Genomic DNA, 544230 nt, shown 5'->3' on the forward strand with positions numbered 1-544230 from the left:
AGGATAGGTAGTGGCAGCAGCAGGTGGGACAAGGGATCCCTCTCCTTCTCTGGCAGATAAGGTGGCAGAGCTGGATGGGCCAGGATTAAACTAATCAATATCTCCTGTCAAAACTTTTTTTTTTAGAAAATAACTTTTTGATCAATATTTTAATTTTCACCAAAAAAAAGTTTGGTTGAAATTTTTCAATTTTAAATGAAAAGTTTTGAAACATTGAACGATTTCATTTAGATGAGGGGGAGGAAGCACTTTCACTCACTCTTTTAAACCCTCCTCCACCACTTCTCTCCCCCAACCACAGTGGAAAAAAAGCAAAATTGGTAAGAGAGATCTGTTTGTTTCTCCCACTGAAACAAAACAACATTTTGAAATATTTAAAAATTTTCGTAAAAAAAGAAATGTGTCAGAAAATTTCAAATAAAACATTCTGCTAAATTTTATTTTCACTTTTTTGCAAAATATATGTACCTATATTTTTTTTACCAGCTTTAGTCATAGGCTCCCTTCCTTGTTCTTTGATGGTGCAAAAAGCTTACTGGTACTAATGAACTGAAGGTTGTTAGAAGTATAACAGATTCAGGGTTGCCGTGTCATAATTTAGGAACATTAGATGTTGATCTAGTTATTGGGATGTTTAGTTTAATAGGTGGCTGTCAGGAAAAACAAGCAGGATGGAAAAGAATGGCTTGAGATAAACCAGCTCTTGGCAAACACTTGAAAGTTGGTAAGGGACAAACTGGCTTTGGGGACTGTGACTTGATTTCCTGACGAGTCTACAATACTGGTTTTGATCAGAAGGGTCAAAGCATGGGAACAAAATAACTATAGCAGGATTTAAAAGGGACCCTCTCTCAAGAGAGTAGTGGTAATTGTTTGGGGGAACCAGACTGAGATACAGGGACCCCACTGGGGTGTCTAAAGAAGCTAGGTCTGGCTAAATCACCATGAGGGGATAGTAAGATTTTAGTTAAGATGACCATGCTTTAGACTGTTTGCTGTTTTTAAATCTTTTTGCTCTAAAAGCTTTATTTCTACTGCAAAAATAAACAATACTTCTATTCTAAGAGGGCTGTCTGATCCTCCTATATCACTAGTGACAGACTCTTGAAGGGAAGAACTACAGGAGTCTGAACCCAATTGCACTTGCAGGATAAGAATGATTGATACACACAGTACAGTAGCCCAGGGCCCAATATAAGAGTGGGTGAATTAGGGCATATGCCATGTTATAGTATGACATGTCACATTATATTATGACATGATCCTATAATAATTGAAACCTTTTGACTATTATATTTTAGTATAGTATACTATATATTTAAACATAAAAGTCAAAAGGACAAAGTATGCTTACTTTTTTTTCTAAACGATGAGTAAGGCTACGTTTTAGTCATGGGTATTTTTAATAAAAGTCATGGACAGGTCACAGGCAGTAAACAAAAATTCACATCCGGTGACCTGTCCATGATTTGTACTATATACCCCTGACTAAATCTTGGGCACTATAGAAATGCAAAAAAGAAAAAGTGCCAAACACACTGACGAGGCTCAATAAATAATGATGAAACCTCTTTGCACCTCCTCTCTAGAAATCTCAGGGGACAAAGTTTCAAAAGTGGCCTCTGATTTTAGACCCCTAACTTTAGACCCCTGGGAGCTGATTTTCAGAAATGCTGAGTCCTCCAGTTAAGACAATCAGAGCCCCAGGAGCTCAGCACCTCTGAAAAATCAGGTACTGAGCTTCTAAAGCACCCAAAATTAAAGAGAATGAAAATTCTGCCACATGTTAGTGATGGTGACAAAGCAGAGTAGAGCTATATCAGCCAGTGTTCTATTGCCTACTTCTATGGACAAACAAAATTGGTATGGATTATTTTATGCAATGCTAAAATTTATAACCCTGTAACTCTGACTTTGGGAGTAACTTCAAGGCTCAGTACCCTGCCCAGAAGAGATCTATAGTACATAAGTCTTCTGCATCTCATCATGGCCATTGTCTGATACTATTTTCCAAGTTGAAAAGTATCCTTTCTTGTTTCCCTTTTATCACTCCTCACTGCTTTTGCAACCCAAACAGCATGACTAACTCCTGTAAAAGGTTAGCAGTGTTTGCCTGAAATATTCCACCCTGATAGCAGATATTGATCCTGCTGGGAAAAGATGAAATGAGTTATGCTGATTGATTGAGGCATATGACTCGTGACTGCATCTGAATATCAGGTGAGAATGAGTGGCTGTCCAGAAAAGAGGCTCTAGAGTGGCCTGAGAGCAGTCCTGATGAAGAAATCGGAACAAGCCCAGAAGAAGGTTGGAGCTGAACATCATCTTATTGTAATTCCTTTGTTAATAAAGCTAAACCACGAGAGGTGGGTGAGTTTGGACTTTATATATTGTGTTAGCTGTGCTTGTGGAACAAGATGGGAACACAGCCACGCATATTGTCCCATTCATATCCCTCTCTGCCTTTCATCTACATACCTTCTTCTACAGACATGCCACTCTACACCTAGTAATCCTGCCCTGACCTAGCCCGCTTTGTTTCCACCCTCTCCTCCATCAAGACCTTCATGAGTGCCCAGTTCTTTGAAGGGGCAATGGGACTTGAAGTCACTCAGCACTTGGTTCTCAAAGGTTGCTCAACTCCCTGCAGAACAAAACCCTATAACATATTTTTCCAGGAAGCCTTTAAACCCTAACCCTCCTCTGAGTGTTAGCAAGACAGACAAATTATGATAATTTAAAACTTCTGAAGAAACAAGACACATGCTAAATTTCACCATAAAATCATTTAGGGTTTTGGTTTTTTTTTTGGTTGCATCCCAGTTTGATGCCTTATGTATTTGTTGTTTTCCTACTCACTTGTTAGGTGTCCAGCATGCTGTTGGTACTATGTAAATAAGTAAAAGCGATAACAGCTAATAATATTAAAAGTAAAGGTCTTGTATTTAGATTTTCCAAAATTATAAAGTTAGAATTTCTAGGGTAGGAAATGTGGCTTTTACCCCTTCTCTCTCTCAGCTTATTCTGCTTTACTCATCTAAAGCTTTGTCTTCTGTAGGGGAAAAGGTATATTTTTACCACGTATTAGCTAAGATATGGTAACTAACAAATCCTAGTGAAGACAAGGCAGTTTATAATTTTAAGTTGAATTAGCAGATGAAGATGAAACCTGGGTTTCCCCTCCCCCTTGTGTTTACCTCAACCTTGTGAAAACTACAAACTGGCTTGTCTTCACTAGGATTTTACCATGTGTTAGTTACCATGTGAGCTAATACGTAGTAAGAGCAAACTTTCTTTCTAGTGAAGACCCATCATTAGTGTCCATCTGCAGTCCTATTCAAATGCTGACTGCACTGTCCACCTGCTTTATGCTGCTTTGACAGTCCTGTCAACTGAGTAGAAATCTGTAACATCTAACTAATTTGCCAGGAATAACAGAATCAAATTAATAGATAAAATGAATGAATAAATGGCTATATGCATTTGCCAGGGTTCAGTCAAACTGCATTACTCTGTGAAAAGGCCAGCTTTTCCAAATGGGTTATAAAAGACCACATGAAAGGTGAAGGGGTTGGGGGGAGTGTAGGAAAGGCTTGTGGTTACTACCAGCTTGTGCAAGCCCCCAAACTGTGTGACCAATACTAGAGATCTTGCTTTTGCTGCCATTTCTGGGACTGTAATACTTTGTGCTGAAAAAGAGAGCTGCTGCTTTAAAGTCTGAATATACAAAGGCTAGTGTCTGGATGTAGGGCTTGTAGAAAGAAATATATATGATACCAGTAGCAAGCAAGAAAGGGAATGAAGCACTCCAAAGGGTTAAAGTTAACTTTAGTCTTTCAGTGATCACCCTCTGGTACTATGCAGTCATAAATTTTCTCTGTTTATAGAGTGTTTTTGATGGCAGGCAATTCTTTGTTGAAAGTTAAGTGCTCTTTTATATGAATAAATAAAGAAGGCTTTGGTTTGAACGAATACATTATTTTGACAAATGTTTATTGGAAACCCAATTATGGCTTCGTAAATCAGTGCTATCTGTGGTACATCAGGTGAGCTCACCAGTGCCACCAGATGTCACACTGGATACCAGTAAGGTAATTAAAACAATTTCATGGCACTCTGTCCCTCTTCCCTGAGTCTGACGGTAGTCAAAACAGGAAGAAATTGTTTATCTTTGATTTAACTTATTAAAATACTTGTTGCAAGATGTCATGGCCATACTTAACGGAAAAAAAACATTTGTTTTCAATTTGCAGTTAGATTAAAATGACAAGGTCAGGCACAATGCACAAGTCGACTGACAAATGAATTTTAAGAGCAGCCCAGCAGAGAAGGGAGGGAGGAAGGGATAGCATAGATAGATAGAAAATACATTGTTTGAACTTTATCCCTAGGAGAAGTTTTGGGGATTTTTTGGAAGTGGCCATTTCTTCTTTAAAATGTGTGTATCATTCATATACATATTTCTTCATTTTTGGGTGCCATCAGCTATGTTCATTCTGATTTAGCATTAGCAATACTCTCAAAATTCAAAAGTTCCTTTATGACAATGGAACTCTCAAATCAAGAGAGGCAGCGCATCTGAAAGGTTGGGAACACACTTACTGCATAGACTTTAATACCTTGTCTTCTTCTTTCCTGATTACAGTTTAAAAAAGGCAGAAATTTCTCTGATGAAGAGTATTCTGGCAATCCACACTTGTCACCAGTAGGGAACACAAGATTGAAGTAAGCTTTATAGTAAATATGTACATCTTCCCAACAGTTAATACTAATGCTAGGATATGGACTAAATTTGTGCCCACTAGAACTTTATGGGGTTAAAACAGTAAATGAGACCTGATCTAATTAGTAGTGTGTAAGGTGATTATAAGTGACCCCTTTCCCACCTACTTCACTTAAATGTAAGAGGTGGATATTCAGGAGCACAGGAAGAAAGAAGATGAAAAAGGTGATTGGAGAGTGGCAAGGAGCAAGACAATGCACAAAAGCTGGAAGGAAGATGAGGAGTACAATGCCTTATTGGGAATTAGAATGATCAGCCTAACTGAAAAAGCAAAGAGCAAGGAAAGAACAGAGTTTACTGTCTGCTGTGTCTTTTCTCCTAGAATACTAACAGTAAACTCAGCCTGTGGTCTAAAGGTCAAGCTGTAAGTTTTCTGCTTGATACAGATACGCCATCACTGGTAATAAAGATTCTGTGGACTAAATTCAGTCCTCGGTTACATCTGTGCCTCCATCACTCAATTCAGTGTCAGGTTTAGATGAAGGCAGAACTTGGCCTTGATGATGTGCACACCAGGATGGAATCTAGCACCCTCTCTCATAACTATGTTGCCTCTGCAAAGCAAACAAAGTAGTGCATAAAAGTAGGGGAAATTTATCTTTGCAGACATGGCTTTCAATACACTGAAGAAATAAGGGGGCCATTTGTACATAGTTATTTTTTATGACCATAACTTCACTTTGAATATCACTGATTGTCCTGCTAAGTGCCAGCTTCAACAAAAAAATCCCACTCTATAGTTGCCAGTAGGTGGAAATGTTTTCTGACTGCCAGGCCTGTCAACTTGCTGCACTCGACTTGCTGCACTCTCTCTTTCCTGCATATCACCAGTAATGAAGATTCTGCAATCCAAAGTATGCCCTCAGTGACATTTCCGGAAATCCATGGCCTTTGGGGATTTACAGTACACAGATGTGACTGACTGGCCTTGTAAGTGCAACTTAGAAAATCATGTGTTTGATGAGACAACACAAGGAAAAGAATCCAGCTCTGTCTCTCTTAGGTATGTTGGCTCTGTGGTGCTAACAAGAGTAATATAGAGTAAAAACATATTGTGATCACTGCAGTAAGCCAACGTGACACAGTACACACAGGAAATTGCTCTGCTGCACTTTAAGGGATTTAGATCCACCAAAATGTCAGGCCTTCCCCCAAAGTTTAAGGGACACTTACTGGTCAAACAGACATTTTCCTGGTATAGCCTATTTACTGCCTGATTCTCTTTTTTCAACCTCAGTTTTCTCCCTGCTCCATTTTCCCTGCTCCCATGATGAGAATAATTGGATCTGTGAGTCCTCATGGAGGAAGGAAAGAAGGGAATGGGGGTGAGGAACTGAGTAGGGCTGAATGAGTGATTCTTTATAACTGAGTTAAAAGCCAGCACCTCTCAGCTGTTTCTCCCTGTTTCATTTAATAAAAAGCTTTGGCTATTCATTTACTTTCCTTGTGCAATATATATATTAAGCATTTCAAATAACTATATTGAAAGGTTGTCTGGTTTCACAGTAGTATCTGCAAGCACCTCTCTAGAAAAAATCATTATTTTGTGATTTCACATCACTTCTTGGAGAGATCCCTACAGCAACAGTACATTAGAAGAACTATTCTTCCTTTCTCCAGTGGCAAAGGCAAACCTGCATCATAAAAGGCCATGCAGCTGGATGATGATGATGATGATGGGCGATCACTCGTTACCGAGTATGATCATCTTCCGTGGGAGTTATGGGTCCTCAGGTGGCTAATAAGGTCAATCCTTGAACCACAAGTTCTATTACGATGAGGGAAGATTATTTCAGGCTCAGCAGGAGGCTGTTGACCATGACTAGAGACCAGTCTCTCCTTCCTCCTGCACCTCTTGTCCTCTTCGGCTTGTCGGCGAGCAAGTCCAAAATGCAGGGGACCATCATGTAGGACTTCACTCCATTTTAAGCGATCCTGTGCAAGTGTCTCTCAAATATCAATGTCAATATTACATTTTTTTAGGTTGTCCTTCAGCAAGTCCTTATAACGTTTCCGTTGTCCACCCATGTTACGGTACCCTTCTTTCAGCGGAGAGAACAGGACCTGTTTTGGGAGGCGATGGTCTGGCATCCAGCAAGACTAACCCCCTCCCCATGTTGGGTGAGCAGAGTGGATCCTTAAAGGGACTGTTCAGTCGTGGGTGCAGCTGCCAAGATGCTCGAACGGCCTCAATCCTCAGGCAAGACAACTATCACACACCCACCGCCTGCGTGTCGGTCTGTGACTAGGAACTTCCGGATTTCACTGTCCTGTTCCCATCGCCACTTGCCAATCACCACCAGACTTTTGACTTGTGCAAATGTTATTTTCCCAAAAACTGGAAGATGCCTGTGTGGGACTTCTTTTAAAGTGGGGAGACTGGTGCACAACAGTCACCACACTACCCTTGACAGATAGAGGACTTGAAACCAATGGCATGGACACCATGATGATTGGAAATCCTCAGTTTGCTGCAGTCTTCATCCACCTTCACAGCCGTTGTAACATTACATAACAGCTGTATACCAGGACTCTAGCCTTCCCTATGCTGAGACTAAGGTTATGTCTACACTACTGCGGGATCGATGCTGTTGCAATCAATGCACCGGGGGTCGATTTAGTGGATCTAGTGAACACCCACTAAATCGATGGCAGAGTGCTCTCTGGTCGACTCCGGTACTCCACCGGGAATGAGAGGAGTAAGGTAAGTCAATGGGAGAGTGTCTCCCGTCAACCCAGTGCGGAGCAGTCACCGCAGTAAATCAACCTAAGCTATGTCGGCTCCAGCTACATTAGTGATGTAGCTGGAGTCACGTAACTTAGTGTAGACATAGCCTAACACTTAAAGCATTAGACCTAAAAACCATTGGGAGAGAAAAGTTTCAAGGGAGATATCTCTTCCTCTGTGTGAGATTCCTGCCTTTAGCTTTTAGACATTTAGACTGCAGTGCTGGTATAATCCAGGTCTGCAAGCTACTGGCATCTGAAAATCCACACAGGGTGTGTGGGAGGATGAGAGCACAGCAATGAAACAGGAGGGTGTGTTACCAGAGCATCTGTAAAATATACTGATTGAGCCCATCTCCGCAAAAGCATTTTCTGGCCAGGTTCCTATTGCACTGTGGCCCAATTAAAGTTACTGTTTCCTGGTAGAACTCCCAGGGGAGGGCTCCGGGTTTGTAGCTACCCTTCCTAGAGAATACATGTACCTCTCTCACCAGGAGGGTAAATCCAGTCCTCTGTGATCCCTATGTTCAGGTACAGTTAACAGATCACGGTCCTTGGTTATTTCAGATGAAGCCCAGGCCTTTCCCACTGCCAAGCAAGGAGATGTGAGCCTTGTTTTGAAAAGAAGTACATTTCAGAAACAAAGACAATATCAACAGTAACTTGATTTGGTTTTCTTTTCCTACATTCTGTGTGGACAAAATAAAACTGGGTTTGGGTGGGAAAGTAGGATTGGTTGTTTGTTTTGCCTTTACAAGGGCTATTTTTGTATTTTATTTATTTTGCAAGTGATAGAAAAACACCAGTATTCTTTGCAGAAGTGTTTAGTTTATTTTATAAAGTCTTTGCTTTGTAGGGTAGTACAGCAGAACCAATAATTATTCAGAGCTGATAACTACTACCATTCCCATTAGCAATTATTTTACTTGAAATGCTCACTGCAAGTAGGAAAAGTAAAGACAGAGTAAGTGACAGTCCAGGCAATATTTGCTTCGATTTGCACATATTTAAAAATTCACATAATTCTATACTCTTCATTGCATTATGAAATTTCTTATTCTACTGGTTTCTTCTTTTTCTCTTTCTCTTGCTAATCCATCAACTTTATCTGAAGCACTTTCTTGTTTGAAATAAATAGTGGGGTGGAAAAACATATAATAAACAATAAGACAAATAATACCTAACACCAGAGTGAGAAAAACTGTGATGCTCACAAATGTAAAATATAATTGCTCAGTAACTGAAGTCTTCCAGAACACACACATTATGCCTGAAGTTACAAGCACATGAGTGGCATAATAACTAGAAATATGTATTTTTGTTTGTTCCCCCTTGACATTAAAAAATGTAAAAATAAGAATGATCCCAACAACAGTCCTGTATAAAAATTCCATCCTCTTAGATTTGCAAAACATAGTGTGTTGCTTCAAAGTCCAGCTGAAGCCCAAGGTCCAAAGAAATATTAGCAGAAATATACTACTTATGATATTTAATAGGGTGGCCAGTGCAATACTCAGTATCCAAGAAGTCAGTGTGAACAGTTTATACAAGAGGTACAGTAACTTAGGAGGCACCCCAGCAAATTGATTTTTATCAGGCAGAGATTTTCGTAATGATATCTGATAGTCAAGTGTTGACCAGGAAATGCTGCAGAAAGATGTGATGATGGAAGCATCTAAATAAAACACAAGGATAGATGTTAGTTCCATGGAAAAACTTAATATATTTTTACTTAAACATTCTTTATATCTGAGAGGAAGAATGGTCCTGTTGTTGGGGCACTTGTGAGTCCCAGGTTCAATTCCTTACCCCTCCACTAATTTCTGTGTGACCTTGGGCAAGTTACTTAGCCTTTTATGTTCCTCAGTTCCCCATCTGTAAAATGGGGATAATAGCACTGCCCTACATCACAGAGGTGTTGTGAGGAGGAATATATTAAAGACTGTGAGGAGCTCAGTAATGGGAGCCATAGAAGTACCTTAGATATCTACCTACTCAATAAGTGAAAACAAAATAGACTACTCTGAAATGATTCAGTTGGTTACATCCATTAGCTTTCACTTATCAAACACAATACAATGTTATTCTTAAATATTATTATTACATATTACCAGTGTAACTTTTCCCAGAGTTTAGTAAAATAGATAACCTAATAGAGGAAGTTTTAAACTAAATGTTAAATAAAATTGTACTGGGATATGACAGGGAATACTTTAAAGTTTTACCTGATACTAGGGATTGCCTTCTTAGTGGAGATTTAACTATATTCAACTTTCAAATGAGAGAGACTTACACTGACTGAAGGCAGCCTTGTCATGCTCCATCAGGATGTAAATCTGAAGAATGAGCTGGGGTGTCGTCTTCAGGAAAGTCTTAAATACCCTGAGCATACTAATATCAGCCAATGCATCAATGGCACGTTTATGAATGATACTGGCAGGGCCCCCAGTCAGTTCATCTCCAGAGCTGTTTTGTTTAAAAGCAGCCTGGTAGCCACGTTTCAATGCAAACCAATACCTACAAAGAGAAATATATATATAAAAACTTGGTTAGACAGAGTTTTTTTTAAAGCACTGTTCTACAAAATAGTGAAAACTAGTTAAGATTTTAGCCATTTTGTTCTCAGTTCAAAGTATCATTATTTGTTTTTAATTCTCTTTGAATGGGAAACTTTACTTCTTCCTAATGCAAAATGCACATTGAGGTTAATGTTAGTAATGGGTGCAATCAAAGAAACTAAATTGAATGGAATGAGATTGGCCTGAGTAAAGACCATAGGATTGAGTTAATTAACTTTAATTTCTTTAAACAGGATATATTTCTGAATCTCCCCTTTGCTGCCTCCTTGTCCCCTTCACTTTAGGATGACACTTTCATTTTTCATGTACCCAGATCCCTAGATGTACACATGCAAACTGGAGATTGTGCATACATGAAACTATGTGTGTATGCATGTATCCCCTAACATGCACATCAGCTGACTTGCACATCTACATCAAATTTGCGCATTCTTTTGTGGGTTCATTTTTTTAAATGTAGCCCTAATTCTTTAAGCTGTTTCTTTTCTAAGGAACCCAAGAGACTTTCAATACAGAAAATAACTCTCAGGACACACATATTTCATACAATGATATGATCTGGATGGTGTCATATGATAAATCAGATTCTTTGTCAGATATTGAGGGCGTATAAATGACCTCTCAAAACACTTCTATTTTGTCCTTAAGGCTACATAATCATTTCCTTTGAAAGAAAACTAAATGGAATGATACATTATACTGGAGCTAGTGAATCATGACAGATTTACTTCCTGCCTTGTGAAGTACCTTTTCTGTTCAAGATATCTGTATTGCCATGTGGGAGACCTATGTTTAATTCCCAGTACCAAGTCATTTGTTTTTCAGTCCTAGAGGAGTTGGCAGGGCTGAGGAAATAGAGTGCTTAGCTTTAGCCCCTTGAGGGGAGGGAATACTAAACTCTAGTCAAAAGAGACACCATTTGGACATTTAAGGAAGCAACTGTGATCATCTGCACACAGAAATCTATTCAGTCCTCCTTGGGGAAAAAAATGATAGCTGCAAGCAGATGTAGGACCAGATCCACAGCTGGTGTAAATCAGTGTAGATCCTTTGATGTCAGGAGTTACACCTGTGCTACCTAAGGATCTGGCCCATTGCCTCCAAAGTGGAAGTTTAAAGTAGGGTGAGGAAAGCCCTGCAGATAGTAGGTATGGTGAGCCAAGTCTAAAAGAACAGGCTCTAAGGGATAATTACATCATTTATTTCCTGTGGAATTGTTTAGCAATAAACAAAGAGTCTTTCAGAACCAGTTAGCAATGAACATACAAGAAAGAAAATCTCCTAATAAGTATCCATGAAGGCCTCACCCCGTCATCTTTCAAGGCAAAGTAACAATCTCTTCCACTGAGTGCTTGCCCAGTCTCTGCTTTTAAGTGATTCATAAACATCTGGTGTGCAAATTGTCTGCTGAAGAGAGACCATTCAGTTATCATTGATTCCACTTTCAAATCCCTGGAACTTCCACTAGCCTTGTCCAGAGAACCGATTCTAACTCCACCATTGGCAAAACAGTGGAAAAACAGCCATTCCACTAGGGAATTATCCTTTATTTTGCCTACTTTTTTTGGTGGTGTGTCCCGTGGCTAGGGTTTTTCTGAGAAGGCTGGTTCCAGCTCTGAAATATATACTAACAGTGAACACATCTTAGAAGTTCAGATTAGGCTCAAAGTAGCATCCAAAAGTTTGGACACTTCTCTGACATGTTCAAACCTCTTTGCTTTTCAAATCAGACTGTAAAACACACCCAAAAAAAACCCCCTCTTGACTCGATTTGTGCCTGAAATACCACTAAAAAAAAAATAGGCTGTTTTCAGAGATGCTGAAATGCCATGATCTTTCTAAAGCTCAAAAATATTCATATTTTGAGGTAAGTTTCTTAATTTAGTTTTATACTGCTGCCCGTCACCATAGTACTGAGAGCTTTCCATGTAAAATTGATAGTCATTCTGAAAGGATTCTAATGCAGGGACAGTTTAAGCACAGCTCAGACTCCTTGCAGAGCCATTCTAGGGGGCTTCCAGGCACAAGGCCCAAAATTCCAAGTATGACCTCTCTCCCTACATTTGGCCAACTACCTTATGGTGCTAGCTGGGGGTTCCACACCGGGGACATGGGTGGGGAAAATAGTGATTGTTTACAGAAATGATGAATGCATCTGAGGACTGAGTTAAAATGGGGAAGCTACAACCACACCTGGCTGCTTCAGCAGAGAGACCAGTAGTGAATAGGCATGGAAACTGAACTACCCTTTCCATCAGTGTAGGTGGGTGATCCCTCCAGGTCAGGGGTGAGGCACATTGGTGGGGACAGCCTGCAGTGCTGGAGCTCATGATATTTCTGTTCAGTAGACAGATTTCAGTCACCTGAATTTTAACTATGACACCTTTCACCAGCATTAAGAGCCAAATCCTGCTCTGTGGCCATGGAGGATACAGGTCCTATGACAATGCTTTGCTTTAACAGAGGAAAAGGAGAGAGGCGGGATTTGAACATCTATGCCACCTACCTGCTGCAGTGATCTGCTTTGTGTGGGCTCCCTGTGTCCCAGCAATGCACTACCCATTGTCCCCGAAGAAGGCAGAGTGTACACCAGCCTCGGGCCTAAGCATTGCAGTCCTGAAGCAGCAGTCACAGCTACAGAGCAGCTACGTTACTACTTCATGGCCTAGAGCAGTGGTCTCCAAACTGGGGTGCGCACACCCCAGGGGGTGTGCGAGATGATCCCAGGGGGTGCGCGGCAGCAGGATCGCTGCCAGACGGCACTCTGCCATTTTTGTTCTTCGGCAGAAGCTCTGCATGTCCAGGGCTGGTGTTCCCCTCTGTCGGCCCACCTGTGGCAGGTCTTCCGGTCTTCTTCTGTCAGCAGCACGCCTGCAGCAGGTCTTCCAGGGTGTGTGAGCCAAAAAGTTTGGAGACCACTGGCCTAGAGGGCTGATTCCATGCCCTTCTCCTTGCAGAGATTCTTACAATGCAACCTTGACATACAAGCTGTGCACTACTTCCATGATTTGGTTCTGACTCCATTACTTAAAAGAAAGAAACTCACAGGTGGAATTGTTTTCTTGTATTACATTTGTTGCATATCTATTTTACTGTGTTCTGAGTAATCTTCCATAAATAAAATCCTGCACTGCTTGGCAAAACATCTGTAACTTTTTCAAGTTATAAAACAATTAAGAATGCAAACATCTGGTTCTTGCCTCTGAAATGTAAACATCTGTATAGTTTGCAATGTTTTCAAGAAAAACTGTTAAAGTAAATCAACCTGTTACACACACTCAACCATCAGAGCCTGAGTTTGTCCAAACACCAAGTAAGTGCAAATCTGATGCACTGAATATGAGCTCCAGAGCTCAGACCTGAGGGAGCAGATGTGGTAAGAGGTGAACACCACATATGTTGTTAAAGGGATTCCTCTAGAATAAGATGTGTACTGCATATTATAGAATCATAGGACTAGAAGGCATCTTGAGAGGTCATCTAGTCCAGTCCCCTGCCTCATGGCAGGACTAAGTATTATCTAGACCATTCCTGACAGGTGTTTGTTTAATCTGCTCTTTAAAATTTCCAATGATGGAGATTCCACAACCTCCCTAGGGGGTATCATGTCCCCAACTGTTATCATGTCCCCTCTCGGTCTTCTCTTTTCCAGACTAAACAAAGCCAGTTTTTTTCAATCTTCCTTCTTAGGTCACGTTTTCTGGAACTTTAATCATTTTTGTCGCTCTTCTCTGGATTCTCTCCAGTTTGTCCACATCCTTCTTTAAATGTGGCACCCAGAACTGGACACAATACTCCAGTTGAGGCTTAAACAGTGCAGAGTTGAGTGAAAGAATTATTTCTCATGTCTTGCTTACAACACTCCTGCTAATACAGCCCAGAATGATGTTCGCTTTTTTTGCAACAGCGTTACACTGTTGACTCATATTTAGCTTGTGGTCCACTATGACCCCCAGATCCCTTTCTGCAGTACTCCTTCCTAGGCACTCATTTCCCATTTTGTATGTGTGCAACTGATTGTTCCTTCCTAAATGGAGTACTTTGCATTTGTTCTTCTTGAATTTCATCCTATTTACTTCAGACCATTTCTCCACTTTGTCCAGATCATTTTGAATTTTAATCCTATCTTCCAAAGCACTTGCATCCCCTCCCAGGTTGGTATCGTCCGCAAACTTTATAAGTGTACTCTCTATGCCAGGGGTCTCAAACACATGGCTCGCTGGGTTATTTTCTGCAGCCCGCCAGCTCCCCGCAGCCTCCTCCCCGCCTCCCCAGTGTTTACGTAGAGCAGCTCCAGCCCTGCGTGCATCAGAGGCAGGGCAGGCTCCCTCCCTGCCTGCCCTGCCCCCGCACCACTCCGGGAAGTGGCTGGGACCTGGGGGAGGAGGGGGGGGGCCACAGGGGTCTGTGTGTTGCCCTGGCCGCTCTTCCAGGTACCTCCCCCGAAGCGCGCATTGGCTGGGAACGGGGAACCTTGGGAGCTTTGGGGGAGGTACCTAGAGGAGCGGCCAGGAAAACACACAGACCCCTTTGCCCCCCACCCCAGGTTCCAGCTGCTTACCGGAACGGCGCGGGGGCAGGGCGGGCAGGGAGCCTGCCCTGCCCCCAGTGTGCGCCGGGCCGGGCCGGACCCACCCCCCGAACCCCTCCTGCACCCCGACCCCCTGCCCTGAGCCCCCTGCTGCACTCCGCACCCCTGCCCTGAGCCCCTGCCGCACCCCGCACCCCTCCTGCACTCCCTGGGGGCAGGGAGGAGGCGGAGTTGGGGTGGGGGTTTCAGGGAAGGGGTTGGAATGGGGGCAGGGGTAGGAAAAGGCGGGGCAGGATGGGGCCTCATGGAAGGGGTGGAATGGGGGCGGGGCCGGGGCAGTGGGTGGGGGGGGGTCAGTGGTGCGGCCCTCGGACCAATGTACTAGTCCTCATGTGGCCCTCGTGGTCATTTGAGTTTGAGATCCGTGATTTATGCCATTATCTAAATCATTGATGAAGATATTGAACAGAACCAGATCCAGAACTGATCCCTGCAGGACCCCATTTGTTAAGTCCTTCCAGCATGACTGTGAACCACTGATAACTACTCTCTGGGAATGGTTTTCCAACCAGTTTTGCACCCACCTTATAGTATCTCCATCTAGGTTGCATTTCCCTAGTTTGTTTATGAGAAGGTCATGCGAGACAGTATCAAAAGCTTTACTAAATTATCAATTATCTATTTTTTCGGGATAGATTTGTTAGACTGTTCATAAATTATAAATATTTTAGCATCCATTCTGGCCACTCAGGCAGCTCATTTGAATATAAAACTTATACTTATATAATTTTTGAAACAACCCAACATTTCATTTAGCATCTGCAGACGAGCTGAGTGCCATAAATAAACCAACATGCAAAATCAGGTCTATGAAAAAATTTGCTCATTACAAAATAGCAACCACAGCTGTTAGGGATCCCGGCAGTTTATATATTTTAAAAGAACACATTTCATCAACTATGTTACAAATGATACCTCACTTTATTAAAAGTGAAAGTTGTTTTTTTTTTAAATTCACTCTTTATTATGTACTCCCTCATTTTGGACAATGAAAATAGATTGTCAGTTTCACATTTTTTAAAGTTAGTTCCAATGAATTTTGCTTTCAGTTTCTTATGTATTAGCTCACGGTTGCAATATTGGGAGGCAATACTGTAGGAGAGTGTTTAAAAGCAATATGATTTATTTTTTTAATATTTGAAAGTTGGCCTTTACCTTGTAAAAATTCCACCATGCAAGAAATGAAGTAGAAAAATCCAGTTCAGCTTCCGAGGATCAGGGCTTTCACAGTCTTCTTTAAACCATTCATAACTAAAAATCTGTACTATTACTGATGACAGACACCTAAAAACCAGTGTCAAGATACCCAAAGAATATTGTCCCTCACAGAAATAGTTACTAGTGACCCAGATATCTGCTGCAATATCAGCTACATAAATTACAATTCCAAGAACTGACATAGTAAAATTCCACTTAGTTAATTTCATTATGAGTTAGTTTTCCATTATTGTCATTGTGTTATCACTTAATATAAGAAGGAGAAGAAGTCAGAGCATATCTAAATACACTCTTACACCTAGTGATACAACCTTCTCATAATGTTTTCTATAAAGGAAAGCTGTAGTGTATATTTTCAGTATGGAAAATTGAATCAAAATAAAGAGACTTCAATTTTTATGCTCTTTGCTAGAATACTAAACTAATTCCATTGCTACGTGTCCATTCCAGAAAGCGTACATGTAAACATCTTTTTAATTATGCTGGTAGATGTCATTCTTCCTAGTTTCTGGCTCCTGAAAAGAAGAATAAATGAAGGATCACCAATAACAAGAGCAATAATTCAGAAAAGCATAAAGCCCCCCAGCAATTCACATAATAATTTAAAAGGAAAAGCAAAGTGTATGCGGGATGCTCATGGACAATCACTGGGGAAGATAAATGTCTGACCAGTTGAAATTACTCTCCTGACAGCAGTGATTCTGAACCTTGCCCGGTATGAGTGGAACTTTCTTGTTATAAGTGGACATTTCTAAGTGTAGAGTTAAGAGATGCTAAGAAAGAAGCCCAATACCATGAGCTTTTTAAACCTCAGTTAATGTGGGTAAAGATTGTGACTCCTTCCCAACACTACTCATTAAGACAGAATATTCATGAAAGCCCGCCTTTCTGGACTCTCAAAAGATATAAGAGAGGCAAGTCGGATAAGGTAATATCTTTTACTGGACCAACTTCTGTTGGTGACAGCACACACTTTTGATCTTACACAGAGCTCTTCTTCAGACCCTTCTTACCTCACCCACCTTGTCTCTCTAATCTCCTGGGACTTACATGGCTACAACACTTTTTTTAAAAATGTCTTCCACAGTCAATAGCTAATCCATGAGAATCTAGGCTTGTTCAAGATACTACCTTCTTCCTCTGCCTCTGAGTGCCCACAAAGAGTGGAGAACAATCATACCTTGAATACACATCATTATACAGCTACACACATTGTGTGATTGGAAGACTTTTCACTGTTTAATGGTTTTATCTTTCACGTTTGTCCATATTCAGTGACTACAAAAGAGTACCCCTTAGGCTACTGAACAGGATCAAGGCTGTTTGCATGAATGATCATTCCTATGAAGGAATCACTAGCCAGACCCTGCTTTACTGTAGAATATGTATCCTTATTATCGGGGGAAGCAGATTACAGTCCCTACATTAAGGTTGCCTAACAATTTCCATAATAATGATTTTTGTGACTTTTTCTTTGACAATCTCACACACCTCTATTGTTTTCAGCAGACCTTTGATATTCAGCAGAGGGAATGTCCTTGAGGGATCAGTCTTGGGACCAATCTTCTTTAACATTTTCATTCATGACCTTGGCACAAAACGTGGGAATGTGCTAACGAAATCTGCAGATGACACAAAGTTGGGAGGTATTGCCAATCCAGAGGAGGACCAGAATATCATACAAGATCTGGAGGACCTTGAAAACTGGAGAAATAGAAATGGGATGAAATTTAATAGTACTAAGTGCAAGGTCATGCACTTAGGGACTAACTAGAATTTTTGCTACAAGCTGGAGACTTCTTAGTTGAAAGCAACAGAAGAGGAGAAAACTTTGGATGTATTGGTTGATCACAGGATGATTATGAGCTACCAATGAAATGTGGCTGTGCATCAGGCGAAGGATTTCCAGTAAAGATAGGGAAGTGTTATTGCCATTATGCCAGGCACTGGTGAGACCTCATCTGGAATACTGTGTGCAAGTCTGGTCTCCCATGTTTAAGGAAGATCAATTCAAACTGGAACAGGTGCAGAGAAAGGCTACTAGTATGATCAGAGGAATGGAAAACCTACCTTATGAGAGAAGACTCAAAGAGCTTGGCTTGTTTAGCCTAACCAAACAAAGGCTGAAAGGAAATATGATTGCTCTCTATAAATACATCAGAGGATAAATAGCAGGGAGGGTGAGGCGTTATTTAAGCACCAATGTTTACACAAGAACAAAGTAATATAAACTAGTCATCAACAAGTTTAGACTTCAAATTAGACAAAGGCTTCTAACCATCAGAAGAGTGAAATTCTGGAACAACCTTCCGAGGGGAGCAGTGGGGGCAAAAAATCTAACCGGTTTCAAGACTGAGCTTAATAAGTTTATGGAGGTGATGGGATGATGAAATTGCCTACAATGGTATGTGGCCCAACCCTCCAGGATTGTCCTGGAGTATCCAGGAATTAAAGATTAAGCTTTAATTAAAGATTATGTCATGTAATGAAACCTCCAGGAATACGCCCAACCAAAATTGGCAACCCTACCCATTTGCAATTGCTAGTAGCAAAAATCCCCAGTGGTCGGAGATGGGGCACTAGATAGATAGGGCTCTGAGTTACTATAGAGAATTCTTTCCCAGGTGTCTTCCTGGGGGGTCATGCTGACATGCTCAAGGTTCAACTGATTGCCATATTTCGGCTCAGGAAGGAATTTTCCCCCAAGTCAGATTGGCAGAGACCCTGGGATTTTTTTGCCTTCCTCTGCAGCATGGGGCACAGATCACTTGCTGGTTTAAACTAGAGCAAATGGTGAATTCTCTGTAACTTGAAGTCTTTAAACCATGATTTGAGGACTTCAGTAACTCAGTCAGAGGTTATGGGTCTATTACAAGAGGATGGCGTGCGGGGGGGGGGGGTGGCGGGGCGGGTTTTGTGACTTGAGATGTGCAGGATATCAGACTAGATGATCACAATGGCCCCTTCTGGCCTTAAAGTCTATGAGTCTATGAGCTGTGGAACTGCATTTTCTTTGTCTCATAAAATTCCATTCAGTTTTTGTTGAATTATAAACTGTTAAAAGTCACCAGTTCCCTTCTATTCTCTTACGTGCATGAGTCAGGAAAATTTTGGCAGCATACCAAAACAACCAAACATATGAAAATTCCAAAATGTCAGGTTCACACCACAACCAAAGCAGTATCAGACAGACACTTTATGGGGAACACCTGGGGGCAGCCAGCAGAGCCGGGGCAGGAAAGATTGGGAGGAAGAGAGTTGGGCTGGGCTTGCTTTGGATTTTTGTGATTTTTGGACACCTGCCCACTAAGAAGTGAACTGAGACCATTAGCTAATATGACATAGACCACAAGAAAGACTGTGACAATTCTTAATTGATATTGACCAGACCAAATTTTGAATAGTGACCTAGCTATTACGAGTCTCCTGTTCTGTCTACTTCCTAACTCAAGTCTTGGCCTGTGGCCAGTAGAGTGAGGTACTCTCAGAACTCAGATACCTGGAGTCCCTTCAACTGACAAAAAAAAAAACCCTGTCACTAACTTCTTCCAAATATCAAGTGCAATTGACATGATCTGGGGAGGTTAGGGGAGTAAACTTTGGTACACAGTAGTGCATGAGCTAAACTGAACTTTGCACTCACTAATATTTCATAACCTAATAATAATTCTTTCATGTATGTAATATTTAAATTGGCAACCTGATAGATATGTTTCTTCAGAAAAAAAATAAAGCTCTGAATATACTTGATATGTAAGGATCACTTCACTTACCCTTAATATTTAACTGCCATTGCAATGGGACACAGTACCTATTGCACAGTTTTTAGGATGGAGGATGAAGAATAATATCACTATTTGAAAATATAAGAATGTAGCTATTGGCCACTACAGGAGGCAGAATAAGATATGATGAATAAACAGTCTGATCCAATATGATAAGTCTTATGCTTCTATATGGACAGGGAGAATATAATTGTTGATGTTGATATCTTTCAGGATAGCAGGATTAACATGTATAATGTGCAATATGCTATGGGATACCTGGGGGCAAGCTTTTAGATGACTTCAGTCATGATCTGTGATTTTTGTGCCTGAAATATGTATGTGTAAATTGGACTTCTAACTACTCATATGGGCCCAATCTCTGTACCCTTATTTCAGTATCTGAGCAACTCACAAACATTAATGAATTCATCCTCTCCACACTCTTTAATAGGGAAGTATTATAATCACTATTTTGTCAAGGTAACACAGGAATTCTGTCACGGATCCACAAACTGAATCCATATCTCCCAAATTCCACTACTGCCTTAATCACAAGACTATGCACAAATGCCTTTTTGCAGATGCATCTGAAATCTCAACTGGAAATCTGACCCTTAATGTACACAAGGGTTTATGTGTAATGACAGTCCTTCCAATAGTTAAAGCATCTCCTAATACCATGTGAGGTACAAGTTCAATGCTGACTTGGAGAAGGGTGTTGTCTCCTATGCCCCACAGCACCTGGAATCTCCTAGACCCTAATCCAAGAACTCTAGGCTCAAAACTTGCTTACCATACAAGATCTGTTAAGGTATCATCCATCAGAAATACAATTTTAATATCCGGTGCTAAAATATGTGCCCGTTCTGAAACCCAACATACCTTTTCACAGTCATTCTGAGATAGAGCAGAAGCTGTACATTTCCTGGATACTACTGCGCTAATAAGCGATGGTCACATAAACACCACCCTATACCGGAAACCTACTGACCGCAATACTTACCTACATACCTCCAGCTTCCATCCAGGACACACCACACGATCCATTGTCTACAGCCAAGCTCCAAGATACAACCGCATTTGCTCCAATCCCTCAGACAGAGACAAACACCTACAAGATCGCTATCAAGCATTCTTAAAACTACAATACCCACCTGCTGAAGTGAAAAAACAGATTGACAGAGCCAGAAGAGTACCCAGAAGTCGCCTACTACAGGACAGGCCCAACAAAGAAAATAACAGAACGCCACTAGCTGCCACCTTCAGCCCCCAGCTAAAACCTCTCCAACGCATCATCAAAGATTTACAACCTATCCTGAAAAATGATCCCTCACTCTCACAGATCTTGGGAGACAGACCAGTCCTTGCTTACAGACAGCCCCCCAACCTGATGCAAATACTGTCCAGCAACCACACACCACAAAACAAAAACACTAACCCAGGAACCTATCCTTGCAACAAAGCCCGATGCCAACTCTATCCTCATATTTATTAAAGTGACACCATCATAGCACCTAATCACATTAGCCACACCATCAGGGGCTCGTTCACCTGCACATCTACCAATGTGATATATGCCATCATGTGCCAGCAAAGCCTCTCTGCCATGTACATTGGCCAAACAGGACAGTCTCCATGCAAAAGAATAAATGGACACAAATCTGACATCAGGAATCATAACATTCAAAACCCAGTAGGAGAACATTTCAACCTCTCTGGCCTCTCAATAAAAGATTTAAGGGTGGCAATTTTGCAACAGAAAAGCTTCAAAAACAGACTCCAACTAGAAACTGCTAAGCTTGAATTAATATGCAAACTAGATACCATTAACTTGGGTTTGAATAGAGACTGGGAGTGGCTGGGTCATTACACATGTTGAATCTATTTCCTTAAGTTAAGTATCCTCATACCTTCTTGTCAACAGTCTAAATGGGCCATCTTGATTATCACTACAAAAGTTTTTTTTCTCCTGCTGATAATAGCTCATCTTAACTACTTAGCCTCTCACAGTTTGTGTGGTAACTACCAACTTATCTGTATGTGTATATATATATTTCAGAGTAACAGCCGTGTTAGTCTGTATTCGCAAAAAGAAAAGGAGTACTTGTGGCACCTTAGAGACTAACCAGTTTATTTGAGCATGAGCTTTCGTGAGCTACAGCTCACTTCATCAGATGAAGTGAGCTGTAGCTCACGAAAGCTCATGCTCAAATAAACTGGTTAGTCTCTAAGGTGCCACAAGTACTCCTTTTCTTTATATATATATTACTGTATGTGTATATATATATATTACTATATGTTCCATTCTATGCAGCCGATGAAGTGAGCTATAGCTCACGAAAGCTTATGCTCAGATAAATTTGTTAGTCTCTAAGGTGCCACAAGTACTGTTCTTTTTGCGGATACAGACTAACACAGCTGCTACTCTGAAAACTAAAAGGTAGGCATTTATTGCTTGCAGTATATTTAAAACACTATCATAAAATGCAAACTTACCTTAATACCTGCCACAGACAAGTCAACGTTTTCACTGTAAAATCCCTGGTCTGCTCCAAGCAGCTTTGAAGGTCTGAACATTTCTCATACTGTCACTGTGTGTCTCGAAAGTTTGCCATTGGCAAAAGTGAAAGGCTATGTGGCATAATGCAAACTGAAACTTAAATCTCCTGTTGACCATGTGACATAGTTAATAAACTGTGAGATATCTGGAACTGCCAATCCTTATGAATGTATACATTATTCTAATAGAATTCTAAAAAAGCCTTTATCTATGGATTTTGAATATAGTCCTAAAATAAAAGTTATTTAACTAAATCTCATTTCACGTCCTTCACTCCATGAAAGTATATCAACTTGTTGAAATAACACTGGTTTCTTAAGACTTATTGATCAAAATCAATATACATATATATGCAGATTTAGCAAAGCTTGTGAATATATTTGACTTATTAATAAATAAAGAATTGTTCGGCAGTTGTCTTTCCAATAAGATACATATAAAACGTATACAAAAGGTAAGGGTTTTGCTTTTTCATGCAATGAGATGAACAGATGAATGTGTTTTGATGCTTGAAAAAGGTAAGTGTACAAAAAAATTCTCCCTGGCAAAAATGCAATAATGGGGAAGCATAAAGATTCAACAGATTAAAAAGGGAAAGTCTGCTGATGGCCAGAAAATGCATATATCTTTTATTAAGTGTTTTAAAAATAGCTGCAATTGCAAAGGTATAAAAATAACAAACAAAAACTCAAACAAAAAAATCCTATATCACTAATACTTCTAACTAGCAGCTTCTAAATTATATTGGAATGATTTATTTTGTGAAATTGTTTGCATTACCCTATTCAGGAAAGTTTGTATAATAAACACAGAATTATATTTCCATGCTTAGGCAATAGAGATGTTATTATTTAGCCTCAATGAAAAGTGTTTACTCTCAGCAGTTACACATATCATGGGCAAAAGATAAAAGCTGAGGGCCACATTTTTAAAGGTGTTTAAAGTGTCTATCTGAACCAAAAAAAAAAATGTTTTTAAACTTAGCCATAAGTTAATATCATATGGTTGTATAATATGAAGCAACCTCATTTCAAAACTCATTTTGTTTAGTTCTTTTTTTGTTTATAATGTTCACACTCCCTGTTCAGACTATTTTTTCCCAAATAAATAATCTTTGGTTAGTATGCTTTTACTAAAAATGCCAACCTTCTATCTGAATTGGAGAAGCTGAAGCAAATCACTGTCCACTCTAGAAGATCTAGTAGAATTGCAAAAACATATTAACTTCAGTCAGGGCATACTAGTAAGAGGGGTATCAAAGTTTTGTGCCTAGTGGTCAGGTTCTGGAAATGAATACCAAAGGCTTTCTTGCAGCAGAAAGAACCTGTAAATTAATTCCTCAAAGGATATTACTGCTGCCATCTACAGACCAAATAGCTTCATAGCTCCTACATGTGATTAGAAAATACATTATTTATTTAGAAGAAATTTACACTGATACTAAAAAAGAAAGAGAAACACTTGATGGTTGATTTGATAAGCAGTCAGAATCTTACCATTCAAAGCAATTAAGGAGGAAAAAAATCACCGGTACAGTTTGTGGGAGATATTTAGCAAATCTGAAGAGGTTTTCCCCTTATACGTTCAGGATTATGCAAAAAAAAAAAAAAATGGATTTACATTAGAGAGAATCAGCTACCAAAATATACAAGTTGCCTAGGTATCTTCAGGTCCCATCATTTTTATATATGACATCACAGATATGCCTAACCCAAGAGCCAAATTTTACCTGGTGGATGAAAATAGGTTTAATGGAGCCACAAACAGATGCACATGTACACTGCAAAACAGCATTTTAAGGCACCTGACTTCTGGCTGAGTCCAATTCCATTCACTGACCCATGCTCAACTATAGACAGTAGGAGTAATCTAGAAGAGGGAGGGAAGGTTGTGTGTAAAGGCCACTGCTGAGTCAGAGCATATGTATATAAAATGCAGCCTTAGCCCCTCTGACTCCAAGCAACATCCTGTAATTGCCCCTCTGAGGCTGAAGATCCTGGAAAGTGAGAAATTAATGTGACGAGTGTGATATAAATAATGGTTCAGATAGATTAAAGAGACTGGCTTGGCAAAAGTTTGGAGGCACCAGAATAGAGACAGCCAATAATTGTCTGTTGTCCATCTGCTGTATGGAATTTCTGGTATACACCTATAAACAGCTCCAGCCAGAATTTGGTCCCAGAGAGAGATTTTTAATCACTGCAGAAAGGATCATCAACAGATGTAGTTCTTTCCAGACCAACATCATAACACTGTCAGACCCAGACTTTGGTACCCTCCCAAAAATTCTGCTTGTAAAGATAGCACATAATCCTAATTGTGTCCCTCCCACTGTTTAGAATAGTTACCTTCACTGGATCTGTGAAGGTAGGTGTGGTGATCTGTGGGTTTCCTTTATATAGTTGTCTGTCAGGTTCCATTGTTGAAGCTGATCATGGTATCCAGAGAGATTTCCACCACAACTTCAACAACCACTACCCATCCATTAAACTCTCTCTGGAACACTCCCACACTAGCATCAACTTCCTGGATACCACCATCAACTTCAACAATGGAACCTAAAGAATACCATATACAAGAAACCCACAGATCACCACATTTACCTTCAGAGATCCAGCAGCCATCCCAAATGCACCAAGAAATCTATAGCCAGGCACTCACATACCATAGAATATGATCCAAGGAGAAAGTCCAGTATAAACACACTAAAACCACCTTCTCCAAAAAAGGACACTTTACCAGAGAAGTAGATCATATCATGGAATGGACCACCCAAATAACCTGAGAGAACCTGCTTCAGTATGGAAATAAAAAACCCCTCTGACCCCACACCCCTAGTTAGATTTCAAAGTAGCAGCCGTGTTAGTCTGTATTCGCAAAAAGAAAAGGAGGACTTGTGGCACCTTAGAGACTAAAAAATTTATCTGAGCATAAGCTTTCGTGAGCTACAGCTCACATCATCGGATGCATTCAGTGGAAAATACGGTGGGGAGATTTATATACATAGAGAACATGAAACAATGGGTGTTACCATACACACTGTAACAAGAGTGATCTCTTAAGGTGAGCTATTACCAGCAGGAGAGCGGGGGTGGGGGGACGACACCTTTTGTAGTGATAATCAAGGTGGGCCATTTCCAGCAGTTGACAAGAACGTCTGAGGAACAGTGGGGGGCGAAGGGGGGGAATAAACATGGGGAAATAGTTTACTTTGTGTAATGACCCATCCACTCCCAGTCTCTATTCAAGCCTAAGTTAATTGTATCCAGTTTGCAAATTAATTCCAATTCAGCAGTCTCTCATTGGAGACTGTTTTTGAAGTTTTTTGTTGAAGAATTGCGACTTTTAGGTCTGTAATCGAGTGACCAAAGAGATTGAAGTGTTCTCCAACTGGTTTTTGAATGTTATAATTCTTGACATCTGATTTGTGTCCATTTATTCTTTTACGTAGAGACTGTCCAGTTTGACCAATGTACATGGCAGAGGGGCATTGCTGGCACGTGATGGCATGTATCACATTGGCAGATGTGCAGGTGAACGAGCCTCTGATAGTGTGGCTGATGTGATTAGGCCCTATGATGGTGTCCCCTGAATAGATATGTGGACACGGTTGGCAACGGGCTTTGTTGCAAGGATAGGTTCCTGGGTTAGTGGTTCTGTTGTGGGGTGTGTGGTTGCTGGTGAGTATTTACTAAACCCATATGGGGTATCATTAAACAATTACAACCCATACTTCAGGGGGACTACATCCTGAAATAAATCTTCCTGAAAGATCTTTCCCTCCTCTTCTGGCCTTCAAACAACCCCCCAGCCTCTCCAAACTCATTATCAGAAGCAAGCTTCCCACAGACCAGGACATACCAACTCAAAGCGGCACCAGACGCTGTCAGAATAGATGCAAAACCTGTAGACATATCTCCACTGCTAGGATGATCAACAACTCCAACAACACACCTTTCAAGATCCATGGATCCTACACATGCCTATCACGACATATGGTGTACCTCATCCAGTGCACTAAATGCTCCAGTCACAACTATGTGGTTGAAACCAATCACTGTTCTCTCAAATGAACTTATACAGGAAAATGATAAAAGTCAAAAACACCATATCCCCTGTGGGTGAACACTTTTCACAAAACAATCCGTCTGTATCTGACCACTTAGTCCTCATTCTCAAGGGAAATCTGCACAACAACTTTAAAAGATGAGCCTGGGAGCTTAAATTAATAACTTTGCTGGACACTAAGGCCATGTCTACTCTAGCACTTATGACGGCAAAACTTTTGTCACTCAGGGATGTGAAAAAAGCACCTCCCTGAGTGTCATAAGTTTTTCTGGCATAAGCACCGGTGTGCACAGTGCTGCTGGCAGGAGACACTCTCCAGACAATATAGCTACCACCACGCTTTGAGCTGGTTTTATTATGTTGATAGGCGAGCTCTCTCCCGTCTGCATAACGCAGCTACATGAGCACTCTTACACTCATGTAAGCTTAAGCTTGTAAGTGTAGACATGGCCTAAAATCATGGACTGAATAGAGACAATGGACTTATGACTTATTACAACAATCTATAACCCACTAGCAACACCCAGCCCCAGATGCTTTTTTCCCCCTCCCTTCCTTTCTCCCTCTATGACTGGAAGATTGTTAATAGGCCACTTCACCTTGAATGGTTCTTTAAAATACATGTTAACTACTTATCCTAAACAATCTGTTCCAATTTGTATTTAGCTGTGACACTCTGAGGCTTGCAGCGTTTCTCAACCTGGGGTCCCCTGGGGGGGTTGCAAGCAGGTTTCAGGGGGTCTGCCAAGAAGGGCTGGCATTAGACTTGCTGGGGCCCAAGACAGAAAGCTGAAACCCCACTGCCCGGGGCCAAAGCCCAGGGCTGAAGCTGAAGCCTGAGCAGCTTAGCTTCACAGGGCCCCCTGTGGTGTGGAGCCCCAGGCAATTGCCCTGCTTGCTATCCCTTAACACTGGCCCTGGCTTTTATATGCAGAAAAACGTTTGTTGTGGCACATGTGGCCATGGAGTTTTTATAGCATGTTGTGGGGGCCTCAGAAAGAAAAAGGTTGAGAACTTCTGCTCTACACTACAGAGTTAGGTTGATGTAAGCCTTACGCAGACCTAATTACATCAGTGTACACACTACAGCCTTGCTCCCCCCAATGTAAGTGCCCTACTACATTGACATAACTCCACCTCCATGAAAGGCATAGGGCTTGTCAGCATAGTTAGGGCAATACAGTGTCCATGTAGACACTGCATTACTTATATTGGCTGCTGGCTGTCATTCTTGTCAATTTCTAGCGGGGGCAGCAGGGGTGGCAGAGCAGCCAGGCTCTAACTGTCACTGCGGGGCGGGGGGCGGGGTTCCAGCTAGAGCCTGGCTGCCCCCTCAGGATTCCTGCTCCCAACCAGGCTGTGGCTGACCCACTTCCTGCTAGGAGCCATTCTGCCCCCAGATCCCCTAACCCAGCTGCTGCCCAGGCTCACAGCTTCGAACCGAGCTGCACCCACCTGGCTCCCTGCTCCCAGCTGGGTCCTGCCCAGTGGCTCCCAGCTCCCTACTGGGAGCCCTGGTGCTGCCTGGAGGCTCCCCACTCCCTGCAAGAAGCCCACACGTTGCACCAAGGCTCCCAGCTCACTGCCAAGAGCCTAGAACCACCTGGCTGCAGCAGGTTGCTGAGAGCCCAGGATGCTGCCGGGCTCCTGGTGGCAGGGAGCAGGAGCCGAGAGCCCGCAGGAATCAACTTCTTTTGAGCTTACAAAGAGCTCTTCTTCAGGTCTGGTAAACATACTCAGAGCATCACAAGGTAAAACAGATTGTTTATTGTAAGTAATTAACACAAGTACAACAACACTGCAAGCCAGGGAGTGGAGCATTCCTCAGAGTATTGAGAGGAGCTGCAAAGGTGACATAAAGGAACCTTGGGCAGCCTCCGTGAAGATGCGTAAAGATCTGTTGGACTACAACACAGAATTGGGTCATAACCCACTCATATTGCACGTGTGATATTAATGTATACGTTAAACAGTGTAATAAGAAAAATACTGATTATTTGAAATGTTGGTAAGAATATGTTGCTTTGAGACTTTTTTCCTCCACTTGTCCACAAATCATCCCCTACCCAACCTGCATACCTTCTAACTGCACTGGTTCTGCTCTGTGGCTCTTTTGGTTATGGAGGAAAGGGCAAGTAAGGCCCTTATAATTTAGTAATTTGTAAGTATCTGTTTATTTCCCAATCTTCAAGTGATCATTTTTCCTCACACCTAAGCCTCAGAACTTGGCTAATTAACAATACTCTGAAGAAAATCACCACTGGACTGGGACCAGGCAATACAAATTTCCGCCCAAAGGCAGAATATGTGGGGAAGTTTGAGGATGGAAAACGGTGGGGTATGGGGAGAAGATAGTGGAAATCAGTTTACGAATGTCATCCATCATAGCTAACACCTGTTAAAGGATGGCACAAGTCTCATGGGGACTTTGACCACACTTGGCCCCCTTGGACAGATTCAGGGGAAGCCAAAGGCAGCATTGTCTGTGTGTGGTGGTTCCTGTGAGGCTAAGCTGGAGCACAGAGAAGCATTCCATGGGAGTTTCAGTCCCGGTAGCTGCCATGCGCAGGTGGCCTTTGGGTGCCAGGGGCAAAGCCACCCTTCCTGTGCTGTGGTTTGCTCAGATTTCCATGCTGTGGCAACTGATGCATTGGCAGTCGATTTAGCTACCATCTATCGCTCTCCCGTCGACTCCTGTACTCCACCTCGTAGAGGGTACATCTTCACTACCCACGGGATCTGTGGGCTGCGATCGATCCAGCAGGGATTGATTTATCGCATCTAGTGAAGACACGATAAATCGATCCCCGAGCGCTCTCCCGTTGACTCCTGTACTCCAGCAGGGAAAGAGGCGCAGGCAGAGTCGACAGGGGAGCAGCAGCAGCAGCAGCAGCCGACTCACCGCAGTGAAGACACCATGGTAAGTCAATCTAAGTATGTCGGCTTCAGCTGTGTTATTCATGTAGCTGAAGTTGCCTGACTTAGATCAATCCCTTCTCCCTCCCCCACCCCCCCAGAGTAGAACAGCGCTGAAAAAAGTAAAGGGGGGGTCAACGGGAGAGCGTCTTCTGTCGACCTAGCGTAGTGTGGACCCCGCGGTAAGAAGATCTAAGCTAGGTCGATTCGAGTTATGCTATTCACGTAACTCAAATTGCATAGCGTAGATCCACTAGGCCTAAGAAGGGCGCTGAGGTGAGCTCTTTGTTCCCGGGGCAGCCGTGGGAAGGAGGCGACTGGGCCATGGCCAAGCAGCCCCTGGCCAAGCAGCCCCGCCCAACTTCCTCCAAGCAAAGGCCACCTCCCAGCCTCTGCGGGAGCTACAGCTACAGTCGCGCGCTCTGCGCTGGGCGGAGCAAGGGGCAGCTACGTTCCGCTTTCTTCTGTCGGGCGCGCGCCGGCGCCGCCGCCGCTGCCGTTAGGCTGTTGGCGCTGGGGGGGACATGGCGTCGCTGCTGCCGCGCATTGAGCGGCTCTCATCGCGGGTGGTGCGCGTGCTGGGCTGTAACCCGGGCCCCATGACCCTGCAGGGGACCAACACCTACCTGGTGGGGACCGGGCCCAGGTAACAGCCCCGCCCTTCAGCCGAGCGCGGGCTAGCGCCACGGCGCCGGCGCCGGCAGCTTCAGCCCGCTCTGACTCTGCCCCGCGGCCGCCGCGCCGCTGGAACCCCGCAGACGCCGCCTGGCTGAGGCTGGAGCTCGGTCGCCGGAGTGTGGGAGTGGGGCCATGCTCTCTGCGCTGTTGTGCCTTTTAGGGGGCTTTCGGGGGTCACGGGAAGCCTAGGGCGTCGGGTTGGGAGACTAGGGGCAGCGAAGGGTTCCCCCGGCTCTGGCACACAATTTTGTCCGTTTGTATGCTGGGATTCTGGGTCCGTCAGGATTTCACCTTCCCTGTCTTCCTTCCAGAGAGGTTCTACATCTTTCACGTAGTTCCCTTGGCATATTTGTCCCGAGTTCAGTGTTAAGGTCCATGGTCCAGCATAGTCAGTGATTTACCTCAGGGCCTGATGACAACAGGTCTTGGCTTTTTCCCTGGGCTTGCCACGTTTTTTCTGGGCACCCTGTGTAAACTTTGACTTACCGACACTGATGTTGAGTGGTTGTGTCAGGGTCCAAAGTTTCAACACTGTTTATTTTGATTCAAAGATTCCTTTGTGCTGTCTGTAGGGGCTCTGGCAATTAAATGTTGCAACAGAATAATCCATCAGCATTCAAAAAGCAAACATATGTAAACTCAGCTCGGCCAAAAAAACCTGCTTCTCCCATCTTTCTGGAAACCTATCCTCAATTCTCCCCAAAAATGCTACCAAATATATGTAGGGTGACCAGACAGCAAGTGTAAAAAAGCGGGACAGGGGTAGGGGTGTAATAAGTGCCTGTATAAGAAAAAGCCCCCAAAACCAGGGCTGTCCCTATAAAATCAGGACATCTGGTCATCCTAAATAAAATCGGGACATTTGGTCACCTTCTGCAGCATGCCCAAACCTCACTGAATTTAGGCTGTTCTGGACCAAAGCAGTGCCAGGGCCCTGATAAAGAACATACTGCCGGGAGTCCTCTATCTTACAATGAGGGGAATGCAATTCGAGTATTTCTGCTGATAACACTGCAGCCGTATATCGCATGAAGAGGTGTTCTTCCTGTAGTATTTAGGGTTTCATCACCCAAGGAGTCTCTTAATTCTCTAATGACTTTTGTAATTGAACATTTCTGCCATATTTTCTCTCTTTAAATGTAGAAGGATCCTTATTGACACGGGAGAGCCAGCTATACCTGAATATATTGGCTGTTTAAAACAGGCACTGGCTGAGTTCAACATCTCAATCCAGGAAATTTTAGTGACACACTGGCACCAGGATCATACTGGAGGCATATCTGATATTTGTAGAAACATCCACAATGGTAGGCAGAAGATTATAGTTTAATTTGACAGTTACTGAAGGGGCACTACTGGTTAGCTATGGGGACAGGGACCCTCTAACTAGAGTGTTTTGGAGGATTGTTAGTTTGACTGTGCACTTGAGATCTTCATGTGAGCTGTAGAGTGTATTTAAACACTTGATGCTGATACAGCTCATAGTATGAATACAGTAAATAGTATGAATGTTTGGTTTAGATGTGCTCCAAAATGTTTTTTCATGTCAATATATACATAAGTATTTACATATTTGGAAGGGGAAAAGCCTCATGCTGTTAATAGTCTTTTGTCTGTAAATGATGAGAGAGAAATTAATTTACCATTGATAATTCACCCAACAACAAGAGATTCCTCCCTGACTTAACACTGAGAATAATCAATTGACCATTATTTTCACTTTTACAACAAGTAAATAACTGGGTGAGATGGCTGGTAACCACTCAAATGGAAATTTTTGGTGAACGCCCAGACCCCAGATTGTGTAAGGTAGGGACACTTTGCATGTTTGTCCTTATCAATATGATATCTTGTTTATTTTGGATAAACATTCAATGATGCTTTTTTGGTTAAATCTGTAAGCGGAGAAAGCTGTTTCTCTTCATACTTTATGAACAATACAAAAAATGTAGCCCTTCTGTGTTTTGTGGGATATTGCCACAGGCTGAAACCTCACCAGATTTTTTAAACTAGCCAGAGTTACTTCCAAGGAGTCCCCAAGTGCTGCTGGAAATGGTGTTTGTGTCTTAATGAACAAGACGCAACTTCTCCAAATGAAACTAGTGAAATTTCATTTGGAGAAGTCATATTTTGTTTATCCTCTTTAAAAAACATTACTGATGCAGAACACCAATTTTAGAGGTTTTCGTAGGTGTCTGAGTGGTCTTGTTGATGTAGATATGATTAAATGTTCCTTCATATACATGAGTTGTTATTGCAATAAACTTTTTTTATTCTTTAACTTTGCATTGAAATAGACTCATGCATAATGGTGCATCTACTGACATTTTGTAATTTTATGGGCCATCCATGCTAGCGACCTGAGATTAATCAGTGCTTAACTATGAATAGGGTACTACCAAATTCAAGGCCATGAAAAAAGCTTCATGGACCGTGAAATCTGGTCTTTTGTGTGCCTTTACCCTATACTGTACAGATTTCACAGGGAAGACCAGCTTTTCTCAAATTTTGGGTCCTGACCCAAAAAGGAGTTATTTGGGGGGGAGAGGGGGGCATGGTATTGACACCCTTACTTCTGCGCTGCCTTCAGAGCTGGGTGCCCAGAGAGTTGTGGCTGTTGGCCAGGTGCCCAGCTCTGAAAGCAGCAACCTGCCAGCAGCAGCGCAGAAGTAAGGGTGGCAATACCATATCATGCCACCCTTACTTCTGTGCTGCTGCCTTCAGACCTGGGTAGATGCAGAGTGGTGGCTGCTGACTGAGGGCCCAGCTCTGCAGGTAGCAGCGCAGAAGTAAGGGTGACCGTACCATCCCATCCCATCTTTACTTCTGTGCTGCTGTTACTGGCAGCAGCTCTGCCTTCAGAACTGGGCTCCTGGCCAGCTCCTGCCTTCAGAACTGGGCTCCTGCTGCTCTCCAGCGGCCCAGCTCTGAAGGCAACGCCGCTGCCAGCAGCAGCACAGAAGTAAGGGTAGCAGTATGGCAACCCCCCTTCCCCCCCCACACACAATAATCTTGCATCCCCCCTCCCCCAGACTCCTTTTTGGGACAGGACCTCTACAGTTACAACACTGAAATTAAAATGAAATTGAAATTTAAATAGCTGAAATAATGAAATTTATTATTTTTTTAATTCTGACCGTGAAATTGACCAAAATGGACCATGAATTTGGTAGAGTCCTAACTATGAATGATCTAAAATGTAGTCTGTTTTTTTAAATAGGTTCCGAATATTGCATAAGTAAGCTTCCACGCACTCCACATCGTGAGGAAATAATAGAAGGAGAAAAGCTAAAGTATTCATACCTAAAAGATGGAGATGTGTTAAAAACGGAGGGAGCCACACTCAGGTAAATGTTAGTTCTGTGCTAGTAGGCTAAGTCAGCTTTTAAAACTAAGCATGTTTTCCTCTCATACCTCATAATTCTGAAGTTACTATTTATAACTGCATCATAATTTAGCTCTTATTTTTAAGACAGCCAAAACAGTTGAGGAGATTCATGAATATGCCACGGTGGAAATTATTTTTTAGATATAATTGACTGGAGGGCTGCTTATATGTCAGATCCTGCACCACTTACTCATGCAGGTAGTCTTTCTGCAGCTGAATAGTACTGTTGAAGTCAAGAGGACCTACTTACGTGAGAGGGGATTACCTAATATTCGCTGGATCCAGCCCCTGATTTCAGCACTATCTAGCCTCCCTAGAAAAATTATTAAGGGTTCCCTAGATAAAACTGTTCCTTTGGGCAACCATCTATATTCTATAGTGTTTTATACAGCTGCCCATCATCATAGTTTCTGAGTGGCTTCCATGTAAAATAGATAATAACAAAGTCAATAATGTACTTCATGGATTCTTTGGTACTTGTCTCATTTCAAGGTAAAAAATAAAAACTCTGCTTGCAGTAAAGTTTTCGTTTTTTAGATTTGTATTAATTTACTTTTTGTTTTTAGGTTGAGTTTTCAGGATAACTTATTTTTTAATTAGTGGGTGTGGTGTTTTTTTTGTTTTTGTTTTTTTTGTAGAAAGGTGATTCTCGAAGTTGTGGTGTCATTCTTATGGTGAAAAGGTTTCTTCAAAGAGGATGCATGGGCTGTTAATCTTTTGAAACAATCTACACAGGGGGATTAAAACACTTGTAATTAAATCATATTTCTTGAAACGCCCTGTGTACAATTGTTCACTGTAGTTGGGAAGCGACAAAATTGCTGAACAACTAATTGAACAGTTTCAAACTGAAATGTATTTTGTGTTCTCAGTGGTTGTGATGAACCCTGTACAAAGGTATTCGCATCAGATTGCTTGTCCTGGTAATTCCTTCTAATATTAAAATTCCTTAGGCCCTTCTCTGTCCAGAATTCTCCCAGCAAAATAACACTGCGCTACTGCTCCAGCCAGTTTTAAGGAGACAGCCTGCTTCCTTTCCTTACTCAGAGGGAGTGCCTTTCAAGTCAGTGGTGAATTAAACTACTTCAGTGTTGTAGAACACAGCAGTAGGCTGGCTGCAAGATCGACTGCAAGTAGTAAAAGATATATCTGTTTGAAAGCATTTCATATATTAAAAATAAGTTTTGGAGAGAAAAAAGATCAGCTACGCTAGGGGTAAAAAAAGGGCTTGCCGTTTAAATAATTACGTTTCTGAAGACATACCATTACTCCTAAGTTGGCCTACATAATGCTTGGACAAGATCAGCTCGTGGATGAAGAACAACAGGTTGAAGATGAACCAGAGCAAGATAGAGTTTATAGTGGTGGGCAGAGGAAAGCATTTTGAACTGTTGGCAGCTATGGTGCTGTCTCCTTTAGTTGAAGGCATCCACCCGCAATTAGTCAGTCCAGTCTATAGTTTAGTAATGCTCTTGGATTCCTCAATGATGCTAAGCTCTTATATAGCAGCATCCCCAGGTAAGGCTTTAAACCATCCCTAGTTTACTGGAAGACTCTGTCCCATCCTGATAAACGATGACCTGGCCTCACTTATTCATGCCTTCATCATCTCTCAGCTGAGCTACAGCAATGTAGTATACCTGGGCATAAAGCCTTCAACCCTTAAGAAAATCCAACTGGTACAAGAATACTGCAGCATGTCTCCTCAGCAACACAAGCAATAGTGAACACATCAGACCTGGCCTCCACTCCCTGCGCAGGCTCCCCATAGAATATTGAATCGAGCTAATTTTGGTCTTGGTCCTTATCTTCAAAGCACTCAATGACCTAGACTCAGGAAATCTAAAAGATTGCCCAAAAGTCCAGGATGAAGACTATGATAGACAAATTTGCTCCTCTGGCCCAGTGGAACTTTCTACAATGGGGTAAAGCTCATCTATGTGGGAGACAGAGCTTTCTAAGGGGATGGCCTGACACTATGAATGAGCTCCCCGGGGAACTGAGGGAAATTCACAAACCTCACCCCACCTTCAGCTCCATGTGCAAAGCACATTTCTTTGACCTTGCTTTCCCCAACATAAATGTGTATGTGTGGTTTTTTTTTTTTAAAAAAAAAACTTAAACAAAACCACAGCACATATTTCTTCTCCTGTGGAAAGAATAAGAAAACGAACCCCACATGACAGATATTAGTAGGGTGACCAGACAGCAAGTGTGCAAAATCAGGACGGGGGTAGGGGGTAATAGGAGCCTATATAAGAAAAAGACCCGAAAATCAGGACTGTCCCTATAAAATCGGGGCATCTGGTCACCCTGAATATTAGCCATGTCGTGTAATGCACTAAAAGAAGGTGCTCAGATACTACAGTGATGAGTGTGGTATAAGGACCTATGTTATAGAATAGAATATTAGAGCTAATTGTGTTTGCCAGTTTGCATATATGTTTATGAAGCTTAAGAAAATGGACCAGGTTAGCCCAAATCACATCATCTCTAAGCTGACATTTCATATTAACCCTCTTTCCCTAATAAGGATTCTTTTACAGAGGTTTTTTCTGGAGTACCATATTAAGTCATGGCTTTATCAACATTTGTTTCTGTCACATGTAAATGGTGTATATGTGATTGTTGCATAAAAATTTATTCATTCTTTCATTTAATAGAGTCTTATATACACCTGGGCACACTGATGATCATATGGCTTTACATCTAGTGGAAGAAAATGCTATATTTTCTGGTGACTGTATTCTAGGAGAAGGGACAGCAGTATTTGAAGACTTGTATGACTACATGAAATCATTGGAAATTCTGTTGCAAATGCAAGCTGACTTAATATACCCTGGTTGGTAGTTTACGTTTTCTTAATTAGATCTACTAGTTTATGTCAAATATTTTAAAATAGCTCCTCTAAGAATGTAAGAACTCTTACTACAGTCAAATAATATAATATTTATATAATACTTAATTTATCTTATCCAGTGTTTAGCTATTATAATTAGCTAAAGGGCGTTCAGCTTATTCTATTTAAGACACTGTGTGTGTGCTTGCCATGATGCTATCCATTTCTCTCATGAGCATTTTTGTATTTGAGTGAAACTTGTGGTTGTGAGAAGTGCAGAATTGATAGCTCAGAAAACCAGAATTTTCTGTTACAGAATACATGCGGCAGAGGCAGCATCAGTGCAAGCTGCTTCACACCATCCTGCCACTGCATCTAAACCTGACTAAAAAGACCACCTATACAGTGGGGCGGGGGAAAGGGTCAGTTCAGTATGTATAGCCCTTGAGTCCTTGGGTTCTCTAGTCAGATTACGGCTAAGAAAGCCAATTGTGGTCATGATTTGAGGTAGACAGCTGCCCATTACAAACTGGATTGAGACCATAAATTCATTTCATAGAGGCCACCAAGTTATCAATCAGATTATTATTTTAGTTAACGAACTATGCTGAATTTGATCCAGTGACCAAGAGGTCAAACTCCATATTCCATTAATTATCCTCTAATTTATTCAATCTCCTTGACTTTTCTTTTTTAATCTTCTGGCAAACAGAAGCTAGGGACACCATTCCTGCCTATTCTGGCTAATAGCCATTGAACTTACCTAGTTCTTTTTTGAACCCAATTAGTATCTTGGCCTTCATAACGTGAACCTTCTATGAGTAGTTTCCTTGATTTAGTCTACCATACCTCCACTCTTTCTTCATTTGGGGGGAGGGATAGCTCAGTGGTTTGAGCATTGGTCTGCTAAACCCAGGGTTGTGAGTTCAATCCTTGAGGTGGTCATTTAGGGATCTGGGGCAAAAATTGGGGATTGGTCCTACTTTGAGCAGGGGGTTGGACTAGATGACTTCCTGAGGTCCCTTCCAACCTGATATTCTATGTTCTTTGTTAAAATGTACTACTTCCAAAAGATATAATTTTTCATCTGTAGATCTTAAAGCACATTACCCTAGAGGTAAGATCATTATTCCCATTTTACAGATGGGGGAAGTAAACTGACTTGCCCAAGCTAACCAGTGGTAAAGCTGAAAATTAGATTCCAGGTGCTCTGAGTCACAGTCCAATACCTTATCCACTAGGCCACACTGCCTTCTGTGTAAGGTCTACAAACCATGTTCCTCTTCTTTGTTTAGCTTTCCTCATGCCAAAAGTATGTGTTAAATTCCACCTTTTCGTCACAATTCTTTCTCTCTTATCCCCCTCTCTGTTTTATTATCCGTCTAGATTACAAATTCTTTAAGGCAGGAAGCTTGTGTTTCTGCTTATCTAAAGCACCTAACACGCTGCTGGCAATAGACAAATACATACACTAATTAAGATTCTAATAAAGCAATAGGATATTGTGCATTTTCAGGGGCTGATGGCCATAGGTATCCTGGTACAGCATTTTGAATTGGAACTAATTTTATTTCCTTAACCATGTTTAATAAAATATTTGTGCACTTCCATAAACAATAGTTATTCCTGAATCAGAGAGCAGTTTTCTATTACCACTATTGACTGTATTAAAATTGGTAAATTTATTATAGTAACTTTTGATTTGTGTTCAGTTTTATTCATGCTGAGAATCCTTTCTGTTTGACAGCCTTATTCTCCACCTTTCCTTTTCCTCTCTCACGCAACTCTCTCCCCCATACACACTCTCTCTCTCCTGAGGCTTCTCTTATTCCATCTGAACTCTGAATTAAATCTAGGAGGAGGCCATGATTCATTGCAACAACATGACCATTTGCCTGGTGTGAATGTCTTTATATGGATGAGTTTTTTTATTTTTTCCATATAACTTTTTATATTTAACATTAGTTTTTTGAATTGAATATACAATAGAACCTATCCACTGTTAGTGTTTTATAAATCTCCCTGGGAACTGATACTTTGGCCACCAGAGGGATCTCACACTTCTCTATTCATACAGCTTTTCTGCTAGGAAGTGTGAGTACTTTAAAAATTGAATGTCCATTATCAACAGACAAATCTTTCTTAATTTTAAGGTGCTAAACAGTATTAAAGTTAATATGTTCCAAGGAATATTTGAACTTAGACTCCCTAAAATGAAGAATTTAAAACGATGAAAATTAACCATTACCAAAATGTTATATACTAATACACTCACAGTTCTTGCAGTCTCTTAAATAAATGTACAATTGTATAGTATCACATTTTGTATTTAAAAAACCAACCTTAATTCTGTCCATATAGTCCTGGACAGCCCCAACTAATATTCAGAAATTCGGATAGTCTCCCACTTAACAACATAGATTTTTCCAATATTGACTGCCATCAAGATCTCAATTTTAGCCCTCCAAATACAGAACAAAGACTCTATCATTCCAAATTCTCATTGTAGCCATGACCACAAATTTCACATTTAAGCACCTATACCATATGAGAACACCATCCATTCTTCTGCTGTAAGGTAGAAAGCCCACTTGGAGCTTCACAGTTTTATAAAGAAAATTAATAAAGTGTAATTTTTTTCTAAGGTTTCAAAGTATCACATGAGGAGAGCAGAATTTCTCCTGTTAAGTAATAAAAGTTGACAAATGTTTTAGTTCCTTAACAGTATTAAATGGGGGAGGAAGAATGGCCTTGTGGTTAATCCTCTGATTTAGGATTTGTGGTCAATTCCTACTTCTGTCACAAACTTGCTGTGTGACTTGAGAATGTCACTTCTCTCTCTGCCTAAATTTCTCCTCTGTAATATATGAGTAATGATACTACTTCCAAGGAGTGTTACGAAAATAGATTCCTTCATTGATTTGATGCACCCTAGTGCTATGATGGTGGGATACATATGGGTATCTAGGGTGATACAAACCAGTGTTTGCATAAGGTCTAAACTATTAAAACATTAAAATACTTCCATTAAAATACACATATGGAATAGATCTAGAAATGTATTTGTAATTTTTTTGCAAGTCACTTAATAGATTTATTGATGGGGCGTGTTTGTGTTCAAATGGAAAAGAGCTCAAACCAACTATAAATCTGAGTGCTCGCAAAAGTTGGGACAGGTTTATATCCAGATTAGGTTCCAAATTTTTCAATTTTGACCCAGTGTCATAGACAGAAAAGTGTACATGTACGTGGTTGCTGGAGATGACCTGGTGTGCAGGATGTGTGAACCTTCCTGAACTTTGCAAAATTTTGGTTCCATTTTCATATCCAAACATTAGATCTCTAGCTCACTGGAGGTTGAGTGTGTTAAATCTTTTTCAAATTGAACTGATAGGTTTGTTGATAACTATATCTTGTGATTCAGAACTAAGGTTTGTTTTGGAATGTTTAATGTGACTTTTCACCACTGTAGGCTTTGAGAATGAACAATTTCTGTATTACAGTCTCTATTCACTGTAACTGATCATTTCCTTTTTTTTAAAGTACACTTTTTACTAACTTTTTTAACATTAACATCATTAGTATGTTATATTTGTTTGTTTTGTCAAGCAAAATGAACTTCAACATAAGGATACTTTTTGTCTTGGAATTTTACTTTTAAAAGTAATATACTGAAAGCACACACATATTTCAACTAAAAGTTTTATGTGCATAAAATAGGCTTCACTGCATAGTATTAAATGCATAGGTCTGTATGTGCTGAAATCAATATATAAAGTTTAATGTACATAAACTTTTTGTGCTGAAAAGACTTAATCAATTTCTGCCAAACTTACAAGTTCCACCTAGTTGCCTGTCGGGCTTAAACTCTCCCCATACTCCCTACAAGACTTATTATCTTAGCATGGACTCCTTTTATGGTAGTCTTTATCATGTATGCGTCAAGCACTGAAGAGGGCCAGTTCTTTTGTTCCAAACTGCCACTTCTGAGACAAAATGAGTCTGGGACCCATGGACCACACATGCACACCAAGTATAAATGCTACCATTGTGATATGACAGCATTTTGCACCCACTTTGCACCAGTGTCAATTACTACAGAGTGCCAGACAGTGAAGAATTAGGCTCCTAGTCTTTGGATTGTCAGGCACTTTGCACTACATCAGCCCCAGTACCTCCTAGGACACTGATTTCAGAAGGACTTGGGGAAGAGAGTGAAAAGTAAGTCAATTTTAAGTTATAAGGAACTGAAAAGTCATGGCGCTTAGTCATAATTTCCAAAAATGTTTCTTCGTTTTTGAAGTCCTAGAACTAAAACTTGGTTTGATCAATTTACTTAACTGTCTCAAAAATACAACTATAGCTGGAGAATAATTCCAAAAATGTAGAGCCCAAAAGAACTTCAAAAGAAACTGTTTAATTCTGAGCACCCCAATAATTTTAATCTTATAAAAGAACCCGAGTTGCAGCCTTAACTATGTTAGCAACTATTATGTATGTGTGTATCTCAGTTCTGTACAATATACAGTACGTGATTTATCTGCCTCTTGCCACAAAAAACTCTAAGAATTTCCCTACATATTGGCAATTGATTTCTCCAGAAAGAAGGCATCGTTCAAATTATGTTTGCGTATATTCATGTGTGTATTGTACAAACCAAAACAATTAAACTTTTAGTATTTTATATCATCAGGGCAATACCACAGATTCCTCAAAGTTCACTGCTTCATAGATAAAAATGATGATCCCTTTTTCTACTTTGGTTTCAAAGCACTTCTATAATTCCACTATTTGCAATTTGTCTTAATGTGTCCAAAATACATTTTATGCCAAATTTAATCAAATTTTAAATGGACAGTATATTACCTTTCTTGACAGTTCTTTATTCTTGCTCTATCAAATTCCAGTTTTTTTGATTGATGTCTTTTTATCATGCCTCTGAAAAATATTCATTGTGTTTTAAAAAAAAAAAAAAAAAAAAAAAAAACAGGCCAGAGCAGCATCCACTTTTTTCCTATTGTGTTGTCCTTTCCCCCTCAAATCTTTCCAGGTCTGTTGTTCTCTCTGCTCTTTCTTCTTTCCCATGTTCTAGCCTTTTAACCTGTGTACATACACTACAGCCTGTAAAGTGAAACTTGGCAATGATTCTATTGATAACTCTGTGGTCTACAGTGTGTCTAAAACACACTGTAATGGAGAATCAAAGATATACTGGCAGTCGGGTGGCCAGGTGCCCGGTTTTCGACCGGACTTTGGGGACCTGACAGTGTCCGTTCAGATCTACTGACCGGACATCCAAAGTCCGGTTATTGTGAGCGGGGGAGGCGCTGTGTCATCACTCACTCCAACCCCTACTCAGCAAGGGCTGCCTCCTACCTTCATTGGGCAGCTGCAGCTCCCAGCCCCGGTTCCACAGGCAAGTCCCTCCTGACTTGGGTGGAGATGGGAGGGGAAAAGCAGTGAGTGACGGGAGGGAGGGGGAAGAGGAGTGGATGGGGGCAGGACTTCAGAGGAAGAGGTGGGGTGTGGCTTTAGGGAGAATAGGCTGGGCAGGGGTGAGGAAGAGACCGGGTAGGGGAGGTTCCCGCATTCCTGCTGGAGTGTCTGTTTTTTTAAATATTTCCACATTGGCAACCCTAACTGGCAGGGTGGGAAGTACAGGGATGCTGCTGCTTCCATAGGATTTGTAGGCTTATCAGAGCTTTTTACCAAAGTGAGAGGATATTTGTGAGCAAATTATTAAATAAGTTGTTTAAAATATTCTGTTTCTTATATGAAAAAACTCTTGTAATTGTGTTTGAATTTAGGACATGGCCCAGTAGTGCAAGATGCACGTGCTAAAATTCAAGGATACATTTCTCACCGAAATGCACGTGAACAACAAATCATAAATGTTTTGCAGGAGAATGCTGGAAAATCATTTACATCAATGGAACTTGTAAAGATTGTATACAAGGTAATTATAGTTAAAATGTTATTAAATTGAACTGAAGAACACAACCTTAATTTTCAGTTAAATAAATTCAACATGTTATGTGTTTGTGTGTGGGCTTTTAGGCAGCTTCATAGTTAAGCAGAGCCACATTTGGCCCTTTTTCTGGTCTAGTCCTGTGCAGTAAAGGACTAATGTAGCAAAGTGCGCACATGACTATAAGCATGTAAGTAGTCTCGCAACTTAAGTGCTTTACTGAATCTGGGCTTAAATTATTTTTATTAACTTCTACCTTTCATAATTATTTTTAAGCCTAGTAATCACACGTTCCTCATGAGGATCAAGAAAGTTTGTAGTTATAAAATAGATCAGAATGAACAATGTCAGACAATAACTAAACATATTTATGTCCAGGATTGGCGTCTCCTGCAAGGTATTTGAGAACTTGTAGTTGCATGCTCCCACAGGCTTCAGGAAGGTGCAGGCTAAAAACTGCTAGAAACCCTGTGTTCTGACTGCTTGCCATGGGGCAACAAGAGCTGGATCCTGTGACTTAAAGATAAAACAGACTGTACACTCAAAAGCCTATTTATTGATCATCAGACAGAGCCCTAAAGATGCTAGTCTCTCTGCTTACCCTTCCTCTCTTTATGGTAATTCTCAGAGTGTGGGGCATGCAGTATAGAGAATTCTTTCATGGTGTTGCTTACAGGAAAAAACTTACTCACTGAGCTGGGCTGAAGGGAAAGCGCAAGATGCAGGGAGGGCAAAAGATAGCGGCCAACCATCCTAATCGGACATGGGCTGTAAACATCCTGGACAGATTTACAAAGGGTTTTGGAAATGCACCTCAGGTGTTTCAAGTTCCAGTCTGTGTCCTGGAGACTGGGAACTACTGCAGCCTAGGAGGGATTTTTCTGTAATGCTGACCTCTCATACAGATCAGGCAGAGACTGCTACCTATTGTCTGTCTGAGCAGCTACTCTAGGCTGATGATTTTTGTGCAGAGTGGAAACTAGCTCAGAGCCAGGGAAGGGAGCCAGTAGCTCCCTCCCCCTACACATTGAGGTAAGTGGTAAGGGGGGATTAATCAGAGGAGCAGGGGAACTGGACGGTGGGGGATAATGATATCAAGGGGTAGAAAATTTGGGAGAGGTGGGTCCCCCATGTAATTTCAGAGAGGTATGGGGACAGGCCTGGGTAACGTACTCTGAATTTTAAATCCCCCTTCCCCCCCGCCCCCCTTTGAAGACAGGTATAGGCTGTTGTGAGAGGAACAGTTATATGAGGAGAGGTGGTTTCAAGAAGAGGCTCCATTACTTCAGGTAAGCATCCAGAAGCTGTGATGCTTATCAGAATCACAAACATTCTGAGGTTCTCCAATCACTAATTTATAATAATTTTTACAATGACACTTCTAAGTTTTTAATATGGAGATAACTGTTTTGCATCTCTGATATTTATTTTTAAAATAACTGACAATTTGCCAAGACAACAACAAGACAATTTGCCATTTAGATCCCACAAGATCTCTAACTTCCAGATCCATAGCATATTTGGGAAAATTCCCCACAAATTTTAAGAAATGCTGGCAACTGTGGAAAAAACCTTGAGGCGTGGAAAGGGAATTTGATGTACAGCTGTCTGCTGTCATATTGCCTCTATATAAATCCATGGTACACCCACATCTTGAATACTGCATGCAGATGTGGTCGCCCCATCTCAAAAAAGATATATTGGAATTGGAAAAGATTCAGGAAAGGGCAACAAAAATGAGTAGGGGTATGAAACAGCTTCCATATGAGGAGAGATTAATAGGACTGGGACTTTGAGCTTGGAAAAGAGACGACTAAGGGAGGATATGATAGAGATCTATAAAATCATGACTGGTGTGGAGAAAGTAAATAAGGAAGTGTTATTTACTCCTCATACCACAAGAACTAGGCGTCACCAAATGAAATTAATAGGCAGCAGGTTTAAAACAAAAGGAAGTATTTTTTCATACAATGCACAGTCAACATGTGGAACTACTTGCCAGAGGATGTTGTGAAGGCCAAGACTATAACAGGATTCAAAAAAGAGCTAGATAAGTTCATGGAGGATAGGTCCATCGATGGCTATTAGCCAGGATGGGCAGGGATGGTTTACCTAGCCTCTGTTTGCCAGAAGCTGGGAATGGGAGAGAGGGGATGGATCACTTGATGATGACCTGTTCTGTTCATTCTCTTTGGGGCACCTGGCATTGGCCACTGTCAGAAGACCGGGTACTGGGCTAGATAGACCTTTGATCCAATGTGGCCGTTCTTATGTTGAGCTTCGTATTTGGCCAAATACTAATGTTCGAAATGGTTTATTTGTAATACATTGTCAAATTTGGGCATAAAGTTGGCCGGGAAAGAACATGGGGAAATTGCATGACGGGCTTTATCATTCTGAAACTCTTTTGTCATGAAATTTGAGTTTATATAGCTTGCATTAGCAAAATTAACTTTTTTCAATGCTGTGACTTTTTCAATAGCTTTGCAAATATTGTCGCAAACTAGGAGTAATAACCTTGGAAAAGTAAGTTTTCTAGCGCAGAGAGAGGGAGGGAACCACATTTATGAAGCTGTCAGTAAAATCTAAAGAAAATTTTCTAGCCACACTAACATCCCAGTAGAGGCCCAATTCACAACAGCACTTAAGCACGTGCTATCCTTAATTAGTACATAATGAAAAAAATGGGGGGGAAAATGTATTATTTAAACTGGAGATTTAAGTTGTATGACTTATTTCAATTCTTTGCCACTGCTGGTGGGAAGTTGAACATAAAAGGAAAATGAAAATCAAAAAAGAAAAATTATTAGCAGATATGGCATGACTATATATTCATTGTATTTCTATTTAGGAAACTCCTGAAAATTTACTTAAAGCAGCAGAAAATAACCTCACCCTTCACTTAAGGAAATTAGAAAAAGAAGGAAAAGTGTGTAAGTTTTTTTTTTCTTTTTATAAATTATTTCTTAAGAATATTTTGTTAAATTATTTTCTGGAAATCACACATGGATAGTTTTTCATACAATTTTTGTAGTATTAGTAGTCACTCAGACAATTTAAAGTAGAATTAAATTAAAAACTAAGATGATTTAACATTAAGGTTATCTAAAGTTCTGGAAAAGATCATATAATATCTTTGAGAAGGTGCCTGTGACGACAAATACTATCATAATGCATACATTCAAGAGATCAGAATTAAAGAACATACACATTACAATAGTATTTGTCATCACATGCAGTTTCTCAGATACATTTTATAATCTTTTTCTAATCTTTTTCTAAAAGTTTAGATCAGCTGTGATTACATAACTAATGACTTTTTTTAGGCATATGTTACTGGGGGCAGAGTTAAAAATTGTGTAACCTTATCTTTTACATTTCCTGAGTTTATAGTAATTAACTGCAACCTTAATGTTGTATTAATTTAGGGTTTTTTGCATATTACTTTCAAGTTGTTTTAAAATGGTCAAGAAAATGTCCCAGTTCTGTAATAAGACCCAGTAAGAAAAGGCCAAGTAGTCGTTATCAATGTCTTTAGAAAACTAGGCACTTGAACAGGCGTTAGCCAAAGGCTAACAAGCATACGTACCAGTATATAAAAATATAAATGTGTACAAGTGAATAAGCTATCAGGGTTTGCTGAGTTTTAAATAAAGGCATTTAGCCCAATTTTCTTCACATTTGGATTTTTTAAAGTGATAAATAAAATTTGAAGAAATAGTTTTGGTATCATTTTAAGTTAAAACATCTGAAGATAGAATTTTTAAAAAGGAAGCACTTAAGTCTAAATCATGTCTTCAAGCACAATCGTTGCTTTGGTGCCATAACTGTAGGGGCTGAGGAGGTAGTACTATGAACCATATTTTGTGCATAAGAGAGATGCAAGCAGAATGCAGTAGGGCAGGGGTTCTCAAACTGGGGATCGGGACCCGTCAGGGGGTTGCAAGCTGTCAGCCTCCACCCCAAACCCCACTTTGCCTCCAGCATTTATAATGGTGTTAAATATAAAAAAAAGTGTTTTTTTTAATCTATAAGGGGTGGTCGCAATCAGAGGCATGCAGCGTGAAAGGGGTCACCAGTACAAAAGCTTGAGAACCACTGCAGTAGGGCATCATTATGATCCCTTGAGCTCACTACACCTTTTAAATGGTGTAGCATGTGTTCTCCTATCCACTGCTGGACACTAGCAAGCACACTGAAGATAGGTCCTGGACACTTTACAAACTTGGCTGAGTAAGACTCCTTGGGCCTTATGTGCTGTTGACCTACTAACAAGTCCCTCCCTTCCCCACCCCCAAAGCCTCAGCTGAGGTAGCACAATTAACAGGATATTTTCTGGGGCTTGTGCAAATACCCAAAGACTAGATGAGTAGAGGGTTCCTTTTCCTCTCCTAGGAGGAGCCGCAACTTGCCCATTAATAAGCTGTGCACATATGCACAATAAATCATTTTAAATTTACATCTGTCAATTTAATATGTTCTGTTGTGCATGCTCAGTGTGTATCTTTCAAACAATCAAAAGTTGTTAAAGCCAATTTTTTTCCAAGTAAGAATTTTTTCACACTTCTTAGAACCATAAAAATTCACCTTTTGATAAGCGACCAGGGACACTGAGCTTCAGTCAAAAAAGTCTATGCTTCAGAAAGAAATGAGCATCTAAAATTGTTTGGCAGCCTTAACAATTATGGGTTGTACCAAATGCTGGCTAGAATAATTCTTGTGACTCTTTCTTCAGTATGTTACTTTTGATGCATATAGAATTAATTTACATTTTCCACCTTCTTTGGAAGAATGAAAAAGACGTTTTCAAATCCCTTATCCATATTGAGTATTCTTGTGGGAGGTTGAAGGGGGGAGTAAAGTTGAAAATATAAGAACTATGGTTTTTTGCTTGCTGATTTGTACACTTTGATGCAAGTATTAACTTGGTAAGTTCTAAATAGAACTTAGATTTGTGATACACATGACAGCACTATACCTTTGTCAATATTTCAGTTCAGTTTAAGGATTTATATTAAGAAAAATACATATTATTGGTCCTGAATGAGTGCTATACAAGTCCTTGCATACTCATACCACTGATCATTGACCTTTGACTTTGTTTTGGTACAAAGCCATTTTTTAATACAGTTTGGGGTACCGTATTTCAAATTTTGGTCTGTTCTTAGGAAACAGTAGCTGCAGTCAAATGAAAGTTTCTTCTAACTTTCACAAAATATTTGTCCAAAGAAACCTCTTGTTAATGTGCAGCACTGAATATGTCTAGCATATTTTGTTCCATTGTTATGAAAACTAGAACAGTAATTTGGCACATGTTCTGTTGCCCAAAGATTCTTAATATTCAGAAATTCCAGTATGTTTTCCTTTAAGTTTTATAATTATATTCATTAAAATTTGTTCTTAATATGGTTTATATCCCTAGAAGTCTGGTTTTGTTACAGTTAGCCAATTTGTGAATGTTTAACAACCTCCAGTAAATCAAACACTTAACCTTAACCTTCAGTATTCAGGTGGACGGCATTGTGGCTTTAAAATAAAATCTCCTAGTGTGCATGCACAAATGGATTTTAAGATATATGGTGTGACAACTTCATGTGTCTGAGGTTAGAATTAAGCTTCCTGAGTTACTTCATTTTGCTAATATTTTCCTTTTCCATAGCAAAAAACAGTGTATATTTAGACCCAACAATGATAGCTTTGAGTGACTAACTTGGTTAGTTTTACTTTACTTTTTTTTTTTCCTTAACAGTAAATGAAAAGTCTCCCAACTCCAGATGGAAAAGCAGTTTGTAAGTGTTGCAAGAAACAGAAACAAGATTGTGTATTCTCAAATAAATACCTAAGCACAACCTTTTTATATAAATACATGGACTTGTGTATGCAGAACATTGCATGGAGTATTAGAGGAATCCAAAAGCACTCTGCTGTTATGTAAAATCAGAACAACATTTTTGTTTGGGGAAAAAAATAAATTACATAATTCTGCTGTCTTAAATACATTTCATGTAATCTAGTGTTACAAAGTACTCAGATAAATAATGATTGTCATATTCCGTCTGATGGGGATTGAAAAAACTTGTATATTCAGTTAGTCAGATGAAGTTACTGTGAACAGCTGTATGTTATCTCTTTTTTTTGTAAAGTTGACTTTCTGTTGCCAGTGACACAAAACAGCTAGTAAAGGTACTACTATAATATAAAGTAATTATTGATGACAACTGTAGTGCAAAAACTGATTGTGAAGGCAGAGTGCCTTTCATGATGACCTATTTTCACTTGTTCATACTAGTGCAAAAATGACTTAGTTTGGGATTTGAGAGTGCTCAACCCTTCTGAAAATCCAGCCACTTTTATTAAGGTACTGTATCTAAGTATTGATTTTTGGAGCCTGATTTTAGATACCCAAAGTTGAAATTTTTGGCCCCTATGTGGGCTGTTGCTATTTAATATAGAAAGATTCAGTGTAAGAGCTAAGTGAGCAAAGAAAATACTTCCAGCTTTTTGTAGTCTCTGAGGAAAAACCTTTCCTAGCAGATTCAGTATAAGAGGCTACTATTAATTTTAAACTATTCATGCCAGTTAAGACAAACATTACTTTTGCTATGATTTTATTTTATTACATGCAAACAGAAAACTTTGTATGTGCAAATGAAAGAGTCAGATTATACAATCACATGACTTTTAAAAATACTATACAGATAATTATTAGAGATGTATTGAACACTAAGCACTTGAAGTCCCAGGTGTTTGCCAATTTTAAATATTGATTTATAAATTCTGCCCTGAGTTACCTACCAACGTCATATAAATTACAAAAGGTGAAACAAGGCAAAATTTGACTGTAAGACTCTATATACTGTCTGTGATTAAAAAATACAGTAGAAAGTTTTAATCGAAGATAATGTTGGACCTGAATTTCAGTTTTCTGTGTGGCTTAAACTTTTAAACTAACTGAACCTGTAAATATTTGCACTACTGTGTGTATTCAAAAAGTACATAATGACCATGTGGTTTAAATGTACCTTTTAATCCTGGCACAAATCTTGTTTTGAAATCGCTTAATATGGAATACAGATACATTTATCTTTCATGCCTATGTTCTTGGGAAAGCCGTTACAGACTTTTTAAATGGTTCAACCCTATATTTTCATATGTGGCATGCACACATTTGGTCAGGTAGGTTTTTTTTATTTAGGCTTTAGAAGTTGTATTGTTCCAATGTTAGTTGACAGCAAATACACATGGATTATAGACAGGGTGGATTTGATTTACATCACTAGTCAGGAAGACTCGATTTCACTACATAAAAATGCATTCTTGTTGGTTGTTATAACCTTAATACATATTCTTCACAACTCAGAGATGTACGTTCCATTTTTAGAAGGTTCACACTATACATTTTTAAGTGATTTACTTTGAAAACTTTTTAGATTAGTTTTACAACTAATCAGAAAATGAATGATTGTATGGTTATTTCATTTACCAAAGATAATTGAAGCAGATATTTATGAAGTCATTGGGAGGTGAACTATCTCCAGTTCAACAGGTTAATCATTAATATTTGGAGGATTTTTTTTGCCATGCTGTATTAGGAGGAGAACATCACCAGACAGACATTTTAAATTGTTTTATTTAACTAAAACAACAACATTATGTATTCTGGATTTTTTTCCTTCAACAGCAAACATATAATATTTTAACAAAATAAGCATATGAATTTTTGAATTTAGTTAAACATTCAAGTTTTCTAAAATCAGGTTTTGATTAAAATTGTTTTTGACTAAAATAGTTACATGAAATATTTTTTAAAAAAATTAAATAGACTGTCAGCCAGGTCAACATGAGAAACTTAAAATATGGACTTATGCAGCTAACTCAGTCGTCTTCACCTTTATTTTCCTGTTTGTTCATAATCTGGAAAAGAAAAACAAGCTTTCCTGCTTCTTCAGGTCCCAAACAATTTCTCAATTTGAAATGAATTAGTCCAAAGGAAGAAAATATTCTTTCTTACACTGGCAGAAGAGGCTACTGCTGTTAAAAGTGAGATTATCATTTCAATAGTCTCTGAATCCAAGTGCTTAAGTGACTTCCACCAGTTCACTGGTGTGACTTTCTTTAAAACATCATCAACAAACATATATTTCTTGGTTCTTATTCCCAAACTGGATCTCTTTTACGGTCTGCTGCCATTGTAGGTTTTCCCTTCTAGTGAGAGAATGGTATATTAGATCTCAAATCAATGAAGGCTACACTCAGAAAGACCTCAAGACTTCTGGAATATGCTGCTCAAAGTTTCACTTTTGTTTCTACTGCCTGTCCCTCCCTTCTCACATTTATCTCCAGACGACTTCTTCTTTTCCAGATCTGTTCCGCCCCCAATAATCTTCTATTCATTGAACTTTTTGAAACTGCACTTTTAGAGAGAGGTAAGGGATTGACTCTGTACACAAATTTGCAGGGGGTACAATAGGGTTGAGGTCTGTGACTTCTCACCTCTCTATATTTTATTTATTTAAAAACATTTTTGCTGTTAACAAGCATGTTATCTCTGGAGACACAAATCCACAGTTTGAGAACTGCAAAACTAAGCATTTCTGATGGTATCTTCTACTGAGCACTGAGTACCATTGGGTAGATAGAAAGATGAACCTAAATCTATACAGGAGCCCCTGGAACCTCATAAGATTGGGTCCCTAATCCATGAACTATTGGAACTCATTTACAAAACTTTTCTTAAACATTACATACATATATTCTCATACTATAGAATTAGAATTTATAATCCCTATTCCATGATGAGATATCTTTGAGCTATAATGTATCTTCCTTTAGATAGGGTTTTTTTCCTCAAAAAGCATTTTATCAAAAAATCCAATTTAAATAAAAAATCTGATTTTTTTTTAATCATTGATTTTTATCCATCCTGATTATACAGAAAACAGCAGAAGGTCATTTTGTTGCTCCGCTCTTCTGAACATAATATACTAGGTGAAGTCTCACCAGAGCCAGTATGGAGAAAAAATGCTACTTCCTTGCTCTGCGGAACGATCCTTTTTGTGTGGGCAAACTGTATTGGATTTTTTTACAGCCAAATTGTACTTGCCTGTTCAAGTCTAACTTTCGATCCATTATCATTCTTAGGTCTTCAGCATTACTGCTTTCCAAGTTTCCAGTCCCTGTATGTTTGTGCATTGAATTGAGTTAGCTAGTATTTTTCCAATTGAATTATTTTTCTGTCCATGTTTCTAATTTGTCTCGGTTCTTTTGAATTCTTTCTTTTCCCTTTCTGGTGTTTGGAATTCCTCAATGTACAATGTGTGAATTTGTACTTACTGTTTGTGGTCCTGTTATTCTGTAGTTATTTCATGAATTTGTGCCCATTTGTTCCATTGCTAGGAATAGAAATTCAATATATGGATTTCGAGGATCACTTTTTTCCTTTTTATTTTTTTGAAAACTTCATTTGTTTTTTTCCTAATCTTTTGAAACTTCCCAGTTATCTGAATTTCATTTCAGAAAATAATGGTCAATCGTATATAAAGTAAGTTCATTAAATAATTCTGTTAATACTGTAGGGTCCATATTTTCCAGAGTAGCTAATTTGTATATGGTCAAATGTTCCAAGTATTCCTTATCTCTTTATCAATAACAGGGTTTTCTTTCCTATTTAATCAGTTTTATATATTTTCTTTATTGATCATTATTTTTAGAAGTAATATTAGCCATTTGCATCAATTTCATCTCCACTTATTAAATGATCAACTTTCTCACTATTATTTTCCCTAGACAGCTTAGATTTGTAAATTTTCACCCTTATCTGGCTAGCATTAACTCATCCTGCCTCCCTGCCCCCCTCCCCCTGCCTTATCTTGCTGGAAATATGAAGCTACAATCTACTGTGATTCTTTCATTAGGTATTAAAGGATTGATACTCATGGCCTGAAGCCATGACTTTTGGTCATAGTGGTCTCTCTAATTGGTGTCTCTCCCACATCCCTAGTCTTACTACGAAATAGCTGGTTCAATTTCAGGAGTTCCATATAGGTATTGCAGAAGTTTAAAAAATGTTTTACCAGTAAAGCTGCATCTCCAAGATGTGGATCTGGAATTATCCCCTCTTCCTTTTCTCACTTACCACCACCTCTTTTTTCCCCAACATTACGAACAATATGTAATTGTTTGTTGCACACCAACTATTTAATCATTCTTAACTTAAACTCCATGTTCCCAATGTAATGAGAGTTATCAATAACTGATTTGCTTAGTCTTTAAGGATTTCTAACACTCCTGTTTATTTGAATGTTGTGGAAGGTTCAAATGGGGAGTCAGAAAGAGGGGAAATCTTCTGACACCAAAACACCGTTTGGGACTTTTACTTATCATTCTTGTGGTTGCAGTGAATGATTACTTTGTAGAACCTTCTGTCACACTGTCTGGCGTGGCTCACAACTGTGAGTGCCTATCTCAGGACAGACTGCCAGAAAACAGGGCAGATTTCCCAAGATGGTGGTGTGTTCTATAATTAGATTTCACTATGCTGGTAACAAATGTAAACTCCTGGATCACTATACCAGTCATAGCCTGGAAAGTCTAAGGGGACAGTCTGTGACTTCATGGTATTTTGCCACCCAGACAAACTGAACTTTGTGGTAAAAGATTATTAAAACAAAAAATCACACCACATCCCAAGAGACTAGCCACTTACCCCAGATCAATTGGCACTCCAGATCTTACACCAAAGACAACTCTGGCAGCCAATTCTGTAGGAAACTAACTATAAGTTTATTAGCTAAGAATAGGAAATGAGTTATTGAGAGGTTAAAGCAGGTCAAATATATTAACAGAGGAGTCACAGTTTGCAATTTCATAAGATGTTAATGATGTAATAAACTGCCAGTTTCCCAGAAGTCTTTCAGGGTACCCAGATAGTCTCTGGGGAACTCTGGTTTGCATCTGAAACACTTCCCCGGAACAGTCCAGTCAGAGATTTCTTTGAATCCATATTTATAGTTTCTTCATATAGAAAGCAAGCTGACAGAGTCTCTACCCACATGGGCTTTTCCTTTGATGACGGTGAGTGAGGAATGCACCTAGTCTTTTGACCTCTGACCATGATATATAATGGCCACTTGCTTTGAAATTAGCATTCCATGTTTAAGACCTTACCTAGTGTTTCACAAGATTTCTTTGATGGGTTGTTTAGTTACAGGAGTATACATAAGGTAAATGTTTGCTATTACATTATTACAGGAACAGATAAGTGAAAACATGCAAATAACATCCCATTAGTTTTCATGAAGTTTAAATACACAATACACTCTTACACAACTGAACATTACTTTGATCTGCACTAATACACAAGTGAATTGATTCTACATCCTAGCATGACCTAGTCTGCCACCATCACATCTACATGTACCTACAATGAAGAAATAACATTAAATTCAAGATAAAATTGAATGCAGTGATTGTGAAAGTTGCCAGATTGATAGTCTCAGAAACTGAAACTTCTAGTATCCACAGAATCAAATCCAGTATGTAGAAGTGCAAGATACCCCATCAATATGTGCCAATATTGTTCTGAAATATGAGGAAAATGTAGTCTCTCTTGACACTACTCTGCTGAGGGTATAAAAAGAGTTGGCAATTATGGTGGAGCTTTCTTCAGAGAAACCTTCCCACTGGGAACTCTGAGATCACCAAAGATTACACACAACACATTTGGACAGCTGCCAGACTGTGATGTCTTATTCGCTACTCTTCTGAGACAGAAAATTACTGGTGAGCAAAATTTGTCAACTGAACTTTTTTCTCCATGTATTTTAATGTCTCATTTTAAAAAATCTGACTGGTTTTTGCCTTCAGAAATTACAAAGTAGTATTACCATCCTCCCCTTGAGATCATCATTATCTAATATAGTAATAACACATGTAGAGCAGCAGCTCAGTGAAGAAAGGGTATGGAAAATGTTCTGGTCAGGCAGTAACATGTACTGGGGAATGGAGTAGCAAGTAGGATAAATGCTTTTTCTAAGACAGGTTTAAGCCAAGAAGCTGACAGTTGAAAGACTGTACCATGGTGCTGAGCCCTGTGTTCAGCACAATCGGAGAAAGCATTACTTCCTGCAGCTTACGCTCCAGTGAGGCTTCCTGTCCAAGTAAGGACCTGGCCTGTCCCTGCTCAGCTTGAGAGAGAAAATTAACACCCAAACTGTATGCCTAAATGCATGTCAGTTGTTACACCATTCCCATTCACCTCATCCATTTCTGCAATCCCATCCATAGAATATTTTCCTGCCTGCAAATTTGTAATTATCACCGATTGCTACATTCTTTATAAATTAGAGTTATAAAGGTGGGGGGGGCAACTTGCCTAAAAATGTTTGACTTTTAATGTGTAAAGAAAATCTGGTATGATGAAATATAAGGGCCAAGTAGACTAGATATTAAAAATAACCCCTTGCAGAAATACTGCAGTTTGGGAAGAAAGGAGAGTGGGAGGGAAGAAGGAATCCTTGCAGATTTCTGGTGCCACAAATCATTGCCAGATATCATATCACCTGATATCCCCATTTAATACATTTCTACTGTGACGTTTGAGCATGTCAAAGAGCTTCCAAAACAATTAATTACTGTTCCCAACACATGTATGGGACAGGAAAGTATCCCTATTTTACTGATGGGGAAAACTAGGGAAGAAGTCTGTTGAAAACCAAACCCTGAACTCCTGACTACCAGTCCTGTGTTTAAAACACAGAATCATTCTTCCTGTCTTATTTATTGCATGATTTCTAAATTATTTTGAACTCTCTGTGGATATTCCCTGGTCTTATTGTCTTAAGAGCAAGTAATATCTTATCTGACATTGAAGGATGCAGCTACAACTGAGCATCTCCCCAAAGAGCATCACAGTAAGCTGGTGCTCCAATTTTTTACCCTGCTTCTGGGTAGTCTTAATTTCTTTCTCCCCTCCTGTTATGGCTGTTCTTGCTTTCCTCTTTCCTGCTGTATCTTCTTATTTTTTCTGTTGCAGTTGGGAGAGAGCTGTCAAAGAAGTGAATTTTACATTTCATTCAGAACAGAGAGATTTTTAGTTGTCTTCTGGTAATTAACTCCAAAGCACTAGCCCAGTTGCTAGAGCCCTGCTAATCCATGGATAACTAACTACATCTGCAGACCATGTTTGCGGATCACAGATCGGATGCAGACACATTTTATATCTGTGCAGGGTTCTACCGGTTGCCAAGAAAGCTTTATTGCCTGCTGAGATGGACAATTTTTTAGTTCTTGGGGAACACAGCTGCCAAGAGAGGTTATCATTTTCAAAACTGAGGTGGTGGTGTGGGCCAATTTAATGAAAAACCTTGAAGATTAATACTAATATTTAAAATTTGTTCCACTATTCTATGAAGAGCTATGTAGTGAGCGGAGCACTAAGTTGATATGCTCTTGGTAACTTCTGTTGCTAAAGTGGGGAGCTCTGGCATTCTGGAGTAAAGCATTTTTTAAATGTTGAAATGTTTGTACCTAGTGAGTTGCAATAGCCCAGGCTAGAGTTAGTCTGATTTTTTGAGAATTATATTTTAAAAGCATGTGTCTTGCAGTACAAGTTTCCTACAAATGCAAGGAATTGGCACATGACCAGATACATCTGTAGGTTACTACTTATAACTGAGAGATTAATAAATATTATTGACACTGGTTTCTTTTAGCTGGATTATGATTTCCTCTAAGAGGTTTTCTTTATATAGTAAAATGACACATTTTTGTGAGTATTACCAAATCATCTTGATAACTGTCATATCCAAAAAGACTCTTCCTATAACTAGAATATTTATCTTAAAGGAGCATTAAGCTATCTCTCCATGTGCTTGTCTTAAGGAATAAGTTTAAAAGTATAATTTCAGTTACAGTTTCAAGTGTAGCAGGAATTAATATAATTCTAGAAGCATTGTCTTACAGTAGTATCTTAAGGGAGTCTTCTTTCATTACTTCAGTCCTGTCAGTCACTCATTTATTACTTTAACATTTAGGAATGTCAAGTCAGATAAATTTATGATTAAATTCCTTGAGTGGTAACTTCCAGTTTGTAGTATTGATTGCTAGCTTCCACGTTTACTAGTTAGAAGCTGTCTTGTGAAGTTAGCTCATGAAAATATAAAGCTACACTGCTTTACACAAAATCTCTTTATCATATGCCCTGCACACCGTCCTGCGCTTGCTAAATTCTAGCAGACTAAGCCCTGCCCCAAGTTTACAGCTCAAGCCCCTTCCTTTTCTTCACCATCCACTGACAGCTAATTCCATCCTAGCCATGTCCCTCTACAATCACACATGGCTCCACCTGTTCCTAAATTGTACCTCCCTTTTCCCTTCCCTATGGTCTTGGGGGGGGGGGGGGGCGGAACTGTAGCAGAAGGGAACTATCCAGAGCCTCCAGCCACTAGGAGCAACTGAAAAGCAGACAAAGGTGGGGCTTTTGGACATTCAGTGAACTTTTTACTTTTGCCTGGACTTTCTCTGCCCTTTACTGATCAGCTGTTTTTTCCAACCTTCTGTCTCCTTCAGTCTTTTAATCTCAGCTTTTCTCCATGCCTGCCCTTCTTACTTTCTTCTCCTATACTCCTGTCCCCCTCAATATCCCTTCTATATTTGCTTTTCTTTGCATTTAGCTGATCCCCTCTTAGTGCCCTCCTCCCGTGCTGCGATTCCCTGAATTGAACTCCTTTCCTTGTAGTCCATTTTAAGTATGGTTTTGCTCCTTTTAATAGTTTACTACTTAAACGTTATTCTTATTACTCTTAAACTCTTCCACTTCATCATTTACCTTTGTTATCATTGTGCAGATGCATATCACTGTGCTATTTAATTTATATTTTAATACTTATTGAAAATATAAGTAAATAGTTGCTAGTAATCTTAGCAATGACATCTGTGTTTCTCATATACCACTTGCTATGTTTTTACTGTGATTTTTAATTTGGAATTTTTAATTCTAACTTTTTATTTTTATGGCACAAGTTTATTGTGGTGGATCGGTTGGATTCTGAAGTCTATGTGACTTCCAGTTTGACTGATTTCCTGGCCTAGTGTCAAAACTTTGTTTTCATTTGATCCACCAGTGGTGATTGCCTTTTGCAACTGTTATTTTGCCTCTCAATCCAGCCCTTAGTGCTTTTTCTCATGTCACTTTTTGTGTGTAGAACTTGATTCTCAAGTATTCAATAAGGGCAGTACACTGTCTCATAGTAAATCCTTCTCAAAGGCAAAAATCTACTGTAATTTTTGCTGAACATAAGAACAGCTACAGTGGGTCAGAACAATGGTCCATCTAGCCCCGTGTCCTGTCTTCTGACAGTGGCCAATGCCAGGTGCATCAGAGGGAATGAACAGAACAGACAATCATTGAGTAATCTATCCCCTGTTGTCCACTCCCAGCATTTGGCAGTCAGAGGTTTAGGGACACCCAGAACATTGGGTTGCATCCCTGATCATCTTGGCTAATAGCCATTGATGGACCTATTCTGAGGAACTTATCTAATTCTCTTTTTAACCCAATTATAGTTTTGGCCTTCACAACATTATGAATACACGTCTACTACTCCAACATAGCTTGACAACCACAAGAATTCAAAAATCATGAGTTATACATCCTCAAGTCATGACATCTTTTCAAAAATAAATGATATTGGGTTCTTTTTATGTGCTTCTTTCTTCCTGAGCCTTTAGGGTATAGTAGGCTTAATTCCACAAAAGCAGGAGCCTAAACACCTGAAAGAATCTTGGCCTAGACTCATACTTTTCCTGTTACCTCTCCCCCACATTTCATATACCTGAGGCCATATCTACACTACTAACTTAGGTTAACTCAAGTTACATCATCATAGAGTCACCACAGTTAGTATGTCACTTGTGTGCATGCCTACTTGATTCCTTTTCTGCGGTGAGTGTACTTACCAGAAGTGCTTGTATCGATTCACAGTGTGGTGCACCATGGATAGGTATCCCACTGTGCAACTCCTCACTGTCCACTGCACTGTATTTTGGGAAGTTTTGGCAACGCATGCTGCAGCCCAAATGGGTCATACAGGAGTGACTGTGATCATGGGATCAACTTTCCATAATGCAATGTTCACCATCCCCTAATTTTATACATATTGCATATGTAAAATTATAATTTTGCCCCTTTTTTCCTAACTCACACAAACCCCCGTGGCCCTCCTCATTTTCAGCCATCTCTGACAGAAGCATGGAGCCTGCACAGCTCTGCGTTATTGTCATGAACATGTGCACCCTGGGCTTGCAAATCTTGCAGTATTTGCAGAACTGCAAGAAAAGAAGGGAGTTGATTCCATGCAGAACAAATTGCTGTGGGACATAGCAACACCAATTCAAACTTGTTGGTGGCATCCTAGAGCAGCTACAGGTGGTGGAGTGCCAGTTCTGGCCCCGAGAAACAAGCTCCAACTGATGGGATTGCATCATAATGCAGGTTTGGGATTATGAGCAGTGGGTGCTGCAGAACTTTTGGATGTGTGTGCCGAACTTACCCAAATGAGGGCTGAACTGACCATAGAGATTGCACTGTGGAAACTTGCAACACCAGATTGCTACCAGTCAGTCAGAGGTGTCTCAACCAGGTTTGCCAACTTTCTACTCTCATAAAACTGAACACCCTTACCCTGCCCCTCATCTGAGCCCCCCCTCCATTCCCCCTCTCTCTGTTGCTTGCTCTCCACACCCTCAATTGTTCATTTTCACCAGGCTGGGGCAGAGGGTTGGGGTGTGGGCTCTGGCTGTGGGTGCGGGCTCTGGTGTGGTGCCCGGGATGAGAGATTTGGGGCACAGGAGGAGGCTCCAGGCTGGGGCTGAGGAGTTCAGAGAGTGGGAGGGGGCTCTGGCTGAGGGTGCGGTCTCTAGTCTGGGGATGAGGGATTTGGGGTGCAGGAGGATGCTCTGGGCTGGAATCGAAGGGTTCAGTGAGCAGAAGGGGGTTGGGGCTGGGTCAGGAGGTTGGGGCGCAGGGGGGGTGAGGGCTCTGGCTGGGGGGTGCAGGCTCTCATGTGGGTCTGGGGATGAGGGATTTGGGGTGCAGGAGGGTGCTCCAGGCTGGAATCAAAGGATTCAGTGAGTGGGAGGGGGATCAGGGCTGGGTCAGGGGGTTGGGGCACGGGGGGGGGGGTGAGGGCTCCGGCTGGGGGTGTAGGTTCTCATGTGGAGATGAGGGATTTGGGGTGCAGGAGGGGGGTCTAGGCTGGGGATGAGGGGTTCAGAGTGCAGGAGGGGGCTCAGTGCAGGAGGGTGGGGTGTGAGGGCTCTGGCTGGGGGTGCAGACTGGTGTGGAGCCGAGGATGAGGGATTTGGAATGTAGGAGGGTGGTCCGAGGTGGGACCGAGGGGTTCGGAGGGTAGGAGGGGGATCAGGGCTGGGGTTGGGGCATGGGAGAGGGTCAGGGGTGCAGCGCTTACCTCAAGCAGCTCCCAGAATTAGCAGCATGTCCCCTCTCCAACTCCTACACAGAGGTATGACCAGGTGGCTCTACACGGTGCCCCATCTGTAGGCACCACCCCCACAGCTCCCATTGGCAGCGGTTCCCGGCCAATGGGAGCTGTGGAAATGGCGTTTGGGGCAGGGGAAGTGTGCAGAGCTCCCTGGCTGCCCCTACATGTAGAAGTCGGAGAAAGGACATGCCACCGTTTCTGGGAGCCACGGTTGGTAGGGAGCCTGCCTTAGCCCCACTGCGCCACCGACCAGACTTTTAATGGCCTGATCAGCAGTGCTGACCAGAGCTGCCAGAGTCCCTTTTCGACCAGGCGTTCCAGTTGAAAACCGGACATCTGGCAACCCTATTCTCAACTAAATACAAAGTGGGATAGATTTCTTTATTATAAGTATTTAACACACATTGTAAAAGATCATTCCCTGTTCTGTGGCCTGTTTAGCACCTCTCCAGTCATAGGACAACAAAGCAACCGTAGTGGGTTACAGACTGTTGTCTCTTACAACTTTCTTAAGTTATCATAGCAATTTTTATGAGTTGATGATTGTGATAGCCCCAAACACGTGAGGACACATTCTCATAGGCTGCAAGAAAGATGTTTTCAACTCACATAACTCTGTGATATTGTGTGTCTACACATGTGCAGAGTGCAGAGCTATCAGTACCACAGAAACAACCAGAAATAGGATGTGGTAGTTATTAGACATGCTTTTTTTTTCTTTTTTTTTTTTGGTATTTGCATAGACAGTTTTTGTTGTGGGCAATCTATCTGGCAGGTCATTCCCTGTTTATTCACTTAATAGCTGAGTCAATCAGGTTTCATGGGGTTGGAAATGTTATAAATAGATCATCTTAACACAGCCATATCACATTAGTGGCTCTTCTTCCCTGCAGGAGCAACCATGTGTCTTGAAAGAGGATGAAAGAGCTGCCAGAGTCATCCCAGAGAATATCATCCTGGATAACCATCCGGATCTGGGCCTGCTATGAGCAGGCAAAGGTCCCGCCTACAGCCATCATGAGAGCCCACTCTAGAAGAGCCCAGGCTTCATCAGCAGCATTCCTCATGCAGATACCAATCCAGGACATCTGCAGGACTGTGACATGGTTGTCAATTCATGCCTCACTGTGCCATCACCCAACAGGCCCATAACGATCCCAGTTTCAGTAGAGCAGTGTTGCAATCAGCACATCTGTGAAATTTGAGCCCACGTCTGGGGATACTGCTTCTGAGTCACCTAGCATGGAATCGACGTGAGCAAGCACTCTAAAAAGATAAAACAGTTACTAACCTTTTGTAACTGTTGTTCTTCAAGATGTGTTGTTCATGTCCATTCCAGGACCCACCCTCCTACTCCTCTGTCAGAGTCACCAGCAAGAAAGAACTGAGAGGGTATGAGGCCGAGGGTGCCCCTTATACCAGCACATAGTGCAGGGCTCCACAGGGCGCACTGGCCGGCCCTGTGGATACCTCTAAGGGAAAAAAAATCTCTGGCAACTGTGCTCGTGGTGCACGCATACATGGAATGGATGCGAGCAACAGATCTTGAAGAACAAGAGTTATGAAAGGTTAGTAGCCATTTTCTTTGCTATGCAGTTCAGCGGGGCCACGACTTCAACACCAATATGTGCACTGGTTAGTCAGTTTTTAAAGTAAGTAGGAAAGAGCACATGGGGTCTTAAAAAGAAAAGGGTGTTAATCCATCTTACATAACTTATTTGTAACAGTAAGGATCCCTTCCATGTATGTATTTATGAACTACATTACATTCTTTGTGTGCCACAATGATTAATACATTAAAAACTTGCTTAAATGTCAACAGGTACAAGCCATCTCATCAGTAGTTTCCATTAGCGTTCTGTCAGGCAGAGCAAGGCTAATGAAACTGAAGAAATGTTATGTTTCAGTGCCCATGCTTTCATGCCCAACATGGGTAAAGCACATTTTCATAAAGGTAGATAAGCACAGACTTAAGAAACAGCAAATACAATGCTAAATTGGGGGAATGAGTGATAGTAACAATGTAACTGAAATTGAGAAATACAGTATAATTTACACTGCATGGTTTGCTTCATTGGAAAGTATAACTGCATTCTTAATTCTTTTTTCAATGAACACAGAGTGGAATTATGCAAAGTGATATATTTTTGCTTCCTTTCAACGCACCAACTCATCGGGTTATTGTGGTAAGATGTTTTCCATGGTTATACTTTGGGATTCTATGCACTAAATGTAGTACTACATAACAGGTTTCAAATACAGCTGTATAGCAGTGTTATAATTTTTATTATGGGTTTTCGATACAGTTTAATACATACAAATGAAAATGGAACTTCAGTGTAAGTCTTGAAATTCTGAGGATTGAAGTTTAAAAAATAAAATGCTCGTGTGAAGTGTTGGTGATGTAAAATTAAAGAATATAGTCTGTAGTGTTTTAATCAAGGAATTCACAATATGATTTTATCTTGTGTGTTAGTGAAACATAATAAATGAGAATATCTGCACGCAACGTTTTGAAAAATCATAATAAAATTGTTGAAATTATATTACCAATAACATATGCATATGTATTTACACTTAGAGATAACATTAATGGAAACAAAAGAATTGTTAATAATTAATCCCTTGTGAGATGAGGCAACATAAGAAAGAGCCTCCCTGAGGAACTGGAGGTGATTTTTTAGATACTTATTTTCATAGTTTACATGTAGTGTTAGTGTGAAACTATTTTCAGTAAATGTAACATAACTGAGGATATCATCTTCCTGATATTAAAAAAGAAAAATGGAAACAGCACATACCTGTACTCACTGTGCTTAATAATGGACATTGAGTGAACTTGTGTGATTTGAGCATGGTTAACTGCTTCACTGAATGTGGGCACAAAACACTAGCATCTAGCATGAGTGAGAAGATATTATTAGCAACCCGGGCCATAGCAAATCAATATATAACATAAGTCTCTGATATGATCATATGAAACTAAGTGTATATATATGAGCATTAAAACACTGCAACCGTTCAGTAAATAGGGGGTGCAGGCTCTGAGGTGGGGCCAGGGATGAGAGGTTTGCGGTGCAGCAGGGGGCTCCGGGTTTGGGGGGGACTCAGGGCTGGGTTGGTGCTTGGGGTTGGGGCACAAGCTTACCTTGAGTGGCTTCTGGTCAGCAGCAAGCAGGGCTAAGGCAGGCTCCCTGCCTGTCCTGGCTCCACGCTGCGTCCCAGAAGCAGCAAGCAGGTCCGGCTCCTCGGCAGGGGGTCAGGAGGTTCCATGTGCTGCTCTCGCCCGCAGGCACCGCCCCCCTAGCTCCCACTGGCCATGGTTCCTGGCCAATGGGAGTGCGGAGCCAGTGCTCGGGGGTGGGGGCAGCGCACGGAACTCCGTGGCCACCCCCCTCTGCCTAGGAGCTGGCCGCTTCCAGGGCGCAGTGCAGAGCCAGGACAGGCAGGGAGTAGCCTGCCTTAGCCCCACAGCACCGCCGACTGGACTTTTAACGGCCCGGTCGGCAGTGCTGATCGGAGCCACCAGAGTCTCTTTTCGACTGGGCATTCCAGTCAAAAACCAGATGCCTGCCAAGCTCCGGGGCTGGGGGCACTAGCCTGGGGCAGGGGCCGGCGGCTGTGGTGGAGGTTGGGCAGGGCCTCAGGTGGAAGGGGTGGGGCGGGGGGCTAGCTTCCCCCAGTCGGTGGTTCATGTGCTGTCCATTATTTTAATGTACATTTCAGTAAAGAATGAAGTGTTAACACTCTAAATATGTTCAGATGCTTGTTTTTGAAAAAAAACATTGAAAGGTAGAGTAAGCTCTTCTTGATTATTGTAACAAGGTATATAAACAAGTTTTTAAACTTTTAAAATACCTCTCTTTATTTGTGTCCACATTGACAATAAGAAAAGGAGTACTTGTGGCACTTTAGAGACTAACCAATTTATTTGAGCATAAGCTTTCGTGAGCTACAGCTCACTTCATCGGATGCATACTGTGGAAAGTACAGAAGATCTTTTTATACACACAAATGGATGTTTACCACTATATGGTTTGTGTGTATAAAAAGATCTTCTACACTTTCCACAGTATGCATCCGATGAAGTGAGCTGTAGCTCACGAAAGCTTATGCTCAAATAAATTGGTTAGTCTCTAAGGTGCCACAAGTACTCCTTTTCTTTTTGCGACTACAGCCTAACACGGCTGCTACTCTGAAACAACACGTTGACAATGGAGATTTCAAAACAGTAGCAAATTGTAAAGAGCAAAAACTGTCCATCATGGTTCGCGACCTCTCACCTTTGTCATCTTCTGGGCCAGGGCCAGCTAGCTTGTGACAGACGCTTGGTGCCCTGTCAGAATTTGCTATTCGGGGACTCATGAGAAAGGGCGAGGTAGCAAACAGTGACACCGCACCTGATGCCTCAATAAATGCTGCGGGTAGCAAAACCTGCCCCCTACTTAGCCCTTTTTAACGCTAGCCTGGCCCTGAGGCGGGGCATTGTGATTGGTCAGTTTGAACGTCAGCTCAGCGGCCCATGCAACAACAGGGAGCCAACGGCCGCCCTTACCCTTCCCGAGCGCCCCGCTCGCCAGACAAGGAGACAGGCCAGGCGTCGCCGCCGCCCGCCAGCAGGTGGCGCTGCGGCTTCCCAGCGGCCGGCCAAGGGGTCCCTCTCTGGCCGCAGGCGGAGCTAGGACGAGCCACTTCCCTCCCGTGCGGAGCGCTAGAGGAGCTGGGCGGGGCGCCCCCTCCTCCGCCCCTTCCTGGCCGCGGAGGCTCCCAGCTCCTTGCCCGCCACCATGGCGATCCGCAAGAAGAGCAGCAAGAACCCGCCCGTGCTGAGCCACGAGTTCATCGTGCAGAACCACGCGGACATCGTCTCCTGCGTGGCCATGGTCTTCCTGCTGGGGCTCATGTTCGAGGTGAGCCGCCCTGGGAGCCCGCGGCTGCCCGCACGCCCCGGGCAGGCTGAGCGGGCTGCGCACGGCCCGGGGCGGGGGAGGTGCCCGCCCCGAGTGCCCTGACCTGCAGAGAGGGGCCTTGCGTGGCCCGGAGCTGGGGGGTGCGTGGCCCGGAGCTGGGGGGTGCAGGGAGCGCTACTCTCAGGGTGGATGTGTGTGTAGCTGATACGCTGAGCTGGCCCAGCCGGGCGGGGTTTGGGCTGCTCGGGCTCCTCCTCCCTCTGTGCCCCGGGGGGTGGGGGGGGTCGTGATGCCGAGCTCACCTCACCACCACCCCCCCCATACCTGGGGGCTCCTGGCGCCGTGTGTATCCCCTGCTCGGCGCTCTGCCTGCCCCGCTCGCCGGCGGGGTTCACCCGAGCGGGCTGCTGGGGGAGCTGCCGCTGCCGGCCGACACGTTGCAGGAGGGGCGTGTTGGGGAGGGAGCTGTTGGAGCTGGGCCGTGCTCCGTTCCCTGGGGCAGCGCCCGCAAGTCTCTTTCTCTCCCCGCCCCCCCCCCCCGGCCCTCTTGTGCGGGCCCCGGGTTAGGTTCTAGGGGCGGTGGAACGATTGCTGCTGCTGCTGCTTCCCCTTTGCGCAGCAGCAACCGCAGCGCCCTGCGGTTCCGGCAGCCCTCGGCGAGGTTACGTGGCAGTCGGAGCGGGGCGGGGGACGGAGCGCCTGGCTCGTAGTTTTGAGGGAGGCGGAGCGGCGGCTGGGGCCCAGCGAGGCTGCCGTGTGTAAGCAGCGGGGATGTGGGGGGCGTAAGGCCTTGCCGGGGAGCGCGTTTCCTGCCCTCTGTGCGGGGGCTGGAGCCGGGCAGCAAGGGAAGCCCCATGGGGTGGGGCGGCGGCGGCTGTGCCCCCAGCGAGCTCCCGGGAAAGGGGAGCGAGCAGTGACGTGTCCCGGCTGCCCCTTCCCCTGGGTGACCGCTGTTGCCGCCCCTGTCCTGAGCAGCTGCTCACTCGCTGCGTGATTCACACCCCCTGCCGCAAACACGTGTGGGAAACAACAGCAGCACTAGGCGGGGAGCCGCACAAAGAGGAGTCAGAGTAGCAGCCCTGTTAGTCTGTATTCGCAAAAAGAAAAGGAGTACTTGTGGCACCTTAGAGACACACAGAGGTGCGCTTTGCATCTCCAGGCAGCAGCCGAAGGTGGAGACAGCTGCTGGTGGGCAGGTGCGTTCCATTTTCATGCCCTTGCAGTTCAGTGGCTTAGGTGTCTTGCTTGGGTAGTAATTATTGGGAAGATGGATGACCTTGCCATGCAAAATCAGTTTGGGTTAGTGAAGATTTAGCATCCCATTCCTGAGTATCCACTAAGCTTTAAAGGTACATCTGTCTGCTTTCAGGCTCATAACTGAGTTCTTATGACAACTGGCCAGAAAAGTGGCAATATGCTGCTGCCTGGGACAACAAAAAATATGTTTGAGATAACTGAAATCTAGGTATTTTTTAGCTGCTTCTGAGACAATGGTTAAAAGTCGGAGTACACTTATTGACTAACCCATCTGATCAAGTTGAAAATTAAAACTGGTCTAGTTTTCTATATTTTCTGTTAAAAGTCACTGAAGTGAAAAAGAAATGGCAAATTTGTCTGTTGGATCTCCTATTTTACAAAATGTCTCTCTTCAGTTGCTTATTGAGATAATGCACAAAAACTGGTAATATACATACTCCCTTCAGAATAGCACTCACTTATTTTGAGCCAAGATAAGAGTCTCAATTTGATGAGCTAGTAGTCCATCAGTGTTACCATGATTCTTAAGAGCATAATCAGTCCCTTATTCATTTGGTGAGCAGCCTGAAGATTTATAAGCATTTTTTTATATGACTACTTTTTGATATCCGTTTTTTCCAACTTCAAGTAATAGTATCCGAAGGCAGCAGATTATCAACATAGGTTGGAGAGTAGGGGTTTAAAAGAAATACATAACTGTCCTATGCTATGCTAAGACTTGTCTCTGAAAGCCAGATATATCTATCTTCCCAGATAGTTTTGGTTGTGAAGACCGTCTATACACTGTTTTTGTGGGGAGAGGAAGAAGGATGGATTTGAATTTTTTCCTTTTTATGTACACCTGTGTGATTCACTGTTTTCAAAAACAAAGTGCTAATATCTTATTGTTTGTTGTAGTAACTGATCTTGCTAATGCTGAAAAGATTTTTGTGTACTGGAGTGTAAGTTTTTAATTTATGTTCAGTCTTTCCCACTACATGCTATTCTGTACCTACAAAGACCTTCTTTAGTAGTTGCTTTTACTATGAAACTTTTAAGGCTCTGCCGATCTTTATTCTTTGTGTTAGTTCGGTATCAACAGAAGTGGTGCACCGTGGATTGTACTTCATGTCAATATGTATTCCGCGACATGAAAGCTGTAAAAACATTGTAGAGCCCTAGAAGCAAAGGACAAAATAAAAAATGACTAGGTGGCCACTGGAAATTATTTTTTGTACAGGAAATGGGATTTTATGGTCTTTAGATATTTTGACCTTTTGCAAATACTTTTCCAAACATTAGAAGTAGATGTTGCATAGATGATGTAAGCTGGATAGGGGTGATAATGGGTGATGGACGGTACGGCACTAGAGAAGTAGTTGGATCCCTTAAACCCTTCAGTTCCAGATATTCTGAACTTGATTTTTTTTGTTTTTGTTTTTTGTTTTTTTAAAAACCTGTTTGGGGGTATTAAGTGGATTTCATGGAAGCTTTTTCAGTCTTTACTATTTTACACTAGGTTTCCTGTTTGAAATAGGAGTAGAAAAGAGAATGTGGTGCTGCTCTTTATTTAAAAAAAAAAAAAAAAAAATCCTAAAGAAAGGTAGCAATTTTATTCTGCATTTGTTCTGACTTTCTGTTATCTTTTTTTTTCATATAGTCCAGAATAATCATTGGCATCACTACTCTAGCTGCATGCTGTTCACCTTATTTTAATTTTTTGTGTGCTCTAGTGTTCAAAGATTTCTAAGGGTATGACTTCACTAGCAACTTCAGCTAGCCGTGGCAGCGCTTTAACGAAGCTGTGTAGTCGCAGCACCAGTGCTGCGGGAGAGCTCTCCCAGCACTTCAAAAAAACAAAAAAAACACCTCACCCACCGGAGGAGAGCACTGTCTACACTGCCACTTTACAGCGCTGAAACTTGCAGTGCTCAGGGGGGTGTTTTTTCACACCCCTGAGTGAGAAAGTTGCAGTGCTGTAAAATGGCAGTGTAGACATGGCCTAATTCTTTTGAGCCTGGTATGCAATTAATTTTTTTTCTTAAAGGCTCTGTCAGCATCTGCTCTATATTTTGTCTGCCAGCCTACCCCTACCCTCCTGTTTGTGATTTTTTTTAAATTTTATTTTATTTTTTTATTTTTAGCTGGAATGTTAAAATTGAGTTTGAAACAAGGCTATAACCAGAGATTGACTAAAATTATAAGGTCAAAGGTAGTGGTCTAAAAATAGGTGACTTGGCATTACAATACTTCGGTATATTAGAGGGAAGCATAGTGGAAAGGGAATTGCAGCTTGTGTTATTAGTTTAATGTGGTGGAAAGAGGGATTAACTGGAAAATAGGCAGTTTGGAGGAGACTTCTTGGAGAGGATTGTTAAAGTATTCTGGCAATGCTCAGTCCCTGCATTGTGGGAGTTTGCTTTCCTAGATAGGCAGTTCTGCCTGTTGAAAGTCAGATCAGATGACTTTGAGATGAGGTTCCTTTTCTTTATCGTTGCCAAGCACCCTGCCTCCACTGCTTTTCTAGTTCAAGCCATGCTGGATATGTGTTTTTTGAATAGTAAACTTTCGTTTATTTTCATTTAGATCTTATAACACTCACTTTGTCTTGTTCTTTCAGATTACAGCAAAAGCCGCTGTCATTTTTGTTACACTTCAGTACAACGTTACCATTCCTGCTACAGGTAGGTGTCTTTTGAGAATTTAAGCGCTAGTATCATGGAGTAGACAGAATGTTCCTAAATTGCTGGTATGTTGTACTCTCCCAAATTGAGTGTTCGTTGTAAGATTGACCCAGTACAAGTCTGGATGCAGAACAAAGTAATTCTTACTGATCCACTCTTAATCTTAAACTATGTCACTTGAGATTAGTCTTGTGATATCATTTTTAAGACTGTTCTGTTGTGTTCATCATATTAAAAATATTGCCTGATGCAGAGATGCACATGAATCCTCTTAATATCTTTTTTATTAGGATTCTGGACCTGTATGTAGTGCTCTGTGCTAGTCGGAGGACAAATAATTTAAAGTAGTCAAGAAGGAACTGTAAGAATGGAGTTCTGGGGTTTACATACATTAGCGACAGGTTTCAGAGTAACAGCCGTGTTAGTCTGTATTCGCAAAAAGAAAAGGAGTACTTGTGGCACCTTAGAGACTAACCAATTTATTTGAGCATGAGCTTTCGTGAGCTACAGCTCACTTCATCGGATGCATACCGTGGAAACTGCGGCAGACTTTATATACACACAGAGATCATGAAACAATACCTCCTCCCACCCCACTGTCCTGCTGGTAATAGCTTATCTAAAGTGATCATCCAGTTGGGCCATTTCCAGCACAAATCCAGGTTTTCTCACCCTCCACCCCCACACACACAAACTCTCTCTCCTGCTGGTAATAGCCCATCCAAAGTGACAACTCTCTACACAATGTGCATGATAATCAAGGTGGGCCATTTCCTGCACAAATCCAGGTTCTCTCACCCCCCTCCAAAAAACACACACACAAACTCACTATCCTGACCACCCTGGTCACTTTGGATGAGCTATTACCAGCAGGATAGTGAGTTTGTGTGTGTGTTTTTTGGAGGGGGGTGAGGGGGTGAGAGAACCTGGATTTGTGCAGGAAATGGCCCACCTTGATTATCATGCACATTGTGTAGAGAGTTGTCACTTTGGATAGGCTATTACCAGCAGGAGAGTGAATTTGTGTGTGGGGGGGTGGAGGGTGAGAAAACCTGGATTTGTGCTGGAAATGGCCCAACCTGATGATCACTTTAGATAAGCTATTACCAGCAGGACAGTGGGTGGGAGGAGGTATTGTTTCATGATCTTTGTGTGTATATAAAGTCTGCCGCAGTTTCCACGGTATGCATCCGATGAAGTGAGCTGTAGCTCACGAAAGCTCATGCTCAAATAAATTGGTTAGTCTCTAAGGTGCCACAAGTACTCCTTTTCTTTTTACATACATTAGTTATGTTTTCCATTGTACATCTCTACAGACACATTAGGTTAATGGGAGGGAGTTGATTATTATAAACTAAGTCTCTAGTGAGTTATGCAATCATGAATCATTAATTTGGTTTCAGTTTGTATCCAGCACAAAACAGGAATATCTTCTTAATTGATTTGTTGTCTTAACAATACTGCTTTGAGAAATAGACAAACATACTGTTAATTGGACTAAACAGGATCTTCATAGTGAGTTTTAAAACTTTGTTTTTGTCCTTCAGAAGAACAATCTACAGAAACAATCTCCCTTTATCATTATGGTATCAAGGACTTGGCTACAGTTTTCTTCTACATGCTGGTAGCAATAATCATACATGCCATTATTCAGGAGTATGTGCTTGATGTAAGTACCAAGTATGCATTTCTTCCATTAAGATAAATCTGGTATGAATTATTATTGTAAAATTTAATTAGAATGCATGGCTAGATTGACTTCAATTTTAGATATTTTATGAAAACTACTACATAAGGAACATCTAACCATCCTTCTCTTAAAATGGCTCAATATGTTTATCAATAACATAAATAACTTCTGTTTTAGAAAATTAACAGGAGAATGCACTTTTCCAAAACAAAACACAGCAAGTTCAATGAATCTGGACAGCTTAGTGCATTCTACCTCTTCTCATGTGTCTGGGGCACGAATATTCTTGTCTCTGTGAGTATGTCTTTTATCTTTCATTTATATTGTCAGATATCATACCCTTGCTCATCTAACTTTTGTGCTATGAAAATTACTTAGTGTAGTTTTCAGCCATGTGTTTTAATATTAGATCAGAGAAGTCTTTTGCCTGCTGTATTTAGATCTCTGTCACAGTTCAGTGCCAGTTAGTGCTTGTGATGATAGATTCCTTCCTCCACCCTAATTTTGAGGGTTCTGTCTTTCAAACAATAAATCAATTTTTGAGTATGGGAATGAGTCAGGACTCCTTATCTTTGTTCAAACCCTTCATTGCTGTATGACTGTAAACAAGTGACTATATGTTTCTGGTTACTTACCTCTAAAATTTATTTTAAATACTGGTCAAACTCTCAAGTGTTAAGGCATTATTACTTTTTGTGAAGAGTTTTGAGATTCTCTTAAAAAGCAAAAAAATCTACTAAATTCCAGTTTCCAGAAACAGAAGTCTCTTTTTGTCTCCAGTAATACTCAGGGCTTGCTGACATGACTAAATTGACTGGTATAATTATATCCTTATACTGGAACTAACTCTATGTATGAACACTCTTATTCTGGAATAAGAGTGCATTTTCTGGTTTTGCTTATACTGCTTCCATAGCACGTGTTCTGTAAATGAGAAATGTGACAGACTTTCATCACTGGCTTCTGTATTTATTGTCTTTGTCCTGTGATTAAAAGGTAGCCAACAGTTTTATGTATTTTCAGGAGAACTATGTATCGGATCCAACGTCTCTATGGAAGGACTACCCACACATTCTGATTCCGTAAGGTTTATTCCTTCTTCAGTGTTAGAAGTGTGATAATCCTTATGGCCCAGAGTAGGTATTTTGTTTAGACTAACTAAGGGGTGCAATAATGGAGGTGGTTAAAATCTCTGCTTAGAACTTGATGCCCCACAACTCTAAAGTAACTACCAGAAATAGTATTTCTTAAGGGCAATACTGCAGAGAATGAAGTTGCATTTAGCCAGTTCTTGTAATACCTTTTTTGGATCATTGTTATTTTCCAGGTTTCAGAGTAGCAGCTGTGTTAGTCTGTATCCGCAAAAAGAACAGGAATACTTGAGTCTATAAGGTGCCATAAGTACTCCTGTTCTTTTTGTTGTTTTCCAAAAACCTTATTTCTGTGAATAATGTTGAGAAGATGCTGCATTCCTTTTATTGTAAAATCCATGGTTAACCAAGTGTGCAGGAAACTGTGTGAAATGTTTGAGTTTGGACTGCAGTTGCAGAAGTGATGTATTTTATTTTACCATGCAGGTTTCAAATGAAGTTTTTCTACATCTCACAGTTGGCATACTGGTTTCATGCTTTTCCAGAATTGTACTTCCAGAAAACCAAAAAAGTAAGAGGAAAACATTTTTTATCTTAATGGTGAAAATACTGCTGTGCTTTCACAACTGTGCCAGAAATTAGGGTTTCAGTATAATTTTATATGCTTCTGTATCCACCAATAGTTCACTTATTTTTGTAGACTACGGACATACTTTCGATTCTGTGTATCAAAGAGCTGATTAGATAGCTGCATATTTATTGAAGAATGTGTTAAAGCATTTTTCTTAGTAGTACTTTGAAATACCTATAATTGTTTCAGTATCTCCATTGTGAACGGAGCTGTTGCCTTTCTCAGAAGGAGCTGTCATTGTAATACTACTTCCATGCAAGCCCTATTTCGTGCAAATAAGATTGACATTCTATTATACACTTTAAAGAACTGCAAATCAGAAATTCATTTATAAGGAAAATTCTCAATTTTAACCTGTGTTTTAAATAATACTTTTAAATTAGTTTGTTATAAAAATGTTACATCATAACTTTCAACTCTCCAAAGGGTGAAACGGTCAGTCGAATATGACAAAATCTAAGTGGTGGCTTCTGGTTTAATTGTTGTTAAAGACAACTGAATCTTGCTATTTATGGTCCAATCTTGCATCGTTGAAGTCGGGGGTTTTTGCCATTGCCTTTACAGGGGCAGAATCCAGCCCTGGTTCTTTGTAATTACAAGTGATTACACACATTTAAGAACATAAGGTTTAGTAGAATAGATTTACCAGTGGTCCAGCTGATCCAATATCCTGTCTCTGAGAATGGTGAGTTACCAAATGCTTCAGAAGAAACTGTAAGTGGGGTCTGCATAATATCTGTCAGATTGGTTTATACATTGAAGAATGAGTTTATAATCCTTCAGTTTTTCCTTGCTGAAGTAAGTATGGATGTTCTCATTTTCCTTCTGTCTAATTTTATTTTTTAAATCCTTCTAATTTCTGGGCCTCAATTATATTTGTGTAGTCAAATATTTTCTCTAAATATTAATACGTTCTATGTAAACAAAATTGACTGTGGTCTTCTGATTTAGTAAAGACAAATGTCAGAGTTCTTTCCTTTTGCTTTTTCAAACTTCTTTTGTTTAATTCGTAGTCTGAGTAAGTTTTCACTAAAATGAAAAAAATTTCATATCTGATGCTTATTGCAGGGTTAGTAGTAATTATTGTCTTATTTACCAACTCCAGAGAATCTTAAATAGATATCTTTGGGGAGTTAGTGTAAAGATTACCCACCTGGCCAGCTCAAGGAAGTTTAAGAAACAGCACATATATTTATTTAGCAAAGGGAGACTGTCCTGAGTTAGACTGTAAAATCAAGTATCCATTATAGCTGATCTTGGGGTGGTAATAGGTGTGAGTTCTGTAACATCATTTGACCACCCCAAAAGCGTGTTTTTTTCCAAAACATTAACTAGTTTCAGAAGTCACTTTCATCGAGAGAAGTATACAAGACATAGTGTTGTCAAAGTTTTTTAACCTGCCCAATCAAATGTACTCCCTTCTTTGAAATTTTAAATCTACCATTGATTTCAATAGGTGCATTATTGAGTCCTGTTAATATTATAATAGTCACCTCCTTTTGAAAATGGGCAGAGGCCAAGTGTTCTTATTTTATTAGTTATATCTAATAAAGTGAAATAACCAAAAGCCTTTGCTTGTCTGTGTTCAGGACTTGGTAGAGCTGGTTGGACTGTGTTGTTGGGTGCCTCTGTTCTTTTTTTTTTTTTTAACGAGGTTTGGAAGTTGATACCTGCCAGATCCCATCTAGCTCAGTGTGTGAAAAAGTGCCAGGATAGATCACAAGGGCTTTGGTCTGCAGTGCCTCCAATATGCTGATTATTCACGCTTCTCCATCTTTTCAACAGATGTGAACACTGCAACTTCCTTCCTTTCTCTGTCTCTGGCAAAGAACTAATTTTTTGTGCTCTTGAGAAAAGAGAAGTGAGAGGTTGATTATTGGTAAGGGGAGTTAGAGGTTATGACTGCTTCATCTACTCTGTGTGTCCATCTCTTACCAGAACAAAAGTTTTTAAAGCAGGAAACTTGCGTCCTCAACTCAAAGTACTAAAAAAAAAATTTCCTGGTCACAGCCGCTGCAGCGAACAAGTAATACCAGAGTATTCCAGGGTCCAAAAGTACACAAGAGATTATGAACTTTCTTGGTAAATTTAGGAGAGCAGTCCCTAAGGTGTATTTATATGCCAACTTGCTAATATGTCTAAACCCTTGAGTTTTCACTTGGCACATAAATAGACCTCAGTAAGTACTTTCCTAAATTTACATTAATACACTTTTCAAAATTATGCTACAGTAATTTGTAAATTTAGAGCACTGCATGTATACTTACCAGTACAATTAGGGCTTGTCTACATAAACGTTTAGTTTGCAGCAAGCTGGGGTCTGGATCTGCCCCACACTATTCTGCTGCAGACTGTCCGCGTGCACCCTACTGATGTGTGTTAACAGTTTGTTAATGAACTTTGAGCTAGTTCTCTTTTAAATGGGACTAAATCAGAGTTGTGTCCACGTGGACAGAGAGTCCATGGCAGACTAGCGTGAGGTAGATTGACAACCCAGCTTGTTAGAAACTAAATGTTCAAGTAGACAATTTCTTAAATGAAGCTGGTTAAAGGCCTGATTCTGCTATCCTTAGTCATATTGGATATTTAAATTAGTAGTTCTACTGAACACAGATATGGGCTGGGATAGTCTTTTTCTAGTTTTTGTGGTTCCTCCAGCAACAAGAAACCCTCAACTTAAAAAGCAAGGAATTTCAGTCACAATGGTGATTGAGTCTATCATGATGAGCTCACAGACTTGTATGCCTTGATTTCTTTCAGAGTACATTAGACTTTGTGCTTGAGTTTTTGCAGTGTGTTTGACGTAGATGATAGCCAAGTTATCGTGATCACTTTTTTCAGTTTCCTAGACTGACTAGCAACCCAGCATATGCAGCAGATACTTCTGAGATCAAATGCTTGAAGTTGGAACTTAAATAATAAAATTTGATTTTTTTTTTTTAAAATTAAGCTTTTTAGGGATAGAGGTGATCTTTGAGAGCTAAATAACAAGCTCAAGAGTGTGGTTAATGCAGTCCACAATATCATTGAGTGTCTTGGCCTGTATGCCACTTGAACATCGTATATTTACTGCTGTGGTATCTAAATTCAGATCATCTAGATTTGATTTGAGCTCTACTGTCTTGATCCCCACCATTTCTAAAGCTCTGTCCATTCCCTGCACAATTTCATTAGCTGTCCCAGACTCCATTTCCTGTGTCAGTAAAGGATACAAATCTGATGCATACAGATAGTAGCTCAGCTACAGACTGTTAATGAATCCATCAGAAAACAAAGTAATCTAGCTTTCTACATGAACTTCTAAGATGATTCCTTAAGAGAATTTGCAGTTGCCTCAAGTCTTTCCTGTAGTGGGCATTAATAAATCTTGACTAAGATTAAGGCTGTTTCTATCTTGTAAATTGCAGAATATTTCATTCTAGTGAATAACAACTATTTAATTTTAGTGACTAAGCAGTTTTAAGGTGGTAAACTTTCATTTCTTCAGATTACATTTTAATTTTGTGTAAAGGATCTTCCTTGTTGTCAAAATGGCTTATCTTCTGGTTCCATGCATTTCACATGGGCAACAAAGTATGTGGGGGATCAGTTCTGATGTTCTTATAACCCATTTACAAGAGGATTGTCCTTATCAGCATCTCATTCTTTCGACAGGATAAACACTTCATCTTTCTGACAAACCTGTGGATGTCTAATTTTCCATGAACTTCGGAAAGTATTTACATCAAGGTTTCTTGGGGCATGGCTGCGCTTGCAGATGTAGAGCGCTTTGAGTTAAACCCGCCTTCAGAGAGCGCAGTAGGGAAAACGCTGCAGTCTGTCCACACTAGCAGCTGCAGGCGCACTGGCAGGGCCACATTTGTGGAACTTGCAGCGGCATTAGGAGCGGTGCATTATGGGCGGGTATCCCACAGAGCACCTCTTCCCATTCTGGCTCAGTGGCTTATGGGAAGGGGGCGGGAGGTGCAGGGTGTTCTGGGTCCTGTCCCAATGCCCTGTGATGCATTGGTTCGCATCCCAGCAATCCCTGTGCTTCCGTGCACATTTGGCACCGTCTTTCAAAACTTTTTGTACTGCGCATTCTGTCTTCCCTTTTGGTCTGTGGGAATGGAGCCCGAACTGCTGAGGAGTACACTGACGAGTCTCACCAGCACGTCACGTTTGGCAGTCGAGTTATTCCTTATGATCCAGAGTGACAGTGAGCACTCCAGTGATGATATCGATTTGAGTAATGCGTATGACACAAGTTTGCTTGTGGCATTCACGGACATGCTTACCACAGTGGAACGCTGCTTTTGGGCTTAGGAAACAAGCACAGAGTGATGGGATCATATCGTCATGCAAGTCTGGGATGACGAGCAATGGCTGCAGAACTTTCGGATGAGAAAAGCCACTTTCATGGGACTGTGTGAGGAGCTTCCCTCCACCCTGCAGCACAAGGACACAAGATTAAAAGCTGCTCTGACGGTGGAGAAGCGGGTGGCTGTTTGCAATCTGGAAGCTGGCAACTCCAGGCAGCTACCGATCAGTCGCTAATCAGTTTGAAGTGGGAAAGTCGACCATTGAAATTGTGTTGATACAAGTTTGCAGGGCCATTAATCGCATCCTGCTCAGAAGAACCGTGACTTTGGGTAACATGCATGACATTGTGGATGGCTTTGCACAAATGGATTTCCATAACTGCGGAGGGGTGATAGATGGCGTGCATATTCCAATTCTGGCACCAGCCCACCTAGCCTCAGAGTACGTTAATCAGAAGGGGTATTTCTCTGTGGTTCTCCAGATGCTTGTGGATCAGTGTGGGTGTTTCATTGACATTAACACAGGCTGGCCCAGAAAGGTGCGTGACACACACATCTTTTGGAACACTGGTCTGTTCAGGAAGCTGCAAGCAGAGACTTTTTTTTCCTCAGACCAGAAGATCACCATAGGGGAAGTCAAAATGCCCATTGTGATCCTTGGAGACCCCGCTTACCCATTAATGCCGTAGCTCATGAAACTCTACACAGGGAGCCTTGACAGCAGTAAGGAGCAGTTCGACAACAGGCTGAGTCAGTGCAGAATGACTGTGGAGTGTGCTTTTGGCCATTTAAAGGGCCGCTTGTGCTCTCTGTATGGGAAGCTGGACCTGGCCAATGACAGCATCCCCGCATTATATCCACGTGCTGTACCCTCCATAACATTTGTGAAGGGAAGGGTGAATGATTCACTCAGGCATGGAACTTGGAGGTTCAACACCTGGAGGCTGAATTTGAACAGCCAGAGAGCAGGGCTATTAGAGGGGCCCAGCGCAGGGCTGCAGATTAGGGTTGCCTTGAGGGAGCAATTTGAGGCTGAAAGCCACCAGTAATGTCTGGTGCCCCGCACAGGAGTGAAGTGCAGTTGTTCCAAAGTTAGTAGGAATCTGTGTTTGCTACGCTGACTTGCAGTGCCTGTTTCTTTCCTGGGCTAAGGTATCTTTTACTTCATGCAATAATAATGTTTTCAAAGCCAAAAAATTCATTTATTGAAAAGAAACACAACTGCTTGGGAAACAGAAAGGGCAAGGGGGTGGGGTGGGGAACGGTACAATCACAATTTGCGTATGTCCTGTTGTTATACTCAACCTTCCTGTCTGGAATGCTGTGCAATGAGTGCTGCACTTAAGGATGACTATACTGCATGATGATGGGGGTTGAGTGCACCTCGCCATTGCTCCATACTGGGGATTGTCTGGCGCATGGAGGCATGGTCACCTGGAAAGATTCGCTGAGAGCACTCCACACCTGGCTGAGCAAATAGGAAGGGGATTTTCAAAATTCCTAGAGAATTTTAAAGGGCGGGTCTGAGGGTTGGTCACCTGAGGGCAGGGCAGTAGAGTTCAAAGTGTTGACCAGAGTGGCTAGAACAGGCATTGTGGGACACTTCTGGAGGCCTATCAGAGCTCACTAACAGACCAGGGCGTCCACACTGGCACCTCAGTGCTCCAGCGGGAGCACACAAAAGGTTATTCCATTCACCAAGGTGGAGTACCAGGAGTGCTTTAGCCGTGGAGTCAGAGCGCTCTATGTGCCTTCCCAGTGTGGACAGGGCTCCTTTAATGCACTCTAACTCGCAAGTGTAGCCAAGCCCTTACGTTCTTCAGGAAACTCTTACGTGCCATGTCCTTTATGGTTACATGGCACAAGGTGTTCAGTGTTTGCTGATTCAGGCTGCTAACATTTGTTTTTTAAACCCAGAAATTCATCAGGTTAGTTTGTGCTTCCAACAAAGTTTGACTTGTAAAGAATAATTAACAAATCTCTGTGTACTGTTTAGCAGTTTTTTTGTTGCACAGTATTTTAAATTTCTAAACCTAGGATTGTCTTGCAAATTAAAATGCCTGGCCCTGGCAATAGCAGCAGAGTTTGCTGTTGCAAAAGGCAGCCACTTTGAGCCAGAGGACCTGAGAGAGCAACTAGGACATCTGTTGTCTATTATGGATCCTTGCTGTGCTTAATTGGGGTGGAATAATAGGAAGGTGTGGTTCACCTGTTGACTGTTTAGGCTTTGCCTGCAATGACAGCCTCATCTTGGCAGCCTAGGAAATATGTATGTGCCAGAATTGTATTTCTCAGTAGAGTCTGAAGCCACAGGAGGTGTACTCTTGTGACCTGTGTCATGCATGATGTCTCAGCCTCTGTCTGCTAGAATGAAAGAAATTACTACATCAGGAGCTCTTCCTTCCTTCACTTCAACCCTGTGCCGCTCAGTTTTCGGGCCTGACTTGTGAAAGGTCCTTGCTCTCAAATCTGAATCCTTGTCATCCATTCTGCTTGCAAAAGAAGTGTACTTTCTCTGCTTACTACAAAGTGTGGTTGAGCTCATGTGATCATTGCCAGGAAATCTCCTATCAATTTTATCCTAAGGTTTTTTCAAGATAGGTTTGAAAAAGAGTTCTCTGCTCCACTCAGTAGCAGGATTTTCCATTGGGGTCCCATCACCTTGTAACTAGGTTTCGTAAGGTAGAGGCTGCCTTAAACTCCAGTGGTACTGGAACAGTTTTTATAGTGGGGGTGCTGAGAGCCTTTGAACCAAACTGTAAGTGGGATCCACTTCAATCCATGGGGTGCTGCAGCACCCCTAGTTCCAGCACCTATGTTAGACTCTCTAATAAATCTTGTTTCTGGTTTTTTTCCCCGTGGAGCCTAAATTCTGCTTCTAAATGTTGTTTGTTCAGACTCCTTTGAACTTGTGCTTGCCTTTCCAAGCTATCTTCTGTCCAAACTTTGCAACTAGGCTCAGTCTGCTGGCATTTCCTGGATTTCTCCTCTGCTTACCTTTCTTGAACATAACCCTTCAATAAGTCCAGGTCTCTCTTCTTGCTGTTCAGTGATCCTCACAGGCTGGGAGATAAATATTGGAGCCTGCATCTCCTCCCTTGCAGGCGTTTCCAGTCCAAAGAAACTTTGAGGAAAGATCCCTCAGTTGATGCCTGTAGTCCAGCTAGTGGCATCTCTAGAAGGTATGGCTTGAGCCCGAAGTAATTATCCAGCAGATCTTTGAGGAGACTGCAGAGATAAAGGAAGAAGGAGGAACGCCTCGGGGCCCTATTTCACCCCAGGGTGTTCGCTGCTTCCCACCACCTAACACAGTTGTAATGAGGTTAAGTGGTGTCCGTATAAAATAAGTAAGAATTACTGATTATTGCTCAAGGAAGGCTTTTCATGATTTTCGACTATAACAGCATAAACAAAACAAGAAAAGGAAAACCAAAGACCAGCACAGAATAAGAATTAATACAAAAGGCAGATTATATTAAAGACAAGCGCTAGTACAAGTAATATTGTGGACCATTTGTGAGTTCCTGAACAGTGACTCTACATATGCTGGTCCTGGCAGGTTATAATAAAAGCCCCGAAGACAAGCATAGGTAAAGCTATTATTCACCAGCTCTATATTCCTGGTGTAAAATGCAACATAAAGCTGACGAACAACAGCGCTACATGCATTTGCTAGGACTATGTAAAAGACAAGCAATAACACATACAAAGCTATTATGCATCAGCCATCTACTATTGATTTTGTAGTACAGTATCAATACGATTATGATCAGTTCAGCTCGAGCGACCAGACTTCTTTACTCCATAGACTTACCCTGCATTCGTCCGAAAAATACATTACCCTTCAGTCGGCCATTTTCCACACTGGCCAGGTACAGACAGTCGAGAAGCACACGTCCCTTCAGTTCAGGGGGTGTGGGTCAGGTACGACCAACACACACACACACACGCTCTCTCTCCCCCCGTGCCTTCGTCTTTTTATCTGGTCTGACGGCCGTGTTTTAGAACAGCCCAACCAATCAGGGTGGGCCACATTGTTTATGTGGTTGCCCTAATTGTATAATTGATGCATATTTAATTTTTAGGCCTATTTATTTTTTGTAGCCAATTAGATTTTGAATGTGGGTAATTTTGGATCGATAAGTACATATGAGTCAGCATAAATCGCTATCTGGTCGCCTCGTTTCCTGACCACAAGTCACAAGCGTAAGCTTTATTTTTGCAAGGCTTGCATTTTGCAAATATGGAAGTTTGAGGCCTAACATTTGCAATACTTCTATTTCGTTCAATTTTGACAAGACAGCTGTTCAGTTTATTTACAGAGACAGTTTTCACAAGTTACCAGAACAGTGACCATTCTGCTGCATTTACTGGATAGAGCTGTACTGGGCCACCACCTGATACTGGGCCCATGCCTTCTTGAGTGGTCTTACGGGAGGGATCTCCATTCACCCTAGTGGGCTCAGGGCTGGTCTTTCCCCTCACCCATCACTTTAATCTAGCCCATTTTGGCTTATCCAAAGTTACTCTTACTGGAATTTCAAGTGAGGTTTTTTTGTGGCGACACCCACTCCGGGCATCCCAGTGGGCCATCAAGCTCAGACAAAATGACTTAAGTAGGGGAGTGTATGCTAGCTGTATTTTTTTCCAGTTCTGGAAACTGTTGTCACCCAGGAGGAGGAGAAGGAACTGAGCTGTTACCTTGTGTCTGTATTGGCTATTCTCCATTAGATGGATATTCCACCATATTGGTGGTGATACATCAAAAAACAAATCACCTCTTATCTTGTTAATTTGCTTTTTTAAAAGAATATCTGCTGTATTGTGCCATTGGTGTTACTTCACCATGAGCCATCCTGTACCCTGTGTGATATGTTTCTTTCTGATGCAGCTTTTAATGAGTGAGTTGGCTGTTGTCTCCTTACATATGAAGAAAACAAAACTTAGCTTTAATTCTTATTTTCAGAAGTTATAGATCCTCACCCCTTGCAGAGCCTGAAGTGTATGTCTTCTCTATGCATGTAACTTTTCACCTTTCACTTCAGACAGCAGCTGTCATTTAAAGGAGGAGGAGTATGGTGACACCTAATAAGGAGGCATGGCATGTGGTATTTCCCTGCTGGACAGTGAACAGATCTAGAATTCTAGCTTGCAAAAATTTTGCTTGCCATGTATTAAGAGTATGAGTCTTAAAAATGCCTGTTACAATAATAAAGGTAATTTTCTTATTCTTTTCCATCAGACCATTTTGGGAAGGTCATGCTATAACCGTACGTCAGTGGGTCACAACCGAGGATGCCAAATTTAGGACTAACTGCTGAGAAATAGGGCAGATACGCCCCAAGACTGGTGGCTAATCCCCCATAGGATATACCAAACCAGCAACCACAGTAAACTTTTTTTTACCACACTGGCTAACAAGAAGTCATAAAAGCAGTTTCCTTGGGCATTCTGGTTATGTCACCACCAAAAACACTGGATTCAGAGATGAGTGGTTCTTTATAATTAGTCTCATCAAATAATAGGTTCTGCTGATCCCGAAGGACCAGCCACACACCTGGGTCAATATATAATTTAGATATTACCCAAAAATCGCACTGTTGCCAATCCTTTAGTATCTAAAATCTAAAGGCTTATTCATAGAAAGAAAGGTGAGAATTAAAATAATCAAATACATACAATAATTGCAAAGTTCTTGGTTCAGGCTTGTAGCAGTGGTGGAATAAACTGCTGACTTAAGTCAAGTCTCCAGAGTACATGCACAGCTGGATGGGTCATTCAGCCCTTTGTTCAGAGCTTCAGTTTGTGGCAAAGTTCCTCCAGAGGCAGGAAGCAAGATTGAAGACAAAATGGAGGTGTTTCCAGGGCCTTTTATAGTTTTTGCCATGTGGAGGGCATCACATTGTTCTTACTGTGGAAAATTACAGCAACAAGATGGAGTTTGGAGTCACATGGGCAAGTCACATGTTCATGTGCAATTCCCTACAGTCGTTGTAGGAAGCCATTAGCTACGCTCCAGACAGCACGTTTACATGTCAGTCCACTTAGTGTAGATGGGCATCTCCCAGGGTCCATTTTCAACCAAGTGTTTCTATATGAGCCACTTAATTTGAATAGTCTCTCCAAGATGTGCTGGCTAGCTACCTTGTGGGCGGTATCCCAGGAGCCAACATATGAAATCCAGGAATAGAGCCAATACTTAAAACTTCAAATACAGAAATGAGACATGCATACAGATAGCATAATCATAACCAGCAAATCATCATCTTTTCATAGACACCTCACTTGACAAGCTGTGTACAAGATTTGCTGCAAATATATAACAGTGGTTGCAACAATGATCTATATGGTTATATTTTAATTTGATAACATCACAAATGCTCTAGCTAGATTTTTGTATCTCACTAGGTGTTACGGCATGCACACAGATTTGCACATGCTAACTTGATTTGAAATGAGAATACAAGTCTGTTTAATGTAGCTCTTGCTGGATGGATTTTTCACAATTTCCACTGCTATATAATATGTGCAAGTGAAAACTGAAATACTTGACTCAATCGGTAGAGGAAGCTCATCCAAAAATGTAGAGTTTCTCTGAAATGTCGGTGTCCTGTACATTGTGTGTAGCTCTTTAAGGACATGACTTGTATTATACTCCAGTGATACATAATAGTGTGTCGTGTATGGTCATAGGGGTGATTCTTTAATATTTGCCAATGGTTCATAATGATTCTTAAATTGCTCTATCTGCTTTCACTCTCTCTGGCCCTAATCTTAATCTTGTCTCTTCCTCCTGCCTATTCAATCTCTTCCTCTCTACTGTTTAACTTCCATGTGGCATCATCAAAATGGAACCAGTTAAAAGCCTAACTTGAAGTGCCAGCACATATACTGGCATCATTTCTAATAAAAAACTCACTCTGCTGCCAGCATACAGATCAGCCTAGGAGGATGGAACCCTGGAATGAAAGCATCGTGAGGATCTCGCATTTCTAAAACAGATGCATTCTTAGCATTGCATTTGTATGAAATTTCTTGAATTCATTAATTGATAGTGGACAAGTAAATGAAATATAATAGAGGCATAATTTTTCAGATTTGCCTTAAGAAAAATACTTGAGCTGCTTTGACAAGCATCTCTGATTTTCATCTGACAATTGATCCCCCCACCCCACCCCCCCTTCTTTATTCTGGTGGATGCTTAAGATAACAAATAGATTAGTTAGTGGTAAACTCCTGAATGAGACCAGTATGGAATTGAGAGAATCAAACAAATCTAGTCATGGCAGACACTATAATATTATGAAAGGAAGGATTAAGGTGTCTGAGCAGCCTAAATGAAATTTATAAAATCAGTGAACATGAAAACATTGTGTCCCAATTAGTTTAGACTAATTCATTCTTCTGTCTAATAGGAAGATATCCCTCGCCAGCTTGTCTACATTGGACTTTATCTTTTTCATATTGCTGGAGCTTATCTTTTGAAGTAAGTCAGTTTTAAGCTAAATTTCACTGGATTTTTCTGCTACCATAACTATTTCATAAAATGTTTGAATACTTGGTTTGCTCTTGTTTTGATAGCCTGACCCGTCTTGGACTTGTTCTTCTGGTGTTGCATTACTTTGTTGAATTTCTCTTCCACATCTCCCGCCTCTTTTACTTCAGTGATGAAAAGTATCAAAAAGGGTAAGTATTTATCATAACTTTAACAAAGGACACTACTTTGTGGCTCACAAGCTTTTTGCAGCTGATCAATAAGAAGTTTGTATTTCGGCTGCACAATAGCCATAATAAAAAATGAGTTCAATTAGAATTTGCTTGCCCTTCAGAAGTGTGACTTCTGTATTTCTAATAGAGAGTACTACTCCTTAATTGTATGCTATAAAACAAATAATTTCGTATTACCCTATTGCCTACTCAAGCAATTGTTAATATAACACTATTCTGTTTCTTATTATATACTTTATATTGAAATGGGATATTTAGTGTAGCAAACACAGTTAAACTTGACATAATTCCATATGAAATTCTTCAAATTCATAGTTGCTAAAAAGTATCACTTTCATTGTTTCCCTTAATATGAAGGGGCACAGTCATTGATTTTACAACATGCTTTGCACTCTGTAGAAAATGGAGGTTAAATGCCAAGAGTTGAGGTTTAGCTCACCATCAAAATTAGTAGCTCCCAATTAGCAACTTTATAGCTTTGTAATCCTTTTAGATGATATTATCCAACTTCAAAATGTTTAGTGTGTTCACTTATGCTGATCCTTAAAATTATGCATAAATGACAATGCTGTTTATAATCCAACTTAATGTATTTTAAATATGGTGATAGTCTTTAGCACCACTTCTTTTCTGTAATTAAAAAAAAAACCTCAAGAATTATAGCAGAAATGTACTTATTCAAAGAATTATTAGAATTTTTATTTTAGTAAATGTGAAAACATTTGAGAATTGAAAGGAGATTAACAGTAACATCTCATTCTTTAAAAATTATCAATCCTAATTTTTAAAGAAATCTTGATAGTTTTCTCTTACTAAACAGAGTCCCACATAATGGAAATAGACAGTCAGACTAATGGCTTTCTGATGTAATCCAAGTAGTGAATATGCATATTTACTGACTTCTGGCACTTTCTTTGTAGGTTTTCATTGTGGGCTGGTCTTTTTGTTTTCGGAAGACTTCTGACTTTGATTCTCTCTGTTCTCACTGTTGGCTTTGGCCTGGCAAGAGCAGAGAATCAGGACCTGAATTTAACTACTGGAAATTTTAACATTCTGGGTATCAGGTATGGTGAATTGAAACCCTTTTTAAAAATATTACTCCTGAGGGAATTCTGCGCCAAAATATTTTTTAAATCTGCATTTTTTGTCAAAATAACACTCTAATCACACAATTTTAAATTATTTTGGTAATTTATTTCAAAATACTTGTCAGCAAATAATTGAAAATGGTGTCATTTTGTTGTTGTTGTTGTGTTGTTTTGACAAAATATGTGGAACTTTGCAGAATTTTTTATGTTTTGGTGCAGAATTCCCTGAAGAGTACCAGGGTTGTGTGTGTGGCAGAATCTGGGTGCAGGCAGTTCTGTGGAAGATCTAGGTGCAGGGGGTGTCTGGATGCGTGGGGGTTCTGGGTGCAGGAGGAATGGAACTCTGCAGGGAAGTCCAGGTGAAGGTGGTGAGGTCTCAGCGGCTGGGGGCTGACTGCTGGGGGAATGGGTTTGGCTATAGGGGTCAGGGTGCAGATTGTTGGGTCTCTTTGGGGTGGGGGTCCAGGCCTGGGGCTCAGGGAGGTTCTGGGTGCAAGGAGCTTCTGATGCAGGGGGAGCCTCAGTGGGGGGTTCCAGGTGGGGGGGTGGGGGTGAGGCTCAGTGCGTGGGGAGCAGCACACAGTGACCCCTCCCCCCATGAGTGAGGTATGATGGGGCCAGGAAGTGGGGGAGGGGTCACTGTGTACCGGGAGCTGCTTGCTCTGACCGCCGGACACCCCCCGCCAAGCCTCACCTCCTTCCCCCACACACCTGGAACCCCCACCCCACCGAGCTTCAGCTACTTCACGTGTACACACTCATTCACACAAATGTAGAGCTTCCTGCAGCCAGGCGAGATTTCTGGGGGTGATTTGACCCAGACCCGGCTGCTCCATGCAGGGGACGGGGAACTCCATCTCTGTCGTCCTCACAGTTTTATAGGGAGTAAAATGCCAATCCACACCTTTTCCCACAACCGTAGCACGCTGGTAATCTGAGGAGCTTTTCTGACAAACCTGGAAAAGGAGAGAGCATGCCACGAAGCTGCTACTGCTTCCATATTTACACATTTGGCCAGTCTCCACCCTCTGTAGGTCTCTCACTCTAATTTTGCTCTTTTGCTAAATCCTGTTTCCATATCTGTGCTAACGTCTGTCTCTTAATGGTGGTAAAAAATAAGGAAGTAAAGTCAGAACCAGGCTGACTTGTGCCTCATAAAAACACATGAGAAAAATCAGTATTTGCCTATTGAGAAGAGTTTCTGATTTGTTGCCTTTTGAGAAGAATCATTGCTTTCATGTGTCTGAGGAAATTATACATACTTTGGAGAGCAAACAGGCAGCTTCTCTTGACAAGTACAAACCTTGAGGGTTAACTGTTTGCAAAACTTGACAAACTTGTTGACATGCCTTCATCTGATACTTGTTTACATGACTACCTCTGCTCTGTCTTAAATCTGTTTATAGAATCATTGTACTGTCCTCAATCTGTGGAACTCAAGCCTTTATGATGTGGAAGTTCATTAATTTCCAGCTTAGAAGGTGGAGAGAACATTCTTCTTCTCAGCCTCAGTCACTGAAGAAGAAATTTGTAACAACTAAAGGCAGACCATCCAAAAAAGAGCGAGGTTTGTATTGCAAGGTTTTTCTTTCTGAGGATAGAGTTAAACCAATATGAAAAATTTATTTGGCATAATTGGGTAAAGTGCTGTTGTATGTTTGCTGTGTGAAATGAGATGTTTCTGGTTTTAAACTCATACTGATGGAAACTAATATTGGTGGTTGAGATCAAGGAGGAATAACTTTGAAAATGTTCTCACTGGCTATTTATAACCCAGATAATATAAAATAATATACCAGATAAAATTACCTGAGTATTTCAAAGGTGACTCTCAAATACCCACCCAACTTGTTAAAAATTAAGGTAATGTGTTCCAGTTTGCTACGTTAAAGGGATATCTAAAAGTCTGTGGCTATTTTAAGACTTTGAAGGTCACCTCTGAATTGCACTCTTTTACCTGTCTCACTCTTAGGCCTGAATTACATGAGAGTAATCCTTTTTGAATTTCTTTTAAAAGTGACTATGGGTTTTGTGTACATGGCCCTTTAGTTTGTACTAGAGGGGTGTAAATGTTAATCCACACTAGCTTGTCGTGCGCTAACTGTCCTGCGTGGACCCTGCTGGTGTGCACTACAAGTTCACTGGTGCCTGTTAGTGTAGTCCTGAAGTAATACCATGTAACAGGCACTATGTAAAGGGAACTTCTGGTGCATCCTAGCAGGGTCCATGCAGGACAGTTAGCATATGACACACTAGGGTGGATTAACATTTACACCCCTCTGGTTCTCGAGCAATAGGTAGGCAATTTGCCTAAGGGAACAGTTGGCCCTAGTTGGAATCATAGAATCATAGAATATCAGGGTTGGAAGGGACCTCAGGAGGTCATCTAGTCCAACCCCCTGCTCAAAGCAGGACCAATCCCCAATTAAATCATCCCAGCCAGGGCTTTATCAAGCCTGACTTTAAAAACTTCTAAGAAAGGAGATTCTACCACCTCCCTAGGTAACGCATTCCAGTGTTTCACCACCCTCCTAGTGAAAAAGTTTTTCCTAATATCCAACCTAGACCTCCCGCACTGCAACTTGAGACCGTTACTCCTTGTTCTGTCCTCTTCTACCACTGAGAATAGTCTAGAACCATCCTCTCTGGAACCACCTCTCAGGTAGTTGAAAGCAGCCTTCAGATCCCCCCTCATTCTTCTCTTCTGCAGACTAAATAATCCCAGTTCCCTCAGCCTCTCCTCATAAGTCATGTGTTCCAGACCCCTAATCATTTTTTTTGCCCTTCGCTGGACTCTCTCCAATTTATCCACATCCTTCTTGTAGTGTGGGGCCCAAAACTGGACACAGTACTCCAGATGAGGCCTCACCAATGTCGAATAGAGGGGGACGATCACGTCCCTCGATCTGCTCTCTATGCCCCTACTTATACATCCCAAAATGCTATTGGCCTTCTTGGCAACAAGGGCACACTGCTGACTCATATCCAGCTTCTAGTCCACTGTCACTCCTAGGTCCTTTTCCGCAGACCTGCTGCCTAGCCATTCAGTCCCTAGTCTGTAGCTGTGCATTGGGTTCTTCTGTCCTAAGTGCAGGACCCTGCACTTATCCTTATTGAACCTCATCAGATTTCTTTTGGCCCAATCCTCCAATTTGTCTAGGTCCCTCTGTATCCTATCCCTGCCCTCCAGCGTATCTACCACTCCTCCCAGTTTAGTATCATCCGCAAATTTGCTGAGAGTGCAAATCACGCCATCCTCCAGATCATTTATGAAGATATTGAACAAAACCGGCCCCAGGACCGACCTCTGGGGCACTCCACTTGACACCGGCTGCCAACTAGACATGGAGCCATTGATCACTACCCTTTGAGCCCGACAGTCTAGCCAACTTTCTACCCACCTTATAGTGCATTCATCCAGCCCATACTTCTTTAACTTGCTGACAAGAATACTGTGGGAGACCGTTTCAAAAGCTTTGCTAAAGTCAAGAAACAATACATCCACTGCTTTCCCTTCATCCATAGAACCAGTAATCTCATCATAGAAGGCAATTAGATTAGTCAGGCATGACCTTCCCTTGGTGAATCCATGCTGACTGTTCCTGATCACTTTCCTCTCATGTAAGTGCTTCAGGATTGATTCTTTGAGGACCCGCTCCATGATTTTTCCGGGGACTGAAGTGAGGCTGACTGGCCTGGATCCTCCTTCTTCCCTTTTTTAAAGATTGGCGCTACATTAGCCTTTTTCCAGTCATCTGGGACTTCCCCCGTTCACCACGAGTTTTCAAAGATAATGGCCAATGGCTCTGCAATCACAACTGCCAATTCCTTTAGTACTCTCGGATGCAACTCGTCCGGCCCCATGACTTGTGCACGTCCAGCTTTTCTAAATAGTCCCTAACCACCTCTTTCTCCACAGAGGGCTGGCCATCTATTCCCCGTGTTGTGATGCCCAGTGCAGCAGTCTGGGAGCTGACCTTGTTCGTGAAGACAGAGGCAAAAAAAGCATTGAGTACATTAGCTTTTTCCACATCCTCTGTCACTAGGTTGCCTCCCTCATTCAGTAAGGGGCCCACACTTTCCTTGGCTTTCTTCTTGTTGCCAGCATACCTGAAGAAACCCTTCTTGTTACTCTTGACATCTCTCGTTAGCTGCAGCTCCAGGTGCGATTTGGCCCTCCTGACTTCATTCCTACATGCCCGAGCAATATTTTTATACTCTTCCCTGGTCATATGTCCAACCTTCCACTTCTTGTAAGCTTCTTTTTTATGTTTAAGATCCACTAGGATTTCACCGTTAAGCCAAGCTGGTCGCCTGCCATATTTACTATTCTTTCGACACATCGGGATGGTTTGTCCCTGTAACCTCAACAGGGATTCCTTGAAATACAGCCAGCTCTCCTGGACTCCTTTCCCCTTCATGTTAGTCCCCCAGGGGATCCTACCCATCCGTTCCCTGAGGGAGTCAAAGTCTGCTTTCCTGAAGTCCAGGGTCCGTATCCTGCTGCTTACCTTTCTTCCCTGTGTCAGGATCCTGAACTCAACCAACTCGTGGTCACTGCCTCCCAGATTCCCATCCACTTTTGCTTCCCCCACCAATTCTTCCCGGTTTGTGAGCAGCAGGTCAAGAAGAGCTCTGCCCCTAGTTGGTTCCTCCAGCACTTGCACCAGGAAATTGTCCCCTATGCTTTCCAAAAACTTCCTGGATTGTCTATGCACCGCTGTATTGCTCTCCCAGCAGATATCAGGAAAATTAGTGTCATCCATGAGAACCAGGGCGTGCTATCTAGTAGCTTCTGCGAGCTGCCAGAAGAAAGCCTCATCCACCTCATCCCCCTGGTCTTGTTGCTCACACTTCTAAACTTAATCCAGTGACACTCAGGTTTTTCTGCAGTTTCATACCGGAGCTCTGAGCAGTCATACTGCTCCCTTACGTACAGTGCTACTCTCCCACCTTTTCTGCTCTGCCTGTCCTTCCTGAACAGTTTATAACCATCCATGACAGTACTCCAGTCATGTGAGTTATCCCACCAAGTCAAGTTCTAGTGTGATGTGAGACTTTATGCTCTCTAATTATATCTTTTTGTTTAAGCAAATAACAGGTTCTTCCAGCTGGGTTTGCAGGTTAAAGTAAATGGGATTTGTGCTTCCACGCTGCTTAGGACCCTAACTTTAGGCTCCTAATTTTGTAAATTTTAGTCTGTGTGATTTTGTTTTTGTTTGCTTTTTTTTTAATCACAATTCTGCTATATTGAAAGTTTAAATAATTCTCACTGGTAATATTAATGCAGTAATTTTTTTCCGTAGTTTTATAAAATTTGAGTAAGATACTCTTCTAGTACTGGTATTTTACAAAAATCAAACTAACAAAAAACCTCAGTTTATTTAAATTGTGATCTAATTAGTTTTGCAAAGATTCAACCTGACTTAATGACTTTTTAAAATCAAGTGATTTAAATCATAATACAATTCAATAACTTAAATCACTGTAGTACCCTACTATGTGTAATGTAGGTGAGTTATAACACAAACTTCAAGGTGGCTATTAGTTGGTAAATACATATATCATGAGAACAACATAAAGAGACACTTAACTTGAATTGTGGGTATTTCACAAAATAAAGTGATTTTAGATATTATAGTTACACTGGAGGCCCACAGTCCATTTTGGAGGGTTTACAGCTACTTTTCCCATTTAATTTTTGTCTGTCTTGTTGCTATGTGTAAAACCATGGGAGAAGAACAACAAATTAAAGGGAAAAGTGTATTAAAACCCTCCCAAACGTGACTTTCTTTCCTTTTGATATTTTCCACAACCTTATCTCCATTATGAAGATTTAAAGCTGCTCAGGCATGGCAGGGGTATGTATTAAGCACAGGTGCTTGAGTGCACCAAACCCCACACCTGCCAACATCTGCGTGTGTCAGAAACAGCTGTAGAATGAAAATGTACATGTAGTGAGATTGAGGCTTTGGTGTGGGGTTGGGACTAGATGGGTTTATTGGTGTATGTCACCCTTCCACTGGGAAAAGGGCAGAAAGTGGTGTGGCAGGTCCTGGTGCTACAGAGATTTGGTCCCAGCTCTTTTCACCCTGTGCGAGAGAGTGTATGACTCCAGGTCCCTTTTTTTTCCCTTCTTCTTCTTTTCGGTTTTACTTATTTCAGCTAAAGCCAGGAGCAAGCCAATAGGGGACCAGTAGGGCAGAGCGCTATAGCTAGTTACCTGTGATTCAGGCAAAATTGAGTGTTTAATCTGAAATTGGAGTGATATAGGGCTTGTTGAATGCAAGCTCTGTAGGAGCTTGAGCTGGTTGCGGATGACTGCTGTACCAGTCTACTTTATGGTTGTGATTATTGGGACTGTACACTTGTCTGCTCCTGGGTGTTTTAGTGGTCATGTTGGTGGTTGCCTTGAGGCAAAGACCACATGAATATTCCCAGTTCTGTGGTGTTGCTGCTGCTCCTTCTGTTGAGGATTCTAGGATGCAACAATGAAACATCACTTAGATGGCAAGTGTTGTCTTTTTAGGATTCACCGTGCCAGAGTTAGTGTAGGAAAGTACCAGACAGTAGTGGTGGTGTGGAAAGCAGTTTGAAAAGGAAAAGGAATTTGAAGTCTCCATGGCATTTTGCCTGCATCTGCAGACAGATGTTGTCTAATGTGGTTTACATTGCAGAATGTACCTAACTTAATTGCAAGGATACAGCGGGTTTAAGAAATCCATAGCCTAAGGAAACCCTATCATTGGACAGTCAAGGGTTAAAAAGGCTTAATTTCCAAAGCCTGTTGTTAGACGCATATTAGAGAGATGGCTTGGGAGCTGGATGAATCTTGGGTTTGTTTTTAGGAGCTACATTTTCTACTTTTAAGGTTGCATAAGTGCTTTTGTTCTGAAAGGTCATTTTTGGATGACTAGAACTTCCTCAAACTCTGTAGCCTTCCAGGATGGAATTTTCTCAAACTAAATTTTTCAGAATGTCTGTCTGAGCAAATATTTCAGGCATTTTCAAGAACAAAGAGAATGGGGAACAACTACTCTTGCCATGATTTAACAAAGAAAAGAAAATTCAACATTGCAATCTCTTGAACAGTTTAAGTATTCCAGTAGGGGAGATTATGACAGCTTGAATTTCGGCAGGGGCATAGTTCTCAGGTCACAGATCTGCCTTTGTGTACTGGTAAACACAATCTTTTGGCTAATTTATAAGGGGTTTAAAAATGTACTTAGATGTATGCATATGGCTTTTGCTTTACAATAAACTAACAATCCAGCAACTTTCCATTGGCACGTCACATGGAAGAAAAGTCTACAGAGAAAGATGCAGGAGAAAAGATCACTAATACAAACATATATTTACAAACTGCACATATTATACTGTATACATTATTAGGTGTATTTGATGGTGTGGTAGAAGTGTTTTGTTAACATAAATTTGGAATGGATACATTACTTAAGAAAGGTGAATCCATGAGTGACTTTTGTAAGTCATACCAGGTGAATGCCAGTAAAGCTTTTTGCTGTACTACACTATGTATTCTCCACACATTGCAGAAAAGCAAAAGGTTTGAGTTTCTAAAAGATTGTATTGGGATTATCTCTTTAGAACCCTTCATCTGTAAAGTTGGATATCTTGGTTACTGGGAGTTCAGAACTCAAAATCAGTCTATATTTTAAAATCTTTTCTGCAAACTATGTAAAACAGACTTTTTTTTTACACAACACTTTTAAGCTATTGCAATTATTCCATCATGAAAGTCTCTTAAGACAGCATTTAGCAGAGTAATACTTACGTTAGAATAAAATATGCAAAAGCTGTATGGTGACTTAGAAACGACTGAAAGATAATAAAATATAAAATGTTATTTGGCTTGGAAAATCAATTTTTTTTTTTCTTGTTCGTAGAAAATGGAGTAAATGGAACAGTAACCTCAAATGGAGCAGACTCGCCTCGTAGCAGGAAGGAAAAATCATCATAAAACTGAATTTTATTAAGTTAACTGACTAATGTCCCCAAAGAATCTGCTTTTTACTATGAAAAGCCCTTCAGCACTAGAGATCTTACTGATACAAAAATACAATTCATGCTTTTTGATTATTGCTATTGTTTTGTGAGACTTGTTTTTTTTAAAAAACATTTTGACTTTAAATAAAGAGTGGGAAGGTTATTTGTTTTCAACTGTTTAGGGGGCCACAACACTTTTTAAATAACCTTGAACACTTTTTTAAACACTTAGTGTGATTAATATTAATCAGAATTCCACTTACTGAGGATCAGTGATACAGTGTATTATTCCTTCCAGTTTTTATAATCTTGGTAATATCTTGTTACAGCAACGTCATATTTTTCAAGTTCTTCAAGAAGTGTTGCAAAATTGAAGTAAAAAATTTAATATCTGTTTTTAGATATTCTCGAATGTTCAGTATGTTACTTTGAATCAGATTTGCAGCTCAGCACTGGTTTTGTAAGACCATGAAAATTAATGTGCGTTATTTTGTAGGTAATAGCTGCGTTCGTTTTAAGAAATGGCCGTGTCATTAAAACAAAATCTAACTGATTGGAAACATTGCAGTGTCTTATTGTCTAAGTTGGCTGGAAATCTCTTGTATAAAATACTTGTAAGGAACAAAATCTTTCTGATGTAGCTTTAGCTCTTTAAAAATGGAAAACAGAGAATGTGTTGTACAGAGAAGAGTGATTTGCATAGTGCTACTTTAAGTTAATAAAATAACTCACAACTGAGCTTATACATGTGCCTATCGCAGAGTACTAGGGTGACATAGCCCGGCTTTGAAAACTCATTTTGTATCTGATTTTTAGAGTGCATCTTTTTTTTTTCATGGGTCAGATTTTTAATTTAGAATATCTTTTAATGCTTTGTGGGGAGGGAATTTGTTTAAACAAATGAATCAAGTTCTGGCAAACATTCCTAGCTTTTCTTTCTTTTTTTTTTCTTCTTTTTTGTTGTTTCCATCTCTTATTGGGAAAACAGTTCAGTGTATTGCATATATATTTTTTGATGGAAAAAATATTTTTAAAAGCTACAAGGTTTTTTTTAAAATTGAACTATTGGTGACCTTTGCTCCCATTAGGACCATTGTAACTTAATTTCCATTTTTGCCTGTTTTTCATAGTTTTAAGTGCAAAGGTTTGTCCAAATTACATTTTCAGTTGAATGTGCAATTAATATTTGCGTTCTTATCTTTGTAGTCTGTAATATGTATAAACCCAACTCATTTCGTTCCAGAAAAACCTACTTAATAGTTTACCTTGAATGAAATTGCTAGTTAGCCTTTGTTAGACCACTTATTGATAAATAGGAGCCCTTATGAGAAATATATTAAGCTCTGCGAAACAAAATACCTACAATTATAAATTGAATATATTAAACTGAGACTCAACGAAATAACAATAAAAACTGTATTCACTGTCTTTTTTTTCCCCCTTTAGTTGCTTATAAATTTTTTGTTTTGTATACTGATACAAAATTTGGGCTGCACTTAATTATCCACTCTTAAATAATGTATAGCTATTTTGACATGAATTATTGTAAATTTTGTATAGCATGACTCTTAATTCTTGATGCAGTTGCTTCAACAGCTCCCCCTGCTTAGAATTGCAGGCAAGCATGGACCTGGTTACAGTAATAGCCCTGTTATGGGGTTGTATACCCTGAAATTTGTCTTATTATGGAAATAGCTACATCATGTTTGGGTTTTTAACTTTTAGATTCCATTGCATCTGATCATAAAACTGTAAGATCAGAGTTCAAAAAGTGATAAATATACATGTAAAATCTCCATTCCAAGGACCAGCATGCTTTGTGTCTGATGTTTAACTCAAGGACATTCTTTGAGTTTGATGCCTTGTTCAAAGATTGTACTTCAGCTCCAAAGAGCAAGAATGTTTAAGAGCACTAATCGTGTGTGATTCCAAATCTGTCATCTGAGAGTTTGCCCTCTTTTGGCCATCTTGGTGCTATCTGGGGAGTCTGGTGAAGAGAGCTCTCAACCTCCTGGTAGCGTTTTTTTCCCCCCATGGATCTTGAGATGAGAAGGGATGATCATGACCATCTACTGTGATGAACTGCATATCACAGGCCATAGAATTTTACCCAGAGGAATTTCGAGTGGAATCCTCTGTCAGCAGAAGTGAAACATAGGTACTGATTACTGATGCATGAACACCTTTTATTTAACTAGCTACCATTCTGAACATAATTATTTAGAGCTTTCTCTAAAGTGATTTATTGGAGCCTGGGGTTTATAATATCAACTGGTTTCCAGAGAAATTATTCCTTAAACTCTGAGGATCTTACAGAAAGATTGAGATTTACACCTTAAAGCGTAAACTTTGCCTTCACCTCCAAAATCCTCTGAAGAGTTATGTACTTTTGTCGGCTAGTAGAGGTTACTAACATTGCTCACACTTGACGGATGTTCTTGGAAGGCTTTTAATTTTTCAGAAGGGCTGCATTTCCAAATTCACCCCATATGCGTAGTCATTTTCTTATCTGGTAATGGCAGATCCCAATTGTTCCAAATATCCTTGGATTATTATTTTATTTTTTTTAACCAATGTGCTGAAAGCTAGCAGTAGTTGTCTGACTTGTAACTAGGAAAGACCAAGTAGCATCTTGAAGAATGTATTTCTGATTTACTATAGAAGTAATTGCCTTTGTTTTCTCTCCATTGTCTTTTCAAAAGTATTCTGATCAAGATGACAAGACTATATGATCCTGATGTGTCTATTTCCAGTCCGCTGCCACCCATTCTTAATTCATGTATTAAGACCCTTTTTGCTTTGCTCAGGGAACTCTCAGTGGCTTAAATTTCTGACTTCCAAATCATGATCTCTGTATTTGTCTCTTCAGTTGTAATCTGGAATTTACAAAACCTGAGCAAAGTAAGTTAGTGCAGACTTAGCAACATGTCTTACAAATACGGTTGGCATTTGTAATTTGTTTTTCCTTGTTCTGCTCTATTTCCTAACCTAAACTGGGTGCAAGAAGTTATCTACTTTTAGCCTGCTTAGTTTCTGTAGCTCTGAGCTGGAAGACCAGAGTTGCTGATCCCGGAGCAGAGAAAACTCTGAGGTCCTCTGTGATTTATGTGATTGGGCTACAGCTGTGAGTCTGAGCAAATGGCTAACAGGCTGGAGTGTGTCTGTGAAGAATGAGAGTGGGGAAGGATCTGGATGTCTGTCTGTGTCCTTTCATAGGTACGGAATCACAGACGTTAGAAATGGGCAAGACCTATGCCATCATCTAGTCTGTTCCTGTCCCTGTCCCTAATACAACTTTTTATTCCTAGGCTGCAGGAGACCTTTACGCTTTGTCCATGTTAATTGTAAGTTCCCATATATCCCATAAGGAGAAAATAGTACCCATTTCCAGCCTAAATTCTTGTTCTATCTAATATGGATTTGGATACCACTTAAATACATTCTTGCAAATTTTATTCCCTTGTCAGTATGCTGCCTGAAAACCAGCTCTTCTCTGTAGCTGGACTTAAGATGTTCTCTTTATACAGAAAATGGGAATGTGAGACAGATACTGAACGGTCATGAACTGCCATAGGCACCTAAAGTCCATAGGGTAATTGTCCTAATGGAGTTCATCTTCAAATAATCCATCCAGGTTGTTACCTACGCACTGTAGGGGCACCCACCTTTATCCTGTTCCTATGGCTCTGGAGCCACAGGTTGGCCACCCCTGCCTTTAACCAATCATTTTATTAAAATATTACAAAATAATTCTTTGACCAATCCTAACACATTGTGAAATAATTTTCTACCCAATCATGCACTACCACCTTAGTTGATTTAATCTTGCAAAACCATTTATGTGACAGACATAAATAAAGAACGAGACAGAAACCCTACAGGTAAACCATAGAGAAGCAGGGACATAAAGGCAAAACAATAAAGACGTAGAGATTTCACAACCACAATTGTTAAGTGATTCCTTGCCAGATAGAATGCTATCAAACAAAGTTTTCTTTAAACATCACAAGATCTGTTTCTTTATCTGGTGGTGGGTACTATTAGTACAGGATCGGCTTCTTAACAGCCTGATATTTCATTGTTTTAATTACGTTTAAATGGAACGTGAGGCTGAGACTTTCTGCTTCTCGGCTCATGGCTGCTGCTCACCTAACCTGGCTGCAGAAAAAGGCCTCAGACTTCATAAAGTGTGTGGTGCAATGTTTTGTAACAAAGATATTTCACACTCCAGAAGAGCTAAAGGCTCATTCCACAAGTTTCCTAAACACCTTCTTTGCTTGTTTGTGTGTGTCTATTTTAAAAGCAACTTTAGGTAGGATTCTCTATGATCATATAACAAATGTTCAGTAGTTTGATGGCACACCAGAAATCTGCTTAAGAACGCCGGACTGCTTTATTAAATTTTCAAAGGACTTGGTTCTTCCTGTAGACTTCCTACTATTTGTTTGTCCCAAAGAGTAACTGGTCCCCTCTGAATTGTACATGACTCAAAATTTTAAAACCACTACACCTGTTTGGGGATCCCATTACCAAATGTCGTATACATCAACCCTTCTCACTTTGTATGTTCTTCAAACAGTCCCAGATTAATGAAGCAGAGGAAAGTAATTGGAGAATTGCAGTTACTAGTAAGCAACTTAATTACTTCAAAGGAAAGCTATTTCTCTTATTAATGTGAAGTTTTTATTTCAGCTTATAAAACTGCACTATCCAGAACTCTAGACGCATGATGATCAATTAACACAAATAATTAGACTTCCTTCATAGGTCATGTTTTCTAGACCTTGAATAATTTTTATTGCTCTTCTTTGGACTTTCTCAAATTTATCCACGTCTTTCCTGAAATGTGGCACCCGGAACTGGACACAATACTCCAGTTGAGGCCTAATCAGCGCAGAAGAAATTACTTCTTACTCCTGTTAATATATCCCAGGATGAGGATTGCTTTTTTTAAAACAGTGCTCAACTGTTGATTCATATTTAGCTTGTGATCCACTATGGCCCCCTGATCCCTTTCTGCAGTACTCCTTTCTAGGCAGTCATTTCCCATGTTGTATGCGTACAACTGATTGCTCCTTCCTAAGTGGAGTACTTTGCATTTGTCCTTATTGAATTTCATCCTATAATATACAAAGGCATTGCAGATACATGATCTGTAAACTAAAAGCCCAAATCACTGCTTCCTATAAAATTAAGGAGGAAAGCTGCTGCCAAGGGGACACCACATGCCGGGTTCCCATTCCCTCACCCCCTTCTCTTCCCCATCCCAGAATGCCAGAATTCTGGAAAGCAACTCTATAATTTTGCAGCCAGTATCATTTTTTGACCAGATTGTTTGTCTAAGTCAGGAATTGGCAACCTTCGGCACGTGGCCTATCAGAGTAATCTGCTGGCGGGCCATGAGACATTTTGCTGACATTGACCATCCGCAGGCATGGACCCCCCCACAGCTCCCAGTGGCCACGGTTCGCTGTTCCTGGCCAATGGGAGCTATGGGAAGCCACGGGCTGCAGGGACATACTGGCCACCGCTTCCTGCAGCTCTCGTTGGCCGGGACTGGCAAACCACGGCCATCAGGAGCTGTGGGGGGACGTGCCTGTGGATGGTCAATGTAAACAAAATGTCTCATGGCCCGCCAGCAGATTACCCTGATAGGCTGCGTGCCGAAGGTTACCAACCCCAGTCTAAGTGCTGTAGGACTTGTGGTTTTTCATACCTCTAACTCATTATATCCTTTGTTATATTCAAGTGTCACTCAAAATTGACGATCCATATACCAATCATGATTATATTTATTATTTTATAAGAGACCCTAGCCAATATCAGGATCCCTTTGAAGGGTGCTATACAAATGCAGCAAGAGACCATTTCTGTCCTCAAGACCAGACAGACAAAGAGTGTGGGAAGGGAAGTACAGTTATCTCCATTTTACAGATGGAGAACTGACACACAGAGAAATTAAATCACTTATCCAAGATTACAGAGAAAATATGTGGCCACAACAGGAACTGAACCCAAATCTCCTGAGTCCCAGTCCAGTGTCCTAACAACAAGACAATTCTCTAATCCCTTCATATGTAAATAGGAAGCATTTCTATATCTACATTGTAAATTGAATATGGAGTTAAAAGAAGCAATATTGATTCCAAATTATTAACAAATATGTTCTAAAATGGATGGACATGAAGGCCCTCTGAAATCACAAGATTTCTTCAGGTAATTGAGTCTTGGGAATGGAATGCTGAGTTTCAGATGAGGTTGCAGGTGGTTACAAAAAATATACTTGATTTAGAAAGTAATATGTCCAGGAAGGAGCTGCTGAATTTAAATTTAGACTGTTAGATACAGTCTATTCATTTATATGGTCCAGACAGGCTTCCCAAAGGAATAAAAACTTTTTAGTTTTTCCCACTCTGGCACAGGATTGCTTTTCTGTATTTGCAGTTTCTGGCAGTGTTTGTATCCCAGTCTATAATTTGGTGTGGCTTGAGATTTCCAAGGTCTCAGTAACTATAGGGTTTTTGGTAGCAAGCGAGTCACTAAAGAGCTGGATTTTTTGATCTTGGTTTAGACCGCAGAGGTTTATGGTGGTGCCTAGAAATAAAAATTTTAGCTAACACCTGAACATCTCTTTCTCAGAACAGACTTTTGATTTCTTCCACCCAAAAGGAAAGTGCAATTGGGCCATTCTATAGCAGATGGACTATATTTCCAACTGCAGCTGGAGCACGGTAAATGGATTCTATAAACACATGATGGGATCCTTCATATTGTCTGATCTAAAATTAGATTGCCCCGGTGTGTATCACAAGAAAACTGATTAATGTTAAAACAAATTCTTATGCAAAAATCTTTAAGCTTGAGTTATATTTATCAATAAATCATGGGTGAAATCCCTCAAGTAAATATTGTAGTTTTCTTAAGAAAATCCTATTGCCCTGAAAAAAAATCAATATCAACTCTGCTCGTATCAGTTTTCTACTCCGTGTATGTTTTATATCTTGTAGAAAGAGGACATTTTGATCAAAGTTTAGGTAAGGTACGGTCATCTTAAAGCTACTTTGGTTTTGGGTGGGTGGAGTATGATCCTTTGCCATCCTGCCTCCCGGTGCGTAAGTTACGTTAATTCTTGGGGCCCTTAAGATATCATTGCAGCAGATAACAGTAGCTATGTGCCTTTGATAAATCTGAATACCGGAAGTCGGTAGTAATATCTGTGGAGTAAGATACTACTCTGTGTGAGTAACAGTGATAAAATCAGATCCTAAATAATGCTCTCATTCAAATAAGGTACCATCAATTTACAATAAGAACATAAGAGTTAGCTTTTTCATACCCTGCCATGTTTGCTGCATGATGGAAATGTATTGTACGTTGCCGATAGTGATTAAATTGCAATCTGCCTTAAAAATGGTATTGCTTCCTCTAATTCTTGGTTTGCCACTTCCTTTAGAATAGTGTATGAAGGATTATTAACCCAAATCTTCTTTTGTTATCACAGGTGGTCCACCACTTTAATTGCATACAGTAAGAGGTTGTCACTCATTTGCCATTCAAATTAAGTGGAAGACTTGTTCTTTTGCTTTCTTAGCATGGGCTTGCAGGCTGTATTAAAGGATTGAATAGCATTAATAATGCATTTGGAATATGCCTAGGCATAATAAGGTGCTACATAAATTGCAATCATGTTATATTTGCAAAGGTCATTCAAGCACGTTCTCTTCTTTTTATTTGTTCAGGACCTTGGGACAGATGAAGTAGGCAGATTCTGAAGGGACCACTGAAAGCTTTGCATAGGACTCTGTGCATCCTGAAAAAAGATATTATGGGGTGTTTAATGAGTTTTATGGAGCAGTCCAACCAGTCTGGAAGCATTCAATAACACTGAATTTTGATTTTTATTTTAGTACTGAATCTGGGTTAATTCAGTACTGGCAGGAAGTTGACACAACAGTATTCAGCCAGTTTTTATATAGGAAAAATTTCCATAAACTCGCATCTAGGATTGCTTGTATATCGTCTTTGGTAGACTTAATCTGTGCTTACCTTATATATAGTCTTAACAGCTATTGTAGTAGAATTTCTGGTCCAGCGAAGAAATCTAGCAAGCTTTTCAGATTGAGACATACTTGTGTGACCTTCTGTTGTATCTGTGCATGAAAGGCCAACTGGTGGTATCCAATATGGACATCACATTTAATACATTATTATACTCACCATTTTAATTGCCCTTATATTTGCTTACTCTATAAATGTGCAGAAACTGAATTGTTTAAGATTAATTAAGTAGCTGATTTGATGCTGTAGCAATAACAGATGTTACAAATTTTCTGTTTTACAAATTACTGGGAAGAAACAAAGAAGCATGTATGGGTCAAGAGCCAAAGGCTGCAAACACTTGACATAGCCTTGTACGAGCAGAAGGATGGAGGATTTCCTTTATGCCTATGTAACAAGCATGTCTATGCCTCTGAAAATTAAAATACTTTGATACATTCAGATGCAACTTTAGGTGAGGAATTGTTTCTTTTTTCATTTTAAAGGCTTTATATCAAAATATTTGAAATAGCAGTTTTTGGCAGTGGAGTTATATTTTTAACCACAAGAGGGAGTTAAAAGTTTATCTTCAGTGAGAGTGGAACTGTTTGACTAAAAGTTTGTAAGATTTTTATTTCCAAGGTCAGAAGTTCTTCTCACCACTTTGTCTTCCTTTACCTCCTGCTCATAGCTACTAATAGGAAAAAGACTCAGTAAAAGCACAAAACATGTTAACACAATTGATCAGGAGGCAGTCAATCAATTGTAATAAGCCACTGCAATAATCTTGACTAATTGTACAGCAACTGTTCCTTAGTTATCTGAGTGAGTTTATAACATTAATGAATTAATCCACAAAGCACGTGTGTGGTATATATTACCATTTCTGAAACAGGTTACTTCTTGTCAGGTGTTGGAGAATGTTTGCATCAGAGCTGAAAATGGAACTGAAATTTCCTGAATCCTAAGTGCTATGCTTTAGCCATAAGACCATACCTTCCTTTTGGATGTGCATATAAAACAGGAATGTTGGGTTTTAATCACTTATGCAGCACCATGGGAGTGCAAATCTAAAGAAAGTCCCTGCTTTTCTTTGTTGCACCATTCTGGCTCTCAAATGCATGCTTAGTATGTGTTTTTTACCCTAGAATTTCCTGGTTGATTGTATTAAGGCATCTTAACGTGTTTCAGAATTGCTGCTGACATCAGCCCTCTCATTAGTAGGTCCCACATACACTTCTGTCAAGGTTCCTTCCCCACTCTGAACTCTAGGTATGGGGACCTGCATGAAAAACCCCCTAAGCTTATTTTTACCAGCTTAGGTTAAAACTTCCCGAAGGTACAAACTATTTTACCCTTTGTCCCTGGACCTTATTGCTGCCACCACCAAGCGTCTAACAAATATAACCGGGAAAGAGCCCAATTGGAAACGTCTTTTCCCCCAAGCCCTACACCCCCTTTCCTGGGGAAGGCTTGATAAAAATCCTCACCAATTTGCATAGGTGAACACAGACCCAAACCCTTGGATCTTAAGAACAATGAAAAAGCAATCAGGTTCTTAAAAGAAGAATTTTAATTAAAGAAAAAGTAAAAGAATCACCTCTTTAAAATCAGGTTGGTAAATACCTTTCAGGGTAATCAGATTCAAAACATAGAGAATCCCTCTAGGCTAAACCTTAAGTTACAAAAAGACACAAAAACATAAATATACATTCCATTCAGGACAACTTATTTTCTCAGCCATTTAAACAAAACAGAATCTAACGCATCTCTAACTAGATTGCTTATTAACTCTTTACAGGAGTTCTGACCTGCATTCCTGCTCTGGTCTTGGCAAAAGCATTACACAGACAGAGAGAGGACCCTTTGTTTCCTGCCCCCCCTCCAGCTTTGAAAGTATCTTGTCTCCTCATTGGTCATTTTCGTCAGGTGCCAGCAAGGTTATCTTAGTTTCTTAACCCTTTACAGGTGAAAGAGTTTTTCCTCTGGCCAGGAGGAATTTAAAGGTGTTTACCCTTCCTTTTATATTTATGACAACTTCTATTGAGCAGTAATCTTTTTATTGGGTAAAGGTCCATGTTGGATGACTGATCACTTGCCTGACAGAGCTGCTTGTTAAGCCACCATTCAACAGTTGGGCAGCAGCTTGTTTGCTCACAAAGTTGCCAGCAGGCCATGTGACCACACTTTTAAGGATGTGGCTCTTTGAAAACCTTTTAGTGCCATTTGATGTTCCTTCCAGTTCCACCTGAGCAAACTAACAAACCCTTCAGTTAGGGCACAGTGTTCTGTCACAGCGTGCATTCCCACAGAGCTTTTGAGCTGTAGAAGCCAATTTGCAGAGAGAACATGCTAGAAGTCATTCCCGTAGACAAGATAAAATAAGCACAAAAAATTATCTTTGGTTTTTCAGTCTCCCCTCAGTCCTGGGCACCTATGGATTCAACCCTTTTCTGTAGCTGATATAGATCCCTGTTTTCCTGCTTGTTTGCCACCCTGTCTGTACACAGTATGTAACCCAACTTGTCATTGTTCAATGCTAGATGACTTACAAAGTCCCTGGTCAGTCAAACAGTGCTGGGTTGGCTGAGTCCCATCACATCTTCATAATAGCCTGAATGGCTTGGAATAGGAGGTCAGTTTTCTGAATTTTATGGATCACTGGGTTGACTTAAAAATGTGATCAATGTCTGGTCAGTTCCAGCTCCTTAATCTGGGATGAGTGCCCCAATATTCTTGGACTCTCACAAAATGACACTTAAATTAAGTTTATTTATATGGTGGTGTTGGTACATTACAAAATGGGTGAGTCTGTAACCTTTACCCAGATTTTGAGCTGGACTACTTGCATCCAAAGAGAAAAAGTACACAGTGTTGAGCCTCAGTTGGGTCACTTTTGCATCTCGTGCTCCTGTTGATTGTAAATTGTAGAAGTGCTCTGTACTGCTGGCTATTCCATTAAATGAGCAGTATATTCTGCAATTGGCGAGGTATTCTGTTTTCAGACCTAAATAAGGAGTCACACGTTTGATTTTTAGAGAGTAAGATAACCATGGTCTCTCTCTAATGATATCTGCCAAACTGGCTTCTGGATTGTGCCTAATCCCTTATTGAAATGTCTCACAAATTTATGTAATTCTGCTCTCTGTTATATCTGTGAAACCTCAGCGATTTCAGTGAAATTGTACAGATATAAATAAACAAGGGCAGAATTTGGGCCATCGGCTCTTATTTCAGTCTCTAAAGCATTTTTTCCTATTCGGTTCCGAGGACCACGATGCTACTAACTTATTCTGTTACTTTTAAACCCACTTTTAGAGCACTAGTCTCATCTCTATTTAGTTTGCTGTTTGACAGCTTTTGAGGATAAGACAGTTGCTTTCCTCCAACAAGGTAAACAAGAGTTATTAATTTCAGTTAAGTTACACTTGCCAGTCTCTGCAACCTTGGTCTCCCTGGACAACAAAACAAGCGGAAATAAACACAGCTTTGATGAGAATGTTCTCTGTGGCAGCCCAGGCTGGGGAGCTGGGCTCCAGAGTAGATAACTTGAATTCTCTAATGAACTGGCCTTTTTCAATACAAGTTTCGCATCTTAGTATTTTAGAGCTGGCCACTGCAAAAGTTTTTATTACAGGGTTTGACCTAAGCTACAATAAGAGTCTGAGTCTGGAAATATCACATTGCCTTTTCCCTTGAGCAAAGCTCTGTGTGCATGTATGACAGCCAACTTGGCCAAAATGGTGCCTAGTGATGGGTGTATCCCAACTGTCAGTCTCCCTCTTTTTTTTTTTTTAATGAAAGTAGAATTGTGGTGTTTTGTTTTGTTTTTTTTAAACCAGAAAGGGGTTGTGTAGTTCTGTTCTGTCTTGTTCTACCAAGAAGAGCTTGGCATTAATAAAACTTCTTTGTTATAAAGGCTAATTGTTGTAGTCTCAATATAATAACAGCTGTGATGTTGGCTAATTGTAATAACTGAATTCGTTAATTCTAATGGCAGTTTAGTTTTAGGAGATGCCGTTTTTGTTGTTGTTGTTTTTTTTTAAAATCTGTGTATACGAATCCAAAGTTCATCCACAGCTTAGCTACTTCCTGGGACTTGCTAGGAACACACAAAACCTTTCCTGTAGTATCTCTGGATCAAAAATTCTGGACTTCTTTGTGTCTTTGAAACTGTTGTGAACACTGTGTGTTGCTGCATTCATTCTTGCAATGAGGGCAGTGCAGAGGAGTCAGAGAGGGAAGGGAGAATATTTCCAGCATTCATAATTATCTATTATGCACAGAATGACATTGATGTGCTTGGTGCACTGCTTTACAGACTTCTAAAAGGACAAAGTTCTTGCCCTGAGGCGTTTACATTCTATATTAGCTAGCTCAGTGGTTCCCAAACTTGTTCCGCCACTTGTGCAGGGAAAGCCCCTGACGGGATGGGCCGGTTTGTTTACCTGCTGCGTCCGCAGGTTCGGCCGATCGCAGCTCCCAGTGGCCACGGTTCGCTGCTCCAGGGCAATGGGAGCTGTGGGAAGTGGTGGCCAGTACGTCCCTTGGCCCGCTGCACTTTCAGCAGCTCCCATTGGCCTGGAGCAGCGAACCGCGGCCACTGGGAGCCGCGATCGGCCGAACCTGCGGACGTGGCAAGTAAACAAACTGGCCCGGCCTGCCAAGGGCTTTCCCTGCACAAGCAACGGAACAAGTTTGGGAACCACTGAGCTAGACAATACAATGAATGATGGCCAGCCAGAATGATTGGAAAGGACTGGCATCAGCCATGAATGGAAAAGAATGTGGCTCTTGGGAGATAGCTCGTATTCATGGAAAGCAAATCGTATTTATTGTGTTGCTTGTTTCATAGAGTTCTGACCATTTTTTAAATGTTTGTGTTTTGGGAACTGTTTTAAATACCGGACACTAGATCAGGAATAGATTGGTTAGTAGAGAGCTAGCAAAAGAAGAGGAAGGAATTTGAGAGCGAGTGAGGCTACTTGAGATGCAATGGAACAGCAAGGAAGGTAGAGCAGCAGACTATTCCAGGTCTTTGGGCAGAGTGACACAATTAACAGAATTGTTAGGGGAAGAAGGCAAAGAAAATATTAAGGAGAGAGTAACAGCAAAGTGGCACAGTGCCGCTAAGGCCTGTAGCCTTATCTATAGTTATGGGTTATTTTAACCAATTAGTCATCCCAAGAGGGGGTTTACACCTATTTTAATATGTGAGAGTTCAGCCCCCAAAATCATCCATTTTCTCTGTTTCCTCCATATGGGGGTCAAATACTGGAGGTTAAGAGTCCACATTTACTTGACAGGCCAGGTGCCAAACTGAGCCACCTGTCAGGATAGCAAGGCTGCCACAGAGGAGGAATAATGCTGCCAGCTGCATTTTGCCGTGAGCCAGTTCCAACTTCGGTCTCCTCTGAGGACCCTGGATGGTTGGATACCTGCAGAAATAAGTCTCTTCTCCCCCGCCTCCCCCCCTCCCCAGTACAGCTTTAGTTGATTTAGCATGGTAAAACTTTATTTACCTTTTGTTTGTTACCGGTGATTTAAATTTTATATACAAATAAATTAAGCTCGTTAATAACATGATATGGTTTTAACCACCTGTGGCAGCAATCATGCTTTAATTCATTATATGAAAAGAGCATGACTTGATTACCAATTTACCAATGATTTTATTTTATTTTATTTTTTGCTTTATTAAAACCACTACATACCAATGCACTTTGTGTATATGGTTGTGCAAGGATTGAAGGCATGTAGCCATTTTAATTTTCTTAATTTGGGAGATACTGGATGTCTCAAATTCCATTTTCCTTTTGGTCATCACCTCAAAAGGTGATCAGCCAGTTGAAGCAGTAAAAGTTATTCTAAAAGCCATTTAAAATTATGGGAATTAAAATATCCCAAATTGCCATAAGCATTTACCAGCTTTTAATTTGGTCATTTGAATGATTCTTTACACTATCCCCAAAACCTGTGGGTGATAAAGAAAGCGGAGCTTTTGTTAAATTATATTATAAACAGTTTTGAAATACATAACCAGTGAAGTGGGATGTTTTTGATGAGAGCCTCCAGTGAAAAAAATCTGTTCTACCAGAGCCTTAGTAGCTGGCAGTTGTTAACCTTTTGGGGAAAAGCTTTTTACTCACTTTGTAAAACAGATCCACCACCAGCCACCTTTTGTGTAAGAGATAGTGGTCCTACAAAATCAATTTGGAGGGTTTAATCAGTTCCCTGATGTTTTTCAAAGTGAACATTAACATGGAGAGTTTTAACCTCCAATTTGGTTTTATAATACTTTTATTTTTCCTTGTGCAGGGCTTTCAAATCAGAGGCTAAGTCCTTCTGATTTCACTTAATCAAAGAAATTGAACGGGAGTGACAAGCTGGCTCAAACGTGTTATAGCCTGTTTACATCAAGCCCCTTAAATCCCATTTTGGAGGATAAATTAGCTTTATTGTTTGGACATACAAAGCGTCCATTTACCGTGTGAACATAAAGGTGTTTGCTAGGGCAAGAGGTTAAAACACTAATATAACATACTTGAGGGTGAGTTATTTGAGCAGGTTAATGTTCAAAAGTACCAGAGTAACAAAAGTTTTGTAAGGGCACGTCATACCCAAACAGAATCCCACCTCCCCCAATCTGGCCAAAAAAAATACAGTTAATATATTAACACAAATGTCCATTCCAGTGTGTTGTGCAGAATATACTGTGCAGAACGTGGACTTTCTGCAACTGCTGAATCAACTTATAATCAACAAACCCAAGCTCCCTAGCATATCAACCACAGGTTGATCCAAGGTAAATCTTTCAAAATCAGGTGAGGGTGATTCCTTAATTCCTGTCACCCCCTTGTAATGCTGGTATCATAAAATTGTTTTAATAATATTATTTTTTCACACTTTGTGTGCAAAAGTTTTGTTGCAACAATAAACCCCTCAAATTAAAAAAAAATGCAATAACATGGCCACGTGATATAAAACACATAACCAAGGGACAAATGATTTCAACATTGTTAGATATAAACACATGATACAAAATACTTTAGAAAACAAAGGTTAGATACATAAACAATCCACCAAACAACAAATTAGACATTGCTGTTTAGGGCAGGTCGAGGAAATCTAAGGGTTACAATTATTAACTGTTCAAGTATTTAGCTGACACCAGCATTGATCAGTAAGGCAGATAAGTACTGGAAATTTATCCATTAAAAAAAGAACTACTTAAGTTAAAAAAGCTTCTTTTTACTAGATTACACTTTAACTTGCCTATTAAAAAATAGTTTAGTTAGGAGCCAAAGGTATCTTCCTGAATATTCATATCCTATTTAAAAAAAACTAAACAGTTTAACAAAAATATTAATGCATGTTTTATTTACCTAGATAAAATAAAAGGTAATTATAAAAATGCATTAGGAATAACTTTAGACACTTTTACTAAAATGGTAAATTTTCGAGCCATAATAATAATCGTGACTGTTATGCTGTGGGTGGCAGAGGCTGCTACATTTATTTTTATTCCCTTTTTTTTTTTTTTTAATAAAGGCTTTAATACTTCCTGAAAAAAAAATCCTGTATAAAGCATACGTTGCTGGTTTCTTTGATCACAGCCATGGATCTGTCCAGAATGGTAACTGATTTGGGATAATGATACACAATCATCAGTTAGTTAAACTAAAAATACATTTATTAGCAATCAAGAATTTAAACCACGTTCTGTGGCTGGCATTCCAGCCAATGCAAACGTGCAACAACAGAACTAGATATATTTATATTAATACTACATATACTTAATATTTTAACTTTACCTAAGGGTTCTACCTTTGCTTCTTTTCTTACTTTCTTCCCCTTGATGTACCTCGAAGATTAGAGGACTAGTGAGTAGGGTTTCCTTTACCTTACTTCCTCTCACTAAGTTACCTTTTACATTTACATCAGGCAAAGCCCTGGGAGCCAATGCTGAATATTATAAATTACGAATATACTTAAAGGTAGATGCCCCTACACAAAAAACACATTGGCTTTGTTCTAATGACATTTAACATAAAGGTCTTAATACTGGTTCATGTGCAGCTAATCTTAATCCTACATTAAATTTAGGTTAGAAAAAAATTGCTTTGTCTGTTCTTTTTTCCCCACAGACACAGTCTAGAGAAGCAAGTTGCTTCCCCTTTTTTATACAGCACCACATTGGCTGCTGGCCAAAGAGCCTTAACTTGACTGGTTTCTGTCAGCTCTGACGTAAAAAAAGAAAAGGAAGTTACTCAGGTAGAGACACTACAGTTTAAAGACACAGAGAATAATTAATGCCTTAATACCCTTGACTTTAAATTATTTCCCATTTAATCATTAAAGCAAACAGATTTTTAGTGGAATCACTTTACAAGATAATTTATTTCACACACACATTTACATAAATCCTCCTATCTCCAGGAGAGGTAGGTAAGATGATCCATAAGTGATAGTTTTCTGGCAGATTCCAGAAAATCTCCCATGGGTTACAAAATATTTGGTTACAAGGCCTCGAGACATGTGAGTAACTAAGGTTCCGTTATCTTCTGATGAATAGAGGTTCATTCATCTGGTCCTTTGATACTTATTCATTTGATCATAACTTTGTATCACTATTTAATTTAGTCCCCATAACTCTTCAGTGGAAGGTATCCCGTCCGCAATTTTCCTGCTAATTGGTTTCAACACCAAAAATTTCCTACAGGGAATGTCTGTTGGTCTCTCCCTCTTTGACCTTTTAACAGGTCAGTACCAAAGGGAGCACCTTAAGGTGCCTTTCCCCCCTTCGATCACTGACAGTTGGTTATCCCTGACAAGGAGGGCCAGTGACCAATGGACTCCATACAATACCGTTGATCCTCCATTGGTGTCGCAGTCCAGGTAGAGGCGGCTGGGAGCCCCAAGCCCTTTAAATCACCACCGCAGCTACTAGCTGCAAAGGCGGCTGGGAGCCCTGGAGCTCAGGGGTGATTTAAAGGACCCAGGGCTCTGGCCACTGCTACAGCAGAGGAGCCCCGGACCCTTTAAATTGCCGCCAGAGCCCCCAGGTGCTGCCACTACCCTAGGGCTCCAGAGGTGGGGCTTGGACAGCAATTTAAAGGGCCTGGGGGTCCGAGCTGCAGTGGAGTCCCAGGCCCTTTAAATCGCTGCCAGAGCCCTGGGGCTCCTGGCCGCCTCCTCTACCCAGGGGCTCCGGCAGCGGCGCTCTGGCAGCAATTTAAAGGGCCCGGGGCTCGGGGCCCTTTAAATCGCCGGCCTGGGGAAGCCAGTCCAGTATGGCGCACTGGTTCTTTCCGGTATGCTGTACCAGCCCATACCAGCTTACTTTCACCTCTGAATATTGCCCATTAACATTTGTGCATTTAAAACAAAAATAATTTTCTTCTAAATTATAAGCTCCAGAAGTTTGCGATAAAAAGAGGAAGTTGATCAGAAGAGCAAGGAATACAAAAGAGGAACAAACTAAAAAGAGAAGTACTGTGCTCTTAAAGAACCAGACTGCTATAAGCACTGTGATTATTTAGATCAGAATCTCAAAATGATTTTAACTCTGAATTTCCCATCCAGGTTTATTTTCACATCAGTCTCTTACAAATGGGGTGCTTTCTCTGTATGTTCCCTTTGGGGTCCCTGTTCAGGCAACAAATCTGTAGCCAGGATTTATTTTAACCAATTACCCACCCCCAGGTGAGGGTTTATTCCTACTTTAATCTGTGAGAGTTCAGCCCCCTTGTTCAACTACAGTAGAGAGGTTATCAATACAACCTGTGGTGTACAACAAAGACTACATCGTACTCTTTCTATAATAATTACTTTCATTAGCCCACCAAACAATATACACACTACAGTCTAGTAAAGGACAGAGACCAATACAGAATGCAGCATATTTGCATTACTCCCACCATGCCATGTGGAAAAACCCAAGCATTAGTCCTCATTCTCTCCATCCTTATCATCTTCAGCAATGGCTGTCATCCTGGCCTCTCCCTGCAACACAGCACGCAGGCCGGAATACAGCTTTTATAATGTGTTAGGCTGATGCCTACTCGTGCTCATACATATTTATGACGGTTTTCACTTCTTTTCCTTATTTGAACTTTCACACCCCACTTCCTTTGGGGTGCCCTGTTTTTCATAGGCTTTCTCATTAACATTTACATCACCATATCACCATGGTATAGGGTTGCCAGCTTTCTAATTTCTAAAAACCAGATCCCCGCCCTGCCTCTTCCTCCCAAGGCCCACCCCTGCTCCACCTCTTCCCTTGAGGCCTCTTCCCACCCCCACGCCTCGGTCCTCTCCCTTTCACAGGTGGAGGGACTGCAACACAGAAGATGTGACTGGCCTAATATAGATATGAGAAGGGAACCCAGATCTATGCTTTCACCATGAGTAACATCTCTAGGGGGCTCCACTCTTGGTGTGCATGTGCTCCAGAGGCCCTTGATCAGAGAAATTCGTTAGCAGCATCCGCTCAGCCTGCACACACACTGTCGGTATCCTCATACCCTGCACTCAGGCCACAGGCACCGACTTTCCAAAGTGCTGGGGGGTGCTCGACCCCCAGCTCTGCCCCAGGCCCTGCCCCCGCTCCACCCCCACCCCTTCCCACCCAGTTCCACCCCTCCTGAAAGTGCGCCACATCCTCACTCCTCCCCCATCCCTCCCAGCCTCCTGCTCGCTGCAAAACAGCTGATCGTGGTGGGCGGGAGGCGCGGAGCGGGAGGGAGAAGCCCTGAACTGCAGGGCCTGCCAGTGGGTGGGAGGCACTGGGGAGGGATGGGGGAAGCTAGTAGACTGCCGGTGGGTGCTCAGCACCCACCATTTTCTCCCCATGGGTACTACAGCCCCAGAGCACCCATGGAGTCGGCGTCTACGACTGAGGCTGTATCAGACTGTGAGGACGAACCGCCCCCTCAGTTCCTTCTCGACTGCCTCAGCCTGAGATGGAGCTTGCATGTCTGCTTCTTACCTACCTCAGCAATTACCGCACTTCCCTTTAATCAGTTAGCTAGCAAGTTAGCTTGTTAGTCTAGTATTTGGTTGATTTGTTTCTTTTTAAACTTTTTTGTTTACAGAGATTTGTTCTATTCTCTCCAGGGAAATCCTCCCTGTGAAGGGAATGCCCAGTTCACCAGGATTGAAACCCTGCCTCTCACGTAAAGAGGCTGTCTCAGTCAGTGACAGACACTCCAAATGTGTTCACTGCCTGGGCAAGTCACAAGTGCCACAGAAGTGCAATTTCTGTCTAGCCCTGAAATCTAGGCTTGGAAGAAGCAAGAAGTCTAACTTCAACTCCTTATGATGGAGTGTTCCCTTTGTCCCACTTTGGAAACAGGTCAGAACCCCTTTGGACATCAGTCTCCAGGAGTTTCTAGAGCCCCTTCCAACTTGGCCCAACATTCTCCTAGGAATGAGAGATCCTCAGAGTTTTCCTCCAAATCTTCTCAGAAGAGGAGATCTAGTTCCCTTCCCAGTGATTCTCCCAGAGAAAGACCTTGATCTCCAGCCACATCTACAACCTCAGAGAGGTCTTCCTTGAGGCATGGGTAATGTAGAGGTGAAAGGCTCCTCTGAGGTAAGAAAACACCATGGTTCTAAGGGTAACCAGGGCTCTGGGAAAACCCTGGTACTGTTGGCTGGGGATGGCACCAAGCATGGAAGATCAGAACTGTCGAGCGTGACTCCATTCTCAGTGGCCTTACCAAGTGTTGCATTAGCATGTAAGCCTTCAACGTCATCTGTACCTAAGTGCCGTAAGCCTCCAGTACTGTTGGACAAGGGCAAACACCTGGTACCGTTACATCTGTCAGTGCCACAGCACCATTTGGTACCACAGTATTTTAGAAACCAGAGAGAGTTGGCCACGACTGCTGAGCCAGTCTCCATTGCTGGAAGGTACTGAGAACTCTTGGTCTTCAGATCCTTTTATGTCCCCAGTACTGACACCTTCCTTTTCTGTGGGAGCTCCTCCATTAGAAGAAGAGGAGGACAATAACCTTCTCTCTGCTTCTTCCATTTCAGCGCAGGGTTCTCCAATACACCCTTACACTAACTCCCTCTCCTGAAGGGCAGGGAAGGTGCTCCGGGACCGCATCAATCCTGGTGGGAGCAACCTTGGATGCCACCCCCGTTGCCCCTAATGGCCATACTGAGATCTCTGGGCAGCCTGTCATAGGCAGTTCTCTAGGTCCCTAACCCTATCCCATCAGGACGATAGGGACACATAAGCTTCTCCAGAAACAAGAGGAAGCATTTCATATAATCATAGGGTTAGAAGAGACTGCAAGGGTCATCTAGTCTAACCCCCTGCCAAGATGCATTTTGTTGTATCTAAATCATCCAAGATAGATGGCGATCCAGCCTCCTTTTGAAAACCTCCAGTGAAGGAGCTTCCATGACCTACCTAGGCAGTCTGTTCTTACAGTTAGGAAGTTTTTCCTGAAATTTAATCTGAACAGGAGATCAGGGTGGATGAAGAAGCTGTGGCTCAAACCAGAATATGATCCCTTTCACCAGTTGAGGCCCTGATGCCTCCTCCTCCATCAATGGCCGATGATTTTTGGCAGCCTCATTAAATGGGTGGCAGACTCTCCCTTGAGGAGTCAGAGAACCCCAACACAAGCTTTTGGACATTCTGCACTCTGCCACACCATCTAGAGTTGCCCTCCCTGTTAACGAGGCTCTACTGGAACTCGCTAGGAGCATCTTTCAAACCCCAGCCCTACTGACACCTACTTGTAAGAGGGCCAACAAAAATATTATGTCCCCACCAAGGATTCTGAATTCCTCTTCTCTGACTCACCTCCAAATTCTCTGGTCATTGATGCAGTGAATGAGTGGGACAAACACCATTATAAATCCACCCCATATGACAGAGACCAAAAGTGCCTGGGTCTCCTGGGAAGGAAGGCCTATTCATTGGCTATGCTACAATTCTGCATTGTGAATTACCAAGCACTGACAGCCAAGTACAACTTCAACAACTACATAAAATTTGGATTGTTTATTGAACACCTTCCTCCATACCAAAGGCAACAATTCCGGGCCACTATTGCTGAGGGACAGTTGCTGGCAATTGGTTTTCAGTCCTCGACCTACAGGGTACATACTTCCATACAGTGATACACCCGTCTCACAAGAGATCCCTCCAATTTGTGGTGGGCCAGGATCATTCAGTGTCGGGTGCTTTCCTTTGCCTCTCTTCAGCTCCAGAACTGTTTCTCAAAACAGAACTGTTTCTCCTATCAGTAGCGGCTGCTTATCTGCATCATCAGGCTATCATGGTATTTCCATACCACAATGATTGGCTACTTGGAGGTCGATCCTATCAAGAGGTATTGTCCACTACAAGGACAGCACTTTCTTTGTTTTTGGGCCTGGGCCTTCAGCTGAATAAAGAAAAATCCACACTAACGCCTGTCCAGAACATACAATTCATAGGATCATCCCTGGATTCTCTGACATCCAGAGCATCTCTTCCCATGGCCGGGTTCTGAATATTACTGGGTCTTGTCAAAACGATTCAGGACAGCCCCCAGACCTCAGCCAGAAAATGCCTTCAGCTTTGGGGTCACAAGGCTGCTTGTACATTTTGACAGAGCAGGTGAGGATACACCTCTTCTGTTCCCAGGGGTGGCTTAGAATGGCTTACTTGCCAAACAGACACAGTCTAGACAAGCGAGTGTCAATTCCCCAGTGAGTGAAGCCTTCTCTAGACGGATGGAAGATTCTTTGCAATGTAGGGGCAAGGGTCCCCTTTCTCCAACCAACATTGACAATAACTGTAACCACAGATGCATCTGTTAGGTTAGGGGATGCATCTTGGCTCTCTGACAGCACAGGGCAGATGGTCGCCCAAAGAGACCAGCCTCCATATCAACCTTCTGGAGCTCAGAGCAGTCAGAAATGCCTGTCTTCATTTCCTTCCTCTCATCAGATACAGATCCATCAAAGTCATGACAGACAATGTGGCTTGCATGTTTTATTTCAGTTGGTAAGGAGGGATGAGATCCCCTTCCCTATGTGCTGAGACAATAAAGTTGGTGCATAAAGCATCACATAAGGATCTCAGCAGTGCATCTGTCCAGAATACAGAATGTCACAGCCAACATGCTCAGCAAGTGCTTCTCTGAAGAACACGAGTGGGAGTTGGGTCCCCAGGTTCTAGTCAGAATCTTTCAGACTTGGGGGTTTCCAAAAGTAGACCTTTTTGCCACAACTACAAACAAAAAATACTGTCTATTTTGGAGGAAAGGTTAGATTGTAGTTCCCTGGGGGACAGCTTCCTCCTGTCTTGGATGGACAGACTGTTCTATGCCTTCCCTCTGACACCTCTCATCCTCAAGGCAATAAAGAAGATCAAGCAGAAGAAGGCAAGAGTCATTCTGACAACCCCGATATGGTCAAGGCAAATGTGGTTTCTTTTCCTGATTCAGCATGCTCTCTATCCTCCGATAGATCGCCCAACAGTTCCTCAGCTCCTCTCCCAGGATGCTAGGTGTCTGATGCATCCCAATGTGGGCATTCTTCAGCCCAAGGTGTGGTTCCAAGATGGTTTGTGGGGCTAGAGTCATCCTGCTCTGTGGAGGTACAACACATACTATTAATCAGTAGTTCTATCCTCCAGAAGTACATACCTTCAAAAGTGGACAAGATTTGGCTGCTGGTGTGAACTCCACAATGCTGCTCCTGAATCTGCCCCACCTCCACTTGTCCTGGAGTATTTGCTACAGTTTAAGAAATCGGGACTGTCCCTTAATTCCATCAAAGTTCATCTGGCAGTCATAACAGCTTTTCACACTACTATCAAGGGGTTCTCTGTTTGCTCACTCCACAACTGTGAGATTCACAAAAGGCTAAGGGGAATCTCTTCCCACAGATAAAGGTTCCTACTGCTATCTGGGACTTGATCTTGGTTCTCAAGAGCCTCACAAAACTGTATTTTGAACCAATTGCCCCTGCTCATTAAAACAGCCTTTCTAGTAGTTATTACCTCAGCCTATAGAGTTGGAGAGATTGGGGCCTTAATGGCAGGACCCCTCCTCCCCCGCCCCTTTCACAATGTTCCACAAGGATAAGGTGTCGTTAAAACCACATCCCAGGTTTCTTCCTAAAGTAACTTCCAAATTTCACCTATATCAGAGAATATATCTACCAGTTTTCTTTCCAAACCTGCATGCTTCCAACCTGGAGACTGTTCTCCATACTCTAGATGTCAGGAGGGCGTTATCCCATTATGTGGATAGAACTAAGCCATTTCATAAATCTAGTAGACTGTTTGTTTTGATTGCAGAAAGGTCAAAGGGTTCTGCCATTTTTACCTAGAGATTCTCTAAATGGATTTCCAAGTATATTATAACTTGCTACCAGGCTATCAACATGCCATCCCTTATCAGCATTTTGGTGCTCTCGACTAGATCAGTCTACATCTATGGCTCTCCTTAAAAATGTTCCCGTTTCAGAAATCTGCAGAGCTGCTGCATGGTCTTTGGCACATACCTTCTCTAGACACTATGCCTTGGTTGATGCCTGCAGCTCTGATGCTGCAGTTGGCAACGCAGTTCTCTCTTCTGTGACGGACTGTTTAAAAATAGATATATAATATGGATCAGAGAATACATTGTTCAAAAGGACACTATAAACATCTCAGAGCTGTGGTCTCATTTTAAGACATTTTTCTTTTAAATTTCTTGGACTGAAAATATGTTTTATATTAAATGTGAGTTATTGCACAGGTTATAGTATACATACAGTGGTTTGTTTATTCTTTGTAGTGGGCATGCTTCTATATTTAAGTAAGTATATATGCAAATAAAATATAATCCAAGAAGTTCTCACTGCTCACCTCCCCCACAAACAGACAAAAAACCCTCTGGATTCTTCAGGAAGCCAAATTCTCCACAGGTTATAATAGGGCATACGTCTATTGACTTCATCTGACTGTGCCAAATGCACTGCTGATATAAACAGGTAGGACTATTGCAATCAGTGGAGTTACACTGACCTATACAAGAGGTTAATGTGACCCCAAAATGTTTAAATAGGCCTGCTGTCACTATGTGGCAAACTGTAGATCTGCCACTGCTGGCAGTGGCCTTTAAACAGGTTCTCACCTGACCCAAATTATTAAATGGTACTTTTTAAAAAATCCATCATGCAGGCACAATGTTACTTTACAGCTCATCTTTCTTTACCAGTCTTCACTGAAATAAGCAATACTGCATTTTAAAATACAAACATATCCCACCTTTTTCTCTTCCTTCCATGGATCAAACACACTGTGTGAGGAATTAGACAACCTCACTCTATTACTTGATGTTCCACTTCCGAAACTAGAAAAAAATACAACTGTACCTCATAGTCTATATACTGTTCTATTGTTAATAGTATCTACATTGCTTACTTTGCTCAGTTGTTTGGACATATTAGGCTCCATTGCTTTTTATGCTAATATTGTCATTCAATGTACTTCGGGCTCTCTGTAAGACATAGCGTACTGCAGGAGCTCTATGAATCCTAGACAAAAACTTCGTTAACATGGAGTTAAGGATGAGAGCACTTACCAGTAATTTAGGGTAAAATACATTAGAGGGGTATGGTAAGTATCCCAAAACCAAGCATCATAAATCTAAGAAATTCAGAGTTGTTAAATCTAAATGTTACAGCAGGAAATGCAGTGTTAAGGCACTCAAACTCTGTAGTTACAGCATCTAGCATACGAAGCAGATGAAGGCATTTAGTGTTTATGGTCCCAGATTGGAGTAGATTACACTAATTTTTAATCACATTTTTTTCCTCATGTCACTGCACAGCCAACTCATTTAGAATTGCCCTCAACATTACTGGGTCCACAGTTCAAATCTTTAAAAGGCCACATTTAGATGCTCTTTTTCACAAAGGCTACTGCCTCCCATTATTCCTAGTGGGAGAGAAACCAAGGTGTCCTCCAATGCTGGCAGGAGGTGAAAAGAAACACAGTGACCATCTTTGCAAAGGACAGACTGTGGCCTCAGTCTGATTGAGAACAAAGGGAGATGGCAGCCATTTTGAAAGAGGGCAGTTCTTCATGGCCTGCTCTATAGAAGAATATTATTTGTCAACCTCAGCTGAAGAAGAAAATTTCATTTTTGACGAATAATGAGAGGGAAATGTTTGTAAGGTGGTGGCTCCTCAGATGTAGCCTATGCACAAAATGTCTGTGGATTTTAACTTTGGGAAGTTTGACAAGTCTTCATTGTTCTGTTCAGATCACTGGGGCAAAAAAAGACCTGATGCTGGGTACTATATTCCTTAAAGGGGTCATTTTAAAAAATAATTTTAACTTGGACACTGATAAACCGATTAACTTTTAAATGTTCAGAAAATAAATGTGGTGCTCAAAGAGTAAGTCCTTTAACTTGGGAGAAAATACATTGGGTTTTTCATACACAAAAAAGTAGTTGAATCCCTGCTTTAAGGGCAAAACTCAGCTCAACCTTAATTATGCTACTGGTGCCTCTGTAAACGCCATTTACAATAGATTGCAAAGTCTTTCAGTTTACATAAAGTGAAATGTTTCACACTTATTTCTCTCCTCTTTCTGCCATTCTGTCTTGTATTATGAGTGAGTTACAGTAATTGTTAATGGAAAAAATCATCCTGTTTAAAAAAACCCCACAGAATAAAACCTCAAAGTCTGTCTTATTTTTAAATCAGTAAAGCTTCTGTAATTTCTTGGCTGCCTAGCAGCTTCAGGGAGAAGTCAAAGTACTAGCAGAGTAAATGCAGTGTGGGAGGAGTTCAGCTGAAGAATAAATTAACTGTATTTCATTTCCCCTTAATAAAGAATTTCAGTTTTTCCACAGCTAACTATATAATCAGTTTGCTCCCCTGCTGGCTTGCTAACTTGCTGTTGGCTTTGCTTCAATAATATAAGCCTGTAATGAGGGCAATGGGAGGGTCTAATCACACTGAGGAGAAATAAGCAACTGTGATATAACAGGTAGTTTTAGCTGTGCAGAATTTTGCTGTATCTCTTATTATTAAAGAGCCCAAATATGTTTCCCCTATGTCTGCTCCACTTTGCAGAATAAAAAGCAGTGTACTCCCTGAGCTTCATTAAGCATTTTTCACTGATTGGGTGACACTAAATATTTAAGTCCTTCTCTGTTTTCTGCAGCCTTGAGTTACCAGCATTTCCCCCCCACCCCCGGCCCTGAAGTTTTATCATTAAGCAATGTAAGAAACTCCAGTAACAAGAATGCATTTCAAGTTTGGTTGCCTGCATGAGGAATATAACATAATTTTGTTTCTTTCTGCTATAAAATCGTTAGTCAGAGTATACTTTAATTGTGAAAATTATCATACCAGAAGCCTTGGAACGATTACAGAGACAATATATGCTATAATAACAGCTGAGTTTGTTTTTCCTGCCTTTACCGTGCCAAGAAATTATACCCTATATTATGGGTTTGTTCACTAACTCACTTGTAATTCCACATTTTTTTCAACACTTTGGCTATACCAGACACAAGTTAAACGTACAAGATAAACAAAGATTATCTTTCGTCACACTATCACCAGACAAAAGGCTCTTCTGAGCAAGCAGTCCCTACCCCTTCACTTCTCTTTCTGCTCCTCATTCTAAATGCTCTACTTTTAGTTGCAGATAATATGCTAGGCAGCAGTGTGCAAAAAGAAAACAGTTCTTGTCAAATGAAATGTAGCAAACTTGTGGTGTTTTCAAAATTGAATGGGGGGAAAATCCACTTTTACCTAATGCTTTGGAAATCTTTGCTGCCGGGGGGGGAGGAGGGGGATGGACAATAATTTTGTGGGGGGCTGGGAGGAGGTTAAAGTTCAAATTTAGTTTTCTGCGTCAATAGGTCTCATTCTGAATTGCAGCCAGATGATCAGCAGCATTCAATGTAACACCAGGCAGATGCGGGAGGCTGGGCCAGTGTCAAGGTAGATTTGGAAGAAAAGTAAATAGCATTAACCAACACAGTGACTTATCTAATTGCTCTAAAGCTTTTCTGCTAGTTATTAAATATATATATATTTATATTCTAAATAAATATATGTAGTTAACGTTTTTTTAAAAAGGCTGTAAAACTCGTACCTTCCTGTAGCTCCCCTTGTGCTTTCTGAATCATATGCTTAGCTTGGTGACAAAAAACATCATCATTTTGACTTCAAATCAGAAGTGCAAAGTCAACATAGCTGACTGAGTTCTGCATCATCAAGGAGCTTTCAGTGGCATTCTGATTTCGGAATATTCTGGTGGTGATGCATAAAGCAGAAATGGCACAACCTGATTTAAAGCTATAGAGGTGCACTTGCAGCATCAGCAGTTAGGAAACCATCTTGTTTTGATTTGTAAACTGGGTGAAATTCGCTATGGCTGCCAAATAGATCTGCAAAGGTATTGTTTTCCTGGGTTAATTTTCTGACCACAAATAAGCCCAACACCGTGTTTATTAACAAACGTGGACTTATCATGGCTGAATCTTTATCAATATTTGGAGCTCTTTAAATATGACAGTGCAACACGAGGCACAGGTCCCTTGCAGATTTAAACTAGTGTAAATGGTGGATTCTCTTTCATTTTAAATCTTTAAATTGTGATTTGAGAACATTAGTAACTCAACCAGAGGTTATGGATCTATTACAGGAGTGGGTAGATGAGGTTCTGTGGCCTGCTATGTGCAGGAGGTTAACCTAGATGATCATGATGGTCCCTTCTGACCTTAAAGTCTGAGTTTTTAAAACCACAAATGTTTCAAATGCCTTTTTTTTCTTTTGTAGCCTTGACAACAGCTGTGGAATGATGGAGGATAGCTGGTAAGGGCATGGAAAGCAAGGTGTGAATGGTCTAGTGCTGCAATCTAGCACTGTTCCAGAAGTAGAGCACCACTCTGGATCTTCCTGCATGTCTGTCTGCTACTGCTCACAATGTTGGAGTTCTGCTCATTCTTTGCCACATTTCTGGTTCATAGCTGTGATAGTTCCAGCCTAGGAAATGCACTACTGATTGGAAGCAGCCCTGCTGGCTAGAACCTGGTACAGTAGCTTGGAAATATTGGGTGGCTGGGTGAGACGTTTTGGTATAGGGAGAGGCTGGGATCCATGACTGAGCAGAATCCTAAGGCACACTGTAAGCCTTTGTGAGGCTGAATGGGGAATATAGAATCAAGGGGGTTGAGGGGTGAGAGGATGCCTTAGCAGCCAGATGGAGAGGTTGGGTAGGGGGGCTAACAGCTGGTCCTGTGTATTCTAGGGAGCCTTTGATCCCATAACTCCTCCAGTATATGTTTAAAATTGTTTTTTTGTGTATATATAGTTTAACTTTTAAGGCAAAAACATGTTTGAAATAGTATTTAATCGCTTGACAGCCCTATTAAAAAAATTAATCAGAATTAAAAAAATTAATTGCGATTAATCATGCTGTTAATAAAAGAATACAATTTATTTAAATATTTTTGGATGTTTTCTACATTTTCAGATATATTGAATTACAACACAGAATACAAAGTGTACAGTGCTCACTTTGTACAGTACTTTATACTGTATTGTACTTTACAAAGTGTATTGTACTTTATACACTTTATTATACAGAATACAGTGCTCACTTTATATTTTTTATTACAAATATTTGCACTGTAAAAAAACAAAAGAAATAGTATTTTAATTCACCTAATACAAGTACTGTAGTGTAATCTCTGTATCACGAAAATTCAACTTACAATTGTAGAATTATGTACAAAAAAACCTGCACTCAAAAACAAAACAATGTAAAACTTTAGAGCCTACAAGTCCAATCAGTCCTACTTCTTGTTCAACCAATCGTTCAGACAAATAAGTTTGTTTACATTTGGAGAAAATAATTCTGCCTGCTTCTTGTTTACAATGTCACCTGAAAGTGAGAACAGGCATGGCACTGTTGTAGCCGGTGTTGCAAGATATTTGTGTCAGATGCACTAAAGATTCATATGTCCCTTGATACTTCACCCACCATTCCAGAGGGCATGCATCCAGGCTGATCATGGGTTCAGCTTGATAATGATCCAAAGCAGTGCAGACTGACGCATGTTCATTTAATCATCTGAGTCAGATACCACCAGCAGAAGGTTGATTTTTTTTTTTTGGGTGGTTTCGGTTATGTAGTTTCCGCATCAGCGTGTTGCTCTTTTAAGACTTCTGAAAGCATGCTCCACACCTTTTTCCTCTCAGATTTTGGAAGGCATTTCAGATTCTTAAATCTTGGGTCAAGTGCTGTAGCTATCTTTAGAAATCTCACATTGCTACCTTTGAATTTTGTCAAATTTTCAGTGAAAGTGTTCTTAAAATGAACAACATGCTGGATCATCATCCGAGACTGCTATAACATGAAATATATGGCAGAATGCGGGTAAAACAGAGCAGCAGACATACAAGTCTCCCCCAAGGAGTTCAGTCACAAATTTAATTAACACATTATTTTTTTAACAAGAATCATCAGCATGGAAGCATGTCCGCTGGAATGGTGGTTGAAGCACAAAAGGACATATGAATCTTTAGCGTATCTGGCACGTAAATATCTTGCGACGCCAACTACAACAGTGCTATGTGAATGCCTGCTCTCACTTTCAGGTGACATTGTAATTAAGAAGTGAGCAGCATTATCTCCTGTAAATGTAAACAAACTTGTTTGTCTTAGCGATTGGCTGAACAAGAAGTAGGACTGAGTGGACTTGTAGGCTCTAAAGTTTTACATTGTTTTGTTTTTGAGTGCAGTAATGTAACAAAAAAGCCTACATTTATAAGTTGCACTTTCATGATAAATAGATTTCACTACAGTACTTGTATGAGGTGAATTGAAAATACTATTTCTTTTATCATTTTTACAGTACAAATAGTTGTAATAAAAATAATATTAAGTGAGCACTGTACACTTCGTATTTTGTGTTGTAACTGAAATAAATATATTTGAAAATGTAGAAAAAATCCAGAAACATTTAATACATTTCAACTGGTATTCTATTGTTTTACAGTGTGATTAATCACTATTCATTTTTTAAATCGCAATTAATTTTTTTGAGTTAATCACGCAAGTTAACTGCGATTAATCAACAGCTCTAGTGTTTAACCAATTGTTAAGGTATATTCTACATAGTCAACTATGTCAAAATGCTTTCTGAGACTTCTATCTGCACTTCACTAGTTGAAAGTAACAATAGTAAAAGTATTAACACTTTGAAAATATTAAGTGCTGTACAAAAATTAATCATCACAATGGGTTTGTACTAATAATATTAATAGCCCCTTACTTCAGGTGGTAAAGCAGAGAGAGATCACGTTCCCAACACCACATGCCAAAGGTGCAGTTGGGATTAGAATTCAGGAATTCCTGGCTCCCAATCCCATACGTACTGAAGACCCTCGCTGTAAAAAATCATCCTCCTTCAAGGATTCTCAAGTTGGACACACTAAAAATCACTAGTTAGTTTTTACATTTTAAACACAGTCCTTGCAGTAAAACATTCAACCAGATGTGTAACTTCTACAGATCATCTACTGTTCTTTTGTAGCCTTAAAATAATATTTAATACAAAATTAGCTAATATTCTTGTTGCTGCCTGTTTGCTATTTAAGTGAAGCATTTAAGAAACTTTAACTGATGAATAATTCATGTATTTTCTTGTCATAGAGCAATTCAAATCTCAGCTAAGTTTTAAAAAAAGTAAACATTAATTTAAAAACCCTCTCTACACCATATTTTGATCTTGCCTATCTTCTTCAACTCACAATAGCTATTTCTCTTTCTTTCTTTAAAATTTTATAAATTGCTATCTATTGTTTTATTGTTTACATTTGTTTCTATGTATACATTGATTCATATTAACTTAGCTTTTTCTAAGTAAATGGGAATATATTAACTGTCTCTCAAAAATCAATTTTATTTTTTGTTGATTTTGCTCTCTTAAACTACATGTTTGCAGAGTATAAGTATTTCCTTTCAAAAATATTTAAATATGTGTATTCTTTGAGACATGGATTCTTGTTCAAATCTCTAGAGAAGTCAAAATATATGTCACCAAACCCCACCCACAATGAAAAACAAAGATCTGGGTTTTGTCTCGTGTTATAGTGCAGTATTTCACTGCTGTTCTTGGAGAACCGTCTTCATTTCTTGTAATGGAATTGTAAGCAAACCCATGCTACATGGTGTTTTTCACAATCAATTATTTTGTTCATTTTGAAATATATCTGTTTTCCATGTAAAGTCCCTATGTACCTTCTCCAACTAACCCCAGGAAAATAAGTTGTTTATTTTAAAAGATTTTGAAGTCTGAGTGGTCTAAGATATGAAGAGACAGATTAGTTTGCAAGGCAATACTATACTACAGGCCTGCATATCCTTCTCTTTGTCAGAAATGGGATTATGGCAGAAGTATAGAGGATTTCTTATCCATATAATTTGATGGCAGGAAATATTAAAATAAACTATAAACTCAATTTGCAGTTTGTCTTAGGGAGGAAATTGGGATATGACTGGGTAAAATACATATTGAAGGCTAATATCTAAAAAAACTTGGATTTGCAGAAATAGAACTATTACATAAGCCTCTCTGCCATTTTCTTTCAGTAACACTGAATATAGTTACTTTACCATTTATTTTATTAAATGTAAATGTTAAATTTCCAAGCAAAGCTATATAAGTATGAGTTTTCTTTACCCTTTACAAAAACTGATGAGTTTTAGTCTCTTATTGTTGAATAAATTTCTGTGTCTTAATCCACACAATCAAATTAATTGAGGAATTAAGCTCCAGAGGAAATAGTCATTACATTATGGAAGATTCACTTCTACAAAAGGAATTACTAGTTTATAAACCTAAAAACATTAGGGACCTAATTTTTAGAGGTGCTGCACCTCTGCAAATCACTTTGTAAGTGAATTAATTTTTTATGAAAAGTACGAGATTAACGTCCACTGAGAAATTACAACGGGGTTGTAACACTGCAAGCATCCTCTTATGGCCCCATCACTGTCAAGATGAGATGTTTCTTTTCTTGTATTGTGGATACTGGTCCATTGGTGGACTAGGCCAATCAACTTGCCTCACGTAAGGCACTGAACAGCCATCAGAAGATGGAGGTTTTTGGTTACCACCAAATCGGGCTTGTTTCAAATAACAATTCAGAGAATAAACATGACCATTTGAACAAAAATAATTAAACGTTCAGGGAATTCTTCTATTCTTCTTGTCCTATTCAACTAATTGCCTTAAACTTGAATGAATACACTTCATGTCTAAATGAGGAACTAATAGTATTCAGCCAAACATGTTCGAAGCAATACACCTGCATCCCTATTGCAGTGGTTCCCAAACTATCAGTTGTGTCCTCCAAGTCGGGTTGCATCATTAGTGTATGGGGCCACAATCCCACTTGAATATACAAACACAAATCCGAACATGTCCAGACCTGCTCTACAAAATGGTGTCCTCCACTTAGTGTGACCTCACACGCGCTGTATGTGACAGGTCACACTTCCTGCAGGATGCTGTTTTGTAAAGCAAGTATTTCTGCTGGGGACTTGCAGAGGTGCTGCATCTGGTGCAACCTCCAGCAGCGAGTCTAGTGATGTAGATATAGGGTCACATGAATCAATAACTCTCAAACTAGGGTCAAGCAGGCAAAAAGGTTGGGAACTGCTATGCTACTGCTTGAGCAACAAACCTCAAAGCTCAGATTATGATGCTCCTACTATTCTAGTCATAGTCACTTAAGGACTGCTCACTTAAGCAGACACTGCCAATAACGTGGCAGTTTCTGTACAAGACTCAGACCTGGTCTTGGGGCACTGCAAACTGTGTTGTTGCAAGTGGCACCCTCTAATGCTGGTCATGCATGAGAAACAGAAGAAGGGTAGCCTCAGGCATTGACCTCTGTATCTGACTTATGAGAGTTGTTGCTCTCACAGGCAGTGCCACCTCCTGCCGTCTAAGAAGCTAACTCCTCCTCCTTTTCCTAACATCTTTCAGGCCTTGTCTACACTTGCATTGGCATGGAGGGTACCTGTAGCTACACAGAATCATAGAATATCAGGGTTGGAAGGGACCTCAGGAGGCCAACTAGTCCAACCCCCTGCTCAAAGCAGGACCAATCACCAATTTTTGCCCCAGATCCCTAAACAGCCCCTTTCAAGGATTGAACTCCCAACCCTAGGTTTAGCAGGCCAATGCTCAAACCACTGAGCTATCCCTCGCCCTGCATAATGCAGTGAAAAGCAGGCTATGTCCACACTGTGGTGTTAGCTACCCCTGACAGTGAAAGGCTCTGGAAGGGAGGAGGCAGCACGGAAAGATTCTGGCAGAGGCTTTCCCCACTGTCTCCTCTTCCTGCAGTGGGCAAAGGCTAGGGTTGCCAGGCCTCCAGTTTTCGACTGAAACCCCCGGTCGAAAAGGGGACCCTGGCGGTGCTGGTTAGCACTGCTGACTGGGCCACTAAAAGTCCAGTTGGCAGTGCAGTGGGGATAAGGTAGGCTCCCTGCCTGCCCTGGATTTGTGTAGCTCCCAAAAGCGGCTGTCATGTCCGGCCCCTAGGTGCAGGAGCGATCAGGAAAGCTCCGCATACTGTACCCGCCCTCTGTGCTGGCTCTGCAGCTCCCATTGGCTGGGGACTGCGACCAATGGGAGCTGTGGGGGTGGCGCTTGTGGGCACAGCAGCATGCAGAGCTGCATGGCTGTGCTTCGACCTCGCCGCTCCGGGAGCAGCACAGAGCCAGGGCAGACAGGGAACCTGCCTTAGCTCCACTGCACCACCGACTAGGAGCCACCTGAGGTAAACACCGCCAGGCTGGAACCTGTACCCTGAACCCCCTGTCCCAGGTTGGAACCTCCTCCCGCACCGTAACTCCCTCCCTGAGCCCCCTCGTGCACCCCAAGCCCCTCATCCCCGGCCCCACCCCAGAGCCCACACAGACCAGCCAGAGCCTGCACACCTTCCCGCACCACAACCCCCTGCCCCAGGCCTGAGCTCGCTCCTGTACTCCAAATCCCTTGGCCCCAGCCCAGACCCACCTCCTGTACCCCAAACCCCTCATCCCCAGCCACGCCCCTAGCTGGAGCCCTCACCCCCTCCCTCACTCAACCCTCTGCCCCAGTCCAGTGAAAATGAGTAAGGGTGGGGGACAGCGAGTGACTGGGGAGTACGGGGCTGGAGTGAGTGGGGGTGGGGCCTCAGGGAAGGGGTGGGGCAGGAACGTTTGGTTTTGTGGCATTAGAAAGTTGGCAACCCTAGCAAAGGCTCTGGCAGTCGGGAGGCAGCAGCACACTACAATGCTAAAAAATAGCCTGTCAATATAGGAGCGATGGTTTGGGTGAGTAGAGGGTAGGGATATATACCCTAAGGTTCTGGCTTGTCTTTACTTGCCAAAGCAGTGACTCACTGTCTACATGGCTATTTATACCTGTGTTAGGAGGTGTGCAGTATCTGTACTCTACATGTCACTGTAAGGGTAGACGTAGCCTCAGTTCTACAGGATTGTAGAGAGAAATCTGCTGTTCTGCAGGAGACTAGAAGCAGTAGCTTCTTGACCAGTCCTAGGAATTTTAGTATTATCATTATCATTCTTAGTTTTGAAGGAGAGGAATTGATGTGGTACAGAGAATTAACAGTGGGTACAGACGGAAGAGTAAGTGATAAGTAAAGGAGGAGAGAGAGAACAAGATATAATAAAAGAAAGGTAGGGGAAAGAGAAGTATTCAACATTATAGAAATACATTGGGAAGAGAAACACCAGAACACAATGAAAGGAAAGGAGAGAACAAAAGCAAGAGACAAAATTAATTCCTGCCATAAATACAGTGAAGTACAAACCTGCTTCTGTTTATTAAACACATCCTTTCCCCAGGCTTTGAGAGGATTTGACTTGTAAAATCTTGGGCACTCAGATCACTAGTCTGAGCTATCTAGTACCTTTCAAAGTTGTAGCTTGTGCATAAGCATGATGTTCTCCTTTTATGTGGCGTTGATAACCTACCTAAAAGAGCACTTAAGTACAGAGATTTATAAAAGTGTGCAATTAAGAGTGTTACAAAAAATATACTTCACTAATTCCCCTTATGTGAACAATCGTGTGTGTGTATGTGTGTACATACATATCTAGCACCCATATGGAAAGTACTGTGTGTGTGTGTGTGTGTGTGTGTCGTATACTCTATATTCCCAGATAAAAACTATTAAGTCTGACCTGTAGTTAAACCATGCAGTGTGGTCCCAGATTACACTAAACTGATTTTTAAAGACACATGAAATTCTCCCATCTCCCATGCTTCAATGGTGTTGCTAAAGGGCAGACTTTTGGGTTCTTGAACTGTGCATTTCCATACCTTAACATGTCTTTTAAGTTTACCTCAACTCTGAATTTCCTGGTTTTATAACGAGTGGTTAAGGAGCAACTACAACATCCCTGTAATGTTTTCACCCAACTGATATGTACTGATACATACTCTGTCTTCTTTCCATCCCTACTTTTTGTCTGGGAATTTCCTTTTTTTTTTTTCATTTTAAAAATTCATAAATCAGCACTAATTAAGGAAACCCGAAGAGAATATTACCTTGTGATATTTCTAATGACTTGAAGATAAGTACCAATCTAAAACTGAAAAGAGAATGCTATCTTTTTGGGCCAGACTCATCAGTGTCCTGTGGCTGTTTTATGCCATTCAGTAGCACTGCAAAGCAGCCAGAATGTAGTGGCCAGCCAAACTGGGTTTACAACCTTATTTATATCACTAGAGCAGTGTAATGCAGCTGGAGTGTACTCCCTGGCTCCCCTCCACCCCCGGTCTCATTTTCCACATTCCACCTCCCTTCAGCACCCCTGCATTCCCCTCCATGCACACCCACACCAATTAACTCCTCCTTCTTACCCCCAACATTCCTTGTACACATTCCCTTAAATTTCTCTGTCATCCTGTCATTCCCCCTCATTCTGTCTCCTTTTGTACATCGTCTTTCTGCCCGCTTATGCATTTCTTCAAACTTCTCCCCTCTCTATCAATTCCTTTTTCTCTATTCCTACCCAGTTAGTCTCTATTTTTATTTACTTTATTTTTACTTTTTCGTTATCCATATTGTCCATTGTTATGAATGTAATATTCAGGATTACTAAAGAAATACACAGATGAAAATGGGGATAATCACGTGTGGTAGTAAGACAAGGTTTGTACAAAGAAGGTATATGGTGTTTTTTTTTTATATTGCTGAGGTGCGTTTTTGTTGATTATAGTTATAGTGTTTTGATTATTTGCAATATTATGATGACATTACAAAGCAAAGTGTTGGCATTGCTTTTGCTCACCACTAAAATTGTATCAGGTTTTTTAGTTTATAGCAAGAATGAAAATTTGTTTTATATAGCATTTTTACTTCATGTGCTTTACATGAATATCATGTACTCCCTGCCATTCATGCTTTTGACTAGAGATGTGCTTGAGCTACAAAATTAGGATCTAGATTTTGAACCCACAAATTTGGAGGCGTTTGGATCAGAAGATTTGGTTAAGGTACATCTCCTTTCTAAACAGTATAAAACAGCATGCAGTTAACTATGGAATACTATAAACACAAAACATGTTTCCAAATCAAGTAGTGCATAAGTTTCATACAAATATTTTATAGATTAGTTGATTTGATTAATCTGATACTTGAAATAATGCAAAGATAGATCTGTTTGATTCCCATTACCCCATTTCTGCAAACATTTGCTATATCACATTTTTGGCAATCATGTGAACATCATTAACTGACTATCTTAATTGTGATTTGGCGAAAAACTCCATTGGTTGGGAAAGAGGGAAGACCAAAAATGGATGCAGATATGTGTGTGTGTATATATATATCTATAAAAATTTCACTTCTGTAAAAATTACATAATTTTGTTGCACATATGAAGACATTTAATATAAAAAGGTCTCTGATGTGCAGGGTTGGTTTTTGATACAAGATTCTGTCTTCCTGCATGTGAACCAGTCACACCAGAACTACAAAGAAGTGCTTTTATTTTTTGTGAGCAGCAGTTTCAAGACATGTTGCAGCCACCAAGAGTTGAGGCGGGGTGAGGTTCCTTCCTGCCAAGTCCGTAGGATGAGTAATACTTAAGTTTACAAAATACTACGTAGTTTAATTTTTTTAAAGGCAACCATTATTGTAATGTAGAGGAACCTATATCAGTCCCTACAGTATTTTCTAAAATTTGATTTAAACATCTGATTATTTGGGTGGCGAAAATGAAATCCAGTGGAACTTCTGAGTATTTTTATTATTTTATTTGTGTTACAGCAACACCTGGGGGACTCGTCCAACATTGGGACCTCATTATGCTAGGTGCCATATAAAGACATAGTAAGAGATGGTCCCTGCCTTGAAGGATTTGTGACAGTGCTGTCATTTTCTTTGCAATAAACCCTCCTAATTGCTCCAGTGATGTAGCAGTTCTGCCTTTGATTACTTAGCTGCATACTTATCAGTGGGTATCTGAGTTTTACACCGTCTATGAAGTTCTTAAAACGGGCCAGATTTGGGAAATTAAGTGCACAAGAAACAAACTTATGAAAAGTTAAAAATAAAATAAAATAAAAATCCTTCATTCCCTGTGCACCCCATTTTCATTTAATTTCCAGAATTCTTTAACTCCTTTACTATGTGAGGATTTCCATGAAAATATGAAAAATGTCCTGATTAAAAAGTGTGATTAAAAAGTTATCTTCCCTACAACTTGTGTAGTTTTACCCTTTTATCTTTCAGCTTCGATAATTGTGTCTTCCTGCTTTGACTTAAACATGTTTCATTGTAATGAATGAAAGTAATTGTGGTTGGCCTGTATATATGTAGATCTTTAGAAGCTGTACATCACTTTATAACTGATATATATCATTGATATTTATAAAAGCAATGTATTCTGAATTGTCACTAATCTGAAATGGAAAATATTTTAAAATACCATAAAATACTCCTACTTTTTGAAGATGTACTGTGTTAATTAGGAATTCTTATGAGTATTTTTCACTCCATTGTTTGGGTTTTTCAGTTTACTTGATTTTCCTGTTTCAATTATGCAGATTAGGAAGGCTTACTTGATTCAAGGATATTTACTATTCCCTGTTTCTGCTGTCTTTTGCATTCTGGTTATTGTTTGTTCCTTCTACTTCTTGACAAAATAATTTTGACGAGAAAGCTTTTAGAAATACACTCTGTCAATACTGGAAAGTAGTTCCTGATATTAATATTTTTATATTTGGACTGTCCTCCATTACCCTCTGTTATTCACTAGCATTTACCATGGATATTAAATGTAGTAGTGTTGTTCACATAACATACCAGATTACTGTTTACACTCTGTTGGTAAATTTACATAAATCTACCCAATGGATGAACAGGAACAATACCATGTGACTTATGTAACTCACCAACAAATATTCACAACTGTTCACCAGCAAACTGCAGACTAATATCTGATCACTCAAGAAAGTCACAATTTCAAATAATGGATAATTGAGAATTTGGAGATCTGTTACATACATTTAAAAGGTAAAATCCTTTGTCTGAATACATTACTAATTGTAGATTTTTTGCTCAGTTCTGTAAGTAGGTTATACACTGATAAATACACTTTGTTATAAAGTAGTTTTCATTATAGAAAACCAAATTAAATTTTAAATGCTTTATATCAGGAAATAGACAATATACAGAGAAATAAATTACTGATGGCCATAAATATTAGTACATAAAAATAGATACTAAATTACAATTAACAATCTTATTGAAAAGCAATTGTGATAGTGTCCCAAGAAAATCTGGCGCCAGCCCACCGATCCAGACCACATCGTCTTACAGCACCGTACAAGTACTCAGCATCAGTGCATCTGTAGCTGCATCCAGAACTGCAATCTTCCTTGCTGTAGATTTCAGTGCTACAGTCAGCACCAATCCTATCCACTGATGCGGCATCATCAAGCCCTAACACACTGAGGGCCACGGCACCACCCATGGATCCAAGTTATACTTTGTCCTTGGCATCATCAGCTGGTGAGGAAGATCCAACAGCATTTTTACCCACCCAGATTTTCTCCGCAATCTTCAACATCATAGAGAGTCAAGACACTGCACAAGAGTTGGGCCTTTAACCTGTAACTGGGTACGTGACACATTTGCTCAGAGATCCTTTGTCTTTATTGAATTGACAAATACGTACATCGTTATAATTTATTCCCAGTTTTGAAATAGGAAAAATACACCCTGCCCACCAGGCTCTTATGCACCAATGCCCATATAACCCTGCTGGGAACCCTTGCCTGCTTAGAGCAGCTTTAGCCAGAAGGGAGAGCAGTATAAGGTTATTTCACCCACAGTGCTGGCTCTACAGACCTCCCAACAACCCCTCTTTGTTCTACTCCAACCACAGGTAGAGATGGAAGAAATGGCACCAGAAGGCAACCCTTTGGCACTGGTGACCCTGTCTTCCTTGTCCCTGATGAGACTGTAGTGCCGCCAACAGCCCCACAATTGACCAATACAAAGGTTTCCAAGACCTATTAAAAAGGTCAGTGAGGCCTTTCAAACCCGTTGAGGAGGTATAGGAGCAGACACATAAGTTAGTAGACATACTTTGGACTTCTTCAGTGGGAAGAACAGCCCTCCCTGTCAGTGAGGCTGCTATTGACCCTGCCAAAATCCTGTGGCAGATACCTTTTTTGGCATACCATACCTCTTGTAAGGCAAATAGGAAATGAATGCCTCCTGAAGGTGTGGAATTCTTTTACACGCACCCTGTCCCATCCCCCATTGTAGTTACAGTGACAAATGAAAAGGCAAAACAATTCAGGTCCATACCAAAGGAGAAAGAGCCAAAGAGACTAGAATAATTTGGTTAAAAAGCCTACTCCCTGGTGAGCCTGCAGTTCCGTGTGGCCAATTTCCAGGCCTTATTGGCAAGGTATGACTTCTGCATACATGAGATTGTTCTGTTTGCTTTTGCAGATAATCTGCCAAATGAGATTAGCGAGGAATATATATGGCCAGTCAATGAGAGCCAGTCAGTGGCCAGGAGAAGCCTGCAAGCAGCAGCTGATGTGGCTGACATAACTACCAGATATATGGCAATGGTAGCTGTTTTGCAATGGGTTCCTTGGCTTCAAGGATTGGGATTCCCCAGAGAAGTCCAAATGATGGTGGAGGATCTGAGGGGGGCAGTCAGGGGGCGGGAAGTGGGAGGGGGCAGATAAGGGGTGGGAGCCAGACTGTTTGGGGAGGCACAGCCTTCCCTACCCAGCCCTCCATACAGTTTCGGAACCCCAAAATAGCCCTCAGGCCAAAAAGTTTGCCCACCCTGGCATAAGGGGTGCATATTGGTTTACAGCGATCCTCTGATGTATTAATAATAGTGTGCCATAAGGTGCATGTGAGGTCTCTACAAACAGCTACTGAAGCACTGGCCAATCTAATCATTGCAAGATGTAAATGTGGATGATATTTGAGGAATTATGTATCTATACTGAAAACTATATTCTTAGGGTATGAAAGTTAAGGCAGGTCATTTGAAGGTGATAAACAGATTCTGTTCAGGCAGGGGTCAGAGACACTCCTCTCTCTCTGGCTGACCATTGTGCAGTGTGTATCCTACAATGTACATCTATTTGCATACAAAGCCACCAATTAATCAAGATTGCAAAGCCGACAAGAGATCACAAAATCTACAATAAGGAACACCGAGCAGGGGGTGTCCTATTTATGACTAAGATCAAAGAATTAGCCTGGTAATCAGGAGAATGTAGAGAAAGACTCAATATCCTTCACCTAGGGAACAAGCTGTTTGTGTGTTTATCTTATGAATGGAGGGTCGCAGCTGGTCTGGTTGTTAATCACTGCAAGAAAGGCTTTGGGTGAGCTAATCTTCATTAGACCAGGAAAGTGTCTGGTTAGTTAAGTAAGTCTAGGCTTTAGAAAGCATGTTATGATTTTATTTTATAGGTAACCATTTGTGTTTCCAATACTTTTGTATACTTGCTATTACATGATTCTCTGTTCTTTGGTAAATACCCTTATACTTATTTTACTATAAACAAATCTAAGTGCTGTGAATTAAGTGGCATGGTGATCCTGAAACTGATCCGCTGAGGTGTACTGTTCCTTTGGGAATAGTATATCTGTAAATAGTGTGTGTCCCCTTTGGAACATGGGCTAGGCGCTAAAGGGAATGCTGAGAGCGTTCGGTGTTTGGAGTGTGCCTATTGCTAACCTGCAGGACAGTGTCTGTGTAAGCTGAGAAGGGAGTGTTTGCATTGCCCCTGGCTGGTAGAGTCAGGGAGCTGACCCCGGTCAGGCATGGACAAGGCTCCCTAATGCTAAGGGCTGGTGGTAGCAAGGGGCCTCACAACAACCCTGGGTACCCTCAGGAAGCTTCATATACTCCATCCTGGTTTTGGTGGTGCCTATAACCCCTTTTCCATCCCTTTTCAGGGACCCTTCTTACATCGATAAACCTGACTCTGGAGTCAGGAGACTAGTTGGCACCTCTTAACCTTCAGGATGCATACTTCCATATTGCCATTATTCCGCTCACAGGAGGTACCTAAGGTTTACAGTGGGCCAGGACCACTATCAGTATTGAGTACTGTCCTTTGAACTCTCCCATGACACTGAGGATATTCGCCAAGGTGCTATCAGTTGTGGCAATTTATCTGAGAAGACTATCTGAGAACTTACCTGAACATCAACATAGACCCTTATCTGGACAATTGGCTTGTATGGGGGAAATCTCCTTAACAGGCCTGTAGAACCATCTACAACATGCTCAACCTCTTTCAAAGGTTTTGCCCAAAAGTCAACAAACATAAATTAACATTTAAATTAAGTGGTGCAATCCTAGACTCCTCTGCATCCTGGGCCTATGTACCTCAAGACAGATTCAAGAACCTGTCCATCCTTATTATCCAATTTCAGGGAAGCCCCTGTATCAATGTCAGGTCATGCCTCACCCTTCTGGGTCAAATGGCCTCTTGCACCTTTGTGATGCTGTATAATAGACTTCACCTCTGCTGCTTGCAGAGTTGGTTGAAACTGGTTTACACACCTTCCAAACATCACTTGGATGTGCCTCTCATTATGCCACCCTTGGTCCTATCTTCACTGAAACGGTGGAGAAATCTGATGAATGACTGCAAATCTGTCCCCTTCCAGGTGCCCCAGCATCCAAGACCATTGTGATGTTAGGATGAGGTGCCCAAATTGACTAATTAAAGATACAAAGTCTATGGTCCCCAAGGAAGAAGAAGAGAATGCACATCACTCTTCTAGAACTCAGAACTGTACAGAAAGCCTGTGTGTCCTTTCTCCACCTAATATAAGGACAGTTGGGACAAATCAAAATCAACATCAACAATCAAGATGGAGTCAGATTTTTTTCCTCTCTGTCAAGAAGCCACCAGGCTCTGGGATGGTGCATCAAATAGCAGATATCCAGGGCAGCTGTACTCTTCTTACACTTTTGCAACAACCTCAGCAGACACTTCCTCCCTGATCATGAGATCAAAGACAAAATTCTACAGGACGTTTTCATGGACTGAGACAATCCCAAGATCAACCTTTTCACCATTCAGTACAACAACAAATGTCCAAGATTCTGCTTGAGGCGTGGAATGAGTCCAGGATCCATAGCGGATACATTCCTGATACTATGGTCAGAAGATCTGATGTATGCTTATTCCCCAACCCTTCTAATTCCTAGAGTGCTTCACAAACTCAAACAGGACTCATTCAAGCTAATCCTAATAGCTCCAGCGTAGCTCCAACAATTCTGGTTCACAGACTTACTGAACCCGTTAATATTTCAACCCAAAACCTTACCTCTGCTCCCAAGCCTGCTGTCTGAGAACCAGGGACAGATTCTACACCCAAACCTGGAGTCCCTACATCTCACAGCATGTCAGCTGGATGGATGTTGTCAGCAAAACAGGTCTGTTCTTCTCTAGTTAGAAAAGTTCTAATAAGCAGTGGAAAAGAATCAACATGACAAAATGGATGAGCTTTTCCCACTGGTGCCACCAAAAAATTAGTGGAACCACATCATTCCTCCATCCCTCAAATACTCGACTACTTACTGAAACTAAAACATAGGGACCTGTCTCTTAGTTAAGATGAACCTAGCTGCCATCTCAGGTCATCATCCACCAGTGAAGGACTTTTTCTCATCTGTTGGTAGTTTAAGTTCCTGGAGGGCCTAATTCCGGTTTTCCCACCAATCAAGGAACCTGTACCTGCACGGGACTTAAACATGGTACTCTTAGCCCTCATGGAGCTACCCTTTGAACTTATGGCTTCTTCCTCCCTGCTATACCTTACTCATTTTCAGTTGCTATAACTTCTGCCAGAAGCATAGGGGAGATACAAGAACTACTGGCTGGCCCTCTGTACCCAGACAAGGTATCCAGGAGAACACACCCTAAATTTCTCCCCAGACTAGTGATGGAATTCAACCTGAATCAATAAATATACCTACCACTATTTTTCCTGAAACCTTATGCATCCAAATCTGTTGCACATTTTAGATGTCAGGAGAGTCCTTGGCTACTACTTAAAAAAACAAAACAAAACCCAATTACCAAGACTGTTTGTCTCTCTCCATAACAGAGTGGCCGAAAAGCTCTGCATTTTCATCCCAGAAACTATCAGACAAGATTTCTGACTATATTAGGACATGCTATGAGGTGGCCAAGGTAGAACCACTCTCCATGATCACAGCTCATTCCCCTAGAATACAATCTGCATCAGCAACATTGCTGTGAAATCTACCAATATCAGACATTTGTAAGCAGCCATTTGGGCATCAATGCACATGTTCATGAGACTGCATCCTGACTGAGGCTTCCAGCTGGTGCTACATTTGGTAAAGCAGTTCTTTATTCATTGTTTAATGAATGAAGCTGCCACCTCCTTAATACAATCACTGCTTAGGAGTAACCATCAGTGGAAATGTGTATGCAGACGATCACTCAAAGGATGTACTACTGTGTAAAATAAAATATTCTTGAGGAATGGGAAATTACCTTCCATATACAAGTAAATGGATTTCTTTGAGATATGTTGTCCGTATGCACATTCCACACTCCATCTTTCAATCCCCTCTATCTTGGGAGTTCCTCTTTTGGAGGTTCTGCTGTAAGAAGGAGCCAAATGGAGGCTGGCGTGCTTTGCCTTTATGTGCCCTCACTGTGGAGCACAAGGGCTGAAGGGCACACAGTATGGGATACTGCTGGCCAAAACGACTCTGACCTCAGGCTTATGAGGTGCATACACACTATCAGTGCAATGTGCATATGGACAACACATCTCAAAGAACTCCATTTATTTGTGCATGGTAAGTAGCTTCCCATTCCTCAAGAATATTTTATTTTACACAATAGTCTAAATTGTTTCCTGGATATCAGTTGTACATATAAATATATCTGAACTGTCATCTGTTTTATGACCTTAAATTTCATTCCTCTCCATCTTGGTTTTTCTAGCCAATTGCCTGACTTTAGACTATAGAAAGAGAATATCGGGCCTTTTGGTGACATGAGTACAATCTTTTTCATGGTTAAAAGCATAGGCGCTGACTCCATGGCGCTCCGAGGCTGGAGTGCCCCTGGAAAAAAAAGTGGATGCTCAGCACCCACCAGCCACAGCTGATCGGTGGCTGGGGAGGAGTTTGGGGAGAGCATTGAGTGGCGGGCGGGCGCCTTGGGGAGAGTGTGGGAAGAGGCGGTGTGGGGGCAGGGCTTGGGAGATGTGAGGGCAGGAAGAGGTGGAGCAAAGGCGGGAAGAGGCGGAGCAAGGGTAGGACCTTGGGGGAGGGGCAGAGTGAGGTGGGATCTTGGGAAAAGGGAGGAGTGGGGGCGGGGCCTCTGGGCAAAGCAAGGGTGGAACACCTCCAGGGAAAAATAAAAGTCAGCGTCTGTGGTTAAAAGTAAAACTAATGCTTGGTTCTCTAGTACCACAGCCCTGATCCTGAGTCAATAGGATTCTCATGTGTATGAGGTAATGCACATGCTTTAGTCTTTGAAGAATTGGGGCCTATGTATATGCTAATGGAGACCGTGTTGTGTTCTTATTATGTGTCCTAACTTAAGGTAACAAAAAAAAAAGTGTAAAAAACTAAAGTAGTATCAATTACTTAAATGAATAAACACCCATGCTCCAAACATGCTCATTGGGGTTTCATACCAGTTGAACTTTACAATTTTTAAAAAATAGTTTGGTATACTGGGTTATTACAGACTGGGCAAACAGGAGACAGCAGGTTCTTTGGCACAATTGTTACAGGCCATTCCCCATTCCAATACAGTGACATTAACAATGGATTTAATTTTATCTTTATTAAAATATGAGGAAGCAAATGTAATCTGCAATATAAAGTTAGAATGATACATTTCCCTCTCTAGATCCACTGGTGTATACAAAGAATCTCCACTCATCCAATCTTCAATAAATCTGAGCTGACAGGCAATGTGATAGAGATTTCTACATAGGAATGAAAGCCCTCCTCCCACCTTGGCACACTTCAAGGGCAATACATAGCCACCTTTCATGAGAAAAGCCTCTCAATATCCTTTCTAGGCAGCATCATTCATTTGCTTGTATGTTGTATCACCATTCTCTTCCTTTCATCTCTTTTTGTCATTGGATTTTAAACCTTTCACGGAGGGGACTGTCTCTTTTCTACATTTTTACTGTGCCCAACAGAATGGTGCCCCAGTCAGGATTAGGGCCTTTGGATGCTACCATAATGTATTTGTCATTACTGATACTACTATTATTGTTGCCCCCTTTTGACCTGAGCAGCTAGTCAAATTTTGAGGTACTCGGAATGTTCCAGTTGGGAGTAGAAATTGATGACGGAGTCTGGTATTTTCTTTGATGCAGTCTTGCTTATTTACAAGGAATGTTCAAAGTTCTGCTTCTCTGAACGCAAGAGGATCCAAGAACAAAAGGAGCAGTTTCCTTGCTTACAGTCCCAAGCCTCTTTAACCAAAAGCTCTCTAGCTTTTCACAGGGTCAGACTGAGACTACTTGCCTCTCCCTTTTGCTCTGTTCTCAGTTTGTTTGTGTGTTCTCTCTCTCTCACACACACACACACACCCCACACCCCCACCCTTGTCACAATACCCACCGGAACTCCCCACTCAGGTAGTGCTACTTTTTGGGCAGACTCTGTTAGACCTTGTTTTAAGTGGTTTAATGTTATTATTAGATCTAAAAGTTTATTTCAATACTGTTGTTTGTGAAGTGTTGGTGATTTGCTTGTGGAACAAGCTTCACTCTTTTCTCCTGAAGAGATTCCAGAGAGTAGGTCTGGGTAACTGCTTTTCTGCCAGCAGGGTGTTCTTATGTGGGGTTCCACATCATCAGCCCTTGTGTTGTGTCTTTGGGAGGATCAGTTAAGAGGAACTGGTCAAATTGTTGTCATGTGCTAATGACCCTCACTGCTGCCCGTTTCATCTGATTAACAGGGCTCAACTGAACATCTTTCTTAATACATGGAAGCAGTCTGAACATGGATGACTGAGTTGACTCAGGCTGAATTCAGTGAAAACTGAGCTTTTGGTAGGTTGGCGGAAGAAACTGGAAGATATGCCAAAGACTGTATCATCTCTTTTTGAATTGTTCTTTCATTAATAGGTTTCATAACTGAGAGTTGTCAGACTCCCAGCTGCTGTTAGATGACAATATAACAGTAGTGACCAGGATAGTTTTCTTCCACATGTGTTATGAGGCTCTCACAGGAGTAGACCTTGCTACCATCATCCATGACGTTGGCTGATCTTGAAGTGACAATGGCAATATGCTCTATATGCCTTTCATCATCGTGGAAAATTAATTAGTACGGAAAGCAGCAACCTGATTAAGCCATGTGCACGTGACATCAGTGCTCTGAAATCTGCATGTGTTGCTTGTAGTTTTTTGCATGGAGTTCAAGTTGTTGGTTTTGACATATGAAGCCCTAAGTTGCTTGAGCTATCTACCTAAAATCTCTTTCTTCACCATGCCATACTGCCATAGCTGATCTGTCGAGGGTTCAAAGAGGGATTGGACATATATGTGGATAACAAGAAGATCCAGCATTGTAACAGTTATGGTAAACAGAAATTTGGAAGAGATAAAAATGCTTCAGAGTTTAAACCAATCTCCAAATCTTACGAAGTAGGCCGAGACCTTCATGAGGGGAAAATTACCCCACATCTGCCTTCTGTGGAGTTCTTGCACGTTCTTCAGAGGCACTGTTGCAGACAGAATACTGGACTAGATGAACCACAGATATGATACAATATGGCAATTCCTATGTTCTTGTCTTCTGAGTCTGTAGAACATTGACATACTACTTATTGAGTGAACTATAATTATTATACTGGAATTATATATTACTTCTATCATGCACCAATGTTAGGAGAAAATTCAAAAAATATTCTACAATAGATATGTAATCAGAGAATCAGTCTGGTACTAGTTGCTGAAACATGGCATGCACGTTATGAGAAGAGCAGCAATTAATGAAAAATTCCAGATCTTAATAATGGCAGAACTTTGTGTGGTGCCCTTTATAATTAAGTGGTAATATCATTGTCCCTTTGTTTTACAAGGCAATAATGCAATTCCCAAGTGGATGAACTGTGAAACCAAAGGCTAATGGAGTTAGCTAATGGGGTTCCAAAGAGGATGGCTCTAGACTGTTCTCAATGGTAGCAGATGACAGAACGAGGAGTAATGGTCTCAAGTTGCAGTGGGGGAGGTTTAGATTGGACATTAGGAAAAACTTTTTCACTAAGAGGGTGGTGAAACACTGGAATGCGTTGCCTAGGGAGGTGGTGGAATCTCCTTCTTTGGAAGTTTTTAAGGTCAGGCTTGACAAAGCCCTGGCTGGGATGATTTAACTGGGAATTGGTCCTGCTTCGAGCAGGGGGTTGGACTAGATGACCTTCAGGGGTCCCTTCCAACCCTGATATTCTATGATTCTATGATTCTAATATGTTTATCAAAATGGGAAAAATAGAGGGCAATGAAGACATTTAATATTGTATTACGTCTGCAAAGAGACATACATACCAATGTTGTTATATTATGAAGGAGTTGGTCATGACTCCATAGTTAAAGGTGGGTCTGAACTTCCATTCAGAGTCTTATTCTCTACCCCTTAGGCTTCTGACAGGAGTAATTACTGCTTGCAAATTGGGATGCTTGAAGTAGGGTATGAGAATTTTTTTTCTGAGATTTTGGGAAGTACAGGGTTAAAGATGTTCTTAAATTACTTGTTTTAGATTTTTCCCAGTGTCTCAGGATTTTCAGTTCACATATTCTCAAGAGTGGTAGGTTTTCAGAACTCCTAATATAAGCGCCCAGATGGCTCTTTACAAACTTAGTACTGGATGTTTATTATACATGGAGCAGCATTTTCCAAGATAAAGCTATTTACTAATCTTTGTCCTTAGGGACTGGGTCGATAGGATCTGATCCAAAGCTCCTTAAAATCAATGGAAATCTTTCCTTTGACTTTAACAAGCTTTGGATCAGACCCAGACAGAATGGAAATGGATAAGGTGCTAGACAAACTACTTTCATCCTGTGAAGTGTCCTGCCAGTTTGCTACTATTCTCTGATTCTGGAAGAGTGCAGAAGTCCTCCAGGACCAACAAATGAGAGTATACAGGAAATGTGAGCAGAAAAGAACTTGGAGAGTGGAAGAGGAGCCCACAGCGAGAGATGGACATAGGATCATTCCCCAGCTTCTCATGTCATCCTACTGCTCCCTGGCCCACCGCTAAGGAATAAAGACTTCCTGTTCTCCTACAGAGAAATAAGAGGTTCTTCAGCTCCAACAGCCACCTGATGAGCCATAATAAGTTAGGTCTGACTGCCTCAACAAACTAGCTTTCAAATGACTGAGGAGCCCAATAAGGTTCATGAGGCTGGAAAGAGAAGGAAGAAGTCTTGGGGAATGAAGAATCTGTGCCCTACTTCCCACTGTATGGGCCTGGGATCATAAACATTTCTAAATGTTTTTAAAAGTAAGGAAGTTTCCACACACAACCCTGATTATACTGGAGTTTATGGCTGAGAGTATATATCAGTAATTTAAGATTTTTTTTAGAAAAATTAATTATAAAAAAGCACATCGGGGAGGAAGTTTAAATATAAAACACAAACAATTTGAAGTGAATGGATCTGAAATACCTTATTATACCTGCTGTGATGCCACCCTCCTATATTTCCTTCTTTGTTCCTTTCATAACTCGGGCCTATTTCTGAAAATGCTAGGGGTTTGTAGAGTCAAGCTTCTATGCTGTACAATGTTGTTTGTGGATCAATAACTTTTTCTAAAGAAACTAAGTTGCCAAATGATGTCTGTGAATATAAGTTTGGAAAAATGACCAAATCACTGCTATTTGTCCATCTTAGCATCATCTTTTTTCCATTATGATGTTAAGAAGCCTGTAGTATGAGGAAACAGATCTTAAATCTGGTGCATGTACTGTAGTTGTACATCTTGAACAGACGTATAAATATGATTCCAGTTGTAAGGGTATGCTTTGACACCACACTAACCTTTGCTTTTTATGTAAAGTGCTAAAACTTCATTAGCCAGTAAATTTGTGTATATAGATACAGATTTACTGATAAGTGGTGGCACAAGAAATCTATATGAAGAATATACAATGATGGCTTTTAGTGTGAAATCTGTTTAATTACAATTTATAAAGTACATCTTTATCTGTACCTAGTGTATAGCTCTGCAGACTAGACTTTGCACAACCTTTGACTTAGGAGTAAAACATTCACATGTTTGATCTCTGAGATGAAGCTGTTTGTTATTGCTGGATAAAGTTGTCTACGAATTATTTTTTGAGGGTACCACAACAGGAGCAAAACTAAGGTGGGGTTTTGGGCTTGTTAACTGTGCATCCCTGCGCTTTCAAATATTAAAATTGCACTTAAAAGAAATTCAAACTATGGCTTTATTTTTTGATGCTTTTTATTATATGTTTGGAAGGTTTTCCATCCTTTAAATTACTGTTATGCTCTTAACTTTCACTCCAGCTTAATTTTTTATCTGAAAATAAATATTATAAATACATATTTATTTAATACAACATTCATAGAAAGTTAAAAAATATTTTGTTTGGAGTGTGAGCGTGTTGATGCTGGTGGTAAATTTCAGAAAGTGATACACAAGTCATTTTATTGTATCCATATTGGGAGTTAGTTATATTGACATATCATTAGGACTTTTGCTCCTAAATCACTTAGGCATTTCTGAAAATCCCACTCTAAAGGTTTATCTACACGGAAGATTTTTCCAGTTATACTGGTATAATTGTATATAATAATTATATCAGTAAAGTTAAATTACTCCCCCAGGTGGACACTGTTGTTCCAGAATTAGAGTGGCTTTTTTGACTTAGGCTGTCTTACTCAGCAAGCTTACAGCGACACAGCTGTACCAACACAGCTGCACTGCTGTAAGATCACTCATGTAGCTGCTCTATGCTGATGGGAGAGAGCTCTCCTATCGACATAATAAAACCATCTCAACCAGTGGTGGTAACTATGCTGGCGGGAGAAGTGCTGTGCACACTATCACTTATGCCAGTGAAACGTATGTCGCTCAGGGGTGTAGTGTTTTTTTTTTTCCATAGCTCTGAGCAACATAAGTTTTGCCAACATAAGTAGTAGTGTAGACATGGCCTTTGCTTAAACTGCTTCCAAAGTGGCATAAGCTAAACTAGAAAAAGACATTCCTATACCCGAATAAGAGTATCCACATGGGGAGTTATACCAATAAAACAATAATGCTTTAAATTCACACCACTGAATGAGACTGTGGAAAAAATAGTATGCAATAAAATAATTAAAAATTATATCAATTTATATGCATGAGGGCCATGGTATTTCCTAATTTTGAGCCCTCAACTTTGCAACCTTAATGTTTTTAATGCAGTTTTTAAAATATAATTTCCTAGCTTTCCAAAACAGTAAACTGAATAAAAATGCCATCATGTGGAATCATGATGATTCCCACATGGCTTATGAACAGGATTAGAACTGCCTGCTCCACAGCACAGACCTCTGCCACTGGAGCTAATATAGTAACTAGTAGCAGTAGTAGACTGCCATCCTTTAAGTGGGTGAGCCACTAGAGGGAGATAAGAAACATTTTGCCAGTGGGCTTCACAGCTAATTGAAAATGAGGGCCAGGGATAACGAGACACTGGAATCCCTGGCTCTCTTCCAGGTTCTGAGGTGGAGTGTATCTTAGTGGTTACAGACTCTTCTCCTCTGTCTGCCTCCAAACCTAACTTTTTTGGCCCTGGCCTTGGCCTGGCCAACCTGTTCTCATCCTAGTCACCTCCCTCAAACTTTAACCTTCCCCGTTTCCTTTCCACTCTGACTTTTGTTCCAGTCTTTCTCTTCCTCACTTCCCTGCCAGGCAGGCTTCTCTGGCTACAAACAAGGGGAAACATGGAAAGCATAGGAGTGTTTCCCTGCTATCAGTTTTCTGTGAGTGGCCTGATTGATGGGAGGAGCAATTGTAAGAAGTATCCTGTTCCCTTCTTGCAGCCCTGGGATGGAGTGGGCTCAGTTGCTCTGTGAGGACGGCAAACAGCAGTCCGGTCAAATACCGGAGCCAAGAAAGGGTGGAACGTACTCTGTGCTGGTGTAAGCTGTGGAGAATTTAGCTGCCAAACTCTAACAAGTCTTTAATGAACAGGTGCAAACAGAAAGAGGCTCCTAACTTGTTCAAATATTGGTAAATTTTTACAAGGATGACAAAAGGTGACACTAGTGTCTCTGTCCCCCCCAGCTGCAGAATATGGAGGCACTAGAGCTTCTCAATGAAAGTGCTGTAAGATTTTTTAAAACATGGACAAAACAACCTAGCTTTCCTTAATCTTGTTCTGAGAAATGGCTGAACCATTTTTGCTGAAACTTAAAAATTCAGTCTTCAGCAAACACACAGCACAGGGAGTTTCAACTAAGACAGTTAATATTTAGCAATGTTATAAGGGACTGAAAATGGAGTATTATACAGGAAAGTGTTGGGCAAACTTAATGATAGGCTTTTGGTATCTGTATTACCTACAATAATATCCTTTGGGGTCTAGCAGAAAATTATAGCACCATGGCACTGGAGTAGAATAACCACCTTTGAAATGCAAAAAGCCGCAATCCCCCCACCACACACAAAGGTAAGCCCACTGCAACCCCAACCACAAGGCAACTCCGCCACTTTCCTTCTCCCAACAGCCACTTATAATATGAGAAATAACACATATAGATAAGTTTCAGAGTAGCAGCCACGTTAGTCTGTATTTGCAAAAAGAAAAGGAGTACTTGTGGCACCTTAGAGACTAACAAATTTATTTGAGCATAAGCTTTCGTGAGCTACAGCTCACTTCATCGGATGCTCAAATAAATTGGTTAGTCTCTAAGGTGCCACAAGTACTCCTTTTCTTTTTACATATAGATAAGATTGATAACATCATTTTCTTACTTAAACTCTGGAAGTAGGAACACTGCAGCATTTTTAGCTGGACATATAAACTTTTAACATTAGATATCACAGTGTATTGTGATGATCATGCAAAATTTTAGACCTATGTAAAAAAAAAAAAACCCAGCAAATTATTTTTCTGGCAACTGGCAAATCCATAAAAAAAAAACCAGCCAGGCCCGTCAAATACCAGCCAAGTGATAACCATACATTGGAGTATTATACAGGAAAGTATTGGGCAAACTTAATGTTAACCAAACTTAAGCATTTGGTACCTATCACCCACAGTAATACCCTTTTCAGAGTAGCAGCCGTGTTAGTCTGTATCCGCAAAAAGAAAAAGAGTACTTTTGGCATCTTAGAGACTAACAAATTTATTTGAGCATAAGCTTTCGTGAGCTACAGCTCACTTCCTTGGATGTATGATGCATTCATCCGATGAAGTGAGCTGTAACTCACAAAGCTTATGCTCAAATAAATTTGTTAGTCTCTAAGGTGCCACAAGTACTCCTTTTTTAGTAATACTCTCGGGACACGGGGGGGGGGGGGGTCTAGCAGAAAAATATAGTGCCACGGTATTTATCTAAGAATATGAGGAAAATTAGAGTGGGTACAAATGGAATAGTTTGATGTTTCTAATCTGCATAAAGTTGTTTTTTAAAAAACGGTGGACAATTGTGTGTGCTGGATCTAGCACTGAACTGGCTGTGCGCTCCCCACTACACTACTTGCCACATTTTCACAAAGCTACGACATTTGCTTTTCCAGATCCAGTAAAGGGTGCCTGTGTTTTCAGAAACTCGCCTTTCCACGTTGTGAATCTCATGGAGCTCGCTTAGGACACTATTTCCAACCCCCCCGCCCGGCGCACTTTGTTTTTGAGTGGTGGGGAGGTAGGAGCCAGGGCTGCTCCCTCCTTGTGGTGAACACGGCGGCCGTACAAACCAGCGCAGAGCCGCTCTCTCAAGTCTCAGCGACTGGGGAAGACGACTCCCTGGAGGACGGCTGGCAGAGGGCCACCACAGTCGCAGCTCCAAGCCCGGCGGCTGAGGGGTTTCTTCGTGGGCTGCGTAGGTTTCAATGGGCCGTTTTCCCCCCCTCACCTAAGCGCACTGGGCAACCCCCGGGTCGCGCTCTCCCTTCCAGAGCAGGGCCAGAGGCAGCCCGGGGTGTTTCATGGAAAGCATCAGCGCGGGGAGGAAGTTTCCTCCTCGCTGGCGGCCAGGGAGCCTCGGCGAGTAGCGCCGGGGGAAGGAGGGAGGGACTGCGCCTCGCGGCGGCGCTCCCCGCCCCTCCTCCTCTCCGGATAGCGGGGGGAGTTGTGGGAGGGTCTGTCTCCATTGAAATAAACAAGCAGCCAGTTATTAAAACGGGAACATGGCGGCCGCAGCCACAGCTTTATCTTGCAAAGCGAAGGTCAGCGCCTGCGGCAGCCCCGGCAGCCGAAGACATGACTGACCCCGGTAAACACTCCCGCATGCCGCCCCCTCGGCCGGGCTGGGGCTGCCCGCGGGGGGCTGCCCGCTGCTGCCTCCCAGCCGGGTTGTGTAAGCTCGGGGACCCGCCGTGGCTCGGGCAATGGTGGCGGGGGAGCCACAGAAAGGCAGCTGATGGCAGGGGGAGGGGGCGGCTGCTCCCCCTCCGCAGCGAAGGGAGAGGAGTTGGGGGGCTGCGGGTGTCGCAGCGGGGTTAGCTCCGCTTCCAGCCAGCGGGGTGCAGTGAGGATTGGTCAAGCAGGGGAGCGGTTTGCACTCTCAGTGGAAATGGGGGCGATTACTCCCCCTTTGCTGAGGATGCGGGGTGCAGTGGGGGCCTTGTGGGGAGGGGGCTTGTCCCCTTTCCTGGCTGAGCCGGAGCGGGCGGCGGCGGCTGTTTCCGGGGCGGCAGAGCGGCACTAGGACTGGACTGTTCGCCCCCCGGGACGGTGGGGTGCCTTGGGGAATGCGGGGGACGGGGGACAAGGGACCGTTCCCCTCCGCCCGTGGGGTCGGTGTGTATGTGAGCGGCAGGGAAACGGGGCTGGGGCGGCTGCGCTCCCCCCTCGCCCCCCAGTCCCAGCGCTCCGCGCCCGGCCACGGGCAACTTCACTTCTCTTTAACTTTCTGCGCGGGGGCGTGGGCGCGTGAAGCCGGGCAGCCCCTCCCCGCGGCCGGGCCCCTGCCCTGCGGCCGCCTACGCCCCGGGACTCCCGGCCGCCGCAGTGCTGTGTGCGGCGCCGCCCGCGGGGAGGGGCTCGCGGGGCCGGGGCTCCGCTGGTGTCGCTGGCGGGGCGGGGCGCTCGCCGGGGGTGGGGATGGAGGGGAGGAGGCGGTGACGGTGACGGCGACGGCGTCAGCGGCCGAGCGGTGGGGGGAGGGTGACACTAGAGCCGCCTCTTCCCACCGTTTCCCCGGGACCCCGGGTGCGCGCGCGGGGGGCCGGTGTCAGGTTACAAACAACTACCCCTCTGGATTTGCTGCGTGGCTGGTACTGAGCATGCTCCTATCAAGGAAGCATGCGCAGCAACAGCTGCTGAAGCCGCTGTCTCGACCCTGCCCTTACTGCGAGGGGCGGAGTCTATGCAGGGGGCCCAATGGAATGCAAGGGCCGGTCAGACAGCTGGAGGCAGGGGAGGGGCTGAGGGGCGAGAGCAAGGATGTGGGGTAGGGGCTGGGGTTCAGGCGGCGGCAGAGGGGAAATCCCTGCGGTGGGGAGGGGGCAGAGGGGTGACAGTTACCACATGTGCAGTGGCTGCAAAAGAAAGAGTGTTGGGGGGGGGGAGGCATTTTCCCCTGAGAGGAGGGGACGTCCTAGCTCCCGCTGCCCAGGGTTGTGCTCCTAAAGGCACATTGTGTCCAGTGCCCCCACAGGGCAGCACTTCCCTATATGATATGCTGTATTGAGCTGCTAAAGAGACTTGATTCAGTGAAATATTTTACATTGACCTGTCTCCACCCATTTACAAATCATAATTGTCACAGATGTTTTTAGTGTTTAAAGGAATCCTTTATCAGTTTATATGGCTGAATAAAGCCTCATATCAGTTCACAGACTTGTTTTATCTGCTGTTCTGATTGCTTGAATGCCACTGGCTTTTCCTTGCAAGCCACTGTGAATAGAGTTTCACTCCTTGAAGTTTTTTACTTTTTAAAATGTTATTTTTATTTCTCTTTGTATTTCCTCATTTATGTTCTTTAACATTGTGTTATTTAATTGATGTTTTTAATAACTAATCATTTAAAGTATTAATAGTTGCTATTAGCTTCAGCAATCAAGTCAGTGTTTCTATTATAGCACTTCCTGTCTGTACTGTGACATTCCTTCTTAGTTCTAAATTTTTTGGTTTTTTTTAATACACAAGTTTATTCTTTGGGTCATGTGACATCAGTGCTGACTGATTTCCTGTGTTGATGTCAAAACTTCTTCAGTTTCCTTTAATCAAACCATGGGGATTGCCTTTATCAACGTTGTTTAGCTTATCTGTCCAACACTCTTGTCCTCTTTCATGAATCACCATTTTTGTGTAGAACTTGGTTCCCAGATAGTCGCTGCAGGCCAGATTTTAACAGATGGGAAGCAGCTAGATGCTTTTGAAAATCCCACTCGTTACCTAAATATTGGGCTGTTGATTAATCGCAGTTAAATCACGTGATTAACTCAAAAAATTAATCATGATTAATAGCAGTTTTAATCACACTGTTAACCAATACAATACCAATTGAAATTTATTAAAGATTTTGGATGTTTTTGTACATTTTCATATATATTGATTTCAATTACAGAATACAAAGTGTATATTATTTTTGATTACTAATATTTGCACTGTAAAAATGATAAACAAATAGTATTTTTTAATTCACCTCATTACAGGTAATGTAGTGCAGTCCATTTGTCCTGAAAGTGCAAATTACAAATATAGATTTTTGTTATTGTTACATAGCGGCACTCTTAAAACAAACAAACAAACAAACAAACCCCAGTGTAAATCTCCAGAGACTACAAATCCACTCAGTCCTACTTCTTGTTCAGTCAATCACCAATACGAACAAGTTTGTTTACATTTACAGGAGATAATGCTGCCCTTTTCTTATTTACAATGTCACCAGAAAGTAAGAACAGGCATTTGCATGGCACTTGTATAGCCGGCATTGCAAGGTATTTACTTGCCAGATATTCTAAACATTCGGATGCCCCTTCGTGCTTCGGCCAGCATTCCAAAGGACATGCTTCCATGCTGATGATGCTTGTTTAAAAAAAAAAAAAAGAATGTGTTAATTAAATTTGTGACAGAACTCGTTGGGAGAGAATTGTATGTCCCCTGATCTGTTTTACCCGCATTCTTCCGAATATTTCATGTTATAGCAGCCTCAGATGATGACCCAGCACAAGTTGTTCATTTTAAGAACGCTTGCACTGAAGATTTGACAAAACGCAAAGAAGTACCAATGTGAGATTTCTAAAGATAGCTACAGCACTCGACGCAAGGTTTAAGAATCTGAAGTGCCTTCCAAAATCTGAGGGGGACAAGGTGTGCAGCATGCTTTCAGAAGTCTTAAAAGAGCAACGCTCCGATGCGAAAACTACAGAACCCAAACCACCAAAAGGGAAAATCAACCTTGTGCTGGTGGCATCTGACGCAGATAATGAAGATGAACATGCGTTGGTCTTCACTGCTTTGGGTTGTTATCGAGCAGAACCAGTCATCAGCATGGACACGTGTCCCCTGGAATGGTGGTTGAAGCATGAAGGGACATATAAATCTTTAGTACATCTGGCACGTAAATATCTCGCGACACCGGCTACAACAGTGCCATGAGAACGCCTGTTCTCACTTTCAGGTTACATTGTAAACAGAAGCGGGCAGCATTAGCTCCTGCAAATATAAACAAACTCGTTTGTCCAAGTGCTTGGCTGAAGATGAAGTAGGACTGAGTGGACTTGCAGCCTCTAAAATTTTACATTTTTATTTTTGAATGCAGTTTTTGTACATAATTCTACATTCGTAAGTTCAACTTTCATGATAAAGAGATTGCACTATAGTACTAGTGTTAGGTGAATTGAAAAATACTATTTTGTGATTTTACAGTGCAAACACGTGTAAGCAAAAACAAATATAAAGTGAGCACTGTACACTTTGTATTCTGTTGTAATTGAAATCAGTATATTTGAAAATGTAGAAAACATCCAAAAATATTGAAATAAATGGTATTCTAGTATTGTTTAACAGTGCGATTAATTGCAATTAATTTTTTTAATTGTTTGACAGCCCTACTAAATACCTTTTAAAAATCTGGCATTTGTTGCTTTTTGGAGAAACTAAAGTGCCTTGTCTCCACTATGTTTTTAGAGGGGGATAGCTAATGCATGGTAGTTAACGGATGGCAAAACCACACATTTTCTTAACACTAAGTACACAGACGGTAGTGCTGACTCAGATGTTCAATTACCCATTATTATTCATAGCTTGAAAACTCAGCCACACAATCAGTATCAAACACTGCTCCTTTGCCATCGGATGTATTAGTGTCTGAATGTCTGGAAAATCAGTTAAAGCATTTTAAACTAAAGGAATTTAGAGGCTTCCCCCCCTCAAATTCGTTTATTACCTTTGGCCTGACGAAATTTCAATAAATGGTTTAAGGTTCAATTTTTGGATGATCTTGCTCCTTCTTTTTGTCCTGTACTGGTCAGGACATCTTTCATGAGCAGGAGATTGAAGACCCGGCAGCGTCATGCTAGATCCTGCTGTGCACACAGAGTATTGGCCTAGCTGTACGTTGATCCTCACTATGAGTAATGCATACAAAGTCCCATTAGAATTAACCAATTGAGCCATGTATTTGGTGCTATAACTGTATAGATTCTTCTTTGATCTCGGCCTCTGCTGCTTGCTAACCACACACGTTATAAACCTTATCTTGTACTACTCATGTGCTCCCAGGAAAATTTAACTTTTATAAACACAGCATTTGTTGTGTTTACATCTTTTTTGCATTATGATGGTAGTATTAATCAGTCCATTATTGTGATACCCACAAAGGTGTACCAGAATATGATAAGCTGTGACAGAAGTGTTTTCAGGTCACTTGGAACATTGTGATGTTGTGTCTCAGCACACTTGCATTGTGCAGGGCTGATCACCTGACCCAGAAACATCCATAAATAGGGAGTGGTGGTTACTAGACATGCTCCGTATTTGTGAAGCTGTATAGGATGTTTTCATTGTAGGAAAGCTGCTTGGCAGGTCACTCCCTGTTTACTCACCTTATAGCTGAGGTAATCAGATCTCAAGAGGGGGAAATGTTATAAATATATCTGCTGATGACAACCCTGTGACATCAGTGACTGATCAATGCAAGAGAATTCACATGCACACTGTGAGGGATGGTTTTGCTGACAACATGGGGAAATATTTTGAAAAGGAGGAGGATGCTGACATTCTTATGAACATCTGAAGAAGCTGGACATGTATATTATGGCCACATTATAGAATCATAGAGTGATAGAAATGTAGGGATGGAAAAGGCCTTGAGAAATCATCAAATCCAGCCCCTTGTGCTGTGGCAGTAGGAAGTAAACCTAGAGCATCCCTGACTGGTAGTTTTCCAACCTGTTAAAAACATCCAATGATGGAGATGCCACAATCTCCCTTGGAAGCCTATTCCAGTTTTTAACTACCCTTATCATTAGTTTTTTCCTAATATCTAACCTAAATCTCCCTTGCTGCAGATTAAGCTCATTATTTTTTGGCTGATCTTCAGTGGACGTGGAGGACAATTGTTCGCAGTCTTCTTTATAAAAGCCCTTAACATTTTTGAAAACTGTCTTTTCTCAAGACTAAACATGCCCAGTTTTTAACCTTTCCTCATAGATCAGATTTTTTAAAATCTTTTATCATTTTTGTTGCTCTTCTTTGGACTCTGTCCAATTTGTCCACAAGTGTCTAAAGTGTGGTGTCCAGAATTAGACAAGTACTCCAGATGAGGCCTCACCAGTGCAGAGTAGAGCTGGACAATTACTTCCCGTGCCTTACCTATAACACTCCTGTTAATACGCCTGAGAATATGAGCCTTTTTGACAGCTGCATCATATTGTTGAACTTTCATTCAGTCCGTGATCCACTGTACCACCAAGATGCATTTCAGCAGTACTCCCACCTAGCCAGTTATTCCCCATTTTATAGTTGTGTGTTTGATTTTTCCTTCTTAAGTGTAGTACTTTGCACTTGTCTTTATCGAATTTCATCTTGTTGATTTCAGACTAATTCTCCAGTTTGTCAAGGTCATTTGAATTCCAATCCTGTCCTCCAAAGTGATTGCAGCCTCTCCGAGCTTGGGGTCATCTTCAGATTTTATAAGCATACTCTCCACTCCATTATCCAAGTCATTAATGAAAATATTGAATAGTACCAGATGCAGGACTAAGCTATGTAGGATCTGCTAGCTATGCCCTTGCAGTTTGACAGTGAACCATTGATCATGACTCTTTGAGTATGGTCTTTCAACCAGTTACGCACCCACTTTATATCAATTTCATTTAGACCACATTTCCCTAGTTTGCTTATGGGATGGTTGTGTGGGACTGTCAAAAGCCTAACTAAAATCAAGATATATCATATCTACTGCTTCCCCTTATCCACTAGGTTATTAACCCTGTCAAGGAAATTTGGTCAGTTTGGCATGATTTGTTTCTGACATATCCATGCTGGTTATTCATTATAATTCTGTTATTCTCTAGGGACCTACAAATTGATTGTTTAATAATTTGTTCCAGTATCTTTCCGGTTATTGATGTTTTAGGCCAACTGGTCTGTAATTTCCTGTCTTCTTTGTTCTTTTTTTTTTTTAATTGAAACGTAGGTAATTAAACCTTTGTGAATCTAGCTTTAAGTCCCAATTTTAGGCTCCCCTGCAATTCCCCAAGCTCTCACCAAACTCTTTAGGTGTCTAAACTCAGCACCTACATACTCAGGGTAAAACTTTCTGCCTCTGATCATGCACCCTGCTTCCCTAGGATGCCAATATCATACTTAAGGTGCAGAGTGATTGACGAATAAGAGAAGATGAGGGTGGGGCTATGCTTATCTTGCTTGCTGGGCCCGATCTGGGTAGGTGTTCTCAGAGTCTCTGTACTGGTTTGGGTCCCATTCAGAATCTGACTGGAGGCAGACACAGTGCCATCATCTTCCTTATCACTTCTAGATTGATAGAGAACTTGCCTGGGATGTGGAAGACTCCGGTTCAATTCCAGGATTTGAACAGGGGTTTCCCACATTCCAGGTGTGTGCTGTAACCATTCGTCTAGAAGTACGAGGAGGGCTCCTCCTCCTCCGGCTGTTTTGTGTGGAGTTAGGCATCTGCCTAGCTCATTCTCTCAAGAAACCACTCAGGAACTTAAGTCACCTAACTCCAGGAGAGAGGTTCTCATTCGTGAATCACCAGGCAGAGCTAGGTATCTATTTGCAGCGGGGTCTTAGGCTCTGAAGAGGGTGAAGGGGTAGAATTTAGCACTCTCCTCTGGCCAGCATCTCCAGTTGGCTGTCTTAGGCAGCTTCCTGCCTAGTGAGCAGGCTTTTGGGGTTCCACTCTGAGGTGCCTCTTTCTCTTCATTCATTGTATAGGGGGCTTAAGCACCTTACTCGGGATTTGTGAATTGCAATGGTGTTCATATGATTTTCGTGGTGCCTAAAAACTAGGTGTTGTGATACTGAGTGTTCAATTCTTAATTCCATTTGTGAATCTAGCACTTAGGCCTTTTTCTCAATGCTAAAAAAGGTGATTTTGTTTAACAGGGGGTAACTAAGGTCTGGATGTGGGGGTATTCTGAGGGAAAACCTCAGTAAGGAGAAAGCACTCAATTTTAGCAGTGAGAAAAAGGCCTGAGAAAATGTCTTTGGAAGACAATCGGGGAGCAATATACTCATATGTTTGTGCCAAAGCAGCAAAGTGCAAATTTTGTTTTGAAAACTTGATCAATATGTGTAACAGTGATGGTAGGGGAGAGTCTGTATAAGGAAGAATGGTAAATTTTCTGCCTTGTAACTTTTGTTAAAAAGGTATTCATAAGTATTTTGAATACTTTTTTACAATGCTTTACACTAGTTTTAGTGTTTTTGTATACATTAGAAACTGCATGGCCTACAGTAATGAAAAATTTAATCTATAATGGAAAAAGATTAATAAAGAAAAAGCTATACTTTTCTTTAGGGTTTTACATTCAGTAGCCCTGCAATTTAACTCTGTAAAATCCCTTGCAAATGACAAAAATTCCTTTATTTATGTCCAAATTTAAAATAGAAATTTTAAAATGGTAGTATATTGTGACTGAGTTGCCCTGAAACATCACAGTTTGCTACCCCCGGAACAGAGAATGAGGAAAGGCAGAGGCAGCAAATTGTGGCAGGGCAACAAAAAGAAGACCTAATTTAGTAATTGCTACTGGTAACAAATTGTGATGGTAGCCGTTGGTAGCATTACACCCTGTGTTGTGTTCCAATGTCCCTGGCTCTGGCCCCTGTGTGAGGGGGGGAGGGGGAGGAGTTACCTCCCCCACGTTCATTCAGCCACCTGAGTCCCAATGTATGCAGAAGGATCTGGTAGGGGGTTCGTATCTAGTTCCTCCCCCCCTGCATGGAGGACCCAGGTGTATGTGTTTTAAACTGTACTCCATCCATTCCCTAGGGGACCCTGTGAGCTAATGTAGAGCCCTCTTGTACCTCTGCTTTCCACAGATTCCTGTGTGAGGCGTAATTGGAGCCTGGTCTCTGTGCCCAACTACTCATGGGCCTGAGTATTTCTCCCTAGCATAGAAACCACATGCTCCTCTTTACAGAGAAGGGTAGGTGTATTTATAAGTTCAGCTCTCTCTTACTATAGGCAAGAAGCCTGCTTAAGGTTATTGGAGTCTTAGAAATTGTTTGTTTAAAAATCAACAAGATTGCTAGCAACCACCAAGTATTAATAACATCAGACACTCAGCACATGTTAATATATTTACCTTTATCCAAAGTATGTATACAAATAAACACCCCTCTATGTACATGCATTCCGCTATTAAAAAGTTCTGCTTGCTGAAGGTGAATACTTTATTCACCCATCCAAAAACAAAAAGGTATCGTTGTCTTTTGGATTTTTTGTCTTTTCTTTCTGGTAAGGGGCAGGCAAGTAGATTTTTATTCTGGGCTAGCAAAATGTCATGACATTCTGAAGTTTGGCTCTAGCTACACAAATATGTCGAGAGCTATAGCAATACAGTATTGCCCAAGTAGAGAAACAGTCAGAGATTTTCCTCATCTGAGGGTAGTCTGCCCAAATGAAGGAACTGTTTTTACCTGAAAGCAGTTTTGTTTTTGTTTTTTTGTTACTACTGTCTCTGGAGACTGTCATCATTTGTTTTATCTTTGGATTTTTATCTGCTGACCTCCTTATATAAAATCAACTCTAGCAGCTGATTTCCTGGTTGTCTCCCACTTGATGGCAGAGGTGGGAAACATAATGAGAGGCAATCCCAACAGTTTTGAAGGATTGCTGGCCTGCTATATTGGCCAGCTTTTTCTGAAGTGTCCATGTTTGATATCATTGATGTCAGAGCTGGCACTAGGCATAAGCAGACTAAGCAATTGCTTAGGGCCCTAAGCAGCTCCAGGGGACCCCTATTGGTTTTTTTTTTTTAGTATGTGTTGTGCGGGGGTAAGGGGAAATATTACTGCTTAGGGGCCTCTGTGGGCTAGCACCAGCTCTGGATAATGTCAGATTGAGCTAGGGTTGCCAATTCTGATTGGACATATTCCTGGAGGTTTCATCACATGACATAATATTTATTTGAATATTTATCTTTAATTCCTGGAGATTCCAGGACAATCATGGGGGGTTGGCAACCCTAGATCGAGCCTATTCTCCTCAAGGATGTTCTGTTGTCTACTTATGTTCACACAGCTGCATAGATATTCATGACCAATGTGAATGGCAAGCAGTCGGTCACTTGACCAAAATTAGATTGTGCTATTGCCCTACTTCAACAGCTTTTGGCTGATGGACTACAGTGAAGGTATCACACATGGGGAGTGCATATGTATATAATACAATGTGCTGACACCCTTCCCCACTCCCATTCCTGGGGAGTGGATCATAGGGGTTAATTCCACTTATACCTACGTTAGTGGGTGAGCAGAGAGAAGAGGAAGCTTGGCCAAAGATACTGTGGCAAATTACTGTTTATGAAGAGTGCCATGGTATCTTTAATGTCCATGCAACCAATCTTGGTGATGTAAGGTCTCATCCACAAGCCTTTATAAAAGGAGTCAGACCACAGAAATGTTTAGAACAGAACTTTTTTTTTTTAACAAAATAAGTATCTTCTTTCCAATCTCATAAATGCTTAAATAAGTGAGTTATTTATTAATGTGGGGTGAAACATGGCCTAATCATCTTGTGGATTATACTATTTATTATTGTGGTTGCTTGTTCACTTCAAGTAAAAACCTTGAGGAACCCTTAACTTCCTATTTTCTGAAGCTTTAGGTTAGACTTTGCCTTTATTTTACAAAGAAAGGAATCTGTATAGTCCTAATGTTGCATGACTGCCTTTGCACTCCATGAAGGCCCTTTTGTAAAAAGGCAGTTTGTAAATCCCTTTGGGTTCGTTAGTATACTGTGCTGCCGTCTTTGGTGCCTGAAACTCAGGTATTTGAGGAAGGAGTGGTTGGTATTTTTTTTTATAAGCATGATGCTGATGGATAAGATAATGTAGTTGGAGGCTGAAGCTGTTAAACGCAGAGCCATGATATATAAGGAGAAAATGGTCAAAGATCATTTGCACACAAAAAAGTGTGGTCATTAGGATTTGTCCAGATCTAATGTAGCATATTAATTACCCTAATGCTATAGACTCAAAAGGGAGTTATTAAAGAATGGTGTTTATGTTTTTATCACTATTTGTGATGCAGAGTGTGCTTTATAAAACAGGCTGTGAAGTTCTATGGAGAAAGGTAGATTTAAACTGTGTAAAGTCTTGATATTCACAACTTTTCCCCTAACTTTAAAATAAAAGGGAAGAGGCTCTGCTCCATCTGCAGCGAGCACAAGTTACTCTGCAGGAATAACAGTCATTTAGAAAGACAGCTGCTACTACAATGCCCACTGTCTTCTGCTCTTTTCCTTTGTTGATGATGTCACTGGTATATTGACAGAAGCTGTGGTACTGCGCTAAACTGGAGCTCATGCAAGAATCCTAGACGAGAATCCCTGAGACTACAGGGTTGCTCAAATGTGAGGTGTGAGGAAACTCTGTTCATTACTTTTTTTTTTTTTTTTTAAATCGGTGTTTGCTAAATTGAAATAAAAACCAAATTCTCTTTGTTCTCTGAGGAAAAGATTGTGCATTGAATAATGAAAAGGGTGGTTGGATCAAATTCATGTTTGTCATGTTCTTTTTATACTTAATGCTTTTACTGTCATTGGCTTCTCAAACAATAAAATAAAAATACAATCCAGTCTCAATGCAGTATTTGCAAAATTCTGTGCATTTCTCTCTTCACTACGCTATTTTCAATACTCCTGATCAGACATGCCAAACCCACGAAAAAAATGCAGATATTGGGCTTGTTTTTGGCTTAACTGGCTTGTGAGTTGCTTGTTGGGTAGTTTCTTATTTGGCTTGTTGCTTCTTTTTTTTGATCGGCTCCTGGCAAGCGGGGGCAAGCAGGGGCAAAAGGGGGAGAGAGTCAGGGGTACACAGTGGGCCTACCACAGTCCTAGACTGCAGGCCGGAGGGATCTAGTTACATAGAGTGTTGGGGTTCTTAGGGATTGGCTTGTTTTGGCCTTGTTTTGAAATGGGATTAGCTTGATTTTTGGCTTATTGTGAAAGTCGGGGTGCTTATTTATCATGTGAAAGTTGGCAGCTGTGCTCCTGATGGCAGATAGTAAGTCCCTTAATGCATGGCTAGAGGGTGGAGAGAGGGAGAAAACTCTTGAGCATATGGAGACGTCCAGAAGAAGATGTGCATCGTCAGCTGTGATTCCACTGTGTGCTTGTAGACACGATCTGAGTTTTCTCTTCTTGGGAATTTCAGTCTTACAGAAGAATTCTTTGACTTTTAGATGTCAAGATAATGAAGTTTAGGGTAGCAAATAGCTTGCAGATTTAACAGTGGATAATACAATTATCAGAACACTTGCTATGCATTAAAACAGTATTTTTAGCAGATGTAAATAATATCTTAGCAAAGTGGTAAAATGGAGTACAGTTTGGATAAAAGATAATTCATATTTGTTTCATCAGTAGCTGTATTTTATTAGCTGTCTACTTGTTTCAGTACAGTTAATGGTTTGTCAGCACTATTTCCATTACACAAACACCACCCTATATTTAATGATTCAGTAGCTTAGCTGTTTACAAGTCACATGAGGCAGAAATATGACATGTAAAATGACATCCTATATAGTTTGATAAATTTGGGGTGCAGGATTAAAAATAATGCAGGTTTTTAGCTGTTGTGTCCATTTTCAGGCAGTCTTGGGCAGTTTTTGCAAGGTCAAAAATAATTAATTGGAGAAACTTAATCCTTTATGGACCAAGGGCTGGATCCCTGCAAATACTTACTTATTATGCAATGTTACTCCCACGAGTATTCTCACTGAAGTAATTTTGTTGGTGGTTATATTATTATTATTTATTATGAGATAGTAGAGAGTTTGAAAAATAGCTATTGAATATGCACTGATTCTAGCTTGTATAATTTTTGTTCACAGCTATGACTTTTTTTTTCAGTTTATTTTTTAATATACTATAGGCCATTAGAATTCGGACTTACTCTAATAAATAAGAGATTTTTTTTAAGTCATTTTGGCACAAATTCCTTTAAAAAAACAATAATGAATTTATCAAAGCTTAAAATAAATTAATCGTTTAAAGCCACATAATATACTAACATTACATGAGTATTTTCCTTTAGAAATAAAATGATACAACTGCATGACAGTCTTGAATTTCCTTAAATGACTTCTGTAACAAAATCTTTTATTATTATAATAGCTGGTCTTACTTGTGCATTGTTCTCATTTTGGCAATTATGAGTGACAGAAAATCTTACTATTTCTTAAGTGCACTCAGACAATTTTTATTCTGAAAAGCCTTTTTATGTGTATTTTAGGTTAAAATATAACCTCTGCAATGCCTAATTATATTTTTTGTATATTATTAAACTTGTTCTCTGGAATAGATAAATTATATTGTGCTAAAATAATACTCCAAAATATTAAATCTATATTTATATATATAAATATAGGGGAAAGAGTTTAAAGATCATAAATCAAGGAGGAAAATCAGTATTAAAGATGCTGACTTATTCATAAGTCCTACATAGTACAGATGATATGATCCTCTATTAGGGAACTTTAGAACATAGTGTGAATTTACATATCTTATGAGCAGCAATTTATTTATTTAGCATTTGCATATTCATTGAGCCAAGCAATAGCAGTAAGACTTGGAATGCAGGCCTGATGGTATGGAAATCACGGGACTGCACATTCTTACAATATCTAGATGCATGTGGCTGGACAAAGAACAGTGTGAACCCTGAAGAAGAAAAAATTTATAATGTGCACCAAACTGAAAATGTAAAGGTGCTAGCACACAGAGCCTTTTCACCTTTAAGTTGCTGGATAGAATACATCCCTATGTGTTGGGGACTGAAATTTGTTATTTTGATTATTCTTTATTGAGTGTAAAACGTTGTTGCTCTTGGTGGGATTTCAAGTGGAAATATCACAGTTGGCACTCTTAGTGACTGGTTCAATGCGGAAGTCCAGGATTGAAGAATGTTTATGGAGACTGGAATAATTTCTTGCCTGTTAGGAATTAAGGCATATGTTATGGTAGCTCGCACATTTGAACATGCTGTGTGTGAATATGGGACTTAGTATTTTAGTGCGGTCAATATGGCACCTCTAATGTGCACTCTATATTAATTTTAAACACTCCCACAAAAAGCAGTTTAGTGTGTCAGTTACCTATAGCCTACTAATGATATTGGAGGTACTTGCTTTTAAATCAAATGTTCTCAGAAGAGAATCTTGGTCTGCGGATAAGTTTAATAATGTATTTTTCCACTAACTTTTTGTCATGGATGTTCTCACCAGCTAACTGATTCATCATTATGATAACAGCATGATGAGGTAAAAGTGGGCCTGTGAAGAGAAAAACTCTTTTAAAAAATGTTTCAAGAGGATGTGTTTTTAGTTCTCACAGAAGTGAGAGACGGACAATACTGCCTAGTTTATGGGGAGACACATGCAAGCTTGTCTACGCAAGTCTCCCAATATACTTCATTTTTGCCCTGTAGCACCTCTATTATTCCTGTCTTTGGGCCTCTCAACAGAAATTTCAAGACATGCTGACTAAGTGCTTGTGTTATACAGACATGTCCACAAATATATGCATGTAGACCATCAAAATCATTTTACTTGTTACACTTGATGCACAAAATGGAACTTGCGTCTTTAGAGATGAAAGGCTAGCTTATCTGTTGTTTTCATATCAGAGTCTCCAGCACAAATTCTCTGATAAGGAAAAGGTTATGAGAATGCTATAGGTCAGTTGACTTTTTTTTTTAATTTATTTCAAGACTTTCTGAAAGCTTTTTCCAGCATGAAATTTAACTCAAATCTTTTTTCTTGTAACTATAAAAGACAGGACTATAATATTTAAATTTTTTACAGCCAAAAAGTTAAGATTTTTTTTTTGAGGGCTGACCTATTGATTCTTTAATTACTGTAAAGATACTGTAGCTCTAATTACACAGTTTTGTTTTAATTTTTTTGTTTTACATACGTGTACTGGCATTTGCAATGCAAACATGTTAACGTAAGTTTTGCTGGTTTTTTTTAAATCTACATAATTGAGGTTGTTTTGATGTAAAGAGGTAGAGAATTTGTAATCGAGGCTGACTATATTCATTGACCTTGCTACAGTTCTGCTGTTTGGTATTCCTTTGATTGCCCATCTTTGCATATACCTGGAAGGTACAGTCAGGATGTGTTGCTGTTAGTGCTCATGTTGCAAGAGTCTGAAGGCTAAATGTATATGACCAAAGATAGAAATATTTAATTCACTTTGCTTGCCCACTCAAGATGGGGATCTCTTCTGGGTGCATTTCTGAGAGGGATAGTCATTCACTGTCTTGTTCTCAGTTAAGTAGTAGTACATAGAAGTTTGATGTTAATTGCTTAACTGGTGGGTCACCTACTACAGATGTAGGAAAATGCACCTTCAGTACTGCCATATGTACTTGATGTGTGATGATGTTCCATTGCAATTGCATTGTGCATGGAAGGGATATTGCCGTTTGAGTGGAAGAGTTGTTCAAAATAATAAAAATGTGTAATATTGGCTACACCTGGGATATATCATCTATATTTTGTTTTCCTGTTTAGCTTTAAAAAGGTTTCCCTGGGATAACTAGATGACTGGGCAGAGGGACTCAGTAGGACATGGTATCTTTCACCTCTAGTTCAAATACAGCCCTGACTGGTGACTGAAAGTTTACCACTATTCTTGGACTGTGAGGCCTTCAAGGCAGATGTTGTCTATTCATGTGTTTTGTACAGTAGCTAGCCTGTCTTCTTGTTCTGTGTCTGTTCAGCATCTAGCACTGTTGGAGCCTGGTCCATGACAGGGGCTCTATGCTGCTACAATATACACGTAATAATAGCACAAAGGGGCCCTGATCCTGATTGTTGCCTTTGAGAACTACTGTAATACAAACATTAAATTCAAACTTGAGAGCTGATGAGTCACCTGTTTGATATGAATTGGGTGGTTTCTATCTGGTTTTCTCGAGACAAGTTTCTGCATCCCAAGAACCATCACTACGATTGACGCTGGCATCTTTGTTTGCAATTCAGTATCTAAGTCAAGAAATGGATGTGCAGAGATGCTAAACTTCTCTCTCCCTCTGAGCAATTGTTTCTTCCCTACAACCCATTTTGCAGTTGAGACACATTTGGAGGGTAAGTTGGTGCAAATACGTTCATACAGTACCTATTCTTTGGCCAACAAGAGTCTCCCTGCCTGTCTGACACTTTTTTCATTAAAATTAACTAATTCCATATTTTTTCAATTATCTTGAATGCACCAATTACATTTCTATTCTGGAGCACAATTTCTGACCAATTTCTGCAGAATTTAAGTTGTGACGATAACCTTCCCCTTGTGAGCCTTCCCATAGAGTGCTGTCGTAGTCTTCAGACAGACAGCTCCTGTGCCTCTGTTATTTCTCATAGCTTTGCAAAATGGGACAGATTGAATTTAATAAATACTGGTCAGTTCCACGGTTGCTATTCGGAACCATGTGGGCTGCAGTGACGTTGTCAAGAATCAGGTTAATTTCACTTTGCTGTGAACAGCAGAAGAAGATAGCTATGGATCTATTCAAAAAAGAGAAGAAGACCCAAAAATGACTTTGGAGGAGAGTAGTGGAGAATATTCCCTTGTATTCTCCCACCCCACACCTTATAGCAGCTAGGACGCTGGGAAGAGAGTTAAGAGTAGCAGACCTCATCCCCTACAAAAGTCGTGAGACTGATTGGTGGTAGCGTTCAGGGGAAGGTGGAGAAGACAGCCTCTTCTACCTACACCATCCTTCTGGCTACAGAGAGAACCTTCAGATGAAACACTTCTATGAAAAATAGAGTTTCTTAACTAGATTCTAGGGACAGCATCCAGCACTCTCTTCTGCTTTCTCAGTGGTTGAGGACTGGAGCTGTAGAAGTGTCTAGGGTGACCAGATGTCCCAATTTTATAGGGACAGTCCCTATTTTTGGGTCTTTTTCTTATATGGCTCCTATTACCCCCACCTCTTGTCCCGATTTTTCACACTTGCTGTCTGGTCACCCTAGTAGTGTCTGCAAAAAGAAAAGGAGTACTTGTGGCACCTTAGAGACTAACCAATTTATTTGAGCTTTTGTGAGCTACAGCTCACTTCATCAGATGCATCCAATGCTCAGATTAATTGGTTAGTCTCTAAGTATCACATATTTGTGTTCTGTAGTACCAACATGCGTTTTAAATGCTGTAGTGGAAATGTATGTATCCAAAACGCCTACCAAATTACTTGCAGTGCATGTAAATGTATTGTCCAGATTGTCCTCTATTCCTTGGTGGTAGCGTCTAAGAATAGCCAATTACTGAGTGGTGTGCCACTTGTGAGTGTAAGAAGTTTTAACAGAATTTATTTTTAAAAGGTATATAAGCGAATAGGGCCACGATCAAGAATGTAATTCTTCCTACGCTCTAAATACCATTTTCCTCAAAGCACTTTTTTTGTTGTTGTTGATTGCTTTGGGGTGGGGAGGGAAGAGGACTTACATAAGTCTTAGAATATAGGTGAGCAGCTTTAATTCATACCTCCGTTTTTCTTGTCAGTCAGAATGAGAAGTAAGGATAGTATTGGTGTAAATGCTTCTTTGGTAGTTTGTTTGGTGGGTACAAATGTCATCTGGCCCTCAGACAGAATCTGTTTATAAAGGTTACGTGGATGGTAGAGTGAAGTTAATAAAAAACGGTTACCTTTTGTAACTGTTCTTTGAGATATGTTGCTCATGTCCATTCCATTGTAGGTGTGTGTGTGCTCACCATATGCACCGATGCCGGAAGGAGGTTCGGGTGCAGGAGTCAACCGTGATCCTGCGAGAGTAGGTCCGGGTGGCTGGGAAGTAGCCATGGGCTGCAATGGCAGGCCATGAGCATGCTGAACCAATGCTGACGAGGCCATGCTGGGGCAATCATAATGACCCGTGCCATGTCCATCTTGATTTTTTGAGAGGACTTTGATGATGAGCAGAATTGGTGGGAAGGCGTATATCAGGAGTCCTGACCAAGAGTGGAGAAAGGTATCGGATAGCGAGCCTCTGCTGAAGCGTTGGAGGGAACAAAACTGATTAAGCTTTAGTAGTGAATTTATTTTATATAGTTGTTAAACACAGTAGAGATTGGAAAGCTCTCCAAAGCAAGGAGACGTTCCAACACAGTCACTGGTGGTAAGAAGGAACTGAGGGAGGGGGAAGGAACTGAGGAAGGAACATACGTGCACCACTCTAGAGGTTCATTAGTAATCTCCCTGGACTCCAGGAAGATTACTGATGAACCCAGGATGCTGAATAACACATATTGCCTTCTCAGCTGCCCCGGAACCTGTGTGGGCCATAGCAAAAGCTCAGGTTCTTCTTCTGGAAGAGAGAAGAAGAGAAGAGCTTTTGAATTTTCGCGGGGCGGCTTGGGGTCTGTGGAGGGGAGGTGCGGTTACGGGGGCTTCTCTGAGCAGGTTGTGGCGGAGGGCCCAGGGCTCTGGCTGGCCCAGGGCTCTTCTGTCTGCGGGGGGTGGGGGAAGGGGTGGGAGAGGCAGGGGGTCCCATGGCTTAGGCCACGGAGGGGAGAGGGGGTCTCAGGGCTTGGGCTGCAGGGGGCATGGCAGGGGGCCTTGGGGCTCCAGCCATGGGAGGGGCAAGGGGGTCTTGGGGCTCTGGCTGCAGGGGGTGTGAGAGTGGAAGGGGCAGAGCCAGGGTTTAGCCTTCCCAAAGTGGGGTTCCGTCCGCCGCCCATGGACATGAGCAAGCACTCCAGAAGAATATTGCACCTCCTCTTCTCTGAAAGAGTGGGCACTGCTTTGGTACAAAAATGGTTGTCTTCTGTTCTCCTGGAATCTAAAGGTTACTCCAAATGCATATTTTTTCATTTGTTGACTAACTCTAATGCTTCTGTCACTCAGGCCAGAAATGTTTGCTTTAAAGTGGAATTTGAAGAGTGGAGAATAACTGAATTTAATGAATGTGCATATAATTTTCATGAAGTTTGTTTTTAATATGGACTCAAAGGCTTTTTTATAATAGTTCCTATTTTTAGAGATTTAGACACTAATTTTGTTTAAAAAGCAAATCAGACCAACAAATAAAGGAAGCAGTAGCTGTCATGGAGATTTTCTCCACTGATTTGGTAAACTCTGCTTCAGGTTCTGATTTTTAAGAAAGGATTCGAGTTCTGATATATGTGAGGAGCAGCTAGCTGAGAATCTTGGTTATCCTGGACTTATTTTCACAGAAAATAAAGTACACAGAGTTCAAATTAATTTTAACCTATTGGTTGCTATCACCATGGGTTTGCATGCAGTCAGCAATAATTCCTGTAAAGGGAATGGTGTGTATATGGAGTAATTCATGCAGTTGCTTATGCTCAAATAAATCTGTTAGTCTCTAAGGTGCCACAAGTACTCCTTTTTCTTTTTGCGAATACAGACTAACATGGCTGCTACTCTGAAACCATAATTATACAGTGATCTCTGACCCAGATATCACACTGCAAAGTTTATAGTGCTGACTTTCTCAGTTAATGATCAGTACATTATGTTAAACATACTGCAATATTAATGTAATTTCAGTTTCTCTATTCAAAAAGGCTAACATTTCTCTTTTACTTCTGTTTATAGCACACTTGAGATGTATCTGAGTACTGAAGCTCACACACACACGACCTACAGAACTGATTTGACTGCCTCACTGAGTCTTGGTGAGTTATCTATTAACTATATACATTTAAACACTGTTGCTACAGTTATAGCTCTTTCAGTAGAGAATTTGATGATCAAGTAAGGAGTTTTGATCTGAATATTTAGGGCACAGACATAAAAACCTGTCTTAGATAACATACAAACTAATTAATACAATGCGAGTAAGAAAAGAAATGTTCAAAGGCTCATTGTGAAAATATTTTTGGCTGGACTACTCATGTAAAGACTACTCACAAGAGTGTAGGATCCAGAGTGACATCCTGTGTTGGGAAAGAAAGTAAACAAATATATGCTGAAGCTACTCAAGAAGTAGTATATTTTAAGATTAAACCAAATAAATGCTTTTATCATCTAGCTAATGGACATTTTACTTTCCAGATGTGGCCTTTCTTATAGTAAAGGTTGTGTTGTAATAATAGAACTCTTTCCTTCTACCAGCACTAATAAACTACGTACATTGTGGCTGAAACCAATATAATGATAACCAAATAACTAATTGCTCAGGAATGATATACCTGTCTGAATCCATTCACGAGAAGGGATAATACTTCTGAGAGTGAGTAAAAAGAGACCTCTTGTAGCTTGTTTTAAACTGATGATGATAATTTTGTAGTTTAACAAAATTTAGCAGCAGAAGATAAATAAATAGGCTTGTTTAACGTAATAGTGGTACTCCATAATAATTTAAAAGATTCTATATAAAATCTAGAGATAATTTTTCTTTTTGTGTGAGACCCCTTTCAGGATTCTCAAGAAAATATGTTCCCTTTAATGTGTTGTAGAATGACTTACTAAAGACTAATTATAAATGTGCATTTTTGAGACTTGCACATATTAAGTATGCAGGTAGGTAGTTATGCTAAGTAACAGGGTTCTTAATGTGTTTAGCAGTTTGCAAAACGTTGAAAAATTACGGGCTAAAATATGTATATCTGTGTCGGGTATCTTTTCATCTTTTACAGTTATATTAAGCAAATTTTGTAGAGCAAAAGAATTTTCCTTAAAAAAATAAAAACAAAAAACCCCACTTTTTCTTTATTGTCAATAAATGAAAAGACTAAAATATACAAAGACTAAATGGCATTGTCTGCTACCTCTTTTTTGCTTTTTTTTACTATTTATTGTGTCTTATCAAAAATCATTCTTAATTCAGACTCATTCTGTGAAATAATCTGATATTCAGTTTAATTGTATAAACATACATGATCCTGTCTTTCTTAATTTAAACTGTTGTACCACAAATTGCACACAAAATGCAGAACTTAAACTGTGATATTCTAGGAAGCTCCTTATTAATTTGATGTGCATAATTATAATATGCAGATCACAGTCTCGCTATAGACAGGAAAGAGAAGATTCTGTAATACATCTATTTTCCTAAACATTTTGAGTAGTGCTTTCCCTCATTTCAAAAATCAAAACAATTAGTAAGTGAAAACCTTAAAGTATGTGTGGTATTTTACAGTTAATAAAAAGCTCTATGGTAGCATAATTTATATACCTGGTATTGCAACCATTTATGAGCACCTTACTTCCAGAGGGATATACAAATTCTGCAGAAGATGTATAATAAATTGGAATAAAATAAAGTCTACTAATCAAAGAAGTTTGATGTGCTTTAATTAGAAGTTTGAAGAGGCTTATATGAGGATCTGCACATATACAGAGATTTGGGTGAAAAAAAATATTTCAAACTAGGCAGTAGAAGAACACATGACCCTTCTTTGACTTTAAAAATAAGTGAGAAGTTTTGTTTTTCTCCAAATATGATCAGAATTCTCTGTTTTTGGTAGTAGAAAAATCTGGTTTACTAGTATTCAAGGAAAAATAAACAATTACTTGTACACCAGTGGTATATCAAGGTTGAATTAGATGTTTAGCTATAGTTATTTTCACGCAAACAGGGTTAATATGATTGCCTAATCTGGGGTCAGGAAAGACATTTTCTGCAGGGCATATTGTCAGTGACCACGAGGACTTTCACCTTTATTTGAAACTCTGAGCAGTGATCTTCTGTTAAGATTAGACGGGTGCATCCCATAGATCAATTTCCAGCCATTGGGAGTGGGCATTGACCTTTCTGTTTTTTTGTGATGTGGAAATGATTGTGATACCATAAGTTTAACACTTTGATATCCTTGTAAAATCAAAGAAGATTAATTATTGAAGCATTAAAGTTATTTTTTAAAAAACTGTGAATAGCAAAAATATAAATTAAGTTAATGGGTTAGGGTTGTTTAAAAATAAATTATAGGTTTAAATAATATACAAGTCTGTCTCTGGTTCTGAGTATACAGTCTTCACACATGTAAAACTCACTTTAAATTCAGTGGATGTGTTGCATGGGAGCAGATGCTGTGCAACTGAGTTGCTTATTGTGTTGGAGGAATATGAAATATTATATGTGATAGGACTGTTTAAAAGATAAACACCTGTGTTTGAGATCCTCTTTTCTTAAGTAACTACATTAAGATAGTTAGTTACTTTTAACTTTTTAGTTTAAAATGAATTAAATGAAAAATATTTTGGAAATAAGGGGATAACTGGAAACTAACTTAACCAATATTTAATAAGTGAATAAAATTGACTGAATAATAGACCTTGAATAAAGTTTTTTTTATTATATTGCTTATTTTGCTCACAACCTTTTTATATTGAAGAAAGCACAGTATATACACATTTGCAGAAGAAAGAGCCATCATCAGAGGAATACACACACATACACAAGTTCCTGCTCTACCTTGGTGGGTCTTGCGCTTATTGGAGGATTTGCTCGCCTTGGAGCTTCACGGCAGCCCTCAGCGTGGCCGTTTTTCTGAACCCACAGTTCAGGTCGACGACTCCTGTGTCTGACCGGGAGGATTTGGGGGGAACCCGGGCCTGCCCTCTACTCTGGGTTCCAGCCCAGGGCCCTGTGGAATGCAGCTGTCTAGAGTGCCTCCTGGAACAGCTGTGCGACAGCTACAACTCCCTGGGCTACTTCCCCATGGCATCCTCCCAACACCTTCTTTATCCTCACCATAGGACCTTCCTTCTGGAGTCTGATAATGCTGGTACACCTCAGTCCGCGGTCTCACTCTCAGCTCCTAGTGCCTCTTGCTCCCAGCTCCTCACACGCACACCACAAACTGAAGTGAGCTCCTTTTTAAAACCCAGGTGCCCTGATTAGCCTGCCTTAAATGATTCTAGCAGCTTCTTGATTGGCTGCAGGTATTCTAATCAGCCTGTCTTAATTGTCTCCAGAAGGTTCCTGATTGTTCTGGAACCTTCCCTGTTACCTTACTCAGGGAAAAGGGACCTACTTAGCCTGGGGCTAATATATCTGCCTTCTATTACTCTCCCTCAGCCATCTGGCCCGACCCTGTCACTATATATATATATATAATAAATGTAGATTGATTGCACTGTGTCATCAGTGTTAGAGCCTGGGAATGCTACAGGGGTCAAGAACAGGACAGCTGAGCGCTTGTATCATCAAGGAAGATGACATGCATTTACTCAGGCAAATATTCCTCACTGCCTGCCCTTAGCCTCCAAATTGAGGCTGGTGAAAGATCTACCCAACTCAGATGTTGACAGTAAATAGTATTAATTAAATATAGGGCTTGACAATGACACTGATAACTTGGATCAAGGCCAGTAGATTTTGCCTTGGTTTTCTGAAAATTGAATTCTACTGATCTGTTTATCTGGCAGCTTTACAGTACAGTAAATTAAAGATCCACAGACACATGTCTGTATGTTAATGTGGTTGAATTTCTATTTTTGTAATGATGCCACAATGCCCGAGCATTAAAGTAGCTGATACTCAAACAGAAAACTAACTTTACTGGCTAAAGTACCAAGCGAATGTCAAGTTTATTAAGCTAATATCTGGCAAAGTGCCATTGCAACCTCATTATTTTTTATATGAAAAGATTTATTGTGAAAAGTTATACAACTTCTTTTTAATAAAGCCAACGTTTATTTCTGTATCCAGTTTCAAAATGAACTATCATCACTAAAGTCTTATCCGCTTTGGGCTTGTCCACGCTTGCAGAGCTGCAGTGGTTAGTGAAGATGCTACCTGTGCCGATGGTAGAGCTTCTTGCATCATTGTAGGTACTGTACCTCCCTGAGAGGCAGTAGCTACATCGACAGGGGAAGCTCCTTGTGTCAACATAGTGCTGTCTACACCAGGAGTTCAGCTGGTATAATTGCATCACTCAGCGGTGTGGATTTTCCATATCCCTGAGTGATGTAGTTAGACTAATATAAATTCGTAGTGTAGACCAGGGCTTTAAAAAGAAGTTAATTATACCTTAATCATTTAAACATTTTTCTAGGTTCCCATGTACTTGACCAAAATAATTCCTCTGGGATTTTAAGGAAGCTGATCATACGAGTGTATTTTCTAAAGCTTGAGTAGTATGTCTGTAGCCATTTATGACTGGCATGTTGCTCAAATACCAGATTTTAGTTTACACTTTTAGAAGTTCCCCTTTTCAAATGTTTAGCTCATCTTCTTCCCATCCTTCCCCTCCCCTGAAACTCTTTATCAAAATAGCATAGAGTTCCACGAATCATATCTGCAGGAAGGGAGGGAAATACTTCTACTATGTAAATTAAATTCCTTTTTAATCTTTCATTTAAAAAAAATAAAGATACTTAGCTTTAAAAGGACTTTAAAAATATAATGGTTCCCTTGAAAACCTGCAAACTGGCTCTGACTTTTTTGTAAAATTCCTGAGTTATTTCTCTCCTTTCAAATAATTTAAATGATTGGCTAAAGCAGTGTTACACAATTGTACAAGAGGTGATTGAGTGGTAGCTTTCCTTTCTGTCTACAGCTGTGTTGAAATTTGTTTTAAATATGGTTCTGGCTAGTAGATAATATGAAGTAACTTTCTCTGCTGTTGTGGACTGGACAAATTGTGTTAAAACTGTTTTACAAAATCATGCCGTTGCCTTCCCACCATAAACAAAGGTGAGAAATACTGATATTCATACACACGAAGTGTAGATAGTACATGTATATTATAAATCTGCTTTAAAAAGCCTGCAGTATCCTGGGTGGGGGGAGAACCATTCATTCTGAAGTCACTTTCTGGACAGCACTATACTAGTTTTATTACTATGGGCCGTATTCTGCCCCTCTGTCATTGTTTGGTACTTTTATAGCAGTAAGGTACTACATCTGGCCTTTTATTTTGTGCTTAGAAGCTACAGTGATGACCAGTCTAGAAGTATGTAAAATAGTTTTGGAGGGTCATTAGCCAGCAAATCAGTTCATCCTTGACCACCAATGGTGAGGATAACCATACGAGCACCTTGCCAACAAGAACAGGCTAAAATGTGGTTCTCTTCCTAATGGTATTTTAGTGCTCCAGTAGACACACCTTAATTTTGAACCAGGAGAGGAGTGATGATCCAATGGCTAAAGCATTGGGCTTGGATTTATAAGATCTGAGTTCAGTTACTTGATCTGCCACAGGTTTTCTCACGTGTAAAAGGGGGATGACTCCCTTTCTCCCATCTTTCTTTATCTATTGAAATGGTAAGTGCTGTGGGGCAGGGACCGTATTAGGGAAGTGCCTGGTAACAACTCTGTAGTTAGGGTTGAATTCTGAGTGGGCTTGAAATGCATAAATACTGTTTTTCTCTAGAAAAAAGTGACCAATGGGTGTGAAATTTCACACAGTGTTAATAAATTTTCTGTTTATCTTTTTGTTCGGTTACTCTTCATAAATATTTTTAATGGGAAGTCTTTGAATTTAGGCTCTAGCTGAATGTTTTTAGTTTTATTTTTCATTGTTGATTAGTTTCATTCAAAACATAAGACTAGCCAATAGTCCATCAGACCAATGGTCCATCTAGCCCAGTATCCTGTGTCTGACAGTGGTTGGTAACATGTTTCAAATGGAATGAACAGAATAGGGTAATTATTGATTGATCCATCCCTTTTTGTTCAATCCCAGCATATGGCAGTCAGAGATTTACGGACACCCAGAGCATGGGGTTGTGCCCTTGACTATTTTGGTTAATGGCCATTGGTGGACGTATTCTCCATGAACTTACCTAATTCTTTTTTGAACCCAGTTACGCTTTTGGCCTTCACAACAACCCCTGAAAACAAGTTCCACAAGTTGAATGTGTGTTGTGTGAAGAAGTACTTCCTTATATTTTGTTTAAAACCTCCTGTGTGTTTAATTTCATTGGAGGACCCCTGGTTCTTCTGTTATGTGAAGGAGTAACAATTCCCAATTCACTTTCTTCACACCATTCATGATTTTATTGACTTCCATCATATTCTCTCCTGCCCCACCTCCCGGTTGTCTATTTTCTAAGATAAACAGTCTCAGTCTTTTTAATTTCTTCTCGTATGGAAGCTGTTCCATACCCCCAGCCATGTTTGTTGCCCTTCTCTGAACTTTTCCCAATTCTAATATATCTTTTTTGAGATGGTCAACCAGAACTACGTTCAAGATGTGGGGGTACCGTGGATTTATAGTGGCATTATGATATTTACTGTCTCCTCTTTCTTCCTCCTAATGGTTCTAACATTCTGTCATTCTGTTAGCTTTCCTGACTGCTCCTGCACATTGAGCAGATGTTTTCAGAGAACTAGCCACAATGATTCCAAGATCTTTTTTGAGTGGTAACAGCTAATTTAGATCCCATCATTTTGTACGTATAGTTGAGACTATGTTTTTCAATATGCATTATTTTGCATTTATCAACAACAGTTTTCCTCTGTCATTTTGTTGCTCCATCACCCAGTTTTGTGAGATCCCTGTGCTACTCTTCGCAGTCAACTTTGGACTTAATGATCTGGAGTAATTTAGTATCATCTGCAAACTTTGCTACCTCGTTGTTTACATCTCTACCCAGATCATTTATGAATATGTTGAACAGTCCCAGTACAGATCCTAGAGGGATCATTCTATTTACCTCTCTCCACTGTGAAAATTGACCATTTATTCCCACCCTTTGTTTCCTGTCTTTTTAACCAGTTACTGATCTATGAGAGGACCTTCCCTCTTATCCCATGACTGCTTACTTTGCTTAAGAGCCTTTATTGCGGGACCTTGCCACTGGATAACCCTTGTCCACGTTTATTGACCCCTTCAAAGAATTCTAATAGATTGGTCAGGCATGATTTCCCTTTGTAAAAGCAGTGTTGCTGCTTCTCAGAAAATTGGGTTCATCTACATGTCTGATAATTTTGTTCTTTACTATTGTTTCAACCAATTTGCCTCATACTGAAAATAGGATTACTGGCCTATAATCCCCAGGATTGCCTCTGGAGCCCATTTAAAAAAATTGGTGTTACATTACCTATTCTCCAGTCATCTGGTACAGAGGCTGATTTAAGCGATAGATCATGTACCACAATTAGTAGTTCTGCAATTTCATATTTGAGTTCTTTCCGAATTCTTGGGTGAATACCATCTGCTCCCGGTGATTTTATTACTCTTATTCATCAGTGTGTTCCAAAACCTCCTCTGACATTTCCATCAGCAACAGTTCATCAGATTTGTCACCTTAAAAGAATGCTTTAGCTTTGGGAATCTCCCTCACATCCTCTGCAGTGAAGATTGATGCAGAGAATTCATTTAGCCTCTCCACAGCAACATTGTTTTCCTTAAGTGCTCCTTTAGCATCTTGACCATCCAATAGCCATACTGATTGTTTGGCAGGTTTCCTGCTTTTGAGATACTAAAAACAAATTTTGTTGTTTTTGGTTTTTGTCTTTTGCTAGTTGCTCTTCAGATTCTCTTTTGGCCTGCCTAATCACACTTTTACATTCCGCTTGCCAGAATTTATGCTTCCTATTTTCCTCAGTAGGATCTGACTTCCGGTTTTTAAACTATGCCTTTTTTCCTCTAACAGCCTCTTTTATTCTTGTTGTTTAGCTATGGTGGCATTTTTTGGCCCTCTTACTGTTTTTTTTGTTTTTGTTTTTTATTTGGGGTATACATTTAGTTTGCGCATATATTATGGTGTTTTAAAATAGTTTCCATGCAGCTTGCAGGCATTTCACTCTTGTTCCTATTCCTTTTAGTTTCTATTTAACTAGCTTCCTCATTTTTGTGTAGTTCCAAATTTTTTGTGTAGTATTTAATTTTTTAAGTTAAATATTACTGTAGTGGGTTTCTTTGGTATTTCCCCTCCTACAATGATGTTACATTTAATTACATTATGATTGTCATTACTGAGCGGTTTGGCTATATTCACCTCTTGGACCAGATCCTGTGCACTACTTAGGACTAAAGCAAGAATTTCTTCTCCCCTTATAGGTTCCAGGAGCTGCTCCAAGAAGCAGTCATTAATGGTTACCTAGAAATTTTATCTCTGCATCCCATCCTGAGGTGACATGTTCTCAGTCAATCTGGAGATAGTTAAAATCCCCCATTATTATTGGGTTTTCTATTTTTGTAGCCTTTCTAATCTACCTGAGCATTTCACAGTGTCTGTCACCATCCTGGTCAGGTGGTCAGTAGTATATTCCTGTAGCTATACTCTTAACTGTTCAAGCATGGAATTCGTATCCATATCAGTGGCAGTTTGATTAATCAAAGATTTTTACTATATTTTACTCTGTGCTTTCTTTCACATATAATGCCACTCCCCCACAGCATGACCTACTCTTTCAGTCCTGTATATTGTGTACTCTGGTATTACCATGTCCCATTGATTATCATCGTTCCACAAAGTTTCTGTGACAAAATATGTATCTACACAAAAATTAGTAGAGAGGTGGTGGGTGGGTCTGAACAGATTGCTCCATGGCTGTGAACTCTTCATATCAGCCACTTAAATTGTCCATAACTAGTAATAGAAATTGAATACATTTGACTACAAGTGTTTTAATATAAAAGAATTTCCCATTGTTATTAATGCATTGTGGATGTTTTTACGTAGTGGCTTCTCCATTTGACACTCTTCGATCAAGTCAGTGTAAACAGTGATTGATTCAAACATCTCGAAGACCTAAAAGAATTGTGTAAGTAAGATCAGAGTAACATGTAGTTAGATGTGTCACTAGCACAGAAAACCTGGGGAAAAGCAAAAATGTGAGCTTTCGACTATGTGCATAGCAAAGTGAGGAATACAGTTACGCTTTTTTTAAAAAAAAGCTGAAAAGTTCTTTTAAAATGTAATGAAAAATTAATACACTTCTACTGATGTTGACATGATCTTTATACTACTTTTACTATTTTAATTTTGTGAAAAAATAGGTTTATAAATCGAGTGATAATTTGGACATATGAACCATATTATGTTCTGTTACGCTGTGCAAACACAGAATAATTCCACTGAAGTTATGCTGCTGTAATTGAAAGAGGATCATCACCTACTCTTTTAGAGTTTGCTTAGGAAAAGGAAAAAAACCCCACCTTTTTACCAGGATTGGATTTCAAAAGGGGAATAAAGGAACCTTCCACCCCCCCCATCCTCCCCCCAAAAAAGTGTAAACTTGCTATCAGCAGTGTAGAAGAGATGTTCTGTAGCACTCCTAATTGAAAATACTCTCTGATTTGCATTAGTTGAATTTACAGAAGAGATTTCTGCTGTATTTTTATTGATTTTGCTTGTTGCTGACAAGGAAGCAGTTAATAAGGAAAATTGTTGTTTTTAGGGCTGTCAAGCAATTAAAAAAATTAATGGGGATTAATCACGTTGCTAAACAATAATAGAATACCATTTATTTCCATATTTTTGGATGTTTTCTACATTTTCAAATATATTGATTTCAATTGCAACACAGAATACAAAGTGTACAGTGCTCAGTTTATATTCATTTTTATTACAAATATTTGCACTGTAAAAAAAATAGTATTTTTCAATTCCCCATTGCAAGTACTGTCATACAATCTCTTTATCATGAAAGTTGAATTTATAAGTGCAGAATTATGTGAAAAAAAACCTGCACTCACAAACAAAACAATGTAAAACTTTAGAGCCTATAAGTCCACTCAGTCCTACTTCTTGTTCAGCCAGTCAAGTTTGTTTACATATGCAGGAGATAATGTTGCCTGCTTCTTGTTTATAATGTTGCCTACTTCTTGTTTATAATGTCACCTGAAAGTGAGAACAGGTGTTCGCTTGGCACTGTTGTAGCCAGCCTTGTATATGCCAGATGCACTAAAAATTCATATGTTCCTTCACGCTTCAGCCATCATTCCAGAGGACAGGTGTCCATGCTGGTAACGGGTTCTGCTTGATAACAGTTCAAAGCAGTGCGGACTGCCACATGTTCATTTTCATCATCTGAGTCAGATGACACCAGCTGAAGGTTGATTTTTTTTTTCTTCTTTGGTAGTTCGGGTACTGTAGTTTCCGCATCAGAGTGTTGCTCTTTTAAGACTTCTGTGGACACCTTGTCTCTCTCAGATTTTGGAAGGCACTTCAGATTCTTAAATCTTGGGTCAAGTGCCGTAGCATCTTTAGAAACCTCACACTGGTACCTTCTTTGTGTTTTGTCAAATCTGCAGTGAAAGTGTTCTTAAAACAAACAACACATGCTGGGTCATCATCCGCCACTGCTTGCATGGAAGCATGTTCCCTGGAATGGTGGCCGAAGCATTAAGGGGCATACAAATGTTTAGCATATCTGGCACCTAAATATCTTGCAGTGCCGGCTACAAAAGTGTGAACGTCTGTTCTCGCTTTCAGGTGATATTGTAAATAATAAGCAGGCAGCATTATGTCCCATAAATGTAAACAAACTTGTTTCTCTTAGTGATTGGCTGAATAAAAAAGTAGGACTGAGTGGACTTTTAGGCTCTAAAGTTTTACATTTTTTTGTTACATAAATGCACTCAAAAGCAAAACAATCTACATTCGTAAGTTGCACTTTCATGACAGAGATTGCACTACAGTATTTGTATGAGGTGAATTGAAAAATACTATTTCTTTTGTTTATCCTTTTTAGAGGTCAAATATTAGTAATCAAAAATAATAATATAAAGTGAGCACTATATACTTTGTATTCTGTGTTGTAATTGAAATCAATATATTTGAAAATGTAGAAAAACATCCAAAAACATTTTATAAATTTCACTTGGTATTCTACTGCTGAACAGTGCGATTAAAACTGCGATGAATCGTGATAATTTTTTTGAGTTAATTGTGTGAGTTAACTGTGATTTAATAGATAGCCCTAGTTGTTTTGTAATAGTGACAATATCTTGCGGGGAAGTAGAAGCTGAGTGAAATAGCGCAGCATAGGGTTTTGTGTGAGCATATAATATACATAGGGTCAGTTAAGAATCTTTTTTGAATTTTTATAATTGAAAATTTCTGGTTTTTTTCCAAACAAACAAACCCCAAACAAACAAAATAAAACAACATATAATTTTTCCACAAAACTAAGTTTTGTTTATCTGAGATGAGCTGACATACATAAGCAACTGACTATTTTTTCATGTTGCTTCATTCATAGTATCTGCTAATTTTGTATCTTATATATGACACCTAGTGATGGGCTCCAGTAGCTCTTTACTGATGCCACAAACTCAAGCTACTCCTGTGCTGAATACTCAATGACCAGTTGAGTACCTTTTTGCAAACTTGTTGGTACCCAACTATGAAAATTTGTTCTGTTGGCCTTTTTAGTGTCTAGGAGTGCACCATCATCAACAAACAACTCCAGTAAGGTGGCAGCCAACCAGATAGAGAAATAGTTAAGAATTTGAGAGTTTAACTCTAAAATGACATTTGAATTTGTGGTAGAAATCACATTTAATCCCATAAAATTGTCCTATATGTATAATTACATCCAAAGGAGTTAGGGAAGGGATGTAGCCCTAGGGAGAAAGGATGGCCTTGTGCTTTAGGCACTGACTCGGAAGTCAAGAGATCAGTTATCAGCTCCCAGTTTTGCTGTAGACTCCCTGTGTGACCTTGGGCAAGTCATTTCAACCATCTATGCCTCAGCTGTCCATCTATAAAATGAGGCTTATATTTTTTACATGGCTGGGTGTAAGGATACATTCATTACTGTTTGTGGACTGCTCAGATTTTATGGTGTTTGGGTTTATATAGGTGCACAGAACAATTACTCATTTTTACTTTCCATTTTAGAAAACACTAGTCAAATAAGAGGCCATATTTTCAATTAGGTGTGCAGGACATGAAGTAGTGGAATTTTCAAAAGTCTTGGAGGGAGTTTACCAGCTAAGCCTGTGATCAATGGGCTCCTGCCAAATTATTAAATGAGAATCAGTCTAAATTGTTTTGAGTCAACTGTAATTTTGCTTGCTTACACTGTTAGATAAAACATCAAGTAGGTAGATTTAGACTTTTAATTCCATCTCCTGTTAAATGTGAAATTGTCTTTCTGGAAGTACTCTCTGAAATTCTACTTTAGCACTTTAGTATTGGGTTAAACTCTCTGAATCCTCTGTAGAATTATTTTATTTGTTTTAGGGCCCTGTAGGTCAGGAAACAAAATGCACTTGGAAGTTCTAGAGTGGGGGGGAAAAATACAATGCAGTCTTGCTCAGCTCAAGAAAAATGGGATATCTGTAAGTTACTATAGGTAATATATATGTACGGGCTCGGCAGAATTGGATTTTTTTTTTAAATAAAGGATGGATAATGATTGTTTTTTAAGCTTTTTTCAATATTTATCCATTTAAATTTTCAGTTGTGCAAAATTATGGGTGAATTGTTTTTCAGTTTTTGTTGACTTATGCAGGAGGGGAAGAGGTCAGACAATTATTTAATGACAGTAGATGTTGAGATTCAAAAAGTTAATCCTTTATAGCTGTTAACACAAATAGTCAATGTCACACGTTACAATATACCAAGTAAATATCTTTAAATCAAACTCTAAAAATTTCTCAAGTCACATTTTTCTCAAGTAGCATTTGCCTGTATGTAAATTATCAGTGATCATCAATGGAAATATTTTTTTATTGGTTGCTGTGTGTATGCTGAAATTGATATTTATTGATATTTACCAATAAAAATTTAATCCTTCCAGGCCTGCATATATAGTCTCTTAGTAGAGTCCCATGTAGGAAATGTTATTTTAAAATGAGACTGTTACTTGATTAGTGAGTAAGGATTTTCATAAACAGGGCTTGTTTTTGAAGAGATACTTTCAGCTTTAAAAAAAACACACCAAGGGTTTTTATTTTTAATTTTACTATTTGTTACAAGTAACACCTTAATTTCTAAATTCTACTAATTTTGTTGTTGTTTTTGTTTACTTTGTGTATTAGCTTTCACTTTGTGTATGGTCAGTTTCACTACTTCCTTTGTACATTTATAGTAAGCGAGGCCTGGTCTACGCTGGGGGAGACAATTGATCTAAGTTACGCAATACGTGAATAACGTAGCTGAAGTCAACATACTTAGATCTATCTACTGCGGTGTCTTCACTGCGGTAGGTCGACTGCTGATGCTCCCCCATTGACTCTGCCTATGCTTCTCGCTCCGGTGGAGTACTGGAGCCGACAGGAGAGCGCTCAGCGGTCGATTTATCACGTCTAGTGAAGATGCGATAAATCAACAACCCCCCTCCACCGCCCCCGGAATCGATCGCTTCGGACATAAGTGTAGACATGCCCTTAGCTTACTCTTGTTCGTGTGTATCCTTCAGGCTTCAACAAAGGAAACTTTTTTTTTTGTTTAAAAGAAAATGATTATTAAACCACATAAATTGACTGGAGGATCAGACAGGTGGTGGTGTACTTGCAATTAATTTTAACTCATTTTTTAGAAAAATAGATTTTAAGTTAATGGTATACCTTAAACTCCTAAATTATTGTATGATATGAAGCTTATGGAACACACATAAGTTCTGCATTTTGACTAAAGAAGGAAACCCCAAGCATTCTGCATATTTATATACGTAGTGTTTAACCTGTATAAACATTTTAAAGTTAATCTGAAAATGTAAAATGCTGAAAATGCTCAGTATCCCACATGAACAAAGTAAGAGGAGCACTCAGCCATTATTATCTTGAGCTTGCAACTTTAAATCTAACTTTTCCCCCCTAACGAACTCTACCTTTTATTCTGTTTATGTTGGACATTCAGTGCATAATACTCAGTGGGGAGTTTTTTTGGTGGGAGAGACAGTTCCATTGCAGATTGCCTTTAAAAGATACATAACATACTTAGTCCATGTTTTAGCAGGCTACGTATATCTTTGTTACAAATAAAATTGCATTTTTGAACATCTGTGGTTTCTGATGTCATAAAGTATAAATTAATACAATGAAAATCTTATGGAATAAATCATTTTAACTGCTCTTAGCATCTCTTTAGGATTATTGAGTGGAGACAAGCTGTGTGCTGTGCATTGCAGATATTAAGAAACATCAGAAGTTTTTTTTAACATAAGTTTTGAAATGAGTTGTGGGCTGAGCTCCAGCGCTGCTAGGAGCATAGCTCATCCTGCAGTAGTTTCATTATCATTTTATCACATATCAGATGCATTTATTTCAGTTAAGATTTCAGTTTTTAATAACTTTGGTTACCGTTTTTAATTTACCATATAATTATTGTAACTTACTGCTGTTTCAAAAATAATTTACAAAAATGTAAAAGTATAAACTACTACACAAAAATAAGGCCCAAATACTTCAGTTTTTTAATTAAATATATATTTGATGGGTTGGGCTTGGTTTGTTTTTTGTAACTGGTGACAGCTGTCAAAGTTAGAGGCTTGACCTCAGAGGTTTTTTTTGTTCTGTTTTGTTTTTTTGTGAGGGGAAAGTAGGAGAAATAGAGTACAATCACCAATTTCTTGGAGAGTTTAAAAATCTTACTTTTACTTTTCCATGCTTTCTTAGAGAGGGGGAAATCATTTTAATAACATTATTGAACAAAGATTTTTAAAACAAAATGTACAGCACTCTTTACAATATTCTCATCAAATGCTAATTTTAAAATTTATTTCAATTCATTCACAAGAAATCCTCTGTCTGCTTTGGGGAAATGTAGATGCTGTAGTAAGGTTAGTCAGTTGTAGCAGAAGTAAGCAGGCTCATGAGCTTGTATTTGAAGTATTTCTGGGGCTGAACAATTGGGCTGCTTTTAACATCAAACTAGATATCTTGCAATTGCTGGGGCTACCATTATTTACCGAAAATAATGGTGCCAGAGTAGGAATAGTGTAGCAGATTTTTTTTTAAAAAAAATGTAACATTCTGGCCAGTAAATACCACAGCAGGGTGTACCCCATCCCACTCTACATGCCTTTACCTCTCTGCAGGAGCCCTGCCAAATATATGCCCTGAAAGTGCAGCGATTAAGGCTATTTTGGATCAAGGGTAGAAATGAGTTCCAGAGATGAAGGGCCTTTGTGCAGAATGCCTAACCTGCCGCCACCTTATTTCCCCTCTCAGAAAGTAAAGCTCAGGTGCTGCCCCCAATTCCGGTAGGGTGGCCTGAGGAGAAAGGTGATCTCTCAGGTCATCAGGTTCTGGGATTTTTAGATCCAAGCCAAAACCCTGAATGCCACCTACACCCTAACTATATAAGTAGGGCCCTACCAAATTCACGGTCCATTTTGGTCAATTGCATGGTTGTAGGATTTTTAAAATAGTAAAGTTCACCGTTTCAGATATTTAAATCTGAAAATTTCACAGTGTTGAAACCGTGGGGGTACCCGCCCTAAAGGGGATTGTCAAGGATTGCAAGGCTAGTGTAGGGAGGTTGCAGTATTGCCATCCTTACTTCTGTGCTGCTGTTGGCAGTGGTGTTGCCTTCAGAACTGGACAGCGGGAGCTGCTGGCTGGGAACCCAGCTCTGAAGGCAGTGTTGCCACCAGCAGCAGCACAGAAGTGAGGGGTGGCCTGGTATGGGGGGGTTGTCACTTTTGGCGGGAGGGAGGAGTGGCCTTATGGTGGGTGACTGCCCAGGGCTCTGTAGTCATCCCCCTCCAGCCAGCCCTTTAACCTGTGGGTGCTGAGCCTGGAGCTGGGAAGGGGCAGGGCTGAGGGCACCCCACCAAAGGGCCCCTACCATGCACTGGGCTCTATGCTCCCACCTCCAGGAACCTCCCCTGGATGCAGCAAGCTGCTGCTGGTGATGGTGCAGAAGTAAGGGTGGCAATGCAATACCATGCCACCCTCACTTCTGCGCCACTGCAGGCTGATGGCGGTGCCTTCAGGGCTGAGCTCCTGGCCAGCAGCCGCACGCTGCTCAGAAGCAAGTGTGGCAATCCTATGGCAAGTGTGGCCCCCCCATCTACAATAGCCAGATTTCACAGGGGAGACCAGATTTTAGCATCTGTAACGTTTTTTTTCCACAGACGTGAATTTGGTAGGGCTCACTATATAAGTACCTACTACACAGGGGTGTTATGAGGCTTACTTCATTACAATTGTAAAACACCTTGGAAATCCTCGGATCAAAGCTACTCCAGGAGTGTGAAGAAGAATGATTTCATTATTCTTGGTAGATGAATTTTGTCTTGATAATTGATCTGTCCTTCATGCCAACGTATCCATATCCCTGATGTGTCCTTTTAGGTGAGTGGTGGGTCATTCTCAGTGTTGGCCGAGACCTGGAGTTGTTCTGAATAAAGACTTGATAGTTGTGCCAAATTATGTGACTATAAAACCGCCAGGCTTTCTTTGTCTTGGCTCAATGCGACGTTTCAGGTCAGAAAAAATGAGCACTTAAATACTCTAATCTACCCAGGCTGTTCACATACACACGCACTTTGGTTTTGCTAGCTGCTATTTCTAAAGCCATAGATGATTAGTAACTTAGTCAGTACTATGGCTATAGTTTCTTGGCTTGTATTTATACAGACACATTTAAATGAATGAGTAGACAAATAGCTAACTTATAGAATATCAAGTTTCCTCTTCAGAAACAATTTAGCAATTACAAGCTCTGATATAGTGTGCATAGGAACAATAAGGTATATACTGAAGTACAAATGGAAAGTTCTACAATACAGTTCAGTATGTTTTTTATAGGCAGTGGTTAGACATAACAAGAGGAATGGGTCAGTCTAACACTGATTGGATAGTAGTGTGGACATATTTTAGTAGAAGTTGTCCTATAGGCCTACCTCCTCCTCTTCATGCTCTCATAATGTCCCTGTGACAACTACAGCAACTGCTTACATGGGGAAATAGTAATAGGAAAGTGTTCATGATATATTTTTAATTTTCTTTTTAATGCAGTTTTGCAAATAAGGAGAGTCAGCATCATGTGACCAATAGCTTTCCCCAGAACACCAGCAGATGATCCATGGATCACAGTTTGGGAACCCTTAGTTATAGTCATTTTCAGTGTCTTTTTTTTTTTCCAGGATCTTATAGTTGTTAGTAGCCTGTAGAAACCGTCATCATTAGTTTTGGCCTATGATTCCTCCAAAATATTTATATATATTTTTATTTGGTGGCATTTCTTGTGGTGCTTATCTCTGAAGTACATGAATGTCTGACAAATATTAATTAACCTCACTACAACCCTATGAAGTAGGGAAATATCCTTGCTTTTAAACAACTTGCACAAGGTTACATAGGAAAGTCTGTTACAGAGATGGGACCAGAACCCAGATTGTCTGACTCCTAGACCTGTCCTTTAACCAGAAGGCAATGGCTAGTAGCAAGTGGAGTAGAGATAAATATCTAATATGTAATACTTCTTCTTCAAGTGCTGTCCCTGTGGGTGCTCCAATCTAGGTGACGGTGCGTCCTGGCACTGTTGATTGGAGATCTTCAGTAGCAGTGCCTGGTCGGGACACACGCACTCAGCTGGTATCTCCCATCTCATTGGAATCTTCCTGAGTGCGTGCGTCCCACATGCTCCTCAGTTCCTTCTCAACCGTCCTCCGCTGAAGACGGGACTCGGGGCAGTGCTGCTTCTCTTCCCTGGTTTCTGTAGAAAACAGTAACAAAGAACATAGAAATAGTTATTAGTTACATCCCAGTTGTTTCCCTTCCTTTAGAATAGTTACATAGTTTAGTTACTTAGTTTTAAAAATAAAACCAGAAACAAAAAAACTTTTCGCCTCAGGCTCGTCTCCCGCTGAGACACTTTCCCCCGGCCATTTCTAGTTCAATATGCCAGGGGCTTCAGGATTCAAGTGTGCTTCCTGCCAGGACTCCATGCCAGGACTGATGGGCACTCACGATGTGTGAAGTGCCTTGGCGAAACACACGTCCCTGCAAAATGCCTTCACTGTGCAAGACTCAAGACCAGGGCTCATCATGACAGGGACCTGCGGCTTAAAATGTTACTAATGGAAAAATCTCTGCAGCTGCCTTCGAAGACGGGGAAAGTTAAACCCTCTCCCTCATGCTCCCCGGCCAGATCAGAGTCAATTGGAAGCATGGCTTCACCCTCTCTATAGCAGAGGCAAGAAGCCCAACAGTCTCTGAGGAGAGACTTTAACAAGAGTAAAGAGATCCTTACCCTCTGTATTGACAGCACAGAAGGCAGGCGCCTCAGGCTGACACAGCGCCTCACCACGGCTCCCGCAGAGGTAGGAACCCGACTTCCTGTACTGGGAAGGCTTCCGCGGCATCAAGTGCTTCAGTGCTAAAAATAGCCGTGGTGCTGACTGCGCGCTCTGCTCCAGTGCCGACAAGAACGTCGACACCGACCCCCTGCGGGCTAAAAATAGTCACGGTGCGGACTGCACGCTCTGCTCTGTGCCAGGAAGAACGTTGGCACCGAGCCTGCCTCCTGCCCCGGCACCAGCAGTGGACCCCCTGCAGGGCTCCTGCACATGCCCCAGGGCACCAGTGAGGCTTTCAGTTGACAATGCGCTAGAGCATAGTCCAGGCTCAGCGCAGCCCAGGGTGCAGGAGCAACAGGTTCTCACTCAAGGTGACCTCTCAGTGCCACCTGAGCCTAACTCCCCGCTCCTGGACACACGGCTCATTTTTTGAACAGCTGCTCTCCCCACCTGCACTGGCTGCCTTTTACTGATAGCGAACCTGATGTACAGCAGCAGGCAGAGTTCTCCCCACCTGCCTCTCCTCCTCCACCGGAACCTTTTCCGCCTCAGGTCATGGCTCACAACCACCAGTCTCAGTTTCCCTACTTCACCCCTCTGTGGATGACACCTGGGTTCTCCTACCCTATACCTTGGCCTCAGTGGTACCCTTGGCCACATCCTCCTACCACTCACCCTCAGACCTCTTCTACCGAACCATTACCTCCTTCTGTGCCTCGATCTCCAGCTCCATCCACTTCAAGAGTGCCTGAACCCCCTCCTGAGAACGTGAGCTACAGACCATATCCTGACTCACCGATCCCTGACTCTCCATCAGCTCCAGATGGAGTTCTCTTCCCTCCACCTCCATAGAACGTGGATGACTAAACAATTTCAAGAACTTTTCAAGAGGATGGCACTCAGTCAAGACATCAACCGCCCGAAGGCGTTAGAACTCATTCCACTCGAGCTGTGTCGACATCCGTTGCTTTCCTACATAATGTACCCATTTCTAACATCTGTAAAGCGGCTGCGTGGTCATCTGAACACGTTTGCCAAGCACTGTGCTATCACACAAGATACCACGGCAGACACCACAGTCCCATACGGTAGGCCATACGGTACTCTCTACAGTACTCACTGCCGCATCTCCAAAGTCCCACCGACCATCATGGGAACTGCTACACATTCACCTAGAGTAGAGCACCCACAGGGACAGCACTCGAAGAAGAAGAAGGGGAAGTTACTCACCTTGCAGCAACTGAAGTTCTTTGAGATGTGTGTCCCTGTGGGTGCTCCACTCCCCGCCCTCCTCCCCTCTACTTTGGAGTACTAGTATAATCGCTCCACGGTAGAGAAGGAATTGAGGAGGGTGCGGGACGCATGCACTCAGGAAGATTCCAACGAGACGGGAGATATCAACTGAGTGCGTGCGTCCCAATCAGGCACTGCTACCGAAGATCTCTGATCAATGGCGCCGGGACGCACCGTCACCTAGAGTGGAGCGCCCACAGGGACACACATCTCGAAGAACTTTAGTTACTGCAAGGTGAGTAACTTCCCCATATATACAGTTTATTTTATTTAATTTGAATCAGTTGAGCTTCATTTCTAGAGACATATTGTAATTAAAGGGTAGAATCTGGTTGTCAATTAATTGCTTCTGTAAGTGGGCTCAAATCCATTGAACTTACTACTTTCAGTGCAGTAGTGTTTGTGCCAGGCAGGTATTTAGAAACATTACAAATGAACAGGACAAATTACTCTGTGGCAACAGCTAAAATAAATACTTCATAAGGTATTCAAGAAAAATACACTTAGATTTTCTTCCTCTGCCCAGCCTGCTTCCATTATCTTTGCTTTCTGGTCAGGTCCTGCTAAAATAATCTAGTAAATGCCTAAGCTCTAGAAAGTAAGGCTGTCACATTGATGTTTAACTGACTTTGAAACAGTGCAGCTGTAAAGGGGAAATGAATTCTGTTCCCTGTCAAAGCCCGTAAAAGAGTGCTTATTTTAGCAGCTACTGAAGATGGAAGTGTTTTATTCCATGACTACATTGGTTGTCAAACTGGAAATATTTTCCTGTATTAATATTTGGAACTTTCCAAAATCATAATTTTCTGTTGATTTTTTTCAAAGCTGTATTCAGTTTCTGATCTCTGATCCAATCTTCTGCTCTTTTGGGCTCTATGGAAATCTTGGAAATGTATTTTTTTTTCTATTAACTACATGTGTATTTAGCTATTACCTTTCAAGCTACAGCGTGGGGCTGGAGGTCAACATTGCCAACCTGCCAGGAGATGGAGGACTAAGCCTAACATGCATTAGGCAACCACCCTCATCTTTATTGTGACTATCAGACAAAGACTTCTGTACCCAATATGCAGTTCTCTACCTTGATGTAAAAAGACTGGCCAACCTGTGGACAATAACTCATGCTGACGTATATTGTATTCTGTCTAATTAATTTTAATGGGCATTTATCACAGAACCATTATAAAAATGTAGACTTTCAACACGAGTGGTAGCTTGCTGAAATATCTCTGCCACTTCAGCAGTGTTCGTCCGAGTACCAGCACTGATGTATTTTTTCAGACATATCTGGGACTGAAACTTGGCAAAGTATAATGGGGTAAGATTAGAGACAAAGGTCATGCCAAATTAGCTCCAGTCACAGTACAAGCATTGTCTAATACAGAGTTTCTCAACCTGTGGGTTGGGATCCAAAATTGGGTCGCCAGAATGTTTCAGAGGGTCGCATGGCAGCTCCTCTGGCTCCTGTCTTTTGGGGCTGGCTGGGCTCGCCTCCCTGCTCTAGGCACTGCAACTTCTGAGGTCTCAGCACCATGCAGGTTTGGCCCAGTTGTCATGATGACGGGAATCCGGGTAGCCTAATTTGAGTGAGTGGCACTGCAGCGCCATGAGCCAGGTTACAACTCTGCTTGCACACGATTGGTCCAAAGCAGAGAGCCAAGCCCAGCCAGCCCTACAGTACAGGAGCTGCTACTGTGGGGTGACTGCTGGGCATGTCCCAGCTCCCTCGGAGAGTAGGATCCAACCAAAACCACCACAGGGCAGGGCTGTAACCAGGGCAGGGTGAGCAGGGCAGCCACCCAGGGCGCAAAGCCACTGGGGCAGCTCGTTGGGGTTGGTGATGCGCGGCAGGGCTTGGGGAGGGAGCGCCGCCTCTACCCCCTGACTTACCTCAGCTGGCCACCCAGGTGTCTGGGTTGCGGGGGCACAACCAAAAAACGGGGGGGTGGAAGGGGGTGTGACAGTGCATGCCCCACCTCCCCATCGCCTCTAATAGGGGGTGCAAATATGCTTGCTTGCCCTAGGTGCTAAAATGTCTAGTTCCTGTTCTGCCCCAGACTATTATTAGGTTGTGACAGGCCATAAACATTTACAAATGGATCATGAGCCCAAAAAGGTTGAGAACCACTGGAGAGCTGCGGGTCTGGACAGCTGAGTTCTATTCCCAGTTCTGCCTAAAATTTTTTGTTGGGCAATACTAATTCTTCTGTAGTGCTGTAGGTGGTATAATGAACTTTACAGATAATTAAAAAGCAAAAATACCAGATCCCTGCTTCAAGGAGCTTACATTTTAAGGTTGCAGTCCTTCAAGAACTGCGTAGGTGCAGAAGTTTGCCCTCAAATTTCTCCTTGCAGAATCAGGGCCCAAGTTAAATATAGTGGTACAAAGGATGACAAACAAAGGTTGTTCAGGAGGTGAATAGGGGAAAGAAGAGGTTGCAAGAGTGAGTGAGATGTTTTTATATGCATCCTGTTTAGTTATTCATGGTTTTTGTTTATCTTAATATGTTAATATAGTTCTAGTTTGAGGGAACAAAGTTGTTAATCAAGAAGGCAGAGGTGATGGAGCATAGGGGTGGTTAAGTCTTTGTGTCACTTTTCCAGTGAAGTGGGGATGATAATGCTTGCAGGAGCATTGTGAAGTTTAAGGAATTAATATTTGTGCTGTGCTTTTAGATCTGTTGATGGGTGCTGTATAACTGCACAGCATTAATTCAACACTACATATTTTAAATTTTCATTGAGAGGGTCCCTAGTCAGGAATAATTTACCATTGGCGCCTTAGTATTTTATGTCCCTGTGTTTTGTATATTGCACAGACGAGCATCAAGATAGTCTGAACATTCAGATAATAAAGGGAACTAAAATTCTACTTAAGCGAAGTAATTACTTTGTCAGGTTGTATTTTTGTTTGTTATATATGTCATATTCATTATTTCTTGGCAATGCTCTTTGACTTCCAAGGCTAAGGCAGTAGGGAAATAAACATGTGGGTACATCCAAGGGTTTCGGTCTGAGGCCTATGCCTCTCCCCCATTTTTATCACAAAGGTTATGCGATGCTGCATTTGATCTGTTTCAGCCTCAAATAATTGATATGACCAAGCAACTTGTCGGTATTTGGTATTATGGAGAAAACATTTGAGATGAGGGAGATATTTCACTGAGCTACTAGTCATGTGGGAAGCTTCATTCTTATAATTTTTCTGATTTAAAAAAAAAAAGCTCACTGAAAGGAATGGGATGGATATATACCCTTCACTGGGAGTTATTGTAGACATAAGCCCATCAGAAGAAGATCAGATAATAGTTTAACTTCAATTCAGATGAGTGAAAACAGAGGTGTATCAAGCCTCTCATTTAAAAGTTACTTTATATTTACATGATATCAAATAAAAAAGCCCTGTGAACACTAAATATGGTATGATAGACAAGTACCATTTACTTGAGCCCTTAGTGGCCCGTTTTATACTCCAAAAGGGATTTCTTGGTAGCTGTGATACTGCAGACTGATGTACTCTGGGCTTCACAGCAGTGCAAAGAGGGGCTGACTAGCATTGCTTCAGGGAAACCTAAAAATGAAATGCTTCATTGTTTTCAGTGCTGAATGCCCTCTTAGCCTGGGACTGTCCATCACATTTAGAAGTCAAGTTTAACCTAGTTTTGTCTTTTAATTCTGAAAAAAATCCAGGATTCAGATGGTCGAAGACTTTGCTTCCATGTATTTTGAAAAATGAAACTTACAGCTTAATTTTTATTATTTTTTTTAATAACTAGTTCTTCTTCTAATAAACCCACTGTGCTGGTGTAAAACTTTTTTTTTTTTATAAGACTTCCTGAGGGAACTCACAATAAAGCTATCAAATCTGGTATGAAATCATCAAAAGTCCTCCATATCCTTCAGATTTCTGCTAGCACCCTTCTTTCCTTGATGGTTCTGCTCCCTCCACTACCACATAATCAGCATAAATTAGGCCCGGAATCACAATAATTTTGCTGTTTTGACTCCCCAGAGCTGAGATCGGAGGGTTGTTTTGTAAAGAAACAAAAACGGACAGAAATCAACTTATCCTGTACTAAACACTCTTCTTTCACTCTCTTCAACATTAAAAATAAAACAGTAAAGTGTTCCTGCTACATGAATAAACCCAAGCACAAATTGGCTTCCTGACTACAGCAAAGGAAAACATAGTTGTATTTTTTAAGGAACACATATTTTAAAGTAATGAGTTTTTGTTGCAGTATGATTATATATTTAACAGGAAACCAGGTTGCAGTCTTTATGACTAACGCTTATTACTACTGCTCCTTTAGTTTCCAGGAGTTCATTACTATAATGTTGTGTAAAATCTTGGAGTATGTAGCAGATCTCACTCTGTTTTCTCACTCTGTTTTCTTTTTTGTTGATTGGTGCTCAATGCTCAGAAATTATTGAGCTGAAATTCATTAAATGCAAAAGCTTACATTAATGTAAAGTTAAAACTTTTATAACTTCACGTATACTTGCATTTTTTCTTCAAACTTCCCTGGTTCTTTGTCTCTAGAATGCCAAATCTGAGGTTTCTAAACTTTCTAGCTTTTGCCGCAAGATACACAGGTACAAATTCCGGTTGGGATACATGTTTTACAGTAGGAAAAAATAATTTCACATTTTCATAACTTAAAATTGGCATAATTGATTTTAGTCAAATGCCCCAAAATAATTCATCTTTGGGCTGAGACTAAGCATGGAATTTTTTAGGAGAATTTTTTCCCCAACTGGAAAATTCCTCCTAAAGACAGGAATAGAATGGAAGGCACTTCTTAACCTTAACTGTATTGTTTATTGGGAGATGCACTTCTAAATATAAAGAAAAACATAAAAAGACCTATCATATCACGGTTGTTCAGAACGCCAACTAACTTGTTTTGAAAGGTTTATGTACAGAAATAATAATGTGGAACTTGATTCTGCAAAGAGCTCTACAATTGGGTGCAGAAGTCCCTCCGCATAGATTTGCTTGCAGGGCTGGAGTCTTGGTGTTGGGCATTATTTTTTTACACAAATCACCAACTTTACTAGTTTAGGAACAATGCACATTTTTTCCTTATAACTGGATGCAGTTTGAGATTTCTTTTAAAATGCTAGAGCTGTTGCTGTCAACATGCCCATTGCCATCACATACTAACATGGTTTGATAGCTGACAAAACAAACATGCAAAGACTGACATCTGGGCCAGACACCTTTAATTATTATATGCTTTGATAAGCTTAACTTTTTTCCATAAACATGTGCATTATATTGACATCTTTCATGTTACTGGAAATAAAGGCCTGTCCACTTTTCTTTATACCCTGCTATATTTAGTAGATAAAAGCTAACCCACAAAATTCACTTGGAATTTAAATTACTAGGCAGAAACTAAAATCTTGCCTAAAAGGTGACTGCAGGGGAGTTCAGTAAAATCCCATGCACTTGAGAAGTGTTGAATGTACCCAGTAGTGAGGATAAAGGGGCATTTTGAGCACACAAACAGCTTATTTTCCTTCATGCCGAAGGGCAAGGCTGTCATTTAGCCCTATTATGGGTCCTCAGCTGCTTCTCCATATAATGCCTCACTAAGGAGCAAATAGAATTGTGAACTCTGTACTTTGCAGATAAGGGAAACATGTATTTTCTGTTAAAATTTGTCATTTTAAACTTTGCAGTCTTTTAGTGATTCTGGAATGATTTTTTTTATTTTATTTTGTAGCTAGGTAGTAGAAGAAATATGCTACGCGTCTGACAGTGCAAACAAAAAAAGCTATGAGCCCTGGTTCGCTCTTCTGCCTCAGACCTTTTGTCTTTCTGGTGGCCTAAAGCATGTGGAACCAGCCCCCAGGGAATACCCAAGCAGAATGGGGTTCTCTTTAGCTGGCATAGTGCTGCTGAAACGGTTCTATACCAGCTCAGCTCCCACCTTTGGTGTAGTGGGCATATCAGGAGCTGCAAAGGTGCCTTAAAGTCAGCTTTGCCTCCCCCTTTCACCGCTCCATTTCAGTGCCTAAACAGGGACAGTGGAACTAGGAGCCATGATCTCTGCCCTGACAAGTTTACCATCTCATTATAGTTACGACTCAGTGATGGAGGCAAGGGTATGTACGTATGTGTAACAAAATGGTTGGCAGGAAAACCAGGAGATGAAGTAGTAAGATTATGTGGATACTCAGCGAAAGCTTGTGCACAACTTGATGGAGCAAAAATTGGTGGGTATTTTTTTAAGTAATAAATATCATTGTTGACTCATTTATGTATTTCCTTTTACTTAACACCCATCCTCCCACACACACATACACGCATTTTTGCTCCAGCATGCTGTGTAGAAGACTGTGCTGCATATCCCCGTCCTGCTGTAACCCCATCCTTCCTTCCCTTGTCCTCTCCCTTCAGAGTTCTCCTTTAAAGACCTTAAATCACTCTTTGAAAAGTCTGTAGTTAATTTTTTCAGAAATACTTTTTCCTCTTCTCATCTGTACATACTAGTTTGTAATGAACTTTGAAACTTACTTTATTTAATGTTTAAAGTGCCAAATGCAATGCTGTTATTTTCCAGCTGCTCCTTGCTCTCACTCAGACAATTTTATAAACATTCTGTAGGTCTTGTTTCTGTAAACATTCCAGAATTGGTAACAATGTATGTGTAAGTTTTAAAAAGTCCAAATGCACTTGAACACATAATGCATGGAAAACCTTCCCAACCCCTTATCTACCAAGTACAGAGTTCTGGATTAATTTTAACCTAACAGAGTCATGTAGCTAAATTTAAGAATATTTGATACGAAAAAGCAAATTAAAAAAGAAACTTGAACTGAGAAAATCTATAAAAGTTTACTGCTTAAGATGCATGTTTGTTCTACTCAAATGACAACTGAATTTGGCAAAAAAATTGTTAGTTTATTGATTGAAAGAAAAATCTTAGAGGAAGGTTACAAAATATGCTGCATTATTTATTCAGTGAAATACATGGGTTAGTATGTGTACAATTTAAAGTATTAAAATACAACACATTTTTCATGATTTGGTTTAAATCAATAAGAGCTAGGAAATTCAAAAATTGAGATATTACTCTTGTTTTTCATGCACATATGTATTTTAAGGGTTGAAGATCAAATCTTGAACTCATGGAAATCACAAGTAAACTCCCATTGACTTCAATGGGATCTGGATTTAGCTCTGAATTTCCTATTTTTATTTTATTTTAGACCAAATGCTGAGTATTATTTCAACATAACTGTGGGCCTAAGGTAAGTGTTTATACAACACTTGGAAATTTTCAGCATTTGATAGTAGTAGGAGCTCAGAATAAAAACAACCTAAAGGCCTGATCCTGTCCCTATTTAGGTAAATGAAAATTTTGCTATAGGCTTCAGTGGGATCAAGAACAGTAGACCTTTAATGCTGTACTTTATATTCAACAGAGTTCCACCATTACACAGATGTTTAGCTATCTCTCAAAACACAATAGTGAATGCTACTAAAATAGGTATTGTTCTGGCTGAGGAAAAGGTTAAGAGTAGAAAAAAGGAATCATTTACTAACATAACTGCTTTCCTATTCAACATAAATTCATTTCCCCTCTGCCAATATATTTTGTTACCATGTCCATTTTCTGTCTACCTACGTTATGTCACTTGCACACTTGATTTTAAATGCTCTTGTGAAGGTATTGCTCTATTACTTTCAATTCAATAAGTACTAAGTTACACCTCATCAGCCCTCCTGGTCACGCCTCACAACAGTCACAGCCCTGTTAGCAGAACAACTGATCTTTAAAGCAAAATATTCATTCTCATACGCAACATTAGTGATGTCAGGAGTTGACTGCAAGCCTATCAATGAATGATGGTACAATCACTGAATTACTCCATGAGACAGCGATGGAGGATTTGATGGCTTTCAGATACTAATCTCATCCTTTTACATAGCTGTTGGCCATTTATGTTAGCCTGTCCCATTAAATATATTAGATATGAGAAATTTGCCACTAAAACAGCTGGTACAAAATAAATGTGTCTCTGGACAGGAAGAGGAACTGGTTTCAGAAGCCATGGGAAACTAATCAAACTGGCCTAAACTAGTTTTTTCTCCTTTCAAAAGCAAGTAAAATTACGAATGTTTACAGGTCATGGAGTAGGTACTTTTTTCTGCATTCATGTCTTATCAAATATGTATTGTACTTTTGTTTTTAAACCAACTAAAAGCAGGATTGGAATGATGTAAAGATCAGTTAGGATTTTATCAGAGTTGTGTGTTTTGAGACTATTGCAAGTAACAAGAGAATTTCGGAAATATGGCATGGGACATGGTTTTTATTCTAGTGTCAGTCTTAGGGCCTAGTCTACATTTAAAATGTAAGTTAACATAGCTATGGTGCTCAGGGTTGTGAAAAACCCACCCCTCAGAGCACCATGACTATGTCAACCTAACCTCCACTGTAGACACAGCTAGGTTGACTGACGAATACTTCCATTGACTTAGCTACCATCACTTAGAGAGGCAATGTTCCTACAACAATGGAAAAGCTCCTTCTGTCACTGTAGGCCGTCTCTATGTTAAGAGGTTATACTGCCATAACGAGGGTCTGTAGTTATGCTGCAATAGTCCCCATAGCATAGACGTGGCCTTAATATTCAGCACTGATATCAGTAACTCTACTCATTGATCATGTAGTGTAATCAAAAGCATAATAAAATTTTGGGTAACCAAACACCCTGTCTAGTGATGATACTTCTCCTGCTCTGAATTCATTTTTATCATTATGAAATAAATTTACTATGTCCTCATATGCTTTGGTGAATATCAGTGCAGACTGATGGATTAATTACTTTGCCTCCTTAAGCTGCATAGTCTAAGATTTAGCTCCTATAAGGTTCATCTAAAGAATCAATGAAAATATTAATGCTGCAAGTACTTGCAACAAAATTCTGGTTACAGATTTTATATGTTTCAATTTTGGTTGTAAATTTTGTTGGTTCTTTCACTTTCCTTGTATTTATAGATTCTGAGGAGCAAATTTTGAATGAAAACTGTACAAATTGATTACTTATTTTCAGCTAAAATTATGTTTTAATTGGAATTTCTTTTCTTTGTGCATCATTCTACAGCTCTACAAATGCTAAAAAAGACTCCATGCAAATGATTAAGTTTTCACACAAAACCATTTACTCTAAAAGTCAATTAATTTGACAAAATATTAAAATTTTATACCAAAATATTGAAATCTGGGATATGTCAGCTTTCTTAACAAAACATTTTGTTTGATACTTCCAATTTAATTTTTTTTTGTATGTCTGATACACTTGGTTTAGAATTCAAGGAAAATTCTCAAGTTCTTTATTATTATGGACTAGATTTTACTAAAGCAAAAAACCCTGGCTTTCACACTCGTGTCCCTTTTAAGTTGCAAACATGGATTTTAAAGAGTTTCCACTCTGGTGTATGGTGTGGAAATACTGGTACTTACTAATAAACTGCTTTTCAGTGGTTAGAGTAGTTAGCACTGTAAAGTCAGATTCTAAATATACAGTATGCTAGAACAGGTTTTAGTACCTTCCTTTCCTCTGCATTTGCTTTGTTTTGATACATACACAAGGTAGTAGGCTTATGTAGATTTCTTTGATTATTTGAATGGCTAAGAAGCACCAGAATATTAAGCTAAAAGCAGCGTGGGCTTACAGAGAATACTGGCCATACAAACGTGTGAATTCTCTATCATGCACTCACTTTTTTTTCCATGATATACTTAAGAGAAATCCTGGCTTCTGATCAATTGAAAACAGCCATGTGGTGAATCTTTAAGTTTGATCAATATTGGTCAGAGGTCAGTAATACTGAGCTCTAGGATGACATTAACCAATCTTAATGTATATGCAGATTGATGCAGGCTGCTGTCTCTTGTAGGCAGTGCTCCAAAGAACTACATGGGGGTTGGGAGACTCTCTCTTCTCTTTAACGTGTGAGTTGGATTAAAGGTGCACCCTCAGTCAGTCAAACAATGATTATTACTGCAACATTGGGCTGTAATAGTCGCTCTGTCTCTTTATAGTACCATCACATCAGGTGTTGGACTAGTCAATTTTCTGTGAGTAGATGGAGTGTACAAGTCGCTTCCACTTTCCTGGCCTGCCCCACTCACTTTTCTGTATTCCCAAGATGAGAAACTTTATAAAGCGCAATTCTATGCACTGGGTTGCAGATTCCTCCTGCATTGCCTCTCTGCAACTTGACTCACCCATCCAGTGGGTTTGTTTTTTTAATTGTATTTTGGGACTAATAAGGCAATGGGCAGAATGTATAATTATTCTTAATTATAATTATGCATGTGATTTTTTTTTCAAAATACCAGCTATGGTAATTTGAGCTAATTTAATTGGTACCAAGGTATGTACTTTTTAAAATTGATGAAACAGATGAATTTAGTGTAACAAAATATTTTTCTTATTTTAAAAAACATGAGCCTTCTTGGCAACCAGTCAAGACTCTTCATCCATATTGAGAGCTGGATGTAGCAAATCTCTCTTAACAGAATGATGAGAAATTCTGAATGCCAGCTTGGTTATTTCTTAATATAGATTTCAGAACCATTTCTTAATCTAGTTTTCCATAGCATAATCTGAGATTTGTGGGTCCTGAATCAGTGTGTGACAAGACAATCTCTTCTAGGTGGGATCTTGATATTAAACTCCTGCCTCTCAATACTGTGTACACCCATTTCAAATTAAGCACTGTAGTTAAGCATTTCAAGTTAGCACCTAACGAGAGAACTTGCTAGTGCCCTCTAACTCCTTAAACTCTGTTTCATGAAGTCAGCTCTAAGGAGGACTTTATGCATGTTTTAGAATGTGGATTTGAGAAGGTAATACAAAACCAAGCTATGGTTAGTTCATCATTTTAATAAGAGCATAAACTGTGATTGTCAACATCGTCCTCAACATTGGGGAGACTACTACTAGTAGTAAAGACTTAGGTGGACCCATTCACAATGCACCTTATCGCATACATTTTTAGTATGAAAAATTATGGAAATACTTGTCTGTCATGACTTCAATCCCTTGTTTGTTTTGGCTTGCTGATTTGTACAGTCTTTTAAAATAAAATTACCCTTTTATTCTCTTATAATAATGACTCCTTAGTAAAGTGATAGAAGCAAGTTAGAGTAAAAAGAGGTTTCTAGAGAACACAGTTTCATGCTTTAATATTACTACTTTCTGCTGCCAACGCTAATTAAGAATAGAGGAGGTTGTGGTTTATTACATGTACTCTTAATGGGGTACTCACTCCCTGCAGGTGGCACCTCCTTCTGGATGTTCTGGGGATTAGCTGTCTTCGAGGTCCAAGACCTCCCCTAGTGTCTCTCACCCCTGTTGTTCTTTCTCACTCCAGGAGCTGCAGCTTTCTTCCCTTGTGGGGAACAGAGTCTCAACTTGACCCACTGTCCAGGCAATGCCACTGTGTCAGTGGCTGGTCGGGGAACCTGGGCGCTCCCACTACTCCAAGTTCTAGCCCAGGGACCCTACAACATGCAGCCAAGATCTGTTCAGTCTTCAACCTTGTTGCTCTGTTCCTGAGCTGCTTTCTACTCACCTCCTAAAGGCTTCCTTCTGTATCCCCCTCTCTTCTGCATACACCCTTCCCTCAGAGTCAGAGTCCTACTCTTTCCATGGATTCCTTCTTTCCCTCTCTAATGCACCAAGGGTGGCTGCAGAAATCCTCACTGTAACCGTTTCTGTTGCCAGTATCCTGGCTTTATACTAGCTCAGTCCACGCCCGCTCAGATGAACTTCATCCTGGATCAGGGGTTGCTTCTTCAGCCTAATCCCCTCATGTGTGGCCTATCACACTAACTGGACTTTTCTCAGCTTCCTTAACCATTTCAGGGCTGTTGTGCAGTGAACACCCCATCACTGTGCTGTACTTGACACATAACTTACATTTTCAAAGAGCTTTACAAACACTCTTATTGCAAAACGGAGAGTTACAATAGGCAAGTGCCATCCCAGTTTTACAGATGGGAAACAGGTGAGAGAGAGGTCAGTGTTTGAACCAGGATTAGAATTCAGGAATTGCTAGATTCTAGCTCAGTTTTCAGTCCCCCTATACTATTCAGCCTCTGCAGGCTTTTTGATCTTGCACGTATTTAGCAACTCCTGCCATTTCCCTGTGTGAATTCCAGACACCACCAATCATTTCATATAACTCTTTGGAAAAATGCTTCTTTCGCTGTCTTGGTCTATGTTGTTATTTGGGAACCTTTTGAATGTTCTGAAACATTAATATGAATTTTGCACATGTGCTTATTTTGAGGCCCCATTTCCTAAGTCTTAACATATATGACCTGGCAAACTTAAATGTTTCCATGTGGCACTGAAAATTTTGGATTCAAAATAGCTTATAGATCACAATGACCATCATAAATACTACAGAACTTCAGTTCTACAAATAGACCTGAACAGAGTAAACGTTACTTTGCACATGATCTACTATTGGTTCCTGAATGTAACTATGTATTATTGTTATCCTATTAAAGGTATAACCAAGTAAAAGTGTGCATTTTTGTATGTTCCTTTTCGAGTGATGGTATTCATTTCTGATTTCTATTTTGGTACGTATCTTGAAACAACTTCTCTGGTTTGTCATATTTATAAAATTGGTCAACTCTAAAGTAGAAATGGTGCCCCCAATCTGATCCCGCTTGTCAGGAAGTAAGAAATACCCTCTGCTCTTACATTTATCAGTTAGCTCTTAATAATTCTGAACAAATGCCCTGATTTCTTGAGTTTCTGAATCATGTTTGAAACTTCAGTGGTTGGGGGAGGAGGGCAGGGCACACTGACTTTTACTTGCTTTGGGCATGGGATACCCTGAAAAAGAATGATGTTTATGCTCTGCTGTTAACAAAACTTGAAATATTACATCAGAGGACAAAAATGTAACTTTTGAGCGGCTAACTATGTTTAGGCAATGCGTGAGCTGCTGGAGTAGATACACTGGTAATGTCAGAGTACACTGAACAGGATTTCACACAGATTGTAACTTTGTACCTTGAAAATGTTTACTAACCCTGTAGAGATTATAATTGCAAATACTTTAACCAAAGAGATTGAAAAAATTATTACAAGAAGAAAATATTTGTTGTATCTGTTAGTTAAAACAAAAATATTTTCTTTTCATAGTGTATGGTTTGATTTCAGATCTGGACACAAGATTTTAAACTGGTATTAATATTTTGCTCTGTACTTGGTACAATAGTTCATCAAGCGGCCACACAGGTTAATAGGTAACAGCAGCCCTTTATTTGTAGTACAACTTTATATGTGCTGAACAAGTTTGGGAGTGCCGTAAAATGTTTGAGCAGAAATAGAGTTACATTAAGAAAGGAAATACGTTATTTATATTATAATGTAAATGCTGGCTTTTCTCTATGCAAATGCAACTTGGAACATACAAGATTGACAGTAACTCTGTGTGTGTGTATGTCTGTCTGGGTAAAGCATGTCTTGGCTTATCGTCAGGGTAACAGAATGAAAAATTAACTCTTTTAGGAAGTGGTAGGACTAGAAGCTCAACTCTGTGGTGAGAAGTTATTGTGAGGGCATAGCAGCATCATATAAAGGTAGTACTTGCATTAACATCACTTATGCCCCTGTGAAGTTGGGTAGGTTTGTAGGAATGGGGTTTTTTGGTCCTGACAGAAGCCTCGGTGCATATCAGCAAGCTTACCAGAGTAGGTTGAGGCACAGGCTCTATCCTTACTGGGGCCAGCAACCATCCCTCACGTAGAAGAGGGTATATCAGGCCTAGGGTATGTCTACACAGCCCACAGCAATGAGCCTCCGCAGCATGGTTTAATAGATTTAGGCTAGTAGGGGCAAGCCGCAACTTCAAAGCGCTGTCTGCACAGCTATTTTCAGGGCTAGTATGAGCTCCGTTAACCCAAGTGCAGATCTGGTCGCCCCATCTCAAAAACGATATGTTGGAATTGGAAAAGGTTCAGAAAAGGGCAACAAAAATGATTAGGGGTATGGAATGGCTGCCGTATGAGGAGAGAGTAATAAGACAACTAAGGGGGGATATGACTGAGGTCTATAAAATCATGACTGGCATGGAGAAAGTAAATAAGGAAGTGTTATTTACTTCCCCTCATAACACGAGAACTAGGGGTCACCAAATGAAATTAATAGGTAGGAAATAGGAAATTAATAGGTTTAAAACAAACAAAAGGAAGTATTTCTTCATACAACGCACAGTGGAACTCTTTGCCAGAGGATGTTGTGAAGGCCAGGACTATAACAGGGTTCAGAAAAGAACTAGATATATTCATGGAGGATAGGTCCATCAATGGCTATTAGCCAGGATGGGCAGGGATGGTGTCCCCTAGCCTCTGTTTGCCAGAAGCTGGGAATGGGCAACAGGGGATGAATCACTTGATGATTACCTGTTCTGTTCATTCCTGCTGGGACACCTGGCATTTGCCACTGTCAGAAGGCAGGATACTGGGCTGGATGGACCTTGAGTCTGACCCACTATGGCTGTTATTATGTTAAGTCTGTCGATGGGGGATGGATGGTCGCTGCTGCGAGCTGTGTAGACATATTTATAATGCTCCAGCATCTGTAAAACAATGCACTTCTTGCTGACAGGGGATTTGCTGATTCCTGGCTGTTTCTGAGTGTTTCACCTCGAGGAGAGCAGTTAGGTTTGGGTCTGTGAGGTGGTCAGGATTTTAGTTGACAATGTGTTTGGGGTTACATGTCCTAATTGGATTTACTGTCATCTGACAACCAGCCAGTTGGATTGGCCAGTGACCAGGCCTCTGGCTGTGCTGCCCAGCTTTGCTGGGTGGAATGTAAAAGTAGCCTTGCCAGGAGCAACAGGCCTCTTTCCTGCTGCCTGCTCCTTAGGTTTAAAGGGATCCAGTTTTGTTTCCTCCCTTTCCATGTATTGAGCAATATTGTACTTTTCTGTAATTTATTGAATTCCTGCTGGTTATGATGGGCACGTTGTAAGAAAGTACTGTTATTTGTCTCTCAGCAGTAAGGGCGCTTGGGCTGTAAAGGCCATCTGCTTTTGTGGTTAAGAAAAAATGTGTTGGGATTTCTACCCTAACTCTGTTCTCCATATGTTTCTCCTAGGAAATGGCTTTTTGCTAACTTTGGGCCTCAAGAGATACTGCATATTAAGATATTCATGGAGCACCTTGGGTATTCATTTTTTATGCACAGGTGATTAGTTCTTTTCAATAAAGTGTGGTTCAGAGGAGTCGCTATCTCTTTGGCATCATTGGCTCCTGTGACCTTCTAAGCCCCCTCAGAGTGTGGGCTCTAAATCTACTAGTTTCTGCAGAGAAGCACATGCCACATGCACATGGGGTTTGTGCCTGCATGAAGGACCAATGTGCCAGATTAAAGTGAAAAACTGTAGGTTGTCCTGTAGCATGATGGAGGCCAAGACAGCTTCAAAATTCCTGCAATGATACAGGTTGCCCATGCACTTGGGTTTGGGTCAAATTTAGTAAGAACTTCCTGTTTGGTTTGGCTTTTTAATAAGATCTGCAGCCAGACTGATCTCATAAAATGTGTCTCATTATTTTCTGATTTGAATTCAGTGGATAAGGATTATTTGAATGAGGAGAAACAAAAACAAACTATTGACTTGATTTTAATTATATTAAGTCCTGGTACAGGACTACAATGAAGCACTTCCAAAATGTAAACTTAAATATTGTATACTAAACAAACTATAAAATTGCTTAGAGTGGAGTGCAAAATAGCTTTTACTTGGCTTAGAAAGCTAATTAGTGGGAGCCTTAGCTCTTGAAAAGTCCTAAGAGTTTACATTAGTTTTTAAGAGCTGAAAAAAGTTACATTAATGATTAATATGAGCAAGCGAAATCATTCAGATTTTGAAAGCTATCAGGAACATAGTTCCAAGGTCACTAATTTGCCAAAATACTGTGGACATGTTTGAAAAAGCTATGTTAAATAATTATTTATGTAAGTTTGATAGTGACACCATAGAAACCTCATAGGAATTATGTATTGCCACAGTACAGTTGAGATTTTACACACACAAGTATGGAAATTTAAAATTTGATTCAGATGCCAGTTTTAAAAATCTGCTTTCTTGCACCTACATAATATTTTTGTTACTTTATAATATAACTTTATTTTAATGTGTATGTGCAATTTAGAAGAGTTCTCTTGTTCAGTTAATAATTTTGAATATTCTGACTTTGCGTATGTAAACCCTTCACCGTTACTTTATATTAATGTAGTTCTACATTTAATTTCCTGGTATCACACACTGTAATAAATGAAATAATTGTATTTACTGAATCATGGAATCACTAAAGTAATGCGAGTTTGTTTAACAAATAACTAGTATACCTAGATGGACTCTTCACATCTCTATTTCAGGACAGGACTTAAGCACATGTTTAAGTCCTGTTGACTTTAGTGTGCTTTAAGCATGTGCTTTAAATGCTTTTCTGAATAAGAATGTTTTCTGAATTGGGACTGTAAATTGTTATGGAACTCCGGTTTAGTGAGCTAGTGCAGAATGCTGTTTTCACTTATAACATCATTTATCTTTGAATCAATCTTCATGAACTTAGCAAAGCCTGCTTTCCTAACTGATGGCTGAGGGCATGGCATGTTTGATCTTAGAAAAATTAAACAGTGTACAATTATCAGATTGCACATAGTAATTGAAAAATATCTTAATACTGTAAAATATCTTCCCATGTACACACTATGATAACTTACCTATGCTACAGTCACATACCCTAACATCAAATCCCTTTAAGGTGTCTCACGTTGGGAACCCAATCGTGGACTAGCTTTTCCTGTCAAAGAGCTGAGTGATTCCTTTTCATACATGATTTTTATCATGATCAGTGTTACAAACTATTGAGTATTACACACAAACTATGTTAAAAGAATATTATTTAGGTTGCAAAATGAAGCACTCAAAAATGGGGAAATGTCAGACCTACAGTAGTCTATGCAACCTTAATTCTCCAAGTTTGTGCATCCTGTGCATAGGGATCCTGTGGAAATAATGGTATGATATCCTGTAGTTAAAGACTATGTATCATAATGCATATGCACAAGAGAGTTGATTAAAACTGCAAAGAAAAGTGTATAATGGGCATATCCCAACTTTTGAGTGCTTGAATTTGCAACCTAATCATGCTATTTTAGTATTTTTGGAGTATAATTTCCTAGGTTGTTATTTAAATGAAAAAATGTATTTTATTTCATTGAATGATGAATGATAATGACATAAATTAAAAAAATAAATTAAATAAAAAAACATTATGTGCAACTGTAACAACCCCCCTTACCCACAATCATGAATCAGCAGTAGGGTTTGAACCTTGAGCCTCCAGCATTGCAGCACAAACTGTTATCACTTGAGCAACAAGACTAACAATATTATCTGGCAACAAAAGACTGCTAATTTCCCTGAGGGGGGCGGAGGGAAATAGGTTGCAGTTCCGGGGGTGATCAGGAGGAAGCCTTGCTCTCTCTCTACCTGCCCCAGCCCCAGCGTTGTGGGGAGCTCCTCCTCCTGTATAAGCCCCAGATGGGGGATTGACCGCTGGTGCCATAGAATCCTAGAATATCAGGGTTGGAAGGGACCTCAGGAGGTCATTTAGTCCAATCCCCTGCTCAAAGCAGGACCAATCCCCAACTAAATCACCCCAGCCAGGGCTTTGTCAAGCCTGACCTTAAAAATATCTAAGGAAGGAGATTCTACCACCTCCCTAGGTAACGCATTCCAGTGTTTCACCACCCTCCTAGTGAAAAAGTTTTTCCTAATATCCAACCTAAACCTCCCCCACTGCAACTTGAGACCATTACTCCTTGTTCTGTCATCAGCTACCACTGAGAACAGTCTAGATCCATCCTCTTTGGAACCCCCTTTCAGGTAGTTGAAAGCAGGAATCAAATCCCCCCTCATTCTTCTCTTCCGCAGACTAAACAATCCCAGTTCCCTCAGCCTCTCCTCATAAGTCATGTGTTCCAGACCCCTAATCATTTTTGTTTCCCTCTGCTGGACTCTTTCCACTTTTTCCACATCCTTCTTGTAGTGTGGGGTCCAAAACTGAACACACTACTCCAGATGAGGCCTCACCAATGTCGAATAGAGGGGAACGATCACGTCCCTCCATCTGCTGGCAGTGCCCCTACGTATACATCCCAAAATGCCATTGGCCTTCTTGGCAACAAGGGCACACTGTTGACTCATATCCAGCTTCTTGTCCACTGTAACCCCGAGGTCCTTTTCTGCAGAACTGCTGCCTAGCCATTCGGTCCCTAGTCTGTAGCGGTGCATGGGATTCTTCCATCCTAAGTGCAGGACTCTGCACTTGTCCTTGTTGAACCTCATCAGATTTCTTTTGGCCCAATCCTCTAATTTGTCTAGGTCCCTCTGTATCCTATCCCTACCCTCCAGCGTATCTACCGCTCCTCCCAGTTTAGTGTCATCTGCAAACTTGCTGAGGGTGCAGTCCACGCCATCCTCCAGATCATTTATGAATATATTGAACAAAACCGTCCCGAGGACCGACCCTTGGGGCACTCCACTTGATACTGGCTGCCGACTAGACATGGAGCCATTGGTTGCTACACGATGAGCCCGACAATCTAGCCAACTTTCTATCCACCTTATAGTCCATTCATCCAACCCATACTACTTTAACTTGCTGGCAAGAATACTGTGGGAGACCATGTCAAAAGCTTTGCTAAAGTCAAGGAACAACACGTCTACCACTTTCCCCTCATCCACAGAGCCAGTTATCTCATCATGGAAGGCAATTAGATTAGTCAGGCATGACTTGCCTTTGGTGAATCCATGCTGACTGTTCCTGATCACTTTCCTCTGCTCTAAGTGCTTCAGAATTGATTCCTTGAGGACCTGCTCCATGATTTTTCCAGGGACTGAGGTGAGACTGACTGGCCTGTAGTTCCCAGGATCCTCCTCCTTCCCTTTTTTAAAGATGGGCACTACATTAGCCTTTTTCCAGTCGTCTGGGACTTCCCATGTGCTGAGTCTGGGAGGAGTAGTGGTTTTGGGGAGCCCAGCCTGTGTCTGTCTCTACCACCCTGCCACATGCACACCTGGGAGTCCTGAAAGTGGGGGCAGAGAGAGGATCTGTGGAATAGAGTCCTTTCTCCCAGCCCCTGCTACAGCTCAGTTACTCTGGCAGCTCCCTGATGTTTCTCTGGAGCAGCTTGTGGGGGTGCAAGCCATGCCTCCGAATGTTCAGTGGTGGTTTTGGCATGTTGCCAGTATTTTCCTGAGGAATGCAAGTGAGAGAAGGGAAATGGCCATTTTTAATAGTTTATATCTCAGCCAAAATCTGAATGGAATTTCATGGGACTAAGAAAAAGCACTTCTGTAGCCCACGGGGGATTCCCTGTGCGGAATACCAAAGGCATACCAAATGCCAAAGGTCTACTGCAAATAATGGAGGCATGAAAGCTTCTCAAAGATGAAGTTGCAAGAATACTTTATAATGGAAAGTGTTAGGCAACCTAAATACAAGGGTTGCTACCAGCTTCTGCTATGATATACTTGAACTGCTAATATGAAAAATTCCATTGAACTCAATAGGACTTTTTGTTCTGTTCAATGTTGTTGCTAAAGTCGCATGGTATCCTTTCAGTTGTAGGAAGGCTACTGTGAACTGGTAACTTTTCTATTGCCCAGTATTTACATCTTAATGGTGTCATTGACATTGGGCTAACCTCACAACTGTCATAACTGCTCTGAAGTTATTAAGAATTGCACTCACTTAAACCAGAGCTGGGAATTTTGCTCCATTGTATTCAGGGATTAGACTTCAGGAGATTACATACCACAGGGCCTGTAATTCCTAGGCACACTATATTTGCATCTAATCTGTGTCTAATTGGGTTGTACCTGTATTATGTACCCAGTAGTAACTGGTCTGGTGCAAAAAAACATTATGGAATATAATGGAAGATGATACTGTTTTTCAAATACATAAAACACTGCTACCTGTCTACATTTTATTCCTGCAATTTTTGTTGTTGTTGATTAACAGTGAGCTCATTACTGGAAGGTGCCTTTAACTTCCCTTGTAGGTGAATATTTAGTCTATAAACTGTTCAGGGCAAGAATTGTCGCTTTGTCTTTGTACAGCACAGCACCCAGCACAGTGGGGTCCTAATTCTGAGTGGAGCCTTTGAGAGCCACGTAATCTAAATATTTACTGCCGATAATGAAAGATCACTCTGCACCTTGCAGGATCATGCCCATTATAACAAAAATAGACCTCTTGGCTAAAACTGAAGAATGCAAATAAAATCTGGTTGATAATTCTACTATGAAAATTATTTTTGTTTTCAGTGTGTCTTGACTAAATCACAGTATGTATCTGGGACTCTTAGCTTCAGCTAGCAGAATGCCTTTATTGACTAATTGTACCTCAGTTGTTGGAGCCTCTTTTTATAGACTTTAGAATGAGTGACTTAATGCAATGCAGTCTGCTTGGGAGACGAGTGCAGATGAAGATTGCAGACCTCTGTGTCATTTCCCCCAACATGTTAAATTGTTCTGTGTTTCTCAGAATAATAGCGCAGATAGTATGTCCTTGAAATAGGTTTTTTTTATGTTTTGTTTTTTCTTTCAGTTTGTGTGCAGACAGGTTAGATACTGCATAGGAAAAAATGTCTTTAGTCTGAAGTACTTAGGTGAAAGATTTTCTGAAAGCAATGAATGGCTGAAGGTGATTGTTACTTATTATGGGATCATTTGTTTGGGTTCCAGTATCCCCTTCCACTGTGCAGTGAGGAGCAAAAATGCAGAAATGAGGTGGATGGAGCTACGTGGAGGGAGAACGTAGCTGTGCTGGAGCCTGTAGCATCTTCTACTGTGCAGCTACGTCTGCTCCCTTTGCTAGACTATTACCAGATCCCAATGTCAAAAAGAGAGCCACTTTATGCTGAGTATATTTCCTCCATCCAGTAGGGGCGACATAATGTACAATGGGGAGGATAAATTATTCTTGATTGGATCAGCATCATCTATCTTATGTGCTCTATGATCTCCAGAGGGTTGCAGCATTTCAGCCAGCCCAGTTACCTTATCAGAGGTGAGCTTTGCTTGGAAGGAGTGTGGAGAGGAGCTTTGCTCCAAGATGCTGCTGACTGTGGATCTGTGATCGGGGTTTGAGTCAGGGTTTTTCCTGAATCCTCCAATTTACAGCTTGCAGCCACTGCAAGAATGATGCAGCTCCTCAACAGCTATGTGATTTTTTTTCATTCTTGTTTCCCTTCTGTGCGTTTTTACATGGGAGAGGAGAACATGAGCTTCACTCACATATATTAATGCAGTGCCCTTCATGCAAATTGTTCTGGCTGTGTGCCCTGTGAAAAAGGGAACGTAGGAACAAGTGTAAAGTAAAAAAAAAAATTCAGGGTTTGGTTTAAGCAGTATTACTAATTTAGCAGATCTATCTTGAAATGACAAAGGATTTTGCAAATGAGATGCATAACCAAAGAATTTGCATACAGAGATCTGGCTCATATCTGTAGTGTTGATGGACGATTGACTGTGGCGATGAGGAATGTAAGGAGCTAAAGCCATGATATTACCAAGAGTTATAAGGCTCTGAAGTGTCTAGGTATGGAAAAGAATTTTAGTGCATTATTTGTTTCTTGGAAATCAACAGTTATGCAGAGCGCATAGGGAAAAAAAAAGATAACCTAGAAAAGTCATAACCTTAACCCAAAAACATCGGTTGATATTGCCGTAGCAGCACAATAGTAGCAAAATAATTTTCAAGTCTGTATGCTTAATAAAGAACCAGTGCTAGAGGAACATGGCAAGGAAAGCTTGCTCTTAGATACTATCCTAGCTGCAAAATCCTGTAAAACTGTGCATTACGTGATATGTGAACCAAATGAAAGCAGAAGTAAGCAGAGAATTACAATAATCTGGCTAAACTGAACAGGGTTCATTTTATTTTGAGTGAAGTTCAGTGCAAGTTGCATATATGTAAGGCTTTGTGCTCTTAATAGATCTGCTGTCTCATCTGAAACTTATGGATAATAGCTTAGAAGCTGACTAACTTGCCATACCAGTCTTACAGTGTTTTTTGTTTTGCTCAAAGTAGATGAAAGGTTAATTTAAGTATGGTTACAGTAGTACTGCATTCCTGATGATGTTGGTAGCTTAATGACAATCTTTGTTGTAGAAATCAGGAAATGTGGGTTGAGCCTCTGGGATCTGTATGGCTGATGCGTGAAAATGTTACGTCCTGAATGACAAGATACTGCTGGAACAGCTTGGTATGTAACACAGCTGATTATATGTCTATGCTTTTGATTTTCTTTCTTTCTTTTGTTAAAACAAGATAGACATTTAAAGTTTTCTGCACCTAAAAGTGTCTTTCTGTAGTAACATTTCTCCACACTTTGGTTAGGGTGTTCCACGACGCACTCATGTACCAACACTGACGGATTGCAGATTTATTCCAAATGTATTCGACACACCGACTCTCGATGGTTAAACAGGCTGACATTTAACTGGAATGAATTTGATCATACTGATTAAAAACTGCTCTTGTGGTGTATACATTTATATATTAGTTTGAAATTCTCAGTTTGTATAAAAAGAAATGGTTCATAAATGTTAACATAGAATATTTGTCATAAAGCGAACTTAATGTATGCAAAGCCTCAAATATTGTTTATTGTGGAAGCAAGAGGAGGCTATGAAACTTTTTTTCTTGCTTCATTTTTCTAAATTTTTTCAGTGAAATACTGAGGTGTAGGTAGGGTGGAGTTGGCACTGGGAGCTGGAGGATTTATATATTGAGGTTTATTTAATTGAAATACTGAGAGCCCTTGCATTTATTAGAAATGTAACTTTGATTACATTTTAATTTTGTTCAGTGAAAGGCAAGATTATCTACTGAAGTTGTGCTGGTGTCTATTCTCTATTTATCAAATTATTTCGTAAATCTAAAGTACATTGACAGTCCTGCAGGGCACTTGCTGGTGTCATTGGATCTTCAGATTTTCATTCTCTCCTTTATTTTCAAATTCTTTATACTGGCCCTGCCTCTAACCAGTTTGCATTCTTTCTGTTCTGTTGGACTGTAGTTAAACGCTGGGTGTAAAACTGGCCTCTGCTCTGAGATCTTTGCAGTATTTAGGCACAGTGGAGATGAGATAGGAACAGAAAGTTAACTTTAACTTGGAATTCCCATTTTTTTTTTCAGCTTCTCTATATGAATTAAGTTATTTTAACTTGGTTATTTTCTGCATTTCAAATCATGCTTACTCACTTCTGCTGAAATGTAAAATATGTTAAGCATTCTGGACCACCTGAGAAACATGTTTCACTGAATTTTCATTTGTAAAGCATTACAGATCAGTCCCTTACCCACCTCCACAAAGGATCATTTAGTATTCAATTCTTTTATGCTAGGGAGAAAATAAAGGTTTTTAATAAGATTACTAGGACTATTTGCTTGGTAGGAGCTGTACCTTAACCCAATTCTCCAAAATCTACTTCTTTGTGCATGTTGTGCTATAGAAGCTGATTTGTATGTGTATGTGCTAAATTGTGTCCTGTGGTAAGAGGAGTCTATATAGAGATGTCAAAAATGCTAGATGGTGTCTAAGGCTTTTGCGTGTCTGAATATCCCTGCCATTGAAGTGTACATGGAATCTACTCATTGGGTCACTTGGTATACCTTTGTTCTTGCCCCCACAGGAAAACTCCCCTGCTTAGGTGGATAAACTGCTCATTAGTGAAGCCTTATATTTTTGGTTTTCATGAAGGTTTACGTTCAGGACGTTTAAAGTGAGAGAGAATCTGCTGAGAGAGTAGTAGCTCATTGTACTGTTTATCCTCCATGTCCTTCCTGCAGATAAAGTGACTGACACGGAATGGAAACATTCTCTTGCAAAGCATTGATAACAGACCAGAGCTGCGTTTTTGTTGTCCGCTTTTAGAATACATGACAAAAATTAGTTCGGTCTGAAGGTTTACAGAGCGTTATTGTTGTGTGACTTGAGGAAGATGGTCTTCTCCAAATGTATATGAAAGAATCCAGTAAGTAAGGAGTGAGTTGTTAATTCACAAAGAATGTGGAGCCTCTTAACTCTCAGAACTCTTTTCTCTGAGTAACTTGGGATGATTCTGTAGATGTGAGATGTCTTGGACTCTTAGCACTGTGATCTATGTTGCCATTACACAAAGGAACACTTCTTGATTTGGGTCCACAAAGCCTCATTTCAGTCCCTCTTGAAGACCCACTTCTTCCACAGCATATGTAAGAAACTAGCTTACTAAGTCCTCTACTCACCTACTTTATTTACCTTATAAATGAAGTACTCATTTATGTAGAGGGAGGATTTTAGAAGTTGGAAGGGAGAGCTAAGGGCACTGGAATTGAAGCTGGAAAGTGGCCGTCCACTCTGGGTAGTGAAATTATATTAGAACTTCTCTTGCAAATTGTGCTTAAATATAATTTTTTTTAGGAAGTTATCATCCTGTCTCTGGTTAGTGTCTGCTGTACCCAAGCAAATTTGAAGGAAGATGATTACATATAGTCCTACATAGGCCAATAATTTTCACTTGTTTCTCTCCTTTTTTTTTTTCTTCAGATATGTAGTCTGCTGACCTAATTCATCTAAAGTTTATAGAGTATTATGTTACAATGAAATTTTTAGAGGGTTTGGACTCATGTATATGTTATTGGTAGACAAAGCAAGTAACTTCAAAAATGTGTCTTTATTGACTGTTTTCAATGGGCTTTTACTGTGTTTAGTTCTAGGTTGAAATACCTGGAGATGTTCCTTTTCTTCGGTTGGTTTAACCAGCTATGGATGGGGAAAAATCAGAGTAATGTCAATTGTGATAATGAATGCTTCTCTGACATTGGGATCTCATGGTTTTTTTTTAATAGTTTTTTACCATGGTTTTTTGGTTTATAATATTCATTTTTAGCAAAATGAAAAACTTAATTAGGATTTTTATGTTAAAAATATTGGGATCAGTACTTTAGATTGGTTCTAACGTGGGAGAGAGATGGGGAGAAAGTGTATTTGGAGTCCAGATACCAACATGCGAGCACCTACATTGTAGTTTTACTTGGTAGAAGTGGCTCTCTCAGGCTTGGTACTCCTTATTGTTCCTTGTTAGTGTGATTAAAAATAGCAGGGGTCTGTGCTATGGTTAACTTTTTGCGGTCTGTAATGGTAGTTGTAGCACTTGCTTAACATCTTTAGAAAAGTGTAACTCTAAGGCCTATATTTTTTTTAATAGGATGGTTTTAGAAAAGCCTCAAGGTCCTAAAGCTTTTTGAGTTTCAGCGTCAGCAGGATTGAACAAATCCAGCAATGTGATAGCTTCAGATAAATCAGTATAATGCTGCTGACCATCTCCAGAAAACTCCAGAGACTGTACACTAGGTGGTGTAGAAAAGAATCTGGTAAAGTATTTTTCTGCCTTCAAGTTTAACCAGTTGCTTCTTCCAATCTGCTCTAAAATAGTCCATACACTGTATAGTCAAACGTATCCCATTTTGGGGTATAGCTTCAATGACAGAAACACTAACAAAAAGATAACTGACAACATTCAGTTCAGCTAACACCTTCTCCCTAGGTTTGGCTGTTCCTAGGCGGTCTGTGATTCCATCTACTCAGCTCACATCCTAGATCCTCTTACACCCACTATCCAGGTGGGGTAATGAACCAATGCTTTGGTTAGGGTTTGTCTTGAATAACAAAGGTGGCCGAGTTCAGATGCTGGATACCCTGATCTAATCTTGGACCTTTTTCCTGGAATAGATGCAGAGTAACGTTTTTACCTTGATTTTTTTCTGGTTGCATTTAGGTTTGAACTCAACCAGCTAAATTGAATTACAAGGTGTTTCCTTGCAGCCACACTAAGAAAGAAGTCCAAGTTTAGGTCAGGCTTAGCGAGCATGAGTTAACTAAGCCTGACGTAGGCTGAACCAATTTTCTTAGAGTATGTCTACACTTAAAATGCTACAGTGGCTCAGACACTACCTACGCTAATGGGAGAGAGTCTCCCGTCAGCATAGGTAATCCACCTCCCTGAGAGGCAGTAGTTAGGTCGATGGACGAATTCTTCTGACAACCTAGTGCTGTCTATACGGGGACTTAAGTCAGCTTAACTACGCCACTCAGGGGTGTCCATTTTTCACACCCCTGACAGCTATAGTTAAACCAACCTAATTTTCTAATGCAGACCAGGCCTTAGTAAAGACAAACCCTTAGTCTGCATAACCCACTTAACAAAATTCCAGCAGGATCAGCGCCTGTGAACATGTCGGATATTTGCCAGCCTGCTACACTAAAATCTGTTGACTAAATCTACTTAGTGTTAGCCCTTGTCTAGTTTAGGATCTAAAGGTGTGAAGTTTATATTGATTTACCTAGCTGAATCTAATTATCACCTTCTGAAAACTCTAGTTAATACGAAGCAATTGTATTTTAGAGCATGCTCAGGTGATTGAGTTAAAGCTTTGGAGTATATATACACTAGAAACGCTCCTTTGCCACTGTAGCACTGTGGTGTAGACACTTACTACAGCGACACTTTACTTCCATTGTTGTAGTAAATCCACCTCTCAGAGAGTCGGGAACTAGGTTGACAGAAGATTTCTTCCATCTACCTTGTGGTGTCTACACTGGGGGTTAGGTTGGTTTAAAAATACTGCACGGGGTGTGAAATTTTTCTCAGCCCTGAGTGATGTAGTTAAGCTGACCTAACTCTGCAGCGTAAACCAGCCCTTGGAGGAAGCATGGACTTTAATTTGACAAGTTTAGCATTGTTCTAAAGCAGGGGTTCTCAACCTTTTTCTTACTGAAGGCCCCCTCCAACATGCTATAAAAACTCCACGGCCCCCATGTTCCACAACACCTATTTTTCTGCATATAAAATCTAGGGCCAGCATTAAGGGGTAGCAAGCAGGGCAATTGCCAGGAGCCCCATGTCACCGGGGCACCACAAAGCTAAGTTGCTCAGGCTTTGGCTTCAGCCCTGGGTGGTGGGGCTTGGGACCCCGGGCTGCAGTCTTGTGCGGTGGGGCTTTGGCTTTCTATCCTAGGCCCTAGCGTGTCTAATGCCAACCATGCTTGGTGGACCCCAGGGCCCCAGACCCCTGGTTGAGAACCACTCTTCTAAAGTACAAATGCTTTTTCTTCACTAGCGTTTTAAGATGTCAATTAGATCAATCTCACATCACATCTCTAAAGCCAGGTTCACACTACAAACTTACATCAGTATAACTGTGTCGCTCACAGGTATAAAAAACCCACACCCCTGAGCAATGCAGTTATACTGACCTATCTCCCAGTGTGGACAGTGCTGTGTCAACAGGAGGAGCTTCTCCTATCCACATAGAATCCATCTCTTATGGAGGTAGATTAGCTACTCCAAAGGGAGAAGCTCTTCCTTCGGCATAGTAGTATCTTCACTAAGGTGCAGCTGTGCCACTGCAGGACTGTATGTGAAGCGCTAAATCTTAGGCTAGACAAAGTCTTACTGGTGTGTCACCAGAATTTTTGACTTTCTCTTTTAAAACATGATTTTTCAATTCCTGATCACCTTTTGAGAGTTGGGGTTAATATAGATCTGGTGAAAAGGTGTTACAGTTACTCTGTGCCTTAAGACTGTACTTTTCTAAAAAGATATTTGAATTAGCTTCTCTTGAAATTCTGAGGTCCCATTTTTTACAATTATAGTGGCATTTGGTAGATAGGTTTCCCTTAAGCAGTCTCTATCAGACTACGGTGCTCTTGGAAGAAAGTCTACAATTTGTTCTTATGTGTGTTTTTTACTTGAGGTTTTTTGAGACATCAAAGGTACTTAACACAGTGAGTCAAAGGGGAAGACCAAAGGTAAATTTGAAACTGCCAGGAGTTAAAATATAAGATCATGCTAGCAGATATTTTGGCAGGGTTGCTGTAGTTCTGTTCCTGATGTCAATTTAGAGATAAATCTTGAAATCAAAACCATTTTCCAGGACTCTTCAAATTTCTTTTTTTCATTGCTATACAGAAGTGTGTAATTTCTTTTTGATGCTGTCTGATTCTAAACATTGCCTGTTCATCTGAAATACTTTCATCTGAAGCACATAAATACAGTAGTGCTAAACTGACACTGGATGCTTTCAGTTAATATCCTGTTAAACATTTTGATAAATTATTTTTAAAAAAATCTTGTTTGTGATAGTATCTTAGGAACTTGAACATAAAATACCATTTGCCAATGATTTTGTCCTTTTCTATTTTACAAACGTTGGGTTATTTTTTCTCTTATGTATTTAATGAACTAAAGAAACCGGTATGGTTCCTTGTTTACATTCCTGCATTCTAACATTATTGGCACTATACACCTTGTCCTATGAGTAGTGTATATTAATGGCTTGGTGAAGTCCAAAGTTGTTGAAAGGCACATAACTGGTGTGACTGCACCAATTGGTATTATTGGTGTATCATTGCTTTATACATTTCTTAATAAAGAGGTAAAATTGAAAAAGAATGGAAGAAATTTTGGGCTCCAGAGATGCTCCTAACCTAATTATGTGCTTTGAAAAGGAAATTTTGGCTTGTGTACATCAAGAGTAGCCAGGCTATATATTAACTGGGGTGAGACAAATGCTTTCTCTGGCTTTAGAACATCTTGGCTACTGCTCCATAGCCACTATTTCAGGCTACAGTAACTTGCACTACAATCGATCATTCTCTGTGTGGTGTAGAATGGATGCTGAATTTACATATTCCCTATCACCAGCTGTGATAATGGTGAACAATTTCCTATGGAGTTGGGCACATTACCACTTGGATCTCTCCTTGGGGCATTGCAACTCCACCCTGCCCCTATTGCAGCCAGAGGCTAAAAGCCACAAATGAGCCATTAGTAAGAAAACAGTAGTAAATGCATTCATGGTCTTGAACAGGTGCTGGATTTCCAAATTCCTCATATTTTGAGGGATTGTCCTAAATTTCAGATCAATGTCCTTTGTCCACAACTGATGTTCTCAGGAGACCAAAATGTCCCTTATTTGTTACTCTGTGCATCTCCCCTTAAAATGGTAACAAAATAGATGGATTACATTTTATCTTTGCATACGATTAAAATACACTTTATAGAATGTCAGCAGCACAGTCATCTTGGTTGATTGATAAAATTGACCTAGTTCTGATCCCTTGCACCTATATTACAGACTGCACTACTAGCTGGGGCCAGGGGTGCCAAAATACAAGTTTGCCTGGGGTGCTATTTTCCCTCAGGCCGGCCCTGCAAATGAGAAGCCTGTATATAAAGCTGCTGGAGCTTGTTCTGCGGCAGGGAATTAAATTGGTCCCCATCACAATCTCTGCCCCTCTCTTCTCCTCATTTGAAGGAGTGTGTGTGGAGGGGGTGTGTTTCATCCCATCCCGATCCCACATCTTCCCCTTCTCTTTCCAGTAGAAGGGAGGTGGGGGACAGTGAATTGCGTTTTCCTCAGCACGGGATGCTGATTGTCTATGTTTTTAGGCTCCTGCCTTGAACTGAGCCAGGGAGCATCAAGAACACAGACTTCTTGGCAAATGCTTGTGGACTCTGTGGGTCACAGCCGCCAATATGCAAACCCCTGGTCTAGGGTACTAATATGTTGCAAATAAAATTATAAACACTACTTAGGCCTTGTCTGTAATAGAAGAGTGACCAATTTTTAATTAAGTGCAAACGCCTAATGTAGTTGCACCTAAACTGGTTTAACTCTTGTTTATATTAATTTAGTTTTAAGTTATTGATTTATCTTAAATACCACTCACTTATGAGAGAAGTCTACAATAATTTAAAAAAGTAATGCTAGTTAGAGATTTTATGTCAAGTTCATTTTGATTCTTGGTCTTAGCGATCACATCTTAAGTACTGGCAGCAGAGGAAGAAAGTTGAAGTGTAGCTTAATGGGGAAGAGCTGTATTAGAAATTCTGTATCTTTTGAGAAGCTTTACCTATGCTGCCAAAATTGGAAACAAACTGAGGGCATATGAACTGTAATGAATTCTTTAACAAGGATGAGAGTCTAAACTTCTTTCAAACTGGTAGATCACATCCTCTCGTAATGGACTGACTGCGTGTAGCAAGTGTAGAATGTTGCTCGCTAATGCCTGCAGCCCACAGATACAGTATTACAGAGGTTCTGCTGCTACTACTAAATTGCTCCCTAACTGCGCACTAAAGGACTGTGGTGTTGGTTTTGGTTTTAGTTTGGCTTGGGTTTGGGCTGTAGGACCCATCTTGGCTTTTTTGTGTGATTTTTATCCGTGACTGTCTCTCTTACCTTAAAGCACAAGGATTCTTTTTACTTTCCATACCAATGAGCGAAATCCCTAGGGGAGGGGAGAGTATTTTTGATCATGAAGAATCTGGGAACTGATAATGTAATCACTTTAGAAGAAGAAATTGAATACTGATTGGTGTAGTTCATGCATGATTTTCTTCTTCATCATCTGGTGGAGCAGTATTCAGAAAGTTCAGGGTCCAGCCAAAATCACATTATCAAGAGCAGATTATGTGATCTGGCATTTGTTCACAACCCATAATAATGGTGTGTGTTTTCATGTGCAAAAAGGCAGATTGGAAGCTTCAGCATATGAAACCCAGTGTCCAGTCCCGTCCCATCCGCCCCTGCGATAAGCATCTGGTTCTTCTTATCAGAGTTGAATGAGTTTATTTTTAGTTCTCTGACACCTTCTGATGAGGCTGTGTTTTTTATTAAGGTTGCCTGTGTAATCTCTTCAGGACATTTGTATTCAAACTCATGCAAGTAGTCCATACGTGAATAGGTTAGCAACCATTACTGGGGTTGCCTTTTAAATATAATTCTCTATCTATTTAATTTTTAATTGAAATGATTTACATCAAATGTATATTTTTCCTAAACTGAATGTGATATTTTTTCCATTTGCTGTACTTGGGTAGTATGTGTTGCCTTTTTTCTCCTTATTCCAATCAGTTTTTTTCATGTTGAAATTTACTTCTGGAATTTGATATTTATCATGTTTATTGTGGCAGTGTCCAGGGGCCAATTGAGAATGGGGCCGCACTGTACAAACATACAGTAAGAGACAATCCTTGCCCTGGAGAAAGAATGCACAGGCAACCTTAAATCTGGCATTTCCTAATTTTTGAGTGCTTGATTTTGCAACTTTATTAATGTTCTGTTAACATAGTCTTTGTGTGTAATATGCAAGCTGAACAATGTGATGGCAGCTAATATTGAGTGAATAATGCGATTGTAGCTAATGTTATATTGGATCTGCATTTTTTTGTGTGCTTTGCTTATTTAAATCCTTTCATTTTTTCAGTGGTGGTGTTAGTGGAGGAGTTCCTCCTCTGCACAGTTCTGGGTACATGCTAGTGGGGATGGGAGTGGCCATGGCTGAGTTCCATTTTGCCCCTCTCCCCATTCCAACTGTTTTCTGGAGCTGCTCTGACAGTTAGTCTCTGGCAGTGTCCTCTTTTTGGGAACCTGAAATATGGTAACCCTAGGTTTAACTCTTCAGGGGCACATAATACTGAAAGCCAACAGATGCACAGAAAATTTTTCACAAGATTCTAAAACATCATTGCTCTTTACTTAGCAAAGAAATACACAATCTATACAAAATAATAAACACACGTATACATATTCCCTGCTTCAGATCTCTCACCTTTCTGGAGAATTCTTTGGGCTTGGCCACAGTCATCTGGGATGTCTAGGATCCTTCTCTGGCAACTCATGGTTTCTCTTCAGAATCATGGAACCTTTTGGAGCTAGCCTTTTCCACCCTGGGCTAGTCCCAGAGTTAAACTGCCCCCCTACTATGAAAACACACCCATATCATCCTCTCTCCTGACCAAAAAGAAAAGGAGTACTTGTGGCACCTTAGAGACTAACCAATTTATTTGAGCATGAGCTTTCGTGAGCTACAGCTCACTTCATCTTGTGTCTTGTTCTGTGAGTCCTTCTCCCACCACCTGGTTTCTTTGTTCTGCTATTTGTGATTTTCCACTTTACCAGCCCCCTGCAAAAAAAAAACTTGGTAGTAATGGTTTCCCACTCAGGCAACTTCCTTAGCATATCCATTGTTTGGTTAGAGTAGTCATTAAAGTTAACAACCTCCATTATCCCTGGTCTTGCTGCAGTCCCTCTCAGCAATTGGTGGATTGTACGTCCATATAGAAGCATTCCATGATACAGAAGTTTCATAACAGTTTCATGACCTCAACCAAAATCCATAGCTTGTGCATAGACAGATTGCCCAAATTATCACAGAGAGTTACTCACTATCATTACCTATGCTAAATTCACTATTCATTTGTAGCTACATGGAAATACTGGATAAACAAACAAGTATAAAGACAAACTAATATATAATTTAGGCTCAAAATTTGCCTTGTGTTAATGTTACTAACATGGGAGATTGTTCTCTGGATCTGGGTGAGCTAATTCAGTTTTCCGTGTGTGTGTGTGTATGTCTAAAAAATATAGATACAGTGGGCACACTTAAACTTCCATGTTTTGAAAAATTCTACTGAACTTCTATATACTTAAAATGGGAAATACCATGAAAACTAGTAATATCTCTCAAATTGGAACAGACTTTTTAAGCATGAACACTTTATCATTTACGCTAACTCCACTTTATGTATCGTGTGATATGGTATATGAAGGTTTTATTATCCTGAGTTGGAAATAGCCATATTACTCATGCATTGTGAAAGCCACAAGTGAATTATAAAGTCATCTTAAATGAATGCTAATACAATGTATTCTGTATATGCCTCTTATGTAAGAGAAGAAAACCAACTATTTGATAAATATTTTAAAATGTCTTGGGATTGTTTTTTTTTTTTTCTTCTTTGCCTCTGCCTATAACGCCAGGCTTTCTAGTAACAGGAGTTCTGCTGTTTAAACCGTTAAACAATTTTTAAAAAAAAATTAAACCTCCAAAAATTACCTAGTATAACTCTTCTGTACATGCCATGACTTTAAATCCAATATCTCAGAACGTTCCACAGCTTAGAGGAATTACTGATGATTCCCAGCATTTGAAAAGGATACAACTCTTTCCAATGGTATAAGGTATTAGGGTATGAGTTACTAGACGGTTAACCTGTCCATAGTCCAAAACAAAATACTGCCTGTCCTGGGCCTCAGACAGGCATAATTTTGGAAGGACATTTGAGAGAAAAGAAAGAAACCGTTTTCTGGTGTGTGTGTGTGTGCATATGTGTGTGTACACAGTTCTTAAAAATGACAGAAGCTGCTCAGAGGTTGCAGTAGTAGAGTGTCCTGGGGAAGATGGATAAATGGGCACAGCGGATGTGACCAAATAAAAGGTAATACATAAAGTATGATAAATTCAATTTATCACATTGATATAGCCATTACATGCGGGGATCTTATAACTACATATAATGACAATATTTAAATTCTACCACTCTATTGTCAGGCTGCTATATTTTTAAAAAGAACCACAATTTTTGTTTAACAAATAAAATTTTGTCAGAAGAATATCAGTAAACAGTTAACTAACAAGCACTATTTCCAGAACTGTGCAAATTTCTGCAGATACCGTTGTTGGGAGTCAAATATAATCATGCAGACAATGGATTGTGCTTCAATTGATATATGTAGCCCTGCCCTTTTCCCTTCTACCCCACGTAAAAATATTCTTTTCAGGAATTACATTTTGTAACCTTTTACGAAGTGCTACAAAATATAAATAAAAGTATATTAAAAGATATTACTCAAATCTATCCGAGTCCGTATATATAAACTATGTAAGCCCCCTTTCAGTAAATTAATGCTAATATCCTATTCCAAAAGTGCATCTGTAAGCATTAAATACTTGCTCTTTTCCTTGATTTTTGCTTCCTTATGATATTGTCATCAGGCCTTATCTTAACAGCTATTAGTCTAAAGATGATTTACACAGAACTGGATTTGTTTTTCTAACTTTTAGAGTAGAAATACATAAAGGACTGAGCAGTGTTTTGTTGACATTAATGTGAACATTACTTAAATGAAAAAATACCACTTAGAAAGCATGGGCTCAAATCTCCAGTTCCCACTTGTTGATCTTGCTGCTAATTTGCACTGTCTACAGCAACATGTTTTCTGGTTGTGAATTCATTACTATTCTCCTTGCTCTTTGATCTTTTCCCATTTAGATCAGAGTGGCTTGGGCACCTGTTTGTATAATGAGTCAAAACAAAACAGCTACTTTGCAAAATGACATGGTATTTCTATCAGTATGTAAGTCTTTTAAAAGACCAGTTTTAGAAACGCTACACTGCTGCATCTCAATTAGAATATGCCCTTTTTGATCCACAACAAGCGCTGCAAACTTTAAAATAAAATGAGGGTGAACATCAATAGTTAGTTTTAAATATTTTGAGGTTGCTTATTTTTTTTTCTTTTCCTATCCTAAGGAAGCTCACATGGTTGGGTGTTTAAACAATAGCCCTCTGACAAGAACTATTACAGTCTTGTATGGTGTCACGGAAAAAAAAAATACAAGTGAGATCTGCCTAATGATGTAAAATGGAAAGAATCAGCCCCCTCTTCAAGTCCCCACCCACACTCATATCACTTCGCAATCCAGTGCCTTCTGATGAGAAAACCAGTGACTCTTCATGGCTGCCTAGTTTTCTTGTGGTGTTATAACAAGAAAGAGCTGCTTCGCCTGATTCATTTGGCACCCTTCTATTTAATATTTGAACTTTTGAACGTGAATAACAGTCTGTTCACTCATTTTTATTCCTTGCCTGGGGAACCGATCTGCAAGAGCTGCCCCTTCTCTCCCTCAGTCTTTGGGTAGTTCGGGAAGAAGAGAGGATCCCCTGCATCTAGAACCCTGTCTCCCATCAGGATCCTGCTTAATGAATATGGTTGATATTTGTTTCAGAGTAGCAGCTGTGTTAGTCTGTGTTCGCAAAAAGAAAAGGAGTACTTGTGGCACATTAGAGACTAACATTTATTTGAGCATACACTTTCATACTCCTTTTCTTGTTGATATTCATGCCATTCAGGACATTTTATTTTGTGCATCCCTATTCCATAACCTTGATGTTGATGTTGCTGGTCTACTTTAGGGCAGAGGCTTTCATGAAAATGGTTACTGTGTGCTGTAGGGAGTGGGTTGAGTGAAAGCTATTATACAGAATCCTGTTGGACAGAATTCACTGGTGCTTGAGTAGGATTCATTCTTTTTTTTTAGTTACTGTGATAGTCTTGTATTTGCATACAGATTTCCTTTGTTTTTTCCATGAACTAGCTCTGACTAATCCTTTGGCCTGCATTTCATTACAAATGTGACTGCAGAATGGTGGTCTTGGTGGCAGATAAGAGAACTTTTTCTTTTCTTCTTTGCATGTACAAAAAATGTTAGGACAATAATTTTTGCTTGATAATAGAGAATGTGTCTCATTTTGATTTAGGATGGTGATATGCTAGGAGTACAATTAATTGGCATTCTTATGAATTCATGTCAACGTGGTATAACTGTTCTCACTCCCACTTATCCTCTCACTCCGCCCCTCCCCCCACATTACTCTTCCTATTTTTAGAGGCTACACAAAGCTGTTTTGCTTCAAATGAGAGACAAAGATTAGAACAGTTTTAACATTCTACAGCAGTTTTCTAAAGAGCAGCAGATAAGCCAACTATGTACATTCTCCTCCTAAAATGGAGTTAAATAGCTTCTAATTTTTATTCAGTGGCTTTTTAAAACTCTAGCTAGTTACCTTGCAAATACCAACAAATTATGATCTAAATTTGCACTCTGGCAAAACTATTTGAGAGGATTACAGTTTCTCTTCCCCCTACACAAAAGTTGGCCTCATGTAATGTTTCCTCTGTTCTTGTGCAAATAAAACTGGATCAGAGAGTCTCTCTGTTCTGTGATTTATGGTGTACTTAGGAGAGGAGTATTAAAACGGATTATTTATGTGGTGGTGGTAAAAATCACACCTACACTCAGGAGCCCAACTGAACCCTGCAGATTTTATTAACTCTTTTTTTTTTTTAATTTCTTTTAGGCTTAGCTATAGACAAATAGTGGAGTGGTTGGTGATGGTTTTGATTTTTACATTAATGTAAAATACACGTGTGTGGAAGCAAACATTGTTTGTGAATATCATATTTTCATCTTAAGCAAATTATGGTAAACATTTGGCAGCAATTGTTTGCTTTTTTTATAGTAAAAATTATGAGTTATAGTCCTTCTTAATGCAGGAATTTTCTGATTTAGTTTACAAACTGTTTGGTTTTACATATTTGTAGAAAAAACTCCCATTATATTGTTCATCGTTAATTACAGTATGAATTCTTATCCAGAGCATGCTGTCATTTTCTGTAATTTAAAGAAAGGAAGGATAGAACAAGCTTTCTCCCACAAGTAAAATTGTTTTTTAAAGGCTGATGGATTTTAAGTGTGGAAGATATTGAAATCAAAGCAACCGTAGACTTGAGAGATGGGAGAGACCTATTAGGTCATCAGGTCCATCATGCTGCCAGAACATGTTACTTTTTTGTACAATATATTTGTTCCCATTGCTTTGCTCAGGGAATTTTTTAAAATTAAACAGGACATCAGGGTATTCCACCTGATTAGTATAAAAGTGTCAGTCTTGCAGTGTTCTCTGTTATTTCTTCCTACTCTCCTTCTAAATCTGGAACTGTTACACTGCATTGATCTTTAGTCTGGTATGGACTCTAGGGAAGGTCGTCTTTAAAAGACATAATGAAATGTAATGTCTTATAAGAAAAATGGGACCATTCGAGAAAAATCTTCTTTTGTAAATAGTGCCTTTACCATTTGGAGTGCAGGAAACCAAAAACTAGTAGAGTGATGTCTGAATTTCCTTATGAATATTAGTAAAAAGCATTTGGTCTGGATTCATTTTAAAGATAATGAGAAGAATTTGTTTTTTATTTTAAGAAATAATTAGTATGGTTCATCCCAATCAATTTTAAAGTTTGAGAGTATATAAATAGAGAATGTAAAAAATAGCAAATCTCTATTTTATAGAAAAATACAAGTGACCAGATTATTCTGTTAGCTATATTTTCTATGATTTCCTGTAAAGATCAATTTGATATTTTTCCTTAGAGCAATATATTATGTATTTAATTCAATTAAAATAAATGTTTTAAAATGAGTGAATTTGTTAAAGATGATAGATTGTTAGACCAGGAGAAAAGATTTTTTGAAGGGACAGAGTGTAAAATTTTGTAATATTTTCTTTAAAAAATTTCAAAATAATGGCATTTTGACTTTATGCCCCTACTGAAGTAACATGCTTCAGAATTTTAACAGAGTACCAGATAACATTTGTTGGAATTATTTTTTAAATGGAAAATGAATATCAAATCATTCCAGAGACTGATCTCGGTCATTTTCTCATCCTTCGTGAAATTTGAATCTAACCAAGCCATATAATTATTTTGCCAGTAAATTGATCCCTCCTGTGTCATAACTAACAGAGTTTTGGCTGAGCAGCAGGGCAATGCATCTTAGTTATTTAGTTCAGCGAACTTCATCCAACTATACAACCCAGCTCTCCCCAACAGCACAGCCAGTCAACCAGCTCAGACTGCTCTTCCTGAGAGCTGCCTGAAAGGTTTCTCTTCTTCCAACCCCCCCACTGACACTGCTACCGTTCCATGGAATACTCCACCGTTTCCCTCCCCTTGACAGTCCTGCACACTCTGGATTATGACTGGGGCAGTGAAACTTGTCCTTCATAGAAATCATTGCTACACACAATGTGGCTAGCAGCACTCAGTTCGATTAAAATGTATATCCATTATGCTTATCCATCATTTATACTTGATCTCAATTTAGCATCTTCATATGTTAATAATCTGAAGAAATATGAATAGGATCTTGGATTTCTAATGTGATTTGGTGGTCATTGGTGGAGTGTGTGTGTGTTTGTGTGTTGAACAGTCAATTCAGTTTGTAACTCTTTTATAGAAGATTATCATTGCGGTAACACTGGTTGGAAGACACCACAGGTTTATTTTTTGTTAAGTTGATACTGGTAACAGGTTGTAAAAAACTGCAGCATGATCTATCTACACAAGGCTGAATGGATCTGATTTTTTACAAAGCAGGTTTGACACCCGGCCAGTTTTGGTCTCTGTAGACCTAATAAGTGAAAGAGATTTTTCCGCTGCCTGTCACAGGAAACAAAAACGCAGCTTACTGAATTTGCTTTTCCCTGCCAGTTTAGAATTTTTTTTGTCATTTTCTCACCCTGTAAAATGAAAGCAGTGGTAATTAGTAGAACACATTAAGACAATTTCATGTGCCTTTTTTCATTCTTGCATATTATTTGAAAGCTTTAAAAACATCTGCATTTCTCTTTGAGTATGATTGTGATGAGATAACTTTAGAAACCTGGACTGTAATTTGGCATACAGATACTATATTATATTACATATGTGCTTTAGAGAGCAGTTTAGAAAACTTTGAACTTACAGGAATTTTTGCACCAAAAGAAGTGCCTCTCAAAATTAATACACATTGATTTGCAAGCTCTTCTAGACCTTTCCTTTTGTTCATGTTAGTATTTTGGACAAACAGAAATTATTGTTTTCTATTTTTTTCCTCATTTAAAGTAAACTTATTGGTTGAGCTTCCAAGGGTTTACACACAACTGGATGACATTTGTTTATCTCTAATGCTGAAGGGAAAAATAATTTGTTAGTCTCTAAGGTGCCACAAGTACTCCTCGGTTTTTTTTGCTGATATAGACTAACAGGGCTACCTCTCTGAAACCAGAGAGCCCTGTGTATCTGATTAGCAGACCCTGCAGTTTAAACCAGCTCTCTGATTGTCTATAGATCAAACGACTGGTTAACAGCAACCATTAACACCTTCCACCATAACACCCCTCATCTCCACTCCTATCCTAGAGTTTAGAGAGTTGACACCTCGGTTTATTCCCAGACAAAAAGAAAAGACTAATAATAATGGGGGGGGGAGAAGAGGGAATTGGGGTATCCTGGCATGGGGGAAGGGAAGAATGTGGGGCACAAAACTTGATAGGCGGAGAATGGGGGACCCTGGCAAGAGAAGATGGGGCCTCACAGAGACCCTGGCACAATGAGTATTGTATGCAGTGGTATTGGGGAGGGGGGGAGAGGGAAGTTACATGGGGGAAGCAAAGAGCCCCTGGCATGCGTGGGAGGAATGGGAAACAATGGGATGGAGAGTGGAACACTGGATGGGGGGAGGGACAGGACACACAGAGCTCTGGATATGTGGTGGAGAGGAAAATAGAGGGCACACAGAGCCATTTTCGTGTTGGGGAAGGAGGGAGTGGGGGCGGGTACACGGAGACCTTAGCATAGAGGGAAATGGAGAACAATGGAGTGGAGGGAGGGGGACATGAGCCTCTGATGTGGTGATGGGGAAAATGGGAGTACATAGTGTCCCAGAATGTAGACGGAATGGGGGGGGCATCCAAAGCCCCTGGTAGAGAGAGGAGGTGGAGGGGAGGTTGCAGAGGTTGGGGGATGGGAGGATGACACACATGGAGCTTAGGAGGGAGAATGGAGGGATATAGGGAACCTCTGATATGAGCTTAGCCTAAAGAAGCCAGGGCTGGGTGAACCTTTTGTGGGCCTGGCGCCAAACATATTGGTGGGTCCCCATGGAGGCAGTGGAGCATGGTGCGGCGAGGTCAGTCCCCAGAGCAAGGCCAGCCGGAGGCAATGAGGCATGGCATAGCAGGGGCGGCCCCACTCTGCCCAGCCCAGTGCGAGGGCACTATTTACAAACCGGCAGTTGCCAGATGCGCAGTGGCCCACCTGGCCCTGTGCTGTCAGCATGCCCCTTCCCCTCGGGGGGGCGGGCCCATGCTCTGCCACACAAACACCCCCCCCAACCAACACTTCCCGACTCTCTATGGCCAGAGTAGGCCCCTGGACCTACTATGCCGAGCACCCCCCCACACACACACACAACCTCTCCACAAATGCAGAGCATCCTGCACAATACCACCCCTGCCCAGCACCCCCCTGCCAACAACCCCACCACAACTGCACAGCACCCCCGTAGAACCCTCACTCCCTAGTGCCCCAACACACACATCTTCCCTACCCCCTCACAGCCCAGCACCCCCCCCAGACCCCCAAGAGACCCACTCCCTCATGCCCTGCCTCTCGGCCGCTCTCACCAGCCCTGCTGGGAGGTGACTGTCTGCCAGGCTGAGCTGGTAGCGCAGCCAGGGTTGGTCCTGGGGCAGCAAATCACTCTGGCCCCTTGGGAGTGGCGCGATCAGTCAAGCCAGGGCCTGCCCTGGCTGGGCTCCCTGAGGACCCATTTGCCTGGAGAGACCTAGCCAAACCCCCTCTCCCCTGCACTATCGTCACCCCACACCAGCTGACACCTGAGACTGGCCAGGCTTCTGCACCAGTCCCAGGTGGCTCAGCTCCGGGGAGACAGGTGGGGTCCCACAGGTGGTGGGAAGCAGAGACTGCCCGGAGCCAGAGATGCACTAGAGGCTGGCTGAGGGCAGAGAGAAGCAGGGCGGTGGGGACGGGGATGGAGAGGAGCCCTCAGCCAGCCAGCGGGCAGGCTGAAAGGAGCAAGCAGTAGGCGGGGAGCCAGTGGGGTCTCGGGGCGCAGTGCAAGTGGAGCGGGCCAGGGCCCCTTCTGAGCATGGGCCTGGCTCCATGGCGCCACTGGCACCATTGTTAACCTGGCACTGAAAGAAGCAACAAAGTGTGCAACCCTCTAGTTTAACTCCCTTAATGTATTGAAATTGGAATTTCTTCACCCTCTTTGCTGCATTGGAGGTTTTATTTTACTTGGTGAGAGCTGTGGATTGGCATTGCAATGAGCTGTGAATATGAAGTCCACTGCGAGGAGCACTTAATTAAAATCTCTTTGAGCTCTCTACTGAGGGATGTAGGTTGCTCCCTTTTCCTGGGGGAACAAAATTTTCCCCGTCCCTTCTTTTGGGATGGGTATTGGGGGTAACAGCCTAGAAACATTGTGCAGTCATAAAACTGCAGCTGTTCTAATAGTTAAAAGCATTGCATAGCAATATTCCTTTCTCTAGTAGGGTTTTCTTATGGTGAAACAAATATTAAACCTATATGTGTATATAGCTGACACATAACTTGGTTTTATGGTAAGTTGAGAGAAATAATAAACCCTTTTTTGAAATGGAGTTAATTAATCCTCTGAATTTCTAATAATACTTTGTGTTTTCATTGCATCTTTCATTTGAGCATCTCAAAGTACTTCACTGACATGGAGCCAGCGGAAGAGTTGGTAATAAAAAATTAGGCCAAATAAGTAAGACCCAATAGAGCAAATACTTAAGTATGTAGAGTTATTTGTGTGTATATTTTTGCAGGTTGAGGCCCATAATTGCAAGTCCCCAGTGCAGACCCTGTTTATACACTGTGTAAAGTATGAAATGGTATTGAAAAACTGAGATTTTGGTACAGCAATCTTACAAGCTGGGCACACATTATGCTAATATTGATGGCACAGCATATCCTTAAAAGAAGCCTGAGGATGGCATGCATTTTACTTTGTGCATTTGGGAATAATAGCATGGGTTTTTTTGTTTGTTTGTTTTTTTTTAAGTGACACTCCTATTCCTAATCCTAACCCTGTCTGATATGTCCTCAGTGTGGGAACTATAGTTTAATAAGGGAATTGATGATCTAATAAGTCTCTTCCATTTTAAGCTTCTAAAAATTATCTATTTGAAAAACAAAACATAAATATAATAGTCTGAAAATAATGGTGAGTTACTTAACATCCTTCCCCCCACCAAAACAAAACAGTGGCATGTCAAAGGAAAAAGTGGGCATAAAGAAAATTGCATATACAATTGCTATACTATGCCTTTCATTTAACAAAAGGAATAAATTAGAATGCATCAGAAATACAATGGTAACTGGCACTGGCTTGACTCTAAAATGCTGCTAAATGACTGTGTGGCAATGCAGATTTAATAGGGGAGATGTTCCAAAAGAGTCAGCTTTACTGAGCCACATGCCATAAAAGTCACAGCTCTACTCACATTTAGCATAAACATTTCCTATTCTGCTTTCTGTCCAGAATATTTCTAAATCTACACAACATCCATAGTGCTAGGTTTTGCATTTCTCTGATTTAATAAAAGATTTGTAAAATCACACAAAGCCAGACAACTTTCTGTTCTCTACAAAGCTGAGACTCAAGTGAATTATTCCTATTAAGGAATTTAAGCTAATGAAACTGGTTTCAGTTAATAGAATATGAGCAACATATTGCCAATGCCCCTTTTGCTTATTCTGTAACCACTTGGGGGAGTCTGTCAAAGGCTTGCAGATCTTTTGATCTATGCTTTTTGAAGAATAACTATACAATGTCCCTTGAGATGGAGTAGAGACACGACTCAAATATAGTAAACACAAAGAGGATTCTGTATTGAGGCTGCTGAACACACACACAAACTAATTCTCCCTGGCTCTCATTTACAGACTAAGGAACAGAACCGGTCCTACATAGTGTCACCACACAGGGCCTGCCTAAATGTTGGCTTGGATTAAGCTGTGATGGAATGAAACTATAAAGGCCAAGGCGCAGAGCCTTGTGTGGTGTAAACTCTTACAGCTCCATTGAAGTCAATAGAGTTTTCTATGGCAGTTTACTCCATCTGAGGATTTTCCCCAAATTCCTGCAGATCCTTAGTAAAAAAGTGAAGCTGCAGTCAGTCCTGAAAATATGTAAAGTCAAATTCCATACTGAGATCCTCACCATGGTTCTTAGGACAAAATTTGGCCCTTAGTATGTATTGATAGTGAAGCTATTAATGTGTGGTTTTTTCTGTATAGTAGTAATGCACTATCGAGTTCAGACACGAAATGGTAAATTTAATACGATGTTGCATCCATGGAGGATACGGACACACTGTCATTCCAAGGGGAAATTGTGGGCACGGTTTTCAATATGAAAATTTATTCTTTCAGTTTCTTTTTCTTTTTTTCTTTTTTAATTATGGCTTAAATCAATAAAATCAAGTGAATACAAATATAGGACTGCCACTCCTTTTTAATTTACCTTTTTGTGCTAGCATGAAGTACTATGCTTTAAAGGGAAAGCTGAACACAGAGCAGCAACCTTAACTCAGAATTTGCTTAGTTGAATACTTGCTATTCAGGCTTAATTTTCTGTGCTCTGTATACTGTTTTGATATTATTTGAACTAATTGGAGTAAATTCTTAAACTAGATTTTTATTTCATCCTTAATAAATGCATGAAATGGTCTGTTTTTAGAACAGGATAACATATAACAATATTTCCTTAGGATAATCAAATTTCTCTTTGAATTTAGAAAGTATCCCAAGGAAATATGCAAAAGAAATATATCCTGTAGATATAGGTCAGATCTACTCTACACACTTACATCAATATAACTGCGTCACTCAGGGATGTGGAGAAATCCACACCTAACCCCCAGTGTAGACACCATTATGGGGGAGGGCTTCTCCCATCGACATAGCTAGTCTCTTGTGGATTAACTACTGCCCGAATATATTTGGTATTGCAGGAAATGATATATTTTGTGACATTTTAAGGAGCCGCTTTCTTAAATAAATTTAATAATATTAGTTTTTTCACATAGAAAGAGACCCTCCTCAAATGGTATCAAAAAGTTGACTCCAACAGATATACAATACTTGCCTTAAAATGTAACAATAAGGTAACAGTACCACAGTACATTATAATTATAAGAGAGAATATGGTTGCTGAAAGTTTCTAAGGAATCAAAGGAGTAGTTTACACTGTAGTCAAATAACACTGAGAGCAGTTTTAAAACTGAAATAAAAATTAAAAAATGCTCTTCTGTAATGCATTATTGACTTTGGATGAGTTTCTTAAATTTCTGCCAGTTGTCTTAAACCCTATAAAAATGTATCTTTTTTTTTTTTGTCCTTGTTTTTTTTTTAATGATTGTTTGACTTCACTGTACGATAAGCAGACCTCATTTTTTAAATATATAATTAGCAGTCTTCAGATATACCTACAAACTCAGCATAATCACATGGTGCCTAGTGTGGCACCGTTCTCTTTAGGATCATGTCATTTCAAGCATTTGTGTTCCTTTTTTCATGGATTTGAGTATGAAACTTGGCTCTTTGCTACAACTTGACCTGCAGTATCTTGACCTATGAGTAATTATTTTAATTTAAAAATAAAAATCTAGGTTGGTTGATGATGATAAAAAATAAGCATAATTTTGTAGGCTTGCTGGTGAAACATTGGTGAAACAGAGTTGAATTTGGTGCAATATCCTGATCATCACTTTAACTGCAAATGTTACTAATGATCAGAAAATTATTCAAGACTTTCCATCGATGTTGGAAGTGTCTATGCTACAGTGGAATGGTTGCAGAGCCATAGCTGTGCCACTGTAGTTGCTGTAATGTAGACACAGCCTTGGTGTCTTGCACATAAAGCTGTGACATTTTGTCCCTGTGCTCCACTGTTCTGTTCTTGTAAGCCAGCATTGTGTTGAAGTTTACAAGAAATCTGAGTTGGAGAATTTCAGTGTTTTGCTAGCTTACAGGAATCTGGAACTAGCAAATTTACTAGTTTGTAAATTGGATTTTTGGGGAAAGGCAATCTCTTGTCTATAGTGGAAGTTTTTTCCTCCTCTGTATATTGCTGAACTGTCCCTCACAAGGATGGTTTATGTTCCTTATTTGTACATATGAAGACCACATTTTTTGAATTTTGAGTTAACCAGGTTAACCCAAATACCATGACTTTTCTAAAAATATCCTCCCAGGTATATTTTAACTCCCATAGAAACTTTATTTCCCTCTCTATTAATGGCATTAATAGAGAGAGGGAATAAAAACGGCATTAAAAATGTTTCTCTGTGTTTTTTGTGTTTTTTTGCAAAGAGCTAGAGATCAAACTATTGATGAGCTCTGGGGCAAATGGTCTCACTGTTGAGTTTTACCCAAGGTAGAGTCCTGCACCCACTAAATCTTTGGGGGACCCAAATTGAGAACAGAACTTAAGAAAATGTACATTTTGTACACTGCACATTTACCAATCCAGAAAATGGCTGGAGGGTTCCTATTCCTGCCATTTCATATGCTTTAAACTCGACCCTTGTAAGCACTTTAAAAGCTGAACAGTTACTCAGATTGCTTTGAATTTGGTGTGCCTTATAGAGGCACAGGGTAGCATTAGTGACTAACATTTGGGGTAATTTGACCAAGGGATTCCTGAGTTACAGCCCTCCCCCACCCCACCCCACCCCCAAAAATGGTTTCCTTTTGCTGTCTTGTATTGCTAAACTGAGATGCACTTATGATTGGACGAACCAGAGATGTCTTGATGACTGTGATGTCACCCTTCAATTAACATAACTAAGGATAAGTTAATCAGACCCCTCCACACTGCATGGTAGGAGGTTGTTGCAATTAGGGTATGTCTACACTAGAAGTACTGCAGCGGAAGCTGTAGTGTAGATACTTACTGTAGCAATGGAAAGGGTTCTTCCGTCACTGCAGTAAATCCACTTCTTTGAGAAGCAGCAGGTAAGTTTGCAGATGAAGTCTTCTGTTAACTTCGCGGCATCTAAACTGGGAGTGGATGTGTCATTACACAAAGTAAAACTATTTCCCCATGTTTATTCCCCTCCCCCCCCCCCCCACCGCTCCTCGGACATTCCTGTTAACTGCTAGAAATGGCCCACCTTGATTATCACTACAAAAGGTTTTCTCCCCCCAGCTCTCCTGCTGGTAATAGCTCATCTTAAGTGATCACTCTCCTTACAGTGGGTATAACACCCATTTTTTTCATGTTCTGTGTGTACATAAATCTTCTCACTGTATTTTCCACTGAATGCATCTGATGAAGTGAGCTGTAGCTCATGAAAGCTTATGCGCAAATAAATTTGTTAGTCTCTAAGGTGCCACAAGTACTCATTTTCTTTTTGTGAATACAGACTAACACGGCTGCTACTCTGAAACCTGGCATCTAAACTGAGGCTTAAGTCAGCGTAATTACATTGCACAGGGCATGAAATTTTTCACAGCCCTGACCGATACATTTAAAATGACCTATCTTCGTAGAGTAGACCAGCCCTTAGTCTACCATTAGGGTGGCAGTTGTATTTTGTGGAAAATCAATGTTTCTTGGGTGATGAGGAGTGTGGGAGTAGGAGAAGAGGAGTTTAGGGCTGCAGTGAGGGAAGGGGACAGATTGAAGGCTCAGGTGAGGGAGGCATGGCACCACTAGCTCTGCCAATGCACGCCAACCCCCTGTAACTCTTAGCTCTGGCAGTGTACCCCAACCTTCATGCACTTGACAGCTCTGTCAGTGCAATGCAACCTTCCTGCACTCCACAGGTCTGCAGAGCACCCCAACCCCCTGTACACTTAATTCTGCCCCTCCACCCCAATTGCCGTGGACCCCCAATTTTGCCATGTACCCCCAACCCTCCTGCATTCCCCATCATCTGTACCCTAGCTCTGCTAGTGTACTCCAACACTTCATGTAAGCTATTAATAAGTTGGAAGAATATTAATTGGGAAATTGGAGGGTTCATGGCTGACTGGAAAATATGTACTATATGGCATAGCACCATCACAAGCTCTGAATGCTTCTCGGAGATGGGGTATATCTATTGGACAGGGGTGAGAGGATCTTCCTCTCAAACCTAAAAGTATTTTGGAACAGAAACCCTGTCTGTAATTTCTTTTGCCAATCCTGCCACAAACTTTACCCTTGAACAACTGTGAAACACAACCAGGACACTATTCTACTGTAACATACTCGGCCTTCGCTCCGGGTGCAGGATGTGAGTCCGGTTATAGGAGGGGGCAAGTAACAGCAATAGAAACGTTTGTATACCCGGGTTGGAAATCTTCCGGTAGATATGCTTGCAGTGAAGAGGCCTGGGTACAGGAGTGGGGAGGAGCCTGGTTGGGGGAGTGAACACACTGAATGGGTCGGGAGCATGGCTGGAGAGGTGTGCTGAAACAGGGCTAGTGGGGTGCAGCTGGTGTGGCTGTGCAGGCACATGTTTGTAAAAAGAGGTGAAGAGCTTGTACGCTTCAGCTACTGTGGGGTAGGCAATGGGAAATGCATTTGCTTTGTAGCCAGCCAACTTACATTGCAGAATAGTGAGACAGAGAATACTATGAAGCATTAATAATAGCTAAATGAGATATTAAATACACAGAGTAAGAATACACATTCCACTGCAGTCAGCTCTTAGATTATCTAATGTACGTGGCTCTGTGAAAGGTTGCAATAGTGCTTTAGGCTATAGTACAGTATTTCTCAGTGCTGCTTTCTAAGAAAACCAGAGCTATATTTGTTTGAGTACTACCCTGGTGTGTGTTTTTTCTTTAAATTCCCAGGTTTGGGTTTTCAAACATGTACCTGAATTTCTTGGGTGGAAGTTAAAAAGGAAACTATTTTCTTTACCAAAAGCATGACAATTGTGTTGCAGTTAGACTGATGCAGTAGTACATATTACAGAACAGTCACACAAGTCTCAGGCTTTGCTCAAGAAAAGCAAGGGATTGGAACAGTAGGGATGCTGTAGGCCTAGAGGGCAATGCATTGGCAGAGCTGTATGGGGAAGGTTATGGGCTAATGTGGAGAGAGGAGTGCCAAGAAAAATAAAACTATAGAGTTTCTGTACCTTCTGTGTGTATGTGTGTGTGTATATATATATATATATATATATATATATATATATATATATATATAAAAGGTTTTTATCAATGTTCCCACTCTTTTATTTCAGTAGCAGTTTTAACGCAGTATGGAAAATGGTTTCTGTTGTGTGTTTTAAAGTAGGGGGGAAATAATGGAAGTGGAAGCTAATCTTAGGCTAATATTTTGAAAACTGTTAACCATACTGGAATTATTCATAACTCTCATTTCTACAATAGAAAAGTAAAATTCCTTTGGGTTAATTCAACATCTGTTGGATGAATTGGTTCAGTTTCATGAGTCTGTTATTAATACTGAACAGTAGATTGTGTTTTTATGAACCCAGTGAAATCTGCAGTTCATTGCCCATGTTTTCTTTTTTCTTTAAATGAGATGCTTTTGGAGTTGTACATGCTTTTCCACTAGTATAATGGTGTTGTGGTTAATATTTCTACTACACCAAGATTTTCCTTAATTTTAATGTTTCTGTCTTTTGTTCTATTTATGTAACATTTATAAATAATATTTTTATGAAGTCACTGAGCTTCAAGTCCTAACTATTTGTTGATGTTTCACTAATTCCTTATAGAAAAACTTAAGAAAAAAATTATATTTAGTGGGAAGTCTACTAAGTATATCCCATTTTCCATATTTCTACTTCTCCTCTGTTGCACTTCCATTGCTAGGGAAGTTTGCATGCCAACAGAACCTTTGTAGCTTAAGAGTTCATATGCTCCTGCTGCTGTTTCCTGATTTGCAGTAATCATCCTCTGTTTGTGACATCACAATTGGTTGCTGTGAAAAGAGTATTGTAATGTCACAAATAGGATTATGATTTCAGATGCCAGAAGCAGAGAAATTCATAAGCAATCATGAGACAATCGCTAAAAGAGAAAAAAAAGTCACAGAAAATATATGTATTTAAATTGTTTCTAGAGTGCTTTTATGATGCATCAGGAGCTCTTTAATATAATCTCTGTAGTAAGAGGCCCTGAAACATAAACCCTTGTATCAGAGGCCTGGTCTGAGGCCTAAAGCCTGAACCAAAGTACTTCCAGGCATTGCTAAGCAAAGCTGGGCTGTGAGCCAGAGGCAGGCCCTAATTGCAGAACTTGGCAAGAAAAAGGCTCCTAGAGAGCACGCACTAATGATATAAGTAGTAATAAGAGGAACATGTGCCAAGATGGCACCTGGACATCCCGATATGAGAACACTTCACAGAGATAACAAGGAACAGCCAGGTGCATCCCAAAGACAGGATCAAAAGGACAGCATGATGGACAGATCTGTTTGTTTGAACGAACATGATCAAAGGGGGAGACAGCATCCTAATGAGTCAAGGGAATGTACCTCAATACGTCAGTGGGGATGAGTAATCTGTCCTGCAATTGTATAATAGGTCCCGGAGCGCATATCTTTGTTCAGCCTAGGGGACAGTGGAGTGTCCCGCCACTGATTGGCTGTGTCTATTGCCAGGGGGCACATATTCGTAGTATGTCCTGTAGAGTCTATAGGAAACTATTACTGTGCTTTGTTTGACAATATACCTGGCCGAGTGCCTTCATACCTTACTAGAGTCTGTGGTCTTTTGGTGCACAGAACTTCATTAATATAGAATTAATGGTTGCTCAAGAACATTTCCTATCAACTTAATCACCTAATGTCGAGTAAATGCACCATTAACATTTAGACAAAACTCAATTCCGTATGCCTTACTACCAACACCAAATACATGTTCAAAATCCTCAATCAAAACCTTAAATTGCTACATATAACTAGTCATAATACACATATCCAGTTCTTCATAATCACATTCAAATAAACAACTGGAACTGATTTTAGGAGGATTACGATATGTACCCTATAGTGATAAGCGTGTTTATATGTGCATGGAAATATGAGACTGGAGTTAAACTTGTGCATTTGAGTGCGACTGTGAGGAATTGGATGTGTGCATTGTGGCTGGCTACATAGATGTGCAAGGGAGCTGAAATGTCTAAGGCCTCATCTACACTAAGGAGGTAATACTGTTGCAGGTATGCCATTATAGTTAAAGCAGTACACACGCATCCTTCAAGTTACCTTGATATAAAGATGCTGTATACTGGTATAGTTGATCCTGTACAGAAAGGGGAATAATTATAAGGCATCTTTTCACCCATGTAACTGCATCCACACTAGGCTTGTATTGGTACTAGTTTTAAAAAAAAATCACATCCCCAATTGACATAGTGACTCACAAGTGTAGACCAGGCCCAAGTATCATGGTGTGTGGGCAGTAAGGGATCTCAACTGAGGTGGAGGTAAATATTAATGTTGCCTTAACAGGTGATTTCCTTGTTTTTTTAGTGATTATGTTGATAGGAAATACATTTGAGCAACACTCTATTACTTCTGTGGTAATCGGCTTGTTTTTACCCCCTGAAGTAGGGGGTAGTGTATATGGGATATTGAGGAGGTAGGAAGGACAGCTGGGATGAAGTGGGGAATGGAAATGGAGAAAGACAAGGGGTAGCGGAGGGCTGTAGGCATCTGGGGGCATAGAAGTAATATTGGAAGTGGGTCTGTTCTTTGCTATTGATGGCCCCAAAAACCCTTTTCGTGAGCTTTGCCCTCACAGATTGCTGAGGTTTACAGATGACATGCATGAAATGAAGAGAGAGAGAAGTCCTGTGGCTGAAGTTTTATGCCAAGTCTGACTGTGACTTAAAGAATTTTTGAAGATTTATGCTGCAGCTGTGCTGGAGTTGAAGAGGGAGTTGCCTCCATCATGGCATAGCATCTGCATAAATCTTCAACAGCAGGATTGTTCCTGTGTGATGGATAGCCTGACTAATCTGGGTTGCGTCCACTCAAATCTATTTTTTCTTACTATTAGAAATGTTCTTTGTGATTGTGTCCACAAAAGTAACATGATCTGGACTTAGTCATCTGCTTTGTGCTGAGGTAGCAGGCTCCCAAGGGGTACAAAAGGTGAGTCTTTTCTGCTTGAGTCTTGGTCTGTTTCTCTTAATGAGGTTCAAAAGATGCTAGGAGAGTTTTTGACTACAACCTGTGAGTTGGACCCTTGTCCCTCCTGGCTTGTTAAGGATGGTTGATAAAAGATGGGCTCACTTTTGGTGGAGATTGTCAACGATTCTCAGTAGGGAGGTAAGGTGTGTCAGGCGGCATTCTCCAGGAGGCACTAGCAAGGCTTTGTAAAGCCACTATCTGTCTGTTCGGGGAAAGACAATTAAAGAGGTTGTAACAAATCAACTCTCCCGGAATATGGAGTCTGCAGATTTTGCATCTCTCTCCTGCTTCAGTTGTGGTTAGCAGAGGTGCCTGAGAGCAGGGGCTGGTATGAGAGCATTCTTCGTAAGGGAACTTTGACTCTTGAATTTCCTTTTCCTTTCCCAACCTGGGATTCACAGTCTGTGTTTGTTGACTTTAAGGACATTGCAAAGCCAATGCATTTTCATGGATATTTGGGGAGGAAGGGATCGGATTGCTAGTTCAGAGGGAGGTTGTGGTCTTGTAGGGCAAAATGACTGAAGGAGATTGAAACAATGACATGTCTTTGCATTAAAGATTTTTTGTGACCTTGATTATGTGTATCTCAAGTTCATAAGAAGGGTATGTCTACACTGGTTTAAAAACCCATGGCTGGTCTGTGCTACCTGACTCGGGTTTGCAGGGCTATTTAATTGTGGTGTAGGCGTTCAGGCTTGGGCTGCAGCCTGGGCTCTAGGACCCTGCAAGGTGGGAGGGTCCCAGAGCTCAGGCGGCAGCCCAAGCCTGAATGTTTACACTGCAATTAAATTGCCCCACAGCCTGAGCCTGAGTCAGCTGGAATGGGCTAGCCAGGGTGTCTAATTGCAGTTTGGACATACCCTTAGAGCTCCAGATTTCACAAAACAAATCTGAAGGAGTGTATAATAGTCTTTGTTTTATAGTGAAGGATATCATCAAGCTTTATCATGAGGAAGTACTAGATGTGTAATAAAGGACAAGTTTTCTCCACCACAATCCATTTACTGCTAATTGAATGATGTGATAAGTCAGTGTATGCATTCTTTGTCAGTCTGTTAGGAAAATAACTACGTTGTCAGGAAAGGCAGAGCACTGATTTTGTGTGATTGTATTCATTGAAGAAATTAGGTTTTGTGAGATTCCAGTTAATATAATGAAGGGAAGTTTAAAAAAAAAAAAAGCATAAGGAAATTTACATCTGCTTCTGACTGTTACATTTTGTGTTAGAGTATTTTCAAAATTGTCTGATACTAAAATGGTTTTGATTCAAGTTACCTTGTGTGTGGTGCACTTGCTTGTGTGTGTTCAGCCTAAAGAATAAGGATTGCCTATAAAAGTGAATGTGCATCAACTTTGCAAATTGCTATAATTAAGAATTAGTGATATATTGTTTAAAGTAGCAAAACTGCTATTACGGATAGTTTGTGATTAATAGAGTATACTGAATGGATAAGGACACAACTATCAGTGCATGGAATTTGGAATGTGATATTGCTTGCCACTCTGGAATGTAATTGAAGTATGTGCCCAATAGTCTGTGGTTGACGATGCCACCACAGATTCTATATGCCCTGTTGGACATAAATGTTTTTGAAACTAGATGACACATGCAAAACCTATGTGCTTCTTGACACCTAAGAAATATGTTTGAGCCCTAGAATTACAGAGATTTAACCATGAATTTCAAGTGGACACACTTTATCTAGACTCTTTAAAGAAGTGTTACTAAGGTAAAATAATTTGAAGAATATATATTCTCCAAAATGTAACACAAATGTAACACAAAATGTAACAATATGTGGTATCAGAAATGTTAATGTTTAGCTAACTAAATAGTAGTGGAACACTGTTCAAAACAGGAAATACATATAGTTATATAAATTGCAAAGTTTCAGTCATCATAAATGCGGTTTCAGTGTAGAGCCCAATGTATAACCTGCATACTTCCTGTTCTAGTCCGAGTGCAAATAGCCTTGTAATTAAAAGTCTGTGGTTCGTTCTCCCTAGCTGGGTTAAGTATATTGTTTTACATGTTCAGTCACTTTATAAACAGAGAGTATATGATTTGCTTAAGAGCATTTTTATAAACGAATATTCATGGTCACAACCAGGTCCACAGATCCAAGCAGCAGTCTTTAGGCTCCACTTCAGCTTGGCAGCAGCAGCAAACAGACCTGTGAGCTTGACTGGCTTGGTTCCAAACTCCTCCTAGAGGAGCTTGCCATTTGGCTTCCTGCCTCTGTAAACTGCATGGGGCAGCAAAACCTGCTACAGAATTTGTGGACAATTTCTCTCTCTTTGGGGACCTCACTTTTTACATTCCATTACAAATCGGCTCTATTCAAAATCTCTTATCAGCCTTGATTGTCCTGCTGTTTTGGACAGCCCCATCCCACTTTCCTAGTGCAGAGGCACTTAATGTTGTAGAAAAGGACAGCAAGAAGAGGATAAGAAAATGCCTCTTCTGTTCTTGCCCACTTTCATATTGTATCAAAGACATCCTGTGCTGCTTTGTGCCCTTGAAGAGAGCTCTGCATCTTTAGCCAAGGGTATGTCTACACTACAAAATTAGGTCGAATTTATAGAAGTCAGTTTTTTAGAAATCGGTTTTATATATTCGAGTGTGTGTCCCCACAGAAAATGCTCTAAGTGCATTAAGAGCATTAACTCGGCGGAGTGCTTCCACAGTACCGAGGCAAGCGTCGACTTCCGGAGTGTTGCACTGTGGGTAGCTATCCCACAGTTCCCACAGTCTCCGCTGTCCATTGGAATCCTGGGTTGAGATCCCAATGCCTGATGGGGCTAAAACATTGTTGCGGGTGGTTCTGGGTACATGTCGTCAGGCTCCCATTCCCTCCCTCCCTCCCTCCGTGAAAGAAAGGGCAGACAATCGTTTTGTGCCTTTTTTCCTGGGTTACCCGTGCAGACGCCATACCACGGCAAGCATGGAGCCCGCTCAGCTCACCGTCACCGTATGTCTCCTGGGTGCTGGCAGACGTGGTACTGCATTGCTACACAGCAGCAGCAACCCATTGCCTTATGGCAGCAGACGGTACAGTAGGACTGGTAGCCATCATCGTCATGTCCGAGGTGCTCCTGGTCGCCTCTGTGAGGTTGATCAGGAGCGCCTGGGCAGACATGGGCGCAGGGACTAAATTTGGAGTGACTTGATCAGGTCATTCTCTTTAGTCCTGCAGTCAGTCCTATTGAACCATCTTATGGTGAGCAGGCAGGCGATATGGATTGCTAGCAATCCTCTTGTACCATCTTCTGCCGAGCAGCCATGAGATGTGGATGGCATGCAGTCCTTCTGCACCGTCTGCTGCCAGCCAAAGATGTAAAAGATAGATGGAGTGTAACAAAACAAGAAATAGACCAGATTTGTTTTGTACTCATTTGCAACCCCCTTCCCCCCCCCCGCCCCCTGTCTAGGTCACACTATAGTCACTCACAGAGAAGGTGCAGCGAGGTAAATCTAGCCATGTATCAATCAGAGGCCAGACCAACCTGTTTGTTCCAATAAGAACAATAACTTAGGTGCACCATTTTTGATTGGAACCCTCTGTGAAGTCCTGCCTGAAATACTCCTTGATGTAAAGCCACCCGCTTTGTTGATTTTAACTCCCTGTAAGCAAACCCTGTAAGCCATGTCATCAGTCGCCCCTCCCTGCGTCAGAGCAATGGCAGACAATCGTGCATCTGAGTTGAGAGTGCTGTCCAGAGCAGTCACAAAGGAGCACTCTGGGATAGCTCCCGGAGGCCAATACCGTTTAATTGTGTCCACAGTACCCCAAATTCGACCCAGCAAGGCCGATTTAAGCGCTAATCCACTTGTCGGGGTGGAGTAAGGAAATCGATTTTAAGAGCCCTTTAAGTCGAAATAAAGGGCTTCATCGTGTGAACGGGTGCAGGTTTACATCGATTTAACGCTGCTAAATTCGACCTAAAGTCCTAGTGTAGACCATGGCCAAGTGAGGCCTGCCTTTACCTCTCCTCTCTGTCACTACTGATATGCAGATACTTAAACAACAGCTATACAAGAATGCTGCTATGCACCCTGCCTCTGCTATTTGTTTGGAGGAGCCAGGGTGATGCTATCAAAAGGAATAAAGCTACTGGGAAGCTCTCCTCTGCCGAAGTAGCAGCACGCACCTGGCAGATGCAGCAACCTGGCAGATGCAGCAATGAGCCCTCTCCCCAAAGAAAAATTCTTTTGAAAGGTGCCTTCTCCCTTTAAGGGGTAGTATAGCACTCTGCAAGAGCCAAAAAAGCCACAGGCATTAAGTTGGTATTTCCTGCACCTGTCCTATCCCTGATATCCTGGGAAGAAAACTTTTCTTCTCCTTTCCTCTCCAGCAGCTAGATACATAGTGGAGACCCCAAGACTCCAATGAGATATGTCCTCAGGCCGATCCCACATGACCAATCCTTTTTTATGCTTTAACCCTTAACATTCTTGGGGAAAAAGAAAAGCATCCGATGAAGTGAGCTGTAGCTCACGAAAACTTATGCTCAAATAAATTGATTAGTCTCTAAGGTGCCACAAGTACTCCTTTTCTTTTTGTGAATATAACTAACACGGCTGTTACTCTGAAACCTGTCATTCTTGGGGAAGAGATCTGTATCAGGATTACTCCACTCCGTGCCACCCAGGGATTCCCCCACACTACAAGAATTCTCAGCTGTCAGGTTAAGCCATCTTCAAGGCCTTTTTGCACCACTGGAGTAGCACAAAGAAGCCACAGCAATAGCCCATATTCTATCCTATTCTTCTAAGAAATAACATAAATGCCAGCATCCTTATGATAACAAACCAGTGTGTGTCATATGATAGAGGAGAGAAAACGGTCATGAAGAGAACAGATTTCTGTCTCAAACTTCCAAGGAGTTGACAGCTATAATTAGGGAGAAAAGATTATGAAAACTGCTTTAATTCTGTCCTGTGAATGCATTGTTTATCATACTAAGTGTTTTACATTCCAAGTGATGATTGTAAATGTTGAACTACAGCAGTGGCTTATCTGGTTAATTTGACCCATTTTTACAAATGGAGCCAAAATCTTTCCCTCCCACTCTGTCCTAGTGATTTAACGTTTTAAACGAAGTTAGAGATGCTGCTCTGAGAGAGATGGTACATAGTTTGTGCTGCTATTTAATTATATATGTTATAACAAAATTAAAATATCATCTCCAAGCATTCCAACTTATCTTAGTTTCTTATCGTAGCTACTCATGTATTTCCTTGTTTAGTATGGCTATTGCCATATTTCTCTATTATCTCCAGAGCTGGGTTCCTTACTTAAGCGCATGTATAAGTCAGAGAAATAATTGACATTGTGAAATTTGTTTCCCAATATGCTCTGCATTAAAAGTGTGTCTTGTAAATCACTGGCCTAAAGGATAGGGTAGCCAGCTCTAAAATAGGATTGTGGCTAGTTACATACGTTGAAATTAGGTAGTTCTTATTAATGAAATATATATATTTGCATTCACTTTATCCTAAATGCTGTATCACATTTCTTATAACTACTTACAGAAAAATACCTTCGGTGTTTGTAAGATATCAAGGTACACCAAAATTACCCTATAATAGGTATGTGAAGTGATTTAAAATAAAACAGAAGTTGTATATGCAAATATCCCAGACCCCTCAAATGACAATTTTTCAATAATTTTTAAAAGGGATTTTTTTCTATTTCTATCTTACCGTTTATCTGAGTATCTGAAAGCCATTAAGATATGTCAACTAAGTAAGCCTCAAAAACAATCCTATGACGGTAGATGCATGTATGTATATTTATAGATGAACTATTATTTATAGCTGAATTATTATGAATAATTTATTCATAAATTATGAATTTTATAGATAAAATAGTATCACCCTGTATGTGTGTAATATGGCATAAATTGTTTTCAACATAGAATGGTGGCTTTACATGTGCGTGGTGAATACATAAATAAGCCAGGCAAGTCATCCAAAACAACTGCCCCTACAACAGTTGTCTCCATACCCAATTGTCTGTTATATTTGTCATATATTCTACAGTAAAGTTACATTTAGAAATATTTGTGTCATATTGTTTGTTTATAAAATGTTGGCTGTTAAAACGCTGCTAAGAAGTTTGGAATGATAGAAGTAGTTCCTGGTGGAAATGGATTGACAGGCAAAGCATAGTTGAGAAGGGCAACGGCAAAAAATAAATAGTGTTAATCATATTGTTCCTTAGATTCACCTGGATATAGAAATAAAGAAATTTCTTCTGTCATTGCTGTGAGGTGTATGTATCCATAATTTAAAATTTGGATCACCTCACCCATCATTCAAATTCAGCCACCACTGGAGAGAAATATATCTGCTATTTAAAAGTGAACAGCAACATTATATAGGAAGCCTTGCACCTCATTTAAACTATTAGGAGATTTATAGATTCAGATCAGAAGGGACCATTATAATTGTCTAGTCTGACTTCCTGTATAACAGAATTTTACCCGTAATTCTTGCATCAAACCTGTAACTTTTGGTTGAGCCTAGAGTATATCTTTTAGAAAAACATCCAGTCTTTAAATCAAGACTTCAATGGATAGTAAATCCACTGTAACTCTCAGTAATTTATTCCAGTGGTTAATGACCCTCACTTAAAAATTTGTGCCTTATTTCCAGCTTGAATCTGTCTAGTTTCATCTTCCAGCTCTTGGATCTTGTTATAACTTGTCTACTAGATTAAAAAAAGTCACATCTACTATAAGAAATCTTCTCCCCATGTAGGTACTTACAGACTGTGATCAAAACACATCTTTAACCTCTTTAAAATAGATTACGCTTCTTAAGATCTCTGCAAGACAGGTTTTCCAGAACTTATGAAAATTGCCATAGGATTTTTCATGACAGAAAGTGATGATAAACTCTGTTTTATGATTCCTCTGATAGAGGTCTATAATAGTAGACATCATATAAAGTAGGTCATTATGCTCAATCACTTTTGTAAATCATTTTGAGATCTATAAAATAGCATTACGCTCGTGTGTGTGTGTGTGTGTGTTCGTTCCTGTCTAATAAGGCACACTGTTTTGAACAGCTGTGTTTCCTCCTTGGGTCCAGGGAAATGAAATAGTGGTACGACTTTCAGATATTAGACACCCTAGTTCTTTCCTTTGAAGAATTTTCTCTTGCCCAGTCTCTCATCCATCGGTTGTTGTTTGATCCAGAATGCTGTCTCTCCACCCCCTGGCAATAGTTCTGAAGACTTTTTTTTCCAGAAAAACCGAGCAAATCATGCTAATACACTACTGAGACTTGTGAGTCTTGTTCATTGTAGAAAAGAAAAACAAATAGTTATTTAAAATAATTCAAATGTATACAAATATTATATCTGAATTAGCAGCTTTTCCTCAGTGTGAACAAGAAATGCCTTCCTAAGTTTTTAAAGTAGGCTCATAGTAATTTTCTGCAACAGTTTACACCTTCTTGGTTTCCATGTTACTTAAGTCTTGGGGAGAGAGAGAGAATTATGATGTCTGTTCATAACATGCTACATCATCTAGCACTGATCTTTTTCCAGTGTGGACACTGTTCTCTTCACATCCATATTGTCTCCTTCAGTGACTTTTCTCCAGTCCCAGTGGCCTCAAGAGTGCTCATAAGACTGGTAAAGACTGGCTCATAATATGGTAAGGGCCTAACTCATATAATGGGCAATTTCAGCAGTTCTAAAGGAAGCACCCTGGTTATAACCTGTCTGAAAAACAACCACAGCAGATTCTTGGAGGATCAGCTGGCAGACCATCTTGCACATTTTATAACTGCAAGGAACTAGAATTTATTGGAAAGGAAGATGATTGTCCACTTCTCAAGATCACACATTGTTCCTTGGTCTTCATGTGATTTATTAAAATGGTGGTGTTCAGACCAGACAACACCAGATATTTTTCACATGAATCTTCAGGGAAGAACGTGGAGCTTGTGTCTGACAGAATCCTGGTATACAGACGACATTTATGATCTCTGTGGGTATTCAATGAGAGGACAGGCAAGTTTAGCAGGCGGACTATTCTATATATTCCATGAGTCTGTATTTAACGTAATCCAACAGAAATGAGTTTTCCTGTTCTGTGCTTTTTCATGTTTAAAAAACAAGTGAAAGGGCAGAAAATTGGCATTAGAGATTCATAAACAGACACAACAATAGATGTAGTCTTAGTTTCCTAGTTGTAATAACCAATGTGAGCCTCTTCTCCTGTCTCTCTATTTCCCTATGTCCTTTGGAAGACTAACTGAAACTATAATAGTGAATATATTATTTCTTCCTATTATAAAATAAAGATTAAGTATATTTGTCCTTTATTTTCTAATAGATGAGAGAAATCTGGCACTGCTTTTCGTTCACTATACAACAAGTACTGAATAGGGGGAGTCAGAAGGAAATAACAACAAAACCATCTCAAGCTTATAAATGAATGATTTTAGGCAGATATGCTCAAAACCACCTCTCCCTTCCAGTGCAGCCGTACCTACTGTCACAGGAGCAACACTTTTTTGTGGCAAATAAACACTGTAAGGACCTGGAATTTGAACAGAAGAACCGAGGGATTGTTATAAAGAATCTCTGCAACTATGCTGATATGACGTCCTGTGTTGGCTCCTAAGGTGTCTTGCAGAGATTTTTTTTTCTAATTGAAATGGAGCAGAAATACTATTTCCCCTATGCCAGAGTTCTTGTTGAACTCCCCCTTGTGCATGCTCACCAGGCAGCTGTATTTGGACCCAACGCTGAATCTATGTGCTTCTAAGGTCCACAGGGTCTGGGCAGGCTCCAGCCATGGGGGTCTGAGGCACGTTTCCCGACCACAGAGTATGTGGTGCCTCTTTTAGGGAATGGGTCCTCACAGTCCCACTGCTCTAGGTCTGAGACCAGAAAGGAACTTACTTACTTACAGTCACTCAAGCGCACCCTCCCAAGAACTCTATCTACCCTCTTGTTCACTCCAGTTTATAGTTTAACCCACAGGTAGTCCATTATTTTTTGTCACTCTAAATCTCTTGCTCAGGGTGTCGTGAAGGTTCAAACTCCAGAGAAACATTTTTCACACTGCAATAATGATAATAATAAGTAAATAAAAATATTTCACGGTCCATTCAAAAGCATCTGGCGGTCCAGATTTGGCCCGCAGCTCACCTATTGACTACCCCTTAACCCATTGGGAACACGACAGGTGAAGCAAGTAACATGCAGACTTTGCAGAGGAACTTCTGAATCTAAACCAATCACACTTTGTTCTTCAGTAATCTCATGCAGAACCCTTCCCTCCAGTGTCCTCACCACTCGTGATCATTCTTTGGGTTTTGGTCAGTCCTTTCGGGGTCCCAGGTTCCCTCTCCTGGACTGCAATCCTCTGGCTCCGTGTTCTCTTCCTGGTCATGGAATCTTCCTCTGCCTACTACAATGAGTTCCTTACAGCTTGTTCAAGTCTGGAGGTCAGAAAGTCCCTTTCAGTCCAAGAGCATGTCCCTTTGTGTTCTGTGAACCTCCAGAATCTGTGTTCTTTACAAGCCAGTTCTAACACCTTGTTTCTTTGGTCCTTTTCTGCTGAGCATTTTCTATTGCTTCAGTCCCTCCTCCTGCAGTCAACCTGGGAAGAACTGGTTTCCCCTAGGCTGCAGCCATCACATTGTTCTAAGGTGCTTCCATTTGAATGAACATTATTCACGTTGATGACTCTCAATTGTTCTTAGTCTGAGACCTACAAGACACCAGCCTTGGTAGCAAATGCCTGATTCAGGGTACATTGAGGCATTCAATGATATAGTGATTTTTATAAAATCAACCAGAATTCATAAGTTTTACATAGACCGATTTCTCAAATTGACACATCCTGGAAGTATTCTCGCCTATTAAAATTAATTTCCTCCAGAGAGGCTGGATAAAAGTCCATCTCAGCACTTTGAAATGTCAGTCTCCTTTATTTAGAGCTTTTGGAGGCAAAATTAAGTATCCCCCAGTATGTTTCCATCAAGTCATTTTGCAGTTTTTCCAAAGAGGCAACTAATAAGTTAAAACGCATCAGAATTACACTTGCCCCCTTCCTTAAAAGTTTAATATTGTCCTTCAGTTTGGCATCCGTTACTGTAAACTTGTTTAAAATAATAATCCTCGTAGCAGTCACCTCATCTAGGAGGATGGGAGAGTTTATTTCCTTTTCCTCCAAGATTACTTTTTTTAATCTTTTATAACTACAGGGTTATTCTGGGCCATGTACCAAATTTAATTCCCAAGATCTGTTCTCCTTTTCATTTAAATCTGGTCATCTGCCATTGGTCTGTGTTCTTTTCCCTTTGTTTCCATGGGAGCGACTGTGGGATGCTTCAGACATTGTCAAATTCTGTCTGGATAAAATTAAGACTTGAAGAAACAATTATACTAATATTATTATGGGGTTCCAGTATATGGAAGAAAGCTTCCAGATCCTCCCTAGGTGTATGAATAATCTCATGTGCTATGGAGGCATATTTGGTCAAAGGTTTGTATTGCCTCAAAATTATTAAAGGTCTTTGGACAAGAATGATGGCATCCTGGGGATGGGTCAAGAAAATGCATCTACTGTGTAGTTTACAGAAAGGATGCTTGGAAGTCTTCCCACTTCTCCAGCAATAGAATATTGGTTTGGATGTATGAACTTTTGCATATACCGCCTTTGAATGTAAGTTTTCTGATGCAGACATTCCTGAAATGAGAAAACAATTTGTAACAGAGTATTGATTCCACAAAGATAGATATTTTATCTTGTACAGGCACAGAGTGAAATTTGATTCAGGAATTACTAGGTGAAATTCGATGGCCTGTGCTTTTCAGGCAGCCAGACAAGATGATCATAATGGTTCCTTAAAATATAGTAATATTTCTGCAAAGTGTTCGTGCTGATAAATGTGTGTTGTGTTCACAATTATTTGAGTGTTGCATGTGAACATATTTTAGCCTATGAATTGTTTTCAAATTACTTACTGCTATTAGTCTATCTGACTGTTGACTGGTTGCTTGGTAATCTTAGTCACATCATATAGTTTTTTGTTCCCTGATTGGATTTGTAAAACTTTGATAAATATGAGTGCTTGAGCAAGGAACTTCAAACCTTTACATGAACAGAGATTTATATAATTGTTCACAAGGCATTTGCATTTAGTGTACATTCTTGCAAGCAAAATCTGCTTGTATAAATGTTGGAAAAAAACAAATTAGAGAGGTCACAAATACCATTAAAGTGAGCTCACTGGTTGTATTCAAATGCATTTTTCATAAAAGCGTATCTCTGTTCTCACCCTTCTCTGGTATTGGAGGATGTGTGATTTGTATGTTTTCGTCTAGAATTCTCTGGTGGGTGCTGCTACCTGTTTTTTTTTTTTTTTTTAGATGCAGTTTGCCATTATTAGCAGAAAACCAATTAAAAACAGATACACTAATTCAGATCTTATCCTTTTCTGAAGTTAGCTTCCTTTCTTCACTCATTTGTCTTGTTTTTTGCTTTGTGTTGGTGCAGCTATGTGTTTAACCACTACTTACTAATATAGTAAGGATTGGGTGAGTAAAGGGTGGTTTGGAGGGGATCAAGGGAGCACCAAGTATTCTGATGTTTCTGTTAGTTGATCTGCCCATCAAAAGGAACTTGGTAGTAAACCCAGCTGTCTACTTTAGCATCTAATTAACAGAACCCTAATTTACCTCAATGGCAAATTTCCTTTATTTTTTATTAAAAACAAAGCTCAACCATCCAGTATTGTTTCTGCTTAAGAGATCTTTTACATCATTTAAAACTTTTATATAAATCTGCTATGTCCTGTAATGGTATAATTTACTGTGACACCTCTCACATCATTAATCCCCATTGCAGGATACTGAATGCTTCAGTGTTTTCATTGTGAACACTAGTTTAAATAATTGGAGTGAGCAAGAATCTTGTGTTTCTCTTTGCACAAAGGGAACAGTTGGGTCTACCCACTTTTAAAACTACATGGCATGGTGAATGCTTCCCACTGCATTCTGCATGAGGCTCAGAATTGCAAACAGCCTGAGCTGCTGCAGTAATTTAAGAGAATAAAGTGAAGTTGCTACATTCCACAGGAGTTAACTGGCCATAACAATGCAAGTTGAGTCCATTTACTGAATATGGAAATAATAGTTATTATTAAGCTAACCAACAAGAAGTGTATTCTTAATAAAAATGTATGTTCTTCCCCCCGCCCTCCCCTGGGGAAATCATATGACTGTAATACAAAAATTGCTTTGAGGGTGGGTCAGAGATTACATATAGCAAAGAGTTCTGTGACTAGTGAAAAATTCTGTAAACTTTTGACCCTACCCAAATGGAGTTGTGTGGAATACCTACATGTGGCAGGACTTACACATGTAGTCAGTCTCTATCTTTTTACAGCAATTATGATCGTATTACACCAGGCACACTGGGGAAGTCAGTTTTGTAACTGTAATACAGTGGTTTTTTGAAGGTTTTGAATTTGCAGTTGGGTGTTTCATCGTTGTAAAACCATCAAATAGTTTAGCAAAAATAATTCAACTTTTGTTGTTGTCGTTGGACTTAATGATTTCCTGACTAGTTTGCCAAGCTAGTTTTTGAATAAAAAATTGTTTTGAACTGAAAGTCTCTTTGACTGCCAAAGATTGCTAAGCTTTAAATGTCCTGTGAAACTTTTAGACTGTACTGTTCTGCTAGTGATTGGAGGGAGGGAGTGAAAAACAAGCAAATTTAGCAAGGGATCTGAGAAAATAACACTCAGCATTAACCTATTAACATTTATTTTGGTTTAAGAAATTAAACAAATAACTTGGCTGAACAATCTTAAGTGTGTAAAACCTAAACAAAAAGCATCTATAGCATTTAGACCAGCACATTCGGTATCTTCTGGTTTTTACCTGTGAAATATTTGGCAAAGTAGACTTTTGGCTTCTGTAAGACTGAAGAGTTTTGTAAACATGAGAATAATTGTCCCCTCTCTCTGAAGTTTAAATGATCAGTTAACAAAATCAGAAGTCCAATAAATGTCAAATTATATTTTTGCCATGTAGCTACAGTTATATTGTCATCCTCTCCTTTTTCATGTAACTGGCTTTCAGGGAACTGATTGAAGAAGAGGGGTGTATGCACGTAGGTGTGTGTAGACTTCTTGTTTCATGCATGGCTGCATTCATCACAATTTGACATATTGGAATCAAGTAGGAATAGCACATGGCAAGTTTGTCTTTATTGGTGACCCAGCCAGTATCTTTCTCCCTCCCTTCCCTCTTCTGGATTTGCCAACTGGCTTGTAAATTTACTCCTGTGCCAGGTATTAGGAGGCTGAGCATAGGCAATCCAGGCTTTTAGACCTCTCCATTGAGGGAGGTTACTTTATTATATCTGTGGTTCATATTTCCTTGAGTTTTACAGAGTGACTTACTAAGAGTAGAAATTGGAAGCATATGATAATAAGATCAACATGATAAATTGTTTCTGGGGGAAGGGAGAAGTTTCAAACACTAATAGAAAATTTTTTTAAACGTTCATGCTGAAGCTTGTGCTGTGCTTTGACTGAGCGGGGTTTAATTCCAGTAAACATCTCTCCTCCTGAGACAAAATCAGTGCATTTTAGCCATGTCTGTACCTGCAGCAGAGAGCTGATGATGAAAGCTTTCAGGCACTTAGATTGTTTTGTGACTACCATAGATTTTGAAATTTTTTCTATCATTAAAATAGATTGAAATGAAAACTTTAGTTCCCAAAAACTAAAGGATATAAACAGATTCTGTTAGGTAGGTAGAGGCTTGAAGAGGATTGTGTCAGCCCAAAATTGTACATATTATTAACACTGCTTTGTTTGCAAATCCCTTATTTCTCAAACATGCAACAACAAAACAAAAAACCTTCTAACTAAAAACCTTAAACAAAACCTAACTTCCAGCACTGATGAATATTCTTTAAATAGTCTAAAGAAATAAGCATGATATTAGGAGTCAAGTTGTAGTCTCAGCTCAGTCACTGGCTTGTTGTATGATTGTATGGTTTTGGGTTAATCGCTTAATTGTCTCAACATCTCTATCTGTAAAATAGGAATGATGATTACTTGCCTACCTGCCTCACAAGGAGGTAGTTGGGATTACTTTGATAGTGCTGGTGCAATGCTTTGAAGATGTAAAAAACTATATGTATTAAATACTACTATTTTTTTAGGGCGTACAATGGATGTGAAAATTTAGTCAGGGAACCGTTCTCAAGGGATATGAGTTACTTTGTTTATCTTGTCTATCTCTCAAATATTTTAAATTGTGAAAATATATTATTTTAAAATAATTTTAGAAAGTATTCCCAAGGTTTCATTGATTCAAATGAAAATCTCACTGAAGAATGTGAAGTTAACATTTTTTATGTTCAGCACACAATTATCCTAGATGTGATAGAATTATTAATATTTTTGTTGCTGTAATTTAAAAAGTAAAATCCACCAGTTCAGTAAATCTGTTTATATGTTTCTGGAATATTTAAAATATGTTAACATATGAACAAAGTTGAGGGCATAATTAAAATCAGGCCTGGTCTACAGTACGCGGTTATTTCGGAATTAGCCGAGTTACTTCAAAATAAAACTGATTCCGTCCACAAGACCAAACCAGTTTTTTCTATTTAAAGGGCTCTTTAATCCGATTTCTGTACTCCACCTCAGCAAGTGGAGTAGCGCTAAAATCGAGATCGCAGTTCCGGATTACAGGTACTGTGGACGCAATTCGACGTTATTGGCCTCCGGGAGCTATCCCAGAATGCTCCCTTGTGACCACTCTGGACAACACTCTCTCAACTCCTATGCACTAGCCAGGTAGGCAGTAAAAGCCCCAGGAACTTTTGAATTTCCTATTTGGTCACCACCATCACAGGCGACCATGCAGTGTCCACCATCACAGGCGACCAAGCAGTCCCGGATTCACAGACGAGCTCCAGCATGGTCTGAACGGGAGGTACTGGATCTCATCACATGCTGGGGAGACGAATCTGTTATGGCAGAACTACGTTCCAAGAAAAGAAATGCAAATACGTACGCTAAAGTCTCCAAAGCCATGACGGAAAGAGGCTACTCCAGGGACACAGAGCAGTGTCGTACAAAAATCAAGGCGCTCAGGCAAGCGTACCAAAAAGCCAGGGAGGCGAACGGGCACTCTGGGTCACAGCCCCCTACATGCTGCTTCTACTGTGAGCTGCATGCAATTATGGGGGGTGACACCACCACTACTCCACCACTGTCTGTGGACAACTGCAAGGGGAGAGTAGCACGGAGCGAGGAGGATGCGTTTTTGGAGGACGAGGAAGAGGAGGACAGTGCACAGGCGGCAAGTGGGGAATCCGTTTTCCCCCCTAACCAGGAACTGTTCTTAACGCTGGAGCCAATAGTCTCCCCCATTCCCAAGGCATGCTCCCGGACCATGACCCTGGAGAAGGCACTTCTGGTGAGTGAGAGCTTGATTGGAGCCACGTGGTGGGGGTGGGGTAGGTGATCATTCCAGAGAGCCCACTGGCCCTCCTTTTATATGGCAAACCCACCAGGCATTGCTTGCTATGGGAAAAGGGGCCCGGCAGTTTGAAAGCATTAAAATGAATGAGGAAGAAGCAGAATCCCGCTTGCCTCTCGGGCTGCCTGCAAGCTGAATTCTGTTGCCCGGTCGCATGTGATGGCTTACTCACACCAAAGTTGCAGGCACTTCAGTATAAGAGGCAAAATGCAACCTTATATAGAAAGAACATGTGCTGTGTACGATGAATTGCCTGTTTCACTGAGAAAGAGTGTCCCCTTTGTTCTCTAAAATGTATCTTTTAAAATACTAATCTCCCTTTTTCTTCTCCCGCAGCAGGTGCAAATGTTTCAAAGTGGCCTCTATCTACTCCGTCCCAGAGGCTGGTCCATTTTTTCCTGCCTTCTAATCTGAACTCAGGATGACATATTTGCTGAGCTTATGCAGTCCTCCTGCACTGCTAGGGCTCAGCTGAATGTGTGGAGGCAAACAATTGCGGAGTTCCGTAAAGCGTTACATGAACATGAATACAAAGAGAGGAGGGATGTGCGTGATGAGAGCAAGCAGGATGCTATGGTCAAGCTCATGGGGGAGCAAACTGACGTGCTCCGCTGTATGGTGGATCTAATGCAGGAAAGGCAGCAAGACCACAGACTGCTGCTGCAGCCACTGTATAACCACCCTCCCTCCTCCCCAAGTTATTAGAACATGGGGGGGGAGGCTACGGGGACCCACACAGTCAACCCCAGGGGATTGCACAAGCAGCAGAAAGCTGGCATATCCTAAATTTTGATTTGGTTTCTGGACTTGTCCTTCCCTCCTCCTCCACCCCCCCTAACCCAATATCCCCCTCCCCCATCTAGCTTCTGATTTCTTTCAATGTTTTGTGCAACAAATAATAAAGAATGGTTTTTAAACAATTGTGACTTTATTTCCTTTCATATATATAGGGGTTGGGTAACTTTAAGAGAAAGAAACACAATGTCACACCGTAACCTGGCCAGTCATGAAACTGGCTTTCAAAGCTTCTCTGATGGGCAGCGTGCCCTGCTGCGCTCTTCTAATTGCCCTGTTGTCTGGCTGTGCGAAACTGGCTGCCAGGCGTGTTGCCTCAACATCCCACCCCACCATAAATGTCTCCCCTTTACTCTCACAGATACTGTGGAGCACACAATAAGCAGCAATTATAATTGGAATATTGGTTGTGCTGAGATCTAACCAAAGTCAGTAAACTGCACCAGCGCGCTTTCACACGTCCAAAAGCACATTCTACCACCATTCTGCACTTGCTCAGCCTGTAGTTGAACTGCTCCTTACTACTGTTCAGGGTGCCTGTGTACGGCTTCATGAGCCATGGCATTAAGGGGTAGGCTGGGTCCCCGAGGATAACTATAGGCATTTCAACATCCCCAAGAGTAATTTTCTGGTCTGGGAAGCAAGTCCCTTCTTGCAGCTGTTCAATCAGAGCGGAGTTCCTGAAGATGCGAACGTCATGCCATCCCAAGTTGATGTCAGTGAAACGTCCCTTGTGATCCACCAGTGCTTGCAGCACCATGGAAAAGTACCCCTTGCAGTTTATGTACTGGCCACCCTGGTGTTACGGGGCCAAGATAGGGATATGCGTTCCTTCTATCACCCCACCACAGTTAGGGAATCCCGTTGCAGCAAAGCCATCCACAATAGTCTGCACATTTCCCAAAGTCTCTACCCTTGATTGTAGCTGTTAGGCATTGCAAGCTTCCACAGGGTTATGGCCACTCACTTCTCAACTGCGAGGGCTGCTCTCATTTTGGTGTCTTTGCCCTTCAGGGCAGGGGACAGCAAGTCACAAAGTTCCACGGAAGTAGCCCTACGCATATGAAAGTTTCTCAGCCACTGGGAATCATCCCATACCTGCAACGCTGTGCGGTCCCACCAGTCTGTGCTTGTTTCCAGTGCCCAGAATCGGCATTCCACAGCATGAACCTGGCCCAACACCACGACGATCTCCCAATTGCCACATGCTGTGCTTCTAGGAACGCCTGTGTCCATGTCCTCATCACTATCGTAATTGCGCTGTCGTCGCTTCCTCGCCCGGTTTTGCAGGTACTGCACGTACCGCTGGATAATGCGCAAGGTATTTACAAAGGTCAAAACTGCAGCAGAGATCTGAGTGGGCTCCCTGGCTATGGCGCCTGCATGAGTAATCCTGGAAAAAGGGCACGAAACATAGGAGAGCAGAGTGGCAGCGGAAGAGGTGTTGTTCGGTTCACGATAGCTGAAAAAAGGTGGGAAATGGTTGTCTTCTGTAGCTTTCACGGAGGCGGGAGCCCAGGACAGACAACTTGGAGAAGCTTGGTAGCATGGCAAGAGCGGGAGAGCAGAGTTGGCGGCGGAAGCTGTGTCCGCTAGAAAAAAATGTGACTTGCGCTTTTTACAATACTAATCTTTTCTTTTCTTTAGTTTCTCTTCTTTTCTTGATTAAAGATCAATCTATCCGTTCTACTCCCAGACTAATAGAGCAATCTATTTTATATATTCTAACTATCTGCAAAAAGGCTAAAGTGGCTCTTCTAGAATTATGCAATTCTAGTGTAAAGGTTTCCTGTTTGACTTGCATAAAAAGTTCTTGTCTGCACTCTTACGAGTAGGTAAAACTTCGGTGTACAATGTTAGTAAGCTTAGTTTCCTTGTAGTGCATCTCAATATATCTAATTTAGTTTTTCTATTGTATGCATTTTGAAAATGTGACTGCGACATTTCTTGTGCTGCAATTAGAAGAAAAGCAGTCTACGTATTTGTCTTCTACTTCCAATTTTTGCAAGAAGAGAGATTACCTATTTCTACTTTTAACAAAATAGCCTTACATATCTAGGAATCACATATCATGGGAATTACAGAAATGTGTGTAAGAATTACAGAAATGTTTGTACCTTTTCATATTACTTTTTATTGAGCCAACATTTGCATGTTATAACTACCTACCTACCTAATTTAATTAAGATTTTTTATAATTAGTGTTTTAAAGGACACCTTCAAGGTTTTTATACTGAACATTGAGTATGCCTCAGATCAGCTATAGTTTTATATGAAGTGTCCTAGATTCTGAATATTCAGATGGCTTTAAAAAAGAAAACAAAAATTCTAATTGCTCCATTGCCACATAATTAATAAATACTAGCTGCTATTTTGTGCAACCCACAAAAGCAGTAGTATTTACTCTGTAGCTGAGGTTAACAGTAATAATTTGCTCTCATACATTGCTGACCATCTGAGGATTTCAAAACATTTTACCAGTGATGAATTCAGGCCTAAGTAAATGAACGCTGTCCCTAGAACTTTAAATGCCACCAGATATAGGTGGTAGAGATACAGCTATTTTCACATAAGACACTAAAATGAAGTTGAAATATTTGTTAAAAGAATGTAACTCTGTTAATTTTAGCTCGGTTCCCTTGTAATCTAGGTACTTGGACCCCATCCCTGTAGTATTGATGTGTGTATTAGAGAGACATTTTATTTTTAAACTTCAAAGAGGCTATTGCAAACAATGGAGATATGTGTATGTGTGTGTGTGTGTTACTTGGTGTGTGTGTTACTTGGTGTGTGTGTGTGTGTGTGTGTGTGTGTATACACACACCAAGTAACTTTATATATATATATAATACACACACCAAGTAACTTCTTTAAAATCTAAAATAAGAGCAGAAATTTGACATTTATTTTCTGTATCAGTTCAGAATCAGATTGCTGCTAGTCTTTACCCCGGGGGAGGGAGGGGGAGCTTAGATCACTGTTTTGACCTCATGACACAGCAAGAGCAACTATTAGTGTGCAGATTAGTGAAAGCTGATTGGCTAAAGCAGCAGCAGTTCCCATGTTTGGAGACGTGACCACTTAAAACTAATAAGATTATAATAGTTTACATAGTATCTCCAGCACAGGTGTTGAAAGTAGTAGCAAAAAAAATTGGTAAGGAGCTTAAATACGGTAATGGTATGTGAAGAATACTGGTGAAATGCATTCCATGTTTAATAATAACAACAAGCTTCGCACAATGAACTGCAAGTCCCACCGTGCATAAGCTTGTGTTCATTTTTGTCCTTGATGCCGCTATCACTGGTTACACTTCTCAGTCATATCAAAGATTGAGCCCTACTCAGAAGCATTACTTCTTCTGTTCATTACATTAAAATATTTTTGCAGATGAACATAAATAATAATACTTTAACAGCTTCCTGTGAACCCTATGAAGGGAATTTTGATTTCATTTTACTATCTGGAGAACTGAGTTTGCCCAAAAGAATGTATCACTTGCTCAATGTTCAGAATTATTTTATATTTTGAATGCTTAAAAGTTCACTTCTGAAATAATTATCAAAACTAGTATAAAAATTGCTTAGTAGCAGATGGCTTGTTTGTACAACACCATATGCCTTCACTATCTATCTTGCAACATTTACCTAAAAGTGAGTATTTAAAAGTATTTTTAAAAGAATATTTCTTCTTTATATATGTTAAATGAAGCCTTGGTGGTTTCTTTAATTTATCACAAAAACCTTGTGAATTTTGTCTTTTTTCTAATGCATAATAATGCTAGGTTTTATAATGCAGTTTATTTTGACCATATAGACAGTCTTTGTAATGTGACATTAGTCTTCAAGTTGCACTGTGCACAAGGAGTCATAAAATTTAACCTGCAAGAGTAGATATCTTTTACAATTCATATAAAAGGTACCTTTACCACTCTTCTTTTGTCAAACCTGCTCTGAATCTTAGTGGATGATAGCTGATCCCACAGAGAGCTGGAGAGAGACAGTTCTGTAGATACTTATTCAACAGATCCTGACAGTTCTGTCTATTACTTTAGTGGCAGTTCACTGCGCAAGGTTAATCTGAGACATCTGCCCCAAGGATCTACATCTATGCGACCTGATCTGGCACATTCCTACAGTTAGTAACCTTTCCTCCTCTGTTGCCCAGTAAATACATTTTAGATGTAGCATGTATAAAACATCATATGTCTGTTTAAGCTTTTTGGTGGGGATAGTGAAAGCGCAAAACGGAATTCCTTGGGTGAAAGATGGATATGTTTACACAGTAAAGAAAAATCCATGGCTGGCCTGTGCCAGCTGACTCAGGCTCAGGCTGTGGGGCTGTTTCATTGCTGTGTAGACTTCTATGTCTTTGGTGTATAGACATAACCTGTGACCAAAATAAATAATATTTTGGTGTTTGTTGCTACATGGCACATTCAGCGTGCACACTATATGGTTTTAGTGTATTGAAGACATGCTTACAGGACTGGTCTTTGGGGGGAGACATTCTTTAAGAATGTTTTAGATTTCACCTAGCTAATAAGCATATAATAGGGAAATTGTGCTTTGTCATGGGAATTTTTATTCAGGTTTTAATAAATAGCTTAATGTGATCAGGAACAAATGCAAATTGCAAAATGATAAACATTTTAAGAATAAAGAGTGAACATAATAGATTTGAAAAAATATTGAAAGATAGGGAGATTAATAAGGCTTGAATTTAAATAGTTATTATTTCAGTAACCCAAAGTATATGTGTTTTTATAGTGTAGTGAATCAGACTTAGCAAAAGGTTAGCATGATTGCTAATGTCTGTGGGCCATTAACTCCTATCTAATATTTGAAATGTCTGTAGTGGAATTTAAAAGGACATTTTGTCTTTTTGAGTGTAATCTAGGCTGTTCGTTGCAGGCCCAGCTCCTTATTAACACTTTGCGCCTGTAACCACTTAGATTAGGAAACCTGGGACTATTCTTAACTATATAGACAAAGTAATTCTTGCACAAATTATAAACAGACCTAATGATTTTAGATTATTTTTACTATCCACTGCTTTCTTACTGGAACTTAATAATGCTCAGTGTAAACTAACATCAGGCAAAATCCAGGTTTTCACCTTTACCCATATTCATTTGAAAAGAGAAGGGTATGAGAAGATGTGGCAGAGTAAAACCACTGTGGAGAGAGGGAGTAGTGCTACATCCAAGTAGGATATTTTCCAGGAGAAGTCAGGAGGAAACAAATAATTTCTGGACTCTTAAAACACAGAAAGACAGTTGGTTTGAAAGCTTTTATTCCGACAGTTCACGTGTGGTTTAAAAGGAATCTGTACTGAAACTATCCCTTTAGGTGTGGTCTGCTGCCCTCTTGAATTGGATTTAGAGATCATCTTTCTTGCTCTCACTGTTTATTTGATGCCATCAACTGGCACACTCCCCTAGAGTTTCAGGCACCTTGCTGACCTGATTTTTGCTTCCACCTATCCACCCACTGCTTTGGTGAGTAGCAACTGGATATTCCTCTACCACTAGACTTGTTAGCTGTGAAAAGTTACTAGCACATGGGCATTCTAGGAAATATCAGTAAAAAAGTGCACAATATAATATAAAATATAGTAAAATACAATATATACACTGTGTGTATATAACACATTAGAGATATTGTGGTGCTTTGATGCAATAGTCATAGGAATCATGTAAGTACCAGAGACAGATGGATAGATGTTTGGCTTATTTCCTCTTCTCTCCCCTATCCATCTTCGTCACCTTCTTCCTAAATGCAACCATTAGTATCACTATTATGAAGGAGATCCCCTACTCAACATTCCCTTTGCTGCTTTAGATCTTTCTCATTTTCTGTCCACCTTCAAGCATCCACTCAGAAATAATAGTTCCAGTACAACAGCTTTTAATTCAACAAGTTTTGTCAGTGAGAAGAATATTTTGAGCTGGAAGTGTACCGACTCCATCTCCTTCCTTGACTCAAAACTCACATCTTTCTATTTTCAAAATCAAGGAATTGGCCCCATTATTTACTTCATAAATGTGTGACTTTGGCTGTTATCATTACCACTTCAGTATTGTCTCCATCGGAGACAATCTTACCCATTATTTCTATCAAAATGTTTTCATATTTTTAGCTCCTTTAGTCCTGACTAAAGTAAGGCCCTCTTTTTATGATCTCCTTAAATACCAACTCGCCAAATAGCAAAATGTGAAAGCTCATCTCACCTGTCAAATAGGGACATATACTAGTTTATTAAAAGCACGCTCCTCTTTATTTTGCGTAGATGTTTGCAGAGTTTTGAGCATTTAGAGAGTCACTAAGCACATATTGTATTAAAATCACATAGTAAAAAACCACTTCCTCAAAGGGCCTCCTCAGAAAATCTCTTCTCCTACAACCACCCCTTAATCCTGGTAAACCTCAACTTTCTTGGAGTAGTAAGATCAATGAATACCTACAGTGCCCAACATGATTGCCTAAAGAATCCGCTAGCTCCCATAGAAACTTACTGTAATATTCATTCATACCCTTGGTTATCTCAAATTAGTCTCCAGTCACTTCTGCTTAACTGTTGCTTGAGAGAACAAGTGAAGTTCTTGCCTGGAATGTCACCAAATCTAGGCTCTGCTGAGCAAAGATGGGAAGTAAATTCCAAAGCCTCATTGTCTGCCAACTCTCCTTCTTTTTCAAACTCGGCCCATTGTAAGCCTGAGCATCCCAGATCCACTAATTGCCATGGTATAATACTGTAAGGAAGACAATATTTTAAATGTCCAGGACCCTAAACTATTTGCTCTTTGTCTTTATTGATCAAAACTATCATCTTGAACTTCACCCAGAAATCACTCAGTAGCCCATACAAATGATGGGACAAAGGTGTAATGTGTTCTCTGCATGAAACACTACTTAACAATAAGGGCCACTGAGTGTGCTGTAGTGACTGTACATGGGGTTACAACTTAAGACAATTCAGCCCCTGAAGCTAGTGCAGCGTCCCTGCTTTTGATGTGGAGCTAAATATTGTAAGCACCCAGCACGAGTGCTCAGAAAGCTGTGTTGGTTGTCTGCAGATGAAATAGGGTGCTAATAGTGACTTTTGAAAGTCTCTTAAATGGTTTATGTCCAGTTTACCTGAGATATCGTCTCTCTCTCGTCCTGTGTTGTACTGCTGAAATTGTGGTCAGCACTGCTGCTCGGTCTGGAGCTTTCTTGATTTGATGCTGCTGCTGTCAGCAAGACATTCTCTGTGAGAGCCCTTTAACTTTAGATGTGTTGCAGTTCTCAGCTCTCCCCTCCCCCCCGCCCCCTCCAATCCCACCTCCGAGGTATTTGGGCAGAGGAAGGAATGAGGTTTAGGTGGGGTTTAATTTTTTGGCCAGGAGTAATTATATTTTGGGGGATGGACTGGACTGTGATTGAGAGGGCACTTGCATTCAAAGTAAGTGATTTTAAAATGATATTTATTATTAAATTGTGAATTTTAAGCTTTGAAAGGGGAAGATACAAGAGCTTCACTATCTTTTTTTAAAAAATAAATATAAATAAATAAATACATTCTGCACTAGCTACAGTCTATTAATATTTTTTTAAGGTATAGCCCTTTGTAGTGTGTGTTGCAATACTCCAACTTCAAGGTAACAAAGGCATAATAATCACACATCTAAAAGAAAAAAGTGCAATCTCCTTGCTGTGCACAAATAAATAAGTAGCGGTCTGAATCATCAATACTTGATGATTCAGTCTTGCCATCTCACTGGCCTTGTATCATCATCATTCTCTAATTTGATACACTAAATCACTGAGTTCAGGAATATATGAAAAGCATAATTTTTATATTGTTTATATTTGTTATTATATTAGACTAAGGTAATGATGGGAAAGCGTTAAAGGAAGGTGTAAGAAGTGAAAGTATGGTAAATCCCATTTCTTTTGCACTGGGGGAAGCCATGATGCCTATCAATTCTACCTGCATGATACATTGTAACTAGGGCTCTCCATTAATCACAGTTAACTCACGCGATTAACTAAAAAAAAAAAAAATGAATCACAATAAATTGCACTGTTAAACAATAGAATACCATTTGAAATTTATTAAATATTTTTGGATGCTTTTATTACATTTTTGAATATATTGATTTCAATTACAACACAGATTACAGAATGTACAGTGCTCACTTTATATTATTATTTTTATTACAAATATTTGCACTATAAAAATTATAAAGAAAGTGTACACCTCATACAAGTACCATACTGCAATATCTTTATCATGAAAGTGCGACTTGCAAATGTAGATTTTTTTTTTGTTAAATAACTGCACTCAAAAAAACAAAACAATGTAAAACTTTAGTGCCTACAAGTCCTACTTCTTGTTCAGCCAATCGCTCAGACAAACAAACAAGTTTGTTTACATTTACGGGATGTAATGCTGCCTGCTTCTTTACAATGTCACCTGAAAGTGAGAACAAGCATTTACATGGCACTTTTTTGTAGCCGGCATTGCAAGGAGTTTACGTGCCAGATAAGCTAAACATTCATATGCCACTTGATGCTTCTGCCACTATTCCAGAGGACATGCTTCCATGCTGATGATGTTCGTTTAAAAAAATGCATTAAATTTGTGGCTGCGGTCCTTGGGGGAGAATAGTATGTTTCCTGCTCTGTTTTGCCTGCATTCTGCCATATATTTCATGTGACAGCAGTATCGGATGATGATCCAGTACATGTTGTTCATTTTAAGAATACTTTCACTTTAGATTTGACAAAACGCAAAGAAGGTACCAATGTGAGATTTCTAAAGATAGCAACAGCACTTTATCCAAGATTTAAGAATCTGAAGTGCCTTCCAAAATCTGAGACGGACGAGGTGTGGAGCATGCTTTCGTAAGTCTTAAAAGAGCAACGCTCCAATGTGGAAACTACGAACCTGAACCACCAAAAAAGAGAATCAACCTTCTGCTGGTGGCATCTGACTTAGATGAAAATGAACATGCATCGCTCTGCACTGCTTTGGTTTGTTACTGAGCAGAACCCGTCATCGGCATGGATGCATGTCCTCTGGAAGGGTGGTTGAATTATGAAGGGACATACGAATCTTTAGAGCATCTGGCACGTAAATATCTTGCAATGCCGGCTACAACTGTGCCATTAAAACACCTGTTGTTGTCTCTTTCAGGTAACATTGTAAACAAGAAGCAGGCAGAATTATCTCCTGCAAATGTAAACAAACTTGTTTGTCTGAGCGACTGGCTGAAGAAGAAGTAGGACTGAGTGGACTTGCAAGCTCTAAAATGTTACATTGTTTTATTTTTTAATGCAGTTATTTTTTTGTACATAATTCTACATTTGTAAGTTCAACTTTTATGATAAAGAGATTGCACTACATTATTTGTATTATGTGAACTAAAAATGCTATTTCTTTTGTTTTTACCGTGCAGATATTTGTAATCAAAAATAATAATATAAAGTGAGCAGTGTATACTTTGTATTCTGTGTAGTAATTGAAATCAATATACAGTAACTCCTCACTTAACGTTTAGTTATGTTCCTGAAAAATGTGACTTTAAGTGAAACAATGTTAAGTGAATCCAATTTCCTCATAAGAAACATATATTAACAGCATGATTAATCACGATTTATTTTTTTAATCGCTTGACAGCCCTAATTGTAACCTGTACACTTTTTCTATTTGCAAATATATCATCAGGCTGTGGATGCTTACCTTTTTTTGCATGAACAATAGAATACTACACTAATTTATATGTATAAAATCTTTCAGGATATGATCAGTAGTTACTGTACGTTTTGAATATTTAATGTTAAGCTGTATGTGGCTTTCCAGCCTTTGGCTGTGGTCACACAAAAAATATTCAGCCATTCGATTTGGGAGAAATACAGAAAAAATGTACTTTGGCTGTATTTCTATTTTGGAGTTCAGTGGGTTGAACTTTTCCTTTTTGAATCAGAATTGATTCACTGTCATAACATAACATTAAGGGGTTGCCAGTCTAATCATAGATTTAAAGCTGAGACCCTCAATACTTTGGGTTCTTAAAGATCGCATGGCATTTTTACTAAGAGTAAGAGGCATCTGCCAGAGTGCCTTATTTTCAATATGCATAATTACCTGCCTACCTAAATTTTGCTATCACTTTATTTGGATGAAGTATTCTTCACTGCCCAGCTTTTTAAACTGCCATTCAGCATTGCTGTCACCAGTAGAAAGGCTGCATTTCTGTGGAATAGGAAGTGATCCCCATTTTGTGTGTAGTTTGTAATTTTACAAAGGACCATTTATGTTAGCAAGAAGTGGGATGTCATTGTTTTAAACATTCAGTAATATCCTTCAGTCAGTGAATGCTATTATGTTTAGCACGTGGTTTGATTGGGATTGTTCCTGCCTCATTGCATTGCCTGTGAGAAGGAAGCATTTGGAACAAGAGCAGCTGACTCAAACTGAACGTAGGCAAGACTGAAGACTCCAGTTTGCTAGGAAATTACATTCTTCCCCACCCCCACCCCCACCCCTACCCCCACCCAAGAGATGAGGATCTAGCCACAGTGGCCCATGCATTCATTACCTCCAGGATACAGTGAATCCTGTACTAAAGGTGTATCCTGGACTAAAGGTGGAGACAGCACAGTGACTCCAACTTGTACCAAATACAGCAGTCTGCATCTATTTCAGCCAAAACCAGAAAATATTCAAAGTGATTTTTCTGTGTCCTCATATCGCCATAGATTTTAAGCCCAAAAGGGATGCAATGATCATCTGACTTCCTGAATAACACAGGCCATTGAATATCACCAAGTGATTTCTGCATCAAATCCATAGCTTTTGGTTGAGCAACATCCAGTTTTGATGTAAAGACTTCAGGTGATGGAGAATCCATCACATTCTTAGGTAAATTATTCCAATAGTTAATTAGACTAGAATAAGACTAGAAATAAGGTGAAAATGTTAATAGTGAGTGTAATTATTCCAATAGCTAATCACACTCATTATTAAAATTTGCACCTTATTTCTAGTCTGATTTTTGTCTAGCTTCAGCTTGTAGCTATTAGAGCTTGCTTGATTAAAGAACGGTCTGCTTTTTCCCATTATATACGTGTGTAAACCATGATGAAGTCACCTCTTTACTTTCTCCTTGTTAAGCTCAGTAGATTGAATTTCTTAAATCTGTCACTTTAAGGCAGATTTTCCAGGCCTGAAATAATTCTTGTAAGCTCTTCTCTGACCCTTTCCTATTTCTCAACATTCTTTTTTTAAAGATAGACACCAGAAATTGTCACAGTATTCTGGTGATGGTCTCACTAATGCCATACACAGAGGTAATACGTCCTCCATGCTTCTCGATATTCCCTTGCTTATAAATCCTTCTCAGACTCCCAGTATATTTTCAGTGTTGATGCAAAGCCCTGGTCTTAATGTTTAAGGCCCTCCTTGGGTTGGGGCCCAACTAGAGAGCCCACCTCTCCTCCATTCATGACCCTTTAAGACCTCTGGCAAGTACCCAGAGCAAATCACTTGAGAACCAGAAATTAGATGTTCTCAGTTGACAGCTGCCTCCAATAGCGGAATTTACAAGAAGGGATACAGCTGAACCAGAATCTTATTTTCAGGTTAATAATACACTACAAGACTCACCTTTTTTCAAAAGCCTTCCTGACATAACCATGAATAACACATTACTACAACAATAACAGTGACGGTTTGGGTGGCGGGGGCTGGGGGCGGGGGGAGTTAAAAATAAAATCCAAACCCAAAAGCAGAGTAAACAAGAATTACCAAAGTTTGGAGGAACAAAGAGCAGAGACCAGTATGGACATGTCTAGATGCATATCTCAATTGCTGTGTACGGCACCCAGATACTATAGTGATGAATTTTCTAGAAATACCTATTGTTTAGATACTGTGAAAACTTGCAAGTGTAACAGAATGAGCAGGAGACTGAGTGTAGTTACTTCTTGAGCCCTTTCTTTGTTTGGTTTTGGTAATGAAGTACAAACATCTCCCTGTTCAAATAACATTAACAGTAAGTAACAACAAGGAGATTCGGAGTTGATGCTGTGTTCCTATCTTTACTTCACCCTCTTATTGACAGGTGTTATAGGGAACTTAGTACATTGTATCAAGTCTTGCTGACCCAATGAGATATTAATGTTGTCAGCACATAAGAGCTTTCCCATTTTGATCCTGGATTTCTATATAATCGTTGTATTCTCCAAGTAGCAATATCTAGATAATTTACTACCATATCTAAAAGTAGTACACATTGAAATACTATTCCATATTCTGAGATTTTGCGTATTAAAAATAAGACTGTATTGCCTAGTATTCCTCATATGTTGTGTCTGCTAAATATTTGTTCTTCCAATAGCGAAGTAAGAAAATACTGTTATTAGGGGCACAAGAGAAAGCTATCACAATGCATAGTTAGGAAAGATAGGAAATATGGTAAGAGAGAAGAAAACATTTCACAAATACATTAGAACCAAGAGGGAAACCAAGGACAGGATAGGCCAATTACTGAATGAGGAGGGAAAGACAGTAACAGAAAACTCAACAATGGCTGAAGTATAAAGTGCCTTTTTTGTTTGTTTTCAACAAGAAGGTTAGCAGTGATCAGACAACTAATTGGTAAACATCAGTGTGAATGGGATAAGATCTGAAGCTAAAATAGGGCAAAAATAAGTTAAGAATTACTTAGACAAATTAGATGTCTTCAAGTCAGCAGGGCCTGACAAAATACATTCTAGAATAGTTAAGGAACTGAAGATATCTCTGAGCTATTAATTCATGGAGGATGGGAGAGATCCCAGAGGAGTGGAAAAGGGCAAATATAGTACCTATCTGTAAAAAGGGAAATAAAGATAATCCAAGGAATTGTAGACCAGTCCCCTTAACTTCAGTACCCATAAAGATAATGCAAATAATCAAGCAATCAATTTGTAAGCACCTAGAAGATATTAAGGTGATAAGTAACAGTCAACGTGCATTAGTCAAGAACAAATCATGTCAAGCCAACCTAATGCCCTTCTTTGAAGGGGAACAAGCCATGGGGAAAGGGGGGGAGTAGTAGATCTTGATTTTAGTATGGCTTTTGATACTGTCTCACATGACCTTCTCATAAGCAAACTAGGTAAATATAGTCTGAACCAGTGATACTCAGACTGGATCATGGGAGCTGCAAGTGGCACTTTAATGTGTCTCTTTGCAGCACATGATATTAAAACACTGCGTAATTTAATTATTAACCAATCAAGATGCTTTTACTGTTTTATTAACCAATTGTAGAATACTTGGTCTGTCATTTTCTTGAGAAAATAATAATATATAATATGAAACAATGCATTAACACTACTGTGGCTCTTTTGGGTAATGTTGGTTGCTAATTTGGCTCCTGAACCACTGAGGTCTGAATATCACTGGCCTAGATGAACCTACTATAATAAGGTGGTTAGATAATAGTTGGAAAACAGTACTCAAGGGAGTAATTATCAATGGTTCAAAGTCAATCTGGAAGGACATATAAAGTGTAGTCTTTCAGGGATCTCTCCTGGTTCTGGTTCTATTCAATATCTTCATAAATGGTTGAGAAAATGACATAAAGAGTACACTAATAAAATGTCTGAGCAGTACCAAGTTGGGAGGACCTGCAAGCATTTAGAGGAGAGGATTAGAATTAAAAATGATCTTGAGAAACTGGAGAACTGGTCTGAAATAAATAGGATGAAATTCAATAACGACAAATGCAAAGTACTCCGTTTAGGAAGGAACAATCAGTTGCACACATACAAAGTAAGAAATGACTGCCTAGGAGGGAGTACTGCGAAAAGGGATCTGGGGGTCAAAGCGGATCACAAGCTAAATATGAGTGAACAGTATAACGCTATTACAAAAAAGGCAAACATCATTCAGGCATATATTAAGGAAGTATGGGCTGGATGAATGCACTATAAGGTGGGTAGAAAGCTGGCTAGATTGTCGGGCTCAACGGGTAGTGATCAATGGCTCCATGTCTAGTTGGCAGCCGGTATCAAGTGGAGTGCCCCAAGGGTCGGTCCTGTGGCCGGTTTTGTTCAATATCCTCATAAATGATCTGGAGGATGGTGTGGATTGCACTCTCAGCAAATTTGCGGATGATACTAAACTGGGAGGAGTGGTAGATACGCTGGAGGGGAGGGATAGGATACAGAAGGACCTAGACAAATTGGAGGATTGGGCCAAAAGAAATCTGATGAGGTTCAATAAGGATAAGTGCAGGGTCCTGCACTTAGGATGGAAGAATCCAATGCACCGCTACAGACTAGGGACCGAATGGCTAGGCAGCAGTTCTGCGGAAAAGGACCTAGGGGTGACAGTGGACGAGAAGCTGGATATGAGTCAGCAGTGTGCCCTTGTTGCCAAGAAGGCCAATGGCATTTTGGGATGTATAAGTAGGTGCATAGCGAGCAGATCGAGGGACGTGATCGTTCCCCTCTATTCGACATTGGTGAGGCCTCATCTGGAGTAGTGTGTCCAGTTTTGGGCCCCACACTACAAGAAGGATGTGGATAAATTGGAGAGAGTCCAGCGAAGGGCAACAAAAATGATTAGGGGTCTAGAACACATGACTTATGAGGAGAGGCTGAGGGAGCTGGGATTGTTTAGCCTGCAGAAGAGAAGAATGAGGGGGGATTTGATAGCTGCTTTCAACTACCTGAAAGGGGGTTCCAAAGAGGATGGCTCTAGACTGTTCTCAATGGTAGCAGATGACAGAATGAGGAGTAATGGTCTCAAGTTGCAGTGGGGGAGGTTTAGATTGGATATTAGGAAAAACTTTTTCACTAAGAGGGTGGTGAAACACTGGAATGCGTTACCTAGGGAGGTGGTAGAATCTCCTTCCTTAGAGGTTTTTAAGGTCAGGCTTGACAAAGCCCTGGCTGGGATGATTTAACTGGGAATTGGTCCTGCTTCGAGCAGGGGGTTGGACTAGATGACCTTCAGGGGTCCCTTCCAACCCTGATATTCTATGATTCTATATTAGCAGGAAAGATGTAAACAAGACATGAGAAGTAATGCTTCAGCTCTACTCCACGCCGATTAGGCCTCAGCTGGGGTATTGTGTCCAGTTCTGGCCAACACATTTCAGGAAAGATATGGACAAATTAGAGAAACTCCAGAGAAGAGCAACAAAAATTATTAAAGATCTAGAAAACATGACCCATGAGGGAAGATTGAAAAAATTGGGTTTGTTTAGTCTAGAGAAGAGAAGACTGAGGAGGGACATAAAAGGTTGTTACAAGGAGGAGGGAGAAAAATTGTTCTCTTTAACCTCTGAGGATAGAACAAGAAGCAATGGACTTAAACTGCAGCAAGGACAGTTTAGGTTGGACATTAGGAAATACTTCCTAACTTCAGGATGGTTAAGCCATGGAATAAATTGTCTAGGGAGGTTGTGGAATCTCTATCATTGGAGATTTTTAAGAGCAGGTTAGACAAACACCCATCAGGATGGATAGGTACATGATGCCCAAACTTTTCCTGTCGTACCCTTCCCCCTTACCAGTAATTAAATCTGTCTGCATCCCCCTTCCACTACTGCCAAGACTTCCTCAGCTGGGCTGAAGGTGGAGCTGGAGGTGGACCTGTGGCTGGGGGGTGAAGGGGAGCTGTGGCTGGGGCTGGAGATGGAGCTGGGCAGAGGGTGGAGCGGGGCTGCATGGTGCTCCCTCCCAATCTCCCATGGGAGCTGGCCTGGGCCCCGCTATGTTTCCCCCCTCCTCCCCCCCCCAACATTCTTGCATGCCCCTTAGGGGAGACGTGCCCCATAGTTTGGGGACCACTGGTCTAGATAATACTTAGTCCTGCATCAGTGTAGGGGACTAGACTAAATGACCTGTCAAGGTCCCTTCCAGTCCTACATTTCTATGGTATCAAGCTCTTCAGAGCCAAATTCTAGTAAGTTTTGATATTTTGCATGCTTTTTATACTAGTAGAGCTCTACTTTTCAAACCTTGGTCTCACAAATAGTCCTTATGCAGGTGAGTAAACCTGTAACAAAGTCATCTTGAGCATCTCCTCATTGTCAGAGGTCACTCTGCAGCTCTGTGCCTCTGCTTCTTCCCTCTCTTGGTTCCTCAATAAATTCAAAACACAACCTAAAGTTAGCTAAAACACCCCTTTCTGAGGGTCCAATTTATTCAGCCTCCTGGCTCTGACTTCTCTACTCCCCTAGTGTCAGGATCTTCCCTACAAATCCTTTCTCACTTCCTACAGTTTCCCAAGCTTCCTACTTCCTGCTGCTCTTTACGTGGGAATCAGCTATCCTCTATCAGGCCCCTTCCAGACTGCTAATGTGTCAGGTGGGCAGGAGTGGTTCCTTCATAAACAGGGTTGACTGGCCCCAGGCCTCCAGCTCTTGCTACACAGCTCTTTCAAGTCAAAGATATTCCCCTTTGGAATAAAACCTATAGGGTAAGTTCCCTAAAAAGATTTTAAAAAATTTTGTTGGCAGTGTCAATATGGTTCAGTGTCACTATAACTGGCAATAACTGTACCCATGCTGGCCCTCTCAGGAAAAAGGCTAGAATTGAATGACCATGCAGACAGAGTTGCTGTCTTACCTTCCAAGCCACGGTTGAGGCATATTGATGAAATAGTATGAGAAAGCTGGCCCGGGTGCAATCAGCAGGTAGTGGATTGTTGGGGGTGGGCCAGAAGGCTGGCCCCACCTCATGAGGTGTCCTATGCCCACCAGCAGTGACACCCCTCCTTGTTAGGAAAGCTTCAGTAGTCAAGTCCAAGTTACTCTCTAGGTTCTGGGGTTGCAGTTGGTGATAAGGTACTAATCATAAATTGTAATGGTAGGGTAGAACAGCTTCCTTTGTGCTCATTACATCCCTTTCTGTGTTCACCCAGTTTCAGTCTCCAACTCCCTGTGTATTGTTCCAAAAATTATTTTTCATTTCATTCAAGTTGTCCAAAACTAGAAAGAATGGCAAGTAAGCACATAAAGCAAAGTTAGAAACCCTCTATTTAAAATAAGAAAAATATAGCTGTAACTGACCCACTTAAGAGGTGCAAGTAATTAAATTGAATAACTGTATTTGTATTGCTGTGACTGTTTTCCTCTTTCTTGCTGTTTTGACATCCTCACTCATTTTATCATGTCAGAAATTATAATTTCTAAGCTCTTTGGTGCGGGAACTGTTTTTTGGTGTCTACTGTAAAGCGCCTAACTCTTTTCAGATGCTATAAAATGAGATGTGCTTCATTAAGAAACATTAGGCAACCCTTTAATAGTAACTGAGATGCCAGTCTTCAAATGTGAACCTACATGGTCTCAAAACTGTGTAGGTTTTGGGGACATCTAGTCATCCCCAAGCAGTAGTAAGATTCCTATTAAACTCTACTTAAAAGGTCTTAAGGATTTCCAATGACACTGATTTCAATACTTGCTTTGGACGTGTTTATTTGCATGCTTGATCAAACCAAAGATGGCAAAGAGTCCTGTGGCACCTTATAAACTAACAGACATATTGGAGCATGAGCTTTCATGGACTCTTTGCCGCTTTTACAGATCCAGGTTAACACGGCTACCCCTCTGAAGCTTGAAACCAAAGATGGTTTTTCCGGTGTTTAATTACAGAGATCTCCTTGTTTCAATTCAAAGCAGGGTATTTTTTTGATCTTGGACATCTTATTTTTTAACTAATTTTAACTAATTTCCCGTTTTTCCTCTTAGTTTAGTATCCTGCTGTGTACTGCAATCATATATTCCCCCCTCACCCATTTCCTTAGTCCTTTAACTGTCATTCCCTGAGCTGTCTTTTTAAAGGCTGTATGGTTTCAATTCTTTTAATCCTTTATAGGCTTCTTACCACTATGGTGGTGCTTATCTGGACTTTTTTTTTTTTAATTTACATGTAAATCCTTTCTTTATATTGTACATCTTAGTATTGCCTTTATTACCGCATTGCATTGTTTTTCTGAAATTTTCATCTGCTATTGCCTGTAAGACTGTCTGCAGTACAGTATTATGTCTAGTCAGTGTGCTCCCATTTTATACTTGTTCCTTCCATTTTTACTTCTAAAGTGAACTATTTTGCATTTGTCCTTGTGGAAGCTCATTTTATTTCTAGTGTCCATCTTTCTAATCTTTCTCTGGCTTCTTGAATATTAGATTTGCCTTCTGCAAATTCACTATTCCTCCCATGTTTGTATTATTGGCAAATTTAATCAGTGTGCTTTGCCACCTTTTTCTCCAGATAAGGAATAAATATGGAAGAATAATGTTGCATCATTAATTTGCATAGATAAAAAGAAATACAGAGTAAAGATTGCTAAGTAGTGCCTCAGTCATCTCAGAAGAGTTGGTGATTTTACGTACCATGTATACTGCAATACGTAGATACAATGGGACTTTTAAGGAGGAAATGACAAAATTAACCTAGGCATTTGGAATTTGTCCGCTTAATTGCGGATCTTACAATTACTGTATATTCTCCTCTCAGTGGGCCAGAGTGCCCCTCCCACATAAAAATGTTCCTCATGTAGATTCTCTAAATCATCCTTTTGGAGGGGAAGGGTGTAAGTGGAATTTGCTATCCTTGATAGCAGGACTATTCCCTTGATGCGGAGACCCCCAGGAAGGAGAGATACAAGCAGAAAAGGCTGTCCAACAGCTGCAGGACTGGATGGAGACAATGTATGCCCTACCAGTCCCACGCAGTCTCCATCCCGTCTGCTTGTGTGGAACCCCATTTACAGGACCTGAGACCTCTTTGCCTGGAATAGCCTTCCAGTAGGAGTTGTGGGGGGAAAACAATTATTAGTTTGAAGAGAGAGTTGGACAAATTTATGAGTGCAATTGTATGATGGGGTTGCTTGTGATGATAAAGGGGCAGAGCTCAGCAGCCCTGCGGCTCACTTCCAGTTTCTTTTATGTCTGTAAAAGCTATTTCAGCTGGCCACCTGCAGGGGGCAGGAAGCCCGTCCCACCCCCTGCCCCTCCATGTATTCTGTGCTTTGTTTTGTTTTATTTCCTTCCTCTGAAGCATCAGAGATGGCCACAGCTAGAGATGGGACATTGGACGGGAAGGGCCAAGGCTCAGAAGTGGTACAGAGCATTCTCTCTCCCAGGTGCTTGGCTGTCTGGTTCTTGCTCACATGCTCAGTGTCTAGTTGATTGCCATATGTGGGGTCCTGAAGGGATTTCCCCCCAGGTCAGATTGGCAGTGACCTTGGGGTTTTTTTACTTTCCTCTGTAGCGTGTGCCAGGATTATCTGAGTATATCTCACTTAATTCTTTCCCTGCCTCTGAGGGGGCCTCGAGCACAGATATACCTGAATCCCTCCTATTCTCAGTGGCACATAACAATTTAGTCTTCTATGGGCTGTAATACTTTGGTCTAATTTCGATGGTTGGGTTTAATGTGTGGGGTGATGTTGGTGTCCTGTGATATACAGAAGGTCAGACTAAATGATCTGGTGGTCCCTTCTGGCCTTAAGCTCTGATTCTGACACGTGCCTATCTAAGGAGGATAATTTGGAATAATATGACATATAGACAGAGAAAGTGGGGAAAATACTCCTTGGTGTTCCCCCCAAAAATTTAGAAAGAGTAGATGTAGGTCATAAAATAGTCCAACTGGGTGCTGCAAAACTCCAGTAGTATTTTACGTAGTGTCTTTTCAGACCAAACTATACATTTACACCTGCACTGAAATGCAGCCACCTCTGGGGTGGAAGGTGGCCACCAACCAATACACTGTGTTGTACTGCACACTAGCTTTGGAGTGGACCAGAGCAAGGTTGTAGGGATCTCATCTCTTTACAACAAGTGCCATGTTTGAAGTGATTATTTAATTTCCATGTAGAAAAGATAGATTCTTGCTTTTAAAGTTTCATGGGAGCATTTTTCTCAATTTGTCTAGTAATATTTCGCTTTGAATTGGCTGTGTGTGTGTGTGTGTGTGTGTGTACATATACACACCTTTGCATTGTTCTGACCACCATACCTTTAATAAGCGGGAAAACTCTTGATGGGTGTGGTGCTGAACTCCTTGGATTTGAACCGATGATTTCAGGAAGTCTGGGAATTCTGAAACTGATGCTTACATAACTACACCTGTCCCCTAGAATATATATATATATAAAGCTTAAATTGCTTATTCTGGGTACTATGTAAAATTAAGATAAAGTTGGAGGCTATTTCCTTGAAAGGAAGGGATGGGTCTAAAAAATGAAAGCATCAGGGATGAACTCCAATTCGTTAGTTGATTGTAGTTTTGTGTAGTTTATAATACAGTAAGTTAATCCATAAAATGTTGCTAAGAGAAAAATATTCATTGCAGTTAAATTTAAATTAAGGATGAAAATTATATAGAGAAAAAGAGGAGAGTAAATCTGGCGTGCTAAATATCCTGCTTAGTTATTCAGTTTCATTTCATGTGAGGTGTTTGTGATCAGAGTGTGTTCCCTAGTGAAGAGAGAGAATTGTGCATCAGAATATTTTCATTAATTATTTTTAGTACAGAAAGTATACATTGTATATATTTCTCTTTAATATGATAGAATGTTGTTTAATTTGTGACAAAAAAGGCACATTATTTCAAGTGAGGTTTTATTTTATTTTTGTTTGGGGTTTTTTGAGACATACCCTTAAAAGCAGGAGAATGGAGGAGGGGGCTTATTCAGTCTATTATCATAAAGCTCTCCTAATGTAGCTTCTGAGTCATGTGACTGCAGAAAAGGCTATTATCTCAATGAAAAGGAAACTGCCTTTTAGAGCAGCAATAGAAAGAACAGAAGCAGGAGGAATTTTCGAGTGCTCCACCATGCTGGATTGTCAAAGGGGGATCTATTTGATCAGAAGCTAGAAAAGGATTAGCGTGGCTAGTTTGTCAGCTGTCATTAGAAGCAGATGACAGAGGAGATAAGCTGCTGTGTGTGCACGTCCTCTCTCAGCATGTGCTTTGGTTTACATCAAGACATAATGTTGGTTTGGGTTAATGGAGGGCTGTTATTCTAAGGCAATAAATTTACTGCTAATTGTCTTGGGCTCTTTTTTTGTTCTTTTTTAAATAAAAAAAGCAAGTGTGATGGATGGGGATTTTATTTACATTCCTATCTAAAGGCACGGAAAAACTGATGAGATCTGCCTTGAACTGCAGCGGCTGTGGAAGATTACAAGGTGTGTTTCTGAAGTGCTCTGACTTCATATTTGGTAATATTCTCGAGGTGTGGGGGGGGAGGGTGTTTTTTGGTTTTAAGCATGACAGTTGTGAATTAATTTTCCTCTGTAGCAAATAGGGATTTGCTAAACTGATTTCTCAGTGATTTGTTATTTGTTGCCTCCTTTAATTACTACAGGTGACTTGCAGTTGTCTTGTGACAGTTGTATGAGGTTATGTGGCTAAATATAATAATGTACAGTATAGAGAAAATATTTCTTGTAAGGCTTTTGCTAATGCCCAGAAAAATATACAAACCCACCTATATATCCCATTCTCAAGGAGAAGGTGGAGCCCAAGAACAATATATTATTTTTCTATTGCAGTAATTACTATTCATTGTTTAAAACTACCTGATAATTCCTGTGCACAGATCACTAGAAAAAAAGGAGGGTGCAGATTAGATTGAGAATCTGTAATAATAATAGTCCCTTTTTTTTTCTCACCAAGGCCTAAAACAGGTGAAACACACTGGAACATTAATGAATTTCATGTTGCTGCTGTTATATAACTTTCTCGGTTCTCTAACCTTCCTTATTTTCTTTGTAGTTATCTGATCCTGGTTGCAGAATGACATTCAGTTAATCTTCACTGTGTATTTGTCTAGTGTTGTACATGCTGATGCCATTAACTATCTCGGCTGTGTAGTGTTTTACCTTTCTCTTAACCTTGCAGGGTGCAACACTCAAATTTTCTCTGAAAAGGGATAGCTAGTACAGAACTCTTAGATGGTGAAGACAGTGGCCCTTTCTGAAAGCTCTTGGAGCCAGAGATTGTCTGTTTTTGTGTCTTGTACAGCACTGGGCATATTGTTGAAGTTTAACGATAAAGAATAGTAATAATCCTACCCTGCCTCCTCCCCCGCCCCCCCCAAAATGGTAAAATAAAATTAATGATCAACACTCACAGGGAAACTAAGCTGAACTTCTGCAATATATTTTTCCTTTTAAGGGCAGGATGACAAAGGTAGTCGTAACAGAGCATTACTGCAGTACCAGTTGGCAGTGTTCTAAAAGTGTGTTATTGAAAAGGTTGTAATGCTTATAATCTTTTTTAATAATTAATTACATACATACATACATACAAGAATTGATTTTGTTTATTTTATTTAGGAATTTTTAAAAACTCATGCCACTTTGAGACAGAAAGGGAAGGAACATGGTTTTATTATTTATTTATTTGTTATTTAACTAGTATAGCATGTGTTTGAAGATATTTTATTACATGCTGACAGGACACAGAAATGGAACCAAATGACCATTATTTATTTGCTTGTTCTCTTCTGTTTAAGCCTGAATATTTTAATTGCAGCGTACCTATGTTCTGCCAAGTAGACCTGTGGCATGACTGATCTGAGGCCTGGTGAGCCTGTCATGTTCACAGAAGCAAATGTAAAAGCTGCAAGAACAATGAAACTTCCTGTATACTTGTTGTGTTGTTTGTTTCCTTATTTCATTATAGGAGCTCTAATAAGATATAGTATAGGTTCTGCCGAGCATACTGATGATTTTAGCACCTACTTTCTATAAACAAGTATATTTGATTGATTCCATGTTGGAATTGGCCAGGTCTAATTTTAATTGTGTGATGCCCTTTTGATAATATTAAACAAACAGAAATACCAGTAATTAGAATAAAAGAAGCTTCCTGAATAAGCAGTATAATTCTGGTGCTGGCAAAGTTCATTTTGCTTTATTTGCTTAATAGGACTTTGTAGGGTTGTCAACACTGTAACTCAAAAACCCAGAAATCCAGAGGCCGCTTAGGCATGAGGAAGGGGTGGCTGGGCCAAATTTAAGTGGCATTGCAACACTGTGCATCAGGTCAAGTTGCCAACCAACGGCAGTACCCTGGTTGAAATATAGGATAAAAGGTGTCCTGTGCTGATTTAGTATGGGAATAACTATATTTTATTTAAATAAGGGATGTTGCTTATAATATGCGGCTTTTGGCAACCCTGTAATAAGTCCTCCTATTTCTTACAGAAATAACTACCGTATGTGGAGTATTTGAGACTTCAAATATTCTTTCTTGGCCAGAGGAATTTCATTTAGTCCATTTCAGAGTAACAGCCGTGTTAGTCTGTATTCGCAAAAAGAAAAGGAGTACTTGTGGCACCTTAGAGACTAACCAATTTATTTGAGCATGAGCTTTCGTGAGCTACAGCTCACTTCATCAGATGCATACCGTGGAAACTGCAGCAGACTTTATATATACACAGAGAATATGAAACAATACCTCCTCCCACCCCACTGTCCTGCTGGTAATAGCTTATCTAAAGTAATCTTCAGGTTAGGCCATTTCCAGCACAAATCCAGGTTTTCTCACCCTCCACCCCCCCACACAAATTCACTCTCCTGCTGGTGATAGCCCATCCAAAGTGACAACTCTTTACACAATGTGCACGATAATGAAGTTAGGCCATTTCCTGCACAAATCCAGGTTCTCTCACTCCCTCACCCCCCTCCAAAAACCCACCCCCATACACACACAAACTCACTCTCCTGCTGGTAATAGCTCATCCAAACTGACCATTCTCCAAGTTTAAATCCAAGTTAAACCAGAACATCTGGGGGGAGGGGGGGTAGGAAAAAACAAGAGGAAATAGGCTACCTTGCATAATGACTTAGCCACTCCCAGTCTCTATTTAAGCCTAAATTAATAGTATCCAATTTGCAAATGAATTCCAATTCAGCAGTTTCTCGCTGGAGTCTGGATTTGAAGTTTTTTTGTTTTAAGATAGCGACCTTCATGTCTGTGATTGCGTGACCAGAGAGATTGAAGTGTTCTCCGACTGGTTTATGAATGTTATAATTCTTGACATCTGATTTGTGTCCATTTATTCTTTTACGTAGAGACTGTCCAGTTTGACCAATGTACATGGCAGAGGGGCATTGTTGGCACATGATGGCATAAATCACATTGGTGGATGTGCAGGTGAACGAGCCTCTGATAGTGTGGCTGATGTTATTAGGCCCTGTGATGGTGTCCCCTGAATAGATATGTGGGCACAATTGGCAATGGGCTTTGTTGCAAGGATAAGTTCCTGGGTTAGTGGTTCTGTTGTGTGGTATGTGGTTGTTGGTGAGTATTTGCTTCAGGTTGCGGGGCTGTCTGTAGGCAAGGACTGGCCTGTCTCCCAAGATTTGTGAGAGTGTTGGGTCATCCTTTAGGATAGGTTGTAGATCCTTAATAATGCGTTGGAGGGGTTTTAGTTGGGGGCTGAAGGTGACGGCTAGTGGCGTTCTGTTATTTTCTTTGTTAGGCCTGTCCTGTAGTAGGTAACTTCTGGGAACTCTTCTGGCTCTATCAATCTGTTTCTTTACTTCTGCAGGTGGGTATTTTAGTTGTAAGAAAGCTTGACAGAGATCTTGTAGGTGTTTGTCTCTGTCTGAGGGGTTGGAGCAAATGCGGTTGTATCGCAGAGCTTGGCTGTAGACGATGGATCGTGTGGTGTGGTCAGGGTGAAAGCTGGAGGCATGCAGGTAGGAATAGCGGTCAGTAGGTTTCCGGTATAGGGTGGTGTTTATGTGACCATTGTTTATTAGCACTGTAGTGTCCAGGAAGTGGATCTCTTGTGTGGACTGGACCAGGCTGAGGTTGGTGGTGGGATGGAAATTGTTGAAATCATGGTGGAATTCCTCAAGGGCTTCTTTTGTCCACTATAGATGTTATGCTTCAAAAATCAAACTAGAAGAGCAGTTAAAGAGATTTAACTTACAAAGTTCACTTGATCTTTCTTTCCTCCACTCTTTATTCTGTCATCTCTTCTAGATAAGCCTCTAGCGTATATTTGAGGAAGAAAAAATTACCCAAAAGTCTCTTAGGCAGGCAGTCCTCGACTTTAAAATGTTCGAGTTACAATGAACGGCACTTACGTTGTTTTTAAATTGACATCCTGTTTCAACTTCACAACAAAGTCGGTTTCAACTTTACGATACTCGATCTAACATTGTTCCTATGGCAAATTTGAGTTATAATGTTTTCTGCTTAAGACGCGATTTTCAGGAGCCAATGGTGTCATAAGTCTGAGGACTGCCTGTAATTTGAAAAACAAAAATTTTACAGTGTCTAAACAAGCTAAATGACTAGTTTGAAAATCCTGCTAGAACCCAGAGTTTCAAGCCACACTAATTAATAGCAAATGCTATAATCATGCCTGATCATGTCAGGTTGAGGAGGTTATTTTCAGCATCTATCATATGAGGAAAAGAAGGGAGAGGTGTGACAGCAACATTGGTAGTTGGAGCCAGCTTCATTAATAAATTAAAGGTATTTTGTAAAGCTGTTATAAAAAGCCAAAAATTATGAAGGTTGAGCCAGACTTAAGGATCTGGTGCAAGCTGTGCTGGTTGAGGTGACTGAAGACACATGAAAAAGAAAAATGCATAAAGTGATGGTCACTGTACCTGCCAGGAAATCCCTCCAGAGTCATCTTACTGCATAGGCTCTTCTTTAGTTTGTCCTTATTCATGGACACTTCATTGTGCCAGGGCTAGAGGGAAAGCTTCATTGGCTTGCACTTTTCTGTTATTGGGAGGTAAAGTTTTACCCTCTGAAAGCTATAGGTAAAAATTTCCTGGGGTACATCACATTTCCAGTAATGGGCTATGTCTTCACTTTCTGTTACGAGATTGTGCTTGACCTAGTGGATAATCAGATAACAGCTTGGGTAATGTACAGAAGAATCAAAGGGGGAACATGCATGTGGAAATGTCAGAGGAAAATTGATCTTTTAAAAAAAACAAAATCAAACCTTGTGTGTGCTTTACTGCACCCTTGTACTCACCATTCCAGTTTCATTTCCTCTTTTTGTACACCCTCATACAAGAGACCACGTATGTGACAACAGAGACTGAGCTCTTCAGTGGATTTGTCTTTTCAATTAACAATTGGTCCACGAATTGTTCTGATCAAGCAGCTGTCTAAAGCAAGACTAGTAAAAGCTTCTGTGAGAACTATATTGTAATATAAATACCTGGGTGTTTTTTTGTTTTGCTCTATGTGTGTGTGTGTCCTTCTGAAATTACTCAAAGACTTTAATCACAACTGGTCACAAATATTATGCATTTAATACTCTCTAAGGCAATGTAATCCAGACTTTTAGTCAAGCACTTCCTTTTAAAAAGAACATGGAGTGCTTTCCCCCCCACTATTGCTAATTTAACTCTTCTTTGAACATTAAAAGTACAGCAGATTCACTGACCATTTTTGGTAGATGTGACTATTGCTTTTCATGTTTAAAAAAACAGGTGGGTGTTTGGTTTTTTTGGGTTAATGGGACGAGTATAGTAAAGCCTATGGAACATTGTATATGCTCATGCTCGGTATCCCTATAAATAGGAGACTTATATCATGTTTTTATTTATTTCACTACCAAACCCACTGTCATCTTAAAATCTCTTCCTTGGTTGAGCATTGTTGTGTGTAGAGCCCTGCAAATCCACAGATAGCCGCTTTATATCTGCAGATATCCGCAGCTGTGGATGCAGATACTTGTGGACCATTTTTATGGATCTGATGCAGATACAAATTTTGTATCTAAAGCCCTGCAAATCTTTGGATATCCAGTTTATATCCATGGACCATTTTTTGCAGATTGGATTCGGATACAAATTTTGTATCCATGCAGGGCCCTGCTCGTGGGGGTACAAAATTTTGTCCACATTTGAATGGCTTGTGGTTTTGAATGCTTGTTTACTGATCTGCAATCAACATTTAGTAGTGTTTGTTTTAATAATTACCAAGGCAGCGTACTGCTCGCCAGGTCATACATGCTGTAATGGATGAGAGTGGTTCTTACAGATTATTTCAAATGTGTGCCTAAGTTAAGATTGTTTTCTAATTTTAATTTTGCATTGATTGAAACTTGAAAAAATGAAGGGCATTAAAACAATGTCTGTTTTATACAATGTTTGGGATCTCTGTTTCTTTAACAGTGTAATTCTGAATAAGTCATTGTTATTTTCTCTGGAGATTTTGTTTCTTTTCCCATCTATATGGATGGCACTGATTGTGGGTGACTCACTTTGGCTTTGATTCCGGACAGCACTTAAGCACATGCTGAAGTGCTTCCTTATTCAGGAAGAGCACTTAAGCGCACGCCTAACTGAGCATGAGTTTAAGTCTCATTGAAGTCTCTTTGAAAGCTTTTGGGGCTTAAACATGTATTTAAAGTTAGGTGCTTAAATGCCCTTCCTAAATAGAATAGATTTAAGCACATGTGTAAGTGCTTTTCTGTGTTGGGGCCTAAGTGAGTCACCCACATCAGAGCCATTCATATAGATAGAAGAAGAGACTTTAATCGAAGCAAATATTTAAGTGACTTCAGTGGTAAACCCATGGATTTCAGTGGGGTTTAAGCATGTCCTTAAAGTTAAACATGTGTTAAGGTATCCCTGAATAAGGATGCTTTCATAAATTGGGCCTTTAATACTAGGAGGATGTGTACAGTTAAATCCTGTGCGTGTTGATGAGAGAATGGACAACTCAGTACATACTTTGGAAGGGGGTGTCTGTGTGTGTGTGAGAGAGACAGAGAGAGAGAGAATATTTTGTCTGATGGGTTATTAACTCTCAATGATAAAAATGGTAAAATATGTTGTATTATTTAGATCACATGGTATCTGCAGTTCCTGAACATTAGAACTTTTGCTATATACTCTGCAATCAGAATTTGAAATGAAGGGGTCTAAAGCCTGTTAATGGGACTGCACTAGGATCCAGCTAGACATTGCGTTAGCACTATTAAATCACGTTGATACACTTTATAAATGTAATCAAAGGAAATGCTAACCACACATGCTGTTTCAAAATGTAATAACTAATATTGCTACTAGGGAATGTGATTTTTTTCTTTTTTTGGTGGCCAGGCTGGAATTTATTAAAAGCGGTATGCAAAAAGGGAGAAATTAATCTCTCATGCAGAGGGCTTGTGCAAGGCACTCTGCACTTCTTAAACCTGGCATAGGAGCTGACTGGGGAGTCCATGACCGGAACGACTATGCAGGATTGTCTGTGCGTCCATTATGAGCTTCAGAAAGCATCTCTTTACTGGCACTTACGTACAAGGGTATAGGCATGTTCGGGCTATGGCAGGGGTGGGCAAACTTTTTGGCCCGAGGGCCACATCGGGGAATAGAAATAGTATGGCGGGCCATAAATGCTCACAGAATTGTGGCGGGGGTGAGGGCTCTGGTTGGAGGTGTGGACTCTAGGGTGGGGCTGGGGATGAGAGGTTTGGGGTGTAGGAGAGTGCTCTGAGCTGGGACCGAGGGGTTCGAAGGGTGGGAGGGGGATCAGGGCTGGGGCAGGGGTGCAGGAGAAGGGGTGCAGATTCTGGCTGGGGGTGAGGGCTCGGGGGTGGGGCTGGGGATGAGAGGTTTGGGATGCAGGAGGATGCTCTGGGTGGTGATCGAGGGGTTTGGAGAATGGGAGGGGGATCAGTGCTGGGGCAGGTGGTTGGGGCATGGGGAGAGGTTCAGGGGTGCAGGCTGCGAGCAGTGCTTATCTTAAGCAGCTACCGGAAGCAGTGGCATGTCCCTTCTCTAGCTACTATGCGGAGGCGTGGCCAGGCAGCTCTGTATGCTGCCCAATCCTCAGGCACCGCCCCTGCAGCTCCCATTGGAGTGCGTAGGAGCCAGAGTGGGGCCATGCTGCAGCTTCTGGGAGCCGTGTGGTGCAGCCCCCGACCCAGCACCCTGGCCGGAGCGCCAGAGCGGGGCCTAGGTGCTGGTGCGGCCCTCGACCCAGCACCCTGGCCGGAGCGCCAGAGCAGGGCCAAGCCACGTGGTGCAGCCCTCGACCCAACATTCTGGCCGGAGCAGGGCTGAGCCAGTGGGATCTTGCCAGCTGGCTTAAAACGGCTCGTAGGCCAGATACAGCCATGGGCCATAGTTTGCCCACCCCTGGGCTATGGGATCCAAAGGTACATAGAACCATGACATCCCATGCAACTGGCTCAGCAGGGCTGTGGCTACTATTCCTGCCCATAAGGCCGCCCTACTTACTGTCCCAAGGGTAACAAGGGGGTTTTATCCTCCTTAACCCTTCAGTATTCTACCTTGGGCTTTCTGTGAGTAGAAAGGATTTCATCTGAAGTGAATAACTCCAGATGAGTATGTACAAATAAGTTAGTTAAGTTGAGTTGACACTAACCTGGGAGGAGAGGTAGATATGCTGGAGAGTAGGGATAGGATACAGAGGGACCTAGACAAATTAGAGGATTGGGCCAAAAGAAATCTGATGAGGTTCAACAAGGACAAGTGCAGAGTCCTGCACTTAGGACAGAAGAATCCCATGCACCGCTACAGACTAGGGACTGAATGGCTAAGCAGCAGTTCTGCAGAAAAGGACCTGGGGTTATAGTGGACGAGAAGCTGGATATGAGTCAACAGTGTGCCCTTGTTGCCAAGAAGGCCAATGGCATTTTGGGATGTATATGTAGGGGCATTGCCAGCAGATGGAGGGACGTGATTGTTCCCCTCTAATCGACACTGGTGAGGCCTCATCTGGAGTAGTGTGTCCAGTTTTGGGCCCCACACTACAAGAAGGATGTGGAAAAATTGGAGAGAGTCCAGCGAAGGGCAAAAAAAATGATTAGGGGACTGGAACGCATGACTTATGAGGAGAGGCTGAGGGAACTGGGATTGTTTAGTCTGCGGAAGAGAAGAATGAGGGGGGATTTGGTAGCTGCTTTCAACTACCTGAAAGGGGGTTCCAAAGAGGATGGATCTAGACTGTTCTCAGTGGTAGCTGATGACAGAACAAGGAGTAATGGTCTCAAGTTGCAGGAGGAGAGGTTTAGGTTGGATGTTAGGGAAAAACTTTTTCACTAGGAGGGTGGTGAAACACTGGAATGCGTTACCTAGGGAGGTGGTGGAATCCCCTTCCTTAGAAGTTTTTAAGGTCAGGCTTGACAAAGCCCTGGCTGGGATGATTTAGTTGGGGATTGGTCCTGCTTTGAGCAGGGGATTGGACTAGATGACCTCCTGAGGTCCCTTCCAACCCTGATATTCTATGATTCTATGATGATTCTATGAGTTAATTGGCACTGAGTTAAATTGAGTTAAAAAAACATGTAGTGTAGGCATACCCATAGTGTTGGGAGGAAATTCCCCTGTTTCTCTCATGCAGTGACCAATCATACATTTCTGTCTAAGAAGCAGAGAATGTCATTTTAAAATTCACATTTTGAAATCATTAACCTACTAATGCTATAGGTAACCTTCAAAATTACGGTAAGTGAAGGAGTTAAAATGGAAAAACTACTTCTCGGTTCTGCCATTTTACTTGATAGCATATAACATATGGTCATGTCCACTGTTTTCACTGTATAATCCATCCAGTTTCTCCCCCTGTTGTTGTTTTTTTTTTCCCCCCAAACATCAACTGAGGAGAAATTTTTTTTTTAAAAAACAGGCAAATGTGGTAGTAAACCTATAAAAGCTGGCAATGGGTTCTCAGTGGCAATTAAGTATTTTAAATACGCTTAACACACTTTTAAAATTGACTTACATTTCAAGCTGAAGGCTGTCTGTTTAAACACACACTTTTTTCAATAATACAGTATTAATTTTGTCTCATCTATCTGCTTTTGTTGTTCATAAAAACCTATTTCAAGTTTTAGTAGCTCTTAAATATTGTGCTGCTAAATTATTCTAATCATTAAAAATGTTAGCATTTGTGACACTTTAGAGAAGAAAACACCTAATTTCCTAAGACATCTGTTCAAGGATTTTTTTTTCTTTCTAATGAAAATATTTGCAGGCTTAATACGGTTTCTGTAGCTGTGGCTTGATAGTCACCATGTGTGCTGCAATCTAGAAGGGTTTGTTTGTACATTTGTTTTTTAAATAGGGTTACAACTGTCACAAACTGGGTGAATAAGAGTGCTTAGTACACATACAAATCTGTTTTTTTGCTCCTGGCATCTCAGCAGTTATTCCTGTGGAACTGAAATTCAGTTTTTGTCATTTGAATAATGAGAATCTGAAATGGCTCCCAGTATAATGTCAGATAGTAGAATTCTGATCTTGAAATTTTGACCCAGAATCATGAGCAATATTAGGGTATGGACTCCCTAATCTTATTTAAATAGTCTTTAACATCTTCTTATTGAGAATGTAATGTTTTGATCAAAAAAGGGTTTTGTATCTTTAAGACAACAAAAATTGTGTATGTTATGCAAAGAATGTAACTTTCTTTCTGTGATATGTTACTCTTTGTTGTCTTATTAAAGCCTCGTCTTGCTATTCCTGGGCATATTAGAGCTGGCTGACGTAGTCTCACGTGTAAGCAGCTCAGTGACTGGCTATATTAAGAGATTTAGCCTATGGGAATACAGAAAGTAGAAGCCATTTTATATTGTTGATCTCGGATTATACAATTTTTTGTTATTATTATTATTTATTATTATTTTTTGCTTGCTTGGAATCATTGATTAAAGCTGCCAGCACTGTGATAGTTGGGTTTGTTAGAGCTGAAGTTTTGAATAACTGAAAGAAAGTTTTTTACCTTTCAAGGTTCAGCTGAAAGCTAAAGAATGTGCTCTTAAATATCTGTCTGTAACACAGAACATGAATGTTAGCCATTTATTTGATTGTTACAGTGTGTGTTAAAGAGCTGCTGCTACCCATTTGCAGCCTAATGTGTTTATTACACAGTCTTCCCAGTGGCAACTTGAAGTGTCTTTCAACTAAAAAATTCATGAGCATTTATTGGCTTTCAGTCTGAAAATGGAATATGTCTTCTTGTTACTGTCTAATACACCACTTTAAAGCCATTATGCAAAAGTAAATGTAAGAGAAAAGCATATTGAGGAAGAAGGAACCTTTAGCTTAAACATTTGTTTATAGTCTGCTATAGCTCTTGGACTGAACAAAAATATGAGGCAGGTGCTGGAGCCAACTTTCCCAGAGTTTCCCAGAGAGAGGGATGAATGTTCTAACACATACATAAACTCCATTACGTTAGCTAATAACTAATATTCCTCTCTTTATTCCTTGTTTGCACAGTGCATATATAAAGTCACATTTGGTAATGGTTACCATAAACCTTTTTTAAATGTTACTGCTTTCTTTTAAAAGAAATTGTATTGTCTAAGTAAAAACATTGAAGTTACTTTCAGATAGAAGTGGCTAAATATAGAATTAACAGGGACACCTATAATTCAATATAAATGCGAAAAATTAGGTTCACAAGTTTTGCTACTTAACTATTATGTGTACTTGCAAGAGTATCCCTGTATGAATTGTGATAATTTTGAAGCATGAAGGTTTTGAGTAGTTACAGCTGTAGCAAAAATAGTAAAGTTTTCTGGAATACAATAGACCATTTTGTTGAATAAATCAGTTTGTATTCCTGGTATGTAGTATAACACAGCCAACTTTTATATTAGACATCGTGCTTGTTTTGGCAGAATTGTTTGGTTTCGGGTGTGTCCTAACTCCATACATTTTCTGTGGTAATAGATGGCTGTAATGAGTTGGTTGTAGAGTATGTGGTTTGCAAATAGGGGTGTGTGGATGAGGGTGGAGTGCTTAGTAAATCCAAACCTTTATTTTCTATTACATTTTTTAGTAGTGTGGCAGTGGAGGTTTTAGATTCAGTAAGCTGTTTGCAGTAAAAATCACCTTGGTTTAATTTTGACAGATGATATTTAGATACTTCTGATTTTTTGTTTATTTGTTTCCTTTGATTTCTACGCCAGCTCACTGGTTCCCAAATCCCTGTCTGTGCCTTTCTTGTTGCTGTGTTTTCGTAAGAGCAGCGCAATAGAGCGCTCATGTGCAGAGGAACTCTTTGAGCTGTTCTAGGGTTGGAAGCTGTGTGTGTTTTTTACACACACACACACACACACACACAGTATATTTTCGCAGTCAGCAGCCTCAGACTGCTTTTTATAACTCTGAATGTGTTCTTCATTAAAGAATATATACCAGGAGCCAGAAGTGCTCTATGCTCAAAAAATTGAATAACTGTGGTGAGTAAATGATTGTGTGCAAGGCATGATTGTGTAGTTAGAGCATTGGAGCAAAGAATCAGGGACCTGGGTCCGACCCTACTTCTAATAGTGACTTCCTGTGAGATCTGGGAAAGTTAGTAGCTGGTACACTCGTGATTTCCTGTTTTCAGGAGGTAGAAATGTGCAGTATCATACCTCCCTATAGTCTCAGTTTTCATAGGACTTCCCTGCTTTGACCCCCAAACTTGCTGTTCCAGCTGAAGGGCAGCTTGCCCCAAGCCTCACGTTTGAGAGGGCCCCCAGACCTGAGTAATGTTACTGCATGGTGCATAGGGTCACAGCACCACTCATGTTTGACCTCTCTGCCCCTCTCTAGTTGGAGACAGAAGAGTGGACGGGCCAAACTTGAGTAGCATTGCATCCTATATTAGCTACTTGAAATGTTGGGAGGTATACAGTATATGCAAAAATTTAAAATATTTCTGTTTCCATATTTTTATACAGATTTAGATAAATTAGCTGATGAAGCACAGTGCTTACATTCTTTTTTAAAAAAAAGTTTGGGGAGCAAGAAGCAAGTTTCATATGGCTTCCCACTTTATTCTGGTTTGTGCAAAAGAGCTCATAATGTACTTGAATAGAGTTGAAGCAAGAATGTAGCCTTCTGGTGGTGTGAACTCTAAAGCAGAAAAGTATAAGAAAACTGATGTAGCTGTTACAGTTTACTAATGTAATTATTCTTTGTAGTGTGGGACTCAGAACAGTTTAAATTAGACTGCTGGAAAATTGTAACCAGAGCTTGCATTTAAATTGTAAGCTTCTTTGATCAAGAACTGGGTACACTGCAGAATACACCAATAATGGTAATAAATAAGTACTGTATTTAGCAATTAAATCTGTATTTAATGTCAGGGTCTTGGTGGGATGCAGTTCTGGTACCTGCTTACCTGTCATGGTGCTCTGCCTTTTGTTTGCTTCTCTTCATAGTGAAGCAGTAGTTCTTGAGGTGTTATCCCCATCTATTCTATAACTGCATTTTAGGCTTATAATAAATCTGACAATTTAACAGGCCTTGTTTGGAAGAGGACCTGCACTGATAAGAGATAAAATGCACGTTATCTTCTTTTACATTGACTCTGGATGATTAACTGGATTCAGTGGTGCTGAGGTTCAGGACTGGAAGCTCTAAGCTATTTGCTGTTAGTTGATGGCAGATGATGAAAATGTAGGGGTAGAGGAGGCACTAAAGACTTGTGTAATTGATTTGTGCTGGGTTTTTTGCTTCCTGCCTGTCTTTTCCATGAAACCCCTTCCCCCCCTCTTCCCTGTGTTTTATTTTTAGTTTGTTGTTGTTTTTTGACTTGAAAGATGAATGTGTTTAAAACACCACTTTATGCTCTTTGCACTATCGGGTTAAAACTTTTTGTGTGTGTGTGCATTCTAACTTACAGTGGTTGCTGGTAGAGGATGTGAAGGAGGATGTGCTGTCACAATGAAAGCAGAAACTATTGTTTTGTTGTTGATAACAAGAAAGAATGAATTTAAACCTCTTGCCAGCTCTGTCCTTTCACAACCTCCCAACATCTGGTAGAAACTAGATTGCTCTCAATGACTATAATTACTAGCACATACTGCCCAAGAGTTTACTCATGTTATTTTCTGTTTTTGTGATTTGCATTTAACAATCAGAGAAATGAGACTGAAATTAACAAGATTTTTTAATGCTCACACCCATGGTGCTGAAACAGAGTGGATGGGGAAATGTACGCTCTGTATTTTAAACATTGGTTTCAGAGTAACAGCCGTGTTAGTCTGTATTCGCAAAAAGAAAAGGAGTACTTGTGGCACCTTAGAGACTAACCAATTTATTTGAGCATGAGCTTTCGTGAGCTACAGCTCGAAGATGAAGTGAGCTGTAGCTCACGAAAGCTCATGCTCAAATAAATTGGTTAGTCTCTAAGGTGCCACAAGTACTCCTTTTCTTTTTATTTTAAACATTGTTTTCTTTTATAGGATAAATATAAATTCCCATATATTGAGTTGAGATAAAATCCATTAGAAACACTGAAGGTAAAATTCTTGATTACCCTTTTAGTGGGATATTGAATCCCAGATTTGGAATACAGTAAAGCGCTCCGAACTGCTCAAAGTTAAAAAGAGGGTGCCTTGGTCTTGTGCTGTAGTTTATTCTGACAAGGCACTTTAATGAATGTCTTGCAAAACAGGGTGCCTTTTCTAATTTACTAGCATTGTTATGAAGCTTTTATTTCATTAATAAAAATGCCATCCTTTCTACCTCAGTAACTGCCAGCATTTCTGTTTTTAATCCCAACACTCTCTTAAATTTCCCTCCACTAGTTCCCAATTCAGTTTGCCCTTCTCCTGTTCCCAGCTAAAGAGAATAAACTTGAACCTCTTCACCTTGACCTTCATAATTTGCTTGTGAAGTTCATTTTGCTAAGAACTATACTGGAGTTATAATTAAAATGAAATATAATACAAAGACCAGTGTAAATCAGAATGTGGTAATGATTTTCTTGGAGTAAGGCTTGTCTGGAGATGGTTAGTTCAAACTGCATAATTTAGAGAGAACTTTATTTTTCTTAACAAATTCCACTTCTGAATGTCTTCTTGCATTATAATCCATATGTTCTAGTCCTCTATTTTAGAGGAGCTCTATAGGAGGAGCCATTAAATTAATTGTTTCTTAAACAACAAACTGAACTGTTCAATTATTTTGAAGTAACTTTTACTTACAGCTGTCCCTCTAGAAATTCCTGAGAGCTGGGGGAGAGGAGAGGGATGAAGTGAGAAGTGCTTAATTGGTGCTGCTTCTGCTGTCATGATAATGTGCTGTAACTGACTCTATGGAAGTTTTGTCTGAATAAAAACTGTAAGATTTGGTCTTATAGGTAGTTCTGCTCTCAGTGACTTTGGTTTGAGTTCCCATGTATCCAGGACAGATTTAGGGCTTGCAAGTTTGAATTCTGAGTTTTCTGATCTGGTATTTACTGGTACAGGCAATGGTGTTTTGAGAGATACTAGGAAGAACATTTTAAAAACATATGGTTAAAATTTCTAGGACCCCCTGGTTAGTGTCTAAGGAATTTATACTGAAAAGCTGATTTTAGTTGTAGTGTTTTTCAGTTGGGGACCATAGCTTTCTATGTCTTCTGTGAAATTCCCAGCACAACTTTGGTTGCTATAAAAATTAATAATAATAAATAACCAGGAAGGAGGAGGTGGTATATAGGATAATGAATATGGGCAAGAGAGTTAATGTTTGGGGGCTGAAGGGGGGAGGAATGCTTGTAGATTGTGGATTTCCAGAGAAGGCTTTTTAAAAACTTTATGATGATTTAAAAAAAAAAAATTCTCCACTTACACAAATAATTCATTCAACGAGCAAGCTGATAATACTGCGATGAAACAAATTTAGTGGTTTGTAAACCTATCCTGAGTAGGTGAAAGTAAAATACAAACTATTTTTTCAAAACTATTATTATATTTAACTTGGGGGAGGAGGCAGAAGGTAGCTAGTTTCCTGGTAAATGATACCACATTTTCCTTGTATCGGATTACAGGGAGATACAATTGTAATTTATATGGTTCCCTCCAAAGAACTGACTGCAAAGACTCCAATGGAATTCCTCTAGAATTACGCCATTGTCATTCTGAGAGCAGAATCTGACTTGGCAGGGTGTGCTGTCTCAAACTGAACTTTAGTCCCCCAGAAATAGTTTGTTTTCTTAGAAGTAAGCTCAATACCCTATATGAGGTGATCTCCCTTGTACATATTCTAATTTTGCTTTTTTATGTTTTCTGAGATCCCACCTGTATCCTTCCCGTTTATTACTTTTCAGGATACCCACTGAAAGTCTGAAAATCATTCTGTGATTTTATGTATTTGTGTAAAGGAATTTCTCTGAAGATAGCATTTACCTGATTCCTACTCTTGGAATTCGTACTTGTAGCATTAAGTAGGCAGGGACTCCCCTAAGCTTTCAAAAGTTTTTGGACACTTTGAGGCATCAGTTGAGTTTCATGCACAGACCAAATAATATCTGAAATGTTCTGCTTCCATGTTTTTCTGACCCTGATCAGTGAATAAGGTTTCTATTGGAATGGAGCCATTATCATACACGTTTTGAACTGACACTGCGTCAAATCATCTTTAGTTAGTGCCACAGTTCTTTTAGGGGTGTATTAGGTACGTTTCTCTTTCCTTGGCTCACTTCTAGCAACTGATTTCAGAGTAACAGCCGTGTTAGTCTGTATTCGCAAAAAGAAAAGGAGTACTTGTGGCACCTTAGAGACTAACCAATTTATTTGAGCATGAGCTTTCGTGAGCTACAGCTCACTGCATCCGATGAAGTGAGCTGTAGCTCATGAAAGCTCATGCTCAAATAAATTGGTTAGTCTCTAAGGTGCCACAAGTACTCCTTTTCTTCTAGCAACTGAGACTCCTTTGCAGGCTTCTCTTACAGGGCTTAAATATGCTGCTAGTACAGCAGTACTTTGTGAATGTGCTTGCAATAAAGATCTATTATATTAGCCACCCCAGTATTGCAGTACACTTCAGTAGAGAGATGATCCAGGAATTATTCTGGTGAAATTCTATGGTCTTTGTTATAGAAGAGGTCAGACTAGATGATCACAGTGGTCCCTTCTGGCTTTGGAATCTATTAATTTGTCTTGGGAGACAGTGTGCACATTTGTACATATCTTCAGCTAGACTCATTGTGACTGACACTCTGAGTTATGCTATAATTTCATGAAAGGTCAACCAGCTTTCCAGATCAACCAGCTTCTTCAAGGGCTTGTCTTGAGTATATATACACCAGAGATCGGCATCTTTTGGCCCTCAGCATCTGTTGGCCCATGCCTGTGCTCTCAGTTCCCTTGGATCCACCTCCCGAAGGCATAAAAGGGCAGAGCAGCACCAACTACTTCTCAGTTCCTTCTTACCTCCAATAGCTGAAAGAGAACTGTATGCAGTGTCCTTTGACTCTTACATATTTGTATAGCTAGTTCTAAAAATTGTGTAAATAGCTTTTAGGATAGTTATATTAAAGTATATACAGTTATGTTAGTGTTGGTTATTAGGTTTCCTACTGAGTAAGATTTTTGCCCTTTTTTCTGTTACCCTGTACCGGGTGCTCATGGCTGAACAAACAAGTGAGGCAGCTATGCCCCTTAATAATAGCCACTCAAAAAGTTTGTTGTTTAGGTAAGGGGCACATCATGAGCAAATGGTCTATTTGCTGTTTGTTTTCAAAATGAATTCAGAAAGTGAGACACCCACTTGAAACATTTTCTTTTGGATAAACCTTTGAGACCTGCCCCAGATCCAGGTAAACAGGAGCCACTGTCCAGCAATCTTCTTCCAAGAGTACACTGGTGAGCACTGGCTCTGCTTCCAGTTCCTGGGCTTCTCCCTCTTCAGTATACTCTGCAGCAGTTCCACCTCCCAAGTCCTTGTTTGAGAGGGGTAAGACATCAGTACTTTTTCAAAAATCATAAGTGCAGGTCACCATCTGAGGGACCTCTAAGAAAAAGAGGCAGAGATCACCTTACTCAACCTTGTCAAGGGATAGCAGAAGGCCTGATTATGGTCCCTCTGCCAAATTGATCTGTACCAGCTAAAGAACAGTCCCTCACAGTTGTCTGCACTATTGGTGCAATGCTGCTTTCTGGGCTCTTGGCATTGACAATAGAGCTATCCATATCAGTATTGGCTCTATCAACACAAATGTCATCTGCACAGTCTGTTCCGGCACCAAGAGTCTCTAGTTTAAGGTCAGTGGTACCAACTCTATTGGCAGCAAGAAATTTGATGGTGTCCACCCTTTCATCACCAGTGAGAATTCCAGTGTCAGTACTGAGTGCATATACACCTGTAAGAAATGTCCCTACCTGAACTATGTTTTCTACAACTCTCCCACCTCTTGTTGGGTGTAGAGAGCTTCAGGAAGTCTCCACAGTTTTCCAAGTTACATTAAACCGCTTCAGGCATTGCTTGTTCATTTGAATTAGAGAATGTATGGAAATTTCCCTTGAGCATTTTGGTCTCCAAAACTGTAAACTAGCCTCTTTAGAAATGAGAAAATAACCTATCTGTATTTTGACTTCTCTGAAGATCTTGATTGGCTGGATTCCCTCATGCCAAACACTTTTGAAAACCACATTTTTGGTCATTCTGTTACGTATATAAAAATATACCAGTTCTGACATAAATTATGCTTGAAGTTTGATTCTCACTTGTCAAGGAACAGAATAATTGAACAGTCCATCAGGCATTGAGGCACTGGCAAGTTTGTCTGTGCATAGGACACAACTGATGGTTCAGGGCTGTAACGGCCACTTGCTCCTTGTAAGCACCTCCTGCTGGCCAGGTTCTTGCCTGCACTCTCTACTTTGCAGTAGGTCTTCAGCAACTCAGACCTCCAGCTGAGTCACACATGGTCTGTATGTGAAACAAACAAAACCGACCCCTTCTATGGTAACCCAATCCAACAAACGGTTGGCCCTCTCCAAGGCCCTCAGTCCCGTCTCTGGGCCTGATTAATGTAACCACTTCAGGTATTGCCCCCTTCTCGGGCTCCAAACGAAACTTGTTGCCTCCTCAACCTTTGGCCACTCTGCCTGTGGCTGGTGGGGGGACCTGGGCCCGTCCACTATTCCGGGTCTCAACCCAGGGACCCATGACTAACAGCCATATGCTGCTTCCTTCACTAACGGCTATTATTGCATTCCCTGGGCTGCTTCCTACTCTGTCCCATCAGCTTCTTGAGTCCTGGGCCTGTTCCCTGTTTAAGCAGGGTCTCTCCCAGGCCTTCTTACCTAGAGAGTCTGTTAACAGTTTTTGCCATGGGCGGTGCATATCATAGGCTGTGGGAAGCTACGCCACCCCAAACCGCCCGGCGTGGCCCCACCCACACTCTACTCGGAAGGCCCACTCCGGCTTGCCCTTGCTCTTTGGCCCCAGCCCAGGCAGGCTGGCTATTTCTATGGAAGCATGCTTGGGCTAGGGTGGCTGAAGCCGGGACTTGGGGTGGCGGGGCTGCTTGGGGGGAGGGGAGAGCTGCCGGCATTGCCTGCCCTGTGTTCAGGGGAGGAGGGCTGGGGGTGCTTGGGGGCATGCACCGCCCGCCTGACGCTTGGGGAGGGGGCTGGCAGCCACGGGAAGGGGCAGCTCTGTGCTTCAGCAGTGGAGGGGAGGGATGGGGCCAGCTGGGGGCTAGCGTCCCTGAGCTGGCAGGTCACCCACTGCCCATGGTCTTTGCCGTGTTTTCTCACGGTTCTTTCTCCCAGGCCTCTGTGCCTGGAGAGCTTCACAGTCCTATCCCTGTTTAGGTTTCTCCCCAATCTCTTTACCTATGGACTCTCCCAGCCTTCCACTCCTGGTCCCAGCCAGTGACTGCTCTGTCCAGCTGTTGCAGTTTCTTCAAACACCCAGGAACACCATTCTTCCTTCTCTGGCTCCAGTCAGCAACTGAGCTGTCCAGGTCCTGCAACTCCTTTCATATGAGCCTGCTGGGCTCTGATTGGCTGCCTCCCCTGCAGCTTAGAGAACCCAGCTCTACTGCCCTTTCTCTGGGGGCATGGTGTGATAGGGACTGCAGGACCTTCTGGAGGGCCCCAACGGACCGGTACACCCTATCACAAGAGCCAAACATTTTAAGTGCTAGCAAAGGGGACCCCAACCTGTCTTCTGCTAGAACCTGATCAAATGATGTCTCCAGTGATGTGGAATTACAAGTAGTCAGTTAGCCGTTTCTAACTGACAGTAGCAATATTTGACAGGAACATGATTAAAAGTTCTGCTGTTGCAAACCAGATATTTTAATTTTGTGTAAGGACAGATAATTTTAGATCTGGCTCGTGACAGTCCTATAGCTGTTTAAGAAAAATAAACACAGGTGACCATCTTTATTTCTTCCTATATGTGGAAAGTTGGCCAGATTTTTTGCACCATTTTTATTGTATTTGTTAAGGGAGGGCTCCACTATTAAAAAAGAGGACTAGTTTGTTTTTAAAAAGTGTGCTGCATATCCTGCTAATAGTTCTACACAATACATGTGGGCAAAAGCTTATTCGGGTGGTTGGCAAAACCTGAATATTACTTAATGCCAGATTTAGTATAGCATCTCTAAAGGCCCCAAAGCTTTTGTTTCCTGTATGAAAATGTGACTGTATAAATATCTCAGAAATCTACAAATCACTGTATCAAACAATTCAAAATTCCCCCCATAGTTAAGGTACCAGTTTTTAAGCATCATGATAGAATAACAAGCACTACTAAGTTATAGGTTTCAGAGTAGCAGCCATGTTAGTCTGTATTCGCAAAAAGAAAAGGAATACTTGTGGCACCTTAGAGACTAACAAATTTATTTGAGCATAAGCTTTTGTGAGCTACAGCTCACTTCATTGGATGCATAGTGAGCTGTAGCTCACGAAAGCTTATGCTCAGATAAATTTGTTAGTCTCTAAGGTGCCACAAGTACTCCTTTCCTTTTTTCTAAGTTATAGACACTAAAGAAACCCCCAGTCACATTTTCATCCAGGTTTTCTAGCAGGAAATTGAGCTTAGCAATATGAGATTGCAAAGAGAAGCTGCCTTTTCTTTTCTCACAAAGTAGACAGCCACAAGAACTCTAGTCTTAAGACAGTGCAAAGCTGCTTTAGAGGAGGCTTAGTCTTTTGCTACTTCAGCCCCAAGGACTGGGGTGAAAGTCACCCTCATGCAGAGAGCCCTCTTGAAGTTTATACACGACTTAAACCTCTCTACTGCCCTTTTCTGGGGTGGGTTGAGGCAGGGCCACAAGGCTTCCAGCAGGGGGCTTCTGGACCTAGTTCACCCCATCACAGGGGGTCTGTCCAAGGGGCTGGTACCCTGGTGCCTCCTGCACACCCCATGAAACTGGTTGGTGGCTCCTCAGGAGGTCACAGATGTCTAGTTGAGAAACTACTTTTCTGGAGGATGCTGGTGGTGTGCAGATGCGGATGTAGATTCATATAAAAGGTGGAGTTCAGATAGCAGGTCAGATACAATTTAATTACTGTGCATGTGGATTGAATGTGGATCTACATTTTTGTATCCGCTCAGGGCTCTGCTGATTCTTCACTGGGGCTTCTAGGTGTTACTGTGACACAAATATTACCAGTGTGTGTGTTGCTCTAGTGCCTTATGGTTTTACAGGTTATTTGCCCTCTGAAGTACATTTAATTTTGGATGCAGAATTATTAAATCTATGTTAATTGGTTATAGCAGTTGTTATTGTCATACTCATTCCATGATACCACATGCAGACTTGTGTAAGCTTGATATTTTAACTTTTTAACTAAAGCTACGTGTCCCCTTTTTAGGTCAGTTCTGTTTCATTTCTGACATATTTTTCTTGTTCTGACACTATATTTTTTCTGCAAAAAGGAGTACTTGTGGCACCTTAGAGACTAATCAATTTATTTGAGCATAAGCTTTCGTGAGCAACAGCTCACTTCATTGGATGCATGTAGTGGAAAATACAGTGGGGAGATTTTATATACACAGAGAACATGAAACAATGGGTGTTTGGAATTAATTTGCAAACTGGATACAATTAACTGAGGCTTGAATAAAGACTGGGAGTGGATGTGTCATTACACAAAGTAAAATTATTTCCCCATGTTTATTCCTCCCCCCACCCCACCCCCCACTACTGTTCCTCACACGTTCTTGTCAACTGCTGGAAATGGCCCACCTTGATTATCACTACAAAAGGTTCCCCCCTCCCCGCCCCCCACTCTTCTGCTGGTAATAGCTCACCTTACCTGATCACTCTTGTTACGGTGTGTATGGTAACACCCATTGTTTCATGTTCTCTGTGTATATAAAATCTCCCCACTGTATTTTCCACTACATGCATCTGATGAAGTGAGCTGTAGCTCACGAAAGCTTATGCTCAAATAAATTTGTTAGTCTTTAAGGTGCCACAAGTACTCCCTTTCATTTTGCAGATACAGACTAACACGGCTGCTATTCTGAAACCTATATTTTTTTCCCTCTTTCCTGGTTCAACCTTGCAAAATTGCCATTGAAATTCATCAGTCCAGGCACAAGATTCTCTTGTGTTTTACTTGCCCATCGAAAAATTTATTGTAGGGAAGTTGCTGTGTAGATTTTGAAAGACTACAAATACGATATTTTTATTTTCATAGCATCTTTCAGCGAAACTATGTCACAAAACACTTTACAGAGTTAAATGGATTTGCAAAGTGAAAATGAAGTCGCATATGGAGAGAGAAAAAAGTATAGACAAGAAGAAAAGATGTCCATCCACTCTAACCCTTTCCCCCTTCTTTTTTGTAGTTGCTGATATGTGTTCAAGATGAGTGGGATAGGAGAAAATTCCTCTGACCCATCCAGGGCAGAGTCAAGAAAGCGCAAGGAATGCCCTGATCAGCTTGGACCCAGGTAGATAACTTGTGTTTTGAAGAAGTGGTTCATTAGTATTTTGAAGAAGTAAATGGCTACATAAAGGCTAAATATTCTTCTCTTTCTAGAATTGTCTGTGTGGCTCCTACTCTAGGTGTGCGTGCACCCCGTGCACAAGACTGAAATCTCTGAATGCCAGTTTCTGTCAGGGCACACCTGCACCCTGTGTGCCGCTCGAAGCTTCCCTTGTTAGTGCATAAAGGGCAAAATGGCCACAGTTGTCTCTCAGTTCCCTCTCCCGTTCATAGCAGCGAGACAGAACCAAAGGATCATTTGGTAATAAATATCTAACAGTTGTTGATATTTGTTTACAGATAACATCAATGTCTAAAGAAAACCATTACTTTGGGAAAGCATGTCTACCATTAATGCATACAGACTTCTTTCACCACAACATTTATCGTCATTCAATGTCTGTGGGTTTTTTTTTTTTAAAAAAAATCTGACTGGTATAAGAAACTATTGAAACAGTATTTTAAAGAAATATTCTTTGACCATGCGACAGATTGAGGTTGCTGTTCCTCTTTTTCAGATCAAATCCTATTCCTCTGGTGTAATTTGTCTATCCAGGTCCTTTTCCCAGTGTATCATATATGGATTTTTTTGTTAAGAAAGTTATCTGTAAAGATTAATACAAATTAGTTATATTTTTTCCCCTAATTGACCAGTCACCATCACTTCTACTAACGTGAGCTTTTCGTATAAAACAACTTACTGTCTAACTTGAAAGTACTGGTACAAAGGGAGAGTGGGTCATTTCAAGTTAGTTTTGATCTCTAAATAGGTTCGAAAAGTTTCTTTACTGAGTAGCTGGCCAAAAATATTCATTCCATGGTTCTCCTAATCTTTAAAACTGTGTGGTTCATAATTTGGATTAAGATCTGGATTATTTGCAATGGGTATCATTGATGAGGGAGAAAAGTTTATCTTATATCTAGTTCTATCCCTAACCCATGGAGTAGCCTTTGCTAAAGGATATGTATAAATTTCTGGAGAGCATGATTTTTAAAAATTAATCCATGGTAGTCTAGCAATAGTTACACCACCACAATTTTCTTGTTCAATAAAGACCTAGTGTTTGGCTGAGTTAGAGAGCCCCAGTCCACTGCTAGAATCATAGAAGATTGGGGTTGGAAGAGACCTCAGGAGGTCATCTAGTCCAACTCCCTTCTCAAAGCAGGACCAACACCAACTAAATCATCCCAGCCAGGGCTTTGTCAAGCCAGGCCTTAAAAACCTCTGAGGATGGAGATTCCACCGCCTCCCTAGGTAACCCATTCCAGTGCTTTACCACCCTCCTAGTGAAATAGTGTTTCCTAACATCCAGCCTAGACCTCCCCCACTGCAATTTGAGACCATTGCTCCTTGTTCTGTCATCTTTTGCCACTGAGAACAGCCGAGCTCCATCCTCTTTGGTTCCCCCTGCCCTTCAGGTAGTTGAAGGCTGCAATCAAATCCCCTCTCACTCTTCTCTTCTGCAAACTAAACAAGCCAGTTCCCTCAGCCTGTCCTCGAAAGTCATGTGCCCCAGCCCCCTGACCATTGCTTTGAGCTGGCTGACTTACTAGTACCATACAATATTTGGAACAGCTAGTCCATCCTGTTTTAATTGGTCTGTACAAAATATCTGCATGCAGTTGGTCTTTTCTGGTTTCATATAAATTTTAACATCATCCTCTGTATTCCTAGGATGTTCTCTGGGAGGATTACATAAAGATTTTGAAACCAAGAAAGATATCCTTGCTGAAATGTTCATTTTGACTAAGACTATTCTTCCTAACCAAGAAAGTATATACTTCCCCCTCAGCCCTCCAGATTTTTTTCATTTGCTGAAGTCGTGGTTTGACATTTAAATCATAGAGCTCTTTTACACTGTTTGAGATTTGAATTCTCAGGGTTCTTGTACCCAAATGTTTTCTAGAGGAATGACTTCTGAGAATCTGGCAAATTGATAGCTAGCATTTCAGATTTGGTGTAATGTACTTTAAATCCAAATGCTTTCCCAAAGTCATGGATTTTCTTAGACACTAATTTTAGGGAAACTTTTGTGTTAGATAAAAATAATATATCGGCATATATAAAGCTATTTTCTGATGTGTTCCTTCAAGTTTTATTCCTGTGATAAATTCATTATTCTTTATCCGCTGTGCAAAAGGCTACATCGCCAATGCAAAAAGTAAAGAAGACAATGGACATCTTTTCCTACTCCTTCTGTGTAATTCAAACAGGGCAGATTTAATGCTGTTAAATTGCACCACTGCTTTTGAATTGATATAAAGAACGTGTATCCATTTAAGGAACTAAGGTGCCAATGTTCATCTGGGACAGACTAGAGTAGAGCTTTTTGTTTCAAGTCCTATCAGAAGTTTTCTGTGGATCAAGTGATGATAAAAAAAATAGATCTTTTTGATCTGGCATTATGGATGATTCCAAATATTGTCTGATATTTATCTATCCTTAACGAATACAGTTTGATTTGGGTTTATATTAAGACTGTCGATTAATCGCAGTTAACTCATGTGATTGACTAAAAAAAAAAGAATCGCGATTAAAAAATGAATCGTGATTAATCGCACTGTTAAAAAAATAAAATACCAATTGAAATTTATTAAATATTTTGGATGTTTTTCTACATTTTCAAATATATTGATTTCCATTACAACACAGAATACAAAGTGTACAGTGCTCACTTTATATTATTATTTTTGATGACAAATATTTGCACTGTAAAAATGATAAAAGAAATAGTATTTTTCAATTCACCTCATATGAGTACTGTAGTGCAGTCTCTTAGTCATGAAAGTGTAACTCACAAATGTAGAATTTTTTTGTTATATAACTACAGTCAAAAATAAAACAATGTAAATCTTTAGAGCCTACAAGTCCACTCAGTCCTACTTGTTGTTCAGCCGATTGCTAAGACAAACAAGTTTGTTTACATTTATGGGAGATATTGCTGCCTGCTTCTTATTTACAATGTCACCTGAAAGTGAGAACAGCCGTTTGCATGGCACTTTTGTAGCTGGCATTGCAAAGTATTTATGTACCAGATATGCTAAACATTCGTAGGCCCCTTCATGTTTCAGCCACCATTCCAAAGGACATGCTTCCATGCTGATGATGCTCTTTAAAAATATAATGTGTTAATTAAATTTGTGATTGAACTCCTTGGGGGAGAATTGTATGTCTCCGGCTCTGTGTTTTACCCGCATTCTGCCATATATTTCATGTTATAATTATGTTGGATGATGACACAGCACATGTTCGTTTTAAGAATACTTTCACTGCAGATTTGGCAAAATGCAAAGAAGGTTCCAATGTGAGATTTCTAAAGATAGCTACAGCACTCAACCCAAGGTTTAAAATCTGAGCGGGAGAGGGTATGGAGCATGCTTTCAGAAGTCTTAAAAGAGCAACACTCCAATGTGAAAACTGCAGAACCTGAACTACCAAAAAAGAAAATCAACCTTCTGCTGGTGGCATCTGACTCAGATGATGAAAATGAACATGCGTCGGTCCACTCTGCTTTGGATCATTATCGAGCAGAACCCGTGATCAGCATGGACGCATGTCTTCTGGAATGGTGGTTGAAGCATAAAGGGGACATATGAGTATTTAGCGCATCTGGCATGTAAATATCTTGTGACACCGGCTACAACAGTGTTCTCACTTCAGGTAACATTGCTGCCCGCTTCTTGTTTACATTATCTCCTGCAAATTGTAAAACTTGTTTGTCTGAGTGATTGGCTGAAGTAGGACTGAGTGGACTTGTAGGCTCTAAAGTTTTACATTGTTTTGTTTTTGAATGCAGTTACTTTTTGTATATAATTCTACATTTGTAAATTCAACTTTAATTATAAAAAGACTGCACTACAGTGCTTGTATTAGGTGAATTGAAAAATACTATTTCTTCTAGTATTTACAGTGCAAATAATTCATAATTAAAAATAAATATAAAGTGAGCACTGTACACTTTGTATTCTGTGTTGTAATTGAAATTAATATACAGTAACTCCTCACTTAAAGTCATAGAAATATAGAATAACAGAGTTGGAAGGGACCTGTGGAGGCCATCTAGTCCAACCACCTGCCCAGAGCAGGACCAATCCCAACTAAATCATCCCAGCCAGGGCTTTGTCAAGCCTGACCTTAAAAACTTCTAAGGAAGGGGATTCCACCACCTCCCTAGGTAACGCATTCCAGTGTTTCACCACCCTCCTAGTGAAAAAGTTTTTCCTAATGTCCCAGTTAACGTTGTTTTGTTATTATGTTGCTGATCAATTAGGGAACATGCTCGTTTAAAGTTGTGGAATGCTCCCTTATAACGTTGTTTGGCAGCCACCTGCTTTGTCCACTGGTTGCAGGAAGAGCAGCCCGTTGCAGCCAGCTGGTGGGGGCTTGGAACCAGCGTGGACTGGCAGGTTCCCCCATCAGCTCCCCACTCCCCTAAGTTCCCTGTGTGGCAGCTGCCCAGAAGGCTATCAATTGCTGGCAGGTCAGCTGTCCCTCCCCCCACTGCCATGTGCTGGTCCTGCCCTCTGCCTTGGAGCTGCTCCCGGGAGCCTCCTGCTTGCTTGCAGGAGGGGGGGAGAAAGAAGGAGGCTAATGTCAGGGTGTCCCCCTTCCCCCTTGCTCTGCCCCCCACTTATCCCTTCTCCATATAGAGCAGGGTGGGGACATGACAGGGCTCAGGGAGGAGAGAGCTTGCTAGCCGCAGCTGCTGTCTCAACTTCCTAATATACTTAAAAGGGCAGTGTACTTAGAGTGGGGTCAGCAAACTTAAAGGGGCAATGCACATCTCTCTCTCCCCCACACACAGGATGTGTGTCTTGTCTGCCATGCTGTCTCCCCTCTCTCCATTCATGCAGCCTTGTAGAGTGTGAGGCTACATTAACAACAATGTATTAACTCTTGAGGGCTCAGCTGAATGCTAGTTCATCATTTAGCAGTAAGGTATCCCACCCTCTTCCACCCTCTAACTTCACCACCTCAACCGAGCTTCACAGTCATCGTTGCTGTGTACAGTATTGTGTGTGTGTATATATATTGTCTGGTGAAAAAAATTTCCCTGGAACCTAACCCCCCATTTACATTTATTCTTATGGGGAAATTGGATTTGTTTAACATCATTTTGCTTAAAGTTGCATTTTTCAGGAACATAACTACAATGTTAAGCAAGGAATTACTGTATTTGAAAATGTAGAAAAGATCCAAAAATATTTAAATAAATGGTATTCTATTGTTTAACAGTGCGATTAATTTTTTTCATTGCTTGACAGCCCTAGTTTATATAAACTGAGAGTATGGACTGCAGTTGGCTCACTAGTACTTTTGTTAAGTTGTTTATGTCATGAGTCTATAAGAGCTGCATAAGGTAAGGTCTTTTTCAATTTTAGGGAAAACAGCTTCTTTTCATAGGTTTGTGGAAGTTTCTTCCCTAACGGAATGGCATTGAAGGTACCCCAGAAGGATACCTTATTAAATACCTTGTAAACTTCACCTGCAAAGCCATCAGATCCTGGAATTTTACCACTTTTTATTCTTCCTATTGCCTCTAAGATTTCCTATTGTGTTATTTCTTTATCCATAGCACATTTTCTATAAATTTAACCAGTTGGGGTTAATTTTCCTATAAATCTCCCCTTTTTTGTTTTTCTTAAAAAAACTTTTCCTTAAATGTATTCCTTCCCAAAAAACAACAACCCCCAAGCAAACAAACAAACTCCCCTTTTTCCTCCTTGGTGTGCTGTGTCACAATCACTTCAATGGTGGACTCAGACTTCAGGCTTCCAACCTGCCCGTCTTGTGACAGTCTCACCGACCCTTTTAGATTGTTACAACCATGATTAATTTTGAGCCAGTGAGAGCTGTGTGCCTGACCAGAGCCCTGTCCACTGATCCTTCTCAAGAACAAGAAAATCCATGGACATTCTGCTGATATTATGTATGCCGGACCAATCTATGAAAGACAGTTTTGACCTAGAAGAACAGGCATCAATCTCTTAAGATGGGACCTTCTACTTCCAAGTTTCAATCTCTCTGTGTCCCTATCAGCCAGGATCCAACTCCCAAGACTGGTATAATAAGAAGTCGAACCTGGCAACATTGACAAGTCAAAACCCATGGCTGCCAAAGACCACCTTAGCACCTGTGGCTACTCCAAAGCACTAAAGACTGGTATTGCACTGAGACAAGATAGATCACAGCAGTGGACCAAACATTGTTCCTGGCAACTATCTTCTTCTCCAAAGAAAGGGAAAGCCTAAGAAGATCTGTTTGCCTTCACTCTGTTCCTGAGAACTGAGCAAAGCCCTTCGATGCTACAGAAACAAGCAACATTGGTTCAGTGTTTGGCTCACCACCAAAAGGCCCTAGGGCTGCTTTGATACCTACTCAATCTGGTACTGACTCCGCAACTCTTAAAATGTCAACTCAGCACCCAGTAGCACTTCTGGACTGTCCACATATATCTCAGAACTGGGGACAAATTCTATAACCAGACCCAAAATCTCACAGCACCTAGGAGTCTACATGTTGGCTGCTAAGTGCTAATGGCAGAGAATGTTCACTACAGATATGAGAAATTCTATTGCAAAGTACGAAGCCCTCCACAAGTAGAATATATTGTGGAAAATATTCATCGGTTAGGAAGTCCCCCTCTCTCTTAGGCATCTCAACATCATCCTCATTGGTCCTATGAGGCGTCCCTATGAACCTTTTTCTGAATGTTCTCTTCACCTTCTTATTCTCAGAACTGCCTTTTTTTACTGGCTGTTACATCAGCCAACTGGGTCAGTGAACGCCAAGCCCTCATGGCTGGATCCTGCTCCTTCTACCCTGTTTCACTGAGACAAGGTCATGTTGAGACCTCATCCTAAAGTTATTCCAAGAGTTGTTTCAGATTTCTTTTAAACCAGGTAATTAATCTTCTAGTGTTCTTTTCAAAATCCCAGTCTTTCCTAGCGAAATGCAGATGTTTATTTATAGGACAAAGTCTTTTAGACTTTCCCTCAGTCTTGTTTGTTGTTTGAAATAGTGCTGCTAAAGGGCAAGTCATCTTCTCTCAGAGAATTTCTAAATGGATTACCCAGCTCACTTCAATCTGCTACCACATGTCTGGCATACCCCTGCCACCAGACATTAGGGCACATTCAACTAAAGCTCAAGCTATCTTTTATGCATGTTTCAGAAATATTTCCATATTTGAGATCTGCAAGGTGGCTACTTTGAGTAGTCCCCTCTCACTTAAGCTCTGCACCTATGACTTGGCTGCAAGATCAGGTACCAGCTTTGGGACGGCAGCATTGAAATCATTTAGTTAGTGGCAGCTAGGACTCTTCAGTCCCACCTTTCCGATGGGGGTACTGCCAGTCACCTACAGTGGGATCCACATGGACAAATATATGAAAAGAAGAGAACAGTTACTTACCTTGCAGTAACTGTGTTCTTCAAGATGTGTGTGGGGACCCCGTGACCTACCCTTTATGTCTCCTATTTCAGAGACTCATTTGCTGAGATTCTGAATTGGTGAGGGAACTGAGGGACTGTTGTGGCCGCTGTGCCCTTTATACCCGTTGGCTGAGGGGCCTGGGGGCATGCAGGGCATAGGGTCAGCCAGGGCTGATGAAAGGAAAGGCGGGGACAATTTTATTGGGGCCCTGCGCTCAGAGAATCGGCCAAAATATCTGTGTAAGTAAAGTGAAATGGGGACAAGGGGCCCAAATTTACCTCCATGGGTTTGAGTGTAGCCCCCACAGATGCTGCTGTTCAAAGATGCCAATCTCATGCATGCACATCTAGCGTGGGAGCCACACAGACAAAAGAATCACAGTTACTGCAAGGTAAGTAATCAATCTTTATATTTTTTTCTTATAGGTAATAAATAAGTCCACACACTTTTCACACTCATTAGGCAATGGCCAACTAAATTCTTATTCCAGCAGGGAGTCACTACACAACTATTCCATTCAGACAAATCTAAGCTGTTGACCCTTGTAATAAATCTAATATATTTTTCCCCGCTCATGCAAAGGAGGTACAGGTCATGTTGCTATCTGGATAAAGACGGGGTAGCTTGAGTAAATAGCTTTCTCTGGCACTCACTATGAAGAGGAATTCTTCAGTCATTTCAAACTACAGTGTAGGATTTGCCCTTTTGTCTTTTATTGAAATTTTAGAGATTTTTGACATAAAATAATAAAAAATGACCTCAATTACCGTATATACACGTTCATAAGCCGAATTTTGTTTTTAGTAAAAAAGGGAAGCATCAGAGAAGGGGATTCGGCTTATGAATGGGTATAAAGAGTGGGAGAGGTGGGACACAGCGCCGCCCCCACCCTCACAAGAGAGAGGGCAAGGAGAGGCAGCAGAGAAGAAGGGAAGAGGCAGGGCCAGAGTCTCTCCTCTTCTGGCCACGCTGCTCTCCTCCAAACCTCCGAAGCAGCTATAGCAGCTCTGGGACTGGCAGGCTGCAGCCGCACCTCCCGGCTTCCCGGAGCAGCTCCGGCCAGGCCAGAGACATCCTCCCCGGCCCACCCCAGGTAAGGTGGGACGGGATGGGATGGGGAGAGTGTGGGGATCCTGGCCTATGGGAGGGATTACGTGGGGAGCGGTCATGTGGGGAGGTCCCGGGTTGGGGTGGGGTCATGTGGGGGGGTGGTCACAGGGGTTACTCCCCTAACCCCCAGCTTCTTCCGCCCCCTCCCCCCGCCACCCAAATTTCCCCACCGGTTGCTGTCCCCGCTCATCAGGGTAAGTTGCTGGTGTGCCAGGACATTTTGTTTACTTACGTTTACCTCCATGCCTGCAATGCTCGAGGTAAACAAATGGTCTTGGCCCGCTAGTGGCTTATCCTGATAGGCTGGGAGCCAAAGTTTGGCGACCCCTGAATTATAAGGTTGGCTTATGAATGGGTCATAAAAATTTGCCATTTTTACTTATCCATCTTGCGGGGGGGTACGGGAGGGGTTGGCTTATAAACGAACCAGCTTATGATCGAGTATATATGGTACTTTATTAAAACTGAAAGAATTTTAAAACCCAACTTAGTATTCAGCATTTATGCGAGTGGTTAATCATTGCCTTTCACATGGGTCGGACAATGGAAATAGGTTAGTTGGTTTAACTTTTGTTTCTGGGCAGTTTCACTTTCTCATGTACTAACAAAATGTTGTTTTCCTTGAATTCTTAACATGGCAGGGAGGTGCATTTGTGTTTTTGTTTAAATTTTTTTTCCATATTTTTTTTTTAAATTTTGAACCCCATCTCCAAAAGCTGACTGCTTGGGAACAAACAAGTGGACTTTTTGTTCACTTTTGAGCTAATTTGTTTGTTCTAACGTGGACATTTCTACTCAAGAAAGAGTAGGTCGATGAGGTGTTTTTTGTTTTATTTCTTTGATGTTAAATCTTCTTCAAGATCCTAATCTCAACTTTGAACTGTCAGTCATCAGAAGGTGAACAAACAGTTGTTAAAAATAACACATTTTAAACTCGTCTTTCAGCCCTAAAAGAAGCACTGAGAAACGTAATCGTGAGCAGGAGAATAAATACATAGAAGAACTTGCAGAGCTGATTTTTGCAAATATTAATGATATTGACAACTTTAACTTTAAACCTGACAAATGTGCAATCTTGAAAGAAACTGTGAAGCAAATTCGTCAGATAAAAGAACAAGGTAAGAAGACTAGTTAATTGGCTTTGAATATTTTAATTTCTTTGTTTATTTTGGGGTTTTTGGCAAGCCTGGTATTCACTTCAAATTCTCTTCAATTTATCTGTGGTTATTTAAATCACTAGTGAAGTAGGTAGTGATATAATTTAGGTGAAAGGTGTTAAATATCATTTTTGGTGGTGTCTAAAATAGGCTTGATATAAAATTTAGCCGCTGTCTGCAGGGTGGTGAGAGTGAGTCAGCCTTGTGTGTGTATTCATCTTCTAATGGAACTAAATTCCGTGGTATTTGTTTGTCATAGAGTTTAAAGTTGTAATACAGGTGAAAGAGTTGTAATACACAAAAGATGAGCTAGTTCAGCATAAGGAATAATCCAAAAGTGTGGAATATGAAAGTTTTCTTAATTCCAGTTCTTGCTCTCCTTTGCGCTGATGAATAGATGTTGTGGACTAAACTATCCCTGTCCCCTAAACTCTAACATCATATCCTGAACTACAATAGATTTAAAAGTACCCTAATCTCTAGTCAGAATTCCATTGTAAATGTTAGACAAGAGAACATGACAGTTTGCTTCCGGGGTTTGTCTAGGAGATCAGCTGTTTCTTTTCTTTTGTAATTTTTTCCTATTAAAGAAAAAACTTTAAGAAACAATGGCTTTAAATGTTTTTTGTGATGCCAGTCAATCTATGTTGGACAGGCTGGAACAGTTCCTTGAATGGATGGAGCCAATTTGTACTCCTGAAGTATGTGCATGTTGCTTTATTTTAGGGCTAAAAGGAGATTCTCTCTTTATAATCTGTTTTTGGAGACATTCTTTTAAATTCCATACCCTTTTATCTATATCTTTCACATTATCAATATTACAGGATTCACCGCTTTAACTTTCTTAGGGAAGGTAATGCTCCCTATTCCATATCAAGTGTGTGTGTGCAAATAAAGAGCTACACAGCTGTACATTCTAGGATGCTTAATTGAGGGAGACTCTGCAATAGAATCACCCTTGTAATAGATAGCTAGGATGATATGTAGTTTGATGCAACTGGAGATTGGATTAATGGAGACATGAAAATATGATGATGTCTGTTCTAGAAACCAGATGTCTTAATTGAGAAGTAAGATATTCCAGGATATGTGTTGCATTCGGTTTTCACCACAACTTGGGTGTGATCACATCTGTACTGCATAGCAGCAATTTTCTGGCGGCAGGAAACATTTTGTCCCAGTCGGTTTTAAGATATTTTTGTTGGTGCCACCAGAAAAGTTTTAAGAACAAAGAAACAGCCTATTAGTGTTGCAAAATGTTGTGATTCTATTATGAGCCTTGTGATATTGGATGATTTTCTTATAACCCTGACTCCTGAACCCTTCTGAATATGTAAAAATCTCAGCTTTCATTTAAAAAAAAAAAAATCCTCGTGGTTGTGGAGAAAATCTTGAAAATGTCACGAGTATACCCTAATGGCTCAGAAACCAGAGGATAAATACAAATTAGCCCCAAATTTAAATCTCCTGGATTTAAGCCAATCTTGTGATTTTGAGTGGTGTGATTTAAGATATTTTTAATATGAGGGATTGGTTTTACTGCAGATGGGATTCTCCTGAATTGGTGGGAGGCCAGATTGTAAAGACATTGAGAAAGCAAGTTTCCCACTGTCACATGCCAAATTTAATTTTTTGTTTCTCTCCATTCCTCTCATCACAGAAGTATCCACTTACAGTGTCACCAGAGTCTTTCACTTGCTGTTTGGTTTAAAAAGTTGAAACAGAAATACTGGAAAACTTTTTGTGCAATTCATTTTTTCTCCCGCATATAACAAATCAGGCAGTGCTTTGGGGAGAGGTGTCTGGATTGTGCATAGTGGAGGTGAAAGGTAATGGCCTTCAGAAAAATCAAGGGAGCCTAAAGAGAAAAAAATTAAAAATATATATTATAGAAATTAAACAAAGAATGCTAAAGGAAGAACAACTGGGAGAAATTAAGCAAAGCAAAAAGAGCTAGTAATATTTTCTGTTACTGACAAAAAGCAGTGTGAATCAACTATACCTCTGTCCACTCCCTTTCTACGTAAAGCACCTGAATGGCAGATTGTGTGTCCGTCGACAATGAAGTCGTTATATTTGCTTTGTCAGTAGCTATTTTTCTTATGAAATAATAATCAAATGAATGTTATTTTTTAATATGGTTTGATAAACAATGCAGCTTTGCCACCAGTTGTCTTGAATATTATCGTACCAATGGGTCAACCAGAATACAGTAATCCTAAATGCTATCTTTTAATGACAAAGAAAGCATTTTATTTCGTGTTTGAGTAACAATTTATCGCAATGACTTCTCAGAGCTGATTGCCACCTACATTTGATAGGGTGGTTCTGTGTGGGAGCCTGATTTGCTCTCAGTTTATTTCTGTGGCTAATAGTTGTGGCTGGGATAGTGCCCCCCAATTTTTTTTTCTTGTGGAGCTACCATCCCCTACGACGGATGGATGTGCCCCGTTTTCCACTTTTTGCTCCCTCTAATGCTTTTCTGACTCTCCCTCTCTCTCTCTTGCTCTCTTATTTTTATTAATGGTTTAAAATTTTATTTTTGGTTCTTATTTGCTCTTGCTTGGTGTCTCACTCTCCCTGTTCCCACTCAGCAGAAGATAACGTGCTTCTTGAAGTGAGGGGAGTCCAGTGGTAGCTCCATAAAGCTACTTGAATATGCTCTTACAGCTTGTCTTGATGCTATGGGAGAAGAGGTGAGACGTTTTGGCCTGCGGGCTGCTAGGGGAGCCTGCATCCTCTTCCATGAACATCCTTAGATAGATTAACAGATCAATGGATTTATGTATATAAGGTAATTTTGCGTCCAATTTCCTGATTTGCATATGCAGATATGCACTACTTAGTCAACATGAGATAACAGTAGAACAAAGCATCTACAGAAGCCCACTATGTACTTACTTTCCAAGCTCAAAGGCTTGATGTATAAATAATTGAGCAAACATTTCTGAGGCAGGCTAGAATATTATGAATAATAATTACTGCAACAAGTGGTAATAGTTTGCAGCCCTGGGGGAATGAAAGATATGCATTAAATCAGTTATCCTAGATGAGCTTGATTTGTTCCATGTGAGTCTTCACCTGAGAACAATTAGACTGCGTCTGTTGTCCATTTGAGCCTTTACCTAAAACTTATAGTTGTTGTAGAGCAGACTTTAATCCTTTCTCAGGGGTATTGCAAAACACTGAAATCTTCAAATGAAATTAACAATGTCTCAGGATCTAGAAATAGTGATTAAAGGACTTGCTGAGTATTCCTTTAAGTCAGATGATACTACAGCATTGATTTGAAGATTTCTGGATGGAAGCAAATTTATCTTGGTGGTACCTCAGTGGAAATGGCTTAATTTTTACTTATCATTTTAAGAAAGGCTGGAATGCAGCAATTGATTTACAAGGGACATTCTGTTACCAAACACAAATTACACAAATTAAACATAAAAGTCAGTCTCACGATACAGTACAAATATATCTCTGCCTAATATCACAGAAAGCAGGAACCTAATCAAGGCAAACATACTTAAGAGCTAATTATGATTTTAATTTTGCTTTAAATGCCTCATGTTTTTGGCAAGTACTTCATCATGTCAGACTGGGAATTTTGAGCTTTGGTTGCATTCATTATATAAATATAATAAGTTTTAAATATCTCCAAGTCTTACTAATTGATTCTGTACTTCTAAGGCCTGGTCTACATAGAGTTCTTGTACTGATTAGCTAGTTTGGTTACTGGTGTGATTTTACAGTGATATATTTAAAATGGTACACTTCCTAGTGTGGAAGCAGTTATACTGGTATATAAAGGTGTTTATACCAGTATAGCTTATTCCTCTTGAACTATACCAGAATGAGCTCCTTTATACAAGTATAACTGCACTCACATTAGGGAGCTGTATTGCTTTCACTGCATCTGCTTCAAAACTGGTATAGTTAAAGTGGTGCAAAACCTGTAGATAGACAAGCCCTAAGACTGAGATTAAAAAGATGCTGTTTCCTTATAGTCAAGCGTTTTTTATATTGTTACACTGCTGAACCCCCATAAACATGAACTTAAGTAGAGACCCTAAAGAGACAGCTGACAAATGTAAAAATGACACATTTATATTCAACAGATCTGTTCCTGGTGTGTATTCAGAGTTGGATTTAATTACTTTAATTAAGTTTTTACTACTTTTTATTCTGCAGACCCAATAAAGCTGAGAGACAGAATTGGATTCTGTTCCTCCTTGTGCATCATAAACAGAATTGCTTATTAAGTTCAAATTACAAGGCAGTCATTTACACCACGCAACTACATTGAAAAGCAATGGGTCGTACAGCTGTCTCTGAGGGCAAAATGTGATCAGTGGAATCTCTCTCACAGGTGATAAAGCACAAGAAAGAAAAAATGTAGCTTGATTTTCAGTTCCCAGGTTGAGTTTGCAGGGTGGGCAGTCAGAAAAAAAGATACTATTTATCTTTTATCCTGGTACATTTTATATGTAGATTATTGAGAGACATTAAATATGGACTGGCAAACAACATTTTTGTAGTCATGTCTTAGAAAAGAACGATATTTTAAACCCTTTTAAAATGCAGTATTGTACAGATTAGTTTTATTATAGCTTTCGTGACTACAAGTGAACATGTCTGTGTAACTAACTTCATTGGATCAGTCAAAAGATTTTGTAGGCTGTAGTTATTGCATGTAATTCTAGCCTAGAAACTAGTGTTCATAACAGTGGAGTATTTTTAGTACCTTGGAGGAAAAAGGGGAGCTTATGCAAGAAAACTTACTTTCCCTGTGAGGTCTCTGATTGATTGTATTATTCTACAATGATTGGACAGAAGATTGGGGATATCCAGGTAGGGTGAGAAATTGCATGCTGTGATTTCAGCAGGAAGATCAAGTAAAATATTTATTCAAATGAATCCCAAATGCAAATGTGTGTATGGTATTTCCTTGATTGTATATTTCTTATAAAGATAGGAGAACAAAATTCCCAGCTTATTGTACATGTATGATGTGAAAGGGTTATTGTAGATCAGCATATTGTGTTTAAATATTAACATTATTTTGGTATGTTGATAGAAATGTCAAAACACATTGTCTGTCATTTCGAGCCTAAATTAGGTGAATCTAAGGGCTAGCTGCCGTGGCAGCACTTTAACGTGGCTTGTGTGGTCACAGCACAGCTCTGGGAGACAGCTCTCCCGGTGCTCCAAAAAAACCAATCTCCCCTACCAGTGCTGGGAGCGTGGCTGCCAGTGCTGGTGCACAGTCTACAATGGCACTTCCTCGCGCTGAAACTTGCTGCGCTCAGGGGTGTGTTTTTTTACACCCCTGAGCGAGAAAGTTGCAGCGCTGTAAATTGCCAGTGTAGACAAGCCCTAACAAAGTATTTGCTCACACAGGTACCAGAATAGGGCTCACAGCAGTAATTGCACAAGTAAATTAGGTGCACATTTGCATATATTTTATTTGAAAATCAAGCCTTTGCTGAGGGAAGGGACTTTTGAGGACAGATACCACTGCATATGCAGAGCAACCATGACTATTTCTTTACTGGATTGTACTTAAGGAAGATATTGAGTAAAGTAGTACTTAAGGGATACGTCTACACAGCAAGCAGCAGCCTGCAGCAGCAAGTCTCAGAGTTTGGGTCAACCAACTTGGGCTTGCACTATGGGGCTAAAAATAGCTGTGTAGACATTGTGGCTCCAGCTAGAGCTCAAGCCCTGAAGCCTAGGGTTGGATGCGAGCTTCAGAGTCTGAGATCCATCCTGAGTCATAAAATCTGCACAGCTTTTTTTAGCAGCGTAGTGTGAGCCCTGCCAGTCTGAGTCTTTGGACTCAGGCTCTGAGACTCACTGCCACTCAGTGTGCAGACATACCCTCAGTGACTTAACAGTGTAAGTCCAATTTTCAAAAATGACTTAGGCACTTAGGAGCCTAAGTTACTTAGGTGCTTTTGAAAATGTCACCTATTGTCTAAAGACAACGTATCCTGGTAAAGGCTCTAAGGGCAAAGAGGAAGTGAACTATCAATGAAGAAGGCCTCTTCTCTCTGTCACTGGTTGTATAATACAGGCCAAGGCCCAAACGGAATCTTCTGATACCCAAGCCTTAACAAGCATGCAGTAAGATCTTCACTAAGAAAACCACAGACCCTTGCTCTGAGAATCTACCCACTCCCACTGGTACAGTAAAGTAGTTTTATGCTTAATCTTAAACCTTTCCCTCCCACTGCTGCAGGATCATGAGACCCCACCATTGATTGTAACCCTAACTGGATGATTAATCTGTGAAGATATAGCATCAGAAATGCTGCTTACCTCAACTGTAACTGGCATACCCCTCTCCCAGTCCATGACTGAGCAGATTCAGTCCATGACTGAGCAGATTTCCAAGAGGTATATGCCATTAGGAAGAAACAAGCAGTTTATATTGTAATGTTGTTGAGGGTCTGTGTTTCACCCTTAGTAGACGACACAAAATTCCTGCACTCACAAGGGATATCTTTCCTGGCCTGGTCCACAGTCCCAGATCTTCAGGCACCTATCTAGGCCTGCTGTGGTAAAAGCTCAGACTATATGAACATGACAGCAAGGAATATATTTTGATGCAGTTTAGTCTTGTTTTACACAAATTGTCAGTTCAACGTGCATATCTGTCATCAAATAGCTGCCTCCAAGATGAGAATGATGATACCAGGAAGCATATTGCTGCTGGAACTCACAACAGTGGGACATCCATTTATCCTATCTCATGTCCTGTTGTCCATACCTTGTTTTCTGAATTCTGTCCCATGCAAAACCAACCGGAAACTGCTGGATATTGCACGGCTGCCTGCATGTGGATCCAATGAATAATGGCTGGGAACCAGAAGCCAGACCATTAGTTGAGACTGACAGCAAGAGTTTTGCAGCCCAAGAGAGAAGATAAGGAGAGAACAAAGAGAGGTGAAAGTGGGTACGGAATCCAGCCATGAATGTATCATCATTTGTTCCGAGTGAAAGGATGCATTGGAGGGAGCCAAGAGGAGGGTCAGGTGGGAAAGAGGCTGAGCTGGTTAGGCCAATCCTGTCAGTGGGAGAGAGGCTATTTCAGACCTTCAATAACCTTGTGAAGCAAGCAGAATGCTAGTTCAATATCTGAACCTCATGGTCAGGAAGTCCAATCATACACCTGTGCCTCTCTGCAAGGAATAGGATGTGAAGGGTCTCAGGTTCTGACCCATATACCCAAATATGCTTCTGGGGACAGGCATGAATGGGTGTTATGTGAAGGGAGCAAAGTCATGGGTATAATCAGGCATTGTCATTGGGCTATTGAGTTAGATAGGACACCATGAAGGAAGCTCAGTTTACCTGACACTCTCCATGAGGGACTTTTGAAACAAGTTACATGATAATTTAATGTTATTAAATGTTTTTTTTTCCCCTAATCTCCCTCAACACATTTTCCATTCTTTAGCTCATTCTTTTCAGTGGATTTGAAGCAGTAACACCTAGGAAAAGTAATTTTGTAGTCTGTATTCTAGCCTAGTTGATACAGGCTGTCAGCACTGTGGTATGTGTTTTCCCATAGTGGAGGTTTTCTACGGTGGGACTTGCCTGTCCTGTTTTGATTTTCATATGCAGCAGGATGTTTGCAACCACATGCCTATACAGTGGAGGTCTGTAGTGCCTAGTGTCTGTAAGCACACTGTATGGCTTTGGTCTGGGTGTCCAAGAGCTCCACAGGATTATTGCTGATCTGGTGCAGTCAATTTAATGGCAGATGCCCGCATAGCCATCACCAGTCTGTGACCAGGCCGTATCCCTTCCTGTCCTCAAGTCCGATCTTCAGAGCATGGTGTGCAGGGACATTATCTCTGAGGCAGGCAATATGACCAAAAAGGGCCAGTCAGCAATGGCCAATGTTGACTTCAATCCTCTCGAGGTCAGTTCTCAATGATACATCCCGATTACTGATAAAATCAAACCATCTTATACCAGTAGCCACCTCTGGCAACTCATATAAAATGTCTCCAGCCTCCTGATGTCATGTTTAAGCAATATCCATATTTCACATCCTTATAAGAAAATTGAAGGTACACAGATTTGATAAATCTGTACTTTTGTGTACAGTTTCACCTTCTTGCTCCAGATCCTGTGCAGGTCTTTCATGGCTAAATTGGCTCTAAATGCACCTTTACATGTCAGCTTTGCCTCCCGACTTACAGCTGTCGCCAGCCTCTGCTGCTTTATTACTAGTGCAAAGTCCACGGAAGAACATTCGTGCTCAGCATGTTAAAAATCCAGTAATGAGCTGCATGGATATCAAGATGGTGATTATCAATCTAGCTGTTAATATCCACATTAGAACTGTCAGCTTTCATTTTCAAAAAAGCCTCACAAGTCAGACCCTGAATTGTATGTGCCATCCTGTGAACGAAAAACAAAGAGAAGAGGTTGGGAAAAATAGGGTTGTAAGAGCCATTGGACCTGCACACAAAACACAAAAACAAACTCCACCCTTTTTATTAATTAAAAGGCTGAATAAATACTTCTGTATCCCTAATGAATATTTTTTTGTGACTTTCACTCCGAACCAAGTGGATATTCCTATGCCTTCTTCAGTACACAATCAGAATATGTTTCTTTTCTCCAGAATTGGAAGAACAACACACTCATAAAGCCATACTGAATCAGGACTTTAGCTACTTCTTCTTTTAAACTGCCAGGCTTTGTATTTAGGCTCCTATTCAGCAACGTACTTAAGCTGGGGCCTAACATTAAGCATTTAAGAGGTGCCAATGAAGTCAGTGGAACTGCTCATGTGCCTAAAGTTACACATGTACATAAATACCTTGCCAAATCAGGGCCTTAATATGCTGACAAAAAATATGCAAATGGTTCTATGGATGAATTTGATCTATAAATTAAAGTAAATCACATCTGAGGTTTCAACACATTTAAAATTGACAGTTTTATCCATATTAATTTCTGGAGGGGGGAAATTGATTTAAAAAAAGACTTGTATGGCTGCTGTTCCATATATGCTCCTTACTTCCATGCTGATAGGGTTTTGTTTAATCCTGAGTTATAAGTGCCAAAGGAATTTGTTCTGTGAAGTAAAGCAGTTTATGTGTGAGTAAAATTTACAAAAGAACTGTTAGTCTTGCTGTCTTCTCTACCTACGGTGGAGCATTGAAAAGGGGTTCAGTCTTCTTCTGTGTATCATAAACCTTTTTGGTGAAATATCTAGTTAGGTTGACTTTGCTACTTCCTAGCCTTCAGAGAATTACTGATTCACTAAATAATTTAAGCTGCATTTGGATAATACAAAAATGTCAGTTTCTGTTCTGGCTCTGATGAAATGAAAGTTTTGTAGTCATTAGGCAGCATGCTCAGTAAGTGTGAAATTTCATAGGTGTCTGCTAATGTTGCTGGAGTTGCGTAACCTGGTGGCTTAGGCCTTGTCTACACATAAAAGTTGTGCCCCTTTAACCATGTCAGTATAGTTAAAGTGGTACAACCCACCCTCAGCATGGAGGCATTTATTGGTATAAAGGTGCTTATACCAGTATAGCTTATTCCTGTATGAGAAGAGGTGTAAAAGCCTAGGACTGGTCTACACTTGAAAGTTTTGCTGGCATAGTTACGTAAAAAAAATCACACCTTAACTGATATAGCTTCACCCACCAAAGGTCCTAGTGCAAATGAAGTTATAATGTGGTGGGGGAACAGGCCTTTTGCTGGCATAGCTTAAGTTGCTCAGGGATTGAATATATGCCGTACCGGCAAACTCTCTAGTGTACACAAGACCCTAATATTTCAGGATGAATGTATCTTTCTTTCTGATCTGCCTGGGACCATTAACTTGTCACCTAATCTGATGAGATGTCTGAGGTTGTTCAATTTTGGTGTTTGACAAAGAAACTAAGAACAAGATCATCTGAAGAGCAGAGATCATCTAAAGAGCTTCACACTGTGTTGTAGAGTTACCTTTTCAATATTGTCGGTCACTTGTGCAGCATGTAAATTACTACAGTATAGATTAAGAGTAGCCAAAACCAGAATGCTTCAGGAGCTTCCTGTTAAGCCTAAGAATTAAAAAGCTGAGCAATGCTATACCTGAAACAATATACTTGAAGTGGAAAATCTATCTTTTCAGTTATTTCAGCTTTATCACTATCAGATAACCACTGTGGTTTTAACAAATGAGTATACAGCTTTAGATCAGAAGTGGCCTTGCATTAAACTTGAAGAGAAGCTGAATTAACCCATATTCTTGGAAGATGGTCTTTTTCAAGTAAAGAATAGCGATTACTGGCAGGGCATAACAGGAAAACTAACTCATTTGTGACTGCATCCTGCTTTGCTTTGCTTTTTATCTTTCAGGTCTAGTAGGGCATGAATGTAAAATATTTTAAAGATATAAATCTATCATTTTTTTTTATTTTTCTAGTATTGTCTGTCTCTCTTATGCTGTTTGGATGTAGAGGAAAGCATGGTCAAAGAAGTTTGAAGTCCAAATCATGCTGTTCCAGTGCTGCCATACTTTTTGGGATGTTAAATGGGTTTGAGTTCATTATCATATTTAATAAGATCTTTTGGATCTATCTAAGGCACCTATCACCTTGTTATGTAACTTCTATGAATAGTGCCATGTAAATGTTTTGTTTTAACATCTAATCCTCATAGAACATCCATTGTTCTTTACTGTCTCCCAGTGTTGAAAAGCAAATACACACAAGTGCCTTGCGTAGGTGAGATGGAGGTTTCTCTTCCTCCTATTTCACTCTTCTTGTTAGCATGGAGTATGTAATATTGCAGATTATGTATTCCTTACACCAACCAATCTTAAACCGAACTTCGCGCCCCTTGATAATCTCTCCGTTATTCCCTGATAACCAGAAACTTCTTCGCTTAAACTCTGTACCTAAATGGGCTATCTTGATTATCACTACAGAAGTTTTTTTTTCCTGCTGATAATAGCTCATCTTAATTAATTAGCCTCTTACAGTTTGTATGGCAACTTCCACCTTCTCTGTATGCGCGCGCGTGTGTGTGTGTGTGTGTGTGTGTGTGTGTGTATATATACACATACAATCTTCTTACTATATGTTCCATTCTATGCATCCGATGAAGTGGGCTGTAGCCGACGAAAGCTTATGCTCTAATAAATTTGTTAGTCTCTAAGGTGCCACAAGTACTCCTGTTCTTTATTTTAAAATATCATCGTAATAAAATTTTCACTTGCAGCCAAATTTGGCTACTGGGAAATACAGAGTGAGTTGATGAGAGCTAGCTTTCTTCCGACAGAAAGCATGTTGTCTTCCTTGTGTTTTCAATCAGGGCACCAAGAATTCTGAAACTTTACAGTTTCTATTTGGTAATGTGTTGTGCCAAATCTAAAGCACAAACATAATGTGCAGCTAGCCCTGGAAAAATATTTAATTAGTGTTTTAAATTTTGTAAACCAAATGTAAAGTAGAAAGAATAGAAACTTACTTTTTGCATTAGTAGCCTCTGTTACACTTGAAAAGCATGCAGAATAAAAGGCATTATCTTGATGGTGCCAGGATTACCAGGGCAAATAGGTTAATACATTCCACATCCAACTTTTGTGTAGTGTCTTAAGCAGGTTTATAAATGAGTCGTGGCATTAATGTATAAGAATACAGGCTGCCTTGGTGGGGCTGAGTTTATGGAATAGCAAATTAATTTCATGGTAGTGATGATGACTCAGTCAAAAAAAATCATCTACTATAAGAAACCTGGCTATCGTGTAACTTTTCTCAGCGTTACAATCTGAGTTGTGGCTGTTCATTTCCCTAAAACAGGCCATATTTTCTTTACAAAAAATGGGCACAAAATAGATATTTATTAGGGAGGTGCACTTTGCCACATCGCTTTAGTTGCAACAAAAAAGAAATGGATATCTGATTTGTTTCAACTTCACTAGAAGATTGATTGCTTATGAATATTGACTTAAAGTTTATGAATAAGTTGTTACAAGCTATACAAAAACTCTCAGAACACTACAGTCATATGAAAGTTTGTAGAGTAAGAGGATGAAAATGTTAATGAATACAGTGTGTATCAAAAATAACCACGTTCTAGAAAGTGAGCTGCTTTTGAGTACAGTAATTTCAGTTTCTACTTCTGGATGTGCATCATGCTACTACGTCAAATCTTTTAACTATTTCTTCCTTGTTCGAAGGCTTTTTCATGAAACCATAGTGGTATAATGTATGGCAGGAAATTATTGTTTCAGTTGTTTTTAAAAGTGTGTCTGCTGTAAAATGCATGCATTCTGAGAAAAGTGGAAAGTGATATAAAAACTGTTGCTGAAGCTATGACTGTTCGGGATGCTACACTAGCTATGTTGAGGTCTTGTCTACGTGGGGACACGAAGAAAATTTAAGGCAAATCAACTAAAGGTGTGGATGTTGTCATTCAGGAGTTAAACAGCCTCAGTTCCCTATAATTTAGGATTTACCTACACAAAAGGCAAGTCTACACTACTGTGCTACATTGGTGCAGCTGGGTTTCTGTAGCGCGTCTGGTGAAGGCGCAGTATGATGATGGGAGAGCACTGTCCTGTCAGCATAATTACTCCACCTCAATGAGAGGCGGAAACTATGTTGGTGGTAGAGCATTTCCTGCTGACACAGCATGGTGTGGACACTGCTTTAAATCGTTGTAACTTATGTCGCTTGCGGGGGGGGGGTGGCTTTTTCACACCTTACATCGTACCTTACATCAACTTAAGTGCTAGTGTAGACAAGCCCAAAGACTCTGGCTATGTCTACCCTAAAACCACTACAGTGACCCAGCAGTAGCACTTCAAGTGTAGTGCTTCATTGTAGATACTCGCTACAGCAACAAGAGGGTTCTGTCTACACCAAGGATTAAATCAGCTTAACTATGCCCCTCAGGGGTGTAGATTTTTTCACACCTCTGAGCAATGTTGCTGGATCGATCTAACTTTTTAGTGTAGGTCTGGCCAGAGTTCATAGCAGGCGGGGGTGTGAATCTACCCTACCTTAGCCTGCCATGCACTGTTTGTGTGGACCCTGCTGATGTGCATTAACAAGTCATTAGTGTGCTTTGGTTCAGTGCTCTCTGAAACAGGACTAGATCAAAGTGTGCTAATGAACTCTTAATGCACCTCAGCAGGGCCCAGTGGACAGTTAGTACATAGCAGGTTAGTGCAGGGTAGATTCATACCCCAGCTTGCCGGGAAAGAAATGTTCCCGTAGACAAGCCAGAATCCTCCTTGGAGGAGGAATAAGTTACAGCATTCACTTCAGTCTTTAGCTGATTTGCCTTAACTTTCCTGAGCATCCCCATGTAGACAAACCCTGAGAGCCCAAAACACCTGAGGGTTCACAGTGCACTATAGACATTTGAGTGATCAGAAGATAATGTCTTATGAATTTGATAGCTTGTCTCTACACAAACTGGAAGCAAAATAACAATCTGATTTAATTCACACATTTTGTGATTTTGATACAAGTCTGTGTGGATGCTTTTTTTTTAAAAAAAAAATTTAATTTTTCCAAATACAACAAATATACCAGATTCATCATAATACATAAAATAAACACAGAGGGTTAGGATAGAGGGAGGGGAGAGGAAGCAACATGTCTATCTTCATGATCTACGATAATCATAGACCTCTTAAAAAGTCAGCCCAAATTGCTTTGAATTTTTTGGGTATTCCCTTTCTGCAGAATGCCAGTCATTTGCTAGCCGCAAGATCAGCCATATCACTGAGCAAAGCATCAATATTTGGTGGGGATCAAGTTTTCCATGTTTGCAGGATTAATTTTTTAGCAACCAGAGCAGCACGCTGAAACCATGCCACATTGTTACCAGTAACCTCCAGGTATCAGGAGCACATCCAAGAATGAAACTTAAGGGGGAGGGCTCCAACTAATATCAAATTGGTCCTTTGACCCACCTCATACCAGAAATTCTTGATAACAGGGGGACTTCCAAAATTTATGAGCCAATGTAGCACCAAGGGAGTCACATTTCCAAGAGCGGTGATCTGTATTTAGGAGAACCATTACCATTAGTCTATGTGGGAACCAGTATGTATGAAAAAGTGTCTTTTGGTGAATAAAACATAGTCACAGATCTATAATTGCTTTTTTAACATTAGATACAATTGTATTGCATTGGGTCAAAGATAGCTGTATATCCAAATCTCTATTCCAAGCAACTCTCAAATTATCAATCTTTGGCAATGTTTTTTAGGCCAGTCACTTGTAAAAGGATACTGCTGGCTAAGTAAATCCTTCAAATTAATAAAATATTCCTTCAAAATAATAAAAGTTCTGGAAGTACTGGAGCTCCCAGGGCAAATACATTCATAAGTAAATAATTTAACTGGAGATATTTCCATGCTCTGGAGCAGGACAAACCAAATTGCTACAGAAGATTTACAAATGGTTTAAATTTATAATTGTCAATTAGCTGCAATAGTCATAAATCCTCTCTCCACCCATTCCCTCCACATCAAGGTTTTGCCACTGATTTTAAGGTTAGGATTATCCCTCTAGGACCGTTTCTGTGTGAAAGAATGGACGGAAGCAGAACTTTCTGTCCAGGATTGCCCAAGATTGTGTCTCAACCATTGTTGTGGGAGCTCTGGAGCCATCAAATCTATAATTTGATCCTACAATGGCTGAAAGGGGGAGAGGCTATACCAATTTCCATTCAATCTGAATCCAAGGTAGGGTCTGTACAGTCCTATCTAACAGCCACAAAGATGCCTGGCTTAACAAAAAGGGGATGTGATAATTTTCCAAGTTGCGGGAAACAAAATTCTCCCACAAATAGGGGGAGCTGTAATTTGTTCAGAGCCAGTCTAAGTTTCTTACCTGTGCCTTAAAGGAATGTTCTGAAAATATTATTGAATTTTTTAAAATAAGTTTGAGGACTAGAAATAAGGAGGCCTTTCAGGACATACAAAATTCTGGAAGGACATTTATTTTCAGCATATTAATTTTACCCCACAAACTGCGGGGTAACAAACTATCTCCCCAAATTGTTAGCCATTTGGGGAATAATTGGTTCTATGTTTATCTTTGGGATGTTCTGAATATTATTGGGAATCAGTATTCTAAATATTTAATGTGAAAGGATTGCCATTGAAAATCCCAATTTGAGAAGAGGCCTTTGTGGGCATGTTTGTCAATGCCTAAGATTTCTGATTTACCACAATTAATTGTATATCCCTGAGTAGAAGGCAGTGAGTTATATGGGCCCGTGGTGCCCGTGCTCCACCAATATTTAGGAACGTGGGCCCAGCTCCACAATGTTTGGGCTTATATTTTACATATGTTTTGATGTGAACAATATCTCTGTTGTCCACTGACTATCAACTTGAAGGGCATGCTTAAACTTTTTTTCATAGGTGTGGGAACTAGGGGTGTGGGGCTGCTGCAGCACCCCCACGTTTTATGTGGGGTCCCAGCTGACGCCCAGGACTCTGCTGCTGGCCCTGCACCTGGGCTCCCGGCTTACGCCCGGGGCTCAGCCCCCTTACCCCTATCCAGGTCTCCCCTCCTGGAGACATGGCCCTGTTCCTGGCCCCAGCTGGAGGGGTGGTGGACAGGGTTAAGGATATATATAGGCTTACAAAATAGGTGTGGGGGGCGGGACTTGGATCCATTCTGGGCACCACCAAAAATTATACAAACCTGGCACCCATGATCCTGTGAGGTGTCCAAACTTGTTAATAGTGGTTAGAAGGTTAGGAATTGTAACCTCAGGCTTAGATACAAATTAAAGAGCATCATAGGCTTAGAACATTAATTTTGTACTTTTTGGCTCACGCTGATACCATGTACATGTTGATTTGCTTGGATGGTAATGGCTACAGATTCTAGAGGTAAAGCAAACTGAAGAGGAGAAAGGGGGCAGGACTGTCATGTACCTCTCTGTAATGGAAATGGGGCAGAAATAATACAATTGGTAACTACCCTGGAAGTCGGGTTAGAATATAAATGCTTAAGCCAAGCAGTGAATTGGTTACTGAGTCTGAATTTTGCCAACACATGAAAAAGATAGTCCCAGGTTATGTGGTCAAAGGCCTTTTCAGCATCTAAAGCAGCAGTTCTCAAACTGTGGGTTGGGACTCCAAATTGGTCTTGTGTTAGACAGGGCTCGTGTTAGACTGGCTGGGACCCAGGGCCAAAGCTGAAGTCTGAGCCCCACCACCCTGGGCAGTGAAGCTCAGGTTACGAGTCCCCTGCACAGGGATGAAGCCCTTGGGCTTTGGTTTGGGGCCCCCCTACCCAGGGTGGTGGGGCTCAGGCTTTGCTTCAGGTGGGTTCAGGGTTCAGTCTCCCGTCTTGGGGTCATGTAGTAATTTTTGTTGTCAGAACGGGATCACGTTGCAAAGAAATTTGAGAATCTCTGATCTAAAGAAATGACAGCTAAGGGTTCTTTAGAATCTCTGGAAGCTGCAGTAATATCAATCAGTTGACGCAAATTATCTGAGCTGTGTCTATTACAAAGGAAGCCTACCTGATTTATGTGTATAATGAGTGAGAGAACATTGAGTAGTCACACAGCAAGAGCTTTTGCTGAAATCTTAGCAAATTGGGTAATTTTAATCTCCGCACATCTTGTAAGCCTAAATCAGCCATGTATGAGAACCTGACGAGTATTAGTGTATTTATCTAAGGCGGAGAAGATTTGTCAGAGACTGGGCCTAGAGTGTCCTTAAAGTCTCCAGCTATAATAATAGGATGCTGGCCCATGTCATTTATACTCATAAAAATTTATGAAAAAATTTGGAATGATCCTAGGTTGGCCTATAGAGACTGGCAAAAATGATTACAGAACCCCCAGTTTCAGCCTTGAGGTCAGTAAATCTGCCTTCATTGTCAGACCTTGTGCTCAGAATACTAACATTCAACTTTTTATGTATTAAAATAGCAATGTCCCGTGCTTTAGAATTAAACCAACTAGAAACCAAGAGGCCTATCCAATCTCTATTCAGTTTACAAGCTTCAGGTTCTGTCTCCTGAAGCATGGTTATGTCAACATTTTCTTTAAGCACTGAGTATATTTTTTTCTTTTAATAGGGTTATTAAGACATTTTGTATTCCAGGAGACAGAGTTAATTATCAGAGCCATCACTGTTAAAATATTCTGGATAAAATATAAAGTCACTTTGACAATAAATGAGAAATGGCATATTTTCTGGAGCAGCATATGATTCTTGCATATCTGATCAGCAAAAGTTATATAATTCGGGGTAGAGTGTCACTTCTTGGTATATATTATACAGCAATGGAAAGGAAATATTCAGGGCTATCTTTTGGTACAACAGTGTCCTGAACAAGTCTCATGCATATGGTGTTCGGCAATCTAGCACAGGAAAAGCACAATCCCTCCTGTCAGCATAGGTAGTATCTACACTGAAGTGCTACGGTAGTGCAGCTGAGCCACTGTAGCATAAAGTGTAAACAAGCGCTTAGTATTGGTACATCACTAATAAAAAAAATTTGCAGTATACCAAATCAATGTAGCACATTTTAAACTTGAGTAGAAGCTGGCATTTCCATATTATATGGAAAACTGGCTAACTGATAGATCTCAAAAAGCAGTTTTAAATGGGGATTCATCATCAAATGAGGGTGCGTAATCTCACAAGCTCCCCCATCCAAGTGAGTGTGCCTGCATTCTCTCTCTGTCTGCATGTGACATAAAAACCCCTTCCTGGGAAAGAGTCTGTTGGGGGACCAGTACCGCTCGGTTGGCTTTTCTCTCAGACCTTTCTAGGCTTTCTCAAATTGTGCCTGCTCCCTGGAGACTTGTAGCCTTTGTGGGCCTTTCTGGCCCCAGCTCTTCAGCTGGGCCACTAAAGGAGTTCATTTCCCCTTCCTGGGTGTATCAAAATCTAGACCACTTTCCCAATGGCTAGTGGTGGGGAGGAGAGGACCCGGGCCAGCCCTCTGTTCCAGGTCCCAGCCCAAGGACCCGATAGATAGCAGACATCTGCCAAGTCCGTTTAAATAAACTGTGTCACTGTTATGATTCCCTGGACCACTTCCCATTGGCCCCAGCACATTCTTCACCCTTACCTCTGCGCCTTGTCCGAGTTGAGTCCCAGTAGGCAGCCCGGAACTCCTTCGTGTTACCTGCAGTCTCTGCGAGCACTGCTCTGTCTGAGGTTCTGTAGCTCCCTCAGCCAGCTAGGCACACCATCCACTGTTCTCCAGCTCTAGCAAGGAACTGATCTCTACTCTGCACTGCAGCTTCTTTTATAGGGGCCTGCTGGGCCTGGACTGACTGCTCCCTGCAGCCCCTCTGGGCAACTTGGGGAATTCTCTCCACTGCCTCTTCTGGGGTGGGATGTGGTAGGTCTGCGAGGCCTCCATCCGGGGGCCTCAGGGCATAGTACATCCCATCAGAGTGTGTTTCTACTGAGGTCCTGCAGGCATTGGTTCTTGACCCAATATTATTCAATATCTTTATTAGTAATCTGAAAGAAATCATTGCTGCTAAATTTTTCAGAAGACACAAAAACTGAGGGAATGATAAATGATTACTAGGACAGGCCAGTTAACCAGAACAAACATAGTGAGTTGTGCTTGTTTAAACAATATGCATTAATACAGCCAAATAAAATGTCTCACATCTAGGAACAAGGAATGTAGGTCACACTTACAGGATGGGAGCCTGTATCCTGAAAAGCAGTGATTCTGAAAAAGTCTTAAGGGTCATAGTGTCTACAATTCAAAAAGGATGTTGAAAAATTGGAAAATATTCAGAAAACTCACAATAACTGTTCAGCATTTCCTAAACACATGAAAGTTAAGTTACAAATACTTGGTAACTAATACTCTGCATTCCAGTTATAATCCTGGATTTTCATTTAAATTACAGTACAGATCACCAAACAGCAAAAACAAAAGTAGAATGTCATTTTAAATTTCTCAGACTTTCACACATGAAAGTCATACAGTTCTGCTAATCATTGTCTTCGACCTGTTTGGTTACTTTGGGAAGAGCTTGGTTTTGATTGTCCTGACATTTTATTGACTGTTTCGTAAATGTTTTATTTGCCCTCAAAGTCTTTTGTCTTTTTTTTTTCTTTAAATGGGTAAGTAAAATAAATCCTGAGCTGTAATCTAACGCCATTGTGCCACATACATCTTCCTGTCATTTATAATAAGGCTCCTTTACATCACTCTGGCAATGTAGGGGCCTTAAAACTTTCACAGGTTTTATGCTCCTGGGGAAATTGACTGAGATGGGAACAGTTAACTAACAATAGCAACGTTAACAACATTAACATTAACAGTCAGGCTGCTACATTCCTACCTTGGAGAATGAGATCAATTAACCATCAACAGCAACTTTAACAATGTTACTAACTACACAGGCAGGCTGCTAGTACCTCAGAGAATTAATCAGTTAACTCACGTAGGACTGTTATATTTGTTCCTCTAACCTGCCTCGTGCATGATAAAAAGCCCTACCCTTCCATGCCAATGAGCTGTAGTAGCAAGGGAGAAGTACAGAGTCTCTCTCTCTCTCTCTCTCTCTCTCTCTCTCTCTCTCTCTCTCTCGCCACGCAGGTATGCCTAGACTCTCTCCCTTGTCTCTGAGGCTGCTCCAGGCATGCTGGAACAGACGCGCTGCCGGGGAAGAGGTGTGTGTCCCCCAGTAGATGGGGTTTTTTTACATTTTTCTGCTCGGGGGGCACAGAAAAATGTGGGCCATATGAATTCTGCACTTCTGCAGGGGCGCAGAATCCCCCCAGGCATAAGCATTTCCTGTCATTAGCTATCAGAAGTGGTATTTCTGGCATGATGGAATTTCTTTCTGTTTTATGATCTCTCCTCCTGTTGAGGGCTCCCCTCCCACCCCGTTCTCTACTGTTTTTCTCCTTCCCACAACCTTCTTTCTCTTGCCCTCCCATATTCTTTCTACACTCCTTTCTCAGTTATTAGTTTCCCTTGCCTAAGTGCAGCCTTAACTGTGGCACTGGGACCAGCTCCACCATAATTGTGCCAGTTTTCCTTCCTTCATTGTTCTCTCACTAGTTCCCTCAATCCTTGTCTCTATTTTCTATTCCAGTGTGCCTTCCTGCACTCCTTAAGCAAATCAGTTGAATGTGTTATCACATACAGATGACTTAACAAATACTGCAATGATCAATATTAAGAATTATGATGTTAAAATCAAGGTTTTAAGCTGTTTGTCACTAGTGTCTAGCTTCTAGAGATGTTGAACCTTAATTAAACTTTACAGTGCACTTAGTCTGGGCCATTATATTTGGTGTTAAAAAATATAGTCAATGAGCAGTATAAAACCTAAAGGTACTACATAAACGTCCGTGAGGAGGACTGCTTGCTCGTTGTATAGCAGTGCTACAGTGAAGACCGTGCTTCTCTGAGACCTTCCTTTCATTGACTGACAAAGGGTGCTATGTATAGAGTTGTTAGTCTGGCTTCCTCAGGTGTGTTGCTGGTGGTACTACCACAGTTCTACTGCTTTCCTTTTGTTGTCTTAAGTTTCTATGGTGTTTATAAAAGAAATAGTTATTTTTTTCTGTGAAGCTCAGACAAGAGGGTATACCCTTTATCTCAACTCAGAGCTTTTTATTAGCTGTTTGAGCACCAGGACTTAGTCACCAGTCATTAAAAGTCTTTTTTCATAGCTTACTATTTGTGAGTGTGCTGTTCATTTTCAAGGCAGGTCAAGCTTTCCTGTCAGAGGAAAAATGATAAAGGACCCAAAGGAAATAGATAAAGCAGAGCTATTTGAATTCAGATATTTTTCTATTTGTGCTGTGCCTGAAGGAGTCAGACATTCAAGTGGGGACTGAAGCTAAAGAGGACTACTTCATCACTTTGAACTAGAAAACTGGAACCCATAGCACCTAAGTGGCAAATATGGTTCAGTCTACTGCAGAGCATTTATACCCATCAGCTCCAGTAGCAGGCCTTTTAAAGTCTGACAGGACACGTGAATCTATTTGGGACATCTATGAAGATTTACTTTGTTTAGGTGTCATTCTTAGCAACCAGATGAGCAAAAGTTTACTGGTGTGAGTGGAAAGGGGATAGTTTTCGATTTCAAGTAATCTATTGGCAAATACCATGTAAATAGCCAGTATGGTCTCCGTAACAGTCATTTGGTACTTTAAACATTCCTTGAGGACGTTAACTATGGTTAGAATACATAAAAATGTTCTTAAGCAGAGCATCATATAGCCTGTGTATTAAAATTTGTCCTTACATGAATAATATACAAAAGGATAAGAGATGCCCTTAGAAGAAGCAGATTATTAGCTGTCGTGTTTCTTTTGGACATCTTTGAAATAATAAAACACTTCAGTCTCTGAATTTCCTGAGACAGAAAAATGGATTTTGGATTTGGCCATATACTGTTTACAGGGTCCTGACAAGCAAGGTTTAAGTTTGCCCTGTTCCAAATACTGGGCTGCCCTGGACAGGAAGGTTCACCTGTCCTCAGTTTTTTGCATGATTTAAATAAGCTTACTACCTCTATCTAGAAAAGGAATTATTGACTGTTGGAGGCATTAGGAGCTGCTATATCCCCTCAGTATGGGCACATACATTTAAAGTTTTTTCTGTTTTCTATCAGCTGTCTTCAATTATCTACCTTGCAGTTTTGCCTGCAGTTTGTTGTGGGAGATGGGGAGAGCTCTGAGTTACTATAGAGAATTCCTTCTAGGTGTCTGGCTGGTGGATCTTGCCCATATGCTTAGGGTCTAACTGATCACCATATTTGTGGTCAGGAAGGAATTTTACCCAGGTCAGATTGGCAGAGACTCTGGGAGGAGGGTTGCCTTCCTCTGCAGCACAGGGCACAGGTCACTTGCAGATTTAAAATAGTGTAAATTGTGGATTTTCTGTAACTTGAAGTCTTTAAATCATGATCTGAGGACTTCAGTAAGTAGGCCAGAGGGTACAGGGTCTATTACAGGAGTGGTTGGGTGAGGTTCTGTGGCCTGCAATATGCAGGGGGTCAGACTGGATGATCATGATAGTCACTTGAAGTGAGCTGTGGCTCACGAAAGCTCATGCTCAAATAAATTGGTTAGTCTCTAAGGTGCCACAAGTACTCCTTTTCTTTTTGCGAATACAGACTAACACGGCTGTTACTCTGAAACTTCTGACCTTAAAGTCTATGAGTCTGAGTCTTGGCTTGACCTTCTCTTATGCATCTCAGGGAGCATCATTGAGCTTCCTGATGCACCATGTTAGGACTGTTGAAAATCTTCCATTGGTAATGCAAATACAGCAGGAAACTTTCATGCTACTGTTAATGACCTTGTATATCACAGATTTGTCATCCGTGCTCTAAAATAAAGGAGCTATTCTTAAATCATGTTGATGAGGTGTTTGAAAAAGGATATAATCTGTTTTCTCCTAACATTCACTGTCATCTGGAAGAGCAAAATGGAGAAAATAAGTTTAGATAGATTATTGACATTCCTGCAGAGTATGTTCTCTTGGCCCAAGTTTGGGAAACCTATATGTTTAATTAAATTGACAATTAATCTATGAAGTCTAGTCCAAAAGCTCATTTGCCTTCACATCTTTCTTTACAAAAACTCTTATGGGTTGTTATATTTCAAAGAACTAATTGGAGAGTCATTAACTTCCTGAAGACTACACATTGTTCGTGGGGCAGTGAAGGAGCCCTGTTTTGAAATAAATGATCAGATCCTGCTATATTTCAAGTCTTTAGAAACATCATCTCCGCCAAAATCGTGGTAGAATTAGGGACTCTCACCACTGAGACATCGAGTAATGCTATTTTTAAAGCTGAGTTATCAAAACAACTGAGATTATTCATTAAATAAACAAATAGCTAACACAAATTTGCAAGTGCCAAAAAGTATATTTATATTTTTCTGTCCTAATTCCACACATATCAAAAAAAATAATTACATTGTTAGGTTGAGGGATGCTAAATATTTGTATCTAATGTACCAGAGCAGAGGTCATTTAGTTTGGCACTTCTTATTAAAATGTTTTGATACCAATCCAAATAAATATAATGGATTTCTAAGCCACCCAAGATAGATGTATAGCATTCTATTATTATATATAGGTTTTATAGATAAGCAGTTTTTATGGTGAGTTTTTTGAAGTGTCATCTCAGCATTTCTTTAATACCAGAAAAGGTAAAATGTCTTCCGAATCTCAATGGTTAAATCTGCTTCTTCTAACCTGATGTACAGAATAGCTCAGTAGAAACTGAGTGTTGTGACCGGGGTCCCAGTGTGGGCCAGCTGTAGTCACTCAATTAGGGTGAACTGCAAAGAATAGGGCAGACAATCCCCAAAAAGCTGGTGGATATTCCAATACTTAGATTTACCAAGCCAGCATAAACCAGCTTCTTTATTACCTCACTGGTTACTCAGAAGTCCAAACAACACAGTTCCCTTAAAGTGATCCAGCCTCAGACCTCCATCCAGGTACCTAAGTCAAATATGATGATTTCTGAAAATCTTATTTCATCATATAAAAGAAAAGGTTCTACCAATCCCAAAGGATCAGATACGTTACCTCCCAGGTTATTGAATATTCCAGGTCTTAGCCAAATACACGCTACAGTCAATTCTTATTAACTAAACTAAAATTTATTAAAAACAAAAGAGAGAGTATTGTTAAAAGATCAGTATACATACAGACATGAGTTCAATTAATTTAGGTGCAGATTCATAGCTGAGATGGTGAGCTTTGTAGTTGCAAAGAGTTCTTTTAGGAATAGTTCATAAGTTATAGTCCAGTGTCCAAATGTTATATTCCGGGCATACTAGCATAACTGGGACCTCAGTTTGGCAGCTCAAGCTTCCCTTGATGAAGCCTAAGCAGATCTGAGCTGACAGAATCAGGACCCAAGGATCTTTTATGCAATTTCATGTCCTCTTTGACAAGTTGGGAGTTCATCCAGGAACAAGAGGTAATTAGGATGACTTTGAAGGAGGTCCATTACCGGTACTTAGTTACAGAATTAACATAAGGCAGTTTGCTTGTTCCTCCACCATTCACAGATTATTTGCTATACATTTCAAAGAGAGATGAGTACAGAGAGATCCTGTGATTACAGTTCATTTAAATGCTAGGATATTCTTTTCATCTCTGAATTATCAGAATACAACATAGACAGGGACTGTTGATTACATCGTTGACCCTACTCATATATATGTAAATACACAAAAACACAAGCATTATCTCTCCACATGTCTTTTGAGGGTTATTTATTTTGCAGGATGTTTAACCCTTTCTAGCCATGCTTCACAAGTGTAATCAAAGTTACTCTGTGCAAGGCATAGATGCCCAATTTTTCCTATCAGCCTCAACTAGCTTTCCTTTTTCTTTTTCACCCACAAAATGGCAGATGCAAATAGTTGCATGCATCTGTAATTTTGTACTCCTTAGACTTCTAAATACCTGTGGGAGCACAGTCAGGCACTTAGACATCTAAAATGCCCAAATTGCAGACACAGGTAGCTGAGGATACAAAATTGCACTCACGTTTGTTTGCCTAGTGCAAAATGGGAGTCCAGCTTTTAAAAATGCGTCCCGCAGCCAAGTTGGGCAAGAGGAACGTTCATGTTATATGCTGTTGAGAATCAGCTGAAGCAAATTTGGGGCCTGGTCCAGAGATGTGCTTGGCACCTGCAACTTCAGATGACCAGCAGGAGTCACAATTTCTCAGCCTTTCCCTGGATCTAAGTCTTTTGGTAGGAAGGACACCCATGCTGTCCGTCTTCAGTGATTTTCTTTTTCTTTCTTTCTTCTTCTTCTCTTACTTCTCCAGACAATCAGGTGCTAACTGCAGAACTGGTTGGAGAGCTTGGAGAGCCCCCAGGGAAAACAGATGTTAGTGTCCCTTGTGGAGTAGAAGAGAGAGAATGTGGTTTTTAATTTATTCTTTTGGTTTGTGAAACTGCAAATAAGTACCCTGTGCACCCTCATATAACATCAAAATTCATACTTAACAGTATACATGGAACTGCTCAGTCTACGCAAGAAAAACCAAATTAAACACCATATACCAACTCCATAATGACAAAATTACACCCTGCCATCCCTGAACACCTAACCTTCTCAGTGCTTAAGAAAAAAAGCTAGGCTTTGCAGGATGTCCAGAAAGTACACAAATGCAGACTGTGCCAGACCCAGGAGAAGTGAATTCCAGATCCAAGGGGCCTTCATGAGGAATGAAGCTAGCCTCATAACAAGGTAGCCTAGAGCATTTCTGCTGTTCACTGCTGAGGCATAGATTGAGAAAAGGTTTCTGGGGTAACCATTTTAATCTTGGTTTTAATTCTGTGGTGGTTTCACTTAAATATCAGGATGCCAAACAGGCTCTCTGTGGTTTTACTGATAGACATATTAGAGGTGACCTGAACAGGAATAGGACTTTGTTACATTTGTTGCTTTAAAAAACAAAAACAAACAAACAAAAACAACTGTGGGTTTTGATCTTTGAGGTTTTGGGGTTCTGAGAGAATGCATCTCCTCTTTTGTTTCCTATTTTGAGGCAGAAAGTGGGTTGAAATTTTGGAGAGAACATCAATTCCTAGTTCATAGCCCCGCCAACTTTTGATAGAAACTAGATGTCCCATCACATCTCCCCCTCTTTCAATAGCATTCACCACTGTGTCCAACACAAGTGGATAAACCTAAAGATTAGGTCAATATTTCTGCAAATGATCAATAGTGAAATAGTAATAATGTTGACATTTAGATTGTTACCATAAGACCAAGAGTTAATGTCCCTTACAGCAATTGTTTAAGGCTGTCTATTTGTCTGTTTAGGATAATATCATGTTATTTCACATTTGGAGGCTAGCTGTTGTTTTTGCGAAAGACTAACTCTTCTTTTTTTTATATAATTAAAAGCTTAGATTCAGCAAACAAACGTTATAACCGGTCTGGAGCCAGTTCCACAGTCACAGAATTATGGAAAACACAGGTGTGATGACCAAAGTTTGTGAGCACAGTTTGTAAGGAGGTGATTATATAAATGGTGAAAGAAAAGAGCCTTCATAGTGGAACAGATTCAAGCTGGGCCATTTGCTGGCCCAGGTTTGGACTTCATTTTTGCTGAAGTTTATTTCATGACTTTACCCTCCATTTCCATTTATACTTCCAATTGAGTCTAGGTGGTGGGGGATTGTACCACAGAGGATAGTGCCAGATGGTAGTTATATGGAGTTAGAAAAAGCTAATACTGGAGGTGAGTAGACCAAAAGAGAGAACCATGGTGAGGTAGGAGAAGATGCATTCATATTCATTATTTTATGTATTAATTGAACTGTTTGTTTTATGGTGCCCAAAAATGCCCCCTAGGCTTTTAGAGTGCAAATTATACTTTCAGGGAATGTCAGAATACTTGAAACTCTAGATACTATACTTTCATTTTCTAAGATCAGAAGTTCCCCAAAATTGTAAAGGTTGTATTAAAGTTTAGCTATGCTTTGCGGCTTTGTGGGAAGGGAAGGCTTATATGATGGTGCTAGTATTTTACAGAAGCTGCTTCCCACATTTGGGGGGAGGGGGAGGGGAGTAATCAGGCCAAATGTGTGTTGGAAATTCTGAAAAGAATATCGTATTCAGAGTGTTAAACATAGTGTTATCACTGGCAACCATGTTAGTCTGTATTCGCAAAAAGAAAAGGAGTACTTGTGGCACCTTAGAGACTAACCAATTTATTTGAGCATAAGCTTTCATGAGCTGAGCTGTAGCTCATGAAAGTTTATGCTCAAATTGGTTAGTCTCTAAGGTGCCACAAGTACTCCTTTTCTTTTAGTGTTATCACTGTTCTTGGATGAGTAAGTGAGCTTACAGCTTTCATTCTTCTGTCAGCTTAGTCCTGTGTCGTAAATTTAAGTGATTTTTATATCACCAGTGTGGTAAAAGTGAAACAAAGTCTGTTACGTTCTCACAGGAACTGGATTCTGATATCAGTTTGAGCTGGGATTGAGTGATCAGGCTGTCCCCTTGATGCTGAAAGGAAACCATGATTTGCTAACAAGAGGTTATGTGTGAGGATGAGAGTGAGGCAGCTTTAAGCTTTGCTCTTAGACTACTCACAGTGAGTAAAAGTGCTGAGAAAAAGTGCATCTATGCTTTTGTTTTGTTTTTTTAATGTGTGCTGTAGGAGATTTCAGCAACCTGATGATCTGTAGTACATTAATGTTGAAAAGATAAACACATTTGGAGAGCACAGGAAAGGCCTTGTGTTTTGATGTTAGCAGAATGCTTCCTAATGAATAAGAATGTGCTGCTGGCTTCACAGAGCCATATGGCAGCTTTGCTAATTTTAGTTCAGTGCAGATGCATAATTCTTCCCTGTTTTACCTCCTAAAACCTTTCTGAGATATTATATAGCTTTTCCTATAGTACTTGATCTATAGTTTAAGTGGAAAATGAGTACACTAATCTAATGGGTTCTTTACTCTGTGCAGAGATATGCTGTAAAGTGTGACAGCAACCTCGATTCATAATCATTTCCCTAAATAATGGGTAGGAATGTTCCTGGAGGAGGGGCAAAAACTTTCTGCTGAGTCTTACAGTTTGTTATCAAAAAAATTGTAACTGTCTTTTGAAAAATTGATAGATTTTGGAGGGAACAACTTTGCTCACGTTGAAGTACTAGGAACTGGTTAACAAATATGTTTAGGTATATCAAGTACCATTTTAGTTAAAGGTTCTAATTCTTTGAATAATACAACTACAAGGAAAACTGCTATCCCCATGGTTAACCAGGCATTGGAATAATTTTAAAATTCTTCATTGCTTTGCTTCACCGCACCTTGTATTGTATTTGCTAGTCTGCGATTGGAACACACTGAATTAATAAAAACATTTTTTCTTTCTTACTCTAAAGTTTGTAAATATGAAGCTGCTCTTTTTATAGTCCTATTTGTACTAATAACATACTGTCTCTTGCCATAGTACACACAATTAGTATTTAGTAATTATTATAAACCTATATCATTATGAAATCTGAAATTTCAAGTCAAGTAGAAGTCTAGTAAATTTTTTAAAATCAGTTAAATCTAGTGCCTGAAACTACTTTTATCTCTGTCCTCTGCCAATTTAAATCCTTTTGTATTCACACTTCCCTGTGTTTTACTTCTTTAGTCTCTTCCCTGTTGCTTTATGAAAGACGAGCTGATAACATGTGAACCAGACTACCCACAAATGGCTGTCTAATACATAAACAAACATGAAAAAATGGAGAAAAATTGGGTGTTTTAAAAGCATTTGTGCTGTAGAATTTAATTTTAGTTGTAGATTCTGAAATGCTGTATAACATTTAAGTCGCCTTCCAAGTAATCAGTGCTAGTGATGCTGATGCTGCTACAGTTGGTTAAATTATAAGGATGTCTTCTGAATCATGGCTGTTTTCCTGTAGAGAAACGAATGTTCTGGTATGACTGACAAGAAAAGGCTCTGCTTGCATTTTTGGTCTGTTTTTTCAAATAATAAGGATACATGACTTTGGATGGACATGATATTCCAATAGCGATGTATGTATGTTCCAGCTGAGAAATTCTCTTTTAAAGAAGTGTTGCATAAAAGAACTGCTTTCTTTGGCTGCAGGATTTTTGTTTTGTTTGTTTGTTTGTTTGTTTGTTTGTTTTTTGCTTGAGGCTCGCTTTGTGATGTGCTGCTGTTCGTATCAGGAAATAGTCTGAAATTTCATTTTCAAATGTACGCATGATGGTGCCTGTGATGTAGAGCAACATAATCAGGATGTTCTGCAAATCTATTTTCTCTTCCCCCTCTTATTTTCAAAACACTTGTATTGTTTGTGTCTAATGCTTCTTTACTCTCTTCTCCTTTTTTTGCTCCTTTTGTTCCAGTAGAAAACACACATAATAATGACTGCTATGAGAAAAAATGAACATATAAAATATATTGATGCAAATCCCTTCTTTTGGGGGGGAGGGTAGTTTGACTCATTTTAACATAGTCCCTGAAGAGACTCACGTTTTGTTCTTTGTTTTGAAAATGAAAGTCTCATTAATTTGTATTGGATTTCTGGATTGCAAAGCATAGGAAGGGTAAAGGAGGAATTGTTCCTCAAAGCAGTTTCATTGAGGGAGAGGGAGTAAAGCATACAAAGAAAGAGCCCACGGATTGCGCATCCAATTGTGATACTGCAACTGGAGGGATGTATTGTTTTAAAAAAAAAAAAAAGGGAGAGAGAGCCAAATCCTTTCATGTTTTATTTATCTTTCAGGAATCTAAAGGGACCAACAAAAAGTACTGTATAGAAAAAAACATTTTGCTGGTGGAGGTAGGGGATGGAAGTAGGGAAATTAAAAAAATAAGTTATCTATGTTTAAAAAGTATGTCAAGAGACTTTAAATGATTGCTCTTGACTTCTCTCCATTTGATTTCAGAATTCCTACCAAATTAATGTGCTTTAATAAAGGTTTGATTGTATCTGAATCTGGGTTAAGCTTCAAATAAAACTTGAAACACTACCCGTGCTGAGCATACTGAAAAAATGTTTGTTTGTTTTTACTTGTGGTACAAAAAATAAAGAAAAATAAATATCATTGGTGACCACTGGAAAAAAGCCTAGTGTCAAATATGAATCAGTGTGTTTTGGTATGCAGTATTAATACTTAAACAGCTGTAAACCTGTCCGCAATTTAAAATGGAAACTACACACGTACCTAAAATGCTACATAATTGCATGTGTATGTGTTTACTTAGCATAAAAGTATGTCTCAAAGGAGGGTTGTTTTTTTTTGTTTGTTTTGTTTTTTAGTCTCTGGGCTAAACTTTTCATTGAGCAGGGTTGATAATTATTTCCTGTGTAGTTTCCGAATTACATAAATTCTTTTCTAGTTTAATTTAGTAAATATGGGCTCAATCTTGTTAGCCCAGTTTATATGAATAGGTCCAGATTCTGGTTTGCACTCTGACACCATTGCAGCACTTAGGATGGGTTCTGAACCTAAACAGCCAGCAGAGAATTCCCTTTATTGAGGAAACTCTCCACTGGTGTGAATAGGGTTGCCAACTTTCTGATTGCCAAAAACCGAACACCCTTGCCCCATCCTCTGCCCCTTCTCCAAAGCCCGGCCCCCGCTCACTCCATCCTCCCTTCCTCCGTTGCTCACCCTCCCCCACCCTCATTCACATGCTCATTTTCACCAAGCTGGGGCAGGGGGTTGGAGTGAGGGCTCCGGCTGAGGGTGTGGGCTCTGAGGTGGGGCTGGGGATGAGGGGTTTGGGGTGCAGGAGTGGGCTCAGGGCTGGGGTGGGCGTTGGGGTGTGGGTGCGGTGAGGGCTCTGCTAGGGGTGCAGGCTCTGGGGTGGGGTTCGGGATAAGGGGTTTGAGGTGCAGGAGGGGGCTCAGGGTGGGGGCCAAGGGATTCAGAGTGGGGGAGGGGGTGCAGGCTCTGGGAGGGAGTTTGGGTGTGGGAGGGGGCTCAGGGCTGGGGTTGGGGTGCAGGAAAGAGTGCGGGGTGTAAGGTCTGGGAGGGCGTTTGGATGTGAGAGGGGCCTCAGGGCAGGGGATTGGGGTACGGGATTGCGTGCAGACCTAGGGGTTGCAGGGATATGCCGGCCGCTTCCAGGAGCCATGCAGAGCCAGGGCAGGCAGGGAGCCCCGCTGGAGCCACCAGGGTCCCTTTTCAACCAGGCATTTCAGTCGAAAACTGGTTGCTGGCAACCCTAGCCATGAAGCTAGCTCCAGCTGCCCATTCCCTACCTTTGCATAGGCCAGTGCTCCTCCCCTTACCTAATGTGCGGTTCATTCAGCAAATCTTCTGTGGATACAAGCTTGCTTATGACCTTTTTCCAGTGTTTTAAATTAAAGCAGCCATGAGGCTGTTCTAACAGACGGCATAGCAGCATGTGTAAAATAAGGGAGCCATAACTGGCTCCCTGACGCGTCTTGCCCTCTCCCCTGTGCCAAACAGAGCTTGACTAAAGTAAAGAATCTAGTTTGTCTTCTTCAGTCACATAAGTAGTCCCACTGATTACAAGACCATTCACAAGAGAGGGGCTTTGCAGTATTGGCCCTATATTGCAGTTTTGCCTATGGGACATTCAAAAACCATTAGGTGGGACTCCCAAATATATATACATGGAAAAGCTTTGAGTCCCACATAATCACATGACTCCAGGAGCTGGGGCTTTAAGTAAAACATCAACTATTGTGAGACTTATGATAAAAAAGTGAGTTGGTAATGCTATAATTAGCAGGGCTGCTTGTGTTTTCTATCCTTTCTTACAACAAAATTCTGCTCTCAATTGACACTGTGTGCTTTATCGGTAAATAGATTATTCATTTCAAGTATTTATCTCAGCCTCTCTGTTAAAAACACAATCAGCTGGCACCCTTCAGTGATTGCTGATCTCTAGGTCCACTTGCTTTCTCTGTGTTTGCTGATGGATCCCCCAAAATAGGCTATCGTTCAATCAAAAGTCGATAATTTTACTGCTAAACCTGAAGATCATCACTGGCTAAGATCCTAAACGGGCAGATTGTTTGTTAGTTTGTTTCATGAGCATAAGACACTGCTGACCCTTAGCTGAAATAACTTATATGCACAAAGCTGCTTAGATGTGTTAGCCAGTAGGGAGCTGTCTAGTATGTGAGATTTTACACATCTTTCAGTTAAATCACAGTTTCAACTATAAAATTGGGCAGTTGGGCACCCCTTTTGAATATGTAATGCTCTTTGGAATGCCTGAATCCTTAAACTACAGAGTGTATTTCATATACATATAGTGCGCAGTGCAGTTGTTTTTATTCAGTGACTGATACAGAATGCATAATCTTAATGTGTATCCATGTATAATTTTCAAAATTAATTACTGTAGTATAGACATTAAAAACATCCTTCATTTTCTTTTGACTCAAAATCTCATTTGGGAGCATAAGGGATAGAAGGTGTTTATATAAATGAGATACAACATACTGGTCAAGCCAGGAGCATTACTGAGCGATGTGAATTCTGTGGTTGTAATAGTTTGAAGAATCTTTAGCAACTGATCAGTAGTATGTGAGAAATAAACAGTGAAAATTACTAACCTGTCCTTGTAAATCCAGTAAAGAAACCACTAGGAAGCACCAATGCATTGAACAGATCTGCACCAGATATGTTCTATGATCTGCAACATTCATCTAGCCATAATTGTTCACAAAAGAAATTAACATCATGATGTTTTAATTAGCTTAGTGCCTCTCTCCTGCCTATTCCCAAGCTGTTGCACATCTGATGTGATTTTTTTAGGGTTCCTATGTCAAGAAATTTTGGAGCTAGAGCCATTTTTATATGTTGTCTAAAAGCTGGAATCCCATCTTTCAGATGGCATGGAGAATTAATCTTGAGCTCTAGGGGGTCAAGAGAATGTTGATGGCTACTGTGGAATTAAAGTGGACTGCAAGATGGTATTCTGAAAAATTTTACTGTGTGATTAAAGGTCTTCTGCAATACAAAAACCAGGGACTGCTTATGATATCAGCTGCAACCTGGGACTCAGCCTCCCAGACTTTGCTAGGAACTGGACCCAGCTTTCAGGATCAGTAAATTTTTCTGTTAAAATATTTCCAGCATTAACATAATATGGTACAAACTCTGTTGTCCTGTAACATATGGAGAACAGCTAGATTTTTTCCCCCCACAATTACTTTTTTTCAGCAAAGGGACAGATACCTCCCCACCATTCTTCCTTGCCCTTCCCAAAAAGGCCTTATGCCATCTTCAGTCCAAGTATGGGAATCTCTCATTAGTTTGTGTGAGTTGCCACTGCAGAATGAGGACATTATATTGTCCTAATTATAATACTTATTTAAAAGACAACTTAAATTATTGTTATTAACAATCATACACACAATTACATTTCAGAAGTTATTTGCAATGCTATCATATTGTGCATGAACATACTGTAAAAAACAGTATGGGATTTTCAAAAGCACTCAGTATTGGCCCAGCTCGTCTCCCGCAGAAGGCAGTTGGAGCTTGGATGCATTTGAAAATCCCATGCTTATAATTTACGGTAGATAATCTTTGTAGTCACAAGAACAAATTTTACAGCAAGCGTGCTGTAATTCCTAAATAAAATCTTTACATTTGGAAGAGTCAGTCTAAATTGCAATTTTAAAAGAATCTTTATCATTACAAAAACTGTGTAAATGTGGGGTTTTTTTCAATTTTAGTAAAAGGTGTAGGGACTTGCACATGTGTCTCTCGCCAAAGCCTCTACCCTTCCATTGTTGTGCCACATGGCCACTGTCCAATTCTCTGTTATCCTCTACTCCCAGGCTGTATTTCAGTAAGAGGTGAAGTGATTCCTGTAGACCTATAGCTTTTAGACATGTATGGATCCAGCAGAATGAAAAGTACTAAATACGTTTAAGACGAAGCAGTACATATTCACGGACCCTTATGTGACTGTGTGTATAGACCCCACGTAGATGAGGAAGGTGCCAGAGAGGCCCTGATGGTCGGGCTAGCCCCACCCCTCCAGCCCTGTCAATCATGCATGATAGGAGGAGGCCTTTAAAAGGGAGGAAACTGCTGCAGCAGTGAGGAAGGAGCAGGATTGTTCCAAGTGAAGGACTGCAGGAGTGACTCCTGAAGCTGTGGAGGGAACCCCTAGCCTAGAGACCTTCATCCCGACCCTGAGGAGAGTGCAGTGGACTCCTACAGTAAGACAAACCAGCTGAGCCTCACTCAGAGACCCACCCAAAGTGATATCCTTGAAACCCACTATATTGGTGCTGGGTTGCTGGGAGCACTGCAGACGCGCCACATCCCATCTCCTTTTTCTGGGGCCACAGGGAGGGAGTATCCCCAAATGCGTTGGGGTTTGTGACTTTCATTTTGATCCCCCATCTGGAGAGACTTAAGAATTCCCATAAAAGCCAGAGCCCCCCTTGCAAATAGTAAGGAAGTGGAGCCTGTGTTATAACCACACAGTATAGATAACTGGGTATGTTCAGTCAGGTTCACCCACCCTCTGAGGGGGAAGCCACCGAGGATTCTGTTACACCTTATCTCTAATAGATGTGCACTGAACATGGAGGAATCCAGGATTTGGGGGACCAGTCTCTCTGTTTTGAGGGGACAGAGGAACTGTACATTCACTTTGCCCTCCTACTGTCAGCCAAAGGAATAATCCAGAGGAAACTGCATGAAAGGAGCATCCAGTCACTGACAGAAAATACTGCGGGCCTGCTATATTTGGTATCTTCTTATTTCTGTGCCCAATACTTGAATTTTTTTTCTAAAAAAAATGTGCTTTGCAAATGCTTATTGGCTCATCTGTGTATGGTATCTTTAGTCATTCTCACCATAATGGGACTTCTGATGGTTTGTTGATGAAGAAAGTACAAACTTTTGTTGAAGTACAACAAGTTCAACCTGTTTCTGTTTTATCCCTAATTGTAAAAGTTACCTGTTTTCTCACACTTTTAGCAATATTAGCTTCCTTTTCATGGAGAACATGCGTTTTTAAACATTTTTATTCAGATTTTCTGATATGTAGCAATAGACTAAATATTACACCATTTCCTTTGAATAGTGAATCCAAGCATTTTTAGGAGTCTGTTGTCACTCTGGGTTACCTTTTAGATCTTGTGTTTTATTGGGCGGTCACTAAAAATGTATTTTGAATTGAAGACTATTAACATAATGCAGTGATCAGATGTTGCATTAATTTTAGGTAGCATTTTTTTCTGCTAATGTTCCCGTTTAAACTCCAAGACAAAAATTAAAAAAAATACAGAATAATTAATATGGATTGGCATGATTCAGAATGCAGATTTGCTAAATTAATTTGATTTATAAGATATTTTGAGGCAAAATTCTGGTTTGGCTGTTTAATCAGTACTACAGCATGGAGCACGAACAAGGTTGCAAATTGTTCAGATCCGTACAATTGAAACATTAGCACAGGTGGTGGTATGCTCCCAGAAAGTTATTTTTGTTTGCTTCTGTTGTTTATCATTTAATTTTCATGCAGCGCTCTTGAAATTATATCTATTTTATGTGCATATTGGTAAATATGCATAAGTGACAGTGGGGAAAAACACTATAGTGTGAATAATATAATGTGAATTTAAAATGATAAACAATAATAATTGTGTGTGAAATGGGAGTGCAAAAACTCTTTCACTTATGCATGAACTCTGGATCCATCTAATGTTGTTAGCTTCTGGTGTTTTTTTTTAAATGTAGTGCTCACGAAAAGATAGTGCAAGGATAACGAGACAGGTGCTTTGCCAGGTCTTCCAGTCAGCTGTCCACCTCTTTATAAGCAAAGAGTGCCTGTCATGCCAGACAGTGTGTATGTGCTCTGTAATTTAGTCAATTAACTGCTAGGGACCAGGATGAAACCACTATTTCATTGCTATCCTAAAGAAGGATTTGAGCCTACAGTTCTAGAGTTGAAAAGTTAACCCACTAGCCTTGCTTCCCCATATCACGATGGGGGCTTCTTTAATCTCAGTCGTAGTGGTTTGCTTGGTATCTGTCACAAACTACTGTGGACTTGAAAAATGATAATACCTTTTTAAGAGCTCTGTTCTGTCATTTAATGCATAGTTCTCTTTAATGCAGAAAAAGCAGCAGCGGCCAATGAAGATGAAGTACAAAAAGCGGATGTATCATCTACAGGTCAGAGTGTCATCGACAAGGATGCACTTGGACCAATGATGCTTGAGGTAAGTGCCCAACGTTTTCTTTACATTGGAGTTAATTCTGCTACATATAATATCAAGATGAATGTCATGGAGTGAAAAAATCAAATTGGAACTCACTCTTAAAGGCATGATCAAATGTTATCACTTCGATAAAACAGCCGTCTTTGCTACTTAGGATGCCATTCCATATCACAAATACAGAGCATGCTGCTGATCCTATTGAATTTAATTCAGTGACAAAACATTGATTTCCAGGGGAGCAGGGTTAGAACAGTAGCATCATATTATATATTTAACCACTGTAGTCATGGATATTTCTTGAGTTCCATTTTATGAAATGTCCTAATTTTGTGTGCCATTCTGAAATATGGAGATTTGGTAAACTCATGCGTATGCTCTCATTGACTTACAAAACGTATACATGTGGGCTGGGTGGGGGAGTATTTCTCTAAAATTATGCATCATTGCTACACATTATCTGAATTACTTTTGCCATTTCTGCATAGGTAACATGCTTGTTTCACCTCCTGATTACAAAAACACACATCTATGGGAATTCTTCAGGATAAATCTTTTGATTAGCTTCGCAAAGAATTCTGCATGACTTTAACTGTGTGACTTCCATTGATATCAGAAGAGGCTGAATAGTTGAAACCTTAACTCTTAAAACACCCTTGATATCATTGTTCTCTATAGCGCATACATGTCATCTAGGACGCTAGCGTATTTAACTACTGTCATTTACTCTCTGTCACTGATGTTTTATATGTTTAAGTTCTGTTACAAACACTTAATACCCATTCTGACAGTGATCTTTATCTGTAAGGAGGAATAAATGTTGGTTTAGACAAAACTAAACAAAAAGCCCTGAGTCTAGCTAGAGGAACCAAGTTTGACAGATATATGAATTACCCCATTATTCCCAAAATGTAGCATCAGCCAAACTATAAACCCTAATAAATATAGCAATGATAAATATTTGAATTACTGTCCATGACTCATTAGATAAAAAAAACACAGAAATCTGACACTGTTTCCTGAGCTGTATATGGAATTACGGAACTGAAAAATTCTCAACTATCAGGCAGAGCACTAGATAGGTTAGACAGATTAGACAGACTGAAGAAGTTGTCCCCTGAATAACTAGTGCATTACACTCATAAGATGAAAACTTTAATTAATATTTATTACACTTGCTCACTGAACTGAATGTTGCTGTTTTTGCTAACAAGCAAAGTTAAACCTCAGAGCTCATACATGGCAGTGTAGTAATTCCAGTCTTCATGTAAATGTTAATTGATCATAAAGATCTGATTTAATCACACACACGAAATTTAAGGCTAAAAAATTATCCCTATCTCACCCTATTGTGCTTAGCTATTGCAGCACGCAGGGTATTTAAAATCACAGGTTATATCCTCTTGTTACTTTGTTAGGATTTAATTTATTTTTCTCCTCTACGTGAAACCGTTCTGCATTGACAGTAAAAAATTAAGAAATGATATTAATAAACTCAAGCCTTTGCACAACAGATACTTAAAAGGTCGCAAAGTTATTGTGCATTCTCTGTGAAAAGACCACAAATGTATTCTGTGTATCTTTATCTTTGTAAGGAAATGCAATTAAGTGTTTTCATCTCTTTAAAAGTCTCATAGGCTTGATGAGTCCACTTTTTTCTCTTTATGAAGTAAGGAAAATAATGGCAAAGCCAACTGACTGCATACTAGTTATCTGATTTAGAAATGTAATTCTCTTTTCTATTAAACAATTTAATTGGAGGGGTGTCTTCATACTTGCAAGTGTTTCCTGTTGAAGAAAGTAAATAGAATTCATCATCATTTGCTAGTTCTGATGGGATTTTCACAAATTTCTTGTTTAAGGCAGGGGAGTGTGTGCGCAAAAGAGAGTGAGACAATAGTCCGCAGCAACCCAAAGAACAAAACTTTGTTTTCTTTTCCAATATGTCCTCTAAAAGAATTTCTGTTCTCTTATTCTCTCTGCCAACCTCGTTGCCCCTGTCAGAGCAAGAGCCCTGAAGGGAGGGGTGCAAGATTACGTTATTGTTCCAACGGTCTGTCATGGTGCAGTATATCTGGGGAAGAGATAAGAAATCAGCATTACAAAGTAGAAACCTCTATAAGTTTTAAATAATTTGTTGCCATAAGCTGGTTTGACAGTCTAGCAGTTACCCTAAAAGTAAACTGATTTTGCCTTTTGCTTCTGAACTTTAGGAGATGAGAATGCTATAGATAAGCCATAATCACTACATAGACTTATGCTACTACTTACCGATCCCTCTAGTCAGCTCAAGAAATAGCAGTGAAAAAGTTGCCTGGAGTGCTCCCCCACCAAGGAGGTTGCTATAATAGGAGGCTTTAGGTTGTGGACCATATAAGTTGAGGGGTGAGATGCTAAAGACCCTATTAGACATCTACCTGCAATTTGTGTCTTTGAAAGTCTCCCCATCGTGCATAGATACAAAAAGACATTGATCTGCACCAGAGATGTCAATAGGAGATTTGCCATTAGAATTGGGGCCTAAATAAATTAAAACTTTTTAAAAGGTATAGTTTACAAATAAATAAGTATGCAACTGTTATGAAAATATATAGAAAAGAGGCAAGCCTTCACAAATAGGCAAGGGTTAAAATAATTAGAAACAGAAAAGGCAGTGTACACAATGCAAAAACAAACAAAGCATAAGGATTAAAAATTCTGACAATTGACAGAACAAACAAGCACCTAAAATTTCTACATTCAAAAGCAGTGAGATGATAAATGTGTGTATATATGTATATATTCAGGCCCCAAAGAGCATACAATATAAAAACACAGAAAAAACCCCCCAGAAGATGGGCAAAAGAAGGCAAGACATTTGCCAGTCATTATCTTGAATGCTCTGCTTGTATGTTTTGCCTTCTTTTGCCCATCTTCTGGGGGGTTTTTTCTGTGTTTTTATATTGTATGCTCTTTGGGGCCTGAATTGTGTCTTTGTATACAGTATATCTGTGCAACATCAAGCATATTGTGGGCACTACTGTAATATAAATAATAAAACAAGCGATTTCCTTTTGATATGCAATAGGGTCCATGGCCAGATTTTTTACATATATTTTTAAAATATGGACCTGCTAACCGCTCAGTGCTGTGTTGTATTTGTAATACACATCGACAACCTAGGTATGATACGACAGCATATTAAAGATATTACAGGTTGTGTATTATAGAAGATTTAGCCATTCTATCACGTGCCAATGTACAGTGCTGTGACAACTCCTCCTTGTGCTGTATTTAGGCTTATCAGTAGTGTGGATCCACTAACTTTTATTTCTAAAAAATCATGGGTAACCCTGTTGTCCTGTCAGTGGTTTGTTCCTCTGATTATAGGTACAAAATTACCTTCTTGCATTTCCAAATCAAAATGGAAGTTAAACATTTTTTTTCAGAGCAGCCTTCTGAAGAGTCAGTATATCAGGCAAAGTGGCAGAAGGTTCATGTGGGCTGAGCTGGCAATTGAATGCTTGAATCCAATGGATTTCATGGTTTGAATTTAAATCTTTGTCCCCGGTCTGTGTACATGTCATAAAATTAAACAGAGAGGAAGGCTCTGAGTTATTCCTAGGCATTTATGCACAATCATGCTTGCATCATAAGAACAGTCATTGCTAGGCAACAAACTAATGCTTTTATCTTTGCATGAGAACTTCTTACTGAGACTGAACTTTTGTTTTCTCCTAGTTAGGGGAGAAACAAAAATATAATATTCAGCATACATTTTAAAAGGAAGTCAGCAAATAGTTTTTAAAAAGTCCAGTAACTTGGCTGTCACAGTAGACTTTCAAAAATACATTTTTTTTCTTTCTGCCTTTATGTACTGGTTTCACAACACTGTTGATATGAAATCTACATCTTTCAACCCTTTTCAGTTTGTTAGTATTATATCTTGAGTAAAATTTGATCCACTACATGGAACTTCATATTCTTCTCATCATTCAGTACAAGCTAGCTGGGGGAGAAGGGAGGGGGAGAAGAGACATCTGTCCTCTAAAAGAGGTTATTGTTTCCTTATATCTTTTGTTAATCAGATTATGGCTTTTCTCTTCATGTTTTTCTTCTAGGCCCTAGATGGGTTCTTCTTTGTAGTGAACCTGGAAGGTAACATTGTGTTTGTTTCTGAGAATGTGACACAATACCTAAGGTACAACCAAGAAGAGCTGATGAACACAAGTGTATACAGCATCCTGCATGTAGGGGACCACAATGAATTTGTCAGAAACCTGCTGCCAAAATCTTTAGGTATATTCATTTCCCACAAAAATTTGCCATTGCTCATTTATATTTATCTTTGGTTTCTTAAGTCAATGTTTTCATTGCTTCACTTAATAGCATTCAGTTACTTAAGTTAAAGTCCATGTCAGATGTACTGTGTTTATTGTGTTTATGCCTAAAGGCTATGTAACAAATGATTATTTCTCAAAATCAGCCTCCTTTTGTCTCTTCTTTTGGGTTTCAGTTTTTCTTCAAACCTGCTCATAGTAACTGGCAGATGTATGACTGACATTGCTGCAAGGTCTTTATAGTGAATCCTTACAAACACAGATAACATTATCTGTGTGAGTTTTCCCCCACTTCCCACATGTAAACTGGTTATTCTAAGAAATGATTCATAACTACAAGGAAGAGAGGACATTTTACAATATCAGGACAGAAACTGCCTTGTCGTTAGATGTTTTATTTCATTCTTATTTTTATTTTCCCAAATGTTTATCCCGTTTCTTTTTAAGAACTGTTTGTATTGCTATGTTCATTTATACTTTATTTCTGCTTATTTCTTATATCTTACCTTTTTTGGTACTACCTTTCTTGCATGTACATTTGTTCACAATAGTTTGAACAGTATTATGTCATTTTTGTTCATTGAAACATTGTTATATGTCAGTGAGATCGTCATAACTTCTTTTAAAAAATAAATATTAAAGAATAGAAAATTATGAAGCATTTTTGAATGGCTAAGAAATGTAAGTCACTCAATTGTTCTTATCAGCCTCTCCTGTACATTTTCCATTTATTTATTACTTTTTACAAATAGCTGAGCAGGACTGTGCATGGTATTCTAAATATGGCCTCCTTAGTACCTTATGCACTGTTAGAATAATTTGCTCTGACTTTTGTTCAGTACCTATATTTATGCATCCAAGGATTTTGTTTCCTTTTTTACTTCTCCTAAGCACTCTGGAAAAGGTTTTAGTTTTATCCACTATTGGACCCAGGTCATCCTCCTACGGTGTTCTACATCGTAGCTGAGGATACTTATTTTAATTTGTCTCTAGCCTCCTTGCCTCACGTTTATGTACACTGCATGTTAACTCTTTATCTGCCAATGTTCCTACTCTGTGCAATACATTTTGAATGATCTTGCCCTTCTCTTTTGTATTAACCAACGCACTCCCAGATTTGTATTGGCAGACACATTACTTTACTGCACACACTTTCTTCCAGGCTGTTGGAAGATAGTTAACATAATCTGTCCAGTACTGATGGCAGTGTTAGACAGTTGATCAGGGTGCTCCATCTCTTTTTTGGGTGCAGGTATTTAGAACTTTGTACTGCCTTTCTGTTTGTTCTCTTTTTAAGCTGCTTAACTAAGGAAAGACAAGGTGGCTGAACAAACTAGGGACTGTGATCCATTTAAGTGACGAGGATGAAATTACTTTGCACCAGCTGGATAGGACTCTAATATCAAAATTGTATTGTTTATTAAATGAGTGTTTCCCCCAGTTTATAAAGCACCATAATTAATTCTCTTTTTACATGTGAACTTTGGATGCTGGTAGGAATGACTACTTCTGAGACTAATCTTATTATATGAACTTTGCTTTGCTTAGTGAATGGGGGACCTTGGTCTGGTGAAGCCCCTAGGCGCAACAGCCATACATTTAATTGTCGGATGCTGGTAAAACCTTTAACTGATGCTGAAGAAGGCCCTGATAACCAGGAAGCACATCAGAAGTATGAAACTATGCAGTGCTTTGCTGTTTCTCAACCAAAGTCCATCAAGGAAGATGGTGAAGGTAAATGGTGCATACTTTTATTTTGCTTATTTTAATGGTGTCTTGACCTTCTCCTTCCAGGCTTACCCCAAAAATTATAGATCAGTAACTGCGGTGAAATCAAGATAAAGTGGTTTCTCCAAAGCAGGGAACAGAAGATATGCAAGCTTTCCCTTTTCCTTTAAACTGTGTAACTTTTCTCTTAATTTGCATTACATAGGCTGGCCTGCACACAATTTGTTCAGACATACCAATATAAATTTGGAGTAACCTCACGTATTTCATGCACTGGACTTACATCAGTGTAATTGTAAGAGGAATTTGGCCCATTGACAGCAAAATTTTGTTATGCAATTTTTGAGTTATCAGAATGTGAAGACTATTGTGGTTCAGCATTTCCTTCATTATTTACTCCATCAGTAAAAAAATTTTCAGATGCATATTGAGTACTCAGAGTGGCTAATTGTGAAATTTTCTCCTGAAGAAGCACAAGTACTCTAGACATGTTTGAAGGAATGTGGTTTGGAAATTGCAAAGTTATATAAATGTTCAAGAATTGTGTTCTCTATACGTGCAATATGTTGTTTTCTGTTAAATATTTTCTAACCTGTGCAGCTACAGCTAAAAACATACACATGCAAATAAATGTAACAGTTTATTGCATGTGCTATCAGTTATGAACATAGGCTCTTCTCAAGACTAAGAAAATGTAAGAGAGGAATCTACCTGAATGTAATGTTATGGCTGATATAGGGTAATATCCACAAAAGAATCCTCACAGAGATTTTCTTGCAGAAAACCCTCCCAGTCTGTGACTTTCAGTGTAGGCGAGGACAACATAGACCATAGCAATGCTATCCATCTCTTGCTTTCATGAGTACTAAACGTATTAGGTTTAACCCAAAAATGTAACGAAAGACTTATATTTCTTTTAAAAAAAAAAATCTTTCCCTGCATTGGTTTCCCTGCTTAAGAAAATACTGACGTAATATTGTTTCATTTAAGATTTGCAGTCTTGCTTGATTTGTGTGGCAAGAAGAATTCCAATGAAGGAAAGGCCAGTTCCTCCCTCATCAGAGAGCTTTTCTACTCGCCAGGATCTGCAAGGTATTGTGAAAACAGAGTTTTGGGAAGTTGGGGATTTTTGGTTTGTGTTTTTTAAGAGAATCACTAACAACTGTTTTATTTAACCCAGGCAAGATAACTTCACTAGACACTAGCACCATGCGAGCAGCCATGAAACCTGGCTGGGAGGATTTGGTGAGAAGATGCATTCAAAGATTCCATGCACAGCATGAGGGAGAGATATCTTTTGCCAAGAGGCATCATCAGGAAGGTTAGGTTTATATTTCAGTGTTTTCTGTATTTAAACTGTGTGTTTGTTGCTTTGGGGATTGGTCATGCTCTCTTTACATTACATCCACGTGGGACGATTAAGGGATGTTGAGAGCCTCCCTCTAAACCAATATCTCCAATGAACAGTAAAGAAAACTTATCTCTGGGGAGATCTTGCACCACTTTTCTGTCTCAACCTTACCATTCTTGTTAGTACTCTGACACATTAAAGGGGTGCTTTGTGATATGCTTGTAACTCATCAGCCATCTGTGCTTAAATGTTCAAATCATTGCAGCTGTCTTAGAGAGGGTTACCGAAAACTTTCATTACGCAATATTTCACCATACTATCAACGTACATGTTACAGTGCACTGAAATCATTCAAGGATCTAATTCTACTTCTCTACAAAAAATGGATATTCACTATCAAAATTCACTACAAGAAAACTTCGCTGTCATCTGTTGAAGCTGCAGCACTGATGGCTAGTGTAAGCTGTAGCATGTTGTACTACATTGAAGGCAGACCACCAGCTGGTAGGTATTCTAGAACACTGCCCTAGCAGTCAAGAACATAGATAACAAGGGAGGTAGGGTGCAGGATAGTGGAAGGTAATGGAAGGTTTCCCATGGTGTGTGTTAGGGTGAGGTGATTTAATTTTTTTATTCAGACATCATCTATACTAGCTCTAACCGTGAGCTAAATACTGATTACTTATGCTGACTAGCTGATTGTGGAGCAAAGTACTTCCACATGTAAGGTCATCAGAATCTGGCTTCAAATTTGTTGAACAAGATTTAAACGTAGCCTATACTTATATAACAGTCTGCATGGCCACATAGACAACAGGCATGTTGTTTCACAAAGCTGTGTCCTGATGAAATCTATAGAGTCACAGCTTTGCTGAAGTTTGGGGATGGAACAAAAGAGGGCATATCTGGAGAACGCTCAGACCAGATACAACTTTGGGTCATTGTCAGAAAACAGGAACTGTGGATATAGAATCAAAAATGAAAGTCTTTCAAACTGATTCTCAGTGACAAATGCAAAGTGTGGCTGGTTTGGTTGAAATGCGCTCTCTTTTTATTGGCTGAAGTGAGAAACAAGGCATTTCCGGAAGAAGACTACGGAAACATTCTTGTTTGCTTAAAGCATTAGTTCAAAAAATGATTTAAGTAGCGATTTCACATCTATCCTGCTGGCATGAAGTGTTGGAATTTCCTGATGTGGTGTGTGCCTGTGCTGCTAAGGCTGAGAGCACTGAACTTTGTGGTGTCCAAAGGTTAAATTTAAACAATGACATACCTTGCAGTGAAATTCTGCTTTGCATTGTTTCATAGTTGTTGGTTTTTGTTTTTCTTTACATTTTTACTCTGCCAAAGCTCTTCTGGTTGTCTAACTTGTGTTTCCTGTTTTCTCACTGCCAAAATAATCCTTTCAAACCTTGCAGCACACTATGTAAGAACAGTGTGGGGGCAGGGAAGGAAACCAATCATACCAGTATAACAAGTGTGAAGAAACTCTTCTAGCACGGTATAAGGGAGTAATAAAGCCACACTTGGAAAACTGTGCTTGGTGCTAATCATTTTTTTATGACAGGGAAAATTAAAAAGCATGCAAAAAGAAAACAGCAATTCAGGGATTAGAAGATACTATTAATAATAATAAAAATACACAGAAAACGTGTGTGTGTGTGTGAGAGAGAGAGAGAGGGGGGAAATTAAAGAGACGCTGTCAGGATTTAGTTCCAAAATCTAGTCTAGTTGCTGTTTAGCTAATATGTTTGATGGTACCTGATACAGAAACTTTTTTTTTTTTTTTTTTTTTTTTTTTTTTAATTCCTGGGGAAATAATCAGTTAGGGGAAGGCATTTAAACATTCCCGATAACATTTGCTACTGAAGCATAACAGCTTTGAGATTGTGCATGAAAATCAGAAATTGAGAGTGGTTGATCTAGTTACACTATATGAGGGCAAAAATGTAAGTGAACTGCATCAATGCTTAGATTTTGCTTTTTTAAAAAATATTTCAATTTTAATTAGAGATGGGTCACAAGTAGAGACTGGGAGCCACAAAGCTGAATTTGGTGATATTCGGATCTAGATCCAAACGTAAGAGCCCTGGCATACCTCTATGTAATAGATCAAACCAAAATCCTGAATCCAAACAACCCCAACATTGGGAAAGTGTGTCTTAGACGCCTCTCTAATGTTAATAAGCATTTTAATAACTTGTATAAGAAGTTTCATCATGTGTTTTTGGGGTTTTTTAATATTTGCTTTTTTATCATAGAATATCAGGGTTGTAAGGGACCTCAGGAGGTCATCTAGTCCAACCCCCTGCTCAAAGCAGGACCAATCCCCAACTAAATCATCCCAGCCAGGGCTTTGTCAAGCCTGACCTTAAAAACTTCTAAGGAAGGAGATTCCATCACCTCCCTAGGTAACGCATTCCAGTGTTTCACCACCCTTCTAGTGAAAAAGTTTTTCCTAATATGCAACCTAAACCTCCCCCACTGCAACTTGAGACCATTACTCCTTGTTCTGTCATCTGCTACCACTGAGAACAGTCTAGATCCATCCTCTTTGGAACCCCCTTTCAGGTAGTTGAAAGCAGCTATCAAATCCCCCCTCATTCTTCTCTTCCACAGACTAAACAATCCGAGTTCCCTCAGCCTCTCCTCATAAGTCATGTGTTCCAGTCCCCTAATAATTTTTGTTGCCCTCCGCTGGACTCTTTCCAATTTTTCCACATCCAGATAAGTGTCCCTTTTAGAGATGCTTTTGCATTTTTTTAAGGGAACAGAGAGGATAGCTGTTACAGACTATTGGAACAAGGAACAAAAAAAAAGGTGGACTTATGATAACTAAAGGGCTAGACAGCAATGACATTTACATAAGATGTCTTCATGGGGAATAGGTGATATGCATGGGGGAAAAATTCTAAGAGCAGCAAAAGGAATTAGATAAATATTTAAAGAAAAGATATTGCATATCTGCTAACTCAAAGGAGGAATTGGCTTCTGGGCCTCTCCTCCACTGAAATGCATTGTGTTCCCAAGTTCTAATTTTATTGCTTTTGTGGATTCTCTCTCTCATGTATATTGCAGATTTGTTATTTCAACTGCCCTCTTGATGTGATCGCTCTACAGCACATGCTCGTTCCTTTACTGTATATACTTTACATCATGCACCTCAGTGTTTAAAATCTTCAAAACATCGTGTTTTCTTTAACAGCCCTTACTTCTTGTGTAAAGTGAATCACACAACTCCTGTTGCGCCATAAGGATGCACCCAAGCAGCCATTACTGATGGATTTAGGTTTTATGTGTGTAATCTACTTATATTATGGTTCCTCATTAATTATGGTGTTTGCTTATTTACAGTGCTGAGGCAGGGACTAGCATTCAGTTCTGTCTATCGATTTTCCTTGTCTGATGGCACTATAGTTGCTGCCCAAACGAAGAGCAAGCTCATCCGTTCTCAGACTACTAGTGAACCTCAGCTTGTAATATCCTTGCATATGCTTCACAGGTAATATTTGTTATTTTTAATAAGCCTTTTTCCTTATTTCCCCACCCTGGGCATAGACATAGTGAGGGTACAGAATTGTATTGTACAGATTGTTTAGACTGATTGACATTTCAGCTGGTCTACCACTGGTACCATTAAAGCAAAATAAAAGTTGTTTAGATCAGCTCTTACAGCAGTAACAGACTGTGCTCAATGGCTAGGCAAATAGCATGCTGGATTTTTGCCTCTAGGACTCTTGTTAAATATCACAAAATCTATCTTGAGCTCATGCTTTTAATATTAGTATTTTAGTTCCCTGTGCATTTTGCATGATAGAAACCAGAAATTTGGCTTGCCTTGCTTTGCCATGACACGACTACCTGTTAAAAACATCAGAGGTAAATTCCTATAGTTCTGGGTGTGTCATGGTCCTGGGCATAGCTGTGTGTGAAAGACTGCCGTGTGACTATTAGAGCATGCTTTGGGTGCACAAAATATGTCACTTTGCAAGACTGGCAATCAAATCACCTGATCATGTTAGTGCTTGGAGTAATGATTTCACAACCGTACATTCTGATGCAAAATACATTAATATATGGCACCCTAATTCGAGAGCATTGCCTCCAAAAAGTGAGAGACAAGTCAACAGTATTGAATTCAAGAGTAAATAATCACTGACCCTATCACTTCAAAAATAAATTATGAATTAGGTCATTAAAGGTACTTGTATATTGTGTCATATTCCATGTACAACCTTTACTCAGGGTTTTTCATTACTATGCTGTTTCACTGCATATCTACGTTTCTATGTGTTTAGGGAGAAGAATACACCTATAAATCTAATTCAAACTGAAACAATTTTACGGCAATTATGGATTTTGGAATTGCACTCACCTCACTGAAAGTTGCTATTTAACAACTTGAAACGTGTTTTGTTTGGATTAGTATTTCATGAGTGTCTGCCAAAGTTGTAAATTAAGGAAGAATTGTCAGGTCAAAAATTATACATTTTGGTAGAGCAAGATGGATTTTAAATATACTTTCAATTTTTACTATTTATGTTGTTTACTTCCACTTAGCTAATAAAAATAGCTAAGGGTTGGTTTGTAGTCAGCTTCTCTTCCTGGTTCTCATGCGCCAGCACTGCAAGGTTTGAATGTTTGGCTGAAGTTCTTCACTGAGCAAATGCTGCAAAGGAATGTTTAAATCCAAACAAAAATGCTTATATGTTAAACTAAAAAGTTCATGAACATGCTTCCATTAATATTTGTTCTTGAAAACCCAGGTGGTTTTTTTTGTTGTTGTTGTTGTTGTTGTTGTTTTTTGCTGGTGTTTTTTCCCCCTCCGAATCTAGATTTTTGATCTAAACTACCTGACAGTGTCCCTTTAAAGCTCTGAGAACTTGAAAAAATGTCTGATTTAACAAGCTTAATTTTTACAACAGAAGCACAAAAACCTTGCATTCTCACAGAATATAATTAAAGTCTACATTTTACTTAGATGTTCTTTAAAGAGCTTTTTCCAAGTTTCCTTCCTCTCTGTCTGCTGCTTTTTTCTACCCTCTTCCGTGATATGAGTTTCACCTTGCACATGAAAGATCTGTCCAGAACCAGAATGGTGGCACACTCTTCTCATTCTGAACTTTTTCCGGTAGTTTTCTTGGCTCCCATGCTTGGAGCAGCTTAGACATTTCTGGCAGCTCAGTGATGTGACTTTTTAAACTTGCTTTTCATTGGGAGCCTAGTGGGCAAACACCACAGAAGCTCCAAGCCTATAGCAGGGCTTCTTCACAGAAGTTCAAAATTCTGGTGAACATCTGGCCACAGCTGTCCTATAAAGCTGAATTTATAGGACATTTTTTTAAGGAGGTAAAATTAAGAAGTTGAAACCTCCCTCAGTTATGGAAGGTAACTCATTCTGTATGGAGGGAAGAGATTGTAATTGTAACCTATCTACTTTTATCTACTGTTTGTAATTTAAGAGAAGTGTAATTTTTTTTCTTTTAAACCACACATGTATTAATAAGCTACTGAAAAACGTACTGTAGGTGTTCATTGAAAACTGTGCATGTGTAGCCATGCTGGTAATTGCAGATGGCTTTTGTCAGAAGCAATATCTTGATTTTTAATTGCAGGTCTGCTCTCATATTTTTAAAAGAGACTTTAAATTGTAATCGCAACTTGTAAGATCTCTTTTGTTTTAGCTAATAGACTGTTGTTTTTTCCCTTCATGGTACAGAGAGCAAAATGTCTGTGGAATGAATCAGGATTTGACTGGACAAGCAATGGGGAAGACATTGAACCCAATTAGCTCCAGCAGCCCTGCCCATCAGGCCATGTGCAGTGGGAACCCAGGTCAGGATATGACCATCAGTAGCAATATAAATTTTGCCATAAATGGCCCAAAGGAACAAATGGGCATGCCAGCAGGCAGGTTTAGTGGTTCAGGGGGAATGAACCATGTGTCAAGCATACAAGCATCCACTCCTCAGGGTAGTAACTATGCACTAAAAATGAATAGTCCCTCACAAAGCAGCCCTGGTATGAACCCAGGGCAGCCAAACTCTATGCTTTCCCCAAGGCATCGTGTGAGTCCTGGAGTGGCAGGAAGTCCTCGAATTCCACCCAGTCAGTTTTCTCCTGCAGGAAGCTTGCATTCACCTGTGGGAGTTTGCAGCAGCACAGGAAATAGCCATAGTTACACCAACAGTTCCCTAAATGCACTTCAAGCCCTCAGTGAGGGTCATGGAGTTTCTCTAGGGTCATCGTTGGCTTCACCTGACCTAAAAATGGGTAATTTACAAAATTCCCCTGTTACTATGAATCCTCCCCAGCTGAGCAAAATGGGAAGCCTGGACTCTAAAGACTGTTTTGGACTTTATGGGGAGCAATCAGAAGGTACAACTGGACAAACAGAGAGCAGCTGCCATTCAGGAGAACAGAAAGACAGTAATGATAACAATGTGTCCCAGGTTATCAGTGGTGAGCGGCCTGATGGACAGAACAGACTGCATGATGGCAAAAGCCAGACAAAGCTCTTACAGCTGCTGACCACCAAATCTGATCAGATGGAGCCTTCACCCTTGTCAAATTCTATGGGAGATGCTAACAAGGACTCCACTGGAGGCTTATCTGGTTCTGGTTCAGCACATGGAACCTCGCTCAAGGAGAAGCATAAAATTTTGCACAGACTCTTGCAGGACAGCAGTTCTCCTGTAGACTTGGCCAAGCTTACAGCAGAGGCCACAGGCAAAGAGCTGAACCAGGAGTCCAATAGCACAGCTCCTGGTTCAGAGGTGACTGTTAAACAGGAACCAGTGAGTCCCAAGAAGAAAGAAAATGCACTACTTCGTTACTTGCTAGATAAAGATGATACTAAAGATATTGGTTTACCAGACGTAACCCCAAAACTGGAGCGGTTGGACAGTAAAACAGACCCTTCCAGTAGCACAAAGTTAATAGCTATGAAGACAGAAAAGGAGGAGATAAACTTTGAGCCTAATGAACAGGTAAGAAGTGTCTCGGATAAATTTGATAATTCATTCTTACAAGGGTGATGTTTCTGTGTAAATCAGATGTTCTAATCTAGCATTTCTTTCCTCTCCACCCTTTCCATAGCTCCATTGAGAGTGTGACTCTTGACAGTGTTGGTAGATTAGTAGGTAAAGCATTTTTTCCTCAAGTTCCAGTCTTGGCTCCAAATGGTGGTATTTACCAAAATGGGTTAGTAGGTTGTGATCATCATTCTTCTAGGGAGAACAGACCGGTGGTGTGAATGCGGCTGGAGAACAGGAGTGACCATTCAGAAGTCAACATTTGCAAACACTGACCACATACTGATAGCTAAGGTGGTCTAATACCTAAAGCGCTCTGCAGAAATAATGACACTGCACTAAAAAGGTATCTCATCTATACTTAGAATAGGGGGAAGCCGTGGTACCTTGGGTTAATTCTTAGCACATGCTTATTTATACTTCTCACATCTGGAATGAATGCTTTCCCAAAGATGTGTTTGCAGGACTGATTCAGACTTTGCCTTGCTGTTGCTTATACTTAATGGGACCTGTAGATGAGACACAAAACAAAAGGACTTTCCTTGTTCAACCCCATTAGTTTTTAAACTCATAAAGCTCTAAAATTCAACCACCAGTTCCTTTCTTAGTTTCTCAGGGCACTGAGAAGTGTCTTCCTGGGTATGCACAGCACTAGCGCAGAAATGGGCCGGATCCTGCTCATGCTTTCTAAGTGCTACTCAGTCCGAATAAAAATGTCTGGGAGTAAATTAGATGGGTCTGTACAAAATAGAAGGATACACTTGATTGGCTTCTGTTCGTGGTTCACTTCCCAGAAATATCCTGTACGGTAGCAGCAGTGGCGGTCAGAATCGTTCTGTTTTCGCTGTTCCGTGGAAATAATGACACTGCACAAAAAGTAAACCCCTTTAATATGTTTTATTTATTTATTTTTTAAATGGGTTATTGCGATAACAGCTCTGTCACAGGGCATTTCCTGGGGAATTAATGACTAGCTGGGGTTAATGATCCGTAGCATCAACCTGTGCCATCAACTCTCCCAGCTGGTCATTAATCCCTTGGCAACGCTTTGTGCCTCAATCCTTACTCTGTAAATCATGATCAGTTAAGAAATTATGTAGACCTTCATGACTGTCAAGCCCATGTCTTTTTCCTTTTTTTATTGTGCATTTTTAATTTGATTCTTAGGTGTGGGTTTGCTTGATGGTTTGCTTGTTTTTGTGGGGAATTCTATTCTACCATTTCCCCTCCCCGCCTCCCCCCCAGCCCCCGATTTTGGGGGATAGACCACATGTCCTAAGCCCTAAACCACTGCACACCATCTGCTGTGTCAGCAGATTCTAACCAATAGGCAGTTCTAGAGAGAAGGTAATAATCATGGAACACAGCAGCCAAACATGCTATTACAGCAGGGCACCATCCCACTGTTCGGAGCACATACAACTAAGCATTTTCTAAGCCGCCTTTATTTCTTTTGGTTGGATAACTCTTGACAGCTGCTACCATCCCTGAGGGGCAACTATAATTTTTCAATCCTTTGTACCCTTCAGGAGGGAAACTGAGCCAAATTATACTAATTTCCTTAGTGATTAATCCTCGGGCCTGGATGTTAATACAGTTCTCTATACAGCTAATATTCTGTAATGCCTTAAATATAGCTAGAGTGGGAGCAATTGGATTCTAAATGAGAACTTAATACTTCATTAGGTTAGAAAAATCATGGATGTACAGAATGTTAAAACCAAACTGACAACAATAAACCATTTCAAATGTACCGAATCAAATTCTGTTCTTAGTTATCTCAGTGGAAATCTGGTGTTATTCACCGAGGTCACTGGAATTATGTCAGATTTACACTGGGATGTAAGGAAGAACTCAGTTTGGCCTTCCAAGTTTCAACTAGCATGAGAATATACAACCTGGTAGTCTCTAGAAGAATTATTTCAGTGTTTATGCCTGGTGCTCTTAAAAGAGGCAGTCGGTTACTTTCATGGTTCCCAGTTGCTGTCCTTTCCACTAATTAAAATTTCAGTTTCATATTCAATGGTGAATGCATATATTTTGTGGAGAGGGAATTGCTTAGAGACTTGTGCTATGTATCCGTCCACTAAATTTAAATATGTAAGTATACTAACTTTTAGTGAAGAAGTTTGTTTCAGTATTGCCAATCCCAAGCGTTCAAAAATATGTCAAGGTCCAAAAACTCATGAGACTTTTAAAAATAATAAATTTTGGATTTTTTTTAAAATTTTTTTTTTAGCCTTTTGGTTTTTCAGTCCACAGTATTCATGTTTTCAAGCTCTTCTTCACAGCCGTAGGAGCTAGACACTTCTTTTTTTAAAAAAATAATAGTGAAAGCGGAGATTCTCAGTCACATGACTACCAGAGCTGAGGCTGTAAGAAAAACACCAAATGTTGCAAGACTCACGAAAAAATCATGAGCTAGCAATACTGAAGTTTAGCTGAGTGGCAAATAAGGAGATGTCAAAAATATCCTAAATGGCAGTAGTTGTTTTGTAAGAATGCTGAATCTCCGAAGATAATTCTTTTTAAAAGATCATTTCAAAACCTTATTTAAGACTCTGTGAAACCTTGACTAGAATAACCAAGAGAAATCCAGCATTGAGCAGGAAAGGAAGTGGTGATGAGTTTAGAATAATGTAAGCATTTATCTAACTGCAAGCCAGTACCCTATATAAATAACCACTTTACCCAATTTATAAAATCACTGAAAATATTTTAGCATCAAAAACTTTTCAGCTTTGGAAAACAGTGTCTCACAGGAAACACTCACTACCTAAATTTAGATCAAAGCTGGAACTATTTAATACAAGACTAGGACACAGACTCTTGTTCTAAATTCTTCCATCCTCCTGTGTTGTTTCCCTCCCCCTCTTCTTCCTCCTTTATATGAAAACTAGCTTTGTGCTCGTGTTACCTACTGTGCAGGTTTATTTGACTTTCCCCCCAAAGGGATGGTGTATTTTTAAATTATTCATTTCAGTGTGCTGTGTCACAGGAAGTTTTAAAGCAACCCCATAATGGAGTGGTTTCTGGGTAAGGGGGAGTCTTTATGTTCTGAAGCAAAAAGAGCCATTACTTTTCTCATTTTATTTTTGGTGTAACACTTTCTGAACAGGAAATGCTTTGAAGTGTACCACCGTACTAAAAATAGCATTCTTCTAGGTAGTGTGTTTAAACATATACTTCTACAGAGCCCAGCAACTGACAGGAAACCTTTCTCAAATAGTGGAGAATATTTCAAGTGTCTTTTTTACCATTTTTCCCCCTCAGTGTGATGATGATTATCTTAGCCATACGCTATTAATTGGCCTGCAATTCCAGTTTAAGCAATTATGGGAGGTGAGTGAGAAAAGAAGACTTGTTTTCTAAAACAAAAGGTTTTCATAAGGCATCATTTATTGTTACTGAGTAGCATTAGGTGTTCAGACAGTTCTGTTGTTTCTGTTACTAGATAAAACACAGACTGCTCCAAATCTGGAGCAATGTAGACGGAAAATATCCTGGCAGTTCTAGGAACTGTAGAGTATATCCATAAAGCTGATCTAAGGTTTAAAACTATACAAATGTCAAAATATGAACAGTTTTCCATGAAAATGAAAACAGAATGTAACTAGAAATGTTGTACTTTAGATATATGAGCAATATTTCAATAATCCATGATAAAAAAAAAAGAAACAGTTTGATTAGATATATTATTAGGATTGAAATAATTTATTAAAGATTTTGGTTATATCATAAATATTACTACATTTTTCAACATCTAGGTGTTTGTTTCATATTTACCTTTTTGAGTCCCTCAAATAATCTGAGGACAATGTTTAAAATGCTACAAAGGAGTTAAGATAGTTGCTAATTACATCTATATGTGTGTGACTAAAACTGCTCATTACAAATCTTTGATGAGCCCCTAAAAAACAAGGTTATCAGATAATTCCTATTTGCTATTGTAATTAAATATGCAAATATGCACAGATCTTCAAGTATTGTTTTAAGACTTAATGTCCTTCAGTAACAGTTGACTTTTTCAATATGCACAAGGTACTTTGCATTTATAAAATACCTTTCATGATACACCCTCAAAGTGCTTTGAAAAGAAAAAATGAGGCACGCAGGAGTGAAGTGGCTTATCCAATGTCCCAAAGTAAACCGCTGGCATACATTGTAGGAAATAGAACCCAGCTCACTTGATTTGTAGTCCCCTCTTTTAACCAGTGGGCCACATTGTCTCTCCCTCACTGCACATACTAATCAGCCAAAATAACTTGTCTCTCTTTTTAGATAGATATTGTACTTGTGTAGTCTCCATCACTCGTATCAGGAAACTTCATAAACATTGACAAATTGATCATCACAAGGCACAGGAAATGAGCCCAAAGCTTACGAGTCCCAGTCCTCTTCCTTAACCAAAACCATCTTTTCACCTCTTGGCTGCAACTATTGAAAAACTTTTTGCTTCAGTTTCAAACTTTTAAATCTTTAAAGGGGAGCCTCTCCTCTCTGAAACCTATTACTTACAGCTTTGAAAACCTATTTCCAGCCTTACTTACGGTCATCCTTCTGGTAGGATGTGAATTATAAGAGATTAGGTTAAAAAGATTAACATGCCACCATGAGAAAGACAGAAGACAACAAACCTGACATAGGATTTAAGGGTTAGGGACAGGTGGTGCCAAGGCTACACTGTTGTGATCCTGTCACAATGCGGAGACCCAGGCACAGCATCCGTATGGAAGAATGTGTTACTGTTTTTCCTGTGAGCTGAGAAAACCCTCAATGAAACATGAATATCTTCAATGGCAGCGTGCATGCTTCCCTTCCCGCTTGGCCCTGCAGTTGTCATTATAGGCCTATGACCCAGTCTGTTCCTATAGAAGGGATTGTGTTGCCACAAATTTTACATTGTTACGTCATGGCAGTCCCAAAGGATCAAAAGATGGAGGAGATAGAATGTGAGGGACCCAAATATTTAATTTATCAAGCAGTGACTTTTGCGAGTAGGAAATGAGGTTAAAGATAAAAGAAAAAGATACAGTAAATACTGTACATGTAAAGCTTTTAGTCTTAACCCTTAGAATTCTGACAAGCCCAGAGGTGTTTTACATCTTCTGGAGCTTGTCTACATGGGACAGACAGGAAACTTAAGACAAATTAACTCATGAACATTAACTTCATAGCATTAGTTAAAGTGCATTAAACCTCTGCGTGGATGCTGTCATTCAGAAGTAAAGTGGCCATAGTTTTCTGTAGTTTGAGGAGATTTAAGATCATCTGAACGAGAGCATCAGATGAGGTATTTCCGGTAGAGATAAGGAAATATCATCATACAAGGCACTGGTGAGACCTCATCTGGAATACTGAGTGCAATTCTGGTTTCCCATATTTAAGAAAGATGAATTCAAACTGGAACAGGTGCAGAGAAGGGCTACTAGAATGATCCGAGGAATGGAAAACCTACCTTATGAGAGGAGACTCAGAGAGCTTGGCTTGTTTAGCCTAATCAAAAGATGCCTGAGGGAAGATATGATTGCTGTCTATAAATATATCAGAGGGCTAAGCATCAGGGAGGGAGAGGAGTTAGCACCAGTGTGGACACTAGAATAAATGGATATAAACTGGCCATCAGCAGGTGTTGGCTTGAAATTAGTTGAAGATTTCTAACTATCAGAGAAGTGAAGTTCTGGAACAGCCTTCCAAGGGGAGCAGTGGGGACAAAAAACTGGCTTCAAGACTGAGCTTGATAAGTTTATGGAGGGGTTGATCTGATGAGACTGCATACAATGGTATGCTAGCAGCAAATATCTCCAGTGGCCAGTGATGGGACATTAGGTGGGGAGGGCTCTGAGTTACTATAGAGAATTCTTTCCCAAATTTCTGGCTGGGGGGTCTTGCCCACATGCTCAGGGTCTAACTGATCACCATATTTGAGGTCAGAAAGGAATTTTCCCCGGATCAGATTGGCAGAGACCCTGTGTTGTTGTTTGTTTGTTTGTTTGTTGTTTTTTACCTTCCTCTGCTGCATGGGGCATGGGTCACTTGCAGTTGTAAATTGTGGATTCTCTGTAACTTGAATCTTTAAATCATGATTTGAGGACTTCAGTAGCTCAGGCAGAGGTTAGAGGTCTATTACAGGAAGGGGTAGATGAGGTTCTGTGGCCTGCAATGTGCAGGAGGTCAGTCAGATGATCATGATGGTCCCTTCTGGCCTTAAAGTCTATGAGTCTGAGGTTAAAATGTGCTCTAACTTATTCCTATAACGTCACAGCTTTAGTTAATTCATCTTAACTTTCCTGAGTGTCCCCATATGGACAAGCCCTGGGGACTCACCAGGTTCCTGGCTTGCAGGGAAAGATGCTGGGGAATGCTGTGTAGGAAAGGAAGGGACTTGAGTTAGGACTCCTGGGCAGGGTCAATCCCACCCCTAGTCCAGTTTACCTTCCTACTCTGCTCTGCTTACCCGCTGCTAGACCCTTGCTTCCCTGTGACCTGGTGGGGATTTCCTGGTAGAGCTCAGAAGCATCTCTGTTCTAAAGTATAAGGCAGCAAAAGAAGTCTGGCTGTTGAGGATCAGGCAGACTCCTGCATGGGCTGGCGGCAGGATCGAAGCGTTGTATTCCAGAGTTTAGAGAGTGTAGAAATGCAGAAGGGAAGTGGTGCTGCTGGCAGAAGGAAGGGTGAGAGAGAGAACAGAGAGAGCCAAGTTTGCTTAGCTCCCCAGCCTTCATTTTATGAGTGTATGCATCCTTAGGTGTAAGTTTGTTACAGTAATAAATGGGAACACCCCTAAATCATCCCCCGCCACGTATTCTCCCTCCTTCCCAACCTCACTTGCTTTCTCTGTGTCTTTTAACTTATAACCTGTTTGGGACAGAGACTTTTTATTTTTGTATGTTGTACAGCAGTGAGCATGTTGTCTATACTAAACAAATAATTAATAAATAGCCATCTTTATGGTTTTAAGGAACTGTATGTTTTAAAGTTCCTCCCAGCATGAAAACCCCAATTTTTAAAAAAGGCCCCCACTGACTGCTTTCACATGATGGTGGGGGAAATACGATATTGGCCTCATGAATGATGAGAAGAAATGCAACCTGGCCTTGTTGCCCTCAGCAGACAAGAGGGGAACCACAAAAACTTTGACTATGAAACATTTAGGGCCTGATCTAAATTCCATTAAGATACATGGAAGGACGTAGCGGGGGGTAAATTTGATACCGTAGTGCTTATAGACCAATATATTTTGAAACTGTTTAAATGCTTAAGATAAAATAGCATCTATTTTTACAAAAGAAACGTTAGTATTAGTGGAGTGGATGAAAACAAAGTTAATTTCAGCTTTGGAACACTGTTCATCCACATAGTACTGTCTGGAAAGGTGCTTTGTAAAATACTTGTGACCATTTTTAAGCATGACTCTGTTAGTACTTTGTGAGGTTAGTGTCATTGCTTTGTTATAAAGATATGTTTTGTGTACACAGTTTGACACACTCGTGATCATCAGAACTGTATCAGGAACAGCACTTTTGAAATTGTTGTTACATAGGGAGTTTAAGGTATGCCTTGTACCCTACCTAAAGTTCAAATTAGGCCACAAAGGAAATAAATTGAGTACAGAATTAAAATCAGTGGAGAAATCTTATGAAAGTCAGACAATTAGAGATTTGTGCACCAGTTTCTTCACATGTGGTGCCATTTGAGGGTGGATATCAAAGAGTTTTTGTATGCATGTGTGGGGAGAATTTGGCCCTAACAGTAGTGTCTTGTTTTTCTCTTTGAAACTGGCCTGGTAATTCTGAAACCTGTTCTCAGTTAAAAGTGAAAATAAAGCAGCAACACTGATTACACTACAACAAAAAGGGGTAGTTAGCTAGTTGCATTGTTATAAGACATCTGTTATCGTTGGCCTTTCCTTACCAGGTTTTTAGTTGCCACTTCCTCAGGGGAAATGAAAATATCTTCTAGGGAAGAGTGACATTTTGTGACTAAATTGGATCCAATGTTTTCATCCCTAGCTTTTGTTATGCCTGTTGTATAACCCAGAATTATCGTAGCCAGAGTATTAAAAGAACAAAAATACAACTTGCACATGCAAAACTTTCCCCCCTAGTTTACACAAATTTTATTTAATGAAGACCATATATCTTAATTCCCCAAAATAATACTGTATCATCCTTCTGATATTTATGATGCCCATCATTGCTCCCTCCATGACTCTTTCAACCTTCTCCTCCCTGCCCCTAAATTCATATTAAAAAGCAGCCTCTAAAATCAACTTCCTTGCCTGCCCTATTTGTATCTTTTCATCAACTTCTTCCATAACAAGTTCAAGGCTCTTCAGAGCTCTGCCGTCCTTCCTAATACTCCATCTCTTATCACATTGCTCCTCACCCACTCAGCCAGGCCAACAGTGCCAGCCTTGACCACGCTCCTGTCTATGTCTCCCAAATTTAACTCCCCCTTCCTTCACACCACACCTTTTGTGTGAATCCTGCCTCCTAAACTGATCTATAAGCCTATGGGTGGGAACTGGAGGAGGAGAGTTTAGTACTTTTTGGTTCACCTACAAGAAATCTAGCAATAAGTGATGTATAGGCTCACAATTTAGAGGAGGAATAGTAAGGGGGGAAATATTGCATTAAGAATTGTATATAAAAGGGGTGTGTGTGTGTCTGTTTTTGTATTTCCCACCCTTCATATGGCTGCTGTGACTGCATCTGCATTCTGTTTGTACAATGCCTAAGAAAGGTCCTGATCCTGATAGAAGCCTCGTATATATGCTGTGTTACAAAATATATCCAGAGATTTTAAAGTCTTCCATGGTGAAAATACTAGAATAGGAGGTCATAATTTTTAACAATTTTCAAAGTTTCAGTGTGTGAAGAATTTTAACTACATATGTTTAAGGATGGAGGAGAAGGATTTAAGCAATGCTAAAATCTATGAAATGGACACCTCCAAGAAAAATGCACTGTTCAACCTTTGTGTTTGTCTGTTGGATTTTAATTTTCTGCAGGTTTTTTGAGTAAACTGAACTTTGTTGTAGGTGTTTAATTTAATTAGAGGTCTGTTCTCTGCTTGCTTGCAGATAGGTAATTCCCACGGATGTTTTTGAGAGTTGTGTGCATAACTAGAGCAAGATAGACTCCTAAATCTAGTAACTAATTAGCAGCTGTTTAATATACAGCACTTCATTTTATTGCCAATTTCTTTTCAATTTAATTTCTACAAAGCTGTAATGTTTAGCTTATGCACAGTATTCAGTTTTTAAGCTTAACATGGAAAATATGAATATTGAGGGTTTGTTAGTCAAATATAAAGTAATTTTTCTATAGTGTGTCTTAGTCATAAAAAGAGTAGCAGTATGATTGTGATGAGTTTATTATTTGTTATATCTACACAAATCAGCATCCTTGCCACCACTGTGAACACTCTGTCTCCCTCCTCCCCCACCCCCCAACCCCCCCCAATTATAACTGCCTTGGTGCTGGGGGAACAGTACACAGTTCACTTGTGCATGAGGCAGCCATAATGTGGCTGCTTGTGCCCCCTGACCCTCAGCTGAGAGAGAAGTTCCCTTGGCAGGGCCATCCCTAGAGGGGTTCAGGGCCTGGGGTGGAAGTCATGAATCCATCAGTTCTGGGACCGAATGCGCCAGTCAATCACACCAGCCCTCAGGGCCTCGCAAAACATGGGGTCTGGAGTGGTCACCCCAATTAGCTGTACCCAAGGGACGGCTCTGAATCTTGGCACAGTTAAGTAACCTAAATAGGGATGGTTGGGCTAACTGACTGTATGTGGTAAGCACTGGAGAGAGTGCACCCTACCCCTTTTCTACAGGTATAGTGGGTCCCCTCTTCCCCCCTCGCTTCACCGGGCTCCCTGGAGATGATACCGAATGCCTCTCAGGCACTACATGTATTCACCCTACTCTCAGTGCTCCACAGGCTCTAAGAGCCATGATTGGACCCTGTCTACTGTTCATATGAAGAACAACCTGTGCTATATTTTCATTGCAGCCGGGCAGTGAGTTGGATAACTTGGAGGAGATTCTGGATGATCTACAGAATAGTCAGTTACCACAGCTTTTCCCAGATACCCGGCCCGGGGCTGCAGCTGGATCAGTCGACAAGCAAGCCATCATCAATGACCTCATGCAGCTTACAGGTGAAAACAGCCCTGGCACGTCTGTTGGAACCCAGAAACCAGCAATGAGGATTTCACAGAGCAGTGAGTTTGTGTTATAACCGGTCATGCAAGTTTATGAAATTGTCAAATGAAAATGTAGGTTTTGCAATGATGCCCCAGGAGCTGGCAGGCTGTGAAGTAGACAGTTGAGCTATTTCAGATCTGCTGTGACCCAACAGCACCATCTGCTGTCCTGATCAATTGGAACCAAAATATTGTACTGTGCTGAAAGTCAGTGCCCTTTTGAAGGGTTAAAGGGACACTCAATTTAAAATAAAATTCACACGTCTGTTTGAAAATATTTTACCTGCTATTGTTATTAATAATAATAATATATTATTGTTTTTTCCAGCCTGTTAACTTTGCACATTTGACAGCATTTTCTGTATAGTTGTTTTTACTGTTTCTCACAATAAAAAGGGTGTGGGGGAGCGCTTTTATTAGAATAAATAGAAAAATGTGCTTCCAAAATTACAAAATTGCCAGCAGGACTTATGGCCAAGTGTAATACCTACACTGAATTTGAACCAATTGTTTTTAATTGACTCAATTTCAAGTTGACAGTGTCCCCTATAAGTGAAATTACATGTTGTAAGTGAAATATTTATCTGTTTGTGAAAAATAAATACTTCAAGTAAGGTCGGAGTGTTATTGAAAACGAAAGTTGAGGTAAACCTGGTTTTTGGTTTGGTTTGATTTTTTTTTAAATCCAGCTTAAAATATTTACCCTTATAAACTGGGCATGCTCTAAATACTGCCTAAATATAGTTTTTAGACATATTATTAAAATACCCATTTATTTAATAAACTGGAACTATTCTGTGGATTTTTGTAAACTTTCTAAACACATATCTATTCAAGACCGATGGCATCTCCCGTTGGGTAAATTCACATTTTTAACCCTTCTAAACTTTCTTAACATTCTTTTTAAAAGCTAGATATATACTTAACACTACTGACCATTAAATTTAAATGTGATATATTATGTGACAAAAGCCAAAGAAGTCAATTTTCAAATTTATTTCTTAGTTTACATTATTATGTGTTCTTTATTTTGCTTTTCATGAGCTAAGACTAACGTTTTGTTTGTACTTGTGAATGCTTTGCCTTGGGTCAGTTTGTGACATGGTGTGGATGTGGTTTAAACAGTGTATATGTTAAATATACTCATTTTGGTAAGTGGAGGAAGACTATCCTAGGCAATATATAATTCAAAGAGAAGTCTTTGTGCTTCCTGAGTCTCAATAGAGTCCTGTGTGAGACCTGGTCTGACAGTTCCCTCCCATGTGGTCCAGACACCTGGTGGCTTTCCTGAGTTAACTGTCTGCCTTGGCTGACATTACTTCCTCTTACCTGACCTCTTTTTAAAGGGAGGTGCAGTGGCTCATTTCCAAAAGGATCTCCCAGCCAAGATCTAAATTTTCAGAAGTTAAGGTATCTCAGGATGAGGACCCAGAATCAAAGACCACTAATCTTTTGTCCCTTCAATGTCTGCTTTTGACATCACACTACCTTCAGCTCTTATTTAGGCCAAATCATATGTTTGACATGACTTGCGCAAACTTTATGCAGTACCAAAGTTGTTTCATTCACAGGAACATTAGATACTATTATTATTTGATTCTACTTAGTAATGTAAATAAAATGGTATTTTAAGCTGTGTTTCTGTGTATTAAATTGCAGAAAGGAACATTGGAAACAGTCACACCTGCACCTTTTAAGTCTGTTGCCAGAGCTCCTAATAGCACAACAGCAAAGCAGTTGTGAGCCAGGAAGTCATACTGGGTTTTGGCAAGTAGTTTTGTAAACCAGGCAGCTCTGTTTTCCTTACCCAGTAATATCACAAAATATGTTTTCTCCCCAGCCTGCTCTTGCATCAGTGTCCCATAGAATCATCTGCCTAGTTTTGCAGTTTAAGTATTATAGGGAAAATTACATGTGCGCTGAAATAGTGAGTGGATTCCCCTTTTTTTGTCCTGCCATAAACACCTACAAAAGTAATACAGAATCAGTGTTAAATCATATTCAGTTCCAAAACAGCTTTTATTTTAATAAAAACATTTAGTTATTTTTCAGACTCTGGAAATTGCCTGTAATGTTTTATTGAGGCTTTTTGTTACAATACTTAAGAATACATTGATACTTACTTTTAAAAAATTGACTGTAGCCACTAGAATTTGGCTGATCCAGCAACTTTTTTCAGGAAGAAAATTCCATCAAAACTTTTCCCTGTGGCTGACTAACAATAGGACATATAGTTTGAATCTGATCGCATTCCCTTAGCCACCTTGTCCTTCTGACCTGCCCCTGTTTCCTTTCTGTGATCATTGGCTACTTATAAAGCTGCATTCATAACAACTCTCTCCACGTTTGCATTATTTGAAGTCTTTGCTGGCTCAGAGTGCAAGTGTCCTAGGGTTGCTACTGAAATCAGGTTTTGGCTCAGTTCTGAGTTGGACTTTGTGGTACCCACCCATTTTAAATCAGTAAGGTCAGTTGGTCTCTCTGGTAACCAGACTTGGTTTGTTTTTTTGTACTGATGTTAAATATGGTGTTTCAAGACCTAATGCTCAGGAGTGAGGTATTGTGTGCAAAGTTTTGACTCACCTTAGGTTTATACAAAAGAGTTTACTGCAAAGAATTTAAAACATCAGAAGAAAATAATTCACACAGGTGCTTCCTGTCATGACACAATAAAGAGGAAAGACAAGTTAGACACCTTTTGTAGTAAGATGTTTCTGATTTTTTAAACTAGCTTAATAATACTTCATCTGAATTCTAAGATTTATAAGTGTCTGTACTATCGTCTGGAGTAAATAAGTTCTCTAGCTTTCTTGTATTGTGGTTCCATCAAAATAAAGAAGTTGTTTTGTGTATGACTTCTTGCCATCCAGAGTCAGAAACTGTCCCTAGGGCAGTTGCCGAAAATGTTTATATGGAAAAATAATTTTAGGAAAATATTTAATATATTTTAGCAGTATATGCATGATGCAGGTAACAAGAAAGGAAGAGCCAGTACCACGTGAGCAGCAAGAGAGTCTACAGAGCACAGCTGGGAACCATTTGATTAGATACTAGGAAGTAGTTGCTATCCTTTAAAAAATCTCTCAAAGAATAACTGTCCCTCAGTTGCTTTCTTTTGAAGAGTTGACATTCACCTTTCTAATAAAACCTATATGCATTTTTCTCTGTTGAGGCTGATTTTTAAAGCAAAAATTCTTTTAAAATCAGTCTCAGCAGAGGAATAAATTCCCAAAAAAGGTGGGGTAATGGGCAAGTATGTTTCTTTAAGAAATAGGATGTGTTGGAATGTCTTGAAATTCAGATGTACTTGTTAAAGTAGATAAAAGTGAACTTAAGGAAAACTATTTTCCTAGTAGTTTTGTTGTCACTGGTGGTATAGTACTAAGACTTCAGCCTGAAATAATTGTTACTGAACCTTGAAAGTACAGGTGTTAACTAATGGCAAAAAATGTAAAGAATCTATGTAAGGAGGGATAGTAACAGTATCAGGAAATGACCCACATACATCCAGAGGCCTTCTTCAGGGATTTTAGTGCCTTCTTCAGGGATACAGTTTACATGGGGAAAGTTGTGAAGCCTATCCAACTCTGAATTTCATAACAGTTTTGCTTCAGGCTGACACCTGTACTTCTGTTTTCAGCCACAGCCCGTTTAGGGATATGGTTGTTTGGCAGTGAAGCACACATCACCTGGTAGTACACGTATGCTGTAGTTGTACTTCAGGAAATTATTTTAACTTTACACCATTTACTACTTAAAATACAAATCAGTACCTGCATCAGTAATCGCAATTTTTGTAATGCTGTCTGGATGGGGCATATCCAATACAGCTACGGAATGATATGCGCATGTAACGCTGTATATCTCAACCCATCTGTTTGAAGAGTGTATTTTTATAAGTTAAGTTTCTAGTCGTGTAACTTTGTTTTTTTCGCTTTTCCTCTCTCTCTTGTCTAGCTTTTAATAACCCACGGGCAGGGCAGCTGGGCAGGTTATTACCAAACCAGAATTTACCACTCGACATCACATTGCAAAATCCATCAGGTTCAGGACCTTTCCCACCAATAAGAAACAGTAGTCCATATTCAGTGATACCTCAGCCAGGAATGATGGGCAGTCAAGGGATGATAGGAAATCAAGGAACTCTAGGGAACAATAGCACAGGTAAGAATTCAAATACCGTTTCCTGTTTTTGTTAACTTATTTAATTAATTGCATATATTTATGCGTAACATAATCAAGGTAGGGATCATTACAGATGCATCCTGTATGTATCTAAAGCACAACCTGAATGGAAAATATCAAATGACTGCAAAATGGTTCACATAGTGGACAGTTAACGATAAAACAGCAAACCATCGTGGCACATCAGCTTTGCCCTGGACTACTTCAGAATGTTTGTTGATTAAGTAGTGCACAAGAATTCGTGCTTTTCACTTACCATGTGAAAGGTGTGGGTGGAGATACTTAGACTTATTGGATTAGTAGTGGAATAGGGACTCTTTCACATCAGCTTTCCAGGTTCAGATGTCACCAGAATTGGTAGAAATCAAACAAAGAAGAAGTCATTTGGCTTTTCAGTGGTCTGTGTGAAATGAATTGGTGATCTCTGTCCATTTGTTAATAGTTTGGTGTATCTGCTGCAAAAGGGCACCCTTTTTCGTCAAGAATTAAATGACCACAGAGAATGAGCTGTCCTCTCCATCATAGAAATATCACCTCCAAAACAGAATTTCAGGCATGTTGGTGACATTGCTGCCCATACTATGTATGTTCCATGATTAAAAACAGAACTTCTGTCTCTGGTGCTGTCCATTTGCCTACTTTCATGGCCATTAAAATTCACTTTAAGTAAAAGAAACAGGGTTTATGACTTTTAATTTTTGAATCAGGTAACCCGGTTTTGTTTGAAGCATTAGAAATCTGTAATGAATTTACCTTTTTAAAACTTTATTTTTGATTGTGCCATGTCTATAATGATCTTATTTCTGTAAGTTGTCTCTAAACCTTACAAAGGTTACCAGAGGGGAAAACGTTACTGGAAAAGTTGGATGAAGTGTCTCTGTTTAGTTACTTACTTCAGTTACCATACGTTTTACGATTATGAAGTATGAAACTCCAGTTAAGAAGTCTGAATAGTCAGATGCTGTAAAGCAGGGGTTCTCAACATTTTTTTTTCTGAGTCCCCCTTCCCCTCCCCCCCACATGCTATAAAAACGCCATGGCCCACCTGTGCCACAACAACTGTTTTTCTGCATATAAAAGGCAGGGCCAGCATTGGGAGATAGCAAGCAGGGCAATTGCTCAGGGTCCCACACCACAGGGAGCCCTGCGAAGTTAAGTTACTTAGGTTTTGACTTCAGACCTGGATGGCTGGGCTTGGAACCCCAAGGCTTCAGCCCCATGCGGAGGGGCTTCGGCTTTCTGCCCTGGGCCACAGCAAGTCTAATGCCAGCCCTGCTTGGTGGACCCCCTGAAACCATCTCAGGCCATGCAGTGGGCCCTAGACCCCTGGTTGAGAACCAATGGTATAAAGCATGTTAAATGTTGACAGCAAAAGGTCAGTTATGTATTCATTTTGTATCAATATCAGGAAATGCAAATTGTACTACTGTGCCAGCAATTAAAATACCTAATTCTTGTAGAGCAGTGTAGGGATTGTCTTGCAGGCTCTCAGGGGAATTACTTTTCTCCATACTATGCATGCATGTTGGAGCATGCCATCCGTATTCTTGCCATTTGTGCTAGTTTGCCATGTGTTTCAGCTGACAGAATTGTGTAGATGTAAAAAAACCATAAGTCATATGGAAGCAAATTTCATACTTCAGGTAGAAAGCTGATTGCCTACAAGGATCGGGGGGGGGGGGGGACTTTTCCCCATCAACATATTGCATTGCACAATTGGCTTGGTGAATTATTATTTTTACCACCCTCTGAAGGCACTGGCCACTGATTATTCAGAGTACCAGATTAGCGAGACCAGCCATCTGAGCTGAGCCAACGTTTCCTATATTAATACAGTATTGAAATGATTACCAATGCTGTATTTCTACAAGTTTTAGTTTTTTGATTATCACAGTAGTACAGTACTCTAAGCCTATAAATTTAAAGTGGAAATAAATTATGTCAGTGGTTTACAGTAGGTGTAGGAGGACTTCCCCTAATATAGCTGTAATGAACTGCACCAAGTATCAGAAAGTTCCTGTGAGTAATTTCCTTTCACCATCTATTGATTCAAGTTTGTCCGGGTAAGTCTTGTAGTTAGGAAGGCTCGTGGTTATGAATGACAAGAATTTTCAAAAGATCAGTGTTAAATAAGAATTAATATTTACATTTTTGTTGTTTATAAATGTATATTAATAACTTGTTGTTCCCCAGATCTTCACATTCTCACATAGGACTTGAAAAGCAAATCTCTGACATGTATGCCAGCAAACATGATTCATTTCCTGAGAAAGGAAGTCAGGGTTATCCACACACCCTCCGCACCTGTTGTGGAGTACATATGGGAACACTTACGCTTAACAGCTTTTCAGAAATGATAAAAGGGTCACCTTCATGTAAAACCTGTAGTAGTCCCCAGTTCCTCAACTGAACAGCAAAATGCACAAGCCTGCAGAGTTACATGTCTGAACAGGCAGTTGAAATATAATTTGCTTTGAATAAAACCTGACAAACTAGTACATTTTTCTCTGGAAAATTAAGCTAATCAACCAACAGGAATATTTGGAGATGTTTTCGAGGCTTGCATCTGGGTCTCACTGTATTTGGATTTCATACAGGAATGGTTGGTGGTAATACCCCTCGGCCTGCAATGCCATCTGGAGACTGGGGTGCCCAGGGTTCTGCTGTGAGGGTAACCTGTGCTGCTACAACCAGTGCCATGAACAGGCCAATCCAAGGAGGTATGATACGTAACCCAACAGCCAGCATTCCTATGAGACCCAGCAGCCAGCCAGGCCCAAGACAGATGCTTCAGTCTCAGGTCATGAATATGGGTAAGCCCCAGTGCCTTACTGTAGTATATTATTTTGCAATTACTGCTTTGTATGATTAGGTAGAAGGTAACATCTAGCTTCAAATATAGACTCGATTTAAATTGTGTTGAGCAAGTTAGAGGCTCCCTACAGCATACAGGGGAAATATCCTGCTCAACGAGGGGAGAGCCTGTATAAGGTGTGTATTTTAATGTTTGTCACTATGTCGACAGTTTTTCTGTCTTTCTTTAGCCGCACAGAGATATGTGACCAAAGGAATAGGATAGGAAGATTTTCTAATTTATGAAGAAATAAGGTTCTAAAAGAAAATATATATTTTAACACTTCCTTTGTGCTAGGTCAGTACTAAAGCAAGTACCTTTGGATACAGATTGCATGTAGAATGCTTATACCCTTTGCACTAGTCTTTGTTCATATTTGCATTTGTTATGTCATTTCAAATGTAGCACCATACTCATCAGTTTGTATTTGCAGAGTTCTTTTGATGTATGCTAAAAATAAAAAAGTGAAAGATTTATTGACCAGTAATTTCATGATGCTTTGAAATTGTTAAAGTGCAACGAGAAGAAAGCAAAGTCTTAAATTGGAATGATGGTTAAACTGAGACAAAAGATCTATTGTCTACATGCCTCTTTACAAATGAAGATGCTTACAATTTTTTGTTCACTCAAAGCAAATATAAGTTATTTGAAAGCACCAACAGTAAGGTAGTGGCCCTTCACTATTACAGATGTTTGATTGCTTTTTCTTGTTTAGGGCCATCTGAACTGGAGATGAATATGGGGGGACCTCAATACAGCCAACAGCAAGCTCCTCCGAATCAGACCGCACCGTGGCCGGACAGCATCTTACCTATAGATCAGACATCTTTTGGTAATCAGAACAGGTCAGTCTTACTGGCAAATCAAAAAGTCATATTCTACAGGAAAACTTGGAGATCCACATTTTGTGAGCTTCATGGGAACAAACACTTTTTTAATGTATGTAGTGCATGCTTTCAGGGAACAAAATAGTCGATTTATGCTTTTTTGACATTTATATGCCTACAATATGCATTCATGACTCAGCATTACCTCCAATTACTCCTTCTGCTGGTTAGGCCATGTGTACACTGAAAGAATGTATGCCTCCATATTACATCAACTCCCACCAGTGGTGCAGAAGCACAGGTGATGGAAATAGTGCAAGAATTAATATAGGCAAGACTCTCTGCATTTTTTACCATCAAGTCATGAAAACTAGTAGGTGAACAGGTGGAAAAGATGCCTGAGTCCTATTTACATTAGTGGCTTACCATGAGTAGCGACTATAATGTTGCTGTCTGTTGCTCTATATGTGGGTACTACTGTTTCTAGTGTAGATCACCTTTCGACTTTTGGGGAGGTTTTTTTTTATTTGTATGTTTTGTTTTAATCGGGCTATAATCCTGTCAAGAGCAGGAGAGGAAAAATGAAGCAAGACTGAAAGTCTCTCTCTCCCTGGGTTAAATAACCTCAGTCTGTTTTCCGCAGTACCAAATGCACGATTACAGTCTGATCAGTACATATTAAACTCATATCTTTTTACTTATTTGTTACTATACATTTCATATAGTGCCATAACAGTGCATGGGGCTTTACAGAGATTTTAAAAAATCACATTCTCTGGCACGAAAAGGTTTACAGTGTAAATTAAATAAACACAGAACGTGCAGATGAAAGAGGAACAGATTTTTAAATTGAGAGTGAAATAGGGCAGGATAGGAGAGGAGCACAGGGAAGGAAATCAGCATGGAAATAAGTCGAAAGAAGTGAATTTTGAGGAATGATTTGAAAGCCCGGGGAAAAGAACGTAGCCTGTGACTATTTCAGAGTGTGATGTGTACACCCTAAACGTTTTGTTTTCTTGCTGAAAGTTGGCCATGAAAGATTATTTATAACTTTAACTTGGCCTTAGTTCCAGTCTTTCCTGATGCTTTTCCCACTTTATCATGTTTTTCCAATAGATCTCCCAATGCTATTCTCCATATGCTGTAGGCACCTTTGACATACCTTAAAAGTAGGGCTGTCAAGTAATTAAAAAAATTAATCGCACAATTAAACAATAAAAGAATTCCATTTATTTAAATATTTTGGATGTTTTCTACATTTTCAAATACATTGATTCCAATTACAAAACAGAATACAAAGTGTACAGTGCTCACTTTATATTTATTTTCTATTACAAGTATTTGTACTCTAAAAAACCAAAAGAAATAGTATTTTTCAATTCACATAATACAAGTACTGTAGTGCAAACTCTTTACCATGAAAGTTGAACTTACAAATGTAGAATTATATACAAAAAAACCTTCATTCAAAAATAGAACAATGTAAAATTTTAGAGCCTGCAAGTCCACTCAGTTCTACTTCTTGTTCAGCCAATCACTCAAACAAGTTTATTTACATTTGCAGGAGATAATGCTGCCTGCTTCTTGTTTGTCACCTGAAAGTGAGAACAGGCATTCTCATGGCACTGTTGAAGCTGGCGTCACAAGATACTTACATGCCAGATGTGCTAAAGATTCATATGTCCCTTTATGCTTCAGCCACCATTCCAGGGGACATGCGTCCGTGCTGATGACGGGTTTTGCTCGATAACAATCCAAAGCAGTGTGGACTGATGTGTTCATTTTCATTATCTGGGTCAGATGCCACCAGCAGAAGGTTGATTTTCTTTTTTGGTGGTTCGGGTTCTGTAGTTTCTACACTGGAGTGTTGCTCTTTTAAAACTTCTGAAAGCGTGCTCCACACCTTGTTCCTCTCAGATTTTGGAAGGCACTTCAGGTTCTTAAACCTTGGGTCGAGTTCTGTAGCTATCTTTAGAAATCTCACATTGGTACCTTCTTTGCATTTTGTGAAATCTGCAGTGAAAGTGTTCTTAAAATAAACAGCATGTGCTGGGTCATCTTCCGAGACTGCTATAACATGAAATATATGGCAGAATGTGGGTAAAACAGAGCAGGGGACATACAATTCTCCCCCAAGGAGTGCAGTCACAAATTTAATTAATGCATTATTTTTTTTAACAAGCACCATCAGCATGGAAGCATGCCCTCAGGAATGGTGGCCAAAGCATGAAGGGGCATCCGAATGTTTAGCGTATCTGGCAGGTAAATACCTTGCAATGCCGGCTACAAAAGTGCCATGCCAAATGCCTGTTCTCATTTTCTGGTGACATTGTAAATAAGAAGATGGCAGCATTATCTCCTGTAAATGTAAATAAACTTGTTTTTCTTCACGATTGGCTGAACAAGAAGTAGGACTGAGTGGACTTGTAGGCTCTGAAGTTTTACATGGTTACATAACTGCACTCAAAAACAAAACAAAAAATATCTACACTTGTAAGTTGTACTTTCACAACGAAGAGATCGCACTATAGCACTTGTTTGAGGTGAATTGAAAAACACTATATATTTTGTTTATCATTTTTATAGTGCAAATATTTGGAATAAAAATAATATACACTTTGATTTCAATTACAATGCAGAATACAATATATATGGAAAATATAGAAAAATATCCAAAATATTTAATGAATTTCAATTGGTATTCTGTCGTTTAACAGTGTGATTAAAACTGTGATTAATTGCGATTAATTTTTTTGAGTGAATCGTGTGAGTTAACTGTGATTAATCGACAGCCCTACTTAAAAGTACTTCCAGCAGAAATATCGCTCCAAAATAACTAAATCACAGCAATGTCGTTGGATATGGCCAACAAACCAGGGAAATAAGCTAAAATAATTCTATATCCACAAAGTCCTGCCCTCGCATTGCTCCCATTTGTAAACATCTGAGGGAGGAAAAAAGCTGCACTTTACAGCATGTCCTGAAGGCAATAGATTTGAACTATTTAGGACCAAGAGAAGAGAGTGAATTCTGAGAACATGGGATCCCCAGAAAATGCCCTTCCAGCAGCCTTTTCCTGTTCTTATCTGTGGGGTTTCAGCTTGAGCTTGAATGTGCTGATCTAAAATGTGGCTGTATGGCACAAGGTGAGAGGCAGCCCCTCTGTTAGCGATTTAGGTCTTATATGCTCAGAACCAATGCCTTAAACTCCACTGGGAAACCCATAAGTGATCTGTGTAGATAATGACACGCAGATTGGATACACTTGTGGCAAGATACACAGTTAAATAAGGTGTCTGCATTTTGTACCAACTTCTGTTTCTGGATACTTGTAATTTGTAGTGTCAGGTAAAGCATGCTGCAGTGGCCTGATATTGCTATGGTTAGGATCAGCAGGTAAATATATTTCTGTTAGAAGGGGATTTGTGTTTTTTTTAATGTATTATACATAGTGGGAAGCATTCAGAATTTTCCTGTTTCTGGTACAGTAATTGATAGAGCATGTTTTCTTAATACTTTAATGATAATGCATTGTGCTACGAGATAGGGAGCCCACAAACAAGGGAAATGTTCACGTATTTATCAAATGACTTTCAACTTGTGCTGGCCAGAACTTCCACTTTGGAATCAGGACTGGAGAATGTCACTGTCATTACTTATTTAGCGACATAGATATATATGTCTTCGTACAGAACCCAATACAGACAGAGCATGGTATCTTGGTTCCATTGATGTCAATGGTAAACTCCCATTGACTTCAATGGAGACAGGTTTTCATCCAGGCTCCTTGCCCCTAGCAGATTACAAACTGAGGGTCCAATTGTGCAAGATGTGGAACACCCTCACTAATGTGCCTAATCATTTCATAGTTTACTTCTTTGGCAGATTGTGGCCTACAAAGATTAGCCCTTCATCTTATTGAAAAATAATGATCTTCAGTTTCAATAGTTTACTATTGAATTTCATTCAAATAAAAGAATTATGTATATTGTAAGCTTCAGTTGTGAGATAATGGGATATAGTTAGCATTTGAGTCCAGATCCAACTTCCCTTCATCTTTTATGTAAACTATAGTTTTTGCTCCATTTTCTCCAGTGGATCTAAAAGTCAAACAATTATTTTATATGTTGTAATTAGGAAATTGTTTTTTATTGCATCATTATTTGGCAATCCCCTTTCATCGAGTTGGGGCTTGTTTGCATCATCTCTTGATGGATTAGATTTCACAGTCTTTATATTATTGTATGTTATCTGGGACAAATGGTGATCTGCAATCTACATAATAAGGAAGCCAACTAGTTGTTTGTCAAGCAAGCACTGAGTTGTCTTTTTTTTTTTTTTTTTAAATAATTTGATTAGTTATTATCAGGAATCATATATCATACAGTTTGTTACAAAATTAATTATTGAGAAAAGAATACATTTGTATAGATAAGAGTTGAGCTTAGCATCAGTGTGTACAAAATAGATGAATTATCAGTAAGTAATTCTAATTGTTTGACATTCAAAGTTTTGATTTATTATTTTTGTTTTCTCATTGTATATATTCATATCCATTCACAATTTCTTTTTTAATTTTGGCCACTCCCATTGATACATTTTCCAGGAGTGCTTTATTTTAACAAGGTCACCTGTTGAGTTTGATATCAACTTGGATAAAGGTTGTAGGATTTTTCTATTGTTTTTCTCCTGAAATTATTTCTAATTCTATGGGAGCGCGAATGTTAGTAATTTTCTCTATATATGATTAATAAGTTTATATTTGTGCAGTGCTTGAAAGTTGTAAAATGCTGTTTAGTGTATATATGTGTGCTGTTTAGTATATTTTATTACTTTGCTGAGTGAATGGGTATCCAATTGGTCATATTCCCTGGAATATGTTTTTTTTCTCTGATGTGTAGTCTGGCAGTATTTCTCTTAGCCTTCACTGTGGCGTGAAAATTAGACTCCTACTGGCAAATAATAATTTCGTTATGGAAGCTAACATAATGCTAACAGTGTTTCTATATCTTCTCAAAGCTGGGTGCATGGTGAGGTATGTGCCAAGAGTATCAGTGTATAGTGTAGATCTGTTCCCCGCCCCCCCCCCCCCCTCAAGTCTGACAAAAAGCTTGCCATTGACTCTCAGTAATTGCCTTTGACAGGACATTCCCTTGCAATATGTAAGGTAGTGCCTCAGGTGACCTTGCAGTTCCAGCAGGCTGCATCCTCTGTAGTGTGTTTGTATATGTCTGTAAGCTGTAAAAGGTCCTGTAAAATTTCTGTGTGAATTACCCAGAAGAGAGATGGTATTTAGATGGAGCTGAAATGTTGTTTCAAATCCAGTTTTATTTCTAAATAAGTACGATCTTCCAGTTTGGGGATAAAACTTCCTCCTGCCTTTGCAGCTATAAGGGTGCTTGCCTGCCACGTGCAGTTCCACCGGATGGAGAACAGGATTTTGGAGAGTCAGCACATGACAGAATGCCCATCTCCTTGGTATCCCCATTCTACGGCCCAATTCGATCAAGCATTAAGCATGTGCTTAAGTTTTCACTGAAGTCAGTGACACTCAAATACATGTTTAAAGTTAAGAACATGCTTAACTGCTTTGCTGAATCAGGACATATACATCCCTGCAAAGTAAAGTTTTTTAGCCTGGGCAAGAGTGGTTGTTGATGGATCCACTGCTGCGTGGTTTTGTTACCTCACAGGGAAGGGGGCTGTTGCCCCAGTGGTGCTGTTGCCCCTCTGTGACATGGAGTAGAGCGGTGGCTCTCAAATATTTTTACTGGTGACCCCTTTCACATAGCAAGACTCTGAGTGCGACCCCCCCCCATAAATTAAGAATACTTTTTAATGTATTTAACACCATTATAAATGTTGGAGGCAAAGCGGGGTTTGGGGTGGAGATTGATGGCTTGCGACCCCCGCATATAATAACCTTGTGACTCCCCGAGGGGTCCTGACCCCCAGTTTGAGAACCCCTGGAGTAGAGGAAGTCTTCCTTTGTTCTCTTTGTTGGCACAAAACTTGAGCTATTTGAGCTTGGTATGGTGAGTTGGGGTGAATTTTACCCTTTGACTGTATGGTCTGATTGGCAAGGGCGATGAATAAGAGTGAGTGTGGTTCCACTCTTAAGGAAGCTTTCTATAATGACTTTGTCCTTATATCTGCTCATGGTAGTATCTTTAATCTAGTGTATGTAATTTGGAGTTACTAGTAAAAAAAAAAAATTAATTCCTTTTCTGTTTGTTTAGCTAAGTGATTTGCGTCTGTCTTCATTGAATAGATTCTACATTGACTTCCATATTCATTTGTTGATCCCATTCTGTGAAGTTAGTTCCGAGAAATATCTCTGGCAGTATTTGTGTTTCCTTCTGATACATGCATGCAACACCCGGTGACTTAAGGGAGAGTTGTATAAGTGTTTCTTTGGGTATTAAGCAGTGAGAAGAAGTTACCTAAGAAAATTTGCAGCTATGGAAATCATTGTCACCTGTAGTATAAGACTCATTAGCTCAATTTGTGAGAAATAATCATTTATCCACATGAAGTGGGTACTCTTCATCCAACACCTGTTTACCAAAGTTATATTCATGTCTTCACAGGCAACCGTTTGGCAGCTCACCAGATGACTTGTTGTGCCAGCATTCTTCGTCAGAGTCACCAAGTGATGAGGGAACTCTCCTGGATCAGCTTTATTTGGCACTAAGGAATTTTGATGGTCTAGAAGAAATTGATAGGGCTCTCGGAATACCAGAATTGGTTAGCCAGGTATACTTGATACTATCAAATTCTAAATTACTAGTTAAAAAGTTGAAATCCCTTTAAAGTGAGAGAGGTAAAGATTTATGTGTTATACACACACACTGTCGGTTTGGAAAACAACAAAATTTAGTGTTCTAATAAGTAAAAAGAATTGAGTGTAGCTTTAAAAATTGCCAATATATTTAATTGTAAAACAGATTTCATGCAAGTTAGTTCCCCCTTTATTTAAGTGCCAAGACCTGAGTTAAGGGCTCTATATTCCACCTGCAACAGATGATTTCGTCATAACCACCTAAAACAATATTGGTTTAATGTTAGAATTGTGCCTACATGCCTTGCTGTAGTGGGCCCTTAATCTGTTCTTTTTATCCCTTTTCCCACATTTGTTTTTAGTAACTTTGTTAGTTCTTCTCAAATACAAAAATGTTACACAATGCTAATTAAAATAATACAAATAGAAATATAGTAAAGGCTTAGGAAAAAATAGGACTTGGTACTTGGCTCAGCCTTGTATCCAATTTTTTAATTCAAATTACATTGTCAAAACAGTCAGTCTTGCCTGTATAAATGTTTAACATTCTGAGATGGGTTAGTGCTTGTGGCTCATCTGTGTAACCGACTATGGCCATTTCTATTCCCATTTGTCAGAACTGTACCTCTGAAATAACCCTGTATTTCAGATATGACCTTTGTCTTCTCTGCATCTGTTCCTTTATCTATGGACTCTGAAATGGTAAAATAGGGTCAATAAAATCCTGAATGGGACATGAGAAAGATACACCTGTGGATATCTGATAGAATACTGAATACAGTGCTTCATTAGGGACAAGATTTTGGTGAACATTTCATTCAGTGAAACTTTGATTCTGTATTCATGAGGAGTTCATGTAGTAGTGAGTAGCCTCAAGAGCACTACCAAAGAATCAGTGTGAAAAAGAACAATTTATTTGAAGAGAAATTATATGAATTTCTTACTAATGAGTGTCTCCGTGGAAATGGTTTTAAGACTTCTACAGATTTAAAGGAAACTATTACATTTAAGGTTTCAGAGTAGCAGCAGTGTTAGTCTGTATCTGCAAAAAGAAAAGGAGGACTTGTGGCACCTTAGAGACTAACAAATTTATTTGAGCATAAGCTTTTGTGAGCTTCCGATGAAGTGAGCTGTAGCTCATGAAAGCTTATACTCAAATAAATTTGTTAGTCTCTAAGGTGCCACAAGTACTCCTTTTTATTAAATTTAAGATGTTAACAAGAACAGCCACCTTTGAAAGTCCTAGCTTTTATTGATAAAATCTTAATCTTCACTAGGATTTTTAACCTCGAGTTAATTGATTTCCAGGGTAAACTACTGAGCAGTCTAAGGTAAACTTCAAATGACTGTAACCTGGAACAAATGTTTGGGGAATGTTCAGAATAGCCTTTAGAAATGCGTCAGCAGCCTTGCGTTAATTGGCAGTCAGTTAACTTGAGGTAAAAAGCTGTTGTGTAGACATACCCAAAGGAAGTTAGATGCTCATCCCTCATTAAAATGAGAACTGAGCTTTTAATTGCCTTTGGCTCCTTTGAAAATCTGAGACATTTATATTGCAAATGGCAACTCCACTTAATAACACTGAAGATTTTTTGAAATCTAATTTGTCTTTCACTATTTGTGTATTTGTTACTCTTTGAATTTCTTCCAGTTTCAGTGATAAAAATAGGCTAGTCCTCACTGTTTAGACTCTCTAGTCATTTTCACTTTCAGTTCTCCTGCACTAGGACAGTGCTGAGATGTTTGCACTGAAAAGACTGCAGAGAATTTCTCCTTCCATTGCCATGGTTTTTTGCTTGTTTGTTTTTTTAAGTCATGGAAACAATTCTGTTGATCTTAAGTTTTGTTTAAACAATTAGTTAAAAAAAATTACCATCTTTTTGGGCAAATTTGTCTGTACAGTGTCCCTTTAATAATGGAAGATTTTTGTGGGAAGACTGGGTTTTTAGTCTGGAATAGTCCCATTCAGAAGTATATTTTACTATGTGTTTATATACATTTGGTTTGTATGTTTCTGCAGAGCCAAGCTGTAGATCCAGAGCCATTCTCAAGTCAGGAATCCAACATCATAATAGAACAAAAGGCACCAGTTTTCACTCAACAATATGCATCTCAGGCTCAAATGGCCCAGGGTAGTTATACACCCATGCAGGACCCAAACTTTCACCCAATAGGACAGCGGCCTGGTTACGCAACACTGCGTATGCAACCTAGGCCTGGTCTCAGACCTACTGGTATAGTGCAGAACCAGCCAAATCAGCTGAGACTTCAGCTTCAACATAGACTCCAAGCACAGCAGGTATTCTATGTTTATATGTTATCTACCACTGGTTAAGTCAGATTATAGTAATTTAATATAGAGTAAATACATTGGATTTAGCTAGCTCTGAATAGTCTAATTCTTAAGTGTGTTCCCTATTATATTTATTCCTGTTGAATTCCACTGTTGAAATAGAAATATTGGCCATAATGAATTTTACAGAGATAATACATAGTGTCTTTATTCTCCTTGTTGACCTCTTCTGCACTTTTACCAGCTTGTCATTATCTTTTCTATAATGCAAAAAATGTGCCCAGTACTCAAATCCTGGTCTCACTAGCCCTTTGTGCAATGCTATAATGATGTCTTTTGATGTATGGACTTTTTTTCTATTCAGTTGTATTCAGACCCCTAATCATATACTTGTTTTTTGAATTGCTGCCAGATTCCTAAATGCTTTCTTTTGTCATTGTTTCAAGTTTGTGACCATTTTAATTCACCATTCCTTGTGCCATATATTGTGTGCTGATATAAATTTAAAAATCATAGAATTGTAGCGCTGGAAGGGACATCGAGAGGTCATCTAGTCTAGCCCCCTGCACTCAGGCAAGACCAAGTAAACCTAGACTATCCCTGAAATGTGTGTGTCTAACTGGTCCTCAACCTCCCTTGCAAGCCTGTTCCAGAGCTTAACTAACTTTATAGTTAGAAAGATTTCCTACCTTCAGAGGACATGGAGAACAGCTGATCACAGTCCTTTTTATAATAGCCCGTAACTTATTTGAAGACTCTTCTTTTCTCTTTATAAACATGCCCGTTTTTTTGTTTGTTTGTTTTTTCACCTTTCCTCAGAAGTCAGGTTTTCTAAACTTTTTTTTCATTTTTTGTTCCTCTCCTCTGGCACTCCCTTAAATTTGTCTACAATTTTCTTAAAGTGTGGCACCCAGAACTAGACATAATTCTCCCGATGAGGCCCCAGCAGTGCCTAGTACAACAGGACAGTAGCCTCTCATGTCTTACACAGAACATAAAAATGTCATGCACATTACATTAAGAACATTTCCAGTGTAAACATCATGATAAATTCTAGCTTAGAGAAAATGCTAATAATTTAATTATAAGCACATAAGAGATAGGAGTTATAAAGGCATTGCATTTGGAATTTCTCAGACTGCTATACCATATAGATCATATGGCATATTGTCTCCTTGAAGCATGAGGGGTTTTTTTTAACATTAATGGGAATTGGGCAGCTAAAATAATGAATACTGAACTGAGACTGTCCACCAGAACCTGCAGAATTTGTGTTCGTATTCCTTTTGCATGCGGGTTCCCTTGTTTAGCATTCTTCTTCTACCTTCATTTTCATTTTGTTGGTTTAGAATCGCCAGCCACTGATAAATCAAATCAGCAGCGTCTCCAATATGAACCTGTCTCTGAGACCTGGAGTACCCACACAGGTGAGGGAGCTAGTACTGTAGGTACTTCTGTTTTGTTCACTGCATTTTCCACTTGTCCCAAGTTTAGTTTATACTGAATCGTAGACTCTTCAATTTAAATACATCAATAATACATAGTATATACAAGAAATGATAAGGCAGAGACTGTAAACAAAACAGTACAACCCTAAGTTAGAGTATTTATTCCCATATTTAAAAAACAAAAACAACTTGTGGAAGTTGCACTCCTAAGGTCCTTTTTCATCACTAACCTGTGTGGTAATTTGGTTCCTGGGAGTGAGGAAGGAATGGTGACAAATCTACATTTTAACCTGAGTTCCTCACCTCATAGGGAAAAGGCAATTTGAGTGGAACAATTCATTCCAATGATTTGTAATCTTAAACTTCTAGTACTAAAATTATGTGTGTTAATCTCTGTTTCAGTTTTGAAATTCTTCACCGCATGTCAGAAGTAATGCTAGGAATTTTACCTTCTGTCTGATTTTATAGTTAGGCATATGGTGAGGAAAGGAACTTGAATTTTATGAGTCATTCCGATAGAGATGCCTTTATAGTTAACATTATGTATTAATTCGCAGTTATCATTTTTTCTATAGGCACCTATCAATGCACAGATGCTGGCCCAGAGGCAGAGGGAGATACTGAGCCAGCACCTGAGGCAACGACAGATACATCAGCAACAGCAGGTGCAACAGCGGACTCTGATGATGCGAGGACAGAGTTTGAATATGTCACCAAGCATGGTGGCCTCTGGTGGCATACCAGCAACCATGAGCAACCCACGGATTCCGCAGGCAAACGCACAGCAATTTCCATTTCCTCCAAACTATGGTACTGGACGTACATCCCCAACACCTTTCACCAATTCTTTCTCCCCAGCATCCCCCAGTCCTGGATCTTAGCTCCTCTTTCATAGCTCCTTGCATGGCTCCCAGATGAATCTAGTTAATGAGGGAATGATGGGAAATATGAGAGGACACTTTGGGCCTGTCATGAGTCCCAAAAGACAGAACAATACCTGCCGGTTTCTCAGCTCAGGTACCACCTTCTCTCTGAGTACAGATCTTCTCTGCTGAATGGCAGAAGTGTGTGTATATACACTCAAATATAAATATTGTTATGTTTATACAAAGGGGCTTGAAAGGTTTTGGATTCTGATCAAAACAAATAAATCCAATATATACGCCAGCAGTGGAGATGAATAAAAATATGCTAATTGTTGTCAGTATTGGTGGACAGAGTGAAGTTGTGTAAAAAAATCATTTAGAAGCAAAACTATTCATAATCCCTTTGTATCATCATTATATTGATTTGGTTTTATGTGTTGATCTTGAGAGATTAGTTAACATTAGGTATGTAACTTCTAATATTTTTGTGCATATATTAATGTCAAATTAATAGCTTTACTGTTGACTTTTAGTTAATTGAATTTACCTTAGTATCAGAAAAGACTTCCCCCTCCCTATCTCCAAACTTATATGCATATAGCAGCCAATGTCATTATGCCCTTGTGTTTAACTAAGCAGTCTTCAGGTTTGTTCTGGGGGCAGACAGGTCAGAATCAGCTTGACCTTTCCTCTTCCCATGTAGCAGGTATAGGTATTATGTGCATGGTCCGCTGATGTAACTAACAAAAATTCATTCTACCTCATGCTGAATTTTTTTATTTCCTGTCTCTTGTTCGATGTGTTATTCTTGACATCCGTTTCTACTGAATAGTATATCATACCTTTCATCCATTGATTTCAAATTGCTTTACAAAGGTAACTAAGCATTATTATCCCCATTTTATGATGGGGAAACTGAGGTATAGAAAAGTTATGACTTGCCCATGGTCATGCACAGTGTCAGCGGAAAAGCTGGGAGTAGATCCCACATCTACTGACTCCCAGTCCAGAGTCCTCTTCACTGGACCATACTTCCTCTCTGAGATTAAACTATCTATTTGTGCATACAGTATAATCTGACAAGACAGTTTCTGCTCGTTTTTTGGGGAAAGGAATACCCTGTGGGAGGCTTCTTTTGACTTACTATGGATAGGACTGGGCGTGTGCCTTTTTAAACTATGGATTTCCACACTTACAGGTCGCCGGAAGTGAATTTTTATTACAGTCCAGGCAAAGATCAGATAATAACATGTTTCCATTTTGATTGAAAATTATAAAGATTTGTGGTGAGGGAGAAAATTCGGACCGAACTGTTTTAATGGGTGTCTTTGTATTTGGTGGAGATTCATTTTTTCTGTACATCACAAAATGTTTTAGTTTATTTTTAAACTCTTTTTGTTGTAAATATTATAAGAATAGAGATGTTTAGTGAAGTTACTTGCAATGTCGAATATTGCAGTACATGTTTCATTCAGCCTTCTGAGCAGTTTTACACTGTGAAGGCCAGCAGGCAATTCTGTTACATTCTGTTAATTTGTAATTGTTCGGTAATGTTGATTTGAAATGCACGGGTACCTTTGACACGTTTTGTAATATATATTGGCTTGTCTAAACATAAGTTTTCATTGATTTTGTTTTGCCAGTGGAAACCCCAATGTGGATATTCTTATTTCTCATTTTCAGAGTGGCTTATTTTGGTCTAGTTTAAACCTGTTCCTGATTGACTTAAAGTAAAGCAAAAAAAGCTTGGCTTAAAAGAAAATAAGAGTATGTCTACACTGCAATAAAAAAACCCTCGGCACCAAATCTTGGAGCTCAGATCAGCTAACTTGGTCTCACAGGCCTTGGGCTGCAGGGCCAAAAATAGCAATATAGACATTCAGGCTCGGGCTGGAGCCTGGGCTCTGAGACGCACTCTCTTCACAGGCTCTCAGATTCCAGGTTCCAGCCCAAGCCCAAATGTCCACACTGGAGTTTTATTGCCTCGCAGCCCAAGCCCCATGAACCTGAGTCAACTGATCCAGCCCAGCCGGGACTGTGCCATGGTCTTTTATTTTCAGTGCAGACATACCCTATGTGTCCATGCAGACTTCTGCCAGTTTAGCCTTCTAAATCGGTAAAATCACACCTTATGTTAAACCAGTGAATCTTTGCACATAAACAAGCTCTGACCTGTGCAAAATGAACTAATCGTTCAAAATGACATTACCTGTTTTGTATGCACGAAAGGACACAGACACAAATGTTATGAAAACGTACAGAAGCTTATTGAAAATTTGATTCTGAATGTTAAAAGAGGAGACAAGGTGGGTGAGGTAATATCTTTTATTGGACTATCTTCCATTGGCGAGAGAGACACGCTTTCGAAAGATACTACCTCGTCTACTACCTTGTCTCTCTCTAATATCCTGGGGCCAACAGGGCTACAAGAACACTGTATATATGTTAAAAGATGGTGTCATAATGAAGGTGATTTTAGGTGTGGTGCAGATAGGAGCTAGTGCACAACATTTTTGCAGTGGAAAGCTTTTTATAGAGGCTCTGAAGAAGAATGGCTTTTATTTATTTTAATGGACCTGATTGCCACAAAAGGATGATTTTCCATTTTGTCACCATAACCTTCAGTAGGGAATACCGTTAGCCAAAGTGCAGCTGTGAAATGATTTTTTAAAAGGTTACATATGTAGTGTTTAGTTGGTCATGTCCTGATGTTAACTCAAGTCCTGTGTTAGAGTCCACCCATGTGGATTCCAGTAGATATCCAAAGGCATGTCCATGTAGATCCCTCAGCAAAATCGGGACTTTGGTTTGCACTAGTTTACAATGTTCAGTGACTAAAAATGCTGTTTCATTCTTTAGGAATAAGTCAACAACCTGATCCAGGCTTCACAGGGGCTACCACTCCCCAGAGTCCACTGATGTCCCCAAGAATGGCTCATACCCAGAGTCCTATGATACAGCAGTCTCAGGCTACTCCTGCCTACCAGTCCTCTACAGAGATGAATGGGTGGGCACAAGGGAATATGGGTGGAAACAGGTAAATCTCCAAAAATACAAATGCCATAATTTCATTATTAAATTCTGCCTTGTATTTATGTCAATTAGTGTTCACAAGAGGAAGTATTTACATTTTGTCTTTACCCTGCTTACTAGACATCTTACACTCGTTCTACTAGAATAGACCCCTTATATAATTTTTAAATTTTGTTTTATTCTGTGTATTAATAATCTACTGCTAATAAAGATGCCTTAGTTATACTGCTTTAGTGCCTGTGTACTATGCAGAGAAAGGACTGATGTGTAAATAGTATAATGCATATAAGAAGTGGGGAAAAGCTTTAATGTGACTTTCACTTTGATGAGAAGTTCTGCTCATACACGCACTGGATTTTGCTTAAGGCTTGGGAGGGGATCTTCCACGGTTCTTAGTTCTTCAGTTATTCCAAGGTCTTGTTCATGAATGTGAAAGATGTCTGCCCTAGACTTTATGCTCTGCGGGCCAAGTTTTCAAAACCTTATGCTTGAAGTCTGTCAGCAAAAATTTCTGCACAGTTGCATGTACACTTGAGTCTACTTGCTGTAATCATGCATCCAAATCTGGTATTCATGTGTGCAAATGGCCTCCTACAATAGGCATGCAAAATGATCATGAAAACTTACCAGTCCAGATGCTAAATATACTTGATTCCCCTCTGCTATGATGATTATAATGGGGGGGGACTGGTATTTTACATCCCCCTCCAAAAATTCCTCATCCTAAGCTGCTTTAGACATACATAGCAAGGAGCAAGCAAGACATATAAGTTGCTATTATGCATGCACAACAGATTGGTACAGCCAGACACATTAATTCTGCATGTGGACAAAGGCATGCATTTTTGTGCACAGACATCAGACCTTCAAGTTTGAAAATATAGCCCGCTGATGCCTGCAAAGCAGCTGTCTTTGGAAGTTAGTGTATATTGCATGTATAAATTTTAGTCTGAGAAAAATTCTGCAAGAGTGATTTCTTAGTGGTGTCAGCATTCTGAGTCTGACACATTGCTTTTTTTATTCCTTGTTATAGCATGTTTTCACAACAGTCCCCTCCACATTTTGGGCAGCAAGCAAACACCAGCATGTACAATAACAACATGAACATCAGTGTATCCATGGCAACCAACACAAGTGGCATGAACAACATGAACCAGATGCCAGGGCAGATCAGCATGACCTCAGCGACCTCTGTGCCTACATCAGGGTTGTCCTCCATGGGTCCTGAGCAGGTGAGAATTTAAGGACCTGAGACCACAGCTAGAGGATTTACTTGACTTGTAGTTTTTCTGGGAAGTTGAGATTGACTCTAACAGCTAGCTTATTTTGAAAATGGTATGTTAAAAAGAAAAGCACCAGTTTTAGCTCTGCATTCAAAGGACTGGATGACTAATGCACCTTTCACATATAGATTTCTGATTCAAATCCAGCTCCACAATAGTTAGCATCTGCTTGGTTGCTCCATAGCTTCTGTGGAATGAATTTGGTGATCTAGTTCAGTTCCCAGTAGATGGGTTTCCACAGCACAGTTGACACTTATTGGTTCCCTTGTTAATCATCTCAGCAATGGAGCCATGGACAGAATGGGCATAAAGCTATTTTCTGCAGGTGAGGGTGAGGCACATTGCCACAGTAGTAGTTTTGGAGACAATTGAGCTGTCATTGTCCATGCTGTATCTACTCTATGGATAAATAGGACTTCAGCCTCAAAGACTGTTAATCTGGCATCTGTCATGAGCACAAAATTCACACTGTTTATGATGTAATGTAGCTAAGGCAGGTATCTAATTCGGTAATCAAAAAGTCTGTTCTTACACCCTGAAGAGCTTCACATGTGTACTTTTCTTTGGGGCTGTTATGCAGAACACATTTTTCCCCTTTAAGATATACATAACCAGTAAAATAACATCTTACTTTCAGTTTTGTCCATGCAAATCTCCATGATGAAATTCACACATTAAATATGGTAGTTGGGGACTAAAATTTCACTTAGACAACACACAAGTTTCAAATAATGTTCAATGAAGTAAAACTAATTAAAGCAATGAAAGATGGGAGTAGAGATTTGAAGGGGACAATAGTGAGAGAAAGGTGGAAGGTCTTCTCTTCTTTTTTCATCTAAGTGAATGTCACTTCTCCAGGCCAGAGCTTTATACTATTAAATGAGTCCTAAGGGTTTCCATCTATTCTTTATTAACATCAGTGACACACCAACCATCTGGTTGTTGATAGTACTCAAAATAAACATTTAAACCTTCTCATTATCTGAGGAACAAGAATTTCAAGGTTATTTCAAAATCCCAGTCTCACAAATTACAACATTTTTTAAAGTCTGCCTTCCACGCCACTGAGGCAGAGCAAGTGTGTGTTTGCAATTTCATGCAATACTAAAGGAGGTAGGAAGAAGGGTGCAAGGGGAGGAAGTGTTTATTTGACCAGAGCATTCTTTACAGATTTGATTTTCCACTCTACTCCCTCTACCCGTTTTTGCCAAACCATCCTATTGTTGTTTAAGGCATGGGGTAGTGATTCCTGTTTGGAATTTTGAGTTATGTACAGATTTATTTACTGGGATGTTTGAGAACCAGCTTAAAATTTCTGCAGCAGTGCAGGAGAGACTTTGCAATATGTTAAATGAACCATTAACTAGCTGTCTACTCAAGTTTTGCTCTGCTCAGTGTTAACTTTCTTAGTCCACACAGCTGCATTACTGCCAAAGTCAAAACTGGCCTGCTGTTTGCTACGAATTTGTTTTCAAAATATTGTTTCAAGGTATCTGGGATATCCTGCATATAGAATCAAACAAAGGAGTCAGGAAATGATTAGAGACATCATATTGCGAATGTTCCCCCTGGTTCAGCTCAGTTGCCAGGAAGGCATGGTAACTTGCTTCAGAGCAAAAGGATTGCAGATTTGTCCACTTTTTGCTTTTATTTGGTAACACAGTTAGACCTGTCTTTTTATGGCATCATCTGTAAAATACTGTCTAATGCTCTGGAAGAACCTTCAGCTAAATGTAAAAATTATTAATTTCTATGTCACCTTGTTTCTCTGATTAAATGGCAATTGCCGTCAGAAAAGTTACTGTGTAAAAATTATATTTTGGTTTGTTTTTTCAGTAATTTCCAAATAAAATGTGCTTCATTTACAAAGCTAAAAATTATTTTTCTAACTGCCAACGCTGCAAACTAGAGTTGCTGGCATCACCAGTGGCAATAATAATAATTCTGCAGTTGGAACATGACTGATGAATGTGTTGATATTGTGCAAGGCAGACTAGAGCCAGCTTGCTTTTCCATAGTTGTACTGCCTCTGCAGTGACAATATAAATCTTACCCATACATAAATCATATTGCTTTCTTTGTTACAAATATTTGTTTTGGATTCATTTGGATGTGATTTGATTTTTTGCAGTTTAAATTGGTTTCCAGTTCCTTCCCTGCACTTCGGAACAAAATAGAAAAGAATTCACACATTCAGCCTTTGCATGTTGTAACAAATCTTCTACTGCACAGTTGTCAATGAAAGGAAATACTCTTCATGTACAAATGCAGTTGTTTAACCCAAACACAGAAGAATGAGTTGCAACCCTCTCCAGGCCCTTTCTTTGCAGAGCACAGTTCAGTATTTTCTGAATTTTAATTTCTCAATAAAGGGTTGAAAAATCCATTCCCCTGGTTGTCGTTGAGATGGGAAAACCTTCCCTGACAAGTGTAGGGGCTTCAACCATCAATTTCTGCAGATTTTAAACTTTCATGCTAAGAATAATTAAGCTTCTAACCCTTCTAGTGGAAAAGACAACTTTCTGAATGTGAACTGCCTGTAAACCATGCAGGATTGTCTTCCTGGTTCTTTACAGCAAATGCTCCACTGTCCATGTTGCTGTTCATCGCATTGTTTCTACTTGGCAAACCAATGAATAGCAACAGAGACCGCGCTGAAGGGGGGGCTAAGGGATTAGTGGATGCCGAGCTCTCTTCTCCCCTTGCTGCAACCAAGACTATGGTGAAGGGTAGTGTAGTGAAAGAACCTCATCCTCCCAGCAGCCAGGAGGCTCTGGAGGAGGAAAGACAGAAAACTTATTTTCCCTAATCACTGTTAATGGGATGCAGCACCCACTGTGCTTCCTTCCAAAAGCTGTGTTGTGGTGTGTAAGTGCAGCAGCAACAACCGCTTCTGTCAGTGAGATTTGGAAGATACCAGGTAGCTTATAGCTTCAAGCCCTTCCCAGCAGGCAGCTCCTCTTAGAATGACACCAACTTAATAAACAGAGCAGATTAAGAAAACACATACAAGATGACAATACCAGGAAAGAATTTTTTTTTTGTCAGTCAAGTAAGATAAGATGACTCAGATACACTCTCTCTCTCAGAGTAAGAAAAGTGTCATTTTTACTGACCCTAGCTTCTCTTCAGAGGCGGGAGATGGTGTACATTTGGAACATGGCTTATTAGTTTCTAATGTTCTCTTTTTACATTCCCTTCAAATTCCCTGACATAGTTTTGAATTAATCTGCTTCAATATCTCATTATAACTAGGTTAATGATCCTGCTATGAGGGGAGGCAATCTTTTTCCAAACCAGCTGCCTGGAATGGATATGATCAAGCAGGAGGGAGATGCATCTCGGGTAAGAAATAACACACACACACACACACACACAGAGTCAACTAAACCATGAATATCTGAAGGACTAATATGTGTACAGGTGTCTTATTGTTTAAAGGAGCAGAAGATAGCTCGGGTACTAGTAGTTTTTCTTTTTTGATAACCAGTGACTTAATCGTTCTTGCTCTGGACAGTATATTTTTTTTAAAAGGCTTTTACAATAAATTTATTTTTAATGTATCTGGTGGTGACATCTATATTAAGGATCCTAGTTTAAATCCCAAATGGTGTGTTACATCTGTATTCTGTAGTTTTCCATTAACATATATTGAGGTAACAAATAGACAATTAAGTTAATCAAACTTTCATTCATAGTTGATTTGCTTTTTACGGAGCAATGATACAAGTGTTTGCAGAAGATGAAAGAGGTAGGCCACACCGCTGGTTTGTATGTCTACTGCTGCTTATTTAGCCCATTTCAAGTGTAATGTTGTTTTAGTGTTACTCCTCTTTTCATTTTGTTGTACTTAGGGCAACAGTTTCAAGTATTATTTAAGTTGTTACCTTATAGACAGTACTTGCTTCAAGGAGAGTGATGGTATTGAGCTGACTAAGCACAAATTTCCAGCTGATGAAGTATTTAGCACATACTTGGGACAAAACTGATTTGTATTCCAGGCAGTAGTAGTATTGAAGAGCAGCTACTGTAGTCCTCTTTGACTGTAGCCAGGTAAATGAGGTGGATTTTGTAAGTGTCCCCTCACTGGAAGGTTCTTCTTAGAAAATAACCTTCTTCGGCTTCAAAGAAAGCTTGTTACAACAAACATGATATTCCGGGACCTGGTGTGATTGGAGACAAAGTATATTTTCTCTGTGTGATCCAAATATCAAATCAGTGGAAACCCACACAAATATGAAAAAATGGTCAGTATCAGTAGAAATGTCCTTGCCCAGGAGGAGACTTTAAATCAGAAATGATTAAATACCCTCAAACTTTCAATATGCAGTCAGAATACCATATATTAAGCAGGGATTGTTCTTCTGTAGTATGATCCCAAAGCACCATCTAGTGGCTGCTGTGTTAATTACCGAATCTTACCTCTAGTGTTCCTTTTATCTTTCATCAAAGCCGCCACATTTCCTAAACCTTCACTCTTAGAAGAATTGACTTGTTAGACTTTATGCAGATCTATCTCACTGAAATAACATGCATTAAATATTATTCATTCCTTTAGATTCATAGATTCATAGATATTTAGGCCAGAAGGGACCATTATGATCATCTAGTCTGACCTCCTGCACAACGCAGGCCACAGAATCTCACCCAACCACTCCTGCGAAAAACCTCTCACCTATGTCTGAGCTATTGAAGTCCTCAAATCGTGGTTTAAAGAGTCAAGGAGCAGAGAATCCTCCAGCAAGTGACCCGTGCCCCATGCTACAGAGGAAGGAGAAAAAATGCTTACTCTTGCCATAGAGTTGCCTGCACAGAGTCTCCAGTCTTGTAACCCATGCACCACATCACACAAAGTTCATAGCTGTTAAAAACGGCCTTAAAGGTGGTCATGGGCATCCCTGTATGCTCAGACAAAAAGGCAGAGATAACCGAGATCCACAGCTCCTTATGCCTTAGTTTTTCCTGCCCACATATTGACTGAGTCAGACAGAGCTGCAGCACCAGCCCAGTCTATGGAGCTCAGGTAGGGGTGAGCGCCACGCAGTCTGTGGAGCTAAGGTATGGATGTCTGAGGAGTGTAAGCCTCCTGGCCTAAGGAGGGGGAGTACTGCCACCTCAGGGTGGGGTAGCAGGGGGGACGCAGGCCCGCCCAACTCCACCATGTCCCAGCCCAGGGCACTAACAGTGTCAGAGTGGTCCACCACTGGGTCAGCGGGGATCTTCCTGCAACACGCTGAGGCCAGGTGTCAACCAGACTGGTGCCTGGTTTCCCTGGGCTGTTTCCTACTCTCCCCCTCGGGTGTACCTGCATCCAGTGGTCGTCTTGAGTCTCCCTGAGATACACTGCCAAAGGTAACAGCGGCAGCTCCTCAGCGTTAGGAGTGGCAGGGCTCTTGGAAGCTCAGGCTGGTCTCTGGGGCAGCAACGGTTCTCCTTGGCGTCCCACTCCAGCAGCGGGGAAGAAATGTCTGTCTCCTTCAGCAGCTCCCCCCCAACTGAGCTTCTGGGCTGGCTTTTTATACTTCCCCTTCCTGTTCCGTCCCTCATGTGTGTGGAGCTCCACCCACCAGGTGGCTTGCGGTGTTCCCTCCTCGTTTGAGGGAAGCCACACCGCCTCGCTATAGCATCATATTGGCAAGTGGACCTGTAGCCACTGTGAGAAGGTTTGCCGCTCCTGCATAGGGCTTTCTTCCTATACTATTGCTAAGCACCACTGACGGACCAACTTTGTCACATCTCTTTTCATCTCTCAAGATGTTGGACAGCTATGTATATCCATAATTTTTCTCCTTTTTGTATATATATTTTTCCTACTCACATGGCTTAATCTTTATTATGTCATAATGAAACAAATTCATTCTCTGCAAAAGTCCTTTGGCGTTACTAGAATAAATTTGTCCCAATGTGGGCTGGGTACTTTTTGCAATGTTTTTTAAATCCTCACTTAGCAAAGTGGCTACACCAAAAGTGTAGTGATTCCTTATGAATTTTTACTTTTGTTTGGTATTTTGCATCCATAATGTGCTAACACTGTTGCAGTGTACGCTGTCACTGTACTAAGAATAACCGCCAAAGCGTAGTTAACTCCTAATACCCAGGGCTCAAGTGGGGGGAGTGTGTGTGATGTTTTCACTCAATAGATTATACGTATGTTCACAGTGTGATCACCTGTGCTCTGTTGGATTCCACTGGGCTCCTCAGGCTTGACTCCCCCTCAGAGAAGTTCAGCTGTACCCACAGGCAGGGCTGGATTGATGAACAGACACAAACCTAGGGCCCTGGCTTTAAAGTACCCAGACTTTGGTGGTGGTCTGATCTAACAGTCCCAGCTGGGCTGATGTCCACAAGTTGAGGACCACCCACGAGGCAGTAGTCAGCAAGCAGGGATCAGGGTATCACTAGAGCTGGGACTGATAAGTAAGAGTCAGGGTCAAAGTTAGGTTTGGGTCAGAGATCAGAGATAGTTACCAGGCAGGAACCAGGAGGCAAGAGTCAGGCTGGAGTTGGAGGCTAAAGACCAGAAAGCAATGTACAGTCTGGAAGTCTTCTCAGACAACTTCCTGAGCCACCGTCCAGGGTTAAATAGTGTGCTTAACCAATCAGAGGACTGCAGCATGCTGTCACTCTGGACCCTTTGGGCTTGTGCTTCTTCTAGCCCCATGGATCCTTATTCTGGCTCTCTGAGGCATGTGATCTTTTCAGAATCTAAGCTTTCATTTGAAAATGCTATTTCCAGCCCTCATGGTTGCAAAGAAGAGTTTGAAAAAGTGACTCAAGCGTAAATGATGCAATGACGCCTGTCTGTGTCCATAGACAGCCTCCCCAAGAGGGAGTAGCAGCAACTACTTGAGCCAAAGAGAAAGCTGTGTAGCCCCAAAACCATAACCAAACAGACCAGACTTCAGTTTCAGGGGGCCCAGGGCTCATCAGCCACTGGGCTCTGCAGATTAACTTCCCCTTGATGGTTCATACATCCCCCCAGGGCTCCCCTTTTCCATTCTTGCCTATCATCTCAGTGGGTCAGATTGTGAAGAAAAGAGAGAGGGTACTTTTCCAGGTGCCACCAACCCAAGGTATCAAAATGAAATGATACTCTCACTAGATTTTGCAGATCTTCATTCTATGATCAGCCCTCTCCATTCCTATATGCTGTGAGCAGCAGTGAAATATTTAACAATATTGACTTTTAAATTATTGTAGCTGGCTATTTGTGTTAATACCCAATGGAGGTAAATAGTGCTGTTGTTTCAGGCTCTCTGCAAGTTTGGGCAAACATCACAGCACCGCTTTGCATGTATTTAATGTTTTCAGTGTTTTCTTCAAAACATAAGGGAGAGCTGGGATGCCCCATTCAGCCCTCCGCCCCCCCTTCCCCCCCCCCCCCCCCGCGCACACAAAAAAGGGTAGCAAGTCACTGATGGGCACAATCAGTCCCAGTTTGAGCTTACTATGACAGGCTACTGAATCCGAAGAAGACCTGAACTCTGTGCCTTGCTAGTTGAAACCTTTCCCTTCTCTCACTCCTTTTCTATTAATTTTATAACACTTTAAAAAAGTGAAACATCAAGAAAATTGTGAATAAAGGGTTTGGTTACAGCCACAGATTTCAGGGTTGAGATAAACTCTCTCATTAAACAACCTTGTTATCCACAGTCTCCAAATATTGGGTGATCCTAATGATTATGAGGCCTGCATTGTTTGGACAGATCCGAATGATTTAAGTACTTGTAGTTCTTGTGCAGGCAAACTCCCATTGACTTCACTGGCAGCTCTGCCTGCACATGCCTGAAAGATGAAAGTCCATACAGTATCAACCCACACACACACACAAAATGCCTTGCTTTGTCAACTGAAATCAAATCTGTAGGGACCGATTTTCAAAGCTGGCCACCTAATTTTCTCTCTGTGTGTCCGTGCACGCATAAACAGAAATTTAACCACAGTCCAGCAGAACTCTTAAGCCTTTGCAGAACTTTAAGCCTGTGAAAACTCCCATTGGTTCCAGTAGTGTTTAACGTACCATGCCTGCCTAGGGGCTAAAGTGGGGCCGTAAAGCCCACAAGGCAGATAATTAAAAACATAAACACCCATTCAACAGGTTTGAAAAATGGGTTCCTTCAGTGACGTTTGAACTGCTTGTACGTCGTATATTTTGACTGAGTTCTTTACAGATGGTTGGTATTTTTAAATGCATTCGACGTGTACAATGCCTAGTATTCTTGCTTGTGTTCTCACTTGGAGAGAATTCATTGATGGCTGTTTCCTCTTCCGATTTTTTTCAGAAATACTGCTGACCTTGACGGTTGCTGGTTGCTCCTTTCTTCAGCTGCCTGGGCTCACCAGCCCAAAACACGTACCAGTCTGAAGCCCTGCATCGATCTGTTTTGACCCAACTGACCTGCCAGCCAGTTCCACTGGAGCAAGCTCAGCTAAACGCTGCAGCCAGGATTCAGCTCTGCCTTCCAGAGTGGAGTCAAAACAGTTGTTGCTGGAAGAGCAGCCTCTTCTCTGACAGTCTGAAGCTAGCGTACAGACAGTTGCTCAGTCTGTTCACTGCATTCACCTTAGTGCAACTTAGATCTCTCCTGCGAAGTAAATGTTGACAGGCAATTTTCATAAACCATGTCAGATTGAATGTATTTAAATGTATGTATTTAAGGAAAAACAACCATGCTCTTGTTCTGTTCCTGTTTAGTTCTGGACCTTGGTTTCTTGCTTTTTGTTTTCCATAGTTACTCAGTCTGGTGCAAAGGATTCAATTCCATCTGAAAATCAGTGTTTTGAACTAAGGCCTGCATTTTGGGGTGGGGAGTGGGTTGGATGCTAGTGAGGGGTGTGGGCAATGTATGGGAAATAAACAGTTAATCAATTGGTTTGATTTAGGAAAGATAGAAAAGATGGACCTTTGTAGAAAACTATACAGAGCAATTCTGAATGGGTTTAAAGTTGTAAAACAGGCTAAAAACATCCCGTGAGAGGGCTGATCATTAGGGGCTTTTTTGGTGGTGGTTTAAAAAAAAAATTGTAGTGCAAATCATGAATCCAAAAATACAAATGCATTACCTTTTTATGGAATTAAATTCCTGCCTGCCTGCCTCTCCTGGTCCTCTTTTCCTCCTCCTCCTCTTCTTCTAATAGGATAAAAGAACAGGTAAGCCCTTCATTTCCCAGGTTTGTTACCTGCAGTTTAGGTTGTACGTAACCAGTTGTTGAACAATGAATTCCAATGAGAATGCATTTATTGGTGATGGTAGTGGCAGAACTGAGGCATAATATCAAAAAGAACTAAAGGCACCTGCTTTAAAATATGCTAATTTCCATTCCCCATCCCCTTAGCTGGGAAAATAATTATTTGTTTAAAATTTATGGCAGATATCACTACAGATTTAACCATCATGCATTTTTAATTCTTTTAAAGCAGTGTGGACTATGAGGAAGTTTCGTAAGGTACATAAAATCCACTTTATATGTAAACAAGCAATAATTTAAGTTGAGAACTTAAGTGTTTTAATTGTATAATTTTTTGTGAGGTATACATGTTGTGGAGTTGATTCCAAATGAGGTACTTCAGTATTAAATTAGATATCTTCATAGCCGTGTGTGTCTCCTGAAAAAGTGTTTTGTAAAGGATCACAATGCCTTGATTAGACCTAATTTGTAGGCTTGAGACTTTTCAACTTGTGATTCTGCTCATAAAGTCATTTATCTAACCTATATTATATGCAGCCACTGTAGGAACCAATTCTTGATTTTTTGTATGTTTATATTCTTTCTTAATGAATCTTAGAGAAACTCTTACTAAATAAGCCACTGTTAAGGTGGCTTTTTTTTCTTGCCCACTGTGGTTGGAATAATCTTTTACTAAACTGGCATCAGTTTCTGAGGACTTGAAATACCAAGAAATTGACAACGTTTTTGACCTCCTGTTTCTCTCCTCTGACCCCCAATCCACACACTTTCTTATCTGAACTCAAATTTTTGATGCCCTTTAAAATGCAATGCATTTTATAATATCTCATCAGCCATGCCTTTTGGGAGTGGAAGGTTTCTTTCCCTGTAATTTGATTGATTATTAATGGTGGGGTTAAAATGTACAAAGTATCTGTTGATCTCTATACAAAGCCGAAGAAAGTATGTTAAAGATGATTTGAAAGGGTTGTTTCCCATGGAAGGATTTTCCTGAAAATCAAGGAAATCTGCAAATCCATTTGTTTCCCACTCAGAGGGACTCATAACACACAGGGAAACAGCACTTTTCTGCAGTGACCATTTTGTATGTCAAACTCTAAAAGGAAATATTTAGTCAACTGAGCCATCGTGTTTAGCTCTGGTGGAAAACTTTAAAATAGTTGTCATTCTGAGCTCCATATTCTCATTGATATGATGACATTTTTATTAAACATACATTATATACCTGATTTAGATTTATTTATGTAAGAATTGTATAAATTAGAGGGACTTTAACTTTACACAACACAAAATGTAAATGGGTTTTAAACTAATTTTGTTTGTATTGTATTCCTTTTCAATGCTTGACCCTAGCTTCTTTGAATAGATTAATCTTTTTCACTGTGGACAAAATGACTAGTTTAAATTTGTCCCTATTCATGACAGATCTGCAAATCTTTATATTTGATTTGTGACTATGATACTTCATCGCCCATTGCCATTTTAAAAGGAAGGAGATTATACCTACTACTTTGGCTCAGAATTAGGTTCTGGTGTTTTGAGTTTTTGACTAGCTAATTAAAAAGAAAAGTGAGTGAAGGAATCTTCAGATCATATTGATCACTGTAGAAACAAAAATAAATAGCCAAATCAATTCTTCATTGTCAGTATTTCTCATTCTGTACACAGTAAATTTGTTGGAGAAAGTGCTTCGATTTTGTTAAACAGAACAAATAATCAGTGTTCTACTTATATTACTAAATGTGAAAGGCACATAATGTGAAAAGTATACATACATAAACTTGGTCATATGACCCATTTAAGTGTTCATGTAATGTGGTAAGTTTAAAAAGTGAAGTGAGCTGTTTTGCTACAATGAATTAATTTGTACTCAAAGTTTAAAATTTCATCCCATACCAGTTTCCCTTTTGGCCTGTATTAATTGAAAGCAATGTTTTTGCAGTTTATATAATGCATTTTTTAATATATGTTTTAAAATGGAGTTCATATGGGCTTAACACATGAAATGGGTGGCACAGCTCCACTTGCAAAACCCAAAGATACACAATCAGTTTTGAAATGCAACTTAAGCCATTAATTGTTGGTGTGAATTTCAAGTTTTCTAGTATTTGTATGGTAGTATACTGCCGAAGAGCAAAAGCATTCTCTGCACAAAAGAAAATTACTGTAGTGGCTTTGATTTTAATTAGAATTTTCTCCCTGGTGTTTCTTTGTAGACTAAAACAAAATCTTTTCAGTTTCTTACTACAGGTAAAGCTATGTGCAAGAACCTCAAAATGCTAAAATCTAGCATAATGCCTTAGATCGGTTTTTAAGTCTTGTATATTCCTACCTAGCTGTCTGATGTATTATATTTGTATAGTGAATTGTGTACAATTTTGGAATAAGTGTATCATCACTTACGTTTATGTTGCTGAATAGAGATGGACACATTTCTTCAAACATTTACTGTCATTTAATTTTTTTCCCCTTTTTGTCAGTTGTGGGTTTTATTTGTACAGTTCCCCATCAAGTTGCATCTGAGATGTGTGTATATGAAAAGATTATACAAGGGTAAAATTAAGCAATATATAAACTATGGTTCTTCAGGAGAAAGCTTACAGTGTTTCAGGTTGTGATTTATTTTCAAAGCGGAGTTGACTCTGAACATCACCTTGTTCACCTGCATTGATGTTTGTATTTCTAGTGTGAGCAGTTTATGCAAAGGTAGATATATTCAGAGAAATTTTAAATACATTTATGCAAGTTAATATTGCTTTGCTGATGCTATTTGCTTATTTGATGTTAAATAATGCTATTGTAAATAAAGAATTCTGTTGTTATTGCATCATTTAATAAATTTTAATGCCTTCGGGTTTTACATGGCTTTAGAGATTTCAATGTGTTTCTGTTGTGTCTTTATTTACTCAAATCTGTGTGTTGAATTTGAAATGACAGAAGAGGATGGATCTATCTGTAATTTTTAAAAGGGCAATGGTCACTTTTTTCAGTTTAATAATCTTATTTTTAAATTTTCAAAGTAGTGGTCAACGGTACTGGATGGCGCATACCTGACAGTGAGATTCAAATCCTTTCCTAGAACAATGTTTTGAATCCTGCCGAGGTTGGGCTTGACTGAAAATCGTTGCTTTTAAGTGGCCTATTTGAGATGAGCTCCTTATTGACATTTCTTCATATCACTGTTGGCAGTAACTGGGCACCCTTTTTGGCATTTTCAATGGAGGTCAAGGATGAATGGCATGTAATTTTAACCAATAGAAGGGGCCTTCCAGGAAGGGGTAAGGCATACTGGCAGGGTGCTGCACCACCATTCCCCATGCTTTACCAAATACGTAAACTAAGATATTCTGTGGATATAGATTATTGGAGGTCTCTGTTGTGTAGGATAAAAAACACAAAAATCAGAGTTCTGGACTGTCAAGACGTTCTATCAACTCTTTCTGGGAAAGAAGTGAGGAAAAAGTGGTTATTTTTATTAAACTAAAACATGACTGTAAAAGCTCAAAGAGTACTTCATATATGAACAAGCAATGACATCCTTTCACTATTCATGTTGAAGTCCTTGTTTTGAACAAGACACCACCTTGCAATACTCCGGTCTTAGCTGAAACTGTTCCTGCTATGATCCTCTAAAAGAAAACAATTATGTTGGCTGTGTCATTTTGTAGCAGTTTTAGAAGGAGCTATGCCAAATATCTACACCTCAAGGAATCACAGGATGTGGAGTGTTGTTTCTGAAGAGGATTTAGGAAGGATAAATACACATCAACTTCATGTGTATCAATAGAAGTATTGACCTCCCCCCGTTTGAACATGATTTAGGAGATAAACAGGATTCATTATTCAGTTAGAGTTCATTCATTCTAGAAAGAACCCATTTTTTCTGACCATGGTATTCGCTTTGAAAGCTGAGAAGTCTCAGCAACTGCCTGCCACCAATTTAAAATGTACAAAAGTTGATAAAGGAGCGAAGGATTTTTTGCCTTTGCAAACAAAGCATTAAATAAGAATTCATGAGACTAATAGGCATATTCTTATGTACATATATGCATGGGAATGACTGAAACCTAATGCAGCGAGGAAAATATACCTTCTCAGCTTTGATTCTTATCAGTGTAAACTGCAAATCAAGTCTCACAGATCAGACTTTCCATCCTATTCAGACCAGATTCTGCCACTCTTATTCATACTGATTAACACCTGGCTCTACAAATAGTCTGACTTTCTAAAGATGTATTCAGATGGCATTGAAAATGATGCTACAAATGACCACCTAAATCCTGCCTCTTGTCTCAGAACCAAACTAGTGTTTTAGAAGAATGGTTGGTTTTATTACTTCCAGGCAAAATTATAAAAAAGATACTAAAGAAACACCTGCATGACTCCAAACAGACTCAGTGATTTCTAATCTGCCCTAACAGGTTATGATTAAAGCTGTAGCAGGTTATTTATCACAGATCCCAGTTATCATAGAAAAGTCCCCAGAGGCTGTAATAAGCTGGACTCTTAAAGCAATTCCACATACAATGCATTACCGCTGGGAATATTTGCTTCTAGTTCGTTAAGGGTAGCTGCTGCTTGTCTAAGCTACACCCTTTGCCCAAATGGACGAATGGTCTTGTGGCAAAGCACCATGAGGTAGAGAGGTCTGGATTCTATTCTGAACTCAGTCACAACTGTCGTGTGTGCTGTCATCACAAACCCTCTGTGTCTCAGTTTCCCCACCTATAAAATGGGAATAAGATATATTTCCCTGCCTTATGAGAGAGAAACTGTGAGACTTAATTCACTGATGTTTGTAAAGTGCTCTGAGGCCATGTCTACGCTACAGAGCCACCACTACAGCACTGCAGCTATGCCACCATAGCGCTGTACTGTAGACGCTTCCTACATCAATGGAAGGTGTTTTTCCATAAATGCAATTAATTTAGCTAGATGGGTGGAAGAATCCTTCCACCAACCGAGCCGTGGTCTGTACTGGCGGTTCGGGCAATCTACTGCGGTGCTTGGTGCAAAATTTTTCACAGCCTTGAGTGATGTAGCGAGGTTGATCTAATTTCTATGTGTAGACCAGGCCTGAGATTCCTAGATGGCAGGTGGTACAGAAGTGCAAAATAGCATTATTTCAGACATGCTTCCTGCTGGACAGAGAGGGGAGCAGCCCAAAAAGAAGGGAGTCTAGAAGGTAGGAGTGGATAGCTGGGTATCTGTTGTGGGTGGGTGATGATCATTCTTATGAAGCCAGCTCCACCCAAAGGGAAGAGCCAAAGTAATGTCTGTGTCACTGAGCTGGGTGTGTGTTTTGTGAACAACATTCTGAATAAAATGGTCTACATTAGCTACAACCTGTGTCAGGACTCTCCTTCATCTGCACACTAGAGACAAAAACTGGTTTTTGGTAAAGGACATATTTCAGTAGCCATTTCATTAATAGTGCTGATAACATTTTCAATAAAAGAAAAGGAGTACTTGTGGCACCTTAGAGAGTACAAGTTTTTTCATGCAGTTGATAGATTTCCACTCCATACGGCTACATTTTCAATAAAAAGATCATCATTTTTTAAAAAGATTTAAAGTCAACATTTTTCTTCCTAAAAAGGCCAAATTTTTCCTAAAAAATTTTTGTTTGAAAAATTTTGACCAGCTCTAGCCCCTCTGAAATCAATGAGGTGACTCGAACAAAGAGAAACTACTCATGTAAGTAAAATTTGTATGATTGGGTCCCATGAGAGAAACTCTCAAAAGTTAAAAAGAAAAAGCTTTCTAATTGCTTATATGCAAATATTTGAAGACCAATTTATAAAAATTATTAATCTGAGATCATGTTTGAACTTGCACATAAAAAAAACCAGGCTTAATTTAAAAACAACCCAAATAACTGGGCAAATATTTTAAAATCAAATTATTTAGATAGATTATTTAGATGAATTCAAGTAATGTTTGTAGTGCTATAAATCTACATTACACTGTACAATATATCCTTCAGTCTATGGGGGCTCTGATGAGCAGATGCTGTAAGATAAGATTAGTTCCTGCCCAAAACAGCACATAGTCTAGGTTCCCAGGCTAAGTATGTGCCTACTTTACTCACAAAGTAGCCTAACTGAACACAGTGGAGACACACACAAATAACGTCTACTCACATGCTTAAGTATCGTCAGGAGCAGAGTCTAAGGGCCCTATTCTGTTTCCATTTAATTCAGTGGGGAAATTCCCAATGACTTCACTGGAAAGAGACTGAGCATCTCCTGGAAGGTGATGATGGCTCTCAATTCCTGCTTATATCAGCATTTGCCAGGAAGCCAGGAGGCATTGAATGAATAATACCAGAAGGAATGTTACTGTGCATAGGGCACCTTTTAAAGCAATGGCCTAAATACACACTTACATAATAGGCCATTCTAGTCTCTTCAGAGATGAGTTGTTGGTTTTTTAAACTGTCTGAAAATGTTTACTGTAGACACAAACCTCTGCCAGTGTAAAGACCTCAGTACTCTTGAATACCTGTTGGCCTTCTGTGAATGCCTTCACGTGGCTCCAAGGAAATCATTAGTCAGTTCTGCTCTCCTGGCTTCTACAGGAAGTAATGATTTTTTTATGTTGTGAAGAATAATGAAAATTCTGCCCCAAACTGTTATACTGAAGGAACATGATATTGCAGCAAGCCTTTTTGAGGAAAAGCACTGTATTGCCAGGCCCTCTCAACTGTGGGTGTTACTACTTCTTCCTGGAAAATTAAGGAAGCTGAATTAACTAAAGGTGTGAATTTGAAGTTAAAACTTTAATTTCAAGTCCTTTTGCCCATGGGCCATTTCTTATTCTGTGTTTGTACAGCACCTAACACAATGAGGTCCTGATCCATGGCTGAGCTCCAAAGTGCTACAATAGAACAAATAAATAATATAATTATAAAGTACATTAAACCTCTGGATGGACAGTCTAATTCACATGAATGATGATCAAACGAACTAAGGACACTTAACTTCTGAATGATAGTGTCCACACAAGGGTTTAATGCACTTTAACTAAGGCACTTTCCATTCATGCCTGTAGTAAATGCAGCTTAACTGTCCTAAGGCCTAGTCTACACTTAAAAAGTTAGGCCAATGTAAGTATGGCACTCAGGGATGTGAAAAATTCACAACTCAGTGCCGTAGTTAAGCCAAACTAACCTCCGGTACAGATGCGGCTAGTCAACAGAAGAATTCTTCTATTTATCAACACAGCCACAGCGCCGTAGCTGTGCCCCTGTACCAGTGCCTGTAATGTTGACATGGTCTTAGTGTTCCCTTGTAGACAAGCCCTCTGTGTTGCAATACCTGAGCACTGGGAAGCAATGATGAAGGTTAAGATTTTGTCTGTTATTTTTAGTAAAAGTCATGGACAGATCATGGGCAATAAACAATTCACAGAGCCAGTGACCTGTCAGTGACTTTACTAAAAATAACCGGGGGGGGGGAGGCAGGGCTAGGTCAGGGGGAGGAATTTAATCCCATGTGGGGGGTGGGGGGAACTGACAGACCAAGCCCTCCACCATGGTGGGGGCACAGCCCCAACACCAGGGAGGCTGTGGGGCTGGGGCTGCAGGGTCCTGGTTCCAGCTGCCCCAGTTGCAGGGCAGGAGCACATAGTCCTGCCTCCGCCTCCTGAAGCTATAGAAGTCATGGAGGTCCGGTAAAGTCACGGAATCTGTGACTGCCGTGACCTCCATGATTAAATCGTAGCCTTACCAGTGATAATTTGGTAGCATTAACTCTGACTCGGGCCTCACTTTGGTCACGGGGTGTATATCAGTTGACACCCCTGGAAATGAATAGTTGTCTGCTCCAAAATGGGCACTAACAGGACTTGGTATGTGCAGTGCCTACATGTAATGGGTATGGGTTCTTAGTATGGGTTCTTCCTCTTCTGGCTAAGAGCAACTTGGGTTGTTGGAATCTGGATGGACACAGTCACTGATCAGTTGCTGAGCAAATCAAGGATATGGTAACTGATCACTTTGATTTGTGAATAAGAGAAACTGTGGAAGTGGCTCTTGCTGGGGGCTGGGATAATGTCCCTCCAAGGCCAGTCTAGACATACCGGCTTGGGTAGCACCTTGTTTTCTTGCCCAATAACAATGCTTTGTTTCTGGCATAGCACTGGGCAGGACTCCTGCTAAATGACGCATTAACTTTCCCACCCTTTGTCTATTCTGAAAGGAAACCACATCATATGAATACCACAGTAGTTGAAATGATTTCAGCAACCCCAGCTCCCTGCGGGGAAGAGGGGGGCTTGGGCCAGCCCTGTGTAGTGTCCCATTTTCCCTTTGGGAAATATGGTAACCCAAAAAAGGGGGTTGTACCTGCTTGAACAATCCCAGTTTCTAAAGCAATGTAGATAGTTTTTGTTCCCCACTATGTGTAGACAAGTCCTAACATGGGGTGAAACTGAATCCTAACTAGGCTGTCCAGATCTTTCTGATGGTCAAGATCAGTGGTTCTCAATCAGAGGTATGTGTACCCCTAGGGGTACTCAGAGGTCTTCCAAGGGGTACATCAACTCATCTAGATGTGTCTAGTTTTACAACAGGCTACATAAAAAGCCCTAGCTCAGTCAGTACAAACTAAAATTTCATACAGACGATGACTTATTTATACTGCTCTATAGACTATACACTGAAATGTAAGTACAATATTTATATTCCAAGTGATTAATTTATAATTGTATAATAAAAATTAGAAAGTAAGCAATTTTTCAGTAATAGTGTGCTGTGACACTTGTATTTTTATGTCTGATTTTGTAAGCAAGTAGTTTTTAAGTGAGGTGAAACTTTGGGTTACACAACACAAATCAAATTCTTGAAAGGGGTAGTCTGGCAAAGTTGAGAGCAACTGTCTAGATAGCAGTGAGAGGAATTTATGGCAATAGGAGAGCTCTATTCTGGGTTCCTGTAAATATTCAGGCTGGGGTTTCTGGATCCAAGCCCTGATACTAGAAAAGGCCTTGCTGTAACATATAGACTTCACAGGAGTTACAGGATCTAAATCCACCTTTAGTAGATTTCATGTATGAGATTCATTGTATTAATTTTTCATTTACACTGCATATACACCAAGGGAAAGTCCAACACATAAGTCTGCATTAACATGAAGCAGAAGTTGTTGACCTCTAGTCCTAAATAACACAACCTTAAGAAATAACTTCCTCTTTTCGTACATTTCCTTCAAGTACAGATAATAAGTCAAAATTCAGAGAACATCCTTAGCACTAACCATGTATATATAGTTTGCTATTTCTCATAATATTGTACTTTAAGATCTGATTCATAAGTTTCCATGTCTTCTAACATGGTGCCTATTCCAGATTAATGCAGTATTTTGTAGTTATATAACTTTCTATTTCCATCTACATTTCAGATTTTAAAGTTCATGAAGCAGGCAGAAATCAGACTGGTAGTTATGAAGACCATTCTAAAATGTTTCTTGCTGTTTCAGCAATTATTTTTGTGCAGTAACAGGTATATATTATGATTCTGATAAATTCCTTACTCCTTTAGTAAAATTCTACCTTGCATTGTGAACACTTGTGTATATATACCAACACCAAATGTTGAAAGAGTATAAGCATAGAGAATGTAGAAATCTTCAGAAATGGCCTAACTGCTCTAAGCTTACAAACTATTGAATGAGAGGGGCTAGAAAGCTGAATTTACATTTCTTGGAGTCAGAGTTAAGGCTGTTTTGATTTCTTTGATGTGATGGGAGAGGAATAGCTCAGTGGTTTGAGCATTGGCCTCCTAAACCCCAGGGTTGGGAATTCAATCCTTGAGGGGGCCATTTAGGGATCTGGGGCAAAAATTGGGGATGTTCCTGCTTTGAGTAGGGGGTGGGACTAGATGACCTCCTGAGGTCCCTTCCAACCCTGATATTCTATGATGGAAATGCTCTTGATGAAAGAGCTGGTGGTTTCCAAAGATTGTACAAGATCTTTAACTCTGGCTTTCTGGTATTTTTAGTGTTTATCCTCCGCCTTAACTCCAGGGTTGCCGGTTTTTTCTTCAGCAGCGGTAGCCACCGATTTTTGCTTTTCATGTTCTACATTAATGTTACATAGGCGTCCATTATATGAGCGGGGAAGCGGTTAGTCACGGCTCTATCTAAAGCTGCCTAAGGAATGTATAGGTGTAAATCCTCATCTGGGTCTCCCTAGAGAACCAGGGCTAGGGCCCCAGGGTGTATTGATGAGGGAGGCAGATCGATCTCCTGCTCCGTGCACAGTTAAATGAGAGAGACTAAGAAAACGCTCCCCCCCCCCCCTTTACAGCAAGAAAAGGTCCCTGGCCTTGGATTCTAGCCTCCTCTTCTCTGCAGCCTCCTCCCCTGCAGGCTCCTGCCATTGACATCAGGGCTGAGTGCCAAAGGGCAAAGTGCTGTCCCGCTCGAGGAGCCGGCCCAGGCCAGCTTTTGGGGCAGGTGCTCGCCGGGTGCGAATCCGGACTGGAGCGGGACTTCGGGCCTCGCCGATCTCGGCTTCAGCAGCTCCAGGAGGCAAGTTCCCGGCTCACGCGCCCTGCTTGGTACGGGGCCCTAAGGCGGCTGCAAGCGGCGGGGATGTCCCTGCCACAGGGCGGCCCGGGCTCAGCGGGACCCAACGAAGTACGGGAGGGGAGACGTCTCTGGCCTGGAGCCGAGGGGGGCGATCGAAGCCCATGACCGTGACCCACCCCCGCCCAGGGGGGTTTAGACCAAACCCAGCCACGTTCCCCTAGGCGGGATCGCTCTGTCCCCGGGAAAAGCCTCTAGCCTTCAGCCAAGGCCCCCAGCCGGCGCCCGTGGGCTGCAGCTGTAGAGAGCGAGATCCCGCCCTGCTGTTTGCTCCCGGCCCGTTTTCTGGCGCTGGGTCCAGATTCCCTGTCAATTGCAACGTGTCCCCCCCGGGCCAGCTCCCCGGGAAGGAAGAGCCAGCCCGGCCTCGGGTTAAGTACCAGCGGGGCTGTGGTTAGAGAGGGAAACGCCGTTACATTGACCCTCGGGTTAGATCCAGACAAGGCAGGTCTAAGCTCACTTCGCCCTGGGCTCTGTCTGTTAGGGCGGGGGCTGGCCGGGCTCTGGGCTTTTCCTGACTGCCCCCAACAGCCGCCTTTGCTGGGCTCGGCTCCTTCCCCGGGTAGGACTGCAAGGTAAGTTTCCTTCCCTAGCGCACGTCGATTGTGGTTAACAGACAGGCTGGATGGAGATGGTCGTTCGAGGCAGGGACTCTGTCATTTTCCCCCCGTAAAGAGCCGTTGCATGTTCGTTATGTATTAAATAACCAGCCCGCCGTCCCCGTGGGCAGCTTGACCCGCACCGGCCAGTTCTCGCCGGAACAGCGGTGCTGGGAGCCAAACCAAAAGGCGTGAGTGAGGCCCCCGCGCGCTACAGTCATGCCAGGGACGCTCCAGGCGTTGGCATGCGGGGCTGGGTTTTCTGCTTTGCACTTGGTGGATCAACCAATAAAAAACCGAACCAAAATCCCCCTGGAAATGGATCTGCCTGGGTGACCCGTTATTGGTAGCCACTTGTGGCTCTTGGCAGTGCGCGACCCGCCATCATTCCGCTCGGGAGGCCGGCCGTGACTTTCCGCCTTTCCCCCTGCAGAATTTGTAAATAACCCTCAGCCCCATCAGCTTATAAACCTTCAGCGACCCCATTTCTTTATTTCTGGGGGGGCTCTGCGGAGGTGTGTTCTGCGCTTTCGGGAAGGTGACAGCCTGTCTGTCTCTCCCCCCTCCCCTGGCTCGGGCTGTGGCTTTCTCTGGCAGGCAGGTACTTGGAAGCGATACTGTGTTAAAGGGAGCTGCTCCCCGGTGGCACTAAAGAGGCGAGCTGATCTTTGGCCAATAGCTAGTGCTGGGCTGGGGTGGGGGTGGGGGAGAGGAGATGGGTCCCCTACCGTGTCCTTTAACACCATCTGCCTTGAACTGCCCACAGGCAGACCCAGCCTCCCGTGCCCTCCCGAAGCAGGCGGCGCCGATGGATACCACCGGGCAGGACAGAGCCCCGCGGCCCAGCTAGGGCAGCCACCGCTCGCCGGCGACAAGGGGCGAATCGGGACCACACTGGACCCTTGGACTAGAGAGTGAACCGAGGTGACCCAACTGCGTGAGTAGCAGCTCTTTTGCAAGCGCTAGTCCCCGCCGTCCGTCCCCCCCCCGCGGCCTCTCCCTGCCCGCTGGGGGCCCGGGCGCTCCAGATGTTTGCGGCAGCTGTGGGGTTGTGGAAGGCGCTGCTGTGGCTATTCCTAGCCCGGAGTGCGGTGGCTAGGGAGGTGCGGGTCGGACTCGGTCTCTTCTGCCATTGCCGGTGACCTCTCCCCCGACCCCGTGTTCTTTAATTCATGTGTCACGACCCCGGTTGGTTTCCCTTATTGGCCCCATTGATCCTGGTCATTAGGTCAGATTCATCGGCGCTGCCTGGGCTTCATCCTTCAGCCATTGTTAACTTGTTATCTGTCTATTAAAAATAAAGCCCTGGGAGAAGGAAGTTCCAGGGCCAGGGGTCTGTAGCCCTCTGGAGAGGGCCAGGGGTCTGTAACCCGGTTACAAACTAGCTGCTCTGGGCCCTCAAGCGGGACATGCCACTAGAAGTGTGTGGGGGAGGGGGGATCTGCTGGGGAAGGGCCCGGGGCTGGAGCCCCCAATGCAGCGCCCAGATCCCTGCCAGCTCTCGTTGGAGCAGGTCTCTAGCCCCGCCGGGGCTGCTCTGGACCCCGGGCTCTCTGCAGCGCTTCCCAATCAGGGTGAGAAGCACGATCCCCTTCCCTGAGGGCTGGCAGATTGTGTATGGAGGAGCCCCAGCCTGGCAGGGCTCCTGGTGGCGTTGGCGACCTGAGCGCAGATTCACCTGCCAGTCGGGCCGCTCTTCCCCACAGATTTCCCTTTCCCAGCCCCCCAGACATCCCCTGCCCCGTTTCGTGATCTTGATCTGGCTGAAGAGCCGCAGGGGTATGCGGCGGCCAGGGCAGGTTGCTCTTGGTGCTGCAGAGCCGGCCGGGCTGGAACCGCGAGGAAATGGGGCTGGTCGCCTTTGACTAGCGACTGTTCAGTGCCGTGGGCGGTGTCACTCCGGGGTCACCCCCAGTGCAGAGATCAGGCTCCGGGAGATCGGGGCCACCCTGAACAGGACCCCGCCTTCTCTCCTCTCCCCACCCCCTTTCCTCTCTTCTCCTGTCCCGTCTCCTCTGCCCCACCTGGCTCACTGAGGGCTGTTGGACAGGTAGATTTAACAGAAGCCCCTCCCCAGCGCCAGCCAGGGCGCCCCATGGGGTAGTTTCCCGGCTGGCTGGCCGGCCTAGGGCCTGCGGGGAGCGGCGCCCAGGCAGGGGCAAAGAAGCACCTAGATCAGCTGGCTCCCCTGCTGTGCGGGTCCTGGTGCGCGCCGGACCGGGCTGCGGGCGCTGGGTATTTCCCTTGCTCCGCAGACGGGGCGCCCGAGCAGCAGCCACGTGCCCCCCAAACCCCCGTGGAGGAAGGAGCCGGAGGCCCCAGTTATGAAGTGGCCTCTTCTTTCCCCCTAGGCCGGGCCGCTCCTTGTAACGAGGTGTCTCCCCTTCCCCCCAGGTGCCCTCCTCTCGCCGGCGGCTCCGCGGGCCCAGCCATGGCCCTGCTACTAGCCGGGGATCCTGCCTCCAAAGACCAGGCTTACGCGGGAGAGACCCTCAGGACCAGCCTGGGGGACATCGCCGCCTATTACCCGCCTCTGCTGCCCCCCGCCCAGTACCTGGAGGCCCTGGGGCGCCCTCCCGACCTCTTCCACCCGCTCAAGTCCCTGGGAAGGCTGCTGGCCACCTCCCCGCCTCTGGCCCCCTTCGGCTTCGCCACGATCCCGGCCTTCCTGACCCGGCCCTCGGCCCTGCAGGGCGAGCCGCTCTACAGCACCCCGCCCCTCGGCAGCAAGCGGCCGGCCCCGGCCCCCTGGCCCTCCTCCGGGCAGGCATCGCCCCGCAGCAGCCGGGCCCCGCCAGCGGGCCCCCCGGAACTGCCCAGCCAGCCGGGCGAGCTCTTCCCCGGCCCCGCCAGGAAGGGCCGAGCGGCGGCCGCGAGCCGGCCCAGCGCCCAGGCGGAGCCATGCCGCCCCTACGGCTTCAGCCAGGAGGATCTGCGCGCCGTGCTGTACGGGGCTGTGCGGGGCGCTCCGCACGCCGCCTCGGGGCTGCGGGTCCCCGCTGCCAGCCCGGGTAAGGCAGCCGCCCGGCGCGGTGTCGGGTACCCCGGGGGAGCGCATCCCATTGGCCCCTCCCTCGGTTTGCCGAGTCCAGCCCCCGCAGGCTGCTCGGCGCTTCGCGTGGACCCCAGCCCAAGGAAGGTGAACGCCTCTTGGGAGCCCGGAGCCCGGCCCGGCCGGCGGGGTCACCGCTCCCCGGGTGGTGCCCGGCCCTGCAAACGCCACATCTCAGCGCTCAGCCGGGCCGGGCTCCCCATCGCTGCTGCCCCGTGCAGTGGGTGTACAAAGGGCTCGCCTGGGCTAACCAGCGGGTTCCTGTTCTGTTCGCAGGAGATGCCGAGTCTCACGCTCCGCTGCTGGACAGAGAGTCCCTCCAGTTACCCGAAGGTAGGTGAGACCCCAGGGCTCAGGTGCATTGGGACGCGCTGGGCCGATCCCCTGACTAGACGGTCTGTATTTCTGGTTTCCTCTCCCCTCCAGGTTTGTCCGTGTTGCAGACGCTGCAAGGGGAACTTCTGCAGCTGGGGGTGTTCTGCAACCACCTCATCCCCAGGGGCGTCCGCTTCGGCCCTTTCCAGGGCAAAGTGGTCAACACCAGCGAGATCAAGATTTACGATGACAATTCCTTGATGTGGGAGGTAGATGGGCTCACCCCTGGGACATCACACTGGCTCGGTCGTTGCGTCGAAAGAAGGCTCTTTGTCTCCTTGCTACACGGGGTGGTGGTTTGGTCCTCAGCACGTGCAGAAACATATGGAAAGAAAATAATCAAAGCCCCGCTATAACCTTTCCACTGACTTGAATGAGGCGTCCCAAAGAGCAAGGACATGTTTCATGGCCCACATATAGGCTTTATACGTGCAGGGATCGGTGTCAATTGTGTACAAACGGGTTACACGGGGGAAGGTTTCTAACACCCGAAGTGCTAGGAAACCTGACTGGTTTCTTTCCCCATGTTTTATCCAGATTTTCGAAGATGGTCGCTTGAGCCATTTTATAGACGGGAAAGGAGCCTCCGGAAACTGGATGTCCTTAGTAAACTGTGCCAGGTTCCCAGAGGAGCAGAATTTGACAGCTATTCAGTGCCAAGGCCACATATTTTATGAAAGCTGCAAAGAAATCTTACCCAACCAGGAGCTGCTGGTGTGGTATGGAGACTGTTATCTGCAGTTCCTGGGCATCCCCATCAGTTTGAAAGGGGCGGCAGAAGGAAAGGGACCCCAGCAACAACCCGAAGGTCAGTGCCTGCACAGAGCCCTGTGGAAAGGGTTGTTATCATCGGCCTGTGGACCTGTACATTCTTTGTCAAAGTCAGTGATTATTTCGTTGTGGTTATAATCACACAGCTGATTGTGTTCTGAATGTTTCATTTCGCTTTTGCTTAGAACAAAACCATCTAAAGTGAGTTGCAAACCATTGCAGATTCCATTTGTGTAAGAATCTCTATGCCTATTTCCAGTTATTTTACATGCATTTCAATCTCCTGTAAAAAGAAAAGGAGTACTTGTGGCACCTTAGAGATAAATTGGTTAGTCTCTAGGGTGCCACAAGTCCTCCTTTTCTTTTTGCGAATACAGACTAACACGGCTGTTACTCTGAAATCTCCGGTAAATAAATTAAGCCCTTTTCAACCTTTTCAGGGGGTGACAAGTTCTGCGTCCAATTCTCTACAGGGCAGAAACTTTCTACACGATTTAGTTTAAATAGCCCCATTAGATTAAAGACCATTAAAAGTCTAGGAAAAGGATCCATCCTTCCACTCCTTCACTTATTTGTTGAGATCTTAAAATCCCGAGACAGAAATTCCCTGGAGGGGCTGAGAAGGCTGAATATTTATGACCAGGGTAGCTACCGGCTCTGCGCAAAACTGCTCTGTGTGAAGTTTGCAACCGACTCAGATCGCAAAACAGGGATACAAAACCAACAGCCAGCTCCCCAGACTTCACGCCGTTTACTTCGGGGTTGCAGTCTTAGTTTTAATTTGCTCTCGGAATTTGTATTGTGAACAAAAGATGTAATTTAGCACATAAAATTTCTACAAATGGTGATTTCTGCCCGCAGAGAACTTGGAAACTAAGTAACTCGTGGTTGGGGAATACGGTCCCGTTCTTAATCTATTTAAAATCAGTGGCAAAATTCCACCATTGGCTATAATCGGCCTGAATCAGAAAGGAAACCAGAAATACAGACGATATTTGCCTGCTTTAAACATTCTGGCTCGCTTGCCCACACACGTTATTACCGTTGTGATCTTAAGTTGTAATTTTCACATTCACGTTTTTCCTAAAGGGGGCAGACAGTTTGGAGTCCCAAATCCTTCACAGTAATCAGATGGTGCCGGGAAAGATGTGGTGTCAGAAAAGAAGCTGTCTTGTAGGGAAGACAGGATTCCAAAGCGAATAAATAAAAGAGATCAGTTTTAGGTAGCAACACTGTATTCTATAGAAAAAATGTTGCATTCATATATATACATATGTCAGAATGATACTGTATGAATGTATCAGGGAGACAGAATCACTGAAGAATGGTCCAGCTGACCGCAGCAAGAACAAAAGGAAGTGATTCTGTGGACCTGAGTATCTAGTTAAGGTTGTTTAACCCTGACAGAGGATTCCATTTTAAGGCTTGACTCAAGAATACTATTTTGGATTTGTAACCAGGGGAGGAATTGATACTGAAGTACTTTTGTCATAGGGAGGAAACCAAGGAAATTGTTAAGATCTGTTTAAAAGACAGTTGAAACTTTGAGTCTGAAAACAAAACCACACACTTGTGTAGTACATAATTTACATTACTTTTAAAACTTCAAGCAACATATGCAAAGTGATTTTTAAGTGGCAAATGAAACACACATTGCCAATATCAATATTAGTAAGTATATAACCAAATCGATTTATCCTGGGTGGGGGGCTGCTTTATGTTGCAAGAGTTCAAGTTTGCTTGGTCAGATATTAATGTGCAGTAGTTGTTTTACTTGGGGTGTGCATTCGGACAAGGAATGGAGATCTCCGTTTAGGGGTGAAAGCCTGACCCCATTGGAGTCAATGGCAAACGCCCAGTGGTTTCAGTGGGGCCAGGATTTCACTCAAGAAATATTTGTCTGCGCCACACTCTTGTAAATATGGTAAAATGTAAGACCACAAAAAGGAAATTCACGAAGGTGCTTAGCAGACTTCAATCTAGTTTGTAAACTCCATTGTATTTTTCTAATTATGTTGTAATTCTTGTTTAAAATTATTGTAATTCTAAAAAGCTACAATTGGGTTCCAGCTCTGAAAGACAATGACATTTGAAACTGACAGCTATTTACCTCGAAGTGTTTAAGTGACGGCACTTAACCTTGTGTTGCACAGAATCTGGCGAGAGTTACAAATGCGAGAGATGTGGAAAGGTATTTGCCTACAAATACTACAGAGACAAACATTTGAAATACACTCGCTGCGTAGATCAAGGAGACAGAAAATATCCTTGCCATCTTTGCAACCGATCGTTTGAAAAGAGAGACAGACTGAGGATCCATATTCTTCATGTCCATGAGAAACACAGACCTCACAAGGTAAGGATTGCATCTGTTTTGTTTTGTTGTGTTTTGTTCCCCTCTCCAAGTTTTCATCTCATACTCTGAGTGATGGTTCCTGTATGAAATCTAGGAGCAAAACCAAGGAATTGTCGTAGACTTCTCCATCCCAAATGACAGTTGTAAATTACAATCCCTCTGGGATGCTTAAATGCTGACATTTAAAGAACATGTACATCTTGAAAGCATATCACCTGCTGGTACAATTCATACCACACCATGAAAGTACCTGCAGCTTTCCACGGGGCTCCCATTACAATGTGAACTCACCCAATGCCCGGTTTGAAATGGACACGATCTGAAAGCAAAGTCAATGTCTTCCCAGTAAGACAAGCGGGAGGTGCATTTGGAGAGGACGAGACAAGGAAAATTGTGAACGGTGATTTTAGGTACCATGGCATGGAGATTTATTGATGAGTATAAAACATTTCACACTGTTAACATATAGAGCCCATGACGGTCAGAGTCTGAGGAAAGGTAGGACAAGGCTGCTTTGAATAGCATCCATCCTGTTATGGGAAGACGGGGGGGAGGGGGAGGGGTTCGTTGTATTTAATTTACAACCACGTATCCCTTTAAGGGTTACCAGGTTGTAAGCTGTTTTGCTGCATTTCTCTCTGAATTCCCAGCTCTGTTCCTCTAAAACCGCCCCTCTTGAGCAGAAGGGAGTTAAAAGTTTGATCTGGCACGGGCAGCTCTGCATCAAAACAATCTAGCAAGGCCGGTGCCGCTGGCTAGCCCGGGAGGGAGGAGGCTGCAGCCACAGCGAGAACTCCTGCAGCTCCGAAAGCCACAGGACAATGTTAACAGGAGTTCAGGGGTTTCTTTCTCTATGAGGCTGAGAGTTTTTCCCTTGCTGATTATATTTGTCCCAGTTAGCAAAGTCTGAGGGCTCAGGTTAGCGAGAGTGTCCGGCAGTTCACTTTCATTCCTACATTATCCTAAACCGTCATGGTGTAGTGGTTGTCTGAACTGTTGTCATGGGATATATCATAAGGTTAATTATTTGTCTGTTTGGAGACTGCGAGCAAGCAGCATGGAGGATTGCAGAGATGATCTTACCAGGAAACGGTCCATCCTCCTTTAGGAGGACGATAGCACCTATCTGTATCAACTCAGACAAACACTTCCTGACTCAGGGGCTTCCCACGATTGCTACGTGTTTGTATCCCATGAGACTCTAGCTGGCGCTTTGGGACTCTGCTTTCTCCTCATTTTAGCTAGATACTTTAAACAGGAAGGTGGCAACGGTTTAAATCTAAATATCTAGAATATTCTGTTATGGGAGCAAGTCTGTGTTGTGATATTTGGCTAGTCTCCACCAAATACCCTTCTGTAGCCATAGGCTTCTCTCAGATGCATTGGCAATGTAAAAACAAGGAATTTTCATAACTGCTCGGTCAGGATAACCTTCCAAATTTTGATGTGACACAACAGAATGATGTGTAATATTTCAACAACATCTCACTTTCATATGAGCTGAAACATCATCCTGACTATTTTATAGTTCCTCCTGAAATAAAGTGAACTTCCAGTGAAGTTTGTTCTAGCTAGATCAACAATATTTCAATGTAATAACAGTAATAGTATCACACTGATTTAGAAATAGGGATAAGAGATTTAGATTAAAATGTGAGTTTATTAAATAAGAGTTTTGGAATGTTGTGTCATACGGTTTTCTTTCTTTCTTTCTTTTGTATGCAATTCACATAAAATGTCTAAACAGAAATGTCTTTCTTTCTGTTTAGACATTTAATGTGAATTGCATACAGAAGAAAAATATTGAAAGCCAAAATCAGCAGAAGGAAAAATCCATTGTGCATAGACTTTACATTCAGTTAAGTCAGAGAATGTTTTTAATGCAAAATGAGACCATATATGGTTTAAAATTTCTAATTTATTTTTAAAAATTACTCTGGTCATCACCAATCCTGGCTGAGTTTATTTAATATTATGGATGAGAATTTCACTCAGGCAAATCATAACTGAAAATTACAATTCATGTTGAAGTCCATGCCAGTTTTTCAGTACACTTCAATAAGCTTTGAACACAGGCAGCTGCAGAAGATGCCCCACATTATTCAGATTATTACTTATTTTGTTAAAAGGAAGGCAGTGATCTTTCAGTTTACCTATGTGGGTGGGAATTCTGAAGACTGAATGCTCTTAGGATTGAGCCTTGGATAGTATAATGAAATTTATGAACACTTTTTTTAAAATATAAAAATAGTGTTTTTTCAAAAATGAAAAATTAAAAATATATTTTTTATTTCGTTGTGGTTTTTTTTAATGATAATATTTATTACCCCATTACCATTATTGAAATGGTGGCAGAAAAATGTTCACTTACCAAAAACACAGGTTTTGGCAAACAAGAAATGTCTATAATATTTTTGATTAAAATTTAATTTTAAAAAAATTGACCATTTTTGGAAAAATGTAAAATGGGTCAATTTTTAACCCCACAAAGTGGAAACAACTTGGAAATTGCCCATGCTTTTACATTTGTTTTTGACCAGCTCTAATAAATATACATTAAAACGTTTTGCCACTTATGAGTTAAATTGATTATATTTGTTAGATTTATAAGTGTGTGTGTGTGTATATGTGTGTGTGTGTGTGTGTGTCACACACACACCTCTCTATCATTTTCACCAGTTTTTGGCTTGTACTCTGACAGGAAATTCTTAGCTCTTGTGTGTCTGTGTTAACTTTGTTTTCCCTCTAGTGCTCAGTATGTGGGAAGAGTTTTTCTCAGTCCTCCAGCCTGAACAAACACATGAGGGTGCACTCCGGAGAGCGGCCCTACAAATGTGTGTACTGTAACAAGGTAAAGGAAAATCAAATCCTCTTAAGAGCTTGCTTTCTCCCATAGCTTACCTGTAGATTTTCAATACTGCACAGTGTGACCGGGTGCTTTTCTTTGTAGTTCTTTTTAATTATGTTTTCTATGTCAGGTACTATGAGCCTCTTTTTATAGGTTTTTCAAACTACCCAAAGAAATGAATCCACAAATTGGCGAAAATTATGACTTTGTTTACTTAATGAGAACTGCATTTAAAAAAGAAAGTGGAATGGTGTGGGAAGGATGGTCCTCTGGCTCGGGCCTCTTGAGAATGGGTTCAGTTCCCACTTCATCTACCTTGTGCCTCAGTTCTCCATCTGCAAAATGGAGTTAGTAATAGATCTTACCTCACAGGGGGAGGTATGAGGATGAAATCTATCAATGCTTGCGAGGGGCTGAGATACTATGGTGGATATCTAGATAGAAACATATGGTTTGAACCAATTCATGGGTCCTTATTGGCTCCCCTTCAGCATCAAGTAGTCCTTGAGCTTATTAGCACAACTTGATGAGTAAGATGCTCTTGGTCTGCTTCATGGGCCTGATCCTGCAACTCCAATTCATATGAATAATACCTACATTGAAGTCAGTAGGGCTATATGTGAGTAACAATTACTCACATGATTTAAGTTTTGTATGAGGCGTCTGTACACAGGCAGTTCTTTGAAAGAGCCAGTTAGAAAACATATGATGCATAGCTTTGTTTAAAAACCTCAGCTTCTAATACTGCTCCCGCTAATAATCTAACCACTTCCTTCCATGCCTTCCATGGCATCTCCCACCAATACAGTGCTGTCCACACCAGTGCTTCTGTCAGTGTAACTTACGTCACTCGTGGTGTGTTTTTTTCTCACCCCTGAGCAATATAAGTTACACCGACAAAAGTGGTAGTGTAGACATAGCCCTAGTCTGATCTGCCAACAAGAGGCTCCCTGGGACTCCTTTTGGGACTGCCAGAGCTCAGTGCTGAAAGAAGTCCAATGCTACACAGAAGGATCTATTCTCTCACTCTGGTAGAAGCCCTGCCACCTGTACTCATGACCAGCAAACTGAGGATGAAATTTCACTTCACACAAGAGGTTGGGGTGCCAATGTCTGGGAGAGCAAAACACAGACAAAAGGAGTTTTGTAGCTGCAGCGGGAGACAGTCAGACCTCTGCACCCGTTGGCAACAATTTGTATACAAAAGTAACTTCTCATTAAAAGCATATCAAGCATTTCAGCTGAGACTTCTGCATTGACTGTAAACCACTGACAGGATAGACTGTCCCCGCGCATCCTGAGTCTTAGCAATGTTCATGTAACAGCTACCTTTCAACCCAGACCCAGTTCTGCACAGATCACTAGTTCTCATATTGTAGGATGCAGTTCTTCCAGGGAGCTACCAGTAGATTTCTGAGGCGGTGCAAGTCTCTCTTTGTAATTCTCTACCATTCCAGAACATTAGTTGCTCCTCCTAAACACTCATAATTTCTCTTGCCTCCCCTAACCTACTACTCCTGCTCCAAAGTAACCTTGCTTTTTCTGGCTCAGCCGGTGCAGCTGCAGCGTTCATAGAATCATAGAATATCAGGGTTGGAAGGGACCTCAGGAGGTCATCTAGTCCAACCCCCTGCTCAAAGCAGGACCAACACCAACTAAATCATCCCAGCTAGGGCTTTGTCAAGCCGGGGCTTAAAAACCGCTAAGGGGATGGAGATTCCACAGCCTCCCTAGGTAACCCATTCCAGTGCTTCACCACCCTCCTAGTGAAATAGTGTTTCCTAATATCCAACCTAGACCTCCCCTGCTGCAGACGAGGAAAGTGAGGCATGGAGAAATTCAGTAACTTGCTCAAGGTGACAGTGGAAGCCTATGGCAGAGACTGAGGCAGAATTGAGGTTACCTGACACCCAGTCCTGTTCCTTTACAACAAGACCCTTCCTCCTTTCTCTTTATAATATATACCCCCAAGTTCCTTTGCACTCTGAGTATCGAATCAAATGATCTAGAGGTGCAGCTCTGCTTGGAAAGCAATGGCTGTTGGTGGTTAGGTGAAGAAGGGATTTGTGGGTAATGCAGCTACACCGATTTATAGCACCTGAGGAGATAGCCAATATTTTTCTTGTGGGTGGGTGAAAGGGTAGTTATTTGTTATGTTCAGTTGATTCTGCTGGTCTGTTAGAAGTGCTCCCCTGCTGTTAGTTGCTTGTCCACATGCCCTGTTTGGATGCGTGAGGCACTATTTGCTGTATGTTAAGGAGGACAACTAAGATCTCATTCGAGCAGAAAACAGCAGTGTTGCCTTTTCCCACCAACCTCCATGAAGAATAGTGGTCGGGTGGGACAATGTGTAAATATGCTGAAGGCATGTTCCGTGAGTACGGAGAGAGAGCAGGGTTGGGAGCTGTTTCCTTCAAGGAAAGGAGTAAGGAATGTTGGGTGGTGGAGAAGGAACAAAATTAATTTGCCTAAGAAAAAAAAGAGAAAAATGAGCCCCCTTCGTTCTAGTCTGCTGAATTCCGACCCTGGATATGTGAGTACCAAAAAGGCAGCGTTAGTTGTGGTTACACAATCATTTCTTTCCTTTTATGAATTTAAATGACTCCCTTTACAGAAATACAAACTAGATTTCTTTTCTGTGGGTTACGTTCTTGAAAACAAATACTGGAACAAGAGAACTGGGGTAAAACCCCCCAGTGTCTAATAAACACACAGCTAATTAAAGACATTATTGACCTGACCCAGCCTCCTTTGACACATGGAAAATACATGCTGGTGTCTTCCGGTCAGAAATGTTTTCATTGTAACTGGTGAGCCGGATTTTCCTCCCACACAAGTGTAAGGAGTCCACTGACTTTTGGTGGCATTAGCTCTGACCTATGCTCACTGGGGTAGGGGACATGGGAATCAGCCCCTGAGAGTCCTGCTTCTATGGCTTCATTTCTGAATGAGCAGAATAATCTAAGGGCTGTACCAGCAATGGAGATTCTGTTGCCCTTCTGATGGGGAACAGATTGACTGATGCTTCAGTATAATGCTAACCTTCCTATGTATGTCTTCAGTGCTGGGCGGGGGTGGAGCCTTTAGGAGATTGTTTTCTAGACAATTGTCTAACCGCTTTTAAACTCTTTTCTCCCCCCCTCCATGCCGACCTCCTCGTCAGGCGTTCACAGCCTCCAGCATCCTGCGCACTCACATCCGCCAGCACTCGGGAGAGAAGCCCTTCAAGTGTAGACACTGCGGCAAAGCCTTTGCCTCCCATGCGGCTCACGACAGCCACGTGCGGCGCACACACAGCAAGGACAAAGGCTGCACTTGCGCTGTGTGCGGCAAGAACTTCCTGGAGCAGGAGGAATTCCGATTCCATATGAAGTTCCACGCTGCTCTTTAGCCAGCAGTCCCGCGTTTGGAGCTGCATGTAGCTGTGTTTGGTGTGTATGTTTCAGAAGGTGAAATTCATCCTTGTGCTGGAGACGAGCCCGGGGCCTAGGCATCATTCACATCCCCTCATGGATGGCTTGAGTGGTGCCTTGGCCTTGTGCTGGGACCCCCACAGCGGTGCATGTCCCCTCAGATAAATGTCTCTTACGTGAGTGTCACCATGAATGTTTTTGTGCTTCCAATGTGATGTCTCCATGGACTGTCCAGAATGATGTGCAGAAACTCCTTTGGCTGTGTTGTTATGAGGTGCATTTTGTAAAACAGTGTAGTCCATGTTTACTTTTGGGGCTCCACCCCAGTGCTGAAGCTTATTTTCCCCTATTAGCTGGTTATTATTTTATGAAGTGTATAGTTCCGGCCATTTTAATACACATTTAAGGCACAAGTCTATTTTTGTGAATGAATGTGAGCTGGCTGTGATGTGTATTGCATGTTCAAGTAGGGCATGTGTTTCTGGCCATTTAATTCCATATTCAGTGACATATTGGCTGAGAAAAACACTGGGGACATCCTGTTGGGGCTAGACCATTCCATGTAGGGTCAGAGTGGAGCCCACATACCCCAGTGGGAGCAGTAGGACGCAATCTGCTTCAGGAAGGTAGAGCCCAAACATGTAAAGGGTGCGTGCTTGGTACAAAATAGTGGTGGGTTAGAGCACTGTGGCCACCCAGCTCTGCTGGCCACCCAGCTCTGTGGCCACCCAACCCCTGCAGGCTGGGGATGGAGCTATGGTTCTGCCTCCTTTCCATCTCATTAGGGGAGTAGAGTGGAAGCAGGCCCCTAGCTTCCCAGATTATGGGGGCTGCAATTCTGTTGGCTCTTCTATGAGTCAGTCATATAACTAGGAAAAGGCTGCATACAGCCTCTGCTTTGTGCAGCCGGGTAGGGCATGTCTACACAGCAACTAGACACCCACAGGCCGACTCCTGGGGGGCTGTTTCATTGCTGTGTAGAGTTTTGGTCTTGGGTTGGAGCCCGAGCTCTGGGAACCTCTCATCTTGCAGAGCCTTGAAGTCTAACCAGCAATGGAACAGGCCTGCAGCCCGACCCCTGCAAGCTCGAGTCATCTGGCACAGGCCAGCTGCGACTTTTTCTTTGCGGTGTAGATATACCCAGAAGGGCCAGGCACAGTCTGGCTGCAGTTCTTTTATGTGAGTACTTTTCCCTTGTCTGTATGGCATAGAAATATTCTAGTGCATCAGACCATGTCAAGGCAGGTAGCATCTGTGAAAGTCTTTACCTCTCGTGTTGTTCTGTATAGGGATCACTTGGATCCTGACACTGAAATCTGTATCCTTTTATACTTTCTCATAATGCTTACTGCATTATTATTATGGTGCTGCTATTGGGTGCTTGGTTTTGTTTTTTTAGTGTAATTCAGGTAAAACAGAGTTTATAAAAACCCAATTCTGCTACTTTAGCAGAGTCCCCATCTCCATTATGGCAACAGGCATATTGGTCTAAATATAAGCTCTGAAGTACATGATGGGCCTAGGAATTCTTGATGATGTTAGTTTTGAGATATATGCACTGAGGGTCAAATCCCACAAACTCTCTGCTTGCAGGATTCACACTGGAGTAAATGGGAGTTCCACATCCTGAGTGAAGACCTGATCCTCCATTTCCTATTGAGGTTTCTTCAATCCGTCATTGATTTTTCTTAAGCAAAATTGAAGCCTTTGTTTCTATAACTCTAAATGACCTCCAGGGGAGCTGTTGGGTGCTGTTAAAAAGCCCACTTATTTCGGCAGCTAAGTATCGATTTAGGATATTTATTTCAGGCTCCTATTTTTGAAAATCTTGGCCTTGTGTGTGTGTGTGTTTCTTTTATTCCTTTTCATCCATCTTGAAACTAAAGAAGGGCCCAAACTAAAACCCGAGATCTTTTCCCTTACTACTTCTTAGGTGTGTTGCAAATCTGACTCTGGATCCTGATTTGAGTTTTACCAATGGCCTGTTTTATAGCAGACTGAACCAATCACTCTTGATTAAAAAGTTAGATTCCAAACTTTGGAGAGTCCAAAATCCAGATTATGCAGCCACATAAAGTGAAATCCAAAATCCTAACAGAATTTTTTTTCTCTCTTAAACACACAGGGTGAAATCCAATCTGGTGTAGAGGCTCAGCAAAAGGCGTATGCACTAAGTATGTCCTGCTTGAAGTTGGGGCGGGGACACCTAATTGGTGCAGCGGCCTTGGGGTAGCCCTTTGCACCAGTATGAATTTCACCCAGAGATTACCTGTGACTGGGGAGCTGTGATTCTTTCTTTTACTTTTTAAAGAAAAACAAAGAGAATTGAAACATCTGTTTAAAAACCTCTTCCCAGCCCAGTAAGGATTTACATGGACTTTACACGCAAATAATGGAGAAAGATGCATCACATTTTGAGCCTACAAACCTTGACAGTGTCCTTTTAAATATGTCACAGAGCTAGAAAAATGTTGCTTGCATGTTTCATTACACTAGCCAAATAATATGTATATACTGATTTGCACTAATATTTCTATTTATTGTTGCACACTCATGGGTTTTCATGGATAAAAAACTTGCAAGGAATATTTATAAAATGATTTAATTGTAAATGAAATATTTAGGTTCAGCATTAGTTAATATGTAGGCAATATAGGCAATAAAGTATATATGTGTAGGGGAAAGTGGATGAAGGTTTTGTTTGTTTTGGAATATTTTGCACATATTTTGGTACCAAAGAGTCTTATAGCATAGAAAGGACATGTTAAGAGTCTGAATTTCTAAGTGCTGAACTGATGAAATTCCCTCCCATGCAGACAGCCAGCACGGAGCTCATACATTACTCAAGTCATGCTGAAGTATAGTTAGGGGGCTTATATGGGACTTCACTTGCTGGCCCTCTGCACAGAGGTGATTTTCACCCTTGTAGAGAATTCACATTCACAAAAATGGGAGTTTGGTGTGTGAAGACCTTGTTGGTTCAGGCCCTTAATTAACTCAGGATTCTATGAAATCATCAGCTACCTCAACAATGAACCAAATGTGTCTGACTTACTAAGAATTAACTAGAAGTGCTGTGAAATGCATACAGATGGTTTCCCAAGTAGGTAACGCTCCTCATTGCACATATGTGAGGATTATTTATGGAACTGTGGTGCCACATTGTTTGTAGTCCTTTAGTTATATGTACTTTCCTCTGGTAGAAAGTTACACTTCGTACGAAAACACAAGCCGTGGTTTGGAAACTCTGTGTGAGGGGTTTCACGTTTGCTTCTGATTGTAGGTATCCTGTTTGTTATATTGCATTTTGAGCCTGTAAATCTTCGTGTTTATGTTAATTGTTAAGAATGCTACTGTGAGATTAATGCAGAAGGCACTCACACAAAATAAATGCTATGAGGTTCTGGCTTTTAGGAGAGGGCTGGAGAGTTTTTCTGGTCCATTGGTTCTACACGTATTTACATTCTAATTCCTTATACAGAAATGTAAAATGAAGCAATTGACATCTTGGCAAACTCAGCTAAATGCATCTTGAGTGTAAATCACACAGCTCCTAAATACAGCTGGAGCAACTGGTCTCTGTGCTGGGAATTAAGGGCTGGCTTGATGGCAGTTGACTTCAGTGGGAGGTGAGGCTGCCCAGTGCTTTCCAGGAATGGGCCTAAATGGGTATGCATGAGTTCTGGCCTCTGAATTATGGATCCAGCTCACTCCCACTTGTGAATAGTGCGATGATCCCTGGCTTATGCCAGTAAAAGCCTTTTGCCATGCCAAATATAAACATGTGTGGAGAATCCCAATTCTACCTGCAATTCCCATCACACAGCACCTGAAATGTGACCGTCTCTGGGATGGAGGGTGGCAACCGACCAGCACACTACACAACAGTGGAGAAAGGAAATAAAGCCGCGTGACTCTGCAGAAGACAGCAAACATGAAAGCAGCTTGAATTGCTCCCTGAGTCTGAGGGTGGGCCAGTGCTGTTAGTTCTTCGTCTCTGCCAGGGGAAGTAAGCATGTGCACGTGCCTTGGGGTTCCTGCAGCATAAAGCAGGAGAAAGATGTGGTTTATATTAAGGAATGCTCCTTTGACCTTCTGTAGTCTATGGATGTCCTGTTTGTGGCCAGTGTGCTAATGCTTCCTTCTAGAGGATTTAAATTGTAGAAGAACGTTTGCCCCTTCTGTTAAAATGCTGCCAGGAGCCTGGCAAATGAATAGCCCCAGACGGCTCAGCTGCGAATGGGATTTCATGTCCACGTATTGGGGGTGGGGAGGTTGTGCTCAGGGAGGGGTGCGCTGCACTTTTTCATCTGGCATATTCTCTGAAGGATTGCTTCCTGTAAATGTAGCAAGGCACCGCCATTAAAGCAGCTGTGCTGTTTGTCCAATTTAAGGGAGAATATTCATGACAAAGCTAATCGTAAAGTCTCAGGATCCTTCCTCCTGGGATTAGCCCAGCTGTTAGATCCCTTTGCACCAAATAATTAAATTCTCCTGCTAGCCATATCTGAGGTAATACATAAAACACAGCACTTCTATCCAGCTGCCTTCACAGAAACTAGGAGGAATCTTTGGTTAACATACAAAATTGTATGTTACAGATCCTAGAGGAGGTTTGCAGGGAGTTCTCTGGGACCAGGTTTTGGGCCAAATACTGTAGCATCCTTTTAGCTCAGGCGAAATGACCATGGGACTTGCCTTATCACACACAGCTTGTGGTGGTCTGCCATTTTTTGCCATGTCTGGGAAGAGAAGTGCCTGAAAATGGGAGGGGTAAGTCAAGTCATCATGATAAATCTAACCTTTGAGAAACTAATTGATTTAAGTGCTTTGCTTTATCTGTGTAAAGGTATTTTAAATGTTAAATAGGAGGTGATCTAAATAGAAACCAGAGGGTGATGGCAATCTCAGCCCTTTCCTTGGGTTTCAGGGGCAGGGGTGTGTATAACCTCTGAAAAGGCACATTGTGAATGACAATAGAGAGACTACAACAATAAGATGGTCCTAAAGCTCTGCCTGACAAGTGCAACAAAACAAAAGCCACTCCAGTGACATCTGCTGCCCTTTGGCTGTGTCCAGCATGCTACCAAATGTTCAAATGCTTTTTTTCTCCTTCAAAGCACTATCCTGTTGTATTCAGTGGGGGAATGAGTGAAAGACTAGGCAGTTAAGTACCGTGGAAAGCAGCTTAGTGAATTACAGATAATGCAGCAAACAAATATTGATTAAGCCAAACTGTTCATTAAACAAGGGAAATCATTTTACCTAGGGGGCCCGAGTGTGGGGTGTTCTCTCCACCTGACAAGATTCTCTGAAATCTCCTGTTTAGCCCTACAAACGCTTTGAAACTTTCTCTCTTACAAACTTGCTAACTAACTCTCTCTATCACACACACACACACAAAATTTCACCCACCCTGCCCAGCAGCAAATACAGGGGCAGTGGGAGACATACAACTGGTTTCCTATTGCTCTGCTGGTAGAGCAGCCTCAGGGCTGACAGTCCAAATCTGCATTTCCATAGAGACTTGAACAAACCATCTAAGTCCTCCATTCAGCTGTCATCCATGTACCAAGACAAAACAATTTATTTGGAGATCTTTCCCCCAATGCTCTCATAAGTGACCATGGGAAAGTAAAGAGACAAGGTGGGCGAGGTGATAGCTTTTATTTGATTAGCTCACCCACCTTGTCTTGCTAATATTCTGGGACCAACACAGCTACAACTACACTGCATACATGGAAAAGTAAGGCATGAAATCACTGGCACATACTCAGGTGGAAACCTTCTACAAGGAAGAGAAATCAGGCTACAGATCCAGTGGGAAATGTCCCAAGTGTTATTCTGATGCCTGATTCAAAACCTGATTGTTGCTTTTAGAACAACCAACTCCCACAGTAACAAATAGGTACCCACTGTGTTTCTTCTACACCGGATTCCATGGCATTCCGATCACAGTGATCAGTGCAATACGGAAACTATGGATTAGATTAAATATGGAAAATATGGATTAGATTAAATACATTTAGTCTTCCCTCCCTGCTCTGCTTCTCCTCTGCCCACCCTCCCAGAAGCCAGTGTTAAAAACACAGAATTGGAGAAAGAGATGTTGATCCTCTAACCCCTTCCTGCTCCTGGCAGAGTCAGTACCAGACATTGCACTATGGAACCCCAGGCAGCCCCTGGTGTAATGGTGAAAACCCAGGACTGGAACTCAGGAGACGTAGGCTCTGTTACTGTCTGGGTTGTGTCACCTTGAGTAAGCCACTTAGGCCAAGGTTTTAAAAAGTGATGTTGGGTGTCCAGCATAAGAAGACATCTTAAAGGGGACTGATCGTCAAAGGGTAGGTGCCCAATACTTTCTGACAAAGGCCACTTAGAGGTGAGTCAGGTTGGGCACCCTCAATTTGAGGTATGCAGAATCACTTGAATTCTTTTCACTTTTCAGTTCCTCAGTAATACGGAGCAATAATACATAGCCCCTGTTTATACCAAGTTTCTTTGCACTAGTGTAGCTACTTCAATTTAGACACACTGGTGGGAACCCCGAATGTAGCTGCGTGGGACACAGGCTTGTATTCCTGAGACTTACTCCAGTTTATCTCAGTAATTTGCCCAAGTAAATCACACAGGTACTAGCCCCATCTTGCACCAGATTAACCCAGCTACAATGTGGGGGTCGAAACAGCATCCCTACAAACATGAAAAAATCTTCGGTCTTGCCAGTGCCTAGGGTCTGAGCGCCATCGGGCAGGGACTGTATCTGCCTACAGGTTTGTACAGCGCCTAGTACAGTGGGTCCCCTATTCTGACTGGCAATGGTGGATACTGCTGTAATATTAAATTTTCGTGCTGATCCTGTTTACCCTGCGGGGACTAGTAGGACATCATTCAAGTGCATGTGAAGCCTTTAAGATTCTGAATGGAAGGTTTCAGAGTAACAGCCGTGTTAGTCTGTATTCGCAAAAAGAAAAGGAGTACTTGTGGCACCTTAGAGACGAACCAATTTATTTGAGCATAAGCTTTCGTGAGCTCACAAGTGAGCTGTAGCTCACGAAAGCTTATGCTCAAATAAATTGATTAGTCTCTAAGGTGCCACAAGTACTCCTTTTCTGAATGGAAGGTGTTAGAGAGGTACAAAATATATCATCACCATGCTGCAAAGGGGACAGGGAGAGAAAGCCATTCTCTGTGGCCTTCAGCTGACTTCAGAGGTTTTCAGACTTGTCAGTAGAGATGCAGGAGCTAGAAAAACACATTTCATGGATAAAAAAATAAAATCTAAATTAACCTTTTAGTAGTAGAGAACATTTCCTCCGTCTATGTCAACTTACTGGATTTATTGCCACTATTGTATTTAACTGGGCCTACTTTTAAGTATCTCTCTAGAACTAGGGTCACTGTAAACATTAAAATCAATATTAAGCCAAAGAGGAAATGACCCCAGATTATAGTCAAACAATAGATCCAATTCAAAGATATGATCTCTTAGGTGACTTCAGGATAGCAACCCCCCCGAGAGAGACTGGGCTGAACTCATGCTGAGTGTAATCCCAGTGAAGTCAATGGAGTTGCCCCAAGGTGATATTGACCCAATACATCTCTGTGATTTGCTGTACAGGGCAGCAGACAAGACACCAGGCCTTTTGGCAGGGTGCTAAGCACTGTACTCTGTGTGGGTTTAAGGGAGTCTGGCCTTTTTGCCTTACTTCCTCCCATCTGCTCCCAATGCTGACTGGGGAATGATGACACTCCCTGGAGACAACGTGTTTGACCCACAGACTCTCTCTAAGTGGCTACCTGTCAGTTTCCATTTCAGCCCCACCTTACTGTTTACAAGAGTGCTGACCACTAGCTGACATATTACCTGTATTGATTCTCTAATAGCTGTCAAGGTGGAGAGAAAGACTATTCTAAGACAAGCTCTGAGCTCTTAGCTGAGTGGGATCATAAACGCCCCATTAAAGGTTTCATTCAATAACAATCTTTACTAAAGTAAATGGACATCAGTGGCCTCCCCCTCAAACCCCCTAATGCAAGGGCCATTATAAAATGGGAAAGCAGCCCTGAAGCAGCCTGATTGCTGCAGTATCAGTTTCAACAACATTTTCCAATGATTCCTTTAATGAAAAGCTGATGTTTTTTTCAGGGCCCTGAACCACCAAGGAAATGAGCAAAGCATCCATTCATCTTTTAGAGCTCGCCAGTTCTCCATACAGCTTATTTTGGCAACCACATCTGTCAATATGTAATTACAGTTTATAAATGTAGCTCTGGGTAAGAAAGCTGGGTAGCAGCTTTAGCTGTAGTAGTAAATATTTATATTAGAGTTGCAGCCAAAGACCCCAGTCAGGATTAGTGCCTCATTGTGCTGGGCGCTGCACAAACCCAGGGAAAAGACAATCTCTCCCCTGAAGGGTTTGCATCCTTCTCTAATATGCATCTGCATTAAAAATATAGACACGGGGCCCGTGCTGGTCTAACTCTGCTCCCTCTGAAGTCAGTTAAGCAGGCAGACCAGTGCTGAGTGCTTTTGAGCCCAGTGCATGGTGAGCCTGGTGTTGCCACTGACTGCCATGAGCTTTGGCTCAGCCCCACTCTGAAACTGTATGTAAAGATGATTATATTTATAAGGCCATGTCCACACTACCAAAACTTAAGTCGCTCCGGGGTGTGAAAAAACACACCCCTGAGCGACATAAGTTTTGCTGGCACAAGTAATAGTGTGCACAGCGTTATGTGGGCGGGACAGCTTCTCCCACCAACATAGTTACCGCCGCTCACTGAGGTGGTTTTATTATGTCGATGGGAGAGCTCTCTCCCCTTGGCATTGAGCAGCTACACGAGCAGTCTTACAGCGGTGCAGCTGCATCCGTACAGCTGTGCTGCCAGAAACTCACTAATGTAGGCATGACTTTGGTCAGGGCTAGATTTTCCCTTAGCGCCCTCCGATGCGTGTAAGCATTAAGCTCTTTCCTTTCCTTGTCAGTTTGAAAAAGATGTAAGAATCCTCTGAACAAAACTGTATCTGATGTAGAGTTACCTGTCTGAAGACCACACAGGGGAAATGTCCACAGTGAAAATTAGGTATGAAAAAAACACATGGCAGAATTCATGCTCCACAGGGGAAATTTCCTGGAAGGGAGACATTCACATTTTTTACTCATTGACTTGCATCCCTACATCTCAGCTGTGCTCCTGCAATTGATGCTGTAGGTTTAAATCAGGGATAGGCAACCTATGGCATGTGTGCCAAAGGTGGCACGCGAGCTGATTTTCAGTGGCCCTCACGCTGCCCGGGTCCTGGCCACCGGTTCGGGGAGGGCTCTGCATTTTAATTTAATTTTAAATGAAGCTTCTTAAACATTTTAAAAACCTTATTTACTTTATGTACAGCAATAGTTTAGTAAATAATTAAAGACTTATAGAAAGAGACCTTCTAAAAACATTAAAATGTATTACTGGCACACAAAACCTTAAATTAGAGTGAATCAATGAGGACTCGGCACACCACTTCTGAAAGGTTGCTGACCCCTGGTTTAAATAATAAAAAATATAAAGGCCTGGGTGGGGTTCACACCCAAGGAACTAGAAGAGATTCTCCTTGTTTGGTTTTCTTTGTGGAGGATAGTTGTCCCAGGATATTTGTGAAACAAGGGGGATGAGGGAATATCTTTTATTGTACCAATGTCTGTCTGTTGGGGAGAGAGACAAGCTTTTGAGCTACACAGAGCTCTTCTTAGGAAATTTGACTCTTTCACCAACAGAAGTTGGTCCAATAAAAGATATTACCTCACCCACCTTGGTTTTCTTATAGCAGAAGAAGGAAGGAGACCTTGCAAAGAGCAGGTGCCAGCTAAGGATCCTTTTAGAAGGATTGGGGGAATATCAGAGATTGAGGGGAAAGAAATCCGGCATGTGAATAAAGATTTTTTTCCAAGTGAAACTAAGCCACACACTATCAAAAAAGTTGACTAAATTGTCAGCCTCAGGAAGTTGCATTCTGAGATTAAATCTGGGATAGAAAGATTCTGCTCAGACTTCGTTTTTAAGTTCCTTTTGTATTTCTATCTGTCTGTGATATTCAGCACCTTATTATTGTATTTCACACAAAGGGTTAACTTTCTTTTACGTGGCTTATATTCCTGTTAGCAAGCGACTTGGTGCTGGTTAAAGCGAGTGATTCACAATGGATATTTATTCAAGAGTTGTAGCTGATCCTTTTTTGTTTTTGTAACTGTAAGGCACAAGCAGTGGGCCTTCAGTGACAAAAACCGTACAGCTTTTACGGCATTGATTGATTCAGTCTAGAGGGAACAGTTTTGGCTGGAATGTAATTATGATAAAAGGGTTCTATGGGAGGTTTAAGGAACAGAAAGTTTCTCCTGTGGATGAGGAAGCATTGTTTAATTTTCGAAGCAGATTCAGACTGTAAGGATAACTAAAATAACTGTTAATGTTTTATATCGCCTCAAACCGTCTGTGCTTTTGATCAATGGCACTTCAGTTTAATTATGTCTGTTGTGTGGATGAACTATACCCTTGTTTTTTCATTAAAAGCAATAATAAGAAAATCAAAAGTGTTATAAAGGTCTTTTAAGCTTTACCTGTTTTCTCTCTTTTGAATCTGTGGTTTTGGGCCCAATCTTTTGGAAGCAAGAGAATTTCATTCATTTAGTACAAACTGTAAATTTCCGGTTCTGAAGTAGTATTAAAACATGTGGGATTTAAGACAGAAAATGTTAACTTGTAATTTTGTAATATGATTTTTCTACAAAAAATCAAGTGCACCTCTACTTGGCTCTGTGATACTCAAATTAGACTAGATACTAATATGTAGGCTGCCACAAAGTTACAACCAGAGTGTTAAAATCAAAGTGAAATCATTCAAAGACCCTCCTATTTGCTTCTATTTTAATCCACAGTGTCCTATGTGTTGCATTGATAATCCCTTACTATGTGTTACATTTAGTCAGTGTTTTGCATGTATACTTGCCACTCCTACCAGAGTATAAATGAAGGTATGATTTACATCTTGTGATATAACCGGTATGCATATGTTAAATAAAAACGTCTTGGAAGATTCAGGACTCGGAGGGTGGTCCTGTGGTAAACCAGGCGATATTGACTGACTATTACAGAAAACAGATACCAGAGCTAATAATTATTTTCATACCTGATGTTATTTCTGTCCTTGAGCGCTTTAATGTTGTAAAAGTTAATGAGTGCAATAGAGTTCCCCACCATTGTGGTTTCTTTTCAAGAGATACTGTGGCTTTACAACCAGGTACTCAGTGCCTTCAGTTTATTTCCAAGCACAACTTGAAAGGATGCTGGGCAGATGACTTGACAGCAATGGCAGATGGCTGGCACCCTTCTTGTGGGGCTGCTGATTACCATTATGTTCCCTGCAGATCCCAGTGGAGTAGTGGCTCAGTCACCAGTCACTGACTCACCCTTCACAACCTCAGTTTTGAATTGGCATAAACTGTGTTGTACCTTTCTTGATCTTTGTTGTGTTTCTAAATACGGGACAGGGTCTGTTTAAGTGAAAGCAAAGGTCTCTGAAGAAGGTTCCCTGGCAGCAGATCTTATGGACAGATTAACTATCTTCGCTTACTGAAGCCTCATTAACGGCCTCTGCATAATTTTACCATATTAGTATTGACTGCTCGCAGCCTTTCAAAGACATATTTTCAGAGATTTCTGCGGGGCAGGGAGGTGGGGGGGGGGGGAAATCAGTTGTTATAAGACTGAAGGTCAAAGGTGAGTGTTTACAGTCATTAAGAGCCAGTCAGAACTTTAATCTGCAGGTATTTCATTGGTGGTGTAATTTCAAAACCATTCATCTTTATCACTGTTTGGCTTCCCTGAAAGAGTTAAAGCACAATTGGCAGCACAAAACAACCATTAACAGGGACAGACACACATCCCCTGATGCTCTTCAAACTTTATATATGTAAAGTCTGAAAAGAGATCTGCGGGGATAGTTGTTCCCCTTCTCTTGCATTCAGTCAGGTCTCTTCCCTGGCTAGCAATTCAGCAGGATCCATAAGCACTGTATGTTGCCTATATACATATCAATTCCCAAAGGCCTTTAAAAAAAGCTCTTAACCTGCTATTGTAACAATTTTAATGCGCCATCCTGTAATCCCCCCCTCCCACCTTTTGACTTGCTCTGTAGGGCTGTGAAATGAGCCAAATTTACTGCAGGATGTACTTTACCTGTGAAGCCAAATCCTTCACTCCTACCATATCCTCCAGTTTCTTTTTTGCTACCACTGCGAGTGTGTGAGACCTAAATAGCAATGAAAATATATGACTAAATTAACTAATGGAGTTGGTTGGAAAATAGGAAAAAAATGTCAAAATATTTTCAATTTTTTCCCCATTTGAGAAAATTTTGAAATTTGAAAAAATTGAGTTGGCTCAATTAACTAAGTACAGAGGGTTAAACATGCATTTTAATAATATATATCACCTTAAGAACAGTGCTGTTCACAATCATTTATTTCATAAGGGGCTACCTTATTTCATCCTGCATATAATTCATAGACTGCATGTTTTCCAAATAGCTGATGGAATTCTTGCAGGTTTCAAACTGATTTCATTCACTGTGTATCTAGTAGTCATATCTACTAGTCAATCTAGTAGTCATATTTTCCTTGGGGTCCCTGGATAGTTTAGCATGATTAAAAATTTCTTTTACCAAATGGATACTTTAAAACAGATTTCTCTTTCTGTATTTTCACAGCCCCTGGAAACAGATTACATTTGTCATAAATGAATGAAAGCAATTAGAAATTAGAAATGCCTTTTTTTTTTCCAACAAAAAATTGAGAACAACACAGCAGAATTTTAAAGGGGATCTTGAGAAATACAGTTTTCTACAGAACAGAAATTGTGTATTGCTAATATGAGAAACAAACTGGTTTTCCTTTGGTAACCTGTTTTCTGTTTAAATAAAATTAGTGCATTTTTGGACCACTGTTTTCAGGTCTGTAGCATACATTTTGCAGCTGCAAGTGCTGATTAGAACGGACTGCTTATTCACTTGTCAAGGCATCCTGTCACCCTGGGGCTATTGTATTATTGTCAAAGTTTCTAGGGGGATAAATTGTTATTGCATAGAAGTTAACAACTCCAAATATCAGTAAAATATCCATTACAATAAAAAAACCCGCGGACTTTCTGCGCTGGTGTTTGAGAGCAGGTGAATGGCTATAGCTCGAGTAATCAGTGTGCACTGGGATCTGGGATTGTAGGGATAGTATTCACACAGGAAGAGAAGGCTAATAATCAGCCCCCCTTCCCCCCCACCCCCCGGCCGCAGGGGCTATATAGAGTTTGTGTATGGCAAAGAATTGCCAGAGAAGTGATAGCAAAACTCTGGTAGAAGACTTGTCCACTTGAGTGATGGGAGAGGGTGGTAAAATCTGGTTTATCAATAAATGTCCCTCAGAATTAACAAAGCTGATAGGAATGTAGCCAGAAGGAAGATTAATTTATCTATGAGCTTTATCTTCCTCCCCACCTTCTCAGAGTTTATTATTGCCTGCACTAATAAGGCCTTGGGTCTTTTCCTGATAGATGCCTGGAATGAGAAGCAGTAGATTTAAAGATAATCATGACAATGACTGTGATAATGGCCTGCTCCTTAGCCTAAAGCTGATGATGGGGTTGTGTGAAAGCAGGTTGGCCCAGGCTCAGCACTTTCCTCCCTTCCTGCTGTGAGATTATCTCCACCCTCAGGAGTTTAACGTCTTGTGAGGGTCAAGCCTCCTTGACCTGCCCTATTCTGGCAAAATAATTGACATGTAAAGGTATTTTAAAAGATCTCTGTTGGATTCAGTACAATGGACTCTTTAGAACACAATGGACCTGACCCTTCTAGACTGACTGAGTTGTGCTCAAGCCACATTTGTGGCTCCCCAGTCATCCAGTGGCAGGACCAGGTCTAGTCCCTGGTGCAGGATATATCAGTTTGAGGCCTGCTCTCTTTCATGTTAGCGTCTGTGGCCAGGCTCAGCTGGATGCAGGGGCACTCTGGTCATACATGCTAGTGTCTGGAGAAAGATGGTGTGGGAGCCATCTTGGTGACCTTACATTGATGGTTTCTTCTGCCCAGGGCGAGTCCACTCAAAGTTACTTAAATGGGATTATGGCAGTTTTACACCACCAGACAGCCAGAGAGTACCAGGGAACTAGGGCAATATAAACAGGTATATGTTGATACCCTGGTGTGAGATTACTTCAGTTAAATGGTTCTCCCACAGCCACATTGAAACAATGACAAAGCCAGGAATAAAATCCAGGGCTTCTGAGTATCTATGTGATGCCGTATTCACTGTTCCTCCCCGTGCGTGATGATAAAAAGGAGGCAATGAAGAGACTAGAAATGTCACCATATTATGAATTAGAACAGTGGTTCTCAACCTATTTACCTGTGTGGGCCACATATGCAGCTCTCTGTATTATGTCGGCCGCATCCACACAATATATCTACTACCTCTATGGCCCTGAGGATGTCACATGGGCCGCAGCTGTGTGCTGATTGGGCTGTAAGTGGCCCATGGGTTGGGGAACCACTGAATTAGAGTAATTTGTACTAAACCAAGGTGGAATAAGTACTGTAAACAGCTCAGGGATGAACCTTTTACAATCATTGCGCATAATTTCCTCTTTGATGAGAGATGGGCCTTGATCCAAACTGATGGATAAAACACTTGAACTTTGTGGAGGTTTGGCATCTTAACCTGTGTCAGAAGCTGTGTCACTGACCCCATTTCTGTATCTTTCTTATTTGGACTTCCCTGAGAGCAGGAAGAGGCTCATAGTCTGCCTCATGAAGTATTGCCAATGGAGAGAACTCAGTGCTCGCTCACCAGTGCATATCAATAATATATATTATTTCTCCAGGTCTGCCTAGTGATATTTATTTTCCACAGCTTCATATTCTAGAGCATCTAATTGTTGAATCTTTGCAGATGAATGCGAACGTAGCACAGGAAAATAATCACTAATATTTTTTAACTCTGACGTGTCCCTAGTGTAAATTGATCAAGTTCCGTTGCTGAGGTTGAGGTCACAATGCTGTGGGCTGGCCCCAGAAGTTTCCTGGTTCTTTGCAAACCAGTGAAGGTCTAGAAAACTGGAGATTTCTTGCAAACAATAGATCAACTTCATCTGCATATTTGAATATGCATTACATTGTTTGCATTATTTCCCCCTTCTCTCTCCCCAAGATTCTCTTCCCCCATTCTCTCTGTCCCTACCATTTCTGCCTTTCCCTTTCCCGCTTTCCCCTCCTCTTTAGCTTCTTTCCTCCACCAGTTCCCCCACTCTTGTTTCTGGCTCCCATCTCCCTTTCTCCAATGTCCCCCTCACCATAGAAACCTTGCCTTAGAGCCTGGTCCCCAGCCTGCCTGTGGCCAAGGAAGTATGTCTAAAGTGACTGTCTACATAGCACAATGAGCTAGTCACAGCTCGATGGGCAGGTTGGGGGCTAATGTTCCAGGCAGGGTCTCTACTGTTAGGATCCTGCAGGTTCTCTGACCAGGGTCTATGGTTCAGAGTTGCAGAACAGACCTCCAGGCCTCTCACCATAGCTCTGTAACCTACAGTGCCTCCCCAGAGCTCCGTAGGAAGTAGGAGGAGCAGCTGTTCAGGAGAGGCCATGGCTGGGTTGTCTATGCTGGTTCTGCAGTGTAGTGGTTACGATTCTCCTCGAGGGAAGTTCCTTTCAGGCATATGGACAGAGTGCTGTGCTCAGACAGACAGTGAGGACCCCACGTACGCAAGCCCTACATGTTATGCGGGGCCTGACTTTGGCTGTGTAATATAGGGCCACAGCCTGCTCCTACAAAAGTCAATAACCTATTGATTTCATAGGAGCAAGATCAGGCCCAGAGACATTCCTTCTGAAACACATCCCAGTAAAACAATAAGATTGTGCCTTTTCCAGCTGGGACATGTCCGTCCTGCTGGAGATGCTTCCTCATCCTTTTTAGTCAGTACTTTTTGATTTTTCAGAGGCAGTTTTTGCACATACAATCCAATAGATTCGCTCCTGCTGGCTCTGTGTGTGTGTGTGTGTGTGTTTGTGTGTATATGTGAAACACTCATGCAATTTTAATCTTCTTACACTAACAGGGATTTTGCCAGGAAAGGGCGTCTTTGCATTGTAGTTGGGGCTGTAGTGTATGTTGTACCCTGGACATGCCCTCCCTCTCCAGCTCTATCCACTTCAACGGATGTGCTGGCTGCCAACTGGCTCCTCAGTGTGGCTGGAGTTGCACACTCCTGGCTGAAACTCCCTTTGTAAAGACTTTCTGCCTCTCAGAACCTAAGGCCTCAATTCTGCCAACAAGAAAACCGGGAGTGAATCAAGTTGAAACCCTTTTTTTTAAAAAAAAATCTTAAATAGTGAAAGAATTGGCACAACTTGGTACATATTTAAACCCCCCTTCAAGATTATAATTAGCACATATAAAGGAAAGTATATAATTGAAAAGTCTGTTCCTCAAAAGAAAGATTTCAGAGTAGCAGCCGTGTTAGTCTGTATTCGCAAAAAGGAAAGGAGGACTTGTGGCACCTTAGAGACTATGCTCAAATAAATTGGTTAGTCTCTAAGGTGCCACAAGTACTCCTTTTCAAAAGAAAGATGTGGGTCCATTCTGCTTGATTTAAGTACCATCATAAGCTTGCTGTGCCTTATGCCAATTACATTGTTTAGTGTTTGCTCTTTTTTTACTAGCCAGTTCATAGAGAAAAAGGGGTAGTGTTTACGTTTAAACATTTATGACCTGTGACAGCTCTTGTTTCCTGAGGAACATGCGCTGACTGCTGCTCTCCCTACACTGCTTGCACTAACGTATGGAGCGGAAGCACATCCAACTTATGAACAGTGTCCCAAAGCCATTTTCAGCCACCAGAAATGTTTACTGTCTATGTGTGTGGTAGGCCATTAGGGAGAGAATGATCTGTATTAGAGAGCACTTCCCTTTGAGCGTTGTTATCCCCATGTCCACACCTACCGTGCTGTGTCACCACCACGCTGCCTCGTGAATTTCAGATGTACAAGAGTAAGGACAATGGTAGGACACAGCTAAACTGGGAAGGGAAGGGTTCTTTTGGCACAGATTGCTCCCTGATGAACAAGACATGTTCCAGTTAATCTTTAGCCTTGCTCTACCCTAGTGGATGGTTTAAAATGGTGACTGAGGAAAACCACTCTGGAGATGGACAGAGGATATGTAAGATAATTTTGTTTAAAAATGGTATATGACCTGTTTGTCTCATTCTTTATAGGTTCATGCAGCCTGCCCATCACAATGGAACTTGGATGCCTTTAAAAGGACAATTCTTATGCAGAATGACACTATTCTACCCATTTGTGTGCATGTGGAAGTGGAGGTGAGGAGACTGAAAACAATATGCTCAATTAAAAATGGAGTGTCATTATTCATGATCTTTTTCCTGGCTTTTGTTGGATTTGTACAGAGCCTTCATGATATTTGCAATACTTTTTTTAAAATTTATAAACCCTAACGTGGAAGAATATAACAGAATTATATGCATATAATCACATAGCCAAAGCGGACACATATGTAGACTGATCAAAATATATATTGAAGCTTTCCATTTAAATTGTGTAACATGTATTATCTGCCTGAGTAAATATGCATTTGATTATGTTTTGATAAGTGTACATGTTTGTGTATATATACACCTGCATAAAAACCACACATAATTTTGTTACCTGTTAATTTATGCAAATTTTAGCACAGATTAGAACACCTTTTTTACTGCCAATGTAAAACCCCATGAAAATAAAGGGATCCTAATAAAAACACTGTGACAGATCCTTATGAGAGGGATACCATTATACACTGTGATCAGTGAGCGGGGGTGGGCTGGTTGTGTGTGAATGCATTGCTTTTGAAAACGGCCGGGCTGCCAATCCTGGAGAGTAAAATTCCCTGTGTATTTTAGCCAAAGGCCAGACTGCTTTGTGACCAGTCCTGCCAGTCCTGATCACCTTTGATTGACCATTTCTGCTCCTATAATTATTCATGTGGGCAAGGTGAGAAGCTTTTGGCTCATACATATGTACGGCATTTTCTGGGGGAGTGCAGGCTTCTCTGCACTGCCCCAAGCAATGTATCTGCGCTCTGATTTGGAAGTACTGTATTCAGGGAGGAGAGGCCATTCAGTCTCCATAATCATTCAGATTTTGGCTTCTCCATAACCAAGGATCCCATTTGGATGGGTTTTGTGATGTGGACACCTGTCTCTACCTCTTATATTGTTGAAAAAGTCTGGGACAAATCCATTTCAAGTGTTGCAGTTCTTGTACAAATATCAGATTATCTAATATATTTCCCAGAGGATTTCACAATACTGTTTACTTCCAATCCCTGACCCCAAATATACATATTGAGGGGTAGATCCTGCAACTGGATCTGGGTGGGTGGGCCCTTGGGACTTCACAGAGCCCCATCAACTTCCCATGGCCTCACCATGAATTGCAGGATCAGGGCCATAGTGCCAACAAAAAAATTTATCCTGCTTTTCATGATAAATTGCATTTGCTCCAGTGCTTCCAAATGCAGAAGCTGATCATTCTTTCCCTCCCCCTGCCATGTCATATATTTCTTTATGAACACGTCCAACTTGGGTGATATTCTTTCTCCTTTAGCAGATCATTTGACTAATTATTTCTGCCTGGTAAAGGAAGTCCCAATAGAATGAAAGTGCAGCCTTTGAAAGGCGATATAGGGAATCCAACTGGAGCCTTCTGTGGACCTTATTCACTTCAGTTTTGCCTCAGTTGTAAGGTTTTAAGACTATAGATGTCCTTGGCTACTTTTCATCAATAACCTGGTGCGAAGTCTCCTACTGCACTTTCCTGCAATGTCTATAAGCAGGGAAAAAAAAGAAAAGAAAAGGATTTGCTCTTCCCCATACTGAAGGCAGCTTACTAGAAATTGATTTCTTGATTTTTTAATGCCTTTTAGCATAAATGCACCCTTTACATTTCAGATTTCAAAAAGTAACAACATACATGATTGACATCTATAAGTATGTCTGTGTGCTGTACATATGCTGTTTTCAGTTATTCTATTGAACAAACCTCATTTTAAGAAGTGTGACCTTGAGATGTCATTGTTTTAGTAAACTCAGCCTGGTTAGGAAGCTTCCATTAATGTCCCAGAATTAATGCTACAGCCAATTCCCATCAGGAGATCAGAGTTGTACTATCTTCTGGACCCTGAAATCCATTTGTTAAAATATATGATGGATCAGAACATGAAGTTATCTAATTTCTTTTTTGGGGTGACATCATGTTAAACCAGATCTAGCAATCCTGATGTATTTATTTTCATATCTCTTCAGTTTTCCAGTTCTATGGATTTTTTTTAGAAAGACATTTTTGTATACTTGAAGAAATGAACACCGGGAAAAATGAAGCAAAAAGCAAAGCAAAACGAAACAAAATAAAAAAATAGATGAAATATTGAAACTGCTATCCAGAAAGCAAGTAAGGAAATATCAGTTTGCCATGCAGGCTATTATTCCTTGCTGTTTACTGTATGTTGACATCTGCAGACAATCTTTCTTTTTCTCTCTCTCATATAAACAGCTGTCTTATTTATTCTTCAGTTTTCCTTCTGTCGGTGTATGTAAAAAGAAGATCTGAGTATGCACAAGCTACCCTGTAGCATGAATAGAATTCTATGTATTGTCCTTTTTAAGACATAAATGCTTTTGGTAGTTAAATAATCAGTCTCAGTTAATGTCATTTTTTTAATGCTGGTGAATCATGCGGGTATCTTTGAGCATTTCCTGGTAGTCTCATGGAACATAAAGAAAGGCTTTCAATGAAAACTATTTAAGCAACATATAATTGAACCAAATATGGCTTAAAAGTTTCTGATAAAAGAACTAAAACATTTAAAATACCTATTGGCCAAATTTGCTGCTCTGGTGGAACCTCACGGAAGACACTCCTGTTTATTATTATTAGTGGTAGTAAATATTTATATTATGACAGCACCCAAAAGCACCGGGATGCCCCATGGCGTTGAGCACTATACAAACACAGACAGGAGACAATGCCTGTTCCGAAAGGGCTTACAATTTAAAGACACACACACCGACGAAAGAAAAGAGGTAGGGATACAGCTAAAAGCAAATGAGTCTAGTGAAGAATTGACCCAGCTTTGTTAGTTACCTAAATTGTATGGGGGTTTTTGTTAGTTTGTTTGTTTAGTTTTTAAGAGGACGGCTCTGCCAATCCCAAATGTTAAAACATCATGAGTCAGGCTTACCAAAAATCATGGGATTGGCTTTAAAATCATGAGATTATATCTAAATAATAGCTTTCGTGTTCTTTGTATTTGCCTTCTGCCCTTTCTGAGGCTTTAGGGTGCCCTGGAAGGGTCACATTTTGAAGCTTTCTCCACAGCCACAAGGGCTAGAAACTTATTTTTTCTTTAAGAATGAAGGCTGAAATCATCACATCTCCACCTGACTCCAGGAGCTGGGGATTTAAAGAAAACAGCAGTGGTCATGAGACTCCTGACAGACTCACGAGAGCTGGCCACACTGAGAGTTAGAGATAGGGGGAAGGAAGCAGGAAGAAGAAGAGAGGAAGCAGAATAGGCACAGTTCTCCCCTGGTCACGAGGCTGCTTTTTGTAGGCATCATGGCAGAGGTGCAGAAGGTAGGGCTGGGGGTGCAATAGAAGGGGGAAGGCAGGAGGGATGGGGAGATGGAGAGTGGGAGAAGGAGTAGGAGAGAGGGAGAGAAAAGTGACAAGGGAGGCAGAGGAGAGATGCTGGAGAGAGCTGCTAAGTGGGAACAACTAAAGAGGAGCAATCAGAAAACTAATGCAGGTTAAGTCCAGGCTATCCAAAGTTCCTGACGTAGGCCAGGTAACATTAAAATTGAAGTTTAGGAAGTGCATGAAGATCTCAGGGGCTGTGTCTGGAGCCAGCTCCTTATCTCGGAGAAGGGCCAGTGAGATGGAGGCAGCCCTGTGGACCTTTGGAAGCCCCTGCAGTTGGGAGTATGAGGCATGAGGGTCAGGGATTTGCCTTCCTGCAGCAGGTCTCACCACATGGTTGCAAAGAAAATTTTGAAAATGTGACACCAGTGTAACCCATGTAGGGATGCCTGCCTGAGTCTACAGACAGCCTAAGCCAACAGCTCTGGATGGGGTGACCTGCCCCATGCATTTCAATAGAGTGTTAACTCTAAGATCCACTTCACAGGGAGCCCCTGCCAACACAACCCCAACAGAGGCCTATGTGTGTGGCAGGGGAGAAGAATCCAGGAGGCCCAGCCCATCCATGTGGCTGCTGAGATAAGTACTGGTGTACCCCCTGCCTCCTTGCTTGGGGGAAAAAGATGACCCCTAATACTCTGAAGGGAAGGAGGCCTTGCAGCTACTCCGGGAAACATAAGGGGACACCATGCTGCTGCCTCTCCCTCTCTGGAAGGGCATAGGGTGCTCCCTGCCACTGACATTCTGGATGGGGAACAGGGGTATGATGTCTGGGCAGGACTATAGGGGTGGGGCCTTGTGTCATGACATGCCTAGGGCCGGCTGCAGGTTGCCTTAATCTGGCTTTATAAACTGTACATAGTTTAGGTTAACTGTCCTGGCTCATGAAGTTTGATTTCTACAGCTGTTGAAGCCCACTGAAACTGCTTGTTCAGAGTGGACTGGATCTTCTAAAGATGTTAGGGTGCTATCAAGCCAGCCAGTACAAGGCAGTAGTAGACTGGAGGTTCTCTAACACAGTCAGACACTGGGTTTTTATTGAACAAGAAAACAGCGGCAGTGTACATATTGCTAGGATAGTGTGGATTAATAAAATATTATTCCCTCCACAAATTTATACATATCCTTTAGCAAAGGCTACTGTATGGTTTTGGGATAGAACTAGAGAGAGAAGATTTTTTCCCCTCTTCAATGACAACCATTGCAAATAATCCAGATCTTAACCCAAATTATGAACCAGAGAGTTTTAAGGATAAAGAGAGCCATGGAATACGTATAGTTGGCCAGCTATTCAGTAAAGAAACTTTTCTAACTTATTTACAGATCAAACCCAACTTCAGTGCAGGGGAGCGAGGAATAGCTCAGTGGTTTGAGCATTGGCCTGCTAAACCCAGGGTTCTGAGTTCAATCCTTGAGGGGGCTATTTGGGATCTGGGGCAAAAATTGTGGATTGGTCCTGCTTTGAGCAGGGGGTTGAACTAGATGACCTCCTGAGATCTCTTCCAACCCTGATATCCTATGATTCAGCAGGCCTGGTATCTCAACTTTCAAGTTAGACATTATGTTTCTCTATTTTCTAGAAAAACTGTTTTTTTTTTCAGAAAGCTCACTTTAATAGAATTGATGGCCTCTAAATCAGTTAGGGGGAAAATATAACAAATTGATATCTATCTTTGTGGACAACTTTCTTAACAAAAAAAATGTCCACATGCAATGTGTTGGGAAGAGGGCCTGGGTTTACAAATTGAGGAAAGAGGACCAGCAACCTCAGTCTATTGCCCAATAAAAGAAAATACCTTTAAGACACTGTTTTGATGTTACCTGACACCAGTCAGGTAAAATCCAGATAGATAGATTGAATGGGGAGAAATCGTGGTGAAAGCGGAGATTTTGTGCATATATGGTGGACATGTCCAGTCATTGGGAAGTACTGGGATGCAATCCGTAACCAAATACCACCAATTTTTGGCTATTTATTACCAAATGATCCTTTGGTGATCCTCCTAGAGCTTCCTTGTGGAAAGGGTCTCACAAGAGGAAGCAAAGAAGTAATCTCTCATCTTCTGGTAGCCTCACACTGGAAAAAGAAAAATAGTCTAACCATAGGGGAATGGTTCAAAAAATATGGGTGCTTGTGGTTATGGAAAAATTAACACACCAGTTATGTGCCTAGCAAAACAGGACAGATACGGTATGTCTACACTGCAATTAGACATGTGGCTGGCCTGCACTAGCTGACTTGGGCTAGCAGGGCTAGCAGGGGCTGTTTAATTGCGGTGTCGATGTTCAGGTTCGGGCTGCAGCCTGAGCTCTCGGACCTTCCCATTTCACAGAGTTCTGGAGACCATTCACAATTGACAGCCCCTTAATACAAGCCCTGTGAGTCTGAATCAGCTGGCAGGGGCCAGCCACAGGTGCCTAATGGCAGCGTAAGCATACCCACAGATACTTAGCTATTTGGTTACTTAGATACTTTGGTTTCATGGATACTTAGATATTTGGTTCAATACTCAGACAAAGAACATTCACCTGCAACCCCCGCAGCATGCCTGTCCAATTTTTGTGAATATTAACATTTGAGAAACATGCTGGTCTATTAAATATGTGTAAACAGAGAGGGCACTTATATGGTAACACCCTGTTAAAGAGGAAGGTCTGATGACTATATTCCTGTATCATGTGTCTTTAAAGAAAAGCTCACTGTTGTAATAATTGTTTTACCTGGTATTTACCTGGTAAGGATTTGTAAACCTGTTAATACTCCCTAATTAAATGAATAATCTAAAAAAACCCCTGCTTATTGTTGGTTAGTATCTGAAGGGAGAAGTCACCTTTTTCATGCAAAGTTGATTGTCAATCCTGCAAGCTGCCAGATGCTCACTGTGGCAAACTAATGCTCCTTGCCCTATGGACGCTCATTCATACTGTCCAACATATTTGTCACCAATAGCTAGGCGGCAGGTGTGATGCTAATGGCCAGGAAATGATGTAGCTTTTGTATATCTTGAAAGGATTCTCTTATCTCAGGCGCAACCAGCAGATCGAGGGAAGTGATTTGTATTAGTAGGAGCATTTCCAGCAGATCAAGGGAAGTGATTATTCCCTTCTATTCGGCACTGGTGAGGCCACACCTGGAGTATTGCATCCAGTTTTGGTCTCCCCACTACAGAAGGGATATGGACAAATTGGAGAGAGTCCAGCAGAGGGCAAAGAAAATGATGAGGGGGCTGGGGCACATGACTTACGAGGAGAGGCTGAGGGAACTGGGGTTATTTAGTCTGCAGAAGAGAAGAATGAGGGGGGATTTGATAGCAGCCTTCAACTACCTGAAGGGGGGTTCCAAAGAGGATGGAGCTAGGCTGTTCTCAGCGGTGGCTGATGACAGAACAAGAAGCAATGGTCTCAAGTTGCAGTGGGGGGTCTAGGTTGGATATTAGAAAAAACTGTTTCACTAGGAGGGTGGTGAAGCACTGGAATGCGTTACCTAGGGAGGTGGTGGAACCTCCATCCTTAGAGGTTTTAAGGCCTGTCTTGACAAAGCCCTGGCTGGGATGATTTAGTTGGTGTTGGTCCTGCTTTGAGCAGGGGGTTGGACTAGATGACCTCCTGAGGTCCCTTCCAACCCTGATATTCTATGATTCTAACCTAGGGCTTGCAGAATATTTGCAAAGTTTGTTTTGACTGACATCTGCTTCTGTACATTTCACATTGTGAGTCTGGAAAAGTTTCCTAACCAGGGAGACCAGACTGCATGAAAAGCAAAGAGGCAAAGATTTTGTTTGTTTTCAAACAAACAGCAAAAAGGTTATATTCCTGACCTCCCCCCATCCCTCTCACCACCTTTGCCCTCATACAGTACATACCTGTTTATCCCAAACCCTATCATCTAAACCTCCACATTATTCAAATCCCTTTCTTTGTCCCCTTCCCCAAAACAACAACAACAGCCTGAGTGCAACCCCTGCCCAGTTAGTTAGCCTTCTTGCCCAGCTGCTGACATGCAACCCTCTGCTCTCTCCTTGCCTCCTCTCCACAACTCCAAGGGAGAGTTGTTCTTCACCTGGTCGGTGTCATACCTCTGGCCCTGTTGATGCAGCACTGGGGTGCCCACACATCTTCAGTGTGCCCTCCAGGCTGCTCCCCGGGTGGCCACAGGAGTCAATGCTGGGCACACGCGCACTGAACTAAGCAGCTGCAGGAGAAGCCCAAGTTGTAGGGAGTCTGTGGCCTTCCTGTTATGGGGGGGGGGGAGTTTGGGGTGAGAGGCTCCCCTCTTGATTAGCCAAACTCCCAATATAGCCGTATAAAATCTGCCCCCCATGCTAGTTGGATAAATGGGTATGTGCTGTACTGTTACTAGAAATAAAGAAATACCTAGGACTTTAACTCATTTTTTCTGTAGACTCCAAGCACTTTACCAAAGTGTGTTAGCATTATCATGCATCTCCAGGTTACAAAGGGGGAAACTGAGGCACAATGTGACTGTCTGTGACTTGTAACATTGTGAGTCATTGGCAGACCCAAGAATAGCCCCTTAGCCACCTCACTCCTAGTACCTTAGCCACCAGACTGCACTGCCAAACTCCTCATTACTCATCCCTGCTACAGTGAGCCTTGCAAAAAAAGGTTTCTAACCCATGAGATTCTGGAGCAGCTGTCCGATAGCAGTAATGAGGGCCATCAGCCTACCTTTCTTTAAAAAGGAGTTTGATACATATGTGAACAGGATACATTTATGAACCAGATTCCATGGTTGCCTGAAACAGCAGAAGGCTGGACTTGATAATCCAGGTGCTCCTTTCCAGTCCTATATGATATCTTTGTAAACTTCTGTGGCCTATGAGAAATTAAAAACTACAGTATTCAGGAAAATGACATCTGTAGATAGTATTTTCCATCTAGAAAGATCCCAAAGCACTTTACAAGCATTATAGATCACTTTAACCACTGCTGAAATGCAGCCACCACTGAGGCGGTGCCCTGTAGCTGTTGAGCACCACACAGGCTCGCTACATAATCATTTAGGACAGGAAGTGAATAAGAATAATATATCCACTGAACTGTTGAGGAAATGCAGGTGGATAGAATATAATTATTCAGGTTAGAATGTGACTAGAGCATTGAGGTTAATATCCTGCTTACTTACAGCTGAAGTCCCCTTTAATAACAAATGGCCAGTTTGTGTTTCATATACCATTTGTCACCATCAGCAGCTTTATGCCCCCTCCCAGTAGCATGCTGGCAATTCAAACACTGACTCAGAGGGCCCAGGGTTTCTTTAGGATGCTACTGTCAGCAGCACCTGTGTTTTGCCCCAAGTTCTCCTAGACATCTCTGCTTATAGTATAAGATTACACCACTCGGGGGAAGGGGGCAGAAGAGCGGAAAGACAACCCAGCTATCTTAGAAAACTGGAAAAAAAAGATGTTCTTTGCAAACAATGCCCATTTTTAGGAAGATGAGGTTGAAGCTATTGAGTCACAAAGATTTGCTAGTGCAAATCTTTAGAAAATGCAAAGCTAGTGGTTAATAAGGAGTTTTGAGACTGTCTATTGTTTTTTAAGTCTGGAGAAGGAAACCTGGCATGATGGGCCTGGGAGGAGATTTACAGCAAAACGCATGGAGACACAACAGAGAAGCTTTAGGGATAATGTTTTAATTCTAATGAAGTGCCTTGTTCTCCACAGGGGCGTGCACAGGAACTTAAATTTGACCGCTTTTGGAGGAGCATGTTCTGTGCCCCCCACCGTGGCCCTGGGGTTGGAGGAGCTGCTAGCTCCTGCTGCAGCCTGAGCCGGAGTAGCTTGCTTTCTCTGTCGTGGCTCTGGGGCAGAGGAGTTCTGTGCCCCTGCTGATGACTGTGGGGGAGGTGCCCCTGCTTGTTCTCCCCACCCCCACCTTGTGCATGCCCCTGTTTGGAAAACATGACTGATTCTTTACCAGTGGCTTGACAGGATGGCTGTGATAAAACCCTGGAAAGATCTGTCTGGCTTGCAGGCCTTATTTTGTCCAAACACACCCCAATGTTAGCTGTTTTATTGAGGCAGCAGCTCTAATGGAATGGTCCCTAAAACAGAAATATCACGACCCATCAGTGACACTGTACCGCGAAACCAGCAAGCAGTGGTCACTGAGGGGACCAGGGGATAGGGTTGCACTAAAGAGATGAGCAATTGATCCCTGCCACAATCCCATTAAGAGCCGCTGTTGTTCATGACCTCCTAGCCATTGTATTATTAAGGGAATTGTGATTTGCCATCAAATGACTGAGAAAGCATAAAGGAGGAGGTAAGCATGGGCCTTCTGATGATCTGGAAAGCCAGACATTAACGAAAATATCTTCCTAGGAAACGCTTAGTGCTTTAATAACGGAAGGCCCCGTGAACTATTGATATGTCTACACTGCAGCTGCGAGTGATCCTCCCAGCGCCAGTGGACAGCCACACTAGCAGGCCCCAAGCTAGCACGCTAAAAAATAGCACCTCAGGAGGCAGCTTGGGCTCTCAAGCCCACCTGAGGCTCTGGGGCTGAGCTAGCCTGAGTCTTTGGTGGAGCCACAGCGTCCACATGGCTACTTTTAATGCGCTGGCTTGGCTCAAACTCGCGCGAGGCTCCCTTCCAGCTGCAGTGTAGGTGAACCCTTTGAGAACAGAACATAAGAACGGCCATACTGGGTCAGACCAAAGATCCATCTAGCCCAGTACCCGGTCTTCCGACAGTGGCCAATGCCAGGTGCCCCAGAGGGCATGAACAGAACAGGTAATCATCAAGTGATCCATCCCCTATCGCCCATTCCCTGCTTCCGGCAAACAGAGGCTGGGGACACCATCCCTGCCCATCTTGTGGGTTCCAGGACTAGCTGCTCCAAGAAGCAGTCATTTAAGGTGTCAAGAAACTTTATCTCTGCATCCCTACATTAAAAATAATGTAATTGAGTTATAGTCTTTTGAATTCCCCTGTGACCATTACCATTGTATATCTCTTACAGACAATCGTCATACAGAAAATGCTTGCTAGAGATCATTATCCCTACTCATTAGCTCAGGAAGTTGGGTGTGTCTCTCTTGGTGTGTGAGAAATAAAGCATGGTGGATTACTGGCAACAAACCTCAAAGTCTCTTTTTATCTCCCAACCCAACTCCCAAAATCTGATCTGTGCATAATATACCACCAGTGATATCCACTTCCATTGGTGAGGTATGTTATGTACACTATGTCTCATGTACATCCTTCGCCATCTCTGTCCATCAGCAGAACCAGATGTCACACAGAGAAAGGGACGAGGAAAAGTCTTTCACAAATGGAGAAAACTCACTACCTCTTACTGTCTGAGGAAAGCTGGGCCAAATGGGATGAGACGATAAAAACAATTGCTATACTTTCTTTAACTACAAAATGTAGAGCTATTATAAAATATAACCTGTACTGCACCAACTCTGCTGTATTCCTCTGTCACCTTCTCTTTTAATACTTACATGAGAAAATAAAATGCATAGTTGGCAGTACAGATTATCTTTAATAAAGCTAGTAACTGAAATGTGTGGAGCAGTGGCTATGGTAAGACATTTAGAAAGGAAAGATAGATCTTGAGAGGTGAGGTACCCTGTATCTAACAGATGCTCCAGGCATGCTGAACACTTTGCTGCAACATTTCAGAGCTGCCAATGAAGAAAAGAGGAGGAGTGGGGCTGATTTGCATAAGGAAAAGATTTAGACAAAATCTAGGCGATCCAGGATAAGTACAGTGACTGGATCCTGGGTAGCAGAGGCAAGGACCACAGATAGGATTTTCAGAAGTGCCCATCATTGTCCTATCTCTGATCCCACTGAAATCAGTAGTAAAACTCCTATTGACTTCAGTGTGAGCAGAGCTATGCTGACAATCTACAACTCCTTCAGACAAATGGCAAGACTCCAATTGACTTTGGATCAGCCCTCCTCCCCCAGTAATGTTGGTAATCACCACACAAGAGAAGGAGGGGTTTAATCTGCCTCCCAATCTCCAACATTCAATTAGTAGGTTGCTCAGAACACCACACAAAGAAAACCACACTGGCCTCTTAGAACCATGCTCCACCAACAAAGGCAAAACTGTGTAGGGAAAGTCAGCCTCAGCATACTCTTGGATACTAGAAACAGCAGCAAAGATGACATGTTGGTGGCTCTGCATTGCAGGTTTTCTAATGGTGGTGATTAAGGGGTGACAGGTGTTGGGCTGGATTGGTTATTATATCATTAAATACTTGGGGTTTGCTCTTAGCTTTGCTGCTATGGAAAAGTGAGTAAAAGCAAGAAAGCAAACAATATTAGAGTCTCTGTGTCTTGAAATAAAATTGCTATCCTTAGTTTGCCCTTGCACGGTTCAGCATCAGTGCTTTATCGATTGGAATTAGGAAGTTAATAAGGTTTGGGCTAATTAATCAGATGGGTAGGGACTGGAACCGCACTGCAAGGCTTAATCAAGTCATCAAAGCTCTCAAGCCATGAAGAAGGTAATTAAAGGAAAAGGATGCCTGTTATGTAGCAGGCATCTAGAAAAGGACAAGAACAAGATAGAGAACCTCCATTTTCTTTTGTGCACTTTGCTAAGATAAATCAGACCAAATGACCAAGGTACAGTGCTCAGCTTCCTATCAGCAAACTAAATTGGATGAATTTATAAATCACCTCACAGAAGGAATTCATTCCAGCTAGACTAATTGTCAATGAAACTATGTTTATTTGTAATAGATTTATGTTTGCATTAGTGGGGCCTTCAGCACAAACTGCTACCACCTATGACTGTTACCCCAAGGTGGTTTGATTTAGCGCAAACAGATGTGACTTACAAACCTAATTGAGAAAGTTATTTGTTAAGACAATACATTGTTCAATATGTAGGCATAATTTTATGGTTGACTGTGGGTCTACTGCAAAAGATTAAATATAAAATTTTCTTTCCCCCCCTCACCTCACTGAAAGTGAACATAAGTACTGCAAAAACCTTGGTGGTTTAATTAACAGACAAGTTTATAGCTGCTGCAGTTGTATTTTGTAACTCGTTGTGGTATTAGCAATAATGCAGGCTGGTTGCTGGCAAACAGACCTGTAAGAAATAACCACTAATGGCTGTGACAGATATGGCAACGCCCTGCCATATCCTTGGGAGACCTTACTGAGTTAAATTTAAATATCTTTGGGGTCTATTGTAGCGAATGAATGGTTTATGTATTACTGTGGGCTGGGATTGTATGTAACCTCTTGGGGGGCGGGGGGGAGCTGTGACAGGTGTGAGACCTGGGAGTTCAAAGATCTATATTGAAAATGTGGCAGCCAAGAATGGATTTCCTGGGGAACATCTAGGGAGAGGTTAATGCAAATTCCCTGTCTCTGGTTGTGCAAAACCCCAGACTTTTCAAGCGAAGCCCTGAAGAGAGGGTGGCTGTCTCCTGGTTACCTGTTCCTGGAGATGGGCAATCAAAGGCCCAAGCTATACAAAGAAATGGCTGAACTGCCTAGCCTGGATTCTGGTTTTGAATATGAGACAGTTATGAACTTGTAACCACAGGGAAAACCTAGCTGTGGGTTTTGAAGGGATGACATCTGCCAGAGCCTGAGACTGGAGTTGGGGGACCTCTGGTAAGTTTACTAGAATGCCTATAGGGTCTTTTGTTTTTAGTATGTTCACTCTGTAATTATTTCACTGTAAGAATAAACTTTCTTGCTTAGGAAGAGTTCTGTGGTAACTTATCACTGTGGGCATTACATTGGCCATATTCTCCAGAGAGAAAGCAAAGCACAGAGGTGGCCATTCAGGCCATATCCAGTTATGGGTTATGGAAGAAAATGGGGCACCAGTTGGGGAGTTACCATGGTCAATGCAGCCTATGAATTAATAGGTTTAGAAGAGTTCTATAAACTCTGCCGCCCCAACCTAAATTCATGGTTAATAGACAAAGATCTCAGAGATGTAACTATAGCTGGGAAACTGGCAAACCATAGTCGCCCTAAGCGTGACAGAAAACCTAATAGAGAGGGAACGAAATCAGAGGACAGGGATCAGGCCCAAGTGGAGCTCCATACCCGAGGGGAGGGAACCCACTCCCGAGACGTGCAGAGACAGGTGAGAAAAAGTGGTGTCTCATCTGTGGCCAACAGGGTCATTTTGCCTGGGAGTTCCCACTCTGCTGACTGAGTTCCAGAGCAGTGCTGGAAAGACGAACCCCAATCTCACAGAATTAATAGGGCGGCTGACTCTCCAGAGAGAGGGAGTCACACAGCCAGTCTGCCGATGGCATACAATGTTCATGCTGAGCCATTCACACCCTAAACCACCACCCATGTCATACTGCCCCCACCTGTGTGCAGATGCACTGGATCACCAGTGGGAGTGGAAGGTGGTCATCAATGGGGAAACATGCATTGGATGGAGAGATACTGGGATTGCTAAAACTAGAGTTATGGTCTATGTCATGAAACCCCACCAAGTGATCCCTGGGTGTGAAATCTGGGTTAAAGTTCTGGGTATAAAGCCTTCTTTCTGATCCAGCAAACAGACAGGACCTTCTGTCCAAAGGGGGCCCCAACCCTTGTGGAAGGAGTAGAAAGACTTTGGCCTACTAAGGCCTCATAAGACTTTGGGGAGACTCCTGGTATGTTTAGTGTGTGTTTAAATCTGTTTATTGTTTTTATATGTTTTCTTTGTAATGCCTGTGCCTTAAGAATAAATGTACTTGCTGAGAAAGAGCTGTGTGGAAACTTATAACTGATGGCAATACCCTGCTCATAGTCATGGGAGAGAAAGCACAGCAGAGGTGCTGGCCTTTAGGCATACTGGCTTGCTGGGGATATCACAAGGTAAGGCAGGAGGCTGTACAGTCTTAACCCGTCCCCTCTCCCCTGCAGTCAGAAGGGAGTAGGACAAGTGTACCTATCCAGAGACAGGTGACAGCTGGAGTCCTGAATGGGTTCTCCTGGACCATGGAGGAGAAACACAGGTGCACTTACCCTGAAATTGTGACAATGGCATAAAGTAGAGTTTAATATGTTTCTTTCAAATATATAATCACTGATGGGTTTAATATTTAAAGATAAGCAATGTTGCTATGCAAACTTTAACAGCAAGCTTAAGAAATTTAGCTACATTTTATTGAAAAACCACAGTATAGTGACTTACTTACAGTCAACGTCAATTATATGATATTATATGTATCAATATCAACAAAAGATTGAATATAAAACATTGTTTGCTTTTATGATTTATTTCATATTCTGCATCATTCTACTGCCAAGGCCAATATTAATTTGAAGTTTTGGTTAGAGATGAACCTTTTCTGTCTTCAAACAAACTACAAAAGGGCAGTTTCTGCAGAAAACAGATAATTTAGAGGTGTATTTAAAAAACAGGCCCTGATTTTTATTTTTTTTTTTAAATGATACAGAAGTCACTTTTCCACACAGGCAAGGGATTTCAGTTTTCATGAGTTGTTGATATTTTTGCCCTATCATCTGCTTAATTGTTTACAAAAAAGATTTTTAATGTTATGCATGGCTGCAGAAGGTAGCAAAAACCATACAGTAAAACCTTAATTATACAAATGAAAAGAGGAAGATGAAATTAATTTGGATAAACTGTGGTTCAAATAAAGTGGAGTATTTTTAATGTATATTTTGGTTGGACTAATGAATGTTTTCCTATTGTATACAAAGTATAAACATACCTAGGGATAGTCTTACCTGCCTTGCAAGATTCAGAGAATTTATATTTATTGTTTTTCCATTTCTTGTAAACTTTTAAGAGGCAGGAAATGGGACTGGAATTACTGCAAAATAAGAGATTAATTCCATTTTTTGTACAGGCAGTCTTTCATAAGAACAAACGAATGGCCACACTGTGTCAAACCAATGGTCCATCTAGCCCAGTATCCTATCTCTGACAGAGGCCAGTGCCAGGTGCATCAGAGGGAATGAAAAGAACAGGGCAACTTATGTCAAGTGATCCTTCTGCTGTCATCCAGTCACAGCTTCCGGAAGTCGGAGGTTTAGTGACACCCAGAGCATGGGATTGCATCCCTGATCATCTTGGCTAATAGACTTATGGACCTATCCTCTGTGAACATACCTAATTTTTTTTAACCTAGTTATACTTTTGGCCTTCACAACATCTCATTGCAATGAGTTCCACAGATTGAATGTGCGTTATGTGAAGAAATGCTTCCTTTTATTTGCTTTAAACCTGCTGCCTATTCATTTCATTTGATGACCCCTAGTTGTTATGTTATGTGACGGGTGAATAACACTTCCTTATTCTCTTTCTCCACACCCTTCATGATTTTATAGACCTCTATCATATCCCCCCTTAGTCATTTTAATCTCTCCTTGTATGGAAGCTGTTCCATGCCCCTAAACATTTTTGTTGATAGAAATATCCCATGGTGAATTCTCTGTGAATTACGGAAAGGCGTCTAGTTAAGAATATCCATGAGGCAATATTTAAAAAAAATGGAAAGAGACAAATAATAGATGGACAATGTTTGTATCAAGTTAAGTAGTGTGCTCTGAAGAGCAGCTTAACACGTTTGCGGGATACGCAGGATTGATCACTGAAGAAGAGAAACCTATTGCTTTAATTAATAAGATCCATATATTTTGATATCCAAGCTGGACAAAGATCCTTTACATTCTGCTTGGTTTCACCCTACCGTATATCGCTCGTTAATCATGACTACAAGTTGCGAGCAAAAGTCCCAGCTAATAGCGTACACTGTTTCATGCCTGGGCTTGTGAGCCTAGACCAAATGGGATTTGTTAAAGGAAGGCTACTGCAGGATAACACTTGAAAAATATTGCCTCTCGTATGCTGCCCAATTAAAAAAAATCAGATCAGATGCAGACTTTTGATAAAATTGAATAGAATCATTTCTGTTCACCCTTAAAGGTGATATTAGAAGAGGGAAAATGGACTTGTGCCCTTTCTTGTCTCTCCATGATGTATAAAGAAGGCCTGAAAAAGGTTATTTTCTGAAGACATTTTTTCTCTGATTATTTTTTATAGTCTTATCTGCCCTAGAAGACTATGGTGAGTAGAGAGCTAGTGACACTGGTGACTGGAAAACTAGTGACTCTACAAGAGTCAAGAGACTGAAAGCTGAGACTGAAAAGTAAAGGGTTTTTAATTAGACTGTTACATTTTTATTTACTTTATATTTTGCTAACACCTCTTGGAGAAAGGATGCATTTGTTAAACATTTATCAATTCCCCTTTTAAATTAAGGTGTTAGAACTTGCAGTAAACATCTGAGGCCCACTAGGAAAGACCAGACATTATGATCTTCTTATTTCTAAGGTTAGAGAAACAAACAAGAATGCTACTAAAAACAAAATGGGGAAATAAAACTCTTTCAGGCCTTCTTTGCACAACATGACACAACAAAAAATGGTCACAAGCCCATTTTTTAAAATGCTTTGCAGTTTACCTTTCAAGAGATTTGCAATAGGCAGCATCTCTGTTGCATGGGTACAAACACTAGATAGTTCCTCTTAGGCCTCTACAAATGGTTTTGCTTCAGGGGTGTTTAGAGTCCAGGCAGGGATGGACACTATCCACACTCCTATCCCCACAATGAGGCTGGAGCCTCTAGGCCAGCTGTTGAGAAGTGAATAAAGTGAGGGATATCAAGGAGGGAACATGCTGGGTTAATGGCACTGGAATATAAAACGTTTTATCTCCAGCAAAAGTAGTAACAATATGAACTTCTCTGCTACACCCTTCTCAACCCTGACTGGAAGAGATCACTTCTGTAGTTCATTCTCCAGGCTTGTTTAGCCCTTGGATTTTCATAGACTGGTACCAAAGGTTCTGATGTCTTTGTGATGTGGCTATCATTTCATAGGGATTGGACTGCTACTGTTGGCTCATTTCCTATAGGTCAGAAAACATCTGTCAGCTGGTGCCAGTATGGGTCAGATTCAAACTGACAATTTAAAGGTGAAAAGCTTAGTAATTCATTACTAGTCCCTGGACCATCCCTTTCCAGATATATAACTAAGAGGAGAAAACATTGCCCTACAGAATTTTAATACAATTCACTACACAGTGGATGCCTTTACTAAAGTAATTTCATCCTGATTTACTTGGTCCTCACTGAGGCAAAATTCTCAGTGACTTCCATGGAAATCTTTATGGAATAAGAACTGATTAAAAATTGAATTAAGGACTTCAGAAATTGGACCCTGGTATTAATTCTAAATATATATGAATGGGTGCTGCTGCATGCATTTATTCTTACCAATATATAGAGTAGAGCAGATAATATATTGCAAAGTCACATCTCTCAGATCTGAAGAGAATTAATATAGCAATAAGGCAGTATTAAACATTATGAAGATGACTATTGGTGTTTTTTCCCAGTGCTTTCATTAGTCAGGTATGTACAAGTCTCTATAATAAAGCTGAGCAATGGTTGTTTGTTTTATGGATTAATCAAAGGCAACATAAACCAAAAACATAGAAATCATGAATGTAATCATCAGTGTTTGAAATGGCAGTGTCTTTACCCAGGTGATGCATGAGCATTGGGTAAAAACTGACACCTCTCATCATTAAGGATGAATTTATCACAGAGATCACCAATAATTCTGCAGTCCTCTTTCTCAACCAGCCATGGTGTATTAGAATGATTCAGGAGAACAGGATATCCACAAGGATCAAAAGTGAGAAGCCAAGCTTCTTAACACAGTCCCAGTGTTCTAACAAATAGAGGCAATAGCTCACTTCAACATACCTTGGCCTTTACGTTTAATAAGCTAAATGAAAGATCACTATCACAACGGGGTACATGTATATCAGTAGGATGATAAAAGAGGGGTCTTTGTCAATTGACCTCAGGTGATGATTCTTATACAGCTAATGCTTCAGAAATAACTAGATTGCACAGTAATGCTTAATATTGTAGTGCTATCTGTTTGCTCATACTATTTTTCAGTACAAAGACAGCAACTTATGTGTAGGGCCTTACCAAATTCTTGGTCCATTTTGGTCAATTTCACAGTCATAAGGTTTTAAAAATCATAAATGTCATGATTTCAGCTATTGAAATCTGAAATTTCACGGTGTTGTAATTATAGGGGTCCTGTCCCAAAAAGGAGTTGTGGGGGGGTCGCAAGGTTATTGTGGGGGGAGGGTTGTGGCGCTGCTACCCTTCCTTCTGCACTGCTACTCCTGGCGGCACTTCCTGCAGAGCTGGGCAACTAGAGAGCAGCGGCTGCTGGCCGGGAGCCCAGCTCCGAAGGCAGAGCCACCGCCAGCAGCAGCGCAGAAGGAAGGATGGGATGGTATGGTATGGCCACCCTTACTTCTGCGCTGCTGCCTGCAGAGCTGGGCCCTCAGTTAGCAGCCGCCAGTCTCCGGCCTTCCAGCCCTGAAGGCAGCACAGAAGTAAGGGTGGCAATACCGCAACCCCTCTAAAATAACCTTGTGACCCACCTGCAACTCCCTTTTGGGTCATGACCACCAATCTGAGAAACGCTGTCTCCTCTGAGAAATCTGTACATCATAGGGTAAGAGCACACAAAAGATCAGATTTCACATGATGCCTTTTTCATGGCTGTGAATATGGTAGGAGCCTACTTATGTGAGTACTGTGTGAAATCATTATTAGCAGGGCTTACCAAGGGTGTTATGGTTGCAGAGGTATTCTTACATCTAAATATGCAATGAATTATATTTACTTTACCCTAATAAAATATTAAACTTTACACAGTTCAATTGTTAAAATGGTTTTGCTCATTCAGAGTCTATTAAATCTTCAGTACATTCAGTGTTGACCAAATTCTTCTTATTAATAAGAAGCAGTGATTCAGTTACTCATGCAAGTGACAAGTTGTTACGTGATTTGATACCATCCAATCACACTCTGGGTGTGCCATCAGCATAATAGCCTTATGACCGCTTTTCTGATCAGGTAATACCCAAGGAGGCTTATTAACTGGGTCACTGTCTCATTTATTGTTTCAACATTTGAAGAAGTAAGTGTAATGAAAGTTAATTGTTGCTTGAGTGAATTTCAGGAAGGTAATGATGATTGTGTTTTTGGGGTGAAGTAGGACATGCTGTTTCCTCAAGGTGATTATTTTTAATAAACACAGTGTTCATGTTTTTTTAACTCCTTGTTAGCAGAAAATATATCATCCTGATGAGGCTACTGATCACATTTATGTGTGGTTCTTAGGGAGTATTACTGTAATTCAACAGGATTGTAACACAGAGACTATGTCTTTATGCATCGTTGACCAAATTCTGGCTCTTTCCTTTGGGACACTAACTAGGCAGAAACACATAATACAAAATCAGCGTTGTTTTGCAGTCTGGCCCCATGTGACTCCAGCTGCACCGATTACTCATGCCAGTGAGTGCCATGGGAATGTGCAAATTGCCGATGGGTGAATCCACATGGACCATGTCCACTGACCACAAACACTTAGCTCAGAATCTTTCCCTTCCACAGCTCAGTATGTAAGAATCTGCTCATTTAGGGGAAGCCAGGACTTTGGCACAACTGGGGAAGCATAGTTTGTAGCCTGACTATGGCTTTTCTGGGGCAGACCTAGCCAAAACCAAACAATGGACTCTAGATTTCTACAACATCAAAATGATGATGGTTTCCTCAACAGAGCGCTCCTTCGATTTAACACGCTACATGCCCAATACTGTAACCTCTACAAACTCAAGTAAATCACTTACTGCTCACATGCATAAGAGTTTCAGGATCAGGCCTTATATACTAGTGAATGGTCTTCTCCATCTCCTGGAAACTGTGTTGCCATTGCCCTGTACTCATTCATGTGAATTCTGCTTCTCACCAATCCTCATTGACAGTATTGCTCTTCATTTGCATTACATAGGAAATATAAATAATAATGCGAGGGCCTTAAACAAAGGCTATTTCCACTTTTGAAACGGTGTATTTGTCTCTAAGAAATTCTAGAACTGTTGAGTGTACAGTGTGAATTTATCTGAGCTGTCATTCAGAGACATTGTAAGTTGCCCTCTTCAGAGGAAAACAGCCATACAAAAACATAGCCATAACATATGGAGAGTTTGCTATTCAAAGCAATTTTCAGGGTAGTAGTTCACCAGGACTGATGGAACACAAAAGCAACACCTCAGAAGACTGGGCTACTCTAACTCTGTTGATTGTGTACATAGATATAATTTCTATTGCTGTCTTTGGTAGTTCATACCACACATTAATGTCTTGGGCTTGATACCTACTTAGTTTCATGTCCTCATCTCCCCCTCCCCCGCCCAAACTATTGCTGCCACAGTGGGTGAGCCTTGTGGGATACATTCCTTAAGAAAGGCTGTTCTTCTATACAAACTCAAGAAGAAACAGTGATTCCACATTGATCCATTTGGCTAGCAAAGATGATAAAACAATACTGAGAACAGGAAGTGGGAAAAAAAAGGATCCTATGTCATTCACAATTTTCACTTTGGAGTTGTTATTTGCTATGTTGCCTCAAGTTGCATGGAGAAGACTTATCTAGTATAGCTAGTTGGTGTGATGTATTGAATATATGAGTGACTTCCCACTGAGGAGAGCTTAGCAAAATTCCTATTTGGCCTCACTAGTGGGAAATCTGTCGTTAGCCTGTCTGAGGGAACTGCAGCCTGTGTACTCACCCATGGACCAGGGTCCAGTTTATGGTTACTTTGGTGTGCAGAAGGCACATAAGCCACAACCAGCCATGGGATGCTGGACTCTGCATAGGGGTTATGTCCATTCAAAGGCTCTGGCAGAAAAACAGTTCAAAACTTTCTGCCATAGATATGACTGCAGGGCTGATGCTGCTGGGGTGTAAAAGATTGAGAGAGCAGAAATGATTCCAGATGTTTCCAGTGTACAGTATGTACAGATAGATGTATTACTAATAAACTGAAGGAGTGATGGTAAACAAATCTTACTGCATAATTATATCCAGGGCTAATTTATTGATCTAATTTTGTTTTTTGTTTTCCAGTATGCAACATCATTTTGTTTTATAATTGACTTTAATACCAAGCAGGATATCTGTTAAGTCTGTTGTAAGACACATTTATTATATGGTGGTTACTTTTAAAAAGAAATCCTTTACCCTCTGGAATTGATACTTATTAACCTTGGCCTAGTTGTGGTCTTGAGCTGTCACTCATTTATTATTTATTGTCATGCCCTCTAACCTGCTTCTCTATCCATGTTAACAAAGCAAGACCACCCCACAGCTCTATCTAGCCTAAACTATGTGCAGCCTTCCAAGCTGCGGGAGGCTCTGGATGCTGGGTGTACAGCCGCCTGGTCTGTGGGGGATTTGCTTCCTCTCTTGAAAGGAAAGAAAAAGCCGTTACACAACCTTTGCCTGCCGTCTGTGCATCAAAACCTTTCACCCTGAATCTCTCTCTTTCGGTGGGTCTGACATAAGCCCTGATCTGTGGATGAGAGAGACAGAAAATGAGAGAGAAAGAGAGAGAGAGAGATGGGTTCCTTACTTGGATGTCGTCTTGTTTAAAAAAATAAATGAATAAAATAAAGAACAAAATCCCACATCTTGTGCTAATGGTGAGGGCTCTGCCAGCCTCAGCTGCTGAGGAGGGACGTGACTGAGTTAGCTGTTGGTCTGAGCACCACTGGGGGCCCTGGCTGACCATTGTTGCTGGGCATTACTCGGGAGAGGACTGTTCAACCCGATGAGCTCAGTTTCAAAGCTGTCACAGACTGTGACCTGTTAATCTTGCCAAAATCAGATGAGAGTGACTCAAGCAATTAAGATAAGCTAACATCTAAATAATATAATTTACCTGCATTCTTAAGGGAAAAGTGGAATCTCAGGAATTCCTTTTTTATGTGGCTGTTCAGTTTTTAATCATATCTCAAAGATGGTTGTTACCACTGAGTCTAGATTCTCGCTTGAAACCCTGGGTCCAGCTCTGTTAGCCCGAGGCTGTGTGGGAATCTGAATTTCCATTTCATGGGAAATACCGACGTTTCAAAATCTGTTTTCATTTTGAATTGGAACAAAATGCTGAATTTTAAAACTTTCCCAAGATATGAAATTTTTGAAAAAAATTCCTTTTGGGTGAATTGTAATTTTGATCTTTTTATATTATATTTTATATTTTATATTATAAAAACTTTTCAAATAAAATATCATTTCAAAATGAAAACATTCTATTCCAACACAATCAAAATGCTTTGTTTTGGATTTTTTTCTAAATGAAATTTTGTCAAAATTGACACATTCTTGCAGCTAGTTTTGATTTTTGACAAAATGGAAAATTTTCAACCAGCTCTACTTACCACTTCTCCACAGCATGTCAGCTAAAGTTACTTGCTATCTCACGCAGGTTTTTGCACATCAGAGCAAGGAAAATGTGTATTTCTACTGAGTTTCATTATGTCAGGGGTGAAGGGATGGTTTTTGCTTCTACCTTCCCTGCAAAATAGGCAAAAGTTTTGGCTCCTGTGGATCTCAGGATACTTACAGGAAGTGGGGGAGGTGCTACACTTTCCCCAGGCATTCTTCCTCTCCACAGTAGCATTATTCACTCTCCTGGCAGCTATGCAGAGATCCCCCCTCCATGGGGTTTTACAGAAGCTGATGGGGAGATATTAGTGGTTCAAGATGAAATTCACCCAGACATGAGGGAAGTGTGCTGGGGAGAGAACTGTCTCTCCACTCCACATATTTGCAGGGACACTGCAGTGTGGGTGTCTCTAGAAGTAGGGAACAGAGCCACTGTTTACCCCCATCAAAAGTTTAGCACTCTTCAAGAACATTTTTCAGAGTAGCAGCCGTGTTAGCCTGTATTCGCAAAAAGAAAAGGAGTCCTAGTGGCACCTTAGAGACTAACCAATTTATTTGAGCATAAGCTTTCGTGAGCTACAGCTTACTTGCTTATGCTCAGATAAATTGGTTAGTCTCTAAAGTGCCACTAGGACTCCTTTTCTTTTTGCAAGGACATTTTGCTGCTCTCCATGTCTTTTGGCTGGGATAGTTAGTGGGCCATGTTTGCTGTAACACGAGATAATATGCAGACAATAGAATAGCTGAATAGTCCAGGTGTTATCTGTAAGATAGAAGTCCCCCACAGCTCCAGTCAAGATTGGGAATCCATTTACTACATGCTACACAGACACAGTCCCGCCCCAAACAGATCAGTGCTAGTAATACTTTTCCCCGTTTGTGTTCATAGTACAATAGCTAGGCCAGTGACTGGGAAGAGAGAAACTTGCAATGATCAATTAGGCCTTGTCTACACTGGCAAGTTTCTGCGCAGTAAAGCAGCTGTCTGAGTTGTAACTCCCGAGGCGTACACACGGCCAAGCCACTTAGTGTGCAGAAACTGTGCAGTTGCAGCGCTGTAAAAAACCACCCTGATGAGAGGCGTCCAGCTTTCTGTGCCGGGGGTACAGTGCCACCATGCCAGTGTAGACACCCTGCTCGATTACAGCCCTGCGATTGGCCTCTGGGAGGTGTCCCACAATGCCTGTTCTTGTCATTGGTTTGAACTGTACTACCCTGCCCTCAGGTGGCCAGCTGTCAATCCCACCCCTTAAATTCCTTGGGAATTTTAAAAGTCCCCCTCCTGTTTGCTCTGTGACATGTGCAGTGGTCTCAACGCATCCTTCCAGGTGTCCATGCCCGCTCCACACACCAGGCAATCCCTCACTTGGAGCAATGCCGAGCTGCTGGACCTCATCAGCATTTGGGGAGAGGAGGCTGTCCAGTCCCAGCTCTGCTCCAGCTGTAGAAATTATGATACCTATAGACAGATTTCACGATGCATGACAGAAAGGGGCCGTGACCAGGACACATTGCAGTGCAGGGTCAAAGTGAAGGTGCTGTGGAACGCCTACCACAAGGTGCGGAAGGCAAACAGCTGCTCCGGTGCTATGCCCATGAGCTGCCGGTTCTACAAAGAGTTGGACGCGATACTTGGTGGCGACTCCACCGCCACTGTAAAGGCCGCTCTGGATACTTTGGGGGCTCGTGTGCCAGTCGAGAGTGGGCAGAGCCAGGAAGAGGAAATCTTGGATGAGGATGTGGAGGGGGAGGGGGACCCAGAGGCAGAGGATGACTCGGAGGCCAGAGATGCATGCAGCCAGGAACTCTTCTCTACACCAGAGGAGACTAGCCAGTTACAGCTGTCGGAGCTTGGTGAAGCGCAAACATGACAGGAGGCACCTGGTAAGTAGATTTGATTTTGGGAATAGCTGAAGCGAGTTGTTGGGGGCAGGAAGGTTGCAGAAAGCAGGCTTGTCTTCGTGATGCATGTACTACCACATGCCTAGTCTGAGCGACGGAAGAGGGTGTTGATTGACTCCTTCACTTCATGGGAATCTACCTCAGAGATCTCCAAGAAACTCTCATGGAGATACTGGGCAATCCGCTGCCTCAGGTTCTTTGGCAGAGCTGCTTTGTTTCTTGCCCCATCAAGGGTAACTTTCCCATGCCACTCTGCCGTCACTGGGGGGAAGGAGGGGAACATTGCTGCACACAGGTCAGCCGCATAAGGGTGAGGGCAGAAGCCGCAGTCTTGGAGAAGACCCTCCCTTGATCCCCTGCCCATCCTCAGCAGCGACATATCTTCCATAATGAACACAGCCTGTGGAAAATGTTGGGGACAGTAATGATTATAAGGCCCCCCCTACAGTGCTGGCTCTCCCCAAGAGCCACATGCCCAGTGTACAGTACAGTCCTGGAATATTGATTTCCCCTGCCCCTGCAGTTACTCATCATTTGGGGATCCTGAGGCTCATGTGTGCTTGCCTGGGGTCAGCCAGTTAGTGACAGGTATGTGAATAGTGGCTGTGTTTTAAATCAGTGGTCTCTGTGTTGTAAACAATGCTGCTTCTGTAAAATGTTGCATTTTGGCTTCACAGATATAACCTTGGGATCCCAGCCTTCCTCTTTGTTATTGCTGGCTGAATGGCTGCGCAGAATTAGAAAGTGGCCATGAAGAACTAAATAGGACTTTCTGCGTGATGTCATGATGCCGAAAAAGAAGAGTTGAAGGAATGGCAGGACAGCGAGAGGAGGGACCGAAAGGAGAATGTGGCATGCCAGAACGAAGTCATAGAGCAGTTCTTAAACGTTATGGAGTGCCAAGCAGACACGCTCCAGATGCTACTAGCACTGTAAACCGAGCAGCTCCATGCCCACCCTCCCCTGTAGAAGTTGTTGCCAAACTCTTTCCCATGTACCCCCCACACACTGCCAACACACTCTTATCAACCTCCTGGCTCCAGTCTGTACTCGCTGCATTCCACTCCTGCCCTGTGACAGTCCAGCCCTGCAGATTCCCAATACCCACTGCACTCAACACCCGTTCCTCTGCAGTTTAGCCCAGCTGAAGTACAGTACCCGCTGCACTGTACTCCAAAGCAGAAGGTTGGATATGATACCTGGACAAATCTTTAACCGTCCCGGGACCCCACCTCCTCCTAGGACCTTTCCTTCCCCCCTTCCCCTCCCTGCGGATGTAATTTTTCATTTGACTCTCTCCTCCAGTTGTTGTCTTTTAATAAAAGAATTGTGTTGGTTTGAAAGCAATCTTTATTCCATTAATTGAAAGCAAAAAGAGCACTGCAAAGCAACATACAATTATGTTAAACCCACTTAGCGCAACATCTGCACCAATCACAATCACCTCCTAGCATTACAAGCACTGCACTCCCTAGCATAGCACCAAATATTAGTGGCTTTCAGCTTCAAATTGCTGTCTTAAGGCATCCCTGATCCTTATGACCCTGCGCTGTGCTCCTCTACTAGCCCTGGTCTCTGGCTGTTCAAATTCAGCCTCCAGGCACTGAGCCTCAGTGGTCCAGCCCTGAGTGAAACTTTCACCATTTCCTTCATAAATATTATGGAGCCGTACAACATGCGGCTATAAGCATAGGAATATTGTCATCGGCCAGGTCCAGCCTCCCATATAGGCAGCACCAGCGGGCCTTTAAATGGCCAAAAGCACACTTAACAGTCATTCTGCACTTGCTCAGCCTGTTGTTGAACCACTTCTTGCTGCTGTCAAGGTGCCCATGTATGGCTTCATAAGCCATGGCATGAAGGAGTAGGCAGGGTCTCCCAGGATCAAAATGGGCATTTTGATTTCCCCTATGGTGATCTTCTAGTCTGGAAAGAAATTCCCCGCTTGCAGCTTCCTGAACAGGCCAGTGTTCCAAAAGATGCATGCGTCATGCACCTTTCCAGACCAGCCTGTGTTAATGTCTGTGAAACGTCCACGGTGATCCACAAGTGCCCGGAGAACCACTGAGAAATACCACTTTTGATTAATGTACTCGGCGGCTAAGTGGTCTGGTGCCAGAATTGGAATATGTGTGCCATCTATTGCCCCTCCACAGTTAGGGAAGCCCATTTGTGCAAAGCCATCCACTATGTCATGCATGTTGCCCAGAGTTGCCGATTAATGGCCCTACACACTTCCATCAACATGAGTCCAGTGGTCAACTTTCCCACTCTGAACTGGTTAGCGCCCGATTGGTAGCAGTCTGGAGTAGCCAGCTTCCACAGTGCAATCGCCAAGTACTTCTTTAATGGCAGGGCAGCTCTCATTCTCGTGTCCTTGCCCCTCGTGTCCTCGCTGGGGCGAACTCCTCACACAGTCCCATGAATGTGGCTTTCCTCATCTGAAAGTTCTGCAGCCACTGCTCGTCATCCCAGATGTGCATGATGATGTGATCCTACCACTCAGTGCTTGTTTCCTGAGCCCAAAAGTGGTGTTGCACTGTGGTCAGCACCTCTTTGAATGCCACAAGCAATCTCGTGTTGTAGCTACTACGCGTGGCAAGATCAATGTTGCACTCCTCTTGCCTTTGTAGTTTAAGGAATAACTCCACTGCAACTCATGCCATGTTAGTCAGAGCAAGCAGCATATTGGTCAACAGTGTGGGACCCATTCCTGCAGACCGAAGAGGCAGGGTGTGCAGTACACAAACCATTGAAAGATGGCGCCAAATGTGGATGGAAGCACAGGGATTGCTGGGATGCAAAGCAATGCATCACGGGGCATTGGGACAGGATCCAGGATGGCCTGCAAACCCCTCCACCTTCCCACAACTGTTCACAGCAGAAAACGAAGAGATGCTCTGTGGGGTACCTGCCCAGAGGGCACTGCTCTGAATATCGCTGCAAGTACCACTAGTGTGAACATGCTATTGCGCAGGCAGCTGACAGTGTGAACACACAACAGCGGTTTCCCTTCCGCGCTCTCTGAGTGGTGCTGTAACTGCCAACGCTGTAACTCTGCCAGTGTAGACATACCCTTAGTCATTAACCCACTTACTTTTGCAGCTGGCTCTTTGGGGAGTAACTAAATAACAGATCCAATACTTTGATGAAACACTCCTTTGCTGACATTATGAGAGTTATCCTCCTGCTTTTGAGCTACCTTCTGGCAAGCACAGTGTGAATTTACCATTTACATTTTTTAAAATTAAGTAACTTTCCATGTAGCCACTAGTTTCTGCTAATCGTAGAAGTAAAAGCAAAATTTAGAGAAAAACAAGTGAGTAGTATAAAGCCTCCAAATAATATCATTTCCTCCTATTACAACATTTCTTTAAATTCCTAGTAAGAGTTTGCTGTACCTTCAAATCCTTTTCTGGTCTTGGGAGGATATATATTCATAAGACCTGGGTACCTTTTCCTTATAGTGTCACATATTAAAGTAATTACAATATATGTGAGTATTTAATCTAATAAATAGCAGGTTTTATTATGTTGCATGGATTTTCAAAGATTTTGTTAGATTTTATTATAGGCAGAGCTGGTAATGTCATTTATAGCTAAGGTTGCCTGATACTTCCCATTAAAAGACCCTGTTTTCTTTCATTATAACTTTGCCAAACTTCAACTGTTTGGGCTGAAATTTTCCATGCCTCACGTCTGCCTCAGGCTGAATATTTCTGGAAAGTTTCATCAAAAATGGTTCAGCAATTTCCTAGAATGTGATCAGGGAAAAAATCCCATTGTTTTTGCCCATTGTGAAAAAAATAATTTTACAATAATTTCACGAGAAGTTCTAGAACCTCCATGCTTTGGCTCAGGGATTTGATGTTTGGTAGGAGGGGTTGTCCTGGTGTCAGGGATGTACCTTTGGCAATTCCCATGAAATATTGCCCAAATATGCCCAAGTTATAGGCCTTGGAAAAATCTGTTTGCACATGCTCAGTGAAGACTTGTTAGAGTTTCACAGCTAAATTCTCTGAAAATTCTGACAGGAGTGAGCATGCTCCAGCCTGAGGCTGAAAGGGAAAAACCATACAAAAATGCCATTTACCTTTCTTCCTAGTTTCGAAGTGCATGTAGAAGGTGAGATCCAAGGCACCTGTGATACAGTGCATCCTGGGGCAAACCAGTGAACAGGAGCTAAAGATTCATGTGGGGCTTCTCACTGTGGGGCTTTCAAGGAAAAATACTATGGGATTTGAGATAACAGTACTAGGTGAAGGGACATTCAACACATATTTCTGAAGTGGAAGTTGAGGGTGTTCAGTGACCCTACGGATCAGAGCCTTTTGTCCTAATCCGGGAAGCATGTAGCATGTCTGCTCAAGTCCCATTAACTTCTAAAGTGCATGAGGCATTTCACAGTAAGTCGCACTATAATTAGGGTGACCATGTCACCCATTTTGGTCGGGATAGTCCCTTTTTAAAAAGGGACCAGTCCCGGTCATCCTGACTTTTTTGGTAAAAGTGGGTGTTTGTCACTTTTGCCAAAAAAGTTGGGCACACACCCATAGCGGGAGGAACGTGTGCGTGTGGGCAAGTGGGAACACCAGCCCTGTAGGCTGGGGAGACAAGGCTCCCGCAGGTAGTGATGCCAGCCACAGGATGGGGAGGCAGAGTTCGGGCAAGCAACAGCCAGCCACATGGGGGGCAGGCAGTATTTGGGCGGGTAATGATACCAGTTGCTCAGGGGGGCAGGCAGGGCTCTGACAAGCGGCGATGCTAGCCCTGCATGTGGGGAGGGGAGGCAGCAGGGCTTGGGCAAGGAGCAGTGCCAGCCCCACGTGGGGAACAGACTGGGCTCAGATGAGAGCCTATGCTCGGGGGAGGCAGGACTCAGGCCAGCCCTGTGTGTGTGTGTGTGTGTGTGTGTGGCAGGGGACAGAGCTCAGGTGAGCATCTTGGGCCAGCCCTGTGCGGTGTCCCATTTTCCCTTTGGGAAATATGGTCATCCTAACTACAATTAAAATATTAGATAAGACACAGCAAATGAGGATGATAAATAATGAAGACTAGACCAGGTGGGGATAAGGGTTATACTAATATAGTAACATGGTTATTCTATATAGGCAATTGCACATCTTAGTGATTTGGAGGGGAGCAATAAAGAAAAATTAAGGCAAAAATTGAAATAAAAAGCTGAAACTCTGTTCTTAACACTCTTTGTTGTATCTAAGTATTATATGGTAGTAGACATGACATGCAAGATCATCTTTGCAATACCAAAGCAATGGCCAGATGATGAAGGACCCAATTTTAACCTTCATTTTTTTTAAACAAAATTCTAGTTCACTTAGTTTTTGGGTGAATTTTCTTTTTTTGTTGTGACGTGGTAAAAATGCGAGAAGTTGCTGGAGCCCTGTTTAATTGGGAGCTCCCAATGGTGCAACTGAACCACTTGCTGCACTACTGAGATTATTTTTCTAAAAAAAATAAAAATTTCCTAGTGTAGACAGAACTGTTATGATTACTTATAAAGATACGAGCTTCTGCTACATGAGATAAAACTGCAGCTTTATTGCTTTACTCAGTAGAAGAAATCCTCATGAAAATGTGATGTTTGTCTCAGTCCTGAAGTTATCCTAGTGAGCAAAACTTTATACAATTAAGCAGGTCTGGCAGATTTTATCCAGTAGCAGCCTGTTCACATGGGGTCCTGGCCATGACTGAGATTCCCAGGCACTGCTATTCATAGATTCATAGATATTAAGGTCAGAAAGGACCATTATGATCATCTAGTCCGACGTCCTGCACAATGCAGGCCACAGAATCTCACCCACCCACTCCTGCGAAAAACCTCTCACCTATGTCTGAGCTATTGAAGTCCTCAAATCGTGGTTTAAAGACTTCAAGGAGCAGAGAATCCTCCAGCAAGTGACCCGTGCCCCATGCTACAGAGGAAGGTGAAAAACCTCCAGGGCCTCTTCCAATCTGCCCTGGAGGAAAATTCCTTCCCGACCCCAAATATGGCGATCATCTAAACCCTGAGCATATGGGCAAGATTCACCAGCCAGATACCCAGGAAAGAATTTTCTGTAGTTACTCAGATCCCACCCCATCTAACATTCCATCACAGGCCATTGGGCCTATTTACCATGAATATTTAAAGATCAGTTAATTGCAAAAATCATGTTATCCCATCATACCATCTCCTCCATAAACCTGTTGAGTCTCATCTTAAAGCCAGATAGGTCTTTTGCCCCCACTACTTCCCTTGGAAGGCTATTCCAAAACTTCCCTCCTCTGATGGTTAGAAACCTTCCTCTAATTTCAAGTCTAAACTTCCCAATGACCAGTTTATATCCATTTGTTCTTGTGTCCACATTGGTACTGAGCTTAAATAATTCCTCTCCCTCTCCAGTATTTATCCCTCTGATATATTTATAGAGAGCAATCATATCTCCCCTCAACCTTCTTTTAGTTAGGCTAAACAAGCCAAGCTCCTTGAGTCTCCTTTCATAAGACAGGTTTTCCGTTCCTCGGATCATCCAAGTAGCACCTCTCTGTACCTGTTCCAGTTTGAATTCATCCTTCTTAAACATGGGAGACCAGAACTGCACACAGTATTCCAGGTGAGGTCTCACCAGTTCCTTGTATAACGGTACTAAAACCTCCTTATCTCTACTGGAAATACCTCTTCTGATGCATCCCAAGACCGCAATAGCTTTCTTCACGGCCATATCACATTGGCGGCTCATAGTCATCCTATGGTCAACCAATACTCCAAGATCCTTCTCCTCCTCCGTTACTTCTAATTGATGCATCCCCAGCTTATAACTAAAATTCTTGTTATTAATCCCTAAATGCATAACCTTACGCTTCTCACTATTAAATTTCATCCTGTTACTATTACTTCCATTTACAAGCTCATCCAAATCTTCCTGTATGATATCCCAGTCCTTCTCTGAATTGGCAATACCTCCCAGCTTTGTATCATCTGCAAACTTTTTTGGGCTGCCACCACTGATGTACATAATGCCTGTATAGCAACAAATTAAACTAATCAGGAAGTTCAACAACAGCATTTAAAACTATTGGCCAAATCCTTGGCTGATGTAAATCAGCATAGTTTCATTGACTTCAGTGGATCTACACCAGCTTCCATCAGCCAGGGATCTGGCCCATTACAATTTCTTGTCACTTAAATATGTGTGCTTTTTAGGACACATCTACTATTCAGTAGTAAACCACAGCAATTTAAAACTGAGATTTCATTGCAAACCTTGGTCTTGTATTAAAAGTATATTACAGTTAATCATGCTGTTAATGGATAGTTTGCAATTCAGTCTCTTCCCTTTCCCTCCAGTGATGCTGATCCATTCATTGATAAACATCTTATGGATATAATAGAGAATAGTTTTTACTTCCTGGCAAGTATGAGCTTTTATTTTATATACACACTGTGTTAATAAATCTACCTATCAGACTATTGCTTTTGTTCTTTTCCGCAAGAGGAAGCCTCTGCCCAAACAGTAAAAATACCTTAAATTTTATGTACATTAAAAAGATCGTTATCTAATGAGTTAGTCTGAAGTTGGCAATGAAGCTCAAATCCAATAGAGGTTAGTTCTTTTTATATGTTGTTTTTGTTTAAGGGCTTTAAGAAATCACCAATCAACTGTAATTGTTCGAAACAGTCTGCATTAACTGTGATTACCCTGTTTAGTTCCCACTGTTGTTGGGGTCTTTATTTTAGCAAAGAGCCTAAGCACTTATCAGATCTTTCTAACAAAACACTGTAGCCTCAGTCCAATGCCTTAACCCTGCTGAGCTATTGTCTAGTTTCAAGTACATCCTGCATCTCTCTATGCCATCTTTGATGGATCTATGTAAATATGGATTGAAAAGCCTCAACCAAACCTTTTGTTAAGTAAATACAGAAATCTAAATAGGCACACAAACAGTAAAAGCAGTTTCATAACATTTTTAAAGCTTGTGTGATATAGTACAGCCCCAAAAAATATACTTATTACGTATATTAAAAAAATCCTTTAAAAAAATCGGAATTCATAAACTTTGAATCTATGTATATAAATGTTTGTGCATCAGTGTATAGATTAAATTATTTGAATGACTCTAGCCAATCTCGGAAAAGGTCGCAGCTCTTCCTGTCAATACAGATGCAAACAATGAGAAATATGCATTATTAACCCAATGAGACAAAACATTGAAACTTTATTATTTCATGGCCAAATCATGCGGACCTTGCCCAGTTTACAGTCATTCCCTCACTGAGGCTCAAGTAAGGGAGGAGCATTAATGGAGTAAGGATCTCAGGGTTTGGAGCTTTATAATTTTGCACCAATCTAATTGCCTAACCTAACAGGCAATAAAATGAAGTTGGTACAGACCTTATTTATGAAGAAATGGAGGAACCTTTTTATTCATTCTCCTCCATCTCACGTTTTGCTGAAAAAGCAAAAACACAATTTGTTGATATTTATGAAATGTTGCATATCTGGGTAATATATTCTACTTCTTCAAATCTTTATATTTATGAAAGAGTTCTTCTAACATCCCTGATATGCAGGTAAATGTTTTCATTCCTGTTTATATAGATGTGGGGAGAGGGGAAGACAAGGAACCCCAGGTTTTCTGAGCTGTGCTCAGAGGGAGTCCAGAAGTAGGAAGCAGAAGTTGAATTCAGTTGAATTAAGTGGCCTTTGCTACTGCCTGATTCTGGGGTCAGCATGTGTGAGCCTGGTTACTGGAATAAAATGAAGTTATTCTATCTCAAATGCCATACCTGTGAGTTCTATCTAAAGGAACTGGTGGAAGGGCCAGTCATGTTAGTTTCACATAGGGCCTCTCCCTGTCCCCCTTCCACTATTCTCCCCCACCTCTCAGACTACTATGGAAATTTCATCCAAATTGCCTTCCACATTCAGATTCACTACTAATTCTTCTCTGTTGGTCAGAATCAAGTCTAAAATGGCAGTCCCCCTAGTTAGTTCCTCCACTTTCTGGAACAAAAAGTTGTCACCAGTCACATTCCAAGAACTTATTGGAAATGTTGTGTTTTGACGTATTACTTTTCCAACAGATGTCTGGGTAGTTAATGGCTCCTGTTACTACCATGTCTTGTGTTTTGGATATTTCTGTTATTTGTTCTTGAAATGCCTCACCCATTTCCTTTTCCTGATTTGCTGGCTTATAGCAGACCCCTACCGTGATGTCGCCCCTATCTTTCCCCCTTTTATCTTTACCCAGAGACTTTCAACCGCTCTGCCTCTCACCTGCAGTTTCCACGGTATGCATCCGATGAAGTGAGCTGTAGCTCACGAAAGCTCATGCTCAAATAAATTGGTTAGTCTCTAAGGTGCCACAAGTACTCCTTTTCTTTTTGCGAATACAGACTAACACGGCTGTTACTCTGAAACCTGTCACCTCCTTCTGGACTTCAGAATGAGTGTAATATTCTAGATGTGTAATGCAACAGTTCCACTCTCTCTATGCTGCCTGTCCTTCCTGAACAAACTATACCCTTCTACACCGATATTCCAGTCATGCGATTTATCCCTCTGTGCTGCCAATAAAGTCATAATTTAGTTTATGGACTAATACTTCCAGTTCTTTCTGTTTATTCTCCATACTCTTTTCATTTGTGTATAGACATCTTAAGATATCAAGCAGATTCCCCCACTGATTTCCCTCTTGTTGCTCCTATGACCTGATTATAATTTTCCATGTCCCTCCCCCCAACATCTAGCCCTCTGTTAAAGTTGCCTTTTTTATGCTTACCTGTGGGCTTTTGTCACCTGCCCCCTTTGAATCTAGTTTAAAGCCCTCCTCACTAGCGACTTGGTGCACGAAGATTCTCTCTTTCTTTTTTTGGTCAGATGGATCCCAGCTTTTCCCAGCACACTTTCTTCCTGGAACAGCTCCCCAGTATTCTAAAAGGCTGTATTTGCACGACTGTTTTCTTCCCTGTAAATATTACTTTGATGGCAGACTATATGGTCCTATTGTTTAGCTGGTATTTCGTGCTAATATTTTTGCATATTGCATTTTTTCATTATTACTCAACCACATCTTTCATTTGTTCAGTATAATTTTTCTGTTTGTAGGTTTTCACTTTTCTTTTTCATTTGACTTGAATCAGTCTCTTTCTTTCTTTGACCTTTTTTATTCTAATCAGGTGCATCTTCCATCTCTCCCAGCTCCCCCCCATATTTAGACCTATAGGGCTGCTATGGTCACAGCTGGGTTGTTGCAGAACCTGGATTAGAACCCTGAAATCTCTGATTCTATTTGTTGTTCATACCTCTTCCAGCATGATGCGAGCGAACACCCATTTAATTACAGAATGACATTGTCTATCAGAGATATACCTTTCACAGGCAGGACAAATGATCTATTTCCATATCATGTTTGTCCAGTTTATCAGCTTGCGTTGGAGAGAAATGAGGGTATCACAATGTTCAAGTGAAGATGGCATGGGGGTGCAAGGGGACCCTTCTTCCAACAGTGTCTATGACTTGCCAGCTGCTCCTTTGGGTGCCAGGCTTTCGCTGCTGGAGTAGAAAGGAACCACAGTGGTTGTTAATGAAATTTGGAGGTGGTGGCAAAGCTGTTTGTAGCTAAAACCCTTTCCATAAGGCTCAGAAGTATAACCCAATGACAGATTGTTGTATTCATTAAGGCCTGTCTTACTTATCAACATGAAAACTATTCTTGGATGGTGAGCAAGTGTCCCTTGCTGATTGCTTTGCGTATATAGATTATACCCAAATACCAGAGAGTGAATATGTAACCTGAAAGCATATTTCCCCCCAGGAAGCACATCCAGCTCTACATCAACATTTGAAAAACACTTAGTCATTTTTTCATGGAAGGTTACAACCATCATTTTATTTTATGAACCCTCCCTCTGTGGAGACTGATATACAGGCATGTGTAAGCACAAAATCACTGGGTCTCTGTGTGTCCTTCCATGGAGGTGTGTGCTGGGGCAGGAAGCAGGGCAAATATCAGAAGTGTTTGGTGTTATTGCCCTTTCTTGTTTGTATTACACCATCATCTAGATAACCTAACCAAGGTTAGGGCCCCATTGTACTAGGTGCTCTACAAGCATATACTAAAGCTAGTCCATGATCCAAAGAGCTTACAATCTAAATGGACAGACAAAAGAAATATGATTAGCACAATTTTACAGATAAGGAAAAGGGGAACACAGAAATTAAATGACTTGCCCAAAGACACACATGAAGTCTGTGGCTGAGCCAGGAATCACACTCACATTGCTTCTGCTCCTTTCTTCAGTTCAAGTTTCTGCAGTTGCTTGGGGATGTTTCACAGGTGATTTAAGAAGCTCATTAGGCTCTTCTGAACTCCCCCATGTTCCCTAAAAGATCATTAAAAGTTTGTGGAAATTTTCTTTCAGAGCATAATTCCCTGATTACTACTCTAATTTAATAGAAAATCTCAAACCCGTGTTTGTACCTGCAGCTCACAAATGTGAAAATAACATTACAGGTGTCATTACGTTCCTGTCTCTGATATACCCAGGTGTCTCTTTAACATGATGCAGCTATTGAGCGAGATGCTTCATGCCCTTAATAATCTATTCAATAAGTCTATGATGTGCATTTGGAAGTAGTGGTTGGAATAACAGTACATAGAAGCATAAACAATAGTAACAGACGAACACAGTATAATTGTATATTCTACTTGTATCAAAACTATAAGGAATCATTCTAAAAATTAAATATGATTTCTTGTTATCTACAAATAGAGTACAATTAATTTAATAATTAATCCACTAAAATTTGCATTGTTTTTAGGTTATAGCTAATTATGTAATTTTTTTGAGCATAAGCTTTCGTGAGCTACAGCTCACTTCATCGGATGCATCCGTCTCCGGATGGTTAGTCTCTAAGGTGCCACAAGTACTCCTCTTCTTTTTGCGAATACAGACTAACACGGCTGTTATTCTGAAACATATGTAATTTTTATATACTCTTCAGCAGTTGTTATTTAGTGAAGCTGTGGAAGATTCAAGGTGAGCAGTGCCTACTAAGTCTTGATAGGTACAAGTAATTATTCATGGATGATCAATTCCCCTCTCCCCCACCCCCCGAATAGCCTACCTAAAAATGAATTTTGCACAATAGGCAACTGTAAACAAGGTTCTATGTGCATACTAAATTATACAAACATCATATGGGCTCCAAAGAAGTGCTTATTATAGGTTTAACATTATGCATTGTGAGTAATCCCATTGAGTTCAATGGGTCTATTCACATTGCATAAAGTTAAGTATGTGCCTGTGTCTTTGCTGGATCGGGCCCAAGATTTGTATGTGTACACAGTACCGCAAAGAAAAGGAATGTGTTTTAGATGAGATTTCAACAACAAAAACGTGTGATTTCAGTTGTATTCAAGGGGCGTCAGAAGACTCAAAGGCATGGTAATGATTATAAAGCATATCACCTCCTTAGCTGGTTTTGAATCCTGCCCATGTCAGCAGTGTTTATCAGTGGCCCTTTGTGAAATGAGTTGGTGATATCAAAATTCCCAGTAAACAACTGTCCAGGCCACCAAAACCACCGGTGGAAATGATAATCCTATTGGCAGTTCCAGTAGAGTACTTAAGGAATTGAGTGTTCATGGAGACAAAATTTGCTTGCAGAGGCAATTCTTTTGGAGTAGAGTGGAAGTATATTAGTGATCTAGTGTGTGGAAGGAAGCACTGTTGCTGTATCTTACTGTACTTGTGTGGATAAAGAGAGGACTTCATTAACTAGAGATCAGTCTAGTATCTTTCATGGACATTCATTTAAACAAAACCCTACACAGAAAGCTCCTCTGACTGTTTATATTTTGGATGTTCTTAAAATTTAATTTAATTATACAACATTGTCTGGTGGCAGAATTGTGACATCACTGAAGTAAATTAACCTACATAATTCTGTTTACTTCAGTTCATTTGTAAATATATTCCTATGGAGTCATAAAGCTGTATTTTTCCTTTTATAGCTATGATCTCACAAGCTGTGGTTTTATTTTATAGTAATGATCTCACCCAGGTGAAATATATCTGTGGGAGATCTATGGGAGCTGCAGCTGGTCAACCCCTCTCAGGATTTTGTCCTGTATTATTAAGAACATTGAAGTATATGTGCTCTTGTTTTTGGAATATTCACTTATTGTAGGCAATCCTGTTCCAAGTGGAGAAAAAGCTATGGAACAATGAACTAAATTTGTCTTCAACTTTTTTTCTGCTTAAATTTTAGCTCAAAGGTTTTAGTTCATTAAGAACAATGGTTATCAAAATTTGGTTCACTTGTTCGTCAACCTGTGTCAAATATTTCTCAGCCCTCTGGCTGAACAGTTGTGTTCATGTAGTAGTCACTTTGAAAATGTCAAATGACCCTTCAGCCTTTACTGAGAAACATTATCTATTCAATTAATGGACCATAAAATGATTTAGGTAAAAGACAAGTCTGCAATGCCTTCAGAAATCCAAGAGGAGAAAGCTAATACTACCTAATTTCCCAAACTTCAAGGCTATAAAAGGTTTAGGAAATGTAAAATATCACTTGCACAGGATTCTGGATAACACTTTAGGAAATCAGAAACTAAAAGGGAAGGAAAAGTGCAGTATCCTATGAAGGCTAAAACACACATTAATGCATGCACTCACACACACTGGTTTTTTTGGAGTGCTGCATTTTACATACTTTCTAGCTAGCATGACTGAAGAACAAGAAGGTCAAGTGATCTGCATTCAGACATTGGTCAGTGGCTGTAGGATTAAAACCAGCACCTTCGTGGCTCCCACAAGCCACTAGATCAAACCTCTTAGATGGTTTTTACTCAGTGTTAGTTTACAACACTTCATAGACATTGTTCTACTACAAAATAATATAGTAGGCGTCTTTGTTGGTTTATACGGAAGTTTTAAAGAAAAACACAAAAAACTAAGGATTTGGCTCCCATTGGCTTCAGAAAGAGATTTGCTTGAATAAGGACTGCAGGATCATGTCCTAATTTTCCTAAACAAACAGTGATACTGAGCACCAATGGCATATACACTCGGACACCCTCACCAGAGTTTCTGGATTTTAGTGAATTCTCTAAGGCCTATGTCTACACTGGCACTTTTGTCGTCAAAATTTTTGTTGCTCGGGGGTATGAAACCCCCCACCCCCACCCCTTAATGCAAAAGTTTTAACCATGAAAAGCGCTGGTGTGGACAGCATTTTGTCAGCAGGAGCCGCGCTTCTGGTGACAAAGCCACCGCCCCTCATTGGAGGTGGTTTTATTTTGCTGCGGGGAGAGCTCTCTCTCAGCCGTAAACAGCAGCTACACAGTACAGCTTACAACAGTGCGGCTGCAGTGGCCAGCCGCGCCATTGTAAGGTGCGCAGTGTAGACATAGCCTAAGACACTTGTCCTTGGCTTGAGGATTTTTGTCCTGGGTAGTTTACAACGTTAGGCTTAATCCATCAGTTCTCAGTAACTCACTAGCTTTCAGTTAGATATGATATATAGTGATTATATCACTTCCATTTATGAGGAGTCAGAAATGGTAGTGTAATCCTTGCACGTTTTCCCTTGGGCTATCCCGCAGGAAGCACACTACTGAAAAATCTTAAGGGTACGTCTACACAAGAAATACAACAACAGCACAGCTGCGTCTACACCGATGTAGCATGAGTGCAGATACTTGCTACAGCAACGGAAGGGGTTTTTCCATCACTGGAATTAAATCCTCTCGAGAGGAGGGAGTTAGGTTGATGGAAGAATTCTGGCATCCTAGTGATGTCTACACTGATGCTGGGGTTGGTTTAACTACATATCTCAAATGTGAGTTTTTCATACTCTTGAGAGAGGTAGCTATGGCGACCAAAGTTTTAGGTAGACCATGCCTTAAAGAGCAGTCAGAATCAACATGAGAGAGACCAATTTTAGCTCTCCTGTTTTCCCCTTCTTTATTTCTGTCCACTTTACTGTAGTGTCTTACCTACTGGCAAGGCCTCATGTACATTACCACAAGCTGGATTCAAATTCTGCAGCAAGGCCACTGGGTTTTATGGCATTTGGGTGTGGAAATTCTGTGGCAGTCTCAGGTAAATTAAAAAAAGGAAGGTATTTGTTTAATTAAATGTGACAATGAATGACAAGCTCAGTATGGTGTTATTTATTTTCAATGTCCAATGGACTGCAGATTTTTGTACTGACAATATATTGCATACTGTCATTGTAGGAAGACACCAGGGAGAACTGTGGCTTTTGACACATGGGAGATTATGAGAGGTGCTTTGGGACAAGTGTATTAGCTGGATGGTTCTGCTAAAATGATCATCAGTCAAATAGTTAACAGTGCTGATACTTTAATTGTTGTCTTTAGGTTCCATTCCATTTAGGTGAATGGGCCAGTTTACACTTCTCTTAGAGCTATTATTTCAGGCTGTATACAGATTCAGGAAATCACCAATGCATCAGAATACCTTCAGTTCACATGTGGAAGGTTTTCATCACAACCATAAGGACTATATACTTAGGCTTTGTCTATGCTGTGTTTTTGTTTTCTCACCAGTGCAACCCCTGGTATAGATATGTTGCACTGGTGTAAACTAGTGTAACTAATGGGTAACCCACGTTGGTCTAAGTTCTGGTTTATGGTGCAATGCATTTATAATAAGGGTTTGAACTAGTGTGGCTACATTTGTGTAACTCTACCAGTGCAAAAAGGGAGTGCAGAGAAAACAGTGTGGACAAGGCTTTATTTCTCGCTAAAATGGAAACTTAAAATCTGGAGCAAATTCTACAGCCATGGAACTGTGCAGTACATGGGGCCCTATTGTCTGTATTCATATTCAGTCTTGATCTGCAACTTTGGCACCTTGTGCTGTGATATTTTTAGATCTCACAAGTTCACAGCATCAGGCCTAATTAGCTCTTGAATGATTATTGGGATCATGTAGGATGTGAGATTAGTGATTCAGTAGGTGGCACTCTTCCATCTAAGTCACTACTGATGAAACAATCACAGTTTGATGAGATATAAAACCAAGGACCTAATCACTTGTGATCATTAAAAACTGCAAGGTTCTTTTTCATGGACTGTCCTGGCCAACTTCCAAATCAGGTAATTACATACAAACTACTTAAAGTCTCCCTTCAGTTTTAATTGGTTATGTTCTTTTTCACTTCCTGTCTTAGACTATTGTGTAGCATTGCTTCATACTGCATACTCCAGAGATGGATTTTAGTGGTGTGTGAAGTGATCCATCAATATCCCTTACCTACATTAACCAACAGGTTTGGTGTACTTAATTAATTAATATTAGCAAAACTCTTTGAGATCGTTGGATGATGCAAGCTGTAATTATTATGATTATTATTATTTATTATGTATTAATTGAACCAGATTGTGCCACTGGGATTCTGCAAATACTGCTTTTAAAAATGAAGTATAAAATTGAGACTTAAAACACTCATGATTTCCCAGGAAACTTTTTGCAAGAGCTGGGATTTAACAATGGAGCCCTGATTCCAACTTGAGCTATATTCTGCCCACCTAACACTTTGAGAAAAGTAATACAGTTATTCTAGTTACCTATGCCCTCAGTTATATCGAGATTTTGCATGTACTCTGTTGATCAACACTTCTAATAATAGTGGTGTATGGCTGCCACCTACAGGATTTGAAGAAAACTTCTGCTCGTCTAGTGAGCAAAACCTCCACACAGATAGGTTCTAAATCATAGGTGCAATGACTGGAGGCGTGAGGGGGACATTTCCCATCCAGTTTTCAGGCGGAGTAGGGACAGCAATCTCTTTCTGCTCCAATTTTAAGCCTGTAGAGGAGGGGAGGGAAGGGAGGGAAGAGGAAGCCAGTTCCAGACCCCAGCTTAGCAGTAGGTTCAGCATTCTCCTTCCCTCCCCTGTGTGGCCCTGCAGGGGCAGCCCAACCATGGCAGAGAATTACAGGCAGCACCAGACTCAGACATTGGGGGCGCTAAAGGGAAGAATCCAGCTTCCCTCCTGCTGGCTGCTCTGTGCTCTCACATATAGGGGAAGGAAGAGCCCCTCTTCTTGCAGGCCTGGAGCGCATGGCAGGAGGCAGGAATCTCCTGCCAGCCTTCTTCCCAATGGAGGGGCTGAGGGGGGAAGATAGTGTTGGAAGGAGAATGACAAACCTCCTATTGGGGAGCCTGGACCCAAAGTGGGGGGTGGGGGATGCAGAGCACTGGGGGGACACAGAGAGGCACAGAACTCTGGGTGAGGGAGGGCAACAATGCCGGGGGACACAATTTCATAGTGCTTGGGAGGCAGAAAGCCCTTGTGTGGGGACACACTGAAGGGATACATAAAAAGAAAAGGAGGACTTGTGGCACCTTAGAGACTAACCAATTTATTAGAGCATAAGCTTTTGTGAGTGCTCAAATACATTGGTTAGTCTCTAGGGTGCCACAAGTCCTCCTTTTCTTTTTGCGGATACAGACTAGCACGGCTGCTCCTCTGAAACCTGTCGTTATGAAGGGATATAGACAGCAGTACGCATACACACATGCACCATGTGCCCGCCCGCCCGCCCGCACACACACTTTTATGATATCAATGGAGGAGGAGGGGGACTGCTCATCGTTGGAGCCAGCTGCTTGTCCGCCTCCAACATCGGGCTAACATAAAATGACTTTCTCCTTCCTCCCCCTCCTTTGTGTGTGGGTGTGTGGGTTTAAATTAGCTTATAAAACTGTGGTGACAACTGGCAGGATTTAGAACTGCAGTTGGATGGTGTAGCTGGTATAGAACCTTTGGTATCATCTGTGTGGGCAGGGCTCTAACAGGGCGAGCACGTGGATCTGTGCAGGACCGTGTGTGAACTACTAACTGAAGGAGGAGTTATTAAAAGGGGGGAAATATCACATATAGACAACATATGTATTTAAAAAAGTTACCTTTAATTTGTTCTTTTTCTTTGTAGATTTAATTCTTTCAGTCACACCATATGTATTTTAGGTTGCGTACTAATGCCCTCGTCTGGCTAAATACTGAAACGGCTTTATTGCTGACATTCTGAGAAAGTAGCTATGTGAGGGGAACTGCTGTAGACATCTCAACAGGGGGTTCGCTCCAAGACCTGCTGCAGGGGCCTGTGTGTGTGGAAGGGGGCGAAGAGTGCAGGGGGCCCGGCTCACCCACCATGCAGATACATCTCAGCTGCTAGGGGAAGTACCAGGTCCTGCTGCCTCTCCTGCTTCTCTGCCTCTCCTGAGGGGAAAAGGAGAAAAGACCCCTGCTTGTCATGCTGCTGCTTCTTAGGGGGAGGGTTCTGCTGCCACTCGTGGGGACAGAAGGCGGCCCATTGCAGCTGCCCTTTCTTTTCTGCTAAGGGCAAGTGGGGCCTACTGTCACCACTCCAAGTGAGGTGGGATGCAGAAGAAGAGCCAGAGGTGGCCCCTGTGTTGTGCTGAGTCTAAGACCCAGAGTGCTGTAATCTTGTCCTGCTTGCATATCACCAATAACTGCCCTGCAAATGGACATGCAGAATTCATCACAGCTGCACATGGGAGATAACTTTTGGGGTCTGTGTAATAAAAATCCATGTTAATAAATATACAAACTGTGAGTCTTGCAAACTAAAAACCTAATGCAAAATTAAAACTGGTTTTGTCCATTGCTAATGCTGTGCTAGAGCTCCTAACGCTGAATGCTGGAAAGACCCTGTGGAACTCTTCTATCTTTTTTATTTCTTCCTATTCAAAATTCACCTTTGTGGTTTGCTCTGGCCTCCTTTTCACACCTTGTAAGACTGTGGCTAATGGTGTGCCTGTGTCACAGGAGTGAATGGGTTGACTCAAGGTTATCAATAGGCTAGAATAGGGATTATTAGCACAGTGAAGAGCCTGCTTCATTGCAAATGGATTTTGTTCAGAGCCAGTAATGGATCAGGGAATGGGGAAGTTTGTGGGGCCAGAGGTCATAGGCACCAGCTTCCTCATTTCCCCAGGGGTACTTAACCCCCCGCTCAGTCCCAGACTCCACTTCCACTCCTCCAAGTTCCCATCCTGCCCTCCCTCTTCCTGCCCCTGCTCCACCCTGCCCCGCCTCTTCCCACCGTTGCTCCACCCCCTTCCACCAGCACCTCCTGCATGCCACTGAACAGCTGCCCCACGGGCAGGGGGCGCTGGGAGGGAGGTGGAGGAGCTGATCGGCAGGGCTGCCAGTGGGTGGGAGGCGCTGGGGTTCTAGGAGGGAGGGGCAGGAGCTGATTGGTGGGGCTGCCAGTGGGTGGGAGGTGCTGGGGTTCTAGGAGGGAGGGGCAGGAGCTGATTGGTGGGGCTGCCAGTGGGTGGAAGGCGCTGGGGTTCTAGGAGGGAGGGGCAGGAGCTGATTGGTGGGGCTGCCAGTGGATGCTGAGCACCTACCTTTTTTCCCCATGGCTGCTCCAGCCCCGGAGCACCCACGGAGTCGGCACCTATGCCAGAGGTCATGTCTAGCAAGAGATTGGCGAGTGGGTGTGGAAGGATTTAGTGCTTGAAATGATTCCCCACTTGCGACCACGCTCTAGTCTGTTGCTGAAATCTCGCCTTTATCCCTGTGACCTCAACCCCAAAGAGGCCTCCTTGCCCTGAAGCAGCATTCTTCCTGCTCTTCGTCCTTGGAGGAGGAGAAGTCAAAAACCCTTCAGAGCCAGTGCAGTGTTCTAGGAGCAGGTTTGGAACACTTTCTTAAACAGCCTGTTATTCTGATATTACATTTGGTTCTGGCCATGACTTCATAAGCGGGGTGTTCAGCAGCCTGGTCTCCTATTTAAAATGTGGAGGTGAGTCTCTGGAAAAACAAAATATGGGAATAAAATGGAAATATTAAACAAATTAATAATAATTTAAAAACAGACCCAAATTGGGGTTTGACTCCAAAGTCACTTTTAGGGCTGATCAGAAAATATGGGTGAGGGAGTAAAATAAGGAGATTTTAACAAAATTTCATTTCCATTTTTTGTTGAAATTTCATCTTCATCAACATTTTCTGACTAGCTCTAGAATTCTCGCAGGTTTTTAAAGAGACAAGTTGGGTGAGGTAATATGGGACTGACTTCTGTTGGTGAGAGAGACAAGTATTTGCGCTACACAGAGCTCTTCTTCAGGTCCCTTTCAAGCGCTATGTGGCTTGAAAGCTTGTCTCTCACCAACAGAAGTTGGTCCAATAAAAGACATTATCTCCCCCACCTTGTCTCTCCAATATCCTGGGACCAGCACAGTTACGACACTGCCTACAGAGTTTTCAGTGTAGTCAGGAAGTAGAACCAAGTGTACTTTAAACCACTCGAGTTTCTGGCCACCCATTGGCAGGTATTAGGGCATCACCACATGATTGCAATATTTTTTGGGCTCCGACTTTCATGATTGCATGATTCTTCTAACCATCTTTCAACTCCTCTAGGCCTCTAGTCTACATCCAGCTGATTGTTAAATTTAGTTCAGCTTTACCTACTGAACAAAAAAATGCTTTTATCGTCAGAGCGGACTACAGCTACACTCTGCATCTCACCCCCTTATAGAACTTTCTATAGATAGGGTGTTTATTGCTTCTATTCGGTTATTTGTACTCAAATGGCTACATAAATTAGTAAGGTCATGTCTACACTACGAAAGTACTCCAATTTTACAGAAGTCGATTTTGGGGAACAGATTGTATAAAGTCGAGTGCCTGTGTCCACACTAAGCACATTAATTCAGCAGTGTGCGTCCACAGTACCGTGGCAAGTGTCGACATTCCGAGCGGTGCACTGTGGGTAGCTATCCCACAGTTCCCGCAGTCCCCGCTGCCCACTGGAATTCTGGGCTGAGCTCCCAGTGCCTGATGGGGCCAAAAATTTGTCGCGGGTCGTTATGGGTAAATGTCGTCAGTCAACCCTCCCTCACTCCGTGAAAGCAACAGCAGACAATAATTTCACGCCCTTTTCCCTGGGTTGCCCGAGCAGACGCCATAGCATGGCAAGCATGGAGCCCATTCAGCTCACCGCAGCAGTTATGACCATTGTAAACACCTCTCGCATTATCGTGCAGTTTATGCAGAACCAGCACCTAAAAAAACAGGCAAGGAGGCGACGGCAGCGCGGTGATGAGGACATGAACACAGATTTCTCTAAAACTGCGGTCCCCAGCAATTTGGAGATCATGGTGTTATTGGGGCAGGCTCATGCTGTGGAACGCCGATTCTGGGCCTGGGAAACAAGCACAGAGTGGTGGGACCGCATAGTGTTTCAGGTTTGGGATGATTCCCAGTGGCTCCAAAACTTTCGCATGCGTAAGGGCACTTTCATGGAACTTTGTGACTTGCTTTCCCCTGCCCTGAAGCGCAAGAATACCAAGATGAGAGCAGCCCTCACAGTTCACAAGCGAGTGGCAATAGCCCTGTGGAAGCTTGCAAAGCCAGACAGCTACCGGTCAGTCGGTAATCAATGTGGAGTGGGCAAATCTAATGTGGGGGTTGCTGTGATACAAGTAGCCAATGCAATCGTTGAGCTGCTGCTATCAAAGGTAGTGACTCTGGGAAATGTGCAGGTCATACTAGATGGTTTTGCTGCAATGGGATTCCCTAACTGTGGTGGGGCGATAGACGGAACTCATATCCCTCTCTTGGGACCGGACCACCTTGGCAGCCAGTACATAAACCGCAAGAGGCTTTTCAATGGTGCTGCAAGCACTGGTGGATCACAAGGGACGTTTCACCAACATCAACGTGGGATGGCCGGGAAAGGTTCATGACGGGTCTTCAGGAACTGGTCTGTTTAAATGGCTGCAGGAAGGAATTTACTTCCCAGACCAGAAAATAACTGTTGGGGATGTTGAAATGCCTATAGTTATCCTTGGGGACCCAGCCTACCCCTTAATGCCCTGGCTCATGAAGCCGTACACAGGCACCCTGGACAGTAGTCAGGAGCTGTTCAACTATAGGCTGAGCAAGTGAAGAATGGTGGTAGAATGTGCATTTGGACGTTTAAAGAGTTGCTGGCACTGTTTACTGACTCGCTCAGACCTCAGCGAAACCAATATTCCCACTGTTATTGCTGCTTGCTGTGTGCTCCACAATCTCTGTGAGAGTAAGGGGGAGACGTTTATGACGGGGTGGGAGGTTGAGGCAAATCGCCTGGCTGCTGAATACGTGCAGCCAGACACCAGGGCAGTTAGAAGAGCACAGCAGAGAAGCTTTGAATACCAGTTTCATGACTGGCCAGGGTACTGTGTGACACTTCTGTTTGTTTCTCCTTGATGAAAACCCACCCCCTTGGTTGCCTCTAAATTCCCTGTAAGCCACCCGCCCTCCCCCCTTCGATCACAGCTTGCTTGCAAAGGAAATAAGGTCACTATCATTTACAAAACATGTATTCTTTATTAATTGATTATAAAAATAGGGAGATAACTCACAAGGTAGCCCTGGTGGGGTGTGGGAGGAGGGAAGAAAAAGGCCACTTTAAAACTTCTTGAATGCCAGCCTTCTGTTGCTTGGGCTGTCCACTGGGGTGTAGTGGTTGGGTGCCCGGAGCCTCTCTCCCCCGCACGTTCTTCGGCATCTGGGGGGGGAGGCTATGGAACTTGGGGAGGCTATGGAACTTGGGGAGGAGGGAGAGGGGTTAAACAGGGGCTGCAGCGGCAGTCTGTGATCTTGCTGCCATTCATGAACCTCCACCAGACGCCGGAGCATGTCCGTTTGATCCCGCAGTAGCCCCAGCGTTGCTTCCTGCCTCCTCTGATCTTCCTGCCGCCGCCTCTCCTCACGTTCATCGGCCACTTTCCTGTACTCTGCTATTGTGTCCCTCCACACATTCTGCTGAGCTCTGTCAGTGCCAAACGACTGCATGAGCTCAGAGAACATTTCATCGCATGTGCGTTTTTTTCACCGCCTTATCTGAGATAGCCTTTGGGACGGAGGAGGGAGGCTTGAAACATTTGCAGCTGCTGGAGGAAAAAAAGGGAGTGAAGTATTTTAAAAGATACATTTTACAGAACAATGGCTATACTATTCACATTACGTAGCACATGTGATTTTGGTACAAGGTCGCATTTTGCATTTTATATTGAGTGCCTGTGGCTTTGGTGTTAGAGATCACACAGGCAGTGCCAGGCAACAGAATTCGGCTTGCAGGCGGCCACGGTAAGCCCTAGTCTTTCGGCTTCTGCAACCTTCATAACAGCAGCACCCTCCTCTCCCATACCAAGCAAAGCACGTTGAGTTGGCCATTTAGTGCTGCGGTTTTCCTGTTAACATGCAGCAGCAGAAATTCTCTGGGATGATTGCTTTACCTCTCACCCCACCGTGTGGCTGGTATCAGGGAAGATCCCAGCTAGCCAAACGCAAACAGCTCAGTGCCAATGGCCCCCCTCCCCTCCACCGCGTAGCTAACTGCGGGGAGGATTTCTTTTCAGCCACAGACAAACAGCACAGTAGGAACGGCCACCTTTGAATGTCCCCTTAATTAAATTCCCCTATTTCAACCAGGTTACCATGAACAATATCACTCTCCTGAGGATAACACAGAGAGATAAAGAACGGATGTTGCTTGAATGCCAGCAAACACCGGGACCATACACTGCCAGGCTTTGTCATGCAGTGATACCAGATTACTTGTTACTAGCATGGCGTGGTAAAGTGTCCTACCATGGAGGACGGAATAAGGCTGCTCTCCCCAGAAACCTTCTGCAAAGGGTTTTAGATTTCCTCCAGGAGAGCTTCATGGAGATGTCTCTGGAGGATTTCTGCTCCATCTCCAGACATGTTAACAGACTTTTCCAGTAGCTGTCCTGGCCACGAATGCATCCCAAGTCCTCAGGGCTATTTAATCATTAAAAAACGCTTGCTTTTATAACATGTATTATATTTTAAAAGGTACACTCACCAGAGGTCCCATCTCTGGCTTCGTTGGGTTGGGAGGGTATTTCAGTCAGGGTGATAAAAAGATCCTGGCTGTCGGCCAGAATGGTGTGCTGTGTGCTCTCCTCAAGCTTGTCCTCCTTCTCCTCATCTTCCTCATCCGCAAAATCCTCAGGCATGGCGGAGAGTACCCCATCATCAGATTCCACGGACAGGGATGGGGCAGTGGTTGCAGCCCCCACTAGAATTGCATGCAGCTCAGTGTAGAAGCGGCATGTCTGGGGCTCTGTCCCGGAGCATCCGTTTGATTCTTTGGTTTTCTGGTACGCTTGTCTGAGCTCCTTAAGTTTCACGTGGCACTGTGTTGCATCCCTGCTGTAGCCTCTGTCCCTCATGGCCTCGGAGATTTTTTGAAATGTTTTGGCATTTCGTCTTTTGGAACGTAATTCTGATAGCATTCATTCCTGTCCCCATACAGCGATCAGACCCAGTACCTCCCATTCGGTCCATGCTGGAGCTCTTTTTTGATTCTGGGACTGCATGGTCACCTATGCTGATGAGCTTGCCTGGCCAAACAGGAAATGAGATTCAAAAGTTCCCGGGGCTTTTCCTGTACACCTGGCCAGTGCATCCGAGTTCAGAGTGCTGTCCAGAGCGGTCACAATAGTGCACTGTGGGATACCTTCGAATTGCATCCACACTAACCTTAATTTGAAATGGCGATGTCGATTTCAGTGCTATCCCCTCGTTGGGGAGGGGTACAGAAATTGGTTTTAAAAGCCCTTTATTTCGAAAAAAATGGCTTCATTGTGTGGACAGGTGCAGGGTTAATTCGATTTAACGCTGCTAAATCCGACATAAACTCGTAGTGTAGACCAGCCTTTGCCTGCTCCTGAAAGCTCACTGTGCATGGAACTCCCATTAATGCTGGTGGAGTTCTACATGCGGAATCAAACCCGAAGGCTCCAGTTTTGCAAGGATCTCTGCATGGAGAGATCTCTGGATGGAGAGACCCCTGCATCCAGACCAGTTGAAGTCCAACCACAATCTAATTACAAGATTAGGCATATGTGTGTGTATGCCATGGAGGGTGAGGTGTTATGGGAATAGTGGACAGAGGTTTCCCTTAAACAGGAGGAGGGGAAAACCTGTGATGTCCTCCAGGCAGAACCACAGTAACATGCAGTAAGTGCAACATTCAGATTCCTCAGAGGTTTCAAGTTACTAAAACTCTGCTAATTTTTATTCCAGACCTTGTAGTGACTATCCTAGTAGAACATCAGTCAATACAGGAGTCCTTTATGGCTTCAGGCCTGGGCAGCATTGTCTGAGCTGGTCCTGTGAGAACTGTTTAAGATCTAAGCTCTTTCGGGCAGGGTCTGTTATTTGCTGTATATTTTTGTACAGTACCTAGTCTAATGGGCCTTCAATCTGGATGATCTCTCTAGGACCTAGAGTCTAGGTGAAATGTAAATGTTAAATAAATAACATTACCTACAAGATTGGTTTCACAAATTTCCAAGAAACTGGGAGTTCCAGAGTAAGTATTGCGGGTTGTGCTATTATACTCTTAGAGACTGTCCTCCATATTTCACCCAAAAGGTGAAATGTGGTTTCTCAGTATGCTTTTTTTTACGAGAAGACAATTCCTTAGAAGCTACGGGTCCAATCTGGCTCCCACTGAATTCCGGGATAATTTTGCTACTGAAGTGAATGGTAGCAGACTCAGACTGTAATTCTGTATGCTTCTTATACATAAACTCATCACAGGCAGGCTGAGTGGTAACAGGAGAAAAAGCCAAGCAAAGAGTGCTCAAATAAGTACAGTAACTCCTCTCTTAAAGTCTTCCCGGTTGACGTTGTTTCGTTGTTACGTTGCTGATCAATTAGGGAACATGCTCATTTAAAGTTGCACAATGCTCCCTTATACCGTCGTTTGTCGTTTGGCAGCTGCCTGCTTTGTCCACTGCTTGCAGGAAGAGCAGCCTGTTGCAGCCAGCTGGTGGGGGCTTGGAACCAGGGTGGACCGGCAGCCCCCCATCAGCTCCCCTAAGTTCCCTGTGCAGCAGCCGCCCAGCAGGCTACCAATTGCCGGCAGTTCAGCTGTCCCTCCCCACTCTGCCATGTGCTGCTCCTGCCCTCTGCCTTGGAGCTGCTCCCGGGAGCCTCCCGCTTGCTGTGCAGGGGAGGGGGGAAGAGGGGGGCTAATGTCAGAGTGTCCCCCTCCCCCCTACTCCTACCCCCTGTTTACCCCTTCTCCATATAGAGCAGGGTGGGGACTGGACAGGGCTCAGGACAGAGAGAGCTTGCTGGCCTCAGCTGCTGTCTCAACTGCCTGATTTTTTTAAAGGCAATATACTTAGAATGGGGTCAGCGTACTTAAAGGGGCAATGCACATCTTTCTCTCCCACACACAGGGTGCAGGATAGATTCACACCCCAGATTGCCATGAACTAATTGCTCATGTCAACAAACCCTACAGCATATATGTTATTGTTTTTGCTCTCTGTTTGGATCAGTACAACTTTTAGAACAGGAAAATAATGAATGATGACAGTGAATAAGGTATGGTGAACAAGGTACTTCTGTTACAACTTTTAAGACAGCTCATCATTTGTGCTGCAATTAGGTGAAACTTCTGAGATTTGTGAATACTTTCATAAATAGCTAGAGGTTGTCCAAACATCTGCAAATAACGAAAAGGACTCTACAAATGTTAGCAGCATGAAGTCAGCAAGTTAATTTGCAAATATATTTTAAAATTTCTTCATTTTCTAGTTGCTCTATGACAGACTGTTCAAGTATTTGGCCTAAACTGCAGATACTGTGACTGACTGGGATAGGAACAATATTTTTAATGCAATGCCTGTCTAAAGAGGATTATCATTATTTCTTACCAGTCTGTAAAAAGAGGAGGGAATCGCACACTAGCGCTTTCTGTAATAGAGCAGATGAGTTTGTTTGATTATTTTCCTCCAAAACAGAAATTTAAAAGATGCAGAAACATTCATGTTTCTGAATCTCAGTGCTGCAGGATCCGCAGTATAACAATATAAACTACTCTTTAAAATAATTAGTTTGCCGAATTTAGTGATCAGGTTGGTTATAAATTAAAATCATGGTTGGTAAATCTCACTTAGGGTAAACAGTACATGGAAAAACTTTTACATTCCTAGAAGGGAAACATCAGTCTAGTCTTACTTTAAACTTTACTCATCAGCAACAATGTAAAGTTTCAGAGTAACAGCCGTGTTAGTCTGTATTCGCAAAAAGAAAAGGAGGACTTGTGGCACCTTAGAGACTAACCAATTTATTTGAGCATAAGCTTTCGTGAGCTACAGCATCCGATGAAGTGAGCTGTAGCTCACGAAAGCTTATGCTCAAATAAATTGGTTAGTCTCAACAATGTAAAGTAATTTGTCCATTTGTATATAATGTTGGTTAGGCACAAATTAATCCAACCTGTTTAGCAAGAAGATATTAACAAAATTACAGTATTAAAAAAATGCTCATCTAGGCCAATCCATTTCCCCTCCAAACTTGCCAAAGATTTAAAGTAAAAATCCCTGTTTTAGGCTCAGATGAAGTGTGTGATGTTTCAGCCTGAAAATATGTATTTTTCCAAGTGTCATATATCTTTGCCAAATTTTTTCTTAGAAATACTCTCTCCGCCTTGGTAGTTGTGGCTTCAGCATTGTCAGCAATATTGTATTTTGTATGTTACTGTTGGCCTGGAGTGGGCACTTGATGTACAAATGGAGAGGAACACGCTGTCCCTGCCCTGAAGATTTTACAGTCTGCAGCAGTGGTTCTCAAACTTTTGTACTGGTGACCCCTTTCACACAGCAAGCCTCTGAGTGTGACTCCCTTTATGAATTAAAAACACTTTTAAAAATATTTAACACTATGATAAATGCTGGAGGTGAAGCGGGATTTGGGGGTGGAGGCTCACAGCTCACGACCCCCCATGTAATAACTTTGTGACCCCCTGAGGGTCATGACCCCCAGTTTGAGAACTCCTGGTCTAGAGGGCCAAAGCCTTCAATGATGTATTTATATGCTTAACTTTGTGCACCTGAATCGCCCTACTGAGTTCTGCTCATCCCTGTCCTCTGACTTCAGTGAGACTATTCATGTGTGTGAAGTTAAGCACATGTTTTTTTGCAGGATCAGGGACTAAACAGACAACAGATAGGGGAAAGAGGGAACAATGCACTGGTATAGTACTGACAACTGCTGTGAGCCACATAATGCTGGCTAGTGTGCAATTGTGTGTGTAAGCAGTGTCAGGATGAGCTCCACCCTGACATCTGGTGGTGAGGTGTGGCAAGTTGTGGAAAAGAACTTCAGGGGCCGATCTCATTTGCATAGGCACACCCACCCTGCCTAGAATGAGGCCATAGCTGCCCAAATGGTCACTTTGGCTGCTGTGGGATCCCCAGTGTCTCTGTTATTGGGGCAGGAAGAATAAATTGTTATTACCCTGATTATGGGAACTGTGCTTGGAACTGTACTTGGTCTTTTGTTATGATGGAGGGACACACCATCAACTAAGTAGCACTCGCTAGGCAAGAGTCATGGGTTCCAAAACTCTGTGAATTGAGAGAGGTTGGGGACAAGTATTAATACTTGGTGGTGTGGGCCCCTTGGTGAGGGCCTTACATGCTAATTGCACTTCCTCCTCTCTCCACTGTGGAATATCAGAGCTAATTTTGATTTCATTAGAAGTCTAGTTACAGGCTGCTGAGCTCACTTGGGCTAATGGTGCACCAGCACTGAGGCTCCCCTACTACAAGCTGAATTCACCAAAGAGCTGAACTGACTAAGAGCTGAAATCACTGAGCATTGTGTTAAGTAGTGGGGGAGCCTGAAGATATATTGTGGAGCAGTTTGCAGGATGGCTGGAGTGCCTTGTGGACAAGCTGGTGGAGCAGTTCGTAGGACGGCGGGAGCTGCTGGTGGGACGCAAAGCAGTTTGTGGACTGGCTGGTGGAGCAGTTTGTGGGACGGCGGGAGCTGCTTGTGGGCCGCGGAGCGGAGCTGAGCGAAGGAGTTTGTGGGGCAGCTGGCGGAGCGGAGCGAGGGCCTATGGAGCTGTGGGGCGGTCAGCTTCAGATCATGTAAGGTGCCTCTTACCCCTGTCCCATCTCCACCCAGGTTGGGAGGTAAAGCTCCGTAGATAAACTTTTGAACTCTGGGGCTGCCCTGACCAGGGACAGAGACTTTTGGGTCATTGGACTTTTGGGACTTTGGGTGATTTGGGGTTGCTGGACTCAAGAAAGGGAAAGGGGCATGCCCCAATTTGCTTGGGGTAGGTTTTTTTTTTTTTGCTCATGGGTTGTGTTATGAATCCTGTTGGTGGTGTTTCCCCAACATAATGCCACATTGTTTCTCTCTGTTATTAAAAGGCTTTTTGCTACACTCAGACTATGTGCTTGCGAGAGGGGAAGTATTGCCTCTTGGAGGCGCCCAGCGGGGGTGGTATATATTTGTCCCAGGTCACTGGGTGGGGGCTCGAGCCGGTTTGCATTGTGTTATTGGAATGGATCCCCTGGATATTGAACCCGGCCCTTGTTGCTGCCAACTCTGACGGGCAGAAGGGTTACATGTGCTTTTGGGAAATGGAGAAATTCCATAATTTTTGGTGGTGGAAAAGCACTGCAATTGCCTCTTTAAATTTCACATGAGATAGAAATGGACACTTGTAAGGATGTATGTATTTCTTGTAGTTCTTGTATTGCACAATGTACCTAGATAACCTATATGTATATATGTAGTATATCTAGTAAGAAAAAAAAGAAACTATTTTGAGCTCTGCTACAATAACTACGAGAGACAGAATGGCTACCTCAATCGGCAAAAATGTTAACTAGCAACAAGTCCAAAGGAAAGACAACCTATAATGTCCCTGTTGTTGAGAGAAGATGTTCTCAGACTCTGGGAGTTGCTTCAGTCCTGCTGTCCAGTGTGCTCATCATTTGGGATGGCTTTCTCCATCTGGAGCCTCAGCAACATGGCACTGGGGACATTGGCGAAGGCCATAGTTATTTTGGACTCAGTAGACTCCTTGAACCCAAGGGTCCTCTCAAAACCCTCAGAGAAAGGGCAACTATTTCTTCATGACCCAGAGTGGTGGTTTGAGTGCCAGACTTGCTTACAATGCATTTTCAGGCCTTCATTTTCTCCTTGCTGGGTTTGTTGGTGCACCTGATTCCACCTGTCAGGCATTTAGAAAACAAGTCCTACATGAGGCTGTTCTGGATGCCAGAGTTCAGTTGTAGCTTAGGCCATTTCTATACTACTGGTACTCTGGTGGTATAGCTATAGCGCAGTAGTTATGTTGCCATAACCTGCCCTGTAGACACTCATTACAGCAATGGAACAGGTTTTTCCATCTTTAGGAACGCCACCTCTCAAGTGATAGTAGCTAAGTCAATGGAAGCATTTTTCTGTCAATCGAGCTGCATCTACACTATAGTTAAATCTATGCAACTGTGGGTGTAGACCAGACTTTAGAGACACCATTCATTTTCTGGTCTGGTTGTGAGGTTTCCCAACTGCATGCTGCCTCTCACTCAGGGCAGATTGTAAAGACACAGTCTAGCCCTTAATATTCTTGTGAGAGATTGTATTTGTCTTAGTGTATCTAGGCAGGCAAATCAAGATGGAGACAATTGTTTTATTTACTTCATGTAATACTGGAGAAAAAAAATAAACTTCCTGCCTTTCAGTTTTACTGTCAGTCTGGGGTTTCTCAGACAGGTGTTCTGCTTTAATATACAGTAGCATACTTCTTTATTTTTAATTAGAAATAATCACTAAAAGTGTTAGCTGTTTTGGATGTCTGATATTTTTTCTGGATACCCAAGCAGCTGTCCTGGTGAGAGGGGTGTGTTGTCGTTAATTAAAAGGAAAAATAGTCTTCAGATTAAAGTATAGGACTGGGAGCCAGGGGTTCAGAGACAGACTTTCTGTGTGACATGGACAAATTACTTACATGGGACTTTTCAGAGATGCTGAACACCTGCGATCCCTATTGTCTTCAGCAGAACAGTGCTCAGCATATCTGCAATGCATACTATTAACTTCTCTGGGCTCGGCATTGCAGTACCTCACTTTAGGCACTCTGATTTAGGCACCCAGGCTTCCTGTACAATGCTTGAGACTGGGATCTACAAAAGACGGCACGCTGAACTGGGAGTTGCCTAAACTAGCCAATAGAAAATGCTGAAAAGAGGGGGGTGGCCTAACCTGCACCCTTCAAAAGCAGTTAAGTGCCTAACTCAGGCCAGAGGGAGGTGCCTGGAGTTTGTTGTCTAAGCCAGGTCAGCCCTTTTTCAAGAAAGGCTGTGGTACATGTGTGCACATAGACGTCTTCTGCATGCTCCTATTGAATCCTGGGAAGGCAGCTGAAGGCCCCTCCCCCAGCCTAAGGAGAGGAGCCACTGAACTCGGGGTTCAACTGAATGCGGGGGACAACAAATGAATAAACAGGATGGGCGTGGGGGTCACAGGGTCATAATAAGGGATACAGACGGGGACACCAAGCAGAGAACCCCAGACAGCACCCACTGCTCCGCATAGGTGTCTAGGGAGCCAGCAGATGCTGCCCAGGGAAACTCTGCCTGGATATGTGATTGAAGGGAGGAATGGAAGTAGGCCCCACAGTCACAGAGCGTTTCCCCGTCCAGCATCCTCCTCCTGGTTTTATATATGGCCACTTTGGCCAGTGCCAGGAGCAGGTTGACAAGGAGGTCTCATGACTTTGTGGGGCCATGGATGGGGTGTGTAAACATCAGGAGGTGCGGGGAAAAGTGCAGCCAGAACCTTAGGAGAAGGCTCTGGAGGAGCTAGAAAAGAGGCTGCAGCCTGGTGCCCTTCAGTTAAATGTGTGCCAGAGTCTCTCTCACACTGCAGAAAGGGCAAGCACCAGGGATAGGGGTGAACTGTGCCAGGTACATGCCTGTGCTCATGGCTCCATGAAGGAGCTGCCAACTGATATTCCGAGCAGGCCAGGGGATGAAAGCGGAATACGGGCTGGCCCACCAGGGTTCCTCACCCTCCACAGGTGGGAGAAGGTCAAGTCACTTAGTGTGAGGGAGGGACACATGGGTGAGGAAATGGAGCATGAGCGTGTACAGATATGCCCCTGGTGAGGTTCGAAAATGAACCGGCTGCAGATCACGCAGCCAGCTCAGATTATGCAGGGTGGGAGCCGATGAGGCTAGCAGGGCAGGGGCCTGATGAAAAGATCCAGAGCGCCAGGGGTGAGGGGTGAGCGGGGAGCACCCTCCTGCAGGACCTGCTCAAGGAAAGCCCGAGAAGCGGGCAGTAAGCCTCCCCTCCCCTTCGGGGGTAACTTCCAGGGAGTATGAGGGGTGGAGAGCCCCATGTGCCGAGTGAGTGCCAGGGGGATCCACCCAGTCTCTCTGGTCACAGTCCAGGAGGCCTCTAATCCTAGTGGTTCCTCCACCACCAGGACACTGAGTTGGGGATTGTGTAGCAGGGGCTCCGCAAGGAGATCTGCCCCCTCGGTGACCACCACGGACGTGATCGCTGAGACCAGCTTCCTGGTAGAAGACCGGCAGCTCGGAGCGGTCTCATGGAAGACCCCTCGGATGGAGAAAAAAGAGCTGCAGGTCGCATCGAAGCCCTCAGAGGCGGCAGAAGAAGACATGTGCCAACACTCTCCATGCTGGACTTCCTAACAAAAGCCAGCACATTGAACTGGGAGTTGCCTAAACTAGCCAATAGAAAACGATGAAAAGAGGGTATAGCCGTTGCCTACCCTGCACCCCTCAAAGGCAATTAAGTGCCTAACTCCGGCCAGAGGGAGGTGCCTGGAGTCAGGCGTCTAAGCCAGGTCAGCCCTTTCACAAGAAAGGTGGTGATGCATGTGTGCACATAGACATCTCCTGCATACAGGTGAGCCTCAACATTTTAAAATGGTCTCACTTCCTGTATTTAACTAAACAGATTTCTTTACATGTTGTGGCATGAAAAAACCCAATGCATTTGAATAAAATCTCAGACTCTCATCACAGCTCATTTGTTCTTTCTGCAAGAATCCAGTTCTCTCACTCTTCCCTGTGTTTCCAGGGTACTGTTGTTAAAGTTGGACTGGAGACCTTTCTTAAAAAATATCTGTTTTCTATCCAAAATTAATAACAGCATATGTGTCATTTTAGCAACTCCTGGCACTACAGGTGTTCCACCAAAATATACTCAGAAACTGCACCGCAAAACTCCATAGCCTCTGTATTAGAAAATGATGTTAATGACTAGAATGTAATTCAGTAGTGGCTTGATCTTGTGAAGTTCTGATTAGAGCTTGATAAGGAAACAGTTTCCATATCCCATGAAAATTTCAAAGATTTAAAAAAAAATTCTTATCCCAAATTGGGTCAAAAAGTCAATCACAATTTCTGGGGAACTGAAAAGCCAAAAAACTTTTCAGTTTGGATCAATCAAAGTATTTTGTTTTGATTAAAAAAAAACTTTCAAAATTATTTTTAAAATAGTTAAAAATATAATTAGCTTGAATTTTTGAAGCCAAATCCTTTCAAACTGGAATTTTTCATTTGGAAAATACTGTAACAAAACCTTTTATTCTGACAATTTAAAAACTTTATTGAACTTTTTCTGAGTTGAGAAATTCATCAAAACACAGAAAACTTTTTGGTTCTGTCAAATTAGCATTTTCCAACAAAAAATCCCATTGTCAAAAAATTCTCAACCAACTGTAGTTCTGAGTATCCACAGGGCTCTCAGCACCTCACAAGATTAGGACTTGTTAAAGATAAAGGGCCATAACTGGATCCTTTTATCTGAACAGGTGTAACTGAGAGCAGAATCCGACTCCATTTTGTTTTCAAAGATTCCTCTCTCTTTGTAGTGCACAGGACAAAAAATGGATACGGTAATTGTAATGCGGTATATTAGCCTTTAAGAGTAGAGAGGGCCAGAAGATCCCATTCCAGGGAGTTGGACTGAACAAAGGCTCAGGAATGGCATGGTAGCAGAAGAGAAGAACTGGTCCTGGGGAATTAGGAGTTCAATTTGGGCGGAAAAATCCAGGCAACTGTTCCTTTAAGGGCTTGGAATGAGGAGCCCTGTAGTATAGGGTGTGGCAGGGCTCCCCTCTCTCCGATCCAGGCAGGAGGAGCTCTCTGGAGCAGGGGCAGTATACAGATTGCCTTCTTACTGGCTGGAGGGAGATGGAGGATTTTCTGACCCCAAATGAAGTCACTCTGAAAATTGAAGAGTGGATTAAAAAGGGAGAACGGTTACAAAGCAGGAAAAAAGGAAAGAAAAGAGTAGAAGCAGAATCAGATGATGTTATCAGCAGAAAAGCAAAGCTGAGGAAGCAAAGAATCCAAAATGTTATAATTGTAAAATCCCTAGCCAAAGAAATAAGATTAGGTGATTGTAACTGGTGAAAGTAGCTCTGACTGGATTAAAAAAAGCCTGGAGGTTATTGTAAGAGCTGGGAGGCTGTGAGATGGGGATCTTTTAGTTGAATGTAAAAACAAAGACAAAGCAGATAAACTGCTAACAACTAAAAGGGAAAGTTAAAATAAGTTCTTGGCTATCAAAGTATTTGACTGAAATGAAAGGGGTAATATAAGGAGTGTTATTGGGGGGAGGGATAGCTCAGTGGTTTGAGCATTGGCCTGCTAAACCCAGGATTGGGAGTTCAATCCTTGAGGGAGCCATTTGGGGCAAAATTGGGGGTTGGTCCTGCTTTGAGCAGGGGGTTGGACTAGATGACCTCCTGAGGTCCCTTCCAACCCTGATATTCTATGATTCTAACTAACCAGTGATGAGATAAAGTAGGTGACTAATTAGTAAAAGAGAAGGTGAAAACAAGCCATCAACAGCTGTTCTGATTTTATTTAAGGTGGGACTCTACCTGAGAAAGTAGCACCAAGGTTTCAGAAATTCAGAACCAAGCCATATGTCCCCTCTCCTCTAAGGTGTTATAAGTGCCAATGGTATGGGCATGTAACAATTATTTGTAAAGGGAAAATGAGACGCTGTAAATGTGGGGCAGAGAGTTCCTGTGAAAATTGTATAGAAGGTGTCATAAATATAAAGGGAAGGGTAACCACCTTTATGTATACAGAACTATAAAATCCCTCCTGGCCAGAGGCAAAACCCTTTCACCTGTAAAGGGTTAAGAAGCTGAGATAACCTCTCTGGCACCTGACCAAAATGACCAATGAGGAGACAAGATACTTTCAAAGCTGGGGGAACAAAGGGTCTGTCTGTGTGATGTTTTTGCCGGGACCAGGTCAGGAATGCTCTTCAGAACTTCTGGGAAGTTAGTAAATAATCTAGTTAGAAATGCATTAATTTCCTTTTGTTAAATGACTGGTAAAATAGGTTGTGCTGAATGGAATGTACGTTCCTGTTTTTGTGTCTTTTTGTAACTTAAGGTTTTGCCTAGAGGGATTCTCTATGTTTTGAATCTGATTACCCTGTAAGGTATTTACCATTCTGATTTTACACAGGTGATTCTTTTTCTTTAATTAAAATTCTTCTTTTAAGAACCTGATTGCTTTTTCATTGTTCTTAAGACCTAAGGATTTGGGTCTGTGTTCACCTATGCAAATTGGTGAGGATTTTTCTCACGCCTTCCCCAGGAAAGGGGGTGTAGGGTTTGGGGGGATATTTTGGAGGGAAGACATCTCCAAGTGGGCTCTTTCCCTGTTCTTTGTTTAACACGCTTGGTGGTGGCAGGATAGGGTTCAAGGACAAGGCAAAGTTTGTACCTTGGGGAAGTCTTTAACTTAAGCTGGTAAGAATAAGCTTAGGGGTCTTTCATGCAGGTCCCCACATCTGTACACTAGAGTTCAGAGTGGAGAAGGAACCTTGACAGAAGGGATAGAGACCAAATGTAGTAATTGCGGTGTTAATTGTATATAGAGCAAGACAAGCTAAGACAAAACTTGTTGATAACATATCATATGTGGAAGCTGTAAGGAGACTCTCAAAGCATTAGGAGGAGAAGGAAGAGACAATCGGCATAAGAAAAGGGGAACTGCAGACAGCCTCATTCTATAGAAAATATGATAAACACTGTAGAAGGAATAGGCAATGATATACTAGTAGTGAAAAAATGAAATTTATTGCATGTATGATAAAAGTGATAAATTGTGCATCACAAACTGGGAAAAAAATAAGAAAAATGAAAATTATAGCAAAGGCAGCAGATAAATACTGGCATCTGATGAAGTGAGCCGTAGCTCACGAAAGTTTATGCTCAAATAAATTTGTTAGTCTCTAAGGTGCCACAAGTCCTCCTTTTCTTTTTTAGATAAATACTTGTATGTTAGCAATTTGTTACTGGACCATATTCATGCCATTTTGAATGAGGTTAATGGTGAAATATGACTAGTATGGGGATCTCAATCTTTTTTGTTGGAATAACCACTGTCTGATAGCACATGGTCAAGAGCTAAAAGAAAATATCCTGGAAATGAAAACTATCATGCACAGACATCCTAGGTGTCCAGGAAACATGGCTAGTTGAAAAGCTTGCTTTTAAAATTCTAAGGTTTATTGCCTTTAGGCAAGACTGAAAACTAGGATGGGGATAAGGCATTTGTACTTCCATAAGGGAAAGATTAAATTATATAGCAGTAGAGAATAAAGAAGTAAGCCTAGAATATAGTATTGCTGAGATCCCAGTGCATGTTGAGATCCCCATGATGTAGCCGTCATGGCGGCCAAACTCGTAGCAGCAATGCTAGCATTACATTGGATTTGAGATGCACACCCAGCGGCAACAGCCTTTTTAAAAAATTCAGTCTGAGGCCTCTTAGCGATAGAAAAGGGGTGTCTCAGTATGCAGAAGTGATTTAATCAATGAAATGATATTTCTAATAGCACAGGTAGTACAGATGGAGATACGTGTAGCTGTAGCGTGGATCCCAGTGCATACTGTGGTAACGGAATGAAATGGCAGACAAAGCCGCTCATAACGCTGTGAGAAATGGAAGGATGGCATAGAAATACCCTTGAGTAAACAGACATTCAAAAGCCTACTACAGACAAATGTAAAAGAGGAATGGCCAAAAATCTGGATTAATGAAAAAAGAGGAAGAAGATTTTTTTTGAATTGTGCCCTAGAGTTGAGGATTACAATGTACTTCAGGTCCTGGAGAGGACTAACAAAGTGCTTTTGTTTCGTGGCCATTGGGACTTAAACAAAAATCTTTTTCGAATAAATAGACACAAAGAGGGACTACGTGGACTCTGTAAGACGGAAGAAACAATTGATCCCCTTTTATGGGTGTGTAAGGGCTTTGATAAAGAAAGGGAAAAGCTTTCTGAGGAATTCAAATGTCTTAAGGTAACACAAAAATCACATGATGTTATTTAATAAGAACATTGGGAAATGGAGTATTATTAAAAAGGCATTGTTACATTACTTGGAAGACACACGGCAGAGTGAGAGAATATAAACCACTAAGTATCGAGGAATTATCTAGCAGTTGGTGGCGGCTATATATTATTCAGTCAAATCTGCTCCGCTGTAAAAAAGAAAAAAAAAAAAGAAAAAGGAAACGTGAGAAACTGAAGGAAAAGTAAGCTGAGCCCAGAGGGTTGAGCACCAGCTAGAAAAAAGGGCTGGGACTGCTGACTTGGGTGGAGCAGATGTTGTCAGAGGAAGAGTTCTGTGCGTGGCAGAAGAAGCAGGGCTAAGTATGAATTTTTGTGGTATGGTTATGGACTTTATTTTGGGGACTCTCTGAGGATTGTTTGAACCATTTTTTAAAGGACTCTGAGGACTGTTTGAGTCTTTTCTATTATTAATTTAGCTCTGGGGTACTGCTAAACACAAGATAGATTGTGTAGCATGTTTAAGGGGCCTGCAAGAGGGAGCTAACAGGGGCAGCAGGGAACATGCAAAGCAGTGGCGCAAATAAAATCCATGTCTTACTGGTACAGGGGGGCACCAGCTAAGGCGGGCACATGACCTCCCCATGTGACTTCTCACTGCATCACCTCCAGCCCAGGGCCCCCACGCTCTCCCCATCCCTTTCCCACATCCATCCCATGTTACCTTGGGGGGACGGGGGTGTTCTGTCATCCTCTTGCTGCACTAGAGACTTCCGGGCAGGGCTCTCCCAGGAACTGCAGTGGGGAAAGGCGCAGAACCCCGAGCCCTCTCCTCCGGTGTGGCTGCTGCTGTGTCTTTCCAGTACATCGTATCGGCGATAACTAGCTTGCTGGTATGGCGTACTGGAGCATATCAGCCTACTTGCACTGCTGATGCGAAGTGACTGCTGGCCATGAGGGGTGCTCAGTAGTAAGTGGCCACCCTATTACAATAATAAAGGTCATGTTTCAATGGTAGATTTTAAAAAGATGGATTATATAGCATTGCCATAATTTGGTTTCAATAAAGTTAGGTGCCATGGTGGATTACTTTCTTTATAGCACTGCTGAAAGGAAAGGAAGTATTTTTACTTTATTTTATGATACCTGTTCTTCAACCATCTTCATTCATTCCAACTATAACAGCTGAGAACACAGCGCTTGCTCTGCTATTCCCTGAATAGTGGTGGAAATGGGAGGTGAAGCAAAGGTTAGTAGATAATAGGCAGTCTAGAATAAAACCACACGTGCCCATGATTGTCATTCCTAGTTTAGCGAGCACTTGAGACTGATGAATTCTTGCACCTAAATTACCTTCCTCTAGAAAGAGTGGTTCATCCATATACTATCTGAAGCTTTTGGGTCCACAGTCATGCCTGTTATATTTAGCCGGGGATAAAAGGATTTCTAGTTTCAATCTGCCATCCACAAAAATACTCAAAAGCACTCTACCCCTCAAGAAAAAATGTATTCGCACACTCTCCTGCACTCATACAGATAATGCTTAGAATGCCTTTAATTCCTTCTCTCTGCATGCAAAGCCTTTCACTGTCTTATAAATGGTTTTAAAACTCAGAACAATCTGAATCAAATGGTGAACATCATCAGCTGTAGTGATTAAGGCTCTTTTGGGATAAATACAGAGTTCAGCTGCCAGACACAGAGTTCAGTTTCTTGTCATCATTTTTGGAACAATTTGGTCAGCACAGGAATAAATAAAATTGGGATTGCTAATTTCAACAAGGAATCAGAGAAATGATGATTTAAAGTCCCAACTGACATTTCTGTTAATATGTATAATTTTAAATGTATTTATCAGAGCACACAATAATGATGAATACAGAACAATAAACAATAATTTGGCTCATTTTCCTGATGTTCTGAGGAAATGCAAGTAAACTGTGCTATTGTTAATGCTAATTTAAAAGTAGATTATCCCACAGCTCTTTGTAATAACTCTGTTATTATTTTATTGCAGCAGAGACTCCTGCATTCAACATGGGCATTTCTTTGACTGATTGTCAGTACCAAAGGTTTAGAACTGTCCTTTACCACCCTAATACAGCAGTTTATCTGAGAACAAAGGAGTGGATCTCATTTTTCAGTCTGCAGTACCTTTTCCTTAATATACTCCTATCTTTCCCCACATCCACTCGCAGCTGCATCACAGATACCGTGGTGACCACCTACAAATATCTCTACTAATAATCAAAAATAAAATATTAAATAATCAATGTGGCTGTAATACCACATCTCTGGCAGTTAGCCATCCCATAGCTTGATTCTCACAGCATCTTCCTCTCACAGCCTGAGGGTTGGATTCAGACCTCACTGAGAACTGCAGGAGCCTTTCCATTGACTTCAGTGGGCGATGGATCATGCCCTAGGAGTATTAGCTCTACATTGCTCTCACGCAGATGGCGTAAGACGTCCCCAGATGATCCTGAACCTACATCTGCACGGATGGCACTGTCCTTCTGACTATGAAGTTTACATCTTGTGTTGTTTCTAAGAATTCTAGGGATGTAAGAAGTTTATTAACATGCCATATTTCAACGTATTATATTTGTTGTAGTCTGACATAACAGCACCTACACAATTGATTAAACAGAAGTGTTATAAGCGACTGCTGCTTTTGCCACTCATATTACAACCTAAAACAAATACATAGAACAACTATCTGACCAGACTTGAGGTTCTTGGACCCCACAGTGTATGAGTATGATAGGAACCTAGATAGGTATGTATGGCGTTTTACAAGGAATTAAAAAAAAAATTCCCACGTAATTTAACAGTCTGATCCTGTGAACACCTGCTACTGAGCATAGTGTTTACCATGGCTGTCCCACTGAGTGTTTGCAGGAATGGCACCTAAGTTCGAATGAAGAGATATTGAATGAATAACTGACGGTAAATGTGTTGGAAGGACAACAGTAAATAAAGAAGGCAAAAATAGCCCTTTCAGGGCATGGCTTTCTATGGAAAATGAATGGTTCAAGCTGGCTGCATCATGAATTTCCTATTTCTTTATATTTGTATATACACTTTATCAGTTCACATACTCATCTGGTCGATGGTGTTACGCTGATTCTTACCAACTGATTATATGAAAATGGGGTAGAATCTGAGGCTAAAATAGGGAAAGAGTAAGTTAAAAATTACTTAGACAAATTAGATGTCTTCAGGTCGGCAGGGCCTGATGAAATGCTTCCTAGAATACTCAAGGAGCTGACTGAGGAGATATCTGAGTCACTTTGAAAATTCATGGAAGACAGGAGAGATTCCAGTGGATTGGTAGAGGGAAAATATAGTGTCAATCTATAAAAAGGGGAATAAGGACAACCTGGGGAATTATATACCAGTCATCTTAACGTTAGTACCTGGAAAGATAATGGAGCAAATAATCAAACAATCAATTTGCAAATACCTTGAAGATAATAAGGTGATAAGTAACAGTCAACATGCATTTGTCAAGAACAAATCATGTCAAATTAACCTAATAGCTTCCTTTGACAGGGTAACAAGCCTTGTGGACAGGGAGGGAGTGATAGACGTGGTATATCTTGACTTTAGTAAGACTTTTGATGCTGTCCCACATGAGCCCCTCATAAACAAAGTAGGGAAATATAGCCTAGATGGAACTACTACAAGGTGAGTGTGTAACTGGTTGGAAAATCCTTTCCAGAGAGTAGTTATCATTGGTTCATAGTCAAACTGGAAGGGCATGATGAGTGGGGTCCTGCAGGGATCGGTCCTGGTCTGGTTCTGTTCAATATCTTCATCAAAGATTTAGATAATGGCATAGAGAGTACACTTATAAAGTTTTCAGATGATACCAAGCTGGGAGGTTACAAGTGCTCTGGAGGATGGGAGTAAAATTCAAAAGGATCTGGACAAACTGGAGAAATGGTCTGAAGTAAATAGGATGAAATTCAAAAAGGACAAAGGCAAAGTACTCCACTTAGGCAGGAACAATCAATTGCACACATACAAAATGGGAAATGACTGCCTAGGAAGTAGTATTGAGGAAAGGGATCTGGGGGTCATAGTGGATCATAAACTAAATATGAGTCAACAGTGTAACATCGTTGCAAAAAAAGCAAACATCATTCTGGGATGTATTAGCCGGAGTGTTGTAAGGAAGACCCAAGACTTAATTCTTCTGCTCTACTCTGCGCTGATTAGGCCTCAACTGGAGCATTGTGTCCAGTTCTGGGCACCACATTTCAGGAAAGATGTGGACAAATTGGAGAAAGTCCAGAAGAGAGCAAGAAAAATGATTAAAGGTCTAGAAAAATGACCTATGAGGGAAGACTGAAAAAAAATTGCGTTTGTTTAGTCTGGAGAAGAGCAGACCTAGGCAGGACATGATAACAGTTTTCAAGTACTTAAAAGGTTGTTACAAGGAGGGCGGTGAAAAATTGTTCTCGTTAATCTCTGAGGATAGGACAAGAGCAATGGGCTTAAATTGCAGCAAGGGAGATTTAGGTTGGACATTAGGAAAAACTTCCTGTCACGGTGGTTAAGGACTGGAATACATTGCCCAGGGAGGTTGTGGAATCTCCGTCATTGGAGGTTTTTAAGAATAGGTTAGTCAAAAGCCTGTCGGGAATGGGCTAGTTATTACTAGCAAGGGACTGGACTAGATGACCTACTGAGGTCCCTTCCAATCCTACACTTCTACGAGTCTATGAGCCTAGAATATTTGTAGATATTTTGTAAAGGAATGAAGTCTGTTAAAATGGTCTTGATTGGTATTGCAGAAAAAGTGAATTTTATCATGAATTTTGAAAGAGGCGAATGTTGTCATTTTTGGATTTAAAATATTTTGGTTAAAAACAATTCGTCCAATCACAGTTTAGTTTTTGATCTCATACCAATATGTGAAGTTAAACAAAATGCCCAATTTTAAACCTAATTGGTATATTTCCAACTGAAACTATGCCTGTACAATGCAGATGGAAGTGTAACCTGGTCATTTGCTTGTTAATGCCCTATCTCACTGTCACACAGAGGTTGAACACTTTCTTATGCCGTGGCTACTAGGGATGCAATTTGTCTAAATCAGTCTTGCATGCCCTCGCAGTGTACTTGTGGTCCAGCAAGAAGAAGACTCACAATTGCTAAGATTCCTCAGCTACTGAAAGATTTCTGTTTATTTAAATTGCTGCTCTTAAAAATAACAAGCTCATAGCATCAGTTCTATTATTTTTGCTAGCAACATCTATCTGACATTGACAATACTCACTGTCCATAAGCAATATATAACTAATATCCTTAATGACTAAACTGGAATGGGCTTCTTGTTTACTATTTCTACTGCTGCCTAGTTGTCAGAACTAAATGTTACAATGCAGCATTGCTCTGAGCCTAAATTCCAAAATGATTGCGTACTGTTATATCAGTGTGGGTGAGCAGGATTCTAAAAAGGGTACAGAGAAGAGAACAGGGTAGAATGTGGATTGCAATAAGAATTAATTATTTAGGCTCTTTATATGTCTAAATGGTACCACTGTATAGTCAAACTTTCATTTTGTTTATCTAGTTAATATTTTAATTATATTCTACGGACCAGAACTTCAGCTAGTGTAAACTGGCATACTGCCAGAGAACTAACTGGAGCTACATCAGATTACAGAAGCTAAGGATCTGGCCCTAGGAGGGAGTGTGTGGGTATCTCTGTGTGTGTGTTTGTATATATTTGTTCTTTCAATTGGAATAGATACTGTTTATGTCTATCAAATTTAGAAGTACATTGTCATGTGCAATGCTGCGAGCCAGGAGCAGTTTGTGACTGAGTCATAATTCCCTTCTTGTTACCTCACTTGCCCCAGTTTACTTCTCTTCTGTGCTGGCTCAGTTGTTCTGGCTGGTGCATTTGGGGACACAGATAGTCTCCGCCCATTCCTCAGCCCTTCCAGCCCACATCTTTACCCATCTGCAAAGAATAGGGACAAGTCAATGGAGTCTTCTCTCCTGCACTGTGACCCTAGATAGGAGGAGTGCTCAGGAAAGTTGGAGGAGCCTATGCCCCCTTATGCCCTATCCAGGCCTGTAGAGCAAGTGACAATTTTGCCCTTAATATTTTGTAAACCTGAATAAACGCTCTTCATTGGCAGGTATCCTCCTCTGGATATCTCCCAGTACCTCAATATCACTCTTAAAATCAAATGAGCCAGGCTTTGAGCACAATAGTCTAAATTCATCCTTGGTGTAACTCGGGCCTGAATTTATCCCTGTGTTCTCAAGCACATAAGCTCTTTAATGATCGTCTGTGGTGTTGCACCAGAATGTTTTATTGCTGATCACATTGAATTTATTTGACTCTCTTTAATTTTTGTTTCAGAAAATTGTAAACCTGTGTGAGTGTGTTTTATAATAAAATTATATGCAGCTCTGGTGGCTACACTTATAGTTAAGGTTGCCTGCACTTCCATTATAAGGCCATTTTCAATTGCTTATAACTTTGCCAAACTTCTAGCCATTTGAACCAAAATTTTCTATTCTGGGAGTCTTTCCCAGGCTGATTTTTTTTTAAAAGTAAAACAATTCAGTCATTTCTTCGAACAAAGTTAGGGAAAAATGTGACGTTTTGTTCATGAGCACAAACTCCTCTAGTCATTTCAATGAGAACCTCCGTGCTTGCAACAGGGACTTGACATGTGACCGAGCCGTTGCCATACTGTCAGGGATATGCCTTTTGCTTTCCCAGTAAAAAACCCACCTACATTTGGCGATATTATAAGCCTCTGAAAATTGCAATTTGCACATGCTCAGTACAGGTTTGTTAGAAGTTAGCTGTATTATTCTCTGAAGATTCTTCACACAGCTGCTGTGTGCTGTCTGGATTGAGCATGGTCCATATTTACAGAGTGATGGAGCATGCTCCTTGTTTGTTCCTTCTGCTTGCCAGGGGCTCCTGTGGCTCCAGATACAAGAATTGAGAGTTGAAAAACTCTCCTGTGCTCTCAATGCTCAGGTGCAGGTAGCACAGAGAAGAAGGAAGAAGCAATGCAGAGGGGGGAGGAGCAGAAGAGAGGATGGGGTCAGAAGAATTTAAAACCAGAAGAGCACACTCCTCTTCAGAACCTGGAACTGAACCCAAGTTTCCTGAAACTCAATATCCCTCTGCTGTCAGTAAATAGCCATGAAACCCGCTGGCCAAGTGTATGTCATATTCACCTCTAAGGGATGGTTCACAAAGAAGATGACAGCCTACTACCGGAATCAGTTACTTTATTATTTCAAGTGGCCCAGGACTGTGCTATGGATCTAAATGTCCAAAATCTGCCAATGACCCTTGTGAGAGGTCGATATGATTTCACATGATGGAATTTCTCCTTTTTCACTTTGCTTTTCAAAAAACGTAGAAAATTACATAAAAGCTGTGTTTAAAAGAACACTAAGGTCGCAAAGTCAAGCATTCAAAAGTTAGGACAAGCCAGAACTGGGATTGCCTATCCAACCGTGTAGACTGAGATGCAGTTAGATACAACAATAGGAAATAACTAAGCTTAATTACAATCAAATTTCTTCATCTATGGCCTATGTGTAAGATTTCAATTAATTTTAACTCTGTGTAAAGTTTGAGGTGCCTGCTTCGTTCTTTTGCTAAGATCATCGAGGACAAAAAAAGAGTGACACACACTAAGTTTCTTAAAGGGCTCTGTTTGTCTTTTTAAATTATTTTTAATTCATAAACTAATGAATTTACTTGACAATTCTCAGGAAATTCATTCTGTACTCAAAGAGTAAGTGTGGAAAATTTAGGGAGAATCTGCTGTATTTTTGTTACAAAGCAAAAGAGGTTGAATCCCTTCCTTAAGTGCGAAATGGCCCTCAACTTTAACTATGGAGTCACAACAGGCACCTCCACAATATTCACATTGAAGTGAATCTGGTAGGTAGGATGAGGCTCTACTAGGAGAGGAATGAAAGTCCAGTGCAATGTAGTGAAACCGTTCAAGACTTTTAGTGTACTATAAATGTAAGATGTATTTTCATTATTTATATCAGTATTAATCGGCAGTAATTAGTTTTTGGCTGTTTGTCCACATATTGGCGGTAAATTGTTTGCCATTCTCCCTGCTTGTGTGAGAGCATGACTTAATTTGATCAATAAGGTATGAACTACGAGGCGTAGCAATAGTTAGGAACAATTCTCTGCTCCTAGAATAGCACAGCTCAATAGGCCTTTGGAAGCCAACTTCCTCTGCAATGGAGAATAGCTGCAGACCAGTTCAATTGTTTCTCCAGCTTTTTGCTTTAAAAATATTGTGTGTGGGTTATTTGGGGGTGTGATGGGTTTGGTCACAGAGATCCCTTTGGGGACTGTGACCTGATGTGCTGAGACTACCTCTGAGTCCATTTTCTCTGCCAATTTGGGCCTCCAGAACCCTGTCTTGTTGGGCCAGACACGCTAGCCAGCTGCAACACACACCCAGGGTCTGACCTACGCCCTCAAAGCTGCAGACTTAACTGAAAAGGGGTTAGCAAGTGCTCCTGTTTCTAGCACCCAGATACCCAGCTCCCAGTGGGATCCAAACCCCAAATGAATCCGTGTTACTCTGCATAAAGCTTATACAGGGTAAACTCATAAATTGTCCATCCTCTATAACACTGATACAGAGATATGCACAGCTCTCTGCTCCCCCAGGTATTAGTCACCAACCCTGGGTTCAATAATAAGCAAAAGTGATTTTATTAAATATAAAAAGTAGGATTTAAGTGGTTCCAAGTAATAACAGACAGAACAAAGTAAGTTACCAAGCAAAATAAAACAAAACACGTTAAGTCTAAGCCTAATGCAGTAGGAAACTGAATACAGGTAAATCTCCCCCTCAGAGATGTTCCAATAAGCTTCTTTCACAGACTATACTCCTTCCTAGCCTGGGCCAATCCTTTTCTGACCAACGTTGTGGTTTATGGCCTAGGTCCAGCAATCACTGACACCCTCATAGTTACAGTCCTTTGTCCCAGTTTCTTTCAGGCATCTCTTTGGCGTGGAGAGGCCATCTCTTGAGCCAGCTGAAGACAAAATGGAGAGACTTCCAGGGCCTTTTATAGTCTCTCTCTTGTGGGTGGAAACCCCTCTGTTCTTCTGTGCAAAGTCACAGCAACAAGATGGAGTTTGTAGCCACCTGGGCAAGTCACATGTCCATGAACGATTTGACTTTTTGCAGGCCAACACCATTGTTTACATGTTAGTTTGAACGTTCCCAGGAAAGCTCAGATGTGGATTGGTGTCTCCCAATGTCCACTGTCAGTTAAGTGTTTCTTGACTGGACACTTACTGAGAATAGTCCTTTCTCAAGAAGCTGACCAAATGCTTCACTGAGGCTACTTAGAATCAAACACATTGAGATACAAGTACATAGCCAATATTCATAACTTCAAATACAAAAATGATACACACATACAGACAGCATAATCATAATCAGCAAATTACAACCTTTCTATAGACACCTTACTTTTCCTCCTTTGTACAAGATTTGGTGCAACTACAGGACCTTGGTTGCAACAATGATCTATACGGTCACAGTTCATGTCAATAATGTCACAGGGGGGAAATTCATCTCCTGTTAAAAAAACAAAAAACCCAAACAACCTTACATAAAGTACATGTCCCTTGTTAAGCTCTTGCTTGGAAGTATGCAGCATGTTAGTGGAATACTTCCACTGGGGCTCAAGCTTGAAATCAGTGGCGTCTGTGGAAATATGAAAAGCCAGAGTAGGAATATTTCCAAATTCCCTAGCCTCTTTTTCTTCCCATTCAAGCTATGTTATGTTTCCGTTCATCAGTAGGTGTGCAGAAGGTATAGCACACGTAGGGTGAAAACCTGGCCCCAGCATAGTCAATCACAAAACTCCCATTGATCTCAATGGGGCTAGGATTTCACCAGGCAGTATATCTTTTAAAGAACGGACTAATATTCCGTTCGGATGTAGCTATTGGAGGTAACGCATCTCTATGGTTCTCAGATCACTCACTTCCCCCTCTTCTTAATACAATTTATGTACATTTTACAGGGAACACCACCTTCATGACATAGATCACTACTGATCTTATATATGGATCCCAAACAAGAGAAGCTGAATGCCTTCTTTGGGGCACTCTTAGAGTAGTCAAGAAGGGGATCAGTGGAATGAGATTTTTTAAAAAAATCTTGTGACTGTACAACTTTAAGCAGAAAGAATGGATGATTTTAACTTTTCTCCCCACTCACTGGCCACTGTTCCAGTTCTGCCATTAGCTGTACACTCTGGATATAGTGCACAGCTGTCAGGGCAGTTTTTGTTGGCAATTATCAGTGTCAGCTGGAATGATGCTGCATTTCAGGATGGATTTTTTGCTTTTATCTAGTTACACATTATATAGAGCGCACATTACAATGATGAGAATTAATTGGCCCACATTTTCTGTGTGGGGGGTGCATGGGTGGAAGGGTGTTGTATTCTGTTTCTCACATTTTTTGTAACCATTTAGATTTGTTTGAGGGCTTGGGGGCCGTTTTACACAGCCATCAGCTGCATGGCTAAGAGAGTGAGTTGAAAGGGGAATCTTAATTCTTTTCTAATGCCAAAGTTGCCTGAAGCACATTGTGTCATTTTGAACACTTGTACGCCAGGATGGGCACATGCAAAATGGGTGACTAATTCTAATGCTTATAGTAGAGCTTTTATTTCATTAGTTAACATTGTCATAATTTTCAACATAAACTAATGAAATAAAACCTATACTATAGGGCTCTTAATTTTTTACTTTTGGGGCACAAGTTTGCTCAAATTAGCATTTGTTACCTTTGAGTTTTCTCATTTTGTATATACAGCCATAACTAGGAAGGTAAAACAAGATGAAACAATGACAGGCACAGCAAATTAGAATGTATTATCCTCTTTGAATTTGCTAATCTCTTTGCAAAGAACAGGGAATAAACCACAGCATGTGGATAGGGCATAGAAGTAAGTTAGAAAAAAAATACACAACGATCAGTTTCCTCTAGACTTGCTTCTAGTCTATATAACATAATGCTCTGAGCTTTGTGCTGAAATGGAGACACAGTTGTCAAGGGCCAGGGTTGTCTTTTAATTTGATATTTCTTGCTCTTATTCACTAAAGCGTGTTGTTTATCTTTGCACAGAGGGAAAAGAATAACCTCATTTGTGCTCCTACACCTTAAAATCCTTAACCTTGGGTTTGGCTCCAGAATTGTCTTCATCTGAGAGGGCAGGCAATCTCATCTTACCTCCTTCCTAGTAGATCTTTGCACTTTGTGTAGGTGGAACTGGAAAAGTGTGCCAAAAGGTAGAAGAAAATATGATTTCTTTAAATCAAGCTCCCCAATGCAGTTCTTTGACTTCACCCTCAGATTCCATATATGGTGCCTCCTGATGGGTCATGTTCCACTTCAGAAAAAAATGTTGAGTAAACCTGTAACTGTTTAGAATTGGGGCACAGTTTGGATATGCATCCAAAATTTGTTACCTGAAGATCAACTAATTACCCAGCCATTTGAGTAACCCTCCCATCCCACACAGAACTTCTCCTTCCAAAAGGCCTCCTGGCTTTCCTTCCTTCTCTGCACAAGTTTCCTTCTCCACTGCCCCTGGCTTTCCTTACCTAATGCTGTCTTTCTGTGTGGGAGGCCCAACACCTTCTATGCCACTGATCCGGCAGCATCTTGGCAGGTCCACTTCTCTCTCCAGCACCCAAGGGAGGCATGGTAGGCCTTTGGATGTGGATAGATCCTATTAGATTATGGGATTTTTTTTCTTGTTCCAAATGAGTTATTTTGATAAAAGGAAGACCCCTCAGAGAAAGTCTACATTTCTGGCAGGTTTCCTTGTCTGTTCTCTTTTACTCTTTTCAGGGATTCCTAAAAATCAAACCTGGAAGAACAGTGGATGATAGCTGCATATTACCTCCTTCTTGCTTTTTGATAATAAGAATTATACCTGAGCATTCATGGAGGTGTTTCACTAATTCTACTTCTTAGAACACTGACCGACAACTAGACATTGTGAGGGTCATCCTGGTTTCAAAATGCATGATTTTTCTAACCCTCCACTTTCTCTCTCCCTCTACCTGCCTACTCATCTGCCCTGTTTGGGAGGGTAGACTCACCCCAGGAAAGCACAAGCTTTGCTACCACTACTGTATTCAACTTGGATTTCCCATCAGGGTTGTGGAGGAGCAAGTTAAACTTCTACTAGATCTTCACAGGAGCCTTCCCATAAGAGATGGGGAAATTGCACATCTTCAAGTGTTCTGGCCATACCCGCTTTTGAGCCAACACTTGGTGCACTCTGATTGCTATAATATGCGTCTGATTCACAGGTGTGCTGGCACAAAACTGACTATTTTCTGGCCCTAATCACATGATCTGGGTCAGGAAATAAAGTATCTTGGGTACTATTCCAGTTTCCCTCTTTTAAAAGACATAAACACTTAACAATATAATACATCGTCATAATAATAATAATTAATAAGCATACATACTAATGCTACCTCAGAACCTCATTGGCTTGATGATCAGATGGCCACTTCGTTCTCAAAACAGCTCCTTCTGCAACGACCTGTTGAGCTGCAGAGGTGGAGCTGAGTGCTGGAATCTGAGTTTTTTTGCTTCTAGTGTCTTTCATTGTCAGTGGATGGGAAGGCATATGTTACTCCTACCAGCACATGAACACTACTGTAGCATTCTTAATGGCTTCAGGAAGACAGCCAGGCTACTCCGTGGTTTCATGTTGATCTAGTCCTCCTGGGACTGACCCCCAGAGATGTTGGCAAAAAAAACAAAAACAAAACAAAACACCCCAATCAAACCAACAACAAAAAACTGGACTACATTTCCTAGTTAGGGTGACAAAGGGCACTAGCATGTTCACATGCCAGAGCTCAGTATTTACTGAAACACCATCCTGTAACTTGATATTGCCTGTTTCTCCCCACCACATATCTTCCTTATTGTCATGTCATATCTAAAATTGCAAACTCTCTTTGGGGGAGGGACCTTTTATGCAGCTGTTTTTCCTTAGGGAGCATGTATGAGAGATTGCAGGCCTCAAACCCAAGTGTCCCCAGGCACTGCTCAGACCATGCCACCACCCAGCAGATCACCTGAATCTGTGGAGAATGGGGCCAGTGAAACTCTTGTTTGAAAAAGGCCCTGTCCATGAAGCTCCTGATTGGGGAAGATGTCTAGCTCCACTGATTGGCCGGGAAGCTCTATTTAAACCAGAAAGAGGCACAGGAAGTTGTCTGAGCAGCTAGGGGAATCCTTAGCTGTGTGCTACTATGGACCCTGCCTACCTGCCTGCCTCTTGGTTCCTGCCTCTCAGCTTGTTCCTGGTCTCTGTCCTCTTTATCGTGGAAGCCCATCTGTTCCCAGTTCCTGCTTTCCTATGTTGCTCCAGGTCCCTGCTCCTACACCCTATTGCTGATGCCAACTCCAGCTTTGACCCCTGGCTTGGCACCTAGCTCTGACCCCAGCTCCAGGGCCTAACTATTAGGCCTGCCCAATCCCCACAGTATGAGCATTTTTAACACATGTCCTTAGCACAAATGTATCAGAAACAAGATAGTAACAAATACAAAAATAAACTTGGCACTTTTTATTTAGAGAAACATTATGCAACAACACAGTCATCAAGTTTTTCTACCTGACAACGTAATCCTAAATTACAGGATGATCTTCCATATAGAACAGCTAACCACTCTATTTAATGAATCTACATAATGTGGTAGTACCTGGTTTTAATCTTTTCTTATCCCATATAAATTGTAACTTCATTTTGATTCGGTGAAATTGTTTGTACAGTATAATGATAATACAATACATACCATTTAAAAACTCACTGTAATCACAATGTGCTTGTCCCGTGGTTGGCATCATGATGCATAAAACCTTATTGGAGTTGTTCTTGGTTCACTTTCACTCAGGGAAGAGCTGAGCCAGGCTTGGGCATGGGACCTGAGCTTTGACTGACTTGTTCAGCTCCATATGGGTGCTACATCTGCCTGTTCTTCATGCACGCTACAGACTTGGATATCCATGTGCAAATAGATCGCATGAATACATACCTGTGTATAACATATACTGAACAGGGAGTTCTGTGCACAAATCCTGTTTTTGCCAGTGGAATCTGTATGTGTATAACTCCCTGTGCACCACTTTTAAATCTAGTCCTATGTGTAAAAGTCTTTGATGTTTCAGCAGAAGCCCTATGCCAAGATGCAGAAAATGCCCTTGATAGGATTAAATGGGTTTCTTTATTTTCAACCTTATAAGAATCTGGATTATTCAATGGATAAAACTCTGCACACTCAGCAACAAGCAAGTGCATTTATAAATGGGTTAATCTCTTTGTCAGCTGAGTTATTTTCTGGGAATCTTTTGACAAAGGCCCTAGGGCCAACACATTCGGTGTTTATGTTCTCCCATAAGTTGTTTCCCCCGCTGTAAATGAGAAATTACATAAGCCTCAGCCCTTGATAAATATAAGACATCAGCTCTGACGGAGTCTATTCTGGGATTGCATTGCATTAAGAGTGCACAGGATTTTTTTAGATTCACCTACAGTATCTTACCACTTAGGGGAAAGGATATTCTTCTCTGGCATCGCTTTGATTTAAATTACAGCAAAAAAATGTTTTTTCTAAAAAAAAATCCATGTAAACGGGTGTGCTTATGACTGATCCATGTTGGAATGTTACCTTATATTTGCTTTGAATGCTGTGAGTATCTGATTTAGCCCTGTGCTTGTTAAACAGATAAAACGCTGCACACTCAGTGACAGGCAAAGTGCATTTCTAAATGGGTTAATCTCTTTGCCAGCTGAATTTATTTTCAGGGAATCTCCAACTCTCTCCCTCTTCTCTGGACTTCAATTTACATTGGCCCACGTAAATCTAGTGGTATAAAGCTCAGGTCAGCTCTGAGATTAGAGGTGTGGAAACTGGGCAAAGAGAATATAATCGGTTCCTATCTGCTGATGCGATGCTAATGAGACCGTTACAACATTTAATTTTAATCCCAAATATCCTAGGTGTTCTGCAAAAACGTGTCAAGCCAACCCGCCAGGGTTTAAGATAAATCCACTAAAAGGAAGGGGGTATTTGGGCTTTGCCTTTTTGTTTAAATGTGCAGGCTTTTAAAAAATCAGATAAAAATTCAAATGTCCGTATTTAAAAAAAATATGAGTTAAAATAACGTAAACTTTCTTGTTTATGGAGCAAGCTGTCCAGCTGTGAAAAAAATTAGATTTCTGCTTGAGTGCAATTTGGGAAAAGTTCATTATGCTACAGCAGTGAGGGACAATTAGCCCATGAAAGCACTCAGGGCTAGGGCAAGCCTGCTCCTACCACTGACTTCAGTGTTGAGGACCACTTTAGGATCTGGCCCTCCGGTTATCTGAGCATTTCAAATGATAATTCAGTACATGAGAGGCTACAGGCAAGCTAGATGGATGGTACAGCTACTGTATGTGTCAATAATTAAGAACAAGCATATGCTCATTTATGAGAGGAACTTCTTCAAAAAAAATCTCTTTTTAATTCTTCCCCAAGCTGCTTTGTCATGTAAGTGTATGAGTCCCAGATTGGTATTCTCTTGAATCAGAGGGTCTTTCCTTAGGAGAGCACATCAGAGTATAGTGAAAGAAAGCAGAGTGGGTCTCTCATCAACCTGAACTGGAACTTTAGAGTTTATTTTTAATCACGTCGTCACACGCAGTCTATTTTCCTTGCCTAGTTCAGCTACTAACCTTCTACAGCAGAGTGACCCAAGTATTCTGTAGTGCTTTTGCATTTCCCTTTTATTTTTTTCTTTATTTTTCCCTTGTTAATTGTCGTGTGAATGTAATTAGGTACAGTTTGGGCCAGATCCTCACCTGGTCTGCATGGGCACAGTAACAATTTTTACACCAGCAAAGGATCTGGCCCTAAGTTTTTCAGAGCCACAACTGCAGTATCTGAAATTGTTCTTGAATCTGGCGTGTCCACTTAAAAAAGACAACCCAGCAGAAATGAGAGGTTCCAGCTAGATACCTGACCTGTGCTATCGGACAATATGGCCAGGCAATGGCGGGGCCAAAAAAGTCAGAGTTTCATCAAGTACTTATCCAAGCTGAATGATGGCCTTGACGTTTGGAGAGGATTTCTGGATTATATTAACAATGGCATATTGACTTGGTACAATAATTTAATGCACTTGGCTGGATGGCAGTCATTCTCATGTTGATAGGGCTTGTAGTAGTCCTTGGAGGGTTCATGGTATGTGACAGGTGGCCTGATATTTGGGGAAAACAGACATAAGTAAGGGGATTTCCTTACTGAAAACAAGTGCATGTATGTGAGTCTTGGGAGGGTGGGTCGGGTGACAGGTCAACAGTTAAAGAGCATGAAGCAACTCTTTTATTGAACCCAATGAAGCAGTCTGGAAAGGCACAATGGACTTGGGGAAGATCTGAAATCTTTGCAGGTATTTCGGTTACATTGGTCTTGCGGGGGGAGGGATGGAATGTGTGGGTATTTAAGTAGATTAGCTTTCAGTACAGTGCTTTATATGTGTTGATTCTAAAACACTTTAAAAAGTAAGGCAAGTATATTATCCTCATTTTCCAGATGGGGAAACTTGGGCACGGAGAGGTGAAATGACTTGCCCAAGGTCACACACCAAGTCAGGGTCAGAGCCAGGAATAGAAGCCAGGTGTTCTGATTCCCAGTCTAGTGCCAATGGACCATGCTGCCATCTACGAAGCCTAACCTATTGCTGTGTATGGAGGGGACAGAGGTCTAGGAACTCATGGAGAGGTTCAGACCCCCTACACACTGCAGAGCTCTCTTCCACTGGGGCTTCCTAAGTCCCAACATATAAAGGAGCTTTTGGACAGAGATGAGATGAAGAGGAATGCAGGTGAGGCTGGTGGGTCTGGAACTGTGAGAATCGCCCTGGAATTTCCCCACATGGAGGGGACCGCAGGAGCTATGAACGGTAATGCAGGCCCAGACTTTAACAGTGGCTCTAGAGTTTGGCCGAGGTAGGTGATGATTTGAGCCCCTGCCAGGATCCCAAATACACATTCCTCCACTTGTATGCTGAGATCAGGATTTTACCCATAAGGCTTTAAAGTAAAATATATGAAAAAAGAAAATATCACTAAATCTAAAAGTGATTTTTTTTACTATCAAGTGACAGCACTGACTTCAGTGGGCTTTGGATCAGGCCTTTGGAGAGGAAGGAGCTGAGTTCTATCTCTAGTCACAATAGTAAAGTCCTGAGCAATCCTGGAATGAAGTATCATGAAGATCATAAAGTCCTGGGCAGCCTCAGATCCATAAAAAAGGCCAATAAATAAACACTTTATTGCTCTTAAGAGTGTTTGCAAAGGCATATTCTATGGCTGACAAAACAGTTTAGTCTTCTGTGAATGGCACATGCTCCACACAGGGCTGGATTATGACATTCTGAGGCCCTAAACTATGTCAAGTATAAGAGGCCCCATACCATAACAAAAAAAATTAAAATTATTTTCACAGAAAGGACATTGAATATATCAACATGAAAGCTTTATATTTGCATATATACAAAGGCAAAATTATAAAAACAGAATAATAATCTAACTAAAACATGTCTTGCAATATGCCTGTTTGCATTATAAAATAGTTTCAAATTAATAAATTTTCATATATGATTTCTGAATTAGTAGATATGAAAAGTTTATATCTACAGCAACACAAAAGCAGTTACAGTTACACAGACTAGCTTACTTACTGCAGGTTGTACTGCTTCCATTATGTCTATTTGCACATCACATTAATTTTGACACTAAAATTTAGAACATTTTCTATCATGACCTTTTGGAGAGCAAATTCTTTGATGTCTTCAAATGATAAGAGTTTGTCAATTTCGATGCACACAATGCTTAGGGCCAATAGCTTTTCTTGTAGCATTTTTCAGACAGATATCTCTCTTTGCGTTTGCTTCTCTGTCCTCTGTCTCCCGCAGGTCCACTAATTAATCTTGAGTAAACACCTTGGACACACAGAGTGACAACAAGCTATAGGCGTGAAAGAGAAAGAAAAAATTTACCAGAAAAAAGACTGGTAATCTCTAGACAAGTATTGAGAAAGTGAGAAAAACTAGCTTATATTCAAGCAAATATAATGAATATTATAGGTTTTATAGCCTATAAATCATATATGCACATAGTCTGAAATAACTTGCTCATCAAGTACTCAGAATATTTTGATATATATGTATATCTTCCTTCACTTCTCTCAAAACCCTCTATTTATCCTTTCGTCAGCACTCTCTGATATTTACTGTGAAGGTTCCCAAAACTGAGGGAGGGAAGCCAACACAAATGTATCCTCCTCAAGATCCACTCGACCCAAGTCCATAAGACAATCACCTGCAAATTCAATCATGTGAAGCATGGATAGCGCATGAAGCAGAAAGCGGTGTGCCCGCTAAAATACACAATTGTACGTATGTACAGCTCAAAAGAAGAAAGAACACACTGACACTTAAGCAAAAGAAGAAAAAAAAGGAGCGAAGGCACTGTGCGACTGAGCATGCTGGACCGTAAACAAAACATGGCAGCTGTCCGGCTATTACTAGCCAAGGGGGACACGATACATGACGTCACTCCTAGCATGAGTCCCATACGACTATGAGCTTGGCAGGATTGCTTGACGACACTGCCATCTCCGACCTCACATTTTTCCTGGTTTTATCAGCAGTGAGATTATTTATTTATTTATTTTATTTAAATAAGTTATGAAGGCACAGTCAGAATTTTACCAGTAGCAGCTGGCCAACAAAACGCTGCCTTAGGAGACTGATAGCAGACTTACTCGTAGAAATACTATTTCTATAAAGTGTAATTAATTGTCTTTTTCTCAGCCCTTGCCTCCCGCCTGTCAATAATGAACAATTAGTGAAGGATAAGGGTATTTGTGTAGCCAGATGTGTATAGCTTTGCCATATTAGAACGAAAATGTCTATATTTAGAGAGAATCTTCTTTGTCCCATATCTTCTTTATTTATCAACCGATTTTGATAAAATTGGAACTGGAGTCAGTTTTTTCTTTTTTAAAGGCACTTCATATTGTGAGACCCTAAGCTGTAGCTTAGTTATCTTATGCCTTACTCCAGCCCTGGCTCCATAGCTGTGGAGTCAAAGAGCTCCAGCCTGCAAACCAGCCGTGGCAGAACATGGTTTTTGGCTTTTTGTTTGTTGTTTAAATTAAGCTCAGGTCTTTGGGTTTATTTCACAAAGAGCTGTTCCTGAGCTGCACATGAACTGCAGAGCTCATGATATAGGCCTGGAAGCACAACCATGTATTTATCAGGCAAATGTATTTTGAATATAATTAGATCATAGAAGTGCGCAGCTAATGTAAGTCGCCAGATGTGCAGGTCTAAGTTAGTGGGACTGACTGAATATCAATGTTGGTATTACAGGCAGTCCCGGACTTTACGATGTTCAACTTACGACAGACAGCACTTACGACGTTTCTGAATTGGCACCCTGATTCAACTTATGACAATTGGTTTCGACTTTACAAATTATTAATTATGGTAGCACTTAGAGATCCCAATCATGGACACGGCCTTATTGCGAAATGGGCTATACAAATATAGAGGTAGTCACAATCCCTTTCCCAAAGAGCTTCCAGTCTAAAAAGTGGATCTGAGCGACATTTGCACAGGGCATGCTTAATTATTTTTTCTGTATTTGTCACTGAGGTGATGCATAGCAAACACATTGTAGACACAGAGGCCTTGAACACAAACACTTGCATTAATCTGAGACTTTATCTATACAGAACCAGGTTTAGGCCCTGATTCAGCAAACCACTTAAGCATGAGCTTAACTTTTAAGCACATACTTAAGTCTCATAGACTTTAATAGTATGTGCTTAATTATTTTGATGAATAGGGATGGGACTAAGTATATGCTTTAAGTTAAGCATGTGCTTAGTGCTTTGCTGAATCAGGGTCTTAACCGTCAGCTCTGAATAACAAGGAATATCCAGATCTAGTCCCAGTAGCATCCAGCTCTAGCAATTGCAAGTCATACTGTTAACTGGATCCATTATATATTATAATTTTCAGTTGAACTAGGTCTGTCTGTTTCAGTGTTGAAAATTCTAAATTTCTGTGCATACTGATTTACACTCCTGGATTCTTACTTAGGCTCATAACATGCACTCTTGCAAAATCTATCCTCAAACATTTAAACACTTACTTAAAAAATTAAAAGCTAAAAGTAAAACAGTAGCTGCTGGGAGCTTTAGTACAACTAATTGTAAATCTGTACTTGTAGACCACTTACTGAAATGGTGACATGGGATACAGGAAACAGTCTACTGAAAGGCAAAGTAGGATCTGATCTGGGAGTGGCAGAACAGTACTTGATGTTCTTTTCTCTTTCCATAAGGTAGGGTGTGTGTGTATAAAAATTTTAATTCTCTCTTGGACTATTATGTAGATAAATTCTAGCCAGTGTAGATTTTCTTTTTGTTGTGGGATAGGATTAGTGATGCAAAAAGCAACTTTTTCCATAGCCAACAATTCATATTGAAAAAACCAAACGTATAAGTTTTTTATTGTGTGTGCAAATCTGGCAAAACCTCGTTTCCTGACTGATGTACTGTATGGGCATAGCAAGAAAGAGCTGAGAGAGCTATTTGCAGTTGCAGGGGGAAAAAGTGATTTCTAAAAACATTGTCCAAAATCTAAGTGCATCTAAGATAGGTTAGATTGTGGGACGTTCACATAATTGTGTCTAATGCATTAGATTAGATTAGATTGGGGGGAGGGATAGCTCAGTGGTTTGAGCATTGGCCTGCTAAACCCAGGGTTGTGAGTTCAATCCTTGAGGGGCCATTTAGGATCTGGGGCAAAACTTGGGGATTGCTCCTGCTTTGAGCAGGGGGTTGGACTAGATGACCTCCTGAGGTCCCTTCCATCCCTGATATTCTATGATTCTAAGATTCATTATTGTACTGGCATTTTCTGCTTCTAACCTCTGCTTCATAAGATCTGCTGAGTTTCCATGACAAATTGTGGAAATATGTTGATTCCAATGAGAAGCCAAGATTTTTGCTGCAATATTTAGAAGCAATATTGGATGGTAATTCCCTACAATAAATCCTTGCTTTTTCCTTTGTTAAGTCTAACATAATCAGGGCTTTTCTCATACCTCTGGGTTACTCCCCATATCACACTACATTACTCTGAGTATAGTTGGACTAGCACTGAAACAGTTTATCTTCTGAAAGTCCATAAAGGACTGTTTGGAATCTGTCTTTACCTGGCAACCGGTCTGGTCATAATCCTTCCACGTTCTACTGCAAAATAAATAAAGCAATGGAAGTATCCAGTTATTTGCTTAGTTCTATTCTTAGTGTATAATACATTGTATTTTCTATGAAGTTTATCAAACTCAGTTGGTCTGAAGAGTATAAAGACTGATAATATTTTCTGAATTAACCATATACTGTATACTCTTAGGCAGTAAACTAAGCCCACACTGAGTTGAATAGTCATATTTTTATGGTATTCAAGAAGTTTGGATCTGGGGCTGCCAGGATCTTTATCATATTGGTTGCAATACCGTACTATGTAACTTACACCTTCCCTTGTTATAAAGGATATGGTCATCTCATCCTTTGCCAGTTAGGGCCAGATTCTGGACAGCCTCTCTGGGTGAACAAGATGGGGAAGAGTACAAACATATTCCCTTTTCCCAATGCACTCCAGCCCAAACCTCAGTGCTCAATGCCTAAAACAGGATGAGCATAGGGCCATGGGTCTGAAGTGTGCTATGTCCTCTTCAAGGTGATGTAGCAGGTGCATGGCCTGGGAGACTGAGTTCCTCCTGGAGACTTCTATGTGCTGTGCAGCCCTTCTGCCTAACTTCCAGTGCTGCTAGCCATGCATAGGGGAGAACCAGGAAAAAAACAAAGCCTTACCCTAACCCCTTTTTTTGTCACAAATTTAGGATTTCTGGCCATATCAAATTCAAAATAACATGAGATACTGTGTACAAGTGATGTTTCTCTTATGATTAAAATCCCTATGATTTCAAAACCACCTATATTAGAAATTAATCAACAATGTGATAAACCTGCAGGATATAGGATTAGCTGGAGAATATCCAAATAAGGTAAAGAGGGGACCAAGTCTTGAAATCTTTACTCAGTTTTTATTCAGTCTGAACTCCCTTTGACTTTGAGCAAGAATGTTACGATTTGGCCCAGTATATATAAATTGCAATTAAATTATAATCAGATTTAGGTTAAGTAACCATCCACAGTACGGTTATAAAACAAAGAGCAAATGATATCTAGATGGCAACAACTGCCTTCTTTCTCACTGTCCAGAATTCAGATAGCAAAAACATGGTCTTAAAATTATGCTGGGAAGGTTGGTTTTAAAATATTTGGCCTGACCTATTCAAAAAGACTCCACATTAGAACTACGGGTTCCTCCCTCGCTCTCAGGTAAATTCAGTCTTGCCTCAGCTTTGCTTAAATTGTTTTCTGTGCCTTTTACTGTTGCAAAAAAGAATAATTCTTAGAAAATGGCAAAGTACCACAAACACACCTCCTATTGAATGGTGACAGCATCAGTTAACTACAGTTGTACCAACAGCCATGCTTGACTTAACAGGGAGAAATTCTACCCCAGAAGGAACTGACAAAATCTGGAGTTATAGACACAAATGTAAAGAATTACCTGACTCATTTCCTAATTTAGTATATATGCTGATCACGGGTATTTTGGATGCAATTAATAAGACCACTAAGTGCCTAACTATGTAATGCCTGATCTAAAGCCCATTGCAATGTGAGTGTTTCCAGTGACTTCAATGGGCTTTGGATCAGGCCAAAATACTATATCTTCTACATAAATGGTGCTTAGATATCACAGAGACAGGCACATTGAGAATGCCTAAACAGAAGGAAGTGCACTCATGAATTCTCTTAACATAAAGTACCAAATCCTGATTTTAAGGCAGAAGCTTGAAAAGTGAGGGCAATAGCACCGTAAAAGACAATCAGCTCCAGAGGCCTCGTTACAAGGCAGGCCATACATGGGATCTGCTGAATGTACTGGGCAGAACTATTTGCCATTCTTTCTTGCAAGAGCAACTACTTTGCTGCAATCCTTGCTGATTTGCACATGCTGTGGGAGGCAGCATTTGCATTTGCTGGATTAGGGACCAGGCCTATCCCATCACTGAAACATGGATGGTTTGTAATAAAGCATCAGACTACGACATTAGACTACGAGCCATGAGTTCAGTCCTCATCTCCACCACCTTTCTGTGTGACCTTGGACAAGATGGTAATCTTTCACAGCATCAGGTTGCTGTCTGAGTAAAGATTTGTTAATGTTTGTGGGGTCCTAAAACAATACACTGTTATGGGCCCATCTAAGTACATAGATAGATTATCTGAAACCACCATCATGGTGGAAATATGCCTGGATGTTCCTTGCTACAGTCACTGTTCTGTCCAATATGTGTAGAGAGCAATAGATACTATTAGTGAAATCCTGGCCAAATTTAAATCAATGGCAAAACTCCCACTGACTTCAACGAAGTCAGAATTCCACCCTGTGTGACTACTAACCATGCTGGCTCTTGTAGGACACTTATTATTATTATTATGTAACCCTTCTGCCCATCAGAGTTGGCAGCAACAAGGGCCGGGTTCAATATCTAGGGGATCCATTCCAATAACACAATGCAAACCGGCTCGAGCCCCCACCCAGTGACCTGGGACAAATATATACCACCCCCGCTGGGCGCCTCCAAGAGGCAATACTTCCCCTCTCGCAAGCACATAGCCTGAGTGTAGCAAAAGCCTTTTAATAACAGAGAGAAACAATGTGGCATTATGTTGGGGAAACACCACCAACAGGATTCATAACACAACCCATGAGCAAAAAAAAACCCACCCCAGGCAAATTGGGGCATGCCCTTTTCCCTTTGGTTCTTGAGTCCAGCAACCCCAAATCACCCAAAGTCCCAAAAGTCCAATGCCCCAAAAGTCTCTGTCCCTGGTCAGGGCAGCCCCAGAGTTCGAAAGTTTATCTGCGGAGCTTTACCTCCCAACCTGGGTGGAAATGGGACGGGGGTAAGAGGCACCTTACATGATCTGAAGCTGACCGCCCCATAGCTCCATAGCGGCGCTCCGCTCCGCCAGCTCCGCCAGCCGCCCCACAAACTCCTTCGCTCCGCTGCGCTCCGCTCCGCCAGCCACCCCACGAACTCCTTCGCTCAGCTGCGCTCCGCTCCGCCAGCCGCCCCACGAACTCCTTCGCTCAGCTGCGCTCCGCTCCGCCAGCTGCCCCACGAACTCCTTCGCTCAGCTGCGCTCCGCTCCGCCAGCTGCCCCACGAACTCCTTCGCTCAGCTCCACGACCCACAAGCAGCTCCTGCCATCCACACACTGCTCCGCGTCGAACTGCTTCACCAGCCGTGCCGCAAACTGCTCCACAATATATCTTCAGGCTCCCCCACTACTTAACACAACACTCAGTGATTTCAGCTCTTAGGTGAATTCAGCTTGTAGTAGGGGAGCCCCAGTGCTGGTGCACTGTCAGCCCAAAGTGAGCTCAGCAGCCTATAACTAGACTTCTAATGAAATCAAAATTAGCTCTGATATTCCACAGTGGAGAGAGGAGGAAGTGCAATTAGCATGGAAGGCCCTCACCAAGGGGCCCATGCCACCAAGTATTAATACTTGTCCCCAGCCTCTCTCTATTCACACAGTTTTGGAACCCATGACCCTTGCCTAGCGAGTGCTACTTAGTTGATGGTGAATCCCTCCATCATAACAAAAGGCCACGTACAGTTCCAAGCACAGTTCCCATAATCAGGGTAATAACAATTTATTCTTCCTGCCCCAATAACAGAGACGCTGGGGATCCCACAGCAGCCAAAGTGACCATTTGAGCAGCTATGGTCTCATTCTAGGCGTGGTGGGTGTGCCTATGCAAATGACATCGGCCCCTGAAGTTCTTTTCCACAACTTGCCACACCTCACCACCAGATGTCAGGGTGGAGCTCATCCTGACACTGCTTACAATTATTATTTATTATTTACTTATTAGGCTTCTGTTATTGCCTGCAATGTTCTAGGAGCTTTCCAAATATGTAACAAAGTTACAGTTCCCTGCCTTAAAGAACTCCCAATCTAGGGAAGACAAGCAACATAAAATCCACTTTTTTTTTAACTTTTAAATATAATTATCTGCATTGACCTTGCTCCTAGCCATTATTAGTTGACAGGGTCTCACAGGAAATAGAAGTGGGCCTTGAGGAGGGCTCTGAAGCCTTAAAGACTAGTTCAGGGGAGGCATTCCACACATGCCAAGAGTCCATGCCTTAGACTAACGCAACACTGTTTCAAAAATCTTTTCCTCCAGACCACTCAATAGTATTATTCTTTTATGTATTTATCATTCTATTGCAATAATACCCAAATGTCCCAGTCAGGAACAGGGCCCCAGTGTACTTGGCACTGTACAAACATAGAGGAAGACAAGCAGCCATGTCTTCTTTGATGTGGGACTGTATGGTTAGGACTGCTAAGGAGATTATTATTGAAATTGGCAGCTCCCTCTCAATAACGCAGCGGGCTTTGATATATGACTTTTCCATTCTTTTAGGACCTATAGTTCTTAGTTTTGACTTTGATGTTTTAAACTAATTGAACTACTCCTTTAACCTATCTATCTGAGTCGGTCTTCTCCCTTTTTTCTATTGTGATCAGCATCCTGCCTATAGTCTATTTTTGATCAATAGTAGTTAAGGAACAGAAAATGGAACTACTTTGTCGTAGAAAATTTTAGTAGTTCTAGCAACTAAATAACTTATGTCTAAAGTTGAATGCAACCATATTTTAGATCAAAACACAATTTGAGAACAATGTTAGCCCTTGAAAGTCTGTCCCTCCATATTACCGATCTTTGTTGATCTGTCATTATCACTGAATGCTGCCATGTCTTCTCAATAAAGTTATTTTACCCTAAAAAGCTTGATATTTCTGGTGCATGAACAGTCTACCCTGTACAACAAATTAAAGGTGCAACTGAACAATATATCCAGAAATAAGTTTACATTGGATAATCCTATCAGCTGTCTTTGTTCATGATCACAATGTAGAGATTCATAAACCCATTCAGAGAAGATGTAGTCTGCTTGAGTGTTTAAATTCTAATTAATGACTCATAGTAGTCTGATGTCTTTGTCTTCGATTGAAATGATTGGATTTCAAGGCTCTGAAACAATAAAAGCCCAGTACATATTTTGGGTGAAACCATGGAAACAGCATGCTCCATTTTGCTCAAAATAGAAAAGTCAAGTTTGGGACCTCTTAGTCACGAATGACCTTGATATTGCAGCTGATGCAGCACATTATAATTTGTACAGTCAACTCTGTGTGTGTGTGTGTGTGTATAACCAAGGCCTTGATCTCAAAGCTACATGATGCACTTGGCTTTTCTACTGAGCATTCAGAGAAAGTGCTTTGGAAAACTCAGGACTGGTCCCATCCTCACTTTATACAGGTGCAGAGTAGGAAATATGTATAAACCTAAGGTAAACAGAGGTACCTCTTTGCTGTGGGATGACTGGCTCCTTTAGGGTATCACTGTTGACTAGGACCTTGCATAACTTGCATGATTTAACTGGGAATTGGTCCTGCTTCGAGCAGGGGGTTGGACTAGATGACCTTCAGGGGTCCCTTCCAACCCTGATATTCTATGATTCTATAAGGTAAGTTGCCCTAAGTTACATCAACTCCAGCTACATTATTCACGTACCTGGAGTTGCATAACTTACCCCTGTAGTGTAGACAAGGCAACATAATAAGAGTCAGTCACCACCCTGACCTTAGCATTTCTCAGCTAAATGAGATCTGAATAGCAAGGTCCTAAATGGACTTCATGGAACCTTCTGTTCATCTCCCTTCCCTCATTACAGAAGCTCTGATTCTAGTTTGTTTGTGTGTACATAACATTTTTTCTTTCTGTTCTTTCCTTTTCTCTTTAAGTCATACTCATACTTTTAAATCCTGTTTTTAATATTAAGGAAGAGAGCGCCTGCTGCCCTTGAAGGTATTAGTTTCTCTGTCTTGTCCTCACTCTGGGAGCAGCTCTTCCTTTCAGTGATTGACAATAGGCACATTTTCTGGAAGTACAGACACAGCGGTGTCATAGCAGGATGGGCAGATTAATGGCTGCAGCGGCAGCAGTGACAGACTTAGAAAATATTTAAGCAAAATTTTCCTCTTACAGGCCTCATTCTAGGCAGGGTATTTTTTTGTAAAATCAATAATTTTTTTAAAAAACCATATGGAAATTCAGTTAATTCAATTCATCAAGCAAAATAGTTCCGGTTTAAGGACAAAGTGTTCTCTTGTTTTCTTATGTCGATACAAGCTTTGCCTGCTTTACCAGGAGGATCATAAAGGGCAACTATTTAAGCAGAGTAAGAAAGCAAGCAAATTTGAGTTTGTTTGTCTTGTGATTCAAGGCCTACTTGCTGCATGCTAAGGGAAAGAGAAAAGCACAGAAACTACTGAAGCCCCCAGTCCTGCAATAAGCTCGTGCAGAGTCCCCTTGACTACAGGGACTCTGCGTGGCACCCAAATGAGCTCACTGTAGGACCCAAGTCCTAATGGGAGCAGTATAGATCTCTGTATAATAATACAAATTAAGAAATGTCTCCATTTGAAACAAAGTATAGTCTGTGATTCATCTTGAGTAGCATCTTCCTCTCTGACTAGTGCCACTGAAATCAATGGTCCAGCATGTGTATGAGGGAGAGTCACAGAATCTAGCCTTTCATCATCATAAATATACTTCTGGTAAGTTACCTTGTGCATTACTATTCACAAAAAGGAAAGAAAATAGCTTGTATTTAGTAATTGTGCTTTTACTACATACTCAGGGCTGTGTTCCTAATGAACAGTTCCATCTTCATATGAATGTTTAATCTGTTAATTAAAAATGAAATAAGAGTAAATACTTCTCAGGGTCAGATATCATAGTGATAGGTAGTGCTGTCTAGGTTGTTACCTTTCCCTTACCCAATTCAATGCAGCCTACATCCTGCTCCCATTCCGCCCATTCCCTGCCTTTTCCTGACCACAGGGTCCTAGCAAAGGGCAATGATACTGTAGGGGCAGCTGATCCCCTCCACCTTTCACTGCAGGAAGAGGTTGATCTGCACACAGAGGATCCCCTCCACATGTGAATCTGGCCCCTGTCTCTCTTACAGCACTAGCCTAACATGTTGATCACCATCCTATCTTATCCCTGCTTTTGGTGGAAGAGGCATGTAGACTAAACAGACAAGGTGTTTTACAGATTTTTCCATCATACCTACTTGGTGCTGTGGATAGTCCATGTTTTGTCCCTTTACTGGGCTGGCTACATATATCTAATGATGACTTTATAAACATTTGCAATTTCTCCCATTGCACTGGTTATTTCTCCCAGTGTTTTATCTATTTTTCTGTATCTCCAAAAGACTACACATAGCAAATTGGTGTCAGTAATGGGAAAATGCAATCTACTGTGCTCCAAGCTATCCCCTCCTTAGCAACATCTTCAGAGAGGATTTCATCTTTTACCTCCATCTCCTGGAGCATCATACATGGCAACTGGATAAGGTAGAGTAAAGGATCCAGATTCTGATATCTGTTATCCTGATGTAAATCCAATGGAATTCTCCTAATCCAAGGGAACTACTTTGCACTTACAACTGAGATCAGGATATGGCCCAAAGATTCCATTCTGGAGAAGTGGGAGGTGGGCAATACTTAATGTGGTCTTTCAGGACTACTGGAAAGCTGGGACATTTTAAAATTCCCACTAGAAATCACAAGTAAGCCTTCACGACTGCAGAGCCCAAAAGGTTTATTTGGGTCAGCAGCTGCAAGGGCTATTTCTTATTGAAATAAGCCCTCAGAATGCCTCCATCTAAAAAAATGCTTTCAGGGATAAAAGTGAATAATGTCTTGGCATATGTCTTGGCAATAATGTCTTGGCATATAGCATTTCTTTCCTCCCCACTACAAAATGATCTCAACATTTTTATTGTTATATGCATTCCTCTGAGAGATCTGCAAGTTTTATTTGATGAAGTGAGCCCAGGGTTGTAAAACATGTTCTGGAGGGCAAAATATTTTCCGAAAAATCAACAAAAACCTGCTCTTGTATCTCCTGCTAAATTGGTGCATGTTTAGCAGATATGAGTATTTTCTTGGCAATGTGATCTGTTTTTCTTTACGCTCTATGGCTTCAAACTACATAACAGAGCACTCTGACAGAATTATAAGTTGCTTGATGCATTCTTTTTTATTTATCATAGCGTAGGCAGAGAATTTGGTTTAAGTGCTAGAGATGTATAGTAGCTCCAGAGGTTTTGATCTGCTTTACCCTTTCAGATGCAGGGAGTGGAACTCTTATTGATTTATCTTGAAATATCAGTTTTCTTTAAGCATTTTTCCCTTTTCAGTCTAGTAATAATGAGAAAACTCCATATTACTGCACAAAATATTTAGAAACCTTTTTAACATTCTCAGATTTATTGAGCCAATTGTGGTAAATCCCATGCTGGAGGTTAATATTCTCCATAGGAGTCTATTCCCCTAGCAATGTGCAAGGAATATACAATCCTTCTTCCAATGAGTCTTGAACAGTACGGTGGCCAATTTATTTTATTTCTACTCACAATATAATTCAATTAATCATTTAAACAGTGTAGGTTTTGAATGATGAACCTCTTTAACGTTTGAATTCTGGCCTCTCTGTGAGTGCTAAAGCATTTGAGATCCTACTTAAACTTAAGCTGGCAGATCCCCGATTAGTATATTAGGTGGCCGAGAAAGCGGAATGTCCATAACTCAGGAATTTGGTTCTCTCCTGCTTGGTCCAGCAAAGCCTGAGTTTGATGGCAGTCTCTCTCAGATCTTTTCTGTAGGGAAGCTTTATGTTTTGGAAGTCAATGTTTGGTTTAGTCAATGTTTCAACTATCATAACGTTTTGTGTTTTTAGTGGTACTATGGGTGAATCTAGGGAAACTGATACATTGTAAAAAATAACCTGAAAAAGACTACAGCAAACAAGTTCTCTGTTTGGATACAGAGTTTGGGGTTTTTTAGGTCTGAGCAAACTCTCTCGTCCCCCTGCCGCCTCCCATTTATTAAAAAATATATCAGCCTTAACTTTCTTAAAATATGTTACATAACCCACTAATACGTATTAAAGCTATCCTGTTGAATGGCAAGGCAAGTAATGTTTAAGCTTGACTACGGCCACGACTCATATATCAGACTCAGGTTTACAATGTGACTACAGAATTCTTGCTCCAGGGCTGCTGAAAGCTGACACTGAAACAAAGGGAAAGTTCTCAGTTTCCAGAGAGAAAGACAGTCTTCACTGCTCTCCTTAACCATGGGCAGGTCCACACTGATCTCAGATGAGGCTTCCAATGGGCTATTCAAATTAGCAGAGAAAGGTATAACATGCTCCAACGGCTGGAAGTTGAAGCTAGATAACTTTAGACTGGAAATTGAAGCAGCTTACCAAGGATTGTGGTGGATTCTCTTTCACTGGCAATTTTAAAATAAAGATTTGATATTTTTCTAAAATATCTGCTCTAGGAATTATTTTGGGGAAGTTCAATGGCCTGTGTTATACAGGAGGTTAGACTAGATGATCACAATGGTCCCTTCTGGCCTTGGAATCTATGAGTATGTCTACACTGCAGTGTAAGCCTGGGCTCAGACTAAGGCTTGAGCCGTACCCGCCCCCTTCCGTCTACTAACAAATCTCTCAGACTTGGGCTTGGACCCTGCAGGGCTGGAGGGTCTGAGCCCATGTCAAGCCAGGAGGGTTTGAGGCCTCTTGCTTTGCAGTGTAGACACAGCCACACTTGACTTGGGTCCCGGGAGTCCACCAACAGTGTCCCATAATCCCATGGGCCAACTTCCTTTGTCCTCTCTATCCCAACAATCTCCAGTCGACTCAACTGAAAACGGAAGCCAACCCCCTTGGCATACAGCAGCAGCTCAGTGAGTCAGTGTTAACCACTCCATTGTCTTCTGAGCACTGAGTTGCAAACCCATCATCTGAGAGCAGTCTGTGTTTGCAATGGAGACCAAACAGAACAAGCCTTTTGTAAAGTGCACTGCTTCATGGTCCTGGGAACACAGCTAAATTTTTGTGAATCTTGGGTGCGCAGCCAGCAGAACTGTGGACTTTAGCCAGAGTACCCGGAATGACCACATGCACCAGCAGACAGCTAAAAAGCTGGCAGCTTTGCAAATTTGCTGGACTAGTGAGCAATGCAGGGAGCAGATTCAGAAGCCTGTGATGAGGTGTATAAACTCCTCACTAGACTTGAGGGAGTTAAGGGGCAGCTTTGCGCTGAGGAGGCTCTGCCCCTCCACCCATGCGAAGAATGCTCACATTGGAGGTGGGGTTTAAAAGCCAGCCAGCCAGCTCAATCAGGGGCTAGCAAGCCAGGGAGGAGGATGTGCCCTGGAAGCTCCAGGGGAAGACCTGAGCTGAGCCCGCACTGAGCTGGAGAGTGGAGGAGTCACAGCATTCAGCAACTGGGACCAGGGCTAGAAACCCAGAAGGCAACGGTCCCCATGGACAGGCGGCAACCACATGGGGTGCAGACCAAGCTAGGAAGTGGCCCAGGGAAGCCAACTTAGATTCATAGATATTTAGGTCAGAAGGGACCATTATGATCATCTAGTCTGACCTCCTGCACAACGCAGGCCACAGAATTTCACCCACCCACTCCTGCAAAAAAAACCCTCACACCTATATCTCTGCTGTTGAAGTCCTCAAATCGTAGTTAAAGACTTCAAGGAACAGAGAATCCTCCAGCAAGTGACCCGTGCCCCATGCTACAGAGGAAGGCGAAAAACCTCCAGGGCCTCTTCCAATCTGCCCTGGAGGAAAATTCCTTCCCGACCCCAGATATGGTGATCAGCTAAACCCTGAGCATATGGGCAAGATTCATCAGCCAGATACTACAGAAAATTCTTTCCTGGGAACTCGGATCTCACCCCATCTAACAGCTCATCACAGGCCATTGGGCCTATTTATGAATATTTAATTACCAAAACCATGTTATCCCATCATACCATCTCCTCCATAAACTTATCGAGTTTAATCTTAAAGCCAGATAGATCTTTTGCCCGCACTGCTTCCCTTGGAAGGCTATTCCAAAACTTCATTCCTCTGATGGTTAAAAACCTTCGTCTAATTTCTACTCTAAATTTCCTAGTGGCCAGTTTATATCCATTTGTTCTTGTGTCCACATTGGTACTGAGCTTAAATAATTCCTCTCCCTCTCCGTTATTTATCCCTCTGATATATTTATAGAGAGCAATCATATCTCCCCTCAACCCTCTTTTAGTTAGGCTAAACGAGCCAAGCTCCCTGAGTCTCCTTTCATAAGACAAGTTTTACATTCCTCGGATCATCCTAGTAGCCCTTCTCTGTACCTGTTCCAGTTTGAATTCATCCTCCTTAAACATGGGAGACCAGAACTGCACACAGTATTCCAGGTGAGGTCTCACCAGTGCCTTGTATAACGGTACTAAAACCTCCTTATCCCTACTGGAAATACCTCTTCTGATGCATCCCAAGACCGCATTAGCTTTTTTCACAGCCATATCACGTTGGCGGCTCATAGTCATCCTATGATCAACTAATACTCCAAGGTCCTTTTCCTCCTCCATTACTTCTAATTGATGCGTCCCTAGCTTATAACTAAAATTCTTGTTATTAATCCCTAAATCATGACCTTACACTTCTCACTATTAAATTTCTTCCTATTACTATTACTCCAGTTTACAAGGTCATCCAGATCCTCCTGTAGGGTATCCCTGTCCTTCTCTAAATTGGCAATACCTCCCAGCTTTGTATCATCCGCAAACTTTATTAGCACACTCCCACTTTTTGTGCTGAGGTCAGTAATAAAAAGATTAAATAAGATTGGTCCCAAAACCGATTCTTGAGGAACTCCACTGGTAACCTCCCTCCAGCCTGACAGTTCATCTTTCAGTAGGACCCGTTGTAGTCTCCCCTTTAACCAATTCCTTATCCACCAACTTGAGGCTGACACCATATGGTGACAGGTGAGCAGTTGAACCAGCCTCCCAGGGTCCTGGGTGGGAAACCAGTGGAGTGGGTGGGCCCAGGTTCCTCTACCCTACACTACGCTGTAGCCACTAGGCAGAGTTGCCACCCCAAAAACTGTATCCACTAGGCAGCCTTGCTGCCCCGAGAACTGTATCCACTAGGCACTAACCACTAGGCATATGACCCTGCCTCACCCAAGTCTGTGTGAAGACCAAGAAAAGGAAAAATGGGGGTGGGAAAAGGAGAGAGAGACTCTCAAAAGCAAGGAGGGAACAAGAGTGGGGGAGCTATGGAGATAGACAAGCTGTTAAAGTGGCTGGCTGACAGTCAGCAACAACAGGCCGAGCAGCAGCAGTTACAACAACAGCAGTTGTTTCAGCAGATGGCCACCCATCAGCAACAGCAGGCTGCACAATTACAACAGCAATAACAACAGCTTCTCTGGGAATTGGCTACTCAACAACATGAACAGCAACAATGTCTGGTCCAACAAGTGGCCACCGTCCTCCAACGGCAGGGCATCAGTGCCAGACTGGGGCAGAGGACCCCAGTCCCTTGGCTACAGGTACCCCACCCCCACCGTCCCAGTGAAACTCATGAAGATGGGCTCTGAGGAGGACCTGGAGGCATTCCTGGTCATGGCTGAAGACTTCCTGGCCACAAAAAGTGTCATGGGAGCAGCCTCCTGCTTCAGGGGCCCTAGGGCCAGAAGCATCATGGTTGAAGGGTGAGAGGCAACCGGGGACAATGCATGCCTTGGAGTCTGGTCTTAAGTCCCAACCTATGACCCAGCAGCAGCCTGGGCCTGATCACAGGATTAGCTCCCTGTCCTACCGCTTCCACCCACACTCCACTCCCACTCCGCCCCAGGCCCTGCCTCTGCTCCACTCTCTACCTACTTGGCTTCCCTGCCGCTGCGTTCCTCCTCTCTTCCCTCCCACAAGACCCCTGCCTCTCATGCTCTCCATGTCCCTCCTCTCCTCCACACCCCCTTTCCTCTACAAGGCCCCCACCACCCACAGGGATGCGGTGAGCAGCAGATGTGGGGGCCGAGCAGGGGAGAGGGTGGAGGAGAGGAGGGATGCAAGGAACGGTGGGGACCTCTGTGGGCGGTCAGTGGAGGAGAGGAGGGACGCACCAGGCAGCAGTGCATGGTGGGGGCCTTGGGGAAGGGGCAGAGCAGGGACAGGAAGAGGTGGAGTGTAGGCGGGGCGACCACAGCCCAGGCGTCTGCCGGTGGGGCGGCTGCGCCAGGGGAGGCTTAGCTTAGCCTTCCCTGGCCTCTTCTATCCATAGGCGCTGACTCCCTGGGTGCTCCGGGGCTGGAACACCCATGGGGAAAAATTAGTGGGTGCTCTGCACCCACCGGCAGCCAAGCTCCCCACCCCATCTCACCTCACCTCCTTCTCCGCCTCCTCCCCTGAGCACTCCAAGTCCCCGCTCCTCCGCCTACCTCCCAGTGCTTGCCGCCGCCAAACAGCTGTAGGAATCGGAATGGGGCAGGGAGGGGACAGAGTTGGGGCGGGGACTTTGGGGAAGGGGTTGTAATGGGGGCAGGAGGGGGTAGGGCAGGGGTGGAGTCGGGGCAGGGCTGGGGGCAAAGGGGGGTCGAGGACCCACTGGCACCATTAGAAGTTGGCGCCTATGCTTTTATCTGCCGCCTATGCACGATACTAACATCTGCGTGGTGGTACTAGTGGGGGAAGGCCTGCAGCTGGCAAGCACAACCCTCAGAAGAAGGCAGTGCTTACTGGGTAAAGACCATGAGTAGGCTGGCTAGGGAATGTGCTGATTCATTGTTTCCTTGAGACACCCTCTGCTGACATGGCAGACCTCTGGCTGCAAGTTAAAGTTGCCCTCTCTAGTAGAATCCCCAGGGAAAGGCTTTACGGCAAACAGTGCAAAATTCCATTCTCTTCCTTCCCCTTCTCTGCAGTTTGCACTTCCTAGAGCACCTGCAGGGAAGATGAAGGCCAGCATGTAATCTAATCTGTCAAGCACCTCCTGATGTACTAAGTAGCCATGAAATGCAAAGTTAATAACCACAAGAACTTCCCTTTCTGGAATGAAATCTGCCGTCTACTGTTTTAGAGCCTTAAAATCCCATCGGTCCAATTGGAAATTTCCTGCTTTTGAGGGTGGATTGTAACATATAACAGTGAGTTCTGGTTTTAAAAAAACAAAAAAAAACCCCCTTTTTCCTTGAAGGCAGCTGCAATTTTCTTCCCTTCCTTCTGTCCATCAGTTTCTTTACTCTGTTCATGAGGAGTACAGGTGAGTAGCATCATATCGCATTTAACTTACGCAAATTCAACTATACGCGCTCAGCAAAAAAAAAAAAGAAAAACAACAAGATACCTGTAAATAGTGCTGGCAATTCTGCCCACCATTCCACTCAATGAGCGTATGCCCCGGAGTGTGCGTGAGATGGGAGATGTGAATCTGCTGTTCCCTCAGTCGGTCTCGGTTTCCGCGTGCCTCTCCTAGTGTGATCATCTCGCCACGCTGAGTGTGATTCTAGTGTTTAAAGATACGTATTTTTCGTACAACATGGCCCCTAAACGCAAGCCAACTACTTCATCTGGTGCTCAGCCGAAGAAACAGCGATCTGTTCCAATGCTGGAGGAAAAACTGGCTGTGTTGGACTTTTTGAGAGACGGTATGTCGGTCTCCAATGTGGCACGTAAATATGGCCGCAACAAATCTAGCATCTGTGTCATCAAGATTCGAGAGAGAGAAATTTGTCAAGCTGTGGCATCAAGTGCTCCAGTAACTGCTAAGGTGATGAACCAGGTGCATGATAAGACTTCACTAAAGACTGAAAAAGCATTAAACTTATGGCTGGAAGACATGAACTGTAAACGTGTGCCTATTGATGGCAATGCATTGCGAGAAAAGGCTCTTAGCCTCTACGCGCTGTTCAAACCTCCCACTGATGAGGGACAGCCTTCTGATAAGACGGAATTCAAAGCTAGCCAAGGTTGGCTTAACAGTTTTAGGAACCGCTTCAACCTCAAAAACGTGCAGACTACTGGTGAAGCTGCATCTGCCAATGATGAGGCACCAAAAGCCTACCCCGAACAATTAAAGAAAATCATAGAAGAAAAGGGCTATCTTCCGGAACAAGTTTTTAATGCTGACAAGACTGGGCTCTTCTGGAAAAAAATGCCCAACCGCACTTACATTTCGAAATCAGAAAGACTAGCCCGTGGCTTCAAAGCAGCTAAAGACCGTGTGACCGTGTTGTTTTGTGGCAATGCGACTGGGCATTTAATAAAGTCAGGCTTGCTCTACAGAGCTGCAAATCCCCATGCCCTAAAAGGCAAGAACAAAAATCTCCTGCCTGTGTTCTGGCAATCAAATAAAAAGGCTTGGGTGATGGCAGCATTATTTCTGGATTGGTTCCACAAGTGTTTCATTCTGGAGGTCAAGCGGTACCTCGAAGAGAAAGGACTTGACTTTAAAATGTTGCTGATCGTAGACAATGTTCCTGGCCACCCTGCAGCACTCTGGTTTGCGCATAACGACGTTGAAGTCGTCTTTCTCCCCCCCCAATACCACCTCCATCCTCCAACCTCTCGACCAAGGCATGATTCGCTGTTTCAAGGCCATGTACACGAGGCTTACGTTCTCATGGATACGTAGCACTATGGACGCTGACCCCAATCTTAATGTGATGGAGTGTTGGAAGTCCTTCAACATTGCCGATTGCATCACTTATATTAAACAGGCAATGGATGCAAACAAGCCTGATACAGTCAATGCATGTTGGCAAAACCTACGGAAAGAATGTGTGAATGATTTTAAGGGTTTCCTGACCATTGACAAAGAAGTGAAATGCATTGTTCAGGTGGCCAGGCAAGTGGGTGGTGATGGCTTTGTCGACATCCTTGAGGAAGAAATTGAAGAAATAATTGAGAGCCATAGAGAAACATTGACGAACGAAGATTTAGAGGACTGATAAAATCGTCTACAGAAGACGAAGATGATGATGACGAACAGGAAGAGCCAGCAAGTTGGAATCTTCATAAATTTGCTGAAGTGTTCCAAGCAGTGAAACACTTGAATGATTTAATTTCTGGATATGATCTCTCCATGGAATTAAGCCTCAAAATCACACTTAGTATTACGGACTATTTGAGACTGTATCAAGAAATGTTTGAGCAGCTCAAGAGACAACAGCGACAGTTGCCGATCACCATGTTTTTCAAGGAAAAACAACCAGCAGCAGATGAGCCTATGCAATCAACTTCTCGAGCTGAAGCAGAGCCAACCACTGTGTCTACGACTCGCTCTCCATCACCCAAGTTCTCCGTCACCTCTGTCTCCTGGATCGACATCAAGCCCTGATGATCCCCTGTAATTACCCCCGTAATTAAAAATACAGTACTGTAAAAATATATTTTGCATGTGTACTCTATTATATACTGTACGTTACTGTATACATTATACATATTACTGTACAGGGTTGTATACACACAATCATGTACAGTATACTGTACTTTATGGGCGATTTAAGAGATTTTCAAGGGTAATTTTGACTCTACGTGATTTTTGCCTTATGCACTGACTTTAGAACCTAACCCCCACGTAAGATGCGACTCCACTGTACTAGCTTCTTCTGCTCTGTAATTGTGAAAAGATTGGCACCAAAAGGGGGCTTTTGCATTGTGCTCTGAACATGGTTAGGTTTGGGCTCCTCTGATCTTTTGTATAAGTGAGTTCCATAGTGTTAAGAATGCTCTATCTCTGGCTCCCCAAACGAAACTAATGAGTCATTCTCTACCAGCAATAAGCCACATCAGGGAGTTCATTAGGAAGCTGTGCTGGTGTACATCTCTAATGAGTGAGGTCACTTGTCCTTCAGCATCATGCTGCACAGTGCACTCGGGGCTTGTACCAACAGCTTATTAATGCACACCTCTTTTTGCATATTGCTCTATTGATATTAGTCAGCAGTTGTCAGAGTAGAGATGTGCTGTCCAAGAAATGGTGGTGCTGCCAGGGAGAGAGCATGAATAGGGCAGCCAGGGTGTGTGATGATTCATTGCACTTGTTCTGTAACATACACTGGAAGAGTCCTGTTGGAAATTAAAGCAGAAACCCCACAATGGAGGCAAGTGGCCAACCCATGCCATCCTTTGGGTGAATCCCCCCACACTGTGTTGAAGTAGACCAGGTTGGCATAGGAAGGTGTTATTCACATTTCCCTATGCCAGCAAGAGTGCAACAGGCCCCTAACCTGTAATCACTGTAGTCTGACCTTAACATGGTGATGTTTCTCCAGGGAGTAGAAATTAAATTAAATTAAAACCAAAATTGTAGCTTTTAGCTCTCTGGTCACGCCATTACAGACCTAAAAGTTGCAATTCTTCAACCAAAAAAACTTCAGAAACAGACTCCAACAAGAGACTGCTGAATTGGAATTAATTTGCAAACTGGACACCATTACATTAGGCTTGAATAAAGACTGGGAGTGGATGTGTCATTACACAAACTAAAACTATTTCCCCATGTTTATTTCCCCCCGCCCCCGCCCACTGTTCCTCACATGTTCTTGTCAACTGCTGGAAATGGCCCACCTTGATTATCACTACAAAGGCTTTTTTTTCTCTCCTGCTGGTAATAGCTCATCTTACCTGATCACTCTTGTTACAGTGTGTATGGTAACACCCATTGTTTCATGTTCTCTGTGTATATAAAATCTCCCCACTGTATTTTCCACTGCATGCATCCAATGAGCTGTAGCTCATGAAAGCTTATGCTCAAATACATTTGTTAGCCTCTAAGGTGCCACAAGTACACCTTTTCTTTTTGCAGATACAGACTAACACGGCTGCTACTCTGAAACCTGCAATATTACAGAAACTGATATCATTAATGATGTACAACCTGGTCCTGTGAGGTGCTGCTAACCATCTGTAAATGCTATTGCGTTCACTGGATGTGAATTGGGAGAGTTTAGTATCTCACCATATCAAGCCCAGAAACAGCAGCTGGCAATATCTTGGGCTAAGGAGCTATCTTGGAATCTGATTAGATTGTTCTGTTAGCTTTAGGAAACATGGATTTTTATTCTCCTAATGGTAGACCCAAGTTTGTGTCTGAATAAGGAAGCAGACAGTTCATTAATACAGTTACTCACCTGGAACTATGGGAATATTGAATGTTTTTCTGGGTGCTACTTCAGAGGCTGGATATGTTTTTATATAATAAATTGTGCAAATTTGTGCTTTCTTGTGAGCTTAGGTTCCATCATTGTGACCTCTATAATCAACTTAATTGGTAAGGTCTCTTCCAGCGAAGGCAGTGACACTGGTTTGCCACAAATGTGTTCATAACTTGGTGGCAGCATATTCATATTGACCTTTATCCACAGCAGACTGCAAATACTTCCTTCACTCAATGAAGAATAATTTTTAAGAGCTAAAACTGAACAAGGGAAGCAGGCTTTTGCAGCAACTGCTCCAATCAGGTGAAATAAGATACCTGGCTCCTAAAACAAATATTTGTATCTTGTTTTAAGACATTTTTGAGCTTTTATCTTAGGAAGCCTTGCCACCGTAAAAAGAAATGAAATTGTACCTGTTCAATGTTGTCTGTTAGTTGAGACTGAGTAGCCTACCTTGTATTTTTGTACGCTAGTATAATGACTTGTTCCCATGGACTCTCATTAAAATTATTATTATTATTATTATTTATTTGTATTACTGTAATGTCTAGGAGCCCTAGTGAGGGGCCAGGACTCCTTTGGATTAGGAGCTGTGCAAACACAGATGCGGACAAAATGATGGTCCATGACCCAAAGAACTTACAATCTATGTAGTGTGACCAGACGTCTCAATATTATTGGGACCGTCCCAATATTTGCCTTATATATGCAACTATCTTCCACCCCTCCCTCTCCCCCCCAAAAAGTGCCCCGATTTTCACACTTGCTATCTGGTCACTCTAAATCTATGTATAAGACAAGAGGCAACAAATGGATACAGACAGATGGGGTGGAACAAAGTAGCAATGAGACAATATTGGGCAGCCTGCTAGGCTGTGACCTCAGTGTACCAGCTGTCTAACCATTATCAAATTTTTTGTAGGCATCACAGAAAAGTTAAGTTTTAAGGAGGGATTTGAAAGAGGATAATGAGGTAGCTGTGCAGATGTTTATGGGGAGCTCTTCTCAAGTGTGAGGGGAAAGTACAAATGTACTTGTTAAATTTTCAAACAAGCGGGTGATGTGAGCTAGCATCAATGGCCAATCGGAAGGTGTCAGGTTCCCTCCCCTCTCTGAACTCTAGGGTACAGATGTGGGTACCCGCATGAAAGACTTCCTAAGCTTATTTCAACCAGCTTAGGTTAAAAACTTCCCCAAGACACAAATTCTTCCTTGTCCTTGGACGGTATTGCTGCCACCACCAAGTGAGTTAGACAAAGATTTAGGAAAAGGACCACTTGGAGTTCCTGTTTCTGCAAAATATCCGCCAAACCCCTTCACCCCTTTTCCGGGGGAGACTTGAGAGTAAACAAGGTGAGCACAGACCAGACCCTTGGGTTTTTATAGATTCTTAAACACAGAACGTTATTATAAAGAAAAAAAGTAAAAGAAGCACCTCTGTAAAATCAGGATAGAAGGTACTTTTACAGGGTAATACGATTTAAAACACAGAGGATTCCCCTCTAGGCAGAACTTTAAAGTTACAAAAAACAGGAATAAACCTTCCTCTTAGCATAGGGAAAATTCAAAAGCTAAAACAAAAGATACTCTAACACATTTCCTTACTATTACTTACTATTTCTGTAATTTTAGATGTATTATTCAGTAGGAGCTGGATTATTTGCTTAGTCTCTTTCTTTGTCTAGGAGAAAACAACAAAGAGCACAAACAAAAACCTTCCCCCTCCCCACTCCCCAGATTTGAAAGTATCTTCTTTCCCCATTGGTCCTTCTGGTCAGGTGCCAACTAGGTTAATGGAACGGATTAACCCTTTACAGGTAAAGGAGGGATTTTATGCTAACCGTAGCTGTATGTTTATGACAGAGGGGAAAATTGACATTTCAGTAGAGAATGAGAGATGATAGGTAGGGTGGGGATAGGCCTGTGAAGAGCCTTTAAAGTGAATACTAACAGCTGATTGTAATGGGTTCCCCCTAACTTCAGATACAAAAATGATAATGCATCCAAATAGGATAATCATATTCAGTAAATCATAACCTTTTCAATGATATGTCACATGCCTTAGCTTGCACAAAATACATCATAATTATGCCATACTCATGTCATAATAATATTAGTATGAAGAATATGGGGCGTAATGTCCCACTTATGTTTGATACAATAGAATGA

At 41.0% G+C, this 544230-nt stretch overlaps 5 protein-coding genes across 15 annotated transcripts; 4 read left to right on the forward strand and 1 right to left on the reverse strand.

Annotated features, from left to right (window-relative positions):
* Nucleotides 1–8544: 8544 nt before the first annotated feature.
* On the reverse strand, nt 8545–16107 carry XKR9 (XK related 9). The gene is made up of 3 exons (XM_077808973.1): nt 15836–16107; nt 9804–10027; nt 8545–9185 (listed from the first exon to the last, which is right to left on the reverse strand). Exons 1-3 carry the CDS (start codon nt 16105–16107, stop codon nt 8545–8547), a joined length of 1137 nt encoding a protein of 378 aa, XP_077665099.1.
* Nucleotides 16108–29668: 13561 nt separating this feature from the next.
* Nucleotides 29669–62087, forward strand: LACTB2 (lactamase beta 2). 2 transcript variants are annotated; one of them, XM_077810152.1, is made up of 8 exons: nt 29669–29855; nt 31031–31194; nt 33108–33234; nt 35939–36117; nt 41922–42070; nt 44934–45015; nt 47832–47871; nt 60477–62087. In XM_077810152.1, the coding sequence occupies exons 1-8, from the start codon at nt 29734–29736 to the stop codon at nt 60493–60495; spliced, it is 882 nt and encodes a 293-aa protein (XP_077666278.1). In that variant the 5' UTR covers nt 29669–29733; the 3' UTR covers nt 60496–62087. The 2 variants fall into 2 exon arrangements, with proteins under 2 accessions (XP_077666278.1, XP_077666280.1); XM_077810154.1 differs by lacking the exon at nt 60477–62087 and having other exon boundaries at nt 44934–45011; nt 47832–48202.
* A 2230-nt stretch (nt 62088–64317) lies between these two features.
* Nucleotides 64318–93499, forward strand: TRAM1 (translocation associated membrane protein 1). The gene is made up of 11 exons (XM_077810155.1): nt 64318–64493; nt 68350–68413; nt 69961–70082; nt 70281–70397; nt 71127–71185; nt 71681–71765; nt 83542–83612; nt 83708–83812; nt 84775–84918; nt 86349–86509; nt 92847–93499. The coding sequence occupies exons 1-11, from the start codon at nt 64371–64373 to the stop codon at nt 92918–92920; spliced, it is 1125 nt and encodes a 374-aa protein (XP_077666281.1). The 5' UTR covers nt 64318–64370; the 3' UTR covers nt 92921–93499.
* A 53419-nt stretch (nt 93500–146918) lies between these two features.
* NCOA2 (nuclear receptor coactivator 2) lies at nt 146919–402297 on the forward strand. 10 transcript variants are annotated; one of them, XM_077810156.1, is made up of 25 exons: nt 146919–147018; nt 166016–166095; nt 200964–201053; nt 208061–208154; nt 296481–296585; nt 306112–306284; nt 341917–342020; nt 346118–346295; nt 347885–348070; nt 349055–349156; nt 349245–349385; nt 352770–352917; nt 355135–356404; nt 366466–366676; nt 370616–370822; nt 373441–373656; nt 374413–374542; nt 381115–381280; nt 383326–383604; nt 384948–385025; nt 385622–385856; nt 388772–388949; nt 389979–390177; nt 393484–393573; nt 398511–402297. In XM_077810156.1, the coding sequence occupies exons 5-25, from the start codon at nt 296500–296502 to the stop codon at nt 398520–398522; spliced, it is 4389 nt and encodes a 1462-aa protein (XP_077666282.1). In that variant the 5' UTR covers nt 146919–147018; nt 166016–166095; nt 200964–201053; nt 208061–208154; nt 296481–296499; the 3' UTR covers nt 398523–402297. The 10 variants fall into 10 exon arrangements, with proteins under 10 accessions (XP_077666282.1, XP_077666288.1, XP_077666285.1 ...); XM_077810158.1 differs by lacking the exon at nt 146919–147018 and adding an exon at nt 165077–165242; XM_077810162.1 differs by lacking the exons at nt 200964–201053; nt 208061–208154 and adding an exon at nt 193035–193076.
* A 10739-nt stretch (nt 402298–413036) lies between these two features.
* Nucleotides 413037–423398, forward strand: PRDM14 (PR/SET domain 14). The gene is made up of 7 exons (XM_077808679.1): nt 413037–413616; nt 413934–413990; nt 414084–414241; nt 414570–414840; nt 416957–417159; nt 419909–420010; nt 423171–423398. The coding sequence occupies exons 1-7, from the start codon at nt 413037–413039 to the stop codon at nt 423396–423398; spliced, it is 1599 nt and encodes a 532-aa protein (XP_077664805.1).
* The last annotated feature ends 120832 nt before the right edge of the window (nt 423399–544230 follow it).

Source organism: Eretmochelys imbricata, chromosome 2 (genome assembly GCF_965152235.1).
Source record: "Eretmochelys imbricata isolate rEreImb1 chromosome 2, rEreImb1.hap1, whole genome shotgun sequence".
Taxonomy (NCBI): Eukaryota; Metazoa; Chordata; order Testudines; family Cheloniidae; genus Eretmochelys; species Eretmochelys imbricata.

Coding starts and splice junctions, on each gene's coding strand:
- XKR9 (XM_077808973.1), bottom strand. CDS start 16,107: ATGAAATTAACTAAGTGGAATTTTACTATGTCAGTTCTTGGAATTGTA. Junction 10,028..15,835: donor CATGGTGGAATTTTTACAAG/GTAAAGGCCAAC, acceptor TTCTCTTTGTAG/GTATTGGTTTGCATTGAAAC. Junction 9,186..9,803: donor CAAGGCTGCCTTCAGTCAGT/GTAAGTCTCTCT, acceptor TGTTTTATTTAG/ATGCTTCCATCATCACATCT.
- LACTB2 (XM_077810152.1), top strand. CDS start 29,734: ATGGCGTCGCTGCTGCCGCGCATTGAGCGGCTCTCATCGCGGGTGGTG. Junction 31,195..33,107: donor TTGTAGAAACATCCACAATG/GTAGGCAGAAGA, acceptor TTTTTTAAATAG/GTTCCGAATATTGCATAAGT. Junction 42,071..44,933: donor TTGTAAAGATTGTATACAAG/GTAATTATAGTT, acceptor ATTTCTATTTAG/GAAACTCCTGAAAATTTACT.
- TRAM1 (XM_077810155.1), top strand. CDS start 64,371: ATGGCGATCCGCAAGAAGAGCAGCAAGAACCCGCCCGTGCTGAGCCAC. Junction 64,494..68,349: donor TGCTGGGGCTCATGTTCGAG/GTGAGCCGCCCT, acceptor TTGTTCTTTCAG/ATTACAGCAAAAGCCGCTGT. Junction 70,398..71,126: donor GCACGAATATTCTTGTCTCT/GTGAGTATGTCT, acceptor ATGTATTTTCAG/GAGAACTATGTATCGGATCC.
- NCOA2 (XM_077810162.1), top strand. CDS start 296,500: ATGAGTGGGATAGGAGAAAATTCCTCTGACCCATCCAGGGCAGAGTCA. Junction 381,281..383,325: donor TACCAGAATTGGTTAGCCAG/GTATACTTGATA, acceptor ATGTTTCTGCAG/AGCCAAGCTGTAGATCCAGA. Junction 388,950..389,978: donor GGGAATATGGGTGGAAACAG/GTAAATCTCCAA, acceptor TCCTTGTTATAG/CATGTTTTCACAACAGTCCC.
- PRDM14 (XM_077808679.1), top strand. CDS start 413,037: ATGGCCCTGCTACTAGCCGGGGATCCTGCCTCCAAAGACCAGGCTTAC. Junction 414,841..416,956: donor ACCCCAGCAACAACCCGAAG/GTCAGTGCCTGC, acceptor TGTGTTGCACAG/AATCTGGCGAGAGTTACAAA. Junction 417,160..419,908: donor AGAAACACAGACCTCACAAG/GTAAGGATTGCA, acceptor TTTTCCCTCTAG/TGCTCAGTATGTGGGAAGAG.